Source organism: Rhyacophila brunnea, unplaced genomic scaffold, assembly GCF_057557595.1.
Source record: "Rhyacophila brunnea isolate RB1 unplaced genomic scaffold, BYU_Rbru_1.0 scaffold_7, whole genome shotgun sequence".
NCBI classification, from domain to species: Eukaryota; Metazoa; Arthropoda; class Insecta; order Trichoptera; family Rhyacophilidae; genus Rhyacophila; species Rhyacophila brunnea.
Genome location: NW_028233339.1, coordinates 20119388 through 20616205, shown reverse-complemented (window position 1 = coordinate 20616205; position 496818 = coordinate 20119388). Strand labels below are relative to the sequence as shown.

The 496818-nt window shown below is 33.4% G+C and overlaps 16 protein-coding genes across 26 annotated transcripts; 4 read left to right on the top strand and 12 right to left on the bottom strand.

The window, feature by feature from the left end:
- Nucleotides 1–828: 828 nt before the first annotated feature.
- LOC147064606 (uncharacterized) lies at nucleotides 829–18718 on the bottom strand. Its single transcript, XM_085957799.1, has 3 exons — nucleotides 18149–18718; nucleotides 2877–3063; nucleotides 829–1750 (listed from the first exon to the last, which is right to left on the bottom strand). The coding sequence occupies exons 1-3, from the start codon at nucleotides 18228–18230 to the stop codon at nucleotides 1576–1578; spliced, it is 444 nt and encodes a 147-aa protein (XP_085813925.1). The 5' UTR covers nucleotides 18231–18718; the 3' UTR covers nucleotides 829–1575.
- Nucleotides 18719–44306: 25588 nt separating this feature from the next.
- On the bottom strand, nucleotides 44307–53523 carry sing (MARVEL domain-containing protein sing). The gene is made up of 5 exons (XM_085957673.1): nucleotides 52833–53523; nucleotides 50684–50822; nucleotides 48143–48325; nucleotides 46902–47042; nucleotides 44307–45627 (listed from the first exon to the last, which is right to left on the bottom strand). Exons 2-5 carry the CDS (start codon nucleotides 50819–50821, stop codon nucleotides 45550–45552), a joined length of 540 nt encoding a protein of 179 aa, XP_085813799.1. The 5' UTR covers nucleotide 50822; nucleotides 52833–53523; the 3' UTR covers nucleotides 44307–45549.
- A 6845-nt stretch (nucleotides 53524–60368) lies between these two features.
- On the bottom strand, nucleotides 60369–90783 carry LOC147064604 (uncharacterized). Its single transcript, XM_085957512.1, has 5 exons — nucleotides 90676–90783; nucleotides 71842–71981; nucleotides 66298–66486; nucleotides 64453–64569; nucleotides 60369–61429 (listed from the first exon to the last, which is right to left on the bottom strand). Exons 2-5 carry the CDS (start codon nucleotides 71953–71955, stop codon nucleotides 61355–61357), a joined length of 495 nt encoding a protein of 164 aa, XP_085813638.1. The 5' UTR covers nucleotides 71956–71981; nucleotides 90676–90783; the 3' UTR covers nucleotides 60369–61354.
- Nucleotides 90784–112808: 22025 nt separating this feature from the next.
- On the bottom strand, nucleotides 112809–206965 carry LOC147064603 (plasmolipin). The gene is made up of 4 exons (XM_085957798.1): nucleotides 206572–206965; nucleotides 123678–123845; nucleotides 120013–120126; nucleotides 112809–113048 (listed from the first exon to the last, which is right to left on the bottom strand). The coding sequence occupies exons 1-4, from the start codon at nucleotides 206713–206715 to the stop codon at nucleotides 112959–112961; spliced, it is 516 nt and encodes a 171-aa protein (XP_085813924.1). The 5' UTR covers nucleotides 206716–206965; the 3' UTR covers nucleotides 112809–112958.
- Nucleotides 206966–218579: 11614 nt separating this feature from the next.
- Nucleotides 218580–222628, bottom strand: LOC147064602 (uncharacterized). Its single transcript, XM_085957563.1, has 2 exons — nucleotides 222355–222628; nucleotides 218580–221245 (listed from the first exon to the last, which is right to left on the bottom strand). Exon 2 carries the CDS (start codon nucleotides 221238–221240, stop codon nucleotides 218991–218993), a length of 2250 nt encoding a protein of 749 aa, XP_085813689.1. The 5' UTR covers nucleotides 221241–221245; nucleotides 222355–222628; the 3' UTR covers nucleotides 218580–218990.
- Nucleotides 222629–224804: 2176 nt separating this feature from the next.
- Nucleotides 224805–237646, top strand: LOC147064601 (7SK snRNA methylphosphate capping enzyme-like). Its single transcript, XM_085957783.1, has 5 exons — nucleotides 224805–226354; nucleotides 230674–230864; nucleotides 230973–231448; nucleotides 234743–234961; nucleotides 235133–237646. The coding sequence occupies exons 1-5, from the start codon at nucleotides 225174–225176 to the stop codon at nucleotides 235991–235993; spliced, it is 2928 nt and encodes a 975-aa protein (XP_085813909.1). The 5' UTR covers nucleotides 224805–225173; the 3' UTR covers nucleotides 235994–237646.
- Nucleotides 237647–241594: 3948 nt separating this feature from the next.
- On the bottom strand, nucleotides 241595–243605 carry Sbds (SBDS ribosome maturation factor). Of its 2 annotated transcripts, none has more exons than XM_085957797.1 (2): nucleotides 243355–243605; nucleotides 241595–242252 (listed from the first exon to the last, which is right to left on the bottom strand). In XM_085957797.1, the coding sequence occupies exons 1-2, from the start codon at nucleotides 243495–243497 to the stop codon at nucleotides 241625–241627; spliced, it is 771 nt and encodes a 256-aa protein (XP_085813923.1). In that variant the 5' UTR covers nucleotides 243498–243605; the 3' UTR covers nucleotides 241595–241624. The 2 variants fall into 2 exon arrangements, with proteins under 2 accessions (XP_085813923.1, XP_085813921.1); XM_085957795.1 differs by lacking the exon at nucleotides 243355–243605 and adding an exon at nucleotides 242660–242926.
- Nucleotides 243606–255528: 11923 nt separating this feature from the next.
- Nucleotides 255529–257113, top strand: LOC147064599 (3-oxoacyl-[acyl-carrier-protein] synthase, mitochondrial). The gene has a single exon (XM_085957389.1). The coding sequence runs from the start codon at nucleotides 255711–255713 to the stop codon at nucleotides 257046–257048; it is 1338 nt and encodes a 445-aa protein (XP_085813515.1). The 5' UTR covers nucleotides 255529–255710; the 3' UTR covers nucleotides 257049–257113.
- A 7020-nt stretch (nucleotides 257114–264133) lies between these two features.
- Nucleotides 264134–279231, bottom strand: LOC147064598 (gametogenetin-binding protein 2-like). Its single transcript, XM_085957780.1, has 6 exons — nucleotides 279051–279231; nucleotides 278524–278714; nucleotides 266591–266734; nucleotides 266265–266502; nucleotides 265060–266007; nucleotides 264134–264749 (listed from the first exon to the last, which is right to left on the bottom strand). Exons 1-6 carry the CDS (start codon nucleotides 279138–279140, stop codon nucleotides 264570–264572), a joined length of 1791 nt encoding a protein of 596 aa, XP_085813906.1. The 5' UTR covers nucleotides 279141–279231; the 3' UTR covers nucleotides 264134–264569.
- Nucleotides 279232–279880: 649 nt separating this feature from the next.
- LOC147064597 (neuferricin) lies at nucleotides 279881–295162 on the top strand. The gene is made up of 4 exons (XM_085957572.1): nucleotides 279881–280290; nucleotides 287729–287872; nucleotides 289381–289567; nucleotides 290229–295162. Exons 1-4 carry the CDS (start codon nucleotides 280011–280013, stop codon nucleotides 290419–290421), a joined length of 804 nt encoding a protein of 267 aa, XP_085813698.1. The 5' UTR covers nucleotides 279881–280010; the 3' UTR covers nucleotides 290422–295162.
- Nucleotides 295163–295299: 137 nt separating this feature from the next.
- tant (tantalus) lies at nucleotides 295300–297118 on the bottom strand. The gene is made up of 2 exons (XM_085957573.1): nucleotides 296832–297118; nucleotides 295300–296436 (listed from the first exon to the last, which is right to left on the bottom strand). Exons 1-2 carry the CDS (start codon nucleotides 296846–296848, stop codon nucleotides 295896–295898), a joined length of 558 nt encoding a protein of 185 aa, XP_085813699.1. The 5' UTR covers nucleotides 296849–297118; the 3' UTR covers nucleotides 295300–295895.
- Nucleotides 297119–297365: 247 nt separating this feature from the next.
- On the top strand, nucleotides 297366–300530 carry LOC147064595 (ubiquitin-conjugating enzyme E2 G2-like). The gene is made up of 2 exons (XM_085957365.1): nucleotides 297366–297552; nucleotides 298914–300530. Exon 2 carries the CDS (start codon nucleotides 298927–298929, stop codon nucleotides 299431–299433), a length of 507 nt encoding a protein of 168 aa, XP_085813491.1. The 5' UTR covers nucleotides 297366–297552; nucleotides 298914–298926; the 3' UTR covers nucleotides 299434–300530.
- A 3213-nt stretch (nucleotides 300531–303743) lies between these two features.
- PIG-P (phosphatidylinositol glycan anchor biosynthesis class P) lies at nucleotides 303744–304255 on the bottom strand. Its single transcript, XM_085957778.1, has one exon. The coding sequence runs from the start codon at nucleotides 304253–304255 to the stop codon at nucleotides 303791–303793; it is 465 nt and encodes a 154-aa protein (XP_085813904.1). The 3' UTR covers nucleotides 303744–303790.
- A 10-nt stretch (nucleotides 304256–304265) lies between these two features.
- Nucleotides 304266–308827, bottom strand: Tcs6 (Threonyl-carbamoyl synthesis 6). The gene is made up of 3 exons (XM_085957779.1): nucleotides 308724–308827; nucleotides 306474–306602; nucleotides 304266–304395 (listed from the first exon to the last, which is right to left on the bottom strand). Exons 1-3 carry the CDS (start codon nucleotides 308744–308746, stop codon nucleotides 304266–304268), a joined length of 282 nt encoding a protein of 93 aa, XP_085813905.1. The 5' UTR covers nucleotides 308747–308827.
- Nucleotides 308828–311549: 2722 nt separating this feature from the next.
- SERCA (ATPase sarcoplasmic/endoplasmic reticulum Ca2+ transporting SERCA) lies at nucleotides 311550–360718 on the bottom strand. 10 transcript variants are annotated; one of them, XM_085957775.1, is made up of 13 exons: nucleotides 360524–360718; nucleotides 347858–348001; nucleotides 324233–324250; nucleotides 321969–322051; nucleotides 321777–321881; nucleotides 320097–321682; nucleotides 317422–317611; nucleotides 316681–316828; nucleotides 316210–316468; nucleotides 315509–315745; nucleotides 314768–314885; nucleotides 314367–314484; nucleotides 311550–312554 (listed from the first exon to the last, which is right to left on the bottom strand). In XM_085957775.1, exons 2-13 carry the CDS (start codon nucleotides 347973–347975, stop codon nucleotides 312529–312531), a joined length of 3006 nt encoding a protein of 1001 aa, XP_085813901.1. In that variant the 5' UTR covers nucleotides 347976–348001; nucleotides 360524–360718; the 3' UTR covers nucleotides 311550–312528. The 10 variants fall into 10 exon arrangements, 8 of the variants coding, with proteins under 8 accessions (XP_085813901.1, XP_085813900.1, XP_085813902.1 ...); XM_085957774.1 differs by lacking the exon at nucleotides 360524–360718 and adding an exon at nucleotides 349239–349288; XM_085957776.1 differs by lacking the exon at nucleotides 360524–360718 and adding an exon at nucleotides 348452–348635.
- A 114101-nt stretch (nucleotides 360719–474819) lies between these two features.
- Nucleotides 474820–488049, bottom strand: LOC147064591 (pre-piRNA 3'-exonuclease trimmer-like). Its single transcript, XM_085957567.1, has 11 exons — nucleotides 487860–488049; nucleotides 487490–487724; nucleotides 483556–483695; nucleotides 482356–482485; nucleotides 480209–480537; nucleotides 479063–479190; nucleotides 478079–478224; nucleotides 477370–477453; nucleotides 476479–476567; nucleotides 475194–475292; nucleotides 474820–475090 (listed from the first exon to the last, which is right to left on the bottom strand). Exons 1-11 carry the CDS (start codon nucleotides 487985–487987, stop codon nucleotides 475027–475029), a joined length of 1572 nt encoding a protein of 523 aa, XP_085813693.1. The 5' UTR covers nucleotides 487988–488049; the 3' UTR covers nucleotides 474820–475026.
- Nucleotides 488050–496818: the final 8769 nt, after the last annotated feature.

Here is a 496818-nt window from a genome sequence, read left to right as displayed (position 1 = left end):
TTAACATCATTTTACTCCATACTTCAATTATAGTTTGTCAATTTATGGCTACGGCCGTATGTTGTAGCTTAACCACTGGGGAATGACAAAAGAAATGGTGTCTTTCAAGAAAACACTACCTTATTCTTAGGTCAATAATTATTATAAAGCAATCATTATTCGTAGTATGTTTATCACACTTGAATGGTCAAAGACATAGCTTATAATTAGTATCTTTAGAATTATCTTCAAATGTGTTAATCTTGCCCATTTTTTGAATAATAAAATGCCTAATTCTTGTCAAATTTGGGATCACAGAGATTATCAATATAATTTTTTATCGTAAATATTTTACAAAAATAATCTCTTCATAAATTATACTAATGGTTTTATAAATGCATTTAAAAATTAATAAATGTAAAAAATCTTAACACCGCTGCACATTCATGTACTGAAATATGACTATATTCTGAAACATTAGAGCGAGAGGTTTAAAAGAACACTATTTTATATAATAAAAATACTTTTTGCAGTCATCAAATGTTTAAAATATATATAAAGGATAACAAGGCTTCAAAATTATATAAATAGATTATCTACAACGTAAGGAATGTCCAGGATCATGGTCTGAAAATGCAATAAAAGCTCTATTTTGAACTACGCTGAGCACGTCCGCCCTTAAGACGATTAGATAAGGTGCCAATTATATTACACTTCGGCACTACTTATTAATTAATTGAAAAATCCGGTTTTTGTATAAACCATTTATTTATAACAGTGTGTTCTGTTATACGACATGAAATCTTATGACGCCATTCTGCATGGGGATTTTGGATTTAAAAGATTCATTACAACTTTTACATAACGTTTTATTAAAATATTAACATTTTTAATCACAGATTTAAAATACAATTTGTATAGAGAATACTTTCAATTAAATTTTTTTGGCCACATAATTTATTTGCTATAATTATAATATTAAAAACATGTTTCTGAACGACAAAACAAACGATATTTGCTATACTTTTTTCTTACATTTATTTTTAAAATAATATCTTGTAATCTTTTTATCAATTTTTCAATCAAAAAAAAAAACACAAAAATTGAGTACTTTGTACTTAACACATTCGCGGATACATGTTAGCTAATACAATGTTAGTGATACGACACATATTATAATTTTTAATTTTAAATTTGCAATTTAAATAATATATAGAAAGTTAAGTCTTAAGATACAACACTATTTAATCACTAATGGAAATATGTTCGCACCGTGGCACAAGTAGCAAGGAACAATATATTGTTTTAATCCAAAATACGACAAACGTCGTGTCGTGTCGTACTCCGTTCCACAGTACAGGATGTCAATGGACGTCCTGTCATATAATATCACATCTCACAAAATACGACGACTATAGACGTCATGTCCGCGAATGTGTTAATTCATTGAAGACAGTATAAAAGTACAACACAGTCTTCCTTTCGTCTTCATAATCCTGTCTTTTTTTTCACTAAACCACAATGCTTAAATAATTATGTTTTTTAAAAGTCTAACACAATAAGAAATTGTATTATCAAGAGAGCATATTCATTTGTTCACACAACTTCTGCGATAGTTTCAAGCGGCGGTCGACTATATCCTGTGGGCTCAGCATTTTCTGTAATATTGCACGAATCTGTTTCTTGCACTCGCCTACATCGAGGTAATCTAAGTTTTGAGGTTCTTTTGCGCATTGTGGTCGCCTCCTTCTGCTTGATGTCGTCCATTTTTCTGCCAAAATAAAGGAACATTTGAAATATTGTAAAACATATTCTTGCCATCCTGTAACAAGTGCCATTATTTCTTATACAGCGATGGTGTTACAACTAAAATAACTAGTAACCAATAATTACATAATATACTTTCTTTTAAATAAAGCCATCTCAATTGATTAGTATTTTTTTATTAATAGGTATCTATTAAAATGTTGAAAGTATTCATCAAAAATATGTACATATTATCTTCACTATGGGAAATAATATTTTTATAGCTTAGCAATTATTATAAAATCTAAAATCTAAATCAATTTAAGAATGTGTATTTAAGAAATATATCACATAAAATAACTGCTAATGGACCACAATAGATTTAGATTGTTATTCAAGATTAGGTGAGCAAGTGGCAAATCTAAATAAATTGTTTATTAGTGCCATCTGTCAATAAAATGTTAAACTTATATAATAAACAATTTTTTTTTATTCAACGAATAATTCACAAAATTTAGGAATGTATCATTCTTTATTGAACATGCATAATTTGGTAGAGCACATTGGCTCGGATACAGAGGATGCTGGTTCCAGTTCTGCTGGGCGTTGTATTTTTTTTAAAAAGATTTACTCTAGTAGGTAGTTATCAAATATAAAAATATTTGTTGGAATAATATTTTTATTTGTCAGAATATTTACATTATAACAAAAATATTATCTCATATTTTTTTTTATAATATAATATTATCTACCTATCTATTTAAAAATATAACATTCTGATAAGGTACAAAGTTGTATTTATTGTAATATAGTGATTTAAATAGTTATAAATATGTGTCAAAGGTCGACAGGAGACAAATTTTCGAAAAATGTGTAATAATATGAAGAAAAGTAAATTACGGACATTTTTTATGCTATCCATGGAACTAATTGATGAGATAAAATGCCACTTTCAATTGTATAGCTCTATGTCTCGGGCAATTCTGATAACAACAAACTGAATATTATAACCTGTAAAGTAGGTACCAGTAATAAAAGTGAAATGATAAGAAATCCAGGTTAACTTCTTCATTTACCGTCGACTACATTTGAATATTATCATTTACTGTAAAATGATAATATTTGAATAGAATAAAAATAATATTACTCACTGGTGTCTAAAATCAATCAACATGACGAGTGCAAAGATTGCTGCTATCGCCAGCAACACAGATAACGTAACCACAACTATTGTGGTAATTGAATTAGTTGTAACGGTCGCTGCAGTGAGTCCAAAGACTGCCGGAGACACGGTGCTCTGAGCCATCATTCCACCTGATGAGTCATCGCCCAGGAAATCTGGAAAATTCAAAAAAAAAATAATCAGAGATTATAACAGCGGCTATCATTTTATTTTCTATTTAAATTTTATGTACTTTACATAATATAGTGAATAATACTAGTTCAGCGGCAATTATGGCAAATGCGGGACGACAAAACGTCCCGGCATTTTAAAGGGTTTCAAAGTGGGATGTCATTATTAGCTATGTAGAAAAAACATATTTTGAATAAGCAAGTTTAGAGAGAAAGCTAAAAAACAACATTCCAAGCTGTAATTTGTTGCGCATGAGTTTATTTGATGTAAAATTATTAATTTTGTTTTATAGATGACATATGTTTTATATTATAATATTTTCAATCAAAATCAAGTTAATTTGGCGATAAAAAATTGAAATAGTTTTTATAAAAATTAATATAATTTAATACAATAACTACTTTCTATATACACCACATACGTAGGTATGATCATAAAGTAAATTCAAATAATTGAATAGGTATGTTTAGAGAGAAACCTAAAAAACAATGAATGGAAAAATTCTTTGGGGAAAATGCTCCTAATAATTTCAAAAACTCCTTGTTACGCCATCAATTATTACAGCTATATTTTTAATTAGTTTTTTACAGCTAATGGATCGCCTTCAGGATTTGATAAAGGTAAATATGGAAAAACACATTAAACAAACTGTGGCATTAGCACACCAAAATATTTGTAGGACATACCTAATATTCTGATATCATTTATTTCTTTGAATAGTACCTAAAATACACACTACAATATTTTGACTGAACCAAATTTCGAACCTGAATAATTAGTCAACGGTCCCTGGGTATGAGCACAGATAATAAATGTTATACTCGATCCAAATTAGGATGGCATAAAGCTGAAATATACATGCTGTCCCGCTTTCCCATTTCGTTCACGCAGTGGTCAATAGAATTTAGTGCAATACTATGCGGTATCTATAAGCATTTGTCAATATAATGTAACATATTATTCAAGTGTCAGTGATTTTTTAATTTTAACAGTTTACATTTTTAATTTGTAGTGTCGTCCTTGAGTTGTGTTCTGAAATACAGTGATGAGAGAAAAAATAATATGTAACTAAATGAATCTAGATTTAGAAGATGGTAACATTTATTGGCAATGAATGAAATTAATTGTAGCTGATTTAATATTATAATACATTCATAATTATAATACCTATGTGTGCACGACAGCTGCTTTAGTAAGTACCTAACTTTACTGTATCGGGATCAATAATAATAATTATATTGTAATGTAATGTTTATAATTTACGCCACGTAATGTGTGATCATCTGCATCATAAATTATTAATGATAATTCTGTCAAGTCGATCGATTACGTATTAACAATATTCATGATATGAATTCCTGAATAGGCTGAAAGAATAAATTTATAATCAATGTCTTTCTGTGCCTGTAAAATAATTAATTCACAAATGAAGGCTCATCACATGCATCATAAGTGTGCTTAGCGAGTACAGTTAAACAAAGTGGAAAGGCGAAAAACTCAGCACACCTGCAAATCGATAGGATCTATTGTAGCAGGGTTACCTGGGTGGGTAGACTGCGGAAAGCGTTCTCAGACTGCTGATTCCAATCAATATTGAAAATTGAAAAATAATTATTGAATATTAGAGACATCTAGTGATAGAATTACAATACATGCATTAAATAATAATATGTAATATACATTATACCCGATCCTCTTTTTGCACGGGGGATACGTTCCAAAGACTACCGTGCAAAACAAAACCGTGTAAAAAAAGATAAGGTGCCCATACAAAAATGGTAGATAGGTTCCATTACTTACAATCAACTCAAAATGCGAAATTCTTGAACTCAAAAATAAATCGAATTTATTTATTATTTATAGATAAAAATATTTATGCTTACATAAAAATACATAGTTTTCGATTTAAATTTAGCAAAGAGAAATATATTCATTCTGTGTCGCTACTAATAAACGTGGCCGTTAACTGTTGTTTTTTGCTGGCGAAAAATCACTCATCGCTGGAAATATTCAATGACGCTGACGCCAAAACACGCGACGCGTCTCTCATATCGAACCCAAAGTGACTGACTAGTGGCGCCATGTATGTATGTAAATAAAAAATAATCAGTCCTTTTCCTAAGCCGTATTATTTCGTAACCGAGCAAAAAAAGCCGTGCAAAAAGAGGATCGGGTGTATATACAATTAATATTGGCATCCTCAAACGAATGGAAAAGAATTGAGAAGTTCTGCATAGTATCAAAACTATATAGCTACAGTACCTCAATCACATTATGAAAGGACAAAATGACAAGAGGATGACGTCGTAATTAGTATGAGTGCAACTACACCAAATTGTTCCGAAGAGCAGCTGATTATACGGCAAAGATCGCCTTGATAGTGGCCGACCTCCGGTAGGGAATGGCCCAATAGGAAAAGAATATTTCATTGATTAACACTATCATAAAAAAATAAGTAGGTATTTAACCGGTTCTATGCCTTCAGCGACTTATTTCGCTCTATGAGGCCGTGATCGACAGGCCGCACATACAAATTTCGTGAGTTATCTCCTCCGACTTTCAACTCAAATTACTAGCCACTGTCGATTGATTTGCACAATCTAAAAATTTTAACACACAGTGATATCTGTTATTATCGGTATTATAGCGCCTGTAAACGTGTATGGATTTACTTCAAGCAATAGTGTATATTTTAAACTATCGCGATAATAACTGTTTTCACGTAATAGTTCCGACTATCTCGCCAATCTCATTCTTCAAGAGTAAGCGAGATGCGATGTTGTCATAGTACTATTTGACAGGTCATAAAAATCGGTTAACCTCAAAATTAGTTTGCGCTGTATAGTTTGTTTTTTTACCGGCAGGTTCGCCACTATCTTTCTACTGCGCAGGCGCAGATCGAAAAAATCCTACTGTCGCATGAAAATTCAGAAGCTTCCAAACTTTTTTGATTCATACATGCAATCTTGCAAGTTGCATGATAAAACAAGTTTACACGTGCATTTTCTTGTTATGGCCGCAATAATACGTACTGTCAGCAGTAAATTCTTGCACGTGTAAACGGGGTATTATAGCGATTGTAGCTTAAGAGCTTCGATCTACATTCAACGTGTGTTATTAAAAATCTGTGGCCTATCAGATAATGCCATAGTAATATCGTGAGGCATAAAAAAAGTTAATTCATCAATTACAACTATAATCTCATATTATATTAAATATAAGTTTGTATAATCTCTATTATATTGATTAATAATTATTCATGTAATTTTTCAATTATTAAATTGTACCTATTAAATTACATCCTTCGTAATTCAATTGCTAGATGTCTCTAATACCTATTACAACCGGATAAATGCTTTGCTTTCTCAGATGATTTCTATTTTAAGTACAAAGAAATTTGCCAGACATATTATAATAGGCAGAAAATGATTAATAAAAGAAATTATTAATAAATTGAATGATTCACTCAACAACAGTGTCCAACAGCTGCAGTTCATTAAATTGTTTTACCATTATTCACATATTTATTTTACATCCCATTCATTAGTGAATACTTTCGTGTGAGTAATTTGTATCTATTAATTGTAGACACAAGTGATATAATAAATACATACTGTTAGTTTATACAATATTGTAATATGAAAATATGTAATTTTATGTATATTTTACGTAACTATGTACCTACCTACCAGTAGCGAAGGGTGGAGGTAGGCTGTTAAAATCCGACATATATAGTAGACACTAAACTTTGTCAGTCATATGTATCGGTTTTAATTCAACTAAGAATACAATTTGCAGATGGTGCTGGTTAATTTTAGTGTGCACTATTTTTGTCAGATTTCCCATAGCATACCTAAACCTATTATGGTTTGGTTAGGCAGGGTTTAATTGAATTTTAATAACTAACAAACACTATCTACACATTTTAGTCTTAGTTCAATGAAAACAAATACGTCTGACTGACAAAGTTTAGTGTGCTCTATTTATGTCAGATCTTAACAGTCTACATCCACCCTTCGCCACTGGTACCTACAAATCTATATACTTACCTACTTCTATATCATTAATCCTAATTCTCTTGAAAATATTATTATGAGTGACATTCACGCCATGGTTAGCATGAACTAGATGTTAAAATACTTAATATTCTTCTTCGTCCTTACAGCAATAGGTCCATCTTAGGGTGGAAATTGGTCTCCTCCACGACAGCTCTTCCTCAACTGTATCAATATTATTATATAGGCAACCATGCAGGCCTATTCTGACATATCACTTAACATCCAGAAAGAACTAATTGTGATAAATATATAACATTTATCACTCTACGTATACCAGCGATTAATTATAACCGTCTGAACTGTCAAAAGGTAATACCTTTTAACAGCCCCTCCCTTGGCCATGCTAACTTTGAGAACTAGACAAAGTACATCAATTTTACATATTAAGAATTGAGATGCAAGATTCTACTGTTCTACTGCAATCGCAATGACACGACTAATAAAATTGTAGGACTTTATTTGTTTGTACTTGGTCTTATCCGCTTGGGTTCATCAGCACGAACATATCCGAATTTGACGGACATGTCTATCAACCTAAATTTTCGCCGTATTATGAATTAGCCGCCGATAACTGTTTTGTTTATAGAATACCTTCCGTGTTAATTTGGACTAATGAAAATAACGGAAACATGCTATAGTGATAACCGTTGAGACCGTAAGTTTTAAAGTAAGCTCCTGGTATCATACATTGGGCTTGATACCTAAATATTAACGCTATAAGTATTTGCTGGTAAATGGCCATAATCCGTTATACCTAATATAAACAGGTAGATGAAAACAATAAGAATACGATAAGCGAGAGACTGAGGATTAAACAGGTATAATCGACATTTAATTAAAAAATGAGTTCGGAGAAGTTTTCACGTCACCACAATATACATATTTATGGATGTAGCAGGATTTAAAAATGTATAGCTATAACTTGTATAAACAGTAATAGTTAAATGGTTTGTTCCTAAAATTGGATTTCACTCCTATGTATATCGCACCCCTAGAACAACACTGCCACAACCCCAAATGTCATGTTCTGAGTAAATCGCATTTGAAGTTTTCAACTTTCTTTATTTCTTTGTCTCAGCATAAATTAAAACTTAACTGAACCAAACCACATGGATAGTGAATACAATATTAAGCTTTTTTGATATAATGATTTTAGATTTCCTAAGTAATATGGCAGTGTTGTTCCAGATATTTTTTAAATATTTGAGATTGCAGTACAGCAATAATTCACATAGTATTATATTACATAATTATAATGATGTTATTATTTTCATACAAACTTATGTAATTTGAATGTTATGGCTTGACTCTTAACATTAATAAACGTAAAGTATGTAGTATGTTTTTTTTTTCTTGGAATAGTAATGATTAATAATAATAAATCGCTTGATAACAATGCCTCATTTGCGGAATGTTGAAAATAGCTACCCATATGAAAATAATTACCCATGTAAATTTTATTTATTTATTTATTAAAGACACATTGAGCACATATAACAAATTATTAATTCAAGGCGTTCACAACATGACATTATTTAGAAATTTAAATTATAAATACAATAAGCTTATATATTTATACACCACCTTCAATTTTTAGAGATTATGTTTGAGGTAAAATAACAAGCAGTTATTATATTTGAATGACTGCCAATAATTATTAATTTCATGCGGTTTGTTGATTAAATATTTTTATTTATAATTCCCCGATCCTAAGGACCGACCTATGCAATCGTATATTTACATGAAACATAATGGTTATTCTTGAAAATGATTTGCCTGCATTTTTATATACAATGCGATTTGTCATTGCATGAATTTCATTGTTTCCGTTTGCGCTCGATTGCTATCTAAACATAATATGTAAAACCGAAGAACATACACATGGCTATGCCGTCATTATTTTTTAATATTATAATATAAGTAGGTAAGTACTTACTTAAGTATATATTTATTTGTAATTTTTTTTAAATATATATAAAATAGTAATTTCTTTTCTCTTCAAAATAAAACATTCGCGTGCCATAGGTTCGCCATCCCTGGGGATCCTATAAGGCAACACCTGTCGAGATAGTTGTCGTGTAGTTTCATTCCAAGATGTGAGAATGAGAAACTGCCATTGATTTTCAAAAAAAGAATTTTTTGATTAGTATGTTAGTTAGTCATACTAACCGAATTCTGAAACTAATTTATTAACGTTGCAAAAGATTGGATTGTTAGAATAATATTAATAATATTTACGCGGAACAGCTGATATAAAAAAAATACCCAGCATCATTGACGTATTTACATAATATTATATCACGGCATGGTACGAATAAAACCTGATTTAAATTAGTCAGATACTACAATCTATTTTATTGGTATTATCAAACAGCTTGAATTCACAACTAACCGAATTGGCGCTTATGTGCTAGACCTCCATAATGATGGTTTTAAAAACAAAGAATTTTTTGCTAATTTTAGATATTAATGTTGACATGATGGATATAACCCCATCTTCAGAACGATCGCAAGTTAACTAAGAGGCCATCCATGGACTGAAACCGTATGCGGTTTATATCCGTGTGCCATACTAAACTTATGATTTTTGTTCATGAAAATATATTTTCACTAAATTTGTAAGTGTAAGTGTATGGTATAAACGGATACGATCAGATGCTTATAATATACTTTGTGGAAATATATTTCCATGACTAGAAAAGATAAGCTTACGATATGCTTGATAAGCACACGGTTCGAAACCGCATACGGTTTCAGTCCATTTCAGACATAATGAAGGTAAGAAGGTTTATTGTGAAAACCTATTATATAGGTGTCAAACTTTTTGAATTCACTAGGCCAAATTGAGTGAAAAAGATTTCTCTTGGGCCGCACATAAAAAATGGCCAAATAAAAGTTCTCAATTTTCAACAAGAACGGAATTCTTTAAATTCAGAAAAACCTAAGAAAAGGGTCTCGAATTTAATCTCAAATAAATTTCATCAGTAGAAAATTTGGGCCGGATATTAGGTACATTTATCGGGAATTCTTGAGATTTTCAAGAAATCAATAAACCAACCTCAAATTCTCTAGAAAAAACATTATAAATTCGAGAATTTCCGAATCTCAGAAAACGAAATAAGTCGAGAAATTACAATCTCAGTATCGTACATACCAGTGATTTCAAAATTATTTCCCATGATAATAAAATTTTATCAGTAGGCATTCACAATTAAATATTGATGTAATGTATAAATCTGTACAGGTAAACCTAATCATTATTAATTAATTGGTTGAACACTAATTATTGTAAAAAATAATAATGGTGTATGTAGCCAACAGTAAGATACCATCATCCTTTTCTATAATTGGCTCGTACCTTAACACAGGTTGGTACACGGTCCATCTCTAGAGTGATGCACAAAAAAATAACGACACGTTTCTCATTATGATTTAAATACTTAAGTATGTCGTATATACCGGTGGCGTGCGGTTCATAGATGCTGTGGATGCAGTGCATCCCTCAAGTATTCCAAGATAATTAATGCAAAATAATTTTATAAAAAGCCATGGAAATGAGATATTATATTAGAATGTCATTCTATATATTAAACACATATTTTTTTTAATTCAACCAGCCTGAAAGTACTCATGTCATCGCACGATTCTTTTAATATGGTTTGCGACACGTTATGTTCCAAGATATGTCACGTATGACGCTTACATAGCAAAAACACGTATTCCGTTAAAGCATTCAATCATGGGTTAAAAAATGGTTACATGTAAATTGTACTTATTACATTTCACCGTAGCACAAGTTTACCGTGAGCTGTCTTACCGGAAAGAAATTCCCGTATACCATTACGATAAAAAAAACAGTTGTTCGTGTAGCATTGTAGACAGTACTGTTCAGTTCAGTTGTATTAGATTCAATGAGAACATTAATTTGATATTGATTGGCTTCAAATGTTTGATATTATCGTTGTCATTATAATCAGATATTTGATAGGTATGACTTGATACGAGAACCTACCAGAATTTTATATAAATTATAGTTTATACGATAGTATGATTGCATTTCTAATTAACTTACCTACCTATTTTTTCTGTCTTTCGCTTGTATTCCGGTAGTTTTTATAACGTATTTTTAAGTACTTAGTTTATTTATGTGAGGAATTGATTTAAATATATTATAAATATTATACGGCCATCTATTTCCGATAGAACATCTCACGAAGAACTTACTATGTTACGGCAAACTGCATACGTACAAATGTCCGGACACAAAAAAATAAGGATGTACAATAATTTGTTGGGCATGTATTTATTTCATGTAAATTTTGTTTTATAGTTTTATTCTATTAATCAACTAGGTATGACGAATGTTATATACAATATTTTATACAAAATTAAGTTAATTTGGCGATTAAAAAATTTAAATAGTTCTTATAAAAATTAATATTTTCAATTTACAAAGTATGATTATAAAGTAAATTCAGATAATTGTCGTGTAGCTGTTTTAATAAATAAAACCATTTATTTTATATCCCTCGTATAATAGAAATCACCGTACGCCACTGGTTGATACTAATCCACCTAACTACTACTATTTAGAAACATAATATCATTCAACAAATAAATTGTTGTTTACCGGGCTTAACAAAGTAAAGTAGTATAAATAAATATACGAATAATGTTTTTTTATGAGTGTCATGTTATTCAAATATTTTTTGCTGTAAACAACATATCGATCATCGATGTCATTGTACTATCTATTGATTTTTTTAAGAACAAGTTTCAAACTGCGACTGATCAACAATTCCATAGAATGGGCTCATGACTTTCCCGTTAGATTAATAAATACCTAACACATTATCTTTATTCTAGATATTATTGTATGAAATGGCGAAATTGATGTTCTTTCAATAGGCCTAAACTCAGAGGATGCATTGGAAACTCGATTACAGACGAAACTATTAATAATTATTCATACTCAGTTTTATCTTATACCTATATGTTTTACTTGTAAATAGGTATATAATCAAAGAAATACGTAAATATATACAGGCGCGTACACAAAAACATGGTTTGGGGTTCAAGTTGAAAAAAAAAAATATTGATGAGAGGGCGGGGTTAAGAAAATCTACCAGGGTTCAATAATTCCAAATTGATTCCGCCTACTAGTAATAGATTCTCGTCGCTTCACCCGCGGAATATCACACTTTTCCAGATGTATTCCCTATACCCAGGCACTCCCGCACTTAACCGCATGCGGCTTAAGGGTCATAATTATTGGGATTGTTAGTGTTCGTTTGAATATTAAAGCAAATATTCTTCGGCCATATCCGCCCCGTAGTTGGAGCATATGGACACCACGAGGCGCCACCAAGAACCCCTGTCGCTCGTCAGTCTTCTTGCATCGTTCCAGGTCAAACCAGCATCCCGTAACTTCGCCGTGGCCGTATACACTATATTCCCCCCGACCATGTCCGATCCTAATAGGATCATATGGGCCTCCACAGAGTAGAGGTTTGTATTAACAGATTTTGTTTTTCACGAGAAATGGATGTCAGCCACTTGCTCAACCTATTAGGTCCATACCCTGACTCACACAAAAATTGAAAAACAATATGTGTACTTGCCAGACCCAGGATTCGAACCTGAGACCCACGGCGTGATAGTACAACGCTTAAGGTGACGCATCAGTGAAACGCCAAATAATTTTCAACTGTACGGGCGACGAAATTTTGGACTCGCTGCCATTCACTGAGAGAACGTTGACCCAGGAACACGTCACTTTGCTGCGTGATGGCGACGGGTCAATTAATTCTAAAATCGTGTAAAGATGACTAAAAACGTTACCCATTTACTTTAAAAAGAAAACATGTCAATGAATATATTATTATTGTTACTAATAGAACAATAAACAGAACATAAAATGGACGTATGTTGGATTTATATGACAATTAATATTTCGTTTGACAGGCGTCATTTTCACCCGCCACCCGCAATCCGCGCATCGCCTAGCGACGATCTTTTTAGACCGTGCCTCAACTAATGCATGGCCTTAAGATACACTATATAGATAATATTTAACGGCCATAAGCGGTGAGTTTTTGGCCATTAGATATAATTAACGTGTTATTTAAATATGGTAATTGAAAGGTTAGCAGTGATTGTGTTTAAAATACAGAACTAAATAAAATACCAATCAGACATGAATAAAAAATCAAAAAATCAATGGGGCATAATATTTTTAAATGGTAATGTTTTAATATAATAATATTAAATAAATTAGTTGATTAATTACTGTCTGTGCTTAATATGATTTTCATAGCTGTTTTTTCCTTGTCCAAATTCTCTATATCGACTGTAATACCTTATGTACGAAATCGAATTGATGCAAGTATTCATTAATGTTCATCAGTTAGCCGAGTATAATATTCATTCTAAAAGTGATAACAGGAAATTATCGATCACATAATGTACATATATGCAGAAAAATCATAATATAATATTCTTCGCGAAATTGATTAATTCATATTTTTATTTTGATACCAAAGGTTCTATCTATAAGATTGATGCATATTATTTTGTAATGAAAATGGATTCTTCGATGTTTCACTATGCTGTAATTCAAAAATGTTCATCTGTCGATGGTTTACGGACGTCATTGATGAAATAACTCACCATACTGGGCCTCATTTTTGTCAGTATGGTCATCTTTTAAAGAGCGCAAAAAATGCACTGTGGACCGCTGGCTGTCTATCGCTGTATTATAATATGATACAACGTATAATGTATATGGATTAAAAGTGAACGGTTTTCTTTTCTCAATTTTCACCCTCTCAATTGTGACTATCGATTCGCCGTAAAATTTAAAATGGGGCCTCGAAGCTGTTAAAACCAGTCTTATAATTATTATTAAATTATACCAAAATCTTAATACGATGCCCATTTATCACAAGTCGAATATAAAATATTACCCAAAGCATAACAAAATCCCAGCAACTAACATCAATCGGCCTATCATATAACCATTCAAACAGATACGTAGGTACTTATATATATAAAAAATACTTATAAGTACATACTATTATGTAGCATTACTATTATCTCTAATACTTAATCATTGTAGTAACAGCCTGTGATACTAGGAAAGAGATACATTGAGATTTTTATCGAGGTTTGTTGGTAGTTTGAATTCATGTTTTTTTTATTTTATTTTACGTTTTTTTCTTGGGCGCATCAAAATCGTTAATGCCTTGGGCCTCAAGTCCCTAAACTAGTCACTGATTTTCACTACCTACTGTGTAGGTCCGCACTGTTATTATTTTTCACTTATTGTATTAAAAGTTTCACAGGTTTGATGTTGCCACCTTTCATTGATTTGAGACTCGTCAGCCTATCGGGATTTCACCCAATATCAGTGGCGCACCCAGGATTTAATATTGGGGGGGGGGGCCAAGGAGGAGAATGTAAATTAGTCCCATAGGCTCTTTTTCTTCTTCACAGCCTAATTTCTCGTTGTCTATTGCACTCGGTGTACCTACACCATGGTCCCCACATCCTGAAACGGGCCCTCATGCTAGGATATTTCGCGGGCCCCATACCTACCGCTAAGATTAAAGGCAGTGTGAAACACTACATTAACGTTTTTCAAATTGTGTTTTAGTTCAAATTAAGGGTACTTATACAGTGAATTATTGGCGATTTTCAATACATCCATTTTAATAATGGAGCTGTCGAGTATCGACACATAATAATCAAAAAATATATTGCACAATTATATAAGTAATTGACAATGTTCATGGCCATGAAGACTTTTTTTATACTATTAAAGCTAATTTATGATGTGTGTTTATCTCACTTGTCTGGTCAACCCGACACGCCGGGCCCCCCACAGCCCGGGCCCCCAGGCTAGAGCCCTGTCAGCCCTCCCCAGCCATGACCTACACCACTCCGGAATTCGGGTGGACACCGAGAATTTTTTGTCATTTCCATTAGAGATTGAGTTTCTAAAAAAACCCGACATTAGTGTTTCGAAATTTTTGTGTAAGAAATTAAAATCTAATAAATTTTTCTAGAGGGTGCTGGAGAATTTCAAATCATTTTTTTGCCGTGTTTTTATTTGTCTAATCTATTGGCTTTCAATTTCAATGTTTTTGGGGGGGGCCAAGGCCCCTTGGCCCCCCCCCCCCTGGGTGCGCCACTGCCCAATATAGATACCGTTGTGACGATCCGCTTCTGAACACATGTGTTTTACGGAATATCAGTCCAAAATTATGCAATTTTTGCAGTTTTATACAATAACAAAAGTTCGTTTTAATTGTAACGTCACCCGGGTTATTGTTTTTGCATACCTTACGGCTTACAGGACGTGATGATAGACAAATTCAATAATAATGGAAAATCACGAAGAATAAATATTATGATTTTCATATTGCCGAGTATGCAGAATGAAAACATGTAGTTAATTAGAATAAGGCTCACGGGTAGTGAAGTAATCTTATTTATAAATTAGGTCGATGATTCACTATAAATATTATAACGAAATCACTAACAGTTCACACTTGGGTGATGAAATTGTATCGACTAGATTTCTAAAATGGTTTTATGAAAATGTTAAGTAATAGAAACTTGTCTACTATGTATTTTCTTATACTTGAAAGAACATTAAATTTACAACCATGATTTACGATCATAGTGCTCAATCATCATTCGTCGTTAACCATGAATAGTTATATAATATAGTAATAATGTTATAATATTAATGATTTTAATATGTATCTACCTAGGTAGTACTACGTTAAAGTTCCCACCACCACCCGTCATATATGCACAGCCGCGGATATGCACGGCCGCTTTCCATGACGCTTTAAACGTGTCTGAAAGAAGTGATTTTAAGTGCTCATTCCGTCAAGAGACGGAGCCGCATGGGACTGATGCTGCAACCATGCACCGTAGTGCTTAAAGAAGAAAGTTAAGAAAGAATTTTTTTGTTTTTGGACTGGCTCTGCTGTCCGCTGACGTTAAGCGTCCTGTGTACCTGCGTACTGAGTGTCTCGAATTGAAATGGATGAGTCTACAGAGGAGTCGGGACTATCCCGCTCCCCATACGATGCTGCAAATTTCTCGAATGCCGCAAAGTTGGCCTCGGTTGCTATCAGATCTCCATGTCCAATTGAGCCCATCTAGGTACTGTCAAATTTTTCCTCCTTATCATTTGATTTCGCCTGCACATAGAAAAAAAGGTTTGAGGGGTCCATTTTGAAAAAAAATCGGTGGCAGAAAGGGGTAGGTTTAAGTAAATCTAGCAGGTTGTACTGACTTCCACATTTACCCCGCTTATAGTTTCTCGTCGTTTTACCTGCAGAATACTGCACTTTTCCAGGCAAATTCCTCATACCTAGATACCTGACCTAATTAAGGCTGTTCACATACGAGATATTGCGACCTGTCGTATCCACAAGTGGCTATCATGAGTTCCACTGACACAGACGTTTTGTGTCATAGAATGGAACGTCGAAGGAGGGGGACCAACCGGTTGAGAGAGCTGTTAACAGTTAAATCATTTGGGTCACGATACTCAGCCATGAGGTCCTGACGAAGAAGTAGAAGTAATATTCTATCTACTTATGAAAATATTTTGTATTTTTTCGTTTCTAGGGAGGGGGTCCGAACCCGTACCCCCCTGCTCCCCATTGTATGCGCGCTTGCACATTGTTGTTATAAAATAATATATACATACCTATACGTAGTTAAAGCCAATACATTTCCAAATGTATCTATTGATTAAGCATCTTAACTTGGTTAAGATTTATTTTATATTATGTTTAGTTACTAGGTCAAACATTAACTAAAAAGAAAATATCGTTAACCAATAAAAAATTGAAATTATTTTCTCGACGAAATTTCACGTTGTTCACACCGTAAACGACATAGTTTATTACCCTAGAATTATTGTTCCCTATTGATAAATGACCAGTGAATTCAATATAAATCCCACATTTATCTTGGCGGTATCCCATAATATGCCTTGTGGAAACCGATGTGAGCCCATTTTTATACAATAGAAATAGATCGCTGTTTCGGTACCAATGTTATTGAAAGTTTCAATAGGTAGATATTTAGAACACTCTGTAAACAAACTCGTATAGTTTAATATCTATCTAATATGTACAACGTATTGTCATTTTAATTATAGATACTAATAAACTATTGTATCCATTCCATAATATAATAATGGATCATGTGTTTATATGAATCGTCATCGTTCCCTTTCCCCTTTCCGAATGTTTTTTTTCACATTTTCAGTAAAATCTACTTAATAATTTAGTTTTGATATTGTTTCCACATTGTGGTCTGTGGTTAAAATATTTTGTAAAAAAATCTATATAGATAAGACGTAATATCATTTAATTTTAACTAGTTCCTTTTTTTAATAATGTTTGACACTTTAATTGAATTAATTAATTAATGATATGCGTAAATTGAAGGATGACCCTCGTTAAAAAAGCAACAATTGAGTTACAGAGTTTTCCATTTTCATGGTCCGTGCATAGACCATCGAATATGTGCAACATTGTGTCAAGATAAAAAAATACAGTTCGCTATCTCACGTGAATCGTGAATTGAATAGTGTCTACAATAGGTACATTGTGATGATGGAGAGCTTATTAGTTAAAGAATTTGAAGAAGTTATTGATGTAAACAAATCTCAGAATGAAAGTATTTTACCAAGAAATATTATTACAATAATAAAATAATCGAGCGACAGGAAAAAATAAGATGTAATCGATAAAAAAAGGTTTAGAAAAAGACAAATAGTATCTAATTATTATTAAGTATATAAATATGTTATGTAATATATTATATACTATGAATATAATATTATTAGATACTGTAGTAGTAAGTAATTAATCTTATAAGAAAAAAATCTTATCCGGGTATATTATGTTTACATTTTAGTATGACCGTGAAAATAATATATGAATTAATATATTCATGTTGAATTCATTGAAGGATTTACCATCATCCCAGTCTCCTTTGCTGTGTCCCAGATTCAAGAAGCTGCTTTTCGCCAGGATACCTTCATTTAACCCGTCATCCATAATTGTAGTAAATAAAAAAAATTTGTTTTTATTTAATGTTCACTTAAAATTCAACACGAATTTTTATCGTGTCAAAACAAAACGTTGACAATATTGTGACTTGAAAATTTAAATAGTACACTCACAATCTGTTATGTTTCACCAATTGATTTCTCAAAATCTTTATTCTATCGGTGTATAAATGGCATGCTACACTGACTATAAGTTAATGATAAAGTTTAGTGATAAGCACAATAATATAATATAACAATTTGTTAGTGTGCAAATACTGTAAGCAGTCGCTATATTATGTTGACACTTCTGAACAAACACTGTAACATTTCGTAATTCTAATCACGGACTTTCATTTACATTATTGTAGACAGAACAATAAACAATGATAATAATAATAATAAATACGAATACAGTGTGTATTCGATATTGTGCTGCGGCAACCGCGAGCTGACCGAGTCAGGTTCTCTGCACAGCTCAACAGCTTAAACAAGACTACAAGTTTGCAGCCGAGAGCGATTAACTGCATGAATGGCGTATAATAATATTATAATAGATAGGTAGACTGTTTGACAGAGGCTACCAACGTCGGGCTGCAATCGCAATCAGGGTCTCCGAATGCTATCGAACTCTCAAAGGGTTAAAACTTAATTCTGATTTTCAAAGACATCATTTTTTTGAACAAGACGTCGTACGTAAGACGTAAGACACGAATATTTATAATTTATCTTAATTTATCATAATTTAAAATAAGAAAATTTTATCACAAATCTTTTATCCGCCTTACTTAAGTTACATCAATTTAACCCCCCCCCCCCCTCCATAACAGAATAGTTTATTCCCAGAATAAATTATTTTATATTTTGTCAGATTTAATACTTCCCGTAACCGATTCATCAGAAACCGATCGTTGAGGCATGACGTCGTATATATACGACCCCCAATCTTAATAAAATCATGGGACGAAGCTACTATAATCAACAGTAAAAGGTAGCAATCAGTGTTGCCATCTTTTTGTCACCGGATTATAGTACGCGCATGGCCCCCACAAGGGGGGGCTGACAGGGCTCTAGCCTGGGGGCCCGGTGAGGCGAGTTGACCAGATATGTGAGATAAACACGCATCACAAATTTTCTTTAATATTAAAAAATTAGCGATAAATAGGGGGGGCCCACCAAAGATCCTAGCCTGGGGGCCCGCTTCAGGATGTGGGGGGCATGAGTACGCGTTCCAAGAAATTATAGTATTTTTGCAAAAATATAGTATGAGTCGTCATCTGTTGACAATGTAGAGATTTTTTGTTTCTCACAAAAAAAATACAGAGAATTTCAGAAATTCTGAGGCCCTTTTTTATTTATGTAAGTACCTCTTTTGACCAAAAATACTTACCGGCGAATTAAAAAAATTCCATCTTAAATCAAAGTCAAGAGCTTTTTGCGTATTTTTTAATGTCAAAATTAAGTGTTTAAGATAAAAATACATTTTTTCAGATGTTCAAAATTATCGTATTTTGGCCGTAAGTACTATATTTTTTTTTAAATATCGTACATAGTACGCAGACCAAAATTATAGTACAAATACTATAATTATTGTTCGGTTGGCAACACTGAGTAGCAAAGGTTTACTTCGCAGACAGACGACGAGTTGATACCTAGGTGCCTCTAGGCCTCGCACTGTTCATTTGTAATTTTATTGTAATTATAAAAAAAATATACTAAGGCTAATGATTCAATTAGCTGGAAGTCATTTTACATCGCATCTTTACTTCAAGCAAGATTCACGCTTTTAATCTAACTTGAAATAAAAAAGCATTGTATTAATAATCAAAATGTTTTTTTTTTAAATAGAACAATCATAATTCAAAACAATTCAATCACACTAAAAACATCCTGGAATTGCTATTTGTACGCTTGGTACCTACATGTAAGCGAAGCGATTTGTGACGAAAAACCGTCATGATTTTCAATTTTAGTCGACAAAGGACTCAGAAATCAAAGGCAGCGGACGGGACCGATCTATATTATATTATAGACCATTCGATTTGAAAGCGCGCACGCGATCGATTGCGCCATTCCTGCCATTGCATGAGTGACACTTTTTTTTAGGTAAGTACATACCTATATTGGTATGGAAGAAAACTATTATTATATAAGTACGAAAACGGTACCTAACCTAACCTAACCTAACCTAACCTAACCTAACCTAAACTAACCCAAACTAACAAATAATCCAGTTTATCGGCTATTTTCAAAATGCGTTTCCGCTGTATTCCGTATAACCGAACAGTACCATTTTGGTATTATTTGTTAGTTTGGGTGTTAGTAATGAACATATTTGTTTATCTAAGTATGTAGGTATGTAGATATCTATTTATTTCGAATTCGAATTAAATTTACAATTTACTCTGCCGTCACAATTTACGTGTCGGAGAATGCAGATAAAATCAAAAAGATTCACTTCTGTCGCGTGTGTTCATCACACACACACACATACATGCTCAATCCCAAGATGATGACAACATGGGCATCCACAGTGAGGAGGTTGTATTAACAGATTTTTGTTTTTACAAGAAATTGATATTAGCGACTTGTTAAACCGATTAGGTTTAAGCTTCATCACACATTGAAAAGACAACATGTGAATTTTCCAGACCGTTATTATAATTATTACGCCCACGATACGTCACATACACATTAATTTTTTACTTACTATGGATTATTTTTATACATAGTAAAATGATCTAACGTTGATTGCATCTTGATTACAACTGGTACGAAGCCGACAGTAAACACAACGTCGGAGAAAGCAACAACCAGCACTGCTGAGGTCAACTCAAAGCGAGTGAAGCTGTGTCTGCTCGTATCAACCACCGCCAAGTACCAATGCATGTAGGTACTTTCGTACACTATTTTATTTCCTAACATCTAATCTCGAGTGGCTGTCGAATGGACAGCGTCAGAGCTTTGGTTCACTTCCTGCATAGATAGGTTCTTTTCCTGTCTTCCTACATTTGTTATGGTTTTAATTACAGATAAGCATATTTTGAAGAATTCATAGAATTCTAATGAGATCTATGGAAATGTAATTATATTATATATTTGGGTACAAGTCTGTTTACTGGAAGTCAGGCGGGAATAGCGGAAATTCTCACAGTCAATAATTCAAGAATGATAACCTAACCTAACCTAACTAACAAATAATCCAGCATATCGGCTATTATCAAATTTTGTTTGTCGCTGGCTTCCACTAAACAGACAGGAACCTATATTTGTCTTGATTAATTTGTGATAGCACAGACCGGTGCGCGAGGGGTGGAGGTAGGCTGTTAAGATTCGTCATAAATAGTGCACACTAAACTTTGGCAGTCATAATATTTATTTGTGTTAATTGAACTAAGAAAACAATCTGTAGATGGTGCTGGATAGTTTTTAAAATTCAATTAAACCCTTCCTAAACCAAAACATAATAGTTTAAGTATGCAATGGGCGATTTGACAAAAATAGTGCACATCTTTTCAGTATTTCTTATATTGAATATTGTTTCGCTATTTATTGCATTGCCTTTGATATAAAAATAGTATTATTAAGCGCACCAACAAGAATGTTGATAGGTGGCACTGCCATCTGGTATTTTTTTCTAGTATAGATATTATTAAAAAAAAATAATGTGCAGGCACCATAAATAAATTTAGGACCGTGTAGATCTTATCAAAATCTTAGAAAAATGCTCCTACTCAAAAAACCATGTTATTCTGAGAAATTGTATGTACCTGTTTTATAACTCATTTTATAGAAAAGAAAAATCTACAGAGTGACTAGAGATAATTAATATTCTCCTTTCAATAGAATTGGGTAGTCGATATTGAGCGATTTTGGCTCTTGCGGAATTCCGCTCAAAATCAAAGTCGCGAGCTTTTCCGGTCATAAAATATAATATGGTGGATTTTTTGTTATTATTTCACCTAGTAAATATAATTTTTCTCAATGTCAATATCAAAAATACCGATAAGTATTTTAAATTTTTAAAACCGGGATTTCGGAATCGATCACCACCGGAATCCCGGTTTTCGAAATACAGGTTTTTGTTTAAGTTCTAATTATTATAAATTATTAGACAAAGTTTTACAAGTAGTTCGGTACAATATACACGCATATAACCTGAATATGCCAAAAAGTGACACTCAGGGACTCAGGTCACAATAACCAAGTAATTTGAAAGTGTAGGTATATTTTTTTTATATAATTTGATAATTTTTTTTTTCATACGTAAAATATTATTATGTAGTCTATAATATTACATATATATACTTACTGATTTTGTGAATGCTGATGTTTTCCGGCGTCGTTTGACCTTATTTTAAAATTTCAATGTGTTTTTGACATTGATGCTTGATTTTGGCAAAATTTCGTCTCACATGAATTCCTACGAGTGTACCTACAAATTATGCATGTTTACACAATACAAACTTCCGTTGAATCCATCGTCCGGGGACACAAGAGTTCAACTAATTATTTGACGTGTGTCAATAATTATCACAAATATACTGTGAAAATGATTTGATGAAAATTTCATTTAAAAACCCCTTTTATCATGTTCCAAAAACTATTCTAATCCGTTTAGTAGCAGGTGTATTCTTTGAGGTTAAACACAATACAAGACAAAGGTCATTAAAATATATATTATTCATATTCGTATCTAGGCCACCGATCTGCCCCTGTTGCTAATGTATTTTAAATTCGTTAAATATTAATTAATGTGTTATAATTATATGAAATAAATTACCACAATATTTATATTTTTTCCCCAGTTTTATCAATTAAATAATTTGTGTTCAAATAATACAAACAATAATAAATGATTAGTCAGTGTGCCAATGTTATTAAACTATGCCACTATTTATTTAGGAAATATTAGTGGCAAAAGAGTACACAATGTGACATGTTCTGTTAACAAAATCTATACATTACAAAAATAAGTTTAAATCGAATTTGAAACATTCGTTTGGTTCCAAAATTAGTTTGAAATGTCATGAGTATTTTATATTATAAAATAAATATATATTTAACTGTATTATATCCAGTTTGCAACTGCACCAGACAAATCGGTGGGTACCTACGTATTATATTAACTCAAAACTACCAACAGTGAAATTTTTGAACTGGATCCCCAAATGATAAAGGAAAATTTTACTAATGATTAATGCGCAGTGACGTCTCGTGGTGGTAGGCAGGTCATGCGTTGCATAGGGGCGGCACATTATAAAGATCGGCGAATGAAAGAACGAATGCAAATATTTCAACTTTTGAGAGCAGGGCCGGTTTTTCACGAAGCAAACGATGCTGTGACTTTATTATAGAGTACCTATCGATATCTTGGTTTAATAAATAATATATATTGTAATTGCTATCAATCACACTGACAAAATTTTCACAAAGGTGCCTCCAAATCGCCACAGGCTTCCACGTACCTAAAACCACTACTGTTTGAGAGTAGTTTCGTGGAAATGCTCTAAACGTCAGTTAATATATGGTGTATTTATTAGCTTAACGGCCCACATGCTCAGCGTAGGTCAAAATGGAGCTTTTATGGTATTTTCAGAGCATAGCCTTGGTACATGTTCAAACGCGCGTTACCATGATCTTACTCTCTACTTCATGTATCGTTTGTCAATTCATCCCTACGGCCGTATCTTGTAGCTTAACCACTGGGAAATGCCAATAGAAATGGCGTATTTCAAAAAATACTACCTTATTCTTAGGTCAATAATTATTATAAAACATTCATTATTCGTAGGATGTTTATCACATTTGAATGGTCAAAGACATAGCTTATAATCAGTATCTTTAGAATTATCTTCAAATGTGTTAATCGTGCCCATTTTTTGAATAATAAAATGCCTAATTCTTGTCAAATTGGGGATCACAAAGATTATATAATATATGTCACTATATAATGTTAACATTAATTTTACTAATGGTTTTGTAAATGCGTTTAAAAATTAATAAATCCAAAAAATCTAAACACCACTTCACATGTACGTACTGAAATATGACTATATTCTACTAAAACATTAGAGCGAGAGGTTTAAAAGAATACTATTTTATGTAATAATAATACTTTATGCAGTCATCAAATGTTTAAAATAAATATAAAGGATAAGGCTTCAAAATCATATAAATAGATTATCTAAAACGTTTAAGGAATGTCCATGGTTATGCTCTGAAAATGCCATAAAAGCTCCATTTTGATCTTCGCCGAGTATGTGGGCCCTTAGAGATAAATAATAAAATATGTATACGTAGGCACCTACTCAACAAATTTGCAAACAATTTGAAACAAAAATGAAATTATAATATTTTGATTAACGACGGCACTTTTCCCAAGGACGTCACTGCTAATGATTATAATATTTGTACCAATTGTACGAGTACCTACATACAACTAATATCCCGACTATCAATACTTCGACTTACGTCGTCTGTAAGTGTATCAAAAAACCATCAATTTTATTTATCCCTAGAATAACGATGAAATTTTACGGGAGAAACATTTGTACCGTGCTAGATTCCACAGTTTTGCTTCTTAAGGGGGGACATGCTCGTCGAAGGTCAAAATTGAGTTTTTATTGTATTTTCAAACCATGATCCTGGACACTCCTTAAACGTTGTAGATAATCTGTTTATATAATTTTGAAGCCTTATTATCCTTTATAGTTATTTTAAACATTTGATGACTGCACTGCATAAAGTATTTTTGTTACATAAAATAGTATTCTTTTAAACCTCTCGCTCTAATGTTTTAGAATATAGTCATATTTCGGTACATAACTGTGCAGTGGTGTTAAGATTTTTTACGTTTATTAATTTTTAAACGCATTTATGAAACCATTAGTATAATTTATTACGAGATAATTTTTGTAAAATATTCACGATAAAAAATTATATTGATAATCTCTGTGATCCCAAATTTGACAAGAATTAGGCATTTTATTATTCAAAAAATCGGCAAGATTAACACATTTGAAGATGATTCTAAAGATACTTATTATAAGCTATGTCTTTGACCATTCAAATGTGATAAACATCTTATGAATAATGATTGCTTTATAATAATTATTGACCTAAGAATAAGGTAGTGTTTTTTTTGAAATACGCCATTTCTTTTGTCATTCCCTAGTGGTTAAGCTACAACATACGGCCGTAGCCATAAATTGACAAACTATAATTAAAGTAGGGAGTAAAATTATGTTAACGCGCGTGTTTGAACATGTACCTAACCGAATTTTTTTTTATTTTTTTTTAAACGGTACATGTTCAAACACGCGCGTTAATATCATTTTACTCCCTACTTCAATTATATTTGGCCAATTTATGGCTACGGCCGTATGTTGTAGCTTAACCACTGGGGAATGACAAAAGAAATGGCGTATTTCAAAAAAACACTACCTTATTCTTAGGTCAATAATTATTATAAAGCAATCATTATTCATAAGATGTTTATCACACTTGAATGGTCAAAGACATAGCTTATAATACGTATCATTAGAATCATCTTCAAATGTGTTAATCTTGCCGATTTTTCGAATAATAAAATGCCTAATTCTTGTCAAATTTGGGATCACAGAGATTATCAATATAATTTTTTATCGTGAATATTTTACAAAAATTATCTCGTAATAAATTATACTAATGGTTTCATAAATGCGTTTAAAAATTAATAAACGTAAAAAATCCTAACACCACTGCACAGTTATGTACCGAAATATGACTATATTCTAAAACATTAGAGCGAGAGGTTTAAAAGAATACTATTTATGTAACAAAAATACTTTATGCAGTCATGAAATGTTTAAAATAACTATAAAGGATAATAAGGCTTCAAAATTATATAAATAGATTATCTACAACGTTTAAGGAGTGTCCAGGATCATGGTTTGAAAATACAATAAAATCTCAATTTTGACCTACGACGAGCTCGTGGGCCGTTTGAGATCCTCCTATAACTGAAAACTGTTAATGCTTCACGAATGGGTGAACAAGTACCACAAAGGGTCTCACGATCAGTGGCCTAGGAAGGTGAACAGAGAACTGGATAAGGTGGAGAATAGTGCTTGAAGCAGCTAAGGTTAACCCCGGGTCCTAGCGCTAAAGAAGGAAAATACTAAGTGGATTATATTTGCCTTTTAAACATCCGATCGATTTGTTTATCAGATACAATACGTCCTTAGACAAAATGCCGCCCCTGGGCAACGCCAAAATAACGCCCCATTTTGTATACCTTTTTCTCGTCGTCATCCGTGCACGTGTCATTTCTGGTCGCCATGTAAGTTGAAGGGCAACGGAAGTAAACTAGACATCGCGAACCCAACAGAAAAATTACAATCCTGTTAAACATTTTATGTTAATTAATACATTTTCTTTCCAACCAGTGAGCTGATTTTTTATGGAAAGATTTTTTCCTTATTAGGTACTAAGTTTATGTAGCTATTTCTATTTACCAAATGATTCTCCTCGCTTTGCCGCCCTTCGAGTAACTGCCGCCCCCAAACGACGCTCAATCTGCCTACCCCTACGGGACGTCACTGTATCAGACTATGGTAAACCATATTGCAATACTTTTTAAACCTTTCTACTAATCTTCATTATTATCCATCATGATAATGAAGTTCAGTGTATTTGTCATCCATTACAGTTTAGTTGTCCATATGTGGAATTTTATTAAAATTGTAGATACATTTTTTTGTTGTTGGCTTTATTTCAAATAAATAAATTAAACACATAATATTATTGAATAGGTGCGTAGTTGATTTGCGATCAGCTCATACAAACAATAAAAGATTGTACACTCCGGAAAATGGATACAGTAATATAAATATCAGTTTATTTAATACTATTTTATCATCCATACTATAATAATTTGAAAACGATTTTCTATACACTGTATAGTGTATATTATGCAGGAAGTTATTTTGATAAACTTCAGGGCCATGAACGTATGTTTACTTTTATTGAGCGAATATATTTACTACTTATATAGTGTTATTATGGTTTTAGTTAATGATTAATTGATTAATGAATATACACCCAACAGCAAGTTCATAGATATTAATAATATACGACTATAAAAAAAATCATTACGATATATACCTACTATTGTGGTATAAATAAAAATGGTTAATTTCTATCCGACACCACCAGATGACAAAATATTAGCACAGTGCAACAAAAAATAATATAATAATTGATTGCATTAATCAATGGATCTGTTGAACTCTTGCGATGTGAATGTGCATTTAATTTGTTCTAATAGTTTTCCTAGTAGATTCCTATGTAGTCATTTTAGCTTGCAAATAGAAGAATATGCACACCATTGGTTAGACCAGTGGTTCTCATGTGCGGCCACCAGAGGATTTTGCTGCGGCCAACAGCGCTTTACAGAATAATATTTCAAAAATGCATTTATATAATTATGTATGAAATTTGTTGAATACACATGACTTGTCTTAAATTTCTTTCCACGCTCAAATGATCCATAATGTGTTTTTGTGATAAGATCATGTGTGAAATAGTTTGTTTTTGAGAATAAAGTGAAATTATTCAAAGAATAGGCAACAATTTCTTTATAAATATTGTCGGTTTTTCATACTACTGTATACTGTGAAAGATCATTCGGTGTAATGCACTTATAAAAAACAAATATCGAAGCCAGTTGACAGATCTAAACTTAGAAGCAGCTATGGGGCTTGAATTGGAAAAAATGAGTATTGAGGAATTTCCATTTGCATTATTTTTTAAATAAATAGATATATACTAAAATGTTCAAATGTCTTTTATTAAATGGTTTTTATTTGAGTTGCCCCATCTATATACTGCCGCAGTTTGTGCACGGCCGCCTTCCATGATGCTATAAACGTGTCAGAATGAAAAGATTTCAGTGCCACACTTCCTTGTCCTTGAATGGACTTGTCTATAAATAAATTGATCAATTTTTCAGTAAATAAAATTTAGCTTTATTTTTTTCAATGACAACCAAAGTGAAATTTGGTGCGGCCACCAGACGTTTCCATAGAACTGTCAATGTCAATTGTGCGGCCACAGCTAAATTTCACGTTAGAACCACTGGGTTAGACTGCGTGTAAGACGTTACGTCGTTATAAAACGCGACAAAAGTGTACAACAAGTAATGTTATGCAAACCGCAATCATAAAATAAGACTTTCTCTTATCAGTCAATCAGCCATGGTATCATTCGACAAGAAGGTATTAACCATAGAGAAGGAAACATAATAATATGATGGATATTTGGCGCGAATATTTTATATTACAATAAAAAGAAACAAATTGTTTAAAATAGCTACATGTTATTTCTTAGAATATATTATTATTTTGAATTACCGAGAAACTGGAGAAGATGAGCGAGGAACTGCAGTTAGCTGTAGCCTGTAGACCAAATCCTGTAGCGCCGAAAATTAGTCATACCAATATTGAAATACATTAAATATTTACAAAGAGATATAATAAGTGACACATTTTAATCAAAAGCTGGAGGTGACGAGATTTTACTCGTAGAGAAGAAGAATCTTCTCCGAATAGTTGGTATCCTGTCGTTCTTTCGATATAATCCATCGCAGTCTTTGCGGTCTCAGATAATCTACCAATAATTTGTCAATATAATTTAATTTACTACCTCACGCAGTGACGTCCGTAGGTAAATGCCGCCCATAGACAAACTGAAAATTGCGCCCCTCACGTTTTTTGTATTTAATAAACCGACCCTGTCTTTCAGTAAGTAAGCTAAATTTATTAACCGAAAAAATAATCGGCTATTCTGTCTTTCATTAATTTGACGCCATTCGAACTACTGGCCCTACGGGACGTCACTAACCGCACAGTTTACCTTCAAACTACATTATTTTAATAAAAATAATATATTAAGAGCATAGATAAGTGAAACGGCAAATAATTTTCAACAGCAGGTGGGACGAAATTGTTCACTCGTCGCCAATCGGAGACCGATAATCGAGGTGTGAGCACGTCAATTTGTTTTGTGATGGCGTCGGAGGAATATATTCTTAAATCGTGTAAAGATGACTAAAAAACGTTACATATGTACTTGAATTTTTATAACAAATTATATTTCGTTCGGCTCGCGTCATTTGCACAATCCGCGCATCGCGTAGTCACGATATTTTTAGACCATGCCTCAGCTGAAGTATAGCCTTAAAGCACCGAATGCTTCGTATGTCTTGGACAGAGCACAAGACGAACCAGTCAATCATCTAGTGACTACAGATAAAGAAACGTCTCTCGACAATATGTCTGAGACGCATTCTGCAGTTTTTTGGATATATTGTTCGGCGCGGACTGGACAACCTCCAGGGAAGGCGAAGCAGAGGAAGAGCTTCGGCGCGCTGGAGCGACCAAGTGAAGGAGCTGACTGGAAATAGCATTCACTCTGCCCGGAGAGAAGCAGGAGATCGAGATGGATGTAAAATCTTGATCGCTCAAAAGATGACAAAATTCAAAGGTAGTATTTTAATATAATCCAATATTCTTTAATTAAATAATTATGTACCTACTTGCCATCTTTACCATCAGCCGGGGTCAATCCACTGCTGGATGAAGGCTTCCCCAAGATTCTTCCAACTCTCTCGGTCCTGTGTCGTTCGCTGCCACGTATTTCCGCCGAACTTTACCAGTTCTTCAATCCAGCGGCTTTTAGGGCCTGTGGCCGTTTCGTGCCCCTTGGGTACCACCGGATGACGGCATTTGTCCAGCGGCCGTCCTTTCGGCGAGCAATGTCCCCGCTCGTCTCCATTTCGATTTTTTCGAGTGAACCATTTAACTTAGGTATTTACGGATTAAATCAATATTAACTTTGTTTAAATTCCCAAATAAATAAATACATCTGTATAAACATAATTCGATCAATAATCCAAATAATTTTAACTAAAGATATACTTCGATTATACTTCAGGAAGATAAGTTGTACTAATTATTATATATTGATGTGTATAAAATTACAATTTTTGATGTGTTATTCGCAGAACGTTTACCGCGACAGGAGGAATATGGCGTCAATCGTGATATCGCATAAAATTTATGGAATTCTAACCAAATCTAATTCAAAGTAACCAGTACAATTGTTATGTATCAAATACAGAAGAGTATAAAAGACATTTATTTTCAATTAAATTGTTTTTCATTCAAGATTTAATGATGAAATCGTCGGTCAGAGTGGAATATAGTTTTTTTAGAGAATTAATTAATTTTAATTGATTTAAGTGAACCGAAAAACTATTTAACCACCTACTTTCACACGTATTTATATTTTAGGTTATAGCATATTCGTAAAAGAAAACCTAACTTTCTACCAATAACTATCGTTAATATTTAGTTTAACATGCGTTTTAAAAGGCCCCAATAGTTTTGATAACTAAACCATAATTCGAAGAAATTATATCTTCACAAGGACGTAAAACGCCACTTTATTAAGGGGGTACATGCTCAGCGTAGGTAAAAATGCAGCTTTTGTTCTATTTTCAAAGCATGATCCTGGACATTCCTTAAACGTTGTAGATAATCTACGAGTATTTATATAATTTTGAAGCCTTATTATCCTTTATATTTATTTTAAAAATTTGATGACTGCATAAAGTATTTTAATGACATAAAATAGTATTCTTTTAAACCTCTCGCTCTAATGTTTTAGAATATAGTCATATTTCTGTACATAAATGTGCAGTGCTGTTAAGATTTTTTACATTTATTAATTATAAACATGTACTTACCGTTTAAATACATGTTCAAACACGCAAGTTAACATCATTTTACTCCCCACTTCAATTATAGTTTGTCAATTTACGGCTACGGCCGTATGTTGTAGCTTAACCACTGGGGAATGCCAAAAGAAATGGCGTATTTCAAAAAAACACTACCTTAATAATTATTATAAAGCATTCATTATTCGTAGGATGTTTATCACACTTGAATGGCCAAGGACATAGCTTATAATTAGTATCTTTAGAATTATCTTCAAATGTGTTAATCATGCCCTTTTTTTGAATATTAAAATGCCTAATTCTCGTCAAATTTGAGCGAAAAAACATTAGAGCGAGAGGTTTAAAAAAATACTATTTTATGTAATAAAAATACTTTATGCAGTCATTATAAGGGATAATAAGGCTTCAAAATTATATAAATAGATAATCTACAACGTTTAAGAAATGTCCAGGATCGTGCTTTGAAAATAGCAAAAAAGCTCCATTTTGACCCACGCTGAGCACGTCCGCCCTTAAACATAGACGTCTCTATAAAACGATTTCGTAATTTTATAAAACACCCCCCACCACGTAATATGTTCGAATTTTTTCAAAATTATGATGTAGGTATTTTTAAAATACATTTCAGTTGTTTCATTATAAACTATTGATCTTTATTTTTTTTTTCTTCGGGTGGAATAAGAAGAAGAGAGAATATCCGCATGGGAGACGAACCTAGCCTCTGAGGGTCTCGAAGATTTGGTAAAGCCAGCAGAGCATCTCCCACCCGGAGCCAGTCTCGGGTACCGTACATGGAATGCGCTAAACAGATTGAGAACCATGATAGGGCGCACCCGAGACAACATGGTGAAGTGGGGGTTCTCCGATGACTAAACCTGCGAGTGTGGTGAAATGCAAAGCATGGAGCACCTATTTTCATGCAAGGATTGCCCAGTAAGCTGCAATTTCGACGAGATCCTACAAGTCGAGGAAAAGGGTGTTGCCTTCGCCAACTTCTGGAGCGGCACATTGTAGTTATTGAGAACCCGATACGACGAAGAAGATTTAGATTTGGATTTTTTTTTTGATTATAGATTTTTTCTCACATTAAGAGATGAAAAAGAAGAAGATAATCTAAAAAATGATAGATAACAATGGAATGTATTATAAATCTGCAATAAATATTTTATTAAAAACTTCAGCGAATTTACGTTATGCCTCAATCACAGAAAATTCTCCCAAATCAAAAAGACACGTTGTTATTATACAGCCATTAGTTGCAGCTTCAAGTTTCGACATGCTTCGACAATCCTAAAAATTACATATTTGAAACGCGTGTGACTGACTGAAAAACTTGCTACTAGCGCCATCCTCCCACGGCGCAACTGAAATCTGATGAAACTGGTTTGTGAAGGAACTCATAAACTGACCAATGTGATGCTTCGCACACGGCGCTACTGAAACCCAGTTGAAATAATAATCACATAACCTCAAACTGTCAAACTGGACTATCAGCTGTGTTGTACAAAAACTGACAACACGCGCGCTGCAGCGTTTACATAAGGTTATTTTAATTTTCCGATTCATATTTAACCAATTTTGGTAAGAAAATATGATTTTTCACCGAAATCTAATGATGTTGGTACCACTGTTTTACGGTGACTGGAAACTTCAGAGACCGCGCGACTAGCATGTCGCGTCTCTTCGCGACCGTTTTGAAGCTGAGAGATTCCAATCTCGCCGTCAGCGAGCCGCCATTGAAATACATTAGCTAGATACTGGCTGGAATTTTAGTTTCAGTACCGTCGGACTTCAGTTGCGCCGTGGGAGGATGGCCTAAGATTACAACTGATCAATTTACCAGGTCATGATATAACTCATAAGTGTTCATATTTATTATGTGACGTCACGTCCCAATATATAAAAAAACGAGTGATGGTTTCAAAAATACCGAACAATATGTAACAGCATTAATGGACGACCCCTCACAACATGTATAAGCCCGGTCGCACATTTATAGAATGGTCTCGACTGAAATACGGTCATAAATCAAAATGACCGGCAATGTTGCAATTTTCGTCCGCGCACACAGGCGGGACCATGCCGGGACAATGACGTCATGTGGCTAGCTGAAACGAATGGAAAAGCAGCACCTGCACATTTGCACCATTTGACTATTCTACTTGCGGCCCATATCAAGTGAAATTTCTTCGAGCAGATATTTTTTCTACCAAAAATGTCGTACGAACGCTATGTGCGGCAGCTCATGTGTTTTGTGAAGGACAACAAAATCACATCGACAAATTCGACCTATTATACTGCCCTTCCAAGTAAGAAGGCAGTAACTGACTCTCACACACTTTCGAGATAAATTACATACTTGTGTAATGTATTTTTTTTTCCAAATTTTATTACTGTGAATTTATAAAAAAACGGTGGTATTTTTTTATTAGTAAACAAACAAAATAATAAAAAACAAGCAGTAACTGCAATAGATAGGTGCAATGACTGACTTTTTGCTAAGCAATGTCCATCATTTTAGCAGATGTCCATTTTTTCACTATGGATTTTAATTGTGATAATACTGATTTTAAAGTGGACAGAATATAATATAGCTTTCAAAATTACTTGATGGATGGTATTCATAACTCAATTTCACAAATTTTACGAGTTACTGCCTTCTGCATTGGAAGGGCAGTAAGTATAGTCAAGACGAGTTTGTATGTGCGACCGGGCGAAGTCTTGACACTAAAATTTTGGTCGAATTCTCTGAAATAATACAAAATGTAATATACCCTTTTATCTTGGCTGCAACAAACTATTTTCGTACAATACAAATCAGCAGTGCACGTTCCGTCTATTGAAATATATAACGTTACGTTAATGGCATTTAAATTGAGTCACATACGCCATTATTGCACTCTATTATCATATGCAATTGTACAATGTCGAATCATCTTGATTTCTGGTGTGACCATTGATCAGAATAATAAATAGCCAATTTAAATCAACGTCATATTAAAAAAAAAAAAAAAAAGTTAATAGATGCAGTAGCGGATTCTATTGTGTCTGATTGGACTCTGGGGAACGTACCTACCTTTTAATTTTTGAAAATCAATTTATTTGAGCAACATAGTGATATTGTATTGTAATAATGTGATCTTACTAATAAATAGCCGCGTTCATTTTTAATAGGATAGTCAAGATTGAATCCGCTATCGTCCGTGGTAGGGGTCTGACATTTGACAGGCATGTGGCCCTTGATCAGCACAAAATAATCATTTATAGCGGCATGACTTTGAAAAGAGACCCATAGATGGCGCGGCCCATTGACTGGACGCCGCAAGCGCTATGTAGACAGATTAGGATTTAACTCTATGTGCAAGAACGTAGTGGTCAGGCGGGTGGTGGCGCGGCAGCGGCGTGCTCAACTTAAACGTATAACCGTGTGTGAAATGTTCGTAGACAGTGTCTTTTCTTGGGCATATCACACACGGTTATACGTTTGAGTTGTACACGCCACTGCCGCCCTGCTGCCCGCCCGTCACTGTGGCCAAGCGCTATGTTTAGCGGCGTGACTTCGAAAAGAGACCCATAGATGGCGCTTTCCATTGAATGGACGCCGCAAGCATTCTGTAGACGGATGAGGATTTAACTCTGTGTTGACTCCGTAATTGATATCTTTCGCAGATCTCTCACAGTCTGTCAGCCATAGCCACCATAAGGGGGGGGAGGGGCTGACAGGGCTCTAGGCTAGGGGTCCGGGTTCAGAGGGGGCCCGGCGTGGCGGTTCAACCACATAATTGAGATAAACGCACATCGTAAATTTGCTCTAATAGTAAAAAAGTCGTCTTCAGCGCTATTTTACTTCAGGGTTATTATCATTTTAAAATAGGTATAATTATGGTTGTGTGATGGAATTTTTGGTTTTTGCGTGTTTATACTCGACAACTCCATAATTAGATGTCTTAAAAATCGCTAAAAATACACTGAATTTTTATTGACCTCCAACCAGTGTTGCCAACCGTACTATAATTATAGTACAATACTAAAATTTTGATTCTGCAAAAAATGTAAAATACTATAATTTTACGCCGAATATGCCAAAATACTATAATTTTAAAGGATTTGGGCCGAAATTTGTTTCTGTACTATATTTTTTACAGAAATACTATAATTTTTACGGCTTTGTACTATAATCGACATAGAAATATATGGCAACACTGCCTCCAACACTATTTAGAAAACGCCACTGTAGAGCGTTAGACTACCTTTAACCTTAGTAATAGGTAGGGAAGCCCGCCAAATATCCTGGCCTGGGGGCCCGCTTCAGGATGTGGGGGCTATGCTGTCAGCGTAGTCTGATTACCTCTAACCCTTTTAATCATACAGGTCCTCTATTTTGAAACTAAGCACCTTACACTGTCGAGATTCGTTTCTAGTGATAAGTGTAGAATCTAGTTGTAAAATGTGATACCTACATGAACTGAACTAATCCTTTGGCAATTTCATCTAGTTATTTGGTAGAGTGAGTCTTATTATCTTGTTAATCTGTTGTCGTGTACCGTTTGAAGGATTCTTTGTTATTGTTGATCTCTGTGAGCACCGAATAAATACTAAAACCGGAATTGTTTCTATTAACTATTTTATAAATATTATATCATATTATAACTTTACTGGCGACCAACGTGGGCCCAAAGTGTTTCTATGTTATAAATAAATAAAACCATCCTATACATTTAAATAATAACAATGAAATGTTTATTTGTAATAATTTTTAACTACTTATCTAAAACTTTGACTCCATAATTTAGAATTTTATCGATAACAAAACTATTTGTAGATAAGTGACAAATAGTTTTGTCCATATGTGTTATACAGTGTTATATATTAATATCAGGGGCGCGCCAAGCGGGGGTGATGAATGTTGCGAAATTCCTGGTTGGCAGAATTCATAGGAGGTATGGCATAAATCCGAAAAAAAATATTTTTTAATGATAGTCTAGCCAATTTTCAGTTTCTTACATCGGACGACGATTACGCCCATATTACACCAGTCATATTAATTTGTAAAACCGAAGATATGTATAAGATATGTACCGTATGATGAGAAAATCTACAACATAAGTGGTTTTTTCTGCAATGCTAGTTGAAATTTGTATTGGTGCATAAAAAAAGAATTGATTAGCAACTGATTTGATGTGAGTACTACTTTATATTATTTTTAATGGGGTGCAACCAATGACATTAATATGGACGAAGCATCTAGAAAATAAAATGACACTCACTTTGTGTCGGGTCTGCCGGATGGCGAAATTCATATTTTAATATCGGTATCCTACGCTCAAATGAACATTCTGCTTGCAAGCGGTCTGGCGACACCGCTGGGTCTGCCCATACAAAATTTCTGACTGTCAGGTTTCGACTTTATTATTTTACAAAACGTTTTACGTTATTATTGTGTTACAAAATGCCAATGTGCCTAGTTAAAAATTGTAAAAAAATCTACTAAACACTCCAAGGAAGATGGGATATCACTTTTCATGTGTTAGTATTATTTATTATTTATAAAATGCCATTTTAAGATATTGATAAATGTTTATTCAATGCAATTGAATGACAGGAACCATTGGACAGACAGTCGCCTGTGATTCGCTGGGCTCACTTGCGTCTAATCTCTGAGAAGTCGTGAGTAACCGAGAATCTGTTTCTAACGCAATGAGTCATGACACTAATACGCCATTACAATAAAGGTTATATTACTATAAATTCTCGAAGCTTGTATCGCATAATGGAAACGGATACGTCATATGGTCACGTGACATCTACCTATACATCTGTGAATGACTTTCATGCACAATTTCTCGTGCGCGCCGGATATGAAGTGAGTTGTCCATTTAATATGTCATTGGGTGCAACAAAGCTGATAATAGTTCAATACGCACAGCAGTTTATTGGCATTAGTGTCGGTGCCCACAAGAACGTATGCGTAGCCGTTGCATATAGTCCCACCGATGTATCTATAGTCTAAGGTCCCACCAGACTCCACAATTTAGAGGTCTATAAATTAATGTGGTTCCACATAGACCTACCCCGCAGAAAACTCAACTTCTTTTTCTAGTGGCGGCGCGCGAAAAGCTTTGCCCTCCATCTGTTATATATCGTGGGTATTCTGCGAAAAAGCACTAAGTCAAAATTTTGCTGTTTTGACTTAATGATGAGGTAATCTTATTAAGAGTACGCTCTATAGTCTACAAAAACACACACAGTCTTATCTATAAAACTGGCGAAGATAAATTATGTTATAAGTCAAAAAGACATAATCTATTCAGAGAAAAAGCACTAAATGGACTTAGTGCATTTGCTTCTCTCATTCTCAGGCTATATTCACAAAATTCTGCGTGCGAAACTGCACTAAGTCATACTCAAAGCAATATCGCGGAAAGGAATTTTCCTTTTATATAAGTATATAAAAAAAGTTTAGACCGTCCAAACTTTCAAACTCGATTATCTCAAAACTAGTATTTTTGACTTAATGCTTATTCGCAGAATACCCACGATATATTTGTTTTGTTTTTAAATTGTTTGTTACCTACTTATTGATAAAATACCTTATTATTCTTCTTCAACGATGCTACAACCCAAATTGAGCAATTTTCCATGATAAGTACTTGCTTCTCCGCATCCCCGCTTCAGTTGTTCACCAGTAGCAGCTCATTGACACCCTTCCCCACATTACTCACAAGTCTCTAATCTAATATACATATTTTTGAACTCAGAAACATACTTGTTAGAAAAATATTAAATATATCGAGCGAAACTTATCTAATACCTACATTGGTAACATTATTTTTTACAAGGTACTTACTATAAAACTTTCGATGATTTTATTTTTTGATTCTAATAGGAATGCACAGAAAACTATCAAAATGTATGAAATCTTGTCTGCCAAATATTGGTAAGTATAGCCGTTACTTTTTGTGTATAATTTTAGATAATGCGGGTTATTTAACATATTATTTTAACGATAGGAACTACAACATATTTAAAAATGCCTGAATTCAATTAGGTTTACGCTAATACTGATATTATAGAATTAAAGATGATGTATATACCCCCATGACATGCTATTGAGACTTACCAACTTTTGGCAGTCACCCGAATAGATAGACATCCATTTAAATGGACAGCATTTTTATCTTAATAATTATCAACTTGCATTTTTGCCATTGTTTTAAATCACCCAATAACAGGTATACGTTTTATTAATTTGAAATGGCTCTACTTGTTGCTGTCAGATATTTAATTACAGTCTTAGAGCTTGTCCAAACGATGCGTGTCTCGCCGTGATACGCCGCGAGTGCATGTGGACGGCCCAATGAAGTCTCCTGTAGGTACCCCGACCGCGCGCGAGAGGTGTCACATGTACCTGGAATGCGCACGAGTTTTTACGCGCGAGTCAAATCGCGCTATCTGGGCAAGGCCTTAATACATAGTGGATATTATAATAGCAGTAGGTATAGAATACAGATTTTTTTCAAGGCACTAGATATTTTACAGCTAACGAATTAATAAAAAAAAACATTTATTTTTTATATTTCACATCCTAAATAATTAAAATTAAGTACCTGGGTATCTAAATAATTGGTTTTTTTAATCAAAAATACTCAGACCTTGACCTTCGTAACAATCAGTTTCTTCTGTTAAACTCCTTTCAGTCACTTACGTTACGACCTTCATTAAAACTGTTATCCATTGTGCATTTTATTCGCAGTTCTGCCTAAAGTAGATATTTACATAACAATAAAAAATCCTTGAAGTTCCATGTCTTCCCGCGTTTTATGAACAGCATTTTAAACTCCAAAACTGAATAAGCAGATAGATAGATTACCCGTGCATCAGTTACTATTTATTATGAATTTCCTTGACTTTTGCGCTCTACAATCTAAATACGACCTCACGCTTTGTGCGCAGTTTACAAATTTATTTTTCTTTACATAAGTATTTGAAAATTATTTTTATAGTTTTACGTTGAATTAAAAACATAAAACTGTGCAGCAACAGCTCCTGCTGAACATAATAATACAAGTTAATAATATAACCTGGATCGCGACCGCTTCAGTTCATGATCGCCATCCAGGTTGTGCGTGTAATGCCTGACAAGATTAAAATTGTGAATCAAATCTACACATTAAGTACCTATATAGATTTTTTTAGACTCCGCGGCGATGATCCATCTAATTTTATATTGCAAATTATGTGGGTGAAAAGTTCTAGACGTGCACTGCAAAAAATGGTAATAAATTCGAAAGAATTTAGGTTTTAAAATTGATTTATGTGATGCAATCAATTTCGCATGCATACTCACCACAGAACAGATTAATAAATATTATTCCGATAGGCTATACCCCAATACACTACACTTTGACGCATGGTTTTGAATGTGTGAGTGTCCTACGAAAATGAGCAACACAATATTATAGACGTGCAATAGTGTGTGTTGCAAACTTTAAATACATCAATATTGAATGAGCGTCAGTGCATTAACCGAGAGCAGTCGTCGGAGCGAAGGAATGACCTATTCTTGAGACGTGTTTAAGTTTATCCAATATTCTTCCTCACTCGAGATCGGTTCCCTGTTACTCCACACCCGTTAGGTATTTCAGTTCCCATTGAATCTGTGTTTCTCCCCGCTCACCCGCTCAAGACCATTAATCCATATGTGAGACGAATGCCCTATACTCTTTTACCTTCCTACTAGTTATAGTACATAATAGTAGAATTTTAAAAGTGGTTTACACAAGATACTTACTGGTTTATCATATTGACGTTCATTTCGCACATTATCCTTGTCATTTGTATCAAAAGTACACGAAAAAAATAAGGAGATTGATATTATTATTAGTAGAGCCAGGTAGGCCATGCGTTGCTTAGGGGTGATAAAGTCTAAAGGGCGGAAAATGAAGGTAGGCATACGAGTAATAGGTATAACTTTATAGAGAATACTCCTACAAGAGAAAACTAGGGATAGAGCAGAGTTGAACGAACTAGGGAAAGCCTTCATCCAGCAGTGGACCGACCCCGGCTGACGTAGTAAAGAAAAAAATTACATAAACATTGAGACAAAAAAATGGTGGCGACTGGCGACTATTTGAAACTGTATAAGGGCGGCACTTTGCCTAATGACGTACAATACTTAATCGTATTTATTTTATTACTTTACAAATTAATATAACATATTTGACCCATTTGTTCACATAATACAGTAAGTTTACCTTTATATTAATCTGAAATATCTTATAATTTCATTGACCTGAAATATAAAATCTATTTTCAATGTAACGATAACATAATATTATAAAATATATTATGTATTTTGAAAAAAAGTCTCCCACACGAGCACAATAAAAATATTATCAATTATCATATTGAAATATTGGAGGTCACGTAACATAATATTCCATTCATGTAATATAATATGTCGGAATCATCGTTTTTGTGTCAATGTTTTTAAATGAAATAACTTCGATTTGTGTTTAAACGTCACTACGAAAAACAGACTTTCCATTAAATTTATTGTCGGTTATTCTACGTCATTAAATATCCATATTAAATTGAATGATAACTATTGCAATAGTTAACACCTACCCATATTAATTTCAACTGCGTGTGTAAATGAAATAAAATATTATTTACGATAAAAAATGATTACAAAAATCGGTTATAACCAGAGATTGATACTACTCCATCAGTCGAGAAATATAATGTAATATCAGAAATTTCAATAATTGTGGTATATATATTTTATTTGTTTATTAATCTACTACTTATCTCTGGTTGTGCTGGTATAACTCTAGGAGTAGCGAGGAGATAAGAAATCGAACTCAGCAGCCTCTTATCAAGCTGATAGTGAAGAGACGACGTGCTGATGAGAACTTCAATCGAGCTTGTCAGTTATTCAAGACAACCGGATTCCGGCATCCTGGAAGGCCGCTAAATACTATAATATATATATGGCCTAGAATGACGCGAGAATTTTCATGTTCCCACCAATATCACTCGTAACACTACGGTCTTCACTTCATGATATCTCGTCGCAGAACAGATGTGATGTTTCATGATGCTGTGTATCATGCGATTGACTTATTTGATGGCACCATTAAGGTTGATTTGTTTTTTATTAATTATACCATATTACTCTAATATCTACACAAGCATATACTATATTTTCTACTTTCTTGTTATACTAGTTGTTATTTTGTAATTAAGTCATTTTTATAATTTTGTATGTATTATGGCGCATTGGCAAATCCCTGTAATGCCGTAATACTGTTTTCTAAATAAATAAATAAACACCGGGGAGTGACAGAGATTCTTGGAGGCGCCGTGTGGTGTACATAATAATAAGCTCCAGCAAAAGGGGTGGACATTTCCGAAGAAGAAGACTGCCTAATAATTATTTTATATTACCTATACAAAAATAATATAATTTTCCAACGACATCTGTTTGGAGGTGTCTATTATAAAATGATTATTGGGTTGCCCAACTGGACGTCCCAGCTATGGCACTAATACAATGAACACACTCACACAATGTCAGAACCAGTGTTATACTATTGCAAACCCCGAGGCTGTCGGTATTTTAGCCTAACGTTTTCAACAGAAATGTTACCTGTACCTACGGTTTTCGTTGTGAAATTTGATCTTTTTTACAGCGATGTAATTTTTGTATAATATATCCTCGTAAGTACATTAATTTACTCGCGCTAGATTCGATTCCAAATGGTCTCTTCGTTAAGACGTTCAACTATCGTGAGATTAGAATTTTCTAGCCCAAGTTCGAATCGTGGTTAAGCGTTACTTTTTTAAAATATCTATTTTTATTGCTTATTGTGTTTTTTCGTGAAATAACTTTTTATAAAAAAGTATAATACAATATTTGTTGTAAAATACTGAAGAATAATAAAATTCAAATTCAAGCCCTTTAAATATGGCTGTCCTAGGACTTTTTTTATTTACCCTCCACAGCTTCCCTACCTTCAACAGGCAGCCTTCGCCACTGGTATGTAATTATTTAGTAGGTAACTATGTAAATATAAATATAATAAAAACAAACCAAAATTCAAAATTGAATAAATGGACATGGATACTATCTCGGAATAGGTTCTATTAAAATTATTAACATACTGATAATATTATCACAGATTATTAACCCGCACTCAATATATGCGTCATCGTCATATATGAAGGATGATTTTTGGACCATTGCAAGTATCGCAACATTGTGGAATTAATAGAATATTTATTATTTTATACGGTTGTGACATTGTCATTAAATTCCGAATGCTCCGATAATAAATGAGTACTTACAATACATAAGGTCTTTGAACTAAATATATGGTTAGACATAAATGTATTGTATACATACATTACTTATGATTAAGGGTATCGGGAGTAAACAATGAGAAATCCTTGAAATTGTAATTTGTAAAAAAAATGTTCGAACAGAGATATCCATCACTGATTTTCTCAGCGCTCGAAATGGAATATTTTATGAACCGGAGTGCTCAATATTTTATGAAAATGTTAACATAGTTGTTTGATTGCTTGTGTATTTTATAAAAATAAGTGTGTTATGCCGTGTCCACATTGGCAACAAGTTGCTGGCAACCTCATTAAATTTCGATTAAAATAATTTTTGGTAAAACAACTTTTGATAATTATCGTGAAATTTAATGAGGTTACGAGTGTGGACAAACTTTTAGATGTTTACATTAAATGGCAAATCTAGCTCACTGTCAAATTAATATGTCCACGAGACGCAGCGATAATTTTGGGGATTTTACGAACCGGAACGGCGCTCCGGTGCGTTCCCGTCCATTTCGAGCCCTGGATTTTCTAAAAGATATCCCTCAATTATTACCGTGGTTCAATGTAGAGATTCTTAGACAAAATAGTGATAAATTATTCGGAGAGTTCGAATATACTTACTGAATTTTGACAAGCAATGGTGTATTAATTATTCATATTATTAAGAAAAAATTTTCAACAATATATTTTCGATCTCTGCTCTACCTCAGTTTTATGTGATCGCAATAAGTCAAAGAAAATCATATTTTCTTGTTTTACATTCCCTAAACGGAGAGAAAGCTTTAGTTAGACCGATATACGAGAAATGCTGTTATTATCGTAAATGCATACTTACTTGTTTATCAACACAACCTCGCAAAGATTTTTCTTCTGAGGCTTGCGCTATTTATGTATTTACTAAGTAATCGATACGATTAAATGCATCAAAGAAAGTATAAACGGTTCACAAAACAAAAATTTTAAAAGAAAATATAAAGCATCGTATCAGTGTAATAATTCCATTTATGTACTAGAAAAAAATACTAGGTGACACTAATTGTCAACATTCTTGGATGTAGCTCAATCGCATTTAGAGAGTTCACTCGTATTATCATTTTCAAAATCGATTTTACTATCCGACACCATACTTACTTATACCTTTCTGTAAATCTGTCACAAATTGATTTGTAATATCGTTTAATACTTTCTATTGTACGCAATATGCTAGTACTGCACTGTAAGCATCACTGTTAAACTATTATCACTTATCAGACAATCCTGTCATTTGTCTTCTTTCACGACCCGATTAAAATAAGCGATTCTTTTATTTGCGTGTCAGTTTATTCTTCAAATTTAGAATTTGCGTTTACCTGTGTGTTTTGTCTAACTTTACCCACTTTTAGGTATTCTTCCTATCTCGCTTTCTCCTACACCATTTAAACATGATTTCTCTCGTGCGTTACAGACAGGTAGATAGATAAATCAGGACAAATAGATACTTAATGTAATTGTGCACGTTAAATAAATCAAACATATATTTAGTATATGACGTGATGATTAGTCACTGATAAGAGTTACGAGTACATACAAACAGAAAATAAATAGGTACAGTTTTATTTTAGACAAAAAAAATCGGATAGCAACAGATAACAGTACTATTGCTATGTAAGTAAGCAAGCTCAAATTAGTATAACTGAAATTTTCATACATTTGTTTCGGTCAGTTATATTCTTTCTTCACCACAATTTTAGATTAAGATAATAACATGTATCTATTTTTTGAGTAGGTATTTTAGATAACTTGCTCTATACGTATTATTCAGGTTTTATAAAATAAAATAAAACATTTACACGGTAAACTTAATGCATTTCAACTTCTTCCTTCTACTCATATTTACTTAAATGAGATCAGTAAATAATAAAATATGCTTGATATATTTAATTTAATAAAAAAAAATACAATGAAATATCCTTTATTATATAGTAGGTATATTTAATATTTTACAGTGGTCAAAATGATCGACCAAGAGCAGACAATAATAATGCACACTTGAACAGTTATATTTACGGGAGATAATATTTATAATAAATAATGTACTTATAAGGTATAACCATTGATTATTTTATTACTTTTATTATTATACACACACTAATAAATGACAGCAACATACGAAATCGATGACATTTCAAAAGCTCATTGATGATTATTGATTACACAATAATTTAGCTATGAATTTTAATTGTTTATAGACAAAATAATTACCAAATTGAATTATTATTTTTTTATTCTAGCTTGAATAGCGAGTAATTGTGGTATAAGTACCTATCATTAAATTTATGAACAATATATGGTGGTATGTGGTGCTTTGATAATCGTCCGCTAAATGATGTTACAGATTTCAGATTAAACTACCTAGGTATATTTTAAATTATCCTGCGGCAATCCCATATATTCAACATAAAAAAATTCGTTCTATCAGCAGTAACTATAAAATATAATAGTTATAGATTTCATTCGTTATCTCTCGAAATTAATTAGCATAGAGATACTGATATACATAACCCTGTACTTTTGCGTACAGCCATGGGCTCATCTATGCATTCCTATACAAATATTATAATTGTTATAATATTTTTAAATAATCGCAATTGAATTTTCGTATCGGTTTATTGGATAATATATTACATTTATCGTAGATGTAAGGTTGAACAAGCAACTAAATTTGCTTTAATGTTTATAACTGCATACATTGTGCAGTCGCCTAGCGGAATTACAATGCAGATGTATTATATTTATAGGTGTCACGATACACAGGTTTTTTTTGCGTATATAAACCCAAAAAAATAGTAAACTATAAATTCAACGTAGATTGAGAAGAAATATATAATATAGGCTTCTTTGTCCTATGGTCACCATTGAATTTTTAGTTATGAATGTGCTCTTGATAAAAATAAGGTTGGGAACCTTTAATTTAACACATATATATTAAACACTAGTAATAAAACATATAGGTACTTTTTTAACGGTAAATTATCGTCTAGTAAGGCTTCTTCGCCTATGATGTTTACAATATAATATTTGAACTATTTTATAGACACATGAGGCAACTTAACATACTCTGTATTTTTCTGGCTAGAGTTATAATCTAGGTTTCTTGATAATTTACAATATTATATACCTATTCTGTCCATTCGTATTTTCTGTGTCAGGAAAATTCACATCACCTGTATCCTTTGTAATAACGGTATGCAAGATATGCATCTATTCCGTGTATAGCGCCAACAACAGAGCCGATGTACTGAAAATAAAACATTTTGCTTTTAACAACAGAGTACACAATAAAATACTTTTTTTGTTTGACAATGACAACGTAATCTTTATTGTAGGCACCTAATTAGAATACACAAAGTAAAGTAATTCAAAATAAGACCTGAGATAAGATGAGATAAACTACAAATATACTCACTTCTACTAAACAAAAAAATAAATGTAAATAAATAAGTATTAAATCAGTGGCGAGTGGTGAGGTAGTCATCATCATTATTTATGTCGAAAAATAGGTACCTATATAGGAGTGACGAAGGGTAGAGGTAGGTTGTGGAGATTCGACATAAATAGTTCAAACTAAACTTTGTCAGTCATACTTATTTGTTTTCATTGAACTAAGAATACAATTTTCAGATGGTGCTGGTTAGTTTTTAAAATTCAGTTAAACCTTACCTAAACCTAAACCAAACTCTAATAGTTAATTATGCTATGGGCGATCCGACAAAAAAATATTGCACATTTTTTTCATTCATACTTATTTTTCTTCGTTGAATTAAGAATAAGTACATATTATTATGGTTGGTTAGTTTTTTAAAATTCATTACGCCCTACCCATCCCAAACTAAAACTATGTATTGTTTAATGGCATAATTTTAGATATTTTATAGATAAATGAATTTTTCTTGACTATTACCTACTATGGTTTGGATTATGCCGGATTTAATTTTTAAAAATTAACAAACACTATCTACACATTGTAGTCTTAGCTCAATGAAAACAAATACGTTCGACTGACAGGTTTAGTGTGCACTATTTATGTCGTATCTTAAACAGCCTACCTCCACCCTTCGCAACTGTTATAAATCAATTCAACATATCAATGCAAATAATGAACGTGAAGCATTTATATTTGAATGGAAATTAGTTTGTAAAGTTTATTATTGCTTCTATTTTTATAAACAAAATGCTCGATGTGGTAAGTATCTTTTGTTTATGCTTATTTTATAATCGAATTGTGTGTTTATCATAATGAAATAGTTTTGCTTTTTTAGCTGATTAATACGAAAAAAATATTATGTAGGTATTATCATTTGATCACATATCTAGTTACTAATAATAATCTTTTTGTAATTTCTGGGTGATATTTTTGGTGGCCAAAAGGACCCCTTTATAATATACAACAGAAATTAATTTTTGATTCGAATGAAAAAGTTAGATTTTTATCATTATTCCACTTACTCTAGTGATCGTATTTTTTTGTATCCTGTGTTCTGTTCTCAATTAATTTAATAAGACTATACTCACATATACGGCGGTCATCGCAGGATATGCCGAATACATCCTGACAAGGACGTATTGTGGATAAAGATAGATCGTTACTGCAGCTGCTAGACATGAGGCGGCACTCAGATACAGAAAACATGCCGTTGCATTGAAGACACATTCCTATAAATAAATTCAATAATCCAAATAAAATATAAGCTTTTTATCATTATTATATTAGACATTGTACAAATAAGGCTTATAAAACTGAATATTTATGAGCAATATATTCGAAATTAATAAAATAGTTAATTTTTAATTTTAATCACCTAGCTTGTCCTAGCTAATATAAATTCTGATTTTTAAACAAAATACGTTTATCCACATTTATATAAACGTTGAAGGTAATTTTTCAGTTGAATTACTTTTACTGAAAATTCAGTTAAGAGATTTTTAATTGCAGTGTAAAATTATACAGACAATTCACAAAATAATATATCTACTTATACAATAATTAAATATTAAAAAAATATTTAAACCCCAATGATATTATTATAACATAACATACTTTATGAAAGAAAAACTAACATGCTAGATAGAACCCCGCGTTCGAATCTTCTATTAACATATATTTTCAACACTGCCAGGAGTCCATATTTTCCTATTCAGCGGAGGAAAATAATGATTTGTCCAGCCCTTGAAATGGAAAATTTTATGAACCGGACCGCTCGATAATTTTCCGCTCGATAAATATTAACATAGTTATCTAATTTTATGTATATTTTATTTATATACACAGACTCAAATTAATTTTTCCACGAGGCGGACATGAACCGGAACTGCGCTCCGGTCCATTTCGAGTCCTGGAATTGTTCCCTTACCTGCTTATAATAATTTATCGACGCTATAAAACTCATTCATTGCAATGATAACTATTACACTTAATGAGTTTAATATGTGATAGGTAGGACGACGATATCAGTGGTGAAGACTTCTTACTACACGGTTATTTAGAGCCCACTTCAATAAAAAATAAATTTTATATTACATTATAATTATTATCAGTAACAAAGGCATTGCTAAGCAATAAATAATGTAACAGTTGTCACAGGTGCGCTATGTCGTATATTTATTCACCCAAAGGATGTAATAATCCGTACCTATCCTAAACCATGTTTTGACATCTACCGCCAAATATAATAATACAATTGAAATGATATCTCTTTTATAAGGGGTCCACTAAATTTTGATCTATTTACGCAAAGAAAACATTTTCAACTTACAAATATCGATTGTCTGACGAGATTCTGAGTCTTAGGGGAGAAGATGTAACAGACGAGCAGAAGTGTGGTGGTAAGAACGCATGCTGAAGCAGTGGTGAGGAATCCGTGGAAGGCTGAACCCATCGTTGACGCTTCCGACAGTCCATATTCGATCAGTAAACTTTGGCAAAGGGCACCCAGCAACTGGAAGTTATATATGTGCATAATAATAGTTTAATAGTGGGGAGGGTTGGTTATTTAATATTTTCCGTAAACTTTCAACTCGTCTTTTCGGAAAGTGGAATGATAGAAAGATTATTGACAGAAGATAAAAATCGACTATGTCTGAGATCCAGTAGTACCAATAGTTGACAATATAAATAGAATTATAATTTGCAAATTATTTACCTAAACCCATTTAGTGCATTTGGTCGTAATGCGAATGATTTCCCAGAGAAGAACAAAACTTGCGTGCAACTTGGAAGGGGTTGGTTTTTATTATCGACGATTTAAAAAGAAATTATGTATATAGTCTATGACACTTATTTAGATTAAAAACGTCGTGTATTTTTATATACACACATCAATTAATATATACGTAATGCATTTTTATAGTAATACCTATCTATAGGTACATAAAGCATAATATTATAAGGTGTCTGATACTGAATGTAAAGTGTAAAGAATCTTGATAAGTTTCCTTAATTGTTTAACACAATCATTACTTTTACGGTATTTATGTAAGGACTAAACTTTCACTGCAAATTTATTTTTCATTTTCGAATTCTTCAAAAGAATTTTATTTTTCTCCACAGTTTAGAACCAAAATTGCGACTTGCGAGACAATGGAAATAATTCATTTCATAAATAACATTTTTACGGTATTTTAATTCTGTGAATATGTCGACAAAAACAACGCATTGTGTACTTTAAATCAATACAAAATATATGAAAAATAAATAAAACTAACCATATAAAAGACTAAAACATCAGAAAGTAGGAAGACGTTGAACTGTTATTAACCATCGGTCGGTGGATCAATAGGTACGATTGATGACATTATGTTAAATATACAACCCATCGTAAATTCATAATCGTTATAGATGAGATGAGAACATTACTTTGTGTGTTGCATCTGTGTGTGCGTAATTAAGTAATACGAGGTCGAACATTTTTTATGTCATTAGGTTAAGAAGTGTGGTATAAACATAAAGCATTAAATTTATATAGTACTGTAGAATCAGCTAACTTTGGTCCAAGAGACAAGGTTCAGAAAAATACGTCCGCTGAATGTACAGTCATGAATCATTATTTTTATCAATAGTCCTACTAAAATATTATGATGTATAAATACATTCATTCATACAGGTAATAAATAATTTCAGTAGGCTCAAGGCTGTTTCAAAGAACTCCTTTATAAAATGTTTAAAATGCGAGTTAGAATAGTTCTGCATTCAGCTGACGTATCCACTGAAAGTAATACAATTAATATATCTCGGGATTAATTTAGGTTTTATATGATTGCGTAGACTAATCAATATATGAAACAGATTCAACTATCTGTATGAATTATGTTATAGGTATAATCTGTCATTCTAAGCACTATTGCTACGATTTTGCAAGTGTTGCAAACTTTCTACTCAAACATTTAGAACAACAGTAATTGCTACCATTTTCCTGCTCCAACATTTCAAAATGTAATTTAGTTTCCTCATTGTGAAATATAGTTATATTGTGATTGATACAATAGGTACTTATTTGGAATTCCAAATAAATCTGAATACGTGAATCCTTGGGATATCTTTTATTATTACCACGTTACCACGTTTTTCTTAGCTCGTATTCTTGTTTGTCTGGTGGTTGTTTATCCAGTACAAATCTTGCAATCGATTTTAAACTAACTTTCCGACTAGCTAGACATTTGAAACTTTTAGAATATATCAGAACACGATGCCAATGCATTCTTTTAATACTTTTAGCCTTCTTTAAGCATAATTGAATTCATTTTCAGTTAATTCTGTTTTGTATGAAAAGTTATTTCGGAAGAAATCCATAATCCAATCCACTATTATTGGTTGCTAAGGGGGTAGTCCTAGCAACTAAATTATTAATATATACGTGCGTTACTATGGAAATCAAAATGACATTTCAGTATTCTATATTTGTTCGTTTGTTACAAAATAGCAAAAAAATGATTTGTTGACAATTGCCTTATTTGTCCTAAATTATTAATACATAGAATTATCAAGTTTATATGATTCAACAGAAAATTTAAAAACGTGGTATATAAAAAGTTCTTTTTATCTTGTAATTATTTTATTACTAATCTGCTTTCAATAATTTTCATGTAGGCACACGTTACGATTTACAAAATAATTAACTACACAGCAAAGTCTAATTTTATTTGATTTATTTTAATTCTACGACTTAACTTTTTGCAAATACCGTAGCTAATGTAACAAAATACATAAGAGTTGTAAATGAAATACTATAATTTATTGCTATAACATTAAATGTGTGTACAATTTTGTTTGAAATGAAAATATATTATGTAAAAATTACCGCTTCGGCAATCTTCGTGAGTCCATGGCGAGTCCTGATATATCCAAAATCCACGCACGTACAGCAGTTACAACAGCAACACTGCAGTCCTTGGTTTCCTCCTGCGGGTACCATCCTTACCACAGGACCCCTGGACATCCTGACAAATAATTATAATTAGCTAACTCTTCTTACAACAACGAAAGCTTGCTTTGTGAATTTTATTTCAATCAACACCAGGCGAAAATCGTCGAGTCATAATCTTCGTATTATTATAATTCTATCTTTGTTAAATTTAAAAATAATATTATATCTTTGTGAATCAAATTTCTGTACTATGTGATGTGTGATATATTCAAGTGATTACTCGTTCATACAAAGAAATAGTTTACATTTTAAATTTAAATCGTTGGTTTTGTAAATACGTCATCATTTGTATGCTTATAGCTTCTGGAATTTCCTTTCAGTCCTTGTTAGTTGTTTCAAACAAACATTTTACTACGACATTTATTTTTATCACGATGTTATTATATTTTCGGATAATGAGTCATTAATATGTTAAGTAGGTATGTACTACAATATTGTATTCACAATTTAAGAATAAATAAAACTATTAAATCAATATATTAGTACATATTATATGGAAACCCTTTTCATGCTGGAAAGCCGCTAACTCTGTAACGTAAGACTTCAATTACATGCACTTCAAAATATACCTCCCTCCAGTATTCTATAAAAAAATTCTATGCAAGTTGTAGGTATTTATTGTCCGGCAACTTCATCTTGGCTACGTGGCAAATCTGTGAACTACAATCCCCTCCAGTACAGCTAATCGAACTTCCGGTTTCAAATAAGGAACGCCCCAAATTATTCATTACATTTATTTTTTGACACTTCGTATTGGACGCATCTATCAATTTACGTAATTTGAAGATTTTTAAATAAAGAAGATGTCTAAAACAATACGAAATGACGTTCAAAAAAACTTATAAATGAATGTACTTATAAACTTACTGAGAATAGAATTGATATAAACTTAAAACCTAATTTCGCGGGATTTCTTTTCTCAAAAAATGACAACACTGAGAAATATTCAATACGCGACAAGGGCGACTTCCTATTGTCGCCTAAATAATGTTGTTGTACAGTAGTAACTTTAACTGTATTTAGGACCAATAAATAAACACACTAATTATTTTTATTGCCTGCGTATCGACAATGAATGTTTTGTAATTTAATATAAACAATATGCTGGTAACGGAAAAGTTTTGCCAATTTTAAAGTTAACAGATCTTTTAGTGGCTTTTTTGTGAGCAAATATGTTGAATCGTCTTTCAGATGAATGTAACCTTCAGTGACTTCCATATAAAAATCAATGAAGTTAGTTTCATTTGTATGTAATGTCATTATGGTGGAAAATACAGAGACTACGGGATTTTAAAGGTCTAGTGGTCCCTTTTTTGCTTTACTTTCATAATTTTATGCTCCCTCTACATACAACAAGAATTTCGTCAACATCTTTAGTTGTGACTATTTTTGTAGAAAATTTATACATAGGTGCTTATTTCAAAATTAAAAACTAATTTTAACATTTATTCTGTAAAATTTGGATTCATTCAAAATACCCTACCAATTTGTAGGTTTATCGAGTTTTGTATTTTACCACGTTTTTATTAGCTCGTATTCTTGTTTGTCCAGTACACATTTTTTTTGTGTGTCCGGTCCTAGTAACTAAATTATTAATATATACGTGTATTATTACTATGGAAATCAATATGAAATGTCAAAATGACATTTCAGTATTCTATATTATTTTTTCAGGATTTCTATCAAGTACAAAAAAAAGTATTTATTAATACATAGAATTGTCAAATTTATATGATTCAACAGAAAATTTAAAAGCGTGGTTAAAGCTCTTTTAATCTTGTAATTATTTTGATATAATCAAATGAGACATAGATAAGTATTCGAATCCATTGGAAATCAAAGCGAAATTGGGATAGTATTAATTGAATTTTAAATGAGACAATATTATTTTATGAACACCCCGGATAACGATGACAAAGCTTGTTTTGTGAATTGTATGCATAAAACTTGACGTCTACAATATCTGTGCATTAAATACATCAAAATTATTTACATTAGAGTAACTGAACTCTTGTATTTATACCTTGTAATAAAAAGTTGTTTGTAGTTTTTCTTCGTTTCCTTGATTGTTCGTACAATCGTTTTCACTCGTTTATCGACAGTAAAACTCGTATTGGTTCGATTCAGCACTTTACTTTACGTACGGCTGTAATTTTTATTCGTACATACGTCAAACATAGTAAAACTTGCTACGATTTGTGATATTATTATTATTATCTACTCATGTTTTTACGTTATTGCCGGTGGAAGATTTCATTCATCCGGAAAGCGAGCAGTTATTGAACCCTGCCTGTTTCACTTTCACTCGAACAACGAACACATCAACACCGAAACAAATTAAGTGTATTTCTATTGTTCGCTATAAATGTTTCACTTTCAACAAAATATCAAATTCAATTCTAGACGATTGGGATTCTTTCACTTTTTGGTTATATTTTTAATATCAAATCATAGTCCGATTTATAAACAATCTCCCAGTACTTACACTCGAACATTGTTTTAAAACTGTTACTGATGAGTGGAATAAGTACAATTTTATGTAGAGACTATAAACACAAAGTTTAAAAATGCTTTCATTAATATAAATTAGTATTACGCGTCACGACAAACAATAAGCTTCGGAAATGAGGAAGCCGGCAATTAACTGTTTACATTTTTAGGAGTTGAAGCCGACTGGATGTATACCATTAACGATTCTTTATGTAGTCTGTACTGTATTACTTATATGAAGATAATAAACATTCACGTGTGTTACCAAATATATTCCTGACGTTAAAAGCGGGATAGTAGGGAGCTTTTAGCATGGGCGTAACCAGGACTTTACCAAAGGGGTCGATTTTTTCAGATTTAAAATACAACGAATAAAAATACACGTAGCTGACTACTCCTAATATTTATAATCTAATCTATTTATAGTCTGCAAACAATACAAATACATATTATGTAATATTAGTTCAGTTACCTGCTCACAATGTAACTAAATAGGTATATACTAAGAATTTAACATACTAAGATAAAAAGACGATTTTGAGTTTGGATATTTAAATTATATTATTGGATCTAAGTTCTAAGCTAAGGCCTTGTCCAGATAGCGCAATTTGGCTCGCGTCCATTCCAGGTACATGTGACCTTATTGAGCCGTCCACATGCACTCGCGGCGTATCGAGGCGAAACAGGCGCCATCTGAACAATGCCTAAAACACACATCATTCCATAAAATCTAAACAGAAAAATAGGTACTTAGCTATTTTTTCCTGAAAGGGATACATTTGAGCAGTCCATATGAGTGCATTCATTATCATACAACAATATGTATTTATAAGATGACGTGATCTGGTGTTAAAATACAAACTCGTTGGGAATAAAAAGAACTGTAAGCACGTACCTATACAAATCGACGTAGTTTGGAAATTGACAATGCAGGTAGAGTTCTTTTTCCTTCATTTGTACCTATCTGTTTTTACTTGTTTTTTTTTTACGAAAGATAATAATTTGTATGGTATGATGGCAAACTACTTACTCCTCGATTCCATATATTTCTGCCAAAATTCAATTCAACAATATCTATGTATTCAGCAATAATATTACCCCCTCACCAGCCGAGTTGTTTCATATAAGTAAATGCCTAGTGAAATATATTTAAATCCCCCAATTTGAAAAAATATAAGTAAGTACCTAAATAAGTAAAAAATGAAATGGAATTAATTTTGTAACAGGAAAGTAGTCATTTTTCAGAAACCTCGATTGTTTATGTTAGCATATTTATTTAAAGATACGTTTACTAATCTATTTTCGTGACCCTGATTGCCCCTATCGTCTTCTCTTCCACTGGACCCGCCCGTGGAGTGTAGATAAAAATAGAAATCTCTGGGGGGCACCGTCCTCTCAGGCGCGTGCCTATACAACTGAATAAGTTTGATTCTTTTTGCAAAAATAAAAATGTTTTATAGATTTACGTTGATTTCATGCTACTTATTATTTTATTCTAAATATTTTTTGTGACGATATCGACATTCTAATAAAATAAAGAGGGTTTTGATATTAAACGTTAAGCAGGTTTGAATTTTTGAATTATTTAAAACTCCTTTCAAGTGAACCTATGAAACTACATTTCAACAATAAAAATATTCAAAATAAACATCAAGAGAGCCAAACTGGAATTTTTCAACGACGCTAATTTTCTATAAGATTTTTTCAATTGTAATGTAATATCTACGTTTCAATTTCCATTTTTTTTTGTTTATGTAATTTTTAGCACCCACGTTGGTCAAGTGCAGTGATGCACAACCCGCGGCCCAAAATAACAACTAGGTACTCTATCGTCAAATTTCTCATTGTATACGACAAAATTCTAATTTTCTATATATACCTATGCTAAGTTATATCGTGAAAATACATAGTTTGTACCAGGGCTCGAAATGGACCGGAACGCACCGGAGCTCCGTTCCGGTTCATACAGTCCCCAAAATTATCGCTCCGTTTTGTGTAAATATTAATTTGATCGTCTGAGCGAGATATGTCATATTATAAAAAAAATTAACATAATCGTTTTTTTAAATACATATATGTATGGAATTAGATAAGTAACAGTGTTAATATTTTCGTAAAATATCAAGCGTTCCGGTTCGTAAAATTTTCCATTTCGAGCGCTGGTTTGTACGTAATATACCGTGGAGAGTGATTGGAGTAGCTGATATGTAACTACAAATTAATTTTAAAATAATAAAATGTATGTCTCGTCTGGTATATATCATTATATTAGAAATATTAGAATATTAATAAAAGAATATTAGAAAATGGATAAATTGGACCTTCTTTCAAATAGGTTGTGCACCACTGGTCTAATGCGTAAAGCGGTCGTCTTTGTATAAATGCAGTGTATCGCAGATTCGAGCCCACGGCTGGTCAAAAAATGTATGTTGTTTTTTTCGATGTGTATTTGGTAGTTATTTAACATGGTAATTTTCTATTTATGGTTTTTAGAAAGGTAGGGAGGTACCTAAATTAAATTAAATTATATACTTCGTAATCCCATCGGTACATCTCACCAGTAGGGTTTCCAACATTTTTCAGAGATTTAGCTTTTCCGGCCAAAAATTTTATCTAATAAATTCCGTTCGTTGATGATTTCTCGACAGATAAATTTAATATTATATGACCAATGACATTAATATGGACGAAGCTTCTGGAAAAAAATGACACTCACTTTTTTGTCGGGTCTGCCGAATGGCATATTCTGTTCTAACGCCATTACAATAAAGGTGATATTGCTATAAATTCCCGATGCTTTTTGTCGTCTGCCGAATGGTTCGGTTCGAACGGGTTCGCTCAAATGAACATTGACACTGGAAACACTATTCTAATGCCATTACAATAAAGGTGATATTGCTATAAATTCCCGATGCGTGATATCGCATAGTGGAAATTGCGTGACGTCTACCTATGTATGTACGAAATCGCTATGCTCGAATTTACTTGCTAGCTACTGTATTGAGTGCGTTGTCCATTAATAATGTGATTGTATATGACCATTCTCGAAATTTGAGAAAATTGGACGCTTTTTCTAAAAATCCATGATATTGTGCGTCCTGGGTAAGGGTACTTCCAGGATGATCCCGGCCAAATCGAGGCATTTAGCAATCCTACTCACAATTAGCAATAACACTAGTTGTTGTTTAATGTTTATAAATGTATTTAACTAAGAATCTGGGTACTTAACGTACCTATTAACCAGACCCTGGCCCGAGTAGACCTCACGCTTTAAGGCAGTGTTTTTAAACCGGTTGTTCGTGAGTGTCCCCCAACTGAAGCGGAGGCGAACCTATGACACTTGGAGGAATTCTGGTGGCATGCAAATGAATTGTAGAACCTTCACCATGGCACGTAGAACGTTTCGTTAGACGTAGTATCCATCATTGCAAACGCGTGGTAGCGTGTTTCTTGCTTTGCACTTATTTGCTTTTAAACAAAAGACAAAATCAAGTTTTACTTCTGCCAACTTATTCCTTTTTTGAAATAGGTGCAGATCTCAGAAATTCATGTCATTTTGTGTAAATTGTCATTGACCCTTTTCTGTGAAAAATTATATACAAAATAATCATATACAAAAAAAAGCTCTCACGGTTGTTTGACAAAGTATTTATTTTTATTTTACCGATAATTATCCACTGGCAAAGCAAAGAAAAACTTGGTTCAGGAACCAACATTGACCAGGGTACTAAATTAATATTTGGTCACAGTATTACATAAAAAATCTTGAGGAAAGCTCCGTCTACTGCAGGTAGAGTTGACACTTCATAACTTTGCACTTCGGCTCTAGGATGAAAATGATGTAATATATCAGAAGTCGGCAAATGCGGCTCTTCTTTGGGTTAAGTGCAGCTCCCAATTTCTCTTGATAAAAATATAGGTATTTTCTTTCCCCATTATTTTGTTGATTTCTTTCTCATTCTTTCTCATAAAAAATTGTGAATCTAAATTTTAATGATATATTAAATATATAACCATAAAAAGATTGTATTGTTTAAAAAATTCACATTTTAAATTGTAAGACTTTAAAAATAAAAAATATTTTTCTTTCGTCGTTTTTAATGTTTATAATAATAATAGATATTATGTAAATAATAGCAAACTTTGTATTTTTCCGCTAGGTGCCACTGGTTTAAGAATAAAATATAAATGTAGGTTTTAGCAGAATTTGCGTAAGGCTAGGACGTCAATTTGCAGTATGCATCAATATTGCAATAGTTATAATCATTTTTCCACCACTTGTATTAGATTTAATAATATTAATTAATAATTATTATGTACAATGGCAAAAAAGTACTTGGGTTAGTTAGGTTAGAAACATTTATATTATGTTTTATGACTTGAGTGTATTCGAATTAGAGCCATCTAGGGATAGAACTATAAAACATGTAAATACATACGATTTATTGAAAAATTACTTTTGCCACTATGCATTGCATTGCAATTCTCAAATGGGTTATTTTATTATAAATTAAAAGTACAGATAATTGTAATGGCATGGAAGTCGAAATGCAGCACTACTGTAGGTCTACTGGAGACATCTAAGAACAGAATATGGAATATGAAATTTTTTATACATTTTATTGATAATTTACATTTTTGGTGTAATATAGGTAATATTAAAGAACTTTAAAAAAATATTAAAACAATGTGTTGGATGCGGATACACACTATCCTCGGTTTGCCTTCGCCAGACTGTTCATATTTTTGGTCATTTAGCCTGTCATCATTGTGTCATCTTTTTATCAGTGCTTTCGAATGTATGAAACAGATTTTTTTAATTATTCGTCATTATTAAGACGAATCCTCTACTTACCAGAGGCACCAGCGGAAAAATATGAAGCTTGTAATTTGAGATATTTTTTTTGATAATCTACAATTTCAACTGTATTATTAATAAATATGTATCTGATAGTTTTTATTTTAAGTCAAAGTTAAACTTATAATTTTTTTTAAAAATGTTATAAAATGTGAATTTTAAGGATCCAATCTTATTATTACAAATTATTTTATGGTCATATTTATTATTAAAATTTAGTTTATTAAGTTTTCTATAATGTCGTGAAGAGATTTTTGACTAATTCATAGTTTTACTATATTTTATAATTATTTTAAATAACATCTATTTTTATAAAAATATAAATGTGTATAGCTTGAAATCCATTTTATTTATATCATACATTTTTAAAAAAAATTGAAAGTTTATCTTTAACTTAAAATAAAAAATATTTTGTCCAGATTGCAAGCTTCCTATTTTGCTGCTCGGTGACATAATAATAATTCATAATTCGAGATGAAGCGGGAGATTGGTGGGAGTTCACGAATTATAAGATTTACAGTATTTAAATAATTTATTTGCGAATCTGTCATTGATAGGATTGTATACATTCCGTAATATAAATGGACTGATACCTACTTTCACAATAAACTAGTGTGAGTACTCGTATTTTATTGTAGAACATTGTTTATGTAGAGTAAAACAATTATATAAAAATATAAAATACAACATATTTAGGTATTACACAGTTCTGTATATTACTGTAAAATTATATAAATTATATTATTGTTTTGTATATTTATAATTGATGTAAGAGTATAAATCTGAAAAATAGATTTGTATAGTTGATATAAATAAGTAAAATGCTCGCAGTCTGTCATTAATTATATTTACTGTTATTTTCTTTGTGAAAATAATAATAAACACTAATTTTCAAAATAAAATATTGAAATGTTCTAAAGATAACCAATTAATATTTTTGTTATTTCCATAATTAGATTCCACAACAGCTTAACAAGATAGAAAGTCGCCATAGACAGAGACTTTGAAGCCAAATTAGGTTTATGATTTTATAACGGTCAGGTCATAAAACGGGAGTAATAGAAAGCTGCTCAATGTCCTTAAGTACGAATATTGCACGCGTGTTTCTTTACGTGACAAACTTTAAGGCATATTATGATACAGATGTAACTATTGAATGTGTGTTCAAGTTTATCCCATATTTCTCCAAACTCAAGGATTATACCTTCTTACAGCCTCACCCAAAAGGTAACGTATTTCCAATTATTATTGTGTTCCCTGGTTATTTCATTAGAAGTCGCAGTCTGTAATATATTTTTTTTTCAATTCAATCAAATCTACAGATTTTAAACATCTACATAAGACACACAAGAAGACACAAAATATTATTTTATTTATTAAATACATCGCTTATATTATTATTTCGAAATACATTAAAATGCTTTTTATTTTATTAGTTTCTGCATATAATTAATTACACTTATTTTGGCAGTAATGAATACTTAAAAATACATTAAGATAGTTATATTTATGTTTACAAAATAACAATAAGAATCATCTCTATAAGTCATTCACAGTAATATTATCATATTTTTTTGCAAAGAAATCAGTGGAAGGGAAGTATGGGATGGATTTATTATAAATATGTATAATTCATAATCTACTCGAGACAAATTTATTGTGAATATATTTTATATACCTACTAATAATTATTTTATAATATAATATACTAATGAATAAAATGAATATGACTGTAAATAGTGTAAGGACGTATTTCATTTTCATACCGAGAGCCCTCTATGATTTTTTGAAGTTATATATAGATAATGTTGATTACGAGATGTGAAATTTATTCACCAGATGACACTATTCAAAACTTTGGTTAAAAAATAAATTTAATAAAAATCTACTGAAGAATGAATAATTCATGCATTTCAATGGTCCAATTCCAATAGAATCAATAATTGTATTACATGAATCATAAAACATTTCAAAAGCACAATAATACTGTAATTTCCAAGGTCATGGGAAATGAATCTAATCTTCACATTGAGAATGTAACTTAATGGTTCAAAAAAAATGTCATAATTAAATAAATCAATGCAAAAATCAGATGAATCGTACTTAATTGAAAATATTAAATATAAGCATATTATTTAAATCACAAAGGATGATTCCAGTGGCGGTTTAATTAATTGGAGCTCAGGCGCTAACTGATTTTGACTTCTTTTTATGATAGAAAATATTACATCATCAGTCTCAATATCAACTTCTAGTAAAAACAAATAAATATTTTGTACAGAATTTATAACTTAGATAATTTTATTACATCCAATTAATGGCTCGAGATACATACGTTTCTGTTTCACGACTTATTAATTGTTCATATTTAATGACAGCTTTAGAGCTCCCCTGGAAAATTTAGTTTATGCAATAAGCTACCACTCAGTGTAAAAATATAGTAAGTGCTACAATAATTTTTTAGACTTGAAAACCTCCGATTATGAAAAATATACATTTGAACATTCCTACCAAGCGAATGCCCCATAGGGCCGAATTTACATTCGAAGGTGCCTTGGGCTAATACATTTTATTATGTAACAATTTTTTTGCCTTTTGTTCAAAAAATCACTTATTATGTCATCAAAATCTATTATTTTTTAACATTTCAGGCTTTATTGGCATTGGGTTAAGTGAACTTAATCGATTTGGGCCAATGATGTTATGAAAAATATTTATTATTTCAACATAAACAATGTAGACAATGATTTTTCATCATGGCAATTTAGTTGCAGATATACCTATACCGGAAAAATTTCTTAAAGTGATTTAAATGTTAGGAAATGTACTTTAGAATTGGACTCTCATTTTGTACAATATAGAAGTTCGCACAATTGGGCGTTCTTCATGGTTTTTCTGCTAATTCTTCCAATCATTTGTCTGCTTCTGCCTACTAATTTGGGAGCCCTATAGTAAATCCAGCCCTAAATGCTTCGAGGAAAAACTTTACCTACAATATTTCATAAAACTATAACACAAAATATTTAATGAAGTTTTATTACAATCGTGTGTTGCGTGAGATTTAATGCAAAAAATATGAATAGTAATCTGTTATAATGAGCCAAATAATGATGTAGTCATAGCGCGTTCGAAAAATAACGCAATAAGTAATAATTTACAATACATTTTTGAAAAAACTCCGTTTAGGATTTCGGTGATTATATTCCTCGATAGCTTCTTGTGGCGAGAACCGTGCTGAACAAATACAAGGCAGCAACAATCAGCCCAATTATCTGAAACAAATAAAACATAGCGTGATTAATCATTATTTAGGACAATTAATAGGTACGTGGTAAATACTATCTTATAGTAGTTCCCCAACTCAGAACATGGGATGATAAGTGTTCCTCTTTTGGGACATTGTTTTTATTGACATACATACACTAATTCAGGCAAATAAAATTATACAGAGAGGAAACTAAATCACAGCATGTTCATCGGTAATCTCCTATATATTATTATCCTAAGAGATTTTGGAAAACGCACCAACAGCTCATTTAAGCGACATTTTATTGTTATTTTTACATCTTCACTTTGACATGTGCGCTACCGATTCATCTACCAATTGAATTGAACACATTTCAGAAATTTTCCATGATTTTACAGGTACGTGATGTTTATATCAGATATTTTCTTATATACCGTATACGATCGCCATATTTACTGTTCACGTCTAACAGAATAACGTCTTCGTCGCTTAAGACCTTCTAATCCTTTATTTTCATTCAAATATCACTATGTACACATCAGCGCACTTAATTTTTTTGCGTTGAAAAAACTATAATTTTGTAACGATTCGAAATCATCCCATCATCTGAAAACGCCCCCACTGGAATTATTCCATAGATAACGTAATTGTATACCAAATTTGATTTATTTTTTAAATATTTCTTTGTGGCTGTTCACGCACTCTGTTTTTTATTGAATAATTACCTAGGCTACTAATTTCCATAGATCACAATATACTCATATTAAACTAACAAAGTTGCCATTGCAAACAATGAAAGAAATTAATACAAATTGTTATAGTTATCAAAATTTGTGATATTGTACAATATATACCTATTTTTATCGCCCTTATCATCATCAATCTGGACCTATCCACTGCTGGATGAAGGCCTCCTCAGCCTTATTCTACTCCTTTCTTACACATGAATTGTTATATTTATCAAAATCAGTGATATTATATTATCTACCTATCTATATAATGTCATTATTATCACGAGCCTCAATAAATCCACTGCTGGATGAAGGCCTCTCTACGTTGATTGTATTCTTGACAGTCTTGAATTTCTATATTTATTAAAATGCTAATGTTATTTATCTACATATTCATATCATTATCATCATCATCATCATCATCAACCAGGATCAATCCACTGCTGGATGAAGGGTTCCGCAACCTGTCACAACATTCTACTACTATCGGTATAACAAATTTGAGATAGTATACCTATTTCTATCGTCCATATCATCATCAACCTGAACCCATCAACTGCTGGATAAAGGCCTCCCTAGCCTGATTCTACACCTTTCTGTCATATGAATTGCTGTATTTATCAAAATCGGTGATATTATATATATATGTACATATTCATATCGTCATCATCATTAACCACGATCAATCCACTGCTGGATGAAGGGTTCCGCAACCTGATTCTACTACTACCGGTTTAACGAATTTGTGATATTATACCTATTTTTATTGTCCTTATCATCATCAACCTGAACCCATCCACTGCTGGATAAAGGCCTCCCTAGCCTGATTTTACTCTTTTCTGTCATTTGAATTACTGTATTTATCAAAATCGGTGATATTATATTATATTTATTTATATTGCTATTATCATCATGAGCCCGAATAAATCCACTGGTGGATGAAGGCGTCTCTAAGTTGTTTGTATTTCTGTCGGTCATATGAATTGATCCTTTTAATAAGTAATTCACCTGTTTCATTTAAACATGCTATCTCCAAAATTTTGTATAAATAGATATATAATGTATTTACTTATACATATATATATATTCTTTTATTTTTTATGTTACTTTTTTATTTTTCTTTTTTAACTTTTGTATATCATTTAATTATTCATTATTCTTCCTCATTTTTCTCATTTTTCTCATGTAATCTTCTTATGTAATTTCTTTATATTTATGTTATTTTACTCTCTATCTTGTTAGGCTTAACTAAATTATAATGTATATATGGAAACTTTGCTGGATGCAATAACTTTTTATTATTATATTTTAAATTTCTGTAATCAATATGTAATGTTTGTTTTCCTTAATAAATAAAATAAAATATTTATCAAAATTGCTGATATTATATTTACCCATTCATAATATCGTCATTATCATGATCAACCAAGATCAATCCACTGCTGGATGAAGGTTATCCCAACGTAATACTACTCTTCTTGGTCATATAAACTGCTATATTTTTTTTAATTTGTGATTTTATATACCTACCCATTTATATCGTCATTATCGTTTCAATCCACTGCTGGATACATTTTTAGGTCTTATAAATTCCTATTCATATCAGAATTGGTCTAGAATAGACTCAGATATAATATGTATTGCTTTATTATTTATCAACATTTGTCTCGATATGAATGTCCCGCACCGGGAAACTATATTGTTTATGGTTAATTTTTAATTCAAAATTAGATTTTTTAAATATTATTATTCTATGGCTGCAAGCATTTATTTTTTATAGACAATGAAACAAAACAATGTTTAAATTTATTTTTTATGCTGCTAACCTTTTTCTATTATGTAAATGTTTATTGTCAACTTGCGTGTGTACCTATTGTCTTTTAGATACCTAATACGTCTTTATATTGATAAGAGAATCTATTATTTGTACCTATGCTGTAAAATCTCCTTACAGACCAACAACTTATCTATATTATAATGGATGGGGCAGCCACTGTCGAAAACTACCACTGGACAGAATCTGACATTCGAATGACCTTTTCAAAATGACGTCCATATGGTAGTTCGTAGTTCCATTTTTGACCGTTCTTTAGATAAGTTTGTAGGACTGTACATGAAATTTATTTGTGTACAGTAGAATCTCGTTAATAAGAACACAGATATTTCGAAATTAGCGGTAAATTGAAAATTTCGGGGGGAAAAATCGCGGGAACTATATTTTCATTTATAACCATACCTGTAAGTCGAATATAAAACACGTGTAGGTACCAATTCAAATAATTTTGTATATAAGTAAGTGTGTATTTTTTATACTTACAGAGGCTGCCAAGTAGGGTTCATAGTTATATTGGTATCTTCTGTGATTCACTTCAATCAAAAGTGTTAAAGCGGCAGCGAAGTAAAGGATACAAGCTATACCATGGTAAACCACCTCCTGTTAACAAAAAAAAAAGAAAATACTATTAAATAAATGAATATTAATTTGATCGTACGATTCGTCGTGGCGTCCGAGTGATTTCATAAACAGTGGGACATTCGGCTACCAACCATCAAATTTAACCTTTTAACTGTCGGTAGGTGTATGTATGGCGGTACCTTGCACGCCGCGAATTATGTTGCAAAAATAAAAACAATTTACGTTTCAAGTGGTATAAACGAATTCTGTTACAATTCTGAGGATGTGACGATATTCCCAATATATGTCGTTGTGTGTTCAACATATTTGTATGTTTAAAATAATTGATTTACGTTAGTAAAATCCCGGAAAAAGCGGTACGTCTAAAGACGTCATTTTTGTAGGAGCGGAGTTCCGTTCACGGAAAATTACGCGTCTTAAGACGCTATTGGCAGCCATCCAGCAACCATTATAATATAATATTATTATTATAGTATGTGCTAGTGGGTGAAACTAACTGATTTGAGTTATAGTAATACTATCCGCCTGAAGCCGAAGATTGCCGAACACTTGCCAATTGCAGAAAATTCCCGAACGCCAGGACTAAATGTAGCATCTCTACCTATCCACACAGGTACGTACCTACTAGACACATTTTGTATATCTCTTATATCTCTTTACATCCTACTATTTCTGAATAAATTACCCTTTAAAGTAAAATAGTCTACTATGCATCTTTCTATAACAAAATTGCATATATATACTTAAAGGAAAAGCAGCTGAATTACCATTTTCATTTCGTATCGGAAACGGAGTGAAGTTATAATTTTAAACATTTTTTTTTTATAATTTGCTCTATAATTCCTGTATGGATTTGGGCAACCTCACGAAGAGGTTCCTCAACAGTTTTTTTGTGTTTACGACGAATGTATGTTAACCACTTGCTCCAAGCACACATTGAACAAACTATATAAGACATATTCGAACTCGTGACCCACGACTTTATAAGCCGACACGTTAGCGCTCGGCCATCGCATGCGAGATTGTAGGAGGATTTTATTTCTTTATTTTATTTTATTTAAACGATAATATGCTATTTTGTTAGATGCCGCTTCAGAGAGGCGTATAATACCACCTAGCACTACTTCGCCGTTTAGTTGGGTGAATAAACGAAAAGAATTATAATTAATCGCTCTATAATATATTTTATTTAAACTTTATAAGTCAATGGTGTGATCTAACAATATACATCCAATTAATAAAATAACAATTCACTTGCCCCTTGAATGTAATTTTAATTAGAGTCCCCTGTTCATATGGGTATTATATTCATTGTGCACTTAGAGATAAGAATATTTTTAATTTTTGATTTAGAAGATTTCGCAAGGTACCTATATATTATTTTTGTTTGTAACTGTTATGCTGAGAGAAATATGATGTTTTTTATGGATTCCAGAAAGACTCCCCAGTCAAATCTCAATTAATTAAATATTTTAATAATAAAAATAAGTCAATGCAACAATGATGTGTTATCATGAAAACACATACAATCATGTCAATGTCTTCCAATATCCGCTTACAGGTCATGGACGAAGGTTGATGGCCGAGGTTTGACGACACAAATTATATATAAATGCATTATATTATAAGAATATGTAGTTAGTTATTCGTTTAAACTATTAACTTTCAAAAAAATCGTATTTCAAGCCACTAAGCTTCAAACAAAATATTATATAAAGTTTCGTAGAATATTAAAATCTTACTCACGTAAATGCTCTTTGAAATGATTGTCGCGGTGGCTATGGATATGAGGCACGAAGTGAGAAGACAAAAGGTCCCTATCAAGAAAGCCACGCTCATTAGCAGGAAGAAGAGTTCAGGAACTTGGCTGGAGTAATTGTTTGAGTATCGGCTGAGGTAGAAGCTCACGATGCCCACGCATACTGTCCCCAGGAGCTGAAAACGAAGAATATTAAAATTAACATAAATGCATAAATTCAACTAGCAGGGTCGCGCCAGTGGTGACTCCCGCCCGGGTGCCTACATAAATCGCCGGCCCCTCCCAAATAAAAATATTTTTTCGTGGAAATATGACCTTCTGAATTATTATGATATATAATATGTATCGAATGAAGCACTGAACCACAGTTTATAAAATTATATTTAATGTCATTGAAAGAAGACTTTTTCACCGTAAAGTTCATTATATGTTTTATTAATAACATTTAAAACGTATTTTCGAACTTTTGCGGCCCCCGAATCCTGCCGCTCAGGTCTTCTGCACCTCCCAGCGCTCGAAATGGAATATTTTACGAACCGGAGTGCTCGATGATTTCACGAAAATATTAACATAGTTATCTAAATTTGTAAGTATTTTATAAAAATAAGTGTTAGGTTTTTTTGTTTTATGGCCGATCTAGCTTAGACAGTCAAATTATTTTCCTACGAAATTTTATTAATCGAAACGGCGCTCCGGTGCGTTCCGGTCCATTTCGAGCCCTGGCACCTCCTAACACCCCCGCGTGGCACGCCCCTGGAAACGATGTATCCACATGCTCGTAATGTAAACACGCATACTAAAGTTACTTGGAAGAAATCTTTAGCAATATTTTTACGTGATTTATTTTTAAAACTTGTGACTTTCACGTTCACTTGATAATCTCGGCATTGATTCATAAAGCTGACAGTAAAAATTACAATACTCTTTATCTCTTGAAAATGATTTTAGCAATGAGTTCTAAATATCGAGGGAAGAAGAAGAAGAAGAAATATCCGGTGACAGCTCAAAAACCAAATCAAATATTTTGAAACCATTAACCGTTTTTCCTTGTTTTATTCTCCTTTAACCTTATAATTTATGTGTTATTGAAAATTGAATAATAATTATCAGAAATAATTTAACACAAAGTATTTGACTCATTTTTAGTTAGATTGTTGTTAAAACTACAGGTATTCACGCATAGGTGGAAAAATAAAATCATATACCTACATAAAAGAGAAAAACTCTATTTTCAAAATGTAATCGTATTGTTACATGGATATAATTACTAATAAAATGTTACAAAGATATTATTAAAAAAGCCCATGTCTAGAATATTAATTTTGATGTCACCTACACAGAAGACAATGGTATATTTTAAGAAACGTACAATAATTTTATTAAACCGCAATATTCAAGGACTTAATTAAGTGTTACAAAATATGGTTATTCAATTCAATTAACCCGACAGACCATTTAATGTTAGCTGTTTTATCAAATGGAACACAGGTAGATAGAGGTACCTATTTCATTATATAAGATTTTATGTGCTTAGTGAGGCTTGCTAATTTATAATTCGTACTTACAGTCAAAATTTTGACAGATAAATCAATATGAATATAAATGTTTTGTACTATTAATTGTATTTGATTCATTTTTTGAGAGCCGGGTTTCGCCTTTCGGTATCTTCAAGCACTATGCACACCGACACGGAATACAGTTATTTCTCGTTTATATGTATACAATAAAAGTAGGTACATGAAAACATGATCAGGTATTAAGTAAAATAATAAGTATAAAACCTAGTGTTGGAAATTTAAGGTGTTTGGAAATACCGTAGGTAACTAGTAAATTACATACCAACTGACTAGCATATTAAAATACAATATACTAATAGACAATAATTGAACTAGGTAAACTGTTGAAAACTTAAGGCGAATCCTCTACCACCTACCAGAGGCACCTAGCGGAAAAATGCGAAGCTTGCAATTTGTGATTTTTTTTTGATAATTTACAATTTAAACTGTATTCAATATTATTAAATATGTACTTATCAGAAAACATTAAAAAGAAAAATATTTTTTATTTTAAGTCAAAGATAAACATATAACTTTTAAAAAAATGTTATAAAATGTGAATTCGAAAGATCTAATTACCTCCACATTATTTTATGAGCATATTGTGTATTATTAAAATTTAGTTTATTAAAGTTTTCTCTAATGCATTGAAAAGATTTTTGACAAATCCATAGTTCAATGTTTTTTTTATATTTAGGTATTTAAAAAAAAACATCAATTTTTATAAAAAAATAAAAATGTGTATAACTTAAAATCATTTGTATAAATGCTATACTTCAGCTTAGGCATTGACATGTTTTATTTTTCGAGTAAATGCGTAACGTTTTTAGTCATCTTTAGTCGATTTAAGGATATATTCCACCGACGCCATTACAAAACAAATTGACGTGCTCACAGCTTGACTATCGCTCTCCTATTGGCAACGAGTGCGAAATTTCTTTCCACCTATTGTTGAAAATTATTTGCCGTTTCACTGATGTATACTATGTAAGTAGGTACCTCTTTGTATTCCTTCAATAATAAATTCCCAACACCTCAATTATTATTTTTTTAGTTGGAAATTTTTCTTACGTTTTAAATATCGCCATCAATAATATTCGGGAACATAATATGTTATTATATAATATTATTATTTACCTCAAAAAAGTCAACAAGAATCTACGTGATTTTATAATAATACGCTGTTCAGAATAACTTTAATTTGACGCACGCATGCGCATTTAAATTGAATTCGATGATCCATGCATTTATAAAGAGGTCAATGGCGATTTTCACTTCTTTGCTGTTGTACTTATGTACATGCATTAAGGTCGAAATTTAACTAAAATGTAACCAAGGCTTAATAAACATCTGGTGTATCGTTTATAAGATTCTATTTATGGTTGCAGGTCTCAAATTGAACAATTAGTTAGCCACTTACCTAACTCCTTGTTTACTTCCATAAAATTAGCTATATTAACTCAGAAATTCCCAAACTTATTAACCCACTGCCCCCTTTCCGGAAACCAATACTCAACGTCCTGGAACTTAAACTTTTTTTAACCAAACAAACAGAAAGATGCATTGACAGAAATAATGTGCATTATTTTATATATCTATCTACATTTCTACTCACGGAATATCAAAGAAAAATATTATAACCCTGTTGCTCTGATTATCAAATTTTATTAAAATCAACCATGTCTAAACTGTATTACGAATATTAACTATATATACAACAATACAACATTCAGATACGAAAAGTTTCTGAAAATTATCTTCTACTTTCTTTTTACGTCCCCCCTTATTTATATTCAACGCCCTCCCATTGCTTCCGAGGTACTACCCCTATGCGACAATATTGCCCACTTTGGGAAACATTAGATCAAATTAACTGATTGTTGTTTAATTTAACTGAATGATTTCAGTTGAAAATGTCCCTCTGAGGCGGACGAAACCGGTCCTAATTTATTGATTAAAAGTGGAATAAGTACTTCAAAAAAAATTGTTTTATTAAATTAAACAACAATACAATGCAGTTCCACCATGAATTGACAGTTAACAAAATAAAAGTAAAAAAAAGATTAACTGATCTTGAAAAGCTTGCCCGCACTCTTTTGGCGTATTGGATGCATTCAGACTAGAGTCAAATTTCATAGCTGTATATTATTAATAAAAGCTATTTCAAAATTCACATAAATAACTTGTAAAATAATAGTAGACTAATGCGCAAAGCCCACAGAAACTGCGTAACGTGTTGCTCAATTTTCTCAGCTTGCACATTGTAATACCCTTCGCCATGAGAGACGGGTTTGGATTAGACAGATTCATATGAACCGAATTCTCGATGTGGTTAAATTAGTTACTAGTATAGAAAAAAATATATTCTATACGCCAGGTACATTAAAATATAGCGGCTCTCTTATTTATAACCGCCTGGCAGTTTTGAAATTTTGTTGTAATTTACGTAACTATAATATTTGTGGAGGTGGAGGGAAAGGACATTTATTTGATAAAATCTTGTTTTACGTTGTAACGCTAATTTAAGGCATTTTTATCTCAGTTCAGCTCTGGAAAATAAGTACAATTTCAACGCTTTTGTATTGTTATTTTTTTGTGGCAGTGGAACAAAATGTTATGCTGGTCTTCACAATGACCCAAGTCAGGCAAATAGTGGATACGTGAAGTGGCCAACATACACCTTGGCCGTCTATCGACACAGTGTTGGTGTTTCAACACGTATCAAAGGCGCCAACATTTAAAGGGTGCCACTAAGAAACAAATCATGTTCCGTAAACAAAGGACGTCCAAGTTCCATGACGTCCAACTACGCTAAGTACGTTATTTCTGAGTTTTTATGTTCATTTTCATATATTGTGTTTAGGGTGTTTATATAGAGAAGGTTTTCTCCAATGTCGTTGGTAAGGGTACATTTACGATCAAATATTGTATTACGAAATATATACAACCGAAATCGATATCGATAACAATTTAGATGAGTAGTCGACTATAATATAAATTTATTATCTCAAACATAATATAAAAAATCCCACGCAAATTTCCAAACAAAAACTTCAGATCATCTACCCTGTCGGTAAAGTAGGAAACGAATTTCCCATGAAAATTCTAACAAAACCAATTGTATCGTATTCTAGGTTAAATCATATACTTACCTACCCTTTTTCTCGTGGCAAAGGCTACGAACACCATATAACTTGATATTCTAATGTCAACATTGTACGTTGAACTTTCTTTTGTCAGGCACATATTTACAATTACGTGATGCAAATCACATAACATTGCGTGTTGTGAAAACTTTACTAGTAAAGTAATATAGGCCTAGACCTAGATTTAATTAATAAAACTATTTATTAGGTACATTACATCATCATGTTCAATCCTAAGAGGATTATAATATAGGTCCCCAAAGAGTGGAGGTTGCCTTTTCTTTTTATGAGAAATGGATGTTAGCCACTCCATACTCTGAGTCCGAATACACATTGAAAAACAATAAGAGAATTTACCAGACCCGGGATCTATATTGTTATAAGCCGATGTGCTTAAAAAATAGAATAGCTCAGGGTACATTTACTAGAAGTTACCAACTGCTTTTGTGGGATGGTTGCTTTCTGAAAACTCCATCTCATAAAACAATTTTATGTGGTAGTGCAGTAGCAGATATCTAATGATTGAATTAAGAAAGATATAATTGTATAATGAAGGTACCTACTGAAAAGTTTTAGTTAACTAATACATACATACGTACCTAAAAACACAGATTTTATGAATTATACTAAATCAAGACTACGTCTGCGCCTTTACAAAAATTTATGTGCGTTATGTTATATTCTTTATAAACATACGTATGTTACTAAGCTTTATTATATTATCATTAATTATCTATGAAAATGTAACTCTTTCGTTATTAATAAAAATGGTGTATATCAATCTATATTGCTGTTTGAAAATGAAGTTATGATAACATTGATAACCAACCAGCTGCGCCAACTTGAGGAGACCAGGTAATGTTTTGAGGTATCCGGTGTTGACGATGATGGCTGACGTTGACGTCGTCGTCGTTGTTCTGGTGATCGTGACGCTGTGAGACATCCTGACAAGATTTTTACTCCGTTACTCTGGAAAAAAAATACAAAACGTAATGTTATTCATAAATTTAAATATAACCAAGATATAGAGATGTTTGTTCACGTGTTGAATAGATACAAGCGATATGTTTATCTGGTTTTGAAAGTAAAGAACTTTGATTATAACTGTCTGTTTAATTACATAAATAAATCAAAGATACCAAATATCATTTACGTCATTTCTTAAATTTTCACTTTACCAATTGGTGGATACATTGAAAAATATGTGGCTCACCTTAGGTATTAATGGATTCAAGAATTTATCAAAATTTAGGTACCTAGATAATCTTTGTCTAAAGATTAGAAAAGGTTTGGTTTTAGGATTATTTACGTCTATGATACTATTTTGTTATTAATTATTATTTAAAAAAAAAAACACTTACACGATGCAGCACGTAATGTATTAATAAACAAAAAAAACATAGAAAAGAAAAACTATTTAAATCGATATAGGTATATGCGTACATACCTATTGTATATTGATTATTAGGTAATATGGATGTTATGTTGGTTGTCTATGAGCACGTATTCAGATCTTTCGTTGTGAAATATGTAATATAGGTAACCTTGTACGGGCGAGTGATACTTGACCATATGGCCATACACGTAAAAAGTCGGTGGGTGATTTACTGGCAAATGGCAATCATTTTTTAAATGGTAGTTTAAACGTCTAAGAAAACATTTAATTTTCACTAATTTTTCGTAATGGAAAGGAACTTCATTAATTAATAATTATAAACACACATATTATATATAACGATATTATGATTCTAAATATTCAATCGTACGGTAACTAGTGTTGTGACACAAGCGAGCAAAGCGATGAACTATAATCTTGATTAGCAAAATGGTAAATATTAGGTAAAGTGAACTTTTGCCGCAATTTTTTGAAACGTTATTTTCCTGTGCGGCCATTTTGCATGTTGCAGTAAACATCCGCGACGCGCGTTGCTCGCCCACTCGTTTTCCGCCAACGCCTTTCCGTCATTCTCGTACACAAAAATTCGAATTTTAAATTCAACGGTGAGTAAAGTTGTTTTGTTGTGTCATCACGAATTCAAATACGAGTCTGAGCAACATTTTCGTGATATCTCTTCAACCGAATGACTCATAGCATAGCATTTTCCGCTAGAACTGGAAACTATAAAAATAATCAGCTTTATCTGAATGAAAAATGACGTTGTGTGACATGCTAATTGCATTGCTTTTTTCTAACAATCAAAAGTTAAACATAAAAAGAAATACACATACAACTTCATGATTTACATTGTCTCGAAGCGGTACAAAAGCGATTTCATAAGTACGTCAATTTTAAAGCTTAGGCATAAAGCCCATTGACGCAGCGAGTGCGGCGCTCGCGCAAAATTTCTACAAGTGGCGCGTAAATCATCAAAAATACAACGTAATCAAATACGCCAGCGCCCACTGGACTTCGCGATGCCTTGCGCCCCGCGTGCCGCATGAGTCACCGTTTTTCGCTTCTCGGCGATACGATTTAATGAAAATACAAAGAAGTCCATTCATTGAACACGGCTACCAAAATTACGCTGCTTGAGGCCTCGTCGATCGACGGGCGAAAAGCAATTATTTAATTACAGAGAAGTCATTGTTTAATTTTATTGCGTGTTCAGTTTATCGCTGGTTGAATAATGTCGTCGTAAATATTAATGACAAGCCCTAAATAATATAATATTTTTATTGCTTTGTTATGAGAGGCGCTGTAATAAAAAATATTTTGTGCTGCTTGGGCCGCTTATTACATAGGTGAAGGGTAATGCGCGGGAAGAGACGTGTGATTATGGATATGAATAAACACTGCATACGCGGACTTCGCCCGCTCGTCGCGTTCTATGGGCACCATCGCTTACTGTTATGATTTATCTAATTCTATTTCGACCACTGCAACTTTTATGGTACCATCTTTGGAAAGTCGACGTTCTATATCTGATCAATATTTTCTTTTTAAAAATATCAATGGTTTTGTTGACTCGCCAAACCTACTCGAAAGGGTGGGTTTCCATTGTCCATCAAGATTTACACGAAACCAAACTTTGTACCATATCAGTCGTAGCGGTTCTAATTATGCACAAAACTCTTTTATTCGATATATTATAATATGTATTTCTCCACCGTTGATCCTTTTAATAACTCACCTGTTTCATTTAAACGTGCTATCTCCAAAATTTTGTATAAATAGATATATATGTTACTTTTTTGTATATCAAATTTAATTATTCATTATTCTTCCTTATTTTTCTCATGTAATTTTCTTATGTAATTTCTTTATATTTATGTTATTCTTAATCTCTATCTTGTTAGGCTTAACTATATTATAATGTATATATGGAAACTTTGCTGGTTGCAATAACTTTTCATTATTATATTTTGAATTTTTGTAATCAATATGTAACTGTTTGTTTCCTTAATAAAAAAAATAAAAAAAGCAAATCTGGACACATTTAAATAAACAGTAAGAAATATTCAAACTAAGGCTTCCCTTTGAGGTACCTACTAATTAAATGTTTCATATCCCTACATAGAGTTTCGTCGCTCTCATCGTAGGTCCATTATATGAATTGAATCGTGAAAATATAAAAACCGTTAAAGTACATACCTAATATAGATACCTATGCATTATATTGGTATATTACGGCACATTAGACTACCGGATATCAAAGACTTCAACCGGTGATAAAATAGTGCGATCAATAATTGGGTATCTAAGAAGCAAAAGATCTTATCACTCTATGAAATGTTCAAATTAGATCAAATAAGATAAATATTTTAATTGAAACATTGGTCCTCAGTACATTCTATTAATATAATACAGTGACGCTCCATGAGACTAGACTAAGCAGGTCATGCATTGCATAGGGGCGGCAAATTAAGGAGTGAACATAAATATTACAACTATTGAGAGCAGTGTCGGTTTTCCGTGAAGCAGACGATGCGGTCGCTTCAATAGAATGTATTGACATCTTAGTTGAAAAAAATAATTGAAGCATAGCAAACACTTACAACATAACTTTTGTTGTATTGTTATACCCATTGTAATACATTGCAATGGCAGTTTGTCGTACAAACGAATTCTTTACAAGGGTTTTTGTATGTAATTTTAAGGTTTTTGGTATATTTGTAGGTATATAGCCGAAAATAAATAATAAAATAGGTAAATAGATAGGTACATACAAAATTTACAGAGAATTTAATACCAATAAAGCGTCAATTACATTGAGCTTCTTTACGAGCTGTTTCTTGGCGAATTTATAATCCTGTAAAGTCGCTCAGTGTACTCATCGAACAAGCTAACATGTTCGATGATCACACTGGGCGACTTTACAGGCAGATTATAAATTCGCCAACAAACAGCTCGTAAAGAATCTCAATGTAATTGAAGCTTAAAGAGGACGATATCGTAAATCTGCAAGGTAAATCTGGGTGGCAAGTTGCCTATGGACATTACTGATATAATATAATAAAACGTATACCTAATGCACCTAAAACCCCCTCAAAACTGTCATTATTTTTACGCGCATGTCAGCGTATATAGTGGCGCGTTTAGTGACGTAGAAGCCGGACGCATTGCCTGATTTAGAGAACCACTAAAATAAAAAATAACAATCTATTTTAATTTACCAAATAATAAATGCAGGAATTTTGGTATGCTTTAGGTAATATTTTAGATTTAGGTTGCGAGAAATACTCATCGTCTTATTTAATTTCGATATAATTTAATAACTTTTTGACTAATCGGTTGCGTCATGTGCGTCAAAGAAACGCGCCGCTAATCGTACAAGTGATGGAGAGAAGCCCTTTTGGTTTAATCTACCCAATTCCTGCTGAAGAGATATCGATAAAATACGTATAAAATTTGTGATAAGTAACTGATTAGTGATTACAATAAAAAATATACAAAAAAAAATAGTAACGTGGTGACAAAGTGTGTTTATAATACATTAATAGTATCCATGGCCCCCACAAGGGGGGGGGGGGCTGACGGGGCTCTAGCCTGGGGGCTCGGGCTCGGGAGGGGCCCGGCGAGGCGAGTCGACCAGTTAAGTAAGATAACACACACATTACAAATTTGGTTTAATAGTAAAAAAAGTCGTTTGCGGCGCTCTTTGCCTTCAATGATATTATTTAAAGTTATGTGGTTGTACGATACAATTTTAAATTGTGTATCAATACTCCACATCTCCATAATTCAAATGGATGTATTAAAATATACAATAAAACACTAAACATAGACATTAATTTTACCGCGTACCTACACCATTTGGAAAACGCTACTGTAGAGCGTCACACTGCCTTTATCCTTAGCGATTGGTAGGGGGGCCCGCCAACGATCCTATCCTGGGGGCCCGATTCACGATGTGGGGCCCATGATAGTATATATTAAAACTCATTCGCTGCTGACTAGATAATGATTTTTTAATTGCCATCTTTAAAATGCACGTTAATTACATCGATCGGCCGCCTGGTTATTACGCGCCGGGTGCGTCTTCAGCGTCCAAAGTATTAATAGTAATAATAATTAAGTAATAAAGTTTTTTTTTACTCTTTACGATGACTATTATGTAATCTAATAACTGCTGACTTAGGTAACCAATGTGATAGTATTTATATATTTAATCTACGAATGCGACATTACTGATAAATTTGATAGATAACATATCTTTGACGAAAATTCAAGGAATTTAAAATGTATATGATTTATTTTATTATTGTACCTACTGATAAATAAACCACATAAATGCATGCATTTGATCCTAGTAAGTGTGTAAGGCAGTGGTGAAGGGTGGAGGTTGACCGTTAAGATCCGACATAAATTTAAAGAGTCAAAAATCTTGGAGTGATCCGTGACTTCGGTTAGTAATTAAAGTAATATCTACCTACTTTGATTTAAAATACAAAAGCTGATCGCCAAATAGGATCTCAATTTGGGAAACGCTTCAGTGAGTATTAAAAGGCCAATAGTTAAAATTTGTCGTAATTAAGTATGACTTCTTCAACATAGTGGACTTTGTGCGCGGGCGCGATACCCGAGACCGACCTCCACCTTAGCCACTGGTGTAAGGTGTTGACATTTCATTCAGGAGCTCGGGGTTTGATTTCCGATGATGTCAGAATATATTTATGTGATTTTCTCAATCTGGGTGTTTATAATTGTTTCTATTACTAACTACACTACTTGACTATTGTTATTGTGCCTCATGGTCTGATGTAGGGTTAAAAAGAATTTACTAAGTATATGTAGGTATATACATGTTTTTAATATATAAATATAAAACAACTAGCACTCATGCCTGCTTGTCTTAATTAGAATAATACTAAATAAGGGCAGTAGGTTACCTTCTGGGTGAGGATAAATATGGAACAAACTTAAACACGTGTTTAAGAATACGTTATCTTCAATAGTTACATAATACATATATCATAATAAACGCATCAAAGTTTCTCACATATATGAAACGCGTATGCAATATTGGTAATATTTGAGGACATTCATAATAGTATCTTCATAATATTCAGTTCTGTGGCTAACAGTGACGTCCCAAGGCAAAATGCCGCCCTTAGGCAGACTTATAATGCCGCTCCCATTCGTTTTTAGTCTCTAATTGTTAGGTGCATACCTACCTATTTTACTATCTTAAACTGACAAAATGTAATAAAAATCTTGAAAAAATTACGAAAATATTATTATCATCTACTGAGGGTTTATACCCTCAAACAGCGATGGTTTTAGTTAGTGGAGGTCTGAGGCACTGGTAGGTTTGGAGGCACCCATGTTATTTCTATAAACTAAGGTGTAGGTACTTTCTAATGAATCGACTAAATGGAAACCCGTCATTGTTTTCAATAGTTGCAATGTTATTATTCATTCCAAAATTTGCACATCCCTAATCAACGCATGGCCTACCTACGCCCATGGGACGTCACTGCTGGTTAGATATCGACAGGCAGACAAGCCTACATTATCCTACCCTTGAATAATATTCATTTAATAAAAACATTACCACTAACAGACTACATGCGTACATATTGTTTTTGAATGCGCTGATATGTTATATCGTGTTGTCATAATGGATGTTTATTTACCATGGGACGGATATTGTGTTGAGGTTGTTTGCATACATAATTTCCCCGCGTATTGTAAAATGAAGCTGAAGAATATTTTTATAACACCGGCCATTGTAGCCCTGACCCAGATCGACTCTGCCGAGACACACTAAACTTGCTTACTCGCATTATAAATTATTCGCACACAGAATACTAAATAACACCGGCTCCAGAATAACCGAGAAATTGGGGCACTGTGCTTTTTTTGTTTTGCAATATTGAAAGCTGGAGTGATTTCAATAACTAGTGAACTCTTAAAAGCTACATTATTTACCTACGAGTAAATTAATTAGTCGACAGGTAGTAAGACTTGTATTTTAAATCAAATTACGGGTAATTCGTAAATGACGTCACACGATTTTCAGTATTGTTAACCTGAATGTGATACGGTCTTTAAAGTTGTTATCAGTTTAAAAAGAAAACGCGCAAAAATGTTTGGATCAAACTTCCAAGAGGAAACGGAAATAATCTGTTGCATTACGTTAGGTTTTTGTAATGCCTAGTAATCATACACAGGTAGCTTATTTGTTTGATGCGTGTAATAGGTAAGTAGTTACTAAGTTGATAACACTAAATTCGTTTTGTTATTACTTATTATCATTGATCCAATGCTCATATTAAAAAAGTCAGTAAACTTTTATCCGTTGAAAGCCATGGAAATATATTATGTAATTAATTTGTTTTGTAGTAGATTGGAGAGTGTCAAGAAAGTAGTAGTGTCGCCATTGTCTTCGTCTGTCATCTCATGACTCATCGCTAGGCTTAGGATTGTTAGGTATTTAAATTTTTTTATTGAGTGGCCCCACAACAAAATATCAAAACTATCTGTTTCAGACAATTTTGAAATATTTAAGCCCTATTTGTTATCACCTATTTTTGGATAGTTACATATTTTAAGTTTAAGCACATATTTTCACAATAACACTAGTAAACATAATTAAAATGTTAGAATCATCTCCAAAGTCACGTAGTGGAGCAAATCAATATTTTAAACGAAACTTCTGCTAAAATAAGAAAATTTTCCTGAACCAATTGGAATGCAAATAAGTAGAAAATTAAATAGTGTTTTAAATAAAAATACTGGACTTTGAAGTCTGTAGAATATTAAAGCTGTTTTGGAAAATCCATGACGCCTCAGATGTTTCAATTTTTTCTACTTCAGAAATAGTTTCATTTACATACAATAATAACATCTGTAGAAGTGGAAAGAAGTTTTTCCATGTATAACAATTTTCTAGGATCATTTGATTTCAATTGACAATTTCGTCAAAGATTCACTTTCGAAAATTTGAAGCCTTATTTTATTATTTATTGTAATAAAGCGTTTTCTATTTGTGAATAAATAATAAATTAAAATGTTGAAATATATATCATGATTTATTGTAATACTCACTTAAATTTTAGCACCTATTTTGGTTTTTAGCACATAATTATGAAATTTTAATAACATATTTTCCAATGTATTAGGTATACGTATCTACATATTTAAGGTACCTATTATTCATTTTTAGCACCTAAAAATCCTAAGCCTACTTACTAATCACTCATCAGTTACTATCACTACTTGTTACTACTTAATTAATATTATTGTAATATTTCATTTAACTTTTTTGTACTGTTATGTAATTATGATTATTGTTCTCTTTCATTTATGATTAAGACTAAAAATTGATTATACGCTGCATGTTAATATTATTATGAAAAATAAATAATTACCTAGCAAATATGGACATATTAAATACATACATACATTGATCAGCTATCGCATTCGTAAAATAATAATATGACGTGTTTACACTGAATCATTTTGATGATGGAATACGCAAATATGAACTAATTGAGAAAGAATCTCACTTGCCTCAAGCAAGGTTACGTGATGGCCGCGTAGTATGACTTCATGCCTGATTATCATGTCAATGGAGCCTTTATCGCCTCCAACAGTAATCGTGTCTTTAACCTTCCAATAAAATTATCAAAAAATAAACGTTTCCGACGAGTATCCATACGGCAGCGTGACATATGAAGGGTGCGGCAAGATATGAACACACCTTTAATTAAACATTTTATTGCTCTACGAACAGCTACTGTTTTATAATATTTACTACAGGGTACTAGCGCTCGAAATGGAAAAATTTACGAACCGGAGCGGTCGACAGTTTTCTGAAGACATTCAGATAGTTATCAATTGATTGTATGTGTTTTTTTTATAAAAGATAAGTGTATTAGATTTTCTTTTATATGGCCTATCTAGCTCATTCGGTCAAATTATTTTTTCCACGACACGGAGCGACAATTGTACCGATTTCACGAACAGGAACGGCGCTCCGGTGCGCTCCGGTCCATTTCGAGCCCCTCAAACCCTTATTAGTCCAAACTCAATGCATTTGAATATAAAATAGGTAGGTACCTATCTACACTATTCTGAAAAGCGTCAACAGTGTTCATACATACTAAAAAATCGCAATAAGTATTGAACTGAGTGGGATTAGAGCATACATTTTTCACTTCCCAGACGAGTGATCTAGTCACTATTGTACTGTTTTACCATGTCAGACTCTACGAAGATCATATGGACATCCACAGAGTGGAGGACATGGAGGTTGTATTAAGAGATTGCTTTTGACAAGAAAAGCCACTTGCTCAAACCATTAGGTCCATACTCTGGTCAAAAAACACATTGAAAAATAATATATGAATTTGATAGACTTGGGATTCGTACCCGGGACCCTTGACATTATAAGCCGACGCTACCAAGTACCAACTAAGGAATTTAAGTGATGTTACTATAATAAAGATCAAATTACACCGACAAACTCTCAAGCAGGTCGTCTTCCCCGATCGCTCTCCCGATCGTGACAAACGATCTGTGTGAAAATCTTTCAGTGCAATTATTGGCCTTTACGTGAATAATTTATTTATTGGCGTCGGGAGTTATCAGTTTTTTAAAGTCATAATAATTAACACCCTTGCACTTAATAATAATTATCACTTTTTAATGCATATTAGGTACCTACTATAATATGTTTGTTTCTATTATCATGTGTTAAGTTTGTGATTGACAATTATTTATTGCAGAGGGTGACTATGTAGATGTTTATTTTTTTTATATTGCCGATTATAGAGCGATAGACAGGCACAAAACGATATGGAGTTTTCATCACTTTGCAAAACCCTCCGAAGGAAGATAAGAGAAGAGCTTCGTAAATTCAATGTAAACCTCATACAAGCAATTGTGAAAGCAGGCAGAAGTTTAAACAAAAACAAGCAATGCTTGTCGATAGGAAAACGTCAAATCACAGCACTAAAAGCAAAGGATGGTTCTATCGTCAGAAATTGGGAACACTTTGTTAAGCCGAGTTGAAAAGTTCTACAGCGATCTCTACAGTGATGACACTGACAATACGACTATAGACTTAGATCTTCAGAGAAATGGAAATTCGGAAGACCATACTCCCGAAATCACATCCTGGGAAGTAACCCATGCTTTAAATTACATGAAAAGTGGGAAAGCCCCCGGGGAAGAGGGTTTAACGATAGATATCCTCAAAAAAGCGGGAAAGGATGCAAATGAAGTACTTGCACAATTATTCACAGCCTGCATATGCAAAGAGGATGTCCCAGAGGTATGGAAAAATGCCAGCATTGTCATTCTTAACAAAAAAGGTGACAGAGAAGACCTAGAAAATTATCGTCCAATAAGTCTACTCCCTATTCTCTACAAGACGTTCACAAAAATTCTCTCAAACCGTCTGCAAAATGTACTAGACGAGAACCAACCGAGAGAACAAGCCGGATTTAGAGGAGGATACAGCACTATGGACCATATCCAAGTCGTCAGAGAAATCATAGAGCGGTACCAGGAATACAAACTGCCACTATGCATGGATTTTATAGACTATGAGAAGGCGTTTGATTCGATAAAGAAATGTTCAATACTCGACGCACTCAGAAAACAAGGAATCCCTGGGCGCTATATAAATATTTTCAATAATATATACAGTATCGCAACAGCATCTGTAAATCTCCATAAACCATCGCGCAGATTTCCTATCAGCAAAGGAGTCCGACAAGGTGATACAATCTCACCTAAACTATTTACAGCTACCCTTGAAGACTTATTCAGGCAACTTGTCTGGAATGACAAAGGAATCCCCATAAATGGAGAATACCTGAGTCATCTGCGCTTTGCCGATGACATAGTAATTTTCTCGCAAGACTCAGAAGACCTCCAAAGCAGAATGCAGGAACTCGCTGAAGTAAGCAACAAAGTAGGTTTGAAAATAAATGTAACAAAGACGAAAGTCATGTTCAACTGCTTTGCAGGCTAAAAAGAGATCCTCATCAATGGCACTCAGCTCGAACAGGTGAAAAGCTACATCTATCTAGGACAACAAGTGTCTATAGATGGATGTATATTTGATGAAATTGTTCGCAGAGTAAAGCTAGGCTGGAGTGCTTTTGGCCGCCTGAATAATATCTTCAAAAGTGACCTTCCACTGTGCCTAAAGCGCAAAGTGTTCAACCAGTGTGTGCTTCCCGTGATGACATATGCGTGTGAAACATGGACCCTAAGTAAAGGGGAGATCCAGAAACTTAGAGTAGCACAACGTGGTATGGAGAGGTGCATGCTGGGCATAACGCGAAAGGACAAAAAGAGGAATGAGTGGATAAGGAAGCAGACAAGGGTTTGCGATGTAATAGAGTTTATTAAAAGCCTTAAACGGAGATGGGCTGGACACATAGCTCGAAGAAGAGACAATCGTTGGACAAATCTAGTCATCCAGTGGTATCCAAGAAGTACAAAACGTCCACAAGGTAGACCTAGAGGCCGCTGGATCGATGAAATGATAAAGTTCTGCGGAAGTACGTGGCAACGCAATGCACAGGACCGAGAGAAGTGGAAGTAACTTGAAGAGGCCTTCATCCAGCAGTGGATAGATTCAGTCTGATGATGATGATGATGATCTATATAGGTAAGTAGTTAAAATTAATTATAATAAATTTTAAACATTCACAAGGAATTTTATCACGCGATATTTCTAAAAACTAGATAATAAACACGTCATATGAGATTTTCTAATCAACGCTTTAAAATTACAAAATTTACAGGAAAAAAATATATAAATTTATTTTAAGTATTCCAGATAAGAATCAAAGAATTATATTGAACTCCGATAATAACAATTGAGTTATTTTTTTTACCAAATAAAAATATTTTTCATTAATATTGCTCACAAAAATGACCACATCCTGAAGAAGTACCTACAGATAAATAATATTAGCTGATACTTATTTTATAAATTCAAGTACTTAAGTATTAATTTGATGAAACAGTGATGTAATTAATTTGATAATAAAGTCTCATAAATTATGAATGTTATCTATAAATAACGATACGATAACTTGTAACCAGTACTAAAACATGGAACACTTTATATGTCAATAATAGCAACTTTTCAGGTGAGCAATTTAAAATGTACAAAATGTATAAACTGATAATGCTTATTGAGTGATGTAAAATTAATTTTATGTTTTTTATTATATTTATTTAATACAATGGTATCCACTTAAAAGAATCTTCATCTGCTTCATTCTCTCTAACCAAGTGAAATCAATAAAATGAAGACGACTTATTTCCAGGCGCGTGGGAGTTTAATAATGTATCTTATCAATTTTTAAGGCAGCGGGAGGGGCTGGGGTTAACAAAATTTAGTAGATGCCACTGACTTCCACAATTACCACGTCCACGGAATACCGCACTTTTCCAGGTATTTTCCCCAATTTCCAGATACTCCGCACTTTTTGAGTGTAGCGATAAACATCTGACCTGCAGGTATAATAATTAAGGCTGTTCACCTACAAGTTATTGCGAGCTGTCGCATCCGCAAGTGGTTGTCGCTTAACGGTTATAGGATTGTTAATGTCCGTTTGTGTCGTCCGCGCTGTGTAGACCGTCAGTCTCCGATTGGCGACGACTGCAAAATTTCGTTCCACATACTGTTGAAAATTATTTGTCGTAAAAAGAACACTGGATACCCCCCCGGATAGTTACACTAATTTATAGCGGCCATAGAATACCGAGAAGAGTGGGACAAACCAGTTCTTGGGCTATTCAACTGCCAAATCATCTGGGCCACGACCCTCAGTCATGAAATCCCGGCGAAGAATAAGAAGAGATAATATATTCCATTTACCTAAATAATTTGTAGGTATTTTCTGGGGGTGGGTCCAGACCCGAAAACCTCCCCTTGTATGAGCGCTTGCCGATTTCTAATACACTTTTACGATTAAACATTTCTGTGATACCTACACATAATTCCACATCAATAGTATGTCCCTAATATTATAATATATTACGAATGACTATTTCTAAAAATAGTTTGTTTATTTATATTCATTAGATACGTATAAACCTAGCATGATACTTCTACAATAATAGATTGCTTGACATTTCGACAACTGAAGCGCATTATCATAATAACAAAATATTGCAATGAAACTTTTTGAAGAACTAACGAGATTGTAGATACACGTTAAATTAAACTAATATAGGAATAATTCATGTTATATACTAACTAAACGCTTAAAAAGGTTAAACTATGTTGTCAACCGTTACCAAGAATATGATAAGATTCTGGCATGTGGTTAGTAAATATCATGTCGAATTAATGAAAAGGTTATATTATTTTGATGACGTCGAAAGTGTTCTTTCTTCCTTTACAAAAATGCGTATATAATATGTCATTGGTATAAATGAACAATACTTTACTACCGAATAAATTGTATTGTATAATTAGGTGTTCATTCAATTTAAGAAGCAATATAAACCATTAAAGTCTATCTATAATATTATCGAAATCTTATTTAATGCATTACGTTAATTCGAAATAACCGTTAGGATTGAGTATTGTTCGTTTAAAAGGTTAACCTCGTTGCATAAATAATATAATATACAATAGAGTCGGAAAATCGATAGTTTTCTTCCTTTCACGCTCTTTGGGAGTTTCGCAATTCGTGGAAAACAGAATGACGCGCCTCCGTGACGCCAGACAGGGGCGGGGGAGAGTTTAACCACCCCATGCACTTTTCCTACTCAAAACAAAGTATTTTGAAACCATGTACCTACTAAATGAAAATACATTTTCATAATATTACAGCTTTACGTACTTTCTGTGGGCGAATGCTGATTATTTTGATTATTCAGTTTTATAGCGTGGATACATCTGAATTCCAAAGCACGGATTTCCTTATAGAATTAGTTAGTAGGCAGATATGCAAAATTATACTATGACATAATACGGTATTGTTATATCAATTTAATACGAATCGATTGCGGTTTTCTGAAAGTTCCGAAAGATCTAAAAACGAGAGTCTCACGAGACAACAAGTCATATAATATGTAGGTATTATCATTATTTTGTCTGCAACTGTGGCAGCTAAGTATTTGAATCTGGTCACCAGCTCGATGGGCAGACCGGAAACTTACAGTTCAAATACTTAGGTGTTACCGACGATGGCGGTCTTTCTGGTGAACTTGATTCTAGTGATGACGCGATAGTTGTGGATGGAGTTGTATCGTTTTCAGAAAGGGAGTAACCCATGGAAACAATTTCAAAAAAAGGCGCGAAAAATCAAAAAAACGATAGAAAAGCCCCGGTAGAAAGGGTATTTTCTCTTACTTAAGAAAAAACTCAGTTTCAAGTCGCAGTCCCTAAAGCAATGCTAATTACCAAAGAAGTCCTGCCAAGAATTTCATTCTTATTTGAAATCAAAAACAAAATATATACTTTGTTCTTCAGAAAAAATATAAGACCACGTAAATTATTTATTTTCACGTGTTCATTGCTGTTTTTTCATTAATAAATAAGATCTATGAAGTTAATATGCGTTTTTTTTAATACACATACTATTATCTAAAATGTAGTAGATGTCCCGTTTCGAGGAAAAAAATAAATGGTCACGTTACCCATAATGCTGGGGTGTGACAGGGTGAAGTAAGTACATAATCATTATTTTAATAGACACTAAATTTTCTCAAATCTTGCTTATATTAATTATAAAATTAAAATATATAATTTTATTACCTATTTCAATAGTTTGATTTGATGATAAACCTACGTCGAAAATATTAAATTTGTAGTTATCATAAATTATCAATGACTACAGATATAATATTATTATGTAAGTATATTTTATTGTTGGTGACTACAATCTTTACAGATTTCGATGCTAGTTATCTGATATTACACGTTAACTATTTTTTGAATATCGTCTCATGTTAGTTAACCTTCGATTATATTTTGGAGATAACAAACTACAACTCGATATTAAAAAAATGTACCTACACATTCTTTTGTATTACAGTTTTTTTTTAATTTTATCAACTAAAATCATTCGGATATCAGTGATTTTGCTTTGAAAAGTATGATTCACTAAGAGACAAGTAAATATAGTAATTCGTTTTTATTCCTAATATTAATTTATCGTAGCCGTGATAAAACCATTTATCTACAGATCAATTGAAAATATGTAATTACCGCTAAAACGAATCATGAAATATTGAATATTATATGGAATACAGATACCAACTATATACATGACCTTTCAGAGGAATTACGAGGCTATTAAAAGTATTTGAAAATTAAACGCCACATCGAGTGAAAAGTGAAGTGTCTTGTCGTCCAACATCGACAAATCCGTCCGTAATCTCATTAAGATTTTCAAATTAAAAGACAAAACTGGGTTTTTGGACTAGAGCTGCGGATTGGATACGCCTGATTAAGTTGCTATAGAATTAATCGTAAAAACCTGTTCAAATAAATACACTAAATTTAATAATCTTTTTCATTATGCTACACTTACAGATAGGGTTAATAAAATTCTAATCGCAACAATCAACACTCTTCTTTAATATAAATTTGCACAAACAATGAGATGAGAAAATTGAATTCCTTAAAATTGTGAGGCCCATGTTAGCTACCCATATATATATATATATATATTATAATTTAGAACTCACGTTCAAGTCTTCATATACATAGACAAAGCTTCTGAACATATTTTCCCATTTCCATCTGTGTGAAACACACCAGTGGGCAAAAATAACTTAAGCCTTTGATTTATATAGGCCGGTGAACAAGTCACTAATTTAGCTTTATCTGTATTGGATAAAACACGGAACGGTCCCTATGCCTTTGGAATGTTGAACTCCGACTGTTTGCAGTGTTTACACCTTACAATAAACCTAAGGAATTTTAAAGAATATACTCGTATAATATACAAATCAAATCATTTTGAGAAACGTTTTGTTCAAATGTAGTAAGAATTAAGTACACACATTATCTATAAATTATTTCCCATTCCGGACAAAGTAAATCCACACATTTAATTCATGGGTTCGAGTGGGTTCGAACCCTGTGGTTAAATACAATCTATTTCTTTTATATAATAATTACAATGTCAAGAGTCTGCCAAAATGTATGCCACGAGATGTTCCAGGTGTAGGTATAGGGTAACCGTACTTACCGTATCTAAATATTTTCCATCTCTTGACTGAATAATGTAATAGAGTGTCATTAATCCGCTCACAAGATACAATGGTACATTCCTGACATTAACAGTGGAAGAAAATCTAATAGTCTTGAAAAAGAAGGCACATTTACTGAGCTAGATTTGTCAGCATTTTTGATTTCGGTTTGGAGTAAATATATTCAATTAGCTACAACTACAGCCATTAAATCTCTGTTGTGGTTTGGATCGTTATATGTTTGTGAATTAGGTTTCTCGGCGGTCATAGAAATTAAATTTAAAAAAACGGAAAAGTTTAAAAAAGAAGATGAGGAGTAACGTTACGATGAGGAGTTTTGTTTATCTAATTTAGAGCCGCGTTTTGATAAAATCCATTCCCAAAATCAATTGCATCCTTCTCACTAATAAAAGTGTTATCCATATATTTTATAATTGTCCATTACTAAGTATTTTTATTTGTTTGTGATATTTATTTGGTGGGCCACGAAACAAATTCCCCTTCGGTAGTGCACCATCAGGTAAAAAGTTTGACAGACACTGGTCTAGATTCTAGAGCATTGATTCGATGGGTTGATCAAATTGCTAACAGCTTCTCCTAAATATGACGTATGTTAACACCCTAAAGACAAAGTCAAGTACACACGATATAAACCCGATGAAAAAATATTTGTAATAACGATTATTCTAATTGAATTTGTATCAGCGTTGCCATTTTTACCACGTTTTATTAGCTCGTATTCTTATTTGTCCGGTACAGATTTTTTCTTGTGCAGTAAAATTTTTTCTTGTTTGTTCAAGATTTTTAACTATCTTCCCGACTAGCTAGACATTTGAAACATTTAGAATATATCAGAACACGACGACAATGCATTCTTTTTATACTTTTGGCCATCTTTAAGCAGAATTGAATTCATTTTCAGTTAATTCTGTTTTGTATGTTTTGTATGTTTCGGAAAAAATTCGTTAAAAGTAATATTTACTACTCACTATTATTGGTTGCAAAGTGGGTCCTAGCAACCAAATTATTAATATATACGTGCGTTACTATGGAAATCAATATGAAATGTCAAAATGACATTTCTGTATTCTATAATATTTATTCAGTATTTCTATCAAGTACAATAAAAAGTTTTTATTAAAAAATTATCAAATTTATATGATTCAACAGAATATTTAAAAACGTGGTATATAAAAAGAACTTTTTATCTTGTAATAATTTGTACCTATGCTGATTATAATAAATAGTACAAGTGTGTAAAAGTTGTAGTATTTCTGAACAGGATTTTTTTTTGTCTTGAATCAAAATTAAATGATTGTACTATAATAATAGTACGGTGGGCAACACTGATTTGTATAAACCTGTCTTATTAAATTAGTCTACAATATTATTAAAAAAAAATACGTTTTAAATAACTATGTATGCACTATCACTGTCACTCTGTCACTGTGTGCGTCATACAAAATATTCTATTCTTGGACATGCATCACCACATCGGTAAAAATCCACATTTTATTGCTTAGGTATATGATTGTTTATTTATAAAATTGTATAATGCATTTATGATGAAAAAATTGGATGCAACTACATAATTTCGAATACTATTCATTGTGTATGGGCCATAATCCGATATACATACCTACATATTATCCAAATCAAAAAATATTGTTCTAATGGCCTACATTTTGAGGTGTTCTAAATCTAAACTATTTACATTCAATAAAGAGTGGTGCATTTTTTTTTAATTCTGTGTAAGTATATATTAGTTGATAAAAAATAGTTTAACTTAAAAAAGGATGCATTTATGTTGGTGTGGCAGAGTTAATTCAAGCCGACGTGATGTGAATGTATATTATTATCACTTACAATATGTATCGATACTTATATCAATATTGTTAGCGTCAAAGTAAATAATTATTAAATCCTTCCAATACTGAAATTAATAATAAAATTAATCATGCGGTGTCCTTTCGTCACTTCGGTTGATTCGTTACCTAGAATTTATTATTATTGTGGTGTTATAATGTACAAATGTACATATTTAAATAATTATTAAACAATATGACAATAACCTTTTTAAACCACAATAATTATACTAAACTCTATGTTCGCGCCCATAGCCATATGTTATTTTACCACAAGCATAATGTTAAAATCGCAAATGTTTTAAAATTTGTCACGTCAATATGTTTAATTTACAAATTCGATTACGGAAGATTTTCAAAATTAATGAATGTAACATTTGGCTCTCATTCCTTGCACGTAGAATGGGCAAGGTAAATTTCAATATTTCACGTTAGTTATTAATTGTGGCAAGTATATTATAATAATACTCAACTTTTATGTAATAGGTACTAAATTAGTAAATACGAAGGAACACAGAATTAATGGGAACTGAAATACATAACGGATGTGGCGTAACAAGCATCCGATCTCGAGTGTGGAAGAATATGGAATAAACTTAAACACGTGTTTCCTTAATTCTGACGACTGCTCTCGGTTTATGCACTGACGCTCATTCAATATTGGCGTATTTGAAGGTCGTAACACACACTATTTCACGTCTATAATATTATATCACATTCAAAACCTTGTTTCAAAATATAGTGTATATATACAGCCTATATAGCCTATCTGAATTCTATTTATTAATATGTTCTGCGGTAAATACTAAATTGGTACAGTACTAGTACGAGCAGTACCGGTAAATTGGTGAACTTATTACAATCATAAGTTGAGGACAGTTTTAATTATTAATATAAAACGTAAAAATAATATAAAAGTCAACACAGGTAAATCAAATGTATATGTATAGGTATATTAATATTATTTATATATAAAATAATTCTTTAGACACTTTCGTTCGAATCGTTGTCTATATGAAAATTCACCAAGAAAACTTTGATATATCATTGTTTATTTTTTGTGGGCATTCGCCCATGCACTCGACTCTATTATTTGTAAATATTTATAGCAAAAAATGTTAAAAGGGGGTCCGTTAAATGGTTTGCTTTACGTTCATTAACAGTGTTTGTTTACCTTTTAAGAAGACAAGACGATCCGTAAATAGACAGACAGCTTATATTCCGATTTTCGACAATGGCCACTAGCACACGTTCACTCTACTCAACAGATGAAATGCAAACTGGACAGAAAAAAATACTGCAACGGAGCCAGTGTTGCCACATTATTGTGTGGACCAGAACCAGACTGATCCAACCCACAATTATTCAGTCCTGAGATAATTAACGTTAAAAATAAAATTTAAAAAAAAACTATACATTTATTCAGCAAAATACCTGATAATTTATTAGATGAATCACTTGAAGAATTGTATTCACTGTTATCTGGTGAAAACCCTATATCTGTTTCTTCCAGTATTTCACGAATGTCAGACTTATCAAGATATTTGAACCTGAAAAAATGTATATTTAATAGCGATGAAATGACGTCTAACTTAGTTTTTTTCGTTTTTGTGGGTTGATTCACACATTTATAAGTCTAAAAATAAATTCCAAATAATTACACTTAAGGCTATACTTCAGCTGAGGCACGGTCGAAAACGATCGTGACTACGCGACGCGCAGATTGTGGAAACGTCGCGTGACGAAGAAAACATAATTTGTCATAAAAATTCAACATGCGTCCATTTAATGTTATGTTTATTGTTATTCAAGTAATAATAATAATATATTCATTGACATGTTTTGTTTTTCGAGTAAATACGTAACATTGTTTGGTCATCTTTACACGATTTAAGAATTAAGTCCTCCGACGCCATCACAAAACAAATTGACGTGCTGGCAAGCCGACTATCGCTCTCCGACTGACAACGCATGCAAAATTATGTCCAACCTATTGCTGAAAATTATTTGCCGTTTCACTGAAGTATGCTCTCAATACTTTAATTACATTTTGCTGATGTCCATGCATTTTCCACACGAAACAGATAGTTACCATAAAAAAGAAACACAACAATATTTCAAAAATGATTCTTCCAAAAATATCCTTTTCTGTTTCTGTTGTAGTATAGGACACATCAGTAGCGATTTTAGGCCGAGGCGCTGAAAGATTTGAGACCCGCTTGATGAGATTTTCTATAATTTTTTGATTGACATTTTTACAGTGTAATAAATATACACGATTGTATATTTTTTGTTTATCTACGAAGCGATCACGTCACCTTCATATGGAAAATCGTCCCTGGGTCCAATAGCCAATTTCGTAGGTCTTTACCTCCTCTCGCTTCAAAGTCACGATTCTATAGTTATCATTAAAATATTACACATAATAAATTGTATTTAAACATTTCAGGAGCAAGACACACGGCACTGCAAATTGACTGTTGCGGTGCGTCAACACAGGTATCCAATGAAAAATATCATTATTTTATGCTAAAAATAACCGATGCCCTCTTGGAAGTTATTTTTTACCAATAGTTTTGTATTTTTAAATTATATTTTCAACATAATTCTCAAAAAATTACAAAAAAATATTTGAGTTTTTCTAAATTTCCCATTTTTCCAACAATTTCAATACATTTTCTCCGAAAAAAATATTATATTAGATAACTTTCAAGAATTTTATTTATTTTAACATGCAAAGTGAATCTATGTATCCTGAATCATCAGGATTTCCATACAAATTTCAGTTAGAACCTTGTAGTAGAGGCGATTTGTTTGACTTTCAGGTGGACATAATTCCAACAGAATTTATGATACATACAATTAACTATTAAACACTAGTTTTAACGTAGTTTTATTGATAGTTACACCATAGCAGTACCATCATTGATATATTCAATCAAAAACATAATTGAAAACATTCACAATTAACAAAATACAAGCGTCCAAAACTTCAACTGGCCATAATTTTTTTTGCTGCAGTTGTCCACTTAGAACCCTGTAGTTCTCGGGTCGCGAATTGGAATCAAGCAAGAGCCACCACCGCGTCAATTGTCTGCAAATTGTGCCATGTACCTATATTAGATCCAAATTAACCCTTATCCACGTTTGAAATTCAACGACCCGCTCGTTGGTATTTTTGTGATCCATCAGACAAGACATAACGAGGATATACCATTTTGTACAAAGTATTATTATGTATATCTGGTGAAAAAATTCATCATAAAAGCATGCAGGTATGTACTTACATATTATTAGGTTCTGATACAATTTCGACTGTAACATTAGTACCTAGTATTTAGAATATGCAAACACATTATTAATCTGTTTAAAATAAAAGATTTTGTCATTTTAAAAGCTATTGAAATCTTTCAATTTTCGTATATTGATGCACACTCAATATCATCATCATCATCATCATCATCAGCCTGAATCTATCCACTGCTGGATGAAGGCCTCTTCAAGCTGCTTCCACTCCTCTCGGTCCTGTGCATTACGTTGCCACGTACATCCGCAGAACTTTATCATTTCATCGATCCAGCGGCCTCTAGGTCTACCTTGCAGACGTTTTGTACTTCTTGGATACCACTGGATGACTAGATTTGTCCAACGATTGTCTCTTCTTCGAGCTATGTGTCCAGCCCATCTCCATTTAAGGCTTTTAATAAACTCTATTACATTGCAAACCCTTGTCTGCTTCCTTATCCACTCATTCCTCTTTTTGTCCTTTCGCGTTATGCCCAGCATGCACCTCTCCATACCACGTTCTGCTTCTCCAAGTTTTAGGATCTCTCTTTTACTTAGGGTCCATGTTTCACACGCATATGTGATCACGGGAAGCACACACTGGTTGAACGCAAACTCAATATACTCTACAATATTGTTGTTCCTCGAACACACCAAAATTATAATATTATATGCGTAATAAACACAGTTAGTTTCACACATACATGCTACAAGAACCAAAATTATAATAGAAATTAATAATATATTGAACATATAAATAATTTGGAAACTCTCAGAAACACGCAAAAGATATGACGTTAGACAGGACTCGAACCTGTCTCCATCGGTTTCCGGTTAATGTACTTTACAAATTTAACCACCTGCATCCTTACTAATCCATCCATCCTTAAATTGGTGAATCACTCAAGATTTTTTCAAATATGTATGTTTCTGAGGTATTTCCACATTGTATAATATCTTCAATAAAGAATGTTAAATTCTCAAATTTTGTGAATTGTTAGTTGAATAAAAAAAATAGTTTAATACTATATTGTAATACGATTGGCAACACTGAGCGGAATTGATCGGCGCGCCCAGCCAAGCAAACGCGATAAATTCATTAGGTACATTATGTTTGGCCCCCTTGATTTGGAAATCATCAATATTTTTGTGTTGTGATTGTCTATTTTTAACTCATAAGATGGAGTTGTGTAGAAATCAATTCAGAACGGACGTCATGCCGGAATTTTAATGTTCACTTTAACGATTTAATTAGCCACGAAATTCTTCAGTGCTGCTCGCCATTTTCCTACCACCCTATATCTTTTGCACGGAAAAATGTCACTCTGAAAGAGAAAATTTTCCTCCCAACATATTATCATACTTTCTCTCTACATTTATTTTGTAAATCTATGCTAATATTCTATAAAATCGCATGTTATTTTAATTTTACTGCAATTGGTAGTCACATTAATTAATTTATATTTAATAATAGAGCGGACAAAAAAAGCTATACCTACTCAAATCGCTTCCATATTCAAGTATAAATTAAAATAATTACAAGATAAAAAGAACTTTTTATATACGACGACTTTAAATTTTCTGTTGAATCATATAAACTTGACTTGACTAGCTTAAACGATCAAAAAAATTTGTACTTGATAGAAATAATACTGAAATGTCATATTGATTTCCATAGTAACGCACGTATATATTAATATTAATAATTTAGTTGCTAGGACCCACTTAGCAACCAATAATAGTTTTTCTTGTTATGGATTTCTTCCGAAATAACTTTTCATACAAAACAGAATTAACTGAAAATGAAATCAATTCTACTTAAAGATGGCTAAAAGTATTAAAAAATGCATTGGCATCGTGTTCTGATATATTCTAAAAGTTTCAAATGTCTAGCTAGTCGGGAAGTTAGTTAAAAATCGATTGCAAGATTTGTACCGGACAAACAACCACCGGACAAATAAGAATACGAGCTAAGAAAAACGTTGTAATAAAAAATAAACTAGCCGTCTGGAATAACTCCATACGGAAAAAAATGTGGTGTGGTGTGAGTTTTGCTATTTGTTACATAAACTACCTATATGTATCTAAATAGATTAATAATGTTTAGCTGGCCCACTTCACACGCATTTCTGTTAGATGGGAATTTTTAGATCTATAATGTTCAAAAAAACTGAATAAAAATGTATCATAGTTCGACAGAGAAGATAGGTACCTACATTTAAAACTTTCTGAGGTCACCCAAGTTATTCTGCTGTACCAATAATACCATCACATGTCTGCAAGTCGGTCCAATCAGTTCGATATAATTGCATATACTGATGTAGTAGATTTGAATGTATTTGAAGCAGCTTATTTACCATGCCCACTCGACATGCAATTTTTTTAGATAAGTAATAATTCTTAGATCTAACTAAGCTCGAAAAAAGTGAATATACATTTATCATATAAGTATAAGTAGACAGAGAAAATACATTTTTAAATTTCTCAGTACACAGGAGTTGTTCCGACAGGTTATCGTAGCAATCAATAAATAAAAATACATTTTAAAAATTACACTTTCCGACATTAGATCAGTGGTTCTCATGTGCGGCCCACCATAGGATTTTTCTGCGGCCACCAACATCATTTTCAGTATTTAATTTAATTAACTGGGCTAGTCATGATCAAGTATTACTAGTAATACCACGGTTGAAAATTTTTGGTTGAAGTTATACGTTGACCAAGAATCAAGTCAATTCAAAGAATTGGCAACAATTGCTTTATTAATATTGTCGTTTTTTCTACTACTGTATACTGTGAAGATCATTCAGTGTAATGCAGTTCATAAAAAACAAATATCGAAGCCAGTTGACAGATGTAAACTTAGAAGCAGCCATGCGGCATTGACGAATTTCCATTTGCATTATTTTTAAAATAAATAGATACCTATGTACTAAAATGTTCAAATGTCTTGCCTGCTCTGCTGTTCTGCCACAGTTAAATTTCACGTGGCAGCCACTGCATTAGAGAATAAATTGTCATATAAATATAATTTAAGTGACAAAATATGGAATAGGAATAATTCGTTTGTTTTTTGTTTTAAATCTTATAAATGCATATAATATAGAAGTGACAGTATTTGCGACCCTTTTTGTCTTTGTGAAATCTTGTATAAAATGAGTGGATATCAAAATAAAGCATTTTGAATTTGGACCAGTGACATGTAAAGATAATAAAAATATTATATCGAAAAATACCCCTTACAAATTTAATATAATATGATTCATTTAGTAGGCATATAATATTATGGAGATAAAATCTTTTATGGGAGACCTTTGGGAGACGGACAAGATCCACAATGGATTTTACCTATAACTGATACCATGGCGTCCAAATCCTGATGTGGGCCCCCAGACCAAAATTTTTGGCGGACCCCTAACTATCGCTATGGTTGATGGCTGCGTATTGTGTGCAGTGATTCCTAAATGGTGTTCCGTGGAACTCCAGGATTCGGGAAGGTAAAATTAAGGGCTTCCGAATATTTCTAGCAATTTCATATTGTGTTTTATATAAAGTTATTCATGCAATTGAGTTATCGGCACTTTGCATAATATAAAATTTGTTCCCAACCTTTCTCGTCTACCGAGCCGCCTTTGTAGTCAGATAACCTGCGACACCCGCCAAATAAACATATCGCTACTTGAAAGAAATCTTCTTCTTCTTCTTCTTCCACCCTGTCACGTCCCAACATTGGGGCATAGGGCAAGCACAAGTTGGCGCCACTTCCCTCGGTCCATAGCCAACTCCTGCGACTCCCGCCATGTCAGACCTGCAGCACGTAGGTCGCTCTTGTAGCACCGCTGCAGGATGAGGGAGGGCCGGCCACGGCGACGGAACCCTTGAGGCTGTGCCACAAGGGTACGAAGTGCCGCACTCTTTGGCGGCATCCGGAATACGTGTCCCAGCCACGTAAATCGTCTCTTCGTGATAACTTCAATCACCGAAGGCTGTTGTGTCTGCTCACGAACTCGGGTGTTTGTAACGCGGTCGTACCAATGTACCCCTAAGATTCGGCGGAGACATCGATTCTCAAAGCTCAAAAGCCGAGACTCTTGAAGCTTAGTAAGATGCCATGTCTCACAGCCATACAGGAGCACAGGTAGCACGTACGCGTTAAATAAACGACATTTGGTCCTCACAGAATACAGCCTTGACCTCCATGTGACTCCAAGCTGGTTGAATGCAGAGCCCGCCACACCCATGCAGATTCCAAGCTCACCAGAAATACCACCATCATCGGCAACCGTGGCACCCAAGTATTTGAATCTGGACACCAGCTCGACGGGCAGACCGGAAACCCGGAGAGGAGTGTCGGCGTCGATGCATGCAGCACTGCACATGGATTTGGTCTTAGCCGCATTCAGATGAAGACCCACACGTTTCGAGTTCGCGGCGAGCCTGTTCACGGTCACGTCCAACCTTTCGATCGTCGAGTCAAACACTCCGCATAGCCTACCGCAAACCTCCAAGTCGCATAGTCTTTCTTCGCATATATCGGTTGTGTCATCATGATGTAGACGTATCCCACTGTCGGGGCAAACCGTTTTACGCATTATGAAATCCATCATGATGATAAAAAGAAAGGGCGCAAGTACACATCCTTGCTTGACTCCTGACGTGATTTCAAAGAGGTCAGAGGATGTTCCGGCTGCTCTCGCGCGACACTCTGTATTGGTGTAGAGAGCACTTATCACGGCGACCAGTTTCCGTGGGACACCATAGCCTAGCAGAATTTGCCACAGAGATTCACGATGAGGACTGTCAAATGCCTTTTCATAGTCCACGAAGCAGCAGGCGACAGGTATATTCATCTCTTGTTACTGTTGCAGGAGGCATCGGAGAGTTGAAATATACAACGAGCAGGACTTCCCCGGGACAAATCTACTCTGCTGCGCACGCAAAACCTCCAGCATGGGACTTCTAATCCTGTACAGGAGAATCTGCGCCAACACCTTCCCGGGAACGCTGAGGAGAGTGATTCCTCTGTAATTATTACAGTCTTGTGGGTTACCCTTTTTGTGCAGAGTAACAACGGTACCATCCCTCCAGGCTTTGGGGCACTGCTCCCTTTCCCACACCTCGTGCAGAAGGTCACACAAGGACGGCAGGAAAGCAATAGTGAGATAAAATGAAAAAGGTCAATTTTGAGATATGCATGCCAATCTATTGCTGAAAGCTATAAATACATAATGAATTACTGAGATTTAAAAAAAAATAAAACTTAATACTTACCACATTTAAAAGAAAAATACCAATGTTGCATTTATTTAAAAAAAAAAAAAAAAAGTGCTGATAGTGTTACATAAAAAATCTTACCATCACCATCCATTATACACCGCAGAAAAAATCAAATTAAACACATCATTAACGATTTGATTATTTTATGAAACAAAGTTCAATTATCTTGAAATAATTAATATTCTTACTTCCCTACTGTTGATTTCAGGTAGCGAATTATGCCGTGAAGACAACTTTATTCAATTGAGAAAACTCGCACTAAGTAAATATGCGTAAAATATAAAGGTGTATGTAAAATGTAAATAGAAAAGACAAACATCAATAGTTTATGAAGTTAAGACCCCCCCCCTAAACGCAGGCCACAAGGTTAGAGCCCCTTGTGGGGGCATTACCCCATAGTGATGACTGATGAGATGACAAATAAAATAGTAATGTTTGATGGATTTATTTTTAATAACAGCGTAAAAATACAGTTACTCATCCTCTTCAAATACCTAGTATTATTTATTAAATAAAGATAAGGGCCTCCATTTATACTTTTCTTACTATTAACATTTTTGATAAATGAAAGGGATTAGATGACATATTGACACCCCCTTTTTGACAGGCAACCAACCATCTGGACACCTTCAGCCCATTCTCGGTCGTAAAACCGATCCACCGTTACACGTCACGAGTTCAATCCCCCATTTGGACAGTATTTTTTAGATGTCGTATCAGCCTTCCAGCCACGGAATCAAGAAGCATGTTCAAAAACAGTGTTCATGCTGAAGTACCCTCCCTCCCTTTCACCCCTTCTCACCCGCGATTTCCATCGTATTCGTCTAGAACCCGACAAGGGCAGTTTGTTAAGAGCATACAAAAGTGAAACAGCAAATAATTTTCAACGATATGTGTATATACTTCGTCGCCAATCGCCGAGCGGTATTCGAGGTGGGAGCACGTCGATTTTTTTTGTGATGGCGTCGTAAGAATATATTCTTATATCGTGTAAAGATTACTAAAAAACGTTATGCCTGTACTCGAAAAAGAAAACATGCAGTGACGTCCCTAGACAAAATGGCGCCCCTAGGCAGCGCCAAAATGCCGCTCCATTTGTATACAGTTTTTTTTTTATCATCCTTTCATCTTTCCAATATCTAAGAAATGTGTTGAATGGGTGCATTACTAACAAAATATACTTATACCTTCCCAAAAGTTTTGACGTTGTTAGATAGTAGGTACAGTATTTTCTTACATTTAATTTTTGCTATAGGTACATTAATTTGTTATGTCTTGAGGAATTAAGGGCGATCCGTGTCGCTTTTCTTCTAATGGAAAGATATTTTGTTATTAAGTACTAAGTTTATGTACTATTTCTATTCACCTCGATTTGCCGCCTTTTGAGTAACTGCCGCCCCCAAGCGACGCTCAATCTGTCTACCCCCACGGGACGTCACTGAAAACATATCAATGAATATATTATTATTATTATTAATAATATAACAATAAACATAACAAAATGGACGCATGTTGAATGTTTATGACACAATAATTATGTTCCGTTCGGCACGCGTCATTAACACAATCCGCGCGTCGCATAGTTACGATCTTTTTAGACCATGCCTCAGCTGAGATATATAACCTTAATGCTATACTTCAGCTGAGGCACTGTCTAAAACGATCGTGACTACGCGATGCTCAGATTGTGCAAACAACGCGTGACAAACCAAACATAATTTGTTATAAAAATTCAACATGCGTCCATTTAATGTTGTTTATTGTTATTTGAGTAATAATAATATGTTCATTGACATGTTTTGTTTTTCGAGTAAAAACATTTTTTTTGACATCTTTACACGATTTAAGAATTAATTCCTCCGACGCCATCACAAAACAAATTGACATGCTAACAAGTCGACTATCGCTCTCCGACTGGCAACGCGACCGAAATTACGTCCCACCTATTGCTGAAAATTATTTGCCGTTTCACTGAAGTATGGTTCTTAAATATGAAAAATGTTTTGTATAAATTATTCATTGGTGTACCTACGTGTACACTAATAAGAGGATTTTTATCCCGTTTATAAATGGCTGAAAACATACTCGATCGTTTGGAATAAATTTATTGCTCCAAAATGTCAATGCGTTGATTGAATTGACTCGCATGGAAACCATTTGATTGGGTGAATTACTATTCCTACAATAAGCTGCAGTAAACTCTCAAAATAGCTGTTTCATATTGTTTCGCACCAAGCTCGTGTGTAGTGTCATAATTGCGTAGGCAGGCCAATGAGTGAGAGAAGCGTGAATGCAGAGACTACGTTGAATCTGTGGCAGTTATTAGAGATGTAAAAGTAGTACTGAAATATTATCCCGGTACCATAATACTTTCGTATCAATACTTTTCATTCAATAGATTAGTATTGTCGCAACTTTTTACGTTACTCAGCACGCACCATAAAATACTAACGATATGGTCAGGGAACTCAGAAATAATGGGAACTGAAATACACAACGGGTTAGGCGATAGCAGGCAACCGACTCGAGTAAGGATGAATCCGGGTTAAACTTACACACGTGTCTAGAATACGTTTAACGTCGACTACTTAAAACTGCTCTCGGTTTATGCATTTACGCTCCTGTTGACAAAACAGAACATGACAAAACATAACATGATAAAACAGAATAGTGACAAAAAGAACAACGATAAATATAACTATGACCTTTCAGGAAAAATATAAATTTAATATTGAAATTGTCATATCTCTATTATGTTGATAGATTTGTAATAGCACAGATTTCCAATACGCCATAATAAATCTAATTATATACCTAATTTCTGCATTCCTAATCGTTAGAAAGCCTCAAATAAACGGGACTTAACTCGATGTTGCCGGCAAGCTAAGGATATCTCATCTTAATCAATATAATATGATTGGGTAACCTAACCTAAATAGATTTTTCCCTGGCTGTTCTGTTTTATCACTGTTCTGTTTTGTCATGTTCTGTTCTGTTTTGTCCGGTTACCGCCCCACTTAGGTCAAAATGGAGATTTTATAATATTTTCAGAGCATAAGCCTGAACATTCCTTAAACGTTGTAGATAATCTATTTATATAATTTTGAAGCCTTATTATCCTTTATATTTATTTTAAACATTTGATGATAAACGGTCGGTTCCAAATATCATTTTTTTAATAATATATATTCGTGGTACCTAAGAATTTATCGAATTCTAGATTCTAGAATCTAGATTCTCATTTACAAACGAGAGATTGCGATCACAAATACTAATCAATTCCGATTAGTTATTTTCAATACCTACCTCATCCCTACACTTCATGAATGACGAGACAACTCGATAAATTTAGAGATGATGCATAAATTTAATAATAAACATTTAAATAAGAGTCGAAAGACTAGAAGTCATATTATTTTTAAAATTGTATTGGAAAACCATTTCTACGTTACGTTACCTACGCATGGAAGTTTTATATAAGTACATATCCTGGATTATTTTGTTAGACTTGTTATAAAGGGTTTTCGGGGTGCGATTTTTTTATTAATGACATTGATATAATTGCATGATCCGTATCGGAATATTAATGCAAACATTGGATGCCTCAGATGATTGCACAATTTCATGAGTGCTACGGTTCTTCCACTGAAACATGCCTTGTGTGTCGTAGAATACCTAAAGAAGACGGACCAACCCTTTGAGAAGACTATTCGACAGCCAAATCATTCTAGTCACGATCTTCAGTCGTAATATTCCATTCTTATAAATAATTTGTAATTTTTCGTTCCTGGAGGGAGGGTCTTCTTACTTGTAAAGAGGCATTACAGTTTCGACCCCAGCTGTCTTAGAATTACGTATTTTTAAACCAATGTTTTTGGCTTAACGTAAAAACGATACAAAATGTGATTTCCAAACCTTTATCTCCAAGGTACATCATATCTATTCAGAATGGACGGATAGGCAGCGCAAACAAGAGACGTGGAATGTATTACAGTTTCTTCTATATTAAAATATTGTTAAGAGCGTACATAAGTGAAACGGCAAACAATTTTCAACAATATGTGGGACGTAATTTCGACCGCGTTGCCATTTGGAGAGCGATAGTCTACATGTGAGCACGTAAATTGGTTTTGTGATGGCGTCGGAGGAATATATTCTTAAATCGTGTAAAGATGACTAAAAAACGTTCCGCATGTACTTGAAAAAGAAAACATGTCAATGAATATATTATTATTATTAGTAATATAACATTAAATGGATGCATTTTGGATTTTTATGACAAATTATATTTCGTTCGGCTCGCGTCATTTGCAAAATCCGCGCATCGTCTAGTTACGATCTTTTTAGATCATGCCTCAGCTGAGGTATAGCCTATTCTTGTTTCTTGTAAGTTATATACCTATCATAACTTCGTGATAAATGGTAGGAAGTAAAAAATATCAACTTATTCTACAATCATTATGGCAATAAATTGTCTTAGCTGTGATTTATTAGCGCCATTTAGTGTAATAGTAATTTGTAATTCTGCAAACCCCTGGTAAGGTAATATTATAATTTATTAATCAACCTGACCTAAGTTACCTTTTCCGAAAGCAATTTTTCACAGAACTGGGAAAATATGCTATATATGGATATGTCCGATCCTAATAAGATCATAAATGGCCCTCGACATAGTGGAGGTTTGTATTAACAGATTTTGTTTTTACGAAAAATGGATGCTAGCCACTTGCTCAACCCATTAGGTCCATACCCAAAAACAATATTTGTACTTGCCAGATCCAGGATTCGAACCTGGGACCCGTGACGTTACAGCGCGTTACGCTTAAGGCTGCGCGCACACGGCAAAGCGAAGTTTCGGATTCATCCGCCAAACGACGTTTGCGTTTTATTTGCGAGCCGATTGCGTTTTATTTACGAGCCGATTGCGTTTTAAATGCGTTAATATTTCGACAATGCTGTCCAAGAGAAAACACGGTTTTCAAGGGGATTCATAAACGCCTTTTTTTGAAACTGCACCCTGCTGCGAGAGTATTTATCTTTCATTACAGTGGCGTACAAGGATAAATAAATCAATATAAAATCAGTACATAATATTGCATTATACCTACATTTATTTTCCCACTATTGCTTCTTTTGGAGCTGGACTGTTTTATATTGAAAGCGTTTTGAAAATTACCTATTGTTGAGCCTATTATATACCATCATCATCAATACTATCGACCGAAAGCCATAATATATTATAGTAAAAAAAATACGAAATCTAACATAAATTTGGATATTTTATAGATAGGATAATACAATTTATCTATTACAGTTTGGTTTAGGCATAGCTTGATGAATTAAAAAAATGAACTTACAATATGTGTGATACGTATTTTTAATCTAAAGTTAAAAAAATAAGTAAGAATGAAAAAATGTGCACAATTTTGTCATATCGCCTAAAATATACCAATACTATTATGGTTTGGTAAGACAGGGCTTAATTGATTTTTAAAATCCAACCAATACCATCTGTAAATTGTAGTCGTATTTCAATAAGAACATATTATACAATTGACTGAAAAAGGTTAATGTGCACTATTTATGGCGGACGACATAAAATCAGTACATAATATTGCATTATACCTACATTTATTTTCCCACTATTGCTTCTTTTGGAGCTGGACTGTTTTATATCGAAAGCGTTTTGAAAATTACCTATTGTTGAGCCTATTATATACCATCATCATCAATACTATCGACCGAGGGTACTTGATGGAGTTTGAATTTAAATTCTAATTGATTTAAGTTTTGTACTATTATTATTTATTAATAAAATAAAAAAAGATTATAAGTTAATACACGAAGAAAGGGTAAAAACCTTATTACCTAGATACCTACTAAGTAAAGGATTAAGTACAAAAACATAATATTTTGAATAATTTGAATATTTGCAGTATTTCTAAAAACCTGTTGTAAATACTATTAAATACATTCGGTAGGTAAGCAGTTTTACAAAATATAATAAAAAGTTGTGACACAGCACAGCTATGAGAAGAAGTATTTCACGAGAAGAAAGGCTCGCCATATCTTTACGTTAAACTAAACTATTATTATTTATTTTGTAGTATGTACTTATTTAATTAATTTTTTTAGTAGTTGACACTGTCATCTTCTATAGATACACTAAAAATATTAATTCGGTAAGTATTTTAAAATACTTCGAAATTAACCCTTCATGAAGCATACGAAAATTTTCGAATTTTAAATACCCAATATTAATTATATTTTGAATATGTACCTACATGTCGCATTAGGTATACTCTCAATAAATACCAAATTATTACAATAATTTTGTCCAGGATTAATTCAAATTACTTATGTAATATTTATTACGTTTGACGTCGTTTCATTGGCCCGACGCCAAACATGCAGATGTATACACCGACGCTATAAACCATGACTAGTTTAGCTAATTTTACGACTGGAAATCTCGGAAAATAATATGTAAAAGTTAACATCGTTCTTCCCGAATTAATCTAAAGTCTAAACTAAACCATTGGTCGGCTACCTATGGCATGTGTGCCACTAGATGACACACAGAAGATTCTGGTGGCACGTCCTAGACCAGTGGTCGGCAAACCGCGGCTCGCGAGCCGCATGCGGGTCTTTGGCGCCTTGAGTGCGGCTCTTCCATAAATTACCACGTGCGGGTGCGCAGGCACGCCACGAAAATACCTACTCGACGCATAAAGTTACCTATATTTTTCCACACAGCTACAGGTATTTTTGTCATTTAAAAATTTATTGACGACCAACTGGAATAGTATTCCTGACTCATATGATCAGTTGAAAAAACCAGCGTTTGCTGTTCTTTCCCTTTTCGGTTCTACATATTCATGCGATCTTTTTCAAACATGAACCTGATCAAGAATAAATTAAATAACAAGAAGTCGTCTTATTGATCAGAGCCTGGAACCGTGCCTAAAATTAAAAACAACATACAAACCAGACCTTTTTCGGGTGGCGACCCCTTTTTATAAAAGCCATGTGACCCGCGACCCCGATGCAATTGAAAATGGCATTTTTAATAAGGTAATTAAAAAAAACAACGAAAATAGTTATTTTAGTACTTAAAATTTTCTTTTAAATTATGTTTAATAATTAATTTAATGCGATGGTTGAAATTGCATGTCATTAACCAGCCTCAAAATACGCGGGTGAGTTTTTGTTAACGCCAACCTCATGTCAATCTCAACACTTAATAATATATTTCTTTCTTTTGTTTTTAAACGAAGAAGAGTTGAAAGTCCACTCTCTCAGATATAAATATGTAAACACAAATGGAACTAAAACTCGAAAGGCGAGCATCATTACATTTGGGTATGAATGATATATACCACACCAGAATTGTGTGACCAACTTTTCATTAAACAAGTTACGTGCCGAGGAATCATTCCGCAAATCTATGAATTCATCGGGAATACAGGCTACATCAAGGGAAATAGATAATGGATTTCGCGTCTATGTAGTTTCTTCTTCTTTTAGCTCAGGGAAGTAACCCTGAAGTTCGTTTCCAAGGGATTCGAGATGCCCAGTAATCTCCTCCTTCAAATTTTCATTTATTTTACCTTCAGATTCATCTACCACACTGCAGAGTTTCTCAAACATGGCAATGTTTCCAAGATTTATTTTTCTTCGCCAGTTTTGCAGCTTGGATAAAAATGCCCCGAGATTATCGTGAAATGCGATAATATTCGTTTCTTTTCCCTGAAGTTTCAGGTTCAGCCTATTTTACTGTTCTAATATATCTACTAGATATGCTACTCTTTTCAACCAAGCTTTGTCGTTAAAGTATACCAAAAGGTCATGTTTCCCTTGCACTTCCAGGAACAACTTGTTTTCATCTTTCAATTCAAAGACACGATTCACAAAATTTACTTTCGACAACCAGCGTACTGCAGTGTAGAAAAAAAAACCTCGTGATCAGAATCCATGTCTTTGCACAGCTGTTCTTTAAACAGATGGGTGTTAAGAGCTCCAGATTTGATGTAATCCACGATTTTTATCAGCGAATCAAGTACCTCTTGCAGAGGAGTTGGAAGAGTCTTACTGGCAAGGGCATACTGGTGAACCATTACTCCCAAACTCTCAACACATGTTTCAACCAACTGTGACAGAATAGCGTACCTAAATTACACTTATTTTAATTTAAAAAAATATATGAAATTATTCAAACTTCAAGACACCATTAAAAATTAAAATTACATTATAGTGAATATTTTTTTTAGTTGACTCTATAAGTTGGTGACCCCAAAGAAAACCCGTCGCGACCGATAGGTTGGGAACCCGTGTGCTAAGGAGATGCAAGGCCATTTTTCACATTAAGTGTTTGTTAATCTAATGTTAATTTAATTTTATGGATACCTTACTTAAAATGTAATTTTTATCAATAAATAAGATCATTAGTATGATATCAAGTTTTATTCAGTGTACCCTATAGTTTAATTATTAAGACTTCAAGCTTTCATTAAAGCTTATTGAGTTAATAAACGGTGTACCTACCTATATAGTTCAAGTTTAAGAAATTTGGCTCTCAAAAGAAATCTCAATCATTGTCATGTTGATATTTGGCTCTATTGACTAATGAGTTTGTCCACCACTGTCCTAGACCAGACGTGGCCAACACGCGGCCCAAGGCCCAATTGAAGTTTACAGCTTCCTATATTTTGCATTTTGGTATTCATACAATAAAAAAAAATCTTGTAAATTTACCACATATTTTATATTAGATTTTATGAAATTAGAACATTCTTGTTGTGCTGCGGGCTGTTACCTGTTTTTATGCTTATGCCAATGACATTATTAATGGACGACGCACTCAATACAGTAGCTAGCAAGTAAATTCGCATGTATAGGTAGACGTCACGCGATTTCCATTATGCGATATCGCGCATCGGGAATTTATAGCAATATGACCTTTATTGTAATGGCGTTAGAGCAGTGTTTCTAATGTCAATGTTCATTTGAGCGAACCCGTACGAACCGAACCATTTGGCAGACCCAACAAAAAGCATCAGGAATTTATAGCAAAATCACCTTTATTGTAATGGCGTTAGAACAGATTATGCCATTCGGCAGACCCGACAATAAAGTGAGTGTCATTTTCTTTTCCAGATGATTCGTCCATATTAATGTCATTGGCTTATGCCGACTCCACACACTCCGTACTTAATTGTGACCGTAAAGATTTTTTTAAATATTCTAATGAAGTCAAAAATTAATTAAAGAATTCGATACCAGATTCGCATTTATGCAAAAGTATAAAGTGAAACTCCAAACGTGGAGGTGGAATCAGTACCTCCAGATTTACAATTGGAGCTAATAGAACTGCAATTAAGCATAGAGTTAAAGTGTGTGTTCGAAGGGAATAACCTTGAGTTTTATCAGAAATATATCCTCGAAGACAAATTTCCAAAATTAATATGACTGTCAATGTGCATTATAGCAGCATTTAGGACTACATATAGCTGCGAATCGTTCTTTTCGAAATTAAATGTAGTAAAAACAAAAACGAAGTGTGGCAGCAGGTTGCTGGATGAAAACACGACCAATCAACTGCAATGCGCGTCGGCTAAATTACCAGTCAATATGAAAAAGATATCAAAAAATATACTAAAACAACTATCACATTAATTATAAGGTAATAAAATATTTTGAATAAGTTCTTTCTTTTATATGTGTGGCCTACCTAAGGTAATATTTTTTGGCCCACCAAACGATTTTGGTTGGGTACCCCTGACCTAGACTTTCACTGGTTTCCAACTCTTGGATTGCATTTATAAGGGGTCGCCAACTACTCTTAGATTATGATGAAAGTAAAATTTTCAGACACCTTTCTTAAAAATGTGTTGTATAAAATAGTCGACTGTGGCGCTATTTTGTTTTGCCATTATTAACGTAGTAATTAAGAAGTAGGAACGAACTATGTTTTTATTATTGTGTTTCGATAGTTAGCCAATTTTAATCTGATATGCTGCAAAAATAGAGTAATAATTAGGTAATTATCAACCATCACAATTTTATGCTGAAGCAGGAAATTTTAGGATTCTGTGTGGGAAAAAATTCTATAAAACTTACCTGTCAGAATTGGTTTAATGACGTATTATTATGTAATATCACGAAATCGTTTTTTGTGATGTTTCCACGTTACATAATATATCCGCTCTTAAGGTGAATACTCCGCCTACCAGAGGCACCTATCGGAAAAATATGAAGCTGGGAATTTATTGATAAATTACATTGCAAAGTGTAAGTTAATTCTAATTTCGGTTGGTCACAATATTGAAGTTCGATTTGACATAAATAATAAAGATTTCAAATCAGGATCATTTTAAAATTGTGATTTTGTCTTTGACTTCAACAAAACATATTCTTGTTTTTAATGTTTCAAAACGCCATATTTTTTAAATTGCAGCTTTCGCATTTTCCCGCTAGGTGCCTCTATAATATGGCGGAGCATTCACATAAAAATGTACTGGATCAAATTGAATATATTCAGCGGAAATACGTGGACTGGTCTAGTTTTAGAGGTCAGGAGTGAATCAACTTGGGTTGATAATTGTGTATTAATATTTTGACATATACAAAATTTTTACATTACCTATAGCTATACTATTTATACATAAATCATACGAGTATGTTTTCCTTCTCTTCTTCTTTGTTTTATCTCTTCGTGTTCTGACGATGGGTTCGCAGTCCGAAACAGCTATCAATGTAAATATCTCAATATTGTAGAAATAAGAAGTTATTTCCAAACAATTGATGAGCCACATAGAAAAATTGTGACACGGAGAAATTGTGATGATTACCAATGCACATGTAAAAATACAACATCATATCCAAAATGAGCGAAGATTTATGATTATTGATAAATGATATAGTTATTTTTTATGATAATTTTTAATGTATTTTTACACTCCATTAAAAATTCCTTACTGTATTAATGTGGTGGATGTGGCCAATGCTTAAAAAAATAATTATGCGGCACTTTAGTGTATGCAGGTTGCCGGCCACTGGTTTAGAAAATATGAGGGGTTTAGTAACAAAAATGGCACTTTCCAGTTTAGTGAAATGTTGGCAAGTTATTAAAAATATTTTATATCTTTCATTCAAATACTACACAGTTGTTTGAATACTAAGATTTTATTTAGGAATTATACCTATAAGAAACGCATTTGAAACGATTTTCAAAAATGGAAACTGCCGTTTTTGTTTCAAGAGCCCTCATGTAATGCCCAACCATTTCCTTTGCTGGTCCTCAATGAGTGATGAGGAATCTTTTGGAGAAACAATCAATTTGGATTATACATAAATATGAAAACTACATAATATGTAAACAAATGCAGCCCCAGTGTTGACAGTCATACTATAATTTATTACAGTATTTGTACCATCACATTATTTGCAAACTATATAATATATTTAACAAATATATAGTATGCCGAAAATATAATAATTTTAGATTTCCATACTATATATTATTAATTGTACACTACTGTAATTTCGAAAAATGGAATAGAAATATATGCCTGAAAATGTTAAACGGCGAAACCAGCGTAGTTAATACTGTTTCATGAGGAATATTATAAAGCATCAACTACACAATACGGATTTAGTATCATGATGAAATCATATTGTAATCACTAATCGCTAGGCTTAGGATTGTTTGGTTTTAAATTTTTTTTTTTGAGTGGCCCCACAACAAAATATCTAAAACATCTATCTGTTTCAGACAATTTTGACTGCAATTAAGCCCTATTTGTAAGCACCTATTTTTAAATATTTTTGGATAATTACATATTTTCAACATATTTTCACATAAACACAAAATTAATTAACATAATAACACTAGTAAACACAATTGAAATGTTAGAATCATCTACAAAGTCACTAGTGGAGCAAATTAATATTTTAAACAATACTGCTGCTAAAATAAGAAAGTGTTCCTGGACCAATTGGAATAAAAATAAGTACAAAATTAAATAGTGTTTTAAATAAAAATACTGGACTTCAAACGCTGTTTCAATTTTTTCTACTTCATAAATAGTTTCATTTACATACGCAATAATAACATATGTAGAAGTGGAAAGATGTTTTTCCATTGTATAAAAAATTGCTAGGATCAAATCGTCAAAGATTCACTTTTGAAAATTTGAAGCATTATTTTATTATTTGATTATAAATTATTTTATTATAAAGCGTTTTCTGTTTGTGAATAAATAATAAATTAAACTGTTGAAATATATATGATTTATTGTAATAGGTACTTACTTAAATTTTTAGCACCTATTTTTATTTTTTAGCACATAATTATGAAATTTTAATAACATATTTTCCAATTATATCTACATATTTTAGGTACCTACCTATTGTTCATTTTTTAGCACCTAAAAATCCTAAGCCTACTAATCACAGAATGAAATAAAACACACAATAAAAATAAATCAATAAATGTATTTCATTAAAAATATCCATTTATAAAGGGACAAACAAGAATGGCTAGCCATACTAAATGATTAATGACTTACAAATGAAATTAATAAACTTCTTATAAAATATAAATGTACTTCTGTATTTTTGTATTCTTACACAACATGAACAACTGTATTTTTATTGTCAATAAATGGCAAACAAAATATTCTTTTAATATTACAAATGGTGTAAACATTGTCAAATAAAATTCTTATGAATAACAAAATAAAATCATAACACTATAAGAAAATCAATAAAAAAAGTTCTCCATAAATGTAAAAATTACATTTCTAAAGCTGTCAATAAATATCATGGACGTACTTTCCATAGAATTAATATACTATCCAACACTGAAACAATCATGTTATCAAAAGATCTTTTTTGATACTAGGCCACTTAAAACGAAGCCGGATATCCTCAGATCTTTTGGAAATAAATGAATGTATTTCTCATTCGAAATAAGTACAGAGAAAAAAAATTCTCAGAATCCGTACATCATTCATCGAAATGATTTTATCATTAATTTTTTTAAATATACCAATGCTATAATAATGTAAGACATTTTATTATTAATTCATAATAACTATAGTAGGTACATCCATGATAAAAAATAAACACAAAAGACTGTACAAAATAAATCAAGTTTATTAATTTTAATTCCTCCTTATCGAATAAATAAATATTTTTTATATTCAATCATCAGCACCAAGGCACTACCAAAAAGGCACAATCATTTAATTTTCAGTACTTTATGGTTAGTCATAATAATGGATGCAAAAGAAAAAACACAAAATACCAACAATCTTGCTAATTAATGAGAAATTTTTCTGTCTCAATATTTTGCTGTGATAGTTATTAAATTTTTGAGTAGAGTATGATTGCATATTATTAAAAAATATTTAAAGTCATTTTATTAACATTGTCAGAATATTACGTTTTAATTAAAATAGCATTACAGTACAACTAACTCGTAATTTTAAATTAATGTGCACAAAGTCATTCATAAATTTAATATACATAATATTATATTTTGTAACATTAACACGACACTATGCTAGCATTTCGTTGATATTTTTCATCGCAAAATACATATCATACAGTTAATATTGTTAATTTATAAATCAGTGTTAAAAGTAAAGAAAAACAACTTGAAAAAATCAAACTCAGATCCCTTATATGACAGACTATTCTTTTACAAAAAATAAGATATACAAACGAAGTAATGTTTTGAGTGATAGCGAAAATACAATGAATGTGAGCAGCCTCGCACAAATAAACTCAACGCAACCCCATCTCTTTAACTGTATATGTGGAATTTAGTTGACATTCATTCACAGAACACATATTACTTATTGTCACTTGTAACTAAATTAATAGCAACACAGAATGTTAGGACATTTTCAGTAAGAAGTTCTGCTGACCACTATATCTGTCAGATGTCAAACGGATGGTGAGCATAATAACATATTTCAACAATTTGAGAAATACCCTTCTAACGATAGATGCTTGTACATCAAAATATATTTAATTGATGGATACGCCCAATATGTTGACCTACTTTTTATTTGGTAAAATCAGTAATTACTCTTTGTCTGATGACATTCAGCAAGTTAGGTGTCTGACAATTGAGTCATAAATCATGTCTGTGTGCGAGATCAGGGTAAGTAATTATTTTAACCGTTTTTTCAAATTATGTTGTGATTGCATCGATTGATCGTGTAGGGACTTCCCCTACAGATAAAATGTGAAATTTACAAGAACTAATTGAGTAGATACTAGGTAATGGATACAACTGTTATTGAATATGATATTATCACATAATCTATTTCAAACTAATGAAAACCTACTCTTAAAATGATGCCCACTTAAAAAATTGGCATAAATGCTTAATTTAGTCTCGACATATTTAAACAAACCTTGCATAATAAACGGTAGGTACAATAATAATTTAATTATAATTATACATAATATAAGTCAATTAAAAAAATGATTTGTTGAATGAAATTCTATTCCATAAATTAATTAATTAATTAATTAAAATAATGTGTATTAATCTGAACCGGATATGAATTTATAAGTTCTTGCCAATGAAATAGAATAATTAATCATGAAACATGTAAGTGTTTTTATTAGACTTACCAGCACTGTATCTGTACTGTATATACTATAAATTATATAGCAAGGGTTGTTTATACTATAAATATAACATTGTTATGTTTTAGGATTCTAAAATTTTATTGCGGGAGTATCAGTCAGTATTATTTTCGTCTTATATCAGTGTATTATTTTCACTCTTACAGTTGTCTGTTTTCGATCGGTTCGGGTCCGAGATGAGTGTCGATTCTTTACATTTTAATACCGGTTACTCCCGCCAGGTGTCACTCAGGAAGACGCCGTACCGGAAGCTTTGTGGTCCAAGTAGAGGTAATAGGTTCCCAACGCGTATGCCACAGTGTTGAACAGCCCAAATGACTAAAAAGATAAGAGATAACATCAATATTATGATAACTCAAATAACATTATTTGTATGAAAACACCCCCTTCTTTGCACAGTGACCTCAATATACACTATAAAAAAATTATTCATTCTAAAAATCACAACCATTTCGATTATTCTCTATTAGGTAAGTAGGTATGAATAACAGATGGCTTATTTGTGCTACAAATCTCCATATTATTATAATTATTCCCAAGTGAAAAGTTTTATAAATTGTATGCATGAATTTTCGTCATTATTTGCAAAGATGTTTGTTTGTTTAATCGTTTATTGTATGAAAATTGCGTAAATCAATTTATTTTAATAACGCTGTGATTCCCAAACAAGTTCCGCGAAACCTTTCTATTTTGCGAGCTCCCACTGGGACTCCAAAAGTTTGGGAATAAAAGTCACAACGTTTCAGTTCTGACTAGGTAGGTAGGTATATTGAGTTGATTAGATTAGATTCTTGCGTGGTGGTTATTATTCTAATACAATAAATATATTTGTTTGTTTATAGTTATCTGGGTGAAAAATGAAAATGTCTTTCATTTTTCACTCCTGTCGAAACACGAAATTTAACAAAATATTTCAAGCGATTCTCCAATAGTCCAACCTACTAGGTTGGGAATCGCTGACATAACGAAATTCAAAGTTAACGATGAACTCATGATTTTACAATGTTCCACTTTACATAGAGCATTTTACGAGCGGTCATTTCCTTTCAGTTTGACACAAATCAAAATATTATGTGACGTTTCGACTTTATGTGAGTTTTGGGTAAAAATAGGGAACAGTCTTTTGAAAATATTGAGATTTTTATACACTGGATTTATCACCTCAAAACAACCTTAGGAAAGAATAAAAAATAACTTGATTAAAAAGGTTGTTGTACAACTGGCATTGTGCTAATTTTGATATACTTATAAAATTGTATATTTATACCTACCTAACTGCACAAAATCACAAAGTCATTAATGACACCAGCCCTGATCTTAAAAGTTGATAAATTTATAGAAAAAAATAAGATTTTTACGGTTACTTGTAAATTATATATATTACATTTCGCCGTAGCACAGTTCACCGTGAGCTGTCTTATCGGAAATAGGTGGCTGAATAGTATTAAGATCAAAAAATACATGTGGTTCGTGGACCATTGCAGACAGAAATTTTGATATTGATTGTTATAAAATAGCTGATAAAGCGATAACACTGTCGACTCGACTTGTGCTGGCTTTTATTACATATTTTGTAAGAGTTTTATTTACACTTGAATTTGATCTCAATACTCCACGGCCATATATTTCCGATACATCTTACGGTAAAGTGTGACACGGTCCCAACTGCATACATTCAAAACGTTTTTTTGACACGAAACAATACCTATTTTTTTCGAAATGTCCGCATCTGATTTTATTAAAATATCTATGTAAGAATGTTAATAAAGTGATAAGTCATAGGTACTTACTAATAAGTGATAAAAATGATATAAAATAAAGCAAAATAAGCCAGCAAAAAAACATGAATGGCATAATATTGAGTAATAATTTTCTGTGAATAAAACAACAACCCAAGTGTTATTGTTTTTATCTAATGCAGCTTATATAGTATAAATAATTTACGATTATTGTAATTTCAAGGATACAAAACGATCACTTTTTATATTATTATGAAAGGCATTTGCATTGGTGGTCTACGAAAAATATATTTACTCTATAGGTAGTTAGGGTATTATTTGAATTGTTATAAAATGTTGTTATTGCCTAATACGGAACATATTAAATATATGTATCTAAATATAATGTACATTTATAATTTTAATACTATCAATATAATATGTGTAAATATATTATTATCGGTCGAAAATCGAAAAAAAAAGTCGAAAATCATCATCGTGTGAAGGACACACAAGCTTTAGTATCAAATTGAATCAGTGCAGCGGCCTTATGTTAGAACTTGCGAGTTGTAGTCGCCCGGTCGACATGACGTCATATGACATCATTGTGACGTACTACCGGAGTGATAATAGCATTCGAGAAAATAACGCTACTAAAATAGTGGCGTTATCCATTGTCCCCATACACAAATAGGTGTTTCAGCATAATAATATCTATGGTGAGCAGTGTGTGTTGGGTGGCTTGCCTCGAGCGTGTATTGGCTTACGTCACAATTACGTCATGTCGTCGGGTGACTTCATATCACCAGTTAGAACATAGGGCTGCAGGGGCGGGTCTAGCGGTAAGCGGACTAAGCGGCCGCGTGGGGCCCCGAGATCCTCGGAATGTCTTTAAAGAATTGTCTTACAGACGGTTTTTGATAATTTTTTGATAATATCTGTGATTGGGTGCAGTTCATCGTTTACTTTCGTCTCAGTTCTGGCAGAACACACTAACTGCAGAATACTAGTTTTGAATAATTTGACTTTGAAGTTTTTAAAATGTTTGAAAAATGGTCTATCATGTGAGTTTATTAAGTAATCGTAAAAAGGACGACTTTAAAATAAAGACTGTTTATTTATTAAGAAGGTTTCCAGACGGTAAAGTTTGAAATAAGGAACATTTTGGTATACCTAACTCAATATGTAATTTTTTCGAATTAGTGTCTTCTGCCAGAACAGCGACGTTATTATGGTCTTAAGTCTTAGTTTCCGAACAATAAAAATATGCACCGAATAATCATTTTTCCTGACGTTTGAAAACAAAGAAGTCGGACATGAATTTACAACTAGAAAAGATTTCAAAGTAAATTCATTTTATGTCATATGTGATAAGACCAAGGTAGAACTATCGCAAAGAACACAAACATAATATGTTATTTCATATTACATATCATATTATTTCACATATGCTATAACTATTTCATATTATGAAATAGTTATAGAGCCTTTTCGAATATTTTTTGATTGGAATCTATCAATGGAAGAAAAAAAGATGGTGATAAAAAAGTTGATGGATATTTACAAAGAGCACATTGGCTGTTTGTACTTTTGAAGATGAATTTGACCATTTTTATTTCTTAAAGAAAACATGGACACTATTAAAACCACACCAGACACCTATCGAGCCTGAAATGTCTTGCACATTCGCAATTCGACACTGCCAAAATAATTGACGAATTTGCAAGAAATAAAGCAAGACGAAAATTTATTTAAAAAATATGTTTTTTTTATTTTATTTTTATTACCTTTGTTAATTATATGGGAGTTTCTATGACGTATTGTATATTTCTATGTTTTTTTTTCTACCTTGAATTTGGGGACCCCGAAATTTTTACCGCTCAGGGCCTCCACTTGACTTGAATCGCTACTGAATCAGTAGGACTCGTCGTTGCACAAAAAAAACCTCCAATGTGCCATTTTTACGAAAATTGGTTTTTGATGCAAAAATATTCTACGATTTTTTCTGCATCGTTGACAAGAACCTCCAATGTGATATCACTTTTTGGTTTAAAGTTATTTTCGAAAAACTAAACCTCTAATGTGATGGGTCTCATATTTAAAAGTGGATAAATCTCCGATGTGCTGACTTATCACATTGGAGGTATTGTTGTGCACGCACTCGGCACATCGGACCTAATGAGTTATACGCTAACATTGCGCCGGTAAACTATCAGTTGCTAAATGTGTGTTATTCGTGATATAAATAAGCTGTTATTCTAGATATTATTGCAGAGATACTTTGAAGTAAGTTATTTTTATGATTTACATGTATTATTCATCAATTTCGTCGTCCTTCTTTTTGTTTTAATGCTTAATTTGGAAATTAAAAGTTAAAAAAAACCAAACGAAAAGACTTCTCGGAAAATCGTATATCGGACAAAAAGTTGTAGAAGGGAAAAAAACAGAAGATATAGCGTGAAGAAGGCTTGTGGACCGATGTGGTCGTATTATGACCACACCTAAAAGTAAATATTCTTTACTTTGCGGAAATATTTCTGACGAACAGCGTAAAAAAATATTTAAATTCTTTTGGGCTATTAAATCATGGCCCGAGAAAAAGTCGTATGTCCAAGGTCTTGTATGCACTCGAAATATAAAAAAAAACGAAGGGTACGTCATCATCCTTGTGCAAAACAAACAGGATGGGCACGACAATTACCTTCCAAACGAAAAAGGAGAAAAATACAAAGTCTGTCGGAATGACATATATAGAGAATGGTGTTTGGAGAATAATCTTGACGCCGTTAATCGAAATGTTTTTCGTAAAATACTACATGAAGAAAAAATTTCAATCCACAGGCCTAGAAAAGACCAGTGTAATTTATGTTTCGGATTCAAGCTTGGCAATGTAAACGAAGAAGATTATGAATTACACATAAAGAAAAAGGAAGAACGTCATATTGCCAAAGGTGAAGCCAAAGAATGTGCCAACAGCAAAAGAATGTTTATCACCATGGATTTGCAAAGTGTTTTTCTATGTCCGAAGATATTAGCGTCATCCGCATATTACAAATATTTCGCATATTTCAACCATCCATATTGCAATCCGCATATTTCAACTTCACAAGTTTACCATCTATCAGGTAAATGATGCAGATGTAATTCTTTATGCGTGGCATGAAGCAGATGGTAATGTAACAAATTCACATCTTGCACTATTGACTATTTAAGGAAATTGTCCAACGAATACGAAGGAATTCTAATGATGTCGGATGGTTGTAACTATCAAAATAGGAACAATGTTCTTGGGAGTGCATTGAGAGATTTCGCAAAATCCCACAATAAAGTGATAGAACTCAGGAGGCAGACGCTGTGCATTCAACTTTAGAACATTATTTTAAGACGCCAATTTTCTCACCTTCCGATTACATTGCGAGAATGCATTTAGCTCGGCCTAGTCAGCCATACAAAGTAAATTCTACACATTACGATTGTTTCAAAAAATATGACGATTTAAAAACAAATCAATCTTCACTTCGCCCAGCAATGAAAGTTGGTGATCCAGCAGTTGTTGACATTCGTGGCTTAAAATATCTACCGAGTGGAGATATTTTATTTAAACTCAATTACTCTGAAGAGTGGCAAGCTTTATCTCAAAGACGCAAATTATGTCCAATTGTTGAGTCACCTGCATTGTATACTGAGCCTCTATCTATATCTGAATCAAAATATAAGCACCTTCATGAGTTGAAGGATATAATTGATAGAAACCATCACATCTTTTATGACAGTCTAAAATATAAGCCAGATAAGAAAAAATAGATAACTTCCAGTATTCCGTTAATATTAGATTTTTTTTTTAATATTCAAATTCACATTTTCAATTTTTCTTTTAGTATCTATTCAATTTTAGCAACGAGAGCAATACTTTTGAATAGGTAACACATTCTTCGTTTTCGTATCCCTCATTGTTTAAGATCGTGACTCTTTGGAAATTTCCTAGTAATATCCCTTCAGCGATCCCTGCGCTTTGCATAGTTGAAGGTATTGAAAGCCGCGTAGTGTCCTACACTTGGTCGGACCATCTTGTTGGTGACTTTCCTCTCCTGTGTCGACCCTCGATATTTCCGCTAACAATGAGCCTTTTCAAATTATCGAATAAATAAGGATAATGTAATAATACAATTTAAAAAATAGTATGGCTTTTTTCAATTTTCTCATTGATTCTTCTTATAAAGTTATGGTATAAAGTGTTGTACAACGATGACAACGCATAATAAATATCTCCAATGTGCCAAAACTGTGCAGCACTTACCTCCTATGTGACAGTGTAAACATGTTATTTCTTTTATGGTAAAACTGATGAACATTATCGATCATTTTAACAACTGAAATAGTGTTATTAATATTACTCCGATAAACTGCAGTACTATTAAATTCAAAATGATTTTTTAAAACTGTTTTTTGTCTTTATCTCAAAACAACAATGACAACGCATAATAAATATCTCCAATGTGCCAAAATTGTGCAACACTTACCTCCTATGTGACAGTGTAAACATGTTATTTCTTTTATTGTAAAACTGATAAACATTATCGATCATTTTAACAATTGAAATAGTGTAATTAATATTACTCCAATAAACTGCAGTACTATTAAATTAAAAATCATTCTCTTGATTTTTTAAAACTGTTTTTTGTCTTTATCTCAAAACAAGATTTTTGCACATCGGAGGTTTTTTTTGTGCAACGACGAGGTGTATTATATACACAAGGCGGATATCATATTATTTTATGTATTGAGGTAGGTATTATAATAATTGTTACAATAAGTTAGCCGTTTAAACTGTCACAACTGTATATCTCGCCCTAAAGTTAACAGAGCCAGAGAGGGGCTGTCAAAACATAGCACTTTTTGACAGTTTAGAGATGGTTAATTTATTGTAACAATTTACCGTCTCAATACATACATAATTGTGATAAACTAACGTGGATAGCCGCCTTGTGTATAGAGTAGACCCAATAGTGACTAGATTCTATAAACTGGCGTACACGTCACACGGAAAACAGTGTGATATCGCGTTCAACGGTTACAAGTTTTCGATGGGAGGGAACGAGATGGATGCTGAAGCAGATACCCAAGACTGAGGTCTCCGCTCTTTCAGATGAGCTATGACTGAGTTTACGGTGACTTGATTTAATAAAATAGTGCCAATGGGAAAGAGGAAAACAGAAAACAAACATAAAATAAATTAAATAATGTATTATATGATACAAAAACAAAGCTAAGAAAATACGGACACACAAAACTGTGTGAAGAGATCTACACGTGGGCAATAAGACGCGATGTGACGCAGTGTCAGAGGCAATTCGGTTTTTCCGAAGGGCTTGCTAAGAGACGCCACCGAGGACATATTGTGGCAAGTAATAGTGGATATACTTTCGCCATCGACCAATGCCGTGAAATACGTAAGAAGAATAAGACTAAGTAATGACCTTTTTTTATTTGCTTAAATGATTACTTAAAAGTCGACATCTCTGCATTTGGCCACACGCATAAAATGGATGTTTATTTATACTTACACCGGCTGCGAGATTTGACGCCCTGTAGTAGCCGTATATGTTCGACCATACGCTCAGCTGAACGATAAAGGCGATGGCGTACAAAATGGTGGTGATGCACGAGTTTAACAGCTCCTGAAAATAAATAAATAATTTAGAGACAATTTCATAGTTCGCTGTCTCCTTGTCAGACACGTCCCGTGGGGGTAGGCATGTCATGTGTTGCTTAGGGACGGTAAAATATAAAGAGCGGTAAATGACGGAAGCAATTTCGGGTTTAAGATAAAGCGGATGATGCGGTCGCTTCGTTAGAAAGTACCGACATCTTAGTTTTAAAACATCACAAGGGAGCCTACATACTTGTCAGCGCCTCAAACCACTGCGTATCTAAAACCACCGCTGTTTTGGAGTAGGTTGCGTGGAAAGGCTCTAATCCTTGGTAGATTATGTGTACCTGCGTCATTTTTTTTTTTAATATTTGTTGTATTTTCTATATTGTTTATTGTATCAGCGTTGCCAGACGTCCCGATTTTTAAGCAAACATAATATATTGCCCCACGCGGGACAATTCACGATTATTTAACAATTAATACATACAAATAAGACAATATGGTTAAGACAAAAAAACGCGATGGATGCACAATTGCACACAATATTTTCAAGCTAACTTAATTTATTTTAAGCATACCAAACAAACAAACTAATAATTTCTAATTGCTATACCGAACGGGCATTTTCTCAGATGATTTTTAAAATGGTCAGATGCAAGAAACGTATTGAGTATATATTATTATTATATGTTCAATTAAGTTAATGACATCGGAATTACTTGTTCAATTGAACATGATACCTATACTCACTCATATGCTGAATTTTGCCAAGAAAGAACCAGCAGAAAGAAACTCTTTCAAAAATATTGTTTAGTATTATTATTTTGATAGTTACAGAGTTTTGTAATTTGTGTTGATGTTAATGATTAATATTATAGAAATAAACATTTTAAAATATAAATCTTTGAGTTTTTTATGTTGTCTCGCTTTTTGCTCCAAAATCGCGTTTTATTTGACATGGTAAAAATCCCAATTTGGTAAAATAATTATCTGGCACCGCTGGTAGATACATATGCACATAACACTTACTTATAATAAAACGAAAAGCAAATCTCTACGAACTTAGACAGTGAGCTATGTGTTATTATATTATAATCATAGGGTTGGAGCAGACCCTTTTTTGAGTTGCTCCGCTGCGGAACCTAATATTTGCTCCAGCTCCGCTCCAGGGTCTGCTCCGCTCCGGGTAAAAAGTTTCAATATATTATGTACTTACATAATAGCGCCTGTACACGTGCATGGATTTACTGGCAGCAATAGTGAGTATTTTAAACTATCGTGGCAATAACTGCTTACACGTAAAAGTGCTGACTGTCTCTTCAATTCATTCTTTAAGAGTGAGCGAGACGCGATGTTGTCATTTTATGGTAATACTTCGTACTATTTGACAGGTAGTGAAAATCGGTCATCCTGAAAATTCGTTCGTAGTTCGTTTTTTTGCCGGGAGGTTCGCCACTATCGTTGTACTGCGCAGGCGCATATCGAAAAATACTACTGTCGCATGAAAATCCAGAAGCTTACAAACTTTTTTGATTCATGCATGCAACCTTGCCAACTGCAGGATAATACATGTTAACTCTTACGTTTTCTTACTGTCAACAGTAAATCTATACACGTGTAAACGGGTTATAATATACAAATGTTAAAAAATTAAAAAATAAGTAGATAGTTTTTAAATAAGGTTTATTATTCGTCATTTTCATAATTAATTATATTAAACAAAATTATCGCCAGCAAATCGTCTTTCATTATCTGCCTCTTTATTATTTCATTTTCATTTAATTTCATTATCTGCCGTTTCTGTCAAAAAACTAAGGTTATTTATTACTCGGCAGTGTTGCCGTATTTCAAATAATTCCAGTGTTGCAATGTGTCAAATATAATATTTTCATTGGATTTTAGGACGAAAATATAATAATAAACAAAACATCCGGAGCAGTGGAGCACTAAAAATTTTCGGTGCTCCGGGTTAAATCCCATTGCTCCACTGCTCGAGCTCCGCTCCAACGCTCTGGTTGTAGTGTATGGTACAATGCAATATACGAGGGTGGGTCAATAATTCCTTAGAAAAAAGCATTAAAACAGTTTTTATTTTTGTATTTTTTTTTTATTTCTCAACATAATCTCCTTGGAGCTCAATACACTTGGTTAGACGTTTCTCAATTTTTTTTAAACCGTCAGAAAAATAAGTTTTCGGAAGGTCCTCAAAATAAGCATTTGTCCGATCGATGACTTCTTCATTTGAAAAAAAACGTTGTCCACTTAGCCATTTTTTTAAGTTTGGGAAAAGGAAAAAGTCACTGGGGGGGGCTAAATCTGGCGAATACGGTGGGTGGTCGACCAATTCGAACTTCAATTCTTCAATTTTAGCCATTGATCGTAAACATGTGTGAACACGGGCATTGTCCTGATGAAAGAGGATTTTTTTCCTGTTTAAATGAGGCCGTTTTTCTTCAATTTTGTTTTTTAGCTGGTCCAATAAAGATGCATAATAATCCCCTGTTATTGTTTTTCCTTTTTCCAAATAGTCAACGAAAATAATTCCACGTGCATCCCAAAATACAGTAGCCATAACCTTACCAGCTGATTTTACGGTTTTCGCCTTCTTTGGACATGGTTCGCCTTTCGCAATCCACTGCTTTGACTGTTCTTTCGTCTCGGGAGTATAGTGGTGTATCCATGTTTCATCTACAGTCACAAAGCGACGAAAAAATGCATCCGGATTACGTTGCATGAGCGACAACAGGGCTTTAGAGGCCACCACCCTATTGCGTTTATTGTCGACTGTGAGCAAACGCGGCACCCATCTTGCAGACATTTTTTTCATGCCCAATTTGTCATGTAAAATAGAAATGACGCTACCTTTTGAGATCCCTGTAACCTCAATTATCTCACTCAACTTTAATCGTCGGTCACTTAACACCATATCGTGGATTTTATTGATCATTTCTGGTGTAGTCACCTCTACAGGACGTCCTGAGCGTGGTTCATCCTTTGTTGATGTACGACCACGTTTAAATTCATTTAACCAGTTATAAATAGTTGCAAGTGAAGGAGCAGATATGCCGTGAACTAAATCCAACTCATTTTTTATTTCCTTTGCTGTTAACCCTTTTATATTAAAATGTTTAATAACAGCTCTAAACTCAATTTTCTCCATTTTCCATTTTTCCATTTTCCACAAGCAAATTTTTTTTTTAAATGTACGAGAAACACACAATAACCCGACCAATCTGATTGAAACTTCGCAGCATACTGAATCGGTAGTGCCGCTGCATGAAAACAAACCGCTTACAGTACTAGTCGCGCCACCTGTCGGCTTTTCTAAGGACTTATTGACCCACCCTCGTATATTACGTATTATTATAAATATTACAATAAAATATTGCAGTGCAATAAATATTATGATCCAATGAGCTGATGGTATCTACGTAACTATGTTTGCTACTCTGGTGAAAGCATGGTGAGAGGTCAAATATTAAGATTATTAACTAATTGAGATCACTCAATTTGTGAAAGATAATAATCCGTAATTGAATAATAAATTTAAGACATTAAGTTAAGGAGGAAACTTACGGTTAACGTCCAATTGATGGGTAATTTGAGTGCTTCCCGAATGCCTAGCAAATAGACGAACGTCCAGATGAGTGTGGAGATGAAGGATGTAACTGCGACGAAGAGAAACCAATGTGTTCCTGACAGTAGCGCTGGTGATGCACAGGCCATACAGATTATGCCGAGCACCTGAAAAAGGAAGAAGAAAAACATCTTAGAATAAACTTAACAAAAACATCCGATGGAATCCCGAGATCATTAGAAATCATTAGAAAGTTTATTTGAACACCAATCCTGCAGGTTCATGACTATATTTTAACACCCAATGGCGATTCATCGCACAGGCAGCACGCAAGACGCAATGTGGTCACCAAACCAACAATCTCGTGAATAGTTCCCCAAAACACGACAATAGTAGTCTACGTTGCCGAATCTTTACATCTATTGCCTTTGTTTCTGGCAGTATGGTTGGTCGATATAATATATATAATATACGACACTGATGACGGGTCATAGATTGCCCAGCAAGTAGCAATAGTTACACCATTTTTTTTTTGGAAATTTTATCGGCAATCTGCAATTTTTGATGCTTGTTTACGTGCCCCTTTAGAGAAAGACCCATCGACTGCATCCACTGTATCAAACCATACTGTAACAAGTTGTCTAACATGTAATCTGCTTTATATATTACATTAATTAGCATCAATTAGTGTTTATATGGAAATGATCCCGCCGTTCGATAACAATGATTTTAGCTTGGGAAACCAGGGAAATGAATAGGATCGTACCAGTACGAGAATCGATCAAATTACTATATCTACCATTTCCTTATTCATAATAATTATGATTTATATACAAACACAGCTGTAATAATATTTAACTTTATTAGTTTATTAATTATTATTAGAAGGCAAAACATCTGCACAAACTAAAAAGAAAAAATCTAAACATGAAAATATCAATAAAATGGAGATAATCTTTTTTATTAAATAATGGATGCGATATGTACCTACCTATTACGCTAATTTATTCGCACTTAAAAATAACTGGCGTAAACACTTGCCATAGTAATTCCGTCTACAAAGAATATATTTTTTATAATGGTCAGAGTTTCTTGTGAGGACACAAGGTCATATTTAATTAATTAATCTACATAACTGGCGTCACTGCATCTATAATAATTGGTGTTTTATTTTATTACATGGTTGGCAGGTACCTACAACATTTATACGAAAAACAGTAAAAATGATATTTTATAATTTTCACTAGACCTTTTCTTTTTCGTACGAATAAAAACAGTCAAATGGCTACCTACTTACAAATAATTAGTAGGTATGCATTAAAACTCATGCATCGACATTATCGTAGTATAAAGCCGGTAACAGACGTAACTGCATACTTGAGCGGTATACTAGTGGAATTTTATTGTACAAGTATACATTGCGTATATACGATAATAAATGTATTTTAATTGTAAAAGTGACGTATAAATGTTTGAATATCTACACTGTACACTTGCACATGTTATAATTGCGCTGATATAACTGAACGTGTGTATAGATCCGGGAACTCAGAAATAATGGGAACTGAAATACATAACGGGTAAGGCGAAGCAGGTAACCGACTCGAGTAAGGACGAATCCGGGCTAAACTTACACACATGTCAAGAAGACTTTTTACCTCGAATACTGAAAACTGCTCTCGGTTTATGCATTTACGCTCATTTAATGTTGGTTTATTACACACACTATTGCACGTGCATGATGCGTGCTTTATTTTTCGTAGGACACTCACACATTCAAAATACTGCATCAACATGTGGCGTATTGAATATAGCCTATCGATATTCTATTTATTATCTATTCTGTGGTATAGATTTACCACTATAAGTTGTGTGCTGAGTGAGGGCGCCACAAGCAAACATCCGACATAGGTATTATAATTCGATACTTTTTATACTGTGATGAGTGAGATAAGTTATGATAACACCTGACGATTTATGATGTTATATCTATAGTAGAAGCATTACCTGCAGGTACTTGTATCGTGTGGGTGAGTTAAACTATTCAGAGGGTTTAGTACCCCTTGAGTTCCACTGTATGATGGCATGTTCAGCGTGTCGCTACACATGATAATATTATATAATACCATTATTAAAATATTAAGTAATATTTTCATTCATTACATTATAAAATGTCTGGCGATGAAGCGAGAATCCACAGTTCCTTCCAATAGGAACTCACGTTTAACGCCGGAAATGTTTCATGGAAACTGTACCTACTTGGTCGCCAGTATCAACTCATTTGCTCGAGGATATGTCAATCAATGGTTACAATATTAACATACCAAGGTACATCCTCTAACTAGAAAGTGTAACTATGTGTATAGATAACTGAATTGTAAAGCAATATATCAATCAGTGATGCCAACCGTACTATAATTATAGTACAATACTATAATTTTAATTCTGCGAAAAATGTAAAATACTATAATTTTACGCCAAATATACCAAAATACTATTTTTTCAGAAATACTATAATTTTTACGCCTTTGTACTATAACCAGTATAGAAAAAGATGGCAACACTGATATCAATAGAATAATATGCTAATGCGAACTCTCGATGCTGAATGTATATAGTATAAACATTTCGGTTTCTTGCAGTACATGCACAATTTTTTTTTTGTCACGTCGCCCGCAGAATAGATAGTTTGGAAAAGCTAATGGTATGTGGTAAGGCGGTAAGCTAACGTTGAAGGTCGGATGAACGTGGAACAATGACATTAATATGGACGAAGCATCTGGAAAAAAAATGACACTCACTTTTCTGTCGGGTCTGCCGAATGGTATAATCTCTTCTAACGCCATTACAATAAAGGTGATATTGCTATAAATTCCCGATGCTTTTTGTCGGTCTGCCGAATGGTTCGGTTCGAACGGGTTCACTCAAATGTACATTGACACTAGAAACACTGTTCTAACGCCATTACAATAGAGGTGATATTGCTATAAATTCCCGATGCGTGATATCGCATAATGGAAATTGCGTGACGTCTACCTATAGGTACATGTGCGAATGTCGCTATGCGCGAATTTACTTGCTAGCTACTGTATTGAGTACGTTGTCCATTAATAATGTCATTGACGTGGAAGAGCTACGGTCGAAATTTACGAATCGTATAAAAAGGGTTACATTATTTTCCCTACGGAAGATGCAGTGCTCGGTTGACTGTCCGAGTCGCTTACCTATTATGCCAGAATGGAAACCGTAAGCGCAACTGACGCAATAGAATCATCATAAGAAGAATGAAAAGAGAGCCTCAAAACAATTTAAACCATCCATTAAAAAATGTATTTCTCACAAATAGAATAGGTTACTTATAAAATATTAGCCACAAAAATCGCTGCAACTATAATAATAGTATTATGTGTCACAACTATTATCTTCAATAACACACGTATAATAATTAGGTACAGGGCAGGATGTGATTCTAGGTAAGAGATGTGTGTATTGATATTTTACTAGGTGCGTGTTCCGTTTCGCCATATCAAAGATCACCAGGAAAGAAGTGGCTGTATAGCATTGAGATAAACAAAAAAATGACGCGTTGTTCAAACGTTGAAGACAGTAATTCTCCAATTTAAAGCTGTCATTATTATCAGATATTTAATAATATGTACTTAAGACTTGATGCTTACGAGCAGCCTACCTAACTTGCAAATCTATTTTTGAATCACTCAATATATTTTTCTTCTCTTTTCCACCTATTTATATTCAAATGGTTTTTATCTTATAGGCATTTTTAAGTAGGTTTTTTACTTAGGTCATGATTTGATCAATATACTATACGGGCATCGGTTTCCAATAAAACATCTCACGGTGTACTGTGACACGGCCAACTGCATAGTAGGTATGTATAATTTTCCGGACACGCAATTGATATGGGTACATATCATTTTGGTCAAGTTTTTTCGAATATTGTATGTTTCTAAGGCTGTTTAGTCAACGAAGAATTTTACATTAATAAATTTAATCTTGAGTATGTATACCTACCATGCATAATAAATAATTCGGTTAAAAAGCTTTGGTCCCAGTTATTTTTTTTTAAATTTCCATCCAAAGACATGATTTGATCAATGTTATACGGCCATCGATGTCCGATACAGCTCACGCTAAACTATGATATGGCCAACTGCATACATAGGTACAATTTTTCGAAGGTAATAACTGCATGCAATTAGTAATTATTGTTATACACATACCTATCTACTGGGGAAAAAAAATTCGCCCATTTACAACAAAGCACACAACGATTTTTGCAGTAATAATATTGCTAATGTTGAAATACATGATAGCTATTGGAATGTTGTCATATAATAACAAGTATGTACCTATAATAAATTCAAACACACACTATAATGACGTAACATTGACATTTCACTTGCACCGGTGATTTGATCACAAGCTGTAGGTGCTGACGCCATTTTTTATATACCTATATCTAGGAAGACATGTATGTTAATTGAGTTTGATCAGTACGTCACAGATCGCTTTTTATTGTATTTTTCAGTATCATGAAACCATGTCCGGAAATTTGTACGTATGTATTACACAATTGGGCGTATCGGAATAGATAGCCGTATTGTAATTAGATCAAATTAATGTCTAAATAAAAAACTTATACATCGTAATGAAGCAACCCGAATACAAGGGAAAGACAGAAGAAAATATAAGTAGATACGTATATTAAGAAATACAATCATATCGTATAGGTTTATATAATATTCTGAATGATTGAAAAGGAGGTTGGCAAGTAGGTGTTCGTAGAAGTTTAAGGGTAGGGCATCAGAAATGTGAAATGGGGCGCCAGTATAATATAATATTTGTTCCTATTTAATCTAATAATAATATGTTCCAAGTATGTTGGCTATATGTTAATATATGACCATACTTGGAGAAAATAAAGAACAAAATAATAAACTTTAAAAATGCAGATTGTGTTCATTTATTTCACTAAAACTTAAAAAATATAATGCCGGGTCTACACTGGCAACATGTGGCGCGACAATCTCGTTAAATTTTATGATAATTATCGTAAAATTTAAAGAGGTTGTCGCGCGACATGTTGCCAGTGTGGACCCGGCATAACATTAATTAAGTATAAAATATAAGCATACCTATGTATAAAGGATCTTAAACAACAATGTTTTATTACAAGTCATTCTTATTGATATTAATGACATTAATTTTGAATAATGAACATTTTTAACAACTAGTTTGTGTTTTAAACATTCATAAAATTGTATATAATTCATTAAATTTTAAGTTGCATTTTGGTATAAATGAATGCTTCCAATGATTCGAATTTATTATTACAACGTTTTTATTAGCTCGTATTCTTATTTGTCCGGTGGTTGTTTGTCCAGTACAAATCTTGCAATCGATTTTTAACTAACTTCCCGACTAGCTAGACATTTGAAACTTTTAAAATATATCAGAACACGACGCCAATACATTCTTTTAATACTTTTAGCCATCTTTAAGCAGAATTGAATTCAGTTAATTCTGTTTTGTAAGGGAAAGTTATTTCAGAAAAATCCGTAAAAAGTAAAAGACTTTTATTGGTTGCTAAGGGGGTGGTCCTAGCAACTAAATTATTAATATATACGTGCGTTACTATGGAAATCAAAATGAAATGTCAAAATGACATTTCAGTATTCTATATTTGTTTGTTTTTTATTTAATTCATATCACGTACAAGTTTGAGCATATTGAGCATAATAATTCAACAAAAAAATTAAAAACATTGTATATAAAAAGTTCTTTTTTATCTTGTAATTATTTAATTCGGTTTCTTCACTGGGTCAACATTTTTTTGTTTACTACTGTTTTTTTAAAGTTACGTGTTTATCTGTGAAATATTTAATAATTTATGTTTGCAGAGCTCGTCATTTTGTTGCCATTCTTCCATCTTTTCACTGGTGACATAACTTTTTACACGAAATTTCATGAAGTGATAAATTCGCCGTCAATTATAATATTTAAGGCCCAGTCACTGGAAATAAACAAAAATATAGCTTTCCTCGATCTCCACAGACGGATATCTCGTAGTAGGATCTATTAAAAACTTCCATTTCCAAAATTCTCTAAATAAAGGAATGGTCACCGGTAGTTATAGGTCAGATACGATACGATCTCGACGTACACTTAGTCCAGGGTTTGCGAACCTATAGCATGTACAAAAATTTATCTGGAAAGTCGATTTACAAATTCAATTTTTTTTTGGATTGTAATTTTCCATTTTTAATTCATCTCTCCATACATCTATATATTTTTAAGCTGACAACAATGTTGTTATCATTGGAGTTATGTTTGTTATTGGTTACAATTATTTTTAGAATCAGCTGATTGATGTTCGCCGTAGCAAGTGTCAGAGAAGACAAGTGCATGCATTTTATTTAATTTAATAAATCCTATTTACTAACCATTAAGTCATTAAACTTTCAACATCTGTGTAACCGTTCTATAATTTTCGAAACACTGAGTACCTTCGTCAAAAAAATGCATATACTTTAATAACAATCAAAATATATTTATTTTTCCTTTTTTTAGTAAGTACATAAACAAAATAATAATAAACGAAAAATAAAATTCATTTATAATAAAATATAAATTGAATAAAAGTTATATTATATAATAAATAACATTCATTATAATCAATGAAAAGAATGAAAAAAGAATAAGACAGATCATCAGAATTTTGTTCCCCCCGATTTCCTAACTATCGTCTCGTGTGGCACCAGACGACATGACGTCACAATTACGTCATGTCGTCTGGTGCCACACGAGACGAACCTTAGCGATAGCGCTCATAGAACGCGTCGAGCGGGCGAAGTCGGCGAATGCAGTGTTTATTCATAACCATAGAGTGCGGCGCTCGCGCAAAATTTCTACAAATGGCGCGTAAATCAACGAAAATACAACGTAATCAAATACGCCAGCGCCCACTTGATTTCACGACGCATTATACGCGCCCGCCGCATGAATCATCGTTTTTTCGCGAATCACCGCTTCTCGGCGATACGAATGAAAGAAAATACAATGGAGTCCATTCATTGAACACGGCTACCAAAATTACGCCGCTCGAGGCCTCGTCGATCGACGGGCGAAAAGCAATTATTTAATAACAGAGAATCATTGTTTAATTTTACTGCGTGTCAAGTTTATCGCTGGTTGAATAATGTCGTCGTAAATATTTATTACAAGCCCCGAAATAATATAATATTTTTATTGCTTTGTTATGAGAGACGCTTTAAAAATAATTGTTTTGTGCTGCTTGGGCCGCTTATTACATAGGTGAAGGGTAATGCGCGGGAAGAGACGTGTGATTATGGTTATGAATAAACACTGCATTCGCCGACTTCGCCCGCTCGACGCGTTCTATGAGCGCTATCGCTTATGCAAGCAAATGCTTTTTTTTTACTTAATGTCTACAAATGCTGAAAAAGCAACTTCACATAGATATGAAGTTGGAAAAGGCAAGATGTATTTCAGCACTTTCTCAGTTAAAACTGGATACACATTATTGTACATAAGTACCTACACTCCTTATATTTATTTTTCAAGAATCCGTCTGACTAATTAACTAATTCCAACAATTGCTCTTCTTCCGCATGTGTTAAACCTTGTAGCATGGATGTTGCATATTGATGTCGTATTAATGCTTGTTGCACCAGGCGCAGACCAAAGCCCGGTGCAGCGCGTACCCCTACCAAACTCTTCCCGTAACCCAGGAGGTACGCGTACCACACTTTGGGAAACACTGATTTAGTGGAACTAAAAAAAGAAATTATTTGAATCAAGCAGAGACTTTTAAAATTAGCTTGATTAACGGTGGGAATATGTATAGCAATATGTACTTTGTATTCTGGAGAGTTGAGTTTGAGTTTGTTTGAGTTTGAGTTGAGTGGAGTTGAGTCCAGACAGTTAATCTGGGCCATTGTGCCAACACTGCCAGCGATGCTAAATCGCAATAGGTAGGTATATGATAAAAATTATACATAATGTTGTTTGGATACAGATAAAGGGCTTAATGGATTCGTCGTAAAACATTTAATAAAAAATAATAATACCCAGTATGTGGGGCACCATACGCTCAGCTTATGAGGGAACATGATAATTTAGATTTACTTTTATACAGTTTGGGAAGTATTGGATATTATTGCGATACAGCTGTTGAAAAAGTCGTAATGAATATATTAATATTTTAAATTAGTATGTCAGGAGCATTAGCGATCTGACATTCAATTAGGAAGCGGTTATACCAGGGATGGCGAACCTTTTTACGTACGCGTGCCAAAATTTCCACAAATAGTATTTTTCTCTGTCCAACGTGCCAAGCAGTTTTTTTAAGGCGAAAATTTTATTTTCAGTTTTATAAAAAAAATAGTTAATAATTCTATTAAAAAGGTTTAAAAATTACAATTGAGTTATTGATATTCTATCTTTCACCGTATTTATAGCCGAAGGCATATTTTTTTCCTTGTTTTCAAATTAGTCGTGATCGTGAAAGCATTTAAACCACTGTTCTTTCATATTATATTCTCCATCACTGAGCGGTTTTCCATGTTTAGAGATTATGTTTGAGGTAAAATAACAAGCAATTATTATATTTGAATGACTGCCGATAATTAATTTCATAATGTTTGTTGGTTGTATATTTTTATATTTAATTCCCCAATCCTAAGGACCAACCTATGCAATCGTATGATTACATTAAACGTAATGATTTGCCTACATTTTTTATACAATGCAATTTGTCATTATGTATGCATAAATTTCATCGTTTCTGTTTCCGCATCGATTGGTACCTAAACATATTATGAAAAACCGAAGAAAATACGCATGGCTATCTATGTCTTCATTGTTTTTTAATATTAAATTATAAAAGTACATGTACTTAAGTACCTATATATTTTATTTGTAGAGCTTTTTTATAAAAAAATATGTTTTAAATATATATTAAATAGTAATCTAAAAATAGTTCTCTTCAAAATGAAACATTCGCGTGCCACTGGTGGCAAGCGTGCCATAGGTTCGCCATCCCTGGGTTATACAATGATACACTTTAATAGGAATTCAATCTAAAAATAAAAATAATGTGTGACAATGATGTTAAAAATAGCCCAACTTAAATTATGTACAGTTAGAGCTGTCATCGCAATAAAAAGAACCGATACCTGCTATCGGTATCGTATCGAAAAAAATATCGAAGTATCGATATCAAATTGTGCTTGTCCTACAGGGATTTATTTCTAAAAAAATCGCAATATCACGATCGAAACAAAGTACCGATAACTGAAAGTATCAATCAAAGTAAACGTTAAATGCTAACTAATCGTGTACCATGGCAAATCTTCCCCAGTGGTATTTACAGTGGTGAAGGGTGGAGGTAGGCTGTTAAGATCCGTCATAAATAGTGCATAATAAACTTTGCCAGTCAAATGTATTATTGTATTCATTGAACGAAGACTATGTACAATGTGTAGATAGTTGCTGCTATTTTTAAAATTCAATTAAACTCTGCCTAATCCAAGCCATAGTAGATAATAGTAAAAAAATATTCGTAGGTAAGTCTATAAAATATCTAAAAATATGCCATTAAACCATACACAGATTTACATACATACTTAATATTTTATAGATAGAAGAATGTTTTTTTATCGATTATGCTTTGGTTAGGGCAGGGCTTAATGAATTAAAAAAAACTAACACTTAATTCATTCTGCATTCTTAATTCAATGAAGAAAAATATAAGTATGACTGAAAAAGTGTGCGCTATTTTGTCGAATCGGCAATAACATACCTAAACCATCATGGTTTGGTTACGCAGGGTTTAATTGAAATTCTAAAAACTAATCAGCACCGTCTGAAAATTGTATTCTTTGTTTAATGAAAACAAATAAGTATGACTGACAAATTTTAGTGGGCACTATTTATATCGAATTAAGTCGAATTAAGTCACAGACCTTTTACACATTTTCTGGTGTCCCCCAGGGCTCAAACTTAGGGCCGTTGCTGTTCACGATTTGTATAAATGACATAGCATTGGTAATAAAAAATGCTATGTTTTTGTTGTTCGCTGATGACTTGAAACTCTTTTTGGAAGTTGTCACCTTGGACGATTGTCGTCAGCTCCAACTTGATATAGATAATGTATTAAATTGGGGCAGGCGTAACAAACTAGAATTCAATATTGATAAATGCAATCTTTTATCGTTTACCAGAGCCTCAAAAGTGTTGTTTTTCCAATACTCGATGCATGGCAGAGTTCTGTCACGAATATCATCTGTAAGGGATCTTGGCATTACGTTTGAGAGTAAACTGACATTTATTAGCCATATAGTTACCATTTGTAACAAAGCGCTTAAAATGTTGGGCTTCGTCATGCGTACTTCCCGGGTCTTTTCAGATGTTACGGTATTAAAACTTTTATTTAATTCTTTAGTTCGAAGCAGACTTGAGAGTGGGTCTATTGTTTGGGCACCGCACCAGTTGAAGTATGGCCTTATGGTGGAGAGGGTACAGAAGAAATACTTGAGACTCCTTTACTTGAGGTTATATGGATACTATCCGTGGCTTTATCCAACTGACTTTCTCTTAAGCATGCTTACATACTGCAGTCTGCAATTTAGAAGAAATCTTTATTTAGCTACGTATTTTTTTCGACTTATACAAGGTATAAATGAGAACTCTGCCATTCTGGGCAGTGTTGACCTGTGTGTCCCTGATAACTATCTTAGAAATAGAGACCACCAGTTGTTTATTCTCTCAAGGTGCAGAACCAACCTGCCACTGGTAATGCCAATTGGGAGAGTGATAACTATGTTCAACGAAATTGCTTCGGGTGTTGATATATTCCACCTACGTGAGAATGAGTTTAGGTGGATGTTGTTTTATAAAATCTTAAAATAGGGTCTGCTTAACTCATCCGGTGTACTTCCTTGTACCTATCTAATTCATCTACTGATATATCTCTTTTTTTATGTAATACTGTTATATTTATATATCTTTGTTTCTAAATGTCATGTTGTGAACGTCTTAAACTTATAATTTGTAATGTCCACAATTTGTTTAAAAAAAATGAATTGAATTGAATTGAATAACACCCTACCTCCACCCTAAGCACTAAATAATCGTTTAGTAAGGAGTCTTTGACATTGGTAAATACTGAGGTGACCGAACGCTATATCAATATTGTACATGGTCATAAATAAAAGAACATTACGTAATGCTTGTATTCTTTTAAAAAAACAGACGCGCCTGCGAATCTTGGTTTTCAACCAAACTGTGTAGCGGAATCAATGTTGCCATCTTTTTCTATGCCGATAAGAGTAATGCCAGCGCTCCATTGGCACGCAAGTCAGACGATAGTCTTCGGACTTTTTTTCGCGTGGAGCACCCCAGATCTGCGGACTTTTTAATCCGCAGACCAGGCTCGTTGGATTTCAAACATGTTTGATATTTTACTCTCCGAGTTGCCAGACTTCGTCCGTCGATCACTATGCAAATTCGATTTGACATTAATACGCGATCATTCGGACAGAAAAAAATCTGTAATTGTTTTAAATATTTTCATTGATTAATTTGTTAATTTACACATTAGAAAATGAGAGATTTATCAATTATTTTTTTATTTATATTTATGAAATTCATAAAAGAATACGTAAAACTTGTGTTGTTTTCACTGCTATATTATGCAAGTCTACATATAAATATCACAAAATTATAGGATTATCGGAAGACATTACGATAATCGCTACTTTTGACTTTTGACAACTCGACTTTTTTATTCCTTCGTTGATCAGTAGCAGAGCATAGACAAATCGGACGATTTATTGTCCTCGGACTTTTGGCTCGCCAATGGAGCGCTGGCATTACAAATGTGTACAAACTATAGTACCTAGATAATAATATGTACATATTTCCAGTGAAGTCTCTTGGGACGAAACATTATAACGCCCTTTATAACGAATGAAGGGACGAATACAAATATCACATTATAATACTGAAAGCAGTACCTAGCAGTTTTCCACGAAGCAGACAATTAGAAAGACGTCTTATTTTATAAAATAATTGAAGCATAGAAAATCCTGATAACATAACTATTATTGTGGCGGTTTATCACCAGTGTTGCCAATTTACTGTCGTTGACACAAACATGCCAGACGGGGTACAAAAACAAGCTATTTGACAAGAAAAAACGCTAGATATTGTGAAAATAAAATTGCAAGTAAATTTACTAATTCTATCAAGAACGACGTCAATACATTTCCTTTCGCGTATCCAAAAAAGTGCAGAAATCCAAAAATGTAATTTTAACAAAAATATATTTCAAAATTGACAATACCCACATTGTGTCAACGGCGTTCAAGTTTCGTTTCATATCATCAAACTGGTGTCACATACCTAATCACATAGGTAATATTAAGTTATATGATACCATTTCACTATAAGGTCATGAAAGCTCATATTGTCTCAACGTGTTAAATTATATTGTTTTATTTCTCACGCTACTAAAAAAGGTACCGACCTACCTGCATTATGCAGGTATCTGATTGATGCGCATAAAAATAAATAAACTAAATATATAGTGTATTTTTATCACATAAAGCTGTCGAAGGCATACAAAATGCCACAAGCCAGATGCGTTTCTTGCAAGCTAGATGCCTATCGAAAAATATTACATCTCGCAAGAAAAACGCTAAATTGGCAACGCTGTTTATCACACATGCAATATTTCGCAAGGGTGCCTCGAAACCCGTCACATACCTAAAAACCACTACCGTTTGTGAGAAAGTTTCGTGTAAATGCTCAATGTCAATAAAAAGATTTTTGGTTTAATTGTCTGTTAGTTAAGGTTCAAATAGACTATATGACGATCGGGCACATATATGCTAAGAGCGTTTTAGTGTCTATGATCAAATCTATGCCATTCCGACATATTATACATACATATTGTATGACAGCTATGTGAGCTATGACATCCTATTTACACTCTGTGACACCCTGTGACACAGGACGCCAACATAAGAAACGGGTTTTTCGACATATATATGACCGATCGTCATAAGAGTGTATTTGAAGCATTAATATGTGTAATGAAATGGAGTATGTAGATACGTAGTTTTCAGATAATTTGAAACTAAAAATGAAAGGGAACGGTTTTCTAAGTCTGCTCAAGGGTGGCAGGCACTATACCTAGGGACATCTGCATATTTCTGAAGAAAAAACCAATAATACGTAAAGGGAATATTTTTCGTTTTAAATTCTTAAAAATTATAGTTCAATTCATTATAGTACGGTTGGCAACACTGGAAAACCTAGAACTATGCAGTGCATTTCTAAGTGCAATCATAAATCCTGACCCATGGTATGTAGGAAAATAATTATTCATGTTAATAATGATGCTGTTGAAACAATAATTATTTCATGGACTTACGACTTCTGGCCATGATGTCAGTGAGCAGTTTTAGCTCTTACATCATAATCATTACTAACAGTGTAAGAATAATTATCGGTGCCGACGTACGGAAATTAACAAACTGTATGTTACCTAGCAAGAACATACAAGATACATAGCAGCCACAAAATATTAGGTAAGTACCTACTTACATCGATTAAAAAATATCTAGATTATATTACAATCAAACGAAAAACTTTCATTAGAATTTAAAGTCCATAATATGGAAGAGCAATACGGTTTTATGTTCATTTTAGTGGGTCACTAGAAATTAGAGAAAAAATTTCGGGGCCATACTCACTCCGCAAAACCTGTCATATTATTCTGTATTCAAGGCGGATTAACCATCCACACCTGGTCAGTCCTAAATGCAAAAACATAAAATTCACAACATTGTTATTCGTCAACAATATCGATCGATGTTACAGAATTGTTAAATTATGATTAAAAATTAAAATGGTGAAATATTCCAGCGCATTTATTGAATAGACTATTTCACTATTATATAAACAAGCCTTAATATCGGCGGCTATCCAGGGTAGTTTATCATATTTATGTATTGAGTGGTTAATTGTTACAATAAGTTAATAATAATTGTTAAAAGACACGATGTTATAGTGCCTATTAAATAGACAAAGTTTTCATTGAAACATATTGGTTCTTTAACAATTTTATCCGATAATTTGTACTTTTAAAAATAAACAAAAAAAATATCGGTGGCGTAGGGTCCATAGATAATAATATTGATAATGCTGTAGACGCGGCTCGTCCCTAGGGCCGTGTGAAAAGTATCGATTCTTTGATTATTTTTTTCGATACGATGCGATACCAGCGCACCTATTCTATACATAAGGCTGCTATCGAGGGTATTTTATCATATTTATGTATTGAGGCGGTTAATTTTTACAATAAGTTAACCGACTGAACGTTCAACGGGTGCTTTTTTAATCGCACCTCTCTTGGCTGCGTTAACTTATAGAGCGATATACACAGTTTTGGCAGTTTAGACGGCTAGCTTATTGTAACAATAAAATTATAATACTCAATACATAAATATGATAAATTACCCTCGATAGCCGCCGATAGCAGCCTTGTGTATAGAATAGATACGCTGGAGCCATGTCGCGTTGTCTTTATTACAATGTATCGCTCTCCGAACCACTCAATATTCGATAGTAGGATTAATTAATCTTTATGTCCAACACTATGCAATAATTTTTCATTATTGTAAATTATAATATTATGTGCCTAGGTATACGTATATAGATGGGTATAGAACGGAGATTATATACATACCAGCATTACCTACCAGTTAGAATATAATAAATAATTGTTTCACAATATTCCCCCATCAATGGTGATTGAGTTTCATAATAAAATGCCTTTTCAAACGCAAGTAAACAGGTTTTGTAAGAAATTGCACACACAATAATTTTAATAATAAAAACAATAATATTATAACGTTGACTGTGGGTGCAAATGGCATTGAATTATTTTAGTATTCATTTATATTTATATATTCTTTAAATTATTTTAATTACTTTCGTAGTGTAAGAAATAATCTAATAATAACTGCAACAACTATCGAGATAGTTTTTATTAATGAAATCGTTTCAATTCAATAATTCTAAACAAGGGTTAGTCTTCAATCATTAATCATTATTAAACTAAAACTACAAAACTACTAAAACAAGTACATACTATAAATGAATTTTCGGAAATAATTTATTAACTAGGTAGGTGCTAAATTACATCAATACCTACCTAAATGATTACAATATTATTCATTATGCAATATTTCACAGTAAATAGTAATGAACGAATGCTTTCGGTAGTTAAAGCAAGTTTTTTTCATCCGCAAAAGTAGTGATGGTGCTTAGTTACATAATATAAAAAATGCAGCAATTAATATAAAAATGAACGTTTTTCTATTGATTAATTATATTCAGAAAGCTATTTGAAAGTCAGTGAATTTACTCAGTGAATTGGCTATTAATCATTAGAATATTTTTATTACTAATCGAACATGTGACAATGAGTGAATATTTTTTACTTACACTTCCTCCCAATTATAAATTATTAACTTCAACTCACTGAGTCAAGTCTTCGAGTTGTTTGTTGCGAGTTACTTTCATCCACTAAAATGACTCCCCTTCAGGCATTAGGCCGGTACCGACTTCTGGTGGTATCCTAACTAGGATTTGGCTTAAATTTAAAATGTAACAAACTACCTGCTGACACAAACTGTTCTCCCACTGAGTTATTCTGATGAGCCCAGCTCGGCGACACGACGATTACAGGTAGAATGTAAAGCGATGGCGATGATTAGAGATTGTTTTTTGTTGACTCCATTGTATTTTCTTTCATTCGTATCGCCGAGAAGCGGTGATTCGCGAAAAAACGATGATTCATGCGGCGGGTGCGTATAATGCGTCGTGAAATCCAGTGGGCGCTGGCGTATTTGATAAAGTTGTATTTTCGTTGATTTACGCGCCACTTGTAGAAATTTTGCGCGAGCGCCGCACTCGCTGCGTCAATGGGCTTTATGCCTAAGGAAGACAGTCGAACCTTGTCGTTTTAGCTGGCCGGCGCACCCCATGTCGATTTCATTTATAACATTACCTATTATTAATTATTGTATACGATGTAAAATACGCTTTTTTTAAATACATCTTCGCCGCAAGCTGACCTCGTTAATATCTACATAAATTATGTTTTCAGACAATAATATGCCATTTTTCAACTTTCAACAAAGATAATAAAACGTATACCTATGTATAATGAAAACCTCAAACTACCGCGTATACGTTGATAGGTTTATTTTTCAGTCATATTATGCATCGCCGTTTTCATAAGCACACAATTATTATTGTGTGGATTAAAACAAGGCGTCAGATCTGACATTGTGAATATTCATCCAATTTGCGTGCCCTACATAAATGACCATTAAAATACCCGGTTGATTAGATTGACCCAGGACTGACCTATTAACATAGGTAAAAAAGAACATATTGATTAACTTAACTAACGCTTGCGTCGACATTTTGCCAAGAAAATAGTATAAACACAGATGACTTAATTATTAATAGACCGTAATTAAGGATTACATTGTATTACTTGCAAGGCGAGTTATGGACGCACCCCTAAGGGCCAACTGAAGTGGCTGGACTGCGCCACGTCAAATTTAAGAGCCGTTTCACACGGGACACCTGGAGATAACCAAATACCTGACTCCTGGCCATCACACCAGTCAATTTGTGACTGGACACAGTGGTTTCGCTGGCAAGCTCTTTGAGCTTGGACTTGCAAGCCGTCCGATATGTCCATGCGGAGGGGAAATACAGGATGCCAACCACATCCTCTGGGAATATCCGAGTATGTGCTCTGAACGAGAGGAAATGCTCAAGACGGTCCAACCAGCTGTTGGGCCTGACTTGGTTGCTACTAACACAAATTATCTTGCTTTTAAAAAAATTGCGGCATCGTACTGCGGGCGTGAAGTCTCTTCACATATTTTTTGCTGTCCGTATGACTAGCTTCGTTTTCTTTGCTGTATACACAACGTTTTCTTTTCGTAATTTCCATGTGATTTTCTCTTCCTGGCACTTTGCATTAAAATAAACTCATTAAACTCAGTCAGAGCTCATTTTGAGCGTAGCAACTTAAGTCTTGGGCATCTTCTCCCAGGACACTCCCAGTCCAATTGTTTCAGATGCTTCACATCACCAATTGTATGGTCCCGCGATACGCTCGATTAAGACCGAGTGTGGTGCGGGGCAGGTTTCGGTGGAGGGCGTTTAACTTCAGTGTGTTCAGCCACCGGTGTATCGAGATGCCGCATTTACATAATATGTAAATGAACGCGACACTCGTGTGTCTCCGTCTGAACGCACCCGTTCATTCATGTGTAAATGCGGCATCTCGACACACCGGTGGCTGAATACTAACAGGTGTCCCGTGTGAAAAGGCTCTAAATGGAACTGTGGTGTCAGCGGTGGATCATCGTTTTGAAAGAGATCAAGACGCACCCCACCAATGATTGTAGAGCCGTAAATGATGATGATTGTATTATGGAAACGACACAACACTGGCCGACGGCCGTATAGCCATGGCATTAATAGTTTTCCCACCTGAACTTCTTACCGTGTTTTACGCGAACGCAAATAGCCTATCCCCATCATTTCTAAATCAGTGAATCGAGAAAAATATCAAGTGGCGTTTTGTATCTGAAACATTAAATAGCAAATTTGCTAGTTGCGAAATGTTGACATCCCCCAAAATGTTCTCTCAATCATTTAACTATTCGCAATCCTTCCATAATTTACCACTTCAAGGCCTGCCTGTTTCTGTTTGTACGGGACGACACTTTTAGTAGAATTAGCAAATTAATTATAATCATCCACCTAGGTACCCACTGCAAAAAATGCCTTATATATGAAACTCCTGCTATCTACTTCAATAACAAATAAAAACTATCAAAATGCTTCATTGTTTGTAAATAGTCACGTTAAATCCAATTTTATAGAATGGATAAAAAAAACCAATTGAAGATTCTAATCGGATGCACTTGGATTCAGTTAAGACCTGGGTCGACGCACGTCAACCACAGTGCCATCGCGTTGACAAAAGCAACATAGCTGCGGATATCGGACATGGAGGTACCAAAATATAGCTTTATTATCAATTTTAAAACGACGACGTTCCGAAAAATACTCATTTAAAGTATGTATTTATATATTTTATGTGATCATGAAATGTTCATTTCCTGGGTGGGAAAAGACATCATGATATAATAATTATATTAATTTAACTTTCCAAAAAGTCCACACATATTCAGGCTTAGCTCCCAAAGGTACAGAAATTTCTTGTAATTTAAACTTTTATATGATACGAGGGCCCAACGACAACCTACTTATACCCGTTTGCAGATTGTCACTATATATAACATATATAGGCTTTATTAATAATACACAAACACACCTTTTGCTAGAATTCATCGCTAATCTTGTAGACTTGCAGACAGTTTAAGACATTAAGAAATTATTTATTTGTCCAAGATAATATTCTGAGAATCATTTACTTACTTACGTAAATAATATAATATAGATAAAGCATCTTATCAAAAAAATATTTCGCGGTCGATAAAATCATATGAAAGCAAACGTATTAAATTCATAATCGTATTGACCAATGTACATACCATGCGCAACAGTGGTGAATTGCAGAATTTGGAGGCGATTAATAGCAGAAAAAATAGTTAACGTAGGTAACTAATGTAGGTACATAATATTATATTTTAATATGTCAAAACTTTACACTTTTTAAAGTTATTTACCTAATGTAATCTATAATTATTATTTATGTTAGTGATGGATATAATCCGTAAAATATTCCTCCGATATCCTATGTCATATCCTAAAAGTATTAGTTACTGGTGGGAATGATAAACATTAGACTAGAAAAGTGCAAGTATATCAATGTGTCAGTAAATAAACAGTCTTGTAAATTTGAAATCAAACTAAAAGTACTTGCGATTGTATTCCAAGATTTCTAAACACGATCAGCTTTTTCTCCCAAAATAAAAAAGTCCATTGTGAAGAAGCGAACCCAAAAGCGTAATGTGTGACAGTAGCCAAACTGAAAAATCAGGGATTTTTAAACTGGGAGGCGCGCCTCCCTGAGGGCCCGGACAAAATGAGGCTTTTGAATTGACTAGTATTGAAAAGAAAAAACTGAATAATTATCATGCGATACTTCATTGAAACAAAAATTTCAGAGTGAAACTCTAGTTCAATAATTTTATATGATCCAAGTAAAGAATATAATACGTCACGCAAAGCAATGGAAGTAGTGCTGCCATACGTAACATCATATTTTTGCGAAACAGGATTTTCTGAATTAGCTGCAATTGATAAACTTTCTGCTAATAAACAAGCACAAGCACAACCATCGCATTAAAAATCAATTCATTGGAAAATGAATATATTATTTTATTTAGTTTGTTTTTGTGTATAAATACATTATGTAGCATTTAAAAAATATGTGAGAATTATTTTATAAAATAAGGGGGGAGGAGTTAGATTTTTACCGGTGGCGTAGTAAGATAAAGTTTGGAATCCACTGGATTTAATTAACATATAAAAACATATATATTTTATGATTATTTTTAAAGTGTTTTCTTCACCACATGGTAAACGAAGCTACCCTTTTAATGCAAAGCAGTTTAGGAATCTGTGTTTTAAACATTTAAACGATATCAATTGAAAGTAATTTTGTGTATCTATCCATTATTTTGACCAGGTACGAGACGTGATTCTAGGGTACATGCAGCCATACAATAAATAGTATGCAATAAAAACAACCATCGTCCAATAAGCCAAATTGAAACTTATAGTAAACATAACTACTATATACCTACGTTCTTTACGGATGAATAAACAAAATTTGTTCAGCGAATTACTAGCCGATGACGGTAAAGTATTCCAAATAATATAAATTATTTGTGTATGATAATTTCGATTACGAGTAAGGTTGGGTCGAGGCGTGGCGAACGGATGTCTCGTGGTTCGATATAGGAGTCCTCAGTGAAGCAGTTCATGAACCCATTATAATACGGAAGTTGCATTTTCAAACTAGACAAACCCACTTGCGATTAGTAGTTTAATATCTGGTCTCTTGATTACTTTTCCAGCAGATAGTTCCACAGTGTAATTGAGGACTCAGCAAAGAAGTCAACGACCGCGGAAAAAGTTTCAAAATATGTAGTAAATTAATATCCGTAACCTACAGACAGACTACATAATATCTTATTTCCAAAAATAATGCAATATAAAATGATTGTTCATGCCATTGCTGTTAATGTACTTATGGTTTTATTGTTTTAAGAATTTTGGGTTTATACTAAACTACTTTCAAATGACCCGGTTAAGGTAATAGTAATAGAAATAGTCAATCCTTCCTCTTCAGAATCTCAATAAAATCATATTATATTACAATTGAATTTACACACTTGTTATTTTACATTTTCACTCATTTCCTGCGATTGACGCATTGGACGTGCCTGTGGTAGAAAAATTACTCTGGCAAACAAATCCAGAATAAGGTTATGCAAACTTGACATCTTTGGAAGAAAGATAGATAGTAAATGTTTAACAACAAACTGTTGTACGGTGGTCGCGTCGTCTCACATACGAAAGCGGGGCAACTACATTAGCAGCCAGGTCCCAAGGATGGAAAACACGCAACTCCGCTTCAACACACCAGAAGAAGAAATGAAGGTGGAAACCTCAGACTGTGGAGGTTGGACCGTGTAGAAAGTGATATAACATCCCTGAGACTAAGGCGGCCAAGATTCACATTGTGTTGTGGACCGATGATAATGATGATGAGATATGAGAAGTTGTATCATTTCTGGAAAAAAAATACCTAAAACGATCTGGCTCTGAGATACAGGTATTATATTATTATAGAGCAAAGCTCAGTCCAATAATTGATAAAAGAAATATCTATACCTACCAAATATTATATAGGTATTATGTAAATATTTCTTTATTTGCGATCTGTAGATTCAAGATTGTAAATAAAATTATTGTGGTGAGTGGCATTTATCAAGATATACGATTGTCGTATTATCAATAATATCGTATTAAGTGAAGGTTTTTTTTTCGAATAAAAACGAAAAGATTACATTGGTTAGAAATGTTTCATAATTGGTTCATTCATGGATATTTTTAATATAAGTATTGCAGTTTCGCAAATCAGGCAGCTGGTACTTGAAATATTGACTTACTTATATGTTTTTATATCAAATGATATCGCAATATTACTATTATGAAGGGAGTTACCAGTGGCGAAAACTCCATACTAGGTTCTTTTTCAAAACCTATTTAATAATTAATTCTAACATCATTCTTTTATATTCTACAAAAATAATATAATTTGAAAACGACATATTCTGTCCACCACATCTGCCAACGACATCCATCAGTAGATAATTATTATTTGCGGACGGTGGTTGGGAAACACTATTTTAGATGAACGTCCAGAAATATTGAACCGTGTCTGTGAAAAGAAATGTATGAAATCATAATAATGTTGATATCAAGAATGTAATTTGTATACATTAATTTACTCGCGCTGGATTCATACCAATGGTCTGTTTGATCGATCGCGGTTGGGTATTACTTTCTTTCAGCAAAGTATCTATTTTAGTTGTCCGTATTAGTGAAATATATCTAATATATAAAAATTAATACTTGTTTGTTTGTTCTATTCGTGTGCGTTCCTACAACATTCGTCTGATTGCAATGAAATTTTGATCAAGTGTTGTGCTCACGCAAGCAAAAGTTTCTGAATTGGTACAACCATTTTCTTCATCTTTTTCTTCTATTCGTATGCGTTCTTATACCATTCATCCGATTGCGATGAAATCTTGACCAGTTATTGTGCTCATGCCCGCGTAGGTTTCTGAAATAGTACAACCATCTTCTTCTTCTTCTTCTTCATTATATCTTCTTTTATTCGTATGGTTCCTATACCATTCATCCGATTGCGATAAAACCTTCGTCAGTTGTTGTAGTATCACCCGTTTTCTGAATTAGTAAAACCATCTTCCTCTTCTTCTATTCATATGCGTCCATATACCATTCATCAAATTGCAATGAAATTACTTATTATTATTTTTTTAAATATCTAAGATAAATGTATCCACAAAGCGACCCTGTGCGAAGTCGGGTACTTCGGCTTGTATTATATAAAAGTAAAATATAATATAATATTTCTTGTGTTTAGTGAAAATACTGAAAATGGCACATAATTCCAATCCCGCAAATTTAGCTGTCCGAAGATTTTTATTCAGTTACCTACCACACCACAGCCTACCTACCCTCAACAGGCACCATTCGCCAGTTGTACTTACTAGCAAGGTAATTTAACTGACTTACTAGATTACTGGTAAAGAAAAAAAATCTAAAATATCGGAAGATTCGCTTATTGATCGAATTTAGAAGTGTTAAAAATGGATGTACCTACCATATTAATATATTTCACTCGTTCAGAAAAATAATTATTAATGTAATATGTCAATGAATTTATATATTAACAGCAACGCAGAATCCATCGACTTATAGAGGACATACATATATGACTCTTGCAAAGAAATTTTAATATTGTAGTGGACAAGTTAGGATAATAGGTCAACATACCGGGGTTAATTGTTCGGATGCTGTGTCCACTAATAAGTCAAGGTCTGAAGCTCATATTAAAATCATTAATTATTCATAACTTGTGTCAAAGTCACAAGACTTTTCTTCATTTTTAACATGTAGGTATCTCAGTATTTTTAGTTAGAAAGTACATTACCTATATCTCTGTAAGAGAGTAAAATTGTGTTTTCGTACCTAACTAATTCGATATATTATAATATAATATTATGGTCGTCCATATTTTTTTTGTATTTGTTGGCAACTCCCCTATTACCATCATCATGTGTCACATTTTTTTTATCCCCCGCCTAAATTATGTGACCTACTTTTAAGCACTCCCCGCACTTGTTTATTCTCACGGATTTTACTCTCATAAAAATAAGTTAGGTAATATTTTGTTGGTTTTGTGACGTCTTATTTTCTATAACCCCCACACCTTAAACCCTTAGTCACAAATAAACCCCCTTAGGACGTGACTACACATATGAACGACCCCTAACACTGTTAAATAATGTTTTGAAATCGGATGGATGCCTCATAGAAACATTCTTGTAGTATAGAGTCATTGTTTGTGCCATTATGATGACATAACATAAAAAAGTGTAAAAAAAATATTTTAATTTAACGCTATTTAGTGAATGAAGATTTTATGTCCGATAACATACGGGATAGAAGGATAAAAATACCAATTACAACATATTATTACGATAACTTTCACACACGACAATGCGTTGGTACAAACAAACAGGTAGATAATGTTGTACAATTTGAATATTCAGTCATTTAAAAATGTGTTTATGACTGCCGATTACAATGTACACACTGGCTGGCTGGTTGGCCGGCCGGCAAACAAATTAACAGCAACAACCTGTCGTCCTTCACATGCTTCTCGTGGCTACGCCATCACGACATCTATCTCGAAGAATGGCATTCCACTTCTACTATCTCTGTCATTCGTAACCAGTGGTCTGCGGTAGCCTTTTTGGCATGTTATTATTGATAGTACTTACATAATATTTAGGGACTAAGCCCATGACTTTTTCGAGAATTTAGTAAAAGGTCGAAAACTATATTTGGATAACAATATTGTAAAGATTAATAATTATTACAACATGAAACAAGTGTTATGCTGTGTATTGCATCAAATATTACCGAAAATCCATACAACTATCTATTAATTTCAACCAGTTTCCAATCCTGATATTGACAATCGTTTATCGTTCGTATCGGTAAGATAAAATAAACATTTACCTGGATAACGACTGCATATATGATTTACCATGCATCGACTGTGGCTTTATCTGCAAGTAGCATACATAAAACGGCTAATGAACGTAACACATTAGGATTAGATGCCAAAAAGAATTTTTCACTGCGCAAACAAAAGAACTTAAAGCCCGTTTCAGACGGGACACCGGTGTCGCGCTCGATATAATATAGGAGGTCATTGTATTCGAATAAATGGGCCTTTGTATTATGTTTATGAACGCCCTAATGCTAATAGCTAATGAGTCAACGCGTGTCCGGTACACTTTTCCGTCGGCCGCTACATTCTCAAGCCGCCGATACATTTGTTTTTATTACCGCAGCCAGTTTTATGTTCTAATTTATAACGCGAAATTATGCGTTGACTCATTAGCTCTGGGGCGTTCATAAACTTAATACAATGGCCCCTTTATTCGAATACAAAGGCCTCCTATATTATATCGATCGCGACACCGGTGTCCCGTCTGAAACGGGCCTAAGGCGACTACTCCACATACCAGAGGTACCTAGCGGAAAAATACGACGCTTGCAATTTGAGACATTTTTTAGAATGTAAGTACATTTTATTTAAACTCGCTTATAACTTACTAACTAACAAAAAACGTTACAAAATGTACCTATTCCATCTTATTGTTTATTACATATTATTATTTAATGGTCATGTTTATTATTAAAATTTACCTAGTCCTATTAAGTTTTATCTAACGTACAGAAAAGATTTTTGATGAATTTATGGTTTTAAGTTTTTTTATATTTAATTTTAAAAAACATAGATTTTATCAAAAAATATGTGTGTAACTAGTAACCTTTTATTTACCGTAACATTTATGGCTGTCCTCAAATATTGGATACGCATTTTCTTTACGTGACAAAATGCATTTTAAGATACAGACATAACTATTAAAAATAACATATTCTTTAACACGTCGTGTTCAAGTTTATACCATATTTTTCAACATTTGAGATCCGTGGCATGATATACCCCATACCCGGTAGGGTAAGCCAGTTTCTATTAATTGTTGTTCATTGGTGGAATTTCATCGGTGGCAGAAAATACGAACATATGTGAAGAATAGGTATATGTGAACGAAACATTAATATGTCAAACTTCTATGAGTTATTTCTTTAGATATGCACAGAAAACCTTATATGAGATATCAGCCATTGTTTATGTAGTTAGCCTTCCGCAGTGGCCACGTGAGCTTGATCGAGTTGAGAACAACTGAATAGTATCCGAACCGAACTCCGCTGCGCAACTCTTGGCTTTTGGCTGACGATGCAGAATAATAAGGAGAGAGTGAATTTTATCGATAGCCCCGGGCTGCATCCACCGCAGTATCGATCTCATTCTTACCTTGGTTTGGTGTGTAATCACTAATCGAGCTCTGATAACCTGTAGTTTATGACTACTTTGCTACATTACATTTAATGAGTTTATCGTGAGTCCAAAAATATGTAATGTCATAATGAAGCATGCAGTTGGCGTATTTTGTGTTAAGCAGTGTAGAACTACAAAATTCCATAATCGCAGATTAAAAATGTTCCTTAGGATCGGCCCACACGCGCACCGCAGTTTGCTGCATTTTTGTGACAACTTGCGGCGCGTGTGTAGGCCGACTCTCGGTGACATTATGAAAAATAATATGATTTTTAATTAAACTCATAAGCAGTGATCGCTTTTCCACAATTTGTTTATTTTTAGATGTTTTGTTGAGTACGAACGCGCGTTATTTAAATAGGTACAAAATTATTGAATAAATCGAAAAAATACCCATTATAAAAATATGTGTATAACGAGAAAACCTTTTAATTTATTAAACTAAAAAGATATTTTTCTTATTAATGTTGGTATTATTAATGTTGTAACACTTTAAAATCAATAATACAATAACAATTTATATCATAACGTATCTAAAATTGCAAGCTTCGTATTTTACCGCTACGTGCCTTTGATAAGCGGAGCATTCACCTTAATAATACTACATAGTTACTTATATTAGGTACGCGTATGACTTTTATGACACGACACGGTATAAGGTGGTTCGATGACGGAACGCTGTTATGGGTAATCATAACTTGCGTGGAATAACATTGTGGAGGGCGTTTTCAATTTTTTACATACGTACAATCAAATTCCTGTGTTAAATACATTTCAAAAAGACTGGTTATAGCGTCTGGTGTTTTGAAAATTTAATCCAGTGGACAAAACACGCAATATTGTCGTCAAGCACTTAAAATTACGATAAAAATATTGTTTACTTGCCGAAAGAATCAACTCATGTAGGTACATATTATATTCAATGAGTTAGTTGTAAAAAGAGTAAGTACCGACCCAAAGAAGGGCCTTAAACAATTTCATAGTCGAGCAGTTTGGAAGAAAAGAGGTAAAGTAAAATAATTATTTTAATAACACCAATAGTTAATTTCCACTAATTAAATAGTACAGTTCACCATAGGTAGGGCCGTCATATTGAAAGAAAGTATTAATACCAAAGTATCAACACTTTTTAGGCGGCCTTAAACTTAAGTGTGAGAAATAATTGGTTACTAAACAGCGTGTTTCATAATAATATTATCGTATATTTCTATAGCCACTATGAATGCTGATAATATAATAATTCTTGTGATATTAAATATATAATTTCACAGTTTTAATTTTCCTTGTGAAAATACGCAAATTAATATAAGATAAAATTAGTCTTAAATTCATTATTATTTGTTAATTGTTCAAAAGTGATTCTTCTTCCAGGTGGAGTCTTATTTATGATGGTAATATACTGAAATTATAATAAAACATATCAGTCATATTTCAGTGCATAAATGTGCAGTGGTGTTAAGATTTTTTACATTTATTAATTTTTAAACGCATTTATAAAACCACCAGTATAATTTATGTTGAAATTATTATAGTGAAATATTTACGATAAAAAATTACCTATACCTAACCGAAGTTTTTTTTTAAACGGTACATGTTCAAATACGCGCGTTAACATCATTTTACTCCCTACTTCAATTATAGTTTGTCAATTTATGGCTACGGCCGTATGTTGTAGCTTAACCACTGGGGAGTGCCAAAAGAAATGGCGTATTTCAAAAAAACACTACCTTATTCTTAGGTCAATAATTATTATAAAGCAATCATTATTCGTAGGATGTTTATCACACTTGAATGGTCAAAGACATAGGTTATAGTGAGTATCTCTAGAATTATCTTCAAATGTGTTAATCTTGCCCATTTTTTGAATTATAAAATGCCTAATTCTTGTCAAATTTGAGATCACAGAGTTATCAATATAATTTTTTATCGTAAATATTTCACTATAATAATGTCGACATAAATTATACTGATGGTTTTATAAATCTGTTTAAAAATTAATAAATGTAAACAATCTTAACACCACTGCACATTTATGTACTGAAATATGACTATATTCCAAAACATTAGAGCGAGAGGTTTAAAAGAATACTATTTTATATACTTAATAAAAATACTTTATGCAGTGATCAAATGTTTGAAAGAAATATAAAGGATAATAAGGCTTCAAAATTATATAAATAGATTATCTACAACGTTTAAGGAATGTCCAGGATCATGCTTTCAAAATAGAATAAAAGCTCCATTTTGACCCACGCTGAGCACGTCCGCCCTTAATGAAAAGGGATATAATATGAATCTTACAATAGAAGTAAGATGAAATTTGACGTGTGAATGAATCTATTGCTAGATTATTAAAATAATAAAAGCACATATCACAAATGCGAATATTTGGGTAAATCAAAAAAATGTCTTTAAAAAAGTGCAACGAAAGTAAGAGTAGATGACAAAAATGTTCTTATATGCCTCTACTTATATAAAATTGTCTCTAAATACTCACATTGGGAACGAATGTGGTAAAAAAAATGTGTAACGAAGCACGTCCTATGCATGTAGCCTACACTTTTCGCACAAGTATGCAATGATAATTTCGCAGCCATAAGAATATAGAATGAAAAAATTTAAATGCATAACAGTATTATCATGCCGAGTTCCAGATTGCGGTTTTTATGAAGCAGAAGGTCATACAGTCAATGTCAGTGGCGATGTGGCAGGTGAAAATTGTGTTCAGCGTTCGAGGCTAAGCTAGGCGAACAATACCTATTGCAAAAAATGCGATAGCCGGATAACAGTAATACCACCTGACTTAATCTACTATTGAAAATAACACAGTTTACTACTCATTCTGTTTACTAACGAAGTTATGAAATGAGATTGAATGGAATACATACCTACAGCTATTTTTACGATCAAACGACGGAGAAAGCGATTATAAATAATTATAACAAAACAAAACAAAGTAAAGCACATCTATCCATCTTACTATACATGTTATAGTATGTATTAGTATTAAATTATCAACATATTCTTATTCTTTTAATATTAAACCATGTTTTTATTCAATTAATAATTCAAAAGATTTAAAAATGTAATATTCGTTGCTGTTAAGCTGTTAAGGGGGATCCTTATACCAGCAGAGGCACATAGCAAAAAAATACGAAGCTTGCAATGAGCGACATTTTTTTGATAATTTAAAATTTTAATTAATAATTATGTACCTATCTGAAAACATTAAAATGAAAAATATTTTTTTTATGTCAAAGATAAACTTACAATTATTATTGTAAAAAAATCAGAATGTGTTACATATTTATCTCCCCAGTTATGTATTATTACATTATATTTTATGGTCATATTTATTATTAAAATTTAGTTTATTAAGTTTTCTATTTTTTCTCGTGCAGATTTTTGACTAATTCATTGTTTAGTACATTTTTTAAAAAAAAATATAAATGTGTATAACATGAAATCCTTTTTATGTATATGAAATCTTATTTAGGTATGGTCCCGATATTTAAGCTTGATTAATTAATACAGTTGAAATTATTGTAAGTCATCAAAAAAATGTCTCAAATTGCAAGCTTCGTACTTTTCCGCTAGGTGCCTCTGCTGGTATAAGGATCCCCCTTAAAGATAGATAATTTGGAACACTCAGAACGATACCTATCAATAATTAGTTATCAGGAAAAAAATATTAGAACTTGCGTCCATCGGGTTCCGGTCAATGTGCTTTACCAATTAACTACATGTTCCATTTCTAATTAGGCGCAATCAATTAACAAACAAAAGACCGAAGATCATCAAATTTCGTTCATATTGGCGACCATATTAAGTACCTATATGATTTTTAATAAAAGTATTACCGATAAATAACCTTAATCCCTAGACGCCGTCAGAATTAGAGCTTGACGAATCTTCAAATTCAAGAATATTTGATTCTCAAGATTTCGAAAATTCTGGGCAAAAAAATATTTTTTTTTGTGAAATTTACAACAAATTTCATCCCACATAATCAAAGTCGAGAGCATCATCTTCCGAATCTTTTTTTTTAATACACATTTGGTACCTACCTACTTAAATAAATTCTTGAATTCTCGAGATTATCATTCATGATTTCTAGAGATGAGAATCTCTAAATTTTTGAAAAAAAATCCCGAGAAACGAGAATCAAATGTTTTTCACAACCTCGGTCAGACAAGGATATCTGCAAATGTTAGTATTAACGTTCTGCGCTAACTGCATAATTGAAATTATACAAAAAATTATTACTTATTTCTAGATATTAAGTTTTTCAACGATATATCCTTTGTCGAGGCTTCGAGGCGAGGTTTGGTCGTCGGAAAGTCTTCACCATCACTCTGTTCCACCTAGTTCGGCATTCAGCCCCATGTTTCAGTAGAAAACCTGAGGCATTCTTGATTTGGTCCGACAATCTGGAAGGAGCCCTTCTTCGGCTATTTCGACCGTTGACCTGACCAAATGCCGCGAGTTTTTTCAGGTAGCCACGGTGCTAATAAAATAATAAATATGTACATAATAATAGGTTTACGTATCACTGTTTACTTATTAAAAAACCTGCATATTATAACAATGAACACTTTCGAAGTTTTCTCGTTAAATAAGAAAGCTCAACATATTTTACTATTTTAAACATTTTATTCAATAACTGTGATCCGAGTAATAAAAAGTGTTTGCAATTAAAACTCACTTGAATAGTGACTGCATCGGACAATAAGAATACAAACAGAATTATTTATATGCAATAACCTTAAAAGGAAAGTCATCTCTAGGCTGTTGACAGTGTAGTAAGTATTTTGAAGAGATATTAGAAATTTGAGAAAGTGCGCTTCTAAAACTCAAGCTAAACAATGTTATGAAAAAGTGTGCATTCACACGTTTTAAAAATCAGGTTAACACACACGAATCAATTATATTTTTTTGGAAGATGGGTTTTTAATATACCTACACATCCGATATATGTTTTATTAACTAAATAAATATACATTAACAGTGTATTTTAAACACTTAACTGAATGATAGTTAACACCTATGACACATCGGATATTATCTTATTTTTTTGCTTAAACTTATTTCGTTTCATTGGTATAGTAATAATTATAGCTAGAATGTTTGCTAATTGAGTTAAATTCATTTGCATGTTTAAGATCGGTTGTCGCTTGACTGATAAAACAGATGAGTGTCATTCAACTGAGTAGATGAAATATCGAATAACCATAAAAATCGATAGAGGTTATGCAGTCGCTGTTTTTGGTACTCTTGAGGTATCTAGGGGATTGGAGAAGATATTTTACATAACTACTAGGGGAAAAACGTACGATATTAAAAGCTTTATAAATATTAATCTATATAATATATTATGTATGTAGGTACTTATATTATTTAATTTTACATCCTTACGCATTGTTATTTAGTTTTAGTCTTTTATCGTTATTATTGTGAACCTATCTATATATTAATTCGCCATGTCATTCTTTACAGCATATACAATTTATGATTTAAATATTACCATTTTATAAATATTTTATATAACACTTATTATCATATTGTAGTATATTTGCTTTAAAACTATACGTAGGTATACAAGGTAGGTATTGAATGTTACCATCCCAAGCTAATTCGAAAACTGTGTAATTTCATCCACATAATATTATTATGAAACATACGATTTAACAGTTAAATCATAAACCATTTCATTTAAATAAATGCGAACTAGGAACATAAAATAATAAATTCGCTATGCCTGGGTAGGAAAACACGTTTATAGTATTAAATTCACCGGGAACCGATTACTATGAAACATTGAGTAGGTAGTGAGTTAAGTTTAAGTTTAAGAGTTCCCCAACCATTGTGCCGCGAACGATTGAGAAGTGTGCCTCAAGGATGAGGTTGCAATTAAGACATAATATGCTCTTACATCAATTCAAAAGTGATCAAACCCAGGAAAATCGGTTCAAAGATACAGCTGTTTGAATATGGTCGACTGTGAAAGAAGAGTTGCCGTTTATTGGAGATAAGATAATGAAAACTCTTTTATCATTTGTCACTATCACATACCTATTATTATTATATCTAAGAACAATCATTTTTACCGATGGTCACTCCAGACTCGAATTCTCTGTAAACAGGACTTTAGAGTCTTGATTATAGAGAATTCAAAAGGGTCATCTTTAAAGATTGACCAGAAGAAATATTATTATAAGTACTTAGCTTTTTCAAACATCGACACAGATAAAACAGTGTTGTGTTATCTTTAAAAAGTGCTAGTAGTATATCATTAAAAGAATTGATTAATGATTACCTATTGTTTCCTTTGTAATTAAATGTATTTAATGGTGGTGCAATAAAATTAATCTGCTGAATTAATATGATTCTTATTTTTCAGATGAAACATGCAAAACATGTTAATTTGAAAGTTTGAAAAAGGTGTGCCGTGATGTGAAGAAGAACGTTGGGAAGCACTGAATTAAATCTATACCTAAAATAACTTGTTACAACTGCTGAAAACATTCCACGCCCAATGTCCTTTGAAATAAATGGAGTTAAAATAGGTCTAAATTTACACGTTTTACAGGTTGTCGATATACAATCACTTACAAGAGTTAAACTTGAATAACAACTTTTGCATCGAAGTAGGTACATATTGCCTTCTTGTCAAACATAACGGTAAATATTGGTTATATCTAAGTATTATTTAACGGAGAATAAGTTAACAACTAATAAGAATTTTTATTATTATATTTTATAATATCCAAATGAGTAAACATAAAGTCAATTTATTACATGAGATAAATGAGTTGTCGCTAATTTGGAACGGTAGGGGTCAGTGGCAAAGTTGAAGGACAAGGGGCACTCGAAAGATTCTCAAATCGTTGAAGTAGCCAAATATGAAGAACGCCACAGATTAAGAACAATGCTAATAAAGGAGTTATTACAGAAGTGGCCTGATGGTAAAAAGGTTTATTTTGAAAGAGGTTTTTAGAGGATACCCAAATCTTTTCCGGTGGAAATCAGGATTCAGACTGCGAAGTACATACAGCAATGACGGAGTAACGTCGATTGCGGTTGAATTTGTAGTTCCAAAGATTGGTGATCAGCAATGATATTTTATTTAAGTAAATCTCAGAAACATTTTAAAAATCCTTCAACAAACTTAGGATCGAATGCTCGACATCATGCTCGAATCGAATCGACGCTTATCGTATTCTAGGCAAGATCTGAGTTGGATGGATCGATTAATTGGTAAAGCCCTCGCTCGAAATGCGATAGATGTGGGATGTGGCTTCAGATCCCTTTCGGTCCAAGATTTTATAAAGAATGTATATTTGAAGCTGTTCAAAATTATTAATGTATAATCAACGAAGAATTTTACATTTTTAAATCTTGTAGACGGAATTAAAACTAACTACTTAATTTAATAAAACATTCGAAACAAAATAAAACTTCGTTGAAATACAGGTTAATCAAAAAATACGTATGATTAAGTGTGTAGCTTGTAGCCTGTAACATAATTTAAGTTGATTGCGATTAATTAAAAAATATCACAATACATAAAACGTATGTATTCAATAAGTATAATATTATGATAAGTTAGTATGTTTCATATATTATGTTATGGATCCATTTTAGGATTTTATTTGTCATTGTTAAGATTTTTTATACCAAATTCTACATTCGTGACTGAAAATTATGTCAAAATATTTTTTAATTCACCCTTATGAAAATCCTACTGCTCCGAATAATAATATAACCTTCTGCTTATCACCAAGTGTGGACATGTAAGACAAATCACTGGTATTCTCGCTATAGTGATGCACAAATCGCGGCCCATAGTGACATTCGTTGCGGTCCAAAAGTACTTCATCACCAAATCTTTCATTGAATACGACAAAATTCTAATTTCCCATATACTAAGTTATATGGTGCAAATACATATGTACATACGGGGAGGGATTGGAGTAGGTGATATAAGTAACTAAGTATTAAATTTTAACTGAAAAAGTGAACAAATTGGCCATACTTCCAAATATGTTGTGCACTACTGCGCTATTCCGTGCAATTTAATAATTTATTTATTTTTCATCTTTGACTCTTCATTTGGTGGTAGTAAGAGTGTTTATAGCAGCATATGCTAAAGATAAAAGTGAAAAGATATCGCTTTAAATTAAACGAATGCAAATGCAGTGAGACGAAAACGGGCGTGATGATGCAAGATTACGAGGGCGGAAGGGAAAAGAGAACAGCGGGGATCCAAGGCAGCCATGGGCGGCAGAATGGCCCACGCCTTACTTCTTAATAGGGAATACGCCTATACCAGATATCTTAAATAAGTATTGTCAAACTATTCGTTGCTGGACCCTCACAATAAGTTGAAAATCAAAAATAAAACTATTTTTTTTTAATAATGTAAGAAACTGAAGATAATAAAAGCAAATTTAGCACCATCTGATATGACTAGTATCATGATGAGATTAGTATCGTAAACCGATAAGAAAAACACTTCAAAATATAAGGATTACCATTGTTATCAATAGTACCTACCCAACGGCTAGTCAGTCTACTACAGCATTTAATAAGTAAGGCTATACTTCAGTTGAGGCATGGTCTAAAAAGATCGTGGCTAGGCGATGCGCGGATTGTGCAAATGATGCGTGCGTGAAATATAATTTGTCATAAAAATCCAACATGCGTCCATTTAATGTTATCCTATTACTAATAATAATAGTATATTCATTGACAAGTTTTCTTTTTTAAGTACATACGTAAAGTTTTTTAGTCATCTTTACACGACATAAGAATATTTTCATCCGACGCCATGACAAAACAAATCGAAGTACGGACATCTCGACTGCCGATCTCCAATTGGCGACTAGTGAGAAGTTTGTCGAACCTACTGTTGAAAATTATATGCCGTTTCACTGAAGTACGTTCTTAAAAGAAAAGAAAAAAACCGATGTTTGTCAAGTTATTTTACTATAAGTCTCATCTGTTAACCATAAAGATTCATCAGTCATGCATAATATGACGTATAGACGGTGTACACAGACCAGGCCCGAATACGATCACAGAAAAGTACATCATTGATAGAATATCTTTATTAACAACCTTATTCGTGTGGTTATGGGAAGGGAGTTCATTAATAATTCAGTAATACCTAATAATATGTAGGAAAAAAATGGTAAGTACATAATATATGTCTAATTAATAATTGTTACCTTCGAAATAATAGATCGATGACATATTGTGTGAATCGATGTCAACTATTATTGTAATTGTGATAGTTTGGCCAAATCAGAGCCGGTTTGATTTTATTTGAAATTGTCATGTTTTTAGCATCACCCGCTTTACGCAATTAAAATATTGTTTCTAAAATTGAGCTTGAAAATTCTTCGGCGCCCACGAGGCATCGTGCGCCACAGTTTGGACACCGCTGAAGTTGTCAGGCAATCAAGCGATTGGATAATGCCAGAAATGACGATTTTATTATTATTTGTAGCTTAAATGATCATATTTGGCAATTGAAATACAAATAGTCTAAATTAGAAAAATATATTATTATAGGTACCAAATATATCGGTACAAAAAATATGAGCTGGGCGACATCATCATTAAGTATCTCGAAAATACTTACAGCATCGAGAAAAATACGTACCTAGTTAACAGTGACGAAGGGTAGAGGTAGGCTGTGGAGATTTGACATAAATAGTGTACATTAATTAAACTTTATCGGTAATACATACTTGTTTTTATCGAATACAAGTTGCAGATGGTTTTGGATAGTTTTTTTTAAATTAAATTAAACCCTGCCTAACCAAACCATAATAGCTTAAGTATGCGGTGGTTATCTGACAAAAATAGTGCACACCGTTCCAGTCATACTTATTTGTTTTCATTGAATTAAGAGTACAAAATTACAGATGGTGATGTGGTTAGTTTTTAAAATTCAATTAAGCACTGCCTAAACTAAATCACATTAGATAGAAAAAAATCTTCTATCTATAAAATAACTTAAATGATCTATGGTTTATTGATATGCTTTTTCATCTAATGTGGTTTATTAATTTTAGGCAGTTTTTAAAAGCTATCCAACACCATTTTGTATTATAAGTTAAATGAAAACAAATAAGTATGTCTGACAAAGTTTAGTGTGCAGTATTTATGTCGGATCTACACAGTCTACCTCCACTCTTCCCCAGTGCTAAGTAGAAACCTATCATTGTGCCTATGAGAGTGTATTATGGAGGGCTTTCTAAACTTTTCTACATACTACATACTACATAGGTTACAAGATGTGGCAGTATTAGCACAAGATGAGGATTTCTTGGCCTGAGCGCATCACCAATGAATGAAGAGGTTTTAAAATGAACTACTAAAGCAAGACGACGTTTAACCCCGATCTAAATTACACAATTTTCAGGGGGGTTATAATTATAGTGACATGCCTCGCCACAACTAAATTTCGCCCAAAATCAGAATCAATTTTCCACCCCTTACTATCTGTAGCTTCAATATCTTACCTACCTCATGAATTTACATGCAAACAAAATTCATTCAAATTCTCTGATATACGCATCCACAAGATATTTAAAGAATGTTGGCGTCATAGGCGAAAATCTGATCTTCCAAATTTGTTTTTATTCGCATTCTTGCTATATTTTGCCGACCCTCGATAAATTAAATTAATTGTCAAATACTTTTGGACAAAAATAATTAGAAAATATATAAATTGCATACATTTCGGATACACAACTCATCAAATGCAATATATCAATATGTACTGCGCTGTAACGACCAGTGCATAGTAGATGGCGACCAAAGCTGGGAGATGTTTTGCTACGGTGTAGCCGGCAAATCTTCGCCTATCGCATAAGTAAGCGTCGATAACCGTGTTGCTAAAATTGCTATTTCTTGTGTTAAACATAAAGTCAGTGGTAAATATTTTTAGTTAATTAAGTAGAAAAGATGGTTCTGTGTGTTGTATTAAAATATGGTAGCCGTACTGATAAGCAAGAAGATGGTATTACGTTTCATAGGTAAGTTGATACATGTTCGTGATAATTTATTTGTATATTATTATATATTTTAATATCAGTGACCTAGTGTTTCTTTAAAATAACTTAAATTATGGATATCTTTACCTAATGGTTGCATTTTGACCACTTAAAAATACTATATAACGTAAAAAAATAGAAACTTATATTTTAATTCTGAGCGTCTAGTGCGAGCACTAGCGAAATGGGCTATGGTCTCGAAAATTTGTAGACGAATGCGTTCGCTCGCCCACAAACCAAACGCACGGCGCGCGGCTTCATTTAGCAATGCAACGGGTAGCGTCTAGATGTATCTATAGTCTATGATGGCAACGCTCAATACTAACCTCTCAATTTTAATATTCGTCATTTTTTTGTATTCCTTCATCCATTGTTGCTACAAAATTTCTTCTCCTAAGTAAAAAATTAGTTATCGCGTCTTTGTTGCGATATTATCTCTACCCAATACCCATGCTAAATTTTCAAAAAGTTTATTCGAATTCTCACGGATCTCGTGGCGCTACTCGCGGACCAGTTGGGAATCACAGAGCTAGACATAGAAACTTTTATCTCTCTGCCTCGTAATCCAAATGCCTTTTTAATCTTTTATATTGCCCACTTTGTAGCCGAACAAACAAAACGTATTTAAGTGAAACAATATTGGTTAATGGTAGAGCAATTATTTCACGGAGTAAGAGATAATAATGAGAGGTTACGACAATTTGTATTTACTTGGGACGTAATGCAAGGTTATACTTATGTGCAGGCTACATCAGCAACTTACTGACTGTGCATCGACACTTAATGGCGGAATAGATCAACGCAAAATACAAATCACAATAATCGAGTAATTACCTACTTACATAAATATTCGTACGCAGAAAAAGACTACATAGGGACGTACAATATTTAGTTACTTCATTTGCGATAAAACAAAACTGTCAAAATTATCGATTATCTAGAAAGCAAAATTATCATAAACGCATTCTATCCCATTTCTAAATGTTGGTTTTCGATGAATATGTAATATTATTAGAAAATGAAAATAATGATGACATGCAGGATGAGGGTATTTGATGTAATCAAGGTTTATAATTGACGCATTAACAGCGGCGTACAGTCGATAATAAACAATTAATATGTATTATTTAATGTTTATGTTTAGAGCTTGTCCATATGACGCGTGTCTCGCCGCGATACGTCGTGCATGTGGACGTCTCAATGAGGTCACCTGTACCTCGACCGCGCCCGATAAATGACACGCGGCGATTACGCGTGGACGGCTGCTAGAATGCGCGCGAGTTAAATGGTGCCATCTGGACATGTAAAAAATCTTTAAATAGGTACATACGGTAAAATGTAATGCAAATAAGTAATGTCCCTAGTCAAAGTGCCGGCATTACGCAGATTTAGAATGCTGTCCCCTTTCATTTTTAGTAACAATTTTTGTTAGACAGAGTATACACTTCATAACTTTGCACTCCGGCTCCAAGATGAAAACGATGTAAATTATTCTAAAAATATTTTTTTTACATACAAGTATTAAGTATAAGGCCTTTATCGAAAACTTAGATTGCGTCGCCTACTGCAGTGCTCCGCAACGACCGCAACCGATGTGCCGCGAGACAATGCTGGGTGTGCCGCGGTGCATTGCTTCCAAAAATAAAAATGCAAATAATTTTGTATATTATACAATACTTACTTATTAGCCAAAGTTGCGTACGTGATATATTTCAGCACCTCAATGAACTTAATAAAAAAATGCAATGTCGGAATGATATATATTGACATGCAAAAGTAATTTGATCATCACTTTCATACAATCAATAGGGAGCAATACGACTGGGTTCGAAATCCTTTTGTAACCAATGCCGAAAATTTTATAGAAGAGCTTTCCCTACAAATTCCAAAGGAATTTATTGAATTGAGCAATGACGGGACACTAAATCTGAACTTCAACGATATTCAATTCGCACCCCCAGTAAAATACTGTAGTAAGTCAAAAATTGGCATTTTGCAGGAGAGCCATTTGAAGTTTCAAATATTCTTTGTAAATACAGGAAAAGTCTGAATGTAAAAATTATTACTCATTTTTATGGAAAAACATGATCTATTTTCAACTGTATTCATCATTTTTCTCTAAAACATATACAAACGGAGATATTTGAATATTTCTGAGTTACGACTGTATTTTATTAGGATATTTGACAATTTCATGGTAAAATTTGAATCAACTCAATACTTTCTATGTAAATTTCCCTACCATCACTCTAATAATTTCAACTAATTTGTTGGGCACTGTAAAGGAAGGTTTTCAAAATATTAAGTTATGGTACAATCTTTAAAGATTTATTGAAAAAAAAAAGAAAAATACAATTATTAGTTCAAAACAACAAAAAAATACTTAATTATTTAATTTAATGGGAAAATAAATTTTTTACATACGATTTTTAATTTTTAAACATCACTTGGAAGAGAAGCAAAAAATCATAATAAAATTCACGATGTTTAGCGGTGCAGAGGAAAGCAAATCCTTCTTTTTAATTGTCGTTATTTTTGGCCACTCTTGATATGCTTTGGATATATTGAGACCATCCATTGGTAACGGTTTGCCTATTTGCTGTTGTCGAACATTCAATTTCCTACATTCTTCATGATAACTGGTTTTAAAAAAAATAATGTATGGATAGTCTCTGTCTACTTTTATAACTTTAATCTTCTGCCACAAAACTTTTTCTCCATTTTCATCCGTGTTGTAATTTTTACCGATTTCATCTGCTAGTTTTTTCATGTTGAGAAAATTATTTGTCGTCATGGGTTTAACTATGTATGGTTGTCCTGTTTTCTTACTTGTTTGTACAATGGTAATCATTTGGCTGGGCACAAATATTGGTCCACTTTTTAGAGCCCTGGTCTTCTGCTGCTCAATTGTAGAATGGACGATATCGCCTTCATTTTGTTTATGCCCGGTGACCAAAAACTTATGAGAGATCGTTGTATTTTTTTGTGAATTCCCCCCGGTGGCATATAAATACATTGCAGCAATGCATTTATTTTTATTCTGCCCGGCACAATTGTCACTGTAAAAAATAAAATGCGCATTGTGGTGATATTTTTTACATGCATTGTAATCGAGTACACAGCTACCAATTTTATTGGATCCTCATGCAGCTTGACTCTCGTCCCACATGTATCAGTTTGCAATATTTTCAGTGATATTATAGACTGTACGATTGTACATTGCCAAACTTTCGTTTATAATAGAAAGTTGACACATTTCCGCAAGGAAGCGGTAAAACAGCCTGCAAATCATATACAGCTACATTAATGACGCTATTTTGGCCATTAGTTCGGGACTCTGCTACGTCTTTGATCTTTTCATCCCTTGCCTCTTTTTTCCAGGTTGATGTGTCTCATATTTTTCTTGAAGTTGTTTTTTTTCATCTGGTGGTGAAGAATTATTGTATAGGTCGCATTCAACGCACAAATCTTTTTTTAGGCTTAAAGAAGCCAATATTAAATTCGTCATTAAATATAGATGCGTATAATAGTGTTCTTTTCCAAATGGCATATTGCTGTCAGCTTGTTGTTTTTTGTATAACCGATACATTTCAGCAATTGTTAATTTACCATCTAAATACAATTTGGACGTCTGTGCACGCAAATAATGTTACTCGATCACTGGGAAAGACTTAATGTGAGCTCTTATATCATTTTTTTAAACATCACTAATTTTTTTGTGATTTTTGTGATCTCTTTGTTCTGGAATTGGCGTTCCGGAAAGAAGATCTCTTGTTTTCCATGCAGTGGAGCAGTACCTTTCACTCACCCCAAATGTGTTGATAAAGTATTTTTTGCATACTTCTTGTATTTTACTTCCATTTAATTGTTGATAACAAAAATTGTTGCCTCTGCTGCTTCCAGTTTTTTTTGTTTGAATACTTTGGAACAATAATATCCATGCAATTAGTGAGAAAATTACGCTGTATCTCAAGATTTTCTTGTAGTAACAGAGTTACAACAGTATTTTTTTGAAAAGTATTGTTTTAGTTTTTTAGAAAAAAATACTGTCGTAACTTAGTTACAACACTATTTTATTATCTATTCAACAGTTTTCGGAAAGTAATGTACTGTATTAAGTGCTTTCTCTCCGACACTATTTGAGTTTGAGATACGATAGTATTTTATTAAAATAGCAAAAAAAAATACGAATCCAACCACATCCATAACTCGAAAACGCCCATTTCAGACTTACGACAGTATTTTACTGGGGGTGCGAATTGTTTTCTGGATTTCGGTTAATAAAGAATATCCGGATGTCCGACAATTAATTATTGATAATACAAATACATGGAAATATGTATATTTAGTTCTTTTACTAGGTTTGTTATGTATAGCTATTTAATTATTTATACAATAAAAAATATATAAATGAATGTAATTTCGTTTATAGTTTTTTTTTTACTTCTGGTGTGCCGTGGAATTTTGGGAAGACCTTCGGTGTGCCGTGGGCGAGAAAAGGTTTCGGAGCACTGGCCTACAGTATCCATACACAATCATACGTCATATAGCAGGTGGTAAATCTATGGAAAAAGGCAGTGGCCCAGAACGAAACCATTTAAAAAACGGTCAAGACAAGCCTAAGTCGATCTAAATATTCTAAATTAACGAACTATGGATGGTGTTTCTTGCCAAATTTATCCAGATTATCGTAAAGGCAATCAATTTTTGACGTGGCTTCTGTGAATATATCAGCGAGTGAAATTCTAATAATATTTACCTTACATTTACATACATCGGTTGTAAGTAACTTTTCAATAGCATAAAAACACAAAAAGCAATACAAATACTACACAGGGACTTCACTCAAGCACTTACATATTTTTTACTTACAGTAGTTGATGATGAGAGATGAGCGTATTGACACTGTTAATAGTGAAAGCGAATATTCTTAATAGTAAATTTTGACACTATAATACTAAATAGACATTTATATTAAATATACGATACCTAATGGAAGCGGAAGATTAGATTAAGATGTCTGAATTTTCCTTTGCTTCGCCCCACTTCTGAGATGCAATATCCATTAATCTTCATAGCTATTTGGAACAACATGGTTCAATGTTTCTAAAATTAATCTAACTTAAACACAGGTTTCCGCTGTAAATGGTACAGTGTATAAATAACGAAAGCCGTTTCAAATTTATGTAACTTTTTCTAACGAAGATGGATGGATTATGTTAATATTTTTTTACATACACAGAAATAAAGGTGCCTAAATAAAAAAGTACCTCTTTAAATATCGTAGTTCATTTAGTTTTTGCCCAAAAATTAATAATTCATTATTCTACATGCATAGTTAAAGTACCTACAAATACGTTCGATCAGTTGTTCGAGTTGAACTATCATAGTCATGGCCCCCACAAGGGGGGGAGGCTAACAGGGCTCTAGCCTGGGGGCCCGGCGTGACGATCCGACTAGATAAGTGAGATAAACACAGATCACAAATTTGCTCTAATAGTAAGAAAAAGTCGCCTGCGGACTATTTCACTTAAAAGATATTAGTAATAAAACTATTTGTTCATACGATGCAATTTTTTACTACGTGCCGATACTCGACAACTCCATAATTAAATCAATTCCCGGGACTGGCATAATTCACATGTTCCTTTCAATGTGTTTGGAGTCAAGAATAAAGACAGAATATTAGACATGGGGCCAACATCCATTTCTCGTACTAAAAAAACTATTAACACAACCTCCTCTCTGTGGATGCCTATATGATTATCTTAGGTTCGTACATGGTGACGTAATACAATGTATTCACACTTTGCAATAATAATGTACTTATAGATTTTTTTTACATGTGGGGTTCGTAGACCTGGCGACCTGCCGGGATTTCTCTCGGTATTCCAGTCTGCCAGCCCAATGCTCCCATGTGTGGAGCAAAAATGGTGGGACATCATAATCAACCAAACAAAGAGTTAGCATCGCCTTAGGTATAATATTATTTGCTCTAAATCTACCTCTACTTACCTAGCAAATATTTGAATGAAATTTTCGATGTTAAATTATTTTAGTATGAAACGAAATAATTTTTCTAGGACATTACGACAAATAATTTCTAACTAATTATTAATATAAGTATGTCTTTAACGAAATGCCATGGCTAAACCTCTGAAGGAGGGCAGAGTACCTAATATTAATTTTGAATGCACAAGACATACGAGCCGACCGAGTGTGCTGGCGCGTTGACACGGTGCGTGAACACACGACATTGCACGTAATACAAGGCGGTGTCAAATAGTCCGATAACTACAAAGAAAAGACCCGGTTCGTGTTTCATTATAGCAAACAAAGCGCGTATGCAACGTAATGTGAAGCTTTATTAAAAACGAGTGCAGCGAAAGCCACATAGGTAAGTAAGTTACCACCTCTAGTCGACAAAAATATAACGGGGTAAGAAAATAAAGCTACATTTGCACGAAAAACGTCAGGTCTCCTGAAAATAAAACATCACTGACAAAAATCGTCTTGAGGAAAATATAGATAGACCTTCCTGAAGAAGGGAAAATTTCGGAATAAAGATCAATAAGTCAAATATAAAACGTTTCTCCAAACTATAAAGATAAGGAACTTAATATTATTATAAATGTCCCCCTTTTAGCTATTTTAGGGAAAAATCAACGCTGAAATCTGAATATCTCAGGGTCGGTGTCCTGACTCGTTTGCCATTTTAAATGTATGTAAAAAAAACCATACCTAGTAAATATATTCATTATTTTTTATGAAAACTTTAAACTAAAGTTAAACGTGACATGGAAAACGCTAGATTTGCTAGATCTGGCAAGAAAAACGCAAAGTTGACAACGCTTGTACCAAGTACTAATCAACTACCTATAGATGCGTGATAAAACTCATTAATACAGGCGAGATTGGTCTGACAATGTCTGTTGTTATAATAATAGCCCAGCAATTTGAGCATATCTTTATATTTTATTATTCTTGTCAAGTGCTACTAATAAACTGTACAATGAATGTTTGGTAATGCGTTTGATAACGATTTGATTTATCGCTTATTGTTTCAAACTTCCATCCAACGGTTATTGTTGTCTGAGAATTCCATACATAAGATCAATGTTTGTTTTATAATATACTCGTACTTATTAATCAAAATAGCTTTACGATTCAGATTAAATTCAACCTGAGAAAGACGCATTGACTTTATTCACTGTATCAAACCATACTGCAACAAGTTATTGTCTAAAATGTCTGCTATACTTATATATATTATATTAAATAGCATCAATAAAATCAGTTTAAATATAAAATGTGTTTATATGACAATGTGTTATGGACGAGTGGGTCGAGGATACAAAAATATTCATAATATACTGGTTAAGCTATTTATTTCAAAGATGTAGCAAGATTTACAAGTTAAACTCACAATTTACTATCAATATCAAAGTAATTGAGTTACTTAGGAGATTTAAACACATAACATAATAATTAATCGGATAATTACACAAGTCGTCGGTCTGATGTATAAATTGTAACTGAATTGACATGAGATGTATGGCGTTAAATAGAAGTCTAGAAAGTACATAATATTAGGATAACCTTTGTAGGTAATTGTTTTCTTATTACAGTTATTACAGAAATGGAAAGTTTATAATATTCGACATCGAGTTTTATTGAAGTTAAACATGACAAGTTTATCTTTCGATTGACAATGGAATATAATATAGACAACATTGGATAGACTAGAAAATAATAATACACAATGTTCTTCTTCTTGAGGAATGAAAAAATCCCAAAAAATACTTTCCAACATTAAGAACGACGTAAATTGTTTTAATTTGCTGATATCTTGATTTATGATTTTCTGATAACTCCATCGAAACTATTAATGTCATTGTTCGAAACGACATTTGCGACAACTAATTAACTTGGCTAAAGATGACGTGTTCAGATATTTAGTGAGACTCGGTGAGGCCGCCACTTATCGAAAAGTAGAACAAACTGGATTGACTTGACTAAATGGTTTTACTAAATTACTCGACTAAATTTGTCTATATGTCATACACGTTCAGTTACACCTAAAATATTGTAAAACACCTAACTAGGCTTTGGAGTAATTAGTGAAGTACCTAGGTACTTATACCCCCGGCTACTAAATCTGATAAAATTGTAAAATACGAGGGTGGGTCAATAAGTCCTTAGAAAAGCCGACAGGTGGCGCGACTAGTACTGTAAGCGGTTTGTTTTCATGCAGCGGCACTACCGATTCAGTATGCTGCGAAGTTTCAATCAGATTGGTCGGGTTGTTGTTTTTTATTTTCGTACAAAAAAATTTGCTTGTTTACAAAAATGGAGAAAATTGAGTTTAGAGCTGTTATTAAACATTTTAATATAAAAGGGTTAACAGCAAAGGAAATAAAAAATGAGTTGGATTTAGTTCACGGCATATCTGCTCCTTCACTTGCAACTATTTATAACTGGTTAAATGAATTTAAACGTGGTCGTACATCAACAAAGGATGAACCACGCTCAGGACGTCCTGTAGAGGTGACTACACCAGAAATGATCAATAAAATCCACGATATGGTGTTAAATGACCGAAGATTAAAGTTGAGTGAGATAATTGAGGTTACAGGGATCTCAAAAGGTAGCGTCATTTCTATTTTACATGACAAATTGGGCATGAAAAAAGTTTCTGCAAGATGGGTGCCGCGTTTGCTCACAGTCGACAATAAACGCAATAGGGTGGTGGCCTCTAAAGCCCTGTTGTCGCTCATGCAACGCAATCCGGATGAATTTTTTCGTCGCTTTGTGACTGTAGATGAAACATGGATACACCACTATACTCCCGAGACGAAAGAACAGTCAAAGCAGTGGATTGCGAAAGGCGAACCATGTCCAAAGAAGGCGAAAACCGTAAAATCAGCTGGTAAGGTTATGGCTACTGTATTTTGGGATGCACGTGGAATTATTTTCGTTGACTATTTGGAAAAAGGAAAAACAATAACAGGGGATTATTATGCATCTTTATTGGACCAGCTAAAAAACAAAATTGAAGAAAAACGGCCTCATTTAAACAGGAAAAAAATCCTCTTTCATCAGGACAATGCCCGTGTTCACACATGTTTACGATCAATGGCTAAAATTGAAGGATTGAAGTTCGAATTGGTCGACCACCCACCGTATTCGCCAGATTTAGCCCCCAGTGACTTTTTCCTTTTCCCAAACTTAAAAAAATGGCTAAGTGGACAACGTTTTTTTTTCAAATGAAGAAGTCATCGATCGGACAAATGCTTATTTTGAGGACCTTCCGAAAACTTATTTTTCTGACGGTTTAAAAAAAATTGAGAAACGTCTAACCAAGTGTATTGAGCTCCAAGGAGATTATGTTGAGAAATAAAAAAAAAAAATACAAAAATAAAAACTGTTTTAATGCTTTTTTCTAAGGAATTATTGACCCACCCTCGTACTTACGTAATACGATTTAAAAAATATGTATTGTCTTTTTTAATTAACCTTCAAACTCTTTGGCAAGTCTAGTGACCCGGTTACGATAGATTGATTTCAAAAAGCAATAATTTAAACATGTTATCCGCCATAAGAATCCACGAAATAATAATTAAAATGAAAGTTATTTTTCACGCAAAAAAACTTATGTGTGCCAAAAAGTGGAACCCTGTGTTAACGTATCTTTTATTTTTATTCTGTCTCTTGTATGAAAATCTATTTTTTCATACTCAATGCCAAGGACGTATAAAGCAAAAAAAAACGAGGTAAAGGCCCTGGAGACGTTAGAAAAAAATGTGAAAAATTATAAGCGAATCATAATATAAATCAAAGTTAAATATTATACATGTGTCAAGCAGAGAAAAAACTGGCAATAACAATTAACCAAGTTAGTCAGATGGAACAGTGTACCCACCTACCTAATATTATGTTGTTAGAAATAGATATCTACAGTGTCCACTCGTTAAATCAATAAAATGCGCTATCTTTAAACAACTGAGCTTTTTTTATTGAAACTAAATGCTAATGAATACGATATGGATGTTATTACAAGGGTAATATTGCATGTGAATTTATTATATGCAAGCCATACTTGTTTCAAACTACAGTAAAATTAACTATAATGACGTAGGTGACGCAATCAATTCGCCAAAGATTTAAAAAGGGGCCTCGAAACGGTACAAACCAGTCACACAATTATCAAGTTATACGAAAATCTTAAAAGATACGTATTTCTCACAAGTAGAACCTGAAATATTATTACTACTGCAGCTATAACTAACGCTGCAGACACACGGCATTGCAGTCGACGTGCATATACGTGCGTCGACGTAGGTCTTATTATATTCCAATTACAATCGATTAGAATGAAATGAAACCATACGCACGTCGACTGCAATGCCGTAAGGGTACTCACATACGAATTGTTATCAAAAGTGGTTATCGAATGTGGTGTGCCCAACGGTCATAATTATTAGGACCGCTGATTTGTCTTATAGACAGAATATTTAAGCAAACATTGAATGCCCCAGATGGTTCCATCAATTTATGAGTGGCACGGGTCTTCCAGTGGCACAGGTCTTCCAGTGGCCACGGGTCTCGAATGTCGTAGAATGCTGGGAGTGGGGCCAACCTGTTGAGAAGGGAAGGGTGCTTGGCAGCCAAATACGGTTACATGTAAATTGTACGTACATATTACATTTCACCGTAGCACAGTTTACCGTGAGCTTTCTTACCGGAAAAAGATTCTCGTATAGCATTGAAATTTAACAACTACGTGTTATTATTCGTGGAGCATTGCATACTGTAATGCTCCAATTTTATTAGATTCAATAAGAACATTAATTTGATATTGATTAGTATCAAATGTTTGAAAATAACGCTGTCACCATGATCAAATATTTTATAGGTACGACTTGATATGAGAACCTACCAGAATTTGCTATAAATATACGATGTGATTATATGTCTAATTTACTTACCTAGGTACTCGTACCTATTTGCTTCTGTCTTTCACTTGTATTCCGGTGGCTTTTATAACGTATTTTTAAATGGTTTATTTAGGGAAGGAATTGATTTCAATATTATACCCTCATCTATTTTCCGATACAACATCTCACGATAAACTGTGTTACGGCCAACTACATACGTACAAATTTCTGGATACGGCCAAATACATCATCATCTGGGACCTGGGTACTATCCTCAGTTATGAAGCACTGGCGAAGAAGAAAAATAAGTAAATTCCATTCACTAAAATAATTTGAATACCTATTATATTCCATTCTTGTGCGCCCCTGAAGTAATGTATCTATAATAACTACCTATGTATTTTATATAATTAGAATGTCATTGATTGCTGTCGTACAACTGTCCTATCTCAAATTATGAAATAAATGTATTTATACAAATTTAATTACCTAGTAAGCTGAACAATTATATCCAAATTTTCTTGGTGCGAGTGCATTACTACAAATTATAAATTATGTAGCCGTTTTAATTTAAACGAAATCAGTATCTACAATCTAACTCGAACATAACCTGAAAGTTTTCGCGAAGAGGCACATTATCATAGCTACAACATCTTTAACTGTATAGGTAGGTACATACATTATAAATGTACTATTATTAGACATGTATTAACATCGATGATGTTTTGCTATATTTATGAATATAAAATAATAATATCTGAGACAGTGTGATTCGATTAGCCGAGCGCAGCTGCTGAACCATGTTTATTTATCTATCCACGACGTTATGGCGCTAAAAACGAATACAATTATCTACAAATAGATTAATGTTACATAAAGTACTATAATTAATTTATACGAGGTATTATGACTGGATTAAAATATAATCTTAGAACGAGTGAATGTTGCAGAAGGTTTTCATTTCATATCAATAAAAATAACAGTAAACATCACGAAACAAGGTTGTTTAGTCTGCCTGTGATAAATTGCAATATAAATATCATTGAATAAATAAAATTTATATGGTTTTAGTTTCACAACAAATAGCTGGTTTGTACTCTCTCTCTCTCTCCTTGTTAATTTTCTGCTTAAAATGCAATGAAAATAAAAACAAATATATTATACTAACTATATTATAGTACCATTACCTACTATTAATTTATGTTAAAGCTGGCATGTGAACCAGAAAACCACTTTTTTGCCATATCTAATACTAAAAAGATCATAATGGGATCACACCATCTTTTTATGACAGCACCGATCTGGACGCTCTCGCTACACCCTCAATTGAATTTAGTTCCGACGCTTTCTTCACTAAATACTTTTCGTCGTACACGCACTGTGTAATACCTATAAGGGCGGAGATATACATTGCAGTCGACGTGAATTGCATCCCAATAGAATTATCAATTATTATGCCGGGTCCACACTGGCAACATGTCGCCGGCAACCTCGTTAAATTTTACGATAATTATCATACTTATCGTAAAATTTAACGAGGTTGCCGGCGACATGTTGCCAGTGTGGACCCGGCATTAGGTAACCAAAATGGGAATCAAGTAAGTCGACTGCAAGGCCGTGTGTCTACGCTCTAACATAATATATTAATTTGGTGTTCTTCTACACTCTACACCTACAGTGTCAATAAATCAGTTCATCAAAAGTGTTTATACTGAAGCAACCCTTCCCATACCAAAAATATGTCACTCCTCTCTCCGGCGATTCATCCCCTATACGTCCGGGGATAAAGGCCGGTTTGTTAACCTACACGGAGTGGAGGTTGTATTTAACAAGTTTTAATTTTTAAAAATTAAAATCATGATTTATAATATCAAAACGACAAAAATTAACGTTTTGTTTCTGCAAAGTATGTTACTTAAAGACAATGGCGAGGTCTTCTTTCGTATTCACTCTAGCAATAAGTACATGCATATGTTGAAAACCGTATTAACTTAATTAACTAATTTACTTTAAAACTGATTACTATTTACGATCTGTGATAAGTTTCCATACCCACTTATGACGTTATTATTGCATTTTTTTTTAATTTCCAACTCTACCTACTAGTTTTTAAGTCCGTTACTAGGTAATATTACTATATTACCTACAATTCGGTAAACTTGAATATAACATAGGTACATACTGTTTGCAAAAAATAATGAAATTCTGAAAGTAAATACTAAATCAATTACATAATAAATCTATAAAACTTTGCTCTATGTTAAGTGTATTTTAAAACAGTAAATGGATAATCATTACGTAATAAAACCATGTTTATTGTATCTAGTGGGCGGAGCATCCGAGACAATGGCATGGTCCAAACATTCACCACAACCTATTTTAGTATATTTTCATCTTTAACATAGATGAGAGCATTCGTATAGGTATATGTATTTTATATAGAAATAGATAGAGCGGTGCATTCAAATTGAACACGACGACCGGCTTGGTTGACCTAATGGCGCCAAAACGAATATCGGTCAATCTAAATTCAAAATAAGAATGAAAAAAACTTGTACCGGACCCACGCTTGCTCTTTGAGTGGCATTATACAATAACAGTAGAAATACTGGATTTTCTAAGTCTTCTGTCATGACGTGATTAAATTTGGTCGAGATGTGCCACATGTTCTAGAGTAGAAAGACGAGCGTTTCCTAAACTTACAATATATCCGTTTGGAGGTAACTATCAATTTTACCAGAGTATTCGAAAATTTATCTCAAATCTAATTCGCTGAGTAAAATCAATTATGGTGCATATAGGTACATACTTAATAAACATAAAATGGTTGGCGATACTGATAAACCACTCCCGTCAGCTGTACTTAAATTAATTATATGAAAATCAAATCTTTCGCGTAGGTACTTACCAGGGATTGCAATACCGGTATTTCAAAACCGGTATTCCAGTATTTTTCGATACCGAAATAACGGTTTTAAAAATCAGACAATACCGATATATTCGGTATTAAAAGTGGAAAGAAAATGTATTAATTAACATGGAAGGTTTAAGAAGACTGTATTTTTTGTCGGGCTAGGTACGTCGTTCGATTGTATAAGCAATAGTAACCTCAGCCCTACTGGCAAATATTTCATGATTGAATAATAAAATTATATTCTATAATGGACTTGTTATTAATGTCTGTGCCTAATTTTTTTTAAGTTTATCTACTTAATAAAGAGTAGCTTATAGGTACAATAATGAAAAATATAATTTTGTTGAAACAGTGAGCAACATTGAATTTAATTTTACGTACTTACTACGGGATAAAAGTAAAGAAATTGCAAGTTATCAGTGGGACACAATATACACGTCGAAGAACAACTTTATAATATAAAGTTATTAAAAGATCATTCGAAGAAGAAAGTACCAATAGTTCAACTACTAGGTATTTGTAAACATCGGTATCTCTACCGTATCTAACCTTTACATGATTTTAAAGGTTTAAATAATTATATGAACTTATTTAGACAATTATCCAATAAAATATAAATATTTTAAAGAAATTTTTATACTTTTATTTTTTTCATATATTTCGCGAATACCGGTATTCAATAGGAACTACCGAAATACCGGTATTGGTATTTTCATTCGGTATTGCAATCCCTAGTACTTAGTCTACGGATACGCAAAGCATAGTTCTGAAAACAATGCTTTGTGTTGGCTGATTGATAGTTTTTACATTTTCATTATTTTTTATTAAATGTACACAAATATTAAACTTTAAAAAAAATGGAAATGAGACTTCAAAGAGTTTAAAGAAGAGACAATCGCTGAAAAATTCAACAGTCAAGTGATACGAAAGTACGTGCCAACGCAACACACAGAAGCAGGAGGATTGGAATCATCTTAGATTAGAGGCCTTCGTCCAGAGGTGGAATAATCCAGGATGGTGACGTTTTTAAAATTCGTTTTATTGTCTCGAAAAACGTTTTTCAGCATTTATGGAAAAACAAAATATAATTTGAGTAATTTCTTCACGAATAATGATTAATGAATTTGTGAAAATATTATGTCAGTGTTATTATGTTATTAATTTATAACATCTGGATTCAGGACGACAAAAATATGGCACCTCCCACGCTCTCAATTGTGCAGATTATTAAATTACATGCGATAACATGTTCGCAATGTATAAAGATTTTCGATTGCATACCTATATCGTTCAAATTATAACCATTTATTTCAATAAGTATAGAAAAATCATCATTTTCTACAAACAGTTTACATTCGAATTATAAACAATAACTAGCACTAACATCAAAGTTTCGTTTTTTTAAAAACACTGCAAGCTAAATTTATTTAAAACAAAATATTTATCAGATAGTCGGTTACTGGTTATGTATGTTACAAAACAAACCAATACTAACGTATTATTAACATACACGACATGTTATCGCTCATAAACAATAAGCATGATAAAAACAATGATTAAAAATATAAATATCAAAATAATTACCCACTTCCGATAGACCTACTCAATCTTGAATGTCAGAAAAATGGCTGCGAATTATTCCCGATTACATAAATATTATTTCAGAATCAAAAAATGGACTTAGCAAATATATCTTTATAATATTTTTTGTTGCCCGAACGGCTGGGCACATACATTATTTTCGTTATAAACTTTGACTTAATCTTGTGTCACACATTTCTAGAATTAGTTTCCTAGCTTACACGGCTGATCGGCGCTAAGTTCATTGATACCAACCAAGATATTATCATGTAGCTTTGTGAATAATTGCGATTGCAAACAAAAAAACTATTATCGCTCCCAAGCAACGATGGCCTCCCACATAATTAGGAGGATTTAATGTTGCTCTGGATCAGATAAACAGTAAAAAACTGTTGTGGCTACATGTTGGTAGGTACCTACTTTTTCAGTTGCAGGATTCGAACTCGTTTCCACCAAAACTATTCATTGATTGCGATTGACCATTGTTACACTCCCAAATGGTCCCCATTTAGGGATGTCTCTGTGAATCTGGAGAAACCCGTATCAGTACCAAGACGACAAATAGTAAGGGTTGATTACGAAAATAAATAATAATAAACCGGCAACGTTGTACATGTTTGGCGCCAAAATTTAATATTGGCAACGCCGCATTGGTACCGCGCGACAGAACGCTGCAGACAGTTACAGAGTAAACATTATAACTCGCGCTACGCATAAAAGAAATTATAAAAATGTAAACATTAGTAGATAATAAACGCAAATAAAACTCGTCGTTTCTGACCACAATTCCGGTGTGTTATTTGTTCACCTCCAAGTCCCGAATCCAGACGAAAAATCATAAAAATATAAAAGTGACAGCATCTTTTCACTTTCGCAAATGGAGGGAGATGACACTATAATATATAAATCATCATACATCGTCAATTGTCAACTAAGCTAATCCCAGTAGGTATAAAAAGAATTGAATGACATGTTAAATGTTAGCATATAAATGGCGCCCTCACTCAGCTCTTTACAGACAAAATAGCCCCCGAAAATCAAATAGGTACACGTGATTTTTAAAAGGAAAAACTAGAAACTCACCTACTAATTAATGTACATGATTTCCCAATACTTAAAATAGGTACACATCGTAGTCATGTAAGTCTACGTTACAGAAATTGAATACATTATTAATAAATTGTCCAGAAATCGTTTCGACAACTGTTTTAATTGAGGTTTTAATGAGGAAATCGTTACAATAAATTCTCATTAATATACAATAGGTTTTAGCTGTTAGTTAGGCATATTAAAAAAATATTTTCGAAACCTTCAGTGTATAATATTATATTAAGTATATTATTAGATTTTGGAAAATATCTGATGTAAATCTAGCTGTTAAGAGTGGGTATATTAAGCACGCGTATTAAATTATATCTGTATCGCGATATCAATCGTAAAAGTTCTATCATCTTCACTCAACTTCATTCAACTTCATTCAACCGCGTGAACATTACGCGAATACATACCTACACAATATATTATATAACTACATTGTAACCGGAAAAAATAAAGAAAATTCGATAACTAACAACTAAGTAGATCAGTGGTACTAAACCGAACATATTGTGATTTAACAGTGCCGAGCGATTAAATGAAAATAGCAAAAAAAATCATAGCATATTCTAATCATTCTAGACAAAGTTTTCAGTGAAACATATGAATACAATTTCATCCGATATTTTTTACTTTTAAAAATAAATTAAACAAAAAATATCGGTGGCGTAGGGTGTATACTCCTTAAGACATGCTGTATACGCGGCTGGTCCCTAGAGCGATTTTTTTTCGATACGATCCGACACCAGCGCATCTATTCTATACACAAGGCTGCTATCGAGGATAGTTTATCATATTTACGTATTGAGGCGGTTAATTGTTACAATAACAATAAGTTAACCGTCTGAACTGTCAAAAAGAGCTATGTTTTAACTGCACCTCTTCGCTGTGTTAACTTTTAGAGCGAGCTAGACAGTTTAGACGGCTAACTTGTTGTAATAATTATAATACTCGTACCTCAATAAATAAATATGATAAACTACCCTCGATAGCTGCCGATAGCCGCCGATAGCAGCATTATGTATAGAATAGATGCGCTGGTACTTTTTCTTTCGATATGACGGCCCTACTCATTCCCAGAAATAATCTGCAATGTGCTATGTATTATTATTATTATTACGTAAATATGTTTAGAATATATCAAAGCTACAACACTGCAACAGCAGACACTATAGTATTTTACTCAAAAATTTAATTAGTTCTAAAATATGTAATAAATATCAAATAATAGGTATAAGTACCTAATATTGTATTTTTTTTAAATAGCTTTTCTACAAACAAAAGTCACCGCATGCTACTGGTAGTTATATTGCTTTCATTGCTTGATGTGCGGCGCATATTACGATAATTCATTAAATAAGTATAAGTATAAAAGTAAAATTATATGCCCGATAAGTAAACAAAGTATGTATGTACTGAAATACTAAAAACGTAATCTTCACTATCACAGAAAAGATAAGTAATTTAACCATAACTTTCATGGATGGGTCATGTACACATGAATCAAAAACAAAAATCTTTCATTCGATACCTCAATTTTAATTGCAGTAAAATTGAGATTTTCGGTTAATAGCTAATGAGTCGAATTGTTTGGTAACCGCTTCACTACATAATTATATACTACCTATATATACATATAGATATTATACAATACGAGTCGTATAGTGTCAAAAGTAGATCTGTGCATTATTCATCATTTCGAGAAAATGACGAAAAATATTTTGTTGGGTTTTTTAGTGTTATAATAGCATGAAATATGTTTCTACATTTAGAAATTAGAAATTCAATTCAAATTCAACAGTTCAAATTCAACAGTTTCCAAAGTATTGAACAGTTCTAATTCTGATACCAAACCCTATTTTCCATCCCAATTTTATACCACACAGATATAATTTTGATTCGAATATTATATTGCTAGTCGTACATTATGGTCAGAAGAATAATTTGTCATAATTAGTTAAATTTCGATATATTTGCGACAGTTTTACTTTTGATACTATAATAATGGTTATACCCCCTGGTTATAAAATATAAATATATGTCTAAACTAATTATGGCGCTTGTACCAACTTATGTATGATTATAAAATGAATAAATTGGCCCTACTTATAAAAAAAGGTTATATATTACTGTTAGAGATAGTACTTATTAATCTTTTCGCATAGCAGCCAATGACTATTTGGTCATGTGTTTTGTGTCATATCCGTATGTCATCTTTCCGGTATAGTCAGCAATATCAACTCGAAGTTTCAAAGCCATTTTAGGATCAATGGTGGTGAACCATCCGATGGTTAAAAATATGAAAAATGACACAGGAAACATCACATCGCCAGAGAAATAAACAAAATCGTGAACGCTATATGATACTGTTATATTCAAAATTATTTTTATCAGTACCTTTCCGAGGAACCATTTTTAGATTTTAGACATAATATAATGTTTCTTAATAGGTATTGGTTATTTAGTATTCCTTATATCGCAGGACATAAGTGGAGTGATGGATCATCTAACTTTGCAACATACATAACATAGCAGGAAGTTGGAAGACACCTCCGCATCTCCCTCGCAATATCCCCATGTCAAACCGACCCTTTAATAGTATTATAGTGAACAGCTAGTCTGCGACTCTGCTACTTCGCGTAACGTTTTGTGATCCACGTGTGAATTAAAAGATGATGATGGTGATATACGTAAAACACTGTTTATAATAAATAATCCATTGATAAATTCATACTATTAAAAACTTTTGAAATTTCAAAATAGGAACGATAGATGGCTTAGCTCTCGGATTTGTCAGGGTTAGCATTATTTTAATTTCAAATTGATTTCTTCAAAAAAGTTTTGGCACGAGAACAAGTTGAATTAACTATGTAATATTGATTACCTTTCAAAAACAATACCTACGTGTTCTAGGTGTCCAAGTTTAGTGTTCAAACATAGCAAGAGTTCATCGGCCTGTTGGAAGTTGTGGCTCGCGTCAACTGGTATTGTACCGTTGCAGTTGCAAGAATTACCTTGCCACTTCCCCTTGCACTTGGTACCGTTTCCATTCAGTATTGCCACGCTGTGGGAAATTACCTACTACTGGGGATATTCCGTCAAATTGAAACTGGGAAGAAAACATGGCGAAAAAACTTGACATTCATTTACGATAAAAAAAAATTCAGATGCGTGTTTCTATTTTCCCATCTTAAGTGCTCTATTTTTTCGAGAGGCACTTTACGAAAAGGCAGAAAATTAAGGTTTTCTCAATAATATGTAGGTACTTATTATTTATGCAACGTCATTTTTACTAAATTTTCAATGACCTTTTCAAACTGATTGAAGGGTTAGTGGAAATTGGTTATTTTCATTGTTCCCTTAGTTTTATTAGATTCTTCACACTTCAAATGATATGAGTTATCAATTATTACTCAAATCCATTCATTTCTTAGTTACGTAGCACAGCTGGTTTTATTAAAGATTCTTATTATGTCAGTTAGTGCGTTTCTGTAGGATTTGCTGTCAGACACCTTCTGTATGTAAGCCTAAAACACTGAGCCAATACAAACTCCGAGAAACTATTTAAAACTGCGCTTTTTTTGTTGTTCAAATTGAATATAGAAAAACAATTTTATGAATGTAAAAAAAAGACGACCGGTTTAGTTGCCATATTGAAGTGTGATACAAACAATCTAATTTGATAATTATATTCCCTTTGAATAATCTGACATTAGTCGCGTACCGATTAAATCTGTAAACTAAACTATGATTGGTTAATAAATATTATGAACTGAGGGTAAACAGTGGTCATACAGCGGAATAGCATGGGGTCAGGGGAAAACGGAGGCGGTAGCGTGTTATTTCGTGTTCCAATGCATATGCATGAACTCATTCCACCTGTATTATAATTGTATTAATCTATTATTAGCCTATACTTTTCTTTGTGTGGCAAATTGTATAATATGATTCAAATCGGCAATATTAGTGAAGTTAGTGTATGAATCAGATGTAATGCTTCACACTATATATAATATAGCATGACAGTGATCTGTCATTTGTATTTATCATCAAAGAGTGGAGTGTAAGCGATAGCGCTCATAGAACGCGTCGAGCGGGCGAAGTCGGCGAATGCAGTGTTTATTCATAACCATAATCACACGTCTCTTCCCGCGCATTACCCTTCACCTATGTAATAAGCGGCCCAAGCAGCACAAAACAATTATTTTTAAAGCGTCTCTCATAACTAGACACCGGCCATCTGGAGTCCTTTTTTTTTGGGACGGACTCGAATATTACAACATTTTTTAATTAAAAAATGCGTTAATAATTTATGGAACCTATGTTTTTCAGAAAAATAAGTTGTACGATGTAGTAGGTACAATGAAATATGAAATAAATGATATTGATAATATGTGCAAGAGACTTTATCGATACTTAATTATATAGAAACGCTGCTATTAGTAGATATACTATACTATTTAGAGAAATTAATGAAGCGCTTACGTATAGAGTGGAAGAATTAGTTGTTAATAGTAATATCTATAATATTTAATAATATTCCACTTTTTATATACCTATTATTGAAATCAAAGTTTAAAATTTCTACTAAACTACTTTTATTTTCACAATCAAATAACAAATCACACTTGGTCCCATAATGAGAAGGACCTGACAGCTAGTGTATTATTAAAATCGTACCAAATCTGAATGATTTCGTATATTATGTTGATACTACGAAAATATATAATATGAAAACATATTATTATATTATATGGATTTATGGATAGGTAAAATGGGGAATATCGGACCTACGTGGTTAATGAAACCCTTTAGAAAAAGTTTCGTACGAAAGATACTTCAAATCGTACTTTTGTGTTTCAAGCAAGTGGTTGGACATATTGAGATATTCAATTTTAATATATAGGTAGGTACTGATGTTGTAATGTTTTTTTTGACATTTTTATAGGCCATTTTCAAACACTTTATATTCATCATGCAAAATATGTAAGTACATGCGTTTTCTGTTAATTGCTACTCCCTAATACTATAAATTATATATCATAGTATTATTTCAATGAAATATATAAACCCGATATAATTATTTATTTCGGAAGTTATCAAAATGATACAATCATAATTAGTCGACATTGATACATTGTGTATATATAGTACCTAATACCATTGATAATAAATTATTTTATCAAGAAAATATTAGATATAAATAGGTATAACACAGTTGCAGTGCCTACCATTTGCCTTAACAAGTTGACCTTGGTTCTAATAGTTCATTGGTTTATCCAATCTGGGAGTTCACACATGAAACTATAATTTGATGTTATAAATAGTAATATGGTAGAAAAAACAAAAAAAACTTAACCTGCGCGTTTGTTAACTGATCTACGTTTTTATTTAGTGAGTAGGTATATTTCGTGATATTTCACATTAGCTGGTTCCATTGTTTACGGGAAATGACGTTTTAACGGGCTTACCTATTGAATGTATTAATAGTATGTAATATATTCATTACGGGTTTTCACAAACACTTCAGATAATCAAAATTTGTTTTTTACTTGATCCTTTACTAATAGGTAAGAAGGTTTTAACAATCTTTTATTATGTCAATGTGCATTTACGATCGGTGATGCGCATAGTGCACGAAGAAGCCAGAAGGCATAACCCGGTCGTAAATAATGACTAATAGAATACCTAGTACAAAACATAAATCAATTAGAATTTATTGATTAATATTTTTGCCACTCGTACCCGTTAGATATAGGGACCATTATACCACTTTCCTCTAGAAGGTATATAAGGTACTTTTAAACACTTTGTACATTTTGCATTTTTGTTTATTGTTATTAAATCTTAGTTGATATTATTCTTTTGACTTATTAACTTAAAAATAACAACAATGGATGAAATATAATATTAATAAATATTATAATATGTCACATATATAATATTGTGTAAGTATATAATATATAATTATCAAGCCTCGATAGCGAAGGCTGCGTGACTAGCAAATGCACTTACGACCTATGTAAACCTGCCGTTCATATTGTTTTAAAAGCACATTGCAAAGATTATCCTTTGCTTTGTAATTTTATTCTTGTAAATCCACGGTATTATAGATGGTTGCACTATTATATCTAAAATGTAAACATAAATTTATATACAATATTGGTATATACTACAGCTGATGATGATACATACTATCGTATGGAAAATAATTCATTTTTAAGTTGTGCACTTATTGTACGTATCATGCGACAAAAGCAATAAAATCGTCTTCAAGTTTTTGTCATTGGTCGGGAACCTTTTTTGATACATACACCTATGTGGAATTTTAAACACAGCAAATTTTTCACAGTTTTGAAGTTACGCTATTTCTTAATGTATATAAATCAGTCATTTAATAAATAAGGACAAATATCACCAACAAGTTAGTTCAAGTAAACAATCGACTCCCACGTCCTCTATACTTAATTGACTTTTTATGCAATAATATGTACCTACCTATATTTTGTACTGTTATTCAATTGAAAATGTCCATTAGGATAAAATCGGTTGAATATCAACATTATGGAATAAATGTGGAAAAAGTACGAAAGTACATATAAAGTGTTTTAATGAAATATGTATCTAGATTCTAGGTACTAGTCGTTTTATGTGATGAATAGTTCTTTACACTTTATAATATGTAAGTATTTAAATCAAATACATAATATAATCATATATCAGATAATTACTTTTTAATAACAACATTTAAATATAATGCTAATTATGTCGAATGGCCACCTAATCGGCGCGCCTTTAGCGTACAATGAATTAAATGGGATGGCGGGACTTTTTTTAACATTACACACCTACAAACTTACCTGTAGAATTGCCAAAATGGAACTACGAATTACCATAGGACGCCATTTTGAAAATTTCATTCGAATGTCAGATTTTGTCCAGTTACTAGTCTTGATTGGGTAGTTTTCGACAATGGCTACATTTTTTTTTGTAGTACATATTCCACTTTTAATCAATAAATTAGGACCGGTTTCGTCCGCCTCAGAGGGACATTTTCAACTGAATCTTCCCTTGTTCAGTTGAAAATATCCCTCTGATGCGAACGAAACCGGTCCTAATTTATTGATTAAAAGTGGAATAAGTACTACAAAAAAATACGTTTTTTTAATTAAACAACAATAAATATTAACGCAATACAATCACTAAGTGAAAATCTGAAGTATTAAATGGGACGGCGGGACTTTTTTTTAACGTTACACACCTACAAACTTACCTGTAGAATGGCCAAAAATGGAACTACGAACTACCATAGGACGCCATTTTGAAAATTGGTCAAAATTTGAAAAATGTCAGATTTTGTCCAATTACGAGTCTTGATTGGGTAGTTTTCAACAATGGCTCCCCCATCCCATTCTTCAGATAAGTTTGTAGGTCTGTAACATGCATTTTATATACTCAAGGTCTTATAACTAATTTAATCACGGTGAGTAGTTTAGTGTGTGGCATTGCGGATTAGTAGCTCTGGAATATTCTAAATCTAAATATATTAACGTAATACGTAATATTTATAATAAACCTATTCAATAAGTGAAAATCTGAAGTAATATTATACTGCAAACCTTTTAGAAAAATGCAATTACGGCTTATGCAATACACAATATTATAATAGTAGGTATTTTAATTATTCAAACGAATATTTCCAGGGATGTCTCGCATCTACATATGTATTCTATAGACCGTACGCCACTGGTATTTTGAAGAGGAAATTTCTTACGATCAATTTGATGAAATTCTTCAATGTCAATAGTTTATAATCAAATATACCAGATTGGGCAGAGCATCCTCAAAATACTTAAATATCTAAATAAATAAATAAGTATATGACTTTTTTATCGATATGTAGGTATTGTTGTTTAATTTAATAAAACGCATTTTTTTGTAGTACTTATTCCATTTTTAATCAATAAATTAGGACCGGTTTCGTCCGCCTCAGAGGGACATTTTCAACTGAAGGCATAAAGGCTGAACTCATTTCCCTCTGAGGCGGACGAAACCGGTCCTAATTTATTGATTAAAAGTGGTACAAGTACTACAAAAAATTGCGTTTTATTAAATTAAACAATTATACAATGCAGTTCCACCATGAATTAACAGTTAACAAAATAAAAGATATGTAGGTACTTTTGCGATATCGGTATTGTCACTTGGTAATACTAATAGGTATCAATATGATACATTTAGAACATAAAACGGGTCAGCGGACAAAATCTTTCAATATTTGTATTTATATTAATGGTAGGTACGCAAAAGCTATTCGATATTTAATTATGAAAAACATATTCTACACGCAGTTTATAAAAATGGTTTACCATTACTTACCTGCAATAAAACAAAACATCAATTTTGTAATGCGATCTTTTTAATTGCGATTTGCGAATTTGAATTCGTTTGAAGTGGCCACACTTCGCATTATAATATTGGCAAGACGATTATTTTAATTACAATAATTATCATCGCACCTGAGCTGCCAGAAAAAACAACTGACTAATTGTAGAAATCCATACTAAGAATCATTTGGACAAAAGTCTCCTTAAGATATTGGATTCGTCCACCATTTTAATGTGTTTTTTTATGGGTTGACGGTTAAAGACTCGAAAGATCCGGCCTTTACTCATAACAAAGCAATAAAAATATTATATTATTTCGGGGCTTGTAATAAATATTTACGACGACATTATTCAACCAGCGATAAACTTGACACGCAGTAAAATTAAACAATGATTCTCTGCTATTAAATAATTGCTTTTCGCCCGTCGATCGACGAGGCCTCGAGCGGCGTAATTTTGGTAGCCGTGTTCAATGAATGGACTCCATTGTATTTTCTTTCATTCGTATCGCCGAGAAGCGGTGATTCGCGAAAAAACGATGATTCATGCGGCGGGCGCGTATAATGCGTCGTGAAATCCAGTGGGCGCTGGCGTATTTGATTACGTTGTATTTTCGTTGATTTACGCGCCACTTGTAGAAATTTTGCGCGAGCGCCGCACTCGCTGCGTCAATGGGCTTTATGCCTAAGACATACTAAATTAATGATAATTGAAACTAACCTCTCTAATACTAAAATACCATTTGAAATTCGTCATTAAATTTATTAGTTAGTAAATGTTCGATATATTATAATTTTGTCAGCTATTTTCATTCGGATACCAGGGAAATTGTTGAAAAAAATATTTATCAGGCAACACTGAGTCTGGTTCCGTTTCCATTTCTAATATGGCCGACGTTGCCGGTTTTTGTTTGGACACTTTCTCGTGAATGGAATCGGTGACATGTATGCCCAAAACGTTTCGCAGTTGACACATATTACTGTCACACTTACATTTGATTAACTTTGACAACACGTTAGAGAATATTGAAGATAATATTATGTGACCTGGATTAAGTAAACCGATTTCAGTATATTCGTATGTTATTAGGTATTTTGATAACAAAAATACCGGATTAATAATATGAAATGCATTAAAATAGTATGAAACGGTAGATTTTGTAAAATTTTGTGTACTTACTCGTATAATAGGAAAACAGACTTATTGTTTTATAACTTACCAGTAAAAAGCTAAATCCATAGAAGTCAATGATTTGCAGAACGAATAATTTACAAACCAACAAAATAATTTAGTTTAAACGTTCACCTAGCACCTCTCGACTAGGGAATCCAATCCCGAGCCAAAATTCTGATCCCGGGATTTCGGGATTACAATTTGACAATCCCGGGACTGGTCTCGGGATTGGCATTTTTTTCCATTGTTAATATAAAATTTTTATATTTACACATAAAATTGATAAAGTCGGTCAAAAATAAATCTAGTATAATTTATAATATTTAAGACATTTATTGTTAATATTGTATATCTACGTTCAATCTTGGAAATACATAAGTTTAATGGAGTAAATACTATTATATATATATATATATATTTATATAAATAATAATGTGAATTAATACGAGATTGCTGTTTCTGATAGTAAAGACTTAATCAATGGATTAGCGAGATTTAAAATAGTAAAGCAAATAATCATGGCGTACTTATGGCCTTTCCGCTTCATAAATCTAATTAGTCAGCCAAATATGAAACTGCCGTAAAACGTATGAGATCATGGTGGAATTACTTTGTTAAAAGTGCGAAGCATTGTTTTTTCCAATCTTTCTCGTTTTTAATAATTTATGTGAAAAAATAAAATGAATCGGCAACTTACACATGGGTATAAATATAAATGAAACTTCATTCAAACTTAATTTATTTCTAATGTAGTTATTTTTTATTAAAAGTATTTTTTCTGTTATATTTTCGCTTTTATTTTATGTTCCATTTTTATTGATATTATATTGATAAAAAAATCAATCCCGAAATCCCGGGATTATATTTATTAATCCCGGGATTCATAGGTATCGAAAATAGCTCGGGATCCCGGGATTGGAATCCCTACTCTCGACTATAATATTTATCAGCCTAGATAGCAAACTGCTGGATGACGTTTCCATGCTAACTCCCAGTCAATGAGGTTTAATTTTTTCACAGTGCTCATGGATAAAATCTCGTTGGCTGAAAACCACTCCATACTAACCAGTCGACATCACATTGGCTGCATACCGTTTAATACCAATGCACCGATCAATGGATGACTCCCAAATGCTTTACGAATTGTCAGAAATTGTGTACTCGCCAAATATATGTGAATCTAAATAAGTTAGATGACTATATCAATGTAGGTATCTCAGCTATTTTTGAAGCTATACTTCTGGCGCGTTTGGGAAATCAAATCAGTTGGCGTGAGAAAGACAAAGTGTGACAAAGTTGCGCGCGCCGATGTAACGCATTCGGCGTGTGACACCGATGTAACGCGTTTGGCGTGTGACGGAAGTTGCAACACAATTTATTATTTTGATTCAGCGACCTCCATGTCTACCTTTTAGACGTTTTATACGTCTTCTATTAGCTTTATCCAATGATTGATTCAGGCTGTGTTCTACCCATTTTCATATTTTAAGGTTGTTGACAAACTTAGGCGAATTTAATTATTATACACTATCTAAAGTTTAGATAGTGTATAATTAAATTCGACTTATTAAGTTTGTCAACAACTAAGCCATAGAGGTATTAAATAAAATCTAAACCCTATGAATTAAAATTGGCAAGGTTTTTCTGGCAATATCTGCACATAAAATTATATAATATAATGCTATTAATTCCATAATAGGCTGAATTTGAAATTACAGAGGAATTTCATAAAGTAAGTGTGAAGTTCTCTTAAAATGAACCTGCAAGTCACTTGCAGCTAACTTAATCAGTAGAACAGAGGTCCTTTTTTAGCTTCAATTTCATACAATTAGATAAAAGATGGTTTTATAGTGGTCTCTGTGTGCAATCGTTATTTTGTGGGTTCCTTGCACGCATCGGCCAGTGTATGTAGTTACGTACTACGTAATGCAGGGTTAGCGAACCTTTTTACGTACGCGTGCCAAAATTTCCCAAATATTATTTTCGACTGTCTTGACGTGCCGACCAGTTTTTCACGAGGGAAAAAAATAGAAAATCGGTTTTTAAGAATTCTATTAAAAAAATAAAAAACAATATTACTATAACTAAGTTCTTGAGATTCTATTTTTCATCGTGTTTCTAGCCAAAACGATATTTTTTGTTCTTTGAATAATTTTTTCCTGGTTTTCAAAATTTTCAAAGAGATGATCGTGGGAGCATTTTAACCAAGCTACTTTCATAATATTCCCCATTATTTCCCCCCTCATTATTTTTATTGGGTTTCCATTTTTAGCGATTATTTTTGAGGCAACATACCAAGCAGCTGTTATATTTGATTGCTGATAAATCGCATTAGGTTTGTTGATTGAATATTTTTTAAAACCGTAAAAAGAAAAAAATTCTTAAATCTTTATAGGTATTTTTTTCCTCTTCAAAATAAATCATTTGCGTGCCACAGGTTCGCCATCACTGACGTAGTGTATATTAAACGGCAGATTAACTTTTCCACTATGAATACGTAGGCACTGCTTAGTCAGTTGGCTGCCCTACTCAAAACAATGCAAACGCAAATTTAATGCACAATAAAATGAGCGCTTTCCGGATTTTCTTTGTTCTCACGATTTAGTGCGTGATTGATGATTATCATCAGCACTCTCCGAGGTGCATGTCGCACGAATAGGTACCAATTATTATTATTAAATAACCGTACGTACGTACCTCCAATGGCGGAATAAGAGACGCGGAGACCCGTCGCACTGACTGATTTTGAGAGACCAACAATAAAAAAATAAAAACCATAAATTACAACTAGTATTTTTTATGACAATATGTTAATACGTTCAATAAAACATACAAACCTATTTCTATAATGGTGACACATGATAATATTTGTGGTTTATTTTTTTTTTTTGTACAAGTACGTATCTGTATGAGTGATTATGTTATGTCCCCTTTTATTCAATACATCGTAACTATAACGAATTTTTCTCGATATATTCATGAATTCATATATTTTTAAACGTCGGTTATTTACTACTATTTTAAATCGAGATAACTGAGTGATAAGAATAAAGTTGGTGATAAAACAGTTCCTAACTTAAAGGGATTTTTTATTTCCATTATTAATTTTTCAGTGTTGGCACTTCTATGGCGTGGCTGCGAGGAAATAATATAATATAGTGGTCTGCTTATATTACGATCAGAGTACTACACAATGTTTGAGCCTTTCACGATTGTTTTTTTATTGAAATATATTTTTGAGTTTCCACCGTGTGTACTTTCTCCTTCTTTCCTCGAAGTTTCGGGTTCATTGCAGAATCCATTATCAATATCATCTCTTGATAATGGCCTCTGCAACGAGCCACACGGTGGAAACCGAAAATTCTATTACAACAGAGTACTACAATATGCATTCTTTCATACGTATGGCGGCAGGTTGAAGACGGCACAGAAATATATAAGGTGCATTGGGGTAATTCCGAATATTGGTATATTCCGAAAGTTCAAAAATTCTACCAATCGAAGCGATATTTTCCTATTGGCAACATTTAGTCTAGACACCATGTTCATTGTGTTCGCCTTGACAGTCGTCGCTAGTCGCTAGTGTCAACAATGCGTGCATACCATCAAGTTTTTTCGGAGAAGTGTTTTTCGCGCCATTTTTGCTGATTCGTAATTACCCCAACTTACATATCTCGAAATTCTGGTAAGTTATTTGAATAAGTGATTGCTTTTACGATAGATTATCGTTTTTTACGAATTGTGAGAGGAACACAATGTCCTAGCTCTGTTTTTTATTTTTTTTTCGGAAATACCCCTTTGGGGTTATTCCGATATATATTCATTCCGTAATAGCCCACTTAACTTTTTCATACTAATTGGCAGTGCTTCTCAATCTGTAAATATACTAAAATTTTATCTAATTTAGATGTACATAATATACTTACTATAGTAAATTTAGCGTTGTCCTAATAAGAAGCTATCGCACGTCCTATTATATATAATCTTGGGTAAGTGCGGTAACACCAGCCTTCACTTAACAGCATAACTAGTGTATCCGACATCATGAGCGAATATAGCGATTCTGATATTATAGATTATCTTGATTTTGAAGTATTGATGGATGAATACTCTGAAGATGATTTTAAAATATACATGGAAGAACCAAGGTCACAAAAAAAACAAAAGATGTGAAATATGGTGAAAGTTTAACTGACGAAAAGATGCTCACCAACAACGATTCAAATTCTCTCTGTACTAAGAGTAAAGGTGTTGGCAAAAAAAGTAAAGGTAAAGAAAATCAAGCGGATAAAACAGACAAAAAAAACGAAGAGAAAAGACACATTGAAAGAGATGACAAAGACAACGTTGATGTTTTTATAAATGGAAAAAAATATCACAACTAGAGAAGACTCAGAAGAAAAGGGCAAAGATGAACAACTGCTACTAAAACTGAAAAATAAAGATATAGTATACAAAACTCAAGAAAAAGACCCTCAAGAAGAAGGAAAATTACAAATTAAATGATTCAGTGCTTGTCAGAAAAAAATGGAGGTACTATATTGGGTTCATAGAAGAAATAATAAAACATGAGGAAACATACTTCTCTATCAACTTCTTAAAAACTATGAGACCACAGCAGTAGCTAACCTTTATTACGACCAAAAGAAAAGATAGTGACAAAGTTCCAGAGTCATTATAGTGAAGAAGATAGATATACAAAAAAAAGTGCTGATGAAAAAGAATATTACTTATGTAATGATAAAGATAGAATTTATTTTGACTGATTGCGTACCAAACCAATAGATCATTATTATGTATATGTGAGGCTTTCAGACCGTGTCTTTATCAATTCTGTTATATTTTTTTAACAGTGTAGCCCGCATTTTAGTTTTAGGTTTGCTAGCAGGAATAAATTATAAGTTTATGCCATAAAAGTAGATGAAAATGATTAAAAAGACAAGTTCCGACTTTCATTTAACATTTTTAATGTTGACTAATTTAATTGTATGGGTATGAAGAAAGATTATTTTGCTATGCAAAAAGCAGTAAGTAAACAAAAGACATCTTTATAAAAAATATTGTTCTATCAAGGTAAGCAAATAAGAATGTAGACTCAAATAAAAATTGATTTTTAAAATTATCACTTTCTTTGATTTTCCTCGTCTTTATTTTATTGATTTAAGGTGGTAGGTACTTGTGTCATATTGAGATATTTTTTCTCATTATTTGTCACCGGTCGGAACAAAACTGGTAGTGACAACCGGGAATAAACCTGCTCTGCTCCATCCCGTTCCACAATCCCTATAATCCTAAGTACTTAACTGAAATGTTGAGAACCACTATCTTTTTTTGGGGTAATTCCGAACTAATAGTATCAAAAGTTAGGGATTATGGAAACTATTAACAAAATTGATGATATTTTGTGTTAGGAGTAATTACGGTCGAAAAAGAAAGGTAAACCTTCGGTCAAAGTGCAATAAAATCAACTTTTGAATAATTTCGGAATTACCCCAAGATAGTTCGTAATTTCCCCAATGCCAAAAAAAAATGACTCAATATTTCAAATTCTCAATTTAAAGAACCCAACTATATATTCAAGAATCTAATATATATTTATCATACATCTTTTCTTTAAGTACACAGGGGTAAAACAATAATGGCAGTAAATATAAAACACTTTGAATAATTAACCGAAATATATAACCTCTAGTCATCTCATAGAAATTCCTGTCGGAATTACCCCAATGCACCTTACATACGTAAATAAAACTACACGCACAAACTCAAATGTAGTTATGTTACAATAATTAGTATTTTTTATACCAAGCCTGAGTGGAAAGACAGCAAGTATAGGGACACATGTAAATAATTAATTGTAAATGTGAGCAACACGTGTTAAGTTAAATATATATACTGTTCGTGTTCTCCCCTAATTTATATCTTTAGTGAAATTAATATTATAATTCCCAAGACAGAGGGACCCATGCTTCGAAAGCGGTTAGAGATTATTTATAGAAGAGAACCAAAATAGACGCATATTTGTCTAGCAATAGCGAATAGCAAACGACTGTTTGTTCATTGATCGAATGAACCATTGGGTAATCTCATAATATGCGTAATCTATAGAAAAGCGTCGACATGACTAATTGTCATGTATTATAAATTATTATAACTTTTGTCTAATAAAATAACCAAAAACTTGCCGGTGCTGTGTATTAAAGCAGTCACTCCTCTCATTCGTAATAATAAAAAAGAGGTCAATGTGATTTTTGAATGGTTTTCTTGTTGTCATACAATATATTCGTCAAAAATTCATTTGCTTGATCCAATCCCGAGATCTACAAAATACCATAAACTAAGCATATTCTATCTGAGATTTCCAAACTAATGATAAAAATCGGAAGTATTCATTTTCTATTGCTAAAGAATACACTCAGCTTTCCAAAAATACAAAATATAGTATCTATTAATTCCACGACGTAATCGGCAAGTTAAAAAAAACACAAAACCTATTTGTATCAAAGTTTGTTGACCATGTCATTCTTCTTTTTTAGCCCGTTCCTCAAAATCCGACTTAACGGCTATTTTTAGTTCTTCCTTCCAAAATCATCCAAAGCTTTTTAAATGATGCTTGTAAATTTGAAATGTACTCATCGTTTATCATCTCAAAAAATGTAATCCGCGACCCACTCAATATGCTAAGCGACCCAATTTTAGGTCACGGCCCATAGGTTAAGAAGCGCTGATATAGGTATAACCACGAATTTTAAAAAGTATCTATTGCTTCCAGTCAGTCGGTAGGAAGATATGAATATTTTCATTTTGTAGTACATACATGATAATTGGTAATATACGACATACGTCATGTATAAGTAGAACCTTGTGCAAAATAATTACGAATGCGGCACGCCCAAACAGTCTGAGATCACTGAATTATTGTGCAATTTGCATCCTCCGTGTATATGCCAGCTGATGATGTATGCATTAAGTCAAGTCACGTAATACGATCCCAGCACAAACGTCATAATATTATCATTTACTATGGTAACTGCAAGAGCAATATTAACAATAATGTCAATAATTAATATGAAGATGGCATCATGATAATATCGTCATCAGTAAAATTTATTGGTATAATATGTATTTACTAAATATGTTGAATATTCTTCCATATGGAGACCAATAAAAATCGGTGAAGTACAATTTTTGTACCTATACAACAAACAAATGACGAAAAGAGTTCATTTTTCGATTCGGTTCCATTTTGTATGAAAATCATTGGTCCCATCCATAGAGGTATTAAATATAAAGAGGGGCAAGTTATCGGCTTTCTTATACAACTGAATGAAGCAGGCCAACAATAGCCGACAACTTACGAGAAATAGCGACTCGATAAAAAAAGCAGGCCATCACGGAGGATTTACTTTGATCAACATAACGTAATCATATGATATAATGTTAATGTAGAAATCTTGCCGCAAATTGATTACCAGCCTGCCTCACCATACTTTTTCCCCATACTTGCCTGCTTCACCATACTTTTATATAGCCTGCCGCCCCTAGGTCCCATCCCTTTTTTGCCATGACTTTCATATTTTATCGGTACCTATCTAGATTATAATTTATTGGTATCTAGATTCTAGGAGGTTTTTCTCAACATCTTTGATAATATGTACCGACATGCATATTGCATAATATGGATGGTTTACCACTTCCGATATAGGAGTCGAAAAGGTTTCTTGGGTATACCTATAACCAAACAATCTATATAAACCACACACCTCTCCCCAAAACAAAGAATTCAATTTACATTATGCTGTGATAAGACACATGCTACGATAATCATAGCTCACATACAAAATTAATATGAATAGAGGACTGAATAATACATTGAAGCATCACAGTTTTTGAAAAATGCTTAGGTATATTTCATTTATAACAACATAACAATAATGGCTTTTTTTTACGTCAAAACAACTTTCCACGTGCGCAATTTTAAAATGTTTACGATTACATAAATTTGGAATATTTTATAATTTCATTGGTATTTTGTGGACAATCATTGCCCCCAAAATGTTCGCGTTTACTACGTGCGGGGTAATTTGCTACTGTTTCTTCGACTCTGTTCTACTACTTAGTAATACGACAAGAAGTTAAAACAACTCAGTATCAGTCTGGAGCTATCCACTGCTGGATGGAAAGCCTCTCCATGCCTGGTCCTATTCCACTCGGTCATGTGCGTTACGTACCTACGTCAGCAGAACTGTTCGTCGATCCAACGGAATCTTAGCCTACCTTTATACCCCTTGAATACATTTTTTTAAGAAATTGTCTCTCCATAGAACTATATCCAGTTTATTCCCATTGATTTGAGGTATTTAGTAAGTTAATCTCTCATTCTCTCTCGAGTAGGTTACACTCGGCCTCCCTAGCTTGGTATTATTAAACCGGTCCAAATATTCTTCGGATAATTTTATTTTACAGGTTAATTTTATTTAAGCTATTTGAGTCCTGTCCTTGCGCGTTATTCCCAGCATGCACCTCTCCATACCGAGCTGTGCTATTAAAAGTTTTTGCACTGGTATCTTTACACTTTAGTCAGAATAGGAGGTTACTTTTTAAGACATTATTCAGGCGGCCGAAATCCAGTAATGTCACTTTCAATTGAAAATTGAAAAAAACGGAACCAAAACTACACGTCGGTAATAACTAATAATACATAGGTACATAAAAAAACAATTTACTAAATTGCGGGTTGCGATAGTGGATAACTCGTATAGACTGGCTGTAGAAAGTAAATTTATTTTTTCCATCATACTTGGCTGGCGGCATAGCTCGTCACTTATCAGCCATTGTCGTTACATTTGTGCCGGTAAATACTTACCGACTAACTATGTAAATGATAAATAATGGTAAACAGTCGTGGCAGGTGAGTGTAGCCGTGAATGAAAGCGGAAAGCGCAAAAGAAATCGTTGCGTCTGAAACGAAAACCTGCCGACCGATCCAACTAGATCTTCGCAGCCGTTGAGGAACTTTCGGATCCGCTGATTGCCTACTCCATTAGAAGGGCAGAGAACCATAACGATTCAACTATATTCATTTTAATACTCTATTCCAGGTATGCCCAACTTCGACTAGGGCGACTAGGCCGTGGTCTATTCAGTATCCAGTACATATCCAAACTGGCAGTGATCCACCTTCCATTGCCATTCTTTAACTTAAATAAACGTATTATATTTGGTGAGTACACTGAGGCATTACAAAGAAATATTCAATTTCCTATTCGCCGTGACTATAGCAAATTGGTCATAATCTCCTACTGTGAACGCGACAGTTAGGAGATATTTTATTACACCTCACTTTATAGCGCGGGGATTCTCTTTCTCTCACTCCTACGTCATGCCGTAAGTGATGCAATACGAATCAAGTGATACAACGAGGTCACGTGGGCATTTCAAGTAAGCTGGTTAAGGAAATAAAAATAGAATGGTTAATAGGACCTCTTCATAATCTCAATAACGAGTGCAGCTCCATTGAACTGTTCCAGGTCGCAGTCGAAAAATCGAAGATCGCCTTGATGGTGGCCGACCTCCGCTAGGAGATGGCACAATAAGAAGAAGATAATCTCAATGAAATCATATACCACATTACAAATGAATATACACTGTTACATTTTTATTATTCAATACCTATATAGGACACCCACGATGGCTTATAATGTCGTGGGCCCCAGGTTCGAATCTTGGATCTGGCAAATATACATATTGTTTTTCAGTTTGTGTGGAGTCTCGAGTATGGACCTAATAGGTGGCTAACATCCATTTCTCGTAAAAACAAAAATCTGTTGATACGAAACCTCCACACTATGGAGGCCCATGGTCCAATAATCGGTCTATGATGCGACCACATATTAATGTCATTGGGTGCGACCGACCAAAATCCATTCTGCGATCGACGCGTTGGTCATGTATGTTCTAGTTTACTTGCTACTGATTGTACCTACAGGGTTGCCATATATTTAGAGCAAGGGTACAGGACATTGTTTAATTATTGGTGCTGGAATTGATTCAATGGGGTTTTCGTTTTGGACAGATATAAATTTAAATAGCAGAAACCCAAATATGTGTATCAATTTGATTGAAATAATAAGCATATACATTGTAATAAAATGGCAAATAAAAATAGAAAGTCCCCAAATTGATTGCAATGTGTAATTATGCAGTACCTTAGTAATTTTTACATAGGTATTTTCTCATTTTTTCTATGACGCAGCGTATAGGGATTGCAATACCGGTATTCCAGTAATTATCAATACCGGAATACCGGTTTAAAAAATCCAAAATACCAGAATTTTCGGTATTAAGAAAGCACATTCGTTAACGTGTTTGAAAATGAATTGAAGTTATTTCTTCATTACTTAGTACTATTTTGCCTATTAAAATGAGTGTATAAGTTATGTGCTACTAAAATGCAAATATATTGAGTACCTGAATCGAGGTGAAATAATAATAAAACAAAATCCATCAAATATGTTTATAAAATTGTTGCGATGAATTAACATAATATTATTTCGAAATAGAAAAAATCCGTGACAAAATGTTCAATCACATTGTACAAGCGTTGAATTTAAGAACCTTTTTCTGCAGCCAGGCTTATTTTCACTCGATAAACTAATCTTTTGGAGGACTTTAGTTAAAATTATTAATGTATTCAAATTATTCGTAAAAATCATCAGTTCTGCAATATTATGATCAATACAATGTATTTTTAAATATCAACATAATAAATGTAGCTAAGTAGGTTTTTGCTAAAAAAATTATGTTTTAAAGAGATTTTAATAGCTATATGTACTAATAAATACTTCTGCCTTTTTATATATTTCAACGAATACCGGTATTCAATAATAAATACCGAAAAACCGGTATTGATATTTTCATTCGGTACCTATTGCAACCCCTAGCAGCGTAGCGTATGGTAAGGTGCATAATGAGGAAATACCACAAAAAGTTAGTTAAGATGGTAACGGACTTGCCCGAGTACATATTTCGCATCTAATGCAGTACTACAGTGGTACCCAAGGGGCACTAAACGACCACAGGGACGTCCTAAAACTCGATGAACTCGTCTAGTTCAGCGGGTGTACATGGCTAGTGGCCGAGAAGAGTGGAATGAGCGAAGGGGAGCTATCGACTATGGTTAATGATGTTGATGGCAATTCGGAGCACGTCATTTTAAGATTATACTAATATTGCAAATAATTGTCTTCAGCTGTTTCCATTGCTAGTGTACTAACGTTTTTCGTCCATCCACTGAGGTGTCACCAAGAAAAATATCATTGTGACATTTTAATTGTAGGCTTGACTATATAAAACATGTTCGAAAAACTTTAACTAAGTATCCTGACTTCTGCTCGAGGTTGTTCGTGTTTCCGAAAAAGTGTTTATTTTAGAACAGAAGATATTTCCATTATAAACGATGTGGCTAAATTTGAAACTCCCCCTCCATAAGACCAACACGAACTAACCAAAATATTATACCTAAGAACTGCCCAACACATTATCAATTATGAGTAAAACATGAGAATATTATATAGTATAATGTATTCCATTCCACTGAACAAAAGATTTTTCCATGGAAATCTGTATGTACATAATATATCTAGTGGAGGAGTCAGTAACGAAATTAGAAACAATTTCAAATGCCAGAGGGCCTTGCAAAATAGTGTAACGTGACCCTTAACCTTATTGACCGGATTTGTGATTTCCACCATGACGTCATAAGGTCTTTCTTGGAAAATCTATATTTTCTTTCTAAGTACTGTTGGCCACCTTGAATTAACACATTATAAAAAAAAAACAATAATACGTCGCTACAGCAAGACATTTTCTGCACGGAGGTTTTTGCTAATGGCTACAAAGCGATGTACCTACCTATAGTTTGTGTACGTGTATTTACATACATTAACACGAGTATAAGTATTGGGTAAACTAGGTGAACTGTAAATTACAAAAAAACGAAAATACAGCTTTTTTCTTCAAAATCTTGAAAATAATCTCAATTACAACCCTAATAATGTCTACTGTAAAGTGCATACATATTAAACTTTATTATTTATACTTATTTGTTTTCATTAAACTAAAAATACAATTTGAAGATGGTGATGGTGAGTTTTTAAAATTCAATTAATCGCTTCCTAAAACAAACCATTATAGTATAATATGACGTACCTATGCTATGGGCGATCCGACAAAAATAGTGCACACTTTTTCAGACATACTTATTTTCGTTGAATTAAGAATATAATATTACATATCGTCTCTGCTCTGGCAGAACACACTAACTGGAGAATACTAGTTTTGAGTAATTTGACTTTGAAGTTGTTAAAATGTTTGAAATGGCCTATCATGTGAGTTTATTAAGTAATCGTAAAAAGGATGACTTTAAAATAAAGACTGTTTATTTATTAAGAAGGTTTCCTTCCAGACTGTAAAGTTTGAAATAAGGAACGTTTTGATATAACTAACTCAATATGTCATTTTTTCGAATTAGTGTCTTCTGCCAGAACAGTGACGATATTATGGTGTTGGTTAGTTTTAAAAAAATCATTAGGCCCTGCCTAAACCAAACCATAATCGATAAAAAATATTATACTATCTATAAAATATCTAAAATTATGTAAGTATGGTTTAATAGTATAGTTTTAGATATTTTATTGATAAACGATTATTTTTTTACTATCTTCTACTATGGTTTGGATTAGGCAGGATTTAATTGAATTTTAAAAACTAAAGAACACTATCTACACATTGCAGTCTTAGTTCAATGAAAACAAATACGTTTGACTGACAATGATTAATATGCACTATTTATGTGGGATCTTAACAGCCTACCTCAACCCTTCGCCACTAGAAATACTATCTTCAAAAATGACCTCCCATTGTGGCTTGAGGGTAAAGTGTTCAACCGATGAATACTACCAACGCTCACGTGTGCATAATATGAAACATGGACTCTTAGTGTACCTAAGAGAAATCCAAAAATTACCAGTAGCGCAACGTGACATGTAAAGGTGCATGTTGGGCATAACGCGTAAAGATCACAAAATAAATCAATGGATAAGGAAGCAGACAATACGACAAACGATGTGTTTGAGGTCGATAGGCAGATGGAATGGCAATGGGCTGGACGAATGCTGTCATACAGTGGGCACTAAACCCCCACAAGGACGCCCTAAGACCCGCTGGACAGACGAAGTCATAAAATTCGGTGGATGTACATAGCAGCGAAGAGCCGAAGAAGGACCGAGAAGAGTGGAGGGAACTCGGGGATCCCATCCAGCAGTGGATCGACTCTGGCTGATGACGATGCGATACAAATAACAATCACAATAATGCTTATTATATTATCATATTACGAATTACACTATCATTAATCAATAGATATAGATAGATATATGAGTCACATCACAACGTCATATTATAATACTTATAGATATGTATACAATTTATCCATAATTTGCATTCGTTATAGACAGATGTAGATACGTGGGCGCACCGTTTCCTTCACAATTTCAAGAGGCATTGCTAAATCAACAGATGTTTTATAGCGCCTTAAATGGTTGGAAATTGTGGCATAAAATATAACACTCATGTCATAAATTAAATAGAAAATTAATATAAATAATTACAAGATAAAAAGAACTTTTTATAGGTATACAACGTTTTTAAATTTTCTGTTGAATCCTATAAACTTGACTAGCTTAAACGATCAAAAAAATTTGTACTTGATAGAAATACTGAATAAAATATCATTTCATATTGATTTCCATAGTAACGCACGTATATATTTATTAAATAATTTAGTTGCTGTTGCTAGGACCCCCTAGCAACCAATAATGGTATCGAAATAACTTTTCATACAAAACAGATTTAACTAAAAATGAATTCAATTCTATTTAAAGATGGCTAAAAGTATTTAAAAAAAATGCATTGGCATCGTGTTCTGATATATTCTAAAAGTTTCAAATGTCTAGCTAAACGGGAAGTTAGTTAAAAATCGATTGCAAGATTTGTACCGGATAAACAGCCACCGGACAAATAAGAATACGACCTAAGAAAAACGTTGTAATTGTAAAAAACACAGATTAATCTAATTGTACGTTACACCTATATACTTATGGGCATGAGTACCTAGCAGTGGCGAAGGGTGGAGGTAGGCTGTTAAGATCCGCCATAAACAGTGCACATTAAACTTTTTCAGACATACGTATTTGTTTTCATTGAAATAAGAATACAATTTACAGATAGTGTTGGTTAGTTTTTTAAAATTCAATTAAACCATGAGAAACCAAGCCATAATAGATAATAGTCAAAATATACATGTCTATCTATTAAATATCTAAAATTATGCAAATAAATCATACATAACTTTGAATATTTTATAAATAGAATAATATTTTTTATATATTATAGTTTGGTTTAGGCAGGGCTTAATGAATTAAAAAAAAATAACTAACAATATGTGTAATATGTATTTTTAATCCAACGAAAACAAATAACGATGAATGAAAAAGTGTGCACAATTTTGTCGTATTGACCAAATTAGACCAAAACTATTATGGTTTTGTTTAGGCAGGGTTTAATTGATTTTTAAAAACTAACTAGCACCATCTGTAAATTGTAATCTTAGTTCAATAAAAACAAATACATATAACTAAAAAAGTTTAGTGTGCACTATTTATAGCGAATCTTAACAGCCTACCTCCACCCTTCGCCACTGGTACCTAGTACCTACTTATTGATCTATAAAATAATTTTACAATCTTCTATATCTACATCTCTTTGTTAAAATTATTATTTGTAATGCTAAGCACTATCTAAAAATAGGAAACTGATAAAATATTAATATGAAATAACCACAATATATATTATCTAATCAACGTACATGTTACATTAATTATTATTACATACACAATTCGAAGACTTGTTGGCAATTTATTTTTATTTAGTATCTAATAAAATACACATATGCATTATCTGCGTTTTTATTCAATTTATGGTAAGTGCGACATTGGTATTCATCATTGAGTTGCAAAAAATACGAGCAGGATTTCAATAGTTTTGATTAGGCATGCAAAAGGACTGACAAAAACTGTAGGTATATGGAAATCACGAATTTTAAACAAATCATATTTACCATGTCAATATTTTTGACCAAAAACAGTATAATTATTATGGTACTATATTTCACTTTGAAAGCCTAAATGAATCAATTAAAATATAATGTTGGTATCTTTATTAGGGAATCTTTTAAAGTAAGGCCAAATGGTAAAGAAAATTACATAATAAAAGTAGTACGATCTATCTGTGGCAATGTTTTCATATAAAGTTGAATGTCAGGTGTATATTAAGTACATATCTCTCTCTCTACCTATTATAACTTCTATGTACGTAAGTAACTGAAACAATTTCTATGCAAACCAGTTTTTTTATCTTTACTACCACCTCGCTTCGGTAAGAAATCAGGTAACCAATCTACGGTGTTATTAGCTTATAGTTTTATAGAAACAGTCACGATCGAATATTATGGTAACAAGGTTATATACGTGTACGTATTACAACCTTGCATTTCATAATCTATAAACAAAACTTATTGAGTATAAATTTAGAATCTATTATTGAATGGGAAAAAAATGTTGTGGGTAGTTGGTTAAAGGTTGCATGAAAAACTATTTTCATATTGGCTGGCCAATCACTTTCATAATATCAGCTGGTTTAACAGGATGAAAAAATACTCCTACTATTAAAAACATAAAGCAGAACGTTTACTAATAAACAATTATAATTTCCAATATAAAGTACACATGAAACATCATTACGTGGATATTTACAATTTGTTCGATTTATGTGTTGTGTTCAATACAAAAATAGATATTTAAAAGACAGTGAGTGTTTATATTGAAAAAAATACGGTAACTCGTAAATAGAAACTTGTTCGACTTGGTTGAATCAAAACATACTACCGAATTGTTTATTTTTTTGTCTATTAACTGAGTTCCTACTATCATCGATTCATAGTCGACCTAAGCATAGTATTTAAATAGCGGAGAAAATTTATGGCAACAGCGTCACACCCGAAGATGAGAGGACTGACTGTTTATATGAGAAACTGATTTAGTTTGTAAGGGTCTTGAAGAATAGAAGATAAGGCCAGCAGAGCGTTTACCCCGGTGCCAATCTCGAGAGCTGTACATGGAAATTCCCGGTGAAGTCAGGCCATGCATTGGTTGGTATTTATAGGGCGGTACAGTTCAAGAAGAAATTGAATTGAAGTTCAAGAAGTTCAATTGAAATAAAATATAACATAAATAAAAACGGTAGAAATCATTTTCATCTGTTGTGGCCGTAAGGTAAATTTACATATCGGCGGATATGGTCAGATACCACCATCTGTTGTATACTGTGTGAAAAAATAATACAATGGAGTTTCTAACGAATTTAAATAAAATTTGAAATTACTATGGTAGAGGTGGCATTTTCAGTTTAAATAAGGGCGGAAAACCCCCAACAGACATCAAACTTCAGTAGCAGTTACTTAAGGCGATAATAATTATTATTGTGAAATGGGGGATCTCTCATGGGATGACCCAGTCTGCATGTGCGGCAAGGTGCAAAGCATGAAATACCAGTTCTTACTGTTTATTACTGTAAGCATAGATCCTTGATTGCCTGGCACTTATTACTGCACACATATTTATACAATTCAACAATAGTGTCAGCTCTGATGTAATTGTTTACTTTATCTCCAACTGCAGTGTAAAATTAACAATTATTAACATAATTTATAACTTGACTGGCAACAATTACACATATTATATACATACAACCAAAACAATAGTATTATTTATCAAAAAAGCGCAACACAAATATTATGAGTATTATGACAAACGAAATAAAATAATTACAAGATAAAAAGAAATTTTATATACGTTTTTAAATTGTCTGTTGAATCATATAAACTTGACTTGACTAACTTAAACGATCAAAAAAATTGTACTTGATAGAAATACTGAATAATGAAATGTCATTCCATATTGATTTCCATAGTAACGCACGTAGGTGTATATTATTAATAATTTAGTTGCTACGATCCCTAGCAAACAATAATGGTATCGAAATAACTTTTCATACAAAACAGAATTAACTAAAAATGAATCCAATTCTACTTAAAGATGGCTAAAAGTATTAAAAAATGCATTGGCATCGTGTTCTGACATATTCTAAAAGTTCCAAATGTCTATCTAGTCGGGAAGTTAGTTAAGAATCGATTGCAAGATTTGTACTGGACAAACAACCACCGGATAAATAAGAATACGACCTAAGAAAAACGTTGTAAATTAGCGTTTATGTAAATTTTCTTCCTCAACTAGTTTCTAATAAAATAATTATGTTATTATAGATTTACATTAGATTTGCAAATTAATATAAGTATCAACGAGCGAGCTATTTTATAGCCGAATATCATTGAAAATTTAAATAACATGAAATGACAAAAAAAATAACAGTTTTCTTTTTGTTGCATTGGTTGATTCGATTTCACCAATTCCCATAGCTGTAAATTACTTTTTAATCTATATTGATATTAATCCAATTGATGGTGACTCGGTGAAAACCGGTTTACTGATGCGGAAAAATCATCTCTCAATAATTAATAATTGAATGATTAATCGAGACGATATCCAACTAGGTACTAAAACAGCAATAAAACTGCGCAACAAAACATGGTGGTGCACACAGATATATTTTAATGAAGATTGTTATAATTTTCTGGATATTTAATTGTCGTAATTTGATTTATACCAGGCATGTCTAACTTCAAATAGGCTGTGAGCAATTTATAATACAGTATCAAAACTGCCAGTAAACCATGATACTCTCCCATTGTCATTCTTCAATTTGATCAAACGTACATTTATTATATTTGGCCGAGGACAATAATGTATTTCACCATCATAAAGAAATATTCCATTTATCATCCGTTATAAAAATGTTCTGGACTTCTTTTGAGCACTCATTGCACTCGTCGTCACACTATTCTTCTACTGTGCACAGACCCTACTTTGCGAAGGTGAGGGAGTACGTCTCCGTTATGTCCGTTATATGGTGAGCACCAGCGTATACTTCAGTTGAGGCATGGTCTAAAAAGATCGTGGCTAATGCGTCAATTACATTGAGCTTCTTTACGAGCTGTTTGTTGGCGAATTTATATTCTGCCTGTAAAGTCGCCCAGTGTAATCATCGAACAAGCTGACATTTCGATGATTACACTGGGCGACTTTACAGGCAGATTATAAATTCGCCAACAAACAGCTCGTAAAGAAGCTCAATGTAATTGACGCTTAAGCGATGCGCGGATTGTGCAAATGACGCGTGCAGAACAAAATATAGTTTGTCATGAAAATCCAACATGCGTCCATTTAATGTTATGTTTATTGTTATATTACTAATAATAATAGTATATTCATTGACATGTTTTCTTTTTTAATTACATACGTAAAGTTTTTTAGTCATCTTTACACGATTTAAGAATATTTTCATCCGACGCCATGACAAAACAAATCGACGTGCGCACACTTCTACCGTCGGTCTCCGATTGGCGAGTCCAGGCGACGACTGCAAAATTTCGTTCAACCTACTGTGGAAAATTATTTGCCGTTTCACTTATGTATGCTCTTAAAAGATAAGACAGTGAGGACGACACAAACGGACACTGATGTTCCTAATAATCATGACCTTTAAGCCACGCGCATTCGATAACCACTTGTGGATGCGACATATCGCTATAACTCGTAGGTGAGCAACTGTATGCATGCCAGGTGTTCATCGCATCATAAAGCGGAGTGTCTGCGTACGAGAAATGTACCTTGAAATGCGAGGGGAGGTCCACGATTGAAGGTGGTAGGTAGGTGGGGTAAATTTTGAAATCAGTAGCGCCCGCTAGATTTTGTTTAACTCGCCTTTCCCCCTGCCGCATTAAAAATCAAAAATAAATTATTATGGATATGTTGTCGGAATGGACACACCCCCAAACTATTTTTCTGTGCGCGCGAATAAGAGGTTTTGGGTTTACTCGACTCAGTAGTGTACCTGCAATTAAATTTAGGTAATCTTATAGTAGGTACCTACTCCCAGTGACGTCCCGTGGGGGTAGGCCGATTGAGCGTCGCTTTGGGGCGACAGTTACTCGAAGGGCGGCAAATCGAGATTTGGTATACTTATAGAAATAGCTAAAAATATTTTGTTTACATGTTGTACCTACCTACAATAATAGCTTTGCAAAAATGGTGTGGAAATAACAAATCTATGTATTGCTAAATGGTACAAACCAAATGTGTCAGAAATATTAACCAAATACGACATCAGACTTTGATGATTTGGGTAGGTACTAAGTGTCTAACTTTATATTTATTCGCTTTTTATAAGTAGGTATCTAAATTTAATTTTGTATGCTTTCTTGGTGTATATTTTGTTAGTAATGTATCAATACAACACATTTCTTAGATACTGGTGTCATGAAAGGGTGATAAAAATACTGTATAAAAAAATGGGGCGGTTTTTTGGCGCTGCCTAGGGACGTCACTGTCTACTCCATATTGTCATATTATTGGTTAAGGTGTTTTGAAACGAAAAACTACCTAGGTACTGAAAAATAACCCAAAACATAACACAACCTACTTATTTTTTGAGTTAGAGTAGTGAGTAGGTTGTATTAGGTTTTGGTTTGGTTTTTCACAAAATACCTTGATCACAAAAACGACATGGAGTAACTATAAAATTACCTTAAATTACCTAATTGACTGTGTACATAGTAGTCATGTTATTATTATATAAGCACTTCTACCTACTTTATAGAATTGTTGAAAAGAATAATTTTATTTTACCGTTTCAACCATTTTTTTATAACAAATCCTGAAAACATGAGCACGAAAATATTTCTACAAGAATACTGTTGTGAATTAAACGTGTGTTAAAACTTACAACTTTACTATCGGAATAACAATCGTGATCTAATTTTGATTCTGTGTCTGTGACTCAACCCCATTTATAATTTTACACGCCGGGTTTGATTTTCATTAGATTTTCCTTGGGATTTCTTAATTTCACTAGACGAAAGAATTCACGTTTATATTTTTAAACGGAATAAAAATGTGATGTCATATTTTATTAAAGATACTTAAGAGGCGCGGAGTAATATAACAAATAATTTATTATTATGTGTATACGTGATAAATAATTAATTAACATCGATGGTTCCAAATAGGTTCGATGGCTGCTATAAAATCTAGTATTTTTTTATAAGTTTGTAACAGCTCTCAGAAGAGTGTTGTAAGCATAAATATTATAAACTCACCAGTTCGATGAGTTTCAATATTCCAGGTAAGGTCTTGAAATATTGTACGTTGAGGCGCAGCCACCCGAGAGGCTGATCAGGTTCCGTGGCCTTGTTTCCACCATGGTTGTTGTCAATCGTTACAACGGTCTCAGGCGCCATCATAATAAGTTGCACAAACCCACCTTAGACACCCAAAATACCCAACACCCACTGACAAAATTAATTAGCACTGGCCGGGCAGGAGGACTGCTCGGATAGATTGGTAACTAGTAGCTTTGACAGCCTTTTGAAAAAAAACACTGCCTCCAAAATGAAATACCGCCGAGATAGGCACGCAACCTGCAGGCAATGTTTCAAAATAACTCGAACGTAAGTAACGGAGAGTTCACGCAACGGCACCAGCGATGTCTTTACCTAGCGGAGAATGCAGACGAAGTAGTGGAGTAGGCCCCCCCTCTCTTACTACTCCCGCGGAAGTTAACAGTCAGTGATACGGAACTATTGGATCTGGATGCCGAATGAAGGAGTCAAATCCTACCATCTTTTTACTGAACCAATGGGTAGACTTGCCATAATAATTTGTTTCGAAACCAGGAGAATATAAAATATGAATTGGATTTATTAAATAATAAAAAAAACAAAAGACTGAAACTGGAAACAAGCATAAAATGTAAAAATACAATTTTTTTAAGCATTTTACGGTAAATACCTACTATAATTATTGAAAATGATATAAGTAAATAAAAAGATGTCAAAGACAAAATTTTAACACTGTCTGACGATGACTGATTTAACAATAACAAAAATACACACAATACATGTGATATGATATGATGCCATCAATAAGAGGTAATAAAAACTCTTGGCTAGGCTGAACATTATAATATTATTATATACAACGGGACAAAATGACACACCGGTCGGGAATTCCCATCGTCAAACCGGGACGATTCCGATCAAATCGGGACCTATGGTAATCCTACATTAAATAACTAAAAATTACGTTAGGAAACTATTCATCAATAATTAATAAATTAAGTAATTAGGTACCTACCAATACTACATTTTTTTCAGAAACATACGAATCTTGGAAAAAAAGATCCGTTTAAGATCACTGTCACACCCTTAACTTTCCTTTTATAAAACATTAATATACTTAATAAAATTATTCATATAAAATATGATTTTTTGCGGCCATCTTGGTAATATATCGGCTTCCCAATACACAACTGTTTAACTTAAAATTAGTAGTCAATACAATACATGTCCAAACTGATAATTAATGAAATCAGACGGTAATTATATAAACTTGAATTTTTTAGCATGATTTCGGTATTTTATGGGCTTCCGGTTGTAAAATCACAAATTGAAAATCAATCAAATCAGGCATACATTGACATTAAATTTTGGAATTTAGGACTTGAAGCGGCTCACTATCTTAAAATATATAACCATGTGGTCCTAAGGATATAATTTGTATTTTATATAATAGATTCAATATACCAAAGTATACCTAGTCCCCACAAGGGGAGGACTGGCGGGGCTCAAGCCTGGGGGCCTGGGATTAGGGGGCTTAGGAGCCCAGGCCCGGAAGGTCGACCAGCTTAGTGTTGTGAACAGGAGACGGATGACTTTATAAAATATTGATTTTTGCTTTGTTTACATATTATATTCGTATTACGAATAAATTTAAATCATTGGTTCCTAACCCACGCGTCGCGCGATTTCTAGGGGGTCGTCGCCTACTCTTAAATTATGATGAAAAGTAACATTTTCATGCATTACTAATTTATTTATCCCATGAGTAGTAAAAAAGTCGCCTGTCGCCAATTTTGTTTCACTTAGATACAATAACATTCAAATGTGCGTAGCTGCGCGATATGTTATATGTTTTATTCTATAACAGAAAGTCCGACAACTCACAAATATTATCGAAAATTCCCGCAAGGAAACATGCAAGCGCACTACAATCCACGTTGCAGCTCCGTATATGATGCACTCATATGTCAGTAAAACTACATTTCGCCATGTCACATGTTTTGGGCTAGCTATCTAGTTTCGCCGACTCAGTTATGGTGAAATCCAATCAACGAAAGAAATTGTTCAAAAACAATCTTCTATATTTAGTAAACTCCTAAAGGTGAACGACAATGTGCCCGAGAATGTAAAGCAAAACGATAAGTTTCACTTCTGTCGCGTGTGTTCAACACACTCATTTTTAAACATCTTAAAAGTAGGTACATTAAATAATATTAGATGGCGAATAAACTAGTATTGATTCCACAAAACTCACGCAGAAGTGGAAAAGTTCGGGGTGCGAAACACCTGGACGGTAGGATTTAAGGGGCGGCAAGAGTAAATGGACCTAATAGGTTGAGGAAATGGCTGACATCCATTTCTCGTAAAAACAAATCTGTCAATACAAACCTCCACTCTTTGGAGGCCCATAATATGATCTTATTAGGATTGGACATGGTCGGAAAAAAAGACAAAAAAAACATTTCTTTTAATGATTTTATTATAAATATATTGTATTCAATCACATAAACTTAATTTAATAATAAAATATAATATTAAAACGTATGTTGCCTATATTCTTTTTTAGAGCTGAGTGCATTACAGTTGTATACAGAAAAACTCTCCATCTACACCCCCTTCTACATCATCAATAATTTCAAATCGCTTCATATTTTAAGCAGAACATTATATATTTAATAGATAAACATGCCTATAAAATGTTGCTCAGACCTGATCTAAAGTAAGGCTGGGAGGATTTTAGTATCATATTTTTCCCATTTAATGTTGATTTGATAGGTCAATAATTTCAACATAATCAAACAAATGGAATAATTATTATAGTGTAGGTATAATTAGGAAGAATATTATAAACTCACGCATCGCAGGATCATATGCCGCCGGTGAAGAACAGCTGGCAGGTGAGAATAATATCGTATTGTAGGTGTTGTTTGAATATTGGATGAACTCTTGTCGTTTTGTCCCGTGTGGGAACAACTGTTATCGCTCCGTTTCCGCGATCCATTTATCTTTTATCACCTACATAGGTATTGCACCTAACAAATCCATTTAATAATTCGTGTGTATAAAAAAATGCGTGATTTCTTTACGCCCCTCATACCTAATCCCCAAATGACCCATTATGTATCAGCATATTAATATAAAAGTTTTGGAGCGCTGATTAATTTTGACTCCAACCTTCTACATTTAAATATTCTAATAGCTACAAAAACAAACTGGTATCAGAAGGAAATTTTAACAAAAATAGACTAGTTAAAAAAAGATTTACGATCCATAAATAATATTTTGCTAATTTAAAGATATATTAATTTTATATAATATTATATAGGTAGTAATAATTAGTGTGTGTAGTTTGACTATAAATAGAAGGTGTCATACATTTTAAATAGTTTTGCAAGCGCATGGTTCAATTGATAAACTCCACAAATATTAATTAAAATCCTTTTCATTTAAGTGCATCAAATTTAATTTGATATTAACAAAATATTGAAGCTCGATTTGATATAAATAAAAAGGGTTTCAAGTTATACACATATTCATTTTTTATAAGTCTGTTTTAGAAAATAAATAAAAAAAAAAAAAACTACCTATGGAATTTATAAAAAAATCTTTTGTGTGTATGAGAAAACTTAAAATAATTATGACTATAAAATATTATGTAATAATAAGATCGAACCCATGAACGAATTCACATTTTATGTTTCTTTTTAATTTAGTTTATTTTTGAATTTAAATAATAAATATTTTTCTTTTTAATGTTTTTATATACGAATTTATTAATTAAAATAGTTTAAAATGTAAATTATCAAAAAATTATCTCAAATTGCAAGCATTTAGGACAGGTGGAGCATTCACCTTAAGCTATCCATAGTAATTTAGCCCCTGTATCTTAATTTGTGTCATCCAGGTAGCGGTTCCACAGCATTTTACAAAATGGTCCAAAGGATCTGCCAACCAAAAGCGAAAAGAACATGGAGAGTGACAGATGTCAGCTTGAATCCCACTAGGCTACTTTTTTTCTAGGATTTTATTTAACATGTATGTTTCTGATGGTATAAAATAAATAATGTTTGAAAATGTCATTTCCCCTCACCCCACGCACTTCGCCCGCATTTACACCACCAAAAATAAATGGGAGCCAACTTCTCCATGAATTATCATTGTACATTTAAAAAAACACCTTTTTATTTTCATTTAACTTATTTTTAAGTTAAGCTTAAAATTGGAAACGGCTTGGCCAAGTGTGTGAGAATAATATTAGTAATTTGATAATAATGACAGGTTTATTCAGCATAATATCTGTACCTCAGAGGCAGACGGATGCAAATGCCAAATACCCAATTGTTCAGGAGAGCCAAAAAACAATTTTTATTTTAAACGAATATTCATAACTTCTAAGAAAATATACATAGAATGATCATTATTTTTTTTATTCTAATTCAATTAAAGTACTTCTGAAATATGTAAGAAAGGAATAAATATAATACAATTTTATATCTAAAAAAAAATAAAATAAAAAACGTAGTGTGGATTTGCATCCTTCTGCCTCTAAAGATATTTTGTTAAATGTGGATTTGTATCTTATTTACCTAGCCAAAATATAACAAAGCAAAACACATTTTTTTTTTTTTTTTATTATGTATTCATCATCATCACCAGCCTGAATCTATTCACTGCTGGATGAAGGCCTCGCTAATCTCCAAGTTGATTCCACTTCTCTCGTCCCTGTGCGTTGCGTTGCCAAGTTTTTCCGCAGAACTTTATCATTTCATCGATCCAGCGGCCTCTAGATCTACCTTGCGGATGTTTTGTACCTCTTGGATACCATTGGATGAATAAATTTGTCCAATGATTGTTCTTTCTTCGACCTATGTGTCCAGCCCATTTCCATTTGAGGTTTTTAGCAAACTCTATCACATCATTAATCCTTGTCTGTTCCCTTATCCACTCATTCTTCTATTTATCCGTTTGCGTTATGCCCAGCATGCACCTTTCCATTCCACGTTGTGCTACTCTAAGTTTCTGGATCTCTCTTTTACTTAGGGTCCATGTTTCACACGCATGTGATTACGGGAAGTACACACTGGTTGAACACTTTGCACTTTAGGCACAGTGGGAGGTAATTTTTGAAGAAATTATTCAGGCGGCCAAAAGCACTCCAGCCTAGCTTTACTCTGCGAACAATTTCATCAAATATACATCCATCTATAGACACTTGTTGTGCCAGATAGATGTAGTTTTTCACCTGTTCGAGCTGAATGCCATTGATGAGGATCTTTTTTGTTGTCAGTTGAACATGACTTTCTTCTTTGACACATTTATTTTCAAGCCTACTTTGTTGCTTACTCCAGCGAGTTCCTGCATTCTGCTTTGGAGGTCTTCTGAGTCTTGCAAACTACTATTTATTGTCATCGGGAAAGCGCAAATGACTCACGTATTCTCCATTTATGGGGGCCCGCGTCATTCCAGTCAAGTTCTCTAAATAAGTCTTCAAGTGTAGCTGTAAATAGTTTAGGTGAGATTGTATCACCTTGTCGGACTCCTTTGCTGATAGGAAATGGTGGCGATGGTTTATGGAGATGTTGTTGCGCTACTGTATATATTATTGAAAATATGTATATAGCACCCGGGGATTCCTTGATTTCTGAGCGCATCGAGTATTGAAAATTTCTTTATGGAATCGAACCCTTTCTCATAGTCTATAAAACCCATGGATAGCGGCAGCTTGTATTCCTGTTACCGCTTTGATTTCTCTGATGACTTGGATATGGTACATAGTGCTTTATTCTCCTCTAAAGCTCGTTCTCCTGGCTGGTTCTCGTCTAGTACATTTGCAGACGGTTTGAGAGAATTTTATCTTAGTGGATTATTGGATTTGCATCCTTCTGCCTCTAAGGTAGGTATGGCACTTGCATCTTTATTCTATGCATATCTTGGACTAGGACTTCCATCTCTCTGCCTCTAATAAATAAAGCCTTTAGCATGACGATTCTTAAAAAAAAACATTTTCCCCAAAAATGGAGTTGCATCCGTCTGCCTCTGAGGTACAGATATTATTATGTTAATTAATTTGAAAAGGTATTCATGTCAACTTTTCTGGAACAAAATCTACCTAAAAATAAGAGGAAATTAAAAAAAAAACTCAAGTGACTACAGTAAGGTTTATTTTATTGTTAAAGTATTCTATTATTACTACAGTTCACAAAATAGTATAAGATACACTGTGACCACTCTAACAAAGCTCATTCTGCATGGGTCCGCTAGTAAATCAAGTAACCAGCACTGTAAACAAGGTACCTACAGTGATTTCTTTAATACCACAAACAACAATGTCAGGTTGGGTGTTTTTGTTAGAGTAATCGCTTTGTAGCTGAAAATATAATTCGAATGGGATTTTAAAATTTATGTCATGTTACCTACATAGCTTATAAAGGTTCTGAAAATATATGTTATAATATCATTACACTAAAATATGATTAAAAATAAATCTGAATAATTTGTCTCTATGGAAAGAGACATAGTACCTAATTAATATATTATATAAGTCGAGGTCAATGCCGGGTCCCACGCCTTAATAAAATTGTGGCTTTCTGCCGTAACAGTGTCCTGCATAATGAGAATAATTATTCTTGATTCCTTCTTAACCACATCCGACTATAGTCAAAATGCAAACATAATGTTACGATAATACTATACTTCTTTAAACATGTTTTTCAAAGTAGTTTGGCATGTATTACCCTTTTCTACCTGGCTCCCCATTTATACATTGAGACCTTCAACAGATCTTCACACTAATAATAACGCACATCAAATAGCTAAGCTTAATATTATAATTAATATAAATTATTTAATTTTTAATAGAATAATATAGCACTAAAAATTTCCTTACATTTAATGGAAAACTTACTAAAATTATGTTGATCTTGAGCAGTTGACAGCATATTGACAAAACATACAAATAATAATATAGGTAATATACGAGTTATTGAGACAAAGCCCACTCTGAAGATTTTTCTACTTAAAAAAAAAATCACAAAAATCAAGATATAGAATTTAAATTTCTTATCGTATTGACTAACATCGATTCTGACAAATAGTCCAATTTGCTAGAAAATGTCATTTGATTCGTAAAAAAGGGATTTTTAAAATATCCTGAGCAGGTTTTGAGACTCGATGACTAATTAATAATTTGTTTTAAGTACATTTTTTGCTCTTTTCCAGTATAAGAAATCCTCGATTTAACAATTTTCAGATTTAATGGATAAAATTTCCAGACCGTAAAATAGTCTACATATTTAGTCACTGCTCTTAAACTTTGTTTGGCGCATGATTAGCATAGAACACGATAATTGGTTCTATATTCGCATGGTGTGACTTTCTGCAGCAATTTTAATCTGTGCCGACTGTTCTTCCAACATGTAAAGAGGATATTTATGTTTTATAAAATTTAAACTACCTATATATGTTTTCAAGAACATTGTTCATCTGTTTGCGTTAATGCATATAGATAGGTAATTAAAAACAGGTAAACTAACTAAATTGTCATTTTACATGTCATGCATTAGGAAAACCAGCTTTATTATATGACTTTCGGCTTCAATGACCATCCCCTCGCCGGAATTAGTCCGTTACATCAAGGTATTATTATATGATTAGATCTTAAAGTAAAAATGGTAGTTCCGTTAAAAAAATGTGTTGAAAGAACTCGATTATATCCATTATAAAATTATTCAGCAAGTTATATTTACGATGGCAGTAGTATTCGATACACAATCTTGTGTACACGCATGCATTATACATTTACTATTAAAAAATAAACAATGAGAATAAATACAAAATAGTTTTATTTGAAGTAGGTAGTGTTCACATGGACAGTAAATCGTAGGGCGTTCATACCGAATAGTGAATTTTTCAGTTTCCACAATTTCCTGAGCTGATGTTCAATGAAATGGCATCATAAAAATACACTATTGTGGTACTCGGAGAATATTATCTAAATTCTAATTAAAATCTAAAATAAATTTTGACTCCAGTAGAAAACAACAATCATTAATTTATTTTTCTCTATGCGAATTGCTCTGCCTACGAGAGGAATTTAGCGAAAAATACAAAACTTGCGATATTAGGCTGGCCGCAATCAATATGTATCTACAAAAATTAAAGTGAAGCTTCAATATTGTGACGGAAACAAAATTGAATTTGATATAAATAAAAAGGGTTTGAAGTTATACATATTTTTTACAAAAATCGATGTTTTTTCAAATAAATATAAAATAGGTACATTAAAACTATGGATTATTCAAAAATATTTTTTGCTGCATAAGACGAATCTTGAATTAAATTTTAATGATAAACAAAATCATAAAATAACATAATAAAATGGAATCCTTTGGAAAATTCGGTCATTTTGATTTAAAAAATATTTTTCTATCTAATATTTGAAGATGTGTGATTAATTAAAACTCTTAAAATGTAAATAATCAATAAATTGCCTCAAATTAAATTCCAAGCCATGTATTTTTCCAGTAGGTGCCTCTGGTAGGCTTAAGACATGAGCACTTTAACGTTTCCATAAATCAGAAGTCATGTTATTTCAGATTCATCTTCTTATGAAAATTTTTATTTATTGAAAGATGATTCATACTATTGACATTCTCCAAAGAATACTCCAATTGACATAAGGTGGTGCATCGGTACTGACACTGTGTTCTTTGAGCAATTTAAATCTAATCTAGCATGGATACGTCACATTGTTCGATGTGATGAATCGAGAACTCCACATAGGATATATGAAGGAATTCCAGCAGACACTCGGCCGCTAGCCGCTCTCGGAGATGGTCGGGTGGTCAACATCATGAAGGAAAGAAAATGTTGCCGATTGAATTTTTTTTCCACTGAACCAATAGGTTATGATTCAGTTTAAACCTATACCTGCAGCGTAGCAAAAAGTCAACATGATTATCGAGCCACAGAACTGATAAGATCCAATCTTAAATAAATATGTATCAAGAGCATATTAAACATTCATTAGAGCATGGTTTCCCAAACTATGGGTCGCGAGCCAATATTGAGTGGGCCCTCGCCACTGTATACATGAATTAAAAAAAATAGGAAGTGATAAATAAGATATAGATAGATAGATAACTCATTGATTTATCAGAAGATACGTCACTGAAAAATAGTTTCAATCGTAAACAGTTAACGAAATTCTGGCTCTCAGTTGCTGATAATTATCCTTGCCTGTTCGATGAAGCTATGAAAGTCCTCCTCCTCTTTACTACCTCATATCTATGTGAGGTCGTATTTTCGGCTATGGTTAACATTAAAACTGAATACCGAAATTAATTGGATATATCAAACTCACTGCGATTAAAAGTAACTAAAGTTGAAGTTGATGCTAACTGTAATGAAGAAAAATAAGAAACAAATACATCCTTCCCATTGAAATAACTTTGTAAAAAAACCTTGCAGGTGTAGGTATTTAAATAATATTTTTTTTATTTAAGTTGTGTTTCTTATTTCAACAGTCTTTCATTCATATTGGTAATACTTATAAAAAATATTTTTTTTATTTCAATTAGAACAAATACGACAGCATTAAGTAGTTCCACGACTCGCCACTAGGGAATCTGAGCATTACCAATATTTATGCCCTCTTTTCTGTAAGACAGCTAAGAGGTGGGTCCCAAGATTGGAAATTTTTGTTAGATGGGTCGGAGCCCAGTCAACTTTGGGAACCACTGCATTAGAGAATAATGTCAGACGCATTCTGCAGTTTTTTGGACATACCGGCTGGACAACCTGGAAAGACTGGCGGTTTTGGGCAGCCTCAAGGGAAGGCGAAGCAGTGGAAGAGCCTCGGCGCACTACAGCAACCGAGTGAAGGAGCTGACTGGGGCCACCGTTCATTCTGCCCTGAGAGAAGTGGAAGATCGAAAGGGATGAAGTCTTGGTCGCTCAAAGGATGGCAAAATTCAAAGGCGGTCACGATCCTCAGCCATGAGGGTATGACCGGGAAGAGAGAGAGAGAGAAAAAAGCTTGTTGAGCTAACTGCTAAATTAATATAATATATAGTGTACTGAAATAAAATTCATTTAAGAGTGCAAGTTTATTGCACAGATTGTCTGCAATCGGCTGCAGTCAACATTAGTGAAGAAATTATAATTATTGGAAGTTGTTTGGGCATTGTTTTCTAAATATGCAAAAGCCATACATAGACTGTGATGTGATGTATACATCGACAAAAATTCCGAACTGCTGTTATAGTAACCATATTCACATGAACATTATAATATGTATCACTATGACGAGAAGGGTCAAAATGACGACACCCAAAAATCTATTGCTTGAAAGATTTATTTGACACACACACACCCATTTTATTAAATAAAAGGTTTATAATACACAGTGTTTAATAACTAGCTACCTACTACGTAGTAAAATTACATTATATACTATAAAAAACAATAAATTAGATTCTATCTATGCAGTTAACTATCTGGGATTTGTATCCTATTATTAAAATTTCAAGGAATATTTTTCAATTCACCCCACACCGAGAATTAAAAAATAAACTTTCTCAGACAATGTAAGCATTAAATTTATCTTCAGATACTATTGTCTACTACAATACACTCAGTAATCCGCTGTTATTTTTACTAGTTGAAAGCACAAAATCAAGCTCTATAATTCGCCGGTATTCGTTTGTCAAATTCAATAGTTCGTTGCGTACAAGTATACAACGCATATGAGACGGGTATATTTTGGAAATTTCTCCTTCGTAAAACGTACGTTCATCGCGAAGAAAGTAATGCACCAGGGAGGAAAGTGCCCAAGGACCGCATCACAATTATGCCGTGCTCCAATGCAACCGGGACACACAAACTGAAGCTTTTGGTCATAGGGAAAGCCAGGAATCCTGAGCCATTCAAGAATAATTGCCTCACTGAACAGCTGGTTGTGTCAAGTGATTTACTGTTTATTATTTAGTTAAGGGCGATGCTTATACCAACAGAATACCAGCAGAGGCACCTAGCGGAAAAATACGAAGCTTGCAATTTGAGACATTTTTTTGATAATTTACAATTTCAACTGTATTAATTAATAAATAAAATTATCAAAAAAATGTCTCAAATTGCAAGCTTCGTATTTTTCCGCTAGGTGCCTCTGTAGGTACAACCCTCCCCCTTAAAACCAGAAGAGCAATTTCTAACCAAATTTATAAAAATTAAAAATGCACTGTGTTAGCTTCCTACTTATTTTACAAACTCAAATTTTTCAAGTCATTAATATCTACATTACTAAGCTAATTGATTGAAAATTTGAGGCTGTCAATTTATAAAAATTCTCTATTAAACAAAAATGTAGGTATAATTGAAATTTAACCCACCAAATATTTTAAACGGCAAATATTTTTTGATAACATTATTTCGATAGTTTCGCCCACAGACGCCATATATCCAGTTTTGCATGCATTTTGAGAAAATGAAATCTGAAAGATTCGAAATGATTAAAAATTGAAGGCGAAATTGACATTTATAATGCATGTATCAAAATATTATATCCTACCTACTTGGACGTACAGTATCATCATCATCTACATGTTTTACATACGACGTGGACGGGTGTTTTGTATAGAACTCAATTTATGTAAAAATTGGATTTACAATATCTGTGCATTGACTCTTGTACATAATTGCTTCCTGAAAACGTGTACGAATGTTGAATTTACAAAAGTAGAGCAATGTAAAAAAAAAGCATCTAAAAGTGTACTTTAAAATATTTATTTATCAATGGGTATAATAAAGTTAACGAGGTAACGTATTAGCAATCTGGTGTTGACTTTATAAACTTATCAAGAAATAGTTCAATACCACCTATATTTCTTAATTTTACGTATTTGAGGTCATAGGGAGCGGAGGAGGAACGACTACATGAAAACGCAGTTTTTGCACTATCAACAATAATTCAAATTTTAAGAAATGTACGAAATTGCGAATTGTACGAAAGTCGAGGGCCACCTGTATTTTCTGATACTAACATGAAAATTGCAACCGAAAATAATTTTAAAAAGAACCATCAGTCCTCAATAGTGACTTTTTACGAAGAATGGTTTTTACCCATTTTCCCAACCCATTGGGTTCTTTCTGTATATCAAACACGTATGCGAACCTGTATTCCTATTATGTTATACTCCATACGGTACAGTAATACACTATACAACGGCAAGGCTTCTTAGAGATAAGCATTCTGGCAATACTCCACCACGGGGTATAAATATTTCACGATAAATTATTGAAAAACATAACTCTTGTTACAAAAAACCGTACCACATGATGCACTATAATTATTATATCCATCACATTTACCAACAAGATAGAGAGAGGTAGACTATAAATTATTATACAGTTGAAATATTTTTTTTGGATACACCATTTCTGCAGCTATTAACTTTTGCTGCAAATCTCAACGAATTCAGGGTCTCTTGATAACATTCATCCAGTTGAGCAATATTAACTAACATCAATGTCTTTGAATTGCCGCCCAGACTGGGCATCAACAAATGAGTGAGTTTGGAATTCCTGTAAGGCACGTGGTTTTGCTTCGACTGCAGAGCTAAGATGACCTTGGACAGTTCTGACAGAGATTTGTTAATTGATTTGGTTTCATCCATACGCTGAGATGTTTTTGCACTCTCTGATCCGGCCAAATCCACCAGGTTGAGACTGCTTGTGTACTTTTCTTTTCGCTTCTCGTTGAGTGCAAAAATTTTAATTTTCGTAACCGAATGAGATCTGGAACTCCTCTCGTTGCAAAATGTAGCCGCAGTTTGCCTGTTTTTTTGTGACGTCAACAACAGCTTCATGAGATCATTGGAATTATTGACGCATTCTTCTTTTAAATTCGACACATAAACGTCTGTTCCTTTGCTGTCGGCCATCTTGATCAAATGTTCTTCTTGATCTTTCTTAGAGTCCAGCAGGTCGTATATATTTTCATTGTATATTTCCAAAAATGATGCTTTGATCGTAAAGTCCCAACCAATTTTTTTAAGGTCCAAAAGACTATGAAATATCATATCGATGGCGCGTGGGATTATACCCATACAGGTTGAGTCCATGCTTCCTTCCATTGTGTACGTTTTACCAGACCCAGTTTGGCCGTAAGCGAAAATACATACATTATAGCCGTCTAATGCTGAATGAATCAATCCAGACACTTCCGCAAAAATGTCAGTTTGAAGAGAGTTCTGCGGGAATACTCCGTCAAATGTAAAATTGTGTTTGAAATTTTGTTTTTTTGTCAATCCAGAAGCAATATTTAACGGTGTTTTATCGATCTCCATTGTACATGAATCCATAATGTCGACTTTCAATGTAGGCTTTAAATTTTCTTCAGATAATGATGGGCGTATACGACAGAATACTCGAATGTGACCTTTTAAATCTTGTATATTATTTCGCAATGACTTCTGATTTTCATGCATGCATTGTATGGTTTTTTCCAAGTCAGCATTTTTTTGATCCAAGTTGTTTATTTGTTTTAAATATTCTTCATTTTTTAACTCCAAGAGTTCTTTAAATTTGTTGAGTTCAATGATCTCGGTCGTGTCCGATATTATTTTTTTATGGTTTTTATCAAGAACATTATTTAGTTCTTCACATTTTTGTTTATTAACATTCAACAACACAGTCGTTTGCTCGCATTCATTTTTTTTTTCATCAAATCTATTTTGAATATACAGTTTATCAGATTCACACTTCAAATATTTCTCTGTCATGTCTGCATTTTCTTGCTTTAAATTGGATATCAAAACTGTATTTTCTTCATTTTTTTGGTCGATAATCTTCTGACGCGTTTTTAAAAATGTAACTTCACTGGATAACGACAGCAACTTTACTTGAGTATCTTCCACAATGGCGCTCAATTGAGAACATTTCTCGATTTCTTTTTGGAAAGCTTCTTTCAAAGTGCTGCATTCACCTGATTTACTCAGCAGCTGTTGACTTGCTTCACTTAATTTTGTCGTTAATACTAAATTGGCTTCATTTGCTGAAGATATTTTGATATTAAGATCTTCGATAGTCTTCCTTTGTTCCAAAGATATAGTTTTGTGAGATTCACAACTAATACATAATTCGTCACATTGAATTCTTAATTTATCATTTTCTTCTGAAAGCTTCTCAACATCTACGGTCTTGCTGGTAATTGTCAAAGTCAAAGACTCAAGCGCTGTCTTTGTGGTTTTCTGCTCACTGACGCATGCATCGTATTTATCTTTAAGCTCGTTATATTCAGCATTTAAGTAATCATGTTTTTCAGACAGATCACTAAAATTCGCCTTGTAATCATATGGGGGTATTTTAATTTTGGTGTTTATCGGCTTGGCAGCCAATTTCATTTGTTTATTTGGCAAATGTTGGCCAGCGGGAGCGGTTCTCTTGATGCCAGATTCACTTTTGACCAAATTATTAATCTTATCTCCCGCATTGCGCTTAACAGAATTTATTTCGCATAATGGTTTAATAGTTCGCGGCGCTGGGGTCTTTATTTCAGCATTTTTTTGATTCAGCACTTCGAGAGACACCGAAGGAGTCAGCCTGGTCTGTTTCGGATTTGGAGTAACAAAGGATCTCGGAATTCTACTCATTTTAGCTGTAAAAAGAAAAATTAACTTATTATTTTTTTTTTCAATATTAGGGAGTCGGTTAATAAATGGTATGTTTTAATGCAACAAAGTGTGGGAGCCTCAGGATCGAATTCCGGGTTTAATAAAATCAAATGTTTTTTTACATGTATTTAGAGCCAGAGCGTGGTCCTAATAGGTTGGGCAAGTGACTAACATCCATTACATGTAAAACAAAAATCTATTACGAAACCTCTTCACAAGGTGGCCAAGATCCACATCAGCTTGTAGAGCCAATTGACAAAAAACACTTCAATGAAAGTTTACTATAGTGTATAAAAAAGATAGATCAGGAACTTCATAATAGGATTATGTATCTCTAGGTCTACGATATGAAGATCATACTATTTAATATTTTACAATGATTGGTTGTAAAGCCATCTGTCAACCCATTTGGACTCATTCCCTGGATTTAAAAAAAATATAAGAGTTGTATGAAATTTCACTGGCCAGTGTGACTCGCACCTGTGACCCACCATCTACAATCACATATTATTAACAGAAGAAAAAGGGCTCTGAGAGTGATGAGTAAGTCATTGTTCAATAGAGCCAGAAAAGGGTACCTATAAGCCAAGGATGTTAAACTTCTTCTACTCGGAGCCTCCTATGATTTCCCTGTCAAATTCTCTTAAGTTGAAGTATGACGTAAGTGCCACTTCGTATGCAAAATAATTTATGCATAAATACCGTTATATTAAAATTATTGGTCCCATGCTGTCACTTTATCACAGCATAATATAGTTGTGGGTAAATCATTCCACAGTGGCACCATAGGCGATTCGCAGGTGCATTGGCATTATTTGCTACAATTCCTGTTTTAATGCTAGCTATCAATACCACTAAAACTGAAAATCTTCCGTACCCGTGGTACCATTGTAGTGATTTACACAGAGACATACAACTGTTACTTCTGTATTAAAGCATTACCAGCCATCAAAAAACAAGACTTCAAGGCATCTAACACATAACATCTACGCTATGGAGTACTCAGTAATGTAACTTTATCGCAAAAACTTAGTGGAATGAATGAATATATGTATATTAAATAACACATCATAAAATATTTTTTGAATCTCACCTAGTTTTCAAACGATCATGTAAGTATTTCCAACTGTCAGTGTTTCAAATTAAAAGTTCATTTTAAATAACTACCCATTCAACCCTGAGCATTAAATCACTGGAAAATATATTTGAACACTTTCATTATATTTATAAAATACTCTAAAGCTTTGCAACAGATGTAATAAAATAGCCGAGATTCACAGAATATAAAAATGAACGTTACGCCTGAAACTTGTAAACATAAATTTTCATTCGAATCTGTTGGCAGTGTTGCCAGTTGCCACCTTTTTGTCACCGTTGACCGTATGCCGGTACGCGGTCCATCGGCATAAAAAAATAGAAAGCATCGTCATTCTGTCAAAAATGTATAAGTTTTTTTCTCACAAATAAAATTAACGGAGAATTTGAGAAATTCCGAGGCCTTTTTTTATTTAGGTACTACCTCAGTGTTGCCATCTTTTTATATGCTGATTATAGTACAAAGGCGTAAAAAATATAGTATTTCGGAAAAATATATAGTACAGGAACATTTTTCGTCTCGAATCCTTTAAAATTATAGTATTTTGGTATATTTGGCGTAAAATTATAGTATTTTACATTTTTCGCGGAAACATAATTATAGTATTGTACTATAATTATAGTACGGTTGGCATCACTGTACTACCTACATCTTCTGACCACGAAAACATTCCGGCGAATTCAAGAAATTCCATTATAAATCAAAGTGAAGGACTATCTTTACCTTTTTCAAGCAACTTTTATTCTCGGTTCACCAAAATATTCTTCTAATAAATTATGAAATTATGGTAATAAAGCCGCGTTGACACGGTCCAAGTACACTTGGACCGAGAGTCATTCAAGTACACTCGTATGAGACATATTCATACTAATAAATTCTTATCCAAGCTAGCTTGGATGAGTAGAACGCGGTCTAAGTAGGTAGCGTGGGTAGGACTGATAGGAGTAATTTGTATGAAGATGTCCCGTACGAGTACGCTTGGATGGCGCTCGATCCAAGTACACTTGGACCGAGTGCTATCCAAGTGACAGCTTCATACTAATTATTCCTATCCAAGCTACATGGACTGCGTTCTACTCATCCAAGTTAGCTTGGATAGGAATAATTAATATGAAGCCGTCATTTGGATGGCACTCGGTCCAAGTGTACTTGGATCATACTTGGACCGTGTCAACGCGGCTTTATTAACTACTTACCTACTTTGCACCAATAAAATTTACAGTATGAAATTTGAGTTACCTACCTACTTTTGGCGTATTTTTTTAATGTCGAAATTAAATCCTTAATGCGCCAAGTAGGTCAAAATGGACTTTTATGGTATTTTCAGAGCATAAGTATGGACATTCCTTAAACGATGTAGATAATCTATTTACAGTAGCGCATCAAATCAAGTGGAGGGCAAAATTTCGGGCCCCGAATACAAGTTAGAAAAAAAAGTTTTATGCACGGAAACTCATTAATTTATTAAGTACCATAAAATATAACAAAGGTAATAGAAATATAATAAAAAAAAACATATTTTTAAATAAACTTTCGTCTCACTTTACTTATATTTTGAAAATTCGTCAATTATTTTGGCAGTGTCAATTCGGTTTAAAATTTCTTGCTCTATATAATATATACAAAATGACCATACTATTTAATCTTTCTTCTCCCATAGTAGGTACTTCTCAAATATTTTTTACACGCTTTATAACAGAAAACGATCTTTCACTTGACGCATTAAATAATGGGAGTGTTAAAAAAAAATTAATAATATTTCTATATTTGGTAATGTGCAACACATTTCTTTGGCGGCTCGATAGATGTATGGTGTGGTTTTAATAGTGTCATTGTTTTCTTTAAGAAATATTATAAAATGGTCAAATAATTATTCATCTTCAAAAGTAGGTACAAACATCAATGTCCCTTTGTAAATATCCATCAACTTTTTTATCGCGTTCTTTTTCTTTCCATTGATAGATTCCAATCAAAAAATATTCTAAATCTTCTTTAGTAGTAAATTCATGTCCGACTTCTTTGTTTTCATCAAAAATCATTTTTTCTTTTTTGTTGTATGTTATGTCATATTATTGTAATATTAAAAGTTCAGAAAATATGTTCCCACCACCCTGGTTCTCACTATCTAGGTAGGTACATATAGGTAGCTAGTTAAAGTCAAAACTCTAGGTAGGTCTTGTAGGTAATGAATTATTATGTACTATTTTCCAAATAGATTTTACTTTGATTGTATGGCAAATGGGTTCAATAATCAGTATGCTGAAATAAATCAGTTATTACATAATATAATAATATGACATTGCTTCTCCCGTTGGATGGATGACGGTGCTCAAGTCCAAGTATACCGACAAGTCGTTCATACCGAATAGTAAATGTTTATTATTGTCTATGACTTAATAAGCAAAGCAAAAAGCAACTCTACTTCAGTTTCAGTAGTTTATGATACTTGTGTTTGCAGGCGGTGCGTTTGTCCGTCGTGCGACGTATAAATCGTGGTCATTGAATATTCTGCAGTCAGGATTCTGATTGATTTCATATTAGACGATTCTAGATTTGGTTGACGTAAAGTCGCTTTGATATAGTTGTATGATCGTTTCTTTTATTCAAGTATCTATAAAAAATAATGTCGTGATAGAATCTGATAGATGTGTTGTGTTATTAGTGTGATGTGCCCAGATGAGTACGCTTGCGCGGCGCGCAATTTGAACTTATTTAGAATGTCATTAGATATTGACAACAATGGGATGTAATTAATTTTTTGAAACATTGTCGTCAATTTATTCATGTAGATATATCGGTTATAGTCAGTTGTCAAAATGGAAGAAAAACATAGTGATGGGACCGCCAAAGACGAGAAATCTAAGCTGGAAGAAAGTTTATGCAATGTAAGTGAAACTTCAGTCACATTAACGGAGGACGATTCGTACTCTAAAATGACCGAAGATGAGGATATTGTTAATACTACCGACTCGGTCAAGGATCAATCGCAATCCTCTGATTCTAAAAATACAAAGAAATTCAAAAAGTCTAAACAAAACTGGAAAAATCGTTTTGGAAAGCAAAAACAAAAAGGAATTACGGTGCAGGATGTACCGGAAAATAACTTAAACCGGCGACCTTTTCATTCAATATACAAATTTAGGGCGGGCAGAAAGAGAACTCAAAGTTTTCCAGCGACGTCTAAGTTTTTCCTGCCTTACAAGAGGCCACGAAAAGAAGTCATCATTCCGCCGACGAAGTTTCTACTCGGCGGCAACATCTCGGACCCGTTGAATCTGAATAGTCTTCAGGACGAAGACATAAACAGAGCCATGAACGCGGTGACACCGAAGTCGTCTCCGCTGCCGACGCCTCCCCGCCATAAAGCCAAAATTGAGGTCATAATACCTCCCGACATCAGAGATCCTCTGAATCTGCTGAACCCTTTAGACAACGAGGAGTATGAAAAACAACTAGAGCCGAAGAAGCCTCGCAGACCTAGGCAGAGACGAGGCAAGTACAAACGTCGATCGTCAGAGTGCAGCACCAACGTTCCAAGCGGCAGTCCAACGCAAGCATCGCCCGTCAAAGAGGAATCTTCAGCCCCCACAGACGTCGTTGCTGCAGAAGCCGAGCAAATTCCCAGCGCAGAACCATCCACCAGTGCCGTGATCAAAGATCTCAAACTCGATTTATCTAATGTTAGAGTTTACAAGCGAACTAATAGTGAATCCGAAGGATCTCAGAAAGGAAAAGACTGCAAAAAGTTTAAGAGAATGGACTCATTGGACAAAATAGTGAGCCCCGTCATTCCTCAGCCCGGTGCGTGGATGAGAGTCCACACACGGGGAGGCGGTCACGCCGCCAAAGGGATCGGGAGAGGAGGCTATCAGGGCAAACCCCGTCCTCCTCTACCCAGGAATAGTTTCTTGCCAAGTGATACTGTACCTGTCAATTCAGTACCGTTGCCTAAGTTTAGATCTCAAGATGCCAGATATCAATATGGAAATTATGATAGGTAAGGAGTTTAACTATTATGGATGACTTAATGAAACATATTACTTACCTTTATTTCTAGCTGACATCAGGATCTCTACAAATAATTGTTTTAATGTACAGGCTTATCTTATCAATAATTTAACTATTTTTTATTCAACGAATAATTCATAAGGCTTAAGATTGTAACATTCTTTATTGAACATACATAATTTGTAAACACAGTTATGAAACACTGCAATATTAAAAAAAATCGTTTTTATTAAGTTGGGTGCAGGTGACAAAATTGATAAAGCACCATTTGGTTTGTGAGGTCAATTCGGCTCCATATTTTCTTCAAGATTTCTTTCCATAGAAGTAGACGCAATGCCAGAAGAATATGTCCTTCCTGTACCTACTAATGTTTCTAGGTTTTTTCAAATTATGTATGTAAAAACTTTTACTTTAGCAGGCATAACTTTGAAAAGAAATCTATAGATGGCTTGGCCCATCAACTAGACATCGCAAGCTATGTAGAATTTAACTCTATATATAGTGGCGTAACTTCGAAAAGAGATCCATAGATGGCGCTGCCCATTGACTGGATATCACAAGCACTATGTAGACGAATTAGGATGTAACTCTATGTTAACTCCGTAATTGGTATCCCTTAGAGATTTTTCCCAGATCTCTCACAGCCATTCAGTTTAGTCTGATTAGCTCTGACCCTTTTGATCGCACAGGTCCTCTATTTTGAGACTAAGCACCTTACACTATTGAGATTCGTTTCTTGTGGTATCTAGTTTCCAAATGTAATACCTATCTGAACTGAACTAATCCTTTGGCAAGTTCATTGTTCAAAGTTTGTAGATGATCTCTCGCAGGTCCTCTATTTTGAGACTAAGCACCTTATACTATCGAGATTCGTTTCTAGTGATGAGTGTGGTATCTATTTTTCAAATGTGATAACTACCTAACCTGAACCAATCCTTTGGCAAGTTCATCTGGTTATTTGGTCGAGCGAGTCATCTTATCTTGTTAATCTATCTTCGTGTACCATTTGAAGTATTCTCTGTTATTGTTGATTAATCTCTGTGAACTCGAAATAAATACTAAAACCGAAGTGTTTCTATTTTATAAAGACTATAACATATTATAACAGGTGTCCAACGTGGCCCCAAAGTATTGTTATTGTTATAAATAAAAACTTTCTTATACTACTTAATTATTATTGGATAATAATTGCTTTACTGCACTGAATCGGATAAAATTGTAAATAAAGCAATGAAAGACATACTTAGTAAATCTTTCCTTCCATATAATATTTAGTACTGCTTTTCTCTAACAAATAACTAGACACTGTCAACAAAATTTTTATTTTATGGATTAACAAATAAACACCATTAATTTCATTGATAAGATTATAAAATTGTAGTATCTGATAATATGTAAATAAAACTGAATAGTACAATGAAACGCTCAACACAATCAAAATTATATTCATAATTTTATGCTATGCAAAGATGCCACCTTTAAAAAAACCGAATTTCAAACATTTTAAGGAACGACCACCCTGTACAGGTCAAAAATCTAAAATTTGGGGTATCTTTGGAAACTAATGCTGAACAATCTGAAGACTGTAGGAATGATTATTCCATATATTTTTTCATTCTAGAAATCAACATTAAAATGATCATTGTTTTAAATAATTGAGAATAACCCCATGTTAGATGTCCATGGTTAAGTATAGCACCTTTTAAAATTATTCTTTCATCAATGTGTATTTTACTTTTAATATTATTAATATTTAACATTATATACTGAAATATATTTGTCTAACAGTCCCATGATGGCCGAGCGGTTTACGCGTTGGGTTATAATGTCCCATTATATCCCGTATGGGTCCCAGGTTCGAATCCTGGGGCTGGCAAATACGCATATTTTTTTCAATCTGTGTTTGGAGTCAGAGTAAGGCCAGCAAGTGGCTAACATCCATTTCTCAAAACAAAAAACAAAATGTGTTAATATAAACCTTCACTGTGTGGAGGCCCATATTATTATGATCCTATTGGAATCGGACATGGTCAAAGAATATTTGCCAAACTTTCCATTGAACTTTGCAATTCAATATAGTTATTCTCAATTTAAAATGATGTTGCTTACAATAATACCCTTTACTTAATGGTATTACTTAATATATTTTATGTGATCATGGCATGTTAAGAGAGGGCATAATAATAGCATAATTCTATAGATTGTTCAGACTACTAAATATACCCCAAATTCTTAATTTTCAACCTTTACAGAGTATGTGGGCCATTAATGTTCATATTTAGTGCATTATTACAAGGACCAAAAGATCATGGCCGGGATCACATACTTAGCACATTTTCATTTTTAGTTTAGTATTTAAAAAGACCAAAAACTGCCATCATAAAACTACTATAAAAACAAATGCACCAAACATGAAAGATCTGTTTTAGTAAAGTATTTTTGTAGGAAATATTATAATCCCATATTTAAAATAAAATGTTTCAGTTAGGCTACTAGGCCTATCAACTACTTACGCTCGTAAGGTATACGGTTCATAACTTTGCACTTTTTCCTACACTGATACGCCTCTGCCTGATTACCCCGCATAAAATTAGATCAAATGATATTCACTTTGTATTAATATGTGTAGTAATAAATAAATAAATAAATATATGATTTATATAGATTAAAAAAGCCAAATACTATAATATTATGGACCGCGTACAGTGACTAAAAGGTGGCAACACTGGGAGTAGGTTTGAATGAAAAATTTATGTTTACAAAATTTCAGGCCTAATGTTCATTTTGTTCTGTATTCTGTGAAGCTCGGCTATTTTATTACATCTGTTTCAAAGCATTAGATAATTTTATAAGTATAATGAAAGTGTTCAAATATATTTTCCAGTGATTTAATGCTCAATAAAAAATATAGTCACCCTGGAGCCGAAGTGCAAGGTTATGAAGAATATATTACTCCACTAATTATATTAGTTCACAATACGTACCATACTTACTTTAAGCTCAAAGATAATATATTATTTAAATTGTAAAAGGTACATATCTAGGTAAAATAAATTTAAAAAATTTGAATGTAATATTTTGTTTATGGAAATGTGTTTTCATGAATAAGGGGGGGCTTTTTGGTTTTTGCACAGGGGAGGCCGAGTCCCTTGGGGCGGGCCTGTATATAGTGTAAAAGATTGCTGCTGTTGCATCTCAGTCATGATCTTTTTAACCATTTATACCGATTAAAAGTTCATCAATTTAGCCCCACGGTGGTGTAGTTGGTAGACCTCTAGTCTCTGAAGAAGCAGGTGCGGATTCGAATCACACATTGGGCGAAGAATTCTATCTAGTTTTTTGTGCCTGTTTGATCCAGAGGTAGGACCCAATGGCAATGTCTAGCAACCATTTCTTGTGAAGGCTCATAATATGGGCATAACATATTATTATGTTCTGCTTATGAGTGAAAATTGTTATTTATTTTAATTTTAAAAACTAAGTATGTAGGTATACCATAACAATACGAGAATGAATTGATGTACATGCTTAATTGCTTTGACAGATTTCATAATTTCACATTTTACAAATTTGGAAGAATAAAGAACGAAGAAAGAAAATAAATTTGAACTGAAATGACAACGAACAAAACAAACGAAAATAGCATCACTGTCAATTCACATTATGCACTGAAAAAATGGTTATCGATTAAATTATTTGCACATGATTAATAGGGAATAATTTGGAAAGCATGACAAAGATTATTGGAAGGTTTTAGAAGAAATTTTGGCCATTTGGATGACTTCATTTATTATTAAATTATGTTAATGATACTTTTACGTACGTCGTACGCATGCTATTTTCCTTGGATAGGGATGCAACTTTAAAGAAACTCTTTTTCTGTTATTTTATGTAAGAACATTCCTAAATTTATAGATGAAAGCATAACGTTCTTAATATGTAATCAACCAGAATTTACATATTTAAGTATAGATCCTTGATGGGCTGGGCTTCCCACCTAATTTTAGATAATTATGGAAGCTTGTGTCTATAATCTGTATTTTTCTATAGCTCTACTGAACTAATAAAGCAAATGGGTGTAAATGATAATTTTTCTTGTTATTGCTTTCAATATTATATTGTTATGGATAAAAGGCAGAAGTAGATTGTGAAACGCAAGAGTTGGAGATTAAAGATGTAGGTAGCCTGTGGCCCCGTCGTGTCGCGGGTGTCTAAGCTAGGCTGCAAGGGCTGGCCGGCGAGGTGGCAATAGACCAAGTGTGATGATAAATCTATATCAAGCTATTAATGTCAAATTTCTTGTTACAGGTATTACGGCTATAGAAATTTGGACACTATGATGGACATCAGACTCAAAGTATTTGGATTGAACCGCCATTTGTTTAATAATAAAGACGTCTTAGATATTGGGTGCAACGTTGGTCACATTTCTATCGCCATTGCCAGAGATTTTGGAGCAAAATCTGTTACCGGCATAGATATCGACAATATTTTAATTGGTAAGTATTCAACTAATATTTGTTCCCTATAAAGTATACAAAAATTTTATTAACGGATTTTAAGATTACGTACTTTTTATTAATTCTACCTATCTTTTAAATTTGTAGCTAGAGCGAGGAAAAATGTGTGCAATTTTGTAATCGTACCCCCATTCGGCCATTCTCCACCTACTCAAACACCCTTGGGTAATCCAGAACAGTCGACATCACAGCTGGAGCTCGGTTCGTGTGATAAAAATATCAGCGTTGACAGCAGCGCATCTGATGTTACCAAGAATGAGAAAGACCTATCGAGCAGAAATACGGCCATTGTCGAAAAATCCGATCCTGTAGCACCCGATGATTCCGTCAGGATGGAAAGTAATCTGGACCGATCGGATTCCATAGATAATCCGCAACTATCCATCAACAGGGGCAGGGCTCGGGTCAAGAGAAATAGGCGCTCGCATAACAGGCAAGGTCAAGATGCGCCCAAATGCTATTTTCCTGTTTCTTGTCCCATTCTTTATGGACCTCTCGAAGTTACTGGATTTCCTTTGGAAACCAGTTGTTCCAGTTTCCCCCAAAACATAGCATTTCAACAGGTAAATATTGTTCTCTAATCTAATCTATTTATTATGTTAGGCATTGTTTTTTTTATTGACTACAATCACAGATTCATTAAATTAAGGATCACCAACACGTTGACCCACTATTCTAATTTTGATCGCTTGCAGAAAGATTTTTTTTTTTTTAAATATTAAAGAAATATTTCTTCAGAAAGAGTTACACTGGTTAGTTAAATGTTTGAAAAACGATTATCACTTTCATCTTCAATATTACTATGCAAAATACAAAAAACATTGCAATACCGCGGAAGAGCCAAATTTTTCCTGCATTCTTTTAAACGTGACGAGATGTGTTGATTGGTGCAATAAAATTGCAGAATCAACCAATAGTTTTTTTGTGAACCACTTAAATCAATAACGCATATGAATTATGTATATAAAAACACACCACATTCCTGTGAGGTTCAATAGTTTTGCCATGAAACAAGACATAATCGGAGGGGCACCAGGTGAGAGAAAACGATGCAGTAGAATAGGCTTGATCTAAGTACAGCCGACCATAATAACCGTAACATTAATGGCATTAGCGATGCCAAATTTCTGTGCACGAAGAGAAATCTTATCGACTCATATTCATGGTTAAATAATTCCACTCACTATAAATAAAATCACGTATAAACCATACTGCTATGGTGGCCAAACTGTGGCGCATGGGATGATTGCGCCTACTTATTCTTTTGAAGTAGCCGCCATAACTGAATCCGTCTTCATATTTTCAACACCTGAGTGCTCTCAGTTCAAGTCATACAGCCTTCTTACTCATCAGTTTGTCCCATTTTTTTGACAGCTTATAAATGTAGGATGTGAACAGTGTGTGTGTGTGTATGAATGAGAGAGAGAGAGAGCGTGAGTGAGACGTGGTATGACTGTCAGTCCAGATGGTCAGTTCTGAGTGAGCCGTCGTGGCGTGAAGTTTTTGCGAGAGCGTTTTATTGAGTGTACTTTACTATTATTGAAAATTAAATTTGATGAGTTTTTCCAGATGAAAATGCTTCTGACATAATTAATTTTTGGCGTTCATTACCCTGTGAACATTTCCCAGAGCTAAGAAAATTTGCAAAAAGTTATATATGTCGCCTTGGATCGACATATATATGAGAACAAGCAATTTCATCCATGAAATTGATTAAAAGCAAAACAAGGTCGCGAATAACTGATTCAAATTTTAAGAATTCTCTGCTGCTCTCAGTAACAGATTTAACACCAATTTAAAGACTAGCGAAATCCAAACACTCAAAAGCTCTCTGTGCTCCATCCCGCCCAACACCTGAGTGCTCTCAGTTCAAGTCATACAGCCTTCTTACTCATCAGTTCGTCCCATTTTTTGACAGTTTACAATTGTAGGATTTGAACAGGGTGTGTGTGTATGAGAAAGGGAGAGAGAGCGTGAGTGAGACGCGGTATGACTGTCAGTTCAGACAAACATTGAAAGACTAGCGAAATCCAAACGCTCAAAAACTCTCAGTGCTCCATCCCACTCAGAGCTCTCTCTCTCTCTCATCACATCCAACAATTGTGGTCCAGAGTTATCTTCACCAAACGAGACTCTCCGGCAGCTGTACCACCATCAGCGGTGTCCACGACAGTGATCACTCTCTCGTCCAGGAGATCATTTCTGACTATTGTAGATTGGTGCTCCAATAAATATGTGTTTTTTGAACTGGCATAGATTAATTAATTTAATTGCGTGATTGAGTTATTCCTTTTCATCCCCTAAGCAAAGCAGATCCCCACCCCTATCCCTATTTTACAACTCCAACCGTGAACGTAAGAAGATAGAAAAGGTGCTTGAGTTGTATAGCGCATCTGAACTCGTCTGTAAAAAAATTGGCGCATGGTATGCAAAAGGTTGGCCACCCCTGCCATTCTGTGTACAAACCATATTTATTTTGAATTATGCAAAATTAATAGTGTTTTTTTTTATATCTATTGAACATTTTCATGCGTGGTATTGCACTTCCACTGACAACATTTTGTTTTATTCATTATCATCGAATAAATATATGAAATATGTATATCTAATAATCATGAAACTCATTGACATGGGGGGGGGGTTCCTAATTACTTTCTGTAGTAGGTGACACCAGTAGGTTACAAAAAATGTACACAAATCAAATCATTTTACTTGATGAACGTTGAATTAGTAGTTTTTAAACTTAGAACATGTGCGTTATTATAATATCACAATTGATATACTATAATCATGTTAAAAATAATCTTTTCTCAAATATAAATATCTATAGATCCATTAAAATATCAGAAGACATTGTTGCGAGGATAGGTTTTTTTGTCGTGGTTTATAAATTTTGTTTTTGAATGATGTAAGAACTCAATGGATAGGTCAAATGGCTATCAACTATTTCTCATAAAAGGTCTTTTAATATAACTTCCACTATCAGTGACGTTCCTAAGCGAAATGCCGCCGCTGGGCAGCGCCAAAATGCCGCTTCATTTATTATACAGTATTTTTATCATCCGTGCGCGTGTCGTTTCTGGTCACCAAGGACGTCGAAGGGCAAGGGAAGTAAACTAGACATCGCAAACCCGATAAAAAAATAAATTTCTCTTAAACCTTTTATGTTGATTAATACATTTTGTTTCCATAAATCATTATTAGAGGTGTAGAATTGCGACTTAAGGTGACGCATCAGTGAAACGGCAAATAATTTTCAACTGTAGGCGCGATGAAATTTTGGACTCGCTCGCATTCAGTGAGAGAACATCGAGCTAGAAACACGTCACTTTGCTTCGTGATGGCGACGGGCCAATTGATTATTAAATCATGTAAAGATGACTAAAAACATTACCCATTTACTTTAAAAAGAAAACATGTCGATGAATATATTATTATTGTTACTAATAGAACAATAAACAGAACATAAAATGGACTTATGTTGGATTTATATGACAAATAATATTTCGTTTGACAGGCGTCATTTGCACCCGCGACCCGCAATCCGCGCATCGCCTAGCAACGATCTTTTTAGACAGTGCCTCAACTGATGTACGGCCTTAACTGATCTTATTTAGTCCGGTGTCCGTAGTCCAGCATGTGAATCATGTTGTCTTAAAGATAGTTGGCTGTCCTTAAATAAAGGATTAGACGTTTATACAAAAAGTGATCTCAAAATAATATGATTTTTGCATTTGACTGTAGTTTACTCAGCTAAAACAGCTGCGAAAACGCTAATGCTTAAGTAGCCCGGTGCTTCAATGCATTTAAATATTATTCACATAAACTTTATTAAAAATGAATGTTTTCTGTTTTAGGCCAATTACATATTGAAAGATGAAAGTCTTTTGAACGCTGAACCGTATCAGTACGATTTGATAATGTGCTTGTCGGTCACCAAGTGGTTCCATCTGAACTGGGGAGATGTGGGACTGAAGCTTGCCTTCAAACGGATGTTTGCCCAATTGAGACCGGGTGGGAAACTCATTCTGGAAGCTCAGAGCTGGGCCAGCTACAAGAAGAAAAAGAAGTTAACGGTCAGTGTGCATTATATTATATTTGTTAATTTCACGTGCCTCTTTGGCGCCTGTCATTGTCGAACATTTAAAATAGTGCAAACAACTAAATACCTACTGTAAACAAATTTGATCAGCCATTCTTCAAGTCTCATAATTCTTAAAATTCAACTTAATTTTACCACTTTTCAGGAAACCATCTACCGAAATTTCACAACCATAGAGTTCTTCCCAAATAAATTCAGAGAGTACCTCCTGTCTCCGGAGGTAGGATTCAGCAAATGCTGCGTCTTGGGTGCGCCCCAGCACCTCAGCAAAGGATTCCGCCGACCCATCCTTCTCTTCATCAAGGGAGACTTCACCCCCAGCAAGGTGCGCTGGTCTGACACTTACGCCCCTTCCTCTCACCACCAGCCCGAGGCGGGAGTTGAAGGTCGTCCCAACAAGGTGTATGCTAACGTGGTCAGCCCTGCCAGCCGCAGGTGGAGTGGAAATAACACTCCACTGTACGGAGCGGCCACGCCTTACTCTGTTCGCCTCGAGAGTAACGCCGAGGAGTCTCCCTTCTATGACCCACGCAGTGACAGCTACCTGCCTTCCTATTCCTGCTCTGCACACCCTAAGACGGTGTACGCCAGCCTCAGCTCGCCGTTGAGTGACTACGGGGGCACTCCAGCACACTCTTCGGAGAGTGCCTGTCCGGCCGCGCGTGGAGGGGTGTATGCTGCCGCTGCGTCCCCCGCCTCCCCATTCCTCGAGCCCTCTCCGGGGAACTCGGCCACCCCCGGCCGGCCTTTCGCACCCTCCCCCTCGGCCGGAGGCGACGCCCAGTTGCGTAAACGGATAGTATACGCTAGCCTGCCACAGGGATCGCCCCGGGAAGAGAGCGGCACCGAGGGCCGGGCGGGACTCGGGCAGCCCGTCTACTCGCCGAGTGTAGCGGGCCCGTCACTCCGCGGCCACTCACCTTTGCACACGGGCTCTGCCCTCTCCCCCTTGCCCCTTTCGCTTCCAGAAGACACCGACGACAATCGACAGTTTCCGTCTGACTAGAGGCATCACTTTTGTGAAGACGATGATGGGAACTTGATAGTTATTCAAAACGTATTGAATTATGAAGTATAAAATTTGTGATATTCGATGAGTGTATATAATATATTATTATAATAAAATTTGTGTCGATCGGTAAATCCCGGCTACTGACAATGATTATTGCCGACCATTGAGCCTCTCGCTGTTGGGTGTTTTTATCATCAATCTTCATCGTGACGGACTCAGTAAACAAAAAAATATTCAGTAAACTTTATTCTGTTACTTTTCACTCTTTATTAAAAATATTTTTTCATTATTTTGTAAATAAAATTTAAAGGATACTTCTGTACCTTAATATTCTTTACCCTTTGATTTGCTTTGAGATTTTGCAATAGTTTGCTGATTTTTCAAAGAAATTAACACACAAATCTGCATTAAATGTTCATCAGTCCTGCTTTATAAATCTGAATGACTACCAAAAATACATATAAAATTCAGTTATCACCAATATTTTGTTTCATTCATTTTTTTTTTATAGTGAATGATTTAGCAAAAAACAGTTCATCAGTAACCGAAAGTTTGAATGGCATTTCTGGTTAAATTTCAGTCACTTAAAATGTGAAGGTGCAATACTTACCTCTAAGAATACGTTTAAAAATCAATCTGGCTTTCGGTTAAATAACTAACCATTTGTGCAAACTTTTTTTCATTCCGTGTACTTATAATAATATTATGTACTTTTTTCTTTGCATTTTGTACATCAATCATACTTCCAAAGCTCAACCTTTGATTTAAATAAACAAAATGAAATTTTACAGAACTGCTACTTATTAAATTTTCTTATTTTATTTTCATATGATATAGATAAATATTGTTAAACTGCTTTCTATTTGTTTATCATACTTATACAATAGCGAAATAGATGTAAAAGTATTAGTTTTAATTATATCTTCTGCACCAATACACTTACAATAATATGTAATTCTATTTGATTTAATACAAAACCTTTCACTTACATACCATCATAAAATAACTTTTATTTTAAAATTATATCCCACTAGTATTTTCTTTGTGTTTATCACATATTATGTATTCAGAAAGATATTGAAGAAAATCTTCATCTACAGAGATGTAGCCTAAACATCTGAAAATGAGGTTAAGGACCTCTAATTTTTATAATATGTATGTACTTTATACAGGGCTTTTTTAAAAAAAAAAAACAAAGGTGCCGGAACTCACTTCTTGCCAAACTTCGTACCTACTAAAGAAAATTATATTCAAATATCATTTAAAGCAACTATGCAAAGCAACCAAGCACAATTAGAGCAAATTTGTGATGTGCGTTTATCTCACTTATCTGGTCGATCCCCCAGGCTAGAGCCCTGTCAGTCCCCCCTTTGTCGGGGACATGGTGATTTCCAAAGTTCAGTCCAATTCTCGTCTGGCAAATCGTCTCGTTTCTTTCATTAGTGTTAAGTTGAGTCTATGGCCGAATGTCTTCTACTGAGTAACCACTGATCAACGTATTTTGAAGCAAAGTGTCAAAAGTGTTCAGACGAGTTTGATGAACAAAAGTGCCGAAACTGTTTTGGTCTTCAACGAAGCTCTTATTGTGGTACCTAATAATTAGATTCATTTGAATGCGATAGTTTTTCAGGGTCTTTTCATATCATTCATATCAGAAAACATTAAAAATACTGTGAAAAAAAGTACCGGAACGCCGTTCCACCGCGTTACATGACAAAAAAAGCCCTGTTTATATATAATATTTTTTTGCAAGCAACAATCACACATACATTAAACTGATTAAACTGTAACTTGCTTTAGTGATTTATATAAAGAAACTACTGAAAGCTCCATCCAAATGAAGATTCAATGTCTTTCCAAGTATCAATGATTTTTTCATAATGATTTTGAAAATAATGATATTTATGTCGACAAAATTAAAGTGCTCGTAAACGACCCTCTTTATACAAGTTTACCACAGATCAGTATGGTAGGTATATTGAATTTGGTTATAAATCCATTGCAATAAGAGTGCATATTGTCGTTGGAACTATAAAATTCATGAAACTCCAAAAACGCTACTTTACAGGAGAGACATGGTTTCATATACAAATATATGGTTATGAAGTTAAAACATCCATGATTTAACAATGTTACAATTTTTTTGGAATCACATTATTTCCTAGACGGAAAGATATTAACGGCCACTAGATGGCATTCAAAGTCAATTTTCGATTAAAACGGAGATACACATTTTTCTAGTTTCAATGACGATATGGCTAATCCACAGTTTGATGTCTGACCTATTCTGCTAACTTGTACTGTTAAATATTTTAATTTCATATGCAAAGCTGTGTCTGAAGTGTCGATGACATTGAGCTACTTTACAAGCCGCTAGTCGGCGAGTTTAAAAGCGGGTGAGTCAGCTAGTGCGATTGTGATGATGACACAGAAAACTTTCCACTCGCTCAGAAGCCAACAAGCTAGCGAGTTGAAACCGTCATTTTTGGAACTATTTGATAGGACGTTTTGAGTAGTTCGTTTTTTAACTGGCAGGTTCGCCACTATCGCTCTACTGCGCAGACTGGCCCACGTGTCAGCGAGTAAAGTAGCCCGGCTTTCAACTTTTCTCGGTAAATTGTTTACAATCTGCTTGTTAGCTAGTTCGATGATGACACTGGGCGAGTTTACAGGCAGATTGTGAACTCGCCGGTTTGTAGCTTGTATAGCTCAATGTCATCGAGCCTTAAGTATAATCAGTCTGAGAATTAAAGGAGTACAAGTAATATAATTAAAAAAATAGTTTGGAGCAGTTTTTACATCACCACATAGCAGTGGCGAAGGGTGGAGGTAGGCTGTTAAGATTTCACACAAATAGTGCATATTAATTTTTGTCAGTCAAACGTATTTGTTTTCATTGAACCAAAACTACTACAATGTGTAGATAGTTTTTGTTAGTTTTTAAAATTCAATTCAACCCTCCCTACCCAAGTCATAATAGATAATAGTCATAAAATATCAACATTATGCCATTAAACTATACATAATTTTATAGATAGAAGAATGTTTTTTTATCGATTATGGTTTGCTGTATGCAAAGTTTAATGAATTTTAAAAAACTAACTGACCATATTTAATATGTATTCGTAATCCTTTCCACGTGGATGGCACACCCGTTTGTGCCCTCATTAGTTGGCCATTCGATATAATTGGCATGTTATTTAAATGTGGTAATTAAATGCTCCGCGGTCAACAAGTTAATCCAATGAAAACAAATAAGTATGACTGAAAAAGTGTGGATCGCCCATAGCATACCTATTGTACGACAATATCTTTTTGGCTACGTGTTAAAACTGTGAACTAACATGCCCCGCTCATTTTTACCCGGAATTCTATTATAAATTAACAAGCTCCTCCCATTTAGTAGACAGCAGCGCCTAGAAGCGTAGCCAAGAAGATGTTGTCGTACAATAAACAATTGTTTGGTTGAGGCAGGGTTTAAATGAATTTTAAAAACTGCACCATCTGAAAATTGCATTCTTAATAAAAAAAAAAAATTATGACTCACACCATAGGTGTGCACTACTTACGTCGAATCTAAACCCTACCTGCATCCCTCGCCACAGCCATGTATGTATATATTTATGCATGAAAAATAAAAGTATTTTATTCCCAACAAATTAATTATTTCCATAGCAACCGTATATCTTTTGACTGTTTTGGCTTAACTTGTTCTTTCAAACACTAAAAATATTTTTTTCACAGAATAGTAATAAAATAATAATCATTTGAGAACAAGACCGCATAATTACAGAATGTTAAAAACTGTTATATAGACAATCGTATATTTAACTTTGAAGTCGATCTACTTAATACAGTCACCAGTACGCTTGTATTCCTTTAATCCTCAACATTTCATTACTTTACGGTAATGAAAATCTTCACATGTATTTTTTTATTACTGTATTAATCTAAACTCTAACATTATGCTGTCTGGAATGGAAACAGTGAAAAAAACTGAATTTATAGTAAAAATATGTTAAATTAAATACTTACATTTTTAAAAGTTGAAATGCTTTTTCACGACACATTCGATAATCTTCTTTTAAAAGTTGCAATAGTTTCATACTGCTAGCATTTTTTTTCGTGTTGTCTAAAATATTTTGTTTTCGAAATAATGGTGACCTCAATTTCAACTTAACAGTACAGGTTTGACTGTATGTATCCTTTTTTATTTTGGAAATGAAAATTTTCTGAATGTTATAATCTCATGTATGCCCCGATTTATTCATTTCAATATTGAAAGCTGACCCAAACCAACTGCAAAAATAGGTGGGTATAGACAAAAATTGTTAGATGAAGATGGCAATTATTTTTTTCCAACAGGATTGGTTAATTTTTTTTTATGAAAGTGTACATAATTAGTATAAAGCCATTTTTTTTACGTGATTATGGATTACAATGATACAATATTAGAAGAGTATTTATACACCAAATTGTTTACTTACTATAAACAATTAATAATATTTTATCCACTCGGCAATAGAGGCCTGAACATTGTAAGTAGCTGTCGAGTATCCTATTTTGCATAATAGTTTAAGGTAATATTTTATCAGCCACATAGATATGGGATGTAAGGTTCTCTTTTTTCATTGAATGTGTTCAGTTATATGTGTAAAATATATTATCTTGATAAATTTTACTTTTTAAAAAGTCTTTTTCTTTCCATCTCCTTCCAATCACACTTTCAAACTAAATTGTTCACGAGCAGGGAACACAAAATTAATGGGAACTGGCTGTGGTATAACAGGCTAAATATTTAGAGTGTGGAAAAATATGGGATAAACTTTAACACGTGTTAAAGAATATGCTATTTTCAATAGTTATTAATATGTACTTTAGTTTGTCATGTTAATGTAACGTGCTTTCAATCAACAGTCGATGTGGTTTTTTTTACTTGGGTTTTATGGCGGTCAAGCCATAAACTACCCTGCTTCATAACTTTTACATTTCTATTTATTAATCTGTTGTTTTCACGAGTATAAGAATATTATTTAAAAAGGTTCATTCGGGCATGGGCATCCGACTGAAAGTGGAACGTATGATTTTTGCAAATGGGCGTCTCCACCAGTATAGCAAAAAATTCAAATCACGTTGATCCCGCCCATACTAAGTATAAGACTTGAGATATGGTGATGTACTGTGGCTTACGTATATTATCTATGACTGTGGCTCACATCGTAATTACCACCACTAGAGATTTTTGTGTAAACATATTCAAAAAAATGTATTTTCTCTCAACAAATTGCACAATCATCTTAATGTGGATCAATATTTATTTACTATCAGCACACTGTTTATAATACAACCTCGATCTACTTGGCAGCAGATAATTGGAATAATGTAGATGTGTTTTTTTGATTACCATTGGTAAGTTTAGTTAGTGGATAAACTGAAGTATTTGAAATATATCATATTTCATTAATCAGTCGCTGGGGGTGTCTAAAAGACTGAGTGTGTCAAGAGGGGGGTTCAGCACTCAGCAAAAATCAAATCTTAAGTACACCAATAAACATCTGCAATGGCAACAGGAGAAATGAATAAAAATACCCAAGATCAAAGTGATAGTTTTTTAATAAACAAAAATTATTCCAACATTTGTTCGCCTTCTTTCATTTCTTTCAAATTCAACAATTCCATTTGGCCGCTGCCTTTGGTTTCAGATGAGATGAGTGCATCAAGGGTTCTGAATTGTCCGGGATCGATGAGACAGATGATCGTTACAGTTCCACCCTCCCAATCTTCTTTTTCAATGGTACTCGTCAGCGGAACGATCTTCTCTCTGATTTTCCTAGCTTCCTTTCCACCGATGGTTGCTTTGATTCTCATCTGAGCTCTTTCCAAAGGCATGGTGACCTTGAGAAGAGGGATGACATCGAGAGCTTGCTGTTTTGCATTCCGATTTGCCTTAACAGAGAAGTGCGCATCTTTCATTGCTTTCTCAATGATAGACACGGGATAGGGCCTTTTGGTTTCTGGATTGATACATTTCTCAGCAACGGTGGTGGCGATATCTTTGAACAGTGAATCCAATTGAGAATGTCGTTCTTTATCAGACACCTGTAATTCTCCCTTTTCGAGAATTTCTTTACAAATCTCAGTTACGTCGTCTTTGCCAAATATTTTTTGGAGATCTTCTTTTTTAGCTACCTGACCTTTCGAAACATTGGTGAAAACTGAATGTGATTGTAGAACTTCGTCAATGTCCTTTTCGCTATAATGAAAAGAGAACACGAACAGACAAAATCAATTATTACTGTATTGTTTGATAAAATTGTAACTAAGCAGTCTCAAAACTATTTGAATTGAAAAATATTAATATGATTGTTTTTTATATATGACTAACTTTTATTATTTTCATTTCCCTTACTCAATATGGTGGGTACGAGAACAGATAAAAAAATAATAAACACGGCATAAGTATGATAACAAATTTCTATATTTAAAATTTTAATCAATGACTGAATATTCAATGATAGTGGGTTGACACCCAATTTGTTGCAAAATGTTATTCAGGATACAGGTATTATAATGTTCAAGAATTGGTAAAAAGTCATAAAATAATTCAATTGAATTCCAAAAACATTTTTCATAAATCATTTATTCATAAAATAAACCTACACTTTACTCCTCCATGAGAGAACTTTGTTTTTGTAGCACGCAATTTCAAAGCGCTTACCACCCTTTTTGAGACGTACGACGGCCACATTTGTTAACCTTATTTGGTTTGTAGGAGTAAAAATTTTGGACATAGTTATGTGTAATTAACTAGATATTCCTTAAAGTTGATATAGTATCAATTTATTCCTGTATGTATTTAAAACTTATTAAACCTGTCACAACTCAAAATAAAAATATCCATAGAGGACAGGTGTCAAGGATAAGACTAAATGCCATAGACTAATGGAATATAATATTTCCCAATTCAGTGAGGACATAAAGCTCCGCGATAAAACTATTACATTCTCTATAGCATCTCTATAGAAAATGACTTTTGCAATATGTTTCGATGGGATATAAATTAAATCAAAATTTTACTTATTGGGTCAAACATAATATCGTCACGTTTTAGCAAAACCATCTATGTGCACTTTCTCAAATTGTGCAGGAGAAGGTAAAACTGAATAAAAAAATAATATTACATTTATCATCCATTGGGTATATTTACAGGGAAGCCACCACTGAGCGGACACTGCCTGGTGGTTCTTGTACCCCTGCTTCCAACAGTACTGACCTTAGCCAATTCCCTATAACTGTCCTGGTGGCTGGTTTTGGTGATCCTCTTAAAGATATAAATAATTCCAAAATATCCCCACCTTCCCCTCTCCGTGGGTTCGACATGCAGACGAGTTTCCGTAACCAGCATACTGGGTCGAAGTTTTGACACGTGGAAACGCTTAACTTCCATTCCGATTGACGATGCTTGGCGGTATCTGTATTTGAGCCAAACATTGGCCATACAATTATGTGGTCACTTTTTTCCACTAATCCATTGTCTACTATTACTGAGTAGTGTGAGGTTATGAACCCTTCGTCCCGATGCGAGAAGCAGCCGAGTAGGTAGCTGTCCTGCGAGAGGTTTCGAATAGGTTGTACTCCAGTGGCGCACCCAGGGGGGGGGGGGGCAAGGGGCCCTGGCACTCCCCAAAAATGAAAATTATCAGAATGATTTTAAACATTGAAATTGAAAGCCAATAAACTATACCTTTGGGCTAAGACAAATAAAAACACGGCAAAATAATGATTTATATTAATTCTCCAGCACCCTTTTTAGAAAAAAATCTTAGATCTTAATTTCTAACACAAAAATTTCGAAACACTAATGTCAGGTTTTTTTAGAAACCCAATCTCTATTGGAACTGTCAAAAAATTCTCGGTGTCCACCCGAATTCCGGAGTGGTGTAGGTCATGGCTGGGGAGGGCTGACAGGGCTCTAGCCTGGGGGCCCGGCGTGTCAGGTTGACCAGATAAGTGAGATAAACACACATCATAAATTAGCTTTAATAGTAGTAATTTTTTATATAATTGTGCAATATATTTTTTGATTATTATGTGTCGATACTCGACAGCTCCATATTTAATTAGATGTATTAAAAATCGCCAATACTTCACTGTATAAGTACACTTAATTTGAACTAAACCACAATTTGAAAAACGTTAATGTAGTGTTTCACACTGCCTTTATTCTTAGCGGTAGGTAGGGGGCCCCCCAAATATCCTAGCCTGAGGGCCCGTTTCAGGATGTGGGGACCATGGTGTAGGTACACCGAGTGCAATAGACAAAAGACCGATAAACGAGAAATTAGGCTGTGAAGAAGAAAAAGAGCCTTTAGGACTAATTTACATTCTCCTCTATTATTCATTCTTTTTTAATTTTTTTTTTTATTTTTTTGTTTAAATTATTTTTATTAAATCCTGGGTGCGCCACTGTTGTACTCCACCGGTGTTGTTTTCCTAAGATGATCTACCACTCGTCCTGGATCCCAAACCGGTGGTTTGACGGGTTTCGTTTTATGTACCGAAATTGCCTGTAACATATTGTGTTGTACTACCACGTTGATGCTGATATCTACAATGATAATCGGTTTGCAAAAAGTGGCTATGGCTGACTTATGCACCAGGATGGTATTGTTCGACAAACCCTCCATGTTGTGCATGTAGCCTAGGTATCTGGCCAATTCCATTGGTTGAGGGCTATTATGATCCATTAGGTTCATGTTACCCATGTCATTGTCTTCCATTTGTTCCAAGCTGGTTTGTAAGTTTTAGAGTCGAAGGCCGCCATCTGGAAGTAAGGAGTGCCCTTTCTTCCACCATTCAATTTGATGTTATTTCCACCCCACCCGAAATTATCCATAGTTAAAGGGACAGGTCCTGGGTCCTTGGAGGTGGACGGTTGGTCTCCATACCTACTAGTGTCGTATGTAGGTAAGGCATTGTATAAGGAGGTACTATCGCCCTTTTTCGTAAGTCCACTCCCCAAAAGCATTGTTTCCAGCTCGGTGCCACTAGTAAGTACTTCCCTTTTTTTGAGTTCAGGTGCACTAGGACTCGTGAAAGTAAGTTTGGTGGGGGAAATATCCACGCCAATCTGAAGTCCTACACTCGGCTGAAGGCGTCGTGAAACAGCGCGCCACTGTCTGTAACGTCTCATGACACATACGTTGCAATGACATGTGCTGTTTCGCTTGCGAATAAATCCACCTCGGGAACACCCCATCTTTGAAACAGGGGGGTGGTTGCGGTGTTGATGAGGTGCCATTCGGGAATGAGTTGTCTGCGGGAGAGATGATCTGCCACGCAGTTGTAATTTCTGCGGAAGTATTGTGCAGTAAACGTGATGTTGGCTCGACTGGTAAATACTAGTATCTGTCGGCATAGGTTTAGGAAGGTGACAGATTTTGTGCCGCCCTCGTTGTTGATGTATGCCACCACTGTTTTGTTGCCTGTCTGCAGAAGCAGATCTGATCCTATGATTGATTGTACCTGAGATTGAATTGCAAACATTTCCTTCCTGTTGGATGCCATGCCATGCTAACTGGTCTTGTTCCCACGTACCTGATAGGTGGTGTTCATTCAGTTGGGCTACCTAGCCTGTGTCAGCTGCGTCTATCATCAGGAAGTGATTGATGTGTATCAACTCTGAGGAGCCTATCACCTGGAGCCACCACATGATGTCCTGTTAGGCCTGTGGTGGGATTGTCGTCTATAGCCGTCGGCAATGCAACCTTCCTCGTAGAGGTAGGATGCGAATTTAAGTCGCCTAGAAGGGATTGAACATGTGCCTGCCTGAGGGACCAACTGCCTTTTTGTACCTGCGTTGTGTCAAATCTGAGGATCCTATCGCCTAGGGCCACCACATGATGTCCTGTTGGGCCTGTGGTGGGATTGTCATCAATTAGTGAGGATGGGACCTCGGCCATATTGATGACTGGAGCGTTGTAGCCGTCGGCAATACAACCTTCCTCGTGGAGGTAGGATGTGAAGTTGAGTCGCCCCAGAATGGATTGGATATGTGCCTTTCTGAGGGACCAACTGCCTTTTTGTACCTGCGTTGTGTCAACTCTGAGGATCCTATCGCCTAGAGCCACCACATGATGTCCCATTGGGCCTGTGGTGGGATTGTCATCAATTGGCGAGGATGGGACCTCGGCCATATTGATGACTGGAGCGTTGTAGCCGTCGGCAATGCAACCTTCCTCGTGGAGGTAGGATGTGAAGTTGAGTCGCCCCAGAAGGGATTGGATATGTGCCTGTCTGAGGGACCAACTGCCTTTTTGTACCTGCATTAGCAGATGGTGACGGAGTGCTACACACTTCTCCGGCGACAGAAACCTCCGCTTGTTGTGTGTCCTTCGTGATGTCCAGGGACCCTCATTGTTGGCTTGGGTTCAGACAGGATCTTTTAATATTTATTAACCACCCTAAATACTGTAGGAAGGTTATCCTGTATTCCACCTGAACCGAGACTGTTTCTCGGATTGGTTGGCTACTAAGAAGTCGTCTAGTTAAGTGAATATTCTCAGCCATTCTTTCGTAGGCGTTCGGCGACACAATTGGTCTGGGATGCCAACATAATCGGAGTGGTTGGCAGCACGAACGGGAGACACGTGAATTGTAGGAGCTCCCCTTGGTAGGCTAGTCGAACGAATTGACGATGCTGAGAAGCCATTGGTACCTGGAGGTACGCCTGGCTTAGATCTATTATTACTAGCCAGTATTCTGTTTGTAAGACGGCTGGAACCTCGTAATGGTAAATTAGTTTGAATGTCTTTGGCTGTAGGAACGCATTCAAACGCTTTCGGTTGAAAACAGGGCATAGGGCCCCGTCTTCTTTCTTGATCAGAAACAGGGTTGAGAGAAAAACTGGGGGTTTGACCCGCTTCCTCTAGAACCCCTGAGTTCTTTCTCGGTCTCGAGAGTGACCTCTGCTGATTGTTGCGTTTGAAATTCTTTCCGTAAAAGTAAAGGAGGACTTACCAATGGTGGTATCCGCACAAAATGTATGCGGGCTACGGCTATTATTATTACCAATTGGGGGGGGGGGGGGTACACTACGCCATCCAGACTCCCCGAAAGTCTCTTAGGCGGCCTCCAATGTTGTTGGTCGTCCAGATGCGGTCACCTTTGCTTAGAATACGGATCCCTGGTGGAGCCCGTACCTCCGATGGAGAACTCCATTCCCACAGGACGTCGCCCCTTGGGAGTTCCCCGGCCATAATGTGAGATCGAGGGCCTTCCGGGACTCTCAGCTCAGAGGAATCCTTGATAGTGCCTCCCGAGTGAAGGTGTCCTTCCGGTAAGGATCTGAGTCATGTTCTCGCAAATTTTATTATGCGTTGTCCCCAAAACCCTCTTCGATTTTTTGGTACAGGCTCATCGCTGTTATGATGTTTTGAGGATTGGTTGCCCAATCCACTAACCCTAGCATACCCTTTCAGAAGCTGTCCCGTTGGGAAAACATCGCATTCTGGAGGGCCGCGATGGTCCTCTCTGTCAGATGGTTAGCTGATGACGAGTGGTCGCACCGACGCAACTTGTCATTTAGACCTAACTCTACGACCGTAGGGGCCGCCAAGAATTGTTTTTTTTTTTTGGGCGTTGTGCCACTCCTTGCCGGTCCTCTTGCTGAAATAAGGTACGTAACGAGGATACCTCAAACATCAGCATCTTAATCGACGCTCGTACGTTGAACTTTTCCTCCTGTAGCAGTTCTGCTTCGCCGTCTGGTGTCCATTGCAGTGGTGCACCCAGGATTTAATATTGGAGGGGGCCCAAGGAGGAGAATGTAAATTAGTCCCATAGGCTCTTTTCTTCTTCACAGCCTAATTTCTCATTTATCGGTCTTTTGTCTATTGCACTCGGTGTACCAACACCATGGTCCCCACATCCTGAAACGGGCCCTCAGGCTAGGATATTTGGCGGCCCCCCTACCTACCGCTAAGGTTAAAGGCAGTATGAAACACTAAATTAACGTTTTCCAAATTGTGTTTTAGTTCAAATTAAGGGTACCTACTTATAGAATGAATTATTGGCGATTTTTAATACATCTACTTTAATAATGGAGCTGTCGAGTATCGACACATAATAATCAAAAAATATATTGCACAATTATATAAGTAATTGAAAATTTTCATGGCTATGAAGTATAATAGCTCCGCAGGCGACTTTTTTTTACTATTAAAGCTAATTTATGATGTGTGTTTATCTCACTTATCTGGGCAACCCGACACGCCGGGCCCCCCATAACCCGGGGCCCCCGGCTAGAGCTCTGTCAGCCCTCTTAAGCTATGACCCACACCACTCCGGAATTCGGGTGGACACGGAGAATTTTTTGACAGTTCCATTAGGGATTGGGTTTCTAAAAAAACCCGACATTTTCGAAATTTTTATGTTAGAAATTAAAATCTAAGAATTTTTTTATAAAAGTGCTGGTGAATTACATTCTGATAATTTTTATTTTGAGGGGTGCCAGGGCCCCCTGCCCCCCCCTGGGTGCGCCACTGGTCCATTGCTTTTAGAATATCCTCCTCACGGTCATTCAGATGTTGCGCCATAGTCACTGATCACTTAACGTTCACTTAACTATCACTTAAGGTTGTCCAAGATATTTTTTTTTGATAGTTAGAATGAACTGTCAGACGCAACATGTAAACAATAAGAAAGTCAAATCCTTAATGAAAACAAAAGGATCCCAAACTCCATACATAAAAAATTGACGCGCGGGTATGACCAGTAAATAAAAACGGAGGAATATCATAAAGAGAGGTAACTGGCGTAGTGAGTCGACATTTCACAACTACCAGAGAACGATGGATACACCACCATCAGAAGGGGAAAAGAACCCATTAACTTCTCTATTCAACCATATACCTCGTCAATGAATCATTGTCACATACAGGAATTTGGCATACCCAACACCAGGTGATAACAAACAGATATCTCAAGGACTTCAAGTTAAATTCGAATACTGAAAGGAGTTTTACCTACCAACAAAACTCTTATTATTCATGTTGACTTTGAAGTCCAGGTAACTTCTACCTGGTTCCTTGAGTCATATCATAATGAAGACAAAGGGATCCCAAACTCCATACATAAAAAATTGACGCGCGGGTATGACCAGTAAATAAAAACGGAGGAATGACCAACGACAAGAAAAAGGAAAATAAATTAGTAGAATATAACCTCACGCGAAGAAGGAAGAGCAAACCCTATCTCAAGGACTTCAAAGTCAAATTCGAATAATAATAAATTTGCACTCATGAAAAACTGTTACATAAATAATAGTTAAAATATACATACTGGGTTAGTGATAAATTGCAATATCATTATATTAATTAATAATGCAATAGTGAGATGATATTATATGTATTAGTTCGTTTACTTTTTATTATCAGGTTTAAATGTTAGGTTATCGTAGAAATAATGGTGATCTTTCTCTATTACACTTTTTAATTCGAAGACGTATGTATTTTGACTGCAATATTGGCAATGATTCATTATATTACAAAGGCCATCGAACGGTTGCTGTTATAAAGTGAGTTTGTAAAAGATTGTTTCATATGGTAGATACTTTAACATTTTAATATCATATACAACAGGATCTCCGATTCGTTTTCCTGGTCTGATTAAACTTAATCCACATTTAATCTTATCATAATTCTTAAAAATTAAAAATCAATGACATTAATTATATAAGGTTGTTTTGGCTTGGCAGCCACATACGTGCTGTTAATGTACAGAGGTTAATGCGATGGGAGAAATTATGAAAGTCTTGCTGAAAAGGGAAGACTGGACGGTAGCAGATCATTAAACAACTAATAATTAAAGCAGTGGACTGGGTAAGCAAAAACTTCAAAGAAGGAAATTTAGGAGAAATTATAGGGGAGGTTCTGCAACAAAATGGATAGTAAAAAACAAATTAGGATTTTACAATGGAATGCCAGAAGTATGAAGCAAAAAAAGAATAATAAAGAACTTTACTCAATAAGACAAAAAATAACAATAGCATTAATCTCAGAGACTTGGCTGAGGTCTGAATTAGACTATCTGAAATTCAATGATTACACGATGTATCGAAAATACAGAGGGGATGGATACGGAGGAGTAGCGATTCGGGTGCATAAAACACTGGCGTCTAAAGAAGAAAGAAAGAAAGACGGAAGAGCTAGGCAAAATAATTATAAAGCTCTTTAACAGAATAGGAGTGAGGACCTAATCGACGGATCCCCTTCTAGAAGAGAAGAGGCGATATGACAGGGAGTCGCAGTCAAAGCCTCGGTAAAATCACAAAAAAATAATATATTGGAGGCTTAAAATACTTTTCCAATGTGGCATGTACACTATTGGCCTCCATCATGGTGTCGCCTTTTTCTAGAAAAAGCTGTTGAATCTCGATGTTTTTTTTCTCTAGAGATATTTACTTAGAGCAAGCAGTAGCGAATAATTTATTTCGGTTTTGATATCCACCCACACCCATCCGATATTAGAATTATTTCATTATATTTTCCTGCTTTCGATGAGATGAGACAAATTCATTAGAAGATACCCCACCATTTCTCTCTTGCCATGCATAATTATAGCTCTACGTCATCATTATTAAGAATGTGTATGGTGAAATTGTGTAGTTCCAGCTGTTGTTTATAATACATTTTTGATGCCTGTGTTTTTGGACATAGCAGCACACTTTGGAGATCCATTGTGATTACAACCCTCCAGTAATACTTCTGGTACCCTCCTTCATTTCGTTGTTGGTCTTTCTAGTATCATTTTTTTAATAATGTGGCTATTGTATTCCATTTCTGAAACAGTCTTCATTCACAGCAGATGGCAGTGATGGCACACTGATCTTTTCGTGGTTGGTGGATACTGATTTTTTGGTGTTTAAGAATTTAAAAAAAAGAATACTTCTACTGCTTTATGACCATTTTCCAGAGACCATTTTTTATATTCATCATGCATTTGTATTTTGTATCGGAAGCACGATTCCACATACAGCCTGGAGGTAATTTCTCTGCAATAATGGCTGGGAACTTTGGGAATGAGATCCAACCATAATAGGCGGCCACAGACGTACAGTTTTCGTAACAGGTTGAACATGTCAGTTAATACGTAATGGCGGCTATACAGTTATTTTTGGACAGTTCGACAGTTCGTATGTGGTGTGTCCACTAACGTACAATATTATACACATTCGTGTAAATATAAAATATATTTTTTTCTTTTGAATAAATTATTCCCTTTAATGGACAGTATTAATTATCTATTTGGTCATATTTTTAGAAAACGGTAATATTTATAAAGGTATTGATTTTATATACAATACATTTAAACATGCCACAAAATTATATTTACTTCAATCATCAGTATAATAATTAATTACTATGATATTATTAAAATATATACTTAAATTTTATTAAGATTTACCGGCATTGTCATTCACAATTAGGTATATTAATTTATGTTGTGAACGTCTTAAATTAATAATTTGTAATATTCATTACAAACAATAAATAAAATTTGAGTACTGAGTTATTAGTCTATATTTTCACAATAACGTAATTAATAATGCTCTCTAAAATTTTAACATTTATATTATATTGTATAAAATAATATGTTTACATAAATAACTAACTTTGTTTTACTCTCTTTTAATCGCGCGGTATATTCTACTTTACGTTACCAACATCTAACGTCACCCGACAACTTTCGGTGAGTTGAAATTCCAACAGTTTTACAAAAACACGGGAGTGGGGGTCGCTGGCAGTTTGAACCTGGCACACATCTGGCAGGTCGAAAACTGTCCGTCTATGGGCGCAGCAGATTATCTACCAAAGATAACTGTATGGCCGCCATTACGTATTAACTGGCATGTTCAACCTGTTACGAAAACTGTACGTCTGTGGCTGCCTAATTATGTATCTTCAGTCAGATTCTTATTACCTGTCATTGTTGCTTTCAATTGGCCACTGCCATCGAGACGTTTGTAGTTGTTTACCCAACTTTAAAATTAATTCTCGCCTATACCCAGGGTATTTATAAAAAAATTGGCTAACGCGTAATCTTGAATAATTGCGAGTTATATTGTTTTTTTTTATTTGACATGTAGGCATTTTCCAGAAATTATCGAATATTTCCTCTCTCTTCTTAAAAAAATTCCCCACAAAGAAATGACCTGACGGTTTTTTTTCAATCACCTTATGTGAGTATGCATCACAGAACAGATAATAAATTGATTACCAATAGGCTATATTCAATACGCCGCATGGTGAAGCAGGCTTTTGAATGTGTGAGTGTCCTACGAAAATGAAGCACGCATTATGCACGTGCAATACACCAACATTAATAATGAGCGTACATGCATATACCGAGAGCAGTTTTCAGTATTCGACAATAAACGTATTCTAGACACGTGTGTAAGTTTAACCCGGATTCATCCTTTTTCGAGTCGGTTACCTGCTATCGCCTTACCCGTTGTGTATTTCAGTTCCCATTATATCTGAGTTCCCTGGTATGCATCTTTCATTTTTCTAGTATCTTTCAATCTGTCGTGCAAAGGCCATAATGAATAATATAAAAACAAACTATGTGTGGCCAACTGTAAAAAAACATTACACTCTCCATATCAAAATACCACTTATGTGTTACTATAATATGATACACACAAGGTGAGTCGGGGTAAGTGTAACTTTGGGGTAAGTGTAGTTACTAAGATATCTCAGTATCTACTACAAATTGGATGATACCATCTATGGAAAGGTGATAGCAAAGTCACCGATTTATAAAAATAATCAGAAATGGTGTCGATACCATGTTTTTAGAGGTGACTACATGGATTATTCTCCAGACGACATTTTGATGTCGACGAGTGAGATGGTAGCTGTTACTAAATATTTTTTTTGAACACGGAACTCTGCATATTGTGGTTGTAAAAATTGGTGAGTATATGTGTTTTGATATGCTGCTTCACGTTGTGTTATCGTTTTACTAAATTATAAGCATTTGAAACCTTTAATCAAGTAGACACACTTCCCCCACGAAAGTAAACACGTGGGGTGAGTGTGCCTTTGTATTGTGTCACACTTCCCCCATATATTTTCTATGAATTTGCTAAGTCAATATATTAATTAGTGATGGGACATGACGCATTATTTATATCGATCGAAGTATCGAAGATCGAAAATGTTCGTAATTGAAATATAATGTTTATATGTAAGAATTTGTATACCAGTATAACCTAGATAATTCGAAATCCAAGGGACTCTGAAAATTTGATTTCGAATAATTCGCAAAAATCGCTATAAATCGAATTTTCTGAAGAAAAAAAAATCGTCAATTTGTATGGGGACTGTTCGACTCAAAAATGTTCTTCTAAGCCTATAATTCTGGATTGTAAAGTTGTTCAATTACCAAATAAAGAAGTTACCGAAAGTTTAATAGAAATGCTACTGTTACAAAAGTTTCCTGCAGAAAATATAGAAAAAAACTTTGTTTGAAACACTTTTGCTGAATTCTATCAGTAGTAGAGCGCCTATAAAGAATAAGAGAAAAATGGTTGCCCCAGGAGCAGAAGTGATTACATGTTATGATGTTATAGAGCGAATGAAAAATAATGTCCCAATAGAAAAGAAAATAAAGCCATTGCAAGACAAAACTAACATGCAGAAAAAGTATTGAAACCGATAAAACTACACCAAAACAAAAAAAAAAACACGAACCCATGTCATCGGAACATCATTTGTCATGGACATCAGGTGACGAAAGCGAAGATAATATGCAAGACTATATTAATGATTTGCTCGGCGATGAGGAAAACGATCCTTCAATTAATATGCTTAATATATCAATGTTTGATCAGTTTGATGATACTGCAGTTGCATCTAATTCAGAAATGTTAGAGATTGGAAAATGGATTGTAGTACAATTTGCTACAAAAAAAACTGTGAAACATTTTGTCGGAGTTATAATAAAACTTGAGCAAGATGACAGAATTCTGACAAAGTTTGCAAGACGATTAAAAAAGAAAACGAAACTATGTTTTCATTTCCAAAAGTAGAAGACATTTACGAAGTGAAAGAAGAGGATGTCATTTGCATATTGCCTCAACCATCAACTGGACGAAGAGGCGAAATAATTTTCAAAACAAAAATCTCTGGTTACAATATTCAGTAGGTACCTAGTCATGCAATTTTAAATATTGGAATTCGAAATAATTAAGTTAGAATAGATAGTTTTGTAAGTAAGCACTTAACTTGAATAATTGTAAGTAGGTACAGTAAAAACCAAAGAGATTGGACTCCTCCCACAGTCTAATCTCTTTGTAAAAACGAAAGAATGATTCGAGAATGAGACCCAAAACGTTACTTGAGATTTAATGTTTTTGTGTATTAACTATTATTTTTTCTTTTATATCTTACTCTCTATTTGTATCCACATTTTATTTTTGCTGATTGTTATTTAATTTTGTAATAATACGAAAATATATTCAATTTCATCAACTGTTTGTTAATGCTCACTGTTTCGATCTAAAAAAATAATGTTTTACCCTGTTAATTCTTGGTGAAGCTATTATAACATTTCAGATTTAACTCATTCTTTCGTACACTTATTCTCACGCCGCACACAATCGACAAACCTCTTCATCGTTTTGATTTTACTGTAAGTGCTTACGTCTTTGTCATGTAAGTACTGACTCTTTTTAGGGTTACTCTGCATTCCTGTATTGTATACTTTGTATTTGTGTTCTTTCGAGACGAATAAAATTATAAGTTAATCTTCAAAAGCCTTTGATTGATTTACCTACCACTCCTGTTGCTGAGATAACCACATTAAATAATTAAGTACCTACCTAATAAAAAAAACGTCATTTTTGTTTCGGGACATCACTAGCTCTACATACATTAGTATGACACACTTACCCCAAAAAAAATGATAGAGATCATTTTTGTTGAAAATCTATACAAAAGTTTTAATTTAAGAATCAATATCCATTAAATGATATATTACCTTTGTATGCATGTAATACGTTATGGTTTTGAAGAACTTTTGGAATAATGGTGAATTTAGTTACACTTACCCCAATATTGGGGTAAGTGTAACAAACTGACTAGTAATCAAAAAATATTGAAATGTCGTATTATAGTAAGATATACAGTGGGTTCCTTCTGTACATATTAATTGTAATGATATTGTAGATCATATGGTAAAGTTTTCAACTGTTTAAACATACCTATTCATCATGAACTAGGTTGAAATTCATATCATTAAATTATATGTCACACTTACCCCGACAGCTGTTTTTTTATTTTAAGAAATAGCTTCGGAGCTAATTTACCCAACACATAGATCTTTTTACTAGCATATAGAGAAAAAAATAAGGAATGACACGGTATTTAAAAGTCATTTTTGATAAAAGCTACACATAGATGGTTTTGCTAAAACGGTGTCGATATTTTACTGAAAGTTTTTTTAAGTCTAGCAAGCTCTTTTCGATGCAGCTGTCAAATCAAAATCTTTACATTATAATTATCTATGGTCAAATATCAAAATAGTCAAAATAAAAATATAATAATAAAGGAAGTTAGAGTAGCCGTTGGGTGTATGTAAAAATCAATGACAATACTGTATTTTATTTCGTTTAAAAAGGTTCTTAGATTAAATACTTTATATTTCTATGATGGCAGTATCTTGGACTTCTTTGTCATCTAACCTTCATCGAGCACCGAACATCTTCCTCAGTAGATCTTACGCATCTAGGAGGGTTGTTATAACGGGATCCGGGGTGATATGCCCTGTCGGTTGTTCAACTAAATCGGCATGGAAAAATATTCTCCAAGGAGTTTCGGCGATCGGGAAACTATCTGACGATTACCAGAGCTTGCCATGTAGAATTGCCGGTCTTATACCTAGAGGCGATGGGATTGATGAATTTCAGATTGATAAATATTTTAGCAAAGGCGCATTAAAGACTATGGCACCTGCGACTGCTTTAGCATTAGTTGCCACAGAGGAAGCTTTAACGGATGCTAATTGGAAACCCGAAGAAGATAACATGAAAGAGAGAACAGGTGTAACATTCGGAATGGGAATGATTGACTTGAGCGATGTATGCCTCACAAATGATCTACTAAAACAAGGGTACAATAAAGTAAGTCCGTATTTTATACCTAGAATTTTACCCAATATGGCTGCCGGACAAATTAGCATTAAATACGGTTTCAGGGGGCCTAATCATGCAGTCTCAACGGCTTGTGCGACGGGCGCACATTCTGTTGGAGATGGATTTAGATTTATAAAATCAAATGATGCAGATGTTATGGTCTGCGGAGGGGCAGAAGCGTGTATAAGTCCTTTGGCAATTGCTGGCTTTTGCAGATTGCGTGCTTTGAGTACATCTTATAATGACAACCCGAAAGAAGCGTCTAGGCCGTTCGACAAGTCTCGCGAGGGCTTTGTGATGGGAGAGGGAGCAGCCGTACTAGTTCTAGAAGAATATGAACACGCAGTCAAGAGAGGAGCCAACATATATGCAGAAATATTAGGCTACGGGCTTTCGGGGGATGCGTCACATATAACTGCACCTCGAGAAGACGGCTCAGGAGCTATATTATCAATGTCCAGAGCATTGAATGAAGCAGGCTTAAAGACTACTGATATTGGTTATATAAATGCCCATGCAACTTCAACCCCTGTCGGAGATGCGATCGAGTCTCGTGCCATAAGTACTTTATTTAACAAATCAGAAAATTTTGTTGGAGTTTCTTCAACAAAAGGTGCACACGGACATTTACTCGGAGCCGCTGGAAATTTGGAAACCGTCTTTACAATGCTGGCATGCATCAATGGTGAACTCCCGCCGACAATTAATTTATCTAATTCGGATGATGTCATGCCACTGAATTATGTTCCTAACAAAAAACAAGACTGGCCATCGAAATCGAGACGGATAGCTTTGAAAAATTCATTCGGATTTGGTGGAACAAATGCAACATTATGTATAAGCTCCTTGTAACATTATATAAAAGTTTTATTGTACAGTATATTTTAATTATCGAAATAATAAATTGTTACCATGAATGAATGTTTTGTTGTTTTATATATTTGGAGGGTTATTAATTCAACCAGTCTTTTCAGTACATGTTATGAAATTGCAACATTGTAATCTAACCATATAGCATCAGACGAAAACACTAAGCCGCTGAACAAGAAATTACATTAGTTTATTATTTTCACTTTTTTATCGTTAGTGCTGAAACTGAAATTTGATAATCTTATATTATTTTAAGTTCTCTGGATGTCCAATTTGGTTGCTGCTATCAAACTTGAAAAACACGCCGCTGTATCAACAATACTCTGAGAGCATATAATTATTGAACATTCTGTGAGGTGTAGGAAATTGGCAAGTCAAGAACAATTTCATTATGTTAGTAGGGAATCCAATCCCGAGCCAAAATCTTGATCCCGGGATTACAATTTGACGATCCCGGAATTGGCTTTTTTTTCAATAGTTAACCCAATGCTTACGGGGCGCACAAAATTGTGTTTTTGCTAATTGCTTTTCAAATGCAAATTAACACGTTAATTAGAAAATTAATTAAAAGGGCCCGTAAGCAGTGTTAATATAAAATTTTTATATACACAAATAACATTGATAAAATCGGTCAAAAATAAATCTAGTATAATTTAGAATATTTATTGTTAATAATTGTGTAAGATCAATCTATGTGTACTTTGCCAGACCCAGGATTCGAACCTGGGACCCACGGTGTTATAGTCCAAGTGGCTGACATCCATTTCTCGTAAAAAACAAAATCTGTCAATACAAACCTCTACTCTGTGAAGGCCCATATGATCCTATATGGATCGAACATGGTCGAAAGAAGAAAAGAAGTTTAATCTTGGTAATACGTAGGTTTAATGGAGTAAATAATATAGTTATATAAAATAAATAATAATGTGAAAGTAACAGTTTTATTTATTTATGAAAAGATAATAATTATAATAAGATTATTTCTAATATTTTTATGTTATTAAAAGTTTTTTTTCTGTTATATTTTATTTTCCATAAAACTTGATAAAAAAAAATTAATCCCGAAAGTTTCGGGATTATGTTTACCAATCCCGGGATTCATAGGTATCGAAAATAGTTCGGGATCCCGGGATTGGAATCCCTATATGTTAGTAAGGAATAATTTGATTCAACGTAGAAGTGAGAAATAACAATGTTGATTTAAATTAAAATCTTTCTAAATGGAATAATAATAAATAAGTGGAAATATCTGTGAAAGGTAAAAGAATGCAGGGTCTCGACACTTCTTTGCGTAGATTGTCCATTGAATTAAAAGAAAGTATGAATCTTTTGAATGACATAGTCATATCTGTATAAAGAGATTAAATATTTCTTTGAATTTTCGTTTACATAGTTAATAAATCTTGACTTTAAAAAAAAAAACTCACTTTATTATAATATTTACCTATTTTGTTTCCTGATTCATTTACAAATTAAATTGACATTAATTGAAAGAAGAGTATTTTCTCCTTTACAAAAAAGATCGTGTAATTATGCAGTCGGAGCGAGTACGCCAAAATGGCAACACATATCGCTAGCCTACTATTGGTTTGTGACACAGACCAATTCAAATAACTTCAATAATCAGCGGGAAACGAGCACTACATGTACACATGCTTACTACTACGATTGCGTTTGGTTTAGAAACAAACTTTCTGTTGGGATATTATTATATTCAGCTATATATCTTATAAATAGTGACTTTACATGGCATTTATACACCGTAATGCTTCATTTTACGTTTTTGTTATGTTCCATATCCACAAAATGCAAAATGTTTTTCGTTTTTGTGGATATGGAACAAATTATGGATATGGAACAAACCAAGATAATAATATGTTTTCCTATTTTTGTGCTACAACGCGCGTAATATTTCATTGTTAACGTCTTTTTGTCAATAATAATATACACATTATAGGTCATTATATTTATCATTAATTGCGATAAGAAAAATTGTTACAATAAGAATAATAAAATACTTCATCTTGGTAAATGATTGAAAAAGGACATAATGTAAATTATAATACAATATCATCGAAAAAATAAGAAATATAAAGGGAAATAAGGCAATTGAACGTTTCCAAAATTAATTTAATTTTTATTGCATACTATGCAAATAATGCTTTGAAGAAATCCTTATCATTTTGTGACTTAATTTCAACGATTTTCTTGTTTCCTGTTGGAACATATTTTTTAAAATAGGAATTTGAGGTAAAATATTGCAATTACTATTTTCATTTTGTAGTGGAACCCATTTTTTTTCTAGAGCTACTGGGAGGGATAATTATTATATTATGACAAATCAAATTTATTTCAATGAAGTTATTATTGAAATCCATCTTCCATTTCACATTTGACAGAAGAGATTGTTTTTCGTATTTTAAATGCTTTAATTTTGTGAATTGAATATTGGTAAAAGCATAAAAGGCTGCAATGACGTGGGAGGTAATCGAAAAAATCAGCCTCTAACATCTGTAAAACTTAAAAAAAACATTTTTTTTCTATGAAATTTTCAATGTACCTTAGTACCTACCGAATCAATGAAAATGGAGAATAAACCTCCCAATTTATTAGGAAATGTTCAATTATGCAATGAGAAGTATCTACCTCTTGTAATGTTCCATGCCCAGGTTCAGAAAACTTTTGTTCAATTACGTTAATATTTGAAAATACCTATATCAAGGAGAGCAGTTGACATAATGGAATTTTTATTTAGAGGTACCTACACATTTTTATCTCGCCACAAAATTATTAAGTACTTATATGATTTATGGTTGGAATGTCACGAATGATCTGCGTCAGTATTTCCAAAATATTTCCAGATCTGCCATTCAGGAATTCGTGCCAAACACAATCGTATACAGTTTTATTTATATTGCAATAAGCTGTAGTTTAGACTTATAAAAAAAATTACACGTTTGCCTTTGGAAGAGAAAAAAACATTTTCCAAATCAAATGTTATCAGAAATTCTACGGGGAGATGGAGAAAATCCATTATATACTTTAAAACATCTATTTATAATAATACAAGACGAATCACAAACAAATTAAAGCCAGTCAAACGTTATGCATGACGTAACTAAATGTCACTATGACTAAATAAACTGACTAAAATTACGTATTGTTTTGTTCTTTGTCCACATTCTTCCAGATAAAATGCGCAATGCCATTGGTCGAAAAGGATATGGCACAAACCAATACAACTTATAATATAGCGTAGCGAATTAATACTATTGTTTTGTTCTATATCCGGATATGGAACAAACCAATGCAATCTTTTGTATTATTTTTATGGATTTGCAACAAAAATATACTTAAAACTAGTTTATTTCAATATTTTTTGGTCTTTTGTCACTGGATATGTAACATAACAATACTTAATGATCGTTTTACGTAAAAAAGTTTTTTTTGATAAAAGTGGTCTGTGTCACAAACCAATACTAAGGTAGCGATATGTCTGTGCCAAATTTTTTCATTCATTTGATCGAAGGTTTTCTAGTAAAATTTAAAAAAAACATTGTTTGGACTCGAAAAAGCAGTCATCACAATTACATAATAGTTCCAGTGCTCGAAATGGAAAATTTCACGAACAGGAACGCTCGACAATTTTCCAAAAATGTGTGGTATTAGATATAATAATATCTGTAACATAAAAATATCTTTTAGTTTTACATGATGTACTTTTTTCATCATCATCTTCGCCCAATACGCTATCGGCTATAACAATTAGTGGTAACATTAAAAAATACATTAATAATTATACAAATATATATAACTAAACGTATATGAATCTGATTGGAGTGGGAAACATTATTAAAATACATAAAATAATAGACAAACTAATCACAATTTCCCATTGGTTTCGTTAGCAGTTTGAATAAAAATATGCAACTAAGGGTGGATAGAAATATGAGTGAAGATACTTCGGTTTAAACAAAATACATGCCGCTTTTTTCAAAGCTCTGATTTTTCGTAAATTCGAAATATTTTGATTATGGTAAACTATTTTTAATCAAATTAAAATCCATCGGATACGAAAAAGCAAAGGCATATTAATTAAAAAAGTATGTAATACGCAAGATTTACAAATGTAGCATTCTTTATTAAATAAGAATCAAAACAACCTCAGAAGTGTAGGTACATACTATTAGAAAAAAATATTTACATCATGTGGACATGTAGGATAATTTATTCTAATAGGTTTCCAATGTTATAGAAATTGTTATATACAGGGAAATTTTTCATATATTTATCTCATTGGATTCTGATTGATTTATTTAAATATTTTTATTTCGTATTGTACCTTAAACATTACAAAAAATTTTAACATGCATACGATGTTCACGAATATGTATCTATATTAATTATGGAATTATTTGATTTAAATTATTAAATGTATTATTATATTAGTTTAACCATCAAAAACACAGTTCATTCAACCCAAAAAATATCCATATAAAATTAAAACAATAAAAATATATGAGGAAATGATATTTATTATTTTTGTCACTCAATGTAAAATATTATAAAAGATTAGGATAAATAATTATTATCTGGCGATTCCGTAACGTTGAGTAGGTAGGTAAAACAGCAAATACGTATGTTCTGGTCACAGGGAAAAGCATGACTGTATTTACTATTTAATATGAAATATTTGACACCCTTTGAAATTATTAAACAACAATTTAAGCTATTAAATACCTACAAAGAGTTTTTAAACGATGTCAGAGCACAAGTTTTTCGGAAATTTAAAAATTTAGCAAAGCAGCTGCAATAGTTAGATTTTTTCATGTATGCAATAATAATTATTTAGAACCCAACCCATCAACCTTGGTCAATCCAGTGCTGGATGAAGGCCTCCCTTATTTATTCCATCTCTCTCGGTACCCACATAGTTTTTCACTGCAAAGTATTTCCGCTGAACTTCATCAAATCATCAATAATGTAAGAAATATGAAAAATAAATTAGTGTAGAGCAGCAAAGCATGGGGGTTAGGTAATGGGAAACCAAAAAAACACAACATAAAATGATTAAATTTGGAAAAATAAGGAGTCTAATTTTGTCGCTTCCTCTGATGAAAACGCTTATCATTGGCTGCATACAATTTAATATTGGTAAACGACCAATGAACGACCCCGATTGCATTATGAAATACAAAAACTATGAACGCGTCAAACCCATGTAAATTTCGCTAACATAATAATATGATAAATGGACAATTCGGTCAATTATGGTTGTCTCCATACAAAATTTAAAGTTTCATTACAAAAAACAATTTCCTACCACTGCCGTATTGATCATAAACGTGCTCAAGAATTTCAACCCTCGGTAGGACAGATATAGTATACCTATCTCGGTAGATACTTAGGTAGGGCACGTAGTTTTATTCACACTATTTTTACTATGTTATTTTTGTGCAATATTTAACAAATTAATTAAGTCATTTATACAGTAAAGGTAATATATTATGTATTTAATGTGTTTCATTTAAAAATTTAAAAGTTCCAGTGTGCATTATAACTATTACGTTATTAACTCACTATATTTTTAGGCATGTACCTTAACCTTAACTGTATTAAAATAATATGTATGAACTTGCAAAAAAAAGTGTCTCGTTTTATAAATTAACACTACAGCAAATCTACATTTAAATGTAAAATAACTTCCAACCTTTCCTTACAATCATAAAAACCTTTTTTTTTCCAAATACATTATTGTCCCATACCTGCCCTGCGACAATGCAATAAATCTTACTCAGCCCCAGTGCATTTCTTTGTATACAATTTTATTGCTTTATTACCATTGACGCAAAAGGTTCTGTCTATTGGTGCATTCAAGGCCAAATTCGTTGAAAACAGTATTGTCTTGAAAAAGGTTAGTTCTCAAATACGTTGTCTTACACTTACTCTATCACTATTTCAAAAAAACTTAAGTACATTATGTACGGGTCATAGAAAATTCAGTGGTTCTAAACCAGTAAAATTATTTTTTAATAAAAAAAAATATTTATGTTTTTGTATCTATCAATTCATTTTCGTAAATTTTAAATCTAACCCGGAACGTAATAATATTAAGTATGACGCTTGAGGATTTTACTAGACGACTCGCTGTCCTTCGGATATTTTACGAACCGGAACGCCATTTTCGAGGTTTTAACGAACAGGAACGCCATCCTTGGAAATCCCACGAACAGGAACGGCGCTCCGAGCGCTGAATAGTTCTCCCAGTACAATTAAAGAGGATATTTGGCTTGGATTTAGTACACCAAAAATGATCATTTGAAACAACATAACAATATTATGTATCAAAATCCTGACCTTTGTGTCTGCGATGAATTATGGAACATCTCACATCTAGTGTACAGCCTTAAATTGTAGAATTAATCCCCAACTTTCAATATCGTTAATTGTGATTTTGCAATGTCCGTATGGCGGTGGACCTCGGTTGCCTGATGCAGACTCCTCCAGTTGAACACTCTTACTGGTGACAAGTCTTTGTAGGCCATCAAGTCACCGGAGTCGTGGTCTTCCCGTATTCAGATTTCTTGCTGAATATTACTTTTAATGTGAGGCGCTTTGTTGTTGCTTGTTCATCCGTATGTGTCACGTGGTTGGTCCATCGCAGAAATAGCTAATGTTATAGCGACGTTGCCAGATGCCATCCTCGTAGATCGGGCTAAAGATCGTTTGCAGGATTTTGCGCTCAAACTGTGGGTTTTGGGAATCACTGTCAGTAACTCCTAATGTCCATGTCTCTGATCCGTAGCACAATACTCGTTCCAGCAAGTACTATAATATCATCATCCGAGTATTTTAGCACTTGCGGTCTCGCCGGATCAAATCCGGCATCTGGCAAAATGAAATTATTCTTTTTTCGACATGTGTTGGAACCATAGTAAGGACTGATGGGTTACGCACATAATTACCAAATACCCATTTCTGAAAAAAAGAGTGGAGGTCCACTGGGTTTGGAGCGAAAATAATGGTATAAATATAATTAATAGTAATGAGTATAAATAAATAGACGTGTGTGGAATATTATAGAATGATATATTTTAAAAATCGATTACAAACATGAGAATTAAAACATGTAACATTTTTGAAATATAATAATCTGGGTCGTATTTTACTCGCAAATTTTAATCAACGATACCTTTCGATTGCATTTTTCAAATTACCAAATTATTCAACAAATATTGTAAAATTAAAAAAGTTATAACATAAGAAACCAGAAGACCGAAAGAGCATTTTTAATACTCAGCAGGCATCATTAAGTGATTAAAGCTCTAATTTAACGTAAATCCACAAACTTCTGTAGGAGAATCATTTGTACGCTAAAGATTATTACCAAAAATGAATATGTCGGCCAAACAGCGAGATGCGTATGCTATAGTAAGGATGTTAACAAATAAAATTTCTCTGGAGAAAGTTTACAGAAACATGTCAATAACCGAGCGAAACCCGCTAATTTGGGACTCTGAAAACATAAACATGCTGTGGAACGTTATCACATAGTTGAGCAAACTTATTTTGTAATTTCTGGCGAAGCTCCTGACGTTTTTCAGTGATGTTATGCCGAGATTTGAATTCCATCACATCTTCGATTGGAATATAACTCCCGTCTTCGTCGGATGACCCAGAGTCCTGTGGAGTAAAATATATCGTTATTGTAAATTTTAACATGAATCAAAACACACATGTCATTCTCACATCAATTGAAAACTACGCTCCATGTTTTATTGTTAATATTATATACAATACCTATACCAGACGCTTGATGTTACAGTATGTTCTGGTAATATTGAATATCATTGCTATGTATATTGTGTCTAATGACTACTCATGAAATACTAAATAATATATAGCGAGTTCTTATAAAAGTACATCTACATTTACCATGGTACAAATATTTGAAAGGCCCGCAACACTGTTGGATAATAATATTTATACTCACAAGTAACATGTCTTGCAGTGATAGAGTGAAGCCGGAATTTGCGAGAGTATCCGTCTTGGGCGTGTCTCCCGTGCAGCCGCCCCTCTCGTGGTTGCAGAATCCTTCGGAGCAAGCCACCTCCGAGCCTTCCGGAGAGCTAGGCAGGCTGCACGAGCCGGAGGCCGTGTCGCAACATCTGTTGTTATTTTCGGAAGAGTAGCCACAGTCCTGGGAATGCTCACTGGAAGACCAGCCGCCCTCTGCCGCTAGTCTTTTGGTGAGCGCCTGCGCGGGCAGAACCTGCGTCTGCACACTCTGACAGGAATGGCAGGCGCCGTCCGAGTCCTCAAACTGGAGACAAGGTTGGGCATTGTCCGTGGCCGGGTGCACAGGCGGAGTCGTCCCCTGCTCTAAACAATTCTCACACTGGCATATTTCCGCTTCTCCGGCTTCTTCATTGTCCCCGCCCTTGTTCAGTTCGGACCGGCGATCTTTCTTCTTGCGTCTGCGTAGTTTTTTCTGCTCTTTGCGCTGTTGCTGTGCTGCTTCTTCCTTGGTGATCTCGTCATAGAGCAGTTCGAGCTTGGTGACACCGCACTTTCGCTCCACGGCCGTCTCGAATTTTCTGTGAAGGGCATCGATCGCCACGGCCGCCAGGACTTGACAGGTGCCCTCCTCCTCCCTGAGGCGCAGGGAGATCCGGTGGAGCCGCTCGTACAGACATATCCCTAAGCAGATGAGGACTTCCTCCTGAGCGATCTCCAGAGTCTTGGCGTGCCTCTCGCGGTGGCTGCCCAGCAACTCAGGCTCAGCTCGCATGATGAGGGTCGTGACATACTCCGTGTTGTCATCCACGTGGAGGTGTTGCTTTGGGACACATTTGCGGATTCCATCATAGAGGGCGGCCACGTATCCCTTTTCATTTGACGATTTCACTTCTTCGACCAGCAATTGATACGCGCGAATGACCTGTAAGGAGATAATGTGATTTTTCAAAATGACTCGACACAAAATATATTCTTTCACAATGTCATAATATGTAGCCAGAAGCCATATTATAATTATTATTTAAAGTAAAAATAGATATAATCGTATGACTACTCGTGCGTATAAAGAAACTATAAATTTGGACGAAGATAAACAGATGAAATTTTTATTAGGTATACTGTTAACTATTAAATTTTTCGACTCACTTGTCGATAATAAATTTATGTATTATGAAATACCTTGGTCCTGCATTCTCCGCAGAAACGGTGTTTTCGTAAATAATTTTCGAGAGTATCTTGCAGGGTCTGGAATTTTATGAATGTGACTTCTTTCCTGCACGTCTTGTGCATGCATTCCCAAACGTCCCTCCACGTGCCGCTCATGATGCGGGACCGGTTCGATTCTAAGGAATGAAGCACGCAACGCCGGCTTTTCTTGGATCGGGGCTGACTGTCGACCAAGCACTGCAGGCGGGAGCTTAAACATTTCATCAACATTGTGAACATTTCAAAGTAGCCGTAGACCATCATCTTATCGATCAGAGAAATTATTAATCAAGACATACCTGTGTCCGTGAAGCAATGTGCATAAGATCCGAGGAAATGATAGCATTTCTTTTTTTATGGTGAGGATTCCTACTGACGTAATGATTAGAGGATCCAAAGTAGTGTGACCAGACTCCATCAATTGATAAAATAACCTCTCGACACTGAAAACATTAAATGGTAAATTAAATCATAAAAATAAGGAAATTTGTAATCCGTTTCGCACTGATCATTGATAAATTCAATTTTTCCAATGTCAGGATTCATTCTTTCACAAATATCTCATCCCACATGTTATAATATAATATATTATGTAGGTGGGTACCTTATTACACACCCCTACTTCATAGAATTGAATTGTTGTAGTGCCATAACTGATGATGATTACTCATTGTGCCTCAAGGCCTCTTGTAGTGTTAAAAAAATACATCTATCGAAACCTATACTTCTTCTTTATTAAGCCTAGTACCCACATACGTTCTTGTTCGATCGAGCATGTTGACTTGGAAGCATGCTCATCGTTGCGTCCACAGTCGAGCAACTCGACACAAAGACGCTGTGAGGCCACCGTCGCACCGCCAAGACTTCGACCATGAGTGAGAGCAATGCCACACGAGCCTTGCCGGTGCGTCCCCACTCCCTCACTCAAATTACCATTACAATTACCAACAAAAACCATTGAGCCAGATGGTACACACGTTGAGACATGTTGGAGTGAGCGTAAAACTATCGAGCAAGAACGTGCGTGTCTACTTACTATTAGATTTTACACTACATACAAATTTCAATGAAAACTTCAAAATACTTCAAAAATTAATTAAAAGTAATGGTAATTATAGCTACCATTGAACGTTTAGGATAAAGTTCTATTTAGTGGCGATTATTTCGTCGCCCCAAAAACAAAAGGGCACTTGTGCATAAATTGAGTTTTGAGAAAAACGCATTTTAAGTGTTTTTGGAGTGAAAAAAAATCGTGGAGAGGTTATTACTTAATATTTTGAAATTAAATTTGGAACACAAGTGACCTAATTACTCAAGATTGAAATGCAATTTTTATTTTTTTTATAATCTGTCAATTTTTGATTTTTAAGAGGTTTTAAGTCACATGTTACCTTTTTCCTATATGCATTTATTAATAGTTGCACATAATTTGAAACAGTTATTCATCATCTACTGAGGTTTAATACTTAAAATTCAAACCAGTGTTTTTAAATTGGTATATAGGTTTCACTTCATAATATTTAAGTAAAAATGAATATTTGTGTTTTTTTTAAATATTTTTTTATTAGTGTAAGACAAAGAATTTATGAAGAACATCATCATCATCATCAGGGGCACGACAACCCGGTGTGGGTCTTGGCCTCCTCCACCTGTCCCTATCCAGTGTGGCCGCTTTCCAATTCGGTACCCCCAGAATATGGCAGTCACTGGCAGCTCCATCCAACCAGCGAATCTTTAACCTGCCTCTTCTTCTACGCCCTATTGGATTGCTGCACATCACTCTCTTTGCCGGTCCATTGTCATTCATACAGTGCACATGACCTAGCCATCGCAGTCTCCCAATCTTGATTGATTGAACTGCTCTGCAATCTTCGTATAGCCCGTAGAGCTCAGCATTATATCTTCTCCTCCAATGGGTGCAGTCCCTGATCGGTCCATATATACAGCGGAGAATTTTTTGTTCAAAAATGTTCAGGGCTCGTTCATTTCGCAGAGTTTTCCGATGTGTAGGTGAGCACTGGCTTTACAAGTGTCTTGTAAAGAGTGCTTTTAGTTCGGCGAGATAGTGAGGGGGGCTTAAAATGTCTTAACAGGCCAAAGTAGCATTTATTCGCAGACATGATTCTCTTGTTGATTTCTTCTGTAATATCATTATGTCGAGTTACAAGAGAACCAAGGTATATGAAACTGACGACCGTATCAAACTTGTATGCACCAATATCTAACTTTGGTGCGCCTTCTCGTGGTGTGACATAGACAGGCATGTATTTAGTTTTTGTCTCGTTTATTAGTAAGCCCATTCTTTTGGCAGAGGCTTCTAGTGCTGTGAATGCCTTTTTCAGCGCCAATTCTGATATGGCAATGATGTCGATATCATCGGCATACGCCAACAGCTGCACAGACTTAGTAAATCTCGTGCCGCTGCCACGGGCATCAATCTTTGCATCTCGTATCGTCTTTTCTAGCGCAATATTGAAAAGAAGGCATGCCAGAGCGTCACCTTGCCTGAGGCCATTCAGTGATATAAATGGCTCGGATATTTCCGCTTGAAGCTTCACCCGGCATTGTACTGGTGTCATTGTCACCTCTACAAGTTTAATTATTTTCGTTGGAATTTCAAATTCTCGCATTGCTTCGTATAACCGGTTTCGATTAATGCTATTATAAACTGGCTTAAAATCGATGAACAGGTGATACGTATTAATATTGAATACAGTGGTCTTTTCTAGAATCTGCCTTAGAGTGAATATTTGAGTAACACATGATCTCCCTCGTCGAAAACCTCCTTGGTAGTGCCCGAGTATTCCTTCTACAATGGGTTCTAGCCGCTGGAATATCAGAATCGACAACAGATGAAGAACATGCATTACAAAATAAATATAAACAAAGAAATTAAGAGCTGTTCAGTCATTATTAAGTTTTAAGTTCATTATCCTCAGAGGCATCCGGTTCCAACAGCCCGTCAGCTATAGTATTGCTTTGTCGCAATCCTTCCCAAAATGCATGATAATTGCGAGGAATAACTCCATCACTGCACAATTTCAGAAGGTCTTGCAATTTTAATGGGTTTATTGGAATTTCTTGATTGTATTTTGGCATTAGAAAGTTTTCGGGTTGTGTTGAGAATGCATGCCTTCCTCTCTTTCTTGGAGTACGTGCCGGAATCTCGATGAACTCTGTTTCGTCATACGACATCTTAATGAATATTTTTAGCGGTTCGTTTTTCAGACATCGTATCCATTTTATTTTCATCCAAGATACGTTGTCCATGTTACCTTGGCTGGTTTTAGTTTTTAGCAGTTTTAAATCAAAAATATCCCTAAATTGCAATTGAAACACACTCAACGGTTTTTTACGCCTGGGTAGTGTAGTCAGTGTAGGCCATTCTTCTGGTGAGTAAATAGAAATACCCTTTTTATCTTCTCGATACTACTATGTATATTGTATGCTGTTCACTTCCAATTGAGAATGACCAGTCTCCAGGAATTTAAGGTCGATAGTTTCCAACGTAGTGTTTTTCACAATATACAATAGTAGAGCAGCTATAAAGCGATTCCTATTTTGGCCACCGCATGAGCCAGAAAAAAGGGAAACATGCTTAACAGAATGCGGGAGGCTTTTCAAATGAGTGAATAAAGCTGTTCCAACTTCATCAGAACCACGATGACCGTGACTCTAATTCCAAATGCAGCAAAATCCCTCTTTTAATGCTTGGTCATGAATGGTAAGATTGAATGTACCAAACTTTCTCGTGTAATAAAAACTAGATACTTGTGAGCATGGAGTATTTATAGAGGACCGCCTGTAAAACAAAAGTGAAAGATTTAATGCTGTCATCTTATAACGCTCTAGTTTTATCTTCATCTTTTGATTTGCGAGCGTCCACTTTACGCTTATTGTGATCTTCCGAAATATTTATTTGGGCCTCTTTATCCGCTGCCAACATGTTTATAGTTTTTTCACAAATTTTACAAGTGCCCTTTTTCCTGCAACGAAATTATTTTTTTTGTACAAAGGCCCTTACTCACTTTTAAATAATTACACTTGTTACCTTTTCCTATATTATTTTTGTAAACATTGCACATAGTTCGTAAAGTCGTGTACATATTACCTTTTTCCTATACATTAAATGAAGATCGGTTTACAAATACACAAGTAACCTATATTTTCTTGCTCAATTGTGAATTCATGGGTTACGAAGAAAACTGCATTCATAACTCAAAACCGTCAAAATTGCACATGTGCCCTTTTGCTTTTGGGGCAACGATTTAAAGGCTACCTTCTTAAGAAAAATATTTTTAATTGCATATTGACATATTTATATAATCACTTGATTATTTCATATTCTATAAATATAATTTAATTTGCCAACAATTATTGGTGTCGTATATGTAGAAATGTATTAATACAGATTACAAAACAATCTCCAAATGTTTAAAAAATATACCTACTACCTATACGCCTTGATGTAAATAAAGGATGTATTATGCGTGAAGGAATTGTGATCTTTTTTCGTATACGACGTATATGGACGTAACCTGATCAGTCATCGAATTGTATGAAATATGGTAGGTTCTATAGCAGAGCTTAAAACCTTCGCGCATAATATTGCTCTATGACTGCACTTTGTGTGAAAAAATTAATAATTAGATAATTAAAAAAAAATATTTCTATGGCTAATCGCATATTAAATAAAGATTTTTTTTTTAAAACAAAAAGAACTTGATCTAATGATTTTTGATGTGTATAAATGTTTTGATTTTGATTTAAACTCATCACTCAATTTTATTTCATCAGTGAGTTTTTGAAGTTTCATTGTCGTTGTCATTAGTGTGTACCTATTCATTAGTAGTAATATCGTATTATCTTCTTATTTCTCGTAGGTATACCTGATAAATGTGGTCTTTTTCTCAGATCTCCACAGCCTACCTCTTTCTAAAAGTCACCCTTCGCCACTGATACATACATACATTTTATTCCAATATTTCCTTATACGTGATCACATTATTTTGTCCTCTTTGAAATGATTGCGGAATCATGTAGTCGGAAAAAGTTTGCCAAATTGGCAACAATTATCTCTGTGCCACATTTTTTCATTTGTTTGATTAAAACATTGTCATAGAATTTCATAAATATTATTAAAAATTGCCTCAGCAAAAATTACAATTGGTTGAGATTGAGACCAAAAATGATTATTCGAAATATCATAACGATTTATTAATGCACTTAGCATTTAGTTTTTTACAGTAGAATTCCATTATACAAAATGATAATATTATATTAAACTACCAGAGCCAGCTGGCTGCGGGCTCCGTAGCCGCCGGTAAACGCTGATTGTTCAATACAACAGCGAATCAGCTTGGAAAGGTCTTCGTTCAACTGTGGATTGATACAAGCTGACGATGATTCCGATGAATTGCGATAAATCTTTTGAATATTTTTAGGTATTATTACATGGTTACTAAAAATTAAATTAGTCAGTTTGACATTAATTTTTCACTTATGAGAGGATAGTTTTATTTTTCGGATATCTAGATTGTTGCAGTAAAAATATACATTATATTTTTTCGACAACGCATAAACCAAAGGATTGGTCAAAAGCTAACAATTATTTCTCCTAAAAGGTTTTTAAATTCAACTTCCATTCTGTGATAGGCCATATGCTTGGAGCGAAAATGATAATTTATTTTTAAATCATGAATAGTCAGGAAAAGGTAGTCCCTCAAACACAGGGTTACCCAACTCGTGGTACGAATTTCACAGTCCTGTCATTGGTTATTTGTCAAATATTTCACACATATTTTTGACATAATATACAGTTAGTTAAATGTGCATTAAACACAGTTGATCATTTCTTCTCCGCACAATGCATAAAAATCATAATACGAAAATAAGAAATCTTCGAGTCATACTGCGAAAAATAAGGTCAGAATTTCCAGTGTTATCGATCGCCTGACACCTTTACATGTTCATCCAGCCCGCTCACGCAAATACATTGCTGCTGTACAAATAAAAATAGACGAAGAGCCAGAAATATTGATTCCAATAAAATTGCACCAACTTGGCCTCGCATACGGCTCTTTATAATGAATTTTGCATAAAGATCTTCACCTACACCCAAATAAGATCCAGCTCTTATTTATACCTACTAAACCTTGCTTTCGTAGATGAAGCTAATCTACAATGCCGCAAATTTCGTAAAAGCGGCGATGCTTTCGAATTTAAGAGTCTCGTTAATAAATACACATCAGACGCAGATTCATGAAAATCTAATAAAAATTATATTTTTAACAACTCAAGTCACATGATTGTGCTGGAATCGATTTTTGCATAATAATTATATGGTAGGTAGGTATACTATCATGATAACCATTTACTTTTATTTTTTATATTGTAATGATTATATTTATTCAACAACGTTTATTCAGCATTCGGATTATCCGGCCATAATGTAATATTAATTTAAAAATAAAAGAAATAATATGAAAGTATGTAATAGAGTTCAAAATATAGGGACTACTAGGGATATCTAGCGACAAAATGCGAAAATTTATCGTTTATTTGACAGTTAAGCGCCCATAGACATCAAGAAGTGACCATAGAGGAAAATATTTTTCTGTTTTTACATAAAGAATACTTGTTTCAAATAGACGTACATGTACAAACACCGTTATTTGAATGGAGCATTATGGAACACGGCGGCACCCGAATATACAGATTCGCAGGCAAGTGGGTGAACACTCGACAAGTTTTATTACGGCAATAAACGGTTCTGGCGTAAGATGAGACCGTCATAAACGGTTCGTTTTGACCTATTTCCATTGACGGCCTTTAAGATAGAAGTAAAAAAGCCAGTTTCCATACCCCAAGACTTTGAAAGTCAGCTTTGGTTTATGACTTAATGGCAGAAATAAAACTAATACAACTCAAGAGACACAAAATGCCAGCCAGAATGTTCTTAAATATTACCAATATTCATTGAGTGCATGTTTCGTTTACGTCACAAAGGTTAATGCATATTATGATAGACGTAACCATTGAAAAACCACATTTTTAACATGTGTTAAAATTTATCCCATATTACCCACACTCGAGAACTTTATACTTTCTTATAGCACACCCAGAAGGTAGCCCACTTCCCCTATTACTGTGTTTCCTATATCCACCTGTACACTGAGGAAAAGTCGGTAAAGAAGGTGGACAATGTGAAATAATTCAGTTACTGTCTACAAGAAGACTGTACCCCAGACCATGTGATTATGATTAAAATTAAGATGGCAAGAAGCATGTTTGATGAGACATATAAGTTTGGGCACTCGATAGATCGCGATCAGATGTTAGATCATACCCATGTACTGGTCTGTGGGGTTGAAGTCTGGACATTAAAAGAAGAAACCATCAGATGATAAGAGGCTTTTGAAATGTGGCTGTATCGACGGCGTACAATGATGATTGCCTGGTCTGATCACATTACAGTAGTGAAGAGTAGAGACAGGCTGTGGTAATCTGACATAAATGGTGCACACTATTCATAGGCAGAGTTTAATTGAATTTAGAAAACTAACCAACCCCACCTGCGATTTGTATTCTAAGTTTAATGATGATTAACAAGCCGTGCACTATTTTTGTAGGATCTCCACAACCTATGTCTATTTTTCATCGCTGTCACATTACCAATGAGGTTTTAAGAGTCAATAAGTCAAGTGGTGTCATATTTTTTCAACTCTCTTGTACGAGAGCTTACCTGTTTGATTTCTGGCTCTGAAAATGGCTCGGATAATTCCTACATTACATTAATCTTTGACTATTGACTTTAATATTAAAATATAATAGTTATAGTATTTGAATTTTAAAATAACGAACCAAATACTGTATTGAAAATAATGTTAGTTTCTACTCATCAGCAACATCTTCTTGGCTACGTGTTGTGAACTAACAAGCTCCTCCCATTTAATAGACAACAGCGCCTAGAAGCGTAGCCAAGAACATGTTGCAGAAGAGTAGTCACACGATTAGAAGACAAATTAGCCCCACGAAAAAAGTCCGCATCGACAAACAAATGGCCCAGTCAAAACAGCCTCGATAAAACTGTTCACACCACTATTTAATACAATATGCCTTATTTATTGACTAAATATGCATTTTCAAATCTCTTCATAATAATATATAAACACAGTTAGAAATATCTGAAATAATAACACAATACAATTTTAATAGTAGTGTGGGCTATTTTGTATTGAAATTAAATGAATAGATATTTATATATCGTCTCTGTTCTGGCAGAACACACTAACTGGAGAATACTAGTTTCGAGTAATTTGACTTTGAAGTTTTTAAAATGAATCGTAAAAATGATGACTTTAATATAAAGACTGTTTATTTATTAAGAAGGTTAAAGTAAAAAATAAAGTAAAATTTTCTTTTTTTATGTTTATTTTCTTATTTGTTTATAAAAAAACGAATTAGTGTTTTTTGCCAGAACACATTTTGTCTTTTTCAGCGGTACTGATTACACTAAGTGTTATTTAGTGTTTTCTGCCAGGAGAAAAATGCAGAATATTCTAAAGCCATTGTCATAGTTTTAGGGAAAAATTTTAGTACGTAAAATTATCTAGGTATTTTTATAAAAAAAATGAGATAGATACATACTGCAATAGTATATTCTTATAGAGCGTAGAGATTATAAGTAGGTACATGTGTAAATAATGACAAGTAGAAGACATTAATAAAGGGAATTTCAGAGTAACTAACATTGGTGGAAAAGTAGCATCGTTAGAGTCATCATCAGTCTGAATCAATACACTGCTGGATGAAGCCCTCTCCAAGCTGATTCCACTTCTCTCGGTCCTGTGCATGCGTTGCCACGTACTTCCGTAGTACTTAACCATTTCATCGATCCAGCGGCCTCTAGGTCTATTTTGCGGACGTTTTGTACCTCTTGGGTACCACTGGATGACTACATTTGTCCATCGGTTGTCCTTTTTTCGAGCTATGTATCCAGCCCATTTCCATTTGTGGTTTTTAGAGAACACTATTACATTGCAAACCCTTTTCTTTTTTTTTCGTTTTCTTATACAATCATTCCGCTTTTTGTCATTTCGCGATATACCCAGCATGCACCTCTCTATACCACGCTGTGCTACTATAAGTTTCTGGGTCTCTCCTTTACTTAGGGTCCATGTTTCACACGCACTTGTGATTACGGGAAGTACACACTGGTTTAACATTTTGCGCTTAAGGCACGGGTCATTTTTGAAGACATTATTCAGACGGTCAAAAGCTTTTCACCCAGCTTCACTTTGCGAACAATTTCATCGAATATACATCCACCTACAGACACCTTGTTGTCCCAGAAAATATCAATTGAGTTACTGCATATGGCTATTGCAGACGAATCATAAAATAAATTGCATCTCACATAATTATCACGAAAAAGTGTTTCAGCAGTGGCCATGTGCATGTAGTCAAGTTAGGAGGTGATTCGTGAAAGGCATGACCACTTCTACGACTGGAAACATGACTTTCCTGGTTTCCTATTGCCTCCGGTAGATATATCACAAATGAAACAACTGCGTCTTTCATGTTAGAAGAGTCACGTGAGCTTTGTTAGTAGAAGCACATATTGAATTTGTAGTTAATTCGAACACGAAGTTGGGTATACAGAGGGGTGAAGCCCATACGGTCACCACCTTTGGCCATGAGGTTCCTACTATGAAGAAGAAGAATGATGCTAACACCAAAGTAACCAATAAACTGACTGGATACAATGGGACCATGCCTACATTCTTGACAATGGCCAGCGTTAAATAATATACAAAGTCATACTGCGTCTCTCATATACATACGAAACTAAGATGCTCACACAGTGTAATTGTAGTTCCAAGTTAAGTAGTGAGGAGTTGGATTCACGACTACTTCCGATACTGCTACCGTGACTTTTCGTGTATTACTTGCTATCGTCTTAGGTAGACGAATTACAAAATAGACCGTGTAGGTATATCATATTGTGCAGGTGAATCAGAGGTGCGCTCGCGGTGCCCATCGAGGATGTGAGGAGTGAGAGCCACGTCGACTCCTTGGCATGGTGCTATATCTTTTCGTGTATACTATCGTCACAGGTAGACAAATCGCAAAACAAACTTTATATGATTCCGACGAATCCGATGTACGCAAGGGATTCTCATCAAGTACAAAGTTACGGAGGTGAGGATTGGGAGTCACGACCACTTCCCGATCTGGTACCATAACCTTTTGTGTATACAATCATCTCAAGTAGACAAATCACAGAAGAAAGTATGTCTCTCTGATTATGTATACGGGTTGTTAGGTAACGCAGCTGGTAATCTTTTTAATGTATTTTATACATCATGGGCTTGTTGTCGATTTTGATTATAAAATAATACTTGAATAAATAAAAGGACTGTGAACATTAAAAGCAATATTTATAATTGCTAATCAGGCTCTGTCAATCTCTCAGATCATATTGTTGTAGAATGTAGAGAATATAGACACTAAGTCGCTTGCCAGTATAAGTTGAAAAGCAAAAATGGTTCTGGCAGAAAACACTAACTCAATTAGTTGTTATTTCCAGGCAACATTTCGTAATTTTTCATTTAGTGCGTTTGCACAAAACTGTTATTAAGTAAATGTATATTTTATAAAAATTAGTGTGTTTTTCCAGACGGTAAAGTTTGAAATAAGGAACATTTTGGTATAACTAACTCAATATGTCATTTTTTCGAATTAGTGTTTTCTGCCAGAACAGTGACGATATATTTACAATAGTTGTGTAGCCACGATGTTTTAAGGGCACCCCAACCTATCGCTAAGGCCAAGGGCAGTGTAATGTTCTACAGTTGGTATTCCCCGAATGGTTTTCTGCGGAACCCCACGGTTAGGTGTATTTTTAGCAATTTTTGGTATTTTTAAATAAATCCACTTAAATTGTCGGCCTCGGCATCACATTATGAAGCACTGATCGTGACTCACTTTTGTTATAGCCAAGTCACATGCAAACCTTCGCCATATTGGATATTTATTTTTATTAATCAGGGAAACACTAAAAATAATTATAAAAAGAAAATTCTCATGAAATAGCGCCCCGCAGGCGACTTTTTTACTATTAGAGCAAATTTGTGGAGTGTTTATCTTAATTACACTGGTCGACCCGCCACACCGGGTCCCGCTAAGCCTGAGCCCCCAGGCTAGAGCTATGTCAGCCCCCCCCCCCTTGTGTATATTAAGTCACATCTCTCTGTATTTTTATTTAAAAAATTGATAACACTTATTTTATGTCATGTCATGTCGTGAACGCTTTGAATTTGTTATGTTCATTATATGTAAAATAAATAAATTTGATTTGATGGCTATATATATCAGTCTATTGCCCAGATTCTAAAAGATTGTGTAATTCTGGGGCTATAGGTACAGTGTGACTTCTATATCAAGTTTTCTATGTCACCACAGTCATTTCTAGAACTAAAACCCTCCCCGCATTTGCTTTCCTTTTACTACAATCCTCGGGCCCATAATTCAGTGTGTGTTCAATATCGCGTGGAGTTTCATTAACGTTAAAATGCCTATACATTTGCAGAAGCAGATGAAGAGCATTATTTCGAATGTATATTGTGAGGAGAAACAGAAGAGAAAGCTTTTAATTCCTATTATCCTTCCTTGTAATCCCTAAGTTTCTGCTATAACAAAAACCACATGACGTAACAGTAACAGCACTCTGACATACAAGTCTTGTTATAGAAGCTGGTCTATAGATCCTTTTTGCGATTTTTAACATCTTTAGTGAACCTAAATTTCAATTGAAATTCGCGTATCTCCGATGTACATTTTTTGTTAAAGAACGAACAACTCCTATTCTCATAAATGTTTCGAGAAATCTACAAAAATCAAGATTCTCAATTCCCACAATGAATGCTGAATCCCAACCTACGGCTGATATTCTGACAGTAATGATGGCATCAACCAGCATCAACCATTTTGCATTTTGTGCGCACCTTTTAATGTTGGTGGTGACATCACATATAGCGTTTACTTTTTTTGTTGACATTCATTATTTAGTTGATCAACGGGTAAATAACTTTTAAGAATTTGTGATATTTCATGCATTGGGCTCTTTGACGAAATAATCAGTTGTAGAATTGACTCCTATAATATGAGTGTTCGCATGAATGTTGACATAACAGTTGATTATGATAATAAGAGAAATTTAAAATAAAACCTTCTTCTGCATCCGACGCATGGAACAGTCTGTCCCAATATAAAAAGCAAATCATCACATGTCACTTCAAAAGAGTCCTTTATCTCCTCTGGACTAAGAATACTGTATTTGCGAATAAATTCGTCCAATTCTCTGCCTTTGACCTCCGGATTGTCACATACAAGACCCCTAGTATTGAGGTCCATGATCATCTGTTGAAATTACAAATTGTTGAAATGAAAATAGAAAAAAATGAATGACGTATATACACAAAATATTACTAGCAACGCTTCAAATTCATGAGTAATGCATTCACAACTTTCATAAAATAGATCGTTGTATCAACCGATTGGTATTACTATCATCAAACATCTATAGTCTAATCAATTACTCAAAATTACGCGTAGTTTATGAAAAAAATCTCTAAATAAAATCACAAAGCGTTTCGCTTATCATGTAGGTCATTTTAACATCGAAAGTAAAATGGTACAACCAAAATAATATTCCGTGTAAGGCGAATGTCAAAGTGGAAAGACAATTTCACTTACTGTTAGATTTTCATTGACAACTAGGGGAAGCTGTCGTTGTTTTATAACAGGATCCTTTTCGGAACGATAAATGTCAACCAATTTGGCCATTTTGATATAATTTCATTAACTGATAAAGTGCAGTTTTCGGTAGCAGTTATCTGATTGACGATTGACTAGTTCTAGTACAAGTACCCGACACACGAAAAATAACACGTCGTGTTGCTACTAGGAGAACGACTTCCGCTATTGGCCAGGATCATGCGATCAGCGATTCGTATTGACTAACTATGGAAGAAAAAGTGCGTAATAGAAAATGTATATTTTCTGAAAAAAAATTCTAGACACATTAATGTCAGTTGATTTAATAATTTAACAAATAAAAAATGTTCTGAAATAATGTGTTCACTGTGTTTTTTAAGCATAGGCAGGTATACAGCTTTATTTTGTAAAATCTACATTGCAGCATTATAATCTTTATAGTATTGTTTGCTTACTTCAACAAAGTTGTTTTAGAATAAAAATCCTACCTAGAAACAAACGGGTAATTAAAAATGTAGTAGATATTATTCAAAGCATTTAATAATCATAAACCTACCTAAATTCTTTTATAAATGAAAAGTAAGTTGTTCTCAATATAAAATTACAATGATAGTCTTGAAAAAGGTAGGTACCTACATTACTTTGTTTGATAAACGTATTGTTCATGACTTGTGGTGTCAAATTTACATATTTATAAAAGTAAGGAAAATTGACTATGTATTAATAATGTTCAAGTATTCATGTACTTAGTACATTTTTTGTAGAGACACACTGAATCCTGAATGAGCAGTTCTTTGACCGACTTTGATGACAAAATTCAAATCGCTTGTTTGACATTCAGTGATTCAAGATTTTCAATATTATTTGGGTTTGACGTTTGACCTTATTTATTAAGATTTCGCGTTATACAAACATAGTATTTTATAATACCTAATCAAAATGTTCCTTAAAATATGGGGAGTATTCTCAGTAGTAACTGGATTATTATTAATGTATTACCACACTAGTATTGTACACTATTTGGATTCCCTTCAATCAGCTAGAAATGCTAACTCTAAAGCTAGAGATATTACCGACATCTTATTTACTTTGAAAGAATTAAGCGCGTTCAATGGTATTGATTCTGAGTTATTATACTTATCAATAATGGGTAAAGTGTACGATGTCACTAAAGGAAAACAGCATTATGGTCCTGATTCAAGCTATCACATATTCATAGGTATGAGTTTGTCTTTTATATATCCATTTTAACAAAGCAGACTGAATAAAACCTTATTAAAAGCTTAGAAAATTCCCTATCCTCGTATTATTGGTATTAAATTCATTCCCGTGTGTATGTAAGGTTAGTTATTTCATTGGTGTTAACAATATTATTATTTATACATTTGGCAAAGCCTTTTTGGGTCTTTTTACTGGTTCTCCGCCACCGGCCGCTGTCATATTCTGTCAGTGAGCGCAGTGTTGCCAACCGAACTATAATTATAGTACATTTTGATTCGCGTACTATTCGAAAAGTTACATTTTCGTCCGCGTACTATTGAAAAAGTATAGTACGTCAAAAATACCACAATTAAAAAAATGCTATTTTTTTATAGTACTTATTCCACTTTAATTAATATATTAGGACCGGTTTCGTCCGCCTCAGTGGGACATTTTCAACGTTGAAAATTTACTTAATTATTTAATACTTTAATAATTGTGTTTTACTGTTGTTAACTTTTCGCGCCCCCCAGTTTGGAAATCACTGCTGTAAGGTATGCGCGTGTGCGCGCGCACACCTACCAAAATGTGTCCGCACATATGTTTTCATCCCCCGCACAGTCCTCACACAAAAATATTGTAAAAGAAAGTTTCCTTTGCCAGATTTTAGTGTTGCTCGAATGCATGAAACCATCACATGCACAATTCTTAGACTCATTTCTCAGAAGGTGAAGGTCTTTTTTTTATTTACTTCAAAAATTATCATTGTTAGTGTTATTATTATATAAAATTACTGAGGGTACAAGTCTGTTGTGGGGAAGCCAGGCGGGAACCGCGCTAATTGTCATAGCCGATTTTGGCAAAATTCATAAATTTCAAGAATGAAAACCTAACCTAACCTAACCTTACTTATCCTAATCTAAACTAACCCAACCTAACAAATGATCCAGTATATCGGCTATTTTCAAAATGTGTTTGCCGCTGGCTTCCCCATAACCATTACTGAAATTAATAAATACCTTAAAAATACAAGTTTTAATGAAAAATTGTATGTGTGTGTTTGTGTGCGTGGGGAGGGGTGTGAATTTACCGCACCGGGTGACTGCCCTTCACTGACGAGTTACACCAACCCTAGTTACGCCACTGCTCAGATGCGTTGATGATCCGCACACACAATAGAATAATTAGAGGGAACGTTGATTTTAAATAGATAGAACAAATTGTCAAATAGTAACATCTAACTAAAATAAGTGAATGGTTAATGTTTACCTCCATCCAACAAATAGTCTTCGGCATTACTGCATGTAGTATGAAATGACGGAAGAGGGGGACAAGAAATAGAACTATTTCTAAATGTGTGCCGTAAATGATATGGATATTTAAATTACATGAGTATTCTATGTTATTATATTTATTGGCTGTGTTATGCCAAAAATGCTATGTGACGCTAACACCATTTTGGCCACTGGTCCATTTAGTCCTCCTAAGTATGTACTTACTATTGTGCTACCACAAGTAATCGCTAATAGAGGTGGACTTACATAATGAATATTCTATTTTGTTCACGAAGTGACTGACTGACATCTGATATTTTACAATGTTTTTCTTAGCTCATATTCTTATTTGTCCGGTGGTTCTTTGTCCGGTACAAATCTTGCAATCGATTTTTAACTAACTTCCCGACTAGCTAGACATTTGAAACTTTTAGAATATATCAGAACACGATGCCAATGCATTTTTTTAATACTTTTAGCCATCTTTAAGTAGAATTGAATTCATTTCCAGTTAATTCTGTTTTGTATGAAAAGTTATTTCGACACCATTATTGGTTGCAAGGGGTCTGGGGTCCTAGGAACTAAATTATTAATATATACGTACGTTACTATGGAAATCAATATTACATGTCAAAATGACATTTCAGTATTATTTCTATCAAGTACAAATTTTTTTGATCGTTTAAGCTAGTCAAGTCAAGTTTATATGATTCAACAGAAAATTTAAAAACGTATATAAAAAGTTCTTTTTATCTTGCAATTATTTATAGTGTGATCATAAAAATGTCAGATAGTCTGAGGGGTCACTCAGTAAGGTAGGTAGTGTAATTCAAGCATTACAACTTTTCGTCATTTCAAGTCAAGAAATCATTTTGCTTGTATGCTCGAAGGGAGTTCGTCAGGGATGTGTTTTATCTTCCCAGTTATTCAATATATATGGAGAGCAAATAATGCGAAGAGCTCTAGATCATTGGCAAGGCGGAATAACAATTGGTGGCCAGAAAATAAACAACTTAAGATTCGCAGATGATACCACACTAATCGCTGCTGATGAAAGAGAACTCACAGAGCTGCTACACAGGGTAGAGGAAGAGAGTCGCAAATACGGCCTCCTTATTAATAGGAATAAGACCAAGTTAATGGTTGTTGATCGGGCCAACCTTCTACCAACACCAAGTACACTCCAAAACCTCGAAACAGTCGACGAGTTTGTATATCTGGGATCGACCATCAGTGGAAAGGGCGGATGCGAAGCGGAAATAAGAAGGCGCACACAGATTGCAAAAAATGCGATGACACGCCTTACGGGGAATTTCAATTGCCACAAAAATGATGCTTGTGCAAACATTAGTGTTCTCGATATTTCTATACGGAGTCAAGTCGTGGACTCTGAAGGCAAGAGAATGGATGGCAATTGATGCCTTTGAGATGTGGTGTTGGCGCCGAATGCTTCGCATTTTTTGGACGGAGCACAGGACAAACCAGTCAATCATCCAGAGACTTAAGATAAAGGAACGGCTCTCGACGATATGTCTGAGAAGAATTCTGCAGTTTTTTGGACATATTGTCAGGCGCGGACCGGACAATCTGGAGAGACTGGTAGTTTTGGGTAGCCTCCAGGGAAGGCGAAGCAGAGGAAGAGCATCTGCGCGATGGAGCGACTAAGTGAAAGAGCTGACTGGGGGCACCATCCAATTCTGCCCTGACAGAAGTGGAAGATCGAGAAAGATGGAAAGTCTTGGTCGCTCAAAGGATGGCGAAATTTTAATGTGGTCACAATCCACAGCCATGAGTGCACGGCCAAGAAGAAGAAGAGAGTATGCTCAATATATTAGAATATAGTAATTTTCAAATCAATTATCCTTATATTATCAATGATAAGATTAGGTAATCTATGTAACTGCTAGCTACCTTTTGAGGAGCTTATCAAATAATAATATTCCTATCTGCTAATCATTCCTGTTTAAATGTAGGTACTACTTCTGTCAATAATTTATTGCTATCAATGATTAATTTGAAATTATAAATACATAGCTAGACAAACTACAGATGTTTTAGTGCAGGGGTTCACAAACTTTTTAGTCGAAGGGACAATTTTGAAATCAAAAATATTTGTAACCCCTGCATTTGTAAATATTTTCTGTTTTTAAAAAAACAAGGCAAAACCATAAAAAAATATTTCATTGTGTAAACTATTTTTAACTAAATATACCTACATATTTTTTTTTCACCATGTGGTTTATGCAATTGTTTGCTAAATCCTGCAATCTAGGCTCAAAGTTTGTGGTGTGGATACACAAAACAGATGCAATATGGTTGTCTGTTAATTTTGTGATCTTAAGTTTGAATTATTAATGCTCATTGTAGAAAATGTTTTTTTCACAAATATAGTTACTTCCAAATAAAGAAGCCATTTGATGAGCATGTTTAACTATATGGATATACCTCAAGTGAAAGTCCTTTGTAGAATTCAATTAATTTTTTATCACGATAAGATGCTTTTGCTTCCACGTTCTCTTGCAAATCTATTAATTCAAACTGCATATTTACGGAAATTACGCATTTACCATTGGTGAGTTTGCATAGTGCCCGAAGAAGGGCAAAATCCGGGTTGCAAGTAGTTGCTTAAATGCAATAGTATAGAGCTTATATCTGTGTATGGCATGAATATGTTGACAAGTCTAAAAACATAAGTTCTCAAGGCAGCACTTGTACACTTGGTTTTCTATGGTAAATCAGATTATATGTTTTAGGATGTTTTTAAATTTTAGTAAAATGTTTGTAAATTCTCAACAAATTAAAATTTTAAAATATTCCTGATTTACCACAGAAAGTCAAACGTACAAATAGCTGCCCTGAGAATTGATATTTTTGGACTTACCAACATATTCACGCCATACACGGATATTTGTGTCGCTAGATTTCAAAATCAGCCAAGTCCATAATAGATGAATAGGAGAAAAACAGCTTTTTGTTTTCTCAAATACACAGTCACAAAGGTGAAAGTTTATATTGTTTTGAGTATAGAATATTTAAAATTAATAAGTTCCATATTTTGATAATGCAGAAATGTTAGAAAGCAGTAGTTATTCAGCAATTCACAAAATAGTCAAAAATACCTAAAGGTGGACTTGGCTGATTTTGAAATGTAGCGACACATTTATTAGAATAAAATTAATATCTTTACCTGTTTAGATATGCTGAAGAATCATTTGTGTCACAGTTTAACTACCCTCTAACATTTTCTTTGCCACAGTCATCACTGATGCCAATAAGTTTTAGTAACTCAGTTATTTCCATAATATGTTAATCATTTTTAAAATTTGTAGGAAGTTCATGCTGTCCTTTGTAAATTTTATTCCAATGTGCCTTTGCCTACTTTACATATCTCAAGACATTCGTGAGCAAGATATACCAATCACTTTTCATATTGAATTGTTTAAGGGGGGACATGCTCGTCGTAGGTCAAAATTCAGTTTTTATTGTATTTTCAAACCATGATCCTGGACACTCCTTAAACGTTGTAGATAATCTATTTATATAATTTTGAAGCCTTATTATCCTTTATATTTATTTTAAACATTTGATGACTGCATAAAGTATTTTTGTTACATAAAATAGTATTCTTTTAAACCTCTCGCTCTGATGTTTTAGAATATAGTCATATTTCGGTACATGAATGTACAGTGGTGTTAAGATTTTTTACATTTATTAATTTTTAAACGCATTTATAAAACCACTAGTATAATTTATGACGAGATAATTTTAGTAAAATATTCACGATAAAAAATTATATTGATAATCTCTGTGATCCCAAATTTGACAAGAATTAGGCATTTTATTATTCAAAAATCGGCAAGATTAACACATTTGAAGATAATTCTAAAGATACTTATTATAAGCTATGTCTTTGACCATTCAAGTGTGATAAACATCTTACGAATAATGATTGCTTTATAATAATTATTGACCTAAGAATAAGGTAGTATTTTTCTGAAATACGCCATTTCTTTTGGCATTCCCCAGTGGTTAAGCTATAACATACGGCCTTAGCCATAAATTGACAAACTATAATTAGAGTAGGGAGTAAAATTATGTTAACGCGCGTGTTTGAACATGTACCTAACCTAAATTTTTTTAATTTTTTTTAAACGGTACATGTTCAAACACGCGCGTCAATATCATTTTACTCTAAGTATTTTATGTAACAAAAATACTTTATGCAGTCATCAAATGTTTAAAATAAATATAAAGGATAATAAGGCTTCAAAATTATATAAATAGATTATCTACAACGTTTAAGGAGTGTCCAGGATCATGGTTTGAAAATACAATAAAAACTCAATTTTGACCTACGACGAGCATGTGGGCCGTTAGTAAGTCAGCATAGTCTCTGGACCGATTGATAAAAGTCAACTTAATAAGCTACTTTCTCTGCTGACACCCACGATGGCCGCGTGGCTTAATGTTCGAATCCTGGGTCTAGCGAGTAGGGGAAGCTGTTGTACCTCGGACCTATTTTCTGAATTTGATTTTTCATAAATTGCTGGTTATAGGTAAAATTGGCAACTTTAGTTGGTTTGATTTTAGCATCTGTTGCGCATGCTTTGATGTATGTTTCAAATTAAATATCTTGATATTTATAGTGATTTTAGGCCATATAAAAAAATGTGGATTTAGGTCCAAGGTACAACAGGGGTGTTGTACCTCGAACATATGAAGGTTGTACCTTGGACATACATTTAAAAAATCGTAATAAGGGGACATTTAGGTACCTATACTAAATAAAAACACAGATTTATTAAATTCGCAGGTTTTGTTTATTACGATAAAAGAAAAGAAGCTTTTTACAAATATGTTTTATGGAACAAAATAACATTTTTTTCATAACAGTTATACTTAATCATAAACCATAATTATCTTAATTAGAATTAGGTAGATATTATAACACATAAAATGAATCGTTTTTAATAATAAAACCTCAATTATCTCTTCCTTATCACCCTAATACTTGACCATTTCCTTAACTTGATACATGTAAATTTAGAATTTAGTAAATTAAGTAAATTTAGATTGGCATTTTTTAGGTGGTAGAATTTTATGGATTACGTCATGTTTCCGATGTTGTCCGACCATTTCCAACCCTTTAGCGATTTTTGCATTGAGCTAATCTTGGCCCCATCCTTGCTTATTTCTAGGATCTTTCCTAGAAAATAATTATTCTCTTTCATAAAGAAAAATTACAAAATCCCCCACTTGATATTCTAAATTCAGTGTAAATTAAAATTCATCTGGAAATTCTTGAGGTCCTTCTGAATCGCTGGAGTCTTGCAGTGCAAAATTATCAGCCGATGACTCTACTGATGAAGATTCGAAACTAACTAATAGCTTTTTCTATGGAATAATATTTTAAGTCTTCGCTAGCTCGGTTTTCTTCTTATCCTCGATTCTTAATTTCTCCGGTGTATCAGTCAGACTACGAGATCGACCCTTTTCTCGCCCCTGGCGATTATTTTTCCGCGGGGCAGCTTTGGGGTGAGGTCTTATCATATAAGGCATATTACTGCAAAGATGCAGCTTCTGTAATGTATTGCAGCAACATATTATGTTTTTCTTCTTCACTGAAAACTTTCTTTGAAGCAAGATTTTCATAAAGGGTGCAGGCTTTTCAGTATTTTCAAAATGACCTTCTTATAGTGCTTCTGGGTAACCCGTTTAGTTTCGGAGCTCTGTTCAGCGTAAATTTTTGTTATTTTATTAAACGGATCGCACAGGGATTGCAATACCGGTATTTCTATATCGGTATGCCAGTATTTTTGGATACCGAAAAACCGGTTTTATAAATCAGACAATACCGATATATTTTGTATTAAATGTGGTGACCAGTAATGAAACATGCTAAAAGATATAAATATTTTAAAGAGATTTTTACATATTATATTTTGTTGGTAGATACTTTTGTTTTTTCCAGTTATTTGACGAATACCGGTATTCAATGGGAAATACCCAAATACCGGTATTGATATTTTCATCCGGTATTGCAATCCCTAATATCTAGCCATGACCCCCTTTACAGTAGACATTTGTTTATAGAATACACTTTCGAATATGTTGTCAATTTGACATTGATACAAATATTATAATTCTATTTTTATGTGAATTTGAAATGGTCTTATGTTACAGGGCGTGATGCTTCAAGATCATTCATAACTGGAGAATTTTCCAATACAGCTGGTGATCTGGAAGGTGTACTCGATCTGTCATATGCCGATTTGATTGGATTGGAAACATGGTCGCTGATGTATGAAAAACAATACATTTACAAAGGTGAAGTATTTTTAGAAGCTAACAATAAAGTGTGCACATTTGGCTACTTAATTATTACCGATTCATCTACAGTTTATAATCCGATGTGGTTCTTTGCTCTCTCTTGTGGTGGATTCTTAATAGACTTTATTTTATGAAGTATGGATTTTTGTTATCGTTTATCAGTCATTGGTTAGACGGTGCAAAAACAAGGTTGTTGAAAATTTTTGTTTTGTCTTTGACATATGATTAATGTTTGATTTAGGCTGTCCGCCGAGAATGAACCACGAACGCAGCCGTTCACGAGTCTTTCACTCTAGGAATATGGGGATGGTAGGGGGCAGTGACGTCCCATGGGGGTAGGCAGATTGAGCGTTGCTAGGGGCGGCAGTTACTCAAAGGGCGGCAAATCGAAGAGAATCATTTGGTATATATAGAAATAGCTTAGAAAAAACTTTAAATATAAATTTTATAATATAAATTTTAATATATAAAAAAGTAATAAATAATATCTTTCCATTAAAAAATCAGCTCACTGGATGGAAACAAAATGTCTTAATTAACATAGAAGGTTTAACAGGACTGTATTTTTTTGTTGAGTTCGCGATGTTTAGTTTACTTCCGTTGTCATTCAACGTCCATGGTGACCAGAAACGACACGTGCATGGATGATACAAAATACTGTACAAAAAATGGGGCAACATTTTGGTGCTGCCTAGGGGCGGCATTTTATCTAGGGACGTCACTGGTAGGGGGATAGAGTGAAAAACGCAACCACAAGACGGCATTAATGGGCGGACAGTCTTATACCATTCATAATTGTTTCCAATTAAAATTTTGTGTTTTTTCTTATTCAATAAGTAATTCTTTTTTTTTTTGTCTTGGTCTAGAAAAGATTAATTAAGTATGGTAAGCTTAAATATAGAGGACTGAGAATTATTTTTATTGAAAATAGTAGCCGCCACACTCAGAATAAGAAATGGGAATAGAGGGAGGATATTGTCAGGCTACATGCAACCATTTTCTGATTAAATGATGATGAACATAACACACTAGAATCATACATCCATGACAACGATCAGCACATACAACTAGCTGGCCGCAATCAAGTGATAATTGTTTGGCAGCTCAACTACATATTATGTATTAGTTTGGCACAATACCCGATCAGTAACCTGCACCTCCGGTCACGTACCGGTCGACAGGATTGAGTATGCGTGGGATCAAGTGCAACATTCGTCTACTGTATTAAAGCTTTATACCGATTTTGTTTTTCTCATTTCGGTCACTGAACCTTGATACAGTATTGCTGACTAATTTTTTTAAATCGCTCATTAAATAATGACTACTAGTTATTTAATTTTTAGGCAAAATGAAGTTTAAGTAAAACAGACTGCTTTATTCCATCCGCTCCTCATATATTGGTCATTCTTCTTCTCTGTTCCACTCACATACCAGTATTATTCAGGCCTTGCTGCTTATGCTAATTAATCTCTCAGTATTATTGACATTTGTGTGTTGATTTTCAGGAAAGTTAATTGGTCGTTTTTACGATCAGAATGGTATTGAAACGGAATACATGAAACAGGTCAATGAAAAATTGAAGGAGGGAAAACTAGGAAAAGCAGCTGAAGAAGAAATGAATAAGAAATTCCCCCCGTGTAACGTGGAATGGGATGCCACTTTGGGAAGTAGGGTGTGGTGTTCAACGAAAAGGTATTTACATGATTTATTTTGACGCCGATATTGTCAGTCCATAATTAGAGTAAAGTGGTGATTTTACTTATGCGATCATCTTATTCGAATTGAATTTAAATGAATACTTGTGAGATGATCACATGTGATCATTGTGTTTTAATTTAGGATCGGACATGGTAAAAAAAAAATTATTGGGTCGCATATTTTTTGCTGCAATTGATTACAATAGTATATTATTTTAATTGAAGTACTCACTTTTGTCAAGTTTGACGCTGACAAAACCATGCCATGGATTTTTACCTGTCTGTGGGTTATGGACCTTTAAGCTCTATGGTATATCCGGGCCTGTAGGTGAGACTTGGAAATCGAGGTTTAGTCATCATAGTGGCATCATTACCATTTAGGTCCTCCATTGCAAGAGACTAGGTCTGTGAGCAGCTGGGAGAATAGTGTGATCCCAAGGAGACTATTTTGAAGGGGATTGGGGTTTCAGACCTCCACGTGAGTGATGGTATTTTTCCCGGCCAAAGGTCTGATGTTTTTTCAACAGACCTCATATGCTATTCAAACAAATCATAATTAAAATCTAGCTTTCTCTTACTACACGCGGGTTCCAATTGGGCCCAATCCTATTATACATTTATTTGTGCAATATTTTAAACTAATTCGGCATTTTCAGTGGTGGTATCGATCGTGATTGGGAAGGTGTTCCGAGAATGTACTTCACTCCTGGTTCCAGTGATCCTCGCTGCGTCTGTGTCCTTTTGAATGATGAAGACACTAAAGAAAATGCAAGCTTTAAGGAATATGAGGGTTGTGAGCCTGCATCAATATCGTGTTTTATAAAAGAAAAGAAAAGTGATGAGCTGTAGTAGTACTATTTATTGTACCTGCAACATTTCAATTATTTATAATGTGATACAAATCAATGTTTGTTTTTATGTACTTATTCTTGTTTTATAATTATAAGTTTTTTTACGATATTATAAGATCATTTTATATATTCTTTTTATTTATTGTTTTACTCCTTGCAGGAGGTTAGATACCATCATGGTGGATAACTTCATCTTATTTATAGCTAAGAGGGTTCTTGAGCCACAATTGTATCATCCACGTAGATTACTGAGTCATGTGTAATGTGTGGCGAATATGGGCGGTCGAACAAAGGGGTGGCCGCAGACTCTTAAATTTATCTCTGCACTGGCCGCTTCACGATTCGGCGGTTTTAATGAATGTTCTATTCATAATCATTAATTTCAGATGTCTTTATCTAAAAATAGGCATAGATGTCCATATTTATGTTACATCAAGACATTTTTCAACATAGGCTTCTATTGCGTCATACCAATTTTTTAATGGAACATATTTTTAAGTTATTGTGCGTTAGTTTCAATTAGAATAAATATAGGTATATGGGTTATTTGTGAATTTTATTTGAATTCCAGCAATAATTATTGTAATATTTGTATTATAAAATAGTTGTAAATATTGTAATTTTTTAAATATTATACTTGTCATTGCATATTATATGAAGTGATTACAAGAAATAAAAATTCCATGTCTTTTTAAAATGAGTTTTCATTGCCATAGTTGTAATTATTATCCTTAATACTTAAGAATATGTTAATACTGATACCACCTAAAGCATGGCATCCTCAGAGGATCCAATGCCATGAGCACTGAACCATCATTGGGCTGATTCATGGAGACATGCACAGGTCGATTACGAGGCGTCGAAATTTCTATCCCGTAACCAATTTTATGGTCACATTTTTGAAACTTCGCCAACAAAGTCTAAACTTAATATTATTTAATAAAAACATATTAATAATAATTACTTTTCTCAGCCTCAATAATTTTATCGGCAGCCTTGCCATTAAATTCACGCCTAGCATTAAAATCATTGACAAAAGAACATCTGTATTGTACGACAACATCTTTTTGGCTACGTGTTAAAACTGAGAACTAACATGCTCCGCCCATTTTTACTCGGAATTCCATTATAAATTAACAAGCTTCTCCCATTTAGTAGACAGCAGCGCCTAGAAGCGTAGCCAAGAAGATGTTGTCGTACAATAAAAGCACTTACTTATATTAAATTCATTGCATAATAATTATATATAAATTCATTCATTCCAAGCCATACAATGTATTTAGTTTAAAATTATGTATATTAAAATTTTATTTATAAGAATATGTCTGTGTTAATTATATAGTTCAGATATTTCAAAATAATACCTACCGCCCAGCAAACATTATTGTTTATGATATCGAAATACCGAGAATTATGAAACTCAATGTTATCTGATAGCTGGGGTGTGACTTCAGGTATAGAAACCGAGGGTCCTACAAGAAGGGAAAAAGCACGCCCCTTGGTCATTTCCAGCGACAGAATTTTGCAGATTGTAATATTTTTTTGTTGTTTCGAGAGATGACGGAGGCCTCGCCGACTGCTGAGAGAAAAAGCATTTGGTCCGAGTCCCCTGGCCGCGGACCGACACGGCCAAGGGGCTCAGCCTGCAGCCGACGCTTGCTACCCAAAGCTAAATTTTAAATATTTTTTCAAGTGGTCCGGCACAACCTACACCCACCCCCCGTCCTTTTGGAGGTGACAAATGACCAAAATATAACATGCTGACTGATCATTAATCTAATATTTTTCAAAAATGAAGTCAATGCAGGGTTCCAATTTTAAAATATTATTTTGAAAATGAAGTCCATGACAGATGAACAAAACAAAACAGTCACACTGATGTCACATCATAGATAAGATACTTTGACACATGCATATTATTATATACCTATTGTGGTGGTTCCTTGATATATTGAGAAACATTTTGCCAGGCATGAAAAGGATTCATCGGAAAGTTTTAGAAAACTTCATATTGTAAAAATATTACTTTTACATTTTCCTTTGCAGTGGAAAAAAAATTATGTGTTTTAGGTACCAACGTACCTATACTTTTTTTGTTATTTTACATGAGCACGTCCCTAAATTATAGATGCCAGCTAGTATTCCCATAAAGTCGTAAGGTAATAATATCATGACCAATATAAGCTTCAGGAAACAGTAAGTTGTTGTATTATGTACACTTTACACTGTAACACTTTATGTTAATTAATTTATTCACATGTTTCAAATAATAAACAAATCATTTCACATATGCATGGGTAAAATCTTTATGATTTAAAAACTGATGAATACAGTAAAGTAAGTCATATATCTATGGCAGTGAACTGAACGTCTACATATACATACAATAATATGTCTTATCTTAAATACATTATATTTATTATTTCAAGCATAGAATCCAAATCCCACTCTAGGATGTACTACAGAGAAAGAAGATTACAAGTAAATAATGTGGTACTGTCTCATTCTAATAATATTAGGTTATGTCATAAAGTATGTATAGAAAATAAATAGTATGCTCAGTGGGTCTATTCTATACTTATCGACCGCTAAAGTGATAATATCAAACTTAGGGTAGGTTTGTATCAAAGTATTAGCACTTATTGTAACAATTACAATAAAAACCAACTGATTGTAATTGTTACAATAAGTGCTAATATTTTGATACAAACCTACCCTAAGTTTGATAATATTTATCAGTTTAGCGGTCGATAAGCACGGAATAGACCCACAGGACTGCAAAATTGTTGAATTTACAGGCGGCATTTTTAATTACAAGCCAGTCTGAATAAGTCAGTTAGCGGTGAACTTTGATGCTGCCAGAGTGCACTTGCAGCACAGCCTCAAGGATTAAATTGCCACGGTTGATCCTCCCTCATCCTGCAGTGATGCTACACAAACAGTCTACCTGCTGCAGATTTTACGGTAGGATTTGCATGCGCGAGACGTGGAAATGGATCAAGAGAAGTCGCATGACTGAGCTCGCCCTATAGTGGAGTATATAACAGAGTACAGTTTGTATGTAATCTTTCTTAAATCTATGAATTTAAATTAGGTTTGGGGAGGGTAAGAAAAATAACAAATTTCATTCACGGATCATAAGAAAAAAGGAAATATATTCTAGGAAGTAAAAAATGTTTATAAAAGAAAAATTAAGCTAATCACTTTAATTATTCTTATCTTTGAGTAGCCGTGCCGTATTGACTTGCAATAGTTTTACAAATAATGTACCTTAATAATCCGGTCACACACCTAATGGAAATTGTCATGAATTGCAATATGTATGTAGATATAGAATGGTAGTTCCTTTGACATGAATAAGCTGATTGATTATATTAAAATTAAATAGCTATGAATTACTTCGACAATTTAACTACATTTTCGGATAATGAATAATATTAAGTATGTATGTCTTTTATTTTAAATTACAATAACAATTGAAAAAAAAAAATATTGGTAAAATATGAATCCAGAATACAGAAATGAGTATGGTATGGTTGCATTGTCTCTCCCGATCTATTAAAAATTTATGGTAATTTATAATTTGTAGAGCATTGGAAGGTTGGAACAGAGAAGTTTCTATAGGAGGTGAGAAACTGTCTAAGGGCTTGCGCAGACAGAGCGCGGTCAGGCGGTCTGCGTTCCGCGTTCGGAGTTCTTTGTACTGTATGGACTTCATACTGTATGGGTACACAGCCGGCGGTCAGACCGCGCCGGTCAATTGGAACGCTAGAGTTCTAGAGTTCTATGCCCGGAATTACAAAGAACGCCGTACCTCCCGTCCAGTCCCGTCATAGGAATTTGAGCAGTCACACAACATAGAGCGAAACCACACGGGGGAGTGAGTACGCAACAGCGGTGCTTTCTCACTTCCACTCGCAGTCGGAATATAGCGGTCTCGCAATATGCAGCGCCTGTGTCACAACGACGTTTGTATACAAATGGAACGCTTATTGTTGACCGCCACCTGTCTGCTGTCCCTGAACGTTAGCGGTCAACGGTCGGTTGAACGCAGAACTCCGACCGCTCTCTGTCTGCGCAAGCCCTAATATAAGATACTTTAATGACATCACACTCATAGTGGGCACGGCTGAACTATTCCATCACATCCAGTAAGAGAGCATGGGTTTAGGCCTCGGGAGCAATAGAACAAAGACCAAAACCACCAATTACAAGACAACAATGTGTCTCTTACCTTAGAGACGATAGTGATTTTGTATATTTGGAAAATGTTGGACACAATGTTGACTAAAATCCATCTCGTACAAAGATGTCTATGTATTGGAAAAATATACCATAAAAATAGCGGATCAAAAAAGAATTGATACTTTTTACATATAGTGATAGCAGTGGCGAAGGGTGGAGGTAGGCTGTTAAGATTCGCTATAAATAGTGCACACTAAACTTTTTTAGTCATATGTATTTGTTTTTATTGAACTAAGACTACAATTTACAGATGGTGTTAGTTAGTTTTTAAAAATCAATTAAACCCTGTCTAAACGAAACCATAATAATTTTTGTCTAATTTGGGCAATACGACAAAATTGTGCACACTTTTTCATTCATAGTTATTTGTTTTCGTTGGATTAAAAATACATATTGGACATATTGTTGGTTATTTTTTTGTTAATTCATTAAGCCCTGCCTAACCAAACTATAATAAATAAAAAATATTATTCTATTTATAAAATATTCAAAGTTATGTATGATTAAATTGCATAATTTTAGATATTTTATAGATATACATGTATTTTTTGACTATTATCTATTAGGACTTGGTTTCTCAGGGTTTAATTGAATTTTAAAAACTAACCAACAGTACCTGTAAATTGTAGTCTTATTTCAACGAAAACAAATATCTACGTCTGAAAAAGTTTAATGCGCACTGTTTATGGCGGATCCTAACAGCCTACCTCCACCCTTCGCCACTGAGTGATAGAAGCACACTGTCAGACGTATCAACAAATTCATCTTTGAAGAGCCAAGGATAAAAGAGATTCACAACTATCAGTCTGAGACAACCTCTTCATTTCTTTGGCTATGTGACTGTTACTGATAGGTCATAATTGGCAATGTAAATAGTAAAAAGAGGATGGAGAAGAACACCCACACATTGAATTAATCCAATCAAGAATGTAACCAGGACCTCATTGGTGTTGGCAATCCACTCAGCAACCAACGGAGAAGAATCGCGTGCAGAATAACAACAGCTCGTAAAGATCACTAACCCCAGTAATAGCAACATTGAGAAAAAAAATAGAGATCCACTTTTAGTAGGGATCACTTTGTATGGCAGCCAATCAGGTCAGTACTCTTAAGAAAAAAATATCTACAGATCACATTGTTGGACTAAACAATTGTCCGTTAAATATAAAATGTTTCCATAAAACACAAACTAAAAGATATGAAAGAATCATAACGCTTGATCTATTGTCAGTGGTGGTCAGCAATTTCATTTGAAACCAGCGGGGTATCTTCATCTGGATCCGCATCTAAACTCTGCAGATTCTTTAGGAAAGTTTGCATCGAAAGTTTCTTTCTGTTGGCTACGTTTCTATTACCGAGTAATCGTTTAATTTTCGACCTTCTCTTCTTAATTTTACTTTTATTATGAGTCGATCCGACTTGAAACGACAATGAACGCTTGAGCTTTTTTACACCGATAAGCAAAGTGGTTTCATTGCTTAGAGATTTCGGCTCTTCGAAAATGGTTTCCAAAGTTTGTGAAGAGATCTTTAGCTTTTGATTACAATATAATTTTTTGATGTCATCATCGTTTTCTGTCACTTTTGTGGGTCTTTTTTGAGGTTTAAGTATAACTCTTCTATTTGATACTGCATTTGTAGTTGGGAGTCGTTTTCGCAATGTTCTGCAATTTGTAGCTGTAGAATTTAAAGATGTCGGTATTTCTTCTATTGGCTGTGAATGTCCGAACAGATCCAACGATGCCATCTCATTCGGTAGAGAGTCCAACCTAGAAAAGTTCACGATAAGGATGTTAGATTATCCAAAAGTTTCTAAAAGCTACGTTAGAATACAATAGAATCTCACTAATTCGGTATGTCCAGTAATCTGACGCTTATGTTTTGTATAGATTACTTACAGGAGAGAGTTTTTGAACAAGGTTTGAGTGTGAGAAATCAATCGTCAACAAGAGATTATTTTGGTTAACAATATAGAAAACATGTTTTGTTACTACCGAAAACTATGACTGATTTTTCAAATTAAAGGTAGGTATATGTAGAAAGCATTATTTTCAAAAAATATATATACCTATATAATTTTGAGATCAGATTAAAATACATTGCCTGACGGAATAGAATACAAAACTACAACTTAGAATTAGATTAATATAACAATAAACTACACCTTGAATTACTGTCCATTTTAGTTATAGAATTGATGCATTGATTTCATATAGCATTTATGCCATCGCCTAAGTAACGTTTATCACTATAGAATTTTTTTGTTGTAGTCTAGCTGTTATTAAGAGTAAAAAAAGCAGTAATTTATTATTATGGTTTTAAATATTCGACGGTATTCATGATTGCTTTCTGACGCTTATAATAAATACGTTTTAGTTCAATAATTTAAAAATATAAAATACATCAATATTGACACTCGGACCATAATAATTTTGGCTCCTTCTGACCGTCTGCCACATTTCTAATTGTTTATGGTGTAGTCTTGGGCATAGACTAATATGCTAGTTTTGGGTCTAGTCTATGATTTGGTCAAACCATCGATCATGCACAGTCATATATATTGATATTGCGTAAAAATAATGAACTTTGAATAGTTGTAGGTACAGTGAAATTTTGAAATAAGTTTTTGCGGAAATGCTTTAATTTTTATCCTTTTTTCAATTATTAGTATATAGAAGATGGCAACATTGTTTTACCTGTTCTTACTTCTTAACATAGATGTGTCATTGTCTATGACCAATGACTGTCATCTAATTAGTTAAATTAAAATAGTAATAATTTTCTGATTGAACGAAGCGAATTGTGGTAAATAATAATCTCGAATAAATTACTTGTTAAAGTAATAGCGCTTAAGTACCAAAATTATACTAAAGGACATTTGGAAAGTAAGTAATCAAACGTTGCATTGATGCACCATGAAATATTTATTATGCACGTCCACGATACAATTAACTATTGTTTGTAGGCATATTAATAAGAAAATTAAATACTATAGTTTTCTTTCATAATGCCTAATTGGCCACTAGTTTTGTGGTGTTCTACAGTGTGTAGAAAGCTATCGTATGACCTGACGATTTTGTTTTCTTCTGAAAATCGTATCACTACAAATGATCTCTTTTCGAGTAAGAAATGGGATGTCTTTCACCTAAATTCTTACATAATAATATCTAACCCAACTTACTCATTTTTGGGTGACAATAGGTTGCGGTCTCAAAAACCACTACGGTTATATGGATAATTATTGTATCTTTGCCAGTTTTTTTTTAAAATTGTGGATGAAAGAGTAATATAACATTTGCAATGTGACCTATATTTTGTAGGTAATTACAAGCGATACGGTTTTCACGTATTAAAAATATATTGGGCAAACATGTAATTCAGGTAAGAATTCTGACAACACCTCATCCTGAGCGCCAGTATTGACTCAACAGTCAGTGCAACAGCATGTCTCGTCTTGCAATGTCCTTCCATGTTTCATGTACTTGGTATCAAGAATTTTCTCAGGTTCCAGTTAATTGATATGCATTATTAATACTTTGGACGCGGAAGACGCACCCGGCGCGTAATGACCAGGCGGCCGATTGATGTAATTAACGTGCATTTTAAAGGGGGCAATTAAAAAATCATTATCTACTCAGCAGCGAATGAGTTAATATGCTTGAAACTTTTAACGACATTTGTATGACTGTATTATTCTCTATACAAATGGATCCAATAAGTTATTTTGAAAGTGAAATTTTAACAATAGACCAACTCTATATCAAGTCTTCCACGTCACAGCGCTGACACTGTTACGTTACGTGCATTTCACATGTAGACTTATCATAGCATAGATACTCTATTTATGGCATTATTGAGGAGAATTAAAAGCTTTCTTTTCTGTTTCTCTTCTCCACAAAATAGTTCAATTCAAACATTTGAAATAATGCTATTCGTCTGCTTCCACAAAGGTTTATCCACACTATTTTACGGGCGCGGGAAATTTCGTAGCATTGAAAGTAAATGCATGGGGAGGGCTGTAGTTCCAGAAACGATTGTGGTGACTTAGAAGACTCATGAAAAGTTGGCAGTTGCTCCTAAGACATTCCTAGACCTAAACAGCTGCAAAGGCATCACACCATCATTAGGATATGCTCGATTAACACCGAGTGTGGTACGGGGTGGGTTTGATTGGAGGCCATTATGTAATTATATCACACTGATAAATATAATAATATTATGATCTCTTAAATCATGGTTGTTTCAGATAAATTAAAATAATGGCAGGATCTGCATTGCGTCGACTGATGGCAGAGTACAAACAGCTGACTCTCAATCCGCCGGAAGGAATCTTAGCGGGTCCCGCAAATGAAGAGAACTTCTTCGAATGGGAAGCATTAATCGCAGGACCTGACGAAACTTGTTTCGAAGGTGGAGTTTTTCCTGCGAAATTAGTTCTGCCCACGGATTATCCGCTCAGTCCGCCGAAGATGCAATTCCTGTGCGAGATGTTCCACCCAAACATATACACCGATGGCAGAGTTTGTATTTCAATCTTGCACGCGCCTGGTGATGACCCTATGGGATACGAGAGCAGTGATGAAAGGTGGTCTCCAGTTCAAAGCATTGAAAAAATATTACTATCCGTTGTGAGCATGTTGGCAGAACCTAACGACGAGAGTAGTGCAAACGTTGATGCTGCCAAGATGTGGCGAGAGGATAGGGAGCAATTTAACAAAAGAGCTCAAATGACTGTTAGAAAAACGCTTGGTATACCATTAGACTAAACATGTACATACATCAAGTCCGACTATGTTCAGGCCGTGGCACTGAATTGCGTATTATGATGGTAGTGCTGGTTATTGATTATCTTTGAATGCAATGTGGTAACCTGTTTGCAATAAATGAAGATTTTAGATTGCATATTTCGTTCAAATTATCACCATTTATTTCAATATGCGACAGTCATCATTTTTTACAAACAGTTTACTATATTGCATTTGAAGTATGAGCAATAAGTAGCACTGCCATCAAAGTATTTTTGTGTCACGACCTGATTATAGTGAGTCTTGATATACATATTATTATTTTGTATTAAAATATAAACAAAACTTTTTATAATATATCTACATGTTATTTGAAAAATAAACTATGCATTATGAATGTACCTAATTAATGCCTAAAGATGAATAAAGAAAAGTTAACATGTCGGAACTATTTTTATAGTAAAATAGATAAAATCACATTATTATATTTCTTAATTATTACGTCTCTGTATCATCAGTTGACATTGACATATTGTAGAGTGTAAGAACCATATTGTGATTGATACTTCATCATGGCAATCTCGGTACTAGAATACCCCTTGCTTTATTGATACAGCTTTATAATTAGTATAATTTCCCGGACATCTCTATACCCAGTCTCACAATTCTTAAAAATATCGCTAGTGCTCTGACAAGTCAGAATATATGTCACGCTGTAGATGTCAAAGATTCCAATATCTTTTTTTCATACCCCCTAAATTTTTATTATAATTCTCTCAGAATCTCTGATGTTAAACATATAATTATAAATTATCCTCGTATTAGATTTTTGGTTGGTCACCACGTGTTCTTCCTCCTTCTTTCTTCGATGTTTTGGGTCCGTAGAGACCATTCTTCAATACGTTACCTCCTGGGAATGGCCTCTAAGAACCCGAAATATTGCGTAAAAAAGGAGGTAGAACGAGTGGTGATGATCTAAAACGGTGACCGTGAAAGTCTTAAACATTATACAAATGAAATTATTCCATCATAAAAGTCTGCGAGTTGTGAGCATAAGTTGTGATAAAGTTTACTGTATATTTTTGGATTTGTTATTGTTATTAAATGAATTTATTCAATGTTGTGTTAATCATTACCTACCTACGAGAACACGAGAGTTTTCATTAAAATGGATACTACATTAGCATTATTACGATAACATTTTTACTGTTGATGGGTCAATAGAAGTTGTTCACAGAATTGAACTACATTATTAATCCATACATGGATATCTACTGTAAAACCGGATCAACTGTTTTCTCTAAAAATGAAATATATTAATATTTCAAATAAACAAATATTAGATAACCTTCCCTGTGTGACTTTCTGTCATCCATCAAATTGATCTGGAGGCCTTAACGCACTAGAATGGCACGAATCGCCAGTGGTATAGTGGCTGGAGTGTCAGAATTTTTTATGTTTCTGGACCATGAACAGTTCTTATGAATACATATTATTTAGATAAACAATAATTTTGAATCATGTAAATATAGAAATAATTAGTATTATGTTCGGTTCTTGTCTAGTCGAAACCAGCGGCCAACAAATTTGGAGAATAGCCTATGTACTGGAATATTTGTTAGGTTAGGTTAGGTTATCATTCATGAATTTTGCCGCTGTTTCCACCTGGCTTCCAGTAAATAGACTTGTACCTTATGTTCTTATTTTAAAATTAATTATGTCTAACATTAATTATGTCTAACATTAATTATGTTCCATAGTAACGCGCGTATATATTAATAATTTAGTTGCTAGGACCACCGCTTTAGAAACTAATAATAGTCTTATACTTTTTACGAATTTTTCTGGAATAACTTTTCATACAAAACAGAATTAACTGAAAATGAATTCAATTCTACTTAAAGATGGCTAAAACTGCTAAAAGTATTAAAAGAATGCATTGGCATAGTGTTCTGATATATTCTAAAAGTTTCAAATGTCTAGCTAGTCGGGAAGTTAGTTAAAAATCGATTGCAAGTACAATATTATGTAATTTAATATGTACTATTTTGATGTCTTTGTACATAAATAAACAATGTAATTAAATTTGTGCCATATCATCATTTGGGATATAGAAACAAACCGAAACCCACCACAATTTACCGTAACCTAGGAATAAGTACCTACCCGGTAGGTTATTTTGTTTTTATTTTTCAAATTAGATTTTGGTACTGTTCGGTTAAAGCGGATACAGCGGAAAACGCATTTTGAAAATAGCCGATAAACTGGATTATTTGTTAGGTTAACCTAACCAAACCTAACCTAAACTAACAAATAATCCAGTTTATCGGCTATTTTCAAAATGCGTTTTCCGTTGTATCCGCTTTAACCGAACAGTAGGGGGAGGCGGGGCTAGTTACGGGGGCATGTTGTTACATCCTAGATAACTCTCCCGTTACAAGATCCTGTGGCGTAGGTGTCACACATGAGACGTAAACATCCTGTCCGCAGTCGATGACGAAAGGTCGCCTGCATTAATTGTATGCAGTTGAAATAAAACCATTTTGAGTGAATTTCGTGTCCAAAGCAACTTTTGTTGGCCGAATTTGAAGTTTGATTGTTACCAAACTATAAGAGGTAAGTTTTTTTAAAGTATGCTATTAAAAATCTATATATTTATGCTCGTATGTTGTATATTTATCGAAGTAAATATAATTCCCGTGTTAATATTAAAACAATTTCAATTTTATTTGGGTTAAAGGGGCTAGTTGTTACAGTGAGGTGGGGGCAGGTTGTTATTGTATGAATTAACTCCACTCACTACCACTTTACTACAAATTCTTTGTTTCTTCTTTATTTGAAATAGGTGGGTACTTATACCATCTATTTTTATCCTTCCAGATTATAATCTTACAATGGTGAGGACAAAAAAAAAACAAAACCGATAGAGGTAAAATTTCCCAGGTAACCGACAACAAAGCGGCTAAAGAAATAATTGAAAACAGAATATCTCTTATAAAAAAAGCTGCCCAAGCATACAAAGTAAACTATATGACCTTACAATGTTATATTGCACATAAAGAAAACCGTCAGACCACTTCCAAGTTAGTGGGGTTACGCAAAACCTCGCCAGATATTTTCTGTCGATCAAGAAAATGAGCTTGCAACATACATAAGAAAATGTAGCAAAATATTTCATGGCCCAAGGAACTAAGAAACTGATAAAGAAAGTGGTGTTATCTTCTTCGGACGCAGAGAATGAAGAATGCTTCTGTTTGGTGAATTATACTTTCTTTAAACCTGGGCAAGAGTGGATCCAATGCACAACATGCAAAAATTGGGCTCACATTTCCTGTATTCGTGGGGATAAAGTTAATTTCATGTGTCAGAATTATGATTTTAGTGACTAAATATAAATGCAAAGAAAATCACAAGCAAAAAACTTACTTTTACATTCATTTTCAATTATTGTTTTAGTTGGTAACAACGTGCCCCTACCCTGTAACAACTTGCCCCCGGCTGGGGCACATTGTTACACTTTTCATTTTTTGTTTTTAATGCTATTGTAATTTTTGTAAGGTATGTCAGGATACAAATAAACAGTATTGTAATAGCTAAATGTATGTAGAATTAGTAATAATTAATATGATGTGTCTTAAGATAAACGGGTCTCAGATATTTAACTTTTTATTTTTTTGTAACTAGCCCCGCCTCCCCCTACCTAGATTTTATAGTATAGTATTTTTAAACAGCGGTTAAAATGCAATTTGATTTTTTTTCGCAATAGATGAATCCAATATCTTATAGGTTTTCTTTCTCCAGTGACTACATTTTGACTGCAGTGTGAATTTCTAGTACGCTAAGCATGCTATACCACTGTAATACAGTGGCGAAGGGTGGAGGTAGGCTGTGGAGATCCGACAAATAGTGCACACAAAACGTCAGTCATACTTGTTTGTTATCATTGAACTAAGTATACAAAATTGCAATGGTTTTTAAAATTCGATTAAGTCCTGCCGAACCAAACCATAATAGATAAAAAATATTCTTTTATCTATAAAATATCTAAAATAATGTATGATTCAATGGGATTCAATTTATCTGGATGCCCATATTATGATCCTATAGGATCAGACATGGTTGGAAAACAAGAAAAATAGTATCTATTACGGTTTACATTAGGCAGGGTTGAATTGAATTTGAAAAACTAACCAATACCATCTACAATTTGTATTCTAAGTTTATTGAAAATATTCAAGTATGACTTTTGTGGGTTAGTTTATGGTATGATTTATATGAATTTCTTTTCTTTTATTATTGACACGGGTTCTGCCGTGAGAAAAATGAAATACTTATAATGAATACATTATTTTAATTGAACATCAAAACATTGTTACACTTATTTTAAATAGAGTCTACGTGAAACTTCTCTTATATCCATGTCTTCTGCAGCTGGTATGCTAGTCGTTTCTGGAATATTGGATATATCCAAATTCCTTCTGAAATGGCACTTTTCACTATCACTACAATTACACTGAGAACACTCAGAATTTTGTACAACACTCTTTTTTTTCTTGTCAACATTATCAATAATAGTCCTAATATCGTTAATGTTGACTGTCATTGAAAAGTTTAACCCCGGATATATGAAAAATGCAAACATCGTTAATGCAACAAGAAATTGGATTGGAATGGCCACGGCCCAATACTTTTGAGGATAATAATAGATGTTGAAAAAATTCAACCATTGCTCTGGAACAAGCGCCCAGCATAGATATACAACGAGGAGTGTCCGAAATGCTAGGAACCAAACAAAGCCGTAGATGGAACGGGCAGGTGTCGGTGATGGAGTGTGCTCAGGCATTTTCCGCAGTTCAATAATGCGAATAAGATTCACTAACTGCAGGGCCCATGGCTTCTATCGTTTCAGCTGACAGCAAAAGATGATCAAAGAAGGAATTCACTGCTACACGTAAATTTTTTACTACGCAGCTCTTAAAGTTTCTGCAACAAAAGTAATGATATTAAGTACTTATAAACATTCCACGTCAATCAATATGACATAATTAGAGCGACGCCGAGAGAAAACGATGCAATGTGGTTCATGAATGAGCAGTCGGAAATAATAACGGTAACAATAATTAAATTTTCTCTACTATGTAATCTGTGTGCAGTAGAAGAAATCGCAATCTGCACAATTTCAAAGTTAACTTGTTCCACTATAATATGATTTCAGGGAAGTAAAGTAAAAAAAAAGGAAATTGACTTTTTATAGAGGGAAAATCTTTGAAAACAGGGAGGATGGAAAAAAGATTTGAAAGATGAGCTAAAAAAACATTTGATTTTGGTGAAACTTTTATTTAGGGTGGAAAAATTGATCACACGCAGGAAAGTTTTAAGGAATAGCTAAAAGACATTTTCCAACCCAAATGAATTTTTCACTTTCTTAAATCGATTGGTGCAGTCCAGCCATCCAGGTCTTCTCTTGCCCTCAGAGGATGCGTACATAACACACCTTGCTGGTATATCCTCTGGCATTTTATGCATGCGGCGGATCCAGTGCAGTCTCTGTCTCATATGCCACGTGGGCTTCTCACCCCTATAAAGTATGTACGGCTGCTCAAAATGCCACTTTCTTGAACAGCCCCAAAGAATATTCTCAAAACTCTCCTCTCAAAGATATCCATATTCCTCTCATATTGTGCAAATGGAAATGTTGCTGGTTAGTTTTTAAAAATAAATTAAACCCTGCCTAAACGAAAGCATAATAGTTCATGTATTATGATATGGGCGATCCAACAAAAATAGTGCACACCTTTTCAGTCATACTTATTTGTTTTCATTGAATTGAAAATACGTATTACAGATGGTGATGGTTAGTATTTTCAAATTTATTAAGCCCTGCCTACGCCGATTCATAAGAAATAAAAAATATTCTTTCATCTTTAAAAAATATCTAATACTATGTATGATTTAATGGCATAATTTTAGATATTTTATAGATAGACGAATATTTTTCGACTATTATCTATTATGGCTTGGTTACGCAGGGTTTAGTTGAATTTAAAAAACTAACCGACACTACCTGTAATTTGTAATCCTAGTTCAATGAAAACAAATAGATATGGCTGACAAAGTATAGTGTGCACTATTTATGTTGGATCTTAACAGCCTGCGTCCACTCTTTGCCACTGATGTACAGGGTAAGATTTCCCATTTCGATTTACTTCCAGTGTGTTATTTTTGCTAATGGGCAAAAATGATGACTAATCCTTTCTAGCCATTAAAAGATGGATATAACACTATTAATTAATGGTAAGTTTTTTGAAGTTATACATCTTTTGGCGAGTTTGGGAAAACAGATCAGAATGTTTTTTTGGCGTGTGACGAAGTTGCGCGCGCCGATGTAACACATTTGGCGTGTGACGGAGGTTGCGCACGTCGATGCAACACAATTTATTATTATGATTATATTCATTTCGGTCTCAAGAGTGCATGCGCATAGTGTCATTTAGTTAGTCGTTCAATACAACCAAGTAAACAGCACGTGTTGTAAACATAACCAATATTGTGTGATAATAAATATATATGTTTAAAAACAAATTTCTGGAGACTAACATTCTACACTGTTAATTTATATTCATAAAACTTTATTTATATTGGAGTGTATATTTATTTTTCATTGTAAAAATTGTGTATCAAGATTTGAGGCTATATTTATTATTTACAAGTAAAATTACATATCAATAAATAAATAAATTTTGTGAATGTTGAGTTGGTAAATAATTCAAAAAATATATTAAAATTTGATTTTTCATTGATTCATCATGGGCACTTCTCAATCGATTATAACCGCTGTATGGCAAAGGTGAGTTTTGGTCTAATACAATAATTAAATTACAATTATCATGTGCTATATGAGACACAGATGAATCGCGTACGTTTTCATCAACCTAATCCACTGTAATATTAATAGACTCGGGTGGCGGCTTATTTTGTTTTGTTACGCCAAAGTATAACTTCTTACGTGCGTACATAAGTACACACACCAATTTTTTTACAAAATCAGAAACATTACTCACATTTTTAATACATGCCCTTCTAAGGTAAATTCCTTTATTGTTTTGCTCCGTTTTGGTTCTAGGTCCACACTCAAAACATCGTGTACAATCTCAGCATGTCTGCGTGTAGAAAATGGCACTTCTATAAACCTAGTAATAGAGAAATGAGTAGGAAATTTCTTTGATGTTATAACCATATAGGCACCAATGTACTGACCAGGGAACTCAGAAATAATGAGAACTGAAATACCTAACGGGTGTGGAGAAGCAGACAACCGATCTCGAGTGCGGAAGAATACGGGATAAACTTAAACACGTGTCAAGAATACGTCATATTTCGAATACTGACAATGCACTGACGCTCATTTAATCTTCATGTATTGAAGGTTGCAACACACTATTGCACGCCTATAATACGTGGTTCATTTTTGTAGCATACTCACACATTCAAAACCCTGCGTCAAAATGTACTGTATTGCGATATAGCCTATCGGAATTCTATATATTAATCTGTTCTGTGGTACCGACAGAATTGTTTATTTACATATATTATTATGTATTACTTAAGTAAGCAACATGAATTATAATATATAGGTACTTAGTAGGTAAAGAAATTTATAGACCAAAATATAATAGCCATATCACCAATATTTTTAGTTGTATTAACAAAGTGAAGACATGATTATGAACATAACACTTTATTCAAATTCTACAAAAAGACTAATTTTGGAGATAATGTAAGAGTAATGTTTAATTACTTCTAACCGCATCTTTAAACTAGGTTTTTTTATTAACTTGATCGTAAATGTAGTGTTATAATATGTCTTTCGGTTTTATAAAATAATGCTCTTGAAAGAAATGCCATAAAACATTTGATAAAAGATCTTCTATAATTTTAACCGGTTGGTAGACATGCGAGTAGCTATCTTCAGCTGACGGATAGTATGTGTGTCATGTTGCTGCAAGTAGCTCGAATGCGAGTTTATCGCATGGTATTTGATTTTTGGAGCATGCGGTGTCAGTCATCAGCATGTCTGAACATGCCCCATGAGCGCTGAACTGTATAGATGTCTATTAGTAGTTGAATGAGAGCGTATGTAACGTGTGTATACAGATCATCGAGAATCCGAGTAGCTCGAAAATTACCTGCTTGCCAAAAGCGTGCTATTTCACTCGCATGTTATCTGTGCCAAAATATCGGCCTTATGAAAGTAATTTAATCACTGCTATGACTGATGCCATCTATATACAATATCATGGCCCCCACATCCTAAAACGGGCCCCAAGGCCAGGATTTTTGGCAGGCCCTCTACCTATCGCTAAGATTACGGGCAGTGTGATGATCTACAATAGTAGTCTACGGATCCCCAGGGTTCTGCGAGGTAAAATTAAGGGTAATCCGTGTATTTTTAGCGATTTTTTATATTTGTAAATAAATTCACTTGACATATTGAGTTGTTGTTACTCGGCATCATATTATGAAACACTGATCTCGATCCCTTTTGTGGTAGTCAATAAGCTAAGTAACTAACATGCGACCCGTATATTTGATAAATAGCCATTTTTATTAGTCCGGAAACACTGATAATAATTAAAATAAAATTCTACACGTAAATTATCATTTAATTATATCAATCATAACATCATATCGAAATTCATCACACAGCCATATATTTTAAAATGATAACATGTTTGAAGTGAAATAGCGCCGCAGGTGACTTTTTTACTATTAAATCAAATTTGTGGTGTTTATCTCACTTAACTGGTCGACCGCCCCAGGCTAGAGCCCTGTCAGCGTCCTCCTTGTGGGGGACATAATATACATCATGTGGGCAATTTAAATTCGTAAACATTAAAGCTTCCTTTTCTCTGGCGTTACAGACCGGGGTCTACTTTGGCTGTCTCCAGTAAATATCTCCACTCTGCCTGGACCTCCGCTCTCGTTCTCCAGTCAATCACACACAGCTCTCTCAAGTCTTTTTGTAGGGTATCAGGTGACCGATATTGTGGTTTTCGGCACTTCATTTTCCTTCAAGACCAATAAACGTGAGCCGTTTTGGCAGTACTTGTTCATCTAGATATTGTGTCATGTGGCCAACCCATCGCAGACGTTGGGTTTTGATAACCCCGACGACGTCAGATCGCCAAAGAGAAACATCAAATGTGTCATCAGTAAAATCTTAATAAGTAGATAGGTATGCTCAAAGAATTGGTTTAAACTACGTCTTCTTATATTCAATTTGTTAGATATAGATATCGTTAAAAGGATACAGTTGAAAGACTGGAGATTCCATTTGAAAATATTGCAAAATACAAATTTGATTATTTCCATTGACATAAAATCCAACTTAACCTCAATCTTGGGTTTTGACCATAGACTAATATACTTGTTTTGACGTTTAGAGTCTATGGCCTCAACTGTTATCTATGCTCAACTGTCATAAGAGATCCATAGACAAAAATTAAAGAGTGCTCTCTCTGGGTGAAAGCTAAAAAACCATAGACAGATTTATTTATTTGAATAAATTTCGGATGAACAGAATAGGTACTGGGGTATTTAGCGTACCCATAAAATAATATTATTTACTGTCCAACAAGAAGATTTAGGCACAAGCCGGAAGTCGCTGTCGTCGACTATATAGGAGGACCTTGTTTAGTTCACAGTTTTAATACGTGGACAACTCGTCGCTAACCGGAAGGCGCTATAATCGAAGTGCGGTTAAAATGGGAGGAGCTTATTAGTTCACAGTTTTAATACGTAGCCAAGAAGATCTTGTTGGACAGTACTGGTGTGAATAATAAAGGTTTAAGAACTCACTGGCTGGACATTCAGTGTCATTTTACTTTAGTAGGTAATTTTATTATAACTACAGAAAATGAATCCTATTCTCTCCTTATCAAATAGGTAGGTAGTGATACACTCTCACAAAGGCCTACATCATTAACTTCAAAAGGCTGAAACAAGTTACCTGATCTCAAAGAATCGTCGGCTTAACACAACATGCCACCCAGTTCCTTAATAACTGTATTCATAATATTACCATTAGAAGCGATGTTATTCCATCAGAGTGCACCAGAATTGGAGTGTATTGGACAAACCGCCGAATCCGATATTGGAATGTCTTGGTGTGTAGAGTATGCTAACCATACCATTGAAAACAATACTGTAGACTTCACTACATATAACGATAGACCAGTAGTTCATTGGAATAGTGGACCGTTCTCTCCGAAAAGTCATAACTATGATTCCTCTTCGTCTGGCGCAAAAAAAATAATTGATGATGTGGGCAAACAATGCAAGTAATATGTGTAGAACCTTGATTCAAAGTGTGTCATTCCTTAGAATACTAGTGTATAAAGTGACTAAGATGTGAAGTTTGTTCATGTATATTTTCAAAACATTTATTATTCTAATGTAAAAATAGAGAAACGTGTCAATTCAGTAAGGTTTCACAATTTTTCATCATTCTATGCGTATTTCATTTTTCAAGTGATTTATTTTATTCCAAAAATAGATGACCAGTGTTTCTCAAACCCGTGCCTGCTGATCAATTCGCCGGCTACAAAATTTTAATTTTGACAAATTACTTATGATCTGTCCTACAAATTTGCTCTGAAAAAACAGGTGGTGCCTGCCACCTTACCGTTATTTTAAAATATGCTCTAGGGTACAAAAATGTTGGGAACCCTTAAAGGTATCCGCCTAGTGTGGAAATGTGGTAAGCAAAATGCTTGTTTTTCAAGGTACTTAACCTTCATGAAGTCTGTCAATATATCTGTGGAGATCCATATGCTCCGCTTGGGAATGAAAATAATCAACCATTTTAATAAGCATATGCTTTTTACCATGATTGACCAGTCATAGATACTCACCTATTCCATCTATGCTTTTATATGATTATGTTCCTCAAACATTCATCATACGTTCCAGGTCAATCCAGGACATCTTTATATTTTTGTTGCTGTATTCAGTCGTGAAAGTTCAAAGACAAAGTATAATTATATTCAAACTGTTCAGAAATTGACAGCTAGATAGTTATAGTAAAATTCGATATCTATCCATGCATATTATAAGTTTTAAACGGTGAAATAAATAATTACAAACTCTTTTCTAATTCTATAAGATATTTTTGAGGTCATTTAGTAATAATTAAGAGTTTGATTTGTTACTAGTGATGAGTTTTATATTAACGTTACATTAATATGATTCCTCGATCAAATATTTGAATAAGTTATGTAGCGATACCCTCAGCAGAGTAGTGGCTGAGTGCCTACCACTGAAGTGGTAAACCGCGGGTATGTGTCACACACTCGGAAAACTTGCGTTTGATCCAGAGCAAGGACCCAATGGGTGGGTCAATGGCCAACAACCATTTCTACTCTGTGGGGTCATATAATCCACTAAAGAACTCCTAGTCTAATGATTAGGTTAGCTACAAGTGACTGCATTGTAGGTTCATTTGAGAAACAATGCATACTTCTACTGAGATTTATTTGGTAATTTGCAGGGCATATGAAAAGACAATTCGTCACAGTATTGTTTTGTTGAAATTATATAGCCAAAACTATTTGTAATCTAACCTTTTTTTTAGAATAATTATTGTAGCAAGTAGAAATAAATATTTAGCAGTTTATTGCACCATTTATAACGAAATTCAACTAGATAAAATGCGATTCAACTAATATTTAAAAAATTCTAGAACTCGAAGTTCATAAATTATACATGCCAAGACACTACACCCAAAATCTAGTAAATTCTAAATGGGAGCTTTACAAGGATCAGGAGAATTTTTGAGCACCACCAGAAAACTAACAATCATCCAACAAAAAAGAAATAATCTTATATATAATAATATTATTTATTATAAATAATATTATTTCATTTATCTGAACAATCTTCATCCCCAATTAGTTCAGATAATCGAGGTTCTACTGTTTGCCAAGTTATTCAAATGTGACCAATAAAAGTATGTATGAGACTAGTACAGTGAGTATAGGTGTTGGTGTGGAGAGTGATAATTTGTTTCACTCTTAGTGAATCGGGTAAGCATGGAACGCAGGAAGGACAGATGAAGAAGAGGTAATTGACTACAGGAGTTGAAATCCATTAGGCACGTAGCTCTTTATTAACGATTTATTGTATAAAACAATACATTATAATGTACAGGTATTTCAATTTGCCAGATCTGTAGATGTCACTCTGGCAAAAATTAAAGCTGATCTGCATATAATGCATGTCGGGACACGCAATGGAGGACGAGCGGCAATGTCTGAGCCGCTCCGGATCCGCATCGAATATCTGAAGTAATGAGTTAAGTACAAACCGTAGCAGGATCGAGTATATGTGCTACAAAACGCGTCCCGACAAGCATATATCAATCAGACACATCATTCTATTCAACAATTTAAAATACTTTTCCTATTTATATAATATATACACAATTTGTTTTATTTTAATTCAGTTACTCTACCACTGACATCACCAATGCTTCAACGAACAGTTCAACATTCACTGGCAGGCCGGCGGAAGGGTACGCGTATGGGAACGCGCCGATGCGCTGCCGCCACTGGCTTCTCCTCTCCTCCTCGCCTCTCGCACGCCTGATGCAGTGCGTGCCGTCGCTCTCGAGGATTAAATTTAGAAAGTACATGTAGGTCGGAAAAAAGCCAATTAAAAGATAAGAGAAATAAAAAGCGATAGCAGATTTTAGGCGCTATTAGGCAGCAGTTTGAAACACTGCAGTGATGTTTACCATTTGTCAATCACTCGCTCGCCCACTGAAAAACAATAACACTTTTAGCTGAGAGAATTGGCATGCCCGCGTACAAAGACAGCGGTCGTCGGATAGCGTTGGCGTTACGGGTTACGAGCATGCGATGAGTTGATAAAAAGGAAAAGTAAGAAATTAAAAAAAGATAGAGATCGCAACCGAGTGTTACACATAAAACACGCAGAAGGAAAAACACCGCTCGATGTCGGTGACAGTGTTCATGGAATATAAATAGTCTAGGATGAGGGCGCTAGCATTTCATTCACACGGCTCCTCTCGGCCGCCGGCCTTCACTCTCTTCGCGCTTAGAATGTCTTTACCGCTGGTGCAACTGTATCAAAACACATATACATATTAGAAGGGGGAAACATGCTGTGGCCAAAATCAAAATAAAGTGCTGACATTCTGGAATACTTGCAAGATTACAGACAAATAGTGTTTCTACTTTAGTCTAAATGACGTTAACAATGGGTAGAGTATTTGAATAGGATTCATGATCAATGCACAGGTGTTGAAATAATATATTAAGATAATAATACAATATAAAAATTAATACATATTCAATTTAGATAACTGATAAATCGAAAGGTAAAGAGTGAAAGGTTTAAATTAAAAGTCAGATCATTCAAATGTAAAAGAAAATGGTATGAAAAATTCAAAATACAATTACAAAAAAGTTTGGAATAGAAAAATGGAAAAATCACATTACCTGTATGCTGCCATTGTATGAATGGAGTGGTTGTTTCATGTACAGATTGTTAGTTCAAGGTTCCAGTACCAGTTTGATTGTGAAATAAGATTTATTTTCTATCGTTAAATATAAATCTGTGTTACATTACACAATGTATTTTACAAATCTGCCATATAATTTGCATCCGATTTCACATTATATACAAAACAAAATTTACAACACATATTGCTCTAAATTTTAAGTAGGTAATAGAAGTTAACACTAAATCATTAATGTGCGCAAATATTACTTACGAGAAAGTCATATTCGATCACTTCATAATTATTATTAATATTGTTCTGTGTGAATGAATATCTATCAACAACTTTAAGACATCCAAAATTGGAACATATTCAAGTGTATATGTTTCAAATCAGACAAAAATATATTCTGTGTAATTTTTACTTGAATTACATACTTAAAAGTATTTTTTAATAAGAATTACATAATTTTAAGTATTACAATGAAATCCATATACTAGAGAGTGTTCCCGCTACCCGACATCGATCGAAAGATGTCGGATGGGCGGGCAGTTACCGCACCTTATTCGGTTGAGAAAACGAGATGCAGATATTATATCATACAGGATCATACAGATATTATATCAACACAAAGGGAAATCACATGGTTATTATAATCACTTTAGACTAATGGAATTTAATGATTGAGCACACAAGAGTTTGGCTGCCCTCTTCCGTGAAGAATTGCGGGCCAGTGAAGTGAAACGATAAAAGGTTTGGACTCGTGCAGTACATGCCTCACACCAGTGTGATTACTGTTCACAAATCTTCATACAGAGCCTGCGGATCATATAATTCCGGCTTCTGTAAAATCACATACTGTCAACAAATTTTCTAAATACATACATGTCAAACAAAAGGGCGTCGGCAGGCAAAATAATGTTAAAACAATAGGAGAAATAAAGGTACATGTTAAATGCGTAAAAGGCACTTCCACAAAATATAAAATGTTGCACAATTCGTAAGGATTCAACAATTCGCTAATATATTAAAAAAACACTAAAGATAATAGCTAGAAAAATAAGTTAACGAAACACAATCTCCCGTTGATATGAGATACAAATTAATCTATATAAATAAATACTAAAATTGAATCTTGAGGTCCGTTCGTCGTGTGAAACTGTCAGGCGTCATAGCACCGGGGCGTGTACAGTCTATCGTCTTAGGAATAGAATCAGTTCTTCACACTCAAAACACACTGACGACTGTCTGTTTAGTAACAAGTGGCGTTAGATTAGGGGGGGGGACACAAACTAAACAAACAAAGGGCTGAAAAGGCTGTGCTTCGCCGCGCCACTACTGTTGGGGCGTTATAGCGGTCCAAACATCAGCAGTCCAAAGAACACAGCCCACATGAGGACGATCCATTGCATGCCGTTGAATATACTCTCACCGTCCGTGATCTTCCTCGCCACAAACTTGAGGACCTCATCTAGCAACACTACCGGGATCGAGAACTTCATCACGGTGAACCACTCCTCTACGGACAATGGGGTCACTTGGAATACGGCCTGCAACATCACAACACACATTTAAGTAAGTATTACATATTTATTTTAATAGCTCTCCGCCAACATTCCTTCAAAACATTCATTCAAATCAAAGTTACATTTTAGTCTAATAAATTAATTGAAATATTTAGTGCTAAAGTAAAAGGATAATAAAAAAAGTATTATCTCTTTAAAAAAGATCTTGGATAACAAATTACCATAGCCATAAGTTATATGTAAACAAAAATCGGCAGTAAGAGATATGTATGGGCTTTATAAAAAAAGAAAAGAAAGGTGGACTCACCGAAAGGACCTCAACGTAGAGGATGACAAAGTGAAGAGTGAAGGAGAGAGCCATGGAGCCGATGAGCCACATGTTGCACCATGGAGGCATCATTATCAAAGACTGGTTCTCTGACAAGCTGTAATTATAAATAATTGTGATATTAAATATAGTGACATCGTAATCCTTTTGATGAAATCTTGCCATCAAGATCACTGACTCTTCAATTTATTGGGGGTCACTTTCTTCAGTTCTTATAAATTGGTCCATCATGTTTCTTGAGTACCTCAGTAGGGCAGGATTACTAAGCCCGTTTAAGGCTATACCTCAGCTGAGGCATGGTCTAAAAAGATCGTGACCAGGCGATGCGCGGATTATGCAAATGACGTGAGCCGAACGAAATATAATTTGTCATAAAAATTCAACATGCGTCCTTTTTATGTTATGTTCATTATTAATTATATTCGTAATAATAATAGTATATTCATTGACATGTTTTCTTTTTCAAGTACATGCGGAACGTTTTTTAGTCATCTTTACACGATTTATGAATATATTCCCCCGACCCCATCACAAAACAAATTGACGTGCAAACAGGTCGACTATCGCTCTCCGAATGCAACGCGGCCGAAATTTCATTCCACATACAGTCGAAAATTATTTTCCGTTTCACTTATGTACGCTATTAAGCTATACAGAGTAATTTTAAAACATCACTCATACAGAACAAGAAAACAAATGAATGTGTAAACGGTATTTCACCTGTTCATGGCGTTGAGCATCTCAATGGTGACAAGCACAGAGAGAGCCATGGTCATGGGATGGGGATCGGTGAAGATCTTGCAGTCGACTCCCTTGAACTCGTCTCCACCTCCAATGCAGGCCAAGTGATGAGTCAATTGCCAGTAAGTCATACCGGGACCTTCAGGGGAGTACATGAACCACCAGGTGGCAGCGGCGACTGTGGCAGCGCCTACATACCCACCAATAGCCATATATCTGGAATCGGAATCATACAGCATAGATTAAAATACTTTATAAATAAATATGTACTATCATTCTAAATTACCCAGCGTTTTAAATAAGGTGTGATGAGTCAATTTTAGGCAACTGGTTTGAAGAAATGGTAATCATATTATATTTATTATAATTATATGAATTGAATTGAAACTGAATTTGGAAAATATACAAAAATAATGTGTTTATAATATTCATATTTATATTCACAAAATAGAATAAGATTACATAAAAAGGATTGAAATAATTGAAGCAAGCAAAGATTATTAACGAATCTCATTTTATTTATATGAAGATAATTATTTAATTTGTTGAGATAACTAGAATTGAGAGTAGGTTAGACTTTTATAGTATAGGAATTAAATTTTCCAGTATAACAAAAAAGTTTCAAAACTTCGTAAGCGGACCGGCAAAGTCTGTTTGGTAAAAATGTAATAAACACAAACCTGAAGAACAACCATCCGGAGATGAGACCTTCGTCAGCCCTGCGGGGTGGTTTGTCCATGATGTCCAAGTCGGGGGGATTGAAACCGAGAGCGGTGGCGGGGAGACCGTCAGTGACCAAGTTGACCCACAACAGCTGGACGGGAATGAGGGCCTCTGGCAGACCGAGAGCGGCAGTCAAGAAGATGGATACTACCTCACCAACGTTGGAGGAGATCAGGTAACGGATGAACTGTTTCATGTTGTTGTAGATGGCACGGCCTGTAATCGGACATTCATATTATATTAGCTTAAAAACTAGTAAATACTGATTTCTAAATCATTACTTTTAAAAGAGTAACTATGTCTCATCGTATCAATAGATACCTTTTGAATATTCTCATGTCTTTACCAGAAATTTTTAAGTTTCAGGTGATTTTTTTGCAATGAGTCATTGAAGAGTAATGTCCTTTTAGAGTATTGTGTGTGTATACCTTCTTCAACAGCAGCTACAATGGATGAGAAGTTATCATCAGCCAACACCATCTCAGAGGCGGACTTGGCGACAGCAGTTCCGGATCCCATAGCGATACCAATCTCAGCCTTCTTCAGGGCGGGAGCGTCATTTACACCATCACCTGTCTGTTAAGCAAAAAATCTAATTAAAAAATTGTCACAGAAAATTATATTAAAATCTTTCCAATGAATAGATTGCAAAATTAAATACAAAGTCTCAAAGACTGCGCTTAGTTATGGATCGGACTGAGTGATTATGCAATACAATATAGTGTGCAAGTTATTTATCTTGAATATAATAAAATATATTCCTGGCAAGGAAAACAAAACAAAAACCAGAGTCATGAACTAATCATGGATCGATTTACTCAGTCTGAGAAAAAAAAATTCCCATTTTCAGTGCTATCCGGAGCATGAGGTTTTATAAAGTGGAAATTATATAGCAGATTTTTTTGAGGAATGGATGTTAGCCATTCGCCCAAAACCATTGAGTTTTTACATCGGATCAAACAGAAATTGAATAAACATATAATTTTTTTGTTGTTCGGTCGTTGGATAGAACCCTAGACAATACTAACTTGGCTACGGTGAGTGGGAAGAGCATTAGAGACAGTATTTTTCAACGATTAGCTGATGGCCTTTTAGAATAATTTCAGGTTGTGGGTTCCATGTGAGACATCCGGAGAAGATATGGATGCGACAGTTGGTGGTCAACTCACCATGGCGGAGATTTCATTCATGCTCTGCAAGAATTCAATGATCTTGGACTTGTGGGAGGGCTCCACACGGGAGAAGAGACGAGAGCGGGCGACGGCAGCTTTCTGGTCAGCATAGGAGAGGTCATCAAATTCACGGCCAGAGTAGGATTTGCCAGTTGTGTCTTCGTCTTCTGTGAAGACTCCAATACGTCTGAAATTAGGGGAAAAGTTTGCTCAGTAATTATGTTAACTGTTACATAGATTTCATTTTAAAAATTAAAAAGTTAACTCTGTTATTGATATCGTATGTCCTACTGGTTCTCTAATAAACGTGATACAATAATATAATTGTGCGAGGACGAAATGGAAATTTTACACAAGTACTTAGAAAATTGTTGTAAGTTTAAGTCCACACGAATTTCGGTGTTTTTCGACCCCCCTTTTCCCATCGTCAGACTTTCGCTCAAAATCTTTTACCCCTATCTAAAATACGTTAATTTTTCAACCACCTCTATTCGTTAAAAATGATCCATTTTAGTAGGTATAATGTTCTCATGGATCGTTTTATTCTCAGAAAAAAATGAGTATATATATTTTATTGCTTATATGACGTAATATTTTCTACACCCCCCTATCCCCTTCGTCACAAACCATATTATATGATACCCCCTGAAGGCCTGATGTTATATATGGATGACCCTTATATGAGGCGCCGAGTGCCAAAGGAGCTCAAGCGCCAACTTTACGATTTTTGACATTTGAATGTAGGTTTTTTCTATAAATCGATATGTATCATGCCACAAAGTCTTGTCGCTCAAATAATTATAGATATTTTACAAAAGAGATTTATTTTCTGTGGCATAATTGTTTTGGTCGTTATGTCGGCACGCCACAGAAGCTTATCCGCCATTATACTATGGAGAGCGCGAGACCAAAACAGCTGTCAGATTTGTCTTATTGAATATACGTTTTCAACAGTGAAAAAAGCTAAAAATGAGGTCAAGAAGGATTAGAAAAATAGTTTCGATCTATGTTAAACCTGTAAACGAGGAAAATCGCGGTAAGTTTAACAAGTTTTATCCGTTTTACTTTCACATACGTTGTTGTTTAAAATATTTTAGATTACTTTTGAAATATGGTTATTAACGTCATTTTAGTAATTTTGTCCACTAAACTTTTACTTCCATGAAGGAAAATAACTTCTATTTCTAATTTCATCTTGTTTTATATCCAATTACGATTGAGTTACACTAAAAAAAGTATTTAAAAAATCACCCGAATCCTTGAGAAAAAAATGATGGTGTTAAATTTGAATAATGATTTTCTTATTTTGGCCAGTTTGGAGTAACGATTTGATTTAGTATTATTAATAATATTGGGTATATAGACGGTTATTACAAAAAAAAACAATCCAAAGGCTTTGAAATCATTGCCGTAATGGCAAAAACGTATTTAATATTATAAGGCAAATTTTATGCCAAACAAACTCATGTAACAATCATAACAAATTTGACCATTTTTTTCAGTGTTTATTTGGCATAAATTTTTTTTTTATATCAAAATGTTTTTTTATTGCTATCCAAACCCTTACATTTAAACATTTTTTAAAATAATTGATTTTTTTAAATTAATGCCATTATTTGAGTTTGAAAATGTTAATGCCACAGAAGCTTATGCAACAAAAAAAAGTATCAAGTGCCACCTTTTTTCATTTTTCTATATGCCAAAGAGGCTCAAACACCATTTTTTTTGAAATCCAATAGATATTTTTCATTAAATATTATTGAAAATAAAACTTTGATTTTTTTAAATTTACTTTGCTTAGAAAATAATTGTCCATTTCAACATTCAAGTTTAAAATTAAAAAAATAAATTCACTGAAAACTTGTCGGCCATTTTGTAGCACTTTTGTTAAATGGTGCTTGAGCTCCTTTGGCGCTCGACGCCTCATATATTTTATTGCTTTTATGACATAATATCTTCTACTCCTATCACCTTCGTCACAAATCATATTATATGAAACCCCCCTGAAGGCGAGATGTAATATATGGACGACCCCTAAGTTGCTAGAATAATTGAATTGAAAACCTAACCGATTCTTCAAATTCTAGTGTAGGTATTTCCCAACATAAACTTCTATCTATAGGTATGGGGCCTAACTATTGAGATAATAATATCATATTTATGTATTACACTGTCGTAAATACTTTGAAATAAAAATTAACTTTTAGTTTTGATAATAGTTAACTTTCCCTTTATACCTACATCATTATCTTATAGGTAATTAAGATTATTTCCATTTTAATTAAGAGAAATAGGAAAATAAGTAGCTACCTACTTTAAAAGATTCATTTAAATCAACATTAATTTTATATTATGTAAGTGATTCATGTAAATTAAGAAAAAAACGCGATTGTATTAATTACGCAATGTCTAATATTTTCTGTTTTTTTTTTTTTTAATCCTAGTTCAGACCAAGAACATAATATATTATTGTATGTGAACAATTATTGTTGAAAAATCATGGATGAATAACATTTTAAATCATCGTAAAAGTTTGCAATTTTTTTTTCGTAAACAGGTTTGTTCACGAACGGGTTGTGTCCTGGTCTGGATTAAGCTTTACGGGGTGGGGTGTATCGGTACTATTAAATCGAATTACGATAGAACGAAGTATGCTGTTTTTTGGTAATTACCTGCAGATGGCCTCAGCGGTAGCCTTGTTGTCGCCAGTGATGACAATGACACGGATTCCGGCAGCGCGACACCTCACGATGGAGTCGAACACTTCCTTACGAGGGGGATCCAACATGCCCACGATACCGACGAAGGTAAGGTTGACTTCATAAGTGTGGAATTTGTTGGAGTCTCCGAGGTCCATATCGTCGGGCTTCATGGGGTTGTCAGAGCAGGCGAGGGCCAAGCAACGGAGGGTATCGCGGCCGCAACCGTAGGTGGCGGTCAGTTCCAGGATGCGCTTCTTCAAGGCGGTGGTCAGAGGTACCTTGGTGGTTCCGACGCGGGCGTGTGTGCAACGTTCGAGGACGCCTTCCGGCGCTCCCTTAACGAAGAGCTTAGGTCCGGTTCCCAAGCGGGAAGCCTTCAGGGGGGTGCAATAAGAGGACATGGATTTCCTGTCACGGGAGAATTCCAGGGTGAATTCTTTCTTCCACTTGGTCTCAATTTCTTGACGGACGACGATGGCGGTAGAGCGGCGGTCGAGGCCGGTCTTTCCGATGCTGAAGGGGTTCATCTTCTCGGCCAATACGATGAGGGCGGTCTCGGTGGCTTCTCCTACCTTCTCGAAAGCTTGTTTGAATTCGTTGAAATCAATAGCGGAGTCATTGCACATGATGCAGATCGTGCCTAATTCTTGCAGGGCGTCAAAATCGCCAGCCCGGACCTTCTGTCCCTTCAGGAAGACGTCGCCGATGGGTTCGTAGGTGGAGCCGGTGATTTCGAATTCTAGGAAGTTGCTGTCGTTACCTTCGATCTTCTCGAAGATGAACATGCGGGAGACGGACATCTGGTTGGTGGTCAGCGTTCCGGTCTTATCTGAGCAGATGACAGACGTGCAACCCAAAGTCTCGACGGAGGGCAGAGACCTGACGATAGCGTTCTTCTTGGCCATACGCCTGGTTCCGAGAGCGAGACAGGTGGTGATGACAGCGGGGAGACCTTCGGGGATAGCGGCGACAGCGAGAGCGACGGCGATTTTGAAATAGTAGACGGCGCCCTTGATCCAGCTTCCTCCGTGAGCGGGGTCGTTGAAGTGACCGATGTTGATGGCCCATACGGCAACGCAGATGACGGAGATGACTTTGGACAATTGTTCGCCGAACTCGTCGAGTTTCTGTTGCAGGGGAGTCTTGATTTCTTCGGTTTCGGACATCTCGGTACGGATTTTACCGATGGCGGTGTTCAAGCCTGTGCCCATAACGATACCACGGGCCTTTCCGGCGGCCACGTTGGTTCCGGAGAACAGGATATTCTTCTTGTCCTGGTTGACAGCGCGGGGGTCGGGGATAGCATCGGTGTGCTTGATGACCGATACGGATTCACCGGTCAAGATGGACTGGTCAATGCGGATGGTGGTAGAGTAAATCTTTACGAGACGGATATCAGCGGGGATCTTGTCACCGACGGAAACCTCTACGAGGTCTCCGGGGACGATCTCCTTGGCGCGGATCTTCTGTACGCCAGATTTGTCTCCGCGAACCACCTTGCCCATCTCAGGCTCATATTCTTTAAGAGCTTCGATGGCGGATTCGGCGTTTCTTTCCTGTGAAGCGATAAAATCGATCGTTATCAACTGACACATCTACGGAGATAGACTAACTATATTTTTTGTTCGATTGATAATAATGATAACTCACCTGCCAGACACCGACGATGGCGTTTGCAATAAGAATAAGTAAAATAACGAAAGGTTCAACGAAGGCTGTGAATGCATCTTCGTGGTCTTCAAATAAAGCTAGGACCTGCGGAATAAATAGTTACGACGACATTAGAAAAGGCTAAAAAATGTGTAACTGTTTTAGTGAAATAATAACAGCAGAGATACTCACAAAGGAAATAATGGCAGCTAATAGCAAAATCTTGACTAAAAGATCATCGAATTGTTCCAAAACTAATTGCCAAATCGATTTTCCTGAAAACAAAAAGTACAACATGAAACACACCAGAGAAGTAATATATACAGTACCATAATATTATTTACATTCAATTTATTACGGGAAAGAAAGATTTAAAACTGCGAAGGTAGCTTAGCTACCTAAAATAAAGTTTGTAATTGAGAGGATAAACAATACTTGCTAGGTAGTTTAATTACTCAATTATCTAACGAAAAGATTAACTAAAAGAAAAAATAAATCAATGCCAATAGGATGTTTGCTGGTTTGCACAGCAGTTACATTGTTGTGCGACAAAAATACGATATTTGCAGATGTTTATGAGTAAATATTTATCCATGCAGATTAAGTTGAAAATCAAAAAGAGTAAACATTATTTTTGACAAGAAATAATTTCCGCGATAACACGCACGGCAATGATAATTGATAACATGTGTTTCGAAACATGCATAATTGCATATTATTATAATTCATCGGCAAAAGGAAGACGATGTCGATATTTTTTGATTGCAGTTTGGTTAAGATTGCAAGGCAAGGTCACAGGTAGACCTTTGCATATTCATAGTAAAATACTGACGAAGATAATGGACATTCAATTAATCGGCACGAACCGATTATTTACAGAGAAAATACGCATCTGCAAACGACGTACATATTAGGTAAATTCAGTCCCCATTTTAGTATCTTCCTACCTAACGAAAAGTTTTTAGAAATAAATTTCTGGTCTTCAGCTGATATTTTCATTAGAAGAGTTTTAAATTTAATATTTATAAGTAAACCGAGAAAAGCAACTGAAATTGCAATAATTGCAATGGTAAGTTTTATAAAACTTGGTTTTCAGTTTGGATTGACGAAACGTACGAGCTTACAAAACTCAAATTTATACCAATTATAAATTTACCAAAGACCACAGAAATGTAAACGATTGTTCAAAGATTAATACGTAACTTTATAGTGAGTACGAGGGGCGTTCATTTTATTATCTATTATCTAGCGAAGACAAGATTAAAACAAACTTCACTTTACAGTTAAGTGCACCTTTCTTTAACAACTACTTCTGTAACGACCTTAATCTCCTTAAAATACATTTATATTGCCTATTAAAAGCACTGCCTTCGAGTTTTTTTTAAAAACTAGAAACAGAAATTAATCTGAGTTATGACAAAACAGAATTGTGGGTGGTTTAACTGCTGAAATCCTTGGACGATAGCTCGCACCTTTGTCTATATGTGCACCGCCGCGTTGTTGTAAATGAGCAACCATGCTTGATTCTAAGACTTTTTTCCTTAATAAGACACCGCAAAGAGATTAATACTTTTAGAGTAACTATTTCCTGTTATGATTTGCATAGTGGTATGAACTCAGAGTATGGACCTAATAGGATGAGCAAGTGGCTAACATCCATTTCTCGTAAAAACAAAATCTATTAATACAAACCATGAGGCCCATATGATCTTATTAGGATCGGACATGGTCGAAAAAAATTAACTCTAGAGGCAAAAGTCTTTCCTTATCCCAGAGGACAGTTGCCATAAACTTCCGAGAAGATTTCCCAACTTTAACTTTTTAGCATTAGCGCCTATTATCTTTCTGAAGTGGTTTCAGCATTCATCGGACAAACCTCGGACATGTCCACTATTTCATGTACTACTCCCGAGATGCTATTGCCACAGATATACGAGAAATCGTCGTCAGCTAAAATTAAACCCTAACATTTTTGCACATATCTTCGGATGCTGCTTCCACGGGTCGCCTTTGATATACTCTTCACAGCTGCTTGCTAGTTTGATGAATATACTTCCCTTAATTTACCACCACGCGTTCATTGATTCCCCTTCGGATTCTTACTTTCTTAAGTAAGACATTTTATCACTGAATCACAAATCGAGAAATTTCTTAGTGAACTCACACGAGAACAATGTGCCATGTTGTTACTTTGAATGTCAGAATCACACAGAGCTGAATCTATGCATGCATTCATCACCCCAAGGCACGCCCCATCCCAATACGCACGTACTTGTTGCAATGCACTCATTATTTTATATGATATTGATGTAGATAATATAATGAACGCCCTGTGTTCATTAAATACATTCGAATGTAAATATAAGAATAATCGTTCGTAATAGTTATCCCGTTTGAATCTATTTTAGAGCGCAAACAGATCCATGTCGATCGATCTTAGTTATTGTGCAACTTACCCTCTTCTGTCGGCAGTTCTGTAATGAAAAGAGAAAACAACTCATTAGAAAAGTAATCATAAGTAACGATAAATTATTTCACAGCGCGAAAGTTTATTTGGACTCGTAAAACGGAAAAGCTGTATAGGAAATCCGAGTTACTCTGAAAGCTTACCGCTGTTGCGTGTTTGCCACGGTTAATAATTGTGTGATTTTAATCTACAAAGTATGGACAGTTAGTCGTTAGTAATTGTATATATTTCATATTAAGTATAATTTCAAACGAGTATTTCTGTGTCAAATTATTTCACTATGGGATTACGTCAAGTAAATAATAAGCAAAAATCCCTAAGTGAAGCGGTTGTATGTAATTATATAATACAATTATTGACAATTTGTTTGATGTCCACAGTATTATTTGGCACTGTATAAGTATGTACCTATTATCTACTATTCGACATTAAATTGCAATGAACTTTAGTTGGTATTTGGTTTTGTATTGAAAGTATGTAATCGTTTCTCCGGTGGTAATACACCCCGACATACAGTGGAAACTTCTGAGATGTGGTTTATTGAAAATATATGCACCATAAGACAAAATTATAACTTGTACCTACACCAAACCATCTGCTTAATTAATTATGCGAAAATATACGTCAGTTAATTAAGGATCTCAATGATATAATACTAAGTATATGAAAAAATAAACACAGTTTATATTGGTTAAATACATGTAATTAAGCGTTGCACCAAAGAAATTTGTTACACAGTACAATATAGGTAGGTATAAGACATTTAAAGCATACAGTGACTAGTATGACATACAGTAAGGTTTAATTATGCTTCAAAGAGACAAGTTTTTGTCACAATTTATCGAATAAAGTGAAAAAAATCACAACATACAATTAACAATTGAGTCAAATTCTGAATACACCTACTTAATTATTAGTCAATTTGGTTATGGTTGTAAATGGTAAACCTTATATCATTTATTCTAGTTATATATTATTAATACGATAAAATAAATCGGATAAGGGGGGTAGCAAAGGGAGCAGTTTTATTTTTAGGATAATATAATAATAAAAGCAACAATTCGCTTTGAAACTATTTGATTTCGTCCACATTCACGAGACCAAAACAATATTCGCCGAGGAGTATGCGTATGCGTGTTCGGTTTACCAAAATATTTAAAGAGGCTCGCGTGTCAACAGAATGTTAAAATAAACGGCAGCAATCCGAATGGTAAAGTGGTCTATCGTCGAAACATTTACGTGAAAGCCACAAGTGGATTGACAATAAAAAAATTCACTATGAATGATTCAGGGCGGTAAAAACGTGGATAACTCACTCACGAATGAAAATCGTGGATTGAGTATAGTAACGTAATAATAATTAATGGCTTAATAATAAAATAATCAATTTCACATCAAGTAAACAAAACTACTGTTGCCGATCGATGATACAATGAAAATAAACAAATTAGTAGTTGATGGACAGACGCATTATCAAATTAATATACATAATCGATTTAAGTTGTTGAAGTGAACTGATGGAAAGATAATATACCTTCCGATTAATACGAATTTCATCCTATAATTTATTATGAGAAATTAGAATTATGTATAGAATAATAGGCATCGTACTCACTTGTACGCAGAAATACACGTGATAATGTATATACTGTGATATTGTAATATGACTTATCTTATGTAATAAATTTAATACATCCCTATTGGTTTACGCCTTAGTGTACGGCCTCAGTAAGCGTTGCGTGCAGCGCGGCGCGCAGCGCAGCGTGCGGCGTTCTCTGATCTGTCCTTAGTGCACAGTGAGCGTTTGGAGCGTTTAGTCAAAGTGAAAATTTTAATAACTCTGGCTCTCTCGCGTACGGAAGTGTATTGAATGTGTTCTTGGGAGTTTATATGCAAATAGGTGTACTTATATTAAGTAAAGCGATAGAAACGAACGTGGAACATGCTTGTCTAATAATAATAGCTACATGCATTTTACACAATGTTATAAGAGATCTCGAAGGCAATTTTGATCATCATCCACAATAGATTTCTTAGATTTCTCTACTTAAGAACATACGGGTTCTTTCCTTGTGATAATGATAATAAAATGAATTTCCCGACTCGTTTTATTCTGGGTATGCTTTCAATGCAATCCCTGTCCACTAGAAGAGTGATTGCTCTTTTAAAGCATTTCTTTTTACTTCTTCGTGGGTTCATTTACAATCCGTAATACTGGCAAATATTAATTTTCATGTTCCCACCAATATTACCCGTAACTCTACGGTTTTCATGATACCTCGTCGCAGGACAGATGTTATGTTTCATGATGCTGTGTATCATGCGATTAACTTATTTGATGGCACCATAAAGGTTGATTTATTTTTAATCAACTATATAATGTTAGTAAACGTGTTAAATATGTTAAATTTATAATTGTATATATCATGTTTTTTTAAGATTTACATAAACACATGCTGTTTTTTCTGCTTTCTTGTTATATTAGTTGTTATTTGTAATTAAGACATTTTTATAATTTTGTATTTATTATGTATTATGGCGCATTGGCTAATCGCTGTAATGCCGTAATACTCTTTTTCTAAATAAATACAATAAATAATTAAATAAATAAATAAAATCATTACATTATAAAATAATATTCCTACAGAATCAACTACGAATAAATTCTCAGGTAATAGACGAAACAACAGTTCTTCCGTCACAGCGCGAGATGTAAGAAACCAATTTTCAACTATTTTTTGGAAAACAGAATAACTCCGGCCTGAATAAATTTGTAATGAAATACTTAATAATACAACGAACTTTATACTAAAAAATAAAAACATTATTTTCCTTCAATTCCGACTTTTACTGCTAATTCCCTCCACCGAATAACGAAAATAATTTGCGCGCCGAACTAAACGCTGTTAAATTTCAAACTGGTTTGTCATTGGCGCGCGCGCTCGTCTGCGCGCTGTAAAAAACACAAACACCCCTGCTGTTTTTCATAGCCAGTAAGGCCACCTGCATTGCGTAACACGTGTTTGTCCTCCACGCTGCGCGCTGCGCTCTGCACAACGCTCGTCACTGAGGCCACACACTTACGGTAACAAAACATGTACGTTAAAGAAACGGAATATCATACGACACGAGGCTTTCCTGGTCTGATACTGTTTTAAAACAAGCCAAGAGAACTTATGGCTACCATAAAATGCAGCAAAGCTGCATTGGTACTTAAGCCATATTTTCAGCGACACTATCTGTTCTAATTCATAATGCAGGGAAAGTAAGAGGGCAGTATAAGGATACGCGGAGAGAAATGATTTTGACTATGCAACCCCTCTAAGAATCATAATATTCAAGGTGCTGCGATATGATGAAACTGGCGCAATTTTGTTTCAATTTTCGATATAAGAGAGGAAATTAAAAAAAAACATAGTATAAAATAAAGCATTGCAGAACACTATTAATTATTATATGTGTGGACAACTGGATTAAATCTGTAAAAAGTTAATCCCAGTTTGCTACAAAAATCCTTCAATACATACATTTTAGCGACCTTAATACGGGTGGCATACGTATTGACTGAAAATACCAGTATTCATAATAGGCAATAGGTAACGTAACAAATAAAATCACTCAACACAGTTTATGTAAATCTTACCAATAAGAGAGTAAAAGTTTTAATTAAGTTAATGGACAGGCAGTAGTATTAAAAACAACATGTTACACCCGTTTAAGAAGTGACGAGCATTTAAAAGAAAGCAAATTAACTATTCGCAAAATTCATAAACATTGGATAACGGCGGTGTTAGAATTCGTGTGCAGCAGCTTAAACGTGAACTTCTCTAATTAGCGAGAGTGTAAAGTCTGTGAATAAGGATATTAATTTAACTTGAATGTCAAAGGGGTAGTACACCACTTTGTCAGTAGGGGTCACGGGGTGAGTTTTGCGAAGCGACAAGAGGCGGAGGAGCGCTTATTGAGAATGTAGGTCGAGAGTTTCAAGAGTCACGAAGCGAGGGGGGGGGGGGGCTTCCCCGAAAAAATAAACTAATGAAAAAGATTTTATTAGAAAATACCTGGTGGTTTTACTTCTGTTAAAACACCAAGAAGGCAATGAATGCATAGGGCTTTGAAATTTCTACAGTAAGTATTTATTTAAATCCATTCGAATTGTGACTGCCGCAATAAATTAACAGTTGGTAACAAAATGCACTGCAAGTGTTAAATAAGTATGTAGAAAAATACAATCGGAGTGATTAATTAATTGCTAATAATATGTAAGCACATATTATATTGTCATCATCATCACCCTCATCACCTATCACATTCACCTTTCCCGTGAACTATTAAAACGCTGTTAACAATTTCCCTAAATGAATTCATTTAGCAATTTTAAAATTCTTCATTGAGCGAATAGAGTAGGCTACATAATAAACTAATTAATAACCTTTTTAATGTTATTTGCTCCCCACTGTTCACGATTTCCCCATTGAAAACGATCATACAGTCTACTCAATTGTAACTTGGAAATTTTATTAACTGTCTCTTTCTCACACAGTATAAGCTCACATATGCAATGATTATTATGTTATTATAATATATAAAGTCAAACGATGTATTTTGCTAGAGATGCGAGAGAAACGCGTATCGTAAAATATATATTTTATATGTGTTGAATACAACGGAAAATATACATTTCATAAATTGTCATCAAGTAAACGCCGAATCACATGAAAAAGACGCGAAGTACCTATATTTGGATAACTCTAGATGAAAATACATAATATTATAGGCGGAACAATACCTTTATAATATATTACAGGACGTTAAAACAAAAGACCTGTATTTAGAGAAGGTTTTCTTTGACGTCTCTTTGCTTCTATTATATTATTATTCTACCAAATAAGATCGTACATTCTCGAGCATTGTTTTTTCACGAATGCGGAAAGCATGCACCGTTATTCATCGTATGGAAGAAGAGTCTCGTTGGTACCCGGAGATTTCGCTTCGAATTTCGCAAAACGCGGTGCGTGGATAAGTCATTTAAAATTCGGCCGAATGGCAGAGAACCACGCGGAATAAGTATGACCTAATTTGTGATGCACGTAAATTAGTATAGGTACGTATAGTGACAATTGCAAAAGGAAACGTTAGCCCACAGTATAATTCGACGCTTCTAAACATAGAACAATACTATGCAAATACAAGCAGAGGTTTAATTAATACAAATACAGGCGCGCACTCGAGGGGGTTCGGGTCCGGAACTCCCCTTCAGTGGGTCTATTCTATACTTATCGATAAATATTATCATTTTATCATATTTATGTATTGAGGTATTATAATTGTTACAATAAGTTAGCCGTCTAAACAGTCAAAACTGTCCTATCTCGCTCTAAAGTTAACACAGCCAAGATAGGTGCTGTTAAAATATAGCACTTACATATTGTAACAATTATAACTAACTTATTCTAATTGATACAATAAGTGCTAATATTTCGATACAAACCTACCCTAGATAGCTCTGCCGTTGAGGCCGAAAAGCAGTCTTGTGTATAGAATAGACGCGCAGAAACGAAAAAAAATACACTTAATTGAGGTGAAAGGATCTTATAACTGAGGATCGTGACGAGGATGATTTGTGTGACACCCCCGTATGGTCCCCATTTGGGGATGTCTTTGTGTATCTGAAGAGGCCCGAATCGGTATCGAAGCCAACAAATAATAATGGCTGATTGCGAAAATAAATAATAATAAAAGAGCCCAGCCGGCAATGCCGTAAATTTTGTTAACCGTTGGAGATTTGCAACGTCGCTTTCTTTTCGACGACGGTTTCGTTGGAAAAAATCACAAGATGGCGCTCAGATCGCGACAAACAGAAAAATCGCGAGCACGCCGATTTCGTACGGATAAATAAATTATTCAAAATGTAACCATATAGTATAATATTAACGTTAAATAAACCTCGCCGTTTCTGATAACAATTCCGGTGTCATAATTATCTACCTTCCATCCCGAATCCAGACGAAAAAAAACACAAAGTGACAGTTGAGAAAATCTCTTACCAAGATGGACGGAAGTGATAAGTGGCGCCCCACGTTGGGCGCCAACTTGACATATCCTCAGGGTCTTTCATGTGGTTTAGCTCAGTCGGCGACCCCCAGGTGTCAAAGATTTTATTAAGTATAACTATTTGTAGATTTTTATATATTTTTTTTTAGACTCGGGTATGTAATGTGATAAAGGGACACGGGGAAAACAACACAATTTTTCTTTTAAAGCTTCACTTTTATTATGTTTATTTTTTTTTACGAGTACATTATTTTAATTTAACTTCCCGACAGTCAGCCTTTATCGGTTGGCCCTTGGACGCTAACTGATTGCGACGGGGTTCACAATGCAATCTCAAGCTCAAAACATATCGGAAGCGCGATGGGGTTATTCTTTATTAATAACGCGACACACAATAATTTCACAATGGATGGTGTTGCCATTTTAATATTATTGCGTATTTAGAATTTAGATTTTACTATTAAAAACGATTCTACTGAATTTAAATTACATTCACCCATCGCGCTGTACAATTTATGTTACCTTATTAAACATTATTAAACATTATTAAAACATTAATTTATAACTTAACTAGAATATATTGACGGGTTATCAAGGAGCTTGGTTGCATGTTTTGTTAAGCCGACGATTTTTGAGATTAGGTAACATGTTTCAGCCTTTTCTGAAGTTACAGTGTAGGCACTAGCAATAGGCTAATGTGAGAGTGTATCATTTGGTTATCGAATAGTCTTGTCAACCTACTGGCTCTCTCATCTCGGCATTTACGTCACGCAAGGCTTATGTAAGTGGAAGACACGTGGCACCTATGAATCGGTGCAACCAATCAGGGTATCCAATGTTACTTTTAATATTCTCATGCGACATAGACTTAAAAGACGAAACCAAAAGGATCCTAATAATGATTATTGTTAGGCCACGCGCATTCGATAACCACTTGTGGATGCGACAGGCAGTAATCACTCGTATGTGAGCCCCCATATATAAATAGCACATACTAGGTTTTAATTGGTATACTAAAATTGCAGTGTCTGGGTATGGGGAATGTACCCGAAAAAACGCGTGAGTCTGCGGTGGAAGCGACGAGAAGTTGTCGGTAGTCAGTTGCACCTACTAGAGATTTTGTGAACCCCGCCCCCTTATTAAGGATATTTTTTAGAAATGGAATAGGTATAACATTTTTCTGTGTGTGCGCGCTAATCATATGCTTGCATATCCTAGTTGAAAGTATTTGACATCCCATCAAAGTTAAATGCATTTTAAAAAGTGCCTACTAGTATCACGGAGCACATCGGGATATTTATGGATACTGCACCGAACTGATCATGAAGGATATTCACAATAAACATATTATTTAGGTAAGCACACTAATAATAAAAGGAAATATTTTGCCCAACTAAGTTAACAATTTCTATCTAATCATGTAAACATTACGGAAGATAAACATAGAAGAATATCTTACACATTTACTAGTGTTTGAATATTTAATGAGGACATATTATTACAGACTGGTGACATTTAAAAGACTGATTTGAATTCGGAAACGTGAAGAAAACATCCAATATTGTACATAGTTTTACAAGATGTAATTCATACATAATAAAACTATTATCTTATACCTACTATTTTAATTACAACCTTCATAAACACAGTAATAAAAATTACTAATTAACACAAGTACTTAGTGGACTGTTAAATTTTGATTTCTCCGCCACAAATGAAAATACAATGTGGAATAATAATTATGTTTGACCGTATGTAGCGTTTAAAAATGCATTTATTGGATGCACTTGATGACGTTTATCGTCCGCAAGTAAAATCGGTCGCTTCCTAATTAATAGGCGAAGTAATTATTATTTAACATTAATTAATTAGCAAAAATTACGGAGCAGCCACGTGCTATCACTTTCAAGAGGGGATACTTGCGTAATTTAATATTAGATACTTAATGTAGGTATCTCTCTACTAGGGCCTTTGATAAGCGAAACGTAGGTACCTACGTCGAAGCTGTACGTAGGTACTTACAACATTATTTAGTTAGATTATTTTACTTTAATGGCATTAAAACAAGATAATGTAAGCGTAGATAGTGCATCACTGAATAATAATTATTTATAACTTGTTATAAGCATGGTACGATTTTCAAATAAGGATACATATAAGTGCAATGTTGTTGTGACGAAATCGATAGTGCACTTTGTTTCTTATTTTTTAATGAGTCAAGTCTGTTAGAAAAGAGAGAAAATGTTACAGTAGGTAATGCATAGTAATAATTGAAACACTACCTAGAGAGATTGTAATTCAACACACTGACACGAGATCTATAATATAATATGTATTTTTGTTATGGAACACTGCAGAACGATAAGGAAAGAAAATAAAATTTACTGCGTGGTCATTTACTATTGGACGACACGCATACCACTCCGTACTGTCTGTGCAGGTTTTTGATACCCATTACGATATAATATAATTATAATGCCAGTATGGAAACACGGATGATCGATTTCGAAATTTTATTATTGAGATTAGAGACGAGTGATACGTTTTATCAAAACGGAAAAGCGCTGCAGGCGAAATAAAAATAACACTCGAGAAAGGTTTTGTATAAAACGACAAAACAATGAAATTCTAGTGGCACATACTCGCAGGTAGATCTACAGGGATTCCTCCGACGCCTAGGCGTCCTTCACATTGCACCCGATGCGCGTCATCATCAGTGAGTTGGTGATGTCGCAGTCGTTGCGTAATTCGATTCCGCTTGCAAGAAACAGAAACGAGACACGTCACGAGTCGACCGTTTGCGTCATTGCCCTGACGAGGCGGCGGCAAACAAAAGACAATGTCCTCCCTAGACCACGTCAGAGTACGTTTTTTTCCTCGCACGTGAATTAATTGGCTGCCGGCATACTTATTTACTCGGATCCACGATCAACGTTTTCACTCAGAAAAAAGCAAACAAGGTTATCCAGAAGTTTTCAGTTGGCGGAAAATATACCAAGGAGAGTTTGTCTATTTGAATTAAAAGTATTTTTTGTTATCGTTTATTATGCCGGGGATAGGAAGTCTGTTGATTATAAACCACAAAGTACTTTGTCTACGTATATGTAGTTAAACATACGCCTTTATTTATAATATAATAACATTAATATATAGTGTTCCCATGGTCCAGGTGGTTTAAAAAAACATTTATTTTAGTATTTTAAATTATATCGCAGTTGTAATAATTGATTGTAATGAAATGTTATTTTATTATAATTATTGTAAAATTAAAATGAAAATCTATCGTCACTCGTTTCATATCACGTAGATTAATTTTAGTCACATAATATTATTCATTATATTATGTGACGTATTGTGAAGCATGGATGTCATAATGTATTGAAAATTCATCGAACTGACTAAATTTTAGCAACGTGCCGATGACAAATAAAACAGGCTCTAATAGGTACATAGCATGAAAATCGAAAGCGGTAAAAGGTGTGGAATTTATCGCCAATATAAATGCCTCGGCGGGCGAATGCGGCGGAGACACGTCACAGAGCTCCAGCTAGGCTCTCCGATAGGACGGTGTCCCCCGCCCGACCACCCCGCGGGAAAGTGCACTCTTCGGTTCACGCCCCAGTCTAGTGCCCGAGGCTTCCGGGAAACGGACCCGGGAAAGCGAATCGGCGCCGGAAAAAGGTCACCTGTTGTGTGGCCGCGCTCGTAGAAACGCCGGTCGTGACACTTGCCACTTCACGAAATGAAAGCGCGGGGCAGGTCCACAGATTATTGCGGACACCATGCAATGCGGTCGATTGAATGCAACCATTTGGGTAAATTTTGAAACGAAACACTTGCACAGATAAAGCTGATTGAATTATTTGTTATGAGCGTCGTTGTAGTATATTTTTTCGAGGTACTTACTCGAAATCTTGATAGAAAAAAACTGAACAATGATTACGTCTGAAACAGCTGTTGCATAAATACACAATAATTATTGTAACGTTACGCAAGGTTTGAGGAATTTCACAGAGCACACTTGGCAACGGATGTAAATGGTTTGCAAATAAAAAGTTAAATGCATATTATTATTATTATCAAAGCAATATAAAAAAAATGTCAGGTGTATTTGGCTCACGAAAAATAAATATGCACATGCAAATATGTAGCAATCTTCTCCGGCTGTGATTTAATCAGGGCAATGACAATAATTATTGGCAGGATTTTTTCAGAACCATACTCACAGCACACTTTTTTTGTGCACATACATTGCACATGTAGGTCATGTCATACGAAGTGCTAATGCACAGTCTACACCAAATACATCTGTACGTGAACAATGTCTTCCATTCGCGGCAGAATAAGAGAAAAGCGTGCACATTTGTGTAAAAAAAAAAGTTAATTTGTTCACGTACAATATTATGTATCCTTAGCCTGGACTTGGCATAAGACGTGTTAGAACGTTTCACCTGAGTTAGAAGTAGGATGCGTTACGAAAGATAATATTTCTTTTTGTAGACTAATTACATCATAGAATAATATGTGAAATCATTCACATATATTATTAGGACACTCTACCATACACAAATACCTCAATATTACAGTGGATACGTTAGCAGAACAGCTCAAAGATATGAATGTAAATTGAAATATGGAATAAATAATTTTTGTTCGTAGTTTCCAACTAGACGATTACGCTATGACTAGGTATTGTGCAATACAATATGGGGACATGTTATCAGAATAAGATAACAATGTCGTAACGGCATGGGCGCGGAATTTAAATAAGAACCGTTATTGTAATGTACGGATAATTCATTAAACTATATTAATCAGTTTATGAAAGAATTAAGTTGGTTTCTGACAGTTTACCCCCTCCATTCTTCACACGCTGCATCTATTGCTCAGTTAATTATAATAATAAACTATTAGATATATAAAATGCAATCTACAAAGAAACTAACGTTGCCGTAATGTAACGGACCATTGCACCCGACGAGTTTCTAATTGTGATATCGCGGGGAATAGACAAAATAATAAAATATAATAGTCTTTTAAATTTTTAAAACGGTCGTCCAGTTTCAGAGATTATCGGAAAACACAAACGATTACACAACTGCCTATAAAGTGAAGATTGAACAAATAAAATTAGTATTTTACCTCTACTGTTGTCTCTGGCTAAGTAAATGAATAAACGTTTTTATTACCCGCGGTCTATAACAATGTGGGTGCGAGATTGTAGGAAAATACATCATTTGGTTGTTTTCCTGCGATGTAAAAAAAATATGGCGATGGCCCGGAGTGAAAAAACTGAGATGTTAAACGTTAATTGGCAGTTATTTGTACGGGAGGCATCCCGAAATTGAGGACACAGCTGAATTAATTTGTCAGTGTAAACAGAATCCCGATAGGAAAAATGTTTTTACGGGATTTGCTTGCCGCTTATTTTCCACCGCTGAGATTATAAAAACCAACGTAAACAGACACAACGAAAAACGTCTCGGCAGTGAATATTTTATTCGATTATTTTTACGCATTTCGGAAAACGCCTTGCGTGGGGTGTATACGTTAAAAGTACGCAAACGTTTGAAATTACACATTTACTGCGTGCACGCTTGTACGCAAACAACAAAACCGTAAATCAACAAACAAACAAAAAAACAACTGTAGGGCATGTGCCGGTCGTTAAGGAACAGAATTTATATATTATTTATTTGCAAAGTCATCGCTTATCATATCAACAATTACAAAGATACCAGTGCAAAACGGCATAGATTTTATGTTCACCTTCGTCGCAGTATGCATGTATGTATTTTTATTATTGCATTTTATTCGATTTAACTTTTTCATAAGTTGGACACACTGGGAACATCTATCCACCAGTTCCTCTTGCAGTGTCTATAATGGGCCTCCATAGAGTGTATATTAGTAGTAGTCTGGCCTGTCATTCACCATTAATCGAAATAAATAATCGTTCAATGGAATTTTGGCTATACTTATAGCATTATCAATTTTAAATAGACTGGTTAAACGTAGAAAGCGAATGAAAAACTTGATAAGAAATGAGGAAATAATACTCATCGTAATACATTGTCTATGATCTCAAGTTATCTCATATTATCTATGGTACAGCCAACATATTCTACGGTAGGCACTGAAAGTAATACTGATCGTGTAGGGGTAGCAGCTTGTGGCCGTAAAAGGTTACAGAGCCGCCCTAAAATCAGCTGGATCAACGAATCGGTGAAAGTAGGCACTTGGCAGCGAATGCCTGGAGACATAAGAGTGAAGCTAGAGGAGGCCTTTATCCGCCAGTGAATATATCCGTGGCCAAGATGATGTTACTACAAAACATCCACATAATAAATAGGAGGACGATATTGCGTAGTTTTAGGTGCGTAAATTAAATCTGTATTTTGTCACCAAGGCAATCAATATTATGTGTTTAGTTAGATTGAAATAGAGATCGTTATAAAAATAGCGAGAATCACAAAAAGATCTTAATTTCGTTAAAATATCGGAAATATAAGGAAAAAAAGCTTTTGAATCATATTTTATTGACGATAACGCAAATGTCATTGAGGAAAATAAAACGAAGTATTGTCAAATGTTAATACCTACTTACAAAGTTTCGCGTAGCGGTATTTCATAACATATTAATTGATTAATGATTACAGTGAGATTTGGAAATAATTGTGGATTCATTTCCCAATAATTATCAACACCAGACATTTATTTGTAAGACGTTTGTATCACTCTCAAAGACAGAAGACATCTAAATTTCCATGGGCGATCAAAAGTTTACGACTATTTATAATACATCGTAAAAATGAAAATACTTCATCGGATGGGCTGCAATAAAAACTACATTAGACACGCGAAACCGAAAATGTACCACAGACGTAGATATAGGGATGCTGGTTGGCTGCTAAGATGGGCGGCGAACGCTCGGAGCGCGGTGGTAAACCATACACAATAATGTGACGCGCGATCGAACGAGAGGGAAAATAATAATTACAGCGACCCTTTTACGAAGACGTCCGGAAAATTCACGCGTTTTATGACACAACGGGAGTGTATTGTATCAGTATTTACAGCAGACAAAAAGAATATTTATAATGATAACCATTACACTGGTAATTAATTAGGTATCTAAAATCGACGTGGTTTATCTTTTATAGATTGACGATCAATAATATTGCATGATTATCTAGATTAATTCAAGAGAGAACACGCGTCTGATTTTACAACTTTACAAGATACATACGATAGGTAATGTAAGAGATAAAATTTTAATTAACAGTGATAAACAATGTAAAAGCATTGTTTTTGAAATTCTGAGCGTCAAAGCAAAATACGGAATATTGCAAACCCATAACTTTAAAATTATCATTATAGGTACCTAGTCGTAAAAGAGAGTTTCGAAAAAGTAAAACAAGAGGGAGTTTGATATACTTTACTATTACAATACTCGATGGCAATTCTACAACGTTGACAGGTATTTTGTCATTTCAGTATTATGTAGATACACGATTGTTCATTTATAATAGTGATGGTTCGATGTATTCAGTTATAGTTATGGCTACATATTGCATATTATGAATATCTTGATTTCGATACAAGTCAACCATGTTTCATGTTCGAAACGGTCAATATATGTGGTAATTAATAATATAAGTACATACTAACCATTCATATAAAATGAGTCAGTAATGTAAAGTTAGCTGCAGCTAATTTAATCATTAGTTAGACACGGTCTTCTAGAGAAGGGTTTCTTCAACGTTTTTGGTTGTCTGAATTTCGCTACATCCACATATTCTATAACTAACTTGTCATGGATGCGATTTCATAGTAGGCATTGTATGTTTTGTATAGGATGAAAGCGTGAAAGCGGGGGTCGGGGAATATTATAATATGTATGTAGAAGTTCCGCAAATTACCGCAAAGCAGCCATGAATTAATGGTAGGTACTTGCAACATTGTTTCTTTTTCAAAGCGCTACACTGAAGTATTCATTTTTATATTCATAATTAATTTTACGTGAGGACGTATATTTAATTTATAAATGCATTATGTAACCAGAAAGGTTACTAAGCCATCGCTACGTGATCGACATGCTGACATACGTTTACGATTAGAGTAATCATTGGATACAAACTACATATTATTATATGTACACAATAATACGTGTTATTTTTTACCGATATTAACATTATAAAACAAAACATTTTTGTACATAGTCTACCTATTATTAAATACATATTGGGGTTTCGATGGTTGATACTGGCAATACTAGCCTGAAACAAACATTCAGAAACTTAAAATATATTATGTAGATCAAGATTAGGAAATTTTCGTCATTTACGTTTTGTTTATGATATTAATCATTCTACCTTTGATGTTGCTCCATCTGCAAAACTATTTTATTGATACAGCAAGAAACGTGTTTATATGAATAATAAACTATTTATATTTACATTGTAAACACATTTGCTTTGTATTAAATTCATGAATGTGTATTCAATACGCAATACTGATACGTACCAATGACACAGATTTTATCGAAAAACTTAATAATTCCAACGATGAAATTAAGTACATAAGAACTATACCATTTGAATCGAAAATATCGCAACTTAAATATTAGAATCTGTGTTGTACCTAGATTCGATGTAAACAAAGAGTTATTATTAATTAATACCGCATTGAATTTTAAATGGACATAGGTCGTATGTTAAAATATATGCACAACTTATAATATACAGTGAAAATATATAAAATGTACCAGCGGGGAAGGCTGCCTGTTGGACCGAGATATAGGTACGGTATACGATTAAAAATAATAACAATACTCAGTAATAAATCAGTAATCAATGTGCCATGATTTCGGCATAGAAATGCGCGGCAATTTGTTGATATATTGTATGATATATTCGACTCAGTTTATTTAAATGTTATTTTAGTGGTATAGAAACTTTCTAATCTTTCTTATTTCGCCAGTGTAACGGAAGATATTAAAATATCTGAAATTATTATTTCATACTATTTGAAGATGTCGCCGCTATATCACGTTGTAATTGCATTTGTATCAGTCTTAACGAGTCAAGGGAAACGTTAAATAGTCGTTTAGTATCGACTATACGCTACTGGAAGCTACACAGTATTGATTTTGTGAAAATGTTTGTTTTACACGATGTTTAGTAATAATAAACAATCACGGGCAGTGGCGTTAATGATAATTGGATAAGTTTCAGTTCCGAAAGTTATCGCTACAATTTTGTTATTACTGGAGCGTGGCGATTAAAAATATGCCTTATAGATAAGGCACATCGCCTAATCACTTATCTCGATTGCCTTGGCGAACGTTAATAAAAAAAAACTCAGCGTTCACAGTCACCTGTGACGCGCGACTACGCAGGCTAGAGCGGATTTGTCTATGCGCAGTTTCTTGTGATAATTGATAATGAACGATAATGCAATCTTCCAAAGAATGTTATGGATACTCGAACAAAAAAAAAAGTTATATTTTATTCTAATACTGATATAATTAATGCAAATATACGGGTGCATGTACGAGAGCATATAAGTTTGTGTATAATTGATAAGACTAAGTCAACCAGCATATTACGAAAAGTGTATTATGTATGCACATACGTATAGTGTGGAAAAAACATTACATTTGGTATCTACAAAATTCCAGGAAATGCATCCATATAGTAAAAAAAACATAAAACAGTTTTTACACAATTTTATACGGTGTTACCAACTGTCATTGACAACAATGTGGTACACACGGTAAGAAAATAAGGTTGGCAGAAAAATAAATGCTAGATTGTCTCGAAATTAAAAAAATAAATGGCAAAAATGCTACTCGTATGTGAATTTTTCAAGAAAGGTGTATGTTAAAAAATGGTAGTTTTGGCAAGACTAACGCAAAGTTGGACAACCATATTGTTTGCAGGCACATGTATGCAGGGTCTGCACCTACTAGGTTCTATTATTAAAATATAACGAACATGCATGATTAAGCACGACAAAATTTTTAAAGCTGTCTTATATTAACACCTTTTATGTTTTTTGCGACACTGTTCACGATACTAAAATATTTCCCACAATTGACATGAAGTTCTATTTACTTAATTTCCTAACGAAAGGAAATTCTTTTTTTTTAACAATTTTCCTGATATAGTCGACACTAAAGGACAACAACGCACTAAAATGAATTAAAATACTGTTCTCTAGAATAAAGGAATATACACTATGGTCACCGTACTTAAATGTTTACTATAACATCGTAGTAATTACAATTTTACTACTATACCTACATACATTACGTATTGTTTCTAATTTACAATGATGTTTTACGCGCCAAAATAAATTATATTCTTTCTTAAAATAACGTTTAAATACATATTAAGATTGTCCATTAGAATGTGTAGGTCACGATACTAAGAATCACCGCGATATCAATATTAATTATTTGTGCGAAAACACGTGTATTCATTATGATATTGTCAGACGGTGCGTAATATTTATTATGAATGTTTTGTCATTTAATTTATTTTACGAATTTTATATAAAATTTGTTTTTTTAGAGCGAGTATCAATGAAATAAAAACTAAAGACCATATATTGGTAAAGGCAGTCTGCTGGCAAACAAACTTGAATAATTGATTAAAGTTATTCTACCAGATTTGTAAATAGGTATCTAATGGTGATCTGGTTTCAATAGTAAATTTTGATAATTAAAATGCTATGTTGTCAATTAAGAAAATTGAAAAGTGAGATAAAATAATGATACAGGTAGTATTTATGCACATTGTTGGTTCTTGAATTCAAGTTGCTCGCTTGATAAGAGCGTGGAAAATATGATAATCCTTGCCCCTGAATGGAAGAAGTAAAAGTCATCAAGATATTAAAAAAGAAGCCAGGTCAGTGTTACGACGAAGCTCAGCGAAAGTCAATGACAAGACGTTGAATAACAGGGCAAATAAAACAACGTGAAGCTACTGAGCACATAAGTGTTTGTTGTACTATATGAGTCCAAAAATAGAGACGCATAGCCGGCGGGTAGGCCCACTCGTGAGCGGTGGAGGAAGGATGAGAACTGGCAGCAAAGCCTGGATTAGGGAGGCGGCCAAGCATCCGCAAACAATAGCTTTCGGGAGGACCCAGAGCTCGGGATTACAAAAGCGAAATTGGACGCCACCTTTCGACGTCTGCGCTTGTCAGCTTTGACATTTGGATTAATTAATTGTACGCCAGGGTACTCCTGATGGAATAATGCACGCAATAAAAGTGGCTGGCTGAAGAAGATGGATCGTGATACCAAGTAGGGTGTATGTGTACCTACAGCTAGCTGTACCTGAATTCATATTTAACCCTTAATTACATTTACTAAATTACAGTCGGTATAGATAAAAATAACCAACCGCTAGTGTAAGGCGTTAATTTTAAACTGCAGTATAGGCAAATACATGTCTGATTTAACAAAATATTAAAAATAATTTATTGAATCATCAGCACGGATTAATTCACTGCAGAAGAAGGCATCCCCAAGCTCGGTCATGTGCTTTCCTTAGTCATATAGTTTTCCAGAATTACTAGCCGCATTAAGGTCTACTTTTTGGACGTTTTTCACCCCTTAGGCACCACAGAATTACTAGATTAAATTTGTCTAACAACTGTCCTGGTACTTTCCATTTATAGTTTTATCAAAAATTCTGTGTTGCCATTATCCAATTATTTCATTGTCGCGTTATGCCCAGCATGCAACATATTATTGAATATGAATGTTTAAAAAGCGAGTGGAGTAATGTGATGATGCCAAATTAACTAACTTATTTACGTAATTTGCTTATTTAAATTTGAACGGAGTCAAATGTTAATTTTTTTAAATGTTAAAATGATTTATAACAAAAATATAAATTTCCATAAAAAGAGAAAGATGGACTTCTAATACGAGAGCAATTATAATGAAAATAGCGTTTAACATAACACGGTCAAATATTATATTTCTCGTGGCAGAAAAATATAAATTACTGCAGAAATATTTAAGTGAGTTTCGCTAAAATATTTCCGCAAGTGAAAGTATGACGAAGTTACGCCTAAATGACTTCTGATTTAAATATAAGACACGTTTAATTAAAAAGTCATTAGCTTTTATGGCTATTGTAATGGCGAGAATCAATGAATATATATTTAAACGAATGTCTGTTGATCTGAGATTATTTAGTTTAGATAGTACTTAATTAAGTATTATCTATGTATTAAAAGTCTATTAGTTTTGTTCTTGGCAATGAAAATCCGTTTAAATTTGGAATACTTCGAAGTAAATGTAGATATATTTTAATACATATTCCAATGTCCAATAAATTATAACAGTTCGGGCACTTGCCAACAGTACTGAAATCACGCAAGCAAGTTTAATATCAGAGCATAAAAACTGTTGTCGGGTGATCATCTAACGGTATTCCTCGACCGAATAAAAATACCTGTTGAATTTCGAAAAATAGTCTAGCAAAGAACGCCGTTTGACGCGATTTTTATGCACCGAAGAAATTTATATTTCATACTTTTTACTGTTTGAATGAAAGCGAATATTCTACCAAAAATGTGTCATATCATATCATCCTACTATTATTATCTAAAGACATGATTCAAAACTATTAGTTAGGAATGACAAAAATAACTTGAATTTTCCTTATATTTAAGGTGAAAGCGAAATAACAGCAATTGCTATAAGGAATTAATTACCATAACGGAATGCAATAATAATAGATTATGAACCGATTAAAGTGTCTTGGATAATACTACGTCATAATCTCATAATACAACAGGAAAAACGTGTCCTGGGGTCGATGGTTTGGGTTCCGTATCAGAGAAGTACAACAATGATAGTGTTTAGAAGACTTTTTTAGACTTATTTCTTAGTCATGTTAGGTACTTAGTTTAATACATAGAGGGTAATTTGATTTGGTTACGTTTTTTTAGACTTATGCGTGGCATTACATGAAAACTATGTGTTTATAAGATAAGTATTTAAGACACCGGGAGCATCAGTTGTTTGTTCTTCCAAGGTGTAGGTAGAAATAACCTGTCCTTGGTGATGCCAATTGGAAGTGCAATAGTTATAGTGAACTAAACTGTTTCGTATATCGACATTATCAGCGTACTTCACGTACGGGCAAATGGATTGAGATGGACGCTGTTTCAAATAGGGTTTGTTTAACTCACTAAATGGATTCTTCACTTTACTTGTTTGTTTAAAAAAAAATAATGTCAATGTAGTGAACGTCTATATATCCATAATGTGTTAAGGTACATTAACACATTGGAAATAAATAAGAACATTAGTACTAACTGCCATTAGTTAATCTGGAGAAACCGTTATTATAGAATGCTTTGAAGTGCATTTCAGAGATTTCGATATCCGGTGGACAGGGGCTTTCGCTTGCATATAATTAGTACGTACTCGTGTTCTCTAATAATAAACGAATGCACGAAATAGAGCAGTACACACTTCCGCAAAGCACGCGTTATATTGTAAGTACATACATTGCCTTTGAGATCTTTCTGGTTTACTCGTCAAGTCTTCCCTTCCATTTAGCATATGGAATGGTGTGTCCAACAATTCAAAATAACGTAGTTTCGAATATTGGTTGAAATATTTAAATAAATCAAATAACACAAATCTACGATAAGTGGGTAAAAATATAAGTTGAGAGAAAATGAGTTTTAAAAACCATTTCATAGAACATTTCCACTATCTTTCGGTATGTGATCGAAGTGAAATATTGCATAGGTACTTTCACTGAAATAGATTTTCACGTAGGACATACAATTATTTAATAAATATTAATTATATTGCTTTACTAATTCATTAAATAGAAAATATAAGTAACAAATAGCGTTATATTAGGTAAATATGGATGTATTTAAATGTTGTGCAATTACATACATCAAAAACAAAACACGTTCAAGTTACTTAACGTTTCTAAACAGTGCTCTTTTGCGAAGTTGAGAATAATATACCTAGTAGTTAACGTAGTTTTACCCGGACAGAACATAGTTACATAATTATTTACAACAATCGCAACTGAATACATCATGTAAACTGGCTCTATAAAAGCATCTCTATCATATAACAACTTCATATGGTCTTTAATAGGAGATGATTAAACTGTAACGTAACATTATACACCTATATTATAGGTACTTACTATTAAATTGTCCGCGGGATTCAGGACTGTTCGAGAGATAATACGTGTTGATTAATTTATATTTATTACAGCCATGTGGTTGTTGTAAATTTATTATTTATTTATAGAGAAAGTTTACGACGCTTACTCCAACGATATAAATGGGGGAAAAAGGGTACTGATAATTAATCTAAGAAATATTTGTAAATATTGAAGGACAACGAAAATAAGACGATTTAGAAAAAAATGATATTTCGCGACAAGGAAGCATGCCATTGTTTATGCATAATAATTAATAAAATCGCGTAAACAATACGGGCACAGGACTGTAGTTGTCTACGAGCGAAGATAAGGCAAACATAAATTCATACGACATTTTTCTATAAAATTGATATTGGCAGAGAAATTTAACCAAATGATGACCTGGGTCAATAAAATTGAATGTTTATCTACATTCTACAATAATAACAAAAAGGCTTACTGATTCAAATTTGTGCTTTAATTTATATCCTATGTGTGGTACCTACGGCCAAAGAGAAGATCTTGTCTATTGTTTGGATGCTATACCTACTGTATTATAAAGATGTCGGTACAGTCCGATGTTCTTTATATGTACGTACTTAGTATGGATTTTAAATGTCAATATAATAGCTTAGGCATTAGATTTAATGTACGTATCACTTTGGTTAATCCCGATACCTACGTAATCTATTATTTTGGCTTCTGTGACAATGGAAATAAAAATGGACAAATATAAAGAATTTGTATAAACAGTGTTATAATTATTAGTTTTATTTAGTTGAGATGATGTGAAATGGACGAAAAAAAAACAAAATTGCGCACAATCGGGATGTTTTCCATGTTTGTAAAAAATGTATGATCGGGGACGTGTGGATCGCGGGGTATATAAAAAAACATCTGTGCTGTTTTATGACTGAGGCCTCGGTAGTGGTTTTGATAGACCTTGGATAATTAATCTTATCAATAATTAAGAATACTAAATTCACATCAAAATTTCTTTCGATCGTGCTACGCTTTCCGTAAACATTTACCTCAATGATATCATATTATGTTGATTTTTTCAGAATCTCCATAATCAGAATAGAATTTTTAAATATTATTAGATCACTGTACCTATATTAGGAGAATGTTGTGAACAGGAAAAAATTGGGCAGGTAACCGAACCGAATAGGCGGGTGAAATAATTTTACTTTGATCGGCACACAGCAGCCCATAGAGGTTAGCTATCGAGACGTTCGGCAATCAACATCGGATGCATTATCGCTGGTCTAATCAAGCGGTAACTTTATTAATTAATTGCCACATCCGGAACAATTCGGAATGTTTTAGTTACGAGACTGTTCCTTATTTAAATTGAGCAGATGAAAGCCGCCATCCAGTTAACATTGTGGCGATAATAGAAAAAAAATGTAGTTTTATCATACCGCACATTATTTATATCTCAAAACGTAATCATTTCAGGGTTCATTACTTACGCGTCTAAATTCTCATCAAATCACACACACTGCAAAATTTAAAATAAATAAATAATATAATAGACAATATAAACGTAGGTAGGTGGAACGTCATCAAAGTGACTACATAATATGATGGATAGTGAATTGTTCAATGCATATTATGTTTCTTTTTCTACAGTCATAAAACGTATGAGTTTACTTCAACAGGAAGAATATGAATGGTACAATTCAAGATAACGCGTAAGTGCCAATTTGCCCAGAACGCTTCAAGAACTTTGGGATTGAAATATAACAGGCAATGTAACATTTTTTTGGAACGTTTAATACGCCAAATTAAAATGCTGCCAAAATAACAGAAGGGGTACGATTTTTCGTTGCTCATTCGTTAAATTAAACATATCAGCAGTGCGATGTCGTATTTTTAATAATTAATACTGTCACATGGTTGAGGTGACAAGGGCATACTGGCCTCATTACTTTGTACTAGTCTCCTATATAATAGTTATTAGTTGTAAAATACGTTCTGTATTTAGATTTTTTACTCTATTCCACCACTACATATTTATTATGTGATATAAATCAAGTAAAGGCAAAACGAATAGGTTTTATTTCAATTCAACATAAATTGAATCAGACAAGTAACAGTCGTGCTTAAAATATGTTGTGTGTTCTTGTAATTTAATTATCATTTTTGTGTAAATAGATAGAACAAAGGAGAGAAATTCACAATGGATAATAATATTCATAAATCATTTGGCAGTGGTTAGAGGCGAGTGTTTCAAAAAGACTAGCTATAGTTTTAAGGTATCTTGCATCAGTGGTTATTTGTATTATTTAAATGGCTGCGTAGTGTATGTATACCTACATCAAATAATAAATAGAGGGCAGGCGAAGATTTAAAAGAAATAATATACCTACCTACCTAATGAAGGAATGCCTTATCTCCAATCGGAAAACGATTTCAATTTATTATTCAAATTTAAATCCTAAAAAGAGAAACGAACTAAAGATAATCAATTAGGGACAGGTAGCAACATTAATCCATTTACATATCTATTCAGTACCTACCTATAATATAAGAAATTTAATCACGTAATTGTCATATTGTTCATAATATTAAATTGACATTATAACATTATAGTCCTACTACCTACTAGGTATATTATTATGTAGAGTTGCTTACGAATATTTAATTGACATTGGCATGTATGTAAGCATTCATTTAACTTTAGCGTTCTGTCACTTCATTAATTATTTAAAAGAGAAGTTTACAAAAGAAAATGTTAGCGCATGTGTATCTAATTATCTATCTGTACTCAAAATTATTACAAAAGGTAGGTTAGGTACTCAATTCTACCTACCCAATCAATTAACGTGTGATCAAAATGTTGCTCGAACAATACATAGGTACCTACATTGATAATAATATAGCTATTCCTTCATAATATAAAGTAGTTTGTTGATGACAAATTTTTAATTTTATAAATTTGAAAGTCAGTATGTAGTAAGATTGTTTTAATGACTTATAATTATTAAATACTACTGATTAGATATCCTTGAAAAGGCTATTTATTATTCACTCTTTAAGTGTGTCTTAATTAAGAATTATTGGACTTGTGACTTGTATACTATTGAATTAAGTTTGTCTGTAATTGTAAATTCTATGAAGCTTTCCAGCCAAGGTATAGCTGTTGTTATAAATAATCATTATTCCTATCTGTGTCAAGAACAGCATAAGCCATCTCTCTTGGATGGAAGTAAGTAATGAATAAATACTACGTACTTATCAAAGTGGAGAATAATGATAATGTATTAGGTAGATATTTAATTGTGATATGATTTTACATGAAGTGTGCGATTGGGAAAATATTAGAGACAAAATTTAAGACAATAGCTTACCATTGGGGCCATATTTTTCTTGGTTTCTTTTGATCTGGTCAGGGGTGAGACCCTTGTCTTCATTAGTGCCGAAATAGTTTAAAACTTCGTCCACGGATTTTGCGTGAGCGTCCTCCATGGTTGGTTACTTGGTTGTCGTCAGTTCTAAAACAAATAATAATTTGTAGGTTAGGAATATGTTCAAAACACCGTGTCACACAACGGGTATACGTCATCTCACCATTCTCTGAATAATGTTGGGATTACCACTTTTTATACAACGAATATTTAAAAAAAATTATATTAATTTCTAGCTGACAGAAGTATAAAAAAACTACCAGTGTATTATTTGTAAAATGAATTAATCCGCATTTAAAAGAAATCAAATGTCAAAACTGAACACGAAATATGAAACGAAGATCGCGACGTTACTTGAAAATCATTTTAAGAAATAATAAGAGAAAACTATTTCGACGTGCAATAAGCAGTTATTTAGTGCAAGCATTAAAAAAAAATAGGAAAATCTAAACCTAAATCGTGACACGTGAAATGAGCTATTCTTATTCTTTTCGAGTTTGATAAAATTATCATACGAGTAGCGGCACAGACACTCACCGTGCGATTATATTATTGCATGTGAATAGTATATCAATATTTTAAGATAGAATCGAAATATTGACCTTACACTAAATAAATTAACACTTATTTTAACACTAAATTATTCGGCATACGATGTAAATATCATAAAACACGCGCACTAGTAACTAGATGAACCGTCATTTTTACTCAACTGTCTGCCAAAAACAGTTTCATAGGTTATGTAGCGCTCTCTAGGGATATTCGATACAACTAATTTGAGTCAAACGAGCGACTCTTCGAACTTGTATTTTAAAATAATATCGCTGGAAAAATCAACTATACAAACTTTTGATAAAAATAAGTTTAAAAAATAATATAGTTTACTTAAAAATAGTACAAAAGTTCCGTCCCTGTGATATAAGACTGCTCAAAGTTTAGAAATAATGTGGACCGTCGCGATTGGTTCAAATGTACCACGTGATATGTAGTGGTTATTTTGGGCTCTCTGTACACCCACAAAGTGCGGTATTTTTAAATTAATATGTAATATTCTCAGGAGCTGCGGTGTTTAAATCGTATTATATTATCACCATGATTATTGCATAACATACGATACAAAATAAATAAAAAGATTTAAAATTTATGTTAACACTGGAGTAAAATAAAATTCACTATCACAATAAAGTTTTTCTTTTTTACACAAATGGACGGTTGTCGAAAGCACATAAAAACGGTAGGCCAGGTTCAGTTTCCAAACACTTTAGAATTGTTTAAACCGACTTCAAATGATGAACGTTGAAAATTTTTCGAAAAAAAAACTTACTCGTAGCAAGTATGAATAGCAGTGTCGGGGAGGAAAGAAGAAACAAGTCTGTGCGCTGGTCGCGAGCGCTCGAGTAATGGGCTGTGCTTGTTGTCCCGGGCGGCCAGCGCTAGCCCGGCGGATACATTTAGCACATCGGGACAAGCGAGCGACTTTCTTAATTATTTTGGCAAGGATCGCCGATGGCACAACTAAATCTCCAGGGTTGTATGACGAAAGGATTCAATTCGATTATTACGGTCGCGTCGTCTGTCTTTTTATCGGCTTTTTTTAGACGGGTTTGCGGCTCGCGACGTGGGGTGGCCCGGGCTTACGCTTAGCCCTTGTCCCTTTGGCGCCCTTATCAATGCCACAGTAATCAATTAGTGCCACTTTTGTGCTTTGTGTGATGACTATTTGCGGCAATTGAGGTGACCCAAAAATTAAATTGCATGCTAAGTAGATAAACAATATTATTTTTTTTCACATTTGACCTGTCTACGTCAGAGTTCTCACGCATTCACCAAAACACGGATCTTATTTTAACATATATCTATAGTATTTATTGAATATAAATGAAATATCATTACCCCCATATTATTATAACAATATAATGTAATTTAGTGCATTTATAAAACCCGTAGTTTCTTTGGTAGAATTTTGTGTTTAACTACGAAATGCGGCTCTGTTTTTCGGTAAGAATACTTTATGATCTTTAGATCGCAGGGCTGATCATTCATTAGATAGGCAATTACTGCTACATATCATGATCATTAATTAAATCAAATATTATGAGTCACTATGATTATCGTAAAAACTACATATATTACCTCTGAAAAAGAGTACCATTGTTTCATATTTTAAATTGAATTTTTCTAATTCTAATTCTATAAATCAATTAATTTGACAAATGACTTTGATTTCTACGTCTACATACGGGTATTAATTATTTAACCTTTAACCCACGAAAATGTCGGCGAAGTGTTGGTTAGTATGTCTTTAAACCCCTTTACGACAATTTAGTTACAATGTTTTCGTATGCACAATCCATCAATATCATTAAAATAAATTAATTTACGAATTTCCTACATAATATCGCAGGTATCTGTTAATATAAAAAATATACCCGCGTTTTTTACATTTTACAGTAGTTTTTTTTATGTAATGTTAATGAAAATGTCATCGTGTGAATCCAACGTCTTTTACTGACCAACATAAATTTTATTTTGAAATGTAAGTCTATGTAAGTACTTATATATTATTTTACTTTAGCAAGCAAAAATAACAATAATATATGTTAGTAAGAAAGCTATTTCAAAAGCTTATCCACACATTGTTTCGAGCTTTACTAAAAGGTTTGACGTATAGCTATACTAACAACGTACATAAATATTTTTTGACTTACATAATATTATTAAGCACCTATTTGAGAAGGGTATGGAATGTGAGCACACGAAAAAAAATTAAGTAATGTGGAGGTGGCAGTTTGATTTTTGATGTCATTTTAAATCAAATAATAGAAAAACTACTTTGCATTGTAAATTGACTTTTTATTGTGACAAGCTCGGATTTGTACAAATAAAGACTTTATTAAAAACATTTCCACACATATGTTTATATTTTACGACATCTTGGTAGCAGTCCTGGACCGCTCCCCAATGCGTGTGACGTCATGGAATGCTAAACGAATGGCTTTAGATTTGTTTTGCGACAATGAAATTTTAAATAAAATTTAATTTAACTCGACAATGATAATATGAAATATTGACATTTTTTATTGTACTTTGTCTAACACGTTCACAATTAATGTAATAATATTACTTACTAAAGCTTTCTTTTCATTCGAAGTTTTTACTCAGATGAAGTTTGATTTTAATATACATATTATTATTTCCAAACGAATCAATACAAAATGTATTTCGAAGGGCCATGCAGAATATTTTTAGTGGAACACAGTTTTTTGCAAATTATACAAAAATTCAATTGGCGCTAGACGGAAGTAAATTTTCAAATAAAACAAAATATTTCAAACGTTTACACTATTAAATTGATGGAATATGGAAGTGTACTGATTTTAGATACTTTTGAATTAAAAAATAAAATAGCAGATTAATATTGTGGCGAGTCCATGGAACTCTGTCTGCTTCAGTCTTCTTTTCTGTGGGTGAGTCTTTGATCGTTAAGAATTAATATTCTAATTGACTTTTTACGATGGTTCCAAGTATCTATTAAAATGATACTGTCTCAAAAATATTTAAATAAAATAGAATAATATAATATTAGACACAGGTAGATTGGTAATAAATTATTATGTGGAGTGTTTAAATCAGTCAAATCAATTTAGATGTAAGTTCAATTTGATTGAGGTCAGCAGAGGTAATAAAGCCGATATAGATTTGAACCAAGATTATAAATAATACATAACATTGATAGCAGATGAAATTAATCAGATGAAAATCTTTTGACAGCGATTGAGAGATTGTTTGGCAGGCCACGTCATACTACTCATAATAGTTTCCATTAAAACGTCATAAATACTATTATAATAACTACAGAGTTTTATGCAGTTGGTCAATCAACATGATTGACACTATGTTCTTAGTAACACTGATTTTAGAAAAAAATATTATATTAAGTATATTAATATCAAATAATATTTTTTTTGTTAATATTTTACACGAAATTTTCCTTTTATAAAAATAAATAAGGCGTTTTATCTTTTAGAAGTCGTATACCTAAACAATACTTTTTCAGAAGACACTAAAAGCTTAATTTTCGTTTTAAGTAGATTTTCGAAATTTTGCATATCAACACAAATTACGGGGTTTTTGTGGATATATGCAAGAATTTTATACTAATGTATATATTTGATAATAACAGTCAATTCAATAAAAATCATAGTTTTGGCCGAAATGGGATTTACAAGTTTAACAAGACTGACTGATGAATGATATTTTTTTGTTAAATTATTCTTTCATACATATTATTACTGTCTAAAACTATATTATTATACACGCATTTGATGTATTTTGATCAGTGGCAAAGATTCCATACTAGGCAATTATTTAAAGCCTAACTTCTTAAGAAAAATAGATTTTAGTCACCTAAGTACATTTTAATAGTAAAAAATATAAACGGAGTCATCTGTCTCTAATTATTATAACTTAATTGAATACATTGTTCACATACAGATATATAACATATATTGTATTTAAGTCTACATAATCTTCTACTAGCACACGCACACAAAGGTTTAAGATAAATCAATAACGGATAAATATATTTTTTTTGATAGAATTTGTCGTCAAATTTGTTGTACTGTTTTATTCGCTGTATGTACTTGAGATATGATTGTGTGTCAAATTAATAACAATATATATTATGTGAAATAGGTACTGACCACTATTAATTATAAGAAACCGATTAGCGTTTCCTAAGCCGTCATTCGACGTATGCACAGTTTTCATACATATTGTTATTTCTGGAGATAATATTATTTGCACGGAAAGATAAAGTATATTAATTATTAAGATAACACCAAAGATAACATTATAATATGAAATGCCGAATCTTTTTTACAAACGAAAAACTACTACGAGATAAGTGAGACAATGTTAATATTTGTAAATGGAGATTAAACGGATATCACATCCTGGTTTTTTTAAATTTACAAATAATACGGCGAATTGACTTATTGAAATTATATCAGGTACAATAACATGATTCTGTAAGTTCACACGGCTATTTTAACATAACAATAAACTTTATGGGAAAACATGATCATATAAGTTATCCACTTATTATATTATATTATAAGAAAGATAATATTATAATTTTCTTTTCAATCGGAAAAGAAGCTTTATTTAAATGATAAGTTAACTTCTTGATTTTAAGATGACATAATATAAGAAATGATGTTTATATTATGAAAGAGTTTCAATCGACAGTTTCTATTAGGTATATATCTACATACTAACAACGGTAGTAATTCTTACTCACACAGAAATACAATTTTGTCATTATTTGTGATACCTTGACTTCAAACAAATTATTTTTAATCATTGACGTGACTATTTATAAAATTTTATATGATAGTTAGGCACTATTTTAGCTTAATAAACAATGATTATTTTGGTTTTACCTATCTAGTTAGCTTCTGAAACACATATGTTATTTGATTGATATATCCGGCAAGCTCGAATTAAACAGTAGCTCGAAAGCTTTTCTACCAAATGATTAAACTTTATAAAGTATAGTGAAGTATTTCTAACTACCTTAACTTGAAAATTAATTAATAATGACGTATTCTTAAAAAAATGACACGAGAAAAATTGAATGTTAGCGAATAAACAGGGGTTAAAACTTAAAGAGTTATTGCAGACCGGCCAACTTCATTTATGATGTTTACGCGTGCATAATATAAACGAATCATGTCAAAATATTGCGTTGTTTACATTTCACCATCAAAATTATGTAGAGCTTTTATTATAAATGCTTATTGGATGAAAATATATTTTATTTACCATATTAATAGATCCGTTCATGTTTATTTACATGGTGTAGTAAACAGAAAAGGTTCATAAAATTGCTAAAATCAAACATTCCAACGGTACCATATTATATTATCTTTTGCTGCATTTTCAATAATGATAAAATAACGGTTATATATTCATTAGTAAATAACATGAGTTTAGAATAATTAATTTAGAACAACGTGTCGAGTTTAAAATAATATTTAAAGAACGTATGATATACAGCGATTTTGATATTTCATTTCGAATAAATACGCGGTTAAATGATTAATTTTGATCACTCAAACAACAATAAACTTGATTTATTAATAATATTTAAGAAGTAATTTTCTTGTTAGTATCAAAATAATCATTGAGAAATATTCAATTCAGTTATGCCGGAATTGATTTTATCTTTCATTAATTTTTTTAATATTTTCAAGACACTATTCATAGCTCAATGTGAATATAATCGATTTGTTATACTTATAAAACACACCTAATATTTTGTTAAGTATCGAAAAAATATAAGTGTATACATTCACTGAAATGATTGTTTTTTTAATTTCCGTAAAAATGTTTTCAGAGTCTACGGCGGATCAAAATTAATTAATATCGTAAAACGTTCCGAGATAACTGCGTAGATACATGGCTACAGCCATGTTGGAATGGTCATGTGTGATGTTTTGAATATATTCATCTGTCACTTTGTAAAGAAAATATTCGTAAATACCACAAGGAAGTGTAAAATTATATTGGGCTAGGAATTCAGAAGCGAGGCAATAAATCTGTACCAACCAAGTCGGCCCAGAAAACATCAACTATAAGGCACTTTACTCCCGGCCAACTATTACGATGTTTTTGACTCTGTACAAAGCTTTTATTTTGAGACACCTGACATGTTTTGTAGTATAATAGTACTTAGTATGTAAAATACATAATATAGATTTTTTAAAATCTAATCTGATAGATTTTGAGGTGTAGGTATTAATTAGTTTCATTTTAATAAAGAAAATATTTATTTTGATTGGTTAGGTACTCTTACGTATAATTATTGCAAGAACTGACCTTTCAGGAATTTACTATGTCATTTTATAAAAGTCGGTATACCGTCAAACGTTACAAATAATAACAGCGTAATTTTTAATGTAATATCTACAATAGAAAATCCATTGATTTTCCTGTTAAAGAAAATAATGATTCAAACTCTTGAAATAATATTTATTAAACTTGAAAAGCATTGTGTATTTCTAAAGAAAACTTACTTATACATGTTCTATGATTCCGTTTGAACGTAAAAATATTGTTTCCCATAATAAATAAATCAAGATTTTTTATACAAACAAACAAAATCTTGAAAATATTTTCCGATTATAATGACGTGAAAGATGAGTTTTTTTCTCAAGGAAAACCACTTTTATTTTCATAACTTTACAGAGAATACTATTTTTTTATGTGAAATATGAAAGAACTATCAAATTTATGATACGGATAAAATGAATAGCGTTAACCTATATTTTTGTTAAATAGTTAATTGTTTATTGTCTATTACAATATACTTCTTACCAAAATGACAAAAATATTAAATAGGTATTAATATAGCGGTTGGCAATGTCTTTCTAAACGGACAACACTGGTCCTGATTAAATTACTTGAACTTAGTAAATACTATATTATATGGTGTACCGGTAGTATCCGCCACAAGCCTAGCAGAGAATATGGTAGGCTGGAAATCCTGATCCAGAATATCACAGTACCTATTTCGGAGTGAACACGATTCTCAGTCATGAGGGTTACGACGAGGAAGTAGATATATTGTGGGTTTTTTTAAATGGAAAAAAGGTCTATTATTATATTTTTGTCTATCATTTTGTTAATGAATGTACAGAAATATGAGAATTTTTACGTCTGCACCTTTTTCATAGGTACACTATGTATTATATTTTACTTAAATTTTTTTGATATTTCGTTTTATTTTCAACATTTTTTTTTTAATTATCGCGGAGTTAATTCGATATAATTTTTAAGTCAGTATTTTAGAAATGGTAAACATAAACAAATTTAATGTTCTTATTTTAAAAACAGAATGCCAGTTTCTATTAAAATTTTGTCAATTATGTAATGACAAATTTTTGTAATATAATTGCATGGCATCGACATGTTTCAGGATAAATCAAACCGAAATATGTTTAGTATTTAAATGAAAATTGAAGCTACGTTCTTTTTGGATGATGCTCGAGGTATGTAAACTCGTTATGAATTCCGATTTGTTTAACGACGTGAAATACGTCAAACAGAATCGTTCGACAAGAGAGAGATAATATTGATGAAAATAGCACATGATACATACAAAATGTATCCACTTGATTTCTGAATTGAAATTACTCAAGCTTTGAAGATCGAAAAAAGTTGACCTAATAAATTATTTGGAAGTAGCATCGTGTCGATTGATTTCTTTTTAATAGCCACAAACTATCCAAAATAAATCGTTTTCTTTTAACTACGGATTATTATAATCAACACCTATTAGGTATCTACAATATAATTTCCCCAGAATGTTTAAATGTCCCACAAATCCATACTGTTAGAATTTTCTTTTTTGAAGAGCTTTAGAATTATTAATATTCATTTTATAATCACTTGGTATTTATTAAATATCTATAAACCTATTTCACTCTAGATAATATTATTATCGTTCACAGAGTAAAATTTTTCCTGATACAATGTGGATGGAATACGTGTATTTTTTAATATTCGTGGTGAATACCAAATAATTAGATACCTGATGGATTAGTTTTATAAAGAATGTCTTACTTTATTTTTTAAGATATAATATATTATATATATATTAGGTAGGACCTACTTATTTTATATTTGAAAATTCAACGTCTGTGGTCAAGTTTATTCGTTTTTTATGGTTAACTGTTAACAGAAGCACTTGTTTACATATAAATTCAGTTTGTTCATTGTCATTTTGTTTAACGTAATAACTGTTATATTTAAAGATGAATTATACTAATTAAATACTCCTAGTATTTAGGTAATGAAGTATGGTTTATTTTACAAAAATAGTGATGCTTAATGATGATTTAAAAACGTTAATGTTAACCCATTATAGGATGTATGACTCACGCATGATTACTTAGGACGTTAAAAATTGGAGAGAAACGGTTTTGGACACACCTGGATGAAGGCGTATACTGAAGGAGCCTATGACCTATGGGTTTAGTGCCCGGAAGTAGAATAACTATCTATTTAAAAGAACAGTCAAACTATATATTTCATAAGAAACTGTATTAATATAATAGTATAATAGAATAAATGTGTTAAAGAATTTCGCAACGTCATCATGTTAAACTACTCAATTTTTAAATATTGAATTAAATAATCATTAAAAATATCCCTTTTAGACGAGTCAGTGCCGTGATAGTAACGAATATTTCAGTATCCAACCCTTATTGTCCTCTCAGAAATGAAATATGTAATCTCTATGCAAACCTTATTTTGGTGCGTAGTAAGCGTATTAAAATTTGAATAAGCAAGCCGCTTGTACGATAACTATTAAATTATCATCAAGAATTGGATATTAGTAATGTGTTTTAGTTGATGCCAATAAAGGGTAAGCTTTAAATGGTTTATAACTTATTGGAAACCAACAATAAAAGCCTTCCCATCAAAGAAAATGAAAATCTTTCTTCTATGCGGACTATACAAACGTGAAACTAAACAATATTGTTGCCTATGAATCTTTTGATTAATGATTTAATTAGCTGATAGTAATTTCAGATTGCAGATTAATTTGAACAAGTATCACATAATTTGTTCCCAAATATTTATTGGCAATGGACAAATTATATTTATATTTTAATATCATTATATTTATAATTTATATTTAAAAAGAAATAGCATTATTTAGATGACTTATTCATGTAAAATTACAAATAACAATACAATATAAGAAACTAATCAAAGCAAGATGCCAATTAATGCAGGACATGGTTTTATTTTTTATTTACAAACAATTCTGCCACCGATGAGAAAATATTTTTTCTATGATCAATCATATTACAAACGTTTTATAATCATTATCAAATATATTATCACAGCATGTTCGCATTATTCCCTCTATTATATTTAGTAGTTTAATCTCTCTGAGGTAAATATTATATTTACAAAATAGTTTTATTTCACATTATGGCTTTTCATCTAGCATTGACAGTGACATGCCTACCGTAACTATATATTGTTAATTTTTTGCGTTTACAGCTAAATTATTTAGTGGAGGTTATATTAACAGTTGTTACCCATAAGACATAGAGTCTGTTATATGGATAAAACACCCGTTTTTTTGGTATACGGGAGATACAAAGTCGCACCCAAGGCTTCAGGGATAAGGGCCCTCCCACTACTTATATAGTAACTTTTAATGACACAACAAAAAGAAGAATTCAATTATTGATACATATATTTTAAATAAATTGTGTTATATTATTATCCATGATGAATGCATAAGCATGCATACACACCGGAATGTATCATCATTTGCGGAATATTGGTCGATTAATGTAATATGGAGTAAGTTAATCAACGATGTTTTTGCGTTCATCTCGGGACCATTATTGCGGTATTTCCTCTAATAGTCGGTGGTGTTATTTATATTATGTATTGTCCTCCATGACTCCAGCGAAAAGTTGGCATGAGTAGAATTTTCATTGTAATTAATTGACATCACGTGTAAACAGCTTTCCATATGAAAAAAATGAGACTAATAAAAGTTAAGATAAAAAAACGGGAAATTAAGTATCGGTCTATAAAATACGGGAAATAAAAGTATGTAGGCGTCTACCTAACATTCATATACATAAAGATTATGTAAATCGAGTGAAAGATATTTTTGTTGGCAGCTGTTCTCGAAAAGAATATAATAAGACAGCTTGGTTATTCGAAAAATATTTATTTTTTATAAATACGGTTTCAAAGATTTCGCACGGATCATGATTTTGAAAAGCCCAAACCATTATAATATGATCTAAGTATTGTCATAAATAATCTAATAAAAACGAAATTATTTTCAAAAGTCAAGAGTATTTCTGTGATATACTGTTATACTGAAGCGAGCTTTGAGCTTTATAAATACCAGTGTAGTAATTGTTTTTTTTTTAATTTTGAAAAAAATATTTAGAATATTATTATTAACGTTGATTAAAGATAATAATTATTATATGAATAATTTAATAATACGATCTATAAAGGTTGAGAAAGCTTAATTTAATGATAACGTAGAGATAATCTTCTGGTTTAGGTAGGTACACATTGTGTTGAAAATAATTAAAAAATTGGAAGGTCCTTGACCTTTTCGACTATAAGTGAAAGTGCAACAACCTTGTGCAACAGTTTATGTAAGAATTACGAATCCATTTTGGCATCATTGCTCATGATTATCAGTCCCCTGTTATAAACAGAATCAATACGAAAAATCGGTATTATAGAAATCTAGATATTGTTATTGATTGTCTATTGATGTAACATGTTCTAGCTTTATGGGATAAATATTTTGGTTTATAATGTTGGTATCTTTATAGCCGAAATTAGAATTGCATTTTAAACGTAGAGCTTAAACACCATCCGCGTAGCACGCGTGTAAACAATTTCTAGACATACTTAGGACACAATTTACAACCTTATATATTTTAAATTGTAACGCATATAATAATGTGTATCATGAATGATCAGTTAAATAAAAGTATTTAGTCGTAGATTCAGTTAAAAAGTTGAAAATCACATTAGTTATACCTATACAAAATTGTATAATATCTATGTTTAACGCATATTTTTAAAGGTCAATATGTACGATTTTTTACACATATATACATATGTATCGTTAATATAATATAACAAATTCAAATACTCTTGACACATTTTACCACGTTTTGGCACTGACCCATAAGAGTTTTGGCATTGATATTATATATACTTATATATTTTAAATTTAAGTTTTTTGAAGTTATATAAATTGGCATTCGATCCCAGTAATACTCAATATTTCAAACGTTGGAAAGTGTCATGAAATTAAACTTATATGCAATCAGAAACGCATTGTTGGGTCAACAGGTGTTTTTTTTCGCGTCTAGACATTGTTGAAATATTTCACGAATATACCATGACAGTTGTGGTAATTTTATAACTTAATTCGAGCCACTAAAGTTTATACATTATTTTGTATGTATTAACAGTCATTAAAATGAGAATTTAATATTTCAATAATCATCTGTCAGATGTCAAACATATCAACTTGAATTTGTCGTTCTGGTGACAAAAACAGTGACTTAAATATGGTTTATATATTTAATTTATTTCTTTTTGAAGTAATATACATATTGGTATTTATTATCGAAGTAGATAGGTGTTTTTTTTATATTGTATATGCGTTTGTGATGAGTCATAAAAGTATTTTCAAATAGTTCCAAGCCGCCGCGACGAAAAATAAGCGGAAAAACAATTTGATATTCTCGACGAATATTTTGGCAAGGTTACCGGGCGGCTACACCAAAATTAAATTTTGACAGTTATGTAACGCAAACACTGGCGAAGAGCTAACGAACCGCACAGGTTACGAGGCGTCGCGTAAGCGCCGCCGGATATCAAAACACAACCTTATTTTTCAAATCCGCGACGCCGCCGTCCTTCCGGCGCGCGAAAACTTTCACACCTCAACCGAGTCACGTGTACGCACAGCAAAATGGTAATGATAAAATTCAATAACAAACACTTCACTCAATATGTCTGATAACTTACCAATTAATCACTTTATTTTGTGGTCCCGATATTACGTTTTTAAAGCAATCAATTGAAACAATAAAATAATGTTTACACAACTGAAACAGTCGCACGGGGCTCTATCGTTAGATAGTTGCTAAGGCCCCATGGACGTAACGAAACTTTAAAAAAATAAGTCTAAAGGCAACGCCTGCGCTGCTGGACCAAACGGGCACCATTTCTCAGATCGCCCGTCCTTATATAAGCTTAGGGAATCCGATGTAGCGAGGCGAGGGGGAGGCGGGCGATCTGCCAGCCCACCCCTCCTTTCCTCTCCTCTTGCATCAGGCCTCTTTCTCAGCGAGATTAGTATTCCATTTTGCATCTGCCGTCTTCCGCTTCCCTAAACACCAGTCTTCTTGAGTGCTTGATTAACCGGATATTGTCACATCATCAGTTTGGGCCAACGCAAGCTTTTTAATAAATGCATCTGGGAAATTTTTCACGAATTCAAATTTGACTGAATTTGTTTATCTTTAGTATAGTAAAAGTCAATTAGGAAGATGATGATCACGTGAATTTCCAAGCCATCAAAAAACACACCTGACAAGTTTTTTTCATAAAATAACATTTTATTCTTAATAAAATTATTATACCACTACATATTATTTGACGTTACTAAGGAGTATTTTGGAGTAGGTATGGGTCCATTATCCTTATGAGGTTTCCTATAAGCCTGTTTTAGAGCATATTCAGAAAAAAATCTTCGACATCTTCAATTTAATGTATATAATTATTTTCCTTTTGACAGCTTCTCAAACGAGTTTTTCCGACTAACTTTCTTCGAGGTATGCTCGCCTTTCACCATCTTGAAGCTCGTATGTCACTTGTGCTCTTAAAGCATTTTTCCCTGCTCTCACGTGGTATAGTTTCCAATCCCGATTTTCTGGTAAATTTGAATTTGTATGCATCCGTCAATTACATGCGTGGTCGCAGCCAGACCTATTTTGGCCGAAAGCTGTTTCCTCATGTCGGGCTCAATAGCGAGAGCTGTGCGGCTGATCAATGCACTCCCTAGAGATGTAGACATTTTTAGCTATGAATTGTGCATTCTGTTTTTAAAATTATATTTTATTGTTTAATTGAATTATTGTTATTTTTTTTATTTCTTTTCAATAAAATATGTTTTTTGCTTTGTTTTTTTCTCTAGTTGATTTTCTTGTACTTTTTATTCTAAATGTCATGTTATGGACGTCTTGAATTAATAATTTGTTATGTGTTCAACGTGTCTTATTTTAAAATAAATACCTATATTGAAATTGTAACTATATGGTATGAACTAACTGGATATATACTAAAACTATTTTGTATGAATGTGTTATGTTCTAACTAGTGGAGTCTAAGACGATTTATTTTTATTTCGTTAATACGTATCAGTTGTAATATAAAAATAGAGTATGTATTGTTCAGCTATATGAGATCGTGTTTCTTGCGCATAAGGCACAGTAGAACCTCAATTTTATTATTATTAACTTAACTAGTTAACGATATAGTAACATCATTTTGACTATCAAATTTAAACACAACGTATTTAACCATATTTTCTACTAAAATAACTAAACATAATTACCACCAACTTTATATTTAACACAAAAACAATAAATTTCAGCAATACATGCCTGCAGTTTTTGAATGAATGGAGTCATTCAAACGAATATTTACCGGCGACGTGTTCAAAAAATATTTAATTCAGCCGTAGAAATTCTATCTTACTCTAAAGCATATTGCGGAGATATTAGCGAGCCGAACGCTTTATCACTCGCACTTATCACTATCTGGTAGGTACGTGTTACACAACTATTGGTATTACTTGAATGAAAATTACAAAATGGGGCGCTATTATTGATGGAATTTCAATATATTTCAAATGCGTTGTTAAGATATGCCTTCATCTACAGTTAAGTATTTGAGTTGGTTTAATAATCAATTTGGTTTTTTAATTTAAAGCACTCGCCTGACATGCGATAGATGTGGGCTCGAATTCCATTACGTCCAAGATAGTGAAGAAATTGAATATGTCTAAGAATATGAATACGTAGTGTATTTACAGTTTTACTATGCTTTGATGTGTTTTCTTTTATGGATTTCTCATCGTATGATAATATCGAAAATAAAAGATTTATTTATTGCCATGAAAATACTCGTTTGTTTGGATTATCTTGTGCTTTTCCTTTGCCACCCGCCATGACACACCCTTTAACGGCGGTTACTGTTAGTAAGATACTGTGGATTGAAAAGCGACCTTCAACGTCATGCCGGGAGCTTCACAAGAAGAACTTTCAAATGCCTTGCAATAGAGCTTGCGCTGGAATGTATCGGATGTTTGAATTATCGATGCACATTTTAGTATTTTTATATTTGTAGTTTATAGAAACGAAATGATACATGTGCGCACACAGAAAAAATAGTTTGGGGCGGGCGGTCCATTTCGAAAAAATGTCCATTATTATTGATTTTTAAGGCGGTGTGAGGGGGCGAGGTTAACAATATATAGCAGGTGCCACTCAGTTCCACATTTACCTCGCATTCTCTTTATAGCTTCTCGTCGCTTCCACCATGGATACCCCGCACTTTTCCACGTACATTCCCCATACTCAGACACTGAAATTCGAGTCTAGCGGTGAAAACTTGCCCTGCAGTTATAACTAAGCAGACTGACTTAAGAGTTATTGCGACATGTCGTATCCACAAGTGGTTATCGAATCCGCATGGCCTAACGGCTATAATTATAAGGGTGTACGTTTGTGTCGTCGGGGCTATCTTGTCTTTTAGATATGCCGCATCTTAATATTACAGAAAACATTGTATGTATCAGATGGTTGCATCGATTCGTAAGTTCCATTGACACAGGCATTGGATGACTAATAGAGAGGGGCCAATCCATTGAGAAGCCTTCGTAATGGGGGTCATGGCAAAGAAAACGAAATAATATTTTAGTCACCTAAACCTACCTACCACCTAAAATTACCAGTGGGGGGGGGGAGTATAGACCCGAACTTCACCCCCTTGTGTACGCGCCTGAAATGATCTATTTTTATGACGATTATATCTATCAGCCGGTAAATTAAGTAGATTATTGTGAGGTGATATAAGCATATTGAGGTCTTCATCTGGTAGTGAATTGGCCGCAGACATCTATTATTAGCAATGCAAAAATTCACCACCTCTCTTTCTCTTGTTCGGTAATAAACTCAATGTCGGTGCATTGCCCAACTGTGCACAGTGGCGCTTTCAATAAGGGTTCAATATGAATATGATTATTATTAAAAAAAAAAAAATCAAGAATGAAGCATTTTTTATTGAATATTATCATGTATAGTTGTGTCAAATTTAATGTATAGGGATAAACAATATAATGTTTAGACATGGTGACTTTATTTTTTATTGGTAGTTGAATTTTTATTTAAAATGTAACTGTATTTTGTCGTATCGGTGTAATCAGTAATAAATTTAAAAAAAATGTTCTGCATTCAAAGAGTATGAAGTAATTGTTTAATTACTATATACGAGTTATATACGAGTATAAGATAATTAATACAAAATCACCAAGTATATTTGATATCTATGTGTCAATTAATAAAATATTATGTGTTATACTAATCTAGATGCATAACTAGAAATCGTTGTCTAACATAACTACAATACTTCAAATTATTTACATAATAAACTGTAGGGTTTACCTACTTACAGTTTTATAATACATGAGACATAGCATAGCAATAAAATCGAATTAAAAACTCAAAGGTTTTCCGAATTTAATTTATTATCTATTGTTTTGTTTAAGTATGTATTTTTTACGAAATAAATTACCTTTTATAATGATGCGCGTATTACTAATATGTAATATAATATTGAGGTAATTATAATTCTCAATGCGATATTCTCCTAAAGTCAATCCAATTATTTGAAATATTTTATTATTTCCTTAAAATACTTCATAATATACGGCAGCTGGTTTCATTTGCTTTGCTATATTCTTTAATATATTATATTGTGTGTATTATATGTTATTATAAATTAATATAAACATAATAATACAGTGTTATCATAATAAGTAATTAAAGTTAATGCGTTAATTAGACACGAGAATCATAGCGTACGCCACTGGACAAAAAATGTGTATTTTTAAACGTCAGTCCGTAGGGCGTCTACGAAAATATAATGTGCATTAATCGCACGTCAAGTTTGGGGAAAATAACTGAAAAAGCAGAACGTCGCCTTAAGTTTCGTCCAAGTGTCGACCTTGTCATCACTTGGACGTGGACCAAGATCACATAATGTGGAGTAAAAGGAACGAAGGAGCGATGTCTTGCTGGTCCGGTAGGTAATGTAACATTGGAGCCAGCTGACGCATCCAAAATTTGCCTAGTCGGGACGCACTATTTTGGTATGGACACACTAAAAAATAGATTAAGCGCTTGCGTACTCATACATAATAATATGTGTACACTTATTAACGGAAGGGGTCTATGAATATTGTTTGTGATTAGGTATACATTATCCATGGTAATTATTAATATGTTATTAATTCATGTATCTACTTTGATTATTAGTTTGGTGACATAAGAATCTTTATTGTGCCTATAAAGAATAGTTTTTAAATAAAGTTTCTATTGGTAAAATCTTAAATATAGATTTAGGTAATATAATAAACTATTTATTTTATTCAACGAATACCTAATTCACAAGATTTGAGAATATAACTAACATTCTATATATTAATTAACATACATAATTTGAAAACATCTCATGCATATACCGGATACCATGTCCAAGTTTTTCTAAAAAAGATTTTTTCTAATGGGTTTATGCTTGAGATGTTTTCAAATTATGTATGTTCAAGAGATTTAATCATGTATAGATTTTTACCCGTGCCCTAGGTCTAAGACTGCGTATTCGTTCTCATATACTTACTCTTAATTCTTCTCTATGGTATAGAAGTATGGACGCTAAACCAAGATATTACGGAAAGTTGAGAATGTATAGACGCATCGTCGAAATTCCTTGCACTGACCGGGTGACAAAATGATATGTTGAAGTTCTCAATCGAATGGGAAAGGACCGAAAACTTCTGTGTAGTATCAACACCAGAAAACTACAGTACCTCGACCACACTATGAGAGAACAAAAGTATGGCATTCCCTAATATGTCATCCAAGATAAAATCGACGGTAACCGTAAAAGAGGACGACGTATAATTTCTTGGCTCAAGAACTTCTGTGATTGGTGTGAGTGTAGCTTCACTAAACTATTCCGGGTAGCAGATGATAAGGCAAAGATCGCCCTGATGGTGGCCGACTTCGATAAGAATAAGAAGATAGGTTTTTATATAACACAAAATATTATATACTACATATTAGTGCGTTACGATATTGTAAAGACGTCCAGTATACCAGGCATGTCCAACCCGTCGATCGCTGTGTTTGACAATGGGGGAGTGTGGTAGATCACAGTCTACTTAAAGTTGGACATGCCTACACTATATTCGATTCTTTCACCGTATACAGTATTTCAATCAAACACATTCGTATTTTTTGACTTTTATTAAATTGTATATTTTGAAAACTATAACTAACATAACGCTTGGGTTTTCAAGCGGTTTTTTGTTTGTTTTATAATCATAATAGGTAGATGGCATTAAAATATTACATGTCAGTCTGGTATCCCTAAATATTGTCGTCCCTATTCCAGTCTCTCCTTCAATATTCCCCTTTAATCCGAGATTTCCATCCTGGGTCATGCCATTCTCCGACAAGACGGCTGCGTATCACAAAATTTCCACGCTGTGCATTTCACATGATCAGCCCGGGTCTAGAAACATTATTCATCTACAATCATTCAAATACAATTATTCGATTCCACAATTTTATAGGCAAATCATTTAGTAGCACCATGGGTAAGACAAAAGCGATTTTCAATTGTAGAGGTTTATTGCTAACAAACAATCGAGTCGCCAATGGTGCCACTGAATAATGATTTACCTATTGACCCATACTCCACAATTTTTCGACTGAAAAATTCTTCGCTGCATAAAATATGAATTAAAAAAAATATATTATGTTTCTTCAAAATAATTGTTTTCATTTGCAATGCCATTTTTATGGCTTATTTTACATTTGTCAGGCATGGTGCAGGAATCTAATATTTTGACCAAGTGGCTGACTTCCATTTATCGTAAAGATAATATGTTAAGAAACTTCTTCGTGTGATGGCCAAGAACCATGTCAGATCGTAGAGCTATGTGCTTACTCTCAACACACTATTTATGTAGGTAACCAATTTTATTTGTGTGATCGAAGATTAGTGAGCGGCAAGAATTATGGTCAAAGAATGCTCCGGACACTGACCAGCCTATCGTGTCTCGAAATGTGTACGTATGCAGTTCGCCGTATCACACTTCACCGGTAAATGTTATATCGGAAATATGTGATCGTATATTAAAGACCGTCCAACCACTTTGGGTCGTATAATACTGAGATAAAATTCATGTCTAAATATAACACGGTTCTTGACGGTTTACAGGAAGCCAACGGCAAACAAATTGTGAAAATAGCCGATATACTGGATTATTTGTTAGGTGGGGTTAGGTTTTCATTCTTGAAGGAACATTATTGTCTGCAATGCTTCACAAACAACACGTATTTTTTCATCACGGTGCTATAGAGATGACCGTATAGTATACGGTCGTCTCTTTCCGAAAAGAAACCTCACGGCGAACTGTGCTACGGTGAAATGTAATTACGTAAAATTTACATGCAACCCCAGACCATATCAGCCAGGAGATTTTGATACTTTATATTGGGTTCCTCAGATTGCTTGTAGACTTCGTGGTTGTCATGTTTGGTTCACACATCATCTTCATTCTTGGCTCCAAATATCGCTCTATGCATAATACATACTTTGATCAGTTTAAATATGACATGGCACATTAAGAAAACGCAGAAATTCCCTTCAAAATTTAATTTATTGAATTTCATTTCTAGACAGAGTAAAGTTACATACTATATTCTCTCATGTCCATTATAATAATCGTGACATTCAGATTTTGACAAATTAAATTATACGAAAATAGTCTCACTTAGTATTAGGTAATACTAGAGTGATTTAGCGGATTAGCTACCTATGTATTTTGGGAATATTTTCCAGTGCTGAGTGTAAGTTATTTTTCGGGGTAAATCATCGCGTAAGAAGAAATTAATCAACGACAGTGTTTGTTATGACAACCATTGCCACGTAATGTTACCGGGGACTTTTGGAATTCAATGTTTCGAGGATGAATTCACACGGGGAAATTACGTAAATTATGGCAACAATTATAATATAGTAGTTATACTTAGAAAGCCGTATAGTAAGATCGTTTTATTTTCCTAATTTGTATATACATAGGTATGCTGCCGAGACTTGAACGGCGTAATGAATAGAAAGACATAGGCTAGACGGATTTGGAATGTGATGCTGTAGGCTGATTCTGAGAGCAGGGGGGGGGGGCATGGTCATGATTTTTTCCAATTACATGTCTCCGAGACCTGGACATTATTTAAAAGATCTATATAACTCCTTAGTTAGAAGCAGACTTGAGAGTGGGTCTATTGTTTAGACCCCACATCAGTTCAAGTACGGCATTATGGTGGAGAGGGTCCAGAATAATTTTTTGAGACTCCTTTACTTTCGGCTGTATGGGTGGCTTTATCCATCTTTCTTTATCTTAGGTATGTTTACATACTGGAGCATAACGTTTGGAAGGGATCTTTATTTAGTTACATATTTCTTTCGACTTAAGGGGGATCCTATATGCCATAAGAGAACCTAGCGGAAAAATACGAAGCTTGCAATTTGAGATTTTTTTTTTGATAATTTACAATTTCAACTGTATTATTTAATAAATATGTATCTGAAAACACTAAAAAGATTTTTTTTTAATTCAAAGATAAACTTTCAATTGTAAAAAAAATTGATAAAATGTGAATTCGTTGCAGGGTCACATCTTATTATTACATTATATTTTATAGTCATATTTATTATTAAAATTTTGTTTATTAGGTTTTAATTTTTTTGGCGTTTAGATTTTTGACTATTTAATATTTTTTATATTTATTTTAAAAAACATCGATTTTTATAAAAATATAAATGTGTATAACTTGAAATCCTTTTTATTTATATAAAATTTTATTTTGGTATGGTCCAAATATTGAAGCTTGATTTGACATTAACTACCTATAAGCAGTGCATGGTTTGTTTATCCCCATGAAACGCAGATGTTTTTTTTATAAGGAACACCCAATAAAAAAAACAAAGTCTGTTCGCAGAAGACCGAAATTGAATAAAATTTTTCGAGAGGGTGGAGCCGTAGATAAGGCTGATCGATGTCTAAATCATCCAGGTTACGATCCTAAAACAAAGAAGAAAAAGTCATATTACATTTTCCTAAATAAATTATATGTTTTTCATTCTTAGAGTAGGGGTTGGAGTCCAGTGTGTGCGCCTGTATATTTCACGATTGAATAATATTATTCATAAATCATTGATTTTTGAACTTTCTGTGCAATCGAACATAGTGTTACATTTTTTAAACATATAAAACAATATCGATGAAATAATATTATTTTGTACGTATTCAAATTTTTTATTGTCCCTATGCTCTATCAAAACAGAATAAATCACAAAAAACCATGTATTTTTATACTGACTACAACCTAAAATAATTACAAGATAAAAATAACTTTTTATATACCACGTTTTTAAATTTTCTGTTGAATCATATAAACTTGACAATTCTATGTATTTATAATTTAGGACAAATAAGACAATTGTCAACAAATCATTTTTTTTGCTAATTTGCAACAAACAAACAAATATAGAATACTGAAATGTCATTTTGATTTCCATAGTAACGCACGTATATATTAATAATTAAGTTGCTAGTGCCACTCACTTAGCAACCAATAATATTGGATTGGATTACGAATTTCTTCCGAAATAACTTTTCATACAAAACAGAATTAACTGAAAATGAATTCAATTCTACTTAAAGATGGCTAAAAAAAAAGAATGCATTGGCACTGTGTTCTGATATATTATAAAAGTTTCAAATGTCTAGCTATAGATCTACCATCATAAATTGGCGTTTCAGGGAGGGCGCTAGAATGACATTGAGAATATTACCATAACTAACAAAAAAATGGTAATTTATAATTTTTTATTGGTAGTAGATTTCTGTACAAATATTATGCAATCCAAACATGTTGTAAAATTAAATGGCATTTGTAACAAATTTATCCTCGATAGACAATTTTAGTTTCAAATTCGACCGGCCGCCAACTTACGATGGTAGATCTATAGTCGGGAAGTTAGTTAAAAATCAATTGTAAGATTTGTATTGGATAAACAACCACCGGATAAACAATAATACGAGCTAAGAAAAACATGGTAAAAAATCTTGACAGATGCAGACGAAAATAGTGAAATTTGTTACAAATGAATCCCAGTTGTAGTTACGTGAGTCCTTATTTCAGCGCCACTTTGATATATTTAAGCTATATTTAGTAGAGAAGGTTTTCTTGAACACTTTTAAAGTTCCCTGTAAATACGCCATTGACAAAAAATGTGCAATAATATTTGATATTTATTCATATGTTCCTCTATGTTACTTGTAGACCAGCGTATGTGTCAAAGATTAAACTGATATTAATTTCAGACATTGCAAATCTCGGAAAACTTGAATCACTTTCAATGAAATGCTCGAATTGAAATAGAGAAAATATATTACTTACATCGAAAAGGCAAAACAAGTTTTTAAGATGGGAAAAGTTGGATTTTTAATCATTTTCCATTTACATAGCAAGAGTATACACTGATATTGTTATATTTACACGGCTAAAAACTAATGCCAATTGGAAAAACAATAAGTACTACTGTGTTGAATGAAATTCCTTCGGATGTCGATACATTCCACCTGGGTTTTATAATATTCTTAGACCATTTATTTCAATCGGAGTATTTCTTTATTTTTATTTTTGTAATTTGTATTTTTTAAGGGGGGACATGCTCGTCGAAGGTCAAAATTGAGTTTTTATTGTATTTTCAAACCATGATCCTGGACACTCCTTAAACGTTGTAGATAATCGATTTATATAATTTTGAAGCCTTATTATCCTTTATAGTTATTTTAAACATTTGATGACTGCATAAAGTATTTTTGTTACATAAAATAGTATTCTTTTAAACCTCTCGCTCTAATGTTTTAGAATATAGTCATATTTCGGTACATAACTGTACAGTGGTGTTAAGATTTTTTACATTTATTAATTTTTAAACGCATTTATAAAACCATTAGTATAATTTATTACGAGATAATTTTTGTAAAATATTCACGATAAAAAATTATATTGATAATCTCTGTGATCCCAAATTTGACAAGAATTAGGCATTTTATTATTCAAAAAATCGGCAAGATTAACACATTTCAAGATGATTCTAAAGATACTTATTATAAGTTATGTCCTTGACCATTCAAGTGTGATAAACATATTATGAATAATGATTGCTTTATAATAATTATTGACCTAAGAATAAGGTAGTGTTTTTTTGAAATACGCCATTTCTTTTGGCATTCCCCGGTGGTTAAGCTACAACATACGGCCGTAGCCATAAATTGACAAACTATAATTAAAGTAGGGAGTAAAATTATGTTAACGCGCGTGTTTGAACATGTACCTAACCGAATTTTTTTTTATTTTTTTTTTAAACGGTACATGTTCGAACACGCGCGTCAATATCATTTTACTCCCAACTTCAATTATAGTTTGTCAATTTATGGCTACAGCTGTATGTTGTAGCTTAACCACTGGGGAATGACAAAAAAATGGCGTATTTCAAAAAAACACTACCTTATTCTTAGGTCAATAATTATTATAAAGCAATCATTATTCATAAGATGTTTATCACACTTGAATGGTCAAAGACATAACTTATAATAAGTATCTTTAGAATCATCTTCAAATGTGTTAATCTTGCTGATTTTTTGAATAATAAAATGCCTAATTCTTGTCAAATTTGGGATCACAGAGATTATCAATATAATTTTTTATCGTGAATATTTTACAAAAATTATCTCGTAATAAATTATACTTATAGTTTTGTAAATGCGTTTAAAAATTAATAAATGTAAAAAATCTTAATACCACTGCACAGTTATGTACCGAAATATGACTATATTCTAAAACATTAGAGCGAGAGGTTTAAAAGAATTCTATTTTATGTAACAAAAATACTTTATGCAGTCATCAAATGTTTAAAATAACTATAAAAGATAATAAGGCTTCAAAATTATATAAATAGATTATCTACAACGTTTAAGGAGTGTCCAGGATCATGGTTTGAAAATACAATAAAAACTCAATTTTGACCTACGACGAGCACGTGGGCCGTTAAGTATTTTGTTTTAATAATGTTATGTTCCTATTTTTACCACGTTTTTGTTGTTTATCCAGTACAAATCTTGCAATCGATTTTTAACTAACTTCCCGACTAGCTAGACATTTGAAACTTTTAGAATATGTCAGAACACGATGTCAATGCATTCTTTTAATACTTTTAGCCATCTTTAAGTAGAATTGAATTCATTTTCAGTTAATTCTGTTTTGTATGAAAAGTTATTTTGGAAGAAATTCGTAATCCAATCCACTATTATTGGTTGCTAAGTGGGTGGTCCTAGCAACTAAATTATTAATATATACGTGCGTTACTATGGAAATCAAAATGACATTTCAGTATTCTATATTTGTTTGTTTGTTTGTTTGTTTGTTGGAAAATAGCAAAAAAATGATTTGTTATTTGTCCTAAATTATTAATACATAGAATTGTCAAGTATATATGATTCAACAGGAAATTTAAAACCGTGGTATATAAAAAGTTCTTTTTATGTTGTAATTATTTCTTTATAAATCTTCCTATAATTCTAAATGTGACATATTATATTCGCTCACTGGACTAATATTTCACTAAGCGCCGAAAATGTCGGAAAAGTTGGAAATCATGTCGGAAATGAATGGTTTTCACAAATAAATGGTCAAATGGTCAAATGGTAGATTTTTACTATTGAAAGAGTTGTTCTCACTTATTAACAGATTATTGTAAGCCCTTGTTAGCCCGTAACAATTACAATATGATGTTTGTAATTGTAATTGTTACAATAAGTGCTAATAATTTGATATAAACCTACCCTAAGTTTGATAATATTTATCACTTTATCACTTTAGCGGTCGATAAGTAGAGAATACACCCACATGCGATACGGGCGCGCTCTTGTGCCTAGATGAGGTATTTGATCGAACCTTTTATGAGCGAGTCGACGTTTATCTCAATCTGAAACTCACCTGCGGGATTGAAGAATATACAATGTTTTAAAATATAAAGCCCTATGACTATATTTAAGTTTATAAATAACTAACTAAAACTATCTATGGAATAAATGTTCTTGTAAAAATGTAAAAGCTAAATAAATGTTGTAACCACGTGAGAACTTCTGTTTTTTTCAAATATCCCTACCAAACATTTTTTTGAAATGTCACATGGTTGGTACTCTGTCTTATATTCGATAGTAACTTAAAGTATACAGTCACTATGTACTGAGCTTACTTACTTTGCGAAAAAGCTCCGAAAGAGCATGTCCAACCTACATAATAATATATGACACGTCATGTCCAATCTACACAATAAAAATGTTAGTAGTGTAAAACAACATTAAAGTACTGTATTCACTAGTTAGGAAGCACTTAAAGCGCTTCAAAATGATTTACACGTCTATTTTACTATATTGTCATAATAATTTATTAAAGATTTTTTAAAACGCATATTATTACACGTTATCGAAAATGTAACATAATGGCTGCCCTTGACGTAGCCTTGTTAACATCTGTTCTGAAAACATCGCAAAGCCGGCGGGAAAAATCATTCCAACACAATTTCCTCTATTCGTTTGTCATTTTGAAACATCCTTGAGATGATTTCAAACGCGACTAATAAAATAACTGCTTAATTATAAATGTCAAAACAACAAAAGGGTCTAGTCTAGCTTATTGAATATTCTACGCATTGGTTTTAAAAACTATAAATAAAATGGTAGGTCACTGAATTGTCATTTTTCTAATTTATAAATATTCAAGGAATATAGAAGATTTTGACCCATTGTTTAAAATGATCGAACGTATACCTTAGCACAGCGTTTCCCAACCTTTTTTGGCTCGCCTACCACTTGGTAGTACTTCACGCTTAATTGTACCACTTCGTAAAAATGATTGTATTTCGAGAAATTTGTTATTCTATTTGCATTATAAATTTTATAGGGTGACTATATTTCCCAGAACTCAATTTATTTAAGTTTAAAAAAAATACCAAAGGTTTTATTTTTTCTGATAAAAATGAGACATTTGAACTTTACATAGGTATCACAATGTTTTTTTTTTTAATAAAAGGTGCCGAAGCTCATTTCTTGTCGAAATTCAAAACCAGGACATTTAAAGAAGTTTATTTTTAACATATTTTTATTAAAAAAAATTACATAGAATTAAATTAAATTATTTGTATAAAAAAATGAAATGCACCGCAGGCAATTTTTTTCCCAAAAATTACCGATATTAATAGACAATATATGTAAGTATATAAAATTAATTAAACACGGTAAATGTAAAAATTCTTCTGATGAAAACGAAATAATTCACACTTTCATTTTTACAAATTTACAGCAACGCCGCAGGCAAAATTTTTGTTTTAAATATATTAATATTAATAAAATTGTATTTAAAAATATTTTTATTACCGAAATTTTCTATTTATTATCGAAAATAATAGTTATGAAAGTGTAGCTTAAAATTATAATACATTGTTATCAAGTTATAAGTTTAATTTTTAAACAAATGTTTCGAAAATATAAGCACAATAATATAAGCAAAATAAATTTAATGAGATCCTTGTGCTTGTTTCGAAGAACATAATTTTTTAAAATTTGGTTCAAAAGATGTGAGATATACCCATAAATCCACACCTGCGTCCAATTTGTTTCGATACTTATTTTTTAAAAAAACATATGAAGAAAAAGCTCTTTCTACTAATTCCGTACTAGTGAACGGTAATAAGAATATGAGAGCTTTTTCAGAAACTTTTTCATATTCTTTATCGATGTTTAACCAAACATTAATTAGATTGTTTCGTTCGAATTTTACTTGTAAAGTTTTGTCACTTGATAAGTCTATTAAATTTTCTTTATCTTTTATTGATAATGATGAAGCTTTTTCTAAATTTTCTGCATAGAAGAGGTTTGAAATCCAATTATTATCTTTGTTTTTGGGTTTTGGAAAATACTCCATGAAAGACGATTTTAATCCTGTTAAATGAACTATTATATTATGTTCTCGTAAATCTTGAGACAAGCCAACCTTATTTTAAACCAAAAAAGTATGTAGAATCCTTTCGGTTAATTGTTTTCGATACACTGTTTCCAAAAATCTAATTTCTTAATCATACTTTCAATTTTATCATAACATTAAAGATCGTCATCGGGCTTTTCTGAAGTGTCAAATTTAAGTCATTTATTTTCAAAAAAATATCAAATAAATATGCAAGTGCCTGAATAAAATACAAATTATATAATTTTGAAGAAAGATCAAAATAATTATCTTAAAAAAAAATCTGTGCTTCTTGCCTTAGTTAGCGCTAAATTTAAAAGTGCACTCCAAAAATACGATATTGATTGTTGGATTTTCGATCATCGACTGTACATATTAACAACTGTACTGTATATTATTAATTAAAATTATGAATTATAGAAAAAATACTATAGTTCAAATATTATTTTTTGACTGATTTTTTTTTACTTTTTATGTCCGCCATTACTGATTATTTTTCGCGTACCACAGGTTGGGAACCGCTGCCTTAGCACGATATTTACTAGGCATTCGCTCAATCTCTATCCAACACATAAGAAAAAGGAACGGGAAGTACAGAACATTACAAAATTCATAGTTTTGTTCGAATTAATGATAAAAATTACCAATTATTAAAAATTGTTTATGGAGATATTATTATATGAAAATCATATTTTATGAATGACATAATATTGTAAATTATATATGCTTAGTCTACGGCGTCTACGCACATACCTACGTGTCTACCAGTGATCGTGCCCATCTACGGTGCAGGCCAGAGTCCATCGATACAATTGGAAAACGTGGAAAGTCTGGGCATTAGGTAGGTATGTTCTCCATGTAGGGCGAAATCGGTCAACAGTTGTAGGTCTGTCGAGTCGCGCTCAGTCGCACCGACTACCTGGGGACTTTTAGAGTTACGCAGCGGGTCGCATGCGTTTGCAGCGTGGACGAACTTCACATATAAATAGCATGATAACTGTTGTAACCATAGAGGTATTAAATAAAAATAGGGACAAGTAATCGGCTTTCTCATACAACTGAATGAAGTAGGCCAACAATAGCCGACAACTTACGAGAAATGGCGACGCAATAAAAAAAAATCAGGGGATTACGGAGGATTTACTTTGGTCATCATAACGTACCCATATACCTAATATAATCTTAACGTGGAAATTTTGCCGCAACTTGATTACCAGCCCGCCTCACCATACTTTTTCACCATACCAGCCTGCTTCACCATACTTTCATATAACCTGCCACCCCTAGGTTGTAAGGTTATAGCGCTTGTACACGTGCATGGACTAACTGGCACGAATAGTGTGTAAATTCAACTATTGCGACAATGTAACGTTATAGTGCCTGTACACGTGCATGGATTCACTGGCACCAATATCGTGTAAATTCAACTATTGCGACAATAACTGTTGTAACGTTATAGCGTCTGTACACGTTTATGGATTTACTGGCACCAATAGTGTGTAAATTCAACTATTGCGACAATAACTAATGTAATAATAATTGTAAAATGTAGACGGTAAAGTAAAATTACTAATAAGGTGTAGTGATGAATACATTGTAGGGTAAAAGTATACGATACTCTGGGTTCCATAATAATTATTATAATTATTTTCATTCAAGGGGTTGATGATGTCCTTATGTTGTCCTTGCTGTGGAAAGAAAACGACAGAAAAAATGTGATGAGTAGTGACGAGTTACGTACTTCCAATTATATATCAATTATTTATATTTTCACGGTATTGAAAGAAATTCAGATACGGTTCCATGACAAAACAGAACAGTCCGGTTACCGATAATATTATGTATATTCAGTGACATCCCTAGAGAGAATGCCGCCCCTAGGCAGCGCCAAAATGCCGCCTCATTCTTTATACAGTATTTTTATCATCCTTTCATGACTCCAATATCTAAGAAATATGTTGTATGGATACATTACTAACAAAATAATATAGACTGTAATTATTCGCAAATCTGCTCTTGTCGTTTTTTGGTCACCGCGGACGCCGAAGGGCGACGGAAGTAAACTAGACATCGCAAACCCAACACAAATATTACAGTCCTGTAAAACCTTTTATTCTAATTAATACATTTTGTTTCCAACTGGTACGCTGAATTTTTAATAGTATTTTAGTTATTATTATTACTAAGTTTAGGTAGCTATTTCTCCTCGATTTGCCGCCCTTCGAGTAACTGCCGCCCGAAGCGACGCTCGTATATTATATATGTGTGACCTTGTTTTAGGTACATTATTATGTTTGAACTTTCCGTCCTATTACTACAATCGAAATTATGTTTATCTATTCATAATAATATTATAGATTAAATATTCTTTTCACAAAATCGATATTGTTTGAAAAATTTATTCTTTTGCCTAGATTCTAAAAATAAGCACATGTTGTCGGAGATATATTTCATTATTGCAGGAATTAGAGTTGTCAGTTACATAAGAGTTAGTGCATATATATTTTATTATGTACAGCACTCAATATATTTTCATTAAGAACAAATAAAAATACTTATCGCAAAGCGTCAGAGATAATTAACACGCTTTCTCCTACACCCAATCCGCAATTAAAACATTTCTTCGATGCAATTGGGCAGTGTTTCAATCAGCACTCTTGGCATACGCCATTGATCGTATCGCAAAGAATTATTATTTGAAACTAATCTAAATTTAATATTTCAACAAAAGAAATCTTAGTTAAAATTACTAATTGTGGTTTGATAAAAGAGAATATTAAAGATATGTATGTACACGAAAAAATCAAGGATTAACCTATCGAGCTTTTCATTGCTGAAGCAGTTTGTCATTATGATTATATTCTTTGATAGTATTAGTAATGCAAAATATACGTACAACCAAGGCTTCGCCAAGGTCGGTTGCCCCCCCCCTGGTACCAAACAAGAGTGAGAAATATGATAGAGGTCACCAAATTGATGAAATGGCGGTGGGCATATCGCACGGCGAACGGACAACCGCTGGACGAATACAGTCATTCAGTGGTACCCGAGGGGCACTAAGCGGCCACAGGGGCGCCCCAAAACCCGCTGGATTGACGAACTTGTCAGGTTTGGTGGAAGTACGTGGCAGAGAAAATCAAGGAACCGAGAAGAGTGGAGGGAGCTGGGGGAGGCCTTCATCCAACAGTGGATCGACCCCGGCTGAAAAAAAATATATATGTTTGAAATATAAAGAATTAAAATTATTTTTCATCCAAATATTATATAAACTAAAAATATCTTATAACATCAAAACCAATTTAATTTTATTATACATGGGAACATGGGAACAATTCATGAGAAAATATGTCATAACTAAAAATTTATAGGTTATTAATGTGTCGTACTACATAATTAGGTAGGTACATTTTTACAGCCACCCTGTGAAATGTACCGCCCGTAGACTGTGGATATATCTAATGTGCGTACCTACAGCATGAAAAAGTACGAGTTAACACCTTCTGCTGTATGTGTGTGGAGGAGTTCAAACCGCTGAGAATATTGTTGGGACCTACGTCCTGTATGCCTTCTACCAAGCTGATGAAACGCGCTGGTATAGATTAAGGTTCTGTCGGCGAAAACTGATTCTTGTCAATTTGATTGTCTGTCGTTTCTGTGGATATATATATATATATATATATATATATATATATATATATATATATATATATATATAAACTGTCACTTACACCCTGATGCCATACGAATGCATGAATTCACACTTGTAAATAATTTAAAAAGATGATACCGTAACTGTAATTATTTTAGAAAAGTATGTATATTATGTATTATCAATAAACTAGATGTTGCACCATTGGTGGCCTAGTTGGAAGAGCGCTCGTTTATAAAGCCGTGAGTTTGATATCGCGGCTGGCAAACATGTTTGTTCTTTTTTTAATCGTTTATTTTACCTAATGAAAAGACTTTATCCACTCGACGAATGGCTAATACATATTTATCATAAAATTCTGTTAATGTAACCTCAATTTGGAGGCGTATGTAGTATACGTTTTATAACTTTGCACTTTTTTTGCAATTTTCATACACTGGTACACCTCTTTGCCTGATTACCTCGCATAAAATTAGATCAAATTAAATGATATTCACTTGTATTAATAATATAATTATGTAGTAATAAATAAATAAATATATAATATATGCAACAAATATATTTTTTTTGAATATATAACATCATTTTCATCCTAAAGTGGAAAGTTATGAAGCGTATACTCTAAGATTGGTGAAAATGGTGATTTACTTTTTTTAAACATTGACAATAAAATCAACCTTCTATATATAACGTGATAGTTATATTTTTTGCAAAAAAAACAGTACTAAGTAATACCATGTTTATTGGTTCTACTAAAAGGAATGAAAATATGCAATATTTTACTTAAATTTAACAGACGATATAAATATTATATTGTTTATTTGTGTTTTCCACTGTTCATGGGGTACATGTAATCATGGTCCCCACATTCTAAAGCGGGCCCCAGAACCTATCGCTAAGGTTAAGGCCAGTATAATGTTCTGCAACAGGAACTCCAGGGTTCCATGTATTTTTCGAGATTTTTGGTCTTTTAAATAAATCCACTTGAATTGTCTGCACTAGGTATCATATAATGCAGCACTGATCGCGTCACCCTTTTGTGATAGGCAAGTAACATGTGATCCTTCACCATATTGAATAAATAGCTATTTTTATTATTCAGGAATCATACTAAAAATAATTATAAAATAAAAGTCTGCCTGAAATGAAAATGAAATAGCGCCGCAGGCGACTTTTTTTGACTATTAGAGCGAATTTGTGGTGCGTGTTTATCTCACTTCAGTGGTAGACTCACCTCGCCGGTCCCCTTTCTAAGCCCGGGGCCCCAGGCTAGAGCCCTGTCAGCCTCTTGTGGGGGCCATGCATCATGTATGTAATTATTGTTTGCAAAAAAATATGGAATTGGGTTTTGGTCTCATTTCTATTATCCACACACACTATCTTGGTTGATTCAACTTTCTATTTAATTCAATATTACACAAAGAAATCCTGACTGGTTTCTGACGTTTTGGAATCAATATTTCTAAATTTCATGTGGAAGTTCCTAGCCTACAAATGAGTGTGGAAGGAAATATTGAAAAATTCTTTCATCTAACATCGATTTTGACGCTGGCAAGATTATTTCTACCCCATGTCAAATTGACAGGTAGAATCTAATGCCTCGCGGCTGTTTGCCTCCAAATGAGTTGGTTATCGAATTATTTGTAAGGTGAAATTGGCACCTGTCGCAAAAGCGATGTCTGTCGGCCCACTTTGCAACAGTCTCGTCCCAGATTCGAAGACATCTTGAGCAATTCGTCGTTCGTTTTAAGACTCGTGACGCTACTTCGACGTTGTAATTTTATCAAACATAATTTACGACCTGGGTTAAAAAAATCATTTGCGTTAACATTTACACAATGAATTTATACATACGGCGTTTTGTATTTGTTACCTGCTTTATTTGCTTCCATTTCTTCATAGTCCTACATTTCAGAACAGAAGAGTTTGATCTATTCTAAAACAGTTATCCGCTGACCCTTTAAATCACTCTTCTTCGGTATATAATACTAAACTTATTCCACGTGCGGAGAAAGGTCTTAATCATAGTTTCTCAAACTTAGTTTTTCAGCGCCCTCTGGAAAAACTCTATGTGTAAATATACAAGTGTAAATTTGAGTATGTACAGCTATCAGTGGCGAAGGGTGACTTTTTGAAAGAGGCAGGTTGTTGGAGTAACATGCTTGTCAGATATATTTGCGGGGAATAAGAAGATAACCCAATATTACTACTGATGAATAGGTACGCTAAAACGAAGACATTTTAAAAGCTTAATTGGTTAGTTATAATTAGTTCATAAAAATAAACAATTAGTTTTACATTTATAAACGTAACATACGCTCAAAATATATTACCTACCATCTTTGAAAATATCCGTTGTTGTATATATATTATGTTTCATAACAATTTATAATTTAACCCGTAAAACTAGATATTTTAAAATACTTCTATATTTTAAACACAGACTTAGGTAGGTACAATATCAGATATCTAAATTGTCTAACGAGTCAACTAATAAATAAATAAAAATCACGTGATAAATTATTTTATATTTTTAACAACAATCAATACATATTTATGTGATTGAATCCCTATCCCATAGAAATTATTTTTTAAATTATCTTCTTATTAATTATTTTGAATAAATGTGCTCTCGCGACGTAAGCGCTAACGAAACAGCTTGTACATTTGTATGCGGGACGCCAGACATTTTGAAATAATGAGAAAAAAACTTCATATTGAAAAACCCGTCGATTCACGTGAAAATAATCCTATACAATATGTGAAGCGAAACGCGGTGTGTTTTTTTTTTAACTTTCGAGAGATGCCGAAATTTCGAAAGATCGTAAAATTATGACAATTATTCGATAGATGTCTTTGGGCATATTGAATATATTATTATTTGTGATTATATAAATACGTCAACATAAAAATAAAAAAATATTTTTCTTAAGAAGTGTGCTACTACAGCTATGTGTGTAAGTTTTGTACAATTTTTTTACAAATTTAATTTAATCACAATTTCTTGAAATCACCTTAAGCATTTTCAGTCGATGTTTTTTTAGTCAAAATACTTGCGGTGGGCTTAGAGGCGTAGAGACCCAATACGCTAACTGGTTTTAAGCCCCCCACGATAAAAAATACAATAAAAACCACATATCACATCCTGTAACCAAAATGAATTTTATTGGAGACTACAGTGACGATATTATATTTACCTACTTGCTAAGAGTAAGTAAGTGTTTATGTGGTTAAGGTATGAGCCCGTTTGATGTTAGTTGCAGGAATTTTGATATTCTTTGGGTAATATTTCATAATTATGCATTTTTAAAACTTAAGTATAATTCGATAATTGCATGACTGGTTGTAATAGTTTCGAAGTCCCCTTTTAAATCTTTAGACAAATCGATTACATCTATTGTGTCGAATTTATGATTGAATATGATTGAATAACTAATAACATATATTATGTTTGCTCCTCAACGCCTCCCATCAGATGGATGATGATACATACACCGAAAATATGGTTTTTCATGAAATTATATCCATGTTATGATATAAATTATAAATTATCAAGTAGGATACTATTTAGAATGTTGACTATCAAAACATTAAACTATTTTTTATTAAAAATAAAGTCTTATGAGTAGGACATATTTTAAGTGATTAAATAATAATATTTGATTCCCAATAGTTTATAATACTAGAAGTCAGAAGTTTATCAATTCGATCGAAGCAGTAAATCCACTGAGACATGCTAACGACTGAAGAGTCAATTATATTCTACGAGCAGTGTTCAGTTCCCTGCTATCAAAAGCTCTATTGTTACGCTACAAAGCTAAATGCATACAAGCTTTTGGCGTAGCTAACGACGCGATTAATTTTCAAACAAATATAGCTACAATTCGTGTCAAATGCAAGGGTAACGATTTGATTTAATAATATTTTAATTTAAATATTTGAAATACACTGTGAACAATAATGCTAAATTACGACTACATTATCAAATAATTACAAGATAAAAAGAACTTTTTATATACAACGTTTTTAAATTTTCTATTGAATTATATAAATTTGACTTGACTAGCTTAAACGATCAAAAAAAAATGTACTTGATAGAAATAATACTGAAAATTTTTGACATGTCATTGATTTCCATAGTAACGCACGTATATATTAATAATTTTGTTGCTAGGACTCCAGACCCCTAGCAACCAATAATGGTGTCGAAATAACTTTTCATACAACAGAATTGACTGAAAATGAATTCAATCCTACTTAAAGATGGCTAAAAGTATTTAAAAAATGCACTGGCATCGTGTTCTGATATATTCTAAAAGTTTCAAATGTCTAGCTAGTCGGGAAGTTAGTTAACAATCGATTGCAAGATTTGTACCGGACAAAGAACCACTCGACAAATAAAAATACGAGCTAAGAAAAACGTTGTAATAAAATGGAAAACCGCTCATTGATTGAGAATATAATATGAAAGAAGAGTGATTTAAATGCTTCCACGATATCTTTGAGTGATTTGAAAACAAGGAAAAAATATTCAAAGAATTAAAGATATGCCTTCGGCTATAAATACGGTGAAAGATAGAATATCAATAACTCAATTGTAATTTAAAAACCTTTTTTAATAGAAATCTTAAAAACCGATTTTTAGAAAACTAAAAAATATTCGCCAAAAAAAAATTTGCTTGGAACGTCAGACAGTTGAAAAATATTATTTGGGAAATTTTGGCACGCGTGCGTAAAAAGATTCGCCATCCCTGACCTACATGATCGTCCGACCAAGTGAAAAACGTGAAGGGCCTCTCAATACCGTCAGTTATCTACCTATGGTACCTAAACATAATATGAAAAACCGAAGAAAATACGCATGGCTATGTCATCATTATTTTTTAATAATAGTAATTATTTTTTAATAATAAAGTACCTATATAAGTGTTTATTTGTAAAACTTATTTTTTTAAAATATATATAAAATAGTAATATATCTTTTCTCTTCAAATTGAAACATTTGCGTACCATGCAAAATCATCTCGCGTGCCATAGGTTCGCCATCCCTGATGTAGGTGATACCTCCGCTTTTTGCGTCGTCCCACGATGACCCTTTCTTGATAAAAATAATTATTGTCTTCCCTTGTGGCTATACGGTCAAATAACTGCAGAATTTTTTTGGATACATTACCTATTTAATTGTAAATCCATTGGGTAAAGCTTTATTAAACAAATATAAAAGATTACATTTTTATTATTGACTAACCCTTGATGCAACGATATGTTTAGAAGTATACTCCACACGGCAGGAACGCATTGGATCGACGGTCTAGGATTATTTTCCAGAGATTGTTCAAAGACTTCACATCAATATCATGTTACGTATTATATTCGGTTACATGTAAATTGTACGTATCAGGTACATTTCACCCTAGCACACTTCGCCGTGAGCTTTCTTATCGGAAAGAAGTGACTCTATTTTCATATGCGATTTTGGCAAAATTCATGAATTCAGGAATGAAAACCTAACCTAAACTAACTTAACTTAACCTAACCTAACAAATAATCTAGTAAGTATATCGGCTATTTTAAACATTTGTTTGCCGCTGGCTTCCTGTAAACCGACAAGAACCGTATTTTATTTAGACATGAATTTTATCTCAGTACTATAGGACCAAAATAGGTTGGATGGTCTTTAATATACGACCGTATATTTCCGATATACAACATTTCACGTGAAGTCTGACACGGCGAACTACATGCGTACAAATTTCCAGACACGATAATAATCCTGAATCAGGTAAATATAGAAAATTTAAATAGTAAACCAAACCTCCCTACCCTATGATTTTTTTTTCGACTATGTCCGATCCTAATAGGATCATATGGGCTTCCACAGAGTAGAGGTTTGTATTAACAGATTTTGTTTTTTACGAGAAATGGATGTCAGCCACTTGCTCAACCTATTAGGTCCATACCCTGACTCACACACAAATTGAAAAACAATATGTGTACTTGCCAGACCCAGGATTCGAACCTGAGACCCACGGCGTGATAGTCCAACGCTTATGCCGCGCGGCCACCGTGGGTGTTGATATGACTATCTCATAGATAAATGCCTTAATTTACTATCGAAAATTTAAATAGTTTCGAAATAATTTTTACAAAACTAAATCGTAATATTTTATCTGACTTAACGGCCCACATGCTCGTCGTAGGTCAAAATTGAGTTTTTATTGTATTTTCAAACCATGATCCTGGACACTCCTTAAATGTTGTAGATAATCTATTTATATAATTTTGAAGCCTTATTATCTTTTATAGTTATTTTAAACATTTATTTTATTAATTAAACGAAATATGACTATATTCTAAAACATTAGAGCGAGAGGTTTAAAATAATACTATTTTATGTAACAAAAATACTTTATGCAGTCATCAAATAATGTTCAAAATAAATATGAGGGATAATAAGGCTTCAAAATTATATAAATAGATTATCTACAACGTTTAAGGAGTGTCCAGGATCATGGTTTGAAAATACAATAAAAACTCAATTTTGGCCTACGATGAGCATGTACCCTCTTAAGGGGGGACATGCTCAGCGTGGGTCAAAAGAATAAAAGAATATAGAATAAAAGCTCTATTTTGTCCCACGCTGAGCACGTCCGCCCTTAAAGCAATCGCACGCATCCCTTGCGTACGAAAACCAAATATACTTGAAACTTTGTAAAAACGTCCTTGTCGAGAAGAAAGAAAATATGTGCCCCTCGATATTCATTATCCATACCTAGGGGTGGCAGGTTATATGAAAGTATGGTGAATCAAGCAAGTATGGTGAAAAAGTATAGTGAGGCAGGCTGGCAATTTTTTGCGGCAAAATTTCCACGTTAAAATCATATTATATGGGTACGTTATAATGACCAAAGTAAATCCTTTGTGATGCCCTGCATTTTTTTTGTCGCGTCGCTATTTCTCGTAAGTTGTCGGCTATTGTTGGCCTGCTTCATTCAGTTGTATGAGAAAGCCGATTCCTTGCCCCTCTTTTTATTTAATACCTCTATGATCCATACCCAGTAAACTGGTAGAAAAAAATATACGGGAGAAGCTATTAGAATATGGGAAAATTTATAGCCCCTTTCATTTCGATCGTTTTAGCCGATTCACATCCATCTTACTTCGATACACCAACCACATGGCCAACTACTGACTGACTTCTTCGAAACATTTTAATACACTAAACAATTATTACCATATACTCGTAACTTATAATTATGTGGGGAGGTAACCAAATCTATTTTTTTGATTGGATATCTCTTAGATATTTAAATCTCAGTATAGTATTTATTATTGAAAAGTTAAAATGTAATTTTAGAGAGCGGGAGGGGGTCATAAATATTATAATTAATTAACGCTCCAGTGCATTTATTCTGTACACAATATTATAATATTGTTACAATAAGTTAGCCGCCTAAGCTGTCAAAACTGCCTATCTCGCTCTAAAAGTTAACACAGTCAAGAGATGTGGTGTTAAAACATAGCACTTTTTGTCTGTTCAGACGGTTAGTTTATTGTAACAAATAAACACCTCAAGACATAAATATGATAACCTACATAGATTCGCAAGACTTTTTTTATTTAGCACTACACCGCCGGACATTGGAAATAACAAACACTTCAAAATGTTTCGTTATAATATTTTTATTCGTACTGATTCTACAATAAAATACAGTTTTATCTGTTATCAATTGAAACTATACGTTTATATGAAACAGATCTTGTGTGAAATATAATAATTGAGAATGTACTAATAAACGCACTTTGAAGCAGTGACGTCCCGTGGGGGTAGGCAGATTGAGCGTCGCTTGGGGGCGGCAGTTACCCAAAGGGCGGCAAATCGAGGAGAATCACTAGGTATATATAGAAATAGATACATAAACTTAGTAATAACGGAAATATCTTTCCATTAAAAAAATCAGCTTACTGGTTGGAAACAAAATGTACTAATTAGGTACGAATAAGAATTTTTTGTCGGGTTCGCGATGTCTAGTTTACTTCCGTTGTCCTTGGACGTCACGTTCTTGGTGAACAGCAATGACACGTGCATACCTAATTTAAAATTTATCTAAATATGTTTGCCAGTCACTCGCGAGTTTTGGAAGTTGTCAAGTGTATTTTTGAAACCGTAGACTCGCAATATTGTCTATTGAAGCAAAGATGGCATTTAAATTAGATGTATATTGTTAGTAATGTATCCATACAACACATATTTCTTAGATATTGGAGACATGAAAGGATGATATTATAAAGTACTGTATAAAAAAATGTGGCGGCATTTTGGCACTGCCTAGGGGCGGCATTTTATCTAAGGACGTCACTGCTTTGAAGTGTTAGTTTTTCTGATCTGTGGGTCTATTCTATACTTATCGACCGCTAAAGTGATAAAGTGATAAATATTATCAAACTTAGGGTAGGTTTGTATCAAAATATTAGCACTTATTGTAACAATTACACGAAGCTGGGTTTTATTGTTGCAATAAGTGCTATATTTTAACAGCACCTATCTTGCTGCTGTTAAAATATCGCACTTATTGCAACAATAAAAACCAGCTTCGTGTAATTGTTACAATAAGTGCTAATATTTTGATACAAACCTACCCTAAGTTTGATACTATTTATTACTTTAGTGTTCGATAAGTATAGAATAGACCCACAGAAACGGATAGTAACACCAGGAATGGCTTAGTCCGTTTAAAGCGGATGTTTCATTGTTGATTTTAATGGAGTGATTAATATTCTGCATATTAGCATATACGAAATAGCGATTCATTCGACATGCGGATACCTCGTTCTCTGAGGTTAATTAATTTGCAAATGACGAGACTGACATTACGCTCAATATTTCGCGATCAGGATCATTAGCGTCTGAGTGTTTGTGTTTTGAATTTAATTTTACAAATCCTACGTTCGCGTATTATTTGTTTGGCCCGCGTTTCTTTTACACATTATCTAATTATAACGAATGTAGTAAAAATAATTTATAAACGGCCCAGACGCAGGTCTACCAACTCATTTATCGTGAGATCAAAGTGTGGAAAAATATAATTTCTCTAATAGAATACAACTTGACAGGAGTTTCAAGATAATAAAATGCACATGTTACACAAATTTAATTGTTTGATTAATTAATTTGACAAACGAAATCGTCCCAGAAAATATAATAGTAAAATATGTATACCATAAAAGCACAATATAAAGGTAAATACTAACTTACTTGTGACCTGACGCTGTCACGTTTATACCATTGGAGCATGTTATGAAAAACATGGCGTGTTGCGCCATTGACTTCTGTCCAGACTCACTTGTATATTGAAGAAGTAATGTAGATATTCAACTGAACTGGAGATCATTGCATGGACTGATTGATGCCTTACCGGTTCCACTGTGATTTTGTTTGCTTTTCATTTGTTTTCCATTTTATATCATATTATCGCCATATTCTAAATAAATATTGGTTTTGCCCTTAGTGGTATTAAATGAAGGACCTGGGATAAAATAGTATGAACCCGTATAGTATTATTATTTAAAAAAAAACTGAAGTATAAACTTTTAATCAAATCTAATTAAAACATATAAAATTTCAATGGTCTGTAGGTATACCATATTTAATCCGAAGTATCTATCCTGTGTGCACTATCTGACATTTCACTTCCCGCCAATGTGTGGTTATTTGGATAAACAAACCAACACCCTCATTGTTCGAATTATAAATAATTTGTTTATATAATAGGTTCGAGACGATTCTCATAGATGCCATACGTAACGTTAAACAAAATGAGGGTTGACACAAAGAATTTGGACTATAAATAGAAAGTATCTTATAGGTAAGTTATTTCTGTTATGACATTTGAAATTGTTTTGAAAGCGCATGAAGCATGGTTAGGTTGGTAAACCCCACATATATTAAAATCGCTCAGTTGCTATTCCGATGTTCTTAATATTATCTATTTAATTTTCATTTTGATTAATTTCTCAAGTACAGCTAGTTATAAACTGTATTTACAAAAAAATTACATGATTTTTGAACTAAATAAAAATGCCTACGTCTAGTATTATTGGCTGCTTATCTACTGAAGTGCCTAGTTTCAAAAGCCCACAAAAACGATTTTAGGTACTCGTAGTTCTGAGAAAAATGAGAAAAACGATTTTGGGTAGTTTTGAGAAAAATGTGAAAAACTCATATCTATTAAATCTGGCACTTTATGTATTTATTTTTTAATTCATACATTCTAAAGAGTATTTTGGTTTATCCATTTTAGGGGTATTTGAAAGCACATCCAACCATTTTAGCGGGTTTTGAAATTTACCTTAATTTTTGATCATACGTAGTGACGGTTTTTTGGCGTTGTTTGTTCAATCTTTGGCCTTGATATAGGTAACAAAAATATCTATGTATCTAAATACATATCATACTCAAAAATATTCAAAAAGCGTTATAGGGGGATTTGAAACTAGGCGCTTCTACTCATCTTGACATATTATCTTTTTATACGCCTTGAAATTTGGCAAATAAATTAATGTCATATTTAGTAGAAGTGTGAAGTTCTTTTTAAACAAGTTTGCAATGCGAAGTCACTTGGGGCTAATTTCATACATGGACTGGTGGTGCCTTATTTGATTCAATTTCATACATGTTTGCTCTGTCTCTATATAAGTAGATTTTCAATATATTTGGGTTTGACCCTATTTAATGTCTGTGTCCATGTCTTTTAAAATGAAGGCGACATAATTACAGATATAGTATATTCTGCATCTAAACAATACACATTCAACCAATCGAGAATTTTGATTTGAAATAAGTATGAATAAATATAAACTATAAGTATGAACGTGCATGGTAAACAAATATACTCATATTATTATTAAATGGGCTTAATGGCTAGATATAAAATATTTAACAGCCTTCTTTACTGTATACATAGACTAAAATAGAAACTGTTTCTGTAATAAATAATTTTAATGGTTATATTTGGAACCAATTAGATACTGCACGCGCAGGAAAAGTTCAGAAATTCTAAGAATTCAAAATGTGTATAATTATTATTATAAAAGAAAAAGTTTAATTAATTGGGAAAGTTGTCCCCCATAATTCATATTTATCTCTCCCCTATAATGAAAGATTAATGTGACAATAATAATATTATAATCATTAATGACTGGCAATATTCATTTGGGCGTTCGACTGACATCAGTGGTTTCTTGCCCTAGATTTCGAGAGCATCTCACTCACTAATAGTCGAAGCATGTTCGCTTTTGCATACCTGACGGCTCTCAGGTGATATAAATAAACCCCACCGGCCAGTCACGCACTTGTGCATTGTCTTCACAGGTGACAAGACAACATAAAAATTAATTATATTTCTTTAATCCTAGGAAAACATAGCGCTCTATTTTTAATTTGTCTGCAATTTTAAGCATGCTGCAAGATGAATAAAAATATAGCAAAAATTCTTCTGGAAACTGCCTATCTATTTTTGTAACTAATTTTAAATACCTGCCAATATTATTTCTTCATAATTATGAGAATGACTATAGTAATTAGTCTATCTAACTTATATATTATGATTTTATTATTAGGTATAATACATTAAAATGTCTGTTTGCGATAAGGAAATATTTGCTTTTTGTCAGCATTTCCATTATTTTCATGATACTCGTACCTAAGCAAGTCTTTTTAATGTGTGTTCTGTTAAAACTAAAAGACTACTAAACGAATATACCCTATGATAGGTACAATTTAATACAGTAATTTTAAAAAAAATAACAATAACGCATTATTCATTACGAGTGGGTAAAGTGGTCAGATAGCAGTGTTGAAGTGGTGAGGCATGTTGCCAGAAAAAGGGTGCGCACCTACATCTAACTATTGTTGATCATTAATTCAAGGCAGGTAAGTGGTCAGATAGTAGCGGTGGGGTGGCGAGGTGAAGGGCGCGCACCTAGATCCATCCGATGTATATATATGTGATTTTTTTTTCCGACCATGTCCGATCCTAATAGGATCATATTCTCCACAGAGTAGATGTTTGTATTAACAGATTTTGTTTTTTACGAGAAATGGATGTCAGCCACTTGCTCAACCTATTAGGTCCATACCCTGACTCACACACAAAGTGAAAAACAATATGTGTACTTGCCAGACCCAGGATTCAAACCTGGGACCCACGGCGTGATAGTCCAACGCTTAAGCCGCGCGGCCACCACATGTGAATAGATTACACTAAAATCGAATCAGTCTACTTCTTGTTTGTGTAGACATATTTGTTTTATTTGTATTTCACGAATTTGAAGAGTGATCGCTAGTTTTTATTACAATAATAATTATTTTAATTGTAATTATTACATTACATATCAAGTGTAATAATAATTACACTGTCAACTTATAGAGATATATTCATAATTCATTCTACAGCTCTACAGCATAATATTGGATCTATCTATTAGGATAGATAGTTAAATTTCCATTTTCACTCCTAAACTGATCATAATATGGGCCTGCAATATTTCAGTCATGCTACTAACTATCGTCTTTGTCGTTATTTTAGCCATGCTATTAACCATGTATTTGCTATGGATCAAATCAATTATTATGGAGAGTTACTTTTATTCATAGTTTTTAATATCTGTGATTGTTATTATATTATCTCTGGCATTATAAAAGAACAACTCTCACACTTAATTGTATTATTTTGTAAAACCAATTACGCAAGTAAATTTCATTATTAATTAATTTCATAAAAAAAAATAACATTATTCCATTCAGTAGTTATGGTTATTATTACTTATTGAATAAATATTTAGGTGTTTTTTTGAAGTAAAATAATTAATTTGAGTTATATAATTTAAGGACTTTTATATTATGGATTTTTTGAAAAAATTAAACCTCTATCTGGTATATTCCACCGAAAAATAAGATGTTACAAGGCCATGCCTGAAGTTTTGCACTGAACATTATGATAAGTAAACAGCTTTTCCAACTGATTACTTCGCTTGTAAATTTTAAAACACCTCGAATACCGTAAATCAACTAGTTACAATTGATAGTCGTAGAATGACCAGTATATGTTATAATAATTACAAGATAAAAATAACTTTTTATATACAACGTATTTAAATTTTCTGTTGAATCATATAAACTTGACTTGACTAGCTTAAACGATCAAAAAAAAATGTACTTGATAGAAATACTGAATAAATATACTGAAATGTCATTTTGACACCATATTGATTTCCATAGTAACGCACATATATATTAATATTAATAATTTAGTTGCTAGGACCCACATAATAGTTTTACTTTTTACGGATTTCTTCCGAAATAACTTTTCATACAAAACAGAATTAACTGAAAATGAAATCAATTCTACTTAAAGATGGCTAAAAGTATTAAAAAATGCATTGGCATCGTGTTCTGATATATTCTAAAAGTTTAAAATGTCTAGCTAGTCGGGAAGTTAGTTAAAAATCGATTGCAAGATTTGTACCGGACAAACAACCACCAGGACAAATAAGAATACGAGCTAAGAAACATGTTGTAATTGTAAAATAGTGAATGGTGTGAGTTCAAATCCCACTCGATCCAACCTTTTTATATATTCTTTTTCCAAAAGCTTTGATTCTGAGGTTTTTAAAAATTATTTATTTTCTATAATGAAAATCTAACATGATTAAATCTTGTATGCAATAAAAAATAATAATCTTTGTGAAATAATTAATGTTATTTTTCTAAAAGCAATAATACAATACTTAATTCTACAAGGAATGTATGACAATTTATTTTGTGGTTAGACTTTCACAGCGATACCCTCCCTGGTAATTTATTTTGATTTGATTTTTTAAATAATACCCACTCACTGACCTGAAGATCAAGAAAAAACAACTGGCACAGATGCCGAACAACCAAGACAATAGTGATAAATGACTAAGAAAATACGTTAGTTTCGTAAAATTCGCCTCAGGAATCCCGGAGACATGCAAATATTACATTATTCTCTCATATGTATAGGTAGACGCTCACATTATTAAACTAGTGTAAAGCTATACGCTTTCCTGAAAAAATATTTTTCGGAAAATGAAATTTTTTTACTCCGGTGAAATATTTTTTTTTACATACGAGGGTGGGTCAATAAGTCCTTAGAAAAGCCGACAGGTGGCGCGACTAGTACTGTAAGCGGTTTGTTTTCATGCAGCGGCACTACCGATTCAGTATGCTGCGAAGTTTCAATCAGATTGGTCGGGTTGTTGTTTTTTATTTTCGTACATTTAAAAAAAAAATTTGCTTGTTTACAAAAATGGAGAAAATTGAGTTTAGAGCTGTTATTAAACATTTTAATATAAAAGGGTTAACAACAAAGGAAATAAAAAATGAGTTGGATTTAGTTCACGGCATATCTTCTCCTTCACTTGCAACTATTTATAACTGGTTAAATGAATTTAAACGTGGTCGTACATCAACAAAGGATGAACCACGCTCAGGACGTCCTGTAGAGGTGACTACACCAGAAATGATCAATAAAATCCACGATATGGTGTTAAGTGACCGAAGATTAAAGTTGAGTGAGATAATTGAGGTTACAGGGATCTCAAAAGGTAGCGTCATTTCTATTTTACATGACAAATTGGGCATGAAAAAAGTTTCTGCAAGATGGGTGCCGCGTTTGCTCACAGTCGACAATAAACGCAATAGGGTGGTGGCCTCTAAAGCCCTGTTGTCGCTCATGCAACGCAATCCGGATGAATTTTTTCGTCGCTTTGTGACTGTAGATGAAACATGGATACACCACTATACTCCCGAGACGAAAGAACAGTCAAAGCAGTGGATTGCGAAAGGCGAACCATGTCCAAAGAAGGCGAAAACCGTAAAATCAGCTGGTAAGGTTATGGCTACTGTATTTTGGGATGCACGTGGAATTATTTTCGTTGACTATTTGAAAAAAGGAAAAACAATAACAGGGGATTATTATGCATCTTTATTGGACCAGCTAAAAAACGAAATTGAAGAAAAACGGCCTCATTTAAACAGGAAAAAAATCCTCTTTCATCAGGACAATGCCCGTGTTCACACATGTTTACGATCAATGGCTAAAATTGAAGAATTGAAGTTCGAATTGGTCGACCACCCACCGTATTCGCCAGATTTAGCCCCCAGTGACTTTTTCTTTTTCCCAAACTTAAAAAAATGGCTAAGTGGACAACGTTTTTTTTCAAATGAAAAAGTCATCGATCGGACAAATGCTTATTTTGAGGACCTTCCGAAAACTTATTTTTCTGACGGTTTAAAAAAAATTGAGAAACGTCTAACCAAGTGTATTGAGCTCCAAGGAGATTATGTTGAGAAATAAAAAAAAAATACAAAAATAAAAACTGTTTTAATGCTTTTTTCTAAGGAATTATTGACCCACCCTCGTATTTAGCTACCTGTTTTAATTAGCAATAATTTTGAAACTTAGTTTTTGGAATATTTAAGATCAATTATTATTTATTGCTATTTATTTGTTTAATTAATTAATTTATTTATTTAAGAAAACAAAAAATTATGGACATAACAAATCTAAACTCAAAACGTTCACAACATGTCTGAGATTTATATAATAACAAATATTACCGTCACAAGAGAGAATAATAGAATATATTAAATAATAATAATAAAAAACATAAGTACAATTTTATACATAAAAATAAAATTTCGAATAGAAAATACATAGTAGGTACATCACCGAAAATGTATATGTATTTGGATAGCGCATTGACTAGTCTTGCACCCCTCGTAAATGGTTCCGATCCAGATTAAAAATCATGGCTGCGACCACGTAGGTAATTGACAGGCGCAACGCGCTTTAACGTAGGTACATAATTATATATACCAGAAGAATATTATACCTACCACCCAATAGTTCCCTCGATCGAGCGATCATAATGCACTACGTTTGGATGTGAAGCGTCACCAGTTGTTTATGCCTGATAATGTCTTAGCATTAAATGCCCAAGACTGAGTTCGCCACGAACTCAAGCGTGCTTTGACTGAGTTTACAGAGACTTTCTAAGAAAAGGGCCCATGGGAGAGAGGAGTACGGAGAATTAACAAAAATAAATGATTCTGATTAATTAACACAATAAAACAAAGCTAAAAAATACGGACATACTAAATTATTTGAAGAGATCTTCATGTCCGCATTTTTTTTTAGAAAGCATTATAGTTGGCATACCTATATACCTACTAGAACTTTTTTTTTGAAAAATATAACGCCCGATGGGACTCGAATCCGCATTCACTAGATTCGAGCCAATGTGTTTTAGCAATTATGCCACGTACTGTCTATCTAATTATGGTTAACTTAACTAATAGTTTTTACACCTTGAAGCGCTTAACAATTGTTTTTCAAAGATGTTTTTCTAGTACTTAGGTACTTATATAATATTTGAGGTGTTTTCAAATTCCGTGTGTTCAATTATATTGTCTATGATTCGTTGAATACAATAAATAGTTTATTGGTGTTTTTTCGAAATTCAATTTTATAATAAAAAAAATGTTCTACAAGTATATCCGAGTAAAATATTTACCTAATATTTTACATCTACGTCGCATAATACTATAAATATATGAAAACATTCTTAATATTTTCTGCGAGATTCGTAAACAAGACATCTATTTCAGCCTTGAAAAAGTTAATTGAGGAACCGTGGATTCAAAGGATTCACGTGTATCGTTAACCACGTGGAGGAAATCGAATTTCAATGAATATGTGACTATATAAATCTGATTTTATTGTTCTATAAATGAGATCTTGTATTCAAATGATGAATTATTAAGAGAATATAGAGATATTGGTTTCTGTTTATTGGTGTTAAAACACTTTCAAATTTTACGTTAGACATATTAAAAACATTTTATATACGGGGCATTTCAATGTTATAAATAAAATGCTCACAACTTTTCATGCAAAGGTGTTTGTTAGGGGCATGTTTGAATCGCTTTTCACACGGAACTGAATATAATAAATTGTATCTGTGGATATGAAAATTAGTCCTATTTTTTATGTCATCGATAAAATCATTGAATTCATGTTCGACCGTAACTCGTAATGAAATACGTTTGGTTTAATAATCCGTTCTGTGTAATACAATGATCAATTAAAAAATAATACAATGAGAACCTATATTTTTTAAATTAAATTTTTCAATTTTAACAAGATGGTTTTTGTTTGCTTTATTATATTTTATACAAAATAAAATTTACATAAATGATTTAAGAACAAGAATAATCATTCGAAACAAATCTATTTTAAAAATTGGAGGGGAAGCTCAAAATTTTGACTGTTCTGTACTTGGACCAAATGAGATTTGAACAACAATAGATAGCATTAAAGTTACCGGGCAAAGGTTCTAACCACTAAGCAACATACCTACTGACCCGCCTTTTCAAAAATTCTATTAACAATATTACTAGGTACTATCAACCGAAGGTACCTGATGGAATTACAAAACATAAATCCATTAGAATTTAAATATGTTTTTAATGCGTTTTACTATGTATGTATATTTTAAAAAATTTGTTTGTGTTAGACAGCTAGACTATAATATATTATGTTTTTGGATTTGTATTTTCATTATTTTTGTTGTAAAGTATATTATGTTCTCGTATCGCACGGTCTAAATCATATATGTTGTGTAAAATAAATAAATTCCGTACTTCAAAATGTCTTGATTCTGATTTTTTTATTATCTAGAACGAGGTACAGATTTTTACCGAATTTCTTATAACAATACCAATAGCCGTCATTGGGCATGAAAAATCTTGAATTACATTTTCCCGATTGTGTTATTTTTGGAGAAGAGATAAGTCTGGCTCTCAAGTGTAGAATTTATTTTTTCTCATACAAGAGACGATACAATACCCATGATGCACCGTTTGTTTGCAGTGTTCTAAACGCCGCTGGATTGATGAATTATTCATGATCGGGAAAAATATGTGATTGTCAAAACCTAGAGCCGAGATGAGTGTAACTGACTATACGGAACAATCAATTAGAAATGGATTAACTACTGAGGATACAATCATTATTATTTCAATAATGATTTCTTATAAAAATTATCTTTTATTTGTGTGTTATGCGATTAAATATTCTAACGAAAATATGCGGCTATCTTTAGCCCGTCCATTTTTAATTGACAAATTTAAATATAAACAAAATATCAGTCAATCTGAGTTGAATAATTAATTTGGGTTATATAATTTGAGGACTTTTATATTATGGATTTTTTGAAAAAATTAAACCTCTATCTGGTATATTCCACCGAAAAATAAGATGTTACAAGGCCATGCCTGAAGTTTTGTACTGAACATTATGATAAGTAAACAGCTTTTCCAACTGATTACTTCGCTTGTAAATTTTAAAACACCTCGAATACCGTAAATCAACTAGTTACAATTGATAGTCGTAGAATGACCAGTATATGTTATAATAATTACAAGATAAAAATAACTTTTTATATACAACGTATTTAAATTTTCTGTTGAATCATATAAACTTGACTTGACTAGCTTAAACGATCAAAAAAAATGTACTTGATATAAATACTGAATAAATATACTGAAATGTCATTTTGACACCATATTGATTTCCATAGTAACGCACATATATATTAATATTAATAATTTAGTTGCTAGGACCCACATAATAGTTTAACTTTTTACGGATTTCTTCCGAAATAACTTTTCATACAAAACAGAATTAACTGAAAATGAAATCAATTCTACTTAAAGATGGCTAAAAGTATTAAAAAATGCATTGGCATCGTGTTCTGATATATTCTAAAAGTTTCAAATGTCTAGCTAGTCGGGAAGTTAGTTAAAAATTGATTGCAAGATTTGTACCGGACAAACAACCACCGGACAAATAAGAATACGAGCTAAGAAACATGTTGTAATTGTAAAATAGTGAATGGTGTGAGTTCAAATCCCACTCGATCCAACCTTTTTATATATTCTTTTTCCAAAAGCTTTGATTCTGAGGTTTTTAAAAATTATTTATTTTCTATAATGAAAATCTAACATGATTAAATCTTGTATGCAATAAAAAATAATAATCTATGTGAAATAATTAATGTTATTTTTCTAAAAGCAATAATACAATACTTAATTCTACAAGCAATGTATGACAATTTATTTTGTGGTTAGACTTTCACAGCGGTACCCTCCCTGGTAATTTATTTTGATTTGATTTTTTAAATAATACCCACTCACTGACCTGAAGATCAAGAAAAAACAACTGGCACAGATGCCGAACAACCAAGACAATAGTGATAAATGACTAAGAAAATACGTTAGTTTCGTAAAATTCGCCTCAGGAATCCCGGAGACATGCAAATATTACATTATTCTCTCATATGTATAGGTAGACGCTCACATTATTAAACTAGTGTAAAGCTATACGCTTTCCTGAAAAAATATTTTTCGGAAAATGAAATTTTTTTACTCCGGTGAAATATTTTTTTTTACATATTAGCTACCTGTTTTAATTAGCAATAATTTTGAAACTTAGTTTTTGGAATATTTAAGATCAATTATTATTTATTGCTATTTATTTGTTTAATTAATTTATTTATTTATTTAAGAAAACAAAACATTATGGACATAACAAATCTAAACTCAAAACATTCACAACATGTCTGAGATTTATATACGATAATAACAAATATTACCGTCACAAGAGAGAAGAATAGAATATATATAATAATAATAATAAAAAACATAATTTTATACATAAAAATAATTTTTCGAATAGAAAATACATAGTAGGTACATCACCGAAAATGTATATGTCTTTGGGGAGCGCATTGACTAGTCTTGCACCCCTCTTAAATGGTGCCTGATAGGCTTGACACGAGGAAATGGTTCCTATCGAGAATAAAAATCATGGCTGCGACCACGTAGGTAATTGACAGGCGCAACGCGCTTTAACGTAGGTACATGATTATATATACCAGAAGAATATTATACCTACTACCCAATAGTTCCCTCGATCGAGCGATCTTAATGCACTACGTTTGGATGTGAAGCGTCACCAGTGTTGTTTATGCCTGATAATGTCTTAGCATTAAATGCCCAAGACTGAGGTCGCCACGAACTCAAGCGTGCTTTGACTGAGTTTGCAGAGACTTTCTAAGAAAAGGGCCCATGCGAGAGAGGAGTACGGAGAATTAACAAAAATAAATGATTCTGATTAATTAACATAATAAAATAAAAATACGGACATACTAAATTATTTGAAGAGATCTTCATGTCCGCATTTTTTTAGAAAGCATTATAGTTGGCATACCTATACACCTACTAGAACTTTTTTTTGAAAAATATAACGCCCGATGGGACTCGAATCCGCATTCACTAGATTCGAGCCAATGTGTTTTAGCAATTATGCCACGTACTGTCTATCTAATTATGGTTAACTTAACTAGTAGTTTTTACACCTTGAAGCGCTTAACAATTGTTTTTCAAAGATGTTTTTCTAGTACTTAGGTATATAATATTTGAGGTGATTTCAAATTCCGTGTGTTCAATTATATTGTCTATGATTCGTTGAATACAATAAATAGTTTATTGGTGTTTTTTCGAAATTCAATTTTATAATAAAAAAAATGTTCTACAAGTATATCCGAGTAAAATATTTACCTAATATTTTACATCTACATCGCATAATACTATAAATATATGAAAACATTCTTAATATTTTCTGCGAGATTCGTAAACAAGACATCTATTTCAGCCTTGAAAAAGTTAATTGAGGAACCGTGGATTCAAAGGATTCACGTGTATCGTTAACCACGTGGAGAAAATCGAATTTCAATGAATATGTGACTATATAAATCTGATTTTATTGTTCTATAAATGAGATCTTGTATTCAAATGATGAATTATTAAGAGAATATAGAGATATTGGTTTCTGTTTATTGGTGTTAAAACACTTTCAAATTTTACGTTAGACATATTAAAAACATTTTATATACGGGGCATTTCAATGTTATAAATAAAATGCTCACAACTTTTCATGCAAAGGTGTTTGTTAGGGGCATGTTTGAATCGCTTTTCACACGGAACTGAATATAATAAATTGTATCTGTGGATATGAAAATTAGTCCTATTTTTTATGTCATCGATAAAATCATTGAATTCATGTTCGACCGTAACTCGTAATGAAATACGTTTGGTTTAATAATCCGTTCTGTGTAATACAATGATCAATTAAAAAATAATACAATGAGAACCTATATTTTTTAAATTAAATTTTTCAATTTTAACAAGATGGTTTTTGTTTGCTTTATTATATTTTATACAAAATAAAATTTACATAAATGATTTAAGAACAAGAATAATCATTCGAAACAAATCTATTTTAAAAATTGGAGGGGAAGCTCAAAATTTTGACTGTTCTGTACTTGGACCAAATGAGATTTGAACAACAATAGATAGCATTAAAGTTACCGGGCAAAGGTTCTAACCACTAAGCAACATACCTACTGACCCGCCTTTTCAAAAATTCTATTAACAATATTACTAGGTACTATCAACCGAAGGTACCTGATGGAATTACAAAACATAAATCCATTAGAATTTAAATATGTTTTTAATGCGTTTTACTATGTATGTATATTTTAAAAAATTTGTTTGTGTTAGACAGCTAGACTATAATATATTATGTTTTTGGATTTGTATTTTCATTATTTTTGTTGTAAAGTATATTATGTTCTCGTATCGCACGGTCTAAATCATATATGTTGTGTAAAATAAATAAATTCCGTACTTCAAAATGTCTTGATTCTGATTTTTTTATTATCTAGAACGAGGTACAGATTTTTACCGAATTTCTTATAACAATACCAATAGCCGTCATTGGGCATGAAAAATCTTGAATTACATTTTCCCGATTGTGTTATTTTTGGAGAAGAGATAAGTCTGGCTCTCAAGTGTAGAATTTATTTTTTCTCATACAAGAGACGATACAATACCCATGATGCACCGTTTGTTTGCAGTGTTCTAAACGCCGCTGGATTGATGAATTATTCATGATCGGGAAAAATATGTGATTGTCAAAACCTAGAGCCGAGATGAGTGTAACTGACTATACGGAACAATCAATTAGAAATGGATTAACTACTGAGGATACAATCATTATTATTTCAATAATGATTTCTTATAAAAATTATCTTTTATTTGTGTGTTATGCGATTAAATATTCTAACGAAAATATGCGGCTATCTTTAGCCCGTCCATTTTTAATTGACAAATTTAAATATAAACAAAATATCAGTCAATCTGAGTTGAATAATTAATTTGGGTTATATAATTTGAGGACTTTTATATTATGGATTTTTTGAAAAAATTAAACCTCTATCTGGTATATTCCACCGAAAAATAAGATGTTACAAGGCCATGCCTGAAGTTTTGTACTGAACATTATGATAAGTAAACAGCTTTTCCAACTGATTACTTCGCTTGTAAATTTTAAAACACCTCGAATACCGTAAATCAACTAGTTACAATTGATAGTCGTAGAATGACCAGTATATGTTATAATAATTACAAGATAAAAATAACTTTTTATATACAACGTATTTAAATTTTCTGTTGAATCATATAAACTTGACTTGACTAGCTTAAACGATCAAAAAAAATGTACTTGATATAAATACTGAATAAATATACTGAAATGTCATTTTGACACCATATTGATTTCCATAGTAACGCACATATATATTAATATTAATAATTTAGTTGCTAGGACCCACATAATAGTTTAACTTTTTACGGATTTCTTCCGAAATAACTTTTCATACAAAACAGAATTAACTGAAAATGAAATCAATTCTACTTAAAGATGGCTAAAAGTATTAAAAAATGCATTGGCATCGTGTTCTGATATATTCTAAAAGTTTCAAATGTCTAGCTAGTCGGGAAGTTAGTTAAAAATTGATTGCAAGATTTGTACCGGACAAACAACCACCGGACAAATAAGAATACGAGCTAAGAAACATGTTGTAATTGTAAAATAGTGAATGGTGTGAGTTCAAATCCCACTCGATCCAACCTTTTTATATATTCTTTTTCCAAAAGCTTTGATTCTGAGGTTTTTAAAAATTATTTATTTTCTATAATGAAAATCTAACATGATTAAATCTTGTATGCAATAAAAAATAATAATCTATGTGAAATAATTAATGTTATTTTTCTAAAAGCAATAATACAATACTTAATTCTACAAGCAATGTATGACAATTTATTTTGTGGTTAGACTTTCACAGCGGTACCCTCCCTGGTAATTTATTTTGATTTGATTTTTTAAATAATACCCACTCACTGACCTGAAGATCAAGAAAAAACAACTGGCACAGATGCCGAACAACCAAGACAATAGTGATAAATGACTAAGAAAATACGTTAGTTTCGTAAAATTCGCCTCAGGAATCCCGGAGACATGCAAATATTACATTATTCTCTCATATGTATAGGTAGACGCTCACATTATTAAACTAGTGTAAAGCTATACGCCTTCCTGAAAAAATATTTTTCGGAAAATGAAATTTTTTTACTCCGGTGAAATATTTTTTTTTACATATTAGCTACCTGTTTTAATTAGCAATAATTTTGAAACTTAGTTTTTGGAATATTTAAGATCAATTATTATTTATTGCTATTTATTTGTTTAATTAATTTATTTATTTATTTAAGAAAACAAAACATTATGGACATAACAAATCTAAACTCAAAACATTCACAACATGTCTGAGATTTATATACGATAATAACAAATATTACCGTCACAAGAGAGAAGAATAGAATATATATAATAATAATAATAAAAAACATAATTTTATACATAAAAATAATTTTTCGAATAGAAAATACATAGTAGGTACATCACCGAAAATGTATATGTCTTTGGGGAGCGCATTGACTAGTCTTGCACCCCTCTTAAATGGTGCCTGATAGGCTTGACCTCGCTCGATCGAGCGATCTTAATGCACTACGTTTGGATGTGAAGCGTCACCAGTGTTGTTTATGCCTGATAATGTCTTAGCATTAAATGCCCAAGACTGAGGTCGCCACGAACTCAAGCGTGCTTTGACTGAGTTTGCAGAGACTTTCTAAGAAAAGGGCCCATGCGAGAGAGGAGTACGGAGAATTAACAAAAATAAATGATTCTGATTAATTAACATAATAAAATAAAAATACGGACATACTAAATTATTTGAAGAGATCTTCATGTCCGCATTTTTTTAGAAAGCATTATAGTTGGCATACCTATACACCTACTAGAACTTTTTTTTGAAAAATATAACGCCCGATGGGACTCGAATCCGCATTCACTAGATTCGAGCCAATGTGTTTTAGCAATTATGCCACGTACTGTCTATCTAATTATGGTTAACTTAACTAGTAGTTTTTACACCTTGAAGCGCTTAACAATTGTTTTTCAAAGATGTTTTTCTAGTACTTAGGTATATAATATTTGAGGTGATTTCAAATTCCGTGTGTTCAATTATATTGTCTATGATTCGTTGAATACAATAAATAGTTTATTGGTGTTTTTTCGAAATTCAATTTTATAATAAAAAAAATGTTCTACAAGTATATCCGAGTAAAATATTTACCTAATATTTTACATCTACATCGCATAATACTATAAATATATGAAAACATTCTTAATATTTTCTGCGAGATTCGTAAACAAGACATCTATTTCAGCCTTGAAAAAGTTAATTGAGGAACCGTGGATTCAAAGGATTCACGTGTATCGTTAACCACGTGGAGAAAATCGAATTTCAATGAATATGTGACTATATAAATCTGATTTTATTGTTCTATAAATGAGATCTTGTATTCAAATGATGAATTATTAAGAGAATATAGAGATATTGGTTTCTGTTTATTGGTGTTAAAACACTTTCAAATTTTACGTTAGACATATTAAAAACATTTTATATACGGGGCATTTCAATGTTATAAATAAAATGCTCACAACTTTTCATGCAAAGGTGTTTGTTAGGGGCATGTTTGAATCGCTTTTCACACGGAACTGAATATAATAAATTGTATCTGTGGATATGAAAATTAGTCCTATTTTTTATGTCATCGATAAAATCATTGAATTCATGTTCGACCGTAACTCGTAATGAAATACGTTTGGTTTAATAATCCGTTCTGTGTAATACAATGATCAATTAAAAAATAATACAATGAGAACCTATATTTTTTAAATTAAATTTTTCAATTTTAACAAGATGGTTTTTGTTTGCTTTATTATATTTTATACAAAATAAAATTTACATAAATGATTTAAGAACAAGAATAATCATTCGAAACAAATCTATTTTAAAAATTGGAGGGGAAGCTCAAAATTTTGACTGTTCTGTACTTGGACCAAATGAGATTTGAACAACAATAGATAGCATTAAAGTTACCGGGCAAAGGTTCTAACCACTAAGCAACATACCTACTGACCCGCCTTTTCAAAAATTCTATTAACAATATTACTAGGTACTATCAACCGAAGGTACCTGATGGAATTACAAAACATAAATCCATTAGAATTTAAATATGTTTTTAATGCGTTTTACTATGTATGTATATTTTAAAAAATTTGTTTGTGTTAGACAGCTAGACTATAATATATTATGTTTTTGGATTTGTATTTTCATTATTTTTGTTGTAAAGTATATTATGTTCTCGTATCGCACGGTCTAAATCATATATGTTGTGTAAAATAAATAAATTCCGTACTTCAAAATGTCTTGATTCTGATTTTTTTATTATCTAGAACGAGGTACAGATTTTTACCGAATTTCTTATAACAATACCAATAGCCGTCATTGGGCATGAAAAATCTTGAATTACATTTTCCCGATTGTGTTATTTTTGGAGAAGAGATAAGTCTGGCTCTCAAGTGTAGAATTTATTTTTTCTCATACAAGAGACGATACAATACCCATGATGCACCGTTTGTTTGCAGTGTTCTAAACGCCGCTGGATTGATGAATTATTCATGATCGGGAAAAATATGTGATTGTCAAAACCTAGAGCCGAGATGAGTGTAACTGACTATACGGAACAATCAATTAGAAATGGATTAACTACTGAGGATACAATCATTATTATTTCAATAATGATTTCTTATAAAAATTATCTTTTATTTGTGTGTTATGCGATTAAATATTCTAACGAAAATATGCGGCTATCTTTAGCCCGTCCATTTTTAATTGACAAATTTAAATATAAACAAAATATCAGTCAATCTGAGTTAATGAGTAAAAATTGAAAAACTAAAAGCATGTACGGTTCCGTGTGGGCAGTGTGATGTGAAAATGGCACGTAACAGTTGCGTTCACTGGCCGGAAAACAACATGATGGTATGACGAAATATATTATAGGTGATGAGGAATGTACAGGGACCTCCCCTTGTATAATAAGAATCCAAATATAGTAATAGGAAATGCAAACAAATACGTTTCTGAAGAAAATTGAATTAAGCATGTAGTAATATATTATAATTAGGGAGTCCAATCCCGGGATCCCAAATCCCGGGATCCCGGGATCCCGAGCTATTTTCGATACCTATGAATCCCGGGATTGATAAACATAATCCCGGGATTTCGGGATTGATTTTTTTATCAATTTTTATGGAAAATATAACAGAAAAAATACTTTTAATACAAAATAACTACATTAGAAATAAACTGAGTTTGAATGAAGTTTGATGTGTAGGTTGCCGATTCATTTTATTTTTTCACATAGATTATTAAAAATGAGAAAGATTGGTAAAAAAACAATGCTTCGCACTTTTAACAAAGTAATTCCACCATGATATCATACGTTTTACGGCAGTTTCATATTTGGTTGACTAATTAGATTTATGAAGCGGAAAGGCCATAAGTACGCCATGATTATTTGCTTTACTATTTTAAATCTCACTGATCTATTCATTATGTCTTTACTATCAGAAATAGCAATCTCATATTAAATTCACATTATTATTTATATTATAATATTATTTACTCCATTAAACTTGTGTATTTCCAAGATTTAACGTATACAATATTAACAATAAATGTCTTAAATAGTATAAATTATACTAGATTTATTTTTGACCGATTTTATCAATGTTATTTGTAAATATAAAAATTTTATATTAACAATGGAAAAAAATCCCAATCCCGGGACCAGTCCCGGGATCCCGGGATTGTCAAATTGTAATCCCGAAATCCCGGCATCAGAATTTTGGCTCGGGATTGGATTCCCTAATTATAATAGTCGATGGTTGTTATATAGGTAGTTTTTGCGGCCTCCAAGAATTCCTGTCGCTCGCAAGTGGAGTTCCGCTTAGCGGTGGTACAGAATGCCAAAGGCGGACCAAATTGAGAGTCTATCGAGGAATGCGTAGTATGTGACCTAACCACGTCCAACATTATATCTTCACACTGGATGTGATGATAGGCTACATGGTTCGCAATAAAGTAGTAGTAATTTATAGTAACAAACAATTGGGAAATATATTAAGATTTTCAATCCCAGGATTCCGGTATCGTGGTCGATTTAATGATCCTTATATGCATGTAAAAGAGGAAGCAGATTATGTGTTTAATGCAGTTTTGCTTGCTTATAAAATAAAAAAGAGCACTTTATTATTTTTAGTAGTAATGTTAAAAACACATTACCATCACGTCGCGTGAGCTGTGAGCTCACACGCTAAAACAACAAGAGCATTCAATAATAAAAAACTAACGTCCTATAAAACATTGTGTTAATTACCTGTCATTTGTAAGTTCCTTCCAAACAACTAAAATAGATACCTGAGAGCGACTGACTTGAGTGACTTGAAATATGCGAATTTTCAGAAAATAAAAAAAAAAGTTCAATCATGCGTGATGTTGATGGTGTAGCATGATATACGTGAGGTGGCTTTAGTATGGTATTGATACATTTTTACAGATTTTTCTAATTGACACGATCCATTTTCGGTTCAAAATATGCTACGGGATGGGAAAATCTGTCTGATAAGATTTAAAATATTAAGTAATACAAAATTAAACACTTTTAGCCCGTGGCGTAAGCTTATCGTGAGGTCACGTGTGCTCACATGACGTGATTGTAATGTGTTTCTAGCATTTGTGTTATTTTATGTATTTTAAGTGGTGATACGTTATGCTTGAATAATGATAAACATCGTATTTTAAAGTATTTTTTATTAAAACATATTTTTCAGTGCATCACATTTGTATTAACAATAATAAACACTCATTGTTTATTATTGTTACTAAAAATGTTTAGTTATACGCAGGGCTCGAAATGGACCGGAGCGCATCGGAGCGCTGTTCCGGTTTGTGAAATCGGTAAAATTATCGCTCCGTCTCGTCGAAATAATAATTTGAGCGTCTGAGCTAGATATGTCATATAACAAAAAAACACTTATTTTATAAAATACACATAAAATTTTATAACTATGTTAATATCTCTGAAAATTGTCGAGCGCACCGGTTCGTAAACTTTTCCATTTCGAGTGCTGGATACATAGTTTTATTTGTAATTAATTCCACAATATTATATTAAAAATCAAATAATCGTTTCGTCCTAACGAGAATTCTCAATTGTAAAAGTATTTGTTATTTATATTGACGTCTATCCATTAAGAATTGATAGTGATAATAATTAATAATTTTGAATGGGAAAGTAGGAGAGGAAACTGACACACTAATATTATGTTCTTAGAGGGGCGGGTTTCCGTGAGTTTGGTTAAAACACTTCTATATAACATTGATAAATGGCCATGTTTTTGGTTAAATTTAATAATGAATTTAATGAAATTCCCAGACAGAACTTGTTTTGTTAAGTTATGCCATGTTATGTCTAGAAACATATTACGTTGTTTAAAACTGTTTTTCCGGAGGTATGGTTTCGGAACTTTTGCCGAAAAGTTGATACAAATGCGTGTTGTGTCTATTTGAGGCATGTTACAGATTTAGTGCATACGAGGGTCACTTAAATTTATATTTAGAAATCACTTCGGCTTGTGAAATATCTTCCTAAGAATATAACGTAGTTACCTTCGCGAGCAAGGTCAAGTTTTCGTATTAAATCACGCGAAGCGTCTTTTCCGATATGTGAAAAAAGTTTATCATTTTACGCTTCATTGAATAAGACCGTTGAAAGAATTATTGAAAGCGTTTCAATTTAGACATTGTATTAATTAAATTAATATTTTTTTCTTCTTTTTATTATCCACCAACTACATAACTACCTAGGCAATTAGTGAACAGCAATGACGAATTAAAGACACCAAAACAATATTAAATTTAACATTTACATCGACTTGTAAAGACAAAATTAAACTATTAACTACATAAGATGCAATTATTGCGACAAATAATGCAAATTGATTTATTAGTTCTAATTAAAAGTATAACACCAGGTGAGACAGAGAGATCTAACGATTTTGTAAACGTACACAATTAATTACAAAAAATGAAGCTAAAACTATTATACAGCGATTTGAATGCTATTTTTGTGTGCATTGTCGTACGTTTTGCCCGGGTCTTTCCTTTAAAAACTTTTGTAATTCCTAAGTTAGACGCTGAATTGAGAGTGAGTCGATTGTTTGGGCCCCGCATCAGTTGAAATACGACCTAACGGTGGAGCGAGATCAATTTTTTTTTGGAGACTCCTTTATTTGAGGTTATATGGATACTATCCGTGGCTTTCTCATAGGTATGCTTATATAATGTAGTTTAAACACTACAAGATATCTATATTTGGGCACGTATTTTTAAGTATGAATGAGAACTCTGCCGTTCTTCTTAGTATTGACCAGTGGGTCTGTGATAATTATCTTAGAAATCGGGAGCATCAGTTGTTTGTTCTCACAAGGTGCAGAACTAACCTGCCATTGGTGATGCCAATTGGGAGGGCAATAGTTTGGTTAAACTTAATTGCTTCAGATGTAGACATATTCCACCTACGTGAGGACGAGTATAGGTGGGCGCTGTTTTATAAATTCTTAAAATAGGTCTGCTTAGTTCATACGGTGTACTTCCTTGTATCTACTTTATAATTTTTGTATTTACTCTTTCTAATGTTTTTTAATACTGCATCTATTTCTTTGTTTTTAAATGTCATGTTGCGAACGTCTTAAATTTATAATTAGCAACGCTTACTATATCTACAATAAATACATTTGAAGAAAAAAAATGACTCATATTTTCATTCTGCTTTCTGATTATGTGCTGTAAAATTCGATCTGGAAATGTAGTTAATGTGTTATTTCAGGTTATCAATTTTCTACGGTCTTGTGTCAACGAGTTTATTTATAGTGTATGTACCCCATAACTAATAATCATGTACTTATGCAATCATGAAAATGTACAGACCAAGGGAAATTGCTATTCCGTGCCAGGATAATAATGATGATTTAAATTAGGCAAAATGCAAGCAAATCGCTGATGTAGGTATACGTGCTTTACGGTAAAAAGTTAGTAATATTATTTTATTTGTCTGACTGTAATCCTTACTTTAAAATAAATGAAAGATGTTAGCGCCGCTTCCTTAGTTCATTGCAAACTTTTCAAGATTCCAAATATATAGAACATCATACTATGTAGGCTTATTAATTTGTTTCAAATGCATTGATGTCTTGATTTCGGGTTTATGTCAGTTGTATTTATTTATTTGAAATAAACACAATTTAATACTGTGATACATTTAGCCTGTATTATTCAGAAGGAATATCAGTAAAAATTATTAGTTTTTCTTGTTGTTTCGAATTGTTTTTAGTTCAGAGCTACGCTTCAATGGGTTGGACCGATTTGAGTTGCCCCATCTCCATCCGCCATGTATATGCAGCTGCGGTTTTTGCATGACGCTATAAACGTGTCAGAATGAAAAGATTTTAGTACCACACTTTCTTTTTCCGAAGCGATGCTGCACAGGGCTGATGTATGAGCCATGCACCTTAGCGCTTAAAGAAGGAGTTTAGAAAATAAAAATAATCTTGAGTTGCTCTGCCGTCATTTATCTTTAATGACATGAAGTGTCCTCTGTACCCGTGTACTGAAACTCTGCTGAAACAGAGGAGTCAGGAGTTGAAAGTGATGAATCTATGGAGGGATGGGAATTATTCCGTCCTCCATATGACGCAAAAGGCTAACAGTAATTCATCGTAAGACGTGCATTAATGTACCCTCCATTTTGTGAAGACTCATATTATTATTATATTTTGATAAGTAGCGGAAACGATAAGCTACTTTTTTATAAAAAAAATACGTGTTTATTTTTATTATGTACCAATTGAATATCAAAAACGTCATAAATATGGATAACATTTAATGAATATGTTTGTATCTTGAAAATATTATTGGGCCAGACAAATACCAGAAGTAGAAGGGCTGGTAGGGTAGGGTCATGCAGTGGGGGATATGACTTTAAAATCAGACGGGGGAAATTGTCGAGTCTGTAATAAATTCGACTCTTCCTTTAAATCCTTCCCGTTGTAGTCGAGGTGAAAAAATACACACTTTGACGTCTTATTCAATTTTTTTTGTGGCTTTTTTTCATTTTCCCTATTAGTTTCGCTTTTATTCTTTATTTAGTTTATTATTACGTTTCATTGTAATATTTTTATGACCTTAACAGATGTTCACGTATATTTTTCTTATGTATAATTAATTTTACAACGTTTTTATTAGGTCATATTCTTATTTGTCCGATGGTTGTTTATTCAGTACAAATCTTGCAATCAATTTTTAACTAACTTCCCGACTAGCTAGATATTTGAAACTTTTAGAATATATCAGAACACGATGCCAATGCATTTTTTTAACCTTCTTTAAGTAGAATTGAGTTCATTTTCAGTTAATTCTGTTTTGTATGAAAGTTATTTCGGAAGAAATCCGTAATCCAATCCACTATTATTGGTTGCTAAAGGTCTGGGGGCCTAGCAACTAAATTATTAATATATACGTGCGTTACTATGGAAATCAATATGGAATGTCAACATGAAATTTCAGTATTATTTCTATCAAGTACAAATTTTTTTGATCGTTTAAGCTAGTCAAGTCAAGTTTATATGATTCAATAGAAAATTTAAAAACGTTGTATATAAAAAGTTCTTTTTATCTTGTAATTATTATGTATGTAGATATGTTGAGTAAACTAGCTAGGATTCTCTCTCAGAATAATTTACATATACAAACAGATAAATTTTATGGAAAAACGGGCTGGATTTTGAACGGAATATATATTAGTTAGATATTTCCCAAAACGGGATCAATTATTTACATGTATAAACTATACACATTAATGTAAATGTCATGTGGATAAGAAAAAAAAAATATATTTATAAATACTTATGAAAAAAATAAATGCTACTTTTTTAATGCTTACCGTCGTTGATTAATTCCTTTCTGCAAATCGGCATATATTAACCATAGTTTATATATAAATTTATTAATGCTCACGTAAATGTCTTTAAATTGGAAAAGCGTATAATAAAATTGGTGATGTGCGTGTCATGTTAAAATTTAAACTAAATATCAAATTTGGTACCTATAAGCAAAAATTAATCTGATGAACGACGCATATACCTATGCATATGTCGTTATATATATGTAATGTTTTTGTGTAGTAAAACTAATTGGACGTTTTCCAAAAGCTATTTTTAAACGCAAAAAAGTCATCGAGAATGCGAATAATTTCAAAGCTTTTTTTAAATTTTCCTGAACACGTTATTTCAAAATGTCATAGTTGAATTTTTCTTCCTATCTTTTAAACTATATACAGAACAGGGGGCAGATAGAAACTTTCCTCATCGTGACGTCTGATGTGTAAATGGAGGCTTACCTATTTATCTAAACAACGCTGTACGCAAAGCACGAAAAAAGCTGATTTTTTTAAATAAATAATTATAATTTCTATTTTATTTACTTCTGAAATGAAAATCATTAAATTAAATTATGTTATTTAAAATTTAAATTAAGATCGTGAAGTTGGTTTTTTTTTAAATTTACAATTTGCTTACCAAAAATATGATGTTTAAGTAAGTTTTGAAGATTTTTAAAAACCTATTTGTTTTAACACCAAACTTTGATGGCTCACGGCTTCCTTTCTAAGTAATTTTTTCCAGCACATCCTCGGAAAAATCTCCATTTAAACTAACAATTTAATTGTAATTTAATGTTTTTAAATTTTAGCAATACATATCACCCGCGGGCATGGATCGAATAAGTTGAGCAATTGACTAAAATCCATTTCTCGAAAAACAAAAATGTGATAAAAAAAACCTCTTTGCAAGGCGGCCAAGATTCTCATTGGATTGTGGAGCTATTTAAAAATATATATCTATTTTAAATTTTACCAAAGTATTCATGTAGAATTTCAAAAGACTTGTTTGGAAGTAAATTAACTTTAAACTAAAATTATATGTTATTTTACATGGGTTGCATAAACAACATTAAAATGCACACACACTCGATTTCTCATCATTATTAGTAATCAAATCGGTAAAATAATGTGAAAGATGAATCTAATGTTATGGTGGTACCAATGTGTCTATATTCGGGTATATGATAGGTGTGTCTTATAACGCCCTGTAATGGCCCCGTGACCAGCAACGTCCCCTCACCAAAACTCCACAGTGCCCACTTTTGAAAACCATAATCCATAAGTATCCGTTTCTGATAATTATAAAATTATGTATGAGGTCTAAATAGTGTGTTTTATTTAATTTACTGAAATATATTTTATTCTATCATTCTTAATTCATTACTTTATTAATGTACTTGCAGAAATATGAGGATTCTTTTATTTACAAGTTAAAATAAATATTTTTTTCTAATGATCTAATATGGAGTAAATATGGTATAATACATTATATTTATTTATGTAGATTTTAAGAGGATATGAAGTGTTCCTTGAATTAATAATAATATATTATTTGGTTGATGGAATCAACAAATTTTGTTGATGAATAATTTTATTGACATGTTCAACCTTGTAGTATAATTAGTGTTGTCAAAAGAGCTTGTGCTGGTATATTAGTTTCAAAGTTGGTAACTTCTATTTTTTTTTTTGATTTTTGTTTTTATTCTGGTTCTGAAGTACCTACTTTGCCACCGTGTGTACATTCATAGAATATCAAATCTAGCTTTGTTTCTTAGTTAAATAGAATTAAACCGGTGGTTGGTTGCTAAGCCGTTTATATTCATCAGTCACCACTTTTTAAATTTTCAAATAACTCCAAACATATATATTTTTTAAATATTTTAATGAGAATTAGGTAATTTTATTTATCTATTTGTTCTTTTTAATTACTAACTAATGTATTTGCAAAAAGAAAATATTCTATTTGCAGCCCTAAATGTGTTTGGCGGTTTTATGTGATTATATCAAAATTGCAGAATATGAAGTTTACCGACTTTGAAACTCACAGCATCATAATAATATTATTATTATGTATATATAGTTATGTGAACATTTTGTAGTGCAATGTTTAACAGTGATTCAAGAATAATTTTAGCTTTTTTTTTTGGGTAAGCCTTAAAAAATAATATTCTTTTCGATACAAGTTAGCATTAATTTTATTCAATTTTGTTAACTGTCAATTTATGGTGGAAATGCATTGTAATAATATTTTTGATAAAACACAATTTTTTACTGAATCTACATTTTATAAATAATTGTACTGGTTTCATCAAAATGCCCATCTGAGGTGGACGAAACCGGAACTAATTAATAAACGGATTAAATAAAAAAGTAGATTCAGTACAAAGAATTGTGTTTTAATAAAATTATTAAAGTTAGGGATGTTTGAAGAAAATATGTGGCCTGTTTTCTTTGGTTATTTACTGAATATTTATCATAATCCTACTGGATGAAGTCCTATCCAAGCTGATTCCCCTTTGCTTGATCACCTGCGTTCCTTTGCTGTCTAATTCCTCAGTAGATAACTACTTTGTGAATATTACCTACATGCTTTTGATTTAAGAAATAGACAAAAGCAACGTTTCCCGTTTTTCCGAAGAACCCTGTATTACAAAGAATTCAATAGAAAATTACACCTGGCGCTCGTGTAATTCCGAGCATGTCATTTTTAATTTTTAATATAAACCAACGCGCGCCAAGTTTCGGCTTTTGGCGATCAAAAGACAAAGGTAAGATTAACATTTATAAACGTTGGGCATAATACTATGTTCGAATGCGTCGGGCACGATGGTATCGCATGCTGGGGCCAAATGCTTGGTGTTCTGCCAGCTAGCAGAGGCCAGGACTCCCATTACAAACAACCGTCAACTTCCACCGAGACACTTTACATTGAAAGAGAGCTCCGACGCATAAAAAATGACTTACCATCGATGTCAAAAGTTCCCAATAATTGATGACTGCAGATCCAAGGCCGGCCAGCCTTTCAAAAGCGAGGCGAAATATTTAACTTTCCATTATTTTTCGATTTCCACGTGTGACACAAAGGAATGTATTCCACGCAGACCTTGCAAACAGTCTGAAATTACAAACTGAAAACTACTATTTTTAAATACAACAAGAAATCCTTTTCTATACGGAGTATAGACATGACCAAAATATATAATCACTAAATACGTATATAAAACCTAGCAATTAAAATTTCTGCAGGTAATTTCAGATTCATTTATGTAACATATTATGATACTATTGTACTCTAATATTTTTTATTTTCTATGGCTGGACGGAGGTAAAAACGCTTTGTGCTGCTGAGAAAAAGGTATAACGAGATTCGTATATTATAATTCATTGAAATGTTTATACTATTAATCACAAATATACAGATAATCTAATAGTATAAGAAAATATCAAAACAGGCTGTCATTTTTCAAAGCTGCAAGGTATAATAAGTCCATCTTTATCATAAAATGCCAAAATAATCAGTAATTATCTAGAATGTCTGAATGTTAAATTCCACAAATTAGTATTTTAGTCGATAGCTATTTAAATTGTCAGTTGTCACACAATACTAAGAAAATGAACGCTTTGTTTCTTATCTTAATTTTTCTTCTTTCTTATATATCTTCTTTTTTATTTATTCTAGTTATTATTTCAAAACTAATATCACATACTTTATAAATGTTTGACAATTATTTATAAATAGCGAGTTGTTTTGATAAATTTAATTTTTCTTCGATGGATCTGACTTTCTCTCGTACTCACTCGTACATGAAAATTTATGGTAAGGTATGCATGCGAGATCGAAGTTAAGTTGAACTACTCGACTATCAGAAAAGAATTCGGACTATAAATAGAAGAAGTCTTATACGTTATTTCTGTTATTATTAATTAATTAATTATATTATATTATTATTAATTAATTATATTGAAATTAATTTTCAATTCTAATTGCCGTTTTCTAACATATACAATGGCGATCATTTTTTATGTTCATTGTGATTACTTACTCGAGTGCAGTTATAAACGGTTTTTAACAAATATTACTTGATTTTTTAATTACATAATAAAGTGTAGTATCATTGGCTGATCATCAACTTATTGTGAGAGATTGTATTTTTATATGCCTTGAAAATTAGCATATTAATATCAAAGCAGTAGTGTGAAGTTCTCTGCAAATGAACAAGCCATGCAAAGTCACTTGTAGCTAACTTAATCAGTAGACCAGTGGTCCCTTTTTATGCTTCAATTTCATACGTTTAGACTCCATCTCTATAGAAGAATATCTTTGATTTTTCCAAAGTTTTTTGCTCGAAATTTTCTTTGACAATAAATTGTGAATTAATAGTGTAATTTTCTGTATCCTAAAGTTATATTTCCCTGAAGAATTTTCCTTAGAAATTGTCGCCGTCAATCAAAAGAAAAACCGATTTCTAATGATCACAGCTACTCACTCTTAAAACGTAAAATGTTGGCAAACTTTCAATTTATTGTTAAACGTAACAAAGTACCAACAGATGAATATGAGTGCAACTGATACTCATGTCTTCCAATATTTTATGTCCTATCTTGCTAATTTATATGGATTGTCTTCGAGTGACAATCTTTTGTATTGACGTCACACATTAAATATAAAGTCAATGATATTTTCCTGTTACTATTGGCACACAGGTCCGCGGCATAGCAAGCGAGCGCTATTGTCTTATGCCAGGTGATATAATTATGATCTTATTATATCATACATCACAATAAATATGTTATCATCTTTATCTGCCCTTCAATTAAAAAGAGAACTTGGAGTCAGATAGAACGCAATCGGTAATCCGTCTCTTTGGATTAGTCAATATACCCTTTAACTGAATTACATACAATCCTATTATCAGGGCAGTGATATTAATTGATATAAAGTACTAATAATTGTTTTAATATAGTATTATTTTATTTGTAGGAGGCTGAATAATAATGGTTGTTTCCTAGCTTTTCACATCGCAGTTTCTCAGCCGTACCGTTGATTCAACTCCGCATATGGACGTCTGTTCTAATATTATTGTCACTCATTGATTATCTTTGACATACCTACATAGATTTTTAGTAAGCGTTATATTTTCGGCGTACCTACATTCTTAACAAAACAGTACTTTTAAAATGTTTTTGAAATCACTATACCATACAGAACATTTCACTTTTTAATGTATTTTTTATACTTCCCAACTTATTTTCTGTATGTAACACTAATTTGTTCATTTTATACTATTATTATATATTTTGTAACATGTTTTGTGTCCTCTAATGTAATGCAAATAAGATTCTCTTAGTGAATTTTAAAACATGTAATCCTTACTTAATATTATTTAAAATTTAAATGAATTTTATGTTGTTTTTTTTTTTTTTAGTATAAATAATATTTATTGGATGTACTGCTACAGTATAAAAACACCATACGTAACACAGAGATTATTCTCATTATGTAACTGACAAAATAAATATACAAGGTATTCAGACCGAAAACTAAAATGCTTCTCTGTTTTGTTTCAAACATAAGATAACCAACTATGATCAATATTTTAATGTTATATAAATATCACTACATAGTTTATTGAATAAAATATTCATGAATAAAATTCACAAATTTATATACCCAAGTACCATGTAAATTATATGCAATTTTTGAAGCTATTGTAGGAATGATACTATTCTACTAAGTAATTAGAATAAAAAAATGTATTCCAGTACTTAGTACCTACAAAAGAATGAAATCAAATTATAAAATTTGATGTCAACATATAATTAATATTTATTTTTTAACTTGTGTTTAAGTAGATCACGTGAACTGTGTAAATTACAATTGACACAGAATTATCTTAGAATATTATATACTGTTTTCTTACATAAATATTATATATCAGTCTTTTTTATTTTAATTTTCATGGCATATCCTACTATTCTTTAGTTTAGTAGTTTCTTTCTATAGTAATACCTGCATTACGCCTTCCGAATATAATAATATATTAAGGTAATAATATACCTACAGCGTCCTTCACTTGATCGGACGGACGTATATAAGACGGCGAAGTCCCTTTTCCTCGACGACCCTTGATGTTTCAGCTGACGATGATTGTTTAAAAATCATTATTTTCCATTATCGTTATGTAGCAAAAGAATTGCCGTATTCTTTTAAATCGTTTCAAAGAGGCAGTCTGTCACATTGATTTCTATCAGAACGGATACATTCATTCTCTTTCAGTACACAGAATCCTTCGCAGGCACTTTTATCACCACATGTCAAAGGCTGTTACGTATTTATTTAACCTTTATGGCTCGAGTCAAACACCATAAGAAAGGATGGAGAAGATCGGAGTTGTCACTATTAAAACTTTGATTCTTATATTGATATGGTACTCTTTTTCCATACATTGTTTACGCCGTTTACTCCTCCCTTAGTGATTGATGCCTATTTTTCGATTCAATTCCCGTGTTTGCAATTCAAAAGCCAAGATAAATAGAATTGCAAACCAACCAAGTCCTTGAAAAGCTTCATTATCGAGCAACTCACTGTTTTGTTGGATAATGTTCGTTTATCTTAAAACAAGGGGCTCTGCTTTCCACCTCTACCGATCAAAAGAACCAATACCTTCTATAAATAACTAAATTATTGTGCATAAAATCATTTATGTAAGATAGCTTAAAAAATATATTGTATTACTACCTGCAATTATTGCTTGAAACTATTATACACGGATAATTATTTACTACCTAAGTTTATAACATTTCGTTCTAAAGCATGGTTGAAAACAATAAATTTGCCACTGTTTTTGTTTCGAGAAGGCATCATTTTCAAGCGCTCGTGGGTAGCAGTGTGGCACCTCCTGATAAGTAAAACGGGATAATTTATGAACCAAATAGCTACACAAATTTCAATGAGAAGACTGCATTATGAAGATAACATAGAATATTATAACGTTTAATTAACATATTATATTATTTGAAAGTTGTTTTATTCCTCGTTAATATAAAATAACATCTTCAACTACTTTAAAAACTCGTATCTGAAAACTTTTATTTGTGTAATTAGGTATTATTTTAAATCCATCTATCCAATAAAAAATATACATAATATCTTCAACATACATAATTCTGCATATACCCACTAGAAAAAATCTTTTTTTAGAAAAAAAAATATCACACCCGACGTGACTTTAAGCTGTAACAGCTGGATACGCGCCAGTGTGATTTTCCAGTTAAGCTACAGGCATTCTACTTAATTACGACGATTTTAACTAGTAGTTCTTACATATTATTGTAATGCTTATAAAATTGGTTACAAAGTTAGCTATCGGGTTTCGTATATTAAATCAATGTAGGTAGCAATTAGATGCCTTATTTACTAACCGACGTCACGGATCACTCCATTATTTCGTTTTTAACGTACTTATAGATATATACTACCATAAATCGTCAGTTGTCCGAGTTTAGAACTAAGCTCAAAAAAGTGTTAACTGATATATAAAATGTTAGCATGTGGTCCCCTCACTCAGCGGACAACTTATTCTGGTGGATCAATAGACTTGACAATAATTTAATAAACCATTTATTTTATTCAACGAATAATTCACAAGATTTGAAAATGTAACATTCTATATATAATGCTAGATTCTCAAATCTTGTAAATAATTCGTTGAATAAAAGAAGTATTTTATTAAAATATACATATATTCAGTGTGTTTAATAAAATACAATTGAATTCATAAATGTAAAAGTTTGAAAATAGCAACACTTATAAATTATTAAAGTAAAATTAAAGTAGAACTAAACTTAATTTGAATATATTATTATTAGGATTGTACCAGGATAATTAAGCGCACTAACAATTTATAAAAATTACATCCTTTGAAATTATTTCTTCTTCTTTTGCCATCTCCTATGGAAAATTTCAAGTCCCGATGCTATAGAAGTTAAATCAATGAATTTTTGGAAAAAAAATCAAATAATTATTGGTTTTTAATTACGGAATTAGTTTTATTGCATTCAATTAATTTGCGTAAACGGGTCGACGTAGAGTTTCATAGTTATGTTTTCGTATCATAATTATGACAGGTTCGGAAGCATCAAGCGAAATTTGACACGAACAATAAAGTGGTAAAATACAATAATAGAGCTGTGATTCAATGAAAATTAAACATTATTTGAGAACAATAGATTGTACAAAATATAGATTTGTTTAAGTTTTAAAAAGCTTCTGATAATGCTGTCAATAATGTCTCAAGTTTTTCACGGAAAACCGCCACTTAATACTGTTATCGTAGTACTCATAAAATTAAACTTATGTTGAATTTCATAATGAAATATATCTCTTATAATACTAGCCTGACATTAATAAGACTGTACAGGCTTAAAAAAAAGTCGAAACTATTTATGAAGTAAATGAATCAAGTATTTATTTTGAAGATCATGCCAAGTAGTAATGCAACCACAATACTTTCAAGCGTTGAATATAATCGCTTTGCAAAAATCTAAATCACTATGCAGTTGCTCGTCTAATCTCAGCATATCCAAGCACCAATTGCATAATGCAAAATTCGTTTGATATTCGAGTAATCGCTTGCCAATCCGTGACACTTGCATAAGTGCGCTAACACTCTGGTCACTGGTCAGTGAATAACATAAGTATATACTAACTAGGGATAGCAATACCGGTTTTATTTTTCGATACCGAAATACCGGTTTTAAAAATCAGACAATAGCGATATATTCCACATTGATAGTGGAAATAAAATGTAATAATGATATACATGACTGTATTTTTGTCGGGTTACGCGATGCCTGTTTTACTTTCGTTACCCTTCAACGCTCTTGGCGACCAGCAATGGCACGTGCTATAAAATATTATATTTTAAACAGATTTATATAAGTATATAATATATTTATTGGTAGGTACTTCTGTTTTTGTCATATATTTCACGAATACTTGTATTCAATAAGAAATACCGGAATACCGGTATTAGTATTAGCCTGTCTATGTCACACCACGAGAAGTTGCACCAAAGTTAGATATTGGTCAGCGCTCGAAATGGAAAAGTTTACGAACCGGAGCGCTAGACAAATTTTCTGAACATATTTACATAGTCATCAAATTGTATGTATATTTTATAAAAAATAAGTGTGTCGGATTTTCTATTCTATGGCTTATCTAGCTCAGATGGTCAACATATTTTTTCCACGAGACGGAGCGATAATTTTACAAATTTCACGAGCCGGAACGGCGCTCCGGTGCGTTCCGTTCAATTTCGAGCCCTGATATTGGTACATACAAGTTTGATACGGTTGACAGTTTCATATACCTTGGATCTCTTGTAACTCGACATAATGATATTACAGAAGAAATCAACAAGAGAATCATGTTTGCGAATAAATGCTACTTTGGTCTGTTAAGACATTTTAAGTCCCGCTTACTATCTCGCCGAACTAAAAGCACTCTTTACAAGATACTTGTAAAGCCAGTGCTCACCTACACATCGGAAACCTGGACATTAACTCTGCGAAATGAACGAGCCCTGAACTTCTTTGAAAGAAAAATTCTCCGCCGTATATATGGACCGATCAGGGATGGCACCAATTGGAGGAGAAGATATAATGCTGAGCTCTACGGGCTGTACGAAGATTGCAGCGCAGTTCAATCAATCAAGATTGGGAGACTGCGATGGCTAGGTCATGTGCACCGTATGAATGACAATGAACCGGCAAAGAGAGTGATGTATAGCAATCCAATAGGACGTAGAAGAAGAGGGAGGCCAAAGATTCGCTGGTTAGATGGAGCTGCCAGTGACTGCCGTTATCTGGGGGTACCAAATTGGAAAGCGGCCACACTGGATAGGGACAGGTGGAGGGAGCTGTTGGAGGAGGCCAGGACCCACACCGGGTTGTCGCGCCCCTGATGATGATGATGATGTTTTACTTTCGTTACCCTTCAACGCTCTTGGCGACCAGCAATGGCACGTGCTATAAAATATTATATTTTAAACAGATTTATATAAGTATATAATATATCTATTTGTAGGTACTTCTGTTTTTGTCATATATTTCACGAATACTTGTATTCAATAAGAAATACCGAAATACCGGTATTAGTATTTTCATTCGATATTGCAATCCCTATTACTAACAGCCAAGAGAATTGAAAAATCACTTTATGGACTGAATAAATCAAATTTAACTCTATAATAAAAAGAACCGGTTTAATTATTAATATACTCTATGCATACTTCGTTTTATTCATCCTGCTTTTCCTTGTGGGAGGTTGGAAATACTTTACAATTCAAATAAATTGATTTATTAAAACAAATTATTACCTTAATAATTTCCTATATTATGACTTTTACTATAAGTTAGTTTAAAAATATTATAAAGAAATTATTATATTGAGAGATACAGTACGAAACATGTATAAAGTAACTAAATAGTGATAAAGAAATAAAGCTATTAGTTTAATAGTCAGTTACGTTCATTTTTTAATAAATAATATGCTTTTCTTTATCTTGTGTGGTGTGAATTTTTTCATTGTATGTATAAACTTTCAAATCCAGTTTCATTTGTTAGTAAAATAGCATACACCGGAGGTTGATATTCATCAGTTACAATTTTTAATATTTCTCGACATGTTTAAAACATGGGCTTTTAATTTATTTTAACGAGTCTTACGTAATTTTATTTAGCTATTAGCTCTTTTTAACTACTTACTAATATGTTTGCAGCTCTATATGTGTAGCTGACGGTGTTTTGCGATTATCATAAAATAGCAGAATATGGAGGTAACCGATAAGCAGTAATGAGCCCACTGATATAGTTAAGGGCCCACATGCGCCACGTAGGCCAGAATGGAGATTTTATGGTATTTTCAGAGCATATGTCTGGACATTCCTTAAACGTTGTAGATAATCTATTTATATAATTTTGAAGCCTTATTATCCTTTATATTTATTTTAAACATTTGATGTCTGCATAAAGTATTTTTATTACGTAAAATAGTATTCTTTTAAACCTCTCGATCTAATGCTTTAGAATATAGTCATATTTCAGTACATCCATATGCATCTATTATTTTTTAAACGCATTTATAAAACCATTAGTAAAATTGTTTACTATTGAAATAATATAATTATTTACGATACAAAATTATATTTATAATCTATGTGATCACAAATTTGAAAGAATTAGGCATTTATTATTCAAAAAATGGGCACGATTACCACATTTCAAGATAATAGAGATTTAAAAAAGTACTATTTTATGTAATAAAAATACTTTATGCAGTCATCAAATGTTTGAAATAAATATAAAGAATAATAAGGCTTCAAAATTATATAAATATATTATCTACAACGTTTAAGGAATGTCCAGGCTTATGCTCTGAAAATAAGTACCATAAAATTTCCATTTTGACCTACGTTGTGCACGTGGGCCGTTAAGCAGACCTTATTTTAACAAATTTAGAAGTGCAGTATGTCATTATCGGAAGCAATTATTTTGTTGAATACAGCTGTTGGTTGTTTTTCCATTTGACATATCTTGTAATTAGGCAATCTACGTCACGTTAAAAGAGCGATCAACTTATATTACTGATACTCCCAATTTCTCAGATAGTTATCACTATCACACATAAATTATCAGGGGTAAAAGTGGCACAATTCTCATTTACATTATAAGTCAGTAAAAATATTTGTCCAAATAAAGATTTCTTATAACTTTTAAACTTCGTGTATGAGGAGTGTATTTTTTATGTCTATGCTACGGTGAATAACTACGCTTTGTCAGAGTAACTGAGACAATGATGGAAAAAAACTGCGTACACTGTTTTGTACGGGTAAATATTTAATGAATTTAATAAAAACGATAAGTCATTCATTTAGACATTATATTTTGAAGTAGGTGGTGGTTTATTTCAGTGCATCTGTTATAACTACTTGTCCTATGCTCCACCATTGGAGCATAAACGATGAAGTAAAATTACGTGTCATTTTATTCGCTTCAGCGTTACGGTCTACGTCTCTTTACACTTGCAGCGCAGCGCGTAGATTGCATCTGTAGTATTTATGCAGAGTGGCTATAAATATATATACATTATTGTATAATATAATCAGTAGGTACTTAGTTATGAATGCGTGAAATGATTGTGTATGACCTGACAACGAGTATATAATATATTATGTCACAATTATTTTATTATAAATATGCGTATTGTATGGATGACATATGACTATTTTATTACTAATTAGTAGCTATCTATAATTTTATCATAACCTATTAGGTCATCCCCCATAAATAATGCGTTATTTTAAGAATGTTTGATGTTATACCTAGCAATATATTCTAATTGATTTAAGTTTTGCAGTATTTCATTTGACGTTTTTTGCGACCCGGGTTTCGCATTTCGGCATTTTCAGGTACTGTGCGCACTCACAAATGGTAAATGCGCACTGGTGACGAATACAGTTAATTCTCGTTTATATAATACATTAATATAGTAAAAGAAGGTAAAAACCCGTAGAAGTGTATTTTTTAAAAAAATCTTTGAAGTATTTGTAAAAACCCGTAGTAGATACAATGGATAGTCAATATTAATCAATGACATTAATATAGCATCTGGAAAAAAAAAATCTTTTTTTGTCGGGTCTGCCGAATGGCATAATCTGTTCTAACGCCATTACAATAAAGGTGATATTGCTATAAATTCCCGATGCATGATATCGCACAATATAAATTGCGTGACGTCTACCTACACATGTGCGAATGTCGCTATGCGCGAATTTACTTGCTAGCTACTTTATTGAGTGCGTTGTCCATTAATAATGTCATTGCTATTAATACATTAAATAAACGCATTAAATTGTTATTATTAATTAGTAACTAATGGGATTAGGTAACGTGTTGGGAATTTATTAAATATATCTAATAAGAAATGTCACTGAATATACGAAAAAAAAAAACAAATAAACAATGTTAATGTATAATCACAATCCGTTAACTGAATGCATCAACCGTGACATCAAACTGCCAGGTTCTAAGAACGTATATTAGTTAATCATACGTACTTACAGGCTAAGTTGAAATTTTTGTTAAAGATACATTTTCCCCTCATTATTTAAGATTTCTTCTCACCTTGCCCTTAAATTTCCAATTTCTTGGCAATATAACAATTCTCTCGGGTTTGAGCTGCTCTCTTTGGTCATAATCTTCTATACTAAGCAGTTTCCCATTAATATGGTTTTGTAGGCTGCGGCAGAGATGGAAATCTGATGATGGAGGGTCAGCAGAATATGGTGTATTTGTCATGACTTCTCATTTAAACTGCGTTAGTTTTTACAGGATCTTTTGAACCGTTGGCCAGGGTCACTTTTCTACAATTGATTATTTTAATTTTAATTGAAATCCCATCAGGTATATACCCTCATTAATTGACAGTAGGTTCAAAGTTATTAAATTAAAATTTCAGATTCCACTGATATTAAATCAAGTGAACATGATCGATGTTGAGCAATGGTATTGGTAAATTAATACTATCAAATGAGGATATTAATGGGGTTCCTAATTCTAATTGATTAAAGTTTTGTACCATTGGTATTCAAATGTAATACAGTATAACCTCGTTTTTACGTGCCCGGATATCACGTTTTCCCGGCAATTGCGTGTAATTTTTTTAGTCCCGATGTATTTCAGTACATTTAATACCCGCATTTACGTTTTTCTTTCCCGCGATTTACGTCGGAAATAATCAAAATATGCGAGTTACGCGCGCTTGACAATGATTGGATCATGACATTCGAATGGCGTAAGGTGTTTGGAGGGAAAACTCCGTGTCTTTAGAATGGCGCACGGTGATTGGTCTTTACATAATAAAAAAACAAAAATGCAACAAACTAATATACATGATTTTTTTAATAAAAAATAAAATAATTTCAATAAATTTTGTAATTGACTGTTGTTTTTCAATAAAACGTTATTTTTTTAGAAACATAATATTTAAATGTTCTTTTTTTCAATACCCCCCTTTTGCATTTTCCCTCCAATTAGGTTTTTTTTTCTTCAGTCCCTTAAAAAACGTAAAATAGGGGTTATACTGTATTACAAAACTTAAATCACTTTTATTATAATGGTATCAGTGTTATCAATTTATGGCAACCGAAAAGTTTTTCCTCCACGGCAATTAAAATTTTTTTCACACTACAGCCCCGCTAGGATTTTTAAGTAAAGGTAGGTTCCAATATTTTTTTATATTATATCAATTAATAAGTAATGAAATATATAGTAATTAAAAAAATAAATTATGTTAACAAACTGATAAAAAAAAATGCTAGGAATCGATAACAATATGGTTATGTTATAAACTTTAATATATTATGTACAAAGAATATAATAATTTTGTTGATGACTAGAAAGAGTCACTATGGCTTAGCTGGCATATATACCTACGCACTCTCGTTGAGTTATGTTAAACGTATATTATATGTGAACTTTTATCTACAAAGCCACGGATAATGTGATCTCCCATTAGTGAGTCTTTTTCCGCAGCTGAATTTTATTCTTGGACGAGGTAATGGCTGATTGGAGCGCGGGAAAGCGAGTTAGCCGTTAGCAAGTCAAACTCTCACATGTCGATAATGTGTAATATTATAATAAAAATATGAGTTTATATACTAATATTAAATGAATATAAGAAATAATTAAAGCTCTATGTGTCACAAAATAAAACTGTGTCAACACCAATAAATACATTTTAAAAGTTGTAATTATATGCCAAATAGTTCCGGGGTTTGCATTTTTTCCATGTCAAAAGCAATTCAGTGGCGAAGGGTGAAGTAGGCTGTTAAGATCCGACTTAAATAGTTCATACTAAACTTTGTCAGGCAAACGTATTTATTTTCATTGAACTAAGGCAACGATGTGTAAAAAAAAAATTGAACCCTGCGTAAACCACGCAATATTAAATAATATGTAGTCAAAAAATAGTTGTATATCAATAAAATATCTAAAATTATGTCATTAAACCATACATAATTTTAGATATTTTATAGATAGAAAAATAATTTTTATCGATTATAGTTCGGTATAGGCAGGGCTTAATGAATTTCAAAAAACCAACCAACGTGTTTTTAATTCAACGAAAACACATAAGTATTACTGAAAAAGCGTGCACTATTTTTGCCAGATCGTCAGATCTAAACTATTATGGTTTGGTTTGGACAGGGTTAAATTGAATTTTAAAAATTAACCAGCAATATCTGTAAATTGTATTCTTAGTTTAATGAAAACAAAGCTAAGTGTGCACTATTTAATAATATGTTGACCTTCACCTCTCGCCACTGAAAGGCATTATGTTATACCTAGCTGTTTTATATAAAAAAAGTCCTGTAATCGCTTGCAGAAGACGACTTTTTCAAAAATCAGCCGATTGTAATGTCTGTTCCAAAATAATTTCGAGTATTAATTCCCCTATATTATGGGCAATGGTGGTTTATTTATTTTATATATTCAAGTATTGCTTCTGATAATATAATGATCAACGCTTATTAATGTTACATATTATTATGTATTCTCAGGAAACTATTATAAATAATCAAATAATATCATAATACAAAACAAATTTAGTGTTTCCATACGATTCTATTCTATGTTCATAATAAATAATCAGGCGCTGTTTTCAGTCAAGGGCATTACGTGGTGTAATAATTTAAATGTGTATAAATTAAGTGACTACGTCATCATAACCAACTTAACCACTCTCGATCATCGTCGGGCGAAATATTTTCTTTGCTGCATCCACTCTTCTAGGTTATTCATTACCACAAATAATAATTCTTTGACGTCACGAAGGCACGTTGTCACACTGCTGACCGCGTGCGAAATTTAAAAAAATACTAATTGAGTTAGCATTTACTTGGTAGAATTCCATTTTATTTTATAGAAAAATTATGTCTTCTTTGAATTTTGCCACACCGTATCCTGGTAAACAGAGTGCGGGTGAACTTTCGGATTACATGTAAATTGTCCGTATGAAATTCGTCGTATCAAAGTTCACCGTGAGCTATTGCACAGGGAAAATATGTCCGTATATCATTGAGCTGAAATTCATGTATAAATCAAACATGTACAAAATACTTAATAAAAACCAATGGAATACAAGAAAATTTATAGGTACGTATATTAGAGATTATATCCAATAATTTATATAAAAGAACATATCAAATTATTGTTCTTATTTAATCAAATAAAATTGGAACAGTACTGTCTACAGTGTTCCACGAAAAATGCGTTTTTTAAATCCCAATGCTATACGGCCATCTCTTTCCGGTAAGATAGCTCACGATGAACTGTGCTCTGGCGAAATGTAATACGTACAATTGACGTGTAACCTCACAGTTCACCATGAGCTGTTGCACCTGGGTGTTATTATATAATGTGGAATGAACATTGCATATTATTTTAATTTAAATTAGTAGATTGTTTTCCCACCAATACTTGACAACTAATACATACTTCATGGTAAAATGATCTACGATGAACTCGATGTCAATGCTATATGGACATCATTCTTTCTTCTTTATAATAATGTTTCATGTCATGTTGTGAACGTCTTAAAATTATTGAAAAATTGAATTGAATCTGTTTCCCTTTAAAACGGCTTACGGTAAACTGTGATACGGCGAATATTATGCATAATTTTACGGACACGGCGCCTTCGTAATAGCAGTTTGAAGAATTCCATTTTACAAAATGATGATTAAATTATATTAAATTCTTTCTACAGGTTGTTTTTTTAAGTCGATTACTATTTCAGGTGTAACATCATTATGAAGAAATGATCAGGAATTAAGACTAGGTACTCTTGATAATGGTGTTACAAACGAAATTGTTATCTAATATGTTTATGATAATATATTTTTGTACCCGAATTATACTTATGAATGATGATACACACGATGGTCTCATTAACACGATACATCAGTGAAACGGCAAATAATTTTCAACTATAAACGCGACGAAATGTTGGACTCGCTGGCATTCGGAGAGAGAACGTCGAGCTGGGAACACGTCAATTTGTTTCGTGATGGCGACGGGGGTATTAATTCTTAAATCGTGTAAAGACGACTAAAAACGTTACCCATTTACTTGAAAAAGAAATGTCAATGAATATATTATTATTGTTACTAATAGAACAATAAACAGAATATTAAATGGACGCATGTTGGATTTATATGACAAATTATTATTTCGTTCGGCATGCGTCATTTGCACCCGCGAACCGCGACCGTGCCTCAACTAAGGTATAGTCTTAAATCAATGGGCTATAAGCCGACCTTTTATATTTTTTATTATCACTGGTTAGTGTGATTGCTGATTAATTTGTCGAATGATGTGCCTGCTCATCTCAATTTTGAGCATTGTAATTAGGGAATCCAATCCCGAGCCAAAATTCTGATCCCGGGATTTCGGGATTACAATTTGACAATCCCGGGATTGGGATTTTTTTCCATTGTTAATATAAAATTTTTATATTTACAAATAACATTGATAAAATCGGTCAAAAATAAATCTAGTATAATTTATACTATTTAAGACATTTATTGTTAATATTGTATACGTTAAATCTTGGAAATACACAAGTTTAATGGAGTAAATAATATTATAATATAAATAATAATGTGAATTTAATATGAGATTGCTATTTCTGATAGTAAAGACATAATGAATAGATCAGCGAGATTTAAAATAGTAAAGCAAATAATCATGGCGTACTTATGGCCTTTCCGCTTCATAAATCTAATTAGTCAGCCAAATATGAAACTGCCGTAAAACGTATGATACGAGTATCATGGTGGAATTACTTTGTTAAAAGTGCGAAGCATTGTTTTTTTACCAATCTTTCTCATTTTTAATAATCAATGTGAAAAAATAAAATGAATCGGCAACCTACACATCAAACTTCATTCAAACTCAGTTTATTTCTAATGTAGTTATTTTGTATTAAAAGTATTTTTTCTGTTATATTTTCCATAAAAATTGATAAAAAAAAATCAATCCCGAAATCCCGGGATTATGTTTATCAATTCCGGGATTCATAGGTATCGAAAATAGCTCGGGATCCCGGGATCCCGGGATCGGATTCCCTAATTGTAATTATTATGTTTACTTATTAGTTCTTTTAATTAATTTTCGATCCCTACATTCTGACCAACATGCATTTTTTTCATAAAACATTGTGCTACTGTGAACTTTTTAAAAATGTATATATCTACTAATTTTTAAATCTACTAATATAAAACAAATTACTAGAAGCTTTTAAAAATTAGCGAAATTTATGATTGTAGAAAGTTTTAATAACGATGGTCAGCTTTTAAAAAGTTTAAACAAAGCTCAAGTAAAAAGAGCTGAAATATTGAAATTGTTTGAGTTTGCTAATGAGCCATGTTCTATTTACGTTTTGATGTTTTAGACAGATAAGGATAAGATAGCATAAAACACAAAAAAATCTCATGTTTAGTAACCAATAAGTAGGTTAATTTATTTTTAATACGATTATTATTTAGACGTGTAATAATGTTTGTATTGTAATTTTATTTGAATGGTTTTAATTGCCACACATTACACAATATATTATTCAGTTAGGATATGACAACAAAAATATAGGTATCTATATTATGCTTAATAAGTACCTATGTGTAAATATTATTATAATAATAGTTGAGAATTTGACCGAAAGTAATAATTTGGTATTGATAGCTCTGCAATATTCTGTATTTTGCCAAAAGCTCATTGGTCACACACAGGTCGAAGCTCGCTTTGTAGTATTGCATAATAGGCCATGTGTATAGAGATGAGACGTAGATTCAATTATTATTAATAAAAAAATGTATCAATATCATTGATGTAGACCAGGGGTGGGCAAACTGCGGCCCGCCGGATATTTTTTTGTGGCCCACCATCATTAATTGTAATTCTGATTACGAATAACTTTTTTATAATTTTTTTAAAAATATTGACAGTAAATAAAAATTTGAAGAATTTGTTGTTTCATAAATGTATTATCCCAGTACGTCTTCCTTGCGTCTCGTCTCACACTATGTAACCACTGTTTTCTACGTTGAACATCGTGACACATTTAAATACTTTTAACTCCGCGTTGCAAGGAAAAAAATATATGCACATCCGAAAAATTGAGACAAGCTTAGCAATAGTACGCGATCCATTATCAATAGATATTGATTGTGTACCGACAGAGCTACAACTTGAGATTATTGATCTGCAGTGTGACACTGATTTCAGAGAATTGCATCGTCGTGAAGAAATCTCCAAATTTTACAATGCCCTTAATTCAGAAAAATTCGACCAACTTAAAGATTATGCAAGAAAAATGTTCATTATTTTTGGATCAACCTATATGTGAACAAAAATTTTCGATCATGAACCTCAATAAAAATTCTTTACAATCAAATATCTCCGATGCCCATTTACAAGCAGTTTTGAAATATCAACTTCAAAATAACACCTGACTTTAAAAAAAATGTTAAAAAATGTACAACAGTTTCATTCTTCTCATAAATTTTTTTGTAATGTTTATTTTTCGTGATAATAAATAGTGTATATCTAAAAATGGTATTTTACTTGCGGCCCGCCGCTCATTTTGAATTCTTGAATTTGGCCCTCCATCCAAAAAGTTTGCCCCCCCCTGATGTAGACGGTCAATAATCGGATATGTTTTTATCAAGCGATGTTTTAGAGAAAATCAGAAGTATACTTCTGCCCAATATATATCACTGTCTGTCAACAAGTAAGCATTGTATAGAATTTTTGTATAAACACATTTAATGTATTTGTGTTACTCCAGAGATGAAAAATACGTATAAGCGATAAAGAATCAAGCGTGGCCATGCTAACAGAGAAATTTTTGATGTTTAATAGAGCATAGAATAACGCAGTCTCGTACAGTAAAAACAAAACAGTGATTCGGTTCGTGGATTATATGCGTACGAATAAGTATAACGTCGTTAGCGCTACGAGTACATCGGTTGCCAGGTAATTAGTAGCACTATTAGGGCTAAACATCCGCACGCACACCATCGACCAACCGAATCATTGTTTTGTTTTTACTGTACGATGTTATTTTAATTAAAGAGCTCAAATCCGTATGATGTAATTTGATAACAATGTTTATAGATGTGTATAAGTGTTAGTATCAAACAAATGATTGTGCATAGATTTTTGTGTTGAATTAGATATTAGTATAATTTATTTATGGACAGCTGATGTATATAAGTCGGTACTAGGCATTAGGTACACATTTGTACATTTTGTCCTACAATATATTCATCGAAATAAATTATTTAAATTCAATCATGAGTATATTCAACTTGACAACAAAATACGAAAGCTGATACAATAGATATATGACGCATATTTTTGGAGAATACTCTTATATAGATATTGAGAATTAAGAGTAATCCTTTAGGCACTAATGATATTCATTAGTTACTGGAATAACAGTAATAGCTATATTCAAATCAATTACAAAATATATGCGTATCATGCAAGTATCAGTTTGATAATAACGAATCGAAGATCGTGAGAAACAACTCTATAATATTATTTGGTGACTTTGAGTAGAGATGCCAGCCGCGAACCGGCGAGCTAGCGGCCGCATCTCGAAGCTTTCGGTGGCTGGGTTGACGGAGCTTGCAGAGTGGATGTGGAGGGGATGCTGGTCGACTGCTGACTGGCGACCTTCCCGTGACGTGACGTGGCGTGACGCGTGACGTCGCGACGCCGCAAATATCGCTGTCACCGAGCGACGCCGTTGCGTGAGCCGGAAAATTCAGCGATAGCTAAATAATATTAATCCAACGTATGAACTCAAAGAGATTGGATTAACAAAGACGTAGCTTATTGAGCTCTTTGTATTTCAACCGGGAATGGAGACCTTAAATGCGTTAAAGGCTCGGTTTAATTAAATGAAAATAGGAACTAGTTTCCGAATATAGATTTTGATTCTATAGAATCCTAATAGACTTATATACTTATCGAGTATCCACCTAGTTATTTGAAGGTGAATTATGGATATTTTTTAAAAGTAACTTAAATGTAGCTGTGTATAGGTAGGTACTATTTTTTCAAGATAGCAAATTGCTCAATATGTAATTGAGCAAAAGAAGCGTAATAATTAATATTTTTTAAATTGAAATGAGCGATCAAATCTTTAAACCCAATTCACCTAAAACTAATAAATTTCACTTATACTACTAACTACATGTTTGAACTGGGGCGACAGAATGTAGAAAGAAATCGAGATTATGCTATTATCAACTCATTATATTGATAATAATAATTAAGGGCTGGATGACTGGAATATTTATTATTTTATATGGTTAAATATCTCGTATTAATACATATTATAATGGTCTATGAAAACCAGGATCCTTACATCGAAGCTTGAACGTTGTTGACCTGTTAAAAGTTTGTTTCAACATGACAATCGCAAGACAATCGGTATTTATTAGTCAAACGAAAAAACGCCGGATGAAACGTGCCAAATCTTGTACGTTTAATTGAAAAATAAAATAATTAAATTAAGCCGATTAGACGGTGAGATTTTCGAACAGTAAAATGTTTCACAATCGATTTATTATTGTTGACATTAGTAAGACAGCGGAAATTAACGAAATTGTGTAGGCTGCAGAGGGCCGGACTTTGTATGGGGTTAGGACAATAATACAAAAAAATGCACCCGATGTCACTATGAGGTTAGCGTGCGGTAAAAATACGTGTCGGTTATTAATCATCGTGTCCCATGTTCGAATCCTCGATCTGGCAATTACATAAATTGTGTTTGAAGTCAGAGTATGGAGTATGGACCTAATAGGTTAAGAAAGTGGCTAACATTCATTTCTCGGAAATCAATAATCTGTTAATATAAACTTCCACTCCGTGGAGGCCCATATGAATCTTCTTAAGATCGGGCATGGTAAAAAAAATCACGATTACCGGTAAAACAAATATTATTATTTTGTTCAATTATAATTTATAATTATAATTTCTCTCATTTCTATTCCGAGAATGGGAGTGGGAGAAGTTGAACGAGTGGTTATAATTTGTAGGAGTAGTCAATATCTGAAAAAAGTTATATGGGCTTATCAGTTGAATTTTGTGACTAATTTCTATTTGCCAAATTGTCAATTATATTTGATGATTTCTCTATTTATTGACATGCCCATGCATTGACATTTACTAACATGACAATTTTTATACACACGATTGAAGATGTTTTAAAAATCTAAAAGTTTCATTCATGACATTTTTTTATACATTGAAGTTAATCCCTCCAAACCAAAACCCGCCACACCCGGTCTTAATCGAGCGTATCATGTGGCCATACATTGGCGATGTGAAGCATTTAGTTAAGTTTTAGGCCGGGAATGCCCTAGGAGAAGATACCCAAGACTAAGGTTGTTACGCTCTAAGTGAGCTCTGACTGAGTTTAAAGTTACTTTCTAATGCAAAGTGCCGGGGAGAGAAGAGTACAGGGAAATTATGAAAATAAAAATGATTCTAGTGTATATAAAACAAAATAATGAAACTAATCATACGGACAGCAAACATTATGTGAAGAGATCTTCACGCCCGCAGTAAGACTCCGCAATTTTTTTAAATGCAAGATAATTGGCCTTAGTAGCAACCAAGTCGGACGGCCCGATGGGTCCAACAGCTGGTTGGACCGACCTGAGCATCTCCTTCCGTTCGGAGCACATTCTAAGACATTCCCAGAGGATGTGGTTGGCATCCTGAATTTCCCCTCCGCATATACATGTCGGACGGCTTACGGCTTAAGTCCAAACTCAAAAAGCTTGCCAGCGAACCCACCGTGTCCAGTCACAAATTGACTGGTGTGATGGTCAGGAGTCAGATATTTGGTTATCTCCAATCGCCATTTAATATTTGGAAAAAACATATATGTGTGCCGGCATTTTTTATACAGTATTTTAGCCAATACGTCTGACATAGAGATAGCATTATAATTATTCCTACAATTCCTACATAAAAAACTCTTGCTGGATGTTAGCCATTCATTCAAACTTTGATTCAAACCCTGATGAAGAAAAAGAAAGGATTATATTGAAAAAAAAATATGAGTACGATAAAAATGCACATCTTAATAAAAAGTACACAAAATTTGCCTAACTAGCACTGAAGACGAGAACCTTCTACACATATTTTAACATTAGTATTAACTTAATTATAGCGATAGGTTGTAAATTATGGAAATATGAGAAAGGTTGTATTAAAAAAATAATATATTATATACTAAATCAGCGCAAAGACACGATTTTCGCTAGTTCTAATAATTTTTGTTTATTGTGGGATATAATATTGATACGAGTAGCATTAAAACATTATAATTTCTTGCATTACAACTTTTGTTGCGTTTTGATTTCCTGGAGAAGCTTTTCTATCCTGGATGATCCAGTGCCGGCGATTAGCATTTTCGTTGGCTGAGCATCCTTAAACACTCCTGGCGTAGTCCATCTGATTAATTCGGGCGCCCATGTTTTCAGATGCATCAGCTGATGCGTACGTAGCCCGTCTTCCTGGTAACTCTTCTGACATTATAATATGCTCGTGGTTGACCGAGCTCAGTCTTTACATTTTTACATGCTTTGTGATCTCGCCTCCAGAAAGTTTGTACACCACATTAACTCTCTTCTTCTTTTTTCAGTCATTCCCATATGGCTGAGGATCGTGTCCTCTGCTTCTCTTAGGACAAAGTGAAGGTAACCCCTAGTAAGATAATATCTTTATTCAGTTGCTCCAGCGCACGGATGCTTTTTCTCTGTTTTGCCTTCGCTGGAGACTACCCAAAACTATTGCATTAATAATATATATAATTAAAATGCATTACGATATTCTTGGCATAATATTTAAAATGCACTACTGTAAAAACACAGCGTTACGGTTGTGGAATTGAATAATAGCTGAAGTTCGTCATCGGCACCACCCGGCCAAGTAATATTAACAAGGCTGTGCTTATCAATCTAATTAAGTCGCAATGAATTCGAACGAATATCAACTGGCCAAGAAGCGATTCAGTGCCAGGAGATTGGATAAACATTATCGTTTCATTACTAACAATTATTTGTACAATACGAAAACTGTTGTGCCAAATGAGACTTATATTGTCAAATGGTTTTTTGATAAATAGTCTAACACAAACATGACGCATTGATTTAGTAGAATTCCTGGTTAACAGATAAATTATATTATTATACTTCTACACTCAATGACGACGACTGATCAAATTTTCACGTTTCCTATCCTGGCTTCTACAAAACAATTTAATAGATTTTGCCTAACATGAATGATCAATATTGACGCATTTATCAGCAATTTATTTCGCAATATTTTGGTCGATATATGAAAGGTTTATAGTTAACTGTTTCTTTTATTCAACGAATAATTCACAAGATTTAAGAATATATCATTCTGATTATTAAACATATATAAAAAACATAAAAAATATTGGAGAAATTCCACGACGTCGGTTAGTAATCGAAGTAATAGTAAATAGTTACCTACTTTGATTTAAGAAACAAAAATCTATAGCCAAAGTAGCTTGATTTAAAAGAGCGCTGATGAGTAGGTATTAAAATTGACCAATAGTTAAAATTTGTCGCAATTAGTATGTCACGTCGTAGCATAATGGTTAAATGCGACGTATGGGGCGTAAACCCGGGAGATGCAGGGTTCGATTCCCGGCCGGGGTGGCTTACTTTTTTTAAAAAAGATTTTTTCTATTGGTTATAATATACTCTCTCAGAAAGTGTTTTTCTAAATTATATATATAAAAGATTTTCATATATATTATTACTATTGAAAAATAGTTGAAACACATTGGATAATTTCCGAAATATTGATTCAATTGTAAATATTATTACTCAATATTGTTTCAGTTCAGTGCAAGAGTGGAATGTAAAAGAACACCATCAATATGTCGTGTTTTTCTAATAACTATACATCTTGCATTGATGAAGGCGAATACTTGCTTGTCTACTATCTTATTAAAGTAGTAATGTAACTGTATTTATTCATGTATTTCATTCATATATGCGGCGTCCCGATGTCCGTCGTTCAGTCGTCTGTGGCGTCCATCGGCAACGTCCAGACAACGGTACTGAATCAACTTAGACATTACAACTTAGTAATTGCCACGAGTGATGCAAATCGAGTTATTATTCCATTTGTTAATAATGAAGATAATAAAATGTAAGATTTAGATATAGCTGGAATATACATGTTGTCCTGGTTTGAAATTTCTCTCACGCAGAAGTCAATATAATTTAGCGGAGTATCACGTGGTATCTAATATCAACATGTATCAATACGATGTAACATTCTACAAACGTTATTGGGATTTTAATTATAATTTTTTGAGCAGTGTTCTGATAATTAAGAAAATTATTCTATTCTTATATTATTAAAGACAGTGTCGTGAATTCATAGTTAAATTACATGATTGACTGATTTTTGAATGTTGTGTATGTCAAAGATACGTAGGTAATACCTACCCATCATTCCTACTAGGTATGATGTTAGACATGCCAAAAAACAGGGACATCATGTCCGATTTTGATATATTATTATGACTTCTTACGACGGATAGACTCTAAGTGAAATCTTCAAATGGTATGAAATTATTGGTCACTGATCGTAACTAGGGTATCCAATCCCGAGCCAAATTTTTGATCCCGGGATTTTGGGATTACAATTTGACGATCCCGGGATTGGCATTTTTTCGATAATTAATATTAAATTTTTATATATCCAAAAATCATTGATAAAATCGGTCAAAAATAAATCTAGTTTAATTAAATTTATACTATTTAAAACATTATATATTGTTAATATTGTTCACGTTCAATCTTGGAAATACATAGGTTTAACGGAGTAAATAATATTGTGATATAAATAATAATGTTAGAATAAAACAGTTTTATTTATTTATGAATCTTTCCCATTTTTATTAATTTATATGAAAAAATAAAATGAATTGGCAACACATGGGTAATAAATCAAACTTCATTCAAACTCAGTTTACTTCTAATGTAGTTATATGTCATTAAAAGTATTTTTTCTGTTATATTTTCGTTTTTATTTTATTTTCCTTAAAAAATCAATCCCGAAAGTTTCGGGATTATGTTTACCAATCCCGGGATTCATAGGTATCGAAAATAGTCCGGGATCCCGGGATTGGAATCCCTAATCGTAACTAATACCTGTATGAAAATAACTGGTACAGTACTGTGAAGAAATAAGATTGATACAAAAATTAATATACAAAAATAATATTTTAAATAACTTGCGAATATTCAGTTTACTGGACAAATTTAACGCTCTGTATAAAACAATTTAACCATTATCTAACTGTGTGCTGTCATTTTCCCGTTTTGCAGGCAGTCTTCGCCACTGTCTACGTAAAATTAAACAATTTGAAACAGATTTAGTTTATAGTTTTAGTAATGATTGTGACAGCAAGTGAGTCATTAAATTAAAAAAATATTACACATTAAAATGTATTTACACTTATAATACGTTTCCGTAGAAAATATAATTAAGCTCAAAGCAGTATTTTTTGTTTTCCCAATATTTTAATATTATCTATCAGATTTGGATTATGTACATAGCGTTTGATATAGTAATAATCGACCAATCACCGATATTATTAGTCAATATAACTATTAAATGTACATAATATATCATGCTGTTAGATATATGGCTAATATAATATTGACAAATGAAATTGATATAAATGTAGGCAGAAACAAATATAATGAATTCAAAATAATGTTTTTGTTAATTCTACTACTAAACAATGTTTAGAAGTAGAATTGATTGCTGCTTCATTATCAAAGGAGTGAGTACATCATGCATAGAATTTCATTTACAAATTAATTACATTATGAGGCTTACAAATATACATTAATGTATGAAGATTTTAGATTGTGTCACTTTGTATTACAAAAATAATTAATTGCGAACTAATGCTAATGTAATTCATATTGAGTTATTGGAATAGTGAATTGTGACTGCTATAAACACTGGAGAACTATATATATATATAAGTAAGGACAAGACTCTGGTCTTTTCCATTTTTACAACGTTTTTCTTAGCTCATATTCTTATTTGTCCGGTGGTTCTTTATCCGGTACAAATCTTGCAATCGATTGTTAACTAACTTCCTGACTAGCTAGACATTTGAAACTTTTAGAATATATCAGAACACGATGCCAATGCATTTTTTTTTTAAATGTTAGCCATCTTTAAGTAGAACTGAATTCATTTTCAGTTAATTATGTTTTGTATGAAAAGTTATTTCGACACCATTATCGGTTACTAGGGGTTTGGGGTCCTAGCAACAAAATTATTGATATATACGTGAGTTACTATGGAAATCAATATGACATGTCAAGTACATTTTTTTATCGTTTAAGCTAGTCAAGTCAAGTTTTCAGAATTTAAAAACGTTGTATATAAAAAGTTCTTTTTATATTGTAATTATTATTTATGGTATTGGGACTTTAACCATAAAAAATAAATAATATGTAATACTGATGTGGTGTTGGAGGCGCGTGCTAAGTGTTTCGTGGACAGAAAATAGGAAAATAATATCTTTAGTAAGAGTGTTCAATAAGAAAGGACTAACTATCTAAAGCATTGTTTCCCAACCGCCAGTCTTCTAATAGTATTATCGCCAATTTTAAAATGCATTTTCCAAATATACCAAGCACATCGTCATTCCAAAAATTAAATAAATAAATATTATTATTATTCCAATGCCACTCTGGTGTTTAGGCATAAAATACAAACATTGCTTCAGTTTTGGGTATCATTAAAATCACTTAAATTATTATTGTTCGGATTTTCGACTACATATTCATGTGGGAAGACGTTTTCTGCCATGTTATTAATAAAAACTAAATAAAAAAAACCGAATAGATGCCAATAAAGCGCTTCGTCTTTCCGAAACAACACTTAAGCTATGGTTATCATTATCAACTATTTTAGCAAAGGTACAGCAGCAGATTTTGCACTAGTATTTATAATTTATATATAGATCGGTTTATGATTGTGTTTGTTAACAATAGAATTTTCATGGTATCTACAATATATGGTTTTGTATTCACAATAAGACTAATGTATGTATGTTATGTCCATTAGTTATATTACAAGATTAAAAAACTAACAAATAAAATATTAGCGGTCCGCGAAATTTTTCTTCAATTTTCACTGGTCCGATTTTGTAAATAGGTTGAAGTTTGGCTCTAGCTAGAGATTGTTGAAATTCTTTGACCAAAAGGGAAAAAAATGTTTAAAAGACTCGTTAGCAGAAACATGGAGGGACGACGCTGAAGACTGATTATAATATAGGGCTTTTAATCTGAGCTGTTTTTTAAAGGTAAGATATGGTAAAATCGAATGAGGGTTTTCATCCTTAACGGCCCACATGCTCAGCGTACGTCAAAATGGAGCTTTTATGCTATTTTCAAAGTATGATCCAGGACATTCCTTAAACGTTGTAGATAATATATTTACATAATTTTGAAGCCTTATTATCCTTTATAATTATTTTAAACATTTGATGACCGCATAAAGTCAAGACTGCATAAAATTATCTTTAAATGTGTAAATCTTGCCCATTTTTTGAATAATAAAATGCCTAATTCTTGTCAAATTTGGGATCACAGAGATTATCAATATATTTTTTTATTGTAAATATTTCACTGTAATAATGTCGACATAAATTTTACTAATGGTTTTATAAATGTTTTTAAAAATTAATAAATGTAAAATATCTTAACACCAGTTCACATGGACGTACTGAAATATGACTATATTCTAAAACATTAGAGCGAGAGGTTTAAAAGAATACTATTTTATGTAATAAAAATACTTTATGCAATCATAAAATATATAAAATAAATATAAAGGATAATAAGGCTTCAAAATTATGTAAATAAATTATCTACAACATTTAAGGAATGTCCAGGATCATCCTTTGAAAATAGCATAAAAGCTCCATTTTGACGTACGCTGAGCATGTCCCCCCTTAAATTTAAATGAAAAAAAACTTTCCTGGTTGTAGTTATACTATGGATATTTTATTTTAATTAAAAAAAATAATAAGTATGAGCCAGTACAATTTTTCAAGATATATTTTCCAGGTGCAGCATATAGAGACAATACATTAATGCATTAATGAAAAACTTCTGTAGAAAGTTACGTCGAAATGTACATATTATTTACTGTTTGTTAAAATAACTAGTTTTAAAATGTGTGATGATTGATTGCCAAAATTAATAGAGTAATATAACCCTTGTAATTTATAAGGGATTTCCGTTCCAAAATAATTAATTTTTCTCAGCGTTCGGTTCCAGTTCCTGGAAATTATTCAACTCTATTACTAATACTTTCGTTTATGTTTATACAAACGAGGTAATATAAAGATTTATTGGAGAGATATGACAAGCATTTAAAGTAACTAATTTATATATTTTGAAAAATTTTAAATATAAAAAAACGAAGAAAAATAATGGATGTGTTAAAAGAAGATACCTGTACAAAATAAATTATCAGACAAAATAAGAAAACATATAAAGTTATATATTAATAGTTTTTAAATAATTCACGTTATAGTCAAACAATTCGATAAAATTTACGTTAACGACTGCACTCAGAAAATCAAATAACTTTTGTTCTTTTATTATTAAAATGTTATTTTTGTAAAACGATTAAGTACCACTGTTTTTATGTTAACCATCAAACATCAAATTTAATGACAATTTTACTCCTTGGCATCGCTTATTTTATTATAATAATACATTTTCACACGTATAACGATTTTCCTCATAAAGATCGTATGTGCGGAAAACTAAATGGGAGGCAACACATAGTACATTTATTATCATCCATAGATCTTTTGAATATATTTCTATAATAATATAAATTAAATACTATACGATCTTTTGCGGGAAAAGATATAATGTATATTATTGAATTCTTATAAGTAGCTAACACTTGAAATTCTGAAATAAAGTATTTTTATTTGACTTTTTTAAACTCTGAAGCAGTAAAAATCATCGGTTACAAAAACAAAGACTTAAAGTTATGGCTTGTCTCTAAAAATGCCTACGTTTATATAATAAATGTCGATAAGTAGATTCAGAATAATTTTTTGAAAATTCTTTACGTAAAGTTGCAAGAACACTATATTATGTAGCTTTATAACATACTATAGGTTGAAATTTATGTGGTGTAAAAGAAAACTTTACAATTTTTGCCAGTATTAAAAACAATTTAATATAATATATATGTAATATACAGTATATATGCTACAACAGGCCATGAGATCCATTATCAGTAGTTTAGTGAAACAATCACAAACACCAAGACTGAGAAAATTACTTAAATATATTGTGAACTCACCGGGCATCGACCCACGAGCTCCCGATGAAAGACGCTTTACGCACTGGACTACGAGAGTCGTTAATCTGCTTGCCCCCGATAATTATCTTATAAATCAGGTGCATAACAAAAGACAATGCCCCCACCAAACCGACCCACCTCGCACCACCCTCGTTCTTAGTCGCCTTACGTTTAGTTGTAAAGCATCAGCAACATACGCCTGGCAATGTCTTAGGAGCAGACACCCAAGACTGAGGTCACCATGCTCTCATGTGGGCTTTGACTGAGATTACAGAGTTGACTTAAGTTAGTAAAAAAATCCATAGGAGAGAATATAAAATATAATACAAAAATAAAGCTAAATATTCAGGTGCACAATTTGTTCGTTTTCCCAAGGTCTAATTTAATCAACTAATCTGCTCACGATATAACCTAATCTGATTTTGTTTATTACAAAAGAAAACTGAACGTAATGGTATATGAATGTATGTATCGAATTCATAATTTGTAATGTCAATAACGCGTTAAAGTAGCAATTAAAAGTGAGTAACTAAGAGATTCTTCAGAATAAATCCAAGTATAGATAGTACAACTTGTTTTTTTCATATACAAATTGGAAAGATATAATATTTGTTTTTATTTTAAGTGAATTTCCGAAAAGTGATGATAGTGGGAAATTGAGTTTAATTTTAAGTATCATTGTAAATGAGCTATTTCATTATTATTTTACCACGCTTATTGTTACGTAATGGAAGACATTATTAATATGTGACATTTATTTGTACATAAATCAAAAAAATCAAACACGGTTATAGACGCATATTTTCTACACACGATAAACTTGTATGCCAAACTAAAGCTTTTTAGTGAGATATTGCTGGTTGGCATACAGTGGCGTCTTGCCATAATACATAGCTGTCTTCTGATTAAAAAATATTTATGAATAAACTGAGTGTAAAAAATATGCAGTGAGAAATTTAAAATATATCTACACAATGTTGACAATGGGAAAATTATTTGCAATTAAAATTTTTCAAAGTATGAACACTCGCATGTCAATATCCCGGTAATTGGTTGACGTTATATAGGTTCCATGTTATAATATTTATGTATTCATCAATGTAAAAATATATAACAGAGAATAATAATATGTATTAGACTTTTTTTATATAATATGCGATCAAAAAAAGTTTTTTTTTATACGAGTTATGACAATTTTAAAGCTATTATACGGAACGTTAACATCACAATATGCCTGTTGCGATTTTTGCAGGCGAAATGACCATTGAAAAATTCTAGAAATCTGGCAAGAAACACGCTAATTTGTCAAAACCGATTGATGTATTTAAATTTACCATATCTTGGACTATATGTTCAATAATTTACCTACCACATAGATATTTTCATATAACCTGAGAAGCCTCCACTAGGAATCTTTCATAATAAATCGAATATACATAAGATCGAATATAGGTGTAGCAAGAACGGCGTATGTTCATTTCCAGTAAAGAAGACAAGAAGAAAGGTGAAAGGGATGTTTTCTCTCAGAACTGGATCGACCCAGCTGACGGTGTTAATGACAGGTGTCTATAGTATTTGTTATTTATATTCCATATATCAATGGATGACTATGTATTTACCTTTGGTGAGTGCGCATGTGCATGAAGATGTCGAAAGGCGAAACCCGAGTCGCAAAAATAACTTAAATGTAAAAGTGGAAAACTTAAATCCATTAGAATTAAAATTCCATCATGTACCCTCGGTCGATAGTATTAATATTATAAATAGCATACATTAAACTTTGTAAGACATTTTTATTTGTTTTCATTGAACTAAAAATACAAATTGCAAATGGTGCTGGCTAGATTTGAAAAATCAATAATTAAAGCCTACCCTGCCTACACCAAACTAATATTGTTTTGTAAGATATTAAGAAGATATGTGCATATTGATCAATTATTAAGCCGTCTCGTACGAAATCAGGTAGGTACTTTATCTAGTAGGTAACTAAAGTTCTGATCAAATTGAGATGCATGTCACGTCACTGTCACGCTGTTACGGCGAAAAATTTAGTCTATGGTTTCGTCATTTCGCAGAATATTTTGAACGATCACTACCTCTCTAAATTCAATTATAGAGAGTGCCAACTCTAATGTATTAGTATTTTAAATTATTATTAATTATTCATGCTAATTTCAATTAATTTTAACAGTTTCTACGTATGCGTACGTTAAAATTACTTGCAATATTATATTCATAAATAATATTTTGAACAGAACCCAACCTGCAGACCATAGATAATAGACAATATTCTTATAGAAAAGACATAGTGCCAACCACTAAAAACAAAAAACGTCATTTTGACATGATTCGAAAAAGTGTACTCATCTAGAATATGATAAAAACGTTCAAAACGTCATGCAGATGTCGATGCAATTCGGTTCAACGTGAGGTGACCTCATTGCTGTTTTGGTGATTTCGGCAGATTTTGCCAACTGACAATGTTCGTTTAGAGGTTCAAAATGTGCTACAGGACGGGACCATCGGTCTGATAACATTTTAAACACCAAGAAAAACGACATTACAGACTTCTTTTCCGTAGCGGCAGCTTACTGTGACGTCACGTGGTAGTCCGCGACATGCACCATAAAATATTTCGCGCTTAATACTTTTCAGTACCTACATAACGACGTGTTTATTATGTACCTGTATTTATTGAGAAATTATTGCTTACTCGAAAATGTCTAAAACAGTTACACAACATGATAGATAATTAATAATATATGTTAGATAAATTAATATTATTCAATTAATAATTACTGTGTGCTATTTCCTCTATCGATTTTGTACACCATTGGCACCTTCTATCTGCAGGTATCTGCCTGGGAGACATATTAATGCCCGATGCTATTTCCGCCTGTAGTGGGCGTCTTTTGGACGCTCACGAGAACAGAATATTAAAGGAAATGCTTGCACGAAAAATGAAAACTTCTATACATTTTCTTCGATGAATATATTTACTTCTCGATTTTAAATTTTGCATGTAGTAAATTATCGGTACTGTCAACACACTCGTTTTACAGGGGATTTACTTACATACATAACATATTCTACAAACATTTTATGATTACAACTGAATAATGAAAACTTTTGAAGTGATTATTTTTTGAAAATCTACACCAAAATCGCCGGCATACTGAATCCGAGTCAAGTACAACGAAAAGGCGTGTTAGCGGACTCAAAAATGAAAAAACGCCTCCGGTTGGGTTGAAACTAGAGCGTTGGAGCGGACCCTTTTTTGAATTGCTCCGCTCCAGCTCCGCTCCGGGACCTAATACTTGCTCCGGCTACGCTCCGGGTAAAAAGTTTTAATAATTCATCATCATCATCATCATCATCATCATCATCATCATCATCAGCCTGAATCTATCCACTGCTGGATGAAGGCCTCTTCAAGTTGCTTCCACTTCTCTCGGTCCTGTGCATTGCGTTGCTACGTACTTCTGCAGAACTTTATCATTTCATCGATCCAGCGGCCTCTAGGTCTACCTTGTGGACGTTTTGTACTTCTTGGATACCACTGGATGACTAGATTTGTCCAACGATTATCTCTTCTTCGAGCTATGTGTCCAGCCCATCTCCATTTAAGGCTTTTAATAAACTCTGTTACATCGCAAACCCTTGTCTGCTTCCTTATCCACTCATTCCTCTTTTTGTCCTTTCGCGTTATGCCCAGCATGCACCTCTCCATACCACGTTGTGCTACTCTAAGTTTCTGGATCTCTCTTTTACTTAGGGTCCATGTTTCACACGCATATGTCATCACGGGAAGCACACACTGGTTGAACACTTTGCGCTTTAGGCACAGTGGAAGGTCACTTTTGAAGACATTATTCAGGCGGCCAAAAGCACTCCAGCCTAGCTTTACTCTGCGAACAATTTCATCAAATATACATCCACCTATAGATACTTGTTGTCCCAGATAGATGTAGCTTTTCACCTGTTCGAGCTGAGTGCCATTGATGAGGATCTCTTTTTGGCCTGCAAAGCAGTTGAACATGACTTTCGTCTTTGTTACATTTATTTTCAAACCTACTTTGTTGCTTACTTCAGCGAGTTCTTGCATTCTGCTTTGGAGGTCTTCTGAGTCTTGCGAGAAAATTACTATGTCATCGGCAAAGCGCAGATAACTCAGGTATTCTCCATTTATGGGGATCCCTTTGTCATTCCAGTCAAGTTGCCTGAATAAGTCTTCAAGGGTAGCTGTAAATAGTTTAGGTGAGATTGTATCACCTTGTCGGACTCCTTTGCTGATAGGAAATCTGCGCGATGGTTTATGGAGATTTACAGATGCTGTTGCGCTACTGTATATATTATTGAAAATATTTATATAGCGTCCAGGGATTCCTTGTTTTCTGAGTGCGTCGAGTATTGAACATTTCTTTATCGAATCAAACGCCTTCTCATAGTCTATAAAACCCATGCATAGTGGCAGTTTGTATTCCTGGTACCGCTCTATGATTTCTTTGACGACTTGGATATGGTCCATAGTGCTGTATCCTCCTCTAAATCCGGCTTGTTCTCTCGGTTGGTTCTCGTCTAGTACATTTTGCAGACGGTTTGAGAGAATTTTTGTGAACGTCTTGTAGAGAATAGGGAATAGACTTATTGGGCGATAATTTGCTAGGTCTTCTCTGTCACCTTTTTTGTGAAGAATGACAATGCTGGCATTTTTCATACCTCTGGGACATCCTCTTTGCATATGCAGGCTGACTATGGCCTCAATGATGTATACTGATGCCAATAGGTATACTTCTAAAAAATGTTGAGACTCCACTGTCCAAGAAAGTCAGCAAATCCTATCTCTAGCCTCCGCGTGGCGTCCCCCGGGCAATGCAGATAATGTGCTGTATAACGCAACATAATATCTGTAGCTAATAGAGAAGGGTGCAAGGCGAAACTCTGGCGCCTTAAAACGAGAGACCTTTGGCTACGGGAAGGATCACCCAGACAGAAAAACCACACACCAACCCGTCTGGACAGCGTGGTGTGTTATGTCCAAAACCTTCATATGAAAACAAAAACTTCTAGAATCCGGCCCTCATTCTCCGGAGGCCAACCTGATACTGATCACGGCAGCGATCAGCGAAGGAAGGCAGAGGGTGCTAACAATCCCCGGAGACCCGGAAAAGGCTGCCAACAGATGACCATTGCTAAATATAACGCAAGAACATTGTCCAGCGATGCCAAACTTGTAGAGTTTCAAGAAGAGCTCCGGAATATCCACTGGGATGTTGTCGGACTCAGCAAAGTAAGGCGTAAAGGTGAGAGTATTATTACTTTACAAAGCGGACATGTGCTGTACTCCAAAGGAACCGATGAAGGACGCACGAGCGGTGTTGGATTTGTTGTCAACAAAGCCTGGAGGGACCGCATAGTCGAGTTCAACTGCATTTCTGACAGGGTCGCAAGCGTGATACTTAAAATCAATGCTAGGTACCGGGTTCAGATTTTGCAAGTATATGCTCCGACACAGAGCTATCCTGATGAAAAAGTGGAAAAGTTTTACGAGGAAATAACATCCTTGAAAAATAAAAGTAAATGCCACTTCAACATCATAATGGGAGATTTCAATGCACGTATTGGATCATACCAAAGAGATGACGTAGCGGTCGGACATTTCGGACACGGCTCAAGGGATGGTAGAGGGGACATGCTTGTGGAGTTTGCTGAAACCAACAATCTTCACATCATGAATTCCTTTTTTCAACATAAACCTACACGTAAATGGACGTGGAGAAGCCTGACAGGAAGGACCAGCAAAATCGATTACATCCTCACTGACAGAAAATATACATTTTTAAACTGTAAGGTGATCAATCAGTTTAACACCGGCAGTGATCACCGGATGGTGAGATGTAAGATAAGATTGAACGTCAAATCAGAAAGATCCAAACTGCAGAAGAAGTCAAATGCTCGCGTATACCTGCAGAACAATACTGAATTCCAAAATGAACTCAAAAATGCACTATCGGCTTTCTTAGATGAGAAAGAAACCGTTTCCCTATCCAACGCGGAGGATATAACGAATATTATTCTACAATGTGCAGAAAAAACAGGCGTAAAAAGCTCAGAAGTTACACCTTCCACCAAGCTTTCGAAGGCAACATTGAATCTTATGGAGCAGAGAAGGAAAACCAAGAGCGATAGACAGGCACAAAACGATATGGAGTTTTCATCACATTGCAAAACCCTCCGAAGGAAGATTAGAGAAAACCTTCGTAAATTCAATGTAAACCTCATACAAGCAATTGTGAAAGCAGGCAGAAGTTTAAACAAAAACAAGCAATGCTTGTCGATAGGAAAACGTCAAATCACAGCACTAAAAGCAAAAGATGGTTCTATCGTCAGAAATTGGGAACACTTGTTAAGCCGAGTTGAAGAGTTCTACAGCGATCTCTACAGTGATGACACTGACAATACGACTATAGACTTAGATCTTCAGAAAAATGGAAATTCGGAAGACCATACTCCCGAAATTACATCCTGGGAAGTAATCCATGCTTTAAATTACATGAAAAGTGGGAAAGCCCCCGGGGAAGACGGTTTTAATAATTATTAAATTAAAATATGTACATATGTTAAAAAAATAAGTTGTTTTCAAATAATTGCCATTTTCATTATTAATTCTATTAAACAAAATTCTGACAGCAAATCGTTTCTCATTATTTGCCTCTTCTGTCAAAAAAGTGAGGTTATTCAAATAATTCCAGTGTTGCACAGTGTCAAAATATACTATTTTCATTGGATTTTAGGATAAAAATTAAACAACAATAAAAAACATCCGGAGCAGTGGAGCACTACTAAATTTTGGTGCTCCTTCTCCGCTCCTGCTCCGGGTAAAATCTCATTGCTCCAGTGTTCCGTGCTCCTGCTCCGTGCTCCGTGCTCCTGCTCCGAGCTTAGCTCCAACGCTCTGGTTGAAACCACCAAAATTTTGATTCGCAGTCGAATGATCTTCCACTGAGCGGGAAATGTTCATGAGCGGGAAACGTCCATGTTCAGATTGGTGATAATATCGGTAAAATTCTATTTACTGGTAGCCAGGTGGTAAAAGCGGCCATTTTCATAACCGATTTCGGCAAAATTCATGAATAATTCAAGAATGATAACCTAACCTAACCCAACAAATACTAATCCAATATATCAGCTATTTTTGAAATTTGTTTTCCGCTGGCTTCCACTAAATAGAAAGAACCAAAATATCTCCTATTATAACTTCGTTATATGTTATTTAAACGTGATTTTTTTGTCACCTGTATGAATGAAAGTATCTAGTATTCGTTTAACATTGTAATGTTATTATCATTAAAAACAAGGTAATGTGAATTCTGAAAGTTTCGTAGTAAGTATATAATTTAATTCTCAATATTTTATGTAGGTATTTAGAATAATTAAAATTATCTTAGTTAGTGTGAATTGTAAATGCTTACAAAACATAATGTATTACTATCGATCGAGAATATACCCACTTATATAGGCCACATTTAGATTTAGGTGCGTGCTTCCAAACGCGGACTTCATCACTCCACCGCTGCTATCTGACAATTTATGCATAACTCGTGTTTAATTAAGATGTTATTTTTTAGTATTTTATCTCGTAACTTTGAACTTTTTGAGATAATATGATCGGTACCAACCATGTATTCTATAAGCTGTTTTAGTTTCATCAATATTGGTTCGGTAGTTTTTATGCTAAACGGCATAGGTACATATTATATAGACAGACAGATATTCGAGGAAATAGACAAAATGCTGATCAAAAGACAAATACTCTAAAAGTTGAATAATTATTATGTAGGTATTATTGTATTGTATTCAGTACTGCCAATATATTTTTTGATATATTAGGTAGGTAGGTAATAATAATATATAATGAAAAAAAATGTTACATAAGTAAAATAGTAAAAGGGATGATTCATCCGCCACATAAATAATATTGATTTGTTTTTGTTTGGCTTGATTAAATTTCATAGAGATTTTTCCCAAGACTTGTTTACGGCAATTTAAGTCAAGCACTAAATTCAAACGCATAAAAAATAAAAAGCGCCACTCTCAAAGTATTAATTTCCAAGAATTTTCTATATTGAAATATCACTGGAGTTGAAAGGTACACAGTCGTAAATGAAAACTAGTATATGCTTTTTGATTACCTATAATACAAATAGATTTTAGTAGTTATTAATATTATGTACATGTCTAATGGGTTATTAAAATCGACACATTGATATATATATATTTTAAATTAAAGCGCCATCCGTCTTTTTTAATAATACTATATATTAAGTATAATTTAATAATAATGGTGATAAAATCACAGTGTGCTTTTCCAATTAAGCTACGGGAATCCTACTTAATTACGACATGGCACGAATCCAGCGGTTACAGGTTCAAGTCTCGTCGGGTGTCGTATTTTTTCTAGTGAGTATATGCATGAGATGTTTTCAAATTATGTATGTGCAATATATAGAATGTAATATTCTCAAATCTTGTGTCTTATTTCTTGAATAAAATAATTACAAGATAAAAAGAACTTTTTATATTATACTTACCACGTTTTTATATTCTCTGTTGAATCATATAAACTTGAAAATTCTATGTATTAATAAATACTTTTTTTGTGCTTAAAAGAAATACTGAATAAATATAGAATACTGAAATGTGATTTTGACATTTCATATTGATTTCTATAGTAACGCACGTATACATTATCAATTTAGTTGCTAGGACCCCCTTAGCAACCAATAATAGTGTTTTACTTTTTACGATTTTTTTCCGAAATAACTTTCCATACAAAACAGAATTAACTGAAAATGAATTCAAGTCTGCTTAAATATGGCTAACATTATTAAAAAAATGCATTGTCATCGTGTTTTGATATATTCTAAAAGTTTCAAATGTTTAGTCGGGAAGTTAGTTAAAAAGTAAAAGAAAAAATGTGTACTGGACAAACAAAAATACGAGCTAATAAAAACGTGGTAAAAAAATAGTTTATTAAATTAATATAATATACAAAAATAATGAATCTGGTGGCATTTTTGGAATTATGATTGAATAGAAAAGAAGTAGTTGTAAACAAGTGCCTGATTCAATAATTCTGAGAAAATAAACACGGGGTGGGTCCTAGTCCTAGTCTACCTAAATCGTCGTTTCCAACCTGGTTTATCGTCCACAGACCTCTTAATTGAACAAAATATGCTTTTATCGTAAGAAATGCTTATAGTGGACATTTATGTTACTTGCAAATTTTTACATAAAGATGCAAAACAATATTAATTTATTAATAGAGCAATCTAGAAAAATATTAAAATATGATAAAAGTCCACATTTATTATGGATTTAAATGACAACTTTTATGGAGTTTATTTTTCTATTTAATTAGATGAATAATCACTCTCTCCAAGTAATGTTTAGTAATATCTTTTATAAATCAATGTTATCTTAAAACTGAATACCTGACGGATTTTTTTTAAACGGTACATGTTCAAGCACGCGCGTTAACATGATCTTACTCCCTACTTCAGTTTTAGTTTGTCAATTTATGGCTACGGCCGTATGTTGTAGCTTAACCACTGGGGAATGCTAAAAGAAATGGCGTCTTTCAAAAAACACTACCTTCTTCTTAGGTCAATAATTATTATAAAGCAATCATTATTCGTAGGATGTTTATCATGTTGTGGTCAAAGACATAGCTTATAATTAGTATCTTTAAAATTATCTTCAAATGTATTAATCTTGCCCATTTTTTGAATAATAAAATGCCTAATTGTTGTCAAATTTGGAATCACAGAGATTATCAATATAATTTTTTATCGTAAATATTTCACTATAATAATGACGACATAAATTATACTAATGGTTTTATAAATGCGTTTAAAAATTAATAAAAGTAAAAAATCTTAACACCACTGCACATGCATGTACTGAAATATGACTATATTCTAAAACATTAGAGCGAGAGGTTTAAAAGAATACTATTTTGTATAATAAAAATACTTTATGCAGTCATCAAATGTTTAAAATAAATATAAAGGATAATAACGCTTCCAAATTATATAAATACATTATCTACAACGTTTAAGGAATGTCCAGGATTATGCTTTGAAAATGCAATAAAAGCTCCATTTTGACCTACGCTGAGCATGCCCCCCTTAAGAATTCCGAGAAGCTGAACGATTAAGTAGACCTTGGTGCCATTTTCAAACGAGGGTTTGCGACCAAATTGCAGTACCACATCTCCCTATTTTGGGAAAGTTGAATCAAATCACTAACGCTTTGGACATTGATCAACTTAGATACATATAATATTACCTATGTGAAAATAAAATTACAAAACTAAATTTCCACATAAATCAGTACCTAGCCAGTACCAGCTACCTGTACTACTTTGATGTAATAGTTATTTTATGTAATTTTGTGGAATGCATAGTATTTTGACAGCTAATTTTGAGCAGAGAAGGCAAATTTATTTATATTGCCCGTTTCGAAAAATGACATTTGAGGACATTTCAATAACAGCGTTTCAGAGCTTTTGTCGCGAGAGACAAGCGACAAATGTTTCATATCGCCCCTTTAAAAATAACTCAACCGTATTGCGAAGAAACGCAAAATTGACTTTAATAAAAGGTCAGCGTAATTCCTTAGTCATTAACTTGACAACGTTATTTATATAACATTAACATTCTGAAATTCGACCGTGACTGCTAATGTATTCATATTTCCCAGATCTTATTTGTTTTTCCAATGTGTCTTTTGTAATACATTGTTTGACAATCATATAATACGCACTTATGTACCATCCATAAACAATCAATTATATTATCATGACTACTAAGTAGACGCCAGTGGAGAATACTGCCTGCTATAGTCCAGACAGTGGCGGGTTTAAAAATTTGAAGGCCAGAGGTACTTTCTAATATGGTGCAACTTATTAACCTATTTATAACTCTTTCATAGAATCACACCTGTAACCAAATATAATTATTATTGAAGAAGAGAGTGATTAGTAGAAAGTAACGACACATAATAATGTTAGTATATTTTTTTGTTTACAATTGTACGTACGTATCTGTTTGTGTAGTTTTATTAGTTGGAGAGATTTTGAGATGCTTTAGGTAATATTTTTATACTCCGTGTGTGAGAAATACGCATCATTCAATCAATGATTTTGGTATAATTTTAAAATTGAACAACTACTTTGGGTTGTTTCAATGCATATATTTTTTAATATTCTGACGAATTACCAGAATTACTACCTCCACCAAGTTTTTGTTTCTTATCTGGTAAAGCCATTTTTATGAGTAGAAATAAAAAAAAATTGTTACTGTATTATTTAGTTTGGTTCATAACGACTTGACTCGACTGACACCAGAATTATTGCTCCGATCAGATGAAACATTCTCTCGCTACACAGCAGTATCACGCATTGTAAATCAATCCAAATCAGAGGTTCGCGGCGCGGCTTCTCCCGCCGCCTGATGAGGTTAGTGCGATGATATGTGACGCATAAAGCCTAAAGACTGACCTATGTAATTATATATTTAGGTATTTAAATGTAGGTAATGCTTATTCTTGAAGAGGATTTGCCTGTAATTTTTTTTAAACAATTCGATCTGTCATTTATTATAAAATAAAATAAAACATTCGCGTGCCATGCAAAATCATCTTGCGTGCCATGGGTTCGCCACCACTGGTATATATCATAGTTTATTGAAACATGTATTAATGGTGACAATTAATACATCTAATGTGAATGTTACTTTTTAAATTGTGAAATTTCATAGGATATTATGCATCCCTCACGCCAAACAAAATAGGTTCGAAGAAATTATGCCCAAATGACCACCAAAAGAAACTGTTAGAGAAAATATTATATAAGTGTTAACAACAAGTAACACTTATTCCGAAAGTCAATACCATAATCTAAATGCTACCTTAATCAGTGACGTCCCGTGGGGATAGGCAGATTGAGCGTCGCTCGCAAATCGAGGAGAATCATTAGGTATATATAGAAATAGCTTTCCATTAAAAATCAGCTCACTGGTTGGAAACAAAATGTAATAATTAGCTAACATACAAGGTTTAATAGGACTATATTTTTTGTTGGGTTCGCGATGTCTAGTTTACTTCCGTTGTCCTTGGAGGTCACGTCCTTGATGACCAGCAATGACACGTGCAGATTTTTGAATTAAATGTAGGTACATACTTGCCTAATTTAAAATTTATCGAAATATTTCTGCCAGTCGCTCGCGAGTTTAGGTGTATTGCCAGGTGTATTTTTAAATGTATCTGAAACCGTGGAAATATTTATATTGAAGTAGAGATAGCATTTAAATTAGAGTTGGTAGTATATATTTTGTCGGTAATGTAGCTATACTACACATTTCTTAGATATTCTTGTCAGAAGGATAATGAAAAATATTGTATAAAAAAAATGGGGCGGCATTTTGGCGATGCTTAGAGGTGAAAATTTGTCTAGGGACGTCACTGACCTTAATGATATCTCCGAACGATAAGTCAAAATACTTTTATATCAATGTACAGTGGCGGCTCTTCGAATTTCTAAGTGGTGGGGTTTAGTCATTAATTATCAAATATATGTACAAGTATGTACCTACCTACATTATAATATTATTATAGGTAGTTACATTATAAACGAAGCTAGTTATAATAATATGATTTTATTAATGAGGAAATGAGTAAATTTTCAGAGTCGTTATACTTAATCACATCTAAAAATCATGCTTAAAAATATAAACTTTATTAATAATAATAATTATTATTGATTTACCATCATCAGTTTTGAACAAAAACATACAACGAGCGTTTTTACTCACCTATGGGGTCCTTCTATGCGGTCCCTAGTATGCGAATAATACGCTAATGCATTCACATACTTTGTAGAAGGAGATTTGTATCGCAGCAACGGGATGGGACTGAGTGACCCCGATCAGCGAAAAATAGACGCCATAGCTTTCTTAACTTGTACATAGGTGTCACCGTGAAATAGAGCGTATTTAATTTAATAGATTATTTTAATACCGCGTAATCATTATTATGTTATTACATAATATACAATTATTGCTTTATTTATTTATATAATAATAATAAACCTCTCTCTAAAATTGCGAGGGGTGTAGATAGATGAAATAAATTAAATAATTCATTTAATTAAGTAGGTATATTATGACAATGATAAAAATTTCGGACGTTTTTAACGCACTCTCCCCATGATAACGATGTGGGGATGGTCCCTATGAACCCTCAAGGTAGAGCCGCCCCTGTCAATGTAAGCGTAAAATAGTTTTGAACACGACATTTTATGAATGTGGTATAATTATTGTAGTGAGATATTGGGTATAATAATAAAAACATGCAACATTCTGAAAATTAGTTATTATAACTTGTTTTATGGAATATGAATATAGTACCATTGTGCTGCAATCTTTGTTTTTTTTGTATTATTGACGGTTGGATAGTTGTGTCCAATCAGAAAGTCGTAATAATTTGTATATTTTATGCAATTATGCTGTATGCTGATTTATAATAAACTCCAACCGGCGGCTCTCGTGGTGCAGTACGTAAAGGCGCTGGCCTTCCATCCGGGAGCTCTCGGTTCGCCCGGCGAGGACACACCGTCAGCTGAATGCAGAACTATTCTAACTTACATTTGAAAATTTTGAGGAGAGAGTTTTTTGAAACAACTTACTGAAATTATTTATTATCTTTATGGATAAATGGATGCATCATATTTTAGAAGGATTATTGGTGCATACACCTGTCCATATAAATAATAAATAACTGAAGTAGGCTGTTTCAAAAAACTATTCTGCAAAATATTTTAAATATGAGTTAGAATAGTTCTGCATTCAGCTGACGACTCAATATATGTATGTGATTTTCTCAAAGCCTGGGTGTTTGTGATTGTTCAAAATTACTAACAACCACCTTGTACGAAAAAGCAAGGAGTTGGTTATTAATAATTACAAAAAAAATCAACACCAACCACAACGAAAATATGATCTCATTCTATCATAAATCATCCAGATGTTCTCGATGCATTATAGTAGTCGTATAGTGTAAATTTATTATTGGATTGGCATTTTTCCGAATGCGCTCTGCAAAAAAAAAACATTTTTTCCTCGCTTAATTTTCGACGTCAAGAATAAAAACGATAATGACGCAAACAATGACGAAAATGAATTCTCGTTGACGAATTGCGACAGCTCTTCAGATAACATGGGGAGCCAGCCTCGTCTGGTAGATCAATCTTCTAAATCCGATGGGTAAGTCAAACAACATATTTTAACTTATTTTTTTACGTAAAATTCTTTTTAGATCCCTCTGCGCTAATCATTCCCGCCGAAAACAACAAAGGTTTCTAGACGACAGTTTAAGCCAGGTGCGTGTAAACTTTTAAAGTGTAGGGACTACCATTATAACTTTCAGATAGCAAGCACATTGTGGGTAGCAAGATAATGGAACACATTGTGGAAAAAGTATAATGTTTGAATAAGTATTTTTACAAATTATCTATTTGACGTTTTAACGACTATAATAACTCGAATATTAACTAAAATCGTGTAGATTATGATTATATGAAGTGTTTTATAAAACGCAAAAAGAAACTATCTTGAGAAGATGAAAGACAGAAGATTTTAAATATTTTAGATTTTTTGATGTGCATATAAGATAGTATGCATTCTTTACTAAACATACACAATTTAGGATACAATGATTAGATCAAATAAAATTTTGATTCGTAATTATCGCAATTCAGGCGTTATGATTGTTTTTTTGTTAACGATTTTTTTCAAATTCACTTGTTATTCCATTATTCGATTTACGTCCTTACGACTGCATAATCTGCAAACCATCCAACTGCACTTTTGACCAAAAATGAGATATTGGTGGCATTTTGTTATAAAGCATGTTTTCAAATTTCAAATTTCTAAACTTATAAATAAATGCGTTATCGTTCTTCAAACACAATAGCCAACTGCAGGTGCCAAATTTCTAATATAACATAAATGCAATGACATTATTAATGGACGACGCACTCAATACAGTAGCTAGCAAGTAAATTCGCGCATTCGCATGTTTTGGTAGACGTCACACAATTTCCATTATGCGATATCACGCATCGGGAATTTATAGCAATATGACCTTTATTATAATGGCGTTAGAGCAGTGTTTCTAATGTCAATGTTCATTTGAGTGAACCCGTTCGAACCGAACCATTCGGCAGACCCAACAAAAAGCATCAGGAATTTATAGCAATATCACCTTTATTGTAATGGCGTTAGAACAGATTATGCCATTCGGCAGACCCGACAATAAAGTGAGTGTCATTTTCTTTTCCAGATGATTCGTCCATATTAATGTCATTGCATAAATGTAACAACTCGGCTCTTTATATAATTTTCTTTACATATAAAAGGGAAGCTAAAATAGTGTATTAATTCATAGTGCAGCTTTTTTGTACAAAAAAATCAAGTGTATTTTTGAAATTGTTAAATTCCGGTCGATAGTTAAATTATTAATACGTTTTTTCTCCTTCCTGAACAATTTGTCCAAATGGAGTTAGCCGGTTTGCAGATTAAGTAGTCGATTAGGATTACATACGACTAAATTAGTATTATATACAATGAATGCCATCTTCCAACAAAGCCTTTAACTGAATAATATAATCAAGCAAATCATCGATTTAAATTTAGAATTACATACGTGATAGAAAGAAAAAACTTAATAGCTAATTGTAGGTATTAGGTATGTCGGTTTGATATCAACGTCAGTTGAGTACTTGTATAAACAAGCAACGCCGTCTAATTAATTATTATATATATTTTTAAAATGCAATTTATTGATTGGGTTGATCTACAGAGCCAGTATCTGAACTGTATGTGTTCCTTACCGTCTCACATGTAAAAGTGGGGTGCGTCCACTGATCAAGTCGTATCTCAAAAAACAGGGGCGTAACAAGGTATTTCAGCGTGCGGGGCAGTAACGAAAAATGCCCCTCTTACGTAATACAAACCTTGTTGATACCTATGCATACCTACCTATGCCTAAGCTAAGCTAGATGGTGTCCAGTTGTCAGTAAGAGAATTAACTTGTACATGTCTAGCTAGATTAAATAATTAATAAGGCAAAACGGTGAATTTTCAATATTCCAGACGAAATACTTCTTCTTCTTATTGTGCCATCCCCTAGCGGATGTCAGCCACCATCAAGGCGATCTTCGATTTGTCGTCTGCTACTCGGAACAGTTCAGTGAAGCTGCACTCGAACCAATCACGGAGGTTCTTAAGCCACGAAATGCGGCGCCGTCCTCTGCTACGCTTACCATTGATCTTTCCTTGAATAATAAGCTGGGGAATACTGTACTTTTGTCCTCTCATAATGTGGCCGAGGTACTGTAGTTTCCTGGTTTTGATACTACGTAGAACTTCTCGGTCCTTCCCATTCGAATGAGAACTTCAACATTTGTCACCCGGTCGGCGGTCAGTCCAAGGAATTTTGAGGATGCGTCTATACAGTCACATCTCGAAAGCTTTAAGTATCCGTGACATCGCTTGGTTTAGCGTCCACAGACTAAACGATCGATAAACAATAATTTATTGACAAAGTTATATTGAGTTATTACCTATATTAAAACATTTTTTAAAGATATTAAATAGGTACCAAAAAGATTTGCACGGCAGGCGATTTTTTGAATGATAAAAAATACTTTTTAAGGAAGGTTCGTTTCCTCAAAATTTTGGCGTTTTAGGATTGCATTTTCCGTTTAGTTTTTTTTCTTGGACGTTTAACGAAACTCTACTTCTGCACCCCGAACCGATCTGGGCCCGGGGCGGTTGCCCGTTCGCACAACCCGTGTTACGCCACTGCACACAATTACCCAAAGCAGCTCCTCTTCAATAGGCCGGAAAGAAAAAGGAGGGTCGGGAAATCTACGCCGAGGTGGTTGAACCGTGGAGAAAGGCATACACCATCTCTGAGGTTACGTTGGTGGAAAAACCTTGCCGCAAACAAAAGGATATTGTAAAGATATTCAACGAAGGCTCAATACTCACAATATATTATAGCGCCGATGTTAATAAAAATCAAAATCGCGAAGCTATATTTTATAATCATAGAAAATTTTAAAATCAATAAACTTTTTTTAGAGCTTTCACGAGCTTTTATTGAGTGGGTAGAATAATATGAATCGTGGTATAAGTTCTTATAGCCGTATCGATAAACAATTTATATTGTGAAAATCTTCAACCTTGAACGATAAGTCATTTTTCGTGTTTGACTTAAGTATCTATGTTATAATATTACACCTAATAGTTTTCTTGCGCTGAGATTCTGCTGTTAGAAATTCCAAATACAACATTATCAGCATTATGGCTTATTTTATGGTACGAAACAAATATATTATGAAATAGGTGAATATGTGTAAGATTTTTTGTGTTATAAATTTTGTAATATACATAAAATATTCGTTCATTAGAAAACAACGACGTTAAGAGAATTATTATAATTTTATGCATTTGGAAATTTAAAAAGAATTTAATTAGTAAAGTGATTTATAGGGTACAAGTGACTACACGGAAAATATTATTAATTATCTATGTTTCCATTTACAGTAAAAAATTAATTAAAATAGGTACCTATACCCTAAGAAAATGTATCTGCACAATACGTACCAGGTATCGATTGTATTGTCGTTATAATTTAATTATCATCAACGGTTGTAATTTGGGAAAAGATTTAATTGACATAATGTATGCAATTGTAATATACAAACGAAAACAATGATTGTAGTGGATTTAAATTTTGTAGTATTCTATTCGAGTCGTTTTTTGCGACCCGGGTTTCGCCTTTCGACATCTTCAGGCACTGTGTAAACTCACCAAAAGGCAAATAAAACACTGACACCGAGTACTATTAACTCTATAACAAATGAATACAATAAAGTACATAAAAACTTATCACCACAGAACAGATTCCGAGTTCCCTGCTTATCACCTACCTATTAAGTCAAGGGTCATAATAAAAAAAATATATAACAAACAAATTTTGAATAGTTTAAGTGTTTGTAAAAAACCCCTACTTTATCAATAATAATACACTCGATAAGTGTATAAAAAATCGTCAAGCCTAATAATAGATCATTAGTTATTGTAAACAATAAAAATACTACACTCAAGAGGTGTAGAATCGTCCGATCTGGGAACAATGGTAACTAATAGAGTTAACTAATGAGACATATCTATAATATCAGTCTTTAAATCTTTAAAAGTTATTAGTAAAACAAAACAATGATATTAAATTCGCGGTATAAATCCGCAATAAGCAAGTGTTGCAAGTAAGGTAAAATTAATATTCCCGAGTATTTCATTTATAGCGGCCAGGGATTCGCGGGGCATTGTGTAACAACAATAATTTATTATAAGATTGTCTCAGGGCGAAGAATCCGAACGGGATTTATCGCCAAAAGTCAATGTCAAGCGGTCTTCGCTTCGACGGTGTATTTTTAGTGAAAAAACACTAGGTAGCTGTTTTTGCTTTTTGCGTTTCCCGAAATGTGTTGGGACAGCGGCCGGCTGAAGGGGTGCTGGGGACGGGAAACGGCGGAGAGGGAGGAAGAGTCAAGTCGATGACCAGCTAATGTTGACCACGGAAATAAACCCATTACAAAAGCACACACTGGATGTTTTCATCGGGGAATTTGATCCGCATAAATAAATTACCTACTCAACAATATTGCAATAATCTATTAACATTTTGCTTTCATTATAATTTAGGTATAATATATTATTGTGTATTTCAAAATAAATAAGTAAATTGAAACATCCAAAAAATTATTACAATTTATTATCTATGCCTTTGCAAATTACTAGAAATAAGAATAATTAAAACAAACGGAAATAAAATATACTTATAGTAAATATATTTAATAGGTGCTGTAAGTCTTAGTGTCAGTGGTATTTAAGTATTAGATTTTCACTGTTTGGAAGAAAGAAAAAAAGTAGGTATTTAGGTATAATATATGAATATGGACACACCTGGAAAGTTTCTCACCGATATACAGTTTTACAAAAACATGAAACAAAAGCTATTATTATATTACGGCAAAACTTTTGACCGGAATAGGTACATACTAAAGCTTTCTCTGTTTCCAAAAGCTTTCTTGTTGTTATTTATTATTATGTGGGTAGCAGTTCTGTTAATTTCAGAATCATTAAATAATATATATAGTATCATAATGCAAAATAATGATAATTAATTAGGGATATTTCTGACCTCACAAAATGACAGAAGAATTGAAAAATATCCTTAAAGAAAAAAAAAGGTATGAAAGTATGGGTATTAAACATTTAATTATTAAAAATAGGTTTGAATCCGTTGGAAAATTGAATCGCTTATGTATTTGTAGCCAATTATTGTGGTCATAAACAGTCGCGGTCGTGAGTGGTCGAAAGACTCTTGGCGTAGGTGGTGCAGAATTTGATGGAAAGCCATTACTACTGTGGTGACCCAACTTTTTAAAAAGCACACGTGCTGCACGCGTGCGATTCAATGCACAGACGTCCCGTAATAGCTTGGAAATTCACCGAAGAAACAGTGGGAAAATGCGTTGTGCAGGAACAGATTATCACTTACATTATCAAAAAAAGCTGCATCTTTATATTATATAGATATAAGTAGCATTTTTTCGATGACATAATTCAATTAACTTCATGCTAATTAACTATATGATAACTTTAAATGTTGTAAGTGCGATTTATTATTTTTGAGATGGTCGAGCTCTTTGATTAAATTCAAATATATGTGACGAAATATAGCCAACAACTGAAGAGATATTAAAATTACACGCAGGGGTGATAACTGATTCAACGAATTCATTAAATTTATCCCTTACAGCACGTTAAGAATGGGGCAACGAAATGAATGTTTTAATAATTACAATGTGGCTATCCGGAGAGACAGGTTTAGTCATATTACGGATTGTACGAGTTCTTTGTAATATTTACCTAACTAGATACCAAGTAAATAAAGCATTCATATTTTTGCAGTAGTATTTGCTGTATATAAGTAAGAGGTCGGTATATATGATTCAGAATACGGAACTAATAGATTCAAAAAGTATTTGTATTAAACGACATCCCGACCCCTATACTTAAAATTAATAAATTTCTCCCAAGGTCAAGAATTACTAAATATACACACCTCAATAGCATATGTCATACAAAATTAATCAAATAATGGATTGAAGAACTGAAAGCATTTGGAAAAGTGGTGCTCTTTCATTTTTGATTACACAACATTGATATGTGGCTTTTAACCATCATCAGCCAGAGTCGATCTACTGCTGGATAAAGGCCACCACTAGTTCCTTCCACTCTTCTAGGTCCATAGTTCTTCACTGTCACGTACATCCACTGAACTTTATGATCTCGTTTATCCAATATCATTATATCATAATAACTTGGATGCTGTTAGAGTATAAGCGATTGCAAGTTCACAATGACAGAAAATTATTAATTATTGATTTCAATTTGTATTTTTTGAGCTTCATTAGCCCCTAAACATTCACTTTTACCCCTGTTCCCTGAATTAAAGGAATGGGTAATTATTATCCATTTCTGATACCGGCCAATTAAAAAAAATCAGCTTTAAAGTTACTTACCACATTATTTATGTGAAACAAATTCAAAACTTATTTATACCGCGCATATTGTCAAATCGGCGATTAACGCGTAAATCTTGAATTAAAACTTGTGTCATTTCACTCGTTTTGTGACATAAATCTTGATTAAACTATCTTCCAATTAATTTCCACTACACCGGCTGTCATTTTATTTTAATCGAATATACCTGTTAATAGAAAGTAGGTACCTACTTTGATAGGCGCGTTGAAAAATATTAAATATTACGGTAATAAAGAACGAATTGAAGATAACCGTTGGCAGTTTTATAAATACGATGACCTCGCAACAAAAACAAACGTGCTCAGATCTATTTTGATAGTTGACTAGGAAACTTAGAGCAACAACCTTAGAGGTCGGAATCGGATTAAGAAAGCTATCAAGAAAGCTTACGGTATCATTATAATACTCAAACCAACCTATTCGGTTGTCGTAGTATAATGTATATAATAATGGTTATAAATGTAAATTGTACGTATTGCATTTCATCGTAGCACAGTTCGCTGGGAGCTTTCTTATCGGAAAGTATATACGGGTCATCTCTATTTTTCCGATTTTAAACAATGAAAATCTAACCTAACTTAACAAATAATCCAGTATATCGGCTATTTTCAAAATCGACACCATACTGAATCCGGATCATGTACAACGAAAAGGCGTGTCAGCTGAAAATGAAAAAATGCCTCCAGCTGGGTTGAAACCACCAAACATTTGATTTGCAGCGAATGATGTTCCACTGAGCTATATGACCAGGTTCAGATTGGTGAAAATATCGGTACAAGTCTGTTTACCGGAAGCCAGGTGGGAACAGCGGCAATTTTCATGGCCGATTTCGGCAAAATACATGAATTCAAGAATGATAACGTAACAACCTAACAAATAATCCTGTATATCGGCTATTTTCAAAATTTGTTTGCAGATGACTTCCTGTAAACCGAAAAAAACCGTGTTTTATTTTATCTCAGTACTATACGACCCAAAGAGGTTGGACGGTCTCAGTGGCGAAGGCTCCATACTAAGCGATTATTTAAAGCCTACCTTCAAGAAAACTATATCTTCAAGTATTTATTTCAAATTTAAACATATTAATAAAATGAGGAATATTTTAAAATATTGAGTCATCTATCGTCAGAATTTGCATTTAGAATGGCGACTGTTTATTAGTCAAGTTTAGAATCAAACAAAAAATTACACGCGAGTAGCGACACCTGTTTTTGTTCTTTGAATGACGATTATTGACTTTATAATCGAAAATTGTTTTCTATACTTATGATGACTCATCTCTTCAGGCAAGTCTACAAATTTTGTCTCGTTTGGTAAGCGCTCGAGACACCGCTTATAACTCTTTATGCAAATTTTATTGTCTATGCCTGCCGCTTTAAGCAAATAATAAATAAATAAGATGATCTAAAAAAATAATGTCTATTGGGTTCAATCGTCTTTAATATACGACCATATATTTTGGATACAACATTTCACGGTGAAGTATGAGACGGCGAACTGTATACGTATATATTTCCGGACACGTATCATAATACATTTGTAACATTGTCATCCCAATAGTAAATTGGAGTAGTGCTGTAAAGAAACAGCTTTATCTATGCAAACAGTAGGTACAAACAATGTAATAAATTTGTGTATTTTTTCTTCTAAGTAAATAATTAATTGTAATGCATTTTTATTTACAGGCTTTCCTTGATTAGTAAATCATTGCATATTTTATATTGAATGTTCTCAATTTAATATTATGTATTGTCCAGCTTGTAACGCTAGAATGTCAATTGGGTAAAAAAAATATTGAGATGATTTACATTCTAACTAAACGTGGTTGTCATTTTACTCAGGCGCGCACACAAAAGTGGGGGGGGGGGGGTGTTGGTCCGGAACTGAAACGGAAAAATATAAATTATTTTGTTAAATGGAATATTACTTCTGCTTAGTCTTGTCAGGATCTCATGGCTGAGGATCGTGACCCAGATGATTTGGCTGTCGAACGCCTTTTCGGGTTGGTCCCACTCCACTCGCTATTCTACGACACGCAAGACCTGTAACACCCATAAATCGGTCCAAATATCTGGGGCCTCTAACGCTTGCCTTAATATTCCAATGCAGCATGTCTAAAAACACGGCACCAACAATGGCACAAACTGACACTGACTATCCTAATAATCAAGACCGATAAATCACGCGTAATCTATAACTCCTTGTGGATGCGACATATCACAACAACTCCTAGGTAAAAATGCTTAGTTTTACCTGCAGATCAGATGTTTATCAGTATATTCTAAGAGCAGAGTGTCTGGCTACGGGGAACGTACCTGTAAAAGTGCGGTACTGCCGATACTCTGCAATTGAAGTAGTAGGCGGGATAAATGTGGAAGTTAGTGGCATTTGCTTGATTCTGTTAACTTCGCCCCCTTATATAATTCAATAAAAAAAAAAATGGATATTTTTCAAAATCCCAGACCATTTTCCTGTGTAGCGTGCATAATATGCGCATCTTGTATCAGTGCTAAATGGACAGTTAGAGACCCAGCACGGTTATGTTATGATAATATGTTTAAAATTCTTAGCATAACTAATTTTCACATAACTTTCTATGATGGTCTGGCGTTATAATATAATAAATTAACGTTTCGTTGTGTGTATAGATATATTTAGGCCATAAGCTAATAGTGAATTGAAATTGATTCATGAATAATGTTGATAATAAATTCATTGAGTTCTGATCCGAAAAGCTAATGATGGGAATTGTTTACAAAAGCACAGGTTTATAAACCGATTATGAAATTCTTGTGTTAACATTTTGCCATGCTAATCTATTCGCGTTGTAGAAATAGAGAAATACTGTAATAATTATGATGTACGTATTATTGGCATTGTAATTTAGTATGATGAATCATTTAATTCACCACGAACAAAATGCAATAGGATTGAATGTTTGCTGTTGTTATTTATACTAGATCTTGCATTAGTGTTCTATAGCTACGTAGGAAGAACGATTGTTGATATTTAAAAAAAACAAGAGATAAATATCTATAAAAAAATCACGTGTCCTGAAATTGGCAACACTAACGTATCGATGATTGAGATGCCTGGGAAATTGCAATTTCGTTTTTTTAACCTTCACCTAGATTCAAATGAGTAGGTAAGTAAAAGAATCTATATAATATTTTTGTTTTTAGCATTAAGTAGTAACCCTACGTGCAAGGTTCACCAAGCGGGGGTGTTGGGGATGAGCAGATTTTGGGGGTGGAAAAACATTTTTTAATAAAACTATAATTTTTTTTACACTCGATTACATAACCTGAATCTTATGTTGGAATATATGAAGTATGTTGCTTGCCGACGAAGGTCTGCACTTACCAAAGTTTGACAAATTCAAGAATTTACATTATTGGCCAAAAAGCTCCCAGTGATACTAGTTCACATTTTTTAGAACACACCTACAAACTTATCTGAAGAATGGGATGGGGGAGCCACTGTCGAAAACTACCCAATCAATTCTTACATTCGAATGAAATTTTCAAAATGGCGTCCAATGGTAGGTATACTCGAACAACATCTTCTTGGCTACGTGTTAAAACTGTGAACTAACAAGCTCCTCCCATTTAGTCGACAACAGCGCCTTTCGGCTTTTGTCTAAATCTTCTTGTTGGAAAGTAGTTCGTAGTTCTATTTTTGGCCATTCTACAGATAAGTTTGTAGGTTTGTACCTATATGTATAACGGCATTAATTCTTTAGTTTTAGTCTATGGTAATTAAAAGCCGAGATAGGCTAGATTTCATAAACATCGTGATAAGGATCTGGACGACCCCATAAAAGCTCTCACATTACTCGGATGATCGTTCGGGATCATGGTTTTTGGTCAATAAACACATTACCCAATACATTCGTGTCAACTTCGACTAACCTACGAGCCCGTATATCGGATTTGTGTCGATATACTATTCTATGTAGTAGGTACTTGGGTTCTGTACAATTTTGGCGCACATGGACATTTCCATAAGACGCAATTTCGTAACCAATTTCCCCATATTAGAGACACTAGCAAGCCAGCAGAATGTATCAGAGATGAACGAGAATTTGCAATATGCACTAATTATAATATTGCCATGATTTTTCAACCATATTAAAAGAAAATGGCATTTTACAACGTTTCTATTAGGTTGTATTCTTGTTTGTTCGGTGGTTGTTTATCCAGTACAAATCTTGCAATCGATTTTTAACTAACTTCCCGACTAGCTAGACATTTGAAACTTTTAGAATATATCAGAACACAATGTCAATGCATTATTTTAATACTTTTAGCCATCTTTAAGTAGAATTGAATTCATTTTCAGTTAATTCTGTTTTATATGGAAAGTTATTATTGTTGGTTGCAAAGGGGGTCCTAGCAACTAAATTATTAATATATATTATGCGTGCGTTACTATGGAAATCAATATGAAATGTCAAACGACATTTCAGTATTCTATTTATTCAGCATTTCTATCAAGTACAATTTTTTTTTTTATCGTTTAAGGTAGCCAAGTCAAGTTTATATGATTCAACAGAAAATTTAAAAACGTTGTATATAAAAAGTTCTTTTTATCTTGTAATTATTTTATATTAGCAGAGCCAGATGCTTTTCACCGTGGTCTTTTATTCTTTAGATTCTGCTTCCACTGGTGGCTCAACATATTCAGGTAGGTATCTAATTTAGGTGTAAAAAGAATTGATAAATTATTTCAACTGCGAGATTAGTAAGACGCAATATTATCATCGACATTAGTACCGGAAATGTCTATGAATAACGCTAACCAGAGTCAATCAACCATGCAGTTATCGGAAATTTCAAGCATGGAAATAGCTCATTCAATTCAATGTTTTATTTTAGAACAGAATTGAATACGCCACGAGAATTATTTTACGGAGGATAACAGCTGTAGGTATTAGGAACTGAACCCTGAATTTTTATTGTTTTGGAACTGAAACTGTTTGAATCCGAACTATGAGAACACCGAATTGCAACTGGAATCCTCATTCCTTAAAATGTGAAAGTTGCAGTGGTTCTATTGTTATTTTTATGTATACTTTTAGTTATGTTGGAGCCAGATATTTTTAATAATAATAGTACTAGTCTTGCATTTTAATAAAATTATGAAAAAAATCTAATAATCACGAAACCCATTGACTTGGCATGCTGATTACTTTTATGTAGTGGGTAGTTTGGACGGAGTCATGGTTTTTTCATTGGGACGGATTTTTGTTCAGTTTGACACGATCAAGAGTACATATTATATATATTAACGCTTTCGCTGCTGAATAGATAATTAGATTTTAATTGCCCCCTTTAAAATGCACGTTAATTACATCGATCGGCCGCCTGGTCATTACGCACCGTGTGCGTCTTCCGCGTCCAAAGTATTAATTGCTGTCAAAATAATACCTTTTTTAGAACCCGTTACACTGGAAAAAGGGCTGAATCTTTTTCTCTTAAAAGGTATTTTAAGATAATTACCTCTCTGTATGGGTGGGTCCATAATTATGCTTTGTTTAGGAGCGAGAATGGTATTTTATTTTAAAATTACACACTAGTCTGTATTCTATAAGCTGGCGTTCACGTCACGTTGTTCGCGTACGGAAAGCATTGTGCCATCGCGTTCGACTGTTGCAAGTTTTCAATGGGAGGGAACGAGAGGGAATGCAGTGTTGAAGCAAGGGGGAAACCGCACGCCAGCTTATATAAGATATGCCTTATATTATATTATACTACTAAATCAATAATTACAACATGCTTAATTAATTATTGAACAATGTTATCAGGAGCGAGCACTGGCAAGCACATATAAAGCCGAGGCGAGTGAATCTCCACACTCTCGCTTGAGAGGTCTCGGCGACAATGTGTATCCAGCATAAAACGATAGACCTTCGTCCAGAATCACACACTTTACGGGAAAGTCGAGTAGATACGATGTGTTTCTAATAAAGCTATTCAAGACCTAAATTAAAATTTCAAAAAGTTTCTAAAACACATGCAAAATGGTCTCATTAGTAATGGCAGATGCAGTACAAAACAATATTGTTTAGACAAGACATTTTCCGTGACCGAAGAATCTAGATCAGGGGTAGTCAACCTTTTTATACCTACCGCCCAATTTTGTATCTCTGTTAGTAGGTAGTAAAATTTTCTAACCGCCCACCTGATTCCACAAGATATTAGGTAGGGAAATGTATCAATAAACTAAATATTATTTTCCACATAGGTACTTGGATATAAGACAGGCATTTTTTTTATTTTGCCAAAGGTTTTCATATCCACCACTATCGAATTTATGTTTACTTTCTTCATCATTTCTAATTTCTAACTGTTTTTCTTGGCAAGTTGTATCACCCATTCAATATTTGCGGTAAAAGGATTTTTCATCCAGATTCATACACCTTCAATTTCAAAATATCTTCAAATCGTTTTTCCATGTCCAATTTAAGTTCGTTGAGGTGGCTACTGAATCTGTCAATATCCCTGGAGTTACATCATCTTTTATAGATGATAATTCATGAAAGTGATGAAATTCTCTCTTCAATAGATTATAACAAAGTTTTTAATAATGTTTTTAAAACCCCTACCGCCCACCATGAAAGCTGGAATGCACACTAGTGGGCGGTAGGGACCAGGTTGACTACCCCTGATCTAGATGTTTAAATTTTGAATATGTATGACTAATTTATGTGCGCAATTAATAATCAGCATTTTTTGTGTGGATAAATGAACTCGCCAAATTATTATGCTGCGTAAGTGAATACCTACCTGACGAGGGAGTAAGAATGTTTATGTAGAACGTTCTGCATGCGGACACATTTTTTTCAAGTGTGTGGCCGAACACCTTAATTCTTAAATGTCATTGATGGCAACCCTTTAAATGTAGGTACATATTGTCGGTGTTTTGTAAAAAGGGCGAATGGACTATTTTGACAAAATTGAGATTTTAATAAAAACACAATAATATGTAATAACTTATCACACTAGCTTTGTTGTGTAAAAACGGCGAATTTGTATCTCCACAGGAAAGTACTTAAAAACGATAATCGTAAGCAGTGACGTCCCGTGAGGGTAGGCAGATTGAGCATCGCTTGTGGGCGCAGTTACTCGAAAGGCGGCAAATCGAGGTGAATCATTTGGAATACTTATATAGAAATAGCTTAAATTATTTTGTTTACATGGTGTACAATAATAGCGTAGTAAAAATGGTATCAAAATAATAACTCTGTATATTGCTAAATGGTACAAACCAATGTGTCAGAAATATCAACCAAATAGAACCTCATACTCTGGGTGTTTTGGGTGTCTAGCTTAATTACCTATATTACATTTATACGCTTTTTATATCTAAATTTAATTTCGTTTGTTTTAGTGGTGTATATTTTGTTAGTAATGTATCCATACAACACATTTCTTAGATATTGGAGTCATGAAAGGACGATAAAAAATACTATATAAAAAAAATGGGGTGGCATTTTGGCCCTGCCTAGGGGCGGCATTTTGTCTAGAGACGTCACTGATCGCACTGAAGGGCGAATATCCACTTAGTGTTACGGATAAAAAGCGAATGTGACGTATTAGGCCTTTTTAAAATATTATATTATAAAGACAGTATTCTTTCTAAGCTTTATTACAAACTTGTTAGATATTTATAATCATCCACAGGTAAGTAAATAAATAAATCTCAATAGTTAAAAATCTTCCTGTAAAATAGCATTTTGGTTAATGCGCCCTTTTTACAAAACACCAACGATATTACTATTAATTACTTTTCTTATCAATCAGATTCAATATCATTATAAATTATAATTAACAGTGGCAACTGTGAATAAAAACCGTAACCATTTTGTCAGTGCAGTCAGTCCACTACAAGTTTTAAAATAAAATTTCATTCTCACAACAAATCATAAAGAATAATACAGTTTATTGCTGAAAGGCAACATTGCTGTGGTGACAAATTATGGGCTTATTCTTAAATGGTCTATGGTTATCACATAATCTGTGGCCTTATTCTTGAATGATTTATGATTACTATTCCAAGAGAAAAAGTATATTTCTATGTTTATTAATATTTTCATTGTTTGAAGGCGGCCACAACGTCAGCTCAAAACATTCAAAGCATAATATTATGTTGCTACGAAAATAATAACATTTTACATAAGGTGAATCGGGGTAAGTGTAGCTACTAAGATTTCTCAGTATCTACTACAAATTGGATGATGCCATCTATGGAATATGATAGCAAAGTCACTAATTTATAAAAATAATTAGTGTCGATACCATGTTTTCTGAGGTGACTACATGGATCTCCAGACGTCATTTTGTAGTCGACGAGTGAGATGGTAGCTGTTAATAAACTATTAAAAAAAAAACACAGAAATCTGCACATTGTGGTTGTAAAAATTGGTGAGTATATGTGTTTTGATACCCTGCTTCACGTTTTGTTATCATTTTATTGATTTATAAGCATTTTAAACCTTTAATCGAGTAGACACACTTTCCCCATGAACGTAAACGCGTGGGGTAAGTGTACATTTGTGTTGTGTCACACTTCCCCCATATATTTTCTATGAATTCGCATAGTCATTATTTGAACTAGTGATGGGATACGACGCATTATTTATTTCGATCGAATAAAAATGTTCATAATTGAAATAAATGTTTATAATTTTATGTTAGCTAAGTACTCGGAAGAGGAGATAGGAATGCATTTATTTCAACTTAATACAAAAGTTTTTAAAATAATTGCTTATATAACATGTGATAATTAATGTAGGTACATTGTGTCGTATTATATTAAGATATACAGTGGGTTCTTTCTGTACATATTAATTGTAATGCTATTGTAGATCCTACGGTAAAGTTTTCAAATGTTTAAAACACACCTATTCATCATGAACCAAGTTGAAATTCATGTCATTGGATTCTGTTACACTTACCCTTCACGGCTCACCTTACCATTTCCTTGGCATGTTATCCAATGATAAGAATAAAATGAGGATACCTTTTCATATAAAGCAATTACATGTGAATTCTGTTTCACATACAAATAATTGTGTGATGCAAAGTAGAGAATCCAATCCCGAGCCAAAAGTTTGATCCCGGGATTACAATTTGACGATCCCAGAATTGGTATTTTTTCGATAGTTAATATACATTTTTATACATAGAAATCGCATTCATAAAATTGGTAAAAAATGTTTAGCCTAATTTATACCTACTATTTAAGATATTTATTGTTAATATTGTGTACGTTCAATCTTGTAATGTAAATACATAGATTTAAGGAGTAAATAATATTGTAATATAAATATTAATGTGAAAGTAAATCAGTTTTATTTATTTATTCAAGAAAAGATAACAAAATACAAATTCAATGAAAATAAAAAATAACATGTTGTGTTGACAATAAGTACAATACATAATATAATTCACAAACATTCTGAGATTCGTAGTAGATATTGTGTTAATTTTCAATTAATAATTAGATTCAATAAGAAAATTAAAATATAGATTCACAAAATTTGGCATAGAAACAAGTGCGTATCTGCACGTCCGTGGCGTTTAACTGGATGAACGGATTTATTATTTTTCTGATTTTCTTACGATTGCGTATGGCAGCAAAACTTGGTTACCCGTGAGCATCCGGCGATTCCCCCTGTGACATGTGCAGGTACATACATGTCACTAACATACTGATTTTGTACGCATGTTATGTTAATTGATTATGATTGATAAAAAATCAATACCGAAACTTTCGGGATTATGCTTACTAATCCCGGGATACATATGTATCACAAATTGTCCGGGATCCCAGGATTGGATTTCCTAATGCAAATTGTGTTCTAGTAAAATAATAAAGGAACATTAATAATAATTACAAGTAAATATTATGTGCCAGTCTGTTGATTTTGGTAACAAAATAAAATTTGTGTATCCAGTAATATAATATAACAGAGAATTAAAAAAAAAGCCTTAGCATGACGAAGTTGGTTACATAATGATATTTACTTCAGTGGCGTGTAGTTACTGTGAGGTTCGATTGTTTTGACATGAAACAATGCAGCGGAGGCAAAGCGGGAGGTGCGCCGAGCGAAAGAAAACAATATCATACTTGATATAATTAGTCGACAATAGCAACCATAACAATAATGACATTCGTCTTGCCTAATTCCTGTGGACGAGAAGAAATTTCATCTATGCATATTCATGATGAAATGGTTCCACTATACCTACCTATAGATCTCCTCAGGGCTTTTTTTTTTTTTAAATAAAGGTGCCGGAACTCACTTCTTCCCAAACTTCTTACCTACTAAAGAAAATGATATTCAAATATCATTTAAAGCAACTTTTCCTATTCCATAAAGCGCATAAAATTAAACAAACAGACAAATACAAATAAAAAACTAAAGTTGTAAAAAATAAAATTGTAAAAACAACATATATTTAAATAAAAGTATATTATAGTGATTTTCATGGCCCCACATCCTGAAGTGGGTCCCCTACCTATCACTAAGGTTAAAGGCATTGTGACGCTCTATATTAGCATTCTTTAAATGGTTTTCGAGGTAAAATTAAGGGTATTCAGTATATCAACAAACATTAACCAAAAAAATGCAAATTCACAACCACATATTTTAAAATGGTGATACGCCTGAAGCAAATTAGCGCCACAGGCGATTTTTTTGTGATGTGCGTTTATGTCAGTTATCTGGTCGATCCCCCAGGCTTGAGCCCTGTCTTTGTGGGGTCCATGGTTTCCATCTCATGGGTAGTAATGTGATTTCTAGGGGCTACCCCTTAGTCTTAAATTCTGATGAGAAGTAACATTATCATATTTTCATTGCAACTTTGTTACAAAAGTAAAAAAAGTCACCTGTAGAGTGTTATTTTGTTTATCATTTATTATGATTTAAAATCATGTGTTTGTGCGATAGGTACTATGTATTTTATTTAAGATTATTCCGTCGCGATAGTCAATTACATTTAATCTGGGTAATTTTTTATGCTGATAAAACACTAAAAATTATTATGATCTATTATAATAATTTAATTCAATAAGAGTTCTCTAATGAAAAATTTTTTTGATCAAAATGGGAAAGTTTAAGCGTCTCTATGGGTGGGGAAAATCTATAAATCTTAGGTGACAAAACTGGTTTTATGATATCTATTATATCATAAAATCATTCTGGTATTTTTCCTGGTTTGTTTTGTGGTATTTCTATATTAGGTCCATCCCGAAACCTTCTGTTTCAACAGATTGATTTTCACCGAAAATACAAGGTGGCTAAATATTAAGACTTGGGAGGGATGGATTAAGGAAATTAGTGGAGGCCTTCATCAGGCAGTGAATCGATTTCTGTTGATGGTTATGTATTCATATTTTAACATACACCGAAATTTTATCCAATCTCAATGTTGACAGATAATTTAATCCATTAGCGGGCATAAGCTCATTCCGGTTACATATGAACCACCTGAATTATGGGTCATATTTAAACCAAATCTGTATGAAACGTCACCCGTATTTCTTAAAATGACTCTGCGGGAATGTCCGCAGAGAATAAACGAAACCATACGGAGTGAAGTTAACCGTAAAACAAATAATGACAGTTTGACGTGGCCGGTTACATTTGTATCCTGTGCGCATTCTGTCATTTGAGTATATTTAATGGAATATACACAAAGAAAAAGGTATTTCAAAACATATTTTGAATATTTATGTACTATAATTAATATAAAATCATAACAAAGAGACATTATTTTATGCATTTCTCTTACTGTAAAGTTTACTTGTATGAAAAATGTCGCGAGGCCAATGTTTGAAAAAACTTTTTATCTAATTTAAAGAATTGATTGCTGCCCTAAACGTTCAACGGTTACATATGTAACCATAGAAAAAAAAAAACAAAATGATGACTAAAAAACAAAATATAACTAAAATAATTATTGATTACACTTATTATTATACGTTACGAAAGAATATCATATCAGTTATTCTCACCCAAGTAACAGCTTCATACTACTTATTCCTATCCAAGTTAACTTGGATGAGTAGGACGCGGTCCAAGTAGCTTGGATAGGAATAATTAGTATAAAGATGTCTCATACGAGTGCACATGGATAGGAATAAATAGTATGAAGCTGTCACTTGGATGGCACTCGATCCAAGTGTACTTGGATGGTACTTGGACCGTGTCAACGCGGCTTAAAGGGTTAAAATCATTCGAGTATTTTTTCATTCTTATCTTTTAGTATTTTAATGAGTTTAAAAACTTTGTATTTAAGCCATAAAACCACATGCATGAAAGGAAATGTGATGATTTCTAGTTCATAGACAAAGTGAGAGGATAATTATTTTTTATAATCTCATTTTGTTAAAACTGCCTTTTTATGCTAATGTGCGGGGGTGGCAGGTCACTTGGGTGTTACAAATTTAAAAAAAATACCATATGATGGAACAATAAAATATTATTAAACTGTATAAGTTACGTATTAGAACACTATACAAAAGAGGCTAGAATTTTTGTCTCTCGTTTCTCGTTTCTGCATTTGAGTGGAATTCCAAGTGTTGTGTTATCCTTGACATAACAGTGGTTGGTATGTATATTGTTAGCCTTATGAATATTATCTAGTACTCTGCATAAAGATTCCTCTTCATCATGTCTTCATCTGATGCACAATTAACGCTACAAGACTTCCACTGCACAACAGCAAACCACTCCTGCAATAATGTAAATATATTGTCATTATATTTGTAATAGAAAATGAAACAGATTTTTTTAATTCAAAGTGCATTACATATATATATTATAATATAGACATACCATAAAGCCATTCGAGCTACAGGTGAGTGTCGCAGAAAGTCGTATCGGGCAATTTTCAATTCCTTACTTGATTTGAATTCAGTCAATATTTTTCTTGCACTGCAATAAATAAGAAAAAAAAATAGTTTTTATAAAGCACACAAGAAATTAGGGTATGTATGTACTTTTGCCACAAAGAGCCAATTTTTAAAAAATATATTTGTGCAGCATTCTGTATAAACGTGAATTATTATGAAGTATAAAATTCTCAACAAGTAAATGCAAAGTGAGGTTAAGTGTAAAAGTCGAAGCACGGCTGTAGAACAATTAATAATGTAAGGTGTTTTTTGACATCGGGGACTGGGACTTATAATAGTATAAGCAGGTTAATTTTTTTAGTACTGTGTACATGGTTTGGATTGAATTTCAGAAACTACCTAATTAATTAATTGACTTAACAAGCAGGAGCAGCTCGTGATACTTTGGCGCCATGAGCAAAAGACACTTCTCCCTTATGCAACACTGAATATCACTGTTTTGAATTAGAATTGTCACAGTTTTATACTTTATGGAAAAGTTTTATTTACCCAAGTCACTAAAAGTGAGCAAGCACCATTTAAATATTTTGTAGGATTTTGTTTATATCTCCTTTTATTTTGTGTGATACTACCCTCTAAAAGTCTTCAGTTATAAAAAAATGTGATGTGAATGATTTAGAATTAGACTAAATATAGTTGAGATTGAATTGATAAAATATTTTTTATTAATAGTTTGATATTCATGCCATCTTATTCTAAAAAAAATTAAAAAGTCATCTTATTACAATTGTTTTTATAAATAATTAGGCAAATGTCAGGGTGTCAGCACAGAATGTAGACATTATGTAAAACTAAGTAGTTAAGACATAGACGAAAATGAATGGTCATGATGATGCGTTTATGCTGGATATCTTTGAATGGAAGATATTGAGAAATGTCTTCACAGTCGTATGCGACGAAGAGGGTACGTATTGAGGAAAGTAAAACTATTGTACAGTTATCCGTTGCCATCTCAGATATGAGTGGGGCAATGTCTCACGAATGCAAGACACCCAAATGCCCAAAACGGTCTGCTTTTAAATAGACATGGAGGGAAAAGGAAGGTCGGGAGACTTAAATTTAGATGGTAGGACTGTGACAACGGCAGAAGAGGGAGCTTGTGGCAGACAGAGGGGAACGAAGATGTCTCCTGGTCGCAGGCGAAACCCATATTGGGTTGTAGTGCCGATAATAAATGAGTAATGAAATAAAAAGATAATAGAATTTACCAAACATGACTTGATACAGCTATCAGTGCACTTTTTGAGCCATATCTTCTGACATCAATCGATCCATATTGTGACAATTCCTTTGATATCTAAATGGAATTAAATTTTTATTATTATTATCATATAGATATTAATTTATTATCACTAATCTAAAAAAAATCTGGGTCGGTCTGCGCTAGCTCTATACACTCTTCTCAGTCCTTAGTATTTTGCTGCCACGGACATCATCACCAGTGGGTTTTAGGAGTGCTCTCTGGCTGGTTAGTGCTCCTTCTATTCAAGGAGCCCTAAACAGCTACCCAAGGTACCACTGCATAATATATTCAGCTCTTGTCCACTTGCTCGAGCGACATGCCAGTCCATTGAACATTTGCTATTTCATCAGTTTAGTAAAATATGTCATACATCATTCTTCTCTATTTATGCGTTTCTTTGTAGTTTTACCACGAAATGTTGGGTTACTCTATTTTTTTGGATTTCTCTTACTTAATGGTACATAATAAATTATTAACACAATAATATGAGGGCTCTGGAAACAAAAACGGCAGTCTCCATTTTCGCAATACATAATATTATGTTGGTGAGTCATTAAAAATATCTTACATCTTTTTTATAGGTATAATTTCTGAAAAAGGTATTTTTAATTGTTTGTATACTAATAATATAATTATAACAAATGTTATAATACTTTTTTCAGAAATTATACCTTTATAGGACATTTTTAATGACTTGCCAAGATATTGCGAAAATGGATACTGCTGTTTTTGTTTCCAGAGCCCTCACATGATTCTCTACTTACTCAAATAAAACAATATATATGTTATTTTTAAAATTTTTGAATATGTTATAAATTCATGATGTTACGTAGATGTGGATTATTTTTAATATTACCTTTGGCAGATCGATCTTATCACCGATTGCTTGAACATACAGGTGTTGCGGTCTATGGCATTTAGGATCCGGTTGATCGAGACACTACAAAGGAGAAGTAAAATATGACAGTAAATTTTCGTTATTAATCTTAAAAGGTTTTTTCTTATAAGAAATCATAGTCAGCCCATTCGCTTAAATCAATTGAGTAATTGCTCTGGATCGAACACTCTATTGAAAAACATGTAAATTTTCAAGACAGGATTCAAACCTGCAAACTATTATCTCTGCCATTACACCCTCGAATTTTTTTAGGTTTTCCAGGCTGCCATAATTGATATTTTTTCTTTCAGAATCACATCCAAAGGGTTTTTCTCTCGTGACAAGCTTTGGATATTTCTACCTCAATTTTCATAATTATAGTACTTCTGATAAAAACATAGTATATTATAAAGAATGCACGTTGGACACAAATGTTTTATTTTTGAAACATAAAAAAAATTATATCAAATTATTCATTATGCCTCACTTTAGCCCCTACAAAACGCGAACCTTGTAATATAATAATATTATGTTTAACTTATTTCCGTCAAAATCACCACATAGGAGGTATTTATTCTACAGGGACGATAATATCATGTTCATTGAAACATTTTTCAAATAAACAGAAAACATTAATAATAATAATTAAGTGTGGAAGAACTGCATTATTAAAATATTATATTAATACCGTGTAGGGTTGTGCCGCTCTGCTGATGTAAATTAAGTTGCAATATTGGCTCAAGGCATGCATGTGTTGAGTACTGGCAAGTTGTTGATCGGTACCGAAAAGTTGTGTGCAAGCCGTCCAGTGAGCCAGTCGGATAAAACAATATCCTGGAAGTGATTGAAGAGTACTTAAAAAAAGATATTATTTCAAACTGTGATAATGATGAAATAGTACATACCATTGGCGTGCAGCCTATAGATGCCGTAGGTATGGAGCATCTCCAGAAATAATCAATAAAGTACTATGTAATAATACTGTGTTTATTGTACAACTAGAAAAAAGTACCAGGTGGTAGTGCCACCTGACAAAATTATTGGATGTGGTTTAATTTTGCAACAGAAATTATTTTGATTAACCACCACCACCGGACACCATACTTCTTTATACCTTTCCTCTGTCATAGATTAATTATAATGTCATTTAATACCTTTTATATACTCAATATACTAGTACATACTGCACTGTAAGCATCTGTCAAACTATTATAAGAGTATCATATCATTTGTTTTCTTTCATGACCCTTTTAAAATAAACGATTCTTTCATTTGCGAGGCAGCTTATTTTTAAAATTCAGAATTTGCATTCACCTGTATGTTTTCGTTTTTATTTTAAGGTCTTCTCACTCTCTCCTACACATTAACATATGTTTTCTCTCATGTGTTACAAATAAATCAAGACAAATATATAAGGTTAATTATATATTATATAAAATCTTTTTAATATTGTATAGGTACCGCTCCATAATACCACACACTCTACTATTTATTATATTGGGTGTGTATCAGGATACAATTAGTTATAGCACTGTAAGCAGATAATGTAGTAGCAAATAGTAGGTATTTATATGATTTTCTTCAACAGTATCCCTACAAGCTAAAGTCAACGCATGCCACTGGTAGATTCATTTGTTAGAAAAAACTATATTGAAGTGATAAAGAACCGAACCTGTACAAAAGGAATCCCATCCGGCTTGGTGAAAGTGAGGCGTCATGTCAAATTTGTCATTCATTACTATACACGGAGAATGGAGGGCGAGATATCTTCCTTTTGCATCTTTGAAGAAAGTATACAATCTGAATAACAAAATTAATAACACAGGTTAGAATAACTATAAAAAGTGGACACATATACTTGACGGTGTGGAGGTTATATTAACAGAATTATTTATAAGGAATAATTATTGGTCCATCCATCCCAATGAATGCTTTAAATTGAAAAAAGAACAACATGTATATTAAGCTAGATGTGCGATTCGAATATGCAACATACAGATTGGTATGACACTCTGGCTACTACTCCTCCCAGTAGCGAAGGGTGGTGGTAGACTGTTTAAGATCAGCTATAAATAGTGCACATTAAACTTTGTTAGTCATACGTATTTGTTTTTATTGAACCACGACTACAATTTAGATGGTGTTGATTAGTTTTTAAAAATCAATTAAACCCTGCCTAAACCAAACCATAATAGTCTTGGTATATTTTGGGCAATACAACAAAATTGTGCACACTTTTTCATTCATACTTGTTTGTTTTCATTGGATTGAGAATACATATTACACATATTGTTGGCTTATTTTTTTAAATTCATTAAGCCCTGCCTAAACCAGAATATATGAGATAAAAAATATTATTGAATCTATAAAATATCCAAAGTTATGTATGATTTAATTGCATAATTTTAGATATTTCATAGATAGACGAGTATTTTTTAACTATTATCTATTATGGCTTGGTTTTCGCAGGGTTTAATTGAATTTTAAAAACTAACCGACACCATCTGTAAATGCCATTATGTTGTGACGTATGACGTACTTTCGACCATGTCCGATCCTAATAGGATCCTATGGGCCTCCACAGAGTGGACTCATGTATTAACGGATTTTATTTTTAAAAGAAATGGATGTCAGCCACTTGCTCAACCTATTAGGTCCATACTCTGACTCATACACAAATTGAAAAACAATATGTGTATTTGCCAGACCCAGGATTCGAACCTGGGATCCTCGACACTATAGACCGGCGCTTAAGCCACGCACAGTGTATTAATTAATCTATAGTATTTTTTTAAAAAAAAAAAAATCATATAATTACGTTTCAAGTTTACTTGAATCGCTGTAATCCTCTTTTTTGATAGAAAACTTCAGTTCATCTGAAATAAGTTTACTGTCAAATATTGATGGAAAAATTTTGTGCAATTTAGTCTTGAAGTCATCATATTTGTTTGGAAGAGGCTGAATAAATAGCTTGTAATATAGAATCAAGTCCATGAATCCATTGTGTAGTATTAGAGGTTTTTTTGCCTTTTCTAAAATTTTCACGATTCGCGAGAATCCCAGAACCGAATTTATAAAATTCAACTTGTTTCCTGAGGCAACTTTCGCGCTAATATCTTGTTTTTCGGAATGTTTTCTTACCTCCACCTGAAACAGCAAAACATAATTTTTTCTAAAAAAACAATTTATACAGATGCCAGACAGTGATATCTAAATCATATTAACACTGAATTTGGGATTGAACGAACAGAAAATTTAATGTAACAGCATCTTACAAATTAAATGTTCTAAAAGAATTAAGAAAATAAATATTCTATCAAACAGCAATAATCAAGTTTTATTAATTATATATGCAAATAGAAAAGATATTCAGTCAAATTACTAAAATAGGTATATTGACTTGTAATAGTTTTTACCCATTATACGAGGGTGGGTCAATAAGTCCTTAGAAAAGCCGACAGGTGGCGCGACTAGTACTGTAAGCGGTTTGTTTTCATGCAGCGGCACTACCGATTCAGTATGCTGCGAAGTTTCAATCAGATTGGTCGGGTTGTTGTGTGTTTCTCGTACATTTAAAAAAAAAAATTGCTTGTGGAAAATGGAAAAATTGAAAATGGAGAAAATTGAGTTTAGAGCTGTTATTAAACATTTTAATATAAAAGGGTTAACAGCAAAGGAAATAAAAAATGAGTTGGATTTAGTTCACGGCATATCTGCTCCTTCACTTGCAACTATTTATAACTGGTTAAATGAATTTAAACGTGGTCGTACATCAACAAAGGATGAACCACGCTCAGGACGTCCTGTAGAAGTGACTACACCAGAAATGATCAATAAAATCCACGATATGGTGTTAATTGACCGAAGATTAAAGTTGAGTGAGATAATTGAGGTTACAGGGATCTCAAAAGGTAGCGTCATTTCTAGTTTACATGACAAATTGGGCATGAAAAACATTTCTGCAAGATGGGTGCCGCGTTTGCTCACAGTCGACAATAAACGCAATAAGGTGGTGGCCTCTAAAGCCCTGTTGTCGCTCATGCAACGCAATCCGGATGAATTTTTTCGTCGCTTTGTGACTGTAGATGAAACATGGATACACCACTATACTCCCGAGACGAAAAAACAGTCAAAGCAGTGGATTGCGAAAGGCGAACCATGTCCAAAGAAGGCGAAAACCATAAAATCAGCTGGTAAGGCTATGGCTACTGTATTTTGGGATGCACGTGGAACTATTTTCGTTGACTATTTGTAAAAAGGAAAAACAATAACAGGGAATTATTATGCATCTTTATTGGACCAGCTAAAAAACAAAATTGAAGAAAAACGGCCTCATTTAAAAAGGAAAAAAATCCTCTTTCATCAGGACAATGCCCGTGTTCACACATGTTTACGATCAATGGCTAAAATTGAAGAATTGAAGTTCGAATTGGTCGACCACCCACCGTATTCGCCAGATTTAGCCCCCAGTGACTTTTTCCTTTTCCCAAACTTAAAAAAATGGCTAAGTGGACAACGTTTTTTTTCAAATGAAGAAGTCATCGATCGGACAAATGCTTATTTTGAGGACCTTCCGAAAACTTATTTTTCTGACGGTTTAAAAATAATTGAGAAACGTCTAACCAAGTGTATTGAGCTCCAAGGAAATTATGTTGAGAAATAAAAAAAAAATACAAAAATAAAAACTGTTTTAATGTTTTTTTCTAAGGAATTATTGACCCACCCTCGTATAACCTGAGGTCTGAATACTAGAAGTGACTATAAAATACATCTATTTCCCATTTGAATTGCCATTGCTTCAAGACATAATATACAAACAGCATTATTTACAGAAGCAGCTCATTCAATATTCCACTCACCTACTGCGTAAGGAAGGTAAAGTAGTTTATGAAAAGATATGGCAATGTACGAGTTTATTTGAAGGGAAACGGATTTTTACTTAATTTTAGATTAAAAATAACAAACCTTATTGCCATTGAGAGTAACATCTAATTTGGGATATTTAGCTTGAATCTCTGTCGTTAATAAATAACAAAATAAATGCCCTCCACTGAATGTAATATTGCCATTGTTTTTATTGGTTGGTTCCATCCACCTAAAATAATAATAAAAAATTGGCATTAAATTGTAAATGCTGACTCAATTAACCCATTAAAAGCCGGGAGGTATTAGTTAGGCGATACCCACGCGGGCCGCAAATTTTTATGAAAAAATAAAACCATATATCTAAACATGTCTTTTTTGGAAATATATTAAAAGTACATTATATTGTATTTCGGTTAAGTATTACAGCATGCTTCCAAGAGATGTCAGTGTGTGTAGAATATATTGAATTATATATAGCAATCGACCACATGCTCATTTTCTATGGCCAGCCTTGTAGAGGCGTTTATACGCTTGTAGAATACATCCGGTCTAAATAGAAAATTGCCAGTTTGATATACATTATGACCATCAAGAGGTAAACACGTTAAGATGTGGCGGTTATTATACGGCTATAAACTGTAGATAAAGACGGGAAATACCTATAATGAATATCAGGGCCGGTCTTAGCAAGCGTGAGGACTGATCTGAGCATGTGTGCGAGGCTTTACAGTACAAGGTGCGACTATTGTCCTTTTCATTTTAGGATGGGTTTTAGGATGCACATGACTATCGTCCTGTGAAAGTTATAAAAACTGAAACTTCTCTCATATGAAGACCCCTTATCATAACTATGACCCCAGATTACATTCCTATTTCTGCATAATGTAAATTTTTTATCTGATCCTACCCTGTTTTCACAGTGCCAAATTGTTTTGTTCTTTGATAGTCATTTTTTACTGTACGTTGATTTCTGGTGTACCTACAATCGAAAATGTCAGAAAAACACTTGCCCTCTTTTATTCGCCTAAAATATCATTTTGCATCTTCCATGGGGGTAATTTTTAATGTGTTCGAGTTTGGAGATCCCGATTTTTTTGGGACGTTGAAGATATTTTTGCCTAATCAATGGGGTTGATTTTTCTCATATGATTCTGCTGCATATGGGGGTCACTGTTTTGAAGGGTGCGAAACTTGATTAGAACCGATCGGTCCAATTGCCTTAAGTCCGAGCCCGGTGGTTATAGAGAAAGAAGTTTTAGGTATAAATAATGGTAGAGTATAAAAATGAAAGATGTTTACTTTGTTAATTTTAAGTGAGCATCTTGCAGTTCCTCGCCTTCTTCTAAGGTTTTGGATGAGCGAATTGTGTCATCAATTAAATTTTGTCTAAAGATGTCTTCTTCAGTTTTATTTAGATATGGTAAGCCATCATAAAACACCTGCAAGTAGATTAAAAAAAAATATGTAACGCCACACTGTTATATCAAATTTAATGCTACTTAAATTACTTTATTTGACATTCACTTGTTCAACATATAAAGTGCTAAACATAAATACTTATGGTAATCATATGCAAAAGGTCCAATTTTAATTCAATGATGGTTTTTCGCCCGACAATTGTAAAAATACATTATATATGATTTGTGTATTTTTAAAGTACAGTGCGAGTTTTACATTCTGGTCGATATGTTATGAAAGCTGTATGAAAACTAACACTGAGTTACCAAGTATGTTAAACATATGGGGAATTTGTAGTAAGTGAAGTTATAATAGATGCACATAACAAACAGTAAAGGGTTAATTCTCTATATGGCCGCACTGAAGAATTGACCACAATATGAATGATGTACACTCTTCACTACTAAAAGATTTTTTTTTGATCCAACAGATTTTTTAAATACAAAAAAAAAAAATAGACAATTTTTAGATCAATAATATTATTATGTCAATAATATGATAAATCTTTTTTGACCAAGTGTACCTACAATAAATTAGTAATGCTGGTTATAAATAAATATTTTTAAAAATGAAATTGTCATGTTCCCTTATAAGTGGAGCATATTATGAGCTGTTAAAGTGGGGATTATAATGATATTATAAACAGGGTTATTTTTATTTTTAGAGGAATGGCTGAGACATGTGCCCAACCACCGCCATCTTTAGATTAATAAAGCCTGAGAATAACTTTTTGCACAAGCAACGAGTGGTCCACTTTTCAGCTGTCAAAATCAGATCCCAGATTGCTTGACATATTGATTCACCCTTTCTCGTTTCAAATTGAATTATGAAAAATTCTCAAATCAAATATATTAACTATCAGTGTTATTTATAAATATATGTTATTCATCAGCTGTCAAAGTCAGACTAGTCCTTCACACAAGAACCGGTGATAATATCGATATCCAAAAAATATGTAGCATTGATCTATGCATTACATTTGTAGAAAGTGTATTATTTATCATTTAACTCATATATCCAAATCAAACCATTCCCAGTGTCAAGGCAGCTAGAAATATCGATTTGTAATAGCATTTTAATACTCATATTTTTATTAGCAGTGTACTTTCATATTATGAATAGTGTAGGATTATGTTTTCTGAAAATAGAATGGCTTGTATTGAATGAAACTGAAATCAAGTAAGTCATACGTTTGGAAAATTGATTTTCACATTCTCTTATTATACATATCACGCTTTTTGTGTAAATAAGCCCTGAAAAGGAAGGTAGAATACTCCATCAAGTGAACACGACAGCCACGTCAGTATGAGCACTCTATACACAATGACAGGTCATCCATAGACAACGGGAGGGCCGAAAAGTAGGACAAGTCGTGTAATGTATCGGCTTTCTTCTTCAGTGGGCAATGGCCCAACCTATTGAGCTTTGCACTGGATCACACACGCAATAAAAAAAATGAATTTTTGCCAGCTGCAGGATTGAATCCATGGCCTACAGCTTCAGAGGTGGTCGCTCTAGCAACAGGCTACCTACCATAGGTAGCTACCAGTGGCGAAGGGTGGAGGTAGGCTGTTAAGATCCGCCATAAATAGTGCACATTAAACTTTTTCAGACATACATATTTGTTTTCATTGAAATAAGACTACAATTTACAGATAGTATTGGTTAGTTTTCAAAATTCAATTAAACCCTGAGAAACCAAGCCATAATAGATAATAGTCAAAAAATACATGTCTATTTATAAAATATCTAAAATTATGCAATTAAATCATACATAACTTTGAATATTTTATAAATAGAATAATATTTTTTATTTATTATAGTTTGGTTTAGTCAGGGCTTAATGAATTAAAAAAAATAACCAACAATATGTGTAATATGTATTTTTAATCCAACGAAAACAAATAACTATGAATGAAAAAGTATCCACAATTTTGTCGTATTCCCCAAATTAGACCAAAACTATTATGGTTTCGTTTAGGCATGGTTTAACCGATTTTTAAAAACTAACTAACACCATCTGTAAATTGTAGTCTTAGTTCATTAAAAAAAAATACATATGACTAAAAAAGTTTAGTGTGCACTATTTATAGCGAATCTTAACAGCCTACCTCCACCCTTCGCCACTGGTAGCTACAATCTTTAATTATATTTTTAGAAAAAAATAGCCTATAATAATCGGTTAAGAGCGTACTTCAGTGAAACGGCAAAAATTTTCAACAGTAGGTGCGACGAAATATCTCACTAGTCGCCAATCGGAGACAGACAGTCGAGGTGTCCGCACGTCGATTTGTTTTGTCATGGCGTCGGACGACAATATACTTAACTCGTGTAAAGATGACTAAAAAACTTTACATATGTACTTAAAAAAGAAAACAAGTCAATGAATATACTATTATTATTAGTAAACAATAAACATAACAATAAATGGACGCATGTTGGATTTTTATGACAAATTATATTTCGTTCGGCACGCGTCATTTGCACAATCCGCGCATCGCCTAGCCACGATCTTTTTAGACGATGCCTCAACTGAAGTATTATAGCCTTAATCAAACATGTCAATGAAAATCTTCTTCTATAGAGCTGAAGCCTAAACATAATATGAAAGTGAAACAAAAAGGGGCCTCTAGTTTACTAATTACAATCTCTGAGAAGAGAAGAAGAAACTCATTCTTTATTTCACAGTGAACTAGCTTCATATTGAATATGCAACATCTTAAGCGTCAATTACATTGAGCTTTTTTACGAGCTGATTATTGGCAAATTTATAATCTGCCTGTAAATTCGCCCAGTGTAATCATCGAATAAGCTAATAAGCAGGTTGTAAACACTCCACCGAGAAAAGTTGAAAGCCGGTCAACTTTTCACACTACACGCCGGCGTGTGGGCTTACTGCGTCTCCGCAGTAGAGCGATGGTGGTGGAAAAATGAACTACTCATTTTGAAATTTACCTTTTTGACGTTTAATGGAAACATTGTTATGGAGCGTAGCGACCTCCCGGTAAAAAAACGAACTACGTTCCGTCAAAATCGCTCGCTGGCTTGTGGCTTATCAGCGAATGGAAAGTTTTGTGTGTAATCATCAAATCGCAGTAGCTGAACCGCCCGCTTTTAAATTCGCCAATAAACAGCTCGTAAAAAAGCTCAATGTAATTGACGCTTTAGTGATTAACAGATACCTTAAATTTTTTCTAGAACAATCCCTGGTAGTGATAGAAATTATAAAATAATATTGAAGGTATTGCAACAATAATCGGTACAAGTCGGTTATGGGGAAGCCAGCGGCAAACACATTTTGAAAATAGCCGATATACTGGATTATTTGTTAGGTTGGGTTAGTTTAGGTTAGGTTTTCATTCTTGAATTCATGAATTTTGCCAAAATCGGCTATGACAATCAGTGCGGTTCCCCCCTGGCTTCCCCATAACCGACTTGTACCCGATAATCTTATTTACGCTTGGTGTGCAATGGGAGTTTGGCAGAGGGTCAATAATGTGCTGCTAAGGTTGAAAAAAACTGCTGTAGCGAAACCGGTCTTTTACTATAGTTAACGAGTAGAGGATAGATAATGTAGATTCTTTGGTTTAAGTATACCTAGTACATTTTACTTGCATTTTTGTAACTTTCGTCAGCTATAATACATCATAGGTAACCTCTTTAAGAGTAATTTATTTAAACAGGTAGTACAATGTGTATTCTATATACTAAGGGTATTATTAACTGTGAGAGATTTCATGATAGACGTGATTGATGAGAGACAATCAAAACTAACCTTATTAAAGTCAAATTTATGATTACATAAAAACTTCAACGCAGACGACTGAAATGTGCAGATCTGCTTTACATCTCCAATAGTCTGCGGGCAGAGGTGAAACGTATACGTCGAAGCTTTGTAAGTGTTGCAGTCTCTGTTAAAGTGGAACGCAGACAACCCAATTTGAGTTGCTACAATTCCTATGGTACCATCCTTAATCAAATTGTATCTATTACTGGACGTGTCAAATAAGCTGGAACAATTATAAAAAAAGATATTGAGTCATCAAAAAAATCACTTCATTACAATGAAACATTTTTATAAAGAGTATCATGTCAAATAATGAATAATTTTGTTTCAAATGTTAAGCATAACCTACAAAATATACCTGTTTCGAACGGTTTCATTAGATGAAAGTCCGCTAAATTCCATGTCCATGGATATGAATACACTAGACATCAGATTCGCTTCTATGCTTTCAAGGTTTTCGAGAAAATTTTTGTTAGTAATCTCCATTTTTTGAATCTAAATTTTCAAGCAAAATAATAACATACACGACCATAAACTTGGAATATATTAGTGTTTAGTATTGCCGTCCACAAAAATATGTCACGTCAATCAGTGTTGCCATATTTTTTGATGCTGATTGTAGTACCAAAACGCAAAACGTAAAAAATATAGGTAGTAGGTATTTCTGAAAAAATATAAAATGAAAGGAGTTTTACCTACCATTAAAACTCTTATTATTCTTGTTGACTCTGAAGTCCCTTGAGATGTTGATCGTATTTTTTGCCTCGTGTTCTTCTGTGTTGGCCCTTTTTACCCATGTTTCTTCTCGATTATTAATCTCTCTGGTTGCTCATCTTGTTTAGCAGGCTGGCAGGATGACGCTTCCGTTGGTGGCGTCATTTTTGTCTCTGCCATTCATTTTGATATGTCTCAAGGAAACCAGGTAGGTGTTCTCTGGACTTCAGAGTCAACAAGAATAAGAAGAGTTTTAATGGTAGGTAAAACTCCTTTCATTATTCGCTATTGACTCTGTAGTCCCTTGAGATATCTGTTTGTTATCACCTGGTTAGCAAGATAGATCCTGCAAGATAGGATGGATGAAACCTAACATGGGAATTAGGTATAATATATTCCTTGCTTTTAGACTCAGTGCACCGGGCTGGACAGAGAGGTCAATATATTTCGTTCCCCCGCTGTAGAAGTTTGTGTGTCTATCGGTCTCTGGTAAAATGTTTTAAAAGTAGCCTCCTGGCGCCAATTACCTCTCTGCAGGATGGATGTATCTATAGTCTAAGGCAGGATGTCATCTATGGGGTAATCCTCTAACCAATTTAGGGAGGCGACTGCTGATCGAGTACTGCCTGGTGATTCCTGTACCGCTTTGTTAGCGAGTATTGACTTCACCCAATTTCCGATGAAACGCAGATAAGTTTTCGTAGCCAAAATACTGGATCGATGTTTTGGCAACTAGAAGCGTTTAGTTTCCATCCAGATTGGCGGTGCCTTGAAGTGTCCGTCGTGGAACCAAACACTGGCCATAGAATAATATGGTCGCCATTATCGACTAGGCCATTATCCGCTACACTGAGTAGGGCAGAACCCGTCGTCCCGATGCGAGTAATAATAATATAGGTAACTGTTCTGCGTGAAACTTCATATGGGTTGTATACTAGTGGTGTTGTTTTCTTGAGGTAGTCTACGACTATTCTTGGATCCCAAATCGGTGATTTTGTAGGTTTAGTCTTGCGGGTGGATATGGCATTTAACATATGACGCACTACTATCAGTGACGTCCCTAGACAAAATGCCGCCCCTAGGCAGCGTCAAAATGCCGCCCCATTTTTTTTTATCATCCTTTCATTACTCCAATATCTAAGAAATGTGTTGTATGAAGCATGGCCCCCTCATCCTGAAGCGGGCCCCATGTTAGGATTTTTGGCGCCCCCCCTACCTATCGCTAAGGATAAAAGCAGTGTGACGCTCTACAGTAATGTTTTCCAAATGGTGTACTCGTTAAAATTGATGTGTATATTTAGTGTTTTTTTGTATATTTTAATACATACACTTGAATTATGGAGTTTTTGAGTATCGCTACACTATTATAAATTGTATTGTGTAACCACATAATTTTAAATAATATCACCATTGAAGGAAAATAGCGCCGCAGGCGAATTTTTTGCTATTAGAGCAAAGTTTATCTCACTTATGGAGCCCGGGCCCCAGGCTAGAGCCCTGTCAGCCCCCCCTTGTGGGGGCCATGGTATGGATACATTACTAATAAAATATACACCTACCCCTAAGCTGAAACATACAAAATTAAATTTAGATATCAATAAATAAATAAGCGAATAAATATAATATTAGTTAGACATTTACCTAAATCACCAGAGTCTGAGATGCCATTTGGTTGATATGTCTGACACATTTGGTTTGTATCATTTAGTAATACCTACGCAGATGTATTATTTTCACACCATTTTTTCTATGCTATTATTGTACCCTACAACATGTAAAAAAAATAATTTTCCTCATTATTTTTTTAATATAAACCTAAATTTAATCATAAATACATTATTAATTAATAGTCTCAACATTCAACCGTTGATGATTGATGATGATGGTTTCGTTACCAACGTTGATATAATATATAATATTATTTTCTTTTAATAACTATGGCGCGACATAATTATTGGCTTTTGCGCAGTATACCTACCACTGTTATGAAAGGAACTCTTTAATGTAAATGACATTGTATTATTATGACTGATTTATTATTCGTTTATGGTGTTTTACATTTATAAAAATATTCTAGTGTAAATAATGTGTCTAGGCGTCAAGTTTATTAGCATTTGTATATAAAACCGAGCAGTCAAAAATAAAATAAAATAAATCACTAGCGGAGCGTGGTGACATCATACTAAAATCGCTGCGAGTACCTACTGGGTAATAATAAAAAAAAGCATCCGGAACAAAACTTCTCCAACGTTCTGGTTATAATATAACTAATTTTAGGTAGCTATTTCTATATAATACCAAATGATTCTCCTCGATTTGCCGCCCTTCGAGTATCTGCCGCCCCCAAGCGACGCTCAATCTACCTACCTCCACGGGACGTCACTGACTACTATGTTACTGCTGATGTATTTACTGATCATATGTTTGCAAAAGGTAGCTATGGCTGACTTATGTACAAGAATAGTGTTATATGAAAGCAGGGCTCGAATTGGACCGGAGCGCACCGGAGCGCCGTTCCAGTTCGTGGAATCTGTAAAGTTATCGCTCCGTCTCGTGGTTAAAATATTTTGACCGTCTGAGCTAGATATGCCATATAACAAAAAATCTAGCACATTTATGATTATAAAATACCCATAAAATTTGATAACCATGTTAACGTCATCAGAAAATTTTAGAGCGCTCCGGTTCGTAAACTTTTCCATTTCGAGTGCTGTATGAAAGACCTTCCTTATTGTATAAGTGACCCAGGTATCTAGCCACTTCAATCGGTTCAGGGGTATTATAGCTTATCGAGTTGGCCAGCCACCATATATCTTCCATTTGTCCCATGCAGGTTTATAGGTCTTCAATGTGGATGGTCGCCAGCCGGAAGTGAGAAGTGATCTGTCCTCTACCGACCAGTTAGAAACTAACTCTGCCCACCCGAAATTATCCATAACTGGAATGATAGATCACGGACTTGTGGAGGTGGATGGTTTGTCACCGTGTCCACTAGAAATGACTCTAAGTGCGGGATCGGGTAGGGTGGTTCCAGTGATCTCTGCTGTAGGTCTGCGCTCCAAAAACACTTCTTCCATCATGGGGCCGCTAGTAAATACTTCCCCCTTGCCGTGTGCAGGTGTGCCAATACCTGTGGAATTAGATTCGGTAGCGGGAATATCCAGGCTAGTTTGAAGTCCCACTATCGACTGAAGGCATCATGGAACAGTGCAAGGGCATCGTTCGGATTTCGTGAGACATACGTTGTGACAACATGGGCTGTGTTGGACGCGAACAGGTCTACGTCTGGGAGTCCCCATCTTTGAAATATGGGAGTTGTAGCTGCCATAACTAGGTGCCATTTTGGTATAATTTTGCTGCGTGAGACATGGTCTGCCACGCAGTTGTATTTGGCTGGTAGGTAATGTGCAGTCAATGATATACTGGCCTGGTTGGTGATTTCCAGAATCTGTCGGCAAAGACTTACTAGGGTTTCGGACTTTGTGCCCCCTTCGTTGTTGATGTAGGCCACCACTGTCTTGTTGTCGGTTTGTAGGAGTAATTCTGATCTCCTGAACGTTTGTTCCCAGTTGTATGGCTGAGAGTACTGCATACAGCTTTTTTCGGTTGGAGTGCCACATGGATTGGCCTTGTGTCCATGTACCTGATATGTGGTACTCGTCTAACTGCGCTCCCCAGCCTGAATCGGCTGCGTCTGTGGTGAGGAAGTGATTGTAGGTTGCCCTGTGAATCTTTCCTGAGGAGCCCACCGCTCGAATCCTCCACATGATGTCCTCTCGAGCTTGTGGTGAAATCGATGTTATTCGGTGAGGGTGGCTCCTTGATCATTGATCACTCGTACGTTGTAGACGTCGGCAATGCGACCTCCCCTGTGGAGTGACGAAGGTTGCAAAGTTGAGTCGCTCGAGGAGGCGTTGGGCCTGGCTGAGCTACCAACTGCCTTTTTGGATCTGCAATTGTAGGTGGTGACGAAGTGATGTGCACTTCTCTGTTGATAGATATTTCCGATTGTTGTGAGTATTCCATGTGATACCCAAGAACTACCGTTGTTGGCTCGGGATTAGACTAGATTTTTTCTTGTTGATTATCCAGCATAGTGCCTGCATGAAATCTATCATATAAGTCAGTTGCGACAGAAAAATCTCTCTGGACTGATTTGCCATCAGAAAGTCGTGTAAGTAAGTGACAATTCTCATACCTTTTCCCCGGAGGTGTTCGGCCACCCAGTTTGTTAATGAGGCAAACAGTCTTGGTGCTGCCGACAGATCGAACGGCAGGCATGTGAATTGCAGGAGTTCTCCTTGGTAAACTAGCCGAAGGAATCGGCGATGTTGTATAGCTATAGGTACATGTAGGTACGCTTGGCTTAGTTCTATTTTTACTAACAAGTCTTCAATGTTGGGACCTTGAAATGGTGGAATAGTTTGAATGGCCTTGGTTGTAGGAAATCGTTTAGGCGTTTTAGGTTGAAGACAGGTCGTTGACTGCCGTCTTCCTTACTAGGAACAGGGTTGAGAGGAAGCTCGGAGATGGCTCTGCCGATTCCAATACACCCGATTTCTTCAGTTCCGCGATTTGTGAAGTGATCTCCGGCGATTGTCGCGTTTGGAAATCCTTCTGGAATTGTACGGAAGGTATTATTAGACGGGGTTTCTTTATAAACGGAATACGGGTTCCCGTTATTATTTTTAATAATGGTGGTGGTCAGTGATGTACCGTGGGGACTTGGGATTGAGCGTAACTTGGGGGCGGCAGTTACTCGAAGGGCGGCAAATCGAGGAGAGTTGGAATATATAGAAATAGCTACCTAAATTTATTAATAACGAAAAAATCTTTCCATTAAAAAAATCAGCTCACTGGTTCGGGTTCGCGATAGCTCGCGATCTAGTTTACTTCCATTGCCCTTCGACGTCCTTGATGACTAGAAAGGACGCGTGTAGATTTGCGAATAATAAGTCTGTTACCTTTGTTTTTAGTAATGTATCCACACAACACATTTCTTAGATATTGGACTCATGACAGGATAATAAAAATACTGTATAAAAAAATGAGGTGGCATTTTGGCGCTGGCCTCTCGGCAAGCCACCCCTAACCTGGTCTGACACCCTACTCGTATATCCCTGCCTGCGAAAGGTGTCCTTGTGTCCACCTGACGAAGTGCTAGGTTGACTCTCCACTCTGCCTTGGTCAACCACTTTGGGGGTCTGGTCGAAAACCTTCTCGCGGCCCCCACCTCTCTAGGAAAACCGCCAGTTGATCTTTGTTGAAGATGTGCTCGGCGCTAAGTGGGATCTTGGTAAGAGCCTCTCGCGTAAAGGTGTATTTTATTACCGAGAGGATTTTTTGCCGCCTCGTCTGAATCAACTCTGCCCGTTTTCCACAAAGGATCCGGGGGACGTCCTCAGACACCTTGTTGAGTGCTGACGAGTTCCCGAATTCCTTTACGACCGTCTCAAAAAGAGCCGTACCAATGGTGTGGTCGCTGACAAAATCGACTACTCGCTGTAATGAATCCCGAATGCACTCCTTTTGTGCGAGCATCGCATTTTGGAGGCTAGCGATCGTATGCTCCATTAGATGAATGGTTTGCAATGAACGATCATAGGGGCGTAACTCATCGTTGAGTACCAACTCAGCGAAGGACGGGGCCGCCAAATACTGTTTTTGGGTTTCAGCATAGCAAACCCCCGCCCAATTATCTGTGTCAAAAAGCTGGAGCCTGGTAAGTTCCGCTACCCGAGCTTTGTCTGGCGTCGGAAAAGCAGGCTTCGAAGTACTATGACACTAAATACTGGCAACGGAATCCTGTTGGGGTTTTCCGCTGGTTCGGGCCTTGCGGGCGGCTGTAAAAACTTACCGGAGAGTCGATGTTTACCGTCGGCTTCTGCGGAGTACGTACTACTGCAGGTAAACCCTGTTGGGTCAACATTGAAAAGTTTTGCGATACCTTATTGTCGAGTGACGTTACTGACGCCCGAAGTTCACTGACACTCACGGCGTCCTCCATCAGAAATTCCGACTCATTCGAGTCGGTCTCCATCGCCAGTCCTTCCGCGACGTTGCTGTCTTCATTGCATTTCATTTTAACGCACAAATTCAAAAATATACTGTACTTTTGTAAGACTCAATTTTTTCCGCTTGCGAACAAAAGAAGAAATAATCAACTATGAATAGCAGAGACAAAAAAGGACACCACCAATGGAAGCGTCAGTCCTGCCAGCCTACTAAACAAGATGAACAACCAGAGAGATAAATAATCGAGAAGAAAAGGGGGTAAAAAGGGCCAGCACAGAAGAACACAAGGCAAAAAATACGATCAACATCTCAAGGGACTTCAGAGTCAATAGCGAATATTAAGGTGAATCGGGGTAAATGCACCATATAAAATGCATATATGAAATTTAAAGTGGTCCCACATTTCACAGGAGAATGATCAGTCTTCGAAATAGTGTTTTTTTCTGACGTATTGTTTTTTATCTGTCTTATACAAAGGGTCTTTTTGGTCGTATAAAATTATCATGGTACCCACATCTTGAAGCGGGCCCCCAGGCCAAGATCTTTGTCGGGCCCCATACCCATCGCTAGAGTTAAGGGCGGTGGGTCGCTTTACTGAATCGTTTTCTAAAATGTGGTTTCAGGTAAAATTAAGGGTATAAGGTGTATTTTTAGCGATTTTTTTGTATTGATAAATTCACATAACTAGACATTTTTCTTATTTTATTATGACTTATATTATTTAATTTTTCCAGTATCTATTGAGTAATTAAATTTAAAATTAAAATTCTATAAATAAAATAGCACCGCAGGCGACTTTTTTCTCGTCAGGGCAAATTGGTGATGTGTGTTTATCTCAATTATCAGGTAGACCCATCACGCCGGGCCCCCAGGCTAGAGCCCTGTCAGCCCCCCCTTGTGGGGGCCATGAATATAATAATATATATTTTTTAAATTAGATTTTGGGTAATAATTATTGTAGAACCTATTATGGTGTCAAACTATTCTGCAGGCGACTCATTTAGGCGTTGGTAGCGTCACTCACCGTTGCTTCGATTTGCACCCATTTCGTCATGGCCGCAATGCCAAAAGAATCTGTCCTTCCTTTACGAGAAGTGGTTTTCATACGAGTACATTTATGCGAAAAATATCCAGAGTAGAATATCTAGGAATTTAATATAGAAACGGGGTTGTAGGTAGTGGTGTATATTATATATTTTAAATCCAAAAACATGAAAATACCCATTACCATTTTTGGCATAGTGTATCTATTAGACATAGGTATTACTTCAAAAACGTGACTAAAATGAAGAACTGATAGATAGCGAAATATAATAATAATATGGAGGGTTTCCTCTGGCCTAAGCATTGATACGCTGTTATTCGATCGAGTTTTTAGTGAATTATTTTTATGCATAGACCATAGATACATCTAGACGCCACCCGTTGCATTGCTAAAGCGTCAATTACATTGACCTTCTTTACGAGCTGTTTGTTGGCGAATTTATAATCTGCCTGTAAAGTCGCCCAGTGTAATCATCGAACATGTTAGCTTGTTCGATGATTACACTGGGCGACTTTACAGGCAGATTATAAATTCGACAACAAACAGCTCGTAAAGAAGCTCAATGTAATTGACGCATAAATGAAGCCGCGTGCCGTGCGTTTGGTTTGTGGGCGAGCGAACGCATTCGTCTACAAATGTTCGAGACCATAGACCACGTTGCGAGTGCTCGCCTAAAGTGCTCGCACTAGACGCTCAGAATTAAAATATAATTTTATATTTTCTTACGTTATATAGTATTTTTAAGCGGTCAAAATGCAACCATTAGGTAAAGATATCCATAATTTAAGTTATTTTAAAGAAACACTAGGTCACTGATATTAAAATATATAATAACCCATAGCTTACGGGCCGCATAAAATTGTGTTTTTGCTAATTACTTTTCAAATGCAAATTAACACGTTAATTACAAAATTAATTAAAAGGGCCCGTAAGCATTGTGATAATATACAAATAAATTATCACGAACATGTATCAACTTACCTATGAAACGTAATACCATCTTCTTGCTTATCAATACGGCTACCATATTTTAATACAACACACAAAACCATCTTTTCTACTTAATTAACTAAAAATATTTACCACTGACTTTATGTTTAACACAAGAAATAGCAATTTTAGCAACACGGTTATCGACGCTTAGTTATGCAATAAGCGAAGATTTTCCGGTTACACTGTAGCAAACCATCTCCCAGATTTGTAAACCTTTTGTCTTACTCTAGCTCGTGTCGCAAAGATTATGAGGGTACCGAATACTTTCTCACTCGCCCTTATGCATCGTTTTTGTTCAGGCCTTGTTTTTATGGTATTTTTGCGAACGCAGTTTGTTCCTTGGACCAGTTGTACGGACTGGACTATTATATTAAGGGCTATCAATATGGAGGGCCCGGGCTATAGTCTCTTTCGCCATATGTTAAATACGACCGAGGGCTGAGTTAGTGACGTACGATAGGAATATTATTATTATTGTATTTAGAAGCAGGAGACAATGTATTGTTTAGGGCAGCACTCGAAATATAAAAGTTTTGTACTTATAAATTAA

Coding starts and splice junctions, on each gene's coding strand:
- SERCA (XM_085957770.1), bottom strand. CDS start 347,975: ATGGAGGACGCTCACGCAAAATCCGTGGACGAAGTTTTAAACTATTTC. Junction 321,683..321,776: donor CCATCGTCGGTGTCTGGCAG/GTGAGTTATCAT, acceptor ATCGCTTCACAG/GAAAGAAACGCCGAATCCGC. Junction 314,485..314,767: donor TCTACGTTGAGGTCCTTTCG/GTGAGTCCACCT, acceptor GTGATGTTGCAG/GCCGTATTCCAAGTGACCCC.
- LOC147064604 (XM_085957512.1), bottom strand. CDS start 71,955: ATGTCTCACAGCGTCACGATCACCAGAACAACGACGACGACGTCAACG. Junction 66,487..71,841: donor TCCTCAAGTTGGCGCAGCTG/GTTGGTTATCAA, acceptor CTTCGTTTTCAG/CTCCTGGGGACAGTATGCGT. Junction 61,430..64,452: donor AACCCTACTTGGCAGCCTCT/GTAAGTATAAAA, acceptor TATTTGTTTCAG/ATAATTGGGCTGATTGTTGC.
- LOC147064606 (XM_085957799.1), bottom strand. CDS start 18,230: ATGGATGACGGGTTAAATGAAGGTATCCTGGCGAAAAGCAGCTTCTTG. Junction 3,064..18,148: donor CAAAGGAGACTGGGATGATG/GTAAATCCTTCA, acceptor TGAATTTTCCAG/ATTTCCTGGGCGATGACTCA. Junction 1,751..2,876: donor TTGATTGATTTTAGACACCA/GTGAGTAATATT, acceptor TTATTTTGGCAG/AAAAATGGACGACATCAAGC.
- LOC147064597 (XM_085957572.1), top strand. CDS start 280,011: ATGTTCCTTAAAATATGGGGAGTATTCTCAGTAGTAACTGGATTATTA. Junction 287,873..289,380: donor AAAACAATACATTTACAAAG/GTGAAGTATTTT, acceptor GTTGATTTTCAG/GAAAGTTAATTGGTCGTTTT. Junction 289,568..290,228: donor GTGTGGTGTTCAACGAAAAG/GTATTTACATGA, acceptor CGGCATTTTCAG/TGGTGGTATCGATCGTGATT.
- LOC147064603 (XM_085957798.1), bottom strand. CDS start 206,715: ATGATGGCGCCTGAGACCGTTGTAACGATTGACAACAACCATGGTGGA. Junction 123,846..206,571: donor TATTGAAACTCATCGAACTG/GTGAGTTTATAA, acceptor TTCCTTTTTCAG/GTGCTCGGCATAATCTGTAT. Junction 113,049..120,012: donor CGTCAAATCTCGCAGCCGGT/GTAAGTATAAAT, acceptor TTATCTTTTTAG/TCATTTGGGCTGTTCAACAC.
- LOC147064599 (XM_085957389.1), top strand. CDS start 255,711: ATGATGGCAGTATCTTGGACTTCTTTGTCATCTAACCTTCATCGAGCA.
- LOC147064591 (XM_085957567.1), bottom strand. CDS start 487,987: ATGGAGATTACTAACAAAAATTTTCTCGAAAACCTTGAAAGCATAGAA. Junction 487,725..487,859: donor AATGAAACCGTTCGAAACAG/GTATATTTTGTA, acceptor TAATTGTTCCAG/CTTATTTGACACGTCCAGTA. Junction 475,091..475,193: donor GTAGCTCGAATGGCTTTATG/GTATGTCTATAT, acceptor ACATTATTGCAG/GAGTGGTTTGCTGTTGTGCA.
- LOC147064602 (XM_085957563.1), bottom strand. CDS start 221,240: ATGAGTAGAATTCCGAGATCCTTTGTTACTCCAAATCCGAAACAGACC.
- Tcs6 (XM_085957779.1), bottom strand. CDS start 308,746: ATGGAATCTCCAGTCTTTCAACT. Junction 306,603..308,723: donor GAATCTCCAGTCTTTCAACT/GTATCCTTTTAA, acceptor CTCTATTACTAG/GTTTATAGAAGTGCCATTTT. Junction 304,396..306,473: donor GAAGGGCATGTATTAAAAAT/GTGAGTAATGTT, acceptor CTTTTGTTGCAG/AAACTTTAAGAGCTGCGTAG.
- LOC147064598 (XM_085957780.1), bottom strand. CDS start 279,140: ATGGCCAAATTGGTTGACATTTATCGTTCCGAAAAGGATCCTGTTATA. Junction 266,735..278,523: donor TGCGTCGGATGCAGAAGAAG/GTTTTATTTTAA, acceptor TAATGTTTTCAG/TGTCGAGAGGTTATTTTATC. Junction 264,750..265,059: donor CACTGCAAGACATGTTACTT/GTGAGTATAAAT, acceptor TTTACTCCACAG/GACTCTGGGTCATCCGACGA.
- sing (XM_085957673.1), bottom strand. CDS start 50,821: ATGTCCAGGGGTCCTGTGGTAAGGATGGTACCCGCAGGAGGAAACCAA. Junction 48,326..50,683: donor TCACGAAGATTGCCGAAGCG/GTAATTTTTACA, acceptor TATAACTTCCAG/TTGCTGGGTGCCCTTTGCCA. Junction 47,043..48,142: donor TCGTCAGACAATCGATATTT/GTAAGTTGAAAA, acceptor ATTTATTTATAG/GAATGTGTCTTCAATGCAAC.
- LOC147064595 (XM_085957365.1), top strand. CDS start 298,927: ATGGCAGGATCTGCATTGCGTCGACTGATGGCAGAGTACAAACAGCTG.
- LOC147064601 (XM_085957783.1), top strand. CDS start 225,174: ATGGAAGAAAAACATAGTGATGGGACCGCCAAAGACGAGAAATCTAAG. Junction 226,355..230,673: donor CAATATGGAAATTATGATAG/GTAAGGAGTTTA, acceptor TTCTTGTTACAG/GTATTACGGCTATAGAAATT. Junction 234,962..235,132: donor AGAAGAAAAAGAAGTTAACG/GTCAGTGTGCAT, acceptor ACCACTTTTCAG/GAAACCATCTACCGAAATTT.
- Sbds (XM_085957797.1), bottom strand. CDS start 243,497: ATGGCCAATGTTTGGCTCAAATACAGATACCGCCAAGCATCGTCAATC. Junction 242,253..243,354: donor GAACCCACGGAGAGGGGAAG/GTGGGGATATTT, acceptor TTTTCATTATAG/CGAAAAGGACATTGACGAAG.
- PIG-P (XM_085957778.1), bottom strand. CDS start 304,255: ATGCCTGAGCACACTCCATCACCGACACCTGCCCGTTCCATCTACGGC.